This window comes from Podarcis filfolensis (genome assembly GCF_964270895.1).
Source record: "Podarcis filfolensis genome assembly, chromosome: 1".
In the NCBI taxonomy this organism is placed as follows: Eukaryota; Metazoa; Chordata; class Lepidosauria; order Squamata; family Lacertidae; genus Podarcis; species Podarcis filfolensis.
The window spans coordinates 91420885-91997600 of NC_139604.1; the positions used below are offsets into that span (position 1 = coordinate 91420885).

Genomic DNA, 576716 nt, shown 5'->3' on the forward strand with positions numbered 1-576716 from the left:
CTAGAGGGCTGCAGCCCCCCACTGCCATATACTGAAACTATAAGACATTGAGCTTTGCTCGAGTTACAGGGGAGCAACTCATTTTTTAGTTGGGTACAGAAGGTATGATTTGGCCTCCTAACTCTAGTCAGGAGCCCTACATTGACCTCTGGATTTCTCCACTGTGTGTCTCTCTGTGCTGGACTAAGGAGAGCAGTCTGGTCTTCTGCATCACTATCCCAGCCCACCTATGTGATGTCCCCTAGGCTGACCTTTAAAGCCCTAAACAGCCTCGGCCCAGTATATCTGAAGGAGCTTCTCCATCCCCATTGTTCAGCTCTGAGGGCCTTCTGGCAGTTCCCTCACTGCGAGATGTGAGGTTACAGGGAACTAGGCAGAGGGCCTTCTTGGTAGGAGCGCCTGCCCTGTGGAACGCGCTCCCATCAGATGTCAAGGAAATAAGCAACTACCGGTATCTTACTTTTAAAAGACATCTGAAGGCAGCCCTGTTTAGTGAAGTCTTTAATGTTTGATGTTTTATCATGTTTTTAATATTCTGTTGGGAGCTGCCCAGAGTGGCTGGGGAAACCCAGCCAGGTGGGCAGGGTAAAAATTGTTGTTGTTGTTGTTGTTGTTGTTATTGTCAGGGAATCAGGAGCAGGAGCACTGGGGAGAGAGGAATTGGAGAGCGAAGGGGAAGAATCCGAGGGAAGCGTAGGGGAGTATGACAGTGGCCCGAGAGATTCCATGAGCTTCTCCAGCGAATCAGAAGATTCCCAGAAGGGGGCGCCGATGGTCAGAGCAAGGGGGGTCCCAGAGGGGACGCACCAGAAACAAGGAGCCAGAGGGGAACCCCAAAGCAGCAGTGGGGGATCAGGACCAGTTTCCCCACCAGATCGTAGTGGTGGGGAAGAGTCACATGTGTCAGGGCCAGCGTCCCCTCCAGCCAGCAGAGGAGGTGAGTCAGGGCTGACCACGCCTCCATCGGAGAGTGGGGGAATGGAGGGGAGGTCAGTTGCAGCTAGCCCCCCCCCGAAGGGGGAAGCAGTGACAGCAGCAGTGAAACGGTCAGGAGGAAAGCTGCTGGCTGGGCGTGCGCGCCAAGTTCAAATGTGCAAGCGCGGGGGACAGCAGGAGACCCTGATGGGGAACCAGCTCCTAAAGCCCGCCGGAGGGAGGGAGAAGGCTCAGGGGAATCAGCGTCAGAAGAGGCTAGAAAGGGCGAGACCCCGGCGGGCAGGCGGACCCAGAGGAGGAAAGAGCAGCGGAAAAGGTGGAGCAAGGCGAGGGTCTTAAACTGGTGTACAGGGGGAGGAGATTCAGAGGGATCATCAGCGGTCTGACAGTGAGACGTAGAGCTGCGCGCTGCGGCTCTGGAAGTGAAACTGAACTTCAATAAAGACTTTTGTACTTAACAACGAAGCAGCGTTGGTCCTTTGTGAGCTGGGACCTTGGGCAGCTCTGACAATTATTATTATTATTATTATTATTATTATTATTATTATTATTATTATTATTTCTGCCTGTTCCTCTCTCCCCTATCCCACCCTATGTACTTGGTTTACTCAGATATTCCCTCTTGTCAGTCAGAGGGTCTTGATACTCACCTACACTTTGCAAGGATCCCAGCTGTCTTAAACGCTGTTTATGCTGGATAACCCTTTTTTGTAGCCAAAGTGGAAAAGCCTCCCTGCTTTAAAACATGCTGTATGTTTGGACAGAGGCAAAGCTTCTGCCATAGAAGTCCTGGCTGATCTCCTTGCTTTGGGGTGATTGCCTCATGTGCTTCCAGACCATAATATAATAATAAGTACAAGACCCAGGGCCAGAGAGCTCCCAAGCTGCAAAAGTCCCCAATGAATGATTTCCCTTCCCTGCTGAATGTTGTGTAGAATAAGAGAAAGTGTCATTTCTCTACCTTTTATAATGGCAAGTAGATACACTGGAAAGGAAGAGGAAGGCTGTAGGCCTGAGAGAGTTCCCCCTTGCAAGAGACTCACTGGGGGTAGGCATCTGCTTTAAAGGAAGGCTGATTCACAAACTGCTTCTGGCAACACAATATCCCGAATAGATAGGAAGCTCTTGTTTCCCCTCCTGATAACAGCAAGCTGAACCTAATTTCCCCAGAAAGAGAAATGCTAAGCTTGGATATCAGAGAGCCTGTGCACAACAAAATCCTCACCCCTGCAGCGGAGATATGTGGAGCTCAATTATCGCAACTTCTGGATGGGATTTATAGAGGGGCAAAGGTGCATCTCTTACATGACATTGAGTGGTTGATAGACAGATGGAGTTCTAGAATGAAGGAACAGAAGCCTCTGTGGCTACTAGAGAGACCTCAATCCTTCACTGCTAGGAAGGGCTTTCTGATTATAAAAGAGTGTGGGCACCTCAGGAACAGCCCCAAGTGCTGCACCCAGCTGAATAACTAGCCCCTGAGAAGAATTTGCTATTGAAAAAGGGACACGACAGGGATGCCCAATATCCCCACTACTTTTCATATCTGTCCTGGAGGTTCTATTAAATATGATTAGAGAGGATCAGCTGGTTAAAGGGATTCAGGTCGGAGCTAAACAGTACAAACTGAGAGCATTTGCAGATGACTTAGTTTTAACTTTACAAGAGCCAGACACTAGTACGAAAAGAGTTTTAGAACTAATACAAGTATTTGGTCAAGTAGCAGGTTTTAAGTTGAACAAACAGAAAACGGAAGTACTGGATAAAAATCTAACAGCTGTTGAAAGGGAAAAGTTCCAGAGTGAAACTGGTTTAATGATAGCAAAGAAGGTGAAATACCTGGGGATTAATTTGACATCTAAGAATGTGAATCTATTTAAAGATAACTATGAGAAATGCTGGACAGAAATTAAGAAAGACCTAGAAGTATGGTCAAATTTGAGACTTTCCTTGTTAGGCCGTATTGCTGTTATTAAGATGAATGTCCTGCCTAGAATGTTGTTTTTGTTTCAAACATTGCAGATTTTAGACAAAATGGATTGTTTCAAGAAGTGGCAAAAAGACATATCTAGATTTGTCTGGCAGGGCAAAAAGCCCAGAATAAAGTTTAAGATATTAACTGATGCAAAAGAAAGAGGGGGGTTTGCCCTGCCGGACTTAAAGCTGTACTATGAATCAGCGGCGTTTTGCTGGCTGAAAAGTTGGCTGCTTCTTGAAAACACAGACATTTTGGATTTGGAAGGGTTTAACAACAGATTTGGCTGGCATGCATACATATGGTATGACAAGGTAAAAATCCATCAAGGTTTTATGAACCATATTGTTAGGAAAGCATTGTATAAGGTTTGGACTCGATACAAAGATTTGCTGGAAAACAAAACCCCCAGGTGGTTGTCACCAATGGAAGCTAAGGAAGTGAAAAAACTTAATATGGAATCCAAATGGCCAAAGTATTGGGAAATTATAGAACATGAGGAGGGGAAAGTGAAATTGCAGAGTTATGAGAAGTTGAAGTCTAAAGTAAGAGACTGGCTACATTACCACCAGATAAATGAAGTTTTCAAACAGGACAGGAAAATTGGCTTCCAGGTGGAGAGGTCAAAATTAGAAACAGAGCTTTTGGAACCCAATACTAAGAATTTGTCAAGAATGTATAACTTGCTGTTGAAATGGAATACACAGGATGAGATGGTTAAATCAGCTATGATTAAATGGGCACAAGACATTGGCCATGACATTATGCTTGCTGACTGGGAACAGTTATGGACTACCGGTATAAAGTTTACGGCATGTAATGCCTTAAGAGAGAACATCATGAAAATGATCTATAGGTGGTACATGACCCCAGTCAAGCTTGCAAAAATTTATCACATGCCCGATAATAAATGTTGGAAATGTAAGGAAACTGAAGGTACTTTCTACCACCTTTGGTGGACGTGCCCAAGGATCAAGGTTTTCTGGGAAATGATTTATAATGAAATGAAAAAGGTGCTTAAATGCACGTTCGTGAAGAAACCAGAAGCCTTCCTCCTGGGTATGGTAGGCCAATTGGTGTCAAGGAAAGATAGGACGTTTTTTATGTACGCTACAACAGCAGCAAGAGTATTATTAGCAAAGTATTGGAAGACACAAGAACTACCCACACTGGAAGAATGGCAGACTAAGGTAATAGACTATATGGGACTGGCTGAGATGACCGGCAGAATCCGTGACCAAGGGAAAGAGACGGTGGAAGAAGATTGGAAGAAGTTTAAAATCTATCTTAAGAACTGCTGTAAAATTAATGAATGCTAAAATGTTTTGGGTAATGCAAAACAGAATTGCAGCGACTAGCAATTGGATATGAGAAACAAGATCTAAAGAAAGTCTTATATGGAAATTAGGGGATGCTGAAAAGATTGATAACAGGGATGCAGAAAGGGGAGGTATGGGGAAGTCGCCGAAAGAAGGTTAAGGAAAAAATGTTAAGAAAGTATACGTGTTTATATGTTTGTTTGTCTATGTATTGTCTTGTATTGTCTTTTATTATGTGTTTAAAATCTAATAAAAAATTTATAAAAAAAAAATAAAAAATGAATAACTAGCCCCTGGAAAAAAACAAATACAGAAGAATTAGATATACACGATGCACATGTATTGATGCATGCATTCACATGTGCAAAAATATGTGTATTTGGAAAAGACACATTTTTCAAAAAAGTCTCATTTCTCAAATATTTTGAAATAGCTTTCCGTTAAGCTCTTAGTTGTTTATCCCTGAGGTGCACATGTAAGACTTATCTTTTCTCTCTCTCTCTCTCTCTCTCTCTCTCTCTCTCTCTCTCTCTCTCACACACACACACACACACACACACACACATTTGTGCTGGTTTAGGGATAGTGTGCTTACATTTATCAAACAGTGAAATGGTGCAGGTAAAATATCCAGCTCCCCATTATTGCATGTTGGAAAAGTTAGACCATCTCAAGTAAAATGTTTTTCTGTACCATACTACCACCTACTGGAACAAGCCATTTCTACAGTGGTGTCTGTCACAATTGTGATGAGCAATGAAACAACTTGTTCACATATGCCCCTACGCTTAGCATCTTTTTCTGCTTTCAGCTCACTTGGCATAACAACTGGCATAATGACTGTGGTGTCCCTACATGGAATTAATGTTTCTGTTTAGATAACTCCAGCATGTGTTTTGACAGCAACAATGCTTCCAGGAAAGTGATATGGTAGCAGATGCCCTGTGTACAAGATAAAGCACAAATCAGCTAAGCACAAAGTACATAGATTTAAGCCAATATACAGCCTGATCCTATGCAAAATTAGATGCCCCCAAGCCAATTAAAGTCAAGGGGCTTAGGCACTCCTAACCCCACGAGAGTCTGGTCTGAGCGACTTGTATTGACTCAAATCCAAATACCCTATCTTAAGTAGTTCTGTGGAGCAGATTAACCAAGGGGAGCTTCCTGGTGAATGATGTGCTGTCAGAAAATTTCCCACCATTTTTGTTTTGTTTTAATGTGTTTGTTTATTGCCTAAAACATTGTAAGTTGCTTTGAGTTGCTGTGGCAAAAAAGTGACTAATAATTTTAATAAATAATAACAATTCTGCTTCTACCTTCCTGAAGGTTAACCGTCTTGCATTACTTTTATATTGTCCCAGCACTATATAGTAGTAAAATTTCCTGGATGCTCAAGATTCCTATTGAACAATTCCCGCATGCTGTTGCAGGTTCTGGTTGCATAACTCTATGCAAAGCATGCTACTTATATATGTTATGTTGCTTTTCTATATTAAGTGCTGAGCAATGTTTAATATATCGCTGTGAATTTGGGGATTCCATTGAAGGAGCCATGCAAGTTTCTTGGTGAGTTAATATGCCCTAAGTATTAGTATAAGAAAGGAAGCTGCTCTGTTTCAGAGAGCAAATGGTTGGGCTCCCTCCATCACCTGACTGATAGTGAGAAGGACAAAGGCAGATTGGTTGTGTGCAAGAGCTGGGCTAGAAGCAGACAGTAGGAAGAAGCCTAAGAGTGGGAGCTATGCCTGATTTCTGCTTGAATCCAATGTTGTGACTTTGGGAGAAGCAAGACTTTCTGGGTTGTTAATGCTGTGAGCCCCTCAATCATAGGCTCAGGTTGTGTTGTTGTTTAGTCGTTTAGTCGTGTCCGACTCTTCGTGACCCCATGGACCACAGCACGCCAGGCACTCCTGTCTTCCACTGCCTCTCGCAGTTTGGTCAAACTCATGCTGGTAGCTTCAAGAACACTGTCCAACCATCTCATCCTCTGTCGTCCCCTTCTCCTTGTGCCCTCCATTTTTCCCAACATCAGGGTCTCTTCCAGGGAGTCTTCTCTTCTCATGAGGTGGCCAAAGTATTGGAGCCTCGGCTTCATGATCTGTCCTTCCAGTGAGCACTCAGGGCTGATTTCCTTCAGAATGGATAGGTTTGATCTTCTTGCAGTCCATGGGACTCTCAAGAGTCTCCTCCAGCACCATAATTCAAAAGCATCAATTCTTCGGCGATCAGCCTTCTTTATGGTCCAGCTCTCACTTTCATACATCACTACTGGGAAAACCATAGCTTTAACTATACAGACCTTTGTTGGCAAGGCTCAGGTTGTATGTATGTGTAAATAAACCATATAGCATAAAGACACCACAGCCTCTCATTTCAAGGAAACCGAATCCTGGGCAAGCACCTGGAACCCCTGGAATCTTGAACTGCTTGGAGACTGGGGTGGCATGCAACAATATTATTACCTAACCGCTGCATTCATCTGATGTTGTTCTGATAATCCCATTCAGTAACACTCACACTTGTGCAGATTATTCATTCAAGAAGGGGAGTAATGGAAGGGTGAAGGCAGGGAACCATGGTACACAAAAATATTTGCTTTCATTTTAACTTTTAATTTAATTGAATTAATTAACTTCTAAAAATTTTAAAATTAACTTTTAGTTTAGTTTAATTTAATTAATTTACTGTTGCACAGGTGTAAAAAATCAAAGCCAATAAATTACTACAACTTAAAAAAGCATAGAAGTCCATTAACAAATATACATTTGTTGTAACTTTGTCTAGCCATCCCTCTGATCCATTAACTTTCTTCAAGAGTGCACTTCTGCTAGTTAATCAGATGAAGGTCCCGAAGTATTTGAGAATGACAGAGATGTACAGTAATGTCCCTCTGCATCTGGAGACAAAATAAACAGTGTGATGCTTAGGATATATGAACGGAGCGATAGCAAGGTTTCTAGAGACTTAAGGCAAAACACTTGTGCCAGACCTTATTGTTGGCAGTGAATAAACGCCACTGAACACTGCAGACACACTCTCTAAAACTGCCAAGTCTCCTATACGATGCTAATAGTATATTCCTGATGCTTCGTTTTCTTAGGCTTAATAGTGTTGTTTAGCTGAGCTTATTCAGCTGTACCCGGTGATGCCAAAACTGGTTTCATACTACAGTTTGTTTGTTTTTCATCTTAGGTAGTTCTATGCACTATAAAGTCTCTTTGCAAGAAAAAAAGAAACAGGGAAAAATCACTTCACTGCAGGAAAACTGATAATATGAATCCACCGTTTTTATTTTATTTATGGGATTTCTACCACTTGATAGTATCTATCAAGAGCCATAAAAGCACACAGTGTGATGTAAAACAATAAATCTAGCTTGACAACAGGACCATACTCTAGAAATCATTTTCTTAATACCCATGACTAATGTGAAAATGGGTCACATGAAAAGACAGGAAGAACTGAAGTGACAGTTAAGAATTTCTGCAGGAAAGGTAGAAAGGGATTTAGTTAGTTAAAATATTTTTACCATTTTTAAGCTGGAAGAGACTCCCAGCATGGTTTACAATAATATGATCCCTTGTAATTTAATAAGCAATAATGTGGGGGGTATTGTTTCATTTGTTACTATGTTATGCATTTTTGTGTTTTTATATTGTAACCCACCGTGTGACCCTCGGCTGAAGGGCAGTATAGAAATTTTAATAACAATTCCTTTTTTAGGGGCAGTGATGAATGCTGTCCACCCTGATTTTACATTGTTCAGCATGCCTAAACTTATTTTAACCAAACGCCATACCTACTCTGCATAGGATTGACCAGTAAGCTCCTCCAAGGTCACCTTTGTTTTTGAAATGAGATGCTATGCAGAAAATATCACTCTGACTGCATGTGTGATCATCCAATAAAGTGTCCAAGGTGGACAATAAAGTTTCTATTACCCTGGTTTTTCTATTACCCTAATATCCTGTTTTTCAGGCCAAAATAGTTTTTTAAAACTATGTATTTAGTTCTAAAGCTGGCATAGTTGATATTTGAATCAACAATGACAACAATTTCATGGTCTTAAGTAAAGAATGGTTCAGGTTACATCACTATACAAAAAATAAATCCATGAAGCCCTGATTCCAACAATACAAACAGGAATATTGTACAGAAATATGTTATTCATATTTATGTGTATGTATTTTAATCTAAAACTGATACTAAGGGTGATAACCAATGTTGGTCATGTTCAGATTAGACCCACTGAAATAAGTTACAGTTGTACCTCGAAAGTCGAACGGAGTCCATTCTGGAAGTCTGTTCAACTTCCAAAACGTTCGGAAACCAAGTCGCGGCTTCCAATTGGCTGCAGGAAGCTCCTGCAGCCAATTGGAACCTGCATCAGATGTTCAGGTTCCAAAGAACATTTGCAAACTGGAACACTCGCTTCCGGGTTTGCAGCATTTGGGAGCCAAAACGTTCAACTTGCAAGGCGTTCAGGATCCAAGGTACGACGATATTTACTTTCAATGGGTTTACTCTGAGCTAGACAATTCAGAGCAGGCAGAAGTAAGTATTTGTACTCTTTTCTAATGAAAGTACATATGAAACAGACCTGAAATCTAGACTGACTCAAATAAATTCTTCTGACCCCATTTGAATGTAGTTCTTCCCTCACTGCTAACAGAAAGTGCAGCATATTATTTATCTCCCTGCACATTCACTGGCTCTTGTTCATATTGGATCATTCACCTCATAAAAGAAACATCAGTATTGTATATGATTGAACCTATTATGTCTTCCTTCTATTTTCATGGTGGGTTGCAATATGGGTCAATTTAGTCCATGTCATTTCTGAAACGTGAAACTGAAAATGCACCTTAAGACTAATAATTGCCGTGGGGCTTTAAATGTAGATGGACTGCATTTCAATGAAGCACTGGAAGTGACTTACAGCACATCCCTAAGCATTTGTACTCAGATGTGAGCTTCATTGAAATCAATGGGCCTTATTCTTGCTGGGGAATTAAATATATGAATCCCTGTGGATCCACATGTGCGGGTGAACAACAAAAGAATCAGCTGGGTGCCTAGATTCAAAAAGCACACAGAAAGCCCCAAGAGAGTTTAAAGCACAAAAGTCAAGCAGCAGTGTAGCATTAGGAATATAGGTTGTTTGATCCCTCTTATCTCATTTACAATGCTCCCACTCTTTCTGCCTCTTTTGCAAAGAACAGACCACACTGCTAAGTAAGTTTTAAATGCTTTACTTACAGATTCAAAGGTCTGGTACATGCATTGCTCCATGCAGTTGCAAGGAGGACACAGGCAAAATATTGGGTAGAAAGCCTCACTTCCTCGCTCTCCAGAGGAGAGGTGAAGTGAACTAGCTGAGTCTAGGGACACAGCTCTATTTTCCTAAATCCCTTCATGCAGTAAATAACCCTATACTTGCCACTAGCTCTATGCTCACTAGTTATGTTTGACTGCAATTTCCAATAATTCTCTTTGTAAAAGTGTGCTTAGAATTACAGGCTTAAGTACAGTGGTACCTCTGGTTGTGAACAGGATCCATTCCAGAGGCCCGTTCGCAACATGAAAAGAGCACAAGCTGAAGCACCGTATCTGCGCAGGTGCGCGGTGTGATTTGGCGCTTGTGCGCATGCGCGAAGCGCAATTTAGCACTTCTGTGCATGCGCGAGCAGCAAAACCAGGAAGTAATCCTTTCTGGTACTTCCAGGTTGCCGCGGGACGTAACCTGAAAGAACGTAACAGGAAGCAAACATAACATGAGGTATGGCTGTACCTCTCATCCAGCATGAAAAACTTAGTAATTATGCAAATAGAATTAAACTGAGGGGAAACTCCCACTAGTATGCAGGAAACAGGAAGCCTGGTAAACACTCAGTGAACATAGTGGTAAAACTGAACCCAAGTTGCTAGCAACTTCTGCCCTTCTCTCCTTTTAAAAAGGAAAAATGTGGGCATTACACATAGGGTGTGGTAGCTTTGCCCATTTATTTTTATTTCTAAAGGGCTACATGAGCACATGTGGACATGTGCTGTAGTTCATGCAATAAATACACTATAAAACTTTAGGTTGGTTTTTTTAAAAAAAAAAAACCCAGCTCCTTAGTGAAGCTAAGAGTGGTCATTGCTTTGCATGGCCACTATCCCATAATAGGTACCCATCTAATGCAGAAGTATTACCAGTAATGTAATAGATGTGTGGCAATACCAGCAATGCTGGAAATACACCCTGAGAGAGCTGAAACTAGATGCAGAAGTAAGCTCAATGATTCAAAATCCTGCAGAGCTGGTTTGACTAGAGACCATGGTGGAACACATACACCAATTAACAACTGTATTATGATTATTCTGCTTCCAAGTATCTGAAAAGCTATTTTCTGTACATGACTTTTGTACCTTGTTTCCCACAGTAGAAGAGTCAGCTGAGTGGCTGACTAGTAAATGGACTCTGAGCAGGTTTTTTTGTTTTTGTTTTCTTGACCCTGGATTTTTTCCGCTTCTCTGTGGGTGCTTTTGGTTTCTTGGCACATTCTGCCTTCTCAGCATTGCGTATTTTCAGTGCTTCTAAGAAGGCTCTTTGTGTCCATGGGGTTGGAGGGATTCCCAACCAAGGCTGAAATACAAGTAGCAAAATAAGATTTGACTTTGCAAAGCCATATACAGATTCATCTTATCTCTTTCTTTGCAAATAATAATTAAACCAGAGAAAGGCATAACTTGTTCATTTTTAATATTTGCTGTCAATTTTCACACATATTATGTAATGTATACATATATAATAACATCTAATATTGCTGTTTTTAAAATCAGTATCAGTAATATGCACAAATTGGCAATGCAATTCACATTACATGAAAAACAAACTTTCAATTGATTTCTCCTAACCCTCTAAATGCAAAAGGCTGCGCAACATGATACTTGGCATGTCCTACTTGCCCCTAAAGGACTTACTGTACTTTAGTAAACATGTTTAGGATTCCAGTAAAAGTCACAAACTGAGCTACTTGCATTTGAATAGCTCAAACTGCACAAGTTGATTTAGGCAGCAATCCTGTGCATGCTTACAAACACAGGATTTACTTCTAAATAAGTGCACATAGCTAAAATGTATTTATAGTGGCTTAAATTATTTGTTGGTAAGTGCCTGTCCTTCTGAGGTCTGTGTCTGCAATCTAGGGAAACCTCAAAAACACCTATGGGAATTACTCTTTCATATAAGAGTGACTGTTTATTCTGCTATTATCATATAATTAAATAATTTTGCTGTAGATATTTCACTGGATACATTTTAAATAGCATTAGTATTTATTATTTGTTGGGCAGCTGTAGTTACTTTTATGTCATTGCCATTATCTATGTTAAATCTGGCTGTACTGGATATGATTAGTTAATATGGCAAAGCAGCATCTTGACACAATTATGTGGCTTGAAGCCCAAACTGAACCTCTTTTGACTAATAGGATTTACCTCCAAGTAAATAAATATGGCTTTAGAATTCCGACCTAATGCGCTAAACATAGTTACTCAAGAGTAAGGCATGCTGAGGTGAGCTCCAGCCTATGGGTGTTTGCCCGGAAGTAAGGTAGCTTGAATTCAAAATAATTACTCCCAAGCCTCGGCCTATAAAGCGAGATGAGCGCCGCAACCCGAGAGTCGTCTGCGGCTGGCCTTAACTGTCAGGGGTCCAAATCGTAATCTGATTTACGATGCAGGAGTAGCAACCTGCTCTACCGTGGTATCTTTGCAAAAAGTTAAGAGTCGCGCACAGCCTAAATTTCAAATCTGGTGTGCGTGTGTGATGATACATCATTGGATCCAGTGGTGTCCTGCTGCTTTATTGCGATTGTATGTTATGTTTTTAATAGAGCTTTTAGATTTTTAATTCTATTAATGTTCATTTGTTTTTAACGATTGTTTTCCCCCTATGCTTTTAGGTGTTCTTATTTTATGGGCAAGTTGTCCTGAGTCCCTGTAAGAGTCAAAGGCAGAGGATAAATATAAGAATAACAATAACATGATTTACCTTAGAACGTAAAATGGGATCGTTCTATCCCTTCGTATCTCTATGATATCCTAGATACTTGTTAGAGAACAAGGGCCTAACTTCCGTTTTAGACCGGAAAAGCCCACTAGGGCTAGAGCGGCACTCTCTCTCACCGACTCTCTCTGACCCGTCGCTCGTTGGCAGCGCGGGAATCCGAGGGCGGAGCTAGGTAAGAAGCGGCACCGGAAGGAGAGGTCGAAAAGCCTCGCTCCTAAGCCGGAAGCCGTCGGCACGTGTTGGCCGGCGCTTCCCCATCCCGGGCCCCGGCATGGAGCTGCTTCGCCCGCCACGTGTGTCCGCGCTCTCGGCCTACCGCTCCGCCGTGCAACTCGGGGACCGGGAGCTGCCGCCGCGCCCGAGGCACGGGCTGTCCGTCTCGCTGAGGCGCCGCAAGGCCAAGAAGCGGCCCTCTAAGAGGGCGGTGGCCGCCGAGGACTGCGCGGAGGCACTAGGGGCCGCCAACGGGGATCCGCCCAGGGATGCTTGCCCCGTGCCGAATGCGGCCGTGAAATTTGCGAAGAGACGGAGAATGAATGCGAACTCCAGGGATGCGGCGGCGGCGGCGTCCTCCAAGCGTGAGCGCGGCCTGGCAAGCGGAGAAAGCCCTGCTCCAGCACCCCATAAGAAGAAGGCGCCTTCCCCCCAGCGTCCTTTTATGGGCTGCCCACTCCAGCACCTTCTCCAAGAGCTGGGGCAAGTTCAGCATAGCCGGCAGCGAGCCGCCAAACTCTTCGAGTGGCTCATCGCTCCCACTTCGCCTCGTCACTTCTTTGACCGGTACTGGGAGAAGAAACCCCTCTTGCTCCAGAGGCACAATCCAGGTTATTACCAGGGCCTCTTCTCTACAGCAGAGTTTGATGCCATCTTGCGTGACAGCGATGTTCGGTTCGGCGTCAACTTGGACGTGACCAGCTACGAAGATGGGAAGAGGGAGACGCACAATCCGGAGGGCAGGGCGCTGCCGGCTGTGGTGTGGGATTTCTACAGGAATGGCTGTTCCCTCAGGATGCTAAACCCCCAGGCTTTTTCTTTCACCCTCTGGCAGTTCCTCTCCATCTTGCAGGAGCAGTTCAACAGCATGGTGGGAGCAAACACTTACTTGACCCCTGCTGGTACGCAGGGCTTTGCTCCTCACTATGACGACATTGAAGCCTTTGTGATCCAGCTGGAAGGAAAGAAGCACTGGCGGGTTTACAGCCCGAGGAAAGAGGCGGAGGTGTTGCCTCAGTTTTCGAGTGGCAACTTTAGCCAGGAGGAGATTGGAGAACCCATTCTGGAGACTGTATTAGAAGCTGGAGACCTGCTCTATTTCCCCCGCGGGTTTATCCACCAAGGCGACTGTCTCCCAGATGCACATTCACTCCATATAACAGTATCCTCATACCAGCGACACTCCTGGGGAGACCTGTTAGAAAAGCTCCTTCCTGCAGCACTGCAGATGGCCATTGAAGAGGATGTGGACTATCGCCGTGGGCTACCCACAGACTACCTGGAATACATGGGAGTCCTGAATTCGGATGTTGTTGATCCTCGCCGAGATGCCTTTATGCAAAAGATCAGAACACTAATAACCAAACTAATAGATTTTGCACCAGTTGATGCTGCTGTGGATCAAAAAGCCAAGGCTTTTCTTCATGACTGCCTCCCGCCAGTGCTGACTGAGAGCGAAAAGGCATTGAGTGTGTATGGACATCCAGCACGGTGGGGAAATGGAAATGTCCAAAATCTTGATGTCCAGTTGAAGAAAAAGACACAGGTACGGCTGCTTCAGTATGGAATTGTCAGATTGTGCAATGAAGGAGATGCCACATTGCTGTATTATACTGCAGAAAATTCAAGGGTGTACCACAAGGAGGAGCTCAAATACTGTGAAATAGAGCCTGAGCATACAGATGCTATTGAATTTTTGCTTTCTTCCTACCCAAAGTATGTCAGTGTGGAAGACCTTCCTTGTGCTACGCTGGATGAAAAAATTGTCTTCGCCACAGTCTTATTTGAGAAGGGATTGTTGATTACTAAGAACCCTCTGTTGCCTGTATAACATGTTAAATATGATCAAAATAAATGAGTTGGAAGAATACTCTTCTATTGTACTTACTAGGATATTTAAGATAGCAATCCAAACCTCTGAGAACTTCCTGCTTGGACATTGAAAGCTTTCTGAATAGGAAAAGAAAATACCTGTTAGTTTAACTACAAACAGATTGATGCTATCTGCCTATTAAAATGCAGAATTGTGTATATAGTACATCTGGTCCAGACTCAGCCAACATGACACCTTCCAGATGTTGCTAAGCACCATCTCCCTTCTGCCCCACCTGGCATAACTAATGCCCAGGAATGATGGGTGTACTCTAGTGACATTTGGATGCCATCAAATTGGCTACCCAGAACAACGCTGTTAATTTGTAAGCCAGCTCTTTTTTATTCGTAGATCAAATTAAGGGTGATGAAGACCTTCATTTCAATGAAGTTTGCAGAAGTGTAAATAAGTTTCTTTTCCTCTGGCAAAATAAGATCATCCAATATTTAAATATAATAAATACAATATTTCTAACAGGGATGTTTAAATTGTGTGTTTGATTAGAAATTAAAATATACAGTGACTGTATCTAATACAACTGGTAGCCATAGATCTGTGTGCACACAGAAATATGACTAGGTGACAGTTTAATTACACAACATTTCTATAAATTCATTGAAGCTAATCCTACATATTTTACAGGTGCAGGATCCTAAGCTGTTTGAATATGGAACACTTATTTCTGTAAAGCAAAACAAAACGTACCAGGGATAGTGAATGCTTTTTTGTTTTGGTGTAGATAAGCATTTCAACATGACACATAGACGCAAAGCTGTCAATTGAAAGCAGTATTTTAACACAATGAGTACATCAACACTGGGTTTTTTAAAAAGCTGATCAAAGCAGCCTTAGCAAAATGGACAAATTTCAATTCCTCATACACTTATGTGGACAACTTCGTATCTATAGGACCTACTCCTACAGCTACACTTTACTTTCTGTGAAATGTTATTACCCATCCTTCATCATAAAGCCCTAGAGCAAGTTGCAGGAACAAAAAAAATGTACAATTTAGTAAACTCTTCCCAAAAATGAGGTTTGCATCCAGACCTGAATTTAAATGCATTGCAGAATACAAGCCTCACCTTTGTCAGGAATCCTTGTATCCATGCCTTCGACTAAAATGAGAATGCTCCTGATTCTTCCTTTGATGTGGAATTGCCCTACATCATATGTCACATGACTTGACAACTGTGTGGACTGCCCCTCCCAAGAGTGGTCTCTGGATGGTGAACCAGTACTGGAATCAGCCTGCCAGCCAGATCCAGTTCCCCACCCTTACTTTAAAGTTTGTGCCGAGCACCCTTTCTGAAAAAACAAATAAATAAATAAATACGCAAAAGCAAATGAGCATTCTACCAAACTGCTTTCCCCACCACCCTGATTTACCAGTGAAAATATCTTGAACAACATCAAGGAAGATGTCCCTTATTGAACTGTACGCAAAGACGTCTCCCTTCTCTCGATAGATGCGGTGGGCTTCCTGCCACGTGTTCTTTGTTATCTCCTTAATTTTGAGCACTTTCTCAATTACCAAGTCTTTTTGGCTTAATGTGGCAACCTGCGTCAGAAATAGTTATTTTTGTTAAAATTACGTGCCACTTGTCATGTAAAAACTTGTCCAGGTGGTGCACAATGAAAACAAACCAAATCCAATATACTAAAACCAAAAATACAACAATCAGTAGCCCAAAGGTTAAAATTCTGTAGTCTTGGGGATGTAAGACTAAAGGTGAAACTAATGCACCAGCCCTTGAAGAAGGGTAGATCACTTGTCACTAGGTGCTCCATTCAGCAGAACTTAATTTTAGTTGACCAGATCGAAACAAGATGCTCTTACCTAAATAGGGACAGAGTGGGGCAGATCTGTATTTGGAGAGTAGGACTGCTAAATGTTTTTCACTTTCATAACTGATGTCTGTGTCTGCTTTCCACAATTCCTTCTGGTTTATATATTGACATACATTGCCTCCACTTCTTTTTCAGGGGCTGGTAGGAGCCAGTTGTGATGTGAAGAATTAGTAATGGTATGACTGGGCTTCAGAGAGCCTAGACAGTTGCATTAAGACTGTGTGCCCTAACAAGCCAGAGCTTAACTCTTCAGTAAGATTCCTAGTTTCCTTAACCTCCAGGATGTAAGACTAGAGCTGAAACTAACACACTAGCCCTCCTAGAAGGGTAGAGGGACAAAAAGGGGCATTACAGCTAATTGCTCTATAAGCTGCTAGATCTAAGTGCAAGAAGCCATGTGGTCCAGTTTTCACAGAACCATGCCACCTCCAGAATGAACATGAAGATTTTATGTGAAAGTAAGGGCACTTCCAGATGACCTATTTATTGAGCATTTGTCCTGATCGGTCTGCAGCAAGATTAGATGATAGTGGCTGTTTTAATTAATGTTCATTTTGATCTGTGTTTAGGGAGATAAGAGGATGTGTCAAAGCAAGTGGTATCTCACAAGTGCTATCTCTCAGGTTTAGACTTCCTCCATTGCTTATTGCAAAAAGTCTGATTTTAGGGGGAGGGGAGCAGGTCCCCCCCCAATCAGCTATAATTTAACATCCTTGGACAGGGGGAGTATTCATAATATATTTCTGAATTTGTTACTCCTACAAAAAAAGAATCTAGGTCTTTCTGCTAATTGCAGTTTTCTCCCACCTTATTCTTGATCATCTGAATCGTTTCATGTTCCTCTTCCTGTTCAAAATTGAAAATCTTCACAGCACGGCTCACTTCTCTAAATTGGAAACAATGGACGGTGTGTTATTTACATGCTTCAGAGATCTCAGATGAAAGCCTGCCAGAGGAAGGAGTTCTGTCAAATCAGTACACTAGCCATCTTCTATTTTCATTTTTTCATTTCACTTTCTATATTACTATAGAATATTACTATTCACAAGGCAGTTTACAGCAACAAAAGATACACCAAAGAACACAGACCTTACAATAATCTGATCCGATACAAAAACATCATAATAAAACATAATAAATACAATACAATAACTTCTCTCAGTCTATATTTCCTATGTGCATACAGCTAGCACCTTATTCTGTGAGATATCTGCAACAGTGTAAGTAGATCCTTCTGCCCCTGCAGCAGTGCACAGTGCTCGGGTTGCAAACAATCTGTTCCAGAGGTCCATTCTTAGACAAAAGCATTCTTAAACTGAGGTGCGCACTTTCCCTAATGAGGCCTCCTGCTGCCGGTGTTCGGCTTCCGTTCGGCTTCCAGGGCAAAGTCCGCTAACCAGAACTCCTACTTCTGGTTTTGCGGAGATCGTTGTCCGAAGTGTTCGTTAACAGGACCGTTCGTAGACCGAGGTACCAGTGTATAGCTAGAGAAGGCCTCCCCTACGGGTGCTTTGGGTTTATATGAAGCTGGTTCATGCTTCTACTTGTCTCCATATGTCTGCCTCACCCTCTGAAATCCTTGTGATGCAATACAAGGGGAAGTGGGTGTAAGAGACACTAAAATCTGTCTTTGCCATGAGTATGAGGCAGGTTGGGGAAGAGATGGGTATTGGTACCACAGACCTGGAGTGGCACTTGGTCCAGACATGCTGGCAAAGGCCACCAATTGTAACATTACACTGCATTCTTCTGTACCACCCTGTGATCTGCTTGGCCTGTGCAGCAGTTCATGGGAGAAGGTTATTAGGGTAGGTGGTAAAAATGATAAACTACTAAAAAAACAGGTGCTGGTTGAGTCTTGGAAGGAGCACATGACTACGTAGAAGAGGGGAGTGGGGTGAGGAATGGATCAGGTTTAAGCATAGTACTTCTCAGAAGTAATGTTTATATTTACAGTCAAAGTTTCAGTCCCATCTAAGGCACTTGGAAGCCACAACTCCAGTTCTCAAGTTAATCTTGAAAGTAGGCTTTACTGTTTCTTAAAACTCTGTTTGCATACTTTTGAATGGTCTAGAATATGAGTTGTATCCAGTGCTGTCTGTGCACAAGTGAAACAGACTTCTGCAGCAGAACTTCACATCAGACTCCTCCCTGAAGCCTTCCACATGCCCTCAAAATGTGCACAAGTGGGTTGGGGGATACAAAGTTAGATAGTCATGGGGTGTTTATGAACAAGGTAAAAATCTGCAAGGCCTTGTATCATACCCTGCAAATATGCCCTCAAAGCTTATTCTGTTTGTGTTACTTAAGAACAGCTAGAGCTTATTCTGGACTGCTAATTCTGAAGCCACTCTAGTGTTAATCTGAGAGGTGCTCATTGGAATACCTGTAAGGAAAGAAACAGATTTACAAGCAAAGGCTAAACACTAACTCACGATGGGGTTGCCAGATCATACAGGCCCTGACCCCCTAGCTACATGTTTGGTGTGTGAGAGAAGGGGACCAACTTATAAGTGTAGTTCTTCCATGTAAGGGGGAAATCCTGACTCACTCAGGGGCCACTCTTAAGTGGAGGAGATCTATTCACATAACCCGCTGGCCTTACGCTCACCAAATGGGTGGTGGTGGGAGCGCACAGTGAGAAACAGAACTTAGTTTCAAGACTTCAGCTTTCTTTTCCCCCTCCCCCAAGCACAAAGTTCATTCCCAGAAGCTGTAAATGTGTTCCACAGGAATATTATCCTGAAGAAGTACAGTGGTACCTCGGGTTAAGTACTTAATTCGTTCCGGAGGTCCGTACTTAACCTGAAACTGTTCTTAACCTGAAGCACCACTTTAACAAATGGGGCCTCCTGCTGCTGCTGCGCCGCCGGAGCATGATTTCTGTTCTCATCCTGAAGCAAAGTTCTTAACCTGAAGCACTATTTCTGGGTTAGGGGAGTATGTAACCTGAAGCGTATGTAGCCTGAAGCGTATGTAACCTGAGGTACCACTGTAAAGGTATTACACATCTGCCAAGAAGAACCCAGGAGAAGGAAGTGGTTTTCTAAATGCATAAGTTTTTCTCCATTTAGGAAACAAGGGACTTACTCTTTGACCATCTCATTTGGCTCCATAATCATTCTCTCCAGCAAAGTAGCCCGAACTGTTTCATCCTTCATCTTGAGGGTGATGAGACTACGACAGGCTTCCCTTCGCACCCCAGGATCTTCTTCATAATGAAGGGCCCAGAGGAGAAGTTCTTTCAGGTAAGGACTTGCCTCTCCTATCTGACCCAGAGCTGACAGAAAAGAAAAGAGTGTTCATTTCAACATTTATGCCAAGAAGATGAGGCAATGATCCAAGCGCCCCCATCACCTAAAGTTCTACATCCTACACTCTGAAACAAAATGTTACCCTTTCTCCCTGAAGTGGAAGGAAGGAATTGCCTTATGGTGGGAATCTCTTTTGTGCTTCAACCTTCCTTGCAGCACAAAACAGATTATACCCAAATCATCTTTGGTAGATGCAGGTATTATTGCTGATCTTACTCATCTTTTTTTGGAAATCAAGCCACTGTTGACTTATTAACTCAATGACAGTCCAGGATTGTGCTCCTGGACATACCGTTTTTGGCAAAGTGTTAAATTAGAAAGCAGGATCTCTAACGCTGACTCTTTTAATGTGAAATTTCAGCAGCAGGAAAACACTTTTGAGGCATGTAAAAAGTTCATTGTATCTGCTCACTAAATAAGTATGCTAGCTGTTGCAGTATCAGATAGGATGTTAAATATGGCTAGTTATTTTGGCACGCAAACAGCAGCTGCCTCTGGGGCTGATAATTAAACCTTTCCTCCTTTGCTGCGGTTCTGAGGAAAATCCTTTGCCTGAATGTGTTATTTCAGAGGTGGGAAGCCTTTTTTAATAGCAATCTTCCAGGGGGCACGTACCAGTGTTGGGCAGGACAGAGGCAAAAGTGGGTAGATAAATGAATGTAAATGGCACCTTTATATAGTACACTATTTTCTACAGACACTCTTCTCAATCAAGAGTCACTATCAGAGGTCAAGAACACTTTATAGCCAAGTGAAAACATTCAAGGGGAGTGGGAAGGAAGGCCAGTGCAGGGACTGGCCCAGGAAGAGACAATGTGGTTGGGAGAGGTTATGCTCTGGGGAGAGTCCCAAGGATTAGACAGAGATGCTTGGCAAGCCACATTTGGCTGCTGGGTCCAAGGTTCCCTGTTGCTGCACTATTTGCGTTGAGAGGAAATCCCCAATTGATACTAGCAGGAGGCATTTCCTCCCAGTGCAAATATTAGCTTCAGAGGAGGGATTTCCCTCAGGATCACAACAGGGGAGGAAATGGTTTCACTCGCCAACCATGACTTGTTGTGATTCTGATCATCATATCCCTTCCCTTCCAGCTTTAATTTGCAGTTTTTAAAGTGTACATATTCAATGCAAGGTTGCAATTAATAGCATATCCAGCTTGGCCCCAAGAGAGTGTACCAAGAAGTCTCTGGTTGAAATCACTTAGAGTTCTCTCAAGAGGCTTCGGCAAGAGGCTTTGCTCTCAGCATCAGACATATATCTGTAGCATGAGAGATTAAAATATTCACTTATCCTACAATGGGAATCTCCCCATCCAAATTACTAGAGCAGGATATAGTTCCAGCTAAAAGAACAGTAACCTGTAAACTAGAGGAGATGGACTTGCAGCAGAAAATGATCTTGGGCAATGGTACCTGCTCACCTCTAAACCTTGGTTTATTACCCCTCTTAAGGCTCCCAAACTATTTGAATTCCTTGACTTCTTCGGCTCATAGATATGCCTTTGTAAAGGCAAGATTCAACACCTTCCCATCGAACGTGCTGAGAAATAGATTCTCCAATGGACAGATATCGCTCTTATGTGATTGTAATTGTGGGGCACCGGAATCGTTGCATCACATAATTCTTGACTGTGCTCTTCACTCATCGGCCAGGAGCAAGTTTCTCGCTCAATATCTAAAGGGAATTGCCGATGATACGAATGAAGCCAAACGGAGATATCTATTAAATGATGATGACCCCCTAAGATCACTCATGGTCGCCAGATTCTTGATCAGCGTCCTATCCCTAAAGAAGAGAAACGGACTCCTGTGCAGCTCGGATAATCCCTTTAAACTATGATCTATGTTTTAGGTTGTATTTAGATGATATCACCATGGATGTCTTTTACTAATTTATAAGCAGAGGGCGATATTTATGTTACAAATTTATTGTAATGTATGATGTTGGTCCTTTGTTTTTTATTTTGCTTTGGTTCTTGTCTGCTGTTTGTAAGTTTTTGGCGGTTTTAAATTTGGAGGTTTAAGTACATTATGTTGGTATGGGAAACTGTCGTGTGATGGGCCAATGGCCGTAATAAAGATCAATACAATACACTTATCCTACAGGGCTGTTACAAAGATAACTGGTGACAAACTGGATTTTAGTCTGTGGAAGCTGATACCATAATAATGTGATAGTCCATAAAAGGCCACAGAACTCTTTCTTGTTCTTGTTGCAGCAGAGACAGCTACTTCTCTGGAAACAATATGAGACAATATAAAGTGCTAAATGCTTTAAATATGCTATGTAAATGCCAGCGTAGGATTATCACTAGTCTTGGGGCTGCTTCAGTCCTGATGATTAAAACATCCACAAATGAAGATCAGCATTTTTAGTGGAACTTGAACATCCCCCATACTTTTTACAGGTTGGTTCTGCACATGAGAAGGCAATGATAGGATCCTAGCCTTTACAATACCTTTGATAGCTAGAGTCTTGATTTTCCAGAGAGGGTCAGTTTGCATTATCTTAAAAAGGCACCTGAGCACCTAAGAACAGCAACAAGAAGAAAGGTATTAGTTGCAAGAACGTAGTTTGCATTTTGTTTTAAACGGGATGGTTCACACCAAATAAATTACAAGACTGCCCCAATAGGGAATTCCAGACGGTAATATAAAGGCAGCAGATAGGCACGATGAGGAACCCACCAAGCCAAACATCGCCCATCACTTGTGTATTGTAACATTTTTGCAGGGCAGACAGGTAGCTCATTCAATTCCATTGTCTTGAAAAAGCCACGTTTCCATTATGTGCAGTATTTTATTTTCCGGTCCAAGCCTCATAATAATGAAGGAGAGAAACACAATAGCACATTTCTGCTTTCATTCACCCCATCGGAAGGTGAAGTTTTTAATATTTTATAGGGAATATTTATAGGGAAGTTTTTAATATTTAATGTTTTATTGTGTTTTTTTTATCTGCTGGAGGCCACGGCAACCCAGTTGGATGGGCGATATACAAATTATAATCATTATTATTATTCATCACATTCCTTTAACTTTCTTTTTTTTAAAAATAAGATATTTATTAAGATTTTTAAAGTATTACAATAAAAATAAAAAAATAAAAATAACAAAAATACAAAATAAAAATAGTTAAAAACACACAGATTTTCCATTGCTTATTTTCCTTTAGCTTGTTTCCCAGACCTCCTCATACCTCCCTTTTTTGTATTCCACTTCAAATTGTTGGTTCAGCAAATTCTTACCATTAAGTTTTTACCTATTTATAACCCTTTTTTCATATTCTCTTAAAGCATTACAGCTGGAAACCACTTAATTTCTATCCAACATCATTCTAACATTCATTAATTTTACAATATTTCTGTAGATAGTCTTTGAATTTCTTCCAATCTTCTTCCACCGACTCTTCTCCCTGGTCTCGGATTCTGCCAGTCATTTCTGCCAATCCCATATAGTCCATCACCTTCGTCTGCCATTCTTCCAAAGTGGGTAGATCTTGTGTCTTCCAATACTTTGCAATGAGTATTCTTGCTGCTGTTGTAGCGTACATAAAAAAAGTTCTGTCCTTCTTTGGCACCAATTGGCCGACAATGCCCAGAAGGAAGGCCTCTGGTTTCTTCAGGAAGGTATATTTAAATACCTTTTTCATTTCATTATAGATCATTCCCCAGAAAGCCTTAATTCTTGGGCACGTCCACCAAAGGTGAAAGAATGTACCTTCAGTTTCTTTACATTTCCAACATTTATTATCGGGCAAATGATAGATTTTTGCAAGCTTGACTGGGGTCATGTACCACCTGTATATCATCTTCATAATATTCTCTCTTAAGGCATTACATGCCGTAAATTTCATACCTGTGGTCCACAACTGTTCCCAGTCAGCAAACATAATGTTATGTCCAACATCTTGTGCCCATTTAATCATAGCAGATTTCACCGTTTCATCCTGAGTGTTCCATTTCAACAGCAAGTTATACATCTTTGACAAAATCTTAGTTTTGGGTTCTAACAGTTCTGTTTCTAATTTTGATTTTTCCACCTGGAAGCCAATTTTCTTGTCCAAATTATATGCCTCTATTATCTGATAATAATGAAGCCAATCTCGCACTTTGTTTTTTAGTTTCTCAAAACTCTGCAGTTTTAGTCTATCTCCCTCTTGTTCCAAAATTTCCCAATATTTCGGCCATTTGGCCTCCATATTGAGCTTTTTCTGGGCTTTTGCTTCCATTGGTGACAGCCACTTGGGGTTTTATTTTCCAATAAATCCTTATATCTTATCCAAACATTGAACAATGCTTTCCTGACAATATGGTTTTTAAATGCTTTATGTGCTTTAACCTTGTCGTATCACAAATATGCATGCCACCCAAAGACATTGTTAAAACCTTCAAAATCCAAAATATCTGTGTTCTCAAGAAGCAGCCAGTCTTTCAACCAGCAGAATGCTGCTGATTCATAGTAAAGTTTAAAGTCTGGCAGGGCAAATCCACCCCCTTCCTTTGCATCAGTTAATATCTTGAATTTTATTCTGGGCTTCTTGCCCTGCCAGACAAATCTAGAGATATCTTTCTGCCACTTCTTGAAACAGTCCATCTTGTCCACAATTTGCAGTGTTTGAAACAAAAACAGCATTCTAGGCAATACATTCATCTTTATAGCTGCAATTCGGCCCAACAAGGAAAGCTTCAAATTTTACCAAATTTCTAAGTCTTTTTTCACTTCCGTCCAACATTTTTCATAATTATCTTTAAATAAGTTCCCATTTTTTGCTGTCATGTTAATCCCCAAGTATTTCACTTTCTTAACCACAGTCAGACCTGTCTCATTCTGAAACCTCTCTCTTTCAATCGGTGTTAAATTTTTCTCTAAAACCTTAGTTTTTAACTTGTTCAGTTTGAATCCTGCCACTTGACCAAATTCTTGAATTAGTTCTAAAACCCTTTTGGTACTAGATTCTGGCTCCTGTAACGTCAATACTAAGTCATCTGCAAATGCTCTCAATTTGTACTGTTTGGCTCCGACCTGTATACCTTTAACCAACCGGTCCCTTCTAATCATATTCAGCAAAACCTCCAGGACCGATATAAAAAGCAATGGGGAGATTGGGCACCCCTGTCGTGTCCCTTTTTCTATCTTAAATTCTTCCGTCACCACATTATTTACAATTAATTTAGCCTTTTGTTCAGAGTATATTGCACCTATACCATTTTCAAAACCTTGGCCTATCCCCATCCCCTGTAGGTTCTTTTTCATAAAACTCCAAGAGATGTTGTCAAAAGCTTTATCCACGTCCACAAATATCAGAACTGCTTTAGTGTTTATATTCACTTCTAGTTTTTCCAGGATATCAATTATGTTCCTCAAATTATCAGACAAATGTCTTCCCGGGAGAAAGCCCGCTTGATCTTTATGAATCTCTTCCATCAATACTTTTTTCAATTTCTTGGCCAAAATGTCAGCAAAAATTTTGTAATCCACATTAAGTAACGATATAGGGCGGTAGTTCTTAAGCTGAGTCTTTTCAGTCTCTATTTTCGGTATAAGTGTAATATACGCCTCTTTCCACGACTCTGGTGCCCTCTTCCCTTCCAGAATTTCATTGCAGACTTCCTTCAAAGGTTGTAATAACCACTCTTTCAAAGATCTATAATATCTAGAAGTCAGCCCATCCGGTCCTGGAGATTTGCCCAATTGCATATTTTGAATGGCACCTTCTACTTCCTGTTCAGATATTTTATAGTTCAACATTAATTTACTTTCTTGGGAGATTTTTTGTAATCCATTTGTCTTCAAAAATCGATCTATGTCCATTTCTTTCTGTGGCCCTTGTGAGTATAATTGTTTAAAATACCTCTGGAAACAATTTCTAATCTCAATTGGGTTATGTATGTTCTTTCCTTCCACTTCTAAATTTGTAATAGTATTTAATTTTTGTCTTTTTTTCATTTGCCAAGCCAACAATTTCCCACATTTATTAGCTGATTCAAATGTTTTTTGTCTCATTTTTTTAATTTTCCATTCTATTTCCTGATTCATCATTTCCATATATTGTACTTGATATAATTTTATTTCTCTCAAAATCTCCTGCGACTTTGGTTTTGCTCTCAATTTCTTCTCACTTTCTTTTATTTTCTCCAAAATTTTATCTTTCTTCTCATTTTGACTTCTCTTCTTTATTGCATTCTGTTGTATCAAAAACCCTCTCATAACAGCTTTGCTTGCGTCCCAGATTACTCTTTTTTCTACATTAGTATTCAGATTTATTTCAAAATAATCTCTCAAAGTTTTTTGGGCCTTTTTATACACTTCTTCATCTCTAAATAAGGTGTCATTCATCCTCCATCTGAAGGAGCCAGTTGATATTTGCTTCATCTCCATCCTTACAGCGTTATGGTCGGAGCAAGTTTTTGGGCAGATTTCCACTTTCTTTATCTTTGGTGCCATTCCTCTAGTTACCCATATTTGGTCAATTCTAGTCCATGTCATCTTGGCTTCATAAAAGAAGGTTCCCTCTCTTCCCAAGGGGTTCTTTGTTCTCCAAATGTCCACTAAGTCCATATTGTCTGTCATCTCAAAAAAAGTTTTTGGTAGTCTACCGTCCTTGGTAACTACCTGTCTTTGTGCCTTGTCCATGTTTGTAGATATTACTCCATTCATGTCCCCCATCAGAATCAGATTATAATCCAAATAGTCCAATAAGGTCTCATGCAACTTTTTAAAAAATTCAGATTTCCCCTCATTCGGTGCATAAATTCCTACAATCAGAAATTTCTCTCCTTGAACTTGAATTTCAATTGCCAGGAATCTTCCTTGTTCATTTTTGAAAATTAATTTCGGTAATAGTCTCTCCTTTGCATATATCACAACTCCTCTTTTTTTAACTTTGTCAGATGAGATAAACTCCTGTCCCAATCTCTTATTGATAAGTAGTTTCCTATGTAACCTTGTTACATGAGTTTCTTGTAGACAAATCAAGTCCAATTGTTCCTTTTTTAGTAAATGAAAAACACTTTTTCTCTTCCGAGGAGAGTTAAGACCGTTGCAATTCCAACTTAAAAGTTGCAGAGCCATGACGGGGTTACTTCGCTTTGCCTCCGACTGCACCAAGTGTCTGTTCTTGTTCTGTCAATGATGTCTCTTTCTCTGGACCGTGCAATCCAAAAGATAGGTTTGCTATATCTAGTATTCCTTTTTCCAGTGCTCTTGGCTCTTCTCCGGATTCCGCTTCTTTCTGTAGATCTTCTTCGTGGTCTTTCAGAAACCTGTCTTTGTCGTTAACTGATCTTATTTTTATCTTTCTTTCTTTATATTTAAAGGATAGGCCTTGGGGAAATTCCCACCTAAAGAGAATTCTATTTCTTCTCAACAGGGCAACTAGATCTCCGTAGTTAAGCCTTAAGTCCAAAAGATGTTTTGGAATATCCTTAAATATCTCCACACTTGAGTCGTCAGTTTCCAAAGTCCTTTGATAGTGCAGGTTCAAAATTTTGTCTCTCTCCTCTTTTGTTCGAAGAGTAATCAAGCAGTCCCTCACCTTGTTCCTCCTTTGTCCTCTTCCAAGTCTAAATGCACTCACTATCTTAAATTCTTCCTTCCCCAAGTCCTGTTGCCAAAAATCTGTAAATTCCTGTGTAAGAAAGTCAGCCAGATTATCTTTCTCACGTTCTGGTACAGCCCTGATTCTTAAATTTATTTGTTTCTCTTTCAGTTCAATCATGGACAATGTCAAACCGTGGTCCTCCAATTGCTTATATACTGGTGGTATCTTCTCTTGAGTAGCAGTTGCAATATCTTTTGCTTCTTCAGCTATCTTTCTGGTCGAAGCAGATTCCTGTAATAATTTTTCAATAGACTGTGTATTGGTATTCACCTTCTGTCCAAATTATTAATGCTTGTAGTATTCAGATCAATTTTAACTGATGCTTCAGCTACTTGTTTATTTGTCTCAGCTACCTGCTTAGCTAAATTTTCCAAGGATTCATTAATTTTTCCAAGTGCATGTGCCAAAACGTCTTCGGACGACATAACTTTTGGTTTGACCTGTGGAGGAGCAGCCCCTGATGTTCCAGATGCCCCAGATGTTGAAGCCCTTCGCTGCTGCGCAGTGTCTGTCCGATAGTGTCTGCCAGACCTAGTAGTTTTTTCCTGCGCCAGCTCTAACTTTCCTCTCCCATCTGCCATAACACTCTCATGAGAATCCAAGGTCGATCCCACGGTTGAAAGTTTGTTTTGAAAAGGAATTTTCCTATAACCCAGTTGTTATTGTAACAATGTCAATCCTCCTCTAGGGGGACACAATAACAGCCGGAGCTTGCAACTTTTAAAAACAAATATAATCCTTATGAGTCCCCCAATTCACTTAAAAACAACAGTTTCAGTCCACTTAGACAGTTACTTTAAAACCAGGAGAAGTCCAGAAACACTGTTATCTCTTTTTGCAGAGCTAAGTCAAAAGTCCTCTGCTTACCGATAGGCTTTCCACTGAGCGGCACATTCCTTTAACTTTCAATGGTGCTTAGAAGGTCTTGGCAAACTGTGCCTATAATATTATTTGGCTCTACCAAAAAAAATACTTTGGAGATATAGCAGAAATGTTTCCCTGGGATGAAATGGGATTGAGCTGGGATACGGAGCCTGTGGCCCTCCAGATGCTCTTGGAGCTCACCCCGTCACGGGGATTTGAACCGCCAACCTTCTGATATTGGCAAGTCCTAGGCTCTGTGGTTTAACCCACAGCGCCACCCGCGTCCCTGATCCAGCTCAAATTGCATGTAATGAAGTCTACATCAAAAGGAATAAGAACAGTTCAGTTGTATCAAACCAAAGCCCCATCTAGTCCAGCTTCCTGTACTCACAGTGGTCAACCTGATGCCTATGAGAATCTTGCAAGCATTACCTGAATACAACAGCACTCTCCCCGCTTGCAGTTCCCTGCAACTGGTATACAGAGGCACACTGCCTCTGGCACATGTATCATTGCTAGCAGCCACTGATAACCTTATTTTCTATGAATTTCCCTAATTCTCTTGGAAAAGCATCCAAGTTGTCGGCCACCATCTTATGGGGGTGATTTCGTAGTTTAACTATGTGTTGCGTGAAGAAGGATTTTGTCTGTCCTGAATCTCCCATGAATTCAGATTCTTTGGAGGGACCCAGGTTCTAGTATTATAGCAGAGGCTGATGCAAAGGAGGCATGGAGGTGGTGCTGCCAAGGAGGCAGCAGATCTGGCCTCCAAGGAACAGCACCCCAGCTGTCTCTGCCACTGCAGCAGCATCAGAAGGCGATGCATTGTTTGGAGGCTGAATCTGCTGTCCCTGCAGATCCCGCCACCTGAGGCAGTCACCTCACCTTGCCTCGTGGGTGCACTGGCCCTACATTTTGAACACTCACCATCTCTTCTTTAATCTGAAGTTCTCCAGCTGCCCAGCAGGCTTCTTTTCGAACTGCTACAAAGTCATCAGTGAAACACTTTAGAAAGCCGGGGAGCAGCCTGGCCGTCATGAATTTCAGCCACCCAATCAATGAAAGAGCTTCCACCCTCATCCGGACATCTCCTCTTTTTAGCTTCTCCCTGAGGGCACAAGTGTGTTCTTAATGAACAATGGTTGAACTCAGTTATTAAGTCCTGGGCGTAAAGACTTCATTTGACGTGAAGGGCCATTAATTATAACAAGTGTTAATAGAATCAGCAACAGCATAAACCCCCGTGTTCATGAGCTAGATGTGTTTAGCACATGCATAGGCAAACTCGGCCCTTCAGATGTTTTTGGCCTACAACTCCCATGATCCCTAGCTAACAGGACCAGTGGTCAGGGATGATGGGAATTGTAGTCCCAAAACATTTGAAGGGCCGAGTTTGCCTATGCCTAGTTTAGCATAAAGAACTGTAAGGGTAATCACTGTGGTGCTGTCCAAATGTTGTTGGGCCCATCAGGACCAGACAGCATGGCCAACGGTTAGGGATGATGGGAGTTGTATCCCACCAACACCTGGAGGGCACCACTGTCACTTCCACGCTCGAGAAATCCTCTTCGGAGGAGGACCTGGAGCTCCCCAAGGCAAATGGAGCAGCAGGTTGTGTCAATTAACAGTCAGACAGAGCCAAACCTTTCATTGGCCACAGCCCTCTAACCTCCTCCTCAGGACACAGGAGGCCCCTGCACAGAATCAGAGGCAGAGGCTGATCAGCCGCTGAGTCTGGGGGAATGTAGGTGCCCACAGGTGCAGGCTCAGTCAGACTGCTGCCCTCCTCAAGAGAAAATGGCTACTTGTGAGTAAGAAGCTCCTCATTAACAGATGAACTCTTTAGGCAGCCTTGATGGCTTGCAGCTGCGCTCTAGGTTCCAAATTAAACGCACCAGTGTAATTGCACCAGTTGCCTGATTTGAGTCCAGGCCCCAGTGTCTTGACCTTGGACTGATTCTGGATTTTGCCTCTGATGTTGCCCCTGTGCATTGCCTTCAGACAATCAGACCAGTTCACATTATGGAGCAGAGGATCAATCAAGCTTTAGTTTTGTGCATTTAAAAGCATAACAACAATGGTTATTAACTTTATCCTATTTTGTCATTACTTAAGGGTGCAAATCCTGTAAATGACTTAGGCCAGCTAAGTGGCCTTAGGAAGCAGTATATATGATGCTCTGCTGGCAGAGATGGAGCTATGTCAGCAGAATGATACTTACCCTGAAGGAACTACCTCCAGTACGTCGGCTGAAAACTCTTGCCAGGATATCTGTGGCACTGGGCACAAATGTGACTGTATAGGATTGCTCTGCCCATCAGTGAAGATGATGTTTCTAACATGCATATGGATCTCTATGTGTCTCATTTCAAATGCCATCAGACATTATTGAGGTCCTCTGTTTCCAATGCACTGTCTATCCGCATTTCAGAATCTTGCATAGGAAATGTTTTGCTAGTGATTGAGATGTCTTACCACGTTGCACGGCTCTCACCTGAGTTGATCATGGACTTCTTTCCCAAGCTCCAAATGCCCCAAAGCCTTGGCAGCTGCCTGGCGTACATCAAACTTCCAATCTGTCCACATGAGCTGGACAATTTTGTTTTTTAGGTCCTACATAGAAGAACTAAGAGTAACTTTAGGCAACAGATAAATTGACGCTGAAGAAGACAAAGATGAAGATGATCATTAAAAAGCATTTATATACCGCTTAATATTTTTTAAAAAGCTAAGCAGTGTACAACATAAAGACAACAAGCAGTGTCATTGAAAGAGAATGCAACATAAAACCAGCAAAACAGTAGTATAAGAGTGTCCAGGCACTGGTTTGAAACAGCCACACCCTCTCCTGATTCAGATGTAACAGAAACAGAGCCCCAAATCTCCCCATAACACAACTGGCAGGAGGCCGGTCCATAGTTTCCCAATGCTGCTCTCTGAAAGCAGCCCTGTAGGAGCAGAACTGCTGCAACACAACCTTGCTTCACAAGGCATCATTTTAAAAGAGTACAACTGTTTCTTATGTCAGCATCTCTGCGGGGAGCCATGTAGAAAGCCTGGACACCTGAGGACTTCCGGTGGAGCGCGATCTGGTCGCAAGCGAGGGATTTTTCGGAGAGAAAGATCCCAGCTATTTCGGGTGAAAAGGGGGTGTTACAGGGCGCAGTAACCCCCCAAAAAAGCCTCTGGAGGGTGTCCGAGGCCCCAGGTTCCCGGCAGTGCCCTAGAGCCGCCCGTCTGGCCGTCAGGTAGCCCCCAAAAAGGGTGAAGAGTACGGCGGAACGGGATAGCGGGCTATCGGGAAGCCATTGCTGCACTCGAATAGCGAAGCCCCGTGCTTGCAAGGAACAGCGCTCCGCTCTCAAAACTAAAGGAATTTGGACCTATTTGGACTAAAATTAAAAGATTTGGACCTAAAGGAAGCTCCAGATTATCAAGAATTTTTTTTTCCGAGTTCGGCTTTTTGTCTGGGATCAGCTTTGACGCAGCGATACAGCAGAGCAGGAAAGCGAAAGTAAGTTGCCTCTAGCGGCTACTGTTTCCGTTTCTCCCATAACTTTTAAAACTTTTCGAAACTCTTTGAAACAAAGTTGAAGTATCTTGCCAGCCTAAAGAAACCTAAGTTATATGTTAAAAGGGAGAACAGAAAGTATTTGGGTTCATTTCGAGATTGTCGATGGAACGGAGGAGTTAAAAGAGAAGCCTTCGGTCTCTGGAATTTTCTTTTTTTTTCTTTTTTCCTTTTTTCCTGTTTTTTTTCTGAAGATAAACAGCATTTGATACTATGGACAGAGGGCAATTTGAAAGGGCCACAACCCCAACGTCTGAGATTTAATATATTTGGATTTTCCTTTTGTTTGCGTCTCTTCTATTAAATTGAACAAAAACTTAAATCTAAATGGGACTTATAAACCATATTCTCTAATTGAACTTTGGCCCCTAGTGGCAGAAATTGGTAACTACAACTTGTTTTTTTTGAGATCTTTCTCGGCCAGTGGAAAATTTTCCGAACTGTTTCTGTATAGAAATCCCTAGTTTATGTGACTTTGATAGTTCCCAGCTCCTTTGTACTCTCTGGACGGAAAATTCCTCTTGGGATGTGGTAGAGTGAAAGAAGCCGACTTGCCAGCAGAGAACTTTGTTTATTTTTATGACTCCAACAATCAATGGAAGAGGAGATGGCTATATTTGGGCTGTGAAGAACATCTCCTTTTGGATTATAAATTTGGTCTCTAAACCAGTTTGGCGACAAGACCCACAACCCTTTCTTTCTATAAATACTATACAACTTGGATTTGTAAGAGGGACAATACATCACTTGGATTATAAATTGGACTACATTTGGATTATAATTGCAAAATTAAAAGGAAAGCCGAATCAAGGATTAGCCCGATTGGGGGCATGAAGATTGGTTTTCATCTGTGACTGAGATGTTGGACTAACTTTGGCTTATAAGTCATGTTTTTCTCTTAAATATTTAATGCATTTATTATATATTTGAATCTAAGTTTTGAAATTTGACTTTGTTGTGGGGATTTGGTGAAAAGGGGACTATATTTAAAGATATTGAACTAAAATGACACACCAACAAAAGAAAGGGATGGAGGGGGGAACGCCAACTGATAGGAGAGCATCTAAACAAGAATCTGACTTTAGAGCAGAAATATTGAAAATGTTCGCAGAAATTAAACAGAGTGAAAAGAATTTGGATACTAAACTGGAACAAGTGAATAAGAAAATGGAACAAGTGGATAACAAAATTGGGAAAATGGACAAAAAAATTGATGAGACAGTGAATGAACTGAAGGGGCAAATAAAAGAGGTGTTTAAAAGAACACAATCTGTGGAAGAAGGCCTGAAAAAAACTAAATTGGAGATGAAGGAGGTGAAACGGGAGGAAGAAAGGCTGAAAGTGGAAATAACAGAAATTAACAAATCTCAGGAGGAAATTAAAGATACAATTGCCATGAATGAATTGAGACAGAGGGAGGTTAACCTGAGGCTGAGATCGGTACCGGAAATACAGAATGAAAATATTAAAGAGAAGCTGATAGTAGAAATTGCGAAGTGGCTGGAACTATCAATGGAAGATGTGGCAAAAACAGTACAAAATGCATTCAGAATGAGAGTAAGAACAACAAAGGCAAGGAAATTCCCAGGTGATTGTTTAATTACATTTAAAGATCGGGAGATGAGAAATTTGATACTACAGAGGAACAGAGAGAAAAGACTGTACATCGATGGAAATTACATAATTATTTTTAAAGACATACCGATTAGGCTGTTGAAACGAAGAGATCCATATAAGCCACTGGTACAGATACTTAAGAAAAATAAGATCGATTTTAGATGGGAATTTCCGGAAGGAGTTTCATTCTTTTACAAAACTAAAAAACGCAGGTTGACAAGCCCAGAAGAGATTGGGAAATTTACGAGAAGGTACAAGGAACTACAAGTTGAAGAAGAAGATGTGAAGGGTGCAGGAGTAGGAAGAGGATCAGGACTTAGAGATGAGTTAGAATCAGTGGATGAGGAAGAGGAGCAAGGGAAAAGATCCGAGGAAGAAGAAGAAGACGAAGAAGGAGGTGAGGAAGAGGAAGAGGAAGCAGAAAAGGAAGATAGATTATAAGTAAACAAATAAAACTATTTAATTCGACTGCAAGATGGCGTTAAAATTATGGAATTGGAATATTAATGGGATGAACGATAAAAGAAAACGAAATAAAATTGAACAATTTCTTAAGAAGAAAAATTTGGACATTATATGTTTGCAGGAAACGCACGTGGCAAGAAGACACAGGAAAATTTTGATAAATAAGAGACTAGGGAATGAATTTATATCATCAGATAAAGAGGAAAAAAGAGGTGTGGTTCTATACATCAAAAACAAAATTGAAGCTAAACAACTCTTCAAAGACGAAGATGGGAGAATTATAGCAGTCCAGATCAAGTGGCAAGGCGAAAATTTAATAATTGTCGGGATCTATGCACCTAATGGAAATAAGACTGATTTTTATAAAATTTTGGAAGAAAAACTATTTGATTATATGGATCAGAAGATCATAATAATGGGTGACATGAATGGCGTGGTTTCTCTACAGATGGATAGATTAAGAGAAGGAAGAAACAAAGAAGGGAAACTTCCAAAGACTTTCTTCTCAATGACTAAGAATTGTAATTTGATTGATATTTGGAGGCTCAGACACCCGCTGGAAAAACAATTCACATACCATTCAGAACCGAATCAGTCAATGTCAAGAATCGATCAAATTTGGGTTTCAAACGAATTGACCCCAAGAATTCAAAAGATTGAAATTCAACCTAAAGTAATTTCAGACCATAACCCAATAGAATTGGAATTAAAAGGATTTGAGGAAAGATCTTTTAGATGGAGAATTAACGACTATTTATTAGACGATGAAAAGATCATGGATAAGGCACGAAAGAAACTAACTGAATATTTTACGGATAATCTTAATAAAGGTACAAAGATTAGCATTGTTTGGGATGCAAGCAAAGCAGTGATGCGAGGTTTCTTCATTCAGCAGAATTCATTGAAGAACAAACTTAGGGAAAAAGGGAAAAAAGAAATCTTGAATCAGATTATGGAAAAGGAGCAAAAATTAATTAAAAAACCAAACAGTTTAAAGATTAAACAAGAAATTAAGATTTTACAGACGCAATTTTCAATTATTATAAATAAGGAAATAGAATGGAACATCAAAAGATTGCGACAGAGAAACTTTGAATATGCGAACAAATCAGGCAAATTGCTTGCATGGCAAATTAAAAAGAGAAAAGAACAGAATACAATCAACAAAATTATGGTGAATGGAGAAGAGAAAGTTTCCCCAAAAGAAATTAGGAAAGGATTCTTGGACTTTTATAGACAATTATATAAGGACAAAGAAAGAAATAATGTGAAAAAATTTGAAAGATTTCTAAGAAATAAAAAGGTGCAGAAGATCCCGACAGAACAAAAAGACAAGCTGAATACCCCAATTGAAGCTGATGAGATTAAAGAGGTCGTAAAGGAATTGAAGAGAGGAAAGGCCCCGGGACCAGATGGATTTACATCAGGATACTATAAGGAAATGAGCGAAGTTTTGATGACCCCATTGAAAGAAGTAATGAATAATATTTTAAAAACAAGAGAGATTCCAGAAACATGGAAAGAAGCATTTATAACATTAATTCCCAAACAAGATTCAGACTTAACACAAGTAAAAAATTATAGGCCTATTTCTTTGCTGAACACAGATTATAAAATATTTGCGGGTATTTTAGCAAAGAGAATCAAAAAGATATTAATGAGTATTATCCACAAAGACCAAGCAGGGTTCCTGCCAGGCAGACAACTGAAAGACAACGTAAGAAATATAATTAACACTTTGGAATATCTGCATGCCAGAAACGAGAAGCAAGCGATATTAATGTTTGTGGACGCTGAAAAGGCCTTCGATAATATAATATGGGAATTCATGTTGAAAAATCTTGAATATATGGAGGTAGGAGAAGAGTTCTTTAATGGTATCAAGGCAATATATACAGAGCAGCGAGCTAAATTGATAGTTAATAATGTGGTTTCCGAAGATATAAAAATATCTAAAGGAACAAGACAGGGATGTCCGCTCTCGCCACTGTTATTTATAACGGTTCTGGAGGTCTTTTTAAATGCAATAAGACAAAATAGTCGAATAAAAGGGGTAACAGTAGGTCAGAATGAATATAAAGTGAAAGCTTTTGCCGACGATCTGGTTATAACGATGGAGGAACCATTAGAAAGCGTTGGAGAGGTACTGGAGGAGATTGAACAATTTGGGATGGTGGCCGGGTTTAGATTGAATAAGAAAAAAACTAAAATAATGGCTAAAAATATGGAGCAGGATAAGATAGAAATATTGCAACAACAAACGGAGATAGAAGTAGTGAAGAAAATAAAATACTTGGGAATATGGTTAACAACTAAAAATATTGACCTGTACCAGAATAACTATGTTCAAATATGGAAAGGTATAAAAAAAGACCTGGAGGTGTGGAATAGAATGAAGTTGTCCTTTTGGGGCAGGATCTCTACAATTAAGATGAACGTGCTCCCAAGGTTGTTATTCTTGTTTCAGACAATCCCCATAATTAAGGGGAGTGGAACCTTCAATGATTGGCAAAAAGTGATATCAAGGTTTATCTGGCAGGGCAAGAAGCCAAGAATAAAATATAAATTACTTACAGATGCGAAAGAGAGAGGAGGCTTCGCCCTGCCAGATTTGAAACTATATTATGAGGCAGCATGTATTTGCTGGCTAAAAGATTGGATTAAGCTTGAAAATAAGGAATTATTAGATCTTGAAGGTTTCGACAACAGGTTCGGGTGGCACGCTTATTTATGGAGGGATAAGAAAAAGGTTCACAAAGGCTTTGGAAACCACGTCTTCAGAAATTCGTTAATAGAAGTATGGGACAGGTACAAAAGCCTCTTAGAACCAAGGGTTCCACATTGGTTATCTCCGTTGGAGGCTATGAGTATAAAGAAAGTGAACATGAGAGGCAATTGGGCTACATACGGAGATTTGGTAATGAAGGAAGGAGGAAAATGGAAACTAAAACCATATGAACAAGTTAAGGACTATGTATATGATTGGTTACACTACTTCCAGGTAAATGAAATGTTTAAGAAAGATGCAAAGGAAAAGGGGTTTATAGAAAAAGACTCTAGGTTTCATATGGATATAATTAACAGTGATAATAAGATTTTGTCAAAAATGTACAAGATATTGCTGGAATGGTGCACGAAGGACGAAGAAGTTAAATCAGTAATGATACACTGGGCTAGAGATTTCGGATATAATATCCAATTTGATGATTGGGAGAAATTATGGAAAGAAAATTTAAAATTCACTGCATGCATGGGATTGAAGGAAAATGTGATGAAAATGTTCTATAGGTGGTATATCACACCTGTCAAGTTAGCTAAAATGTATAAAATGGACAATAAGTGTTGGAAATGCAAAGAAAGGGAGGGAACATTTTATCACATGTGGTGGGAATGCAAGAAAGTTAAGAACTTCTGGGAAGGGATATATAACGAACTAAAAAAAATGTTAAAATATACTTTTGTCAAGAAACCAGAAGCTTTTCTTTTAGGTATCACAGGAAAAGAGATAAGAAGGAAAGACTGTAAGCTATTCCAGTATGCAGTTACGGCAGCAAGAATCTTACTAGCCCAGAAGTGGAAACAGGAAGAAACGCCGACAATTCAAGAGTGGAGAACGAAACTAATAGACTATGCGGAGCTAGATAAACTGACTGGAAAAATAAGATACTATAAAAATCGAAAGTTCATCGAACACTGGGGGAATTTTGTAGATTATCTGAAAAATCTATGTGATTCACAAACAACGCTAGTGGGGTTTCAAGAAGCACTGTAAAGGTTAAGATGTATTGTTTGGGAAAATATATATTGGTAAAGGTGAAAGTTAAAAGACAATGCAAAAAAGGAAATGCGTTATAGTTAGGAGTATATATGGATGATTACCAGAAAAATCGAAGGAAGTCTCAAAAGTATAATTTGTGAAAATTTGGCTAGAAATATATGATTTTTGCTGTAAACTAATAAAAAGTATATTGAAAAAAAAAAAAAAAAGAAAGCCTGGACACCTAGAAAAGTCTAGGAATCAAGGAAGCTGGCCCCCTTCATTGCTGGGTAGCCCTATGGGAAGGAATGGATATTTTTTGGCAAGCCTAGGATTTCTGCTCACAGTAGAAACCTTAACCTGTGCATCCCAACCCCAGTGCTCATATACAGAGCTGTGGTCCTACATAATGCAGGCTTGGGTTCCAAGGTAAGTTAATTTAAGAAGCTCATGAAAGGAAAGCCTCCCATTCCCTCTGTCTCTCTGAAGACACCGGAACCCTCCAAAAAGCCTACTCTGGAGGGCCAGTGGCCTCCTAAGCAATGTGGGTTGGGATGCAGTGGGCTGCTGGTGGACAAGCGGATCTTCCAAAATCAGACTTAGATCATAAAATAACTTAATAAAATCCACAGAAGGAAAGTTTTGTGATTCCCTCCCTTCTCCTTTTATCCCCAGGATACACCTGAGCCCAAGCCTCTGCTGTTTCGGAGGGCCTCCTGAGTCTCTACTGAGGCTTTTCAGGGAACACACAGGGCTGGGTAGCGAGGAGGCAAGAGGAAACTTTCCTTCCATGAGCTTCCTTCAGCTGATTTAGTTTAGGATTCAATCCAAATAATTTTCTGTCTATATATTCACATCTCAGTCTTTACACATTGTTTCACCACCAGTGCCATTTAGGAGCAATTTTAAATGAATCAGATTTTTTTTATGCTTAACGGTGGCATCACCACTGCAACAATTCCCCCCCCCCACCTTAATTACTATGTGTATGTTGGTGCATGTCACAAATGAAGAGATCAGTGAAACATGTTTTTCCCTCACTCTGAACTGCCAAACAATGGAATCTCTAGTAAGCTTGAATCACGTCAGAAGGAATATTTGAATCTGCTAGTGCTTCGGTCATAGAATCATAGAATCATAGAGTCGGAAGAGACCACAAGGGCCATCGAGTCCAACCCCCTGCCAAGCAGAAAACACCATCAGAGCACTCCTGACATATGGTTGTCAAGCCTCTGCTTAAAGACCTCCAAAGAAGGAGACTCCACCACACTCCTTGGCAGCAAATTCCACTGTCGAACAGCTCTTACTGTCAGGAAGTTCTTCCTAATGTTTAGGTGGAATCTTCTTTCTTGTAGTTTGGATCCATTGCTCCGTGTCTGCTTCTCTGGAGCAGCAGAAAACAACCTTTCTCCCTCCTCTATGTGACATCCTTTTATATATTTGAACATGGCTATCATATCACCCCTTAACCTCCTCTTCTCCAGGCTAAACATGCCCAGCTCCCTTAGCCATTCCTCATAAGGCATCGTTTCCAGGCCTTTGACCATTTTGGTTGCCCTCCTCTGGACACGTTCCAGTTTGTCAGTGTCCTTCTTGAACTGGAAATGGCTCTACCAATATTTCATGAAAAATGGCTCTACCAATATTTTATGGATGTTATAGTATGTTAGGTTCATGAGGCATAACTTACTTGACTGACGCTCCCAGGAATACGTGAAAATGTTTTACAGGCCAAAACCCGATGCTTCCATTGGTAGCTGTTCAATTCGGATGCCAGTAAGCAATGAACCAAGCCCTGGAAGATTAAGCCAGTCAGTGGAAAGCCAGAAAGCACTGAAGTACAGAAGAGGGAGAGGAGTTAGGACCACCAATGACCATTTTTGGAGCTGACTGCGAGATAACAATGTGTACTGTTTTTAACACTTGATTGGGAGCCGCCCAGAGTGGCTGGGGAAACTCAGCCAGATGGGCGGGATATAAATAAATAAATAAATTATTATTATTATTATTATTATTATTATTATTATTATTATTATTATATGATAACTTCAAAGCATGCTGTTTGCTTTGAGGAACTGGTACTAATTGACCTGATTGACTCTACAGCTGAAACTCTTAGTGCGGCTTGTTATGAAACAAATACTAAACCATAGTAACAAATACTAAGCTGTATCAACAAAGCAGACAACAATTTCAGCATTGTAAAACACATACATCCTTAAGGCCTGGGCAAATAAACATGTTTTCACCTGGCACTGAGTATAAAACAAATATGGCACCAGCAAACCTCTCTGAAGAAGGAGGCCACAACTGAAAACCACCATCTCTGATCAACATCTACCTTTCTTCAGATGATGTGGGGAACTCAGAGCAAGGCCTCGGAGGTTGATCTTAATATCCAGATAATTACAAATACACCATCAGTTCCTGTGCTTTCTTTCATTACAAGAAAAGAGACTGCTGCTGTAACTTCACCACTCAGGGAAAAGGGGTGAGCTATCCCTGTTTGTGAGTATATAACAAACAGATGTCCTGCTGGAACCATTTTTTTAAATATACATTTATATTAATGTTAAATTAGGAATTTCCCATTCAGATTTTAACCACACACACACACACCCTTTAAAAAGAAAACACAATGTGAAGCCATTGTCCGTGGCATTGTGATAATCTGGACAGGAATACTGCAAATAACCAGAGTCATCTGACTAATCTACCTGGAATCCAGGGAGAAATAATGCCACTGTTCAGAAGATTATCATTAATCCCCATGGAAAAATCTGTTGAGTACAGCAACTGGCCTGGTCACTTATTCACAGACAGAAAGCAAAATAATTTTTGATGTGAATGTTCCCTGTGGGATTCTGTGCAAGGAAGCTGAACCTGCCCCTTGGGCCCAAGTCCACCAAAGTAGAATAAGTCTCATGCCTGTCTTTTCTGCAACATGCATGCCTTGTGCTACAAAGAGTGTCCAGTATCTGTATTCAACAGTGGGGGGCAAGCCTGAGTAAAATAAATATCAGCAGGCCACAATGGTTGTGTGTTTACAGCTTGTTCTTTCACCTGAGCCTTGGTACTTACTGTTTGTCGGCTGAGTCGAGATAATAAAAGACAAGCCTGGTCTTCTGTGGCATCATCCTTCTGCTCAAAAATTTGAGTCAGGATCCTTTTCACTACATGGAAACTTATATTGCCTTCCATTGCCAGGGCTTGAGCTGCAGTCCAACTGTCTGTACTATTACCTAATAGCAAAAGAATTACTAGTATATAATATGACGCTCTATAAAAAAGACTCTCATTCCAGCTTGGTCTAATGCAGTCGGGAAGCCTGGAACTTTCCAGATCTCGCTGAACTACAGTTCCCATCATCCCTAGGGGCTGGTCATGCTGACTAGAGCCAGTGGGATTTAGAGTCCAATAAGATCTGAAGGGTCACAGGTTAGCCATCCCAGATCAGATGCAAGAACACATAAAACTTTTAGTTTAATACACACACCACTTTTAATTATTAGAGTGTTTGCAGCCTAAGAAAGTGATTGGTAAGCACAGCAGGATTGTTGAAAAAGTTACACTTTTTAGGAGAAGGCGGCATTCTGCCAGGAACCACTGTGGGGCTGGTGTACTGAGCCTGATTATCCTCTTCCAAAGCAACTACTCTATTCCAAACTTATAAATGGTAAGCATAATGCTGGTGGTCAACAAAAGAGGTTCAAAGACTCTCTCAAAGCAAATCTTTAAAAAAAATGTAGTATAAACACCAACAACTGGGAAACACTGGCCTGTGAGCGCTCTAATTGAAGAACAGCCTTTACCAAAGGTGTCATGGGTTTTGAAGACGCTTGAACTCAGGATGAAAGGTAGAAATGCGCTAAGAAGAAGGCACATTTGACAAACCTTCACCATGATCAACTCCCACCCGGAAACCTGTGTCCCCACTGTGGAAGGACGTGTGGGTCCAGAATTGGCCTCCACAGTCACTTACGGACTCACTTTTAAAACCGTGTATATGGAAGACAATCTTATTCGGCTACGAGTGATCGCCAAAGAAGAAGAAGGTGTACTGAGACACTCCACAGTGGTGGAGGTCATCAAAGGCCAGCAGAGCCAGTCTGGGCTGTACAGAGGGACACTTCTGCCTCAACCAAACCCCTTCCAGCCTGGCAGATCAGGGCTTTGGATTGCAGCTTTAGCTGTGACTGACAGTGCAATCTTATACGTGTTTACTCAGAAGTAAGCCCCATTGAGTCCCCAGGCACATGTATGTAGATTTACAGTCTAACTATAGGTGGATTCGGGCCCTAGTCTGGCTTATTTTTGAATATTCTTTGTCAGAGAAAATGTTTTCATGGCTTTGGAGATGCTTGATATCCACAAAACAGTTCCTATATGGAAGGAAGAGGGAAGTTATTTTGCTAACCATTTATCAGAGCATCCTTCATGATGGACCGTGCCACTGGATTCCACTCCCCCATGGCGTAGAAGCCCACCGCAGCAGCCGTTCTCACATGAGCATCCTTATCAAACAATGTATTTCTAAGCAAAGGCTGTATTTTCTTTGGTATATCTTCAACTTCTAAATTCTTGCCACCAGTTTCTATCCCTATTACTGAAAGAAAGAGCAGAACATTCGCATATAAACATTTTTGCCTTCCTATGCAGAAACTATGCCAGCTTTTAAAAATAAGATGTTTCTTTTATTGATAGTCATTAAGCACTCATTTTATAAATATGCTCACTATGAAAACAGTACAATGGTACCTCGGGTTACAGACACTTCAGGTTACAGACTCCGCTAACCCAGAAATAGTACCTCGGCCAACATAGTTCTGTAACCTGAAGCGTATGTAACCAGAGGTAGCACTGTACTAAAAATCCAGGAATCTAAATGGCTAGATTGGTATACTTTGTCTGATACTCTTCCTAGTAGAGATGGATCATAAAATCATGCTGATACAGTTAACCAGAAATAGCTGGAACTTTTGCCCTTTGGACCTTCTGTCTTTCACATTGTTCATTCATTCTTTGACTAATCCTTAGCTTCCAAAGTTCGCACAAGTGGAGTGGGGGAAGAGGAAAAAGGAATGGTGACATTCAAAACAGTGCAATATGTTGGCCCAAAATTGGAAAACAGATGTAATACCTACTATTATTGAATGGCAGGTTAAAATAATGAATTACGCAGAATTGGCCAGATTATCAGGGAAAATACGAGACCAGGACGAACAGAAATTTTATGAAAGTTGGAGTAAATATTTGGTGTATATAAGAGATAATTGTAAAACCTTAAAGACACTGGCAGGGTTAGACTAACTCTAACAGCATATGGTCAACCAGATAAACAAACAGAATACGCGATGTAAGAAAATGTACAATACTTACCGAAGGGGTGGAGGGAAGTCTGAAGCTCGGCAGAGCCAAAGATATATGTGAGATTTATTTGTATAATGAATGTTTAATGAAAATCAATAAAAATTATTGTTAAAAAAACAAAGCAAACAAACAGAAATAGTACCTCGGGTTAAGAACTTTGCTGCAGGATGAGAACAGAAATCGTGCGGTGGCGTGGTGGCAGCAGGAGACCCCATTAGCTAAAGTGGTGCTTCAGGTTAAGAACAGTTTCAGGTTAAGAACGGACCTCCAGGACAAATTAAGTTCTTAACCCGAGGTACCACTGCATGGCACTCTCAAGACCCTGTCCTCTGATGATTTCAGAAAGGTTCTCAAGTATTCATTCCAAAAAAAGGCCTTCCCATTCTGATAGAAGAAGGCATAACTGCTGAGGAACATGGGGAAAAACAAATTATATGATTTGGCCAAGAACCCAAAGTAAAAGACAGTGCTTTTCACCCTACAACGTTGGCACCTAGTCATTCAGACAATATGGTCCAAATATTTGGAGCAGGGTGATTACTTGGTTTCAACTGTACAATCCTAATAGTGCAATCATATACATCGTTACTGGAAAGTAAGTCTCACTGTGTTAAATTAAGAATCCCCCTAATTTGGGTAGGATGACACCCTAGCTGTTTTGTCTATAAACCAGAGGTACTTGGATCCATGATAGTCTGTATTCCAGTCCTAAACAGTTGTGCCACCTTACCAGCCTGCTATACCAGAAAAACCACAACAAAAGTTACAACAGTTTCCAATAGAAGCTGCTTATACCTGACTCATCACTTGCATCGTGGACTTCGTGGGGCCGCTCAAGCACAGCAGTTGCGCAGGTGAGTATAGCATTGACCCGATTCTGAATGTGCACATCTGCCAAGTCTCTGATTAATCCTTCTATAGTTGCTGAATGCCATCGTGGACCTGAGCATTGAGAAGAAAAATGTCACACGGCGGCTGTGGCGCAGGAGAAAAAGAAATGGCCTCCCCCAGGGGGAGCTGAGGACATTCAACAGATCATAATTGGGGGAATATGTCACATAAAATACCTGTATTTGCTTGCATGGAGTTTTCTTTTTAATATATGGTATAATGTGAAAGTGAGGGTGAATCTTTGATTTTGGCTGGCTTCCCTAAGGCCCGGGGGAGCAAACTTGGATCTTAGAGGAGCTAAACTAAACAATCACCAAACAATTATTGAAATATACCCCATGGCATTGCTTTTTGATGGAAGATTCACATTTGGAACACTAACTTGGAACACTAATTTGGAACACCATGGGAAACTCATATTTGGAATACTAACTCATTAAAAACTCAAAGATTGCTGCACCATAAATCCGATCAAAAGAAGGAGAGTTGGCATGTACTGAGAGAGTTGGGAGAGAGCCCAGAGCCTGAAAGATAAAATACTGAAATGAAAGATAGGGCCACTGAGAGGACTATGCTGAAAATCAATTGAAGGAAAACAACACAGAATAAACTGCCTCCTGCATGTTAATAGAAATATAGATTTGTTGGACATGATAGAGAGTCATGCACCAGGACTGTGAAGATAAAACAATGGGTTAAGATAGGACTTATTAAACTAGGGGAAAACAAAAGAGATGAATGCAGGAATAACTGAAAGAGATTTTCTCCAGACATCCAGAACATGGGAAGTCCCCTTGAAATTTTTTAATTTGGAATGTATAACTGGCTTTAATGTTTGTTTTATGAAGTAGCAAGATTTGATCTGATTTGTTACCAATTAGAATATTATTACTTGAAAATTAGTAAAAAATATTTACAAAAAAAGGGAAGAAAAATGTCACAATAAAACCCATAGGTGTGAATATCCATTGCAAATATGTGAGTTTGCAAGCTTTTATCAGCTGATCTAATGAAACAAGTTAGTTATGTCATCTAACCACTATTGGCCATAGTAATGATAATCAGTAGGAAAACAGTCATTATTTTAATGGCCTATGGACAATAAAATACTCACCGTATTTCCAAGCAGCCTTCCACTGTTCCAGCATAGTCTTACGGATACAGATTTCTTCAGACACATCTAGATCAGTCTCTCCGTACAAATATCTTCTCTCTCTCTTAGCTGGTTCAAGGGATTCGGCTTCGCTCACTTTGGTGAAGTGTTCAATGACAGAGGGAAGCGCTGCCCAGTGGATGGCTCCCTTCTGCACCCTATGAACTGAACCAGCAGCGTTTCAGTGGAAATTGGTTAGTAGCAATCCATACCAACCCTTGCCAACAATAACAGGAACGGACACAGAAAGAAAAACTGGAACAGGGTTAAACACCGAGACTATTTCAACCTTGAAAATACTACCAGCTCACATGTGGAGATTTGCAGCACTAGCTTATAAAATAATTGAGAAAGATGGCAGTGGTGTGGCTGATGGCCCAACAATAAATTAATTCAGGTAAGTCAAACCAGACCAATCAATTAAGGTTTTTTATTATTAGGAAAATTCATTCGCTTTGTGAAATCAATTAAGGTTTTTTTTAAAAAAAACAGCCAGGCTCTCTTTCAATCCTGTTTAGTCTAGGGAAAGTAAAGCAGAAGGAACAACAATTGGCTTTGTAAGGAACTAGAGCTCCCCAAAAGTCCTGTCCCTGCAGAGGAGACAGGACCACAACCAGAATTTAGGGGAGTGTGACCAGTTTGGTTGTACTGGGCAAGGAGCCTAAGGGGCACCACAGGAGGCTACAGAAGGTGAGGGGTGGGGAGTGCTGAATTTTGCCATCACACAGAACGTGCTGAAATTTGAGACCCCAAGGCCCACCACTGCCATAATAATAATATTATAATATAATTATTATTATTATTATTTATTTATACCCCGCCCATCTGGCTAGGTCCCCCCAGCCACTCTGGGCGGTTTCCAACAAAACACTAAAATACAATAACCTATTAAACATTAAAAGCTTCCCTAAACAGGGCTGCCTTTAGATGTCTTCTAAAAGTTTGGTAGTTATTTTTCTCTTTGACATCTGATGGGAGGGCGTTCCACAGGGCGGGTGCCACTACCGAGAAGGCCCTCTGCCTGGTTCCCTGTAACTTGGCTTCTCGCAGCGAGGGAACCGCCAGAAGGCCCTCGGCGCTGGACCTCAGTGTCCGGGCAGAACAATGGAGGTGGAGGGGATAACTGAGGGGAGGGGAGCTTCCCACTGAAAGGTAGAAGAATGCAGTATAAAGATTAACATGGCCCTCCCTGTCTAGACAGCAGGAGCAGTGATCCATCTCAGAATACATTGAATAGGTGGAGGTGTACCTTGGCTCCCTTGTGTTCTTGGCAAGGAGCTGTATCAACACCTCCAAAGTCAGGAGAGACCATAGACCAGAAACTCAAAAGATTTGCTTTTCATTGCCTTTCACACACCGTTGGTGACTTCCTCTGTGGCCATCAGGGTCCACCTGCTCTGCTCCACATCCCCTCCTCTTCCCTCCGTCCGTCTGTCTGCCTCCCCCCCCCCTTCCCATGCTGCTTTCCTTCCTAGTCACCCTAAGACAGAGTGGAGAACCACGGCAAGGAATCCTGCATTGCTGTATGTAAGTCTTTTGACATGTCTCTTATCCTAAAGCCCTAGAAGTGATCACTCTGGTATTCTGTGCCTCTTTCTTTGGAATCCCTACAGCTGGATCCTTCGGTGCATCAGTCAATTCTTTGTCCCAGTCTGTACTTGGACCTGTGGGATGGAACAAGTACGTAATCGCCTCTTACCTGTCCTTTTTGGTGGCATGAAGCTCCAGACCTCTGGAGGTCTTGGGTAGCATTGCTGGAGCTGTTTATAATATTCATAATGATTATCCATAACAATAAGATCCTTCTTGGTCTTTTGATGGACAATTTTGGCTGACCCTAAATACACACAGAAGACAAAAGAAACCACAACTAGATAGGGATGATCCAGTTCCTGTTGCCCAGAACTTTAAGGTGGCATATGAAAGGCAGTGTGGTGTAGGGGTTACAGCAAGAATAGTCAATGTCATGCCCTCCAGATGTTGAGGACTGCAACTCCCATCATCCTTGACCACTGGCTATGCTGGCTGGACCTCATGGGAAAAGTAGTCCACAACATTTGGAGTGCATCACATTGTACCTCTAGAATAGACTTGGGGGAGTCCTGGGGAGTTCACAAAGCTTACAGGGAGGCCATAGTCTGGTCATTATAATTCAGCCTTCCCAAGGTTGCCGAGATATTTAAAGGTAGATGAGAATAAAAATAAAATAAAACTGAAATAACGCACAAAACAAGTGCATACAAATAGTTCTCTCCTAATTTTCCTGGACTCAGGTACATATAATATTTTAAAATGTGACAGGGAGCAACTTAGGATGGGATGGCAGAAAAATTACAGGATATGCACAGGCTACCAAGCATCACCAGATTGTATGATTGTATGCGATTGTATGAATCCCACAGTTGATCCAATGCAGTTCATCTTTGTGCAAGTAATCTTGGATCCAAATAATGCTTGGATCATTCGTATCTATACAATGCTGAGCAAAAGGAATTATAGTTCTACCTACCAAAATAGAGCTCTTGTTCAAACACATTCTGGGTAGTGTATGAGTACTTTCCAACCCGGGCGCTCAGCCGTTCTCGAAGTTTAGTACGTGCCAGATGTCTGAGATCCTTCTTTGATATTTCATCCGCAGTTTTGTTTATATCAACTGAATCTTCCACACCACGCCCTCTCATGTGGAAAGATGGCCCCCTGCGAAATGAGAATCATACTTCCAGCTGAGAGCACTGTACAATTTGCAATTCACTCAGAACAAGAACGCAGGTCATCACACACATATGGAAGCCTACCAGGTAGGGTTGTCAATTCTTGAAGTAAAGAATTTGGGTACCTGGGAAGGGCCCTTGGGCAAAGCCCAGAGGGGGACCACGCTGCCATAAAGGCTAGCAGTCTCAAGCTGTGCTTTTTTTCTGGGGGGACGCAGGGGTAAGCATAATGCTCAACATTTTGTGAATCTAAGTTTGGCCTCACTGAGGGGCAGTATTTCAATATGAGTAGGAAAATTAGAGTACCCCTAAACATTTTTTTTAAGAAAAAAAGCACTGGTCTCAGGCAAGTTTGGAGACCAAATTCAGTGCGACCTGAACAGAGTTCTGCCCCCCCCCAACGTGCCCAGTGCCAAGTATATGTAAAAGCTGCAAAGAATCCATCTTAAAAAAGGGGGGGGGGATCTGGAGTGATGGTGGAGAAACAACCTAGCCTCTTGCTTTTTTGGCACTTGCTCTAAAAACCAAACAATTATTTTTCTGTTTGGTTGCTTGGTTGGCATCCCTGAAGCCCCAGCCTCAGTGAATCACATGCCTTTGCTGTCTGCCAGGGTCTGCAGAAACACCACTCAATACAGGCACATTTGGCTTGGGGAGCCATAAGTTGTATAGACCCAATATATACAAAAATAACTGCTGTTGCCAAGTTGCTTAAAGCATTTTACATACATGATCTCAGCAACCTCAGCTTACACCAGCAGCATTGTTGATAATACTACATTTCTTGTTTTTTCCCCAGGGAGGGTTACAGCATAGGAAATGTAGCATATGCTTCATTTAGAAATTACTGCCCCTTTTATCTGACACTCTTCTTCCTTGAGAGTATAATTCCCGTAAGATCTTTTGCAAATAGGACAGAGTTTACTGAATTGTGACCTACTTTACTCTACCTTTGTTTATTAAAAGGAGTACCTGAGGCCAGCAGGTGAACACATTCTTAATCCAACAGGCTTTGGGGAACTGGTTGTTTTAATGAAAGGGCTTACACTGTGCTGTGTTTATTGATAGTTTTAATTCTATTAATGTTTAATTGTTTCTATGTTTTTGGCTGGTCTTATTTTATCTGCAAGCTACCTTGAGCCCCTGTCAGGGGGAAAAGGTGGGGTACGAATATAGACAATAGTTTTCTAGTGTTATCCTGGCCATTTATTTATTTCTTTTCTATTCCAGGTCATCCTTTTAATGCAGGGGTTCCCCAGCCTTTTTGGAATTCTGAGAAAGTGTTGTGGTACCACAAAACACCAATTTCACAGAAGAAAAACTAGTAATGTTCAGTGCCTCCACCCAATACAAGCAACACACTCCCTTCAACTGAAATACCCTCCCACAAAAAACACAGTAAAACAAGCAAGCAACACCCACTCCCCAAAAACAGGCACCTTCCCCAACCAAGAAGGCAACCATCAATTTAAAAATGCATAAAAACATTATGAGGCCTTGGTGGATGCTAAGTAGGTTTCTGAGAGCACCATGGTGGTTTTGAACAAAACAGACTGTGCTCAAATAACTGATTCTGTGTTCTCTTTGAAAAAACTGATACAGGATAAGGAAGTCTCCTTCAAGCTCCAAAGATCTCAGAAAGCTACTCCATAGTAACTCAGAGCAGGGCAACAAATATTTGCAATATCTAGTAGCAATTGAAGGCATTTTTGTTTTGACCAGCTTTCCCAGCTGGATGAGTAGCTTTCTGCCATATGTGTCCATTTTGCGTTTTTAAAAACTCATCTGTTAATTTTTAAGCTGTTTTGTAACTGTTTTTATCATACATTGTGTATTTTTACTTAGCTAATTACCCATAGAATGGCCCTCACCGGGGTGTCACAGAAACCCATATTTTGTCCCATCATCCTTCAAATGAGGTTTGGAAAGTGAGGGGAAAGAGCAGCTTTTATTGCAAAAATGTATAGGGCTAAACCTAAGATCACAATCCCATGAGGCATGTTTCCAAATAATGAGATTAGCATCTAAATGTAACACACCTTGATGCTCCAGTAAAACAGGTATTTATTTGCCTTACCTGTAATAATAAGCAGAGAGAGGTGTCTCCGGTTTCTTCTCTTCATCTATTTGAATTTGAATCTGACCTTTCACTACTGTATCCTCAGCCTGGATCTGATCCAGTAATTCCACATCACTTTCATCAGGAAGCACGTACCTGATGCTTTCCCAGTTATATTTTTGCTTCTTGAAACCCGGTGGCTTACCCTGAACCCAGCCTCCCCAGGTGGGCTGATTATTCACAATGAATTGAGCTGTAGCCTTGTTTAACTTCATCAGCATTGTTCCTTCCCACCTCAGGTCCCCATGATCTGGCTCATGGACTGTGGTGCCCTGGGGTCTTGCTTTTGACCTCTTGATTGTCAAGTCTGCTAACATCTCATGAGGTTCTGTCAGGAACGCCTGTGTGTAAGGAGGTTCACAAGAAGGAGGAGGGGGAGGAGGTGGAATAGGTACCAGGAGACTTGGCTCTGAAAGTGTGCTTTCTACCTTGGCTTTCCAGATAAGCTCTTCCATGCAGACAGGAACATCAGCGGTGGTTTCCTTGGGAGGAGGCGTGTCTGGCTTCATTTCCAGGGACTGTAATTTCTTCAAAGGTTTGAGCCTACTTGGTCGCCTTTGCTTCTTAACAACAACATTTTCACTTTCTTTTCTCTGAATGACACTGGAAAAATCATACAATCCCCTGGGGTCATAGTCCTTAAAGGACTGAAGCATTGCCCCTCTGTGGTAAACAGCTTCTTTAGAAAAATATAGGTTCTTGGCTGCATTCTGGAGGCATTGTTTCCGGTATTCTGCATAGTGCTCTTCAGCATGACAAACATCTCTCTGGTACATGAAAGGCATTTTTGCCCTCATTGCAGACAGCATTGCCTTGTGAGATGGCAAGCTGTGTCTGTCAACTCTGGCCTTCAGACTAGACTCAAGGGGGAAGGGATTTTTGCTCTTGAAAAAAGTTGGTATTTCCATCCTTTCAAGACTGGTGAGGCTCCTCACTAGTGGCTAACTTTTCATAAATCTTTAGAAGTTAGACTTAACGGCTGTGTAAAGAAACAGACATCCCGCTGTTTTCTGAGGGGACACTCAAGCTTTTTCTAAACCACAGAGAGAAAATAAATAACCCTATCAGATTGTAAAAGACCATTCTTTTAAGATTCAAGCCAGGCTTCCTCAACCTCGGCCCTCCAGATGTTTTTGGCCTACAACTCCCATTATCCCTAGCTAGCAGGACCAGTGTTCAGGGATGATGGGAACTGTAGTCTCAAAACATCTGGAGGGTCGAGGTTGAGGAAGCCTGATTCAAGCAAACACCCAACACCACAATTCTTCCCCAAACAGGCTATCACTGCAGAATGTTGGTATCGTTGAATCTCCATGATGACCTATTTACCTTTGATGGTGGATGTAATGTGATGTGGAAGGAGGAGAAGATGCTATCATGCATGATTTATTTTATATCTTACCTTTCCTACCAAAGAAACCCAGGGCATCAAACAACAATAAAAAAACCCTATTTTAACACAATTCTAATACAGATGCAAACTGGGAAAGATCTCATCTGAAAAGGCTTGTTCAAGGCGGACAAAATGAAGCCCATCTGCTGTTCTCTACTTCTGGCTCTTTATAAGCAGAAAGAGAGTAGTGGGAAATTATCATTCACTATGTTATCATATTGCTTCACCAGTCTAGCGTCACCTCTTTGTCACCAAGAATGGGTTAAAACTCATGTCATGTCGGCACTTGGGATCCTAGGAATACTGCTTCAAAAGCCTATTACTCTACAGTACAACCTACAAATCACCCTGTCTGTGTTTAAACCATTGCTCTGCTGAAGCTGCTGGAGCTACAGCAGCATTAGCTTTAAAAAAAAGTCCTAGTCCAAGTAAATGTCATTAGGATGCCGCTGTGAATCTCTGATATTAAACTAAGCATAACTTGCCCTGGCACACAAACAAAAAATATTTTTCTTTCTTCCCAGTGACTATTACACTTGTACAACATGACCTGTGCTGACAATAGTTATCCCTTTCTGCATCAAGAGGTAAGATTTCTATCCTATTATTGTGCACTTGACATTGTCAGTTCTTGTCCACAAATATTGCTTTTCCTTCAGTACCCTAATCCAATCTGAAGTGCTATTAACATTTCTTACTTGCAAATGTTATTGCTGTCAGCTTTGCACCCTGCAGGACTTGTTTCTGCCTGGAATACATGAGCTGGAATAATTTAAGGATCTATGGTTCAAAGAAAACTTGCTCATGATGAGTTATTAGGAATTTTAAACTACATTAAGTATTAATTTTATCGATTAAAATTATGCAATTATCCTAGTTTATAACCCTGTTCTTTCCTCTTTTAGTGCTCACTTCCTCTCATAACACTTATGCCACAATGAGGCTGCAATCTATACCTGAGAAGAAACCCCACTAGCCTTAATGGGGCTTACTTCTTAATCATACAGCCAGTCTGTAAATCTTTAAGGTGCCCCAAAATGTTTTTGCTGTCTTCTCTTAAAGTAACATACATGTTTCAGAACATACCACATTTACTTGAGTCTAATGTGCCATCGAATCTAATGCACATCTCAATTTTCAAAACCTTGAAACCAAAAAATGTATTTGCTGGCCAGTGTAAATGTGCCATCGAATCTAATGCACACCCTTAATTTTCACAATGTAATTTGGCCAGAAAAGGTGAGTGTTAAACTTGAGAAAATACAGTAATATTTATACAATATGCTACGTTAATTCCTGCTACTGTAAGGAAATGTTTTCAACAATCATTTTTTTAAATGTTGTGATTACAATCATTAGGAACTTAGGTCTCTACATTAAATTACTACAAGCCACTGTGGGCAGTCACCTTCTTTGTTCTCTGCAATCTTTTGTTAAGTTTAAGAGTTGGAAAATATACACTGCAATATTGTACAAGAATCTTTGTTTTTATGTGAACCACTCCCAACTTCAGCCAATTTCATATCCCTGCTTCTTTGGACTCCAGGGTATTTCTCTTTCTTGTTCTTTATGAAGACTGAAAAGTTTGTACTAACCTTTCAGAATGGCTTTCACAGATCTGCTCTTGTAGGAGCAGGAGCACAGCGCAAATACATGCACATTAGAAATCAGATTCTTGTCTCTTCAGACCTCCCTTCTACTTGTGTACAGTTGTTGCCAGGCTACAAATGATGTACTCACATTCTGTCAATTTTGATTTGTTGATTTTAAATAGAGCTGCCAAGCTAAGTCCCCTTTGGCTGTTTGGTATTAAACCTGCTGTTTCACAAGTTGTTGTTGGTTTTTTTAAACATGGAGAGAAACAAAGCTAGTGAAGTAACATTTATTGAACTACCTTAGAGTGCACAAGTTTTCAGCATTCAAGTTAGTCGAAGATCTCCAGAATGCTTCAGGTTGGGTGCATCAAACTGACATTTATTATACATTACATGAAATAAATACAGAAGGCAAACTTTTGCTCATTGGCATTTGTCCTGGCAATATGTCTGCCTGGCTGTTTACAACATGAATTTCCTGTAACATGAATGTTAACATTTGGAGCTCCCTACTCTTTATTTTTTATTTTTATCACGAGTTGCTGCAGCACTCTGGTTGTGGGGAGCGAGGGGCCATTTTGCTTTTCCTCCGAAACCTGTATTTTGTTAATTTTCAACATATAACAAATATGGCAATCAATAGGAAAGCAAACGAGAGACAGAGAGAGAGATAAGTCTTACACCTGCACCTCAGGGATAAACAACTTTTTCTTAATTTTAAGATATCCGTTCAGGTTCAGGATCAGGATCTAAATCTGGTAAACCCCACCATGGGCGTAGCCAAGGGAGGCACGGGGTGCAAGCTGCCACCCCCACCCCCCATCAAGTAAATAAATAGAAATACTTAACTAACTCGGTTCTGGCCCCCTGACATTGACTCACCCGCAATATAAATCCTGGCTACGCCCATGAACCCCACTGAATTAAATGAAGGGGATAGAGGACTCGATGGATTCGGACTGCACGGTGACCATTTGGCAGAAGGGGGAAAGGTCTTGTGCGAAGGGCAGCCTCCTCCCTCTGCCCCAAACGAAGTTCCTTTCCAAACAATTGTTGTGTAATTTGAAACCACGAGACGTAGTTTGATTTGCTTGAGGCTGACAGCTCGTTCCGCTGCCATGGCCTCATTTGTGCGCCTGCTCTGGGGACTCCGCCTGCGTCCCAGGCCCTGCTGCGCCTTTCGCCGCCCCGGCAGCTGCCCAAGCCGAGCCGCTCAGAGCGCCGCCTCCACTAGCGCTTCCCTCATGGACGCCCGCATCGACTTCTCCCCCGCCGGCCGGAGCCTCTTCGACGAGCCGCTGGGCATCTCGGTGTCGGGGCTGCGGCCCCAGCAAGAGGTCACGCTCCGGGCGTCGCTGCAGGACGAGACCGGGGAGCTCTTCGAGTCGCTCGCGCTCTACCGGGCGGACGGCAGCGGGCAGCTGGACCTGAGCCGCTCGCCGGCGCTGGAGGGCGGCAGCTTCTCCGGCCTGGAGCCCATGGGGCTGCTGTGGGCGCTGAAGCCGCGCAAGCCCTTCAGGCGGCTGGTGAAGCGCGACGTGCAACGCCCCTTCAGCCTGGAGCTGGAGGTGCTCGAGGGACACGGAGAGGGCCTCGCGGGAGGCGTCCTCGCCAAGGGCGCCCACGAGAGGGGGTTTCTGCGCGCCGGCGTCCAGAGGATCCCCGTGCGGGACGGGCGGGTCCGCGCCACCCTCTTCCTGCCCCCGGGTGAGTGGCGGACTCTGGCCCCGCGCTTGGCTTTCTTAAGGCCTTCTAGACGCTTCTGCGCTTCGTGTTGTTGACACCCGCACACTTTTTGTGAGCCAACGCCAGCTGCGGCTCCTCCACGTGTTGTTGCATTTCAAAGAACTCGTTAGTCCCAGGCAGAGGAGCTTAGTTTCAGAGAGATCATGGGAGTGGTTGTGGTGAACGACTTCTGGAAGGGCACACACATCCCTGGCTTGGATTTCTCCATCCTGTAGTAAACTGGTTCCTCTTCTTCCTGCTCAGAAAGGGAGAAAGATATGGCACCCAGCAAGCAAACAAAAAAACCCACAATTAAGGAAGAGGAGGAAGAGCTGCAGAAGTGTGTTGGCAATAAAAGAAGTCTGGTGGCACCTTAAAAGACTTCACAAATACAGTGAGGCGGAAGTTGTCCCGGCGGGGGCGACGCTGCAAGGTGTAAAGAGAGAGAATTGATTACACTGGTCAACAACATATTTGTTGTCTGCGTTTTTTCAGCTGATTTAGGACGAATCTGATGCGCTGAATCCAAAAATCACATTGGTTTTGCTCAGTCAGGTCACGTTTTTGAGTTATGGCCACATGTCGTTTTTTTACATTTTTATTCACATGTACGCTTGTGTGGAGCATTTTAGAAGAAGTTGGTGGGGGTAAAATGCCATGTCGAATAATTGTTTTGATTGGAAATGATTATTTTAATGACAAGAAGTATTCAGGTTCGATAGTTCTGGGTGATTATGTCGAAAAGGGATCAGTTTGAAGCCATAAAACCTCGAAATCTTCCATAAATTGGTGCGGCAAAGCATAAAGTTGGGGGATCAAAACCCCTGGCTCACTCGAGTACACTGAAGGAGAACTATGAAGGGGTGAAGTATGTGCTGGAGAAAATTGGTTATGATCAGCATAAGTGGTTTATTTGTGTTGACCTGAAGATGGTGAACTTTTTGTTGGGACAACAGTCTGGCTTCACCAAGTACCCATGTTTTCTGTGCATGTGGGATAGTAGGGACCGTGCTCAGCATTACATGAAGAAGGACTGGCCTGTGCGGGAGGAATTGGTGCCTTGCAAAAAAAAGGAACGTCATCAACGACCCTCTGGTGGACAGAGACAGAATACTCTTCCCACCACTGCACATCAAGCAATTCACCAAGGCTCTGGACAAGGATGGTGACTGCTTCACTTACTTGTGCCAGGCTTTTCCAGGATTGACCATGGAGAAGTTGAAAGCTGGCATCTTTGATGGTCCTCAGATCCATCAGCTCATCAGAGATCCAGAGTTCGGAAACTCAATGAACGAAGTGGAACTGGAAGCGTGGAAGGCATTTGTTCTGGTAGTGAAGAACTTTTTTGGCAACAATAAGGCCAGAAACTACGCAGAACTTGTCAACAACATGCTGACTGCTTTCAGAAACCTGGGCTGCAACATGAGCGTCAAGATGCACTACCTATTTTCACATATGGACCGGTTTCCTGAGAACCTGGGTTCAATGAGTGACGAGAAGGGGGAGAGATTCCATCAGGACATGAAAGAGATGGAGACCAGGTATCAGGGTTGCTGGGACGCAGTCATGATGGCTGACTACTGTTGGACTCTGAAGAGAGACCTCCCTGCCGCTGAGCATCCCAGGAGTTCCAAGAAACGAAGTTCAAGCCCTGAAGTTTGAAAAATGGTGAAGCAACATGCAATTTACGTGTACTTACCTTTATCAATGTCCACCATTCAGTTTACAGTAATCGATGTTTCTATCAGGTAATCAATATATGTTGCTGGAAAAACATTTTTTTCTCTTAATAAACATATTTAGGATGATATGTGTTGACAAAAACCAGTTGATAATGCCACAAAAATGTAATTGATTTTGTCACAAGATCTGATTTTTTTCAAATCAACATAGCACAAAAACCTGACCTGATGGAGAGAAACGGATGCCATTTCCTGATTCAGCAGTGCAAAAATACCCTAAATCAGTTGTAGAAATCTAGACAACATTCAAAAAGTAAAACATTGTTGCCCAGTGTTATTTGCCCTACTGTGTCTAATGATGGTGCTGAGCTAGCCCTGTACCTTGCCTATTCCTTTGTATTTCGTAGCAAGCCTTGCTCACTGGAAACGTGGGTTTGTTTCAACAACAACAACAACTCCTCACTGGCACCTCAGACTCCAAACTCTCTCATTCTCTGCTTTTGATCTGCTAATATGAACAGGTTTGAAAAGTGTATTATGAAGGATCCAGCCATTAAAGTGGGTCATCAACAAGGGTCTTTTCAACCCAAGTGGTCAGAGTTAAATTATCTCCAAGGTTCCTTCCAAAACTAAAATTATGTGATTCCATGCTAGGCTTTCTTTTCAATAAGGTGAATTCTAAAGAAGTCTAAAAAAGATAATGCAACTTTGTTCTGACTTTTATAGGTGATGGTCCCTTTCCTGGAATCATTGATATTTCAGGAACTGGAGGAGGACTTCCAGAATACCGAGCCTGTCTGTTGGCCAATTATGGCTTTGTAACATTAGCATTGGCCTATTATGCTTATGAAGATCTTCCCAGAGATATGAAGGAATTTCATCTGGAGTATTTTGAAGAAGCTCTGAACTATATGCTGAAACATCCAAAGGTAGGGCCATATGTGGACAGCCTTCACAAAAATAGCAAGCTTCTGAGGGTGCTACATTTGAAACTGGAAAGTCTTGTGTGTACAACCACACCATACATTTGAAGCATTTCTAAGGCTCCAGAACGGATCCCGTTCACATCCCGAGGTACCACTGTATATGCAGAAGTATATATTCCATAGTATTCTTATTCTGAGAGCTGTTGAATTGCTGATTTGAGAGTATTCTCTGAGCTGAACTCTGATCATCACATGCTTACTTGTATTGCACTAATATTTTAAATTCATTATTTGTGCCAAGCTCCTGGAATAAAAAAATACTGAAAGGTTAAAGTCCACAGCAACAGATTTCTCCATTTTTGACTGCAAACATTAACCAAAGCAGGCAAGCCTTGGGCAGTCACTGTGATAAATTGTTCAGAAATGTGAAATGGTCCTCAGCTCAGCTTTTTTTCTTTTGCCAAACTAAGGGTGAGCAGCATGAGTTTTTGCCCACAGCTTAGTCATGTGGGGGGGGAGGGGCACATACTGTATGTATCTTGTTTTCGTTTCACCTCTTTCTTTCTTTCTTTCTTTCTTTCTTTCTTTCTTTCTTTCTCTTTAGGTTAAAGGTCCAGGAGTTGGACTGCTGGGACACTCAAAAGGTGGTGACCTGTGTATCTCTATGGCCTCTTTCTTAAAGGGTGTCACTGTTACAGTCACTATTAATAGCTCTGTGGCCAATATAGCTGTGCCACTGCACTACAAGGACATCACCATTCCACCTCTTGGTTTCAATGCAGAGCGGATCAAATTTGATAAGTCTGGTGTTGCTGACATTTTGGATATCTTGAACAACCCACTTGAGGGCCCCGATCGCCAAAGTTTTATTCCACTGGAGAAGGCTGAAGGGCGTTTCCTCTTCATCGTAGGCCAAGATGACCACAACTTTAAGAGCGAGTTTTTTGCTGTGGAAGCCTCCAAGCGGCTACAGGCTCATGGAAAAGAAAAACCTGAGATAATTTGCTATCCTGGAGCAGGACATTATATTGAGCCTCCGTATTTTCCTATGTGCGCAGCTTCAATGCATCTCTTGGTGGGCAGACCAGCGATCTGGGGAGGGGAGCCCAGGGCTCATGCCGCAGCACAGGTGGATGCATGGGGTCAGATTCAAACCTCCTTCCGCAAACACCTCGATGGAAAACAAGATGAAGAACACAGCAAGCTGTGAGAATGTTGCTCGGAAGAGATGTTTTATCAGATAACGGGTGTGTGGCCGATTGTTTCCCCCCCTGTTCTTATATATAACAATAAATCTGTTTGATATAACAATTCTGCAGACAGGGGACTCATTATGTTGACAGAGTGCTTTACAAGCAACATGAGAAAGCTTTTGTATAAGGGACATCTAAGAATCCCCAGCTACAAAAATAAACTACAAATGGTGTGTATTATACAAATCTCTGGTGCAACCACATTTGGAATATTGTGTAGACTTCTGGTCACCTCACCTCATAAAGCAAATGGTAGAGTTGGGAAAGGGCAGCCAAAATGATCAAAGGGATGGAGAAACTCCATTAGGTTACAACATTTGGATCTTTCTAGTTTAGAGAAAAAAGTGAGTAAGAGGTGAAAGTGGGTAGAGTAAAGTTTTTCTCCTCTCACTAGAACTTGGGGCTATCCAATAAAACTGAACCTTGGAAGATTTAGGACAAACAGAATAAAGCACTTCACACAGCACATAGTGAAAGTATGGACTTTGCTCCCACAAGAGGCAGTGATGGCTGCCAACTTGTGAAGGCTTTGAAGAGGATTAGACAGCTTCATGGAGGATAAGGCAACAAACCCCAATGGTTAAGTCCTACATTCAGTCAGAGGCAGCATTCATGCTTCTGGATGCCAGTTGCTGGAAACTGCAGCAGGAGAGAGAGCTCACATCCTGCTTACCGACTTCCCACAGGGATCTGGTTGGCCACTGTAAGAATAGGACACTGGAATAGACGGGTCACTGTGTATCTCTATGGCCTCTTTCTTAAAGATCCAGCAGGTCTATTTTTATATTATTATGTTCTCCACGAATTAGAAGAAAACATAAATCTCCAGCAAGTCTATAATTAATTCTACCCTTGAGCCTCTGTTAGGATATAAGTTTAAAGTTTGCAGCAGGAAATATTACAAAGTTGGAGTTTCACGTGGTGCCACATGCTGTATTTACTAGGCTAACCTGAGTCCAGGAAAACCCAGCCTGTGGCTGCTGTACCTCAGATTACCATGTTTATCACACGAATCTTAGTGAAGGAGAGGTGCTGCTTTTCTGTCAGGTTCCCTGCTACTTTGAAACTCATTTCCTGTTAGTGATTGGAAGTGGTAGGAGCAGGGGTGCCGACTTGAAAAAATATTTTTTGGGGGGGCAAGTAAGCACTGCCTTGCATAATCAATCACATGATGTTTGAATGGCAATACCCATCAACTTGGGGGAGGGCAGACCACTAAAATATTTTATTGGGGAGGACTGAAGACCCCTCGGCCCCCAGCAGTTGACTCCTATGGGTCGGAGGCCTTATCTCGCGCGTTCAGCTGCTCGCGAGTCAACTGACTGTGCTTTGGTAGCGCCGGACGCGCCAGCGACTTACACCTGCTCGTTATGAAGCGTGCGGTCCGGGATCGATTGATGCTGCCTTTTGTGCTCCCACGTGGACTTCCAGGCAGAGCAGAAGTTGCAGATTGTGTCTCCTTCTCTCTGCTCCGCTCTCCGTTCGAGCAGCGCGCAGTCTGCAATAGGAAACGGATCTAATTAGCAGCAGCCCATCATGTGGCGACGGGTCACAGCCAGAGCTTGGGACGTCTGCCTGGAGCACTTGGGGGGTGTGAGCCGCCCCTTCGGGAGGACCTCCCTCAAAAGCTGCGGCAGAAGAGGGGTAGCGACAGTCTCGGTTGACCCCGCTGCAGGCTTGGCAGATCAGCCCGCGAAGGTTGCGGTTTGGGGACTCCCGCCCCTGCAGGAAGTTACCCTAAGGGCGCTGGCGGTGAACGAGGAGGGCATCCTCTTTGATTCGTGTGCCCATTACCAGGCGGATGAGCAAGGGCAGGTAGATCTGTCCAAAGACCCCTCCAAGGGAGGAGACTACACGGGCTTGGAGCCCATGGGGCTGTTTTGGAGTCTCTCGCCTGCTGCAATGGAGAACCCCTACCAAAGGCTGGAGCCCAGAAAAGTGAAGGGTCCCATGAAACTGGAGATGTCAGTGCACCAGGGTTACAGCCAGCCCGGTGCTATCCCTGGACAGGTGCTTGCCAAAACGAACGTGGAAAGGCGGTTCATTCTTCCCGAAGTGAGAAGGATTAGGGTGAAGGACGGTGCGGTGAGAGGGAGCTTGTTCCTTCCCCCAGGTGAGTTGGGTAGACTTGGCAGTGGGACGGGGCTCAGGCTGCTTATTTGTCCTGAGGGAACCTAGTTAACGCCAAAGTTGACAGTCACCTTGCTTTTGCAGTCCCAGACAGGCAGCAAAACAGGGTAATGCTCAGATCCTTAGTGGGCAGCTATGCAAGGCTGGTGGGCTGTGTTCAGCTTGGCAGGGCACAAATAGGACAGGCCTTCAGTAGAGATGATAATATTCAAATGATAATATTCCAAAACAATAAGGGTTGCAACTAGCACACTTTCCCCAAAGAGTAGCCATCACTCATTTGCCAGCAAGTAATTTCAGAAACAAATATTTAACGAGCCAGATTTAAACTTTGGCAGTAATCATAGTGTATCTGCACTGAATTCAGCCAGAGCCACCAGTCCACAAATATGAATACTGTACATGTTTGCCATATGGGAAGATTTAATTACAAGACACATGATTCTATACATTGGTTTTTAAACAAATGCAAAAACAATAACCTTTTAACACTTGCTCAGCATTACCTCTAATGGTATTTGTTCTATCCATTGACTTTACACATAAGGTTACACATTCAGTGTTCAAATATATTACTTAATGTAACTTCTCCACTGAGACAATAGAGCGGTTGGTATAACAAGTTATTGATTTTGGTCATTAACATAGAAAGGGGTCCACATTTCTTGGAAGCTGCCTCTTTTTGTTATGCCTTTACTTGCTCTCCTGCGTCCAGTGAGATGCTCAAATATTGCTGTATCCCAGATATTTCTCCCCATATATTCAGGGGTCTTTCAGACTGGTTTATCCATTGTTGAGCTATCACTAATTATGCTGCAGTCAGTAAGAAGGCTACTAATTCTCCGTGTTGCAGGGTGAAGCCCAAGTCTATGTCTAAAGATAGTAGGGCTAAGGCAGGATTTGGAGAAAGGTTGGCTTTTAACTGTGGATATAATGGAGAAGAATTTTTTCCTTCCCTCCTTGTCTGATTGTTCCTCCAGTTTCATAGATAAATCTTCAGTCGTTGTTTGTAAGAGTTGCATCTCAGACTGATTGGTTACAGCAAGATTGTGCGCATCGTTTGCTGTTTTAGAAATATCTGACAGTTGTTTAGATAGCATCTCTAATTTCTGCTCAGAAAGAACTAGGGCTGCTCCCCTGTCCAAGATTGGTGTCTACCTTCTTTTATTAATGTACTCATCTGAGTCTCTGTCCTCTCCCACTGTGGCAGATACTTTCCCGCCTTTTGGTGCCCTCATATTGCCTTTGGTCATACCAGTGTCTGATGCCTCCTCTGAAGCCTCAGACAGGGTTCCTGCTATTTCTCCCTGGAGATCTAACCTCACAGATTTGCTTTTTGGTCCCTGTAGTCCCCGGATCATTACCTCGCTGGGGCTGTACAAAAGTTTGTGTTTAGATATTAGTAGGATCCACTCTGCTTAGATTTTGCCCTGGGGTGATGGAGACACAGAATTACTTCGCGGTTTAGCTTTCCAGCTAGCCACGCCTCCTGAATTTTACATTTAATAATAATAATAATAATAATAATAATAATAATAATAACACTAACATAATTTAATAATTGTTTACATTGCATGTACCTGTAGGAGTGATTGAGTGAGATGAAGGAGCTTGACTTTAATTCATCTGCCTCAGTGATGTCCAAGATACCAGGTTGACTTGGCACCTCACTGCTGCATGTTAGTTCAATAATTTAAAAAACCTGGCTTGGTGGGGAATACTTACTACTTGCATTTATTTAGTATCAACAATGGGTTATGTCCAACTAAGTTTTCTTCATAGAGTAGACCCATTGAAATTAATGAATAACTTGGTTCCATTAATCTCAATATGTCTACTCTGAGTTGAGGTTAGTTGGACACAACTCAGTGGGCTTAAAACTTATATTCATTTTGTTTATTTATCCCTTCAATTACTGGGGATTTTATAAAATATAAAATAATTAAACAAGTTATATTTAACACAGTACATTATGTGAACCTACAAGACTGCCTTATACCACATCATATAATTGGCCCATCTAGTAGCTGTGTCAGCATTCACCAGCTGTGGCCTTCCAAATGTTTTGGACTACAACTCCTAGCTGCTCCAGCTAACATAACCATGGTGGTTGGAGCTGATGGGAATTGTAGTCCATAACATCTGGAGGACACCATGGAAATGGCTGTTCTCCAAAGTCTCAAGCAGATGTCTTTCCCAGCACAGCTGCCTAAGATCCCTGAAAATGCTGAAGATTGAACCTTGAACACAGTGGTATAAGTAACTGCCAGAGCTGAATGATCAAGCCCAGATGTGATGCTTTAATGTACCACTGGTGTACAAAAGGAGTTCTTAAATTCTATCGTATGCCTGAGATTTCCCCTAACAACCTGATCCTATGCATGTAAGCTTCAGTGTGTTCAATAGAATTTACTCAGGTAAGTGTCAATAGGACGACGGCCTTAATATCCTTTCTACAGCTTGAGGACCACAGCACTGCCTTTCAGAGGAGCAACAGAGCTGTCCTGACAATTTAGAGGAAAATGCATCATTCTCTGTGTGAGGTACTTAGCATTCGTACCAAAACTGTGTAATATCCTTTGTTAGAAATCTTTGGGGCTCACTATGTGAATTAGGGTTATCAATGGACTTGTAACTGAATGGAAAACTAAAGATGTGTAAGGTAATAAAGGGGAGAAATTGGAAATCAGGGCTGGGGTGAGGGGAAGTCTAGAAGGGATGAATAAGTAAGTAATTTGGATGTTAAATTGTTAAATTATTGAAAATAGAAAATTAAACATAAAAAAGAGAAGAGTCCAATATATACAGGCCTGAACAATACTGGTATGACTACAGTATAATGTCACAATTTTGTTAAAATGAGTACTGTAATACAGAATACAGATTCTTAACTATCTACTAACCTAGTGGTTGGTATTTGTAGTTTTTAAATACAGACAGGAGGCCACTGAATAAGGAAAGAAATACGACATAAAATAATACTATCATAGGATGAAAATATTGTTGTTGTTTAGTCGTTTAGTCGTGTCCGACTCTTCGTGACCCCATGGACCAGAGCACGCCAGGCACTCCTGTCTTCCACTTCCTCCCGCAGTTTGGTCAGACTCATGTTTGTAGCTTCGAGAACACTGTCCAACCATCTCGTCCTCTGTCTTCCCCTTCTCCTTGTGCCCTCCATCTTTCCCAACATCAGGGTCTCTTCCAGGGAGTCTTCTCTTCTAATGATGTGGCCAAAGTATTGGAGCCTCAGCTTCACGATCTGTCCTTCCAGTGAACACTCAGGGCTGATTTCCTTAAGAATGGATATATTTGATCTTCTTGCAGTCCGTGAGACTCTCAAGAGTCTCCTCCAGCACCATAATTCAAAAGCATCAATTATTCGGCGATCAGCCTTCTTGATGGTCCAGCTCTCACTTCCATACATCACTACTGGGAAAACCATGGCTTTAACTATACGGACCTTTGTTGGTAAGGTGATGTCTCTGCTTTTTAAGATGCTGTCTAGGTTTGCCATTGCCTTTCTCCCAAGGAGCAGGCGTCTTTTAATTTCGTGACTGCTGTCACCATCTGCAGTGATCATGGAGCCCAAGAAAGTAAAATCTCTCACTGCCTCCATTTCTTACCCTTCTATTTGCCAGGAGGTGATGGGACCAGTGGCCATGATCTTCGTTTTTTTGATGTTGAGCTTCAGACCATATTTTGCGCTCTCCTCTTTCACCCTCATTAAAAGGTTCTTTAATTCCTCCTCACTTTCTGCCATCAAGGTTGTGTCATCTGCATATCTGAGGTTGTTAATATTTCTTCCAGCAATCTTAATTCCGGCTTGGGGTTCGTCCAGCCCAGCCTTTCGCATGATGAATTCTGCATATAAGTTAAATAAGCAGGGGGACAATATACAGCCTTGCCGTACTCCTTTCCCAATTTTGAACCAATCAGTTGTTCCATATCCAGTTCTAACTGTAGCTTCTTGTCCCACATACAGATTTCTCAGGAGACAGATGAGGTGATCAGGCACTCCCATTTCTTTAAGAACTTGCCATAGTTTGCTGTGGTCGGCACAGTCAAAGGCTTTTGCATAGTCAATGAAGCAGAAGTAGATGTCTTTCTGGAACTCTCTAGCTTTCTCCATAATCCAGCGCATGTTTGCAATTTGGTCTCTGGTTCCTCTGCCTCTTCTAAATCCAGCTTGCACTTCTGGGAGTTCTCGGTCCACATACTGCTTAAGCCTGCCTTGTAGAATTTTAAGCATAACCTTGCTAGCGTGTGAAATGAGTGCAATTGTGCGGTAGTTGGAGCATTCTTTGGCACTTCCCTTCTTTGGGATTGGGATGTAGACAGATCTTCTCCAATCCTCTGGCCACTGCTGAGTTTTCCAAATTTGCTGGCATATTGAGTGTAGCACCTTAACAGCATCATCTTTTAAAATTTTAAGTAGTTCAGCTGGTATATCATCACTTCCACTGGCCTTGTTATTAGCAATGCTTTCTAAGGCCCATTTGACTTCACTCTCCAGGATGTCTGGCTCAAGGTCAGCAACCACACTACCTGGCGTATACGAGACATCCATTTCTTTCTGGTATGGTTCCTCTGTGTATTCTTGCCACCTCTTCTTGATGTCTTCTGCTTCTGTTAGGTCCTTTCCACTTTTGTCTTTTATTATGGAAATCTTTGTACGAAATGTTCCTTTCATATCTCCAATTTTCTTGAAAAGATCTCTGATTCTTCCCATTCTATTGTTTTCCTCTATTTCTTTGCATTGCTCGTTTAAGAAGGCCTTCTTGTCTCCTTGCTATTTTTTGGAAATCTGCATTCAATTTCCTGTATCTTTCACTATCTCCCTCACATTTTGCTTGCCTTCTCTCCCCCGCTATTTGTAAGGCCTCATTGGACAGCCACTTTGCTTTCTTGCATTTCCTTTTCACTGAGATGGTTTTAGTTGCTGCCTCTTGTATAATGTTACGAGCCTCCATCCATAGTTCTTCAGGCACTCTGTCCACCAAATCTAAATCCTTAAACCTGTTCCTCACTTCCACTGTGTATTCATAAGGGATTTGACTTAGATTGTATCTTACCGGCCCAGTGGTTTTTCCTACTTTCTTCAGTTTAAGCTTGAATTTTGCTATAAGAAGCTGATGATCTGAGCCACAGTCAGCTCCAGGTCTTGTTTTTGCTGACTGTATAGAGCTTCTCCATCTTTGGCTGCAGAGAATATAATCAATCTGATTTCGATGCTGCCCATCTGGTGATGTCCATGTGTAGAGTCGTCTCTTGTGTTGTTGGAAAAGAGTGTTTGTGATGACCAGCTTGTTCTCTTGGCAGAACTCTATTAGCCTTTGCCCTGCTTCGTTTTGAACTCCAAGGCCAAACTTGCCAGTTGTTCCTTTTATCTCTTGACTCCCTACTTTAGCATTCCAATCCCCTATAATGAGAAGAACATCCTTCTTTGTGTCATTTCTATAAGGTGTTGTAAGTCTTCATAGAATTGGTCAATTTCAGTTTCTTCAGCACCAGTGGTTGGTGCATAAACTTGGATTACTGTGATGTTAAAAGGTCTGCCTTGGATTCGTATCGAGATCATTCTATCATTTTTGAGATTACATCCCAGTACAGCTTTTGCCACTCTTTTGTTGACTATGAGGGCCACTCCATTTCTTTTATGGGATTCTTGCCCACAGTAGTAGATGTGATGGTCATCCGAACTGAATTCGCCCATTCCCATCCATTTTACTTCACTGATGCCCAGGATGTCAATATTTATTCTTGCCATCTCATTTTTGACCACATCCAGCTTACCAAGGTTCATGGTTCTTACATTCCAGGTTCCGATGCAATATTTTTCTTTACAGCATTGGACTTTCCTTTTGCTTCCAGGCATATCCGCAACTGAGCGTCCTTTCAGCTTTGGCCCAGCCGCTTCATCAGCTCTGAATCTACTTGTACTTGTCCTCCGCTCTTCCTCAGTAGCATGTTGGATGCCTTCCGACCTGAGCGACTCATCTTCCAGCGTCATAACTTTTATATGCCTGTTGTCTTTGTCCATGGAGTTTTCTTGGCAGGGATACTGGAGTGGCTTGCCGGTTCCTGCTCCAGGTGGATCACGTTTGGTCAAAACTCTCCACTATGACCTGTCCATCTTGGGTGGCCCTGCACGCCATAGCTGATAGCTTCTCTGAGTTATTCAAGCCCCTTCGCCACGGCAAGGCAGTGATCCATGAAGGGGAGGATGTATTATAGGAGTATTATATTTTCACGATGAAAATATAATATTGTTATTAAAGAGATATGGTTATTTTAACACAGAGGTCAAAGAGTGGAAAACTTGCATCACACTGTCCCACCAAATTTAATGGGGCTTAGTTCTGAGTATAAGGTAAAGGTAAAGGGATCCCTGACCATTAGGTCCAGTCGTGGCCGACTCTGGGGTTGTGGTGCTCATCTCGCTTTATTGGCTGAGGGAGCCGGCGTACAGCTTCCGGGTCATGTGGCCAGCATGACTAAGCTGCTTCTGGCGAACCAGAGCAGCGCACAGAAACACCGTTTACCTTCCCGCAGGAGCGATACCTATTTATCTACTTGCACTTTGACATGCCTTCGAACTGCTAGGTTGGCAGGAGCTGGGACAGAGCAAAGTGGTCTCACCCTATTGTGGGGATTCGAACCGCCGACCTTCTGATCGGCAAGTCCTAGGCTCTGTGGTTTAACCCATGTCTAGAATACATGTCTAGAATTGCACTGCAAGTCATTCAAAGCATTTTCTCTTCTTCTTTGCTGAAAATGTGGTATCAGTGTTTTGTTGTATTTTGATAATAATGTAGTTTTAATAGTGTTATTCTGGTTAGCATTTTATGAACATTTCTTTCAATGTTCTGTGCCCTAACAACATTTCTCTCTGCTTTCATTAGGAAATGGCCCCTTTCCAGGAGTGATAGATATGTTTGGTGATGAAGGTGGGTTAATTGAATACCGATCCAGCCTTCTGGCTACTCATGGCTTTGCTGCTCTTTCCCTGCCATATTTTAATTTTGAGGATCTTCCCAAAACCATGGAGGATTTCCACCTTGAATACTTTGAAGAGGCAGCTAGGTTTCTACTGCGCCATCCAAAGGTGAGTATGGTAAGGATTGTTTACCTATACATACAGTTCCTTGCTCTCCTGCAGTTGAAAGAGTCTGTATGGACGACAGTTTTGAGAAAAAACGGCACTTCATCCCTTGAGGAAATACCAGTGTTTGTTTTTAGATCTTGTACTTGCTAGCTGAAGAAATCATGGGATCAGGTCAGATCAAATCATCTGCCTTTCTGGAAGAAGACTGGTTCTATTGGGATATGCTTTGGAGAAGGGATTTAAAAAACTATGTGTATGAGACGGAATAGATTATGCTCTTATTTTAAGAAATTAAGAAATAGTTTTATTGTGAATATATTGTAAACCTAGTTTTCCATGCTAATAAAATAACATTTTTTTAATGGGTTAGACTATTTGAATTGATATTTTGGTATCAGCTTTTAGGTTTGATGTGTGTTGTTTTCTCAGAATAAGTTAATAATTTGGCAGGTTTCTCTATATATCAGGGATGCTCCCCAACACAGACTTCTAACATGTGTTCTTCCTTCTCTTCCCCTCTACAATTCCCACTCGTGCTGTTTCATTCCTGAAGGTTAAAGGGCCAGGAATTGGTGTTATTGGGACTGGCAAAGGAGCAGAATTGGCATCTTCAATGATGACTTTCTTGCCAGAAGTAGTGGCTGCCGTCTGCATTTCTGGTTGCAGCTCCATCACAGCCACTGCCCTCCATTATGGCACACTTACTTTGCCTGGGCTTTGCTTTAATATGAGCAGAGTCAGTATTTCAGAGAATGGTGTTTTCGACATTTACGAAGCGTTGGATGACCCAATGGACCCAGCTAATTCACGTAGTCGCATCCCCATAGAAAAAGCAGAAGGGCACTTCCTTTTTGTAGTCGGGGAAGAAGACCGGATTTGGAAGAGTTCTTTATATGCTGAGATAGCCACTGGGTGCCTGTGCCAACACGGGAAGGATAACTTTACACTCTTGAGTTACTCTGGAGCAGGCCATCAAATTAATCCAATATTTACCCCAGTTTGTCTGGTAGCCTTAGACCGTGTTTTAGGGGTGCCTATTTTGGGTGGCGGAGAGAAGAGAGCTCATGCCCATGCCCAAGAACATTCTTGGGGGAAGATTTTGGAGTTTCTGCAGTTCCACTTGAGATGATCACTCAAATAGCTGCACACCGGCAACCGAAGTTGTGGGTAAATGTGCCAAAGGGCCTGAGGAGGAAGGAAAGACATGAAACATGTTGTATGGACCTAGCTGGATTAAATTATTATGTAAACTGATGACAAGGTAAGATTGGACTGATTCAGAGCGGAACAGCCAAAAGTGTATATGATAAAATGTGTTTGGGATGAAGAACTCTAACGATAAAAACATGCAGGTATATGAGTTGGTTGAGGGTGTAAATATGAAGCTGTAAACCCTGGCCAGCTCTTAAAAGATCAAAGGCTGCAAACCATAATGAATTTAAAGGTAAACAAATAAACTTGTTCTTCAAAACCAGCAAAAAAAAAATCTGCCATTTTGAAATATCCAGAATATGACTACTTTCTGCTATCTTGAAATTTCTGGAATAAGTCTACCTTTAGCAAACACAGCCAATGTTACTACTTGAAGACAAAGCCAAGAGGTCTTTAAAACATGGACAGAAAAAGACTAGAGTCACACATAGCCTGACCTTCTAAGTTTAAAACGAAAACCATACTTGGCCATAATTTTCTTGGATGTGGTGTGGTATTACTCTCTCCCTGATATGAAGCAAAATGAGACTAGCATAAAGTAATGCAAATGAGGATTGCTGTGGGACTGTACACTCCTTGTCTTAAACACCACTTTTTTCTACCTAATGGATTTGTCCATTCATGTTACTGCTTCATGAACCCCTTTAGTCAATAATGTTTTTATTTTTCTCATGTATTTTTAATTTTGTCCCACTCCATTCTGTGTTGTTTTTTTACATTGTATTAAACTATCAGTGAAGTCAGAAGACAAATAATTAGAATCATAGAATCACAGAATCGTAGAGTTGGAAAGGATCCAACGGTCATCTAGTTGAAAGTTCTGCTGTGCAGGAATTACAGCTAATTAGTTTCCTATATTATTACAACAGGCAGAATTCTTTACACAAAGTATTGGAGATTGCCAACCATAACAAAAATCAAATGATGAGTCAGAAAATCATGGGCTTTAGCAATTATGGCTAAACTGACTTTCTTTTTTTTAAAAAAAGGACGGAGACAAAATAAAGTTTTAGCAAAATGTGAGAAAATTGTTGATCATACTAAGAGATTGTTTAAAACCAATAAAGACCTATGGTTTTACAATGTATTTATATTTTGGGAAGTGAAATTTTGGAAAAAATATGTATGTCTGTTTTATTGTAAGACTGTTACTCAAATTTGGAAATGTGAAGTCAGTTTTCCTTCCTTTGATTCCTTTTTTGAGTAGGAATAGATCAACAATTTCCTTATAATACTAATATAATATTATAATTATAATTATCAGATTCATGTCTAGAGTTCTGTTGTGCACTTGGTTATGATTAATGTTACTCCTTGTGATGTCACAGATTTAATTATTTTCTTTGATATTTTAAATGTATGGAATGGAAGTATTGTGTGAATAAAAGAAAAGAAACATTAAAATGTATGCTAAGTCATGCAAAAATTGTTTTACAACTTTAAAAACATAAGCAAGTCACTTGAGACACTGTCTCATAAATGCAAATTATGGTAATTATAACAATAGTAATAGTAATAACAGAGAGAGATCAGGCAGCCATTCGTCTGACATGTACACATAAATAATTTGTCTTGATCTTAGTCTGTTGTCTGTAGTTCATTGAGTTTAAAAATACACCGTCTGGGTATTTTTCTTTTATAAAGTATTATGTATTATGTATTTAAATGTTGGATTTGTAAAATTACCATTTGCAGCATAACCCCTGCATAAATGGGGAATCGCTTGTATATTTACCCACATATAGGGTTGTATTCAATTAAGTTCAGTAAGTAAACTCACTAAGTTGGGCATATCCACAACGGCATAGCTAGCTGCTCGGGTGCCCGGTGCGAGCATGCGTCCTGGAGCTGGGGGCAGGCGAGCTGCGTGAAGCCTCTCCGATGCCTCCCCCTCAGCTATAGGGTGGCTGAGGAAGAGGTGGTGGGCAGACACAAGCCCCACACTCCTGTTTCAAGCAGCGTGGAGCCTGTAGGCGCCGAAGCCACCACATCATGCCCAGGAGAGATGCATGGCTCAGGCACACCGCAGGCCCTGTGGTAAGTGCCAGCCCCCGTGGTGTGGCGCCCAGTGCCAGACGCATTCCATATGTTTCTTGACTGAACTAAAAAGTTTCGTGAGCCCAATGTTTTTGAACAAACTCATATTTTTGTCACCCCCCTCAGTAATGACACCTGGGGTGACCCACACCCACCGCACCCCCTTCCTCCGCCCCTGCATATCCATTGGCTTACCCTGAGTAGAACTAACAATAGACGCAACCCACTGTTGTTTAATTTACGCAATATATTATATAATATATATAAAAGAGCGTATAGCCTCTGTTGTTGGCATCCGTCTGTCTCAGAAGTCAGTGGTGTGTACTTCAGGGGTGACATCAAACCTCTGAAGAATCACAGCGCCTGAAGAGTTTTCCTTCTCCTAGATGGGCTACCTTCCCAGTTTAACAAGCCCCATCTGCCCCTCATTTCCCAATGTGCAGTAACTGCCTTGACCAGTGGACTCACTATTGGTCTCATCTGCTCAATCCACTGGAGCCTGTCTTCGCATGCAAGAGAAGTTCTGAACTCACTGAAAGTTTGAAACCTGTATCTTCTGCCAGAATAAGATTTTACAAATGACTTAACAATACAACCTTACATTTATGTGGTACTATAATATCTAGTAATATCTGCAGGACTTTCCAAAATATAGTAAACACTGGACAGGGTTTATTTAAAAAACAACTGGAGAATAATGACAACTTAAACCAGTGCTTTTCTTATAGACAAAAGGGTGCCAGTACTGCGTACAGTACCCTTGAGTAACCCTAGAGAGAAAAAGCACTGGCTTTAACATAATCCATTCTGAATGCTGTAAAGACGTTTCCATTGCTGGCCATCTGAAGCACAGCTCTCTTGAGCATTAATCAGGGTTGACTGGTTATGTTAACAATAACAGTTAATATGAATGGATGGTGATGATGATCTAGCCAATATGAAATAATGGAAGCGATGGGGCCATGACACAGAAGGTGACGACTATTCAAGACAACACTGAAGATTAGTTGGAAACATCAAATATATATATATTGCCACTCTTTTGTGCAAGCGACCCATGGCTGTTGAAGGGTACTTTTAAAAATGCTGCAACGGGAGCCCCCTTTGCCTGCCTGTGGTCACTTTCTGTTGCCGACTCTTTTGGCTGTCAGGGAAAGGAACACACCACTTGAGATACGCCCTCGGTTTTCAGAAAAGTTGCATTACACTACTTCAAACCGACCCCTCCAAACGCAGCATCCAACATCCCTTGTACAGACAGGCGTGGGCACACAGCAAACAACACCGGAAACCAGGGGGCGTCGGATCTGTCTCGCAGAGACCTTTCTACCTCCCCGTTTCTATGGCCATGGTGAAGAGTTCCGGAATCGAAGCCGTTCTATTTTTTTCAGGTGAGTCTCTATGATCCCAACTGTTGACTTCACCCTTCTTCCCAGAGGCGTCCGCCCCGGCCCTCTTCTCCCTCCCTCCCTGCAGGTGAGCATGCGCACGGGCTTGGCGTGCCATAGCAACCGGAGCGGCAGACGGTAGCAACCAGAATCATAATAATGGTAAGTCGGCTCGAGGACTGCAACCGGAGTAGGAAAGGAGGCCGGCGGGGATTGGGGGGGGGGAGGCGACTGGACGCGCGGTAGTTGGGCTGAGGCAAAGAAGGCGCCATGGTTTTGCGCAGGGAAGACCCCCGCGGGGGACGGGCTGGAGGACAACGGGAACAGGCTCTACCCCCCCCCCGTCTCTGTTTGTGTATGGCGAGGAGAGAGCTGCTGGCCGCGGTTTTTGGGAGGAGGAGAAGGGACGGTGGCTGTCGAGGCAGGGGAGAGAGGGAGGAGGAACGTGCCCGGCCTGAGGGGAAAGAGGGGAAAGGCTGGCTCGGGTGCTGGAGAGAGGAGCCTTTTGGGGGTGCCCGAGGGACCTGTGCGTGGTGTGAGGCGGGTCAGTGGAGCAGGGGATGCTCGAGGATGTACCTTGAAAAGTTCAGGGGAGGGAATGGTTCTTCCAGCCTTCGTGCAAATTGAAACAGGGAGGCCGGGGTGTGTGTGTCACGGAGAAATGGTCATTTCCTTCAGTGTTTTCACCCCCCTAGAGCTTGCTCACATTGTATGTCAGGCAAACCAGTTCCAGCCCCTCATCTGCAGCGTGCAATAAGGTTTCATGAGCCAGCGCTCACTTGGTTCACCTGATGCATGAAGTGGTGGTCTCGACAGAAAAAATAGATAAAGTATATAGTGAGTATAGAAAGAAATACTGCAAGGGTCAAAAGTTTCTTTTTAGTGAGTGCAAGGGATAACTGTTGCGTCACACAGCACAGATTAAGGCGAGTTTTACTTAGGAGTAGATGAGAGATAATGTGTTTGAATCGCTGTAATCACTCTAAAAAATCTATATAAATGGTAGCTATTGTTAATAAAAGAACCATAAGTCAACATAGAACCTTTTTCATTTGTCTTTCATTTGGAGATTATCCCTATGGTGATTGAAGCTCATCCTAACACTTTGGGGGGGGTGTTTTTTATAGGAAGGCTGCTCATTTGAAGAGAGATCAACATAAATTGTTCTTCATCAAGGAGTTGTCTGAGTATCGGAAGTCGCCTTCAGTAGAATGGTAAATAAATACTTTTGAGATTGGCACAAATTGAATCTGCATTAATGAACTAAAAGTTGACATTCACGTGAATTTTTAAAAGAATTTTCAGTATGATAAATTCCATGTCATAATGCATTTATTGTTTATATTTAAATTTTCTGCTTTGGGCTGTGGAGTTTTTCATTTTACTGTAAAGTAGTTGTGGACAAAAGGTAGATCAGGATCTACTGGAGTATCTCTGAGTAATTTGCAGCAAGGGGCTTTTTTTGTTTCTAATTCCCAAGTATCACAACAATAGCAACAACCAAATGACTTACCCCATCTAAATGTTGAAATGAAGGAAAGTAACTAGGTGTGGAAAGACTGTGACCTCAGTTTAGTGTTGATACTGATAACAAATTCCCAGATTCAGAGGCACCCTTGATTCTCACTGTGTGTCTTTTGCACCTGGATCTGGTTGGTAGATTTTAGGATATAAGAAAGAAACAAATTAGATCTGTTACGTCTGTGCTCTGCCTATCTCTGTAAAGCTGTAAAGTATCTCTTTTGGTTGGGTACTCTTTCAGGCAACTAAGAGCCTGAATCTATCTTGGGTTTAAAAATAAAAGCAAAATACCTAAAACTGCATCCAAAGCAAAGCAGAGCCTTTAAAAGCCCCATAAGCCCCTTTCATGCAGCACTGCCCTGCTTAAAGCTTCAATGTAAGAAAAACAATGCTCATGTTTTATAGAGAAGACGTGACACACATAGCTGTGCTGATCCTGTCAGTTGGTAGCATTTGAATTTGCTGACAACTGGGACAGAAGGTTTTTTTAAAAAATTACTGAACTAATATTTGGTGTTATGTTGCTAATGAAATTTTCCTTTGTTTGGTATAAAAATATCTAAGAATATATGTGACTGAAGATTATAACACCATCCAGATAGCTTTATGTTAATGCTGGTACAGAAATAATTGTACAGTACTTTTAAAGTCATTTTAAAACCATAATTTTTTTAATCTTCAAAGGGGGGGATTAAATATTTTAGAATTCAATTTTCTACCCCACCCTTTTTATAATCTTAAGATTCAGCTAATGCTGAACAAAATTTGCAGACTTTATAGACTAGTGAAATGCATTAACTAATACTATAATACAGTACTGATGTGAAATGTGTTTAAATGGGAAATACCATTTCATTTGCTATGGTACACGCTGTACAGTTGTACTGATACTTTCCTTCGTGTACCAAAGTTGTTGACAAATTTAAAGTAGTACTTTCCTTCCAGTTTATATCTAAGTTACGAAAGTTTAACCTATTACTTCAAATCCAATAATAAGCAAATGGAATTGCCAGCTGCAATTACTGCTACTGTGTCCTTTAAACCTGGTTCTTCCTTTTTGCTTTGATATAATGAGGAATAGCCAATATTCCCAAATAAGATGAAAATTTGTGTTGTCTTAACACATTCACTTACTTTGATTACATATTAAATCATTCATTGAATTTCCCTCATGCCTTGACAAGGATGTCTTTATAATATAGTACAGTATGTCTATGTATTTAAATATAACTGATCAAAGCAAAACAAAATTAACTAGTTGACTTCCTAAATTAATTAAAATGTATTTCCATACCTTTTTTTGTTAGGCAAAAGCAACAACTATTAAGGAAGCTCTAGCCAGATGGGTAAGTAGATTTGTTGTGCTTATGTAGTTGTGTGGATTTCCTTTGTTAAGAATAAGTTTTTGTCATTTTTCTTGCAATGATGTAGAAATAGCATTTTGCAAGGAATGCATGATTGGAATACCTCTGTACAAAAAGTTGTATATTTTTAGCTCACTGAGGTTCTTTTTTTTAATTTGAGCTGCTATATATACTGCTACTACTAACTCTAGTTAATATTTATATAACTTCAGCAATGTGCAGACACTGATGTGTGCACAAACTTTACATAGTCAGTGTTTGAGAGTTTAGTATCTACATTAGATGGACAAGATGCAGAAGCAGGATAGAAATGAAGATTTCATAGAATTGTAGGGTTGGAAGGGACCCCAAGGGTCATCTAGTCCAACCTTCTGCAGTGCAGGAATCTCAACTAATGTGTTCATGATAGATATCCAACCTCTGCTTCAGATACCTTTTAATTGAATAACTTTTAAAAGAAATGCCCGAAGTAACTGATATTATGGTTTGAAGTCTTGTTTATTCTGTTACATTTTACTCCAAGAAGACCCATTTATCCTAAATAGAACCCAGTAACCCATGTATGTACAAAATATTTTTTTAAAATGTAATCACGTTGAGATCCCAAGATAAAATTTTGCAGGAAGTTCTTAGAAATATGAAATCATAAATACAACTTATGGGGAATTTATATCATTGATTTTTTAAAATCACGTTTAAATTTTTTAAACTTTGTAGCTTAACTTTAATTTTTAAAGTAAGTTCATAATGTGCCATGTCATATTAAAACCCATGAAGTTCTGAAGAGATTTGTATTTTTAGTTGTGAAATACTGTATCTTAATTCTGGGCTGAACTTTTAAGGTTTCATGTAGCCAAAATTGTCTATTTTTTGAAATTTCAAGCCCTCAAACAGAAAAACAGGATGAGATAAAATAAAATCTGAGATCAGGGATCTTCTTTAATACTATTTTTAGGAAACTGAAAGCAATATAAAATGGTACGGTAAAAGTCATTGGATCACATGACATGGAATGACCCAACAGAGGAAAAACTAAGAGTGATAGGTAGGTTTGGGAAAGGTTTTGCTGAAGGAGGAGAAAATGAAAGCTGTTTGATTAATAGGGGCATGTATATCCAAGGATAAGACACAACATGATAAAAAGCACTGAAGAAGGTCAAAGGCAGGATAGAATGAAAGTGCTTGATAGGCCTTACCAGCTTTATTTTTAAAGGATGGTCTCAGCCTACCTAGTTATTATTGGGATCTCAGTATTAAACTCTTAACTTTTGATAAGTTAGTAGAGCATAGTAGAAATGTTTATAAAATTAACCCTCAATTTATTTTTAAATATTATTTTAATCAAAAGGTTACATTATTACACAGCATTACTACAGCATGCTCCAGAACACCTAAGGTTTATTGTCATTCTGTATAGTTGTTTGATTTGTCCCTTTGCTGAAAATGATAGTCTGCAAGGAGCTACATGAGCTGGTGAAGAATAGTGGGGGAGAAGAGAAGGGAGACAAAGGGATGAGATGAGACTTAATCAAGGGCAGAGAGGTAGAAAGCTTTAAAAGCAGGGATTATAAGCTTGTGGTTGGTGCGGGGTGTAAAGGCTGATGTAATTAGGGAAGATATGTTTACTTCAGTCCCCTACTTAGGTATTTGATGGATCTTCTGCCAGCTGTCCTGCCCTTCTCATACAATTAGCCTTTCAGTCTAATTACCAGGAAGTCATTCCCTTTTTCAAGTAAACAAACAGGACATGTGCAACCACACTTCATAAAGAAAATGTTCTAAATTTGTAATTTAAATTAATTTTATCAATTATTTCTCTTACTTATTTTCCCTTTTAAATTAACTACTAGTTTTTTCACATTTTGAAAGTATTTGCTTGTTAGTACAATTTAGCATTTATTCAGTACAGACAGAATAGTAACAATCAGTATTATTTGGAAGATGCTTGATATACACTCATTCACCATTATGCAGGATACCAGTTAACAATGTAAACATCTAGTTTTTCCTGATATTAAATGGCTGGTGAGTAGAAAGGGCTGTCAGGAAATGGAGTAGTTTGTTTGTTGTCTTCAAATTACTGTTGTAACGGAACATGACACAAATCAGACATGGGGCACTTGGTTGTATGTACCACTTGCCTGAACTACCATGGGTATGATCATGTTCTTACATTAAGTGAAGTGCATATTTAAATGTTTGAGTCAAAGACAAAATGATTAGAATAATGTCTTCTCTGAATGGATAGGCAAAAAAGTAGACTAGGTGGAATATAGGAGCTCCGGTATCATTTTGAGAAGAAATGATTACAGTTTTATATTAAGAAAATGTTGCCCCTTCTGTTAAAACTTTTTGTGATACTCCTTTGTAAATTCACAATTTAGTCAGAGGAGTTCATACAATCACTGAATACAAGGCCAGGAAGCTTTTCATTCCTATCCAAGTGTAATTTGCTCATGACAATCTGGTTTTGTTGGGGTTCAACCAAGGCCCTGATTGCTCTTGAGTGCAGTACCTTAAACAGTAATGAATTAGTAGTGACAATACACACAGCCATATTTTGAACCAGTGATTTCCCCAACTCAGTGCAATCAATTTGTCATAGATTGTGTAAAGAAAGAGCATTCCAGACTGAGAAAAAAGCATTTTACCACATATTCAAGGTTGCACGAACAATTCTCAGTCAACATTAACTATAGCTTTAGTGCAAGTTATTATGCAGCTGAATAGCCACAATAGACTAAATTGAACATTCATAGTTATATACTGAATAAGATGTCTTCCTCTATCTGTTTCTCTTTTTAATTAGGAAGAAAAAAATGGTCAGAAGCCATCGGAGGCCAAAGAAGTGAAGCTTTATGCCCAGATTCCCCCTATAGAGAAAATGGATGCATCTCTTTCCACTCTAGTTAGCTGCGAGTACGTTCTGTATATTGGTGGGAGCCACTTTAAGTTATTTCTGTCTTCTTTGCTTCTGCTTTTTTGTTTTACTTGAGTGTTCATTTTTTTAAAGCAATTCTCGTATTTCTTGACTTGTTAATTGTTATGTTTGGATGTCACACAAAACTATTATCCCCTCTCTTCCCAGGTGCTTCCTCCTATGTGCCTGGGAAGAGGAGTTTGGAAATTTTACTTTTGCTTTTGGTTAACCACAGCTTGTGTCATTCTAACTACTGTGTTTGCCTAAACATTATGGCACCTAAACTTTGATTAACATTAACAATTGTTAGTTTTTAAATAACTCAGCTTCAGAAATCAGGATTTGATGTTGGTTTGTTTTAAATTAACCATAGTTCTTGGGGAGCCACTAGGGGGCGCATTGGAAGATGGCTGACAATACCATCTCTCTGACCCACACGGGGTAATTAAGAGGCTGTTATGGGAGTAGGCAGCCTCCCTTGTTGCCCCAAGGAAATGGGGAACACTGCCCTTGCCTGCTGTGCCCATAAATCACCCCCTAATTCGAAAGAAGGGGGTGAGGGCCCTAGGCAGAATGCCCCTGTGTGGACCTCGGCTCTCCTGGACGCTGTCTCTGATCGCGCACTAGTTGCAGCAATTTGGAATAATTAATTACAAAAGAAGCAAATGCACATATTTCAAGTGAAGAAGGGGAGTGAAGTCTGCTAATTTAAGTGACCTCTGCGAAAGAAGACGACGGGCTGGAGAAACAGGAATATTTTACGATGAAGATACACCAAAGGCGGGGTATGTTGACAACGGGGCTGAATGGGGGGGGAACCTTTTTTTACTTTCCTTCTATGTGATTTACAAGAACCCCTCCTCATTAGAACCGTCGGTTGAACTGACCCAAGCAGGATGATTAAGGTCTGTGTGGAGATAAACTTTAACCAAAAGTATGCTTTATGGAGACCGAGAAGCAATAAGAGCTTTTGGGAATGGCGCAGCAATTAATTCGGAGTCGCCATCTTGCCAAAGGATTTATAGCCGGGAGGAAGAACGGATTTGTTTTCAGACTGCATTCCTAGTGAATCTCCTCAGAGGTTTTGAGAAAGGAGGCAGATTGGTGAAGATTAATGACGCTAAGACTGTTCTGATGTATGGAAGTGATGTTATATGGAAAACGTCTGGATATGGCTACTGGATAAAAAAAATAATATCCACGCAGGATTACAAACTGTTCTAACCAGCTTGCGGAGACTATCAGAGGTCACAAAGAGAAAGGAAAAATATATGAAAATAACAACAAGAGATGTGGAAAAATAATAAGAAAGGACTGGATAGTACTGTGAACATCATAAGGTTAGATTTGTGGACATTAAAACAGCAGTAAGAAGCAAGAAGTTGATTGGATCCCTTCGGAACTTGAAATATGGGTACCCCCAACAAAAATTTAAAATTCGGCTGTGTAATTTGGAATTTATGTAATTTGGTTTGATTTGATGTGATTGGTCGGTTAATAAAAAATTATTCTTAAAAAAAAATGAACCATAGTTCTTTATTTAACCCATATTATTTTAACAAATAGTAACAAAAATAAATATTGTTGTGCAGCACAAAATATTATGCAGCATTTAACATCTGTAGCAACTTCCACATTCTTCTCTAACAAGATACAGTACTGACAATATTTGATGGTCACTTTAGTTGCATGACACTAGAAACTGTGGTTAACCAGAAGTTGAACCCAAATTTCAATATCTGGAGGACCATGAGTTCTCCATCTGTAACATAGACAGTAAAAAAACACATATAAAAACATAGGCCAAGATTCCACATCAGCGGAAGCCCTAATCGAGGACTTCTGCTTGCACAATGGTCAATGTTCCCCTTCCCTTCCCCCAGTGCCCCCAGAAATAGGCTTTGTGGGAGAACCCCTTGAACAAAGAATGAGGGTGGGGGGTGTTCTTCCTTCTGGGAAGCCAAAATGTAGTATTCTGAGCAATTGTTATTTGTAAAAAAAACACTACTTTGGTAATTTTAGTGTTCTTCATGTACAATTTCTGGATTTGTCCCCCATTTTAGAAAGCTGTCCTTATCTACAAACTGCATTGAAAAAATTGCCAACTTGAATGGGTTAAGTAAGTAAGACGTGTTTTCTGAAGCTGCTTCATTATATGTACCTTCATTTATTTCGTACTTTGTGAGTCTGTTCAGATCCTCCTCCTGCTGCAAATTTTTATGAGCACTGGAATTGGGAGCAGGACTCAGCTTTGAGTTCGCCACCCACCTTCCTGGAAGGTTACATCTGTATCGGGATATCCTGTGTATAGTATATATTGAAGGATCAGGGAGATTGAGCAGACACTAAGTTTACATTTACTGACTGATTTTAAACAATTGATAGCATCTTAAAATAATAATGCATTTGGCATTAATTTTTCTCATTTACTGCAGGAGAAAACAGATAATTTGAAAATCAGGATTTCACTTGAAAATTGATATAAGCAGTAGAGTGTTAGGAAGCATTGAATAATTATGTTTGACTGCTGATTTGATGATGAAAATCTGCATGCCATGATTTGGGTTGTGAGTGACTTCCGACCCCCTTAACACGCATGCATGTGTATGCATATACACACCAGAGAAGGGAACCACTTCCTTGGTATAGGTCCCACTGAGGAATGTGTGTGGATATCTCAAACACATGGACAGGTATATTCTAGGTTCATGTTGTACTTTTAAGCCGCTGCTTTTTTAGTTCTATGAGCAAAATTCATCAACTCTGTTGCATCCATTTGTATCTGATCACCGAGCGCAGATTAAGACAGTAATATTGCCAGGAGCATTGAGGAAGGGAGACACTATTAAGCAGTTGTTTCCAATATATTCAGACACCTCATTCATTATGCTTTTTGCTGGGAAAGATGTCTGGCTACTATGGTTGCTTTGGAAAACATCTCACATAGTGATTCTAAACACATGGGTGAGATGTCTATAAGCTCCATCCATATGAATAACTGATTATTGTTTTCTTATGTTACTGTGCAGAAGTAGGGGGTGGGTGCGGTGAAACTCAGCTCCCTGAATTACCAGACTATAGATGACTGACTCTCTATATGATTAGAGCAGGATTAAGGAACTTGTGTCACTGCAAATTCTGTTCCAATCCAGTACCCATTAGCCCCATCTATCATGGGCAGTGGTTAGGGATAATGAGAGTTATAATCCAAAATACCTTTGGATGGCCACAGATTCCTCAGTCCTGGGTTAGAGCAACCATGCAGGATTGTTTCAAACTGTGTCCATTCAGTGAGTGGCTATCTGTTTCCATTCTTTGACTACACACTTTTCCCTTTGACACAGCTGGATCAATAAAATATAGCTCCTTGGCTTGTAGAAAAATACCTGCTTTGTTTCCATTGCAGAAAACTTACGGATATTGTCACTGGGAAGAAACAACGTAAAGAATCTGAATGGACTGGTAAGTAACCCTCTTAAGACGACTGCTGCTTATACTACTGCAGAGTAGCTCGCCATATGTTACTGTGCAAGGATATAATGCTAACACTGTTCAAAAATACAGTGGTACCTCGCAAGACGAATGCCTCGTAAGACGAAAAACTTGCAAGACGAAAGAGTTTTTCGTTTTTTGAGTTGCTTTGCAAGACGAATTTCCCTATGGGCTTGCTTCGCAAGATGAAAACGTCTTGCAAGTTTGTTTCCTTTTTCTTAAAACCATTAATACCCAGGGAATCTGTGCTTCGCAAGACGAAAAATTCGCAAGACGAAAAAACTCGCAGAACGAATTAATTTCGTCTTGCGAGGTACCACTGTATAGTAGATGCAGGAACATCATCAATACTTGTAGCAGCTGTGCAAATTCCCCACCAATAAGGAAAACTCCCCTAGTAACTGTGCAGATAAAGCACCTTTGGCACACCCTTCTGCCAACACTCTACCCATTCCATTTCCCAGATCATGACCAGTTTTCAGTGATGAGGAACAACAGTTGAATGATCTAGCCCAGTGGTTACATATCGCAGTAGGAATCTGGAGATGTAAATTCAATTTATCCTCTTGTTGGATGTTGCCCGTTCTCTGCAAGACTTACTTTTATACTTAATGAGCTGGCTAAGAAACTAGTCATCTAATGTGCAGGTATCTGCAAACAGTTCTGTGTCTTCTTTCATGTCCAGATGTTTGGAATACAATTATCCTCTGTCTTGATGCCAAGGCTGAAGGTCTTGGTTTCTCTCTGAATTACGATGTTGTCCTCTCGTTGGCGTGTCTCAACTTGCAGCCTGCTAGTGGGGAAGTAGGGACTCCAGAGGAAAACTTTTATTTCTTTGATGTGCTCATTCATACATACATACATACATACATAATAGGAAAATGCAGAGCATTCTTTTCTGAAGCAATATCATCTTTCAGGAGGCAGTTGGGGATACCTTAGAGGAGCTGTGGATCTCATACAACCTGATTGAGAAATTGAAAGGGCTCCATGTGATGAAGAAGCTGAAGATTCTCTACATGTCAAATAATCTGGTAAAAGACTGGGGTAAGCCAGAGTTTTTTCTCAATAAATATATTGGTAATTTATAATGAGTTCATAGCAGGTAACTTAGGTTGGTAAATGAGTTGATTCCTAAAGCTGTAAGTATGTCTGTCTATGTGTAGTTATTTTCGACAGTGTATATAGCCTGCCCTTCAGCAATTCTATTCCCAAGTTAGTTAACAAATCATATTAAATTATATTAGGGGGTGGGGAATGAAATCATGCATTGATGAAAACAGCAGAACAGTAAAGGCATAAAATCACAATAAAATAAGTTCAAATTCAGCTAAGATTTTAAAAGACGTGTTGGGGAACAAACTTTGCCTGGTGCTGAAAAGACATACAACTGGGTGGCAGGTGAATTTCCACCAAGGCAGGTAATCACAATGGGAAAGGCCCTTTCTCTGGTAGCCACCCATCTGACCTATGAAGGACTGGGCACCTGAAGAAGAGCCTTCAAGGATGGCCTTAGCATGCAGGCAGGTTTATGTGGGACCTGGCAGTCTGGGTCCCACATCTGCAATCTTCTGGTCTCGAGAGGAGTCCTCATACCACTCTGAGGTTTCTGTGTTCTTCATAACACAACTTTGTTTCCTTCTGTGGTTGCAGCAGAGTTTCAGAGGCTGGCAGAGTTGCCATTACTGGAGGATCTGGTGTTTGTAGGTAATCCACTGGAAGAGAAATATTCCGCTGATTCGCAGAGTGCCTGGGTTGAGGAAGCAACGAAACGAGTGCCCAAACTCAAGAAACTTGATGGTGAGAGCTGGGTAGGAGCAGGGTGGCATTTAGCAGATGAGAAAAGCAAAGTAGAAGAAGAATCTTTAGTTGCATCGGCCACTAGCCATAGGAATAAAATAAAATAAAATAAAATAAAGTGAACTGAAGATAGGTTTGCAAATAGGGTGCCATTGTGTCAAAATGACTAGGTGGAAAATAATCATACCATGGACAAAATTTCCTTATCGGGGCCAAATTATTCTGTCGCTCGATATCATTATTATTTGCTTTACTGAAGCTCAGTGTTAAAAACATGACAATCTTGCGATACTAAGGGTAGTAGACCGGTGGGGTTTAAATTTAGCCAAAGCCAATAATTAAATGTCCTACACCAAGTCTGTAATTCAACAGAGGGGAGATTAGCATCCAAGCGCAGTCAAGCATTTGGAACACAGAATGGAACAGAAAAAGAATTGCCTTAGGAGCTTAGATTGAACAGCTTCTGTAGATCCAAGGTGTTCACCTGTCCAAATCTGAGCCCCATATAATAACTGTGCTAAGGGTTTAGCTGTAAACACTTCAAGTGCTGATGGTATGTGATTGCCACCTTTTGTATGGAAAAAGCGTGTCAGAATTTTGGCACTTTGAGAAGCTTTTTCCTTTGTATATTTCTGATGTGCTCCCCATGACCCTGTTGACTGAAAAATAAGGCCAAGGTATTTAAAGACTTTTAACTTGTTCAATCAACTGATTATCCATACACCATCTACGGGCCTATAGTTTCTTGAAAACACCATGACTTTAGTTTTCTTGTAATTCACAGCCAGATGTTCTCTTTGGCAGTATCCTGAGAATGCTCTCATTCTCAATCTTTTTAGGTCCACTTTTATTTGAGATAGAAGTATCGCATCATCTGCATATAATAATATAGAGATGGCTTTTGTGACCAGTTTAGGGGCATGATACTCTGGGGATGTTAACCTCTGGACAGTATCATTTATATAGAAATTAAACAGTGTGGGAGCTAGGATACAACCCTGCTTAACTCCCTTTGTGGCTGGTATGCATCCTGTGAGCTACCCATTTGTAGGGCAACGCAATTTCAGCACAGTGTTTTTATATAGACATTTAATCAAGAACAATAATCTTTTATCTATACTTGAAGAGTTCAACTTATCTTACTCGAGAGATTGAATCAAATGCAGCTTTTGAATCAATGAAAGCTGCATATAGCACACGACTTGGTTTCTTAACATACTTATCTATAAAATGGGCTAGTACAAAGCAATGGTCTGCCTTGTCTAAATCCTGCTTGCTCTTCAGCAAGAATAGCTTCATCAGTTAAACAAGCAAAGTATTAACTCATCATTTCCCCATTAAATATATTTTGGTAAAGATTTGAATTCTTTTCTGTCCAGAATTTCTGTATCTTGGGTGGTTAATGTAATGGTATCTTAATTTTTTAAGAAAACAGATCCATATATATTTTTTCTGTCAGTTAGTGCTTTAAAATATCTATTTTGCTATGTAGTCCAAATTATCCAGTATTCCCTAGAGATTGGCAGTTAATACATCACCTTGAAAAATTATATTGTTCATATATTTCCATTTTCCAATCAGATACAAATATTGGGTTCAGGCAACAAATTGTAGGTGGACTATAGTGTATTGCTCAGACAATAGAAAATCCCTTGGAAAATGCTTTTCTGGGCTTCTGGAACAATTTGTTCGGGGGAAAGGAGGCAGTTATTAAGCATGCTAGAAGCACTGTATTTTTCTTCCATTAGATGGTGATGGTGGAATTGAAGCTTTCTCATTGGAAACTGTTTCTCACTTGTATTCTTTCACTTCAGTCCTTTAATATCTGTGCTCCTAGAATACTATGATATTCCACAGGTGCATTGATCAGTCCATTTTCCTAAGTGCTTAATTGCTGGCATGTTATTAAGTCCGGCCTGGGCAGCAGTTTTAGTTAGTTTTCCTGTTTGTACTGTTTTTCTCTCAAGTTTTAGTTAAAAACACGTTTAACGGTTCTCCACTCTCATTTTTAGGTATTCCAGTTATTAAGCAAGAAGAAGGGGAAGAAGGGGAAAACCCAGCGTGACTTTTTTCTTGTTCCCTATTAAATTATTGCTGTAGCTCCAGCTCTATACAGTATGTGAAACTTTTGTATAAATATGTCTTTGAAGAAAATCTTGGGCAACATTTTTAATTGGCTTATCTCTGTGTTCTCCTTTCTCACCCAAAGACTTGTTTACCAAAACTGGGGATGCCAATTATGTGAAGCATTTGTCTTTTTTTGATTTATTTTTACTATGAGCGTTTGTTTAATTTAAATGTAATTCTTGCAAGTACATTTTTTTTGGGGGGGGGGTGGACCACAATTCAGTCTTCCTAGTAATGGGCACATTTGTTTAATGTGTTTGTTCAGCAGAGTTTTTATTCATTTTAAAATTGGGGGTGGGGGGAGAAGCAGCATTTTTTATTAGACTATTTATACCATCTGCTTTTTTAAAAAGCAAGCACCTGAAACTTGGTATGCTGTACATGTTTGTCACAGTGTCTCATCTTTTTCTTCCTATTTGCTATGCTAATTATAGTCATATGGACACTGGTGACAATGTTGGTTTTGCCTCTTACAAAATGAAACTCATGGTGTAGATAAAAAAACAAAATTTGTTGCTGCTAGGAACCCAGTACTTAACATATTGAGCTGTGTTGGTACCTTAATTGTCAATGTTTCTGGAAGCCACTTACTGTTTTTATGTACCCTATTAGTTGGAAGAGTGAAGGCAATATATGTGGTTGTAGATGAACCACTAATTTCCTGACCATCAGTTTGATTTGATTCATGGGTTGAATTTTGCATCCTTTGTTTAAAGACTTGGGCTGCTGGTGTGTTACTGAATGGCAGAATCATTCATCAGTCTGGAATTTTAGTAATGTAAGGAGGGGCAGCAGCTGTTTAAAGAGGCCCAAATCTTGCAGCTTATTTGAAAATAAGCTTCAGTTTCAGGGTTCAATCAGTGGTGAATGACAGCTGAAGAAATTGTAGGAAGGAAAGAAGGGAAAGGAAATGAGGCTGTATGTAGTCTGTGTGCTCAAATGCGCTCTATTTTTACATGAAACAAGAAAGCCCTAAACTCCTTTCTTCCCTCACCAATAGATATTTTGTTTATACCATTGGACTTCTAAAGTCAGTCCTAAAAGATTTAAAGGAGAGCAACTGGGTATTGAAGTTTGTTGTAGGCAGTACAGTAGTTAACCTGAATGCAGAGATTAACCTGTAATGGCATGATGCAGCCAATTCTTCCCTTGCTCCAGTTCTTCTTACTAAATGATTTTGACTCTGACAATCAATTTCATTGTTAACATGTGATATAGGAGCATAAAATGTGTTCCATATTACATCATCATTTTCCACATACTCTAATCCCCAGCCCAATAATATCTATAATTTGGATATGCAAAATAAAAAATAATCTAGTCTAGTCATAACTATTAACCAATCTAATCTAGTCTTAACCATTAACCAAACTAGATGAACAAAGAAGTTAAGAGAGAAAGGATTTAAAAAATAATAATTTAATAAACTAAATATATATGCTAAGGTGTCATATCAGTATACAATAAATAACACTGATGAACCTGATAAGATGTATGATGCATGTATATAAGAAAATATATCAAATGCCCGAATGTGGTTCAACCTCAAAGGGTGTTCTTTGAAATTAACCAATAATTTCAAGCAAAGCCGTACATGCAGGTTATTCTAAAAAGAAGTAAACAAGTAAAAGGTCTGGTAATATTTGTAGTCCATAAATCACCAGCTGATGTTAAGGAGAAGCCACATTTATACATTCATAAGTGCAGGTCTGTGTATAGAAAAAGTCTGTGTATAGAAAAGAGATACGGCCCCATGTTAGATTTGTATGAATGGTAAATTCCATACATTACTATGGGCTGCAAATTTGCCGCAGAACTAACTTGTTTGTTGGATTAGCTAGAACAGTTATATATTTTAACAGCCACTTTAGCCTTTGGATCATAACAAACTGTAGAACATGGCAGTTGTATAGCACCTGGTTAATCATATGGTACTCTACCAACTGTTCCAAATCTGTCTGTTTTTTATTAGGCATTAACCAATTATTATAGTGTCCTCTGATTTATTAGACAAGATGTCTGATTTTAACCATCTTTTTAAGTGAGAGAATGCTCCTCCAGTTTTGGGCTTGTAAAAGTAATCCCATTTAGATTCTTAATGTAGAACAGAGGGGGCTAACACTCAGTTGGGGGGGCTGTTCCACCCCAAACCAAAATTTGTCTCCTCCCCACCCCCTGCAATGTTGATGGCAAATGCACGTGCGCACCCCCTATACAGTGTCAATGGAACCTAGTGCCCTGGTGAGGATTAAAGTAATTTCCTCTCTTATCATCAGATTGATAATTTGATGGGTGGAGAGGGAACAATAACCACTCCTCCTCAATTGATTTGCATGGGGGGAGGTGTACACTATGTATTATTTGTGTGTATGACAAATGTTTGGCCACACCTAAAGCTGACCTGTGGCTCCTGAAGTGTTGGCGAAGAGTGGATGCAGCTCTCAGTTAAAATAATAATACTAGAATAGTTAGCCTCACCAATCTAGAATTTGATTAGTGTTGTGATGGAATCATTATTTTTTTTTACTATTGTTACATTAGTTAGTTCCCTATAAGGATATTTGGAAGAATAATTTGTGGGATTAAAAATAAATAAAAATAAAGTTGCAATATACTATGCCAATAAATAAAACCTTTCCCCCAGAAACACATTTTTCTTTTCTAAGAAGCATAGCATTTTTATTTCCATAGTGTATATTTATATTTCATGCTAATTATTTCTATAAATCTTTGTAAGCAAATAAGTTATTTTTTAAAATATGCATATTCACCAATCAGACTTAATTGGCATTGTTTTTCCCACTAGGGACCTCGTTCTCAACTTTTGACTGTACATCAGCTTAGTAACCCAGGCCAGTGGTGGACAAACCAGTTAGTCTTCTGTGAATGGATGGGTGAAGTTGATAGCTCCCAGTCTAGCGCATGTTTCTTTAACAGTGTAGAGCAGTGAAGCACTGTGTGGGGATAGCATTCTCCGCCCTTGTGCTTGAATAGCTCATTTGCCTACTTGCTCTCTTTGCCGCTGTAGCAATCCAGGATTGGTTCTAACGTAAGGAGAGCCCTGCTGGATTAAACTCATGAGTAGTAGACCAACAATCTGTACTCACAATGGCCAACCAGATGCCTGTGAGAAGCCCACAAACAGGTTCTGCTGGTAAGGAGGCAGAAGAAGGTGATGGGCTAATGGGTGTTGCAGAACTGGAGTGGGAGATGCTATTTCTGCACAATGTCATGGGGTGCACTCTCAGGATTCAGGGCTGGCAATAAATCCTGCAGGCCTGTTAGAAGCCACTTGTCAGGTAGCCTGTGGCAAAGTAAGAATTTCCTTCAGGTGATCAGGCAGGCTAGTTTTTGTATATTGGAAAGGAGGCTGTTCTCTCCCCCACCCACCTTAGAAATCACCAGTGTGCCCTAGATGACCACGTGAACAGGGTAGTTAGTAAGATTTGTGGACTAGTAACTTTATGGATCTATTTTCAAGGCTAGGAAACTGCAGGATGCTTAAACTTTGTCTGGTGTGGTATTAGCTATGCAGGGAACATGGTAATCTTAGCAGCCAAAATACCCTTTTTCTAAAATAAAATATTTTAGTAAGCAATCCTCTTGGCTACAGAATTCTACATTTTCTGCCATCCTGAAGTTTCACAGTTGTTGCTTATATGCACTGTTAAATGTGCATAAATATACTCAGGAATGAGACGCAATACATTTTGGATAATGGGTAGTATTTAGATCATATGCTCTTGCTAAAGCCAATAGGGTTAATAGCGGTGCTGTCCTTAGATATGATTGTTCTGAAGCCAGTGTTTTGCTTTAAGTTCCTCTGCAAATGTTATTAGAAACGAATAGTTACAAAGGAATAGTCTTTTGGATAAACCTTTATGCACATCTTGTGGTGTGATGTAAGTTTTTGGTCTAGGAGCGGAACAGATGACCAAAAAATAGATCTGCTCTTTAATTAGCAAAATGAGTTTCTTAAGTCTTGGTGCTAAGCTTTCCCAAAGTAACACATTCTTAAACTCCTACTAGCAGCTGGTGTTGTTTCTCACTAGAGATTAGCTGGATGAATTAGTTCTCAGTCCACATATTATTATTGCTCAAGCTCAAGCTACAGTTGTTTATAGAAAAGATGTCCATAGTGCCCAGCTGTCTGCATCTGGTCTGTTAATTTAATACTGTTGCAGTGTACTTTTACATAAAGGATTTAGAAGAAAAAGCCAAGGGGGTTTAAGAGAGGAAAAATAGAAATCCAAAACTGTTTACATTATTTTTATATAACTTTTAAGAAAAACATGCCTTTTTTACGCATTTGGTCATGGTTGAAACAATGAGCAGAAAACATTTTTTCACTCCCATTGATCAGTTTTGTAACTCAGGTTAAAAATCATGGATTATATTGATATTTGTGAAACAACATTAATAATTCTGAAAAATTAAGTAATAATGATGCTAGGACATCCAGACTGGAGCTCCCGTTTTACCTGATTTTAGTTTTGTTCAAGCAGAAAATTGTAATGCATTTCTATGCACATTATTCTTCGTCCTGAATTTGCACTGCTGTGCTCATGCATGTATAAACATCACCATCAATTTGGTGCAATGTGTTGGAAAAGGTGGGATATTGGAGAACCCAAAAGATGGTGTCACAATTAGCTGCTACTTAAAAATGGTCAGGAGTTAGCAAGACATTTGATGATGGCACAAGTTCAGTATGCAATAAGCCAGAAAAGACGGACAATGCAAGATGAGGGGCAGATAAGAGGTTTTTCTTCAGGTCAAGCAAGGTTTCTAAAGAGGTCCAAACTTTTTGTGAGTGGCTGTGTGGGAAGTAGTGCATGAAACTGTTTGAAAATACAGCATGTGGTGTAGATTGCAGCAGCTCTTTTAATGTAAGCAGTTATCAGTAGTATCTGTCCCTATGGAAATCTGTTCCCAAGGTTCCCAGCAAACAGTAGTTGCCTGTCCTTCATCTTGATGTTGAAATTTCTTGTGTGCAAATGTGATTTAAATTTAATCAATGTCGAACAGTTCAGCTTCCTTCAGGAGGAGGGGTTAGAGAATTTTAACAGGAGGAATTTTGGGTTTTCTGGTTTTCATTTAAAGGCTAGAAGGTCAATGAAAGGTCACTCTTAAGTTACTTGGGTGCTGTACTTTTCTGAAATTTGCCAAGCGTTTAATATCCTTCATAAGGAAAGCTGTTAGGCATAAGCATAGAACTGGCAGAGAAATACTTTTGTAGCCATGCCATTTAATATCAGCAGTTTTGCAGAAAAAGCTTTCCCATGCTTCCTGGATTCCTTAGGGCTGTTCCACATTGCAGAACAAGACAGATAGACCCTCATGTTTCCACATTGTGTCACTTGTGCCTTTTTTTCTACAGCACTTGAATGGGAGACATATGCATGCAAGCACCCAGAGAATGTGGCCTGGAGCCTCATTTCCCAATTGCATGCACTCATCTACTACTTAAACTTTACAAACAACATGGCCAACATGGTGTGGAAATGCAGGACGGGACTCCTATCTTGTCGAATGACTGGAGCAGCCCTTACAATGAGTGTCAATAGTGGTCTGCAATCTCATGAAGGTCATAGACCCATTAAAGCTACATCGTCCGGCAGAGGATGGTGGTGGTATTATCATCTAATAGGCACATTTAGGAAAGTAGTCTTAAGATCCTTTCTACATAAGTCCAAGCATCAGGTTGATTTGACATTGCTGTCAAATTATTCCAAAGGAATTAATTTAATATAAGAATCTTTACTGGTTGAAAGAGGTCACATGTTGGTGAGAAATAGCTGCCATTTCTTGTCTTGGTGAATTGATTACTTTACTATTGTGGAACAAATCAAAAGTCAAATTGCCAAAATAAAAATGGGTGTTTCTGAAAAAAAATTGCACTTTAAATTTATGCACTGGATTTTGGTGAAAAGCAAAGCAAATGGTTAGCAGGTATGTGGTTGCTCAGAGAAAAGGGCTGTGTGGTACAGCAAAGAATTAAAAGTGCTTCCTTCCTTCATTGCTTGAACTATCTTGCTTTTCCTGTGATTATTTAGCCTGTTATTGAACATGGATGAAAGGAGCACCCATGTGAAAACCTATAAGCTATGTTGAATCCCCGACTTCATTGGAAATGGGGGTGGCTTACATTAATCTTATTTAATGGGGGTTTATACAAATATAAAACATATTGGCATCAACTGGAAAGGGGTTCATTTGCTTCCCAGTCTGTCTAGCTACTGTGTACAATCATTTATGCAAACATGTCAAAGGGCATTTGAAGCTGGCAGCTCTCACTTGTTGACCATTATGGCTCCATTAGAAGACTCTGCTTCTAAAGTAAACTCTATGGAGAGCAATTTTTAAGCACCTACCATGATGAGAATTGGTTTTTATACAGTATAATTATATAGCATGATCATATTATCAAACTTTTTTGTCAAGTTATTTAGATCTGGTTTTAACTGTTTGTGAAACTTGTTTAAAATAGAAATAAATGTTTTATACAAAGGACGATCTTGACTCTCATTTGTACTAGTGAAACTGTTCAGTAATAACCAGTATAAAGAGAGGTGCATTCCAGAATATCCCTAAAACTGAGTTATTGAAAACTGAAAAGGGAAAACATACATTTTAGCTTCATCTCCTCTTGTAGAAATGATTATAAAAACTATCTTCCACATCAGGGGTCGGCAAAGTTTGTGTGGCTTGGGCTGGTTCACGGTCCCGCAGACGCTGCAGTGGGCTGGAGTGTGCGTGCACACATGCATGTGCAAATGCTATTTCTGGCACTCCTTCTCACAGATAGACTACGAGAAAAGGACAACAATGACTTTGATGGTCTAGTTATCTCCCGCTTGGACTACTGCAATGCGCTCTATGTGGGGCTACCTTTGAAGGTAGTTGGAAACTGCAATTAATCCAGAATGCGGCAGCTAGACTGGTGACTGGGAGTGGCCACCGAGACCATATAACACCGGTCCTGAAAGATCTTCATTGGCTCCCAGTACGTTTCTGAGCACAATTCAAAGTGTTGGTGCTGACCTTTAAAGCCCTAAACGGTCTCGGACCTGTATACCTGAAGGAGCATCTCCACCCCCATCGTTCAGCCCGGACACCAAGGTCCAGCACTGAGGGCCTTCTGGCGGTTCCCTCACTGCGAGAAGTGAGGTTACAGGGAACTAGGCAGAGGGCCTTCTCGGTAGTGGCGCCCGCCCTGTGGAACACCTTCCCAGCAGATGTCAAGGCAGTAAACAACTATTTTACTTTTAAAAGACAACTGAAGGCAGCCCTGTTTAGGGACGTTTTTAATGTCTGACGCTGTATTTTTAATATTCGGTTGGAAGCTGCCCAGAGTGGGAAACCCAGCCAGATGGGCAGGGTATAAATAATAATAATAATAATAATAATAATAATAATAATAATAATAATAATTTGCAGAAACAAAGAAAGAACATCGACTTGATGGCAGGATTGAAATAAACACTCACATCTTTATTGATAGAGAACATTTTAAAATGAAGAAATGATATAGTGGATTGTAAGAAACAGCAGTGTGTAATAAGGGGGTAACAAACCAGAAATGGAAGCTGAGGGAAGCCCGGGAGGGAAGGGGTGAAGAAGTGTAATATATATGTTATTGATATGAAATGTTTGCAATGATAGAAAAGAAAGTTAATAAAAATTTATTAAAAACAAAAAACAGTATGACTTCAGTGCCCTGCAAGAAATTACTCAGAATAAATATTGGGGAGAAACCTTGAAGACAGTGTCTGTGAAACCTGATATAAGATTCACCTATAGAGCAGAATAAAGAAAAAGCACCTGAACATAACCCACAGGCTGCACGTTTGCTCAAAGCATGTAGTGAGGCAATATTTGACGATGCATTATCCATTGCACAGGAAACTTGATTAATGCTAGCAAAGCTGACTGTCATCTGACAGGTGTACAGGTGTAAAAGAGCCAGCATGATCGCTGCAAACTGCCATAAAGGTAGCTTATGTGGAGTTTTCAACCTTGCCCTAGACCCTTTTGTCATGCACAGCATTCAACATATAAGCAGGGAGGGGATCAAACACCACCAATCCTCAAAGGAACTGCACTGGCTAACAGTGAGTAACTGGGCACAACTGACGGTCTTGTTACTTACTATCACAGAAAAGCCCTAAACAAGTTAGGATCCACACATGGAGAAAGATCGCCTTTCCCAGTAGCAGCGGATTGATCTACAGGGATTGTGTTTGTACTTCCCTTGATCATTATGGCCCAGGGGCTTAACTACAAGAGACAGGACATCTCCGCTCCGGCACTCTCCCTGTAGAGGTCAGATTGCCCCCATGCTGTTACTACAGCCAACAGCTTCAGCCCTATTCCAGAAAGTGTGTTCTATTTAGCACTTTGGTTCTACTTTTGTTTAATGCTGTACTCTTACTGACAGCTGCCCTGAGTTCTCATGAGAAGGGCAGAATGTAAGAAATGAAAATTATTATTTGTCAGGGCTGCCCAAGGTCCCAGCTCACAAAGGACCAACGCTGCTTCTTTGTTAAGTACAAAAGTCTTTATTGAAGTTCAGTTTCACTTCCAGAGCCGCAGCGCGCAGCTCTACGTCTCAACTGTTAGACCGCTGATGCTCCGTCTGAGTCTCCTCCCCCGACACCAATTTAAGATTCTAGCCTTACTCCACCTCTTCCTCAGTTCCTTCCGCCTCTGGTTGCGCCTGGCCGTTGGGATCTCGCCCTTTCTAGCCTCTTCTGACGCTGAGTCCCCTGAGCCTTCCCCCTCCCTCCGGCGGGCTTTAGGAGCTGGTTCCCCATCCGGGTCTCCTGCTGTTCCCCGCGCCTGTACATTTGAACTTGGCGCGCGCGCCCAGCCGGTAACTTTCCTCCTGACCGTTTCACTGCTGCTGCTGTCACTGCTTCCCCCTCTGGGGGGGCTAGCTGCAACTGACCTCCCCTCCGTTGGAGGCGTGGTCAGCCCTGACTCACTCTCTCTCCCCGCTGGAGGAGACGCTGGCCCTGACACATGTGACTCTTCCCCCCCACTACGCTCTGGTGGGGAGACTGGTCCCAATCCCCCACTGCTGCTTTGGGGTTCCCCTCTGTCTCCTCGTTTCTGGTGCGTCCCCCCTGGGACCCCCCTTGCCCTGACCATAGGCGCCCCCTTCTGGGAATCTTCTGATTCGCTGGAGAAGCTCATGGAATCTCTCGGGCCACTGTCATACTCCCCTACGCTGCCCTCGGATTCTTCCCCTTCGCTCTCCATTTCCTCTCTCCCCAGAGCTCCTGCTCCTGAGTCCCTGACATTATTATTATTATTATTATTATTATTATTATTATTATTATTGACATGAGGACAGACTGAGCCAATAATCATACACAAAAATCAAAACTGCCAGCAGGAAAACAACACCTACTCCTTGGCGCACACGGATCATATTTAATTATGTTAAAACAAACCAAAAGCACCTTAGTAGATGGAGAGAGAGAGCTTACCACCCTCTCTCAGATCATTTAATAATAATTAAAAAAACTTGGGTTACAAAAGTTGCTTTTAAACCTTATTTAATAAAAGGTTTGAAAAGATACAATGGAACATTCAGAAGTAAATAAGTTACATGAGTACATTAAATCACATCAGCAAGACTTCTTAGTGTATTAATGTTTTGTAAAAAAACAAAAGCACAAAAATAAATTGTCTATCACATCTGTACATAAGAGGTATATAATATTTTTGTATGTACAATATTTTAATATGTAACAGTCTTTTAAAAGGTGCAGTAAATACACAAAAGGCAGTTCCTGCATGTTTGTTAAAATAAAAGCTCTATATTTTTTGATAAAAAGCATTTATACAATAATTACACAAAGACAGACTATTTCTGTACACCACAAAAACTCTAGCATTACGAATTGAAACATAGACTCAGGAAAGCCAATTTGTACCAAATCTGAGCTTCAGAACAACCATAAAACTTGGAAGATGCAAAAAAAGAGGTGGTATTAAAAGCAAAAGCCACAATTATATTTTACAAAAATATATATTCACCTCTTTCTCATGATAAGCAGCTGGGCATCTTTATAGGTTCAGCTGTTGATATAAATCCCATATTCCAGAAAGGGGGTGGGTCGGGGCAGAAGAGAAAGAAAATGTAAGCAGCTGGAGATTAGAGCCATAGCCTATCATGCACTACAGCCAGTCGCGCAACCTTCACTCATTTCAACGCAGCTAGGGGCAGGAATTCTGAGTAGCCCCTCTGAAATGAATGAAGTTGCACAGTCACTGTTCTGGGGGGATTTCAGCTGCAGCATAGCGGCATATAGAAGGGATTAAAGGAACAGCTGAACCCAGTGGATGGGTTTAAGATCTGGGGTTCTTGGGGGGGGGGTGCGGGGGGAAGAGACATAGCCAAGGAAGCAGAAGCGCTTGTGCTGTTTCCCTATCCTCCAAAAATACTGAATTAACTCCTATGAAAGTGCTCACTCGAAGACCATTTGTGTGAACTTGCAGTAGAGGAAGTAAGTGCATGGGCAAGTCTTGGGACACAAGTATTGACTGACAAACAGAAAAAAGCCTTAGAAATACACCCTTTGAGATACACTTTTAAGATCCCTTGCTAGCAGGTGGAAAAATGGAAGCAAAGCCAAGTGAATACAAATAAACACCCCACCACCTCTTCGCTGTCTTAAATGCAACTGAAATTATGGTTCTCTACACCAGTGATTTGCTTGGCTATGCTACCACAAAACATGGGCATGGACTGGCAAGCTGGTGTTTTCCCAGCGACTGAGAGGGCATTAATTTGAAGCTTCAACCATCTTATGTTAATTGGGATATGCAGCATGTTTTCTAAGAATGCCACAAAACCTAGTGGGTCTTACTCTCTAGTAACTGGGCTTAGACCTGCAGCCTTATGCACACTTATCTGCTCTTCAGTAAGGCTGGCTACTGAGTAGACATGCATATTTTGATTAAAGTGGTATTATAGGAATGCAGTTCAGCCAGGAAACTATTTGCCTGTCCAGTTCCTTTTCAATTAAAAAAGGATGCACAGCAATCAGAAATTAATGTCTGCTGCAGCACCGAGCCAGTTTCCCAAATTCACTAACCGCCTTGAAAATAACTTTTTAAAGTGCTGTGCTGAATGTGAAACTGCATCATACTGTAGAGCTTCAGCTAATCCTCAAGAGAGTGTCTTCGTAAACATCCTCTCTCACAGGATGTTGACTATTACTCAACAGAAAGGCACCAAGTGGGGATTCTGCCAGATTCTCCACATACCATTGGCAGCTCAATAGCAGGAGTGGTTATCATCAAGAGCCATACATCCAGGTTTGTAGATAGCCATGCACTTGATTGTCTGTGGTGAAGGGAAACAGCTGCAAGGTAACCAGCCAGGGAAGGATTTGGAAACAGGAAGATTTCCCATACCCCTTCAGGTCATCAAAAGGAGCCACAAATTATTAACAAAGCTGGCTGGGTAAGTGGACTGGTCAAAAATTGTGGCCTACTACATTTTGTGAACTTGTAAGGGTTTTCTCATTTATTAGGACCTGACTATAAAATACTTCCATTGACCAGGCTAAGACATAAAACAGAGCTATTGCTAATTACTAAAATAAGCTCAAACTCCAAATGAAGACCACTGGCCATAATGTCAATTATAGGTGCACTGTAATATGGGAAAAATCAAGATAATGGAAGTAGGTATCCAAGGTGAGTAACAGTTGCAATGATTTAAAGATGGCGTTGAGCATTTTAGAACCAAGCACGCTAAACCCAGCATTCATTTTCAGACAGCAATTAGCAACCTTTTGGGATTTGGGACACACTAGTTAATTTTGGGGGAGCCATATTTGGGGATCAACTACTTAATTTTTAGTGTGTATTTTGATTTATGGAAGTGGTGCTGTTTAGACCCACCTTAGGCTAGACTGTGACCCAATACTTGAAATCCAGTGTTCTAGAACACAAGAACTTTGTTCTTACCTGTTTCATAAAGGAGGGGCTAGCATTTGCTAACTCCTTCCACAATTTGCATGTGTGGATCTCTGATCACACTAAAGATGCCTCTGCACATACTTCTCTTGCAAACATACATTTGTACATCCACTGTTTTCATTTTAAGATGCTCACACAGGATCAAGGCGAAAAAATGCAGAGTTCAGCATCAGTCGGCATAATTGTGCTCTGCCCCTCCATGTACGTCAAAAGGAAGGTAAGAACAGGGGATAAAGACAATTCAGTTCTGCTTTTGCTTAAAGGAGCACAGTCAATATTAATTTGTTGAATTGCATCCATAGCCTAAGGCAGGGGTCAGCAACCTACTTTAGCCGTGGGCCAGTCCACTGTCCCTCAGACCATGTGATGGGCTGGACTATATTTTTTGGGGGTGGGGTGGGGGGAATGAACGAATTCCTATGCCCCACAGATGCATTTTAAATAAAAGCACACATTCTACTCATGTAAAAACATACTGATTCCCAGACTGTCCGTGGGCCAGATTTAGAAAGCGATTGGGCCGCATCCGGCCCCCGGGCCTTAGGTTGCCTACCCCTTGCCTAAGGCCATCCAAAAACAATGGAATGGGAAATAAAAATCAGAGCTTGCTATGAATTCCCGTTTATTTCAATTGGATTTAGTCATGGCTAATCTACTGGATTATGTCCCATGCCTTTGAAACAGACATGACGCAGAATCTACTCCCATATAAACGTGTTTTCCATTTTGCTACAATAAAAAAATAGACCATTAAAAATTTATCTCTTGCAAAGTTTAACAGATGGGGATAATTAACTTTTTTTCAGACTGACTCATGATCTTTCTTATTCATATACTATAAATAAGATTTTGAAGTCATATCTGTGGAGCCTCTTCTTTCATAGCTACAAGATAGGACACAAGGAAGTCCAAACTGCTCTGTGCTAGATTGTGCAAATTGTATTTGGGAAGGAAGCAGATCAATCACATGTACATTCCCCACCCCAAACAAGAGAGATTTGCTACTTCGATTCACACACACCACCTTTTTCTTTCAAGAAAATGCCCAGTGGCTACTTTGTTCACTTCTATAAAATATATTCTCTCTCAGCATAAAACATTGCTTTAATTTCGTTCCCACATTTAAGGCAGACCTTTTTTAAAAAAATTAAAAATATCAGTTTCTTATCTAGATCTCTTTTTCAGAGCATTAATGCATGGCCAGGGGGCAGATTTCTGTCCAGTTTTCTAGTGAATATCTTAACAAAGCTTTTTGCGCCTCGGGGCAGGAATAAGTCTTAGTTTAAGTGCAGAAAGAAAAGAAGAGAAGAGTTGAGACAAGACATTTCTAGAAGGTGCAATTAAAAGCTACACACCCCAGAATGAGCCAGGTTTAAAAGGGGGAAATATACTTCTTTACTATGATGTATCACAAATGATTGTGCAGTTTTTTATAATCTGAATGCCAAAGGTTCAAATCAAAACAAAGGAGTGAAGAAAATAGTCTGATTGCATTGACAAATTTCTGAAACTGCAAAAAGAAAGAAAGAAAGAAGGAAGGAAGGAAGGAAGGAAGGAAGGAAGGAAGGAAGGAAGGAAGGAAAGAAAGAAAGAAAGAAAGAAAGAAAGAAAGAAAGAAAGAAAGAAAGAAAGAAAGAAACAGTAAAAAGAAAAAACACAAAACTTGGCCCATCTCATTGAAGACTGCTTTTATGATGTGCTGGAAGGACTCCTATAAGAAATCTAGTGGAATTTGCATTATACTAGTTGAAAAATGTTCAGACAGTAATTTTTTATGTGCATGTGAGTTTTTCCATTATGAAGCACTAAACACATTTTAAGTTTCCTTATACAGAATCAAGCCTATTGGTCCATCTAGCGCACTACTGTATCCTTCAAATAGCAGCAGTTCTCAAAAATCCTTAGGCAGATGCATATCTTAGGTCTGCCATCGTAAACTCTTAAATGGAGATACCAGGGGTTAAAGCTGGGAGCTCCTGCTTGCAAAACCATGTGCTACGTTACCAAGGGCACCACTTTCCAAGTTGGAAGTAAAGGGTATTTGCTCTGTCTGTGCAATATTTTAAAAAATATGGATGACAGCATTAAAATATGCAATCATGAGGCTACACTTTTAATCCAGTAAAAACTACAATATATACGATTCCTCTGGTCATGCAACTCAACTCTCAGAAGGTCAACAGCAATCTAGCTGAGTTAGATTGAACCTTATTATGCTTTAATCAAATTAACCAATTTCTTCAAAGGGATGAAGTATTTCAATAATCACTTGTCAGTCAGATTGCCACTGGCAATGGGAAATAAGGATTTAAAGCTGAAGTTTATAGCAACCTTTTCCATCACTTCTATGTACACTTCTAGAGAGTTGTGACTTCAGCAGTTTTCAGGAGATCCAGAAAACTGCAAAGACACAATCCCATTGTGACACACTCAAAACTTCCGATGCACAATGTTAATAATGCAGTTTACAAAATTCTCAACATCTTAGCTTTCACTTTCCTCACGGTTTTAAAGGCTTGCATCTGCTAACAGCTAATGAATATTTACTTCCTCCTCCTCCACAGTTAACAGCCCTTTATTTTAGATCAACATTATTTTAGGAGCAAATAAAACACCAAGTTTGACAATTGAAACTGGCAAATAAATTAATTCATATTTGCATAACTAGGAGGTTATAGATCTGTGAAGTCAGGAATTTTAGTGCCGAGTCCTAGACCCTCCCGAATATAATTTGCAGATATAGTCACTAAAAAGTCATAATCCTTGGGCTACCCAGTGGCCACACATCATAGCTGTCCCTCAGCATTATAATAAATAAACCAGCCCTACTACTGACAGCAACGTTTCAGTTTAAGTGTTCTTAAACACTTTCAGTTAAAGTGCTCTACGTATATCTATACCAATTCTTGACAGGGCATCTTTTTGTAGACAGAAATGCCTTCTGCTTTGCTTCTCCCTCCACTGCAAGATTGAAAACTAGTACAGTACACTTTCACCTGCTGATATGTGGCGATAGCTCTCTACACAGTGTAAGATGACAACTACAAACACTGCACAATTGAAGTACAGTGGTACCTCAAGTTACAAACACCTCAGGTTACAAACTACGCTAACCTGGAAGAGTTACCTCAAGTTGAGAACTTTGCTCCAGGATGAGAACGGAAATTATGTGCCGGCAGTGCAGCGACAGCAGCAAGAGGCCCCATTAGAAAAGTACGCCTCTAGTTAAGAACAGTTTCAGGTTAAGAATGGACCTCTGGAACGTATTAAGTTCACAACTAGAGGTAACACCGTACTAATGTTTCCTTCCAAAGAGAGAGATCCTGGGACGCTATCACTGCAAGTCTAGTTTTTCCCCTCCCAATATGCTGGATATCTTGCATTTATTTTTTTTAATGTATTGGCTCCATGGAGTGCTAGTTGTGCAAGTTCTGAATGAAGGTTCTTCTTTGGTTGGCAAATGATAAGCACAGCAGTGTAGGTTGCAAAATGCTTAGGAATGAATGAATATATCAGTCAAGTGTTCTCATAAGGGTATTTTCAAAGCCTTTTTTGGAAGGAAGGAAGGAAGGAAGGAAGGAAGGAAGGAAGGAAGGAAGGAAGGAAGGAAGGAAGGAAGGAAGGAAAACATACAATGCTTAATCTTTTTCTTTTTCTTTTAGTAGCTTTTCTTTTGTGGAGTTATTGAAAAAGGACTGAACAGGTAAATAAACAACATGATCCCCAATCTAATTAGGCAGCTTCAGGGTGAAATCCAAAGGCTTCCTCTCTGCCACTTTTTGGCAAAAATACCCCAGTAGCTGCAATGTATGAATATTTACCTGCCTTACACCAAATCAGACCATTGGTTCATCTAACTCAATCTCATCTATTCAGATTGTCAGTGGTTCTCTAAGATTCTCTATCCCCAATCCTATTAACCTGAGCTCCTTTTATCCATAATCCCAGGGACAGAAGCTGTAAGAAAAGCCTGTGTTCTGCACTCAAAGCTATTCACCATTCCAATAGTTTAGGTGTCAGCAACAGCCCCTGCCTCCAGTCACCAGAAGTGTGTGCAATATATATGGTCAATCCTGCATGGCATTTCTAAATTCAACAGCCAAGGGCGAGGCTGGATTAATGCTAGCAACATATGTGGCTTCCTGTGCTTGAAAAGACAAGTCTTTTACTCTCAAAGGTCATCCCACAGAGGCTGCTCCCTACCAGATTTTTCTGGGCATCTTTTTCCTTTGGAAAATAAACTCTTGTAACAAAGGATGGAGGAGGTAAAACATGTATTGGCTGGAGCCCTAACCAGGTAGACGAAAAAAGTTAATGAGTGTGGAATTGCAGGTAAAACTTGGAGGTTGGAAAAGGACGAAACAGTATGGGAGCAAGAACTGATGCCCCAGCAGATTTCTCACCCTGATGCCCCACCCTCACCCCGGCACTGCTCTCATGACTCCCAGAGATCCCATGGAAGGGTAATTTGAACTGAAGGAAAGCTGAATTCCATGCCATGATCATTTGTTCAAATAGGTACCGAAACAGTTAATTTATAAATAAAGTGATTCATAAAATTTTGGTTTTCTTTAAAAAGTAGAAACTTCCAAGGTGATGGTTTTCTTTTCTTTTCAAAATCCACCAGTCCGTGTTAGTGAGGCGAGGAAGGAAGTGGAAGCAAGAGGGCTGGGTGTCTGTTCAGATGTGGAGCTCCACAGGTGCAGCAAGTAGAAAAGATCTTCCCAGGTTCAAAGGGCCAGCCCAGCTCTAGCAGCCTCCTCCCGTCACCCTCTGCTACACCTCTCCGTCTTCATCTGAGCTGCTGCTGCCGCTGCTACTACTGCCACTGCTGCTCCCGCTGTCGCTGCTTTCCACCTGCTGAGCTCGGCTGCGAGCCGCCGCCTCTGCTGCCGCCGCCTCTGCCTCTTCCTTCTCTCGCTGCTTCTGAGCCGCCGCCTTTTTCTCCTGCTCAGCGTGACTTTTCATGTGAGCGCTGCGGCTTTTCACCTTGTAGAAGATTCTAGAGGAAAACACATAATAGCGCCGTTACTTACTCTAGCTCACCTTGGTTTCTCTCGTGAATCGGAGACATTCAACATCCTCCCCAAAAGATGCTAACTTGCCCAGGCTAGGTCACCAGTGAAAACTGCACTGCAGTAAACAAAACTGCTCCCGTGTTCTTCTTAATGTATGCTCAGTGTTCGCCATTGGGAAGGATAAGTGAACTGGGAGACCTAGATAAAAACTTGAGTCTTCTGTGATTATGTGCTGCAATATCTGTAAGCAAACCATATTGTGCTTGTAGCGCAGATTCTGTGAAGTGATTGTGGACTCAACCCTTGTGATTTCCTTTAGCTATGTGTTTGTACTTAGCCAACATACTAACTTAATCTGAGGTACAGGCAGCTGTAGACACAGATTAATGGTGAGTCTAGTCCAGCATTGTGTCTGCAGCAGGGGCTAGTCAGATGCCCCTAAAAGGATAACAAAAAACAGGGCCTGGTGGAGAGAGCTTTCCCATTTGTCCTTGGCACCTGCTGATCAACGAACATGGTTGTTTCCAATCTTAGCTTTATGCTAATAGTCACTACTGATGTATCTTTGTTACAGTAAGCCGTCTTTAAAGGGGAAAAGGCACAACTTAAGACCTAAAACAAACCCTGAATAAGATGCACAGTTACCGAAATACAATAAGGGGAGAAATCACTCAAGGTATATCATATCCAATAATAGTACACCCAGTTGCTTCTGTGATTATCCTGGCTTGACTGACATGCCTCCTGTCATTCTGCAAAGCCCGAACTCCATTCCAAGACCAAGCAAAATAAATATATATGTATGTTGCACTCTCCTTGTTTAATCCTGTCTGCTGAACAGGGCCTGTCTCTTGTCCAGGGCTTCCTAGGAAAGAGGTAGGTATGTTGGGGGGGGCATATGCATGTGAGCTCTGGTCTGGATCCAAACAACCACATAATTAGCTCCATATGCCCAAGGAAACTTTGGACTTGCATTTAAAAATATATATATATTGCACAGCAACTTCCTCCTGCCCACAATGCTGCATGACTAGCCTGTTCCAACACCAAATGAAGTTTCAAAAGCAATTTATGCAATGGCATAGGCATCTTGAATAATTCCACGGGGCATGTTTAAGACACTGACGCCACCTATAGTAGCTCTTTAACAGTCTAGTCAGCCTAACCCTCCTGTCACCTGGGACCAGTGTACATCATCATCCATGACTGGCCTAGGTTTAACAGGCCCACAAAACAGACTATGATCTTATTTGTCTATGAAAGCATTTTCTATGCCACCATATCAAATAGCAAGGTGGCGTACAGTATGAAACATCATTACAGAAATATAAAAAGTCATGAAGGTGACTAATCAAAATGTAATCTTATAAGCAAGGTGAGACATGCCAGCTGCCTCTCATAAAGCATGGCACTTAGTAAGAGTTCTGTTGAACTGTTACGATTTTCACTCTGGTTTTACACCAAACATTGTCTAGATTGTGTGGCTGCCTGCTTTCTAGAAATGAGTTCCATGCCGAAAACAGCAATGGGAACCTAGCTGGGACACAGAAAGGGTCAGGCGCCTTTGTATAGGTCTTCCCCATGGGTCAAATGTTTTTTTGAAACATCCAACTGGTCCTTAACTTGATATGAGCAGCTATTTTTAAAAAAGAAAATCTCTTGCTAGCAGATTAACACACTGAATAGGCTTCAGCTAGATGCTTTACTCCTATGCAAATGTGCCTGGAAGTTTACAAGTTTCAAAAAAGTGAAAGTAACACCATTACTCCAATGTAGGTAGAAATCATCTGTACCTTGTTCCCTATCTCCAGCAATTGTAATTTGATCTTAAAATCACCGATTTCTCTCTTCACAGTTGGTTTGCATCCTTCCATTTCTGAACTTCTAGTTACTTACTTGATGCTCATTTTCTTAGCAAGCTTCAACAAGAGATTTGGCTAACCCATTTGAAAATCCAAGTATCATGACTATCTTCTATCCACATCAGGGTTGGGGAACCTCCAGCTGTTGCAGAGTCCCAGCCAGCACTGCCCCTAACCAGGGATGATGAGAACTGCAGTCCAACAACATCTGGAGGGTATTATCCTTAAAATAGATGCAGCTGACTCTCAATATTATGTCTACGGCACTTTCAGAAACAAGTGCAAGAAGACAGAACTTGGAATGCTAGTGAGCCTTCACCTCTTTTGCATCTGGGGAAGTGACTGGAAAAACAGTGTTGACTACCAGTCAACACAATTGTAAATACAATGGATAGTGATCACCAAAGAAGGATAGTGATTTCGCTCTCTTCATTTCATCATTTTAAGTACTAGGTAAGGCTCACAGTTCACTGGGTTTATGCAAACCTGGCAGAGAACAACATTTTCTAGCACAATGGACCCAGCAGGCAACAAACATTCTCTTTCTTAGTCTACCTCCAGTAGAAGCCTACATGTTCAATCCTGAACTAGTATCTGTTGTTACAGGAAAATATGATGACTTCAGTGTCGACTGAAAGACTCCTCTAAAACACTCCCTGAAGCATCACATCTCTGCAGGAATCATACCATTCATATCAGCAAAATGTACATAACTTCTGAAATGGACCATGGCATTTTTCTGGCAAGATGCACATGTACACTAAGGAATCTCTACAACTGCAGGAAGCACCTTTTGGTTTTTTAAAGAAAAGTTATTTTATTTCAAAAGTTAACAAGACTGAATGAAAAACTACAATAACATAATTATCGGAGCTGTTAAAACACTGATTAACACCGCCTGCACCCCAGCAAAATAGGCTACCACTTCTTTAGTTCTACATTATTATTTTTACTTCCTCCTGTACAAAAGATGCAATGGAACCCTTGTTTTCGTTTCTGAGTTTTCCCACTCTTACCTTCCACATTTTTTACATGGAAATTCCTCCTCTTGGTTCTGGGCTTTGTTGACGGTGTCCTGTTTGGGCTTTGGTTTTCTTTTTCTCTTTTGGGCAGGTGGAGAAGTCTTCCGATATTTAATAGGCGTCTCCTTTGTCCTCCTTGAAGTTCTGCCTCTGGCTTCTGTGGCTCTTGGAGCACCAGGTTCTTGCTGTTTTTCCACGAGGAGACTACCGACCTTCGGAGGAAGGAAAAACTAATGCAAGATGGAACAACTAGGAATCCTATGGGAGTGGATGCTGGACAATGGCCAGAGATGAGGATTTTACCAATCAAATCTATATGGCGGTGGGATGAATCCAGTGACTAAGGCAAGGGGATTAAATATGTAAATATATAAATTAAATGTATTAACAGTTTGGGGTTTTTAAAAACAAATTACAAAATAGAAAGTTTCAAATAATATAGGAAAACATGTTGTAACGCAGGATCCCTCTAGATGTCATGCCACAAGTCATTCCACACTTACCTGGTCTTCAGTGTGTAGCGTCTGTGTGGGTTTGGGGTATGCGGTGTTGCTGTTCTTGTCATGAAACTCATATGTGTCTACTTCTTCCTCTTTTATAACCAACCGGTCCTCTACTTCCTCTTCCTCTTCGTCAGTGTTTTCATAGTCTTCGTTATACGTTCTGGGAGGAAGAGTTCGCGTAAGCCTATGGGAGCTCTTCATAAGAGTAAAAAAAAAAAAAAGCGGAGAAGGGAAGCAAGTCAGTTTTTTAAAAGAAAAATCAATGCAAAGGCAGAATCCAGGAAGGGGACCTTAAGAAGTCCAATGGAATCCAGTCAGCACCATTCCAACAGAACCTCCTCAAGTTTTAATAAATGTGTTGGGAAACTGGAAAAGGCTCTTTCTTACACTTGATTTGTATGAAAGTACATTAAATTTGTTGATGCTGTATATTTTACTTGTACTACATTGTATTCTTACGTGCAATGCTCATTTGAAAGTGGGGTAATACATGAGGCAAAGGATCATTGTGATAAAATGAATGTTAAAAATTGTCCAGTAGCACCTTAGAGACTAACTAAGTTTGTTTGGGTATAAGCTTTCGTGCGCATGCACACTAATTCAGACACACATCTTCAGACATGCACACTTCTTCAGATATTTTGTGTGCATGAACACAAAAGCTTACAACCACAACAAACTTAGTTGGTCTCTAAGGTGCTACTGGACAATTTTAAAATTTATTTATTTCAACTGCATCAGACCAACACGGCCACCTACCTGAAGATAAAACGAATGTACAAGACAGGAGTGCTCATAAATTACATTGTTGGATACCTTCCTTGCTTCTCTACTGTGCTTTGCGAAGCAGAAGCTTGTGACTGACATGATTTTTGTGGTTATATTTGTTGTTTGCAAAGTTTAACAAAAATAATAAAAATTATGAACAAAAGAACCCAACGGACTACTTGTGTGCTCAGGCTGCATAGCCATCTCGTGCAATTTTACACAAAATGTTACAGCTGTAGGCAGCATAATTTTGTGGGGTGAAGCTGGCATTCCGAACATTACCTTGATATCTACTTCCACTTCATCTTTAGCCGCTTTTTCGCTGGCTCCATCAACATCCCCAAAGATCAACGCCCCATTCCGGCCTATTTTTACTTGCTTTTTGTATGTATAATAGAACTCCACACACTGAGCCACAGTCTTTGTTTTAATCTGTAGAATTTATTGGGAGGAGGAGGGGAAGAGACAAGGGAGGAAATGGGAGGAAAAAATAATATATCAATAAACATGTCTGTCACTCACACTCATACACCCCCACACCCATGTGCTTCAAAGCCACAGGCCACAATGCTAAGAGCTCATTCATGCCTATCCTTTCTGAAGGCTGGCATGATTTGACTTTTCCTTTTGTTTCCTGGCTTACAGAGCTTGCTTGCAACATGGGAGCTGGAATGGGGATAGGTTGCTGCAAGTGAAGGAAGAGATTCATAAATTCTATTGGGCACATGCAATAACAGTGTATCCTGGCTTGCAGTCAACTGTCTGGTGCTTTGCTTGATCAACATCAATCAGAGACTTACAGTGCAATTCTAGCCATGTCTACTGAGAGGAAAGCCCTGCCAAATAAAACAAGGCTTACTCCCAGATGACGTGAAGATTTCGGACGTAGGTATAAAAGTAAAAATTATGGTTGGTCTTCAACTTAGCTGACTACCACCCTTTATCTATTGATACAGACTTTAATTCCAGCCCATTCCAAAGACTCAGAAAGCTAACAATATGAAGTGGGGGGGGGATCTAAAGCTGGAATGTGTGAAGAAGAAGAAGAAGTGTTTGGATTTGATATCCCGCTTTATCACTACCCTAAGGAGTCTCAAAGCGGCTAACATTCTCCTTTCCCTTCCACGAACCCGGTTCACCAGATTACGAGTCCACCACTCTTAACCACTACACCACACTGGCTCTCACCACTGTGAAGAGGAGGGCAACCAAGATGATCTGGAGATCAAGCCTTATGAGGAACAGTTGAGGGAGTTGGGTAGGTTTAGCTTGGAAAAGAGGAGACTGAAAGAAAATACGATAACCATCTTCAAATATCTAAAGGGCTGCCACAGGCAAGATGGAGCAGGCTTGTTTTCTTCTGCTCCAGAGGCCAGGGCCCGAACCAATGGCTTCAAGTTACAAGAAAAGAGATTCCAACTAAGCATCAGGATTATTGACAGTAAGAGCTCTTGACAGTGAAATGGACTCTCTTGGGAGGACTCTCCCCTTCCTTGGAGGTTTTTAAGTAGAGGCTGGATGGCCACCTGCCATGTATGATCTAGTTGAGATTCCTGCATTGCAGGGGGTTGGACTAGATGACCCCAGGGGTCCCTTCCAACTCTACAATTCTATAATTCTATGACTACAATTCTTCCAACGTTTCATAATCTTGGAAGAAAAAAATGCGCAAGGGAAAAAAATATACTCAAAACTTCAAGTCTCCCCAACATGAATTCCCACAACCACCTTCCTATCACTGGTCCTGTCCATCTTTCACATAATGGTGTAAAACACCCTGAGAATTAGATGAATGATATCAGGCAATGTAGATACTGACAAAACTACACCTTCAGCTCCCTTCCTCTTTCAATTTCCCTTATTAATATTTTAAGATGTGTTTTGCAGGTCTCACACTGGTTTTTTTGTGTGTTCACAACTGATGCTCCTTCTGTTTCATTTGTAGTTTTTTCCCTCCACAGGTATCATCTCCAGAAAACTACGTTTTGAAGTATGTTGTGACTATATTTTGTTGTTACAGAGATCAGAGCAAAATAAAAACTTCTCACACTGCACTATGGATGTGAGAGCATAAAGGCTTCTACTGAGGAGAGATTATCTGTATACAGAAAAATCTCACTTCCAAAGTGGCAGTGAGATACTCCATTGAATAAACACTACAGAACACAAATTCCCAGCTAGAGGATGAAGCAATCCCCAAGGTTAATGATCTGGTGACACCTGCATATGTCCTGCAACGGCAGATCGATTATTTTGCAATGCACTCAGGAAGCAACAAGCAACTCACAAGTTTCTGAACCAGGAAGAAGTCTTTCTTGTAGATGGCAATCCCCTTATTGAAGAGCTTTTTCTCTAGTGTGCTCCACTTATCTGATCCTGAAAAGAAAGAGTGGAACACAACTTCATTACCTTTTCAAGACTATTTCCAGACATTTAAACATTTTATTGTTAAGGTGTGTATCTCTTGTATATCTCTGCTACCCTGTCTAGATTGTATTGATGTTATTGCTCTTATGTGAACACCTGTTTTTCTAAAAACTTTTTGTAGGAAAATGTTATGACAAGCATATTTGAAGCTATATATCGGGGGGGGATCCTAATCTTGTGTTCTTTTTAGCCATCTCTTTAGTATTAAGTAGTCTACCTCTATTAACTAGCCTGCTCACCATAAAATTATTGTGCATTTATACAGAACCCCCCTTTTTAGTTTACTTTAAACAAATTATACCACTGCATACCCAAAATACTTTAGTGAGTCTCACTACTGGTGTGTCTCAAATGACAGCATACTCCTGCAACAGACAAAGCTGAACCATATACTCATAGACATGAATGCCATCTAACCCTAAAGAAACAGATGGGCTCCTTCCATTCACTAAGGGAACTGGGATCCAGGGGAGGGTCCCAATGGAGTAAGGGTTGGGGTGAAATTCTGCACCAATCTCCCCCATGCAGCCTCCTGCACTGCCTCCCATGCTGTTCCCCCAGTCGTGTGCCATAAATTTTCAAAGAGCAAAGGCACTGCTGGGGGAAAGTAGAGACTGGTGAAAATCACCTCCCTCTCCTTCTGCATCCCCATGAATGAAACCTCTTCTCACAGGGTGTCCCTACCAGTATAACCTAACTTAGGATCAAACCCATAGTCCAAAACACTTTGATTACTAGAGAAGTGTTTAGTGTTACTTTCTCCTTCAGAGTGTTACAGGGCAAGAGTCAATGTGAACCCCAAAACACTTTCTCCTTTCATGAAAGGCGAGATATCCAATATTAGTCACGAGTAAATGCACTGAAATCAATGAACTTAAGCCTACGGATTTCAGTGGATTTAGTCTAAGTATGGCTTAGTTAGATGTCGCCCAAGGTTTAGAAATGAACGTATTGATGATGACCTTAGAAATAACTTCCATTTTCTAACGGAGAAGTAAAGCTTGCAGTAGGAGTTGATTTCTGTCTATGAGTGATAGATAACTTTGACACTAATGAGGCAGACAATACCCATACAATGATTCATTTAAATTGTACCTAGGACTCTTAAGATTTTAGTTGTCCATTTCCTTTATTCCATGTCTTTAGTCATCATTTTCACAAGTTCACATGCACCACATTAGATACAAAAGGGTATTTTTAGCAGCTTTTCTAAAAAGCAGCCTATATTGAAATCAGCCACGCGTTGTCATAGATACTCCAGGATCCAGATGAAAGCATTTTGGTTCCACGGGAAAAACAACAAGTACAAAGAAGCAACTGATGATCCAGAATGGTGCTTGTGGATGTTCTACACCATTTGTATCTTCACAGCAAAATGCAGAAAAATAACTTGACAAATAACATAATTCAATTTTGCTCCGTGTCTCCCTGCTATCCAAATATCTAGCAGGGTGGGTGTTCAAAATGTTTACCATTCTCTCTCTCACACACACTTGCACACAGTTTGCATGCTGCTCCTGTCCTTGAACTGCTTCTTCCTTTAGCTTTGCTCTACCAATGACTGTGCAACGAGTACAGACTCTTTGCCGGTGTACACACCCTAACATATAGACTGGCTGCCCTCACTGAAAGGCAATTACATGTTCTCATGAGACTGTAATACAATACCATTGTATTTATGGCATTTCAAATTACACACGTGATCTATTGCATTGCACACATAAGCCTCTGTTTGACCTTGACTAGCCTTGGTGAGAACAAAACCTTCCTTGCAATTGGCACTGTCCAACTGATAACCTGATCAATAGCCATTTGCCTCTCCAAAGGTTGATGTCAGACACAGGTAACAATTACTTAGAAGAGATAATTGTAAGGGATTCATTCATTCCATTTCCGTCCTAACTCTTGCTGTCTTGTCTGCCCTTGAGTGGGTCATATTTGTGTCATTTATATTCTACTATCCCCCTTATATATCGAAATTTCAGTGCAGCCCACTGGATCCTCAGCGCCACTATCGCAGCAATGATAAGTGTATCCACCATAGCAAAGATAAGTATTGTATAGTTAATTGTAAGCTGTTAGCCCAGGGTTTGGGAAGCCTATGTACAATTTTATTCTATCCATTTCACTCTTCCATAAATATTGCATTTGGTTATTCCAGCTGCAAAACCAGTTTTATTCTCAAATGCCATTTTGGTGCCGTTAAGGAAATAAAACGTTTTCTCCTCAAACCTGTAATAGGGATTCAGTGGTTCCTGCTAATTACCCCAGCTAAGTAATCCCAACTAAATTATCCCATGGCAAGCAACAACTCCGAATAAACAATCCTAAAATACCACGCCTCCATGGTTATACGGGTTTGTTTAATGTGCAGTTTGGGATATGTGAAGGTGAGCTTTGCACCGATCTCACTATGCACTGAGGCAAAAGCAGGACAGTAATATCACCGCCCAATGCTGCTAATTCCCAAATAGATATTTAAGGCTCTCCCAGTATTAATCAAATTATATTCCCCTCCCCCATGCATTAACAGTAATTATCAGAGTAGGAAAATGGAGGGTAGAGAAGCAGCTGTCCCCACTGCCTTGCTCCCAAGCATACCTGTGTAGTGATAGTCGGCCAACGTGTGGTTTGCAGGCCACAAAGACCTCCTCAGCAGCAATTTGGTCAGCGCAGCCTGAGGTGTGGGGGAGCACACACACAAAAAGCCTTATCAATAACAGTAAAACCCAAACAAGTGCATTTACATCAAGAAGTCACAACCCTTATTGTTTACTGCGGTGATGTATTTAGAGCCCACCTGAGGTTCAACGTGACCCATGTCTCCTTATTCATCCTTGTAATTAACCTTTTGAAGTAGGTGGCATGGGAGCTGTTAAGTCTTTTCAGCAATAACAAGGATTGGGGGCACCTTAAAAAGGCTAACAAATACAGTGGTACCTCGGGTTACATACGCTTCAGGTTATATACGCTTCAGGTTACAGACTCCGCTAACCCAGAAATATTACCTCGGGTTAAGAACTTTGCTTCAGGATATGAATAGAAATCGTGCTCCGGCGGCATAGTGACAGCGGGAGGTCCCATTAGCTAAAGTGGTGCTTCAGGTTAAGAACAGTTTCAGGTTAAGAACAGACCTCCGGAACGAATTAAGTTCTTAACCCGAGGTACCACTGTACACAGTAACATAATGTTTTGTGAGCCAAAGCCTGTTTTGCCACATACATCCCTTTTCATTGTTGTTTGGAGTTGTTTTCCTCAACCTGGTGACCTCCAGATGTTTTGGACTACAACTCCCATCAGTCCCCGTCAGCATGACTTTGCCAGTTGAGGCTGATGGGAATTGTAGTCCCAAACCCCTGGAGGGGAAGACTGATTTGGGTTGAAAAGCAGCGTATTCTAAAAAGGACAGCCAGAATAGTTAGCCTGTCTCTCTTTAAAACAGAATTTCAAATAATCCAATCACAATCAAAGGATTACATTTAGCCTTGTTTTAAAAAGCTCCCTCTTCCGCATGGTTTTAGCACTTCATGCCTACCCACGAAGGTATTTGAGGCATAATTAATTACATTTCTTCGCCTACACAGCAGTGTTACCTCAACTGATAATGGTACCTGTCAGCACGTGTCCAATTACAGAGGAATTCCCACCCCGGGAATGAGTCATCTGAGAGCCCATTAACGCCCCTGTTTAATCAAGTAAACAATACTCCAAAGAAAGGAGATAACTGGAGTCCAAAACCATTCTCAGCCCTCCAAGAAATCAGCTGCTATGACTAGAGCTCAGGCAAAATGTAGGGAAGAGATACTATTCAAGTTGTATCTGTACTCTGAAGAGACTTACCAAGAAACCTGTAAGCACTTGTGCTGGTACTACTGAAGCAGTTTCATTAAGCAGCAATAGGTGGACTTTAAAATTAAGTCTCCCCAAGGTGGCAGGAGATGCTAAAGTACTTATTTAATTCTTAAATTTATATTCACCTTTCCATTGGTAACACTCAACAGAGCCAATTAATAAATAGGAATCTGATCCAATGCTATACAGGGGAAACTTTCCTATTAGATACAGCTTCCAACTGAAGTGAAATTTTACTTTAATGATAACAATAATAAAATAAATTCTATTATTATTATTATTATTATTATTAATTATTTTATCCTACCCATGAAGTTTCCAACACACATAAACACATTTCCTGGGATGGAATGGGAGTGAGGATGGCAGTGAGGACACAGTGGTGCAGGCCCACTGGCAAAACTAATCTGGTGCTTCTAGCTGTGCACCTGCACTTTTATTTTTGGACCCTTCTTCTCAAACAGCTAAAAAAGGTTTTCCAACAGAACCAGACATTTGCAGTTCACATGAAGCTGTCTTATACAGTGGTACCCCAGGTTAAGTACTTAATTCGTTCCGGAGGTCCATACTTAACCTGAAACTGTTCTTAACCTGAAGCACCACTTTAGCTAATGGGGCCTCCTGCTGCTGCTGCGCCGCCGCTGCACGATTTCTGTTCTCATCCTGAAGCAAAGTTAGTTCTTAACCTGAGGTACTATTTCTGGGTTAGCAGAGTATGTAACTTGAAGCGTATGTAACCTGAAGCATGTGTAACCCGAGGAACCACTGTACTTTGCATCTTTGGGTAAGTCTGGGAAGTGCTCCTGCCTGAAACCCCAGAGAGCTGCTGCCAGACAGTGTAGACCAGGCACCCCCAAACTCGGCCCTCCAGATGTTTTGGGACTACAACTCCCATCATCCCTAGCTAACAGGACCAGTGGTCAGGGATGGTGGGAGTTGTAGTCCCAAAACATCAGGAGAGCCAAGTTTGGGGGTGCCTGGTGTAGACAGAAGTGAGCTGGATCAACCAGTTTCAGGCAGCTTCCTATGTTTTATATACTGAGTACGGCCATTGCTCTCAAGCTCAGAAACATCTGCTCTGACTGGCAGTGTTTCCCAAGGTCTCAAGCAGGAGGCCTTCTCAGATAGACCCGGAGATGCCAGATGTTGATCCCACCCCCTTACGCATGCAAAACAGATGCTCTACCACTTGGCTAAGAGGAAGATGCACCATTAGCAGTGAAACCGGGAGGCATGAGTGAAGAAAGGAAGGAGACTGCCAAAAGGCACGTTCTTCAAAAGGCAGGATTCTAACATAGACGCTCCTTGTAGAAGGTGAAAGTGTGCAGAGTGCGTAAGTTTGGCAAGTACTTGGCTAGTACTTCCCTCGCTGAGACCAATACAAACAGCCTTCCTGCCAAATCCAATTAGACGCAATGACGATTGCTGGAGACTTACCAGAACATTTCCTTTCGTTTCATGTAAGCAGTGAAATGCCAGCTCTTGGTTGGTGCCACCTCCAGGAAATATACTAGAGCAAGCAGCAGTTAGCAGGTTCTCCACTGTCACAGCACAAGACAAGACAAGCGGTAGGTGCAGGTCGGGGAGAGAGAAAAGCAAAAGGTCATCTTATACATCCCTTCACAACAATTTCCTACCTAGATTTCCCTTCATATTTGGCAAGCCTCGACCTTTACAGTGGATCCATGGTCAACAGAAATTAGTGGCTGACCACACAGCAATTTTAAAGACTTAAACCATCACAGACAGTAGTTCAGTTTCCAAGCTCCTTACCATTCTCTTGAGTAGACGCATCCGTTTCAAGCTCCTCCCATGGCTGCCACACCAGTTCTGCCTTGGCCTTGTCCGAGGCTGCCAGAGACCGATCTCTAAGAGGTGGGATTTCTGCTTGAAACCGGGAGCCCACATTGATCCGTCTATCAAAATAAATACACATTTAAAAACGGCTCACCCTGCAAGTTCTAATGTGATAATTTGCTAAAGTTAAAAGCTTGCCTCCGCAAAACAAGCTGCACTCCAACTGGAGCAACAGGCAGTACGCAATTCCATGGCTGCTGCTTCTTCCAGTTTAAACCAACACTAGGTTTCAGTTTCAAAATACAAGTTTTTTGTCTTTGTCTTTTGGGCCCCTCCCCCACTACTGTATAGGATATCTAGGAGCATGGATGCTAAAAACGGAAAAGCAAGATTGGGAAGCCGCCCACAAGCAGCACAACTGTAAGTTCCTTTACTTACATGTAACAGCATGTGAGAGCCAAATATGGCAAATTTCTTCGCCTACACTTCACACATTCCATGCATGCATCCTGCTAAATGATAGCCATGGAAGACTCAAAGGTCCAGTCCAAATCTACAAATACAGTCATACCTTGGTTGACAAACGACTTGCGAGCCAAACGTTTTGGCTCCCGAACGCCACAAACCCGGAAGTGAGTATTCAGGTTTGCAAACGTTCTTTGGAACCTGAACGTCCGGTGCGGCTTCCAATTGGCTGCAGGAGCTTCCTGCAGCCAATTGGAAGCCGCGCCTTGGTTTCTGAACGTTTTGAAAGTCAAACGGACTTTTCATGGCAAGGGTGGGAGAATCACTACAGCATGGATGGCTAATGGATGACCATCCAGATGTTTGTTCAACTCCAGCTCCCCTCTATCCAGTATGACCAATAGTCAGGGATGGTGGGAGTTTTTGTCCAAGATCTGGAAGGCCACAGGTCACACTAGAAGTTGCCAATGTGGCAACCTCCAGATGTTGGACTGCAACCCTCATCATCCCTGATTACGGACCACGCTGGCTGAGGATAAAAGCAACTGCACTCCACACCATCTGAAGGCAACCCCTGGGTTTAGCTGTCCCCAAGCCTGGAATGTGGGAACTTGAGATTCAAAATCCTGCTAACCTGCAAAGCTTTCTTTGGAGTCTTCAGCTAATGTCAATATAAGCTACTTCACAAGATTGGTGGGAGCGCAAGATGGCACTCAAAGCTCCTTGAACAAGCATCAGGATACAAATTATATAAACAGACAGAAACTTTTAAACAAACAGTAATATCATGGTAACGGGGGGAAACGGGCTTTATTGTTCTGGTATTGATATATATATATATGTGCGCAGCAGGCCTGAAGCCTGCCAGTATGGCTGAACGACATTTACTCACACGTTATGCTGGAAAAGAATGCTTTATAAGGAATGCTGTGAGATGCCAGTTTGTTTTATTTTGAAAGTGGGGTGAATAAATCTGTTAACTTGGAGACTGGCTAAGGTTCAGATTTCAACTGCTGTTGCTGAAGAATTAAAACACAAATTGTTCTCTTGCATGTTGCTTATTTAAGCCTTGGAACTATTTTTTCCCTTCTAATCAAGCACAAGAAGGCCCTGAAATGATCCAAAGGAAGACTCCTGGACTCAGAGACATAGGATCAAATTCAAGTGCTACCTCCCCATAGTTTTGGTGCCACATCTTGAAAAAGTCACCCACCACCTGCAGGCATGTGGAAGAGAGCTCACAGAAGCAACTTCCATTCACAGATATCTTTGCAGGTTTAGGAGCTGCACTTGCAGCTTACAGGTCCACATCTGCACTGCACTGCACTGCAATATAAGCATGCTTTGCCCTTAACTTCTGGGGGAATCCCAGCTGCACTGGGCGGCAGAGGTGTGAACCCTTTTCCTGGAAACAACTGGGAGCACAGTTCTTAGACTGGCAGGACATCACATGTGCTAAACAGGCAGAGAGCTGACTGACAGCCCTCAGTCAGCTCTCTGCCTGTTTAGCACATGTGATGTCCTGCCAGTCTAAGAACTGTGCTTCTCACTGAAACTACCACCAGCTGGAATGCAGCACATTCTATAGGCCAAGGGAGATCGTGTCAGTACAACGAAAGGGAGAGCCTTGTTTCTGAACCCTCTGTCTGCATGTTCCTTGGGCACGAGCACTAAGCTCTGATAATCTCTTGGAGGAGGAGAACTTCTGAGCAAAGCATTTTTATAGGCAGTCTCCTCCTATGCTTCAAGCTCTTCCAAGAGGGCAAAGGAAAGAGAACTAAAGGCAACAGTCCTCTGCACATGAAACAGAGTAAAACCCATGGAACCGAATGGGTGTTTGTTTTTTGAGTGAATTTGCACAGAATCGGGCTACAGTCCTAAGAACATGTACCAGGTAGTAAGCCCCCATTAAACTCAGTGAGACATATTTCTGCACTGTCTTGTTTAGGACTATGCTGCAATAACATGTAGGTAATACTCTGTGAGCTCCAGGAACCAATTGCCGTTATGAAAAAAATAATCATGTAGCAGGAGTTTGTATCCTGTCTGGAAGCTCTCAAACATCATCGTTAATCAGTTCCCTGTTTAGGGAAGCTTTTAATGTTTGACGGACTATTGTATTTTAATATTTTGTTGGAAGCCGCCCACAGTGGCTGGGGAAACCCAGCCAGATGGACAGGGTATAAATAATAAATTATTATTATTATTATTATTATTATTATTATTATTACTATTATTACTACTATTATTATTATTAATTAGTATACCAACGTCTGCTATTCAGAGCTACAGAACCTCTGCACACAGAGGTTGGTTAAAGTGCTTAAGCTCCAAATACAGCAAATCGCTATATTCCTGTAATTGGAATGTTGTGTGTTCCCATTAAAACACACACATAAAATTGTCAACTCATTACAAGTTTCTGAGACCAGATGGTGGAAAAAAATTGCTTCTATAAAGACACAGTGTTTTGGGGGTTGTTCTTTTTTTGGCTTAAATTGTCTTGAGTCCAGTAGCTGCTGCCAGAGAGAACAGAGTGAGAACTGAACGACTGAGGAACCACAGGGCTGTAGTAAGAACAAGACTGAAGTCCTCCCACCTTCCAAGCCAAGTATTTGAATTCATGTTGCAGTATGGATGGAGATGTGTGTCAGCAGCTACCTTCTTGAAATGCGGTGCTGCATGCAACTGCATCTGGGATCTAGCTGCTTGGAGGATGAATGCAATATATATGATTGCACACTTTTGCAGAATGCTATATATTAGCAGCAAGGGAGTCATTAGAATAATGTCAAAGGAAATATGCGGAAAGAGCTTTTTATGTTTCAATGGAGAAAACACTGGATAAATTCATGGAGGCTATCAAAGGCTACCAGCTGTTGACCAGGACTGGTTATAGGCAGGGCTCTGTTTCAGCCAGAACTCCCTGGAACTCAGTTCTGGCACTTCTCAGGTGGGCGCCATTGCCATTCTAAGAGAACTTCTTTTTTTGAAAAATAGCACTGGACCTCAGTGGATGCACTGTGCTCCCCCACCCCCCACCCAACTGAGTACTTACGGTTCAATGCTGACAGGAGTACACTCTCCCATTACTGAAAGGACAGGAGGGGTGACTTCTGCGCTATCTGCAAGTCAAGATGACACAATTAATTCATGGCCCTGTTTCTACTTAAGGATGATTTGATATCATCATGCATTTAACAACTCGTGAGGTAGCCATCAGTAACTCAGAACCACATACAGGTGAGTGGGTGAGCTAGTAGAGGAGGGATGGATCACTCCATTTCTCCTTGGCTGGTCTCCTGGGTTTCCACACTTGCTGTGTGGAAGGAAAGCACAGAAACTCAGCTGGCTGAAGGGCATGGAGGACTATTGCTCTATCCCATCAGACCACTTAGCAACACCCCTTTACTTTTCTAAGGTAGTCTGCTAGGAGGCAAGTAACCTGTGCTGGCAACAGAAAAAGGGGCTTCTCCCTACTTCACAGTCAGCATGGAAAAGTAGCTTATTAGCAGGCTAGTAAACTTCATGGGCTTATTTATAAGGTCAACTAAATTTTTTTGTTTGACAAAGTTACATATGGCTATAAGAAGGGTGGGTCTTAATCTTTACCATGCAATCTTTTTGTTATCTAGCATTCTTTCAAATGCAGCAACGATACACTGTCCCGATACCATTTTCTAACTTAAGAAGTCATCACGGTGCATGCAGTCCAATCTTCCACAAACAAACAAAAACCCCAACTTGTGAGGGGCCATCTATCTACAATTGCCGAGTCATAATTTATTTCCTCCAGCCGTGATCCTCCTCCCATTCTACCCTCAAAAGGACAATACATGGGAACTTACTGGATCTGAGCAGTGTCCTGTGTGCACTTTTAGGAGTCATAGGAGGTGGAACTGAGTTACCACTAGCAGAAAGGATGGCGTTGAAATAAAGTCCGGAACCCTCTCGCACTGGGCTAAGTATTGGCGGGGGAGTGTAAGGAGGTAGCTCAAAGTTCCTGTCAGAAGGGTGATCTGCCAAGCGGACAGGTGAGCGCAAATGGCTCTGGTAGGGTGTGATATTGGAATAGACAGGTGGAGCAATGAAGGTGCCAGCTTTCGGTGGTATGAAGAGAGGCTCTGGCCTGGGCCGCTGCTTCGGTTTCCGTGCAAAGCCTTCCACTTCTTCTTTTGGAGCAGGGCCTTCATGCTATGAAAAGGAAACAAGTTTTGGTTCACACAGTTCAAAGTACTTCAGTCTAACACACACACACACACACACACACACACACAAAAACATCAATACGGTGGATGCTTGGGTTGCAAACATGATCTGTGCGGGATGCACGTTTGCAACCTGCATCTGTGCACACGCGGGTTGCGATTCAGCGCTTCTGCGCAAAGCGCGATTTAGCGCTTCTGCGCATGCGTGACTGCTAAAACCTGGAAGTAACCCGTTCCGGTACTTCCGGTTTTGGCAGTCTGTAACCTGAAAAAACGTAACCTGAAGCGTCTGTAACCCAAGGTATGACTGTATCAACCAAATGGAAATAACATGGCTGCTCCACCAGCAAATTCCATGAACTGCTATGTGCTTGTTTTAACTTATATGGGTATTGTTGTTATGTATATAGCACCATCAACTCATGGTGCTTTAAAGCAGGAAAAGGAAGCTCTCTGTCCTGAAAAACGTAAGCTCTAATTAGGACTACCACAAAAGTATTGCATTCAATCCAAGAATGACACACCATCAATTAACAACCAGTTGTACTTCTTGGCTTTTGCCAATCCAGAGTGAAGTTGAAGTGGGACTGGCAAATCCAATGTTCAAATTCCCACTCAGCCACAACTGGCTGACCTGAGCCAGTTACTTTTTCTTAGCCTAACCTACCTTAAACAAATACAGTGGTACCTTGGTTCTCAAACTTAATCCATTCCGGGAGTCCATTCGACTACCGAAACTGTTCGAAAACCAAGGCACGACTTCTGATTGGCTGCAGGAGCTTCCTGCACTCAAGTGGAAGCTGTGTTGGACGTACGTCTTCCGAAAAATGTCTGCAAACCGGAACACTTACTTCCGGGTTTGCAGCGTAAGAGTACCAAACGTAAGAGTACCAAGGTGTTTGAGAACCAAGGTACAACTGTAAATTGTAGTTATATTCCCCCTTTTCCTCACAAGAGCCCAAAGTGGCATACATGGCTCCTCCCTGCTCTTATTTTATCCTCTCAACAAACTGGAAGGAAACATGCATGTCACCTTGAGCTCCTGGGGGATGGGGAGATAAATGTAATAGTAAAATTTGTTGGAGCTGTGAGAAACACAATGTGGCCTTATAAAGACATCAGGCTTGGATGATGTAGCACAGATAAGCCTCTCTCAGAAAACCTTTTCTTCGTGGAAGATTGTATTCTGCCAGTCATTTATGAGGCCAACAAAACCATAATTTTCCCCATCAAGACCCAGGTAAATAAGATGGGGAAATGCCAGCTGTGACTACTTAGTGACCACATAATGCTTATAAGCACTGTGAAAGTTTCATGCAAGATCACCATGCCCGACTTACGTTTAGGAAAATCACTTGCGTAGGAAGAAATGTAAGGGGGGGGGGGAAAGATGTAAACTCCTCATGTGCAATTATTTACATTTGTTTTCTACGGTGTCTTCCGACACATAAGTGCTTTCACAGTCTCTCAAAAAAAATTAATTTCTATACAATTCAGAAATAGTCCACATACTTGACATGATAAAACCTCCTTGAAATCACTCTCACTCAAATGAAAGCTATTCATTCAGCCTATCAAATTCCTACCACCAAAGATGACTTGGCTTTCATATCCTTTGCTTCTCCTTTCTATGGTCAAAGCAGCCAGAGAGGTTTCACCATTTTAATACCAGATACAGCCAGAATTGATTTATTCTTTTTTTTATTAACAAGTCTGCTTCACCTATTTTCTCCAAGGAGAAAATAGCCCCCTTTCCCTGGCACTGTGGAGGGTGCCATTTTGTGGTTCGCCTCAGATGCCAAAAATTCTTGGGCCAGCCCAATGAGAACCAGGCCAGTGGCAGAGAACAAGAGGGATGACCTGAACCAATAAGCTGCAGCCTGTTCTGTGGGAAAGGTGCCATAAATAACCAACAAGACAAGACCCAGTAAGATTCACTTTACTGCCCCATGACCACAATCAGGATCCCAAACACAAACCTACCTGAGTTGGCACATCCATGTTCAAATTGCGATTCGACCTCCTCCGGGTGACGATTACGGAAGGCTTGCTTTCAGCGAAGCTTCGGTCGTTTGCCACAAACCGCTGTGGCTTCCCTTCCTCTCCCTTCTCACTACCGATATCATGAGAGTCCAGCCTCCTCACAGGCACAGACACGGGCATGATGAGAGGCACGAGGCTGCTGTCTTCCCGGGCTCTCTTTGGGGCTGGCGAAGAACTGGCAAACTCTACGACACTCCTGGGTGCAGTGACTGCCGCCTCACTCCTGTTCCTTTCTTCTGAAGTTTCTGGCTCCTTAGAACAAAAAGGTCACGTGAGCATTAAGGTATCTGAATAAGCTAACAATAAGCTGTGGTCAATGGATTTCTCTGTGGTGCTGCCCCGTATGTGGAACTCCCTGCCCCAAGAGGTTAGGTTACATAAGAGATTTTGATTCTACCCACGTACCTACAGGACCGCCTCTCCTGGTATGCCCCGCAGAGGACCTTAAGGTCCACAAATGACAACACCTTGGAGGCCCCAAGTCGCAAGGTGGTTAGATTGGTCACAACTAGGACCAGGGCCTTTTCAGTACTGGCCCCAACTTGGTGGAATACTCTGTCACAAGAGACTAGGCCCTGTGGGACTTGACATCTTTCTGCAGGGCCTGCAAGACAGCGCTGTTCCGCCCGGCCTTTGGTTTGGACTCAGTCTGACCTTTATGTTTCCCTCCCCTTATGGTTTTGATTTATGGGCTACTATTAAAATGAGGCTGCATTTTAAATTATATTTTAACCTGTATTTTAAATTGGTGTGGTGTTTTTTTTTTTAAAAAAAGTAATTTTACTGGTGTTAGCTGCACTGAGCCCGGCTCTGGCCGGGGAGGGCAGGATATAAATAAAATTTTATTATTATTATTATTATTTGCTCATTTTTAAAGAATTTGATTTATTGCTTTTTATTTTTATTTTTTTTGCCTTTTTATATGTAAGCCATTTCAGGCAACTCCTTTGGTGGAGGATAAATTTTGAAAACAAACAAACTTGCTACCCTGCTAAACCCTTTGAATTCAAACGTGATTTACCACACATGCATCCAACTGCCCCCAGGTTAAAAGTGGTACTGCCAGTACAGACAAGTATGGTAATTTTCTTGACTTGGGAGAGATGATGCATGAAAGTTTATGAGTCTGGAACTACAGCAAGGGAAAGTAGTAAATAATGGCAGCATCTTCTACCAAGTATACCAAGGAATGCAATGAAGAAGAAAAAGGAATCTCTTGTGTACACAATCCAGGAGTCCAATGCATTTATCCTCCTAGAACTTCGGGTTGATTGTTTTGCAAACTCAAACAGAGGTTTTTATAAGGATACTGAGCGTAATCCAAATGTTGTGTGAGCAGACTTCTGGTCACACAATGGGATTCCACCTTCCTGTGTTTCCCTGCGCAGCCAAAATTTGCTCCCAAGTCACCCACCCACCCACCTTCCAGAGCAGATTTTGAGAGTGTGCAAGGGCCTGCAGGGAGAAGGTCAAGTCCTCTTGCATAAGCAGAAGTCTGTTTTGCTTGTGTATGAGCTGCACTGGATACTGCGCCCATTACCAACTATCAGATCTGATTTCCTGTTGACTTATTAGGATTCATGCCCTTTTACTAGGGTGAAATTATCTCTCCTGATACAATCTTCTTGCTGAAATGGGGCCTATCAGAGGACATGACTGCTTGACTGTATTTTCTCTAAAGGTGACGGGACCCCTGACCATTAGGTCCAGTCGTGCCCGACTCTGGGGTTGCGGCACTCATCTCGCTTTACTGGCCGAGGGAGCCGGCGTACAGCTTCTAGGTCATGTGGCCAGCAAGACTAAGCTGCTTCTGGAGAACCAGAGCAGCGCACGGAAACGCCGTTTACCTTCCCGCCGGAGCAGTACCTATTTATCTACTTGCACTGTGTGCTTTCGAATGGCTAGGTTGGCAGGAGCAGGGACCGAGCAATGGGAGCTCACCCTGTCGCAGGGATTCAAACTGCCGACCTTCTGATCTGCAAGCCCTAGGCGCTGTGGTTTAACTCACAGCGCCACCCGCGTCTCTGTATTTGCTCTAGCCAGATATTTAAAACACACACAAACATACCTACATCACTATGCATTCTATAGGTGGTCCATCCAGATAGTGAATATTCTGTGGCAAGAGGGCAGAAGGCAAGCTTGACTGTATTACTGTTTCAGATTCCTGAGTACTACCAAGTCTCGAACTCTCATGTCCAAATCTAACACACTAGTAATTACACCATCCAGGCCAAGCATCCTATTGCTTCCTCCCAATCCTTTACTAATCTATTGGACTAATTCACAATGACTATTAGCATGAGGAGGATGCAAGACTACTTTGAATCCACACTTTAGAGTTAACTGATTGTCATACGACACCTAAACATCACATTCAAACCCTCTCAGTTACTAAAGTTATTAGCTGAAACTCCCCACAGGTTTCCAGTTTCAGCAGGCTATACACTTGATGTATTCCCATCTTTAAAAAAATGTAAGCTCAGACATTACAAAAGTTTTGCTGAAAACTCCCAAGGGTTTATGTTGGAGACTTCCTTAATTACTGTGGCAGGAGGAGGGGAAAGAGAGAGATAAGTGTTCTGTCACACAGCAGTTCGTTCTCTTCATTTTACAGCCTTATCCCATTCCACAGAAGGGAGCGGCAAAGCTAGCCTGGCTACTGGGAGACGGAACTAGCATTTGCTCTCTCTTTATTCAGTTGTAGGAGATGTTTGCTACAGAGGAAGAGGGAACCAAAAATAAGGCGAAAAGCTTAGCACATGCAGAGACACAAACACACACACACACACAGAGAGAGAGAAAGAGAGAGAGAGAGAGAGAGGTGCTTTGTGTTTGTTTTCCAAATGGTGCAATTAAGTCCAGAAAGCCTTGTACCTGGCTATGATGTTAACAATTGGTAAACTTGGTTCCAGGACATTAGAGAAGTTAACAGGCAGTATTCAGCTACATTTCACTCAGAGCAGATGTACTGAAATTAATTGTCCTAACTTAAGTCATGTTCATTGTTTTCAATGGATTTACTTCAGGTAAAACACATCCTTGAGTACCACCCAACATCTTCAGAGCAAAATGCAACGGACAGGGTAAGAATCACCTGTTCCCCAGAAACTACACTTGTAAGTACTATGCTCTTCAAAAAATAAGATGAAGCAATTTGCTGACTATTTTATTATTATTATTATTTACAAGCTCTTGCTGGCATTACGCTTTCTAAGTGGACAAACAGGGGAATAGTGGTATCTGCTAACATTTTTAAGGTGTTGCATCCCGTGAGGTGAGGCAATAGTCACGGTGCAAGTCAGGAAATGCCACTTACTTTGAGATTCTGAAGAGAAGCCAACTCCACAGCCTTCTGAGCCAGGGTTAGCAAATTGGCTTCCTGAGAAACACGCCGTCTCCTCCGTGTGCTCTGGATGACGCCGCCTCTGACCCCACCAAAGTCGCTGGCTCTCTGGCCGAGGCCCTCTGTGGCACCCACCGGCTTTTCTGCCTGGCTGGCGTTCTCATACACGCCCGCTTTCTCTGCTTCGGGCTGGGCGCCAGCTGGCATCTCCCCATGCTCCAGCTCCACTCTGCCAGGTTGCAAATAGATCTCCTTGTTGTGACTGAACGCTTCGGGCTGGTGTCGAAACTGGACTTCTGGGTGCTGCTGCGGTTGCCAGTGATGGGGCAACACACCGCCAGAATACTCCTCAGCTGGCTTGGATGCCAAAGCTTCCTCCGCGGAAGACGCTGGCAGGACACCTTCCTTGGAAAGCCTCCGTGATCTCCTTGGGAGAGGGATCTGGGCCTGGGGAAGGACAGTCTGTGGGTTTGGGTCCGTCAGTGCCTTCAGCAGCTCCTGGTTCCGCTCGGTAACTGGGTGGAACTGATGGGAAACCATATGATGCTGAGGAGGCTGGGGTGGCCCTGCCCCATGAGGCTGCGTGACAGATGCAGGTTGCTGCATGCCAAAGCCTTGCACAGCCGCCTGCTGCTGCTGCTGCTGCTGATGGTGCTGCTGCTGCTGCTGCTGCGGATAAAAGTTTTCAAACAGCTGCAACTGTGGAAGAGCTTGTTGCTTCTGCTGGGCGGTAAAGGCTGGGCTGGAAGTAGGAGGAGCTTGCTGAAAGACATGCAACAGTTCAGGGAGACCCTGCTTCTGGCCCTGGTGGCCAAAGGCAAGCTGGAAAGGTTGCAACGGGAGGGTCTGATTCTGCTGCTGCTGCTGCTGTTGTTGTTGCTGCTGCTGCTTCTGCATTTGCTGAAAAGAATTAATCTGGGCTTGCTGCCTGACCAGGGCTTGCTGTTCTAACTGGGCTTTATGAGACATCATCTGTTGCACAGCATCTCCATACAAGTCCAGGTGCGACACCACCACACCTTTCTCCCGGTTCCTCTTCAGGGGATCTTGGTGGCTGAAGAAACCTGGGATGTTGGCATTGGGGTGCCCCCCTTTCTGGGCACCCCCATACACCATCCCGTGATTCCAGCCTCCCGGTTGAGGCTGCCAGCTGGCATCGCTGCGCTCTGGCAACCGGTTCCCCACCAGAGAGTTCTGCCACTTGGCAGCAGCCAGCTGCTGGGGGATCATCCTCGCATCGCCTCTATCCTGATAAAGAGAGTTCAGCAAAGCAGCATTGCCGTGGACACCCCCGTATACCCCTGGCTTGGAAAGCTCCATGCCCTGGGAAGAAGGCACATTGCCCCCATGGTTGAAGTACTGCCCTTCTTTAAGCAGCAGCTGTTGCTGCTGCTGCTGCTGTTGTTGTTGTTGTTGTTGTTGCTGCTGCTGCTGCTGCTGAACTTCTTCCTCATTGAAAAAGGCAATCCGCTTCCCAGTCCTCTTGCTTGAAGACTTTGGATGGGCCTGCAGACTCATGGTTCAGTCTATCCTCCCGAGGATAAGGAAGAGACAAGATATCTCAGATTAACAGCCAACCCATTGCTAGTGCTTGTGCACAAAGGAGAGGGTAAGTATAAAGACAGCAAAAAAGAAATTCTCCTCTCTTCAAGTCTAGTCCGTGCAGAGAGGTAAGAGGCAAGTTTCAGTCCTCTTTCTATTCGGCGGCCCGCTTAGCTTCAGCGCCTGGAAAAGAAAAGAAATAAGCAAAAAATCAAACACCTGCAACTCAGGTCAGGATAACCAGTTATCTCAACACTGTTGCGTGAAGCTTTCAAAAACTCAGCCAGTCCATCTATCCCCATCAGGACTTGGAGCCAAATTCCCCTTCTTCAAGGCGACTCCAAATCCAAAGCGGACAAGAAGGCAGGACCAGATCTAGAAGCGCTTCCACAAGACAAGGATAGGAGGCAATGCCCCTCTGGCCCAAGGATGTGGGACAGCCAACCTCAGACTTGGAGCACTCCATTGCAGAAGCTCCAGTGAGACCAGAGTGCTTGGTTTTGCTGCTCCTGCCTTTAGTTTTCATTGCAAATCAACTTGTGTATGTTGTAGTTTGCTTAGTTTTAGATTATTAATTCTTGGTTTTAAATATATATGTGTTTTCCCCAGGACATTTGGGTGAAGGGCAGATTATAAATGGCCATAATAAAAGCAAATTGTGCTGTATTATTAAAACTGCGGTCCCTGGGCTGGGGCCTTGCTTGCCTCTTTGATAATCTAACCCTGGCCTCAATCCCCATTGTTGGAAAAAATAAAAATAGTGTGCAAAGCTAAGTGCAGATATATCTGGCTGTTCTGCAATTCTTTTGTAGACCAGCTGATTTGAGCTCATGGATACGGAGTCTACAGTTCAAAATATGAACACTCTGCAATCCTTCTACTAGCCCAAGGTGGAGGAGCATCATTTAAAAAAAAAAATGTTTAGAAGTCTGACAAATCAACGTACCAAATAAGTGTTCCATAGCGTATCTTAAGCCTGTTCCCATATACTGTAAGTCAGCCACCATGAACCCTGCCCAAATGAAATTACCCTGTTTGAAACTAGAGACAAATGTTTGCTTTGTAGAAAGAAGCACTAGATGCATTCCGTGCCTCTGCTGCAAGCAGAATGTTCTCTTCTCCAGTGACTCAGTAGAGTGCACTGTCGCATTACACAGATAGCCCAACTTCATTTGCTGGTTACTACTAGCAGTGAACCTTTCTTGACCCGTACTTAAATAGCATGGTTCAGTTTGCCAAGGCATGTCTAGGTCTGGTATGACCAGAGAACCAGAGGCGAGCCTAACAATGGATTGCTTTTAAAAAGAAAATGTAATAATTGATCTAAATAATAGCTTGGGTAGAGACTAAGGTTAAGTATAAATAGCTCACCACACAGAAACACTATATAAACGCACAGTATGAAAAATATCAGGAGGTTACCAAGGAGCCTGCACAGATGTGGGGGTTTTTTGCACCAAAATCTCCTAGCTCCCAATTAAGATCCTACTTCAGGATGTGATGGAGTGTTCTGCTCCTCCCTCCTGCAACAAACGCTATTGTGCACCCACTGGCAGTTCTTCTGTTCCAAAACAGACCGCCTTGAGCACTGTCAGGCAAATGAGTTTGCAAGAAAGGTTGCTCTAGTCTTACAATCTGCAACGCTAAAGCAGCAGCAGAATCCCCTGAACATAAAGAAAGGCACTAACAGGTTGGTTCCAAAGTGTCCCTTCAGCAAGTGGAAGAACTGCTTCGATCCGTAGAAGGGACTGAGATCGAAAAGAGGATGGGGAAGGAGGTAATTTCCACCATATTCTCCTTCCTCCTGCATGCCCATTGCCCCACCAACTGCTCTGGAGGGTCACCCAGGTGGCTGCAGCAACTTTTCATATGGCACAGGGTGGGAGTGGGGAGAAGAGCTGCAGGAATCTGCAAAGATCACCTCCTCCCTTTCCTTCCAGCAGATGCCTCCCATAAGGGGGGCTCAACTCGCAGGGATTCTGAATCCAACCCAGCATGCTTTACACACAAGGGCTGATAGATATCCAGCTGACAGATATCCAGTGAATGATCCACTGTTATGAACTATGTCTCTGAGAGCAGAAGATGATGCAGCCAGAAGCTTCTGCAGGGACTGTCAAACTGCACTTGAGAACAGAGCTTTCTAGAAAGCAAGGCCACATCTGCTCACTTTTTTCAAAGGAGCTTTCATAGAAATTCGATGCTGTCATTTCTGCTCAGGAATTTCCCAGTTTAACTGCTTCTCATTCCACGGGAAGCTGCTTAAAAGCATCCTATATTTTCTTAAGTAACCTTTCAGCACTGAGCAATATACAGTAAATAGGAGGAAGGTGAAGGAAAGTACCTAAGTGCAGACAGAAAAAAGGATCAGTCCCTTTATTTGCTCCCCAAAATATCACAACCAGAAATGCCAAACAGAGTTTTGTCACAGACACAGTTTGCCGTACCCTCAAACCACCGAAAAACTCAAGTGCCAAGTGCAGCGTACAAAAACTGTTGTCAAATTGGGCAAAGATATAATGAAACAATATTCACAATTTTAAAAGTAAAAAAAAGAAGCTCTCTGATGGATTGTGATGTTACAAAGTCAAGGCAATTAAAAAGAGCATGATGAATCATACCAGGAAGCTTACCAGCTAAGACACAAGAATACTAAATACCATTGCTAGATAACATAAACAAGCAGCTTGCTTCATAAAGAACAGAGAAGATAGGGATAGAAAAAATCTTTTCTGTGGGATAGCAATACATTCTGGTGCCATGTGGGTTTGACTTCCAAAGACTGATAATAAAGCAGAGGTATTAGTCAATCAGCTATTTCCCGCCTTATGAATTGTCTCCACTCTCAAAGCAATAACTGACACTTAGCCAAACATCTTGAACGCACATTAAGATTAATTAAGATTAAAGCCAACCCTAGTCACCAATGACTTGTCACCAATTAACATCCTGGATTTTAACATTATTTCCAACACCTGCAGGGCCACATGAGGAAACGGAAATATCACCCTTCCCTTTTCTGCAGTACAAGTGAAGTAACATATAAAAAGTATTCCTATCTGAAGGCAAATAAAATAACTGGTTGCGCAGAGAGGAGACTAGATAATGCACTTGGAAAAGCTGAAATCAACATTAGCTAGGAAACCACCTGAGAACATAGTGATGATTCAGAATTCTACACCTGACACGATCTCAATACAGAACTCATAGTTGACATCATCTCCTCCAATAATACATCCTGAGGATTCGGAGAGACGCAGAAACTACTGGGAAACAATGCAAATGTCAGTATCTGGCACACAACTGCAATGTCAGTATCTGACATTTATTATGTGGCATAAGTTTATCGTACTGCAATTTGTTTTATCTGATCAGCAGATCCCCAATGTGGACTGTTGGCTGACTTGTATTCATCTGCACTTGCAAATACGTCAGCACAAGTTATTTGTCCGTATATATTTTCAGAAGTTCACCTAGCCACACACACGTAGCCATTTGTGTGCATCAGTGAAGAGTAAGACCCTAGCCCTTCACCCCGACTTCCCTGCCTGGTTAACTGGCTGGTGGGGGGAGTCTTGCTCCTCAAAAGTGTCTATCTGCTTAGTGTCTATTCATAGGCCTTCATTCAACTCCACCAGCGCCTCTCTGCACAATTAATTTACTTTTACGTATTTGAAAAATAATGTGCATTTCTGTCTTAAACTCCTGTTGGCAGAGCCTTGTCAAAAATGTAAGACAGCTTAAAAGGTAGAGATGTGAAGAAGGGAAAGTAGCATGCAAATAGGGTTGTTAAAAAGAAAGGGGGGGAGGATGTGGCAAGCACTGGGGGGGGGCTGTTCTGCAACTTTTACCTTCTAGGCCGACTCTACTTCCTTGCATGTGGATCATGGGCCTGCATTTTACTGACTCATTTCCTCATCCATTCACGCTTACTGTTCTCCCTCCCTCCCTCTCCACACCGGCTGCCAGCAGTGGAATCCTGCAATCCAGCATTACAGAGCCAGGGCGTTCCTTCAACAAGTATAAAATGCTCTCAGCTCATTTTTCCACTCCCCTCCAGACAGCACAAAAATATCTCCGGGAGAGAAACGGGACCCCGAGAGATGGAAAAAAATTCTGCTTTTAAAAATGCAACTGATACACAACCTACTTATGTTTATGAAACCCTAGCAGGAGAAAGAACCACAAGAGAACAATTCTTCTTTTACAGGACTTTAAAACAAATGCCACTGGGACTCATGTAAGAGGCCTGCGAAAGGTTCTATCCTTCCGTACATGCCCCTTTCACTTCTTGCTTTTTGTGGCGTTGCTAAAAGCAGTAAACAAGGCTGCATGTGACGCTGGAGCAGAAAGCAACATGCTGGCAATAACTGATTGCAAAACAAAGCAGGAGTTTGATTTCTCAGAAGAGTGGCAAGCCAACCCCGCAGTATCATAGAAAAATTAGGCATAATCATTAGTCATCTGCAAACTCATCTTCTGTTTCCTCCACCGAGCATATTGACCTCAGACTCTGCACTCCATTAATTCCCTCACTTGAACATTTCAATACAAAATCCATCCTCCTTGCACTGACCTGAAATTACCCCCCCCCCCCCGCCGCCCCCTAGGACAAGCAATGGAATATGTTTTGGTGCTTCATGTTCTCCTCTCCTGTCCTCAGGAGACAGCTTTGTTTTTTATGATGACAGAATTCAGTTTCTAAGAATTACAGCTTTGGCCAAACCAGAAACTTTGTGGTCAATCATCCAGCCTTAAAGCTTAGCCAAGTCTCCTAGAAATCAGTCTTCCATTTTCATTTAGCCTCTACTAAGGACTCAGTTATCCTCTTTGAAGTCTGGGCAACTCCTGATGACATCACTGCCATCATTAGACCAAGTTATCATTATTTTTTAAAGTATTTAACCCAAGAGTCATCCTGCTGTTGAAAGAGTAAGCAATCTTAGGTCAGCCAATGATATCATACATTACTGAAATGTTCACTCTCTCCCCGAGGTACTGCAAGTTTCATATAAAAAGATATTGTTTGCAAGATTTGTGAGTGCAGTGGGGATACCAGGGGTGAAGGTTTGTTTGTGTACACACAATTATACGTAAGCCAGAACAACAGTTTGGGTCATATAAGAAAAGGTTAAGGAAATTGGTTGGGAAAATATATTCTGGGAAGGGTGGAATCCTTTCTTCCCTCCAAGTGGTCAGAATGATAGCATTCATTTTGTTCCTCAGATAAATAGGTTGAACAATATGGATGGAGGACAATTTATTAATCTCAAGAGGTAGCAACTCATGTTAATGTGATTGCCTCCTTTGGACATAAAGGACTAATGAGAGTTCATGTGGGTCAGAGGAGTGTTTTACTTTGGATCAAAGTTCAATTCACGCTCTGTGCTCAGTGACCGCACTTGCATGTTGCACTAAACCAGTTTTGTATGACGTGAATGAGCGGCAATGAGCCTTGGGCTCACCCACTCCTTCCTACTCGCTTGCTCCTCCTCCCACATTGTCAAGGAATAATTCGGAAGATACCACTTTTGATGAAGCACATATTGCTATTCCTTCCAGACGTGGAACTGTGGTTAATCTTTTCTATGGCTAGTTTAAACAAGCCAGCTTCAGTAACTTTAGTCTGAAGTTGGCTTGTTTGAAGCCAATCATAGTGCAGGCAACACAACAAACTGTGGTTAAACACAACTGCGAAAGAGGAGAAAGAAATTGGGGAGCATGGGAGACCAGAGCTCACTGTGACTCATTCATGTCTTTGCAAACTGTGATGGCCTAAAAGAAATTATTGTTTCCTTAGTTGTAAAATAGGTTCTACCAATCTACAGAACTCTGATATCTCATCAACTGTGTCCTCATATTTGCACATTAAAAATAATACTTTTGTAAGTGTGTTCCAAATTTCCAGTCCAACTTGATGCCTTCATTCTGGTTCATACAAAAAATAATAATAATTTTAATTTGTGCTGCCATGTTTTCAGCCTTTTCAAAAATGGAGGGGTTTTTTTCCAAAACACTTTGCACTATGGCACCGGAGCAACAGATGTTCAAAGCAAAAAATCCCCCTGGGGTTGCGCAAGTCCTTCAGAAGTAAATCAAAATCAGCTCTTTGGAAACAAACTTTTATAACTAATCTACAAAGAAAAAAATTACTTCTTGCCCACATTATTTAAAAAAAAATTGGTAGAAAATGATATCTGCCTCATTTTAGGCCAAGGAAATTGTGGCATCTCTCCAAGGTAGTTCCCTGGGTGACAAAAAAAACCCCCAAAACCCAAAAACCTAGTATAAGAGCTTCAAAAGCACAAACCAAAGGGTTCCTGATGCAATATCTTTTTAGAAAATGCAGTAAAATTAAAACAGGAACTTAAAAAAAATAATGTGACCACCATCTCTAAACATTTTTAGAAGTTCAATGAGTTACTGTAACATAGTCACAGACAGCCAAGTGGATGCAAATGCTGGATCAGACAGGATAGATCTGGCTTCAAATAATCCACGAAGCTCACCGGGTAACCCTATACAATCATCTTCCTAACATACCTCTTAAATTTGCTGTACACTCTTCCGATTGCCTTATTCCTGACTGATGTTTTATGGCCTGGACTGTCTCATTGCTGTGGATAGTGCTTTAATTGGCTGGCTGAATATTTTATGGACTGTTCTCAGAGTGGAGGGAAGGAATTTGATGGTTTAATGGTTGTTGCATTGTTGACATTTTTTAATTTTTGCAAACCGCCTCAGACAGGCATTGCCCAGAAAGACAGCCTAGAAATATTTTAAACAGATAGAAATAAATACACCATCCTTAGCTCCTTGGAAGAAGGGCAGGATTACAACATATTAAATAAAAGAATGAGCTGTAAATCAGGAAGTTCCTGGTTCACCTCTCATCAGATATGCACTGGGTGGAATTAGGCAAGCCACTGCCACCCAACCTTAATCTGTCATATCGGGAAAATCCTGACCTGCCTCAATGGGTTGCTGTTAAGGATTTATTGAGATAAATGCAGATGAATTGCTTTCCTACAGAGTTCAATGGGCTTAGTCACAAGAAAAACTGTAGTCCTGTACACAAGCTAGCCAGTTTCTGCAACTGTGATCATGAACCACATGGCAAGAACGAAGTGTTCCTCACCTGACACAACTGCTGTGACCTGAAGGAGCTTCTCTCACACAAGTTTATTTGTTCCCTCAGGTCACCTGGACAGACACTGCTACATGCCCTATCTACCAAAACACAAAGTGGAGTCTTTTCAGAAGTGGCCCCTAGGTTGTGAAATAGTCTCTGCAATAAGCCCACCAGACACCTTCATTTCCAGTCTTCAGCTTATACCTCTGCCTGAGTAGCTTATTTACCTGTGGCTTGCTGCTATATTATTATTATTATTATTATTATTATTATTATTATTATTATTATTATTATTTTAAAGCACACCCCACTTTCCCCCACACCTGGGTCTAAAATTGGTTCACAAACAAGCAAGCGTGCAATATACAAAACTTCAAACATTTATTAAAATATACAAGAACAAAACATTTACGATGTATAGGCCTCCTGAAATAAAGCCACTTTAACCTGGCATCTGAAACTTAGCCTGCCTGATTTCCTAATTTTCATCAGAATCTGTGTGAGAAGTTGACAATTTCAACAGCATTCCCTTCACGTTAATTGCCTTGTACAATACTTCTTTAAAGATCTTTAAAAGATTGTTCTGAAAAATTAACTATTCCTCTTCCTTTCAAATATCACTTTCTATTTAGCCGGCATATCTTTTCTACTTCAAATGCCAAGTTCATGACCTCACATCTAGTAACATTAAACTCCCATTTGCCTACCCATCTGTTGAGAGCCTCGTGCACGAATTCTGCCTTCTACTCAACGGCATCTGCTATCTCACTTATATCTGGAATCACAAGCAGGCACATAGTTATGCAGACCTTTGCAGTGCAATTCTATGCATATTTCCACAGTGTTCAACTGAGCTAACTCACAGGAAACTGAACAGCAGTGCAGCCCTTATACCGTGGTCTTTGCTAAGGAACAGGGCCTCTTCCTTTAAGAACACTTTATCAAAAGCAGTGTGCTAGATTAAGGCTGCAATCCTGTATCTATTTATCTGGAGCAAGACCCTTTACACTCAACGTGGCTTAATTCTGGGTAGACGCAGACAGGAATGTGCTGCAAGTATCATGCATTGCTGCTCCATCTATCTCAACACTTTGACACTGAATAAAACTCTCTAGGCAAGATCACAGGAGACTGTCTCTGTTTTCTGCTCTCCCCGTCCCCAAAAGACTGTGGTAGCATCTGAAATAGCATCTGAAATCAGTCGAGCAGGTAAAGGGTCACTCACTTATTTGTGGCCTAGTAAGAACCACTGCCAGGCAGCATTCATGAGCTAGAGAAGAGTCTGCTTTTGATTTTCATAGAGCAACAAAGTGCCCTAAACAGTATGCGCGGTTAGGGAGGATAATAAAAAGTAATCCCTGGGATAATAACCTTTGTGACTTATTTACAAGACTGTAATAAAATTCACATGCAGCTATTAGTTTTGCCTTCAAGTTCTGTTTTGTTTTGCTTGTTAGATAATCTACATCAGGATTTGGTTAAAATACCTGTACCGCTTTAACCTGAGCAATGTGCTCTGTCAACCATTCCAATGAATGGATTCTTCCCAGGAGGTTGTCTTCTCCCAAGAGATTCCACTCTCTTGACTTCCAGTTTTAGAGACACTCTCTTTTATCTGTTTCCTCTTCAAGAAGCTAGTGCCTTTACATCCAATCCCTTTTCCTACACCTGCTTAGGCAGCTGGCTATTTCCAGATCACTTCCACCAACTTTTCTGGGCCTTAAAAACTATTCCAAGATCCGCTTTAGCTTCAGTATGTTGTTTTAAATTCAAGGTTCACACAGCAATGGCAGCAACACACAGGCCACGTTCACACATCAACAGTAAGCCACTTACTGTGAATGAGAAACATGCTCCCCAATGACTCCTGCTTTGCTGCTTCCCCGGGAAGAGCTGGATAAACAAACCAGAAAGCTGCAATTAAGCTGGACTTCCTGTTACATGTGCAAGTTACAATCACTTGTCAGTCTTGAACCATGTCTCATCGTTGGCTTGCAGATTATGGCTTGCTACAGAGCAACAAACTACAAACCCCAGTTTGGACAAAATGGTTGGTTTATCCCAGTTGTACCAGGGGAGGAGCAAAGCAAGAGTGATGGGGCAGAACATTCATAGTAAAGCACATTAAGACCAAAAACCTGGCTTCTATATTGTTGGATAGGGGGCCATAGTTTGTCAGGCAAGTACAGTCATACCTTGGTTCTGTCAGTATAGCATGAGACTCTTAATTTCAGGGTCATGGTTTCAAGCGCCACATTGGGCAAAACATTCCTGCATTGCAGGTGGTTGAACTAGATGACCCTTGTGGTCCTTTAAAACTCTACAACTCTACAATTCTATGATAACCCTGGCATGTCTAGTTCAAACAATTTCAGAAATCAGGAATAAGCAAGATCTCTGCCTCAGGGACTCTGAAGAACTGCTGCCAAACAGTATACAGATGGTTCAATAATGGCCTGATCAAGGACAAGGCAGATTCATGTACTAGCGGGTTCAAAAGTTGGAAGAAAAAAACCCCACAGTTACTAATAGTTAAGAATTTAGGTGCAGTCCTGCTGGATCAGACCAAAAACCAATCTAGCCCAGCACCCTGGACCAACCAGAAGCCTATGGAAGATCTGCAGGCAAGGCAACAGGTCAACAGCCTGCCTCCATTGTTATTCCACAGAAAGTGGCATTCAAAGGTACAGCACCTCTGATCCTGGAGGTAAAACAAAGCCATCATGCCCAGAAGCCATGGATAGACACATTTATTTGGTGGCGGAGAGATAAAGCTAATTCTCTTTTAAAGCCATCTAAGTTGATGGTCATCACTACATTATGTGGCATTCATAGTTTTAACTATGCATTGTGATGAACTAGTATTTCTTTTTCTCAGTACTGAACCTTCCACCATTTAGCTTTATTGGATGGCCCTGGGTTCCAGAATTATGAGAGAGGCAGAACAAAAAAAGCACTTTCCTGAGTCTGGGATCTGCATATAATCTGAAGGCACAGTACCACCTTCCTGAAGCTAAGCAGTTCAGGGCCTGATCAGTGTCTGGATGGGTGACTCCTTGAAAAGCACATGTGTACAGCCTTGGGTTCCATGATGTCAGAAAGGTGAACTACAACATATAAGAAAATGAAATAAATGGGACAAATAACAAACACACACAGTTTTGTACACCTCTTTTTGTATAATTATCTCACATTTATATGCATTAACATTTCCCATACTGTAGGATTGCCATAGGTCTGGAATTTCCTGGACATAGCCAGGAAACACTGTTCAGATTTTGCCGAATTTCCTTTAAAATAGCTTTACAATTGTTTTTTGAGATTTTGCAAAAAAAAAAGCTCAGTAACTTTTGTGTCTGGGTTTTCACTTTTTGAAATATGGCAACCCTACCATACTGTATATCTTTCTTAAAGTATCCTTATTTAATGCACAATGTAGGCGCTTGTTATGTGGAGTCAGTTTTTCTATCTGCCCTAAGGTACCACCCGAGCCTTGAAAAATAAAGAAGAAAAATGGATCCCTTGTCTTGGCTATTTATTTTTTGCCTAGATCATTCTATTATCTGCCTGACCAACCAAGATCCATATGTGCTAAGGAGGAAATGAAGCACCCTAATCTGAACTACTCATCCAAGGTACAACAAGAAAAAGCCAGTTTAAGAAAAATATTGTGGCCTGATCTAAAATATCTGAAGAACTGCGACAGAAACCAATAAAAGATTCTTATGGAGTACCCCACAAGCTCCCATTTAACTATGGAAGCATTTATATGGGTGGCACAATGTAAAAGGCATCTACCTGAACTTCTAAGCCAAATTGTAGGGGAAATAAACAAAGTCAAGTTTACCTACGTCTGAATATGCTGCATATTTTACCTTCTAGCTTCCTTCTTGTCTCAAACATAACTAATTTTGCAGCATAAAACCTATCGGTGTGATCTAGATTTGGTACGTGGCGTTAACAAAATGGCCTTAGGAAAGGTCAGACGGAAGGAGGTTGCCATCCTTGTCTTGTTGAGGTTCATGCACACCACGAAGCTGCCATCGATAGCGACAGATACTGCTGAGAGCCAGGCAAGCCAGTTAAGGTAAGCAGTGCTCACGCATGTATGGATTAATTATAACTTGGCCAAAATCAGTGCATACCCTCTTGTCTCTAAAGCCAGCCTCCAGCCACATGGTCACATCAACCCAATTAATGAAAACCACCCAATTCAAGCTTTGTGAATAGCAGGCACAATTAACATTCCTGCAGGCTGCCTTGCAAACCAGCCTTTTCCCTCCCACTCACCACCCACTGCTCCCTGAAGTGGGAAATGACAGCAGAACAGCCCTCCTACACACTGGTGGTTTGAGTGAGGAATAAAAACTGCCTTCTGTGTGGCAAGAGTCCCCCAAAGAAAAAAAATCCAGCATTTCTGCAGAAAAGGGGTAGGGGAACCAAACAGGAAGGGGAGAGAGGGGAAAGAAGAAATAATATTTAATCATGAAGGAGGAAAGAAAATGGTTTCTAAAGAGAGAGTGTTAAGCAGTTCCACCATACCAGCAGTGTCCCTCTATCTTCCCATAAGCAGCAAAGCATTTAGAAAGTCTTATGATGCAAAGGGAACTGAGGAAGGAAATGCACCCACTGAGCACGTAGGAAAGTGGGTCAGAAGCCACCCCCATTGTAAGGGACTAGAGCAATCTGCAGCCCCTCCAAGCCCTGATCTGGTTTTTCCTGCCATGCACTGTGTCAGGGAAAGCAGCACAGGGCTGTGGAGATAGGCATCAGTACAGGCTACATGAGCCTTCCCCCACCTGGGGCCTTCCAGATGTTTGGGAGATGGTAATCCAAAACATCTGGAAGGCCCCAGGCTGGCGAAGGCAATGCTGCACGACAGCTAGACCTACAGGTACTCCTGTCCTTATTCAGAAGTGACACAAACCCTGATGGCTTGTGCCACTTGTGGAAGCGTGCATAGGCTGCCCAGTTTGTGGACAGAGAAGCTAAGGTCAAATATTCAGTGGCTTTGCACAGCAATTAATGCTTGCTTTTAGAAAAAAATTGCTAAATATTTGGATTTAGAATTTGTGAAGGCTGGCAAGCCTCATTACAGAACTGATGCACCACCTAAACCCATAGCTGTCAACTTTTCCCTTTTCTTGCAAGGAATCCTATTCGGAATAAGGGAATTACCTTTAAAAAAAGGGAAACGTTGACAGCTATGCCTAAACCTTCAGGTAATCACTGCTAACTGAACTAATCTACTTGTGCTCTGGCTTCTGGGCCTAGGTAGGCCTTAGTTTTCACACATGCTCCCTCCGATTTCCCTTTCAGCGAGGACAGAATGAACTTGTGAGCCACTCGTTTTCCTTGTCTCGGTCACCCTGGGTACCTTGAGTGGGATTTCCCCATATCAAAAGCCCCCAAACGGTCTTGTCACTAAACCACACCGACTTTTACAAGTATGACAAACTTGGATCGAACTATGCTGCCACAAGACTTGTTTACCCCAGTGTTACAAAACCAGATTGCTCTTTAGTTGTTTCAGCAAATGTCACAGCTTTAGAAAGAAGAGTGTAACTGCTCCACCCGCAGTATCATCTACTCTTCTGGTCTCTTAACACAAAACGTATGGGCTTCGCCTTTATTTATTCTTCACTTCAACAGCACCGCTGCCATTCCTTTCAACTGCTTTAATATGCTCCAGCAACTGGCATGTTAAGAGACATATTACAGTGGTATCAGAGGGTCAAAGGAGCAACATATGTGACTCAGAGGGTGGCTTTCGGCCAAGTACTTTCACAGAAGGGCCCTGTGCTTTTAAAGTGACATGTCAGTGCAAACTCTGGTCTCCTGCTTCCCCATTTCCTTGTAATAACTGCTTGCAAACCTTAGTGCAACTGTTGGTTGTTTATTGCAAACTTGGCCTGCGGCTCTTATTTGGAAGAACTGCGAATGGACAGTGTTCTTCAACAATAGACAATAGAAGACCCTGCACTTGGCAGTAATCCCTGCAAGAAAAACAACACTGGAGTGTGTGTGTTTTTAAGGTGTCATTGCAGAGAGGGGGAGGGAGTACTTATTACAATGTCTAGGTGCTGTTTTAGAGTTTGGAAAGATATTTTGGGAATGGCCATGATAAAAAAATATTAATCCTGATAAATCTCACCATTAATCCCTACTTAATAACCAAATCAAACTCTGTTTATGTTGCATGAACAGGAAGGTGGTGAAACTTCTCAAACCAGCAGCTGCAAAGAGAGTTTGTTAGGGTGTGTAGCAAAGAAAACGGCATGCAGAATACAATGGAAAAGGGAAACTGCACACACCTGGAACAGGGCAGGTAGGCTGGAGATAAGGCCTCCTACAGAAAGGGGAAGCAGCACCGCAGATTTTATTTCAGCAGAACTCAATTTGTTGCATTTGTTTTGTCTAACTACTTGATGGTTTAGAAATCGTTCTGACAAATGAGATAGGGCTCACTTTAGCTTAAGTATTGCTTACTGTTGTGAGAAATACTAGTAATTTGAGCTGGCTGGTGCATGGTCCAGCAGGATCTAGAGAAGGTAATCTATACAATCATGACACAAAAGTACACATTCGTTCCTTTTGGAAACAAGTTAGTTGCTAACGATTAACGGAGCTGTTAACTAGGCTATTTCTGGCTCTCCTCTTTGGAACTGCCAAGAAGGTAGTTGCTACCAACAGAAAGCAGTGTTTACGTCAGCCATGCAGGAACTGCAGCCGGCCCTGGAGTTGGAACAACTAAACATGGAGTTGGCCAGAAGTTCTCCTCGTTCTTGTATTCCCAGAGCCAAGACAATGCTGTTGCTGCTTGCACCAAGAACAAAATAAACTGGCATAAACAAGCTAAACTATGGAAACTAGAGACAATTCCCAAGCTTAAATTTGCTTTGTTTCTGCATGGCGGTGGTGGGGAGCGAGAGGCAGGGGAATGCAGCCTTTGCAGGAATGCAGGAGAGTATTTGCACGGCAAAGGTAATCTTTGCTCCCTCTTGGACTTTCCACTTCAGTACAAAGCAGTATCTAGGCCAAGAGTGAGAAGCAAGGCAGCTTTAAAGCTTTTACACTGTACGGTGGATCAGAATGTGAAGGCTATGCAGAATGGCTACTGACACAGGGCCCCTCAAAGTGGTAACAAAGCCGTAACAGGAGGTGAAAAGGGGGTGCAGAGATCTGAATCTGGGGTTTGGTGTCGGGTTGATCAGCAGCTTTGCTCATTTGCACATGCTTTGCATGCATAAGGTCCCAGGTTCAATCCCAGGCACTTCCAGGTAGGACAAGAAACAGAAGGAAACTCTAGTTATTGTCTGTCCACACAGACAATGCCAGGCCAGATGGACCACTGCTCTGGTTCAGTATCAGACAAATTCTTATGTTTCTGTCTCCTCCACTGAAACCAGGAATCGTGGTGAATAAAATCAGAAAGGCACAAGTCAGGACTGCCATCAGCTGAATCTTAACCCAGCCAATTTTTTTCATGTTATTAATATTCTGAATAAGAAAAATGATATAGGATAAATGTATCTGGTCACTTTAATTAAATTAAAGAAGCAGTTCAGGGTTGATTCAGCCAGACCCTCTTATAGACATATATGCCTCTCTGGATACATCAGCCACGAAATCCAAAACTGTTTTTTTGGGTTTTTTTAATACATGGCTACTGATTTAAATCACAGGGGACCTGAAACTGAAAGGAGGCTTGGTAACAAGAAGCTTGGAACTTATTGCAGAGATTTGACTTCCTCAGAGAAGACACAGTTCACACCATTACTTGCACCAAAGAAAGGCAAAGAAATGGCTGAATTCTTCCGATGGTTCACTGCCATCCTACATCTCATTGTCAAGCCATATTCTAAAAACGCAGAGGTTCTGCAAGCTCAGCTTCTGCCCCTTATAACTCAACATGATGACAAAAGCTTACACATTCCCAGCACTATAACTCTGCTCCGCAAGTTCTGTGTTGCAAGCTGGAGGTAGGCAGAAGATGAGGAAGAGGATGTTTCAACACTTCAGGAAGTGACAGCTACAACTGCAGCCAAGGTTCCCGTGCCATTTTTCTGGGTGGTTGTTGTTGTTGTTTTATCCAGAGAAGTAAGTTTTCAGCCTTGCTCTTGACCAAATCAAAACAAACCTATAGAATCTCACTTGACGCCAGGAGTGATTGCCTCCTGGGGGACTATTATTACCAATAACTTAAACTCTCATCAAGATGCACAGAGGAGAAAGTCTCACAAGTTGATATATTTCAAACCCTAAAACACCTTGTAGACTGCATACCTTGGTAAAAACCCAGACATAAAGTATATGTATACCTGATACAATGTATTACATCTAATAAATACAGTATTTCCTTGGTAATCTAGAGTCCAACAGTCACATTCTGCACACACTGACATTTTGGAAACTTTTCCTAGGATAGGAAAGCCCTATATGGATTTCACTCTAGTAGTCCAGTCAGTAGTCAAAATGACACTGTAAATGGAGCAAGTTTCACAAGCATACTGTTATCTGCCATATCAAGGTGGGGGAAAATGCTTCTGGCCACAGCTGTCACAAGGCAATCAACAGTAGCCCAAAGTCACACATCTCCAACAAATGAAGAAGCCGAAAGCTTGGCTGTTAACATCTTCCAGCTGCTTCTCCTATTACCGCAGCTTCTTTGGATTCAACTCCAAGTCAGTTCACTTTTCATCCAAGCACTTAATAGCCACAGATTTAGCAGAGTGCAGTTCCAAAAACTGGCCACCTCATACAAACCAGGAGAGGTAAATTAATACAGAAGGTAACTAAGCAGTTTTGACTTCCACCATTTTCAATGCAAAAGGACATACACAGATCTCAGAGAAAAAAGCAGGATCTAAAAGTGGTTCGGCTGGATTGTAACTATAATATGCTTTATTAAAAATGAAGTCTTGAGGCACCTTAAAGACTAATAAATTTATAGTGTTCAACTTCCATGGACTGGAATCCACTTCATCAGAAGCATTTAGCATCGCTCTAAATTGGCAAGTATATTAGGGGTGTAAAAATGTGAAGAGTAGGGTCAGAGGGAAATGAAATGCCAAAATTTTAATACAGTATAAGGTTTTGTGAATGGTAAAAGGTAAAGGACCCCTGACAGTTAAGTCCAGTTGCAGAGGACTCTGGGGTTGCAGCGCTCATCTCGCTTTACAGGCCGAGGGAGCCAGTGTTTGTCCGCAGACAGTTTTCCCGGGTCATGTGGCCAGCATGACTAAGCCACTTCTGGTGCACCAAAACCAGAGCAGCGCACGGAAACACCATTTACCTTCCTGCCGGACCAGTACCTATTTATCTACTTGCACTTTTTGGCATGCTTTGGAACTGCTAGGTTAGCAGGAGCTGGGACCAAGCAAAGGGAGCTCACCCCGTCGCAGGGATTCAAACCGCTGACCTTCTGATCAGCAAGCTCAAGACGCTCAGTGGTTTAGACCACAGCCCCACCCGCGTTCCTTTTGTGAATGGTAGCAGAACATTATTTTACATATGCTTAAGCTATAATGTACCTGCCACACTCTGTATTAGTTCTCCTCTGCAAAGTGTCAGTGTGGGGTCTTGCTGAACACTGTACCAAAAGCACCATTGATCAGCAACAATTGTAAACCCCCCTTCAGTGCAGCCCCTGACCAACATAATGGCATCAGGTGTACGACAAGTGGGCATGGCAAGGCTGAGACAACCTCAAGGGTCAAATGTTCTAATGTACCTTATTAGGCCCACACGCTAGAGCTTCCCCAGCACTGTCATAATAAATGCATTCGTCTTTAAGGTGCCCAAGACTTTCTTGTTATTATTGAGGCAATGAACTTACATAGCTACCCCTCTGAAAAATGTTGCATTAGGAGTCAGCTGCAAAAGCATTACATCCAAATGTTAAGTACTTCACTTTTGCAACCTAAAAGTGTTTAAGACAAAACAAAATTATCCCCATCTTCATAAAATAAGAGGAATAAAGTGCATTGGAAGGATAAACCCATGGTTATATAATGATGTAGTGGCAGGGATATGTTATATAATCTAAGAATAGCACTCATATGAATCCTAACTGATAAAGGTCAAAGAGAGGGTAAACACCCACTTTCTAGTTACCTATATAAATTTCCCCCTTTTACTTTAGGCATTCACTACCTGTTCTGACAGGCTGTGCAATGACAGAACAATACAAAGGTTTTGTAATTTGTACTTTATAGATCTGTCCTTCAACATTCTACTTGGCCCCATGCAAGTGACCAAATTTTACAATGTTCATCTGCATGGTCGATAGGCCAGGAATAGGGTAAATGGTTTTGAAAGTTGCCAGCATCATAAAATCTGAAAATTAAGTTTCCACACTGAAAGCTTGATGAGTGCATTCTTGTTCAGAGCCTTCACCGAATGCAGTTTTGTTGTTGTTCTTACATTCTAGTCTTTGTTATTTTTAACTATCGGCATCAATTACAGCTCCTATGTGCTCAAGGCCAACAACAGTCTTTCTGTGTATAACTGCATCAACTATGAGATGACTTGCATAGCAAGCCAGGCCACAGTGCTACAGGTGAGCACTCCCACCTCTGCACCTGATTCACAGTTCCACCAATGCCCAACAATTGTGGCCTACAGAAATTATTCTTATCCCGGAATGGATTTTCCCCTCATGAGAAACTAGGAACATTCATACCACATTCCTGACTATTTTGAGATTATATACTAAGAGCTCTCTTCATGAGATCTACTGCAGGGTATCCAAATACAATCAAGGTTAAGAAATAATTTATTTAATTTTTAAAAGTCACTTGTTAAATAATACTTTAACGTGTTTTTACATTTCAGTTATAATAAGTATTTTTATGGTTCCATTTTAAACAAAGCCAACACAAATGTTAAATTCGAATCTTATCATTCAGCTTATGCTTCTTTAATCAAACAGATTTGCAGTTTGCTTTTCTATGGAAACAATTAAAAATAATGGAGAAAAATAACTGATTTTCAAGCCAGGAATTGTAAATGTAATGAAACAATTCATGCATTACAGTAGTACCTCCAGTTGCGGACGGCATCCGTTCCGGAGGTCCGGTTGGATCCCGAGGTTTCCACAACCTGAGGACCGCTTCTGCATCCTACAGTCAAATACTTCTGGGTTTCGCATCCTGAAGTTTACGTAACAAGAGCTACTACTGTATATCAATTATTACAGCAAATTATTAGTATTTAGGACACCAAGCAGTGCAAACATTTACTTTCCATCTCATGGAGAAACACTGTTTTGTCCAGCCTTTCCTTGCAACATTTCCTTGCCAGAGGAGGGCAACCAAAATGGTCAAATGCCTGGAAATGATGCCTTATGAGGAACGGCTAAGGGAGCTGGGCATGTTTAGCCTGGAGAAGAGGAGGTTAAGGGGTGATATGATAGCCATGTTCAAATATATAAAAGGATGTCACATAGAGGAGGGAGAAAGGTTGTTTTCTGCTGCTCCAGAGAAGCGGACACGGAGCAATGGATCCAAACTACAAGAAATAAGATTCCACCTAAACATTAGGAAGAACTTCCTGACAGTAAGAGCTGTTCGACAGTGGAATTTGCTGCCAAGGAGTGTGGTGGAGTCTCCTTCTTTGGAGGTCTTTAAGCAGAGGCTTGACAACCATATGTCAGGAGTGCTCTGATGGTGTTTCCTGCTTGGCAGGGGGTTGGACTCGATGGCCCTTGTGGTCTCTTCCAACTCTATGATTCTATGATTCTATGATACCCACAATCCTGCACACGTAACTTTGCACTGGCTTGTGACTTCTCTTCAGTCTTGCATCCTTGCAACTGTACAGACACTTGAACAAAAATCTAATAATTTCACAGTGATCCCTCCCCCTCCTTATCTCTAAACAGAAAAAATTGTGCAGCACAAAAGACATGTGGGTTGCATGACCAAACATTTCGGATGATGCTCATATAAACTGGTATATAAAACTTTACCAAGTTGCAAACCAATATGCTTTCATTGTTACAGTAAACCAGTTAGTATGCATTCTTGGGCAGGAAATGCACAAATTAGAAAAACCATACACTTTGATTTAAATCCACAACGAAATACAAGAACAAGGTTAGAGAATACTGCAGGGCCAGACCTAAAAGTCATGTGGACATGTAGAGAGCAACAGTCACCAAAAAAAGAACCCAGGACAACACATTCAGATAGATCCTGGAAGTGTACAGGGAGAAGAGACAGAGTGTTGTTGCACCCAAATCAATTCCACCGACTCCAAATTTATAGAGATGCAAGACTTGTGTTAACAGCCCACTATCCTCCTTCATCAAAAGTTACCCTAATGTCTCAGCATCTGGAGACTTCTGTGCCATACAAAGGTTCCCACAAATAGTGCCAAAGCACTCTACCAGTACATACATAGTTGCATGCCTTCTGCCATTCAGGCCCCTTCCCATCATCCACATAATAAGGCATCCTGTCATCAAGTTCATTCTTTAGTAACCCAAAGCCTCAAGCCAGCATAGTTTGCATAATTTCTGAAGACAAAGGAACAGACTAAAAAGTCATTGCAATCACACCCATGGAGGGATAAAGTATCTCTTTCTCAATCCCAACAAGTTCAATATAAAAGGTTCAGCAAGTTACTAAGCGTGCAAGAAGTAAATGGTTCACCTCAGTCTGCCCAGGACTACTGTACTGAACATAGCCATCATCAACTTGGCCCCCTCCAGGTGCTACGGACTACAACTCTGTGCTGGCTGGGACCAATGGGAATTGTAGTCTAAACTATCTGGAAGACCATGTTGGCAAAGGTTGAATTAACTTATACTAAGCTTGGAGACACGTTTAAGATTTCAGCAAAGCCACTAGTCGTCTTTTAAACAGATTTCTGCATTTGATTACATTGCCCTGGCAGTCCAAACAAGGTGATAAAGTTCTTAAGAACAGTGTGCACATATCTTAAGCCTAGGAAAAGATAAAGGTACCCCTGACCATTAGGTCCAGTCGTGGCCGACTCTGGGGTTGCAGCGCTCATCTCGCTTTATTGGCCGAGAGAGCTGGCGTACAGCTTCCGGGTCATGTGGCCCACATGACTAAGCTGGTTCTGGCGAACCAGAGCAGCGCACGGAAACACCATCTTAAGCCTAGACAAGAATTAATGTGCTTGAAGGCCATTCTTCAGGCATATCCTTGGCTTCCTAGTGTTTCTATTTCTGGAAAATAAGGGGTCTTGACTTATTTCTTTAGTGTAGTGTTTTTCCAAATTTCTACCTTCAAGAAACCCTTACATTTCCACTGCAACATGTGTGCAAAGGATCCCCTGCAATTTTGGCATGGAGTGTGGCCAAATCACTTGGGCTAACCCATCACAGAGGAAGTCAAACCATGTGTAGTTCCTGTATTGCTTCAGCCTAAACTGTGCTATTTACAGTGGCCTGGAAGCAATCAATGAACTTATCTGTGATTCTGAAGTCAGCCCTAGGCAAAAGCAAACTTTATCGACACATCTGCACACATGAGAGACATTGCACAGGAACAGGCAATACAACCACCGGGCAAGGCATGAAACCCAAAGCTTAAAAAAAAGGGGGGCGCATTTAATTCTGTGTATCAGAAGACAATACCTCTCCTGTATAAACATGCAGATTCTCTTGAGATAAGACCATCTAAATGAGCCTTTACACAAATGTCCCCAAGAAACATACTTTTGCTGAAAGCTGTCCATCTCAGAGCCAAAACACAACTACTAGAACTTGTAGGCTTCTGATTAAACTGCATGTTGGAAGATGCGGGACAGATTTTATTATTTTGAAGTGCTTGTTCACACAGTGCATATCAAGAACTACTAGCCAGGATAGCTATGTCCCACCTCCGCTGTCAGAGGCATTATGCCTCTGAATACCAGTTGCTGGGAACTGAAGATGGGCAGAGTTGCTTGGGGGTTTCCTGCACTAAATAGGCAACTGGCCTGATCCAGCAGGCTCCTCTTATGTAGGATGCAGCACTTGTCAAGTACAAGGACCTATTATGCTCCTCTAGTTAATAGCAAAGCTCTCTCATTGATTTCTACAGGAACTAGAACAGCTTTGATGATGTCACCTGCCAGAACTATGGCCATACGCCCTGGCAAGTCACCACGACTGTGATTACACATATCTTTCAACATTGCTGCCACTTTTGCTAGAGCGGCTGGTGGATTGCAGGATGAGATCACAGTTCTGGGACCCAGGAGTCACCTGGACTTTAAACCACCACCTTGACTCCCTTCACATCCCTTATCTCATTCTCTAAAAATTTATGAGCACACTGGGACTTAGCTGCCCGTAGGAGCACATTCTACAGGTTTGCTAGCCATATGGGCTGAAACAAGTGGGGAATTTAGGAACTAAACCACCGTGTATTAAAAAAGAGTATCTCATTCTGCAACCCCAATGCTTGCAAAAAGCATGAGATGCAGGAACCATCTTACACAAGCACAACTTTTATGCTTCCGGACGGGAATGAACGGCTGCTCTGAAACTCGCAGCCCCCCCCCTTCCCCAAACTAGTAAATAAAGACTTGCGGCCCATCTCTGCACGCGCGGGGCGGTGCACGTTGCTCTTAACAAAATGGAAAATCTGCACGAGAGAGTTCCAAGATTTTGGCTTGTGTGTGTTTGGGGGAGGGGGGAAGTTGGCATTGCAATTCCTCGTTAAAATAACTGTGGTAGCCAGGGGTAGGAGAGGGGAAATCGGAGTGGGGGGGGGGAGATAAGGCAATCTTGCACGACTTGCACCCTCAGACACAAAGCATAGCTTAAATTCCACTTCGGGATTTACCCATTAATCAGGAGCAAAGGATTAGGGTGAATTATATGCGGCGGCGACCGGGAGGGTGGGGAGTGCATGGAGGCAGCGTCGTTTTGAAAGCGCGACGTCTTTGGTCAGAAAAATGTCCATCTCATGACCAGGAGAGCGAGCGAGCAAAGGCCACCCAAATCACCTCTTTCCACTTCTTACTCCCGTTTAGAAGCTGCTCCCATCTGACAAAGGGAACGTTTTGCAAAACACACACACACGAGAGGGAGAGAGAGAGAGCACTCCGCCTGCGTCTCATTTCCCGGTTCTGAAGGGAGGAAACCTCCTTTCCGCGGCCGCCCCTGAGCAGCACCGAACTGCGTAGCTGCACAAACAAGAGTGAGGCAAAACGCAGGGCTCGCAGGAGGCAGACAGGCAGGCTTTAAAGAAAACAGGAAAGGCAAGCCAAAAAAGTTCCCCCCAAAGCCCTCGATTCGCCCTCCCCACTCTAACTCTTCCATCCACTCCTTGCAGTATTTATATTGCAACAAATCTAAATATATATTCCACGGCTGCAAGCACACAAGCACCCTTTCTTCCCCACGCGCCGCGGCTTCTTATGGTTTCCAACACCAGCTCCGCGCTGCAAAGAACAAGCGGAAGAAAAGCAGAGGCCCTGCTCCGGACCGTGCAGACGTCCCCCCTCTCGCTTTCAAACTTACCTCCTTGTTCTCAAGCGCCAAATAAAAGCCAGGCGAGTTCCCATCGCTCTTCTTCGCTCCAGTGCTTCTCTGCTGACGGTTTAAGTGCCAAATCCAAAAAGCAACAAGCGACTGAGGAGGAACAGACCTTCCCGCTACCCCCCCCCCAGCAAGGCTCTCTTGGAAAGAATGCAGGAAGTTTCCTTGCAAAGATCCCGTGCACAAGTTGTCAGCCTGCTCGGTTGCTGGCTCTCTGCGCACAAAGTCCTGCAGTATTTGCTCGCTGCCGCCCGGGATGTGGAGAGCCCCGGTTTGCTGTTGCTGCTGCTGCCCTCTCCGCCGCCAACCGCACGTTGCAGTGTCAGGATTGCAAGTCTCTGAGTCACAGGATTTGAGATCACAGCTTGGGGAGCAGAGCGGTGGGGGGGGGGGAGGAGGAGGAGGAGGAGGGAAGAGAAGCTCCTTAGCTACGAAGGAGGCAGCAACTGCAGCAGCAGCAGCAGCCACAGCCACAGCAGAGAGCGCTGGCTTCCCACCCACCCGTCTCCCCGCCTCCTTCTGAGAACCAAGAGATTGCACAACTCTCAGGAAAGGAAATTAGGAGCAGCCACCTCCTGCAAAACACATATGCCCTGCTGCAACAGAAGTAAAACCAGCTCTTCCACTTCATCAGCACAACTGGCTCCTGCTCAGGCTCCCCCACCCGGCAGCAGGCCTAAGCCACGCCCATTTCCTGTGGCCATATAAGGCAAATAAAGTTGTTTTTTTTTTAATGTATAATAACCACCCCATGTAACTCAACACTTTCGTTCGTGCGTGCCCGTCTGTGGCTATGAGATGGAGAGAGCGGGCCCGTCCGTCCAAAAGGTTCGGTTGCCAGGAAGATCCAGTTGCTCTGGCACGCATTGCTAGCATCTCGATGCAGCTACAAGGTCAGGGGGAAAGAGCCTGATCACGTTACTGGAAACGCTGTTTTGCCAGGAATAGTGCTGACTTTTTCCCGTTCGGAGGGACGTTTACTTTTGCTCTCTCCTTGCTTTTATAGGCTAAGCCCGTAAATCAGGCTTGTGCGTGATTTTTGCATGGGGGGGGGGGGAGAGACACATCAAAACAAAAGCCCCAATTAAAGCGCTGGAAACTCACATTTGGGCGCAGGAAATGGAACGGGGCGCGGGGGGCGAAAATGGTGTAGGAGGGCCACCAATATGATTAGAAGCGCAAATTTCCCGGCTGCATCCTGAAGGGGTGCAGGCCGATACTAGGCAAGCACGTGCCACTTCGTTCACGGGGGTGGGGGGTTTAAGCCCAAGTAAATCTGCGCAGGATTCCCCCCCCACCGCGACGTTATTGCATGGGAATAAAATCCCCACGAAATGGCTTGCGCCCGATCCAGATTAAAAAGGCGTATAGGATTGGGCTGTCAGGATTTGCACAACGAGGCACTCACGCGCCCCTACTTGAACCAGCTACTCTAGAAAGTGCCACGACATTTCCTGCCGTTTGCACAAATGCAAACCAAAAACAAAATGCAGACGGGAAGGTGGGGGTGGGAATTGTCACCAAAAATGTGGGAAGCAGGAAGGGTGAGCAGCCCAGAGTAAAACACATCGCTGGATTCGAGTATCGAGAGGCCTCTGAGTTGCTTTGCTGTGACTCATCGCTTGTTCTTGTGCAACAGCTCCAGCTCCTTTATGTATGTGAAAGAAGGCTATTGATAAGCCCTCCCTTGGAGAGTTGTGAGTTCCGCAACTGTGTGGCCGTCTTCCTTTGGCGCCTCCCACAAATAATCTGCATCTCCTCCTCCACCACCACCACCACCGCATTTTCAGTTTTTATTTGCATCTTGCACAGCGCAGGGGATATCCATGCAACAGCAGCTTCCGTTTACTACTACAGCAGGAAAGAAACGTGCATTGCAAATGAGTGCAAGAGGAAGGAACAGTGCTATGGCAGAACAGGAAGGAATCGAAGCCCTGGTAGCCTGCTGGTTTCTGCAGCAGAAAAGGAAAAAGAAGAAGAGGAGGAACAGCAGCCTCATAACTGCTGGGCAAGAGTTCTGTCATGTACCATCTTGCAGAGGCATTCACCGCATTCCTCTTGCGGGGAAGAGCCAAATGGGACAGCCCAACACTTGCTAGACAGATGCCTCTAGTCAGGAGGAGATTTGGAAAATTCAAATCATCCAGCTACAAGCAGTGGTGCAAAGTAGCAGAGTTTAGGCAGGCCCAGGACTTGCCGATCAGGAGGTCGGTGGTTCGAATCCCCGCGACGGGGTGAGCTCCTGTTGCTCGGTCCCAGCTCCTGCCAACCTAGCAGTTCGAAAGCACGTCAAAGTGCAAGTAGATAAATAGGTACCACTCCGGCGGGAAGGTAAACGGCGTTTCCGTGCGCTGCTCTGGTTCACCAGAAGCGGCTTAGTCATGCTGGCCACATAACCCGGAAGCTGTACGCCGGCTCCCTTGGCCAATAAAGCGAGATGAGAGCTGCAACCCCAGAGTCGGCCACGACTGGACCTAATGGTCAGGGATCCCTTTACCTTTAAGTGTGAATTTGCCATAAGGTGACATACAGTATAAGGAGATGGCAGAACACAATAAGCTGCTGCTGGATCAGGCCAAAAGGGCTATCCATTCCAGCACTTTTATGGTCAGGCAGATACCCATGCGAAGCAACTGGTATTCATAGACCTACTGTCTCTGATAGAGGAGGTAGAACAATAGCCTGTCTCTAGGGTGGTCAACAGATAGACCACAATCCACCAGTGGGTCATCGATCTATTTCTGGTGGATTGCACAGTGTCTGTTGATAAGTTGGAGTCTTGGAAAGAATTTTGATTGGATATAGAAAAAATACTTTTTTTATTATTTAAGCTTTTATTGAACTTATTCAAGTAATACTTTTTGCTTTCCCTGACCACCACCACTGCTTACAGATAGATAAGCCTGCCAACTCAGGATAACCATTCATGCATCTGATACAGTGGCCTCTATTGGCCTTATGCCATAAGAAATTTGTTAGAAATTGCTTAAGTAAATAAATGACTTACACTGCCATCACAATGTCAAAACACACAAATGCAGCAGGAATAAAACATCCCACTAATTTATAAGCAGCAGCAATGATGTTTCAAAGCACAGCATATGATAATTAACCAAAACAGACTTTAATAAAAAATGTACGTTAACTTCTGTTCCCTAGGAAGGGAGTTCCAAAGATTAAGAGAAATCACTAAAAAGCCCCTGTCTCTTTAATATGCCACAAGACTGTTATTTCTGTATAGCACACTAATGTAATTATCCCTCTAGAAGTCATTTAGCACAAATGCATACTCAGGGTTGCCGAACACAGTTCAATTATGCTGTAATTGTTTAAAGATCTTGTATCTGCACCCTTGCTATGTAAATTTAAAACACCTCGGTGGACTGGGTATTTAAGTACCAAAAGAAAAAGGGGGAAAGGCAGGCTGCATACAAGAGTGAAGTCAGCCTACGGTACAGGGATGAAAAATCTGTGCCTATCCAGACATTGTGCAACTCAGCTCCCACCAGTCCCAGCTACCAAAGCCAATGGTCAGGGATGATGGAGTTGTGGTCCAACAACATCTGGAGGGCAATCCATTCTCCACCCCTGCTGTATAACCCAGTCCTGTCTTCTCTGACAGATGCTTCCTAGGCAGAGGAGCTTCCCAATCCTGTAATCTAAGTTCCTCTAACTGGTAATACTGGAGACTGAACATGCCACAAGGTACAACACAGATAAAGCATGTCTTTCCTTGTTGCACACACCATGTTTGCTTCTGGTAGCAACCCATGAGTTCACTGGTTCTTCATTAGACTTGCACGTCCTCTGCCTTAATATAATCCACTGTCACATAATAATAATAATAATAATAATAATAATAATAATAATAATAATAATACTGCATAGCTTTCAGATCTCAGAGTAAGGCATTTGTATATAAAAGCCTTTGATCGACTAGACTCTGGCTTCAAACACACCATACATTGAAAGCACACATCCACAAATAATCTGGGAACTTATTTATTAAGGGTGCTGGGAGTTGTAGCTCTGTGAAGGGTAAACAACAGTTCCCAGGATTCTTGCAGGGTGTGTGCTTTCAATGTATGGTGTGTGTGTGTGTTATGCAGCCTCTGCAGCCACTGCTTATAACCTCCCACAAAGTGAAATCAAAGAGCCTAGTGGCTCACATTCCAAACCAATGGAAAAACCCCAGGTTCCTGGAAAGGATGCCAAGGGTTTTCTGCTCTGTGCACATCTGGGATCAAGTGTTCAGTGTCAAATGAAAATATGAGACCCGCAGCATGATTCGACATTAATTCAAAGGGACTCTGAATGTTGTTAAAGACAATATGCATTTGGTGAAAACAGCAACATTGACAAATTACCAGCTATGATATCTCCAGCTCTACCATAATTCACAGTATCACTTGTGTTCCCTGGGCTCTTTTATTCAGTATGCAAAAGTGTCAAGTTTCAACACATGCAAACAGGATCCACAGAAAAGGCCTGTGAAACCACCAGCAGCCTTCTAAAGATACAATTAAGAGTAATTATAAGTCCTTTCTCTAGATAAAGCTTACATTTGCATGTAGGCTTTGTTCTTCTCATTGCTTCAATGCAGGCTTTATCACCAAAATATCCTCAACGTTTTTGGATAAGTGATATGGGGTAAGTGAGATATCACTGCAGTTCCCACTTAAAGCAGTGTTTCAGATACATTTATGGAAGGCCTCATTACACCATAATCCTATTTATACACTCAGAAGTAAGGCTTAAATGGGGCTTACTCCCAGGCATCCTCAAAGTTTATAAGCAGATTCCACATTTTTCACTGTGCAATTTTTAACATCTTGAAATGAAGAGAAACATACTTTTGAGAGAGCACATGGCTATTTCTTTAGAAGATGCACAATATATGCATCACCCTCCTAACACCCTCCATGTCTGCATATAGCCATCTTCTAGGCCTGCAAAGAAATCACTAGATGTTTGCTGCTCTGAGGGACATCGTCTGACTCAGGTCTTTTTGGACCTTTGTGACAGTGGCAGCTCAGGGGAGCAGAATATGCTTTAAACATTCAGGATACTGGAGATATTACTGTGTATCTTTCCTTGCCAACCAATTCAAGGAGAGTAGTGACAATATATGTACAATAAATCACCCTATGAGGAGGGGGAAAGAAAGGAAGAGGCACTGTAACATTTTGCTGCTCATTGCTATCACTTTCAGCTGTGCCGTAATTCAAATCTTTGGCTCTAGACACAGAGTGCAAAGCATGCAGTCCTGAGCCAGAAGAACATCAACAACATGGATATTTCTCTTTTTTTGTGGGGTTATATGTTGATGATGCTTTCCAGAAAGCTGTCACACAAATTTGTCTTCAGCTTTTCATGACTATCAAAACCTCTCAAAACAAGAGCTCAAATGATTTAACTTCAGCAAAAGCTTGCTGCAAGTGCCGGTGATAGCAGATTTGCAGCCCAGTTATATATACTTTTACTCAGAATTTCCCAGTTAAAGCAAGATACACCCCCCAAACAAGCCTGAGTAGGACTTCACCATTATCTTTGGTGCCGAGAGACTAGCACTCCATATTCACCAAACATTAATCAGTTTGTTGCACTGACAACAATGTTCTTTTTCTATTTCCATGCAATTAAATGCTTTTTGTTTGTTTGGCAACAAACCCATGGACCTCTGCAATAGTTTTCAGGAATTACCCACTTCTGCTTTGTTCACACTGTCACCCTTTAATAATTTTGTGTTCATCACATGAAAATTTAAAGCAACTCATGGTGACTTTCCCACCCAATACTTCTTGTGCAGGGTGCTCCTCATAAAGCACCATCACTGAATAGCAACACATTAAAGCTACTGCCCTGCAGGCCAAAAATTGTCTGATTAATTCAAATAAATTAACCATAGCACTTTTGTCTTGGGTGTTCACTGTGGTTTGTCAGATCACAATGCTATGATGACAGGAGAAGCTACATCTGGCAGAATTGTCTTTTCTGTTAAATTCTGAAAGGTAAATAAACACTTTCCTGACAGCACAGATACAATAGCAGAGTATTCTACGTTGAGGCCAAGAATATCCTGAATAGCAAAAATCTAAAGCTCCAGGATTTTGATAAAAGAGAGGCAGTGACATTTCAGTTGTCAAAGCCTTCACGCTGTGCCTGACTTGATAAAGTTTCATTGAAATATCTGCATTAAAAAGTCACTTTGGAGTAGGTCACTATGTCCTGCCAATTTATTAGCTCCCCAAAATAGACATGTTGAGTAACTAACCATGCCACTAGACTTTCAGATCCCTTCTGTTTAAGCAACAACATATGACTGGAAAGTGACTTCAATTATACTAAGCCTGCAGGCGTGGCCAAACTTGGCCCTCCAGCTGTTTGGGGACTACAGTTCCCATCATTCCTGACCACTGGTCCTGTTAGCTAGGGATGATGGGAGCTGTAGTCCCAAAACAGCTGAAGGGCCAAGTTTGGCCATGCCTGTTCCACAACGCTCTTAAGAAGTGGCACATCACCCCCAAAAAGTTGTGTCATGTAATGTTCAAGTTGCTCCTATATAAAAACTTAATTCCAATATTGATTTTTTCCCCTCCCCACTCTTTAAATACTTAGAATACATCATATTAGTTTGTTAATACAGTTGTACCTTAATTTACAAACAGAATCCGTTCCAGAAGTCCGTGCAACTTCCGAAAACATTCAACAACCAAGGAGCTTCCTGTACTCAATTGGAAGCCACGGAAGCCACGTCAGACGTTCAGCTTCCAAAGAACATTCATAAACTGGAACACTCACTTCCGGGATTGCGGCGTTCGGGTGCCAAAATGTTTGAGTCGCAAGGCGTTCATCAACCAAGGTATGACTGTATTGCTATTAATGACTTGGCCATGAAACCTGCAGCCTAGAAAGCAGGTGATCCTCTGACCGGGTTAAAGCTAAGCTGATCAGTGCCTGAATCACAGGGCCACATAAGCTGCTCAGTGGCTTCAGATGTTATAGAGAAAAGCTGCCAGCACAGTCTCCTCTCACAATTATTAAGAGGTAACATCTACATGATAAGCAAATGCGTTGTGAGTTTCACAACAGTTTATTTTAAAAAAAAATTAGAGTGGAGAAGGTGGCAAGACAAAGGCAATTTTTATTTATTCTACAGTCACTTGTCTGCTCTTAATTATCCACAGTAGCTTTCCTCTCCACAGAGGTCCAGCTACATGTTTGCAAGGACACAAACCCCATAGGAAAGCTTGTGGGAAGAGTGGAGAGAATTTAGAAATTTAGACAGGGATATGGTAATAGGTGGAGAAAGAATTGATTGATGCTTCTCTGCTGCAACTTCTCTTATCCTTCAGTTCTCTTTTTCTTTCTTTCTTACTGGGGCTCTCTTACACAGATTTACATCTAATGCGCATGGAGCCCTTTCACGTAGCGTTGTTTGCTTAGAAAGTCCAAAGAGGCTCCTGCACAGGAAATATTATAGAATGCAGCCTATTCTCCTCTCCTATCCAAGAAAACATTTTCAACATTATCCTCCATCGTCAGCAGACAATGGAGGAAGAGACTGCATAGGGAGCTGCAGGTCCACGTTTGTAATATCTGAAGCTGCTATGAGTTCCTGAAAGGAGGGATAGGATGCAAATGTAGAAGAACTGCGAAGTCTTCCAGTTTTTATTAATGTCAAATATTTATCAAGAATGAGCAAGAAGACCACTGAGTCTCCAAATCACATTACAGTTTTGCTTTTCTGTATTTTCTTGTATAAAACTTAGTTATTTTAACACTTCTCCTCCTCAGTTGTTTTAACACCTAGGAAAAGAAACAAGTGCAACAGCTTGAGGACTTTTATACGTAAGATAAAACATGAATGCAAAATGCCCAGTCGATATATAATCAGCATACATTAGTCTTAAGATTTGGACATTGTGTACTTAACAACTCTAATGCACTCTGTCATACAGGAGAAAAACTGTAGCTCAGTAACAGAGCGTCAGCTTTGCACACAGAAGCTCCCAGGATCAACACCCAGCATCTTCAGGCATGGCCTTGAGAGATCCTGCCTGAAACCCTGCAGAGCTGCTGCCAGTCAGTGCAGGCAGTATTGAGCTAAATGGACCAATGGTCTAACTCAGTGAAAGGCAGATTCCTATAGAGGGTATGCCACTAAGTTGTCCTTGGCGTAAACCCATTCAAACTAATAGATCTAAATTAGTTGTTTATTAATTTCAGCAGGTCTACTCTAAGCTGAAAAATGATCTATATTCTATAACATAAGAAGAGCCTGCTGGATCAGGCCCAACAGCACATCTAGTCCAGCATCCTGTTCTTGCAGTGGCTGAACAGCTGCCTCTGGCAAACCCCCAGCAGAACCCAATCTGAAGAGCACTCTCCCTTCCTGTGGCTTCTAGCAACTGATATTCAGAAACACCACGATAAGATGATTATTTTACAAGGTGGTGGTAAGATAAAGGAGACTATGGGTTGTGGCGCTCATCTCACTTTCAGGCCGAGGGAGACGGCGTTTGTCCACAGACAGCTTTCTGCATCATGTGGCCAGCATGACTAAACCGCTCTGGCGCAACAGGACACCATGATGGAAACCAGAGCGTATGGAAACTCCATTTATCTTCCTGCCACAGCGGTACCTATTTATCTACTTGCACTGGCGTGCTTTCGAACTGTTAGGTAGGCAGGAGCTGGGACAGAGCAATGGGAACTCACCCTGTTACAGGGATTCGAACCGCTGACCTTCTAATCAGCAAGCCCAAGAGGCTCAGTGGCTTAGACCACAGCGCCACCCGCATCCCAAGGTAGTGGTGACCTATGATGGCACTGGAGAGACAGTGATGGAAAATGTATTTTCCATGTTGCTGCCACCACTGGTGGGTATGTTTAAACTAAAAGGTATCAAGCACACCATATAAGATAATAGCCCTCCCCCTCCCCGCATGGGTGCTATCTAGCAGTCCAGGGCCAGGCCATACGAGATGCTTTGATTCCTAGAATTAGGCATCTCCTCATATGGGCAGCTGGACAGTCTGAAGCTCTGATGAGAGGGAATCTTAATGAGTGCTCTAGAGAGAGGATGACGGAGGACCTCCTCCCCAAGCTTCGGGTGTTGCTGTTGCCGCCACTCACACAGCTGCTTCTGTGCACAATTGAAAGCCAACCATTAAAACCCTGAAAGATTTGAGACTGTGGAAGCTAATGTAAACACCTGTTTCCATATGAACCTTTCCTGCACACTTAGGTCATTGGGAGAGAGGCCTCTGCTTCAAGTGCCTTAGGCAGCCAAACTCAAGAGGCTTATTAACCTCTTTCTTCCAGGGGCAACCTGCTCTGTCCATTACTTTTTTATTCCCTCAGCTTTTAGTTAGTATTAATACTGCTGACTAATGGGCTATAATTCTTGGCTTGTTTTGAATAGCTGGATAGAAGTCAACTACAGGTGCAGGGTATACATTGAACTAAATAAAGACGACGCCAAAACATTCCTTGTTCTTTCTGTTTTAAGTTTAGTTACATGGGGATTTTAACACTCAAATTAGTTAACGCCCCATAGTAGAAGCATATGTACCAATCTGAGCTGGAATTTGAAATGCACACCTCCGCATAGGTATTTTTCCTGTTCTCTTCCAACTCTGTTAGGCCACAGATGTTTATATTGGTTCTAGCCATGATACAGAACTAAGTCACACAAGTTGCACAAGTGGAATTATTTGAGAAACGGAACAGTAGGCTCCCTGAAGGAAGTACCTGAACCTACCAAGAAGGCAGACAGGCAAGACATGCAATTCTGGGGAATATCTGCCTGGAAAATAAAAGCCCAAGGGTTTCTGAAGCAATCTAGCTGCCAGAACAAATAACACATCTGTATCACTGTTGCTAAAATTCCATAATTCAATTGCACTGCACTGCACTGCACTGCAGATGTTCAACCAACCTGCTTCAGTGTCTAGATTTTGTGGGTGTGGGGATCAACTATGTGCTAATTATTACATGTACTTGCACCTTAGTCCCAGGCAGTGCAAAAATGTAGCTCTATGTTCTGATGCAGAATTTATTTAAGACCTATTCATGCCTCCTTCCCCAAACAGCATTAATTTACACCCACATTAAATACAGCAAGATTCACACTGCCCCCTCAGTGGGGTTTAATATTACTGTTCTTTCTCCGTGCTTCTTATGCAAATAAAAGAAAACAGTGACTATTCCATAATTTCTTGCACTGAGCAATTGGCAAACTACATGTAACATATATACACATAACAAAACCTTGATTTCCTTTTTTTTAAAAGCCTTGGCAGAGGCGGATTTAGGGGAGTGCAACTGATGGACCCACAATGGGCACCGAGCCAAGAGGGCGCTGCAACCATTATTTGGATGGAAGGCGAGGGGCAGAGGGGCACCGAATGTTGGGAGTCCCCCAGGACGCCACTGAAATTTGAAGGCCCGAAGTCCACCACTGGCCTTGGGAGGCTTTGATTTTGTGCAGAAGGATGGCAAACAGACACCTGGCTGGAGTTGATGGGACTTGTAGCTGAAAACACCTTGAGGGCACCAAATTGGCCAAAGCTGCTCTAAAGAGTCCAGGGAGCCTTCCCAAGCTGTCCTCAAAAAAGTCCTCTGCGGTATGCCAGGCTGAGAAATAATGATTGCCCATTACATTGCCAACCCCAGACTTCTTATCTGAATCATGCCGCCACCCCCACAAATAAAGCAACCCCCAAAGTTGCTGTAATTACAGCTCCTGAAAGGGGGGAGGGTTGCAATCTACCAGGAGCAATATTTTCATGTATCTGTGGCTGCTTTCACGTGGTGGTTTATTCTATTTCCCTAACTGTTAATTTTTGCATTATATTTCAGCTTTCACATGACTTAAAAAGTCACTTCTGGAAAATTAATTCAATATATTGTGTGTTTAGCGCTGATTTCTGTGCCATTTGATGCCAGGGAAAAATCTGTTTGCAGCCCCCTTAACTCGGAAAATTGTGGGAGTAAAGTGATTAAAATTGTGGCAGTATACCAGCATACAGTTCTTTCTTGTTATTTTCATGGAAGAATCATGGGGTGAAAAAAGTACGTATGTGAAGGAGGGGGGGTTAGTGATGTTGTCCAATACTGTTTGTTGTTGTGTCACACTGTGCCCACTGGTCTGGTTTAAATTTAGTTTAACATGCTGGGATATTGATCAGAAATCCACAGCTACAATAAAGGGTCTGAAAGCCACATCTTATGAGCAACAGCTGCGGGAATTGGGTATGCTTAGCCTGGAGACTGAAAAGAGATGTGATAGCCATCTTCAAATATCTTAAGGGCCGTCACATGGAGGATGGAGCTTGTTTTCTCCTGCTCCAGAGGCTAGGACCCAAACCAATGGATTCAAGTTACAAGAAAGGAGATTCCAGCTAAGCATCGGGAAGATCTTTCTGTCAGTAAGAGCTGTTTGACAGTGGAACAAACTCCCACGAGAGGTGGTGGACTCTCCTTCCTAGGAGGTTTTTAAAGAAGAGGTTGGATGGCCATGTGTCATAGCTGAACCATGGTCTAGTTGAAATTCCTGCATTGCAGAGGGTTGGACTAGATGACTTTGGGGTCCCTTCCAACTCTACAATTCTATCATTCTAATGCAATATCTCCTATATCTGTGTAAAATATCAACTTGTATTATTTGTACAGGCCTGCAGATTGGGAGGGTTATTATGGTACTATTCCTTGGATTTGAGAGTCAAAATATAAGACATAATAGATTTAAGATATAATATATCTTATAAGATATATAGATTTAAAGCTGTTTAAAATTCATTTTAAATATATGGCTAAATACTATCTCACCTTGATAACTGGCATTTTAAAACACATCAAAGCATGCTGGCCCTTTGTTTATTAGCAAATATGAGTGGGTCAGCATGCTTAATATTAGCAAGTGTTTGGGTCATTGCCTTCAGCCTCAACTGCATCTGTTTCATAATGCCTTCAAACAGAGGCAGCATGTAGTAAAGCAATTTCCAAACGCATTTTGTACTACAACAACAACAACGTACTGCTGTTACAACTGCTGTGCAACTGAAGACCAAATAAGAAGTTTAAATGCTCTCCAATTATATTGACTAGATAGCCCCCCCCCCAATATAAATCAACATTATTTATTTAAGGCTGATCCAACTATACCATACTCTATTCTAGGAATGGCAAATGTTACTAAAATTCATAATGATTTATAAGAGTATTGGCAATCTAATGGCCTGTGGACACAATTGGTTACACTGATTTTGCCAGGGATGGATGAAATGTTTTCCATTTACTTCGATCTCCAATGTGCTCCAAAAGTAAAGCTGAAAGTGAGCCAGGAATCCATCGAGATGAGGAGCTCCTGACTCACCTCTTTAGCATTTTGAGAAATGTCATGATCCTGTACTTCATGTAATTGTATACGGTAGCCATAAAGCAGTACTGTAACAGGAAACCCATACCTGTGGACCAGGAGTCTCCCCCTCTTATACAACAACACAAATGGCCCATCAGAATCCTACGCCATGTCCTAAATACATCAGGGGAAACCAAAGTTTTGGGCCACATTTGCAAACCCAAGCAACTGTCATGGACGTCGTTTCACACCACAACTATCTTGGCGACCCCTGAGTTACATCTTTACAGCTGGCTTCAGTGGAAACAAAGAGAAACAAGGCCTGACCCATCACAATTCACCATAATTTAGCAGTCTAAAAACTGGACAAATTTTGTACATGATATACTCCCATTAGATGTACACTCAACGGCTCCCACTCCTCCAACATCACACCAACATCACATTTGGTGCTGGTTCCCCACCAGGCAGTTGCTCCCAAGTAGTGTCACAATGCATGTGTGTGGTGTGTGAGCAAGAAAGAGAGGGGGAGAGGGAGAAGGAAGGAAGGAAGGAAGGAAGGAAGGAAGGAAGGAAGGAAGGAAGGAAAGGTACTTGGGAAGCAGGCTTAGCAGGCCTCCCTACTTAAAGGTTTCTCACAGTTCATCCCCAAGGACAAGCAACCCACTTGTCTACAGCTTTCAGCATGTTGGTAGCAGCAATTGAGTAAGGGTTGGCATCAACCCTTTGAGCTCAGCCCTGGAGCGGTGGGGGTGCCAGCATTTTTGTTGAGCACTGCCTCACACCAGTGACTTGTGGATGAGCCAAAACAGGCAGTCAGCAAAAGGGTGTGTCTGAAGCTTCCTGTTACAGAATGGCAAGCTCCAAAAAAAATGAAAACAAGTCCTAAGATGCATTTGAACACAGGTTATTATCCCATTTAACCACCACGTCCCTGCTTTTGACATGGAGAGATCTGAAGTCAAGGAGCACCAAGCAGGGAAACCTGATCTTCACACTGCACTACAGCTGTCAATTTTCCCTTTCCTTGCGAGGAATCCTATTCAGAATAAGGGAATTTCCTTTTAAAAAAGGAAAACGTTGACAGCTATGTACTACAGTGGTACCTCAGGTTATAAACACCTCGGGTTACAAACACTTCAGGCTACAGACTCCGCTAACCCGGAAGTAGTATCTCGGGTTAAGAACTTTACCTCAGGATGAGAACAGAAATTGCCTGCCGGCGGCAGCAGGAGGTCCCATTAGCTAAAGTGGTACCTCAGGTTAAGAACGTTTTCAGGTTAAGAATGGACCTCTGGAATGAATTAAGTTCATAACCAGCGGTACCACTGTATGGAAGAATGGAACAATTAATTGAAGTTTGAGCCTGGGCTCCTCTGGTTTAAACCTCCAGGAATACAGACCTTCCCCCCCCCCCAAAGGCAGATTGTCTATGAGTCTTGGTTTTAAAATTATTTATGTAAAAATCAACCCAACAAACACATGCAGGGGGACTTAAAAGATTTAAGATCAGCATACAAATACCCAGTCAGACAGTTCACCTAGATAACCAATTCATTATTTTTAAAAGAAAAAAAACAGTTTCTAGTCCATGCTAGTGAAACCAGAGGAAATACTGGAAATATGTGGCCAGCATGTTAAGCCCTCAAATGCATCTGAAACACAATAACTGTAACTGTATCTGACTCTCTTGGGTGGAGAGCGGGCACTCCCACAGTTATATAGCATTACTCAGCAAACACTGCACTCCCAGTCTAGTTTAGGAAGCCTGGCAAAATTTACAGCACAGGAGTCAAGCACATCTAGGGCACTGGTTAACTTCGTAACTTTTTTTAAAAGGAGGTACCTTTGCACTAAAGCTTTTATGAAAATAGTACCCTCCAACCTGAGGATCTTTTCTATAACACCCTGAGATGTTAGTGGCTGGCAGTAATCACACAAAGTTCATGGAAACCTTCTATATTTCCAACAGCAAAGGTGTGCAGATTACTTGTTTAGTGGGTCAGCCCTGTTAGCTCTGAATATGCTACCTGTAGGTTCCCGGCTGAATTTCATTAAGATGTCCAACAGTCCTGCTCCTGGAGTGAAATTTTATTCCAGTGTGTTTCACAATCAACATGTTTTGCAACTCTTGAACACACCTGCCCTTTCAAAGTCCCACCAGGGCTGGAGCAACTCAAGGTCTCAGAATTCAAAAGGCGCTGTGCTCCTCTTCAAAATGAAAAGATGCAAACCATGGGACAACAGTTCAGATGTACCCCCCTCCCCCAGTTTTCCCAATAGAAGCTTATAATCCTTCATTTGATTGTTTCTGGGCTGGGGAAGATCCCTGAATGGGAGACCATTGTCCTCCCCACTCCCAGCACACATCAGGATACAGAGCGGGAACAGAATCATTCGCTTTCAGATCAACAACGTAAATTGAGCCATTCCTGCCTCTCTGCCTTGAAACCGTTGTTCATTCAGTGTGGTGTAGTGGTTAGAGTGTTCAACTAGGTCCTAGGAGACCAGGGTTCAAATACCCACTTAGCCATGAAGCTCATTGGGTGACCTTGGGCCAGTCACTGCCTCTTAACTAACCTACCTCACAGGGTTGTTGTGACAGTAATGGAACTGGGGGGGGGGGGGGGCAGGCAACTCTGTATGTCACTTTGAGTTCCTTAGCAAAGGTGAATCCAATACAAGGGTCAGCAACCTTTTTCAGCCGTGGGCTGAAACCCTCAGACCGTCCCTCAGACCATGTGGTGGGCCGGACTATATTTTTTGGGGGGGGAATGAACGAATTCCTATGCCCCTCAAATAACCCAGAGATGCATTTTAAATAAAAGGACACATTCTACTCATGTAAAAACACACTGATTCCAGCCCATCTGCGGGCCGGACTGAGAAGGCGAGTAGGCCACATGCGGCCCACAGGCCTTAGGTTGCCTACCCCTGATCCGAAACATAAATAGGGGCACAGCCACCAGTTCTTGAACTCATTCCTCTAGCTCTCCTTTTAACAGCACTGTGATTTGCAGCAATTAGCAGGCAATCAACCATGCCATTAAAAACTCCTGATTATTTCTGCCAAAGAGAGAAAGAAAAAGGCTATGCAAGGGGTTTTCTAGAGAGCTTGAAACCTTTACTGCAGTCAGTGCTGCCATGCCATAGCTGTCAACTTACAGATTTGAAAATAAGGGACCAGCAGCCTTGAAAATAAGGGACCAGCAGCCAAAATAAGGGACCTGCAGCCTCACCTGTTCCAGGCACTCCAGTCTTCCTGTCCTCCTGCAGTCTGGTCAAACTCATACTGGTAGCTTCGAGAACACTGTCCAACCAACTTTGTAACCAGAGGTTCAACTGACTAGAATCTGAATCAATGCACCACAAGGCCTATGCAGCCTCAACTTAAAATTGCTCCCTGGCCTGGCTTTGCACTGCAAAGTTTGCAGCAGCACGTGCAACAAAATGGCGTCCAGCATTCAAAACCCCCCTCAGCTTGCATTAACTAGCCACACACAAGGCATGCAAGCTCCACCCCCCAGTCGTTCTTAGACTTCTTATTGGGTGAGCAACACAGCCAAGCAACACAGTTGGAGCTTCCCTCCTCCCTGGCCGGCAGGGAGGGAGGGAGAGGAGCTGCTTCCTTTGAAATTTAAGGGACATCATTTAAGGGACATTTAAGGGACATCCATCAATAAGGAACAGCGGTGGGACATGGCACTGGAATAAGGGACTGTCCCTTCAAATAAGGGACACTTGACAGCTATGTGCCATGCTTGGCAAATATACTAAACTACATGAAGAAGCCCAAAGTGTTGCCACACCACTACAACCCCAATTGAAATGTGTGGTGCTGACATGATCAAAAGGAGGGTTCTCTGCATAGCAATTTGCTCCCTTGATTAGCAGCTCAGCACACAGAAGCAGCTGCCACATGTAGCAATGCAAAACATCCTCTGTGGTGCTGGTCTGTATCCACTCTCAGGGCACCTTTCACACTTTAGGGCTGCCGAATGCACCAAAAGTTTGTGTGGTCAAAAATAAATCGGTAAAAGGATTAAATGTGCATGCAGCACATTTCAAATGTTAAGAAACAAAAATCACACACGTAATATCCACAATTTTCATAACAGTCCTGGAAGGTAGACCTGCATCTTGGAATAATGGCTTGCCTATGGCCAAGTAATTGGTATGTGGCGAAGACAGCATTAGAACCCAGGACTTGCCAGCTGCTGCTTAAGAGTCATAGAATTGTAGAGTTGGAAGGGACCCCAAGGGTCATCTAGTCCAATCCAACCTCTCTATTAGGACTCTCCAGGACACCGCCACCTACCCAGCCACCCATTGCTAGCTGTTTTCCACTCTTGTTGGGTATTTTTGCCTGTCTAGAATGTGTTGTTGAACTAAAAAAAAAAAAAGAAGTCTCTTGCTTCCAATTGCTCTACTCAGTTTTGCCTGTGGCCCCTCCCAGCACTGCCATGCGGCCTCCAGAAGGTTGCTTAGAAGGGAATGTAGCCCTAGGCAAGTTTCCCTACCCCTGGCCTATGCAAACAAAAACTACAGCCACAATATTAACACATGCTTTACTGTATTCACTGTTCCTCCATGCACGCACCTTGCAGCAAAGCAAGCCCTTCTCAAAGTTCCTATTTCATTTCCCAAGGCTATGCCAATTTCACAGAGGGTGGCAGTGGAGCAGAGCAGAGAATCATTTTGAATCTTCACTATGCAATCGCTTTGAGCACTCTGCTTTCAAAGCTTCCTGAAATGTTAAGATTTTCTTCTTGGACTGTGTTGTCTTTTTTCCTCTAGGGCTTTTATAGGCATATAATTTTCTTGCACCATTCTTTCTCTTCTCCTTTCCTTTTTTGTAAGTGCAAGTACAACCTTAAATGCACATCTTCCACCTATTTTTGGGAAGACTCCAAGGAAGATCATATACTTGAGGTCAAGCAGGAACTTGGCAGCTACCTAAGGAGCAATTTATCAGTTCTTTATTTGCAGCGCAAATCTGCCCCCCTAGTAGAGACAGGGTTTTGCACAATCCTCTTCATGTACTCACCCCCGGAATATTATAAGATACATGTCAGCTATGCTTGTGAGATCCTCATGGTTTTTATATGATGCAACCAGATAAAACTTTTGATCAGACTCCACGTAATACCCAGAAACCATATCTGCAATAAAGTGCTGAGTGCACTTTGGTTACAGGCACTCATACACCAGCAGCAATTTTTATTTTCAAAAGTGAGAGGCATACGAATCAGCTGGTGCATCAGTTGATCTATAATGTAGATCCGAAACATACAGTGACTAAGTTTCTGTTGCACATTCTGTCTTGCATTGACAGTACTGCGGAGCTCACTGAAAGATACCCAGATGCACTGTTGAGGTAGCAGTTGCAATAACAAAAAATTAGAAGCAACTTCCCACGACACAGAGGTAAACAGTCATGTGCGTCTGAACAGTTTGTTCAGATTGCACAATTATCCTTTTTGTTTTGCTTTCTTTGCTTTTCTTTCCCCAACACCAACACCTCTTTGCAGAAAACACAGGAAACTGCCTTATACTGAATCAAGCCAAGCTCTGTACCGTGTTTACACTGTCAATGGCTCATCAGTATTTCAGACTGGAGTGTCTTCTAGCTGTACCTGGAAATGCCAGGGACTGAATCTGGGGCCTTTGCATTGAAAGCAGATGCCCTTCCGCTGAGAAACAGCAGCTCCCTTCATCTGTCTCAAACCTCAGTAAAACTTTTGTTTTATCCATGCTGATAATACGTATCAATAATACATATAATACAATACAATAATACGCATACAATATCACAGCAAGCAAGAGCTCAGGGCAGAATTCAACAGAACCAAAAAGCAAAGCAAAAAACATGTCCAATGTGCAGCCTGCAAGCCTAATACATCCAAAATAAACCTTCATCCAGGCTTATCATAGGACTTGGATTGTGCAAGGCACAGTCACATATGCAAGTGGGTGTTTGGACAGCTTTGTCGACAAACTGCCAAAGTACCCGTCCTTTACAGTTACTGCATGATTAACAGAACACAACATCTGCCAGAAGCGCCGTGCAACAAGCTTTTGACCTAAAGGTGTCTTTCTGTTTGGTTTGGTTTTACATAAAAAAACCAGGCCACGACGGGTGGGGGAAGCTCGTTTAAATCCCAAAAGATCCTTTGCAGCCTGATGAGACGTCATCATTTGTTGCAAGGAGGCGGGCAAGGCTGCTTCTGTTTCCTCAGCACAGGCTCGTCCCATATTTGGAAGAGCCACTTCGACTCTCTCTCTCTTTCCTACCCCCCACCCCCGCCCCCGGTGCGAAGTCAGCAGCAAGGGATCGTCCAACAGGACTCTTTTGTCTGCGGAATAAACTTGAGCCACCAGCGCGGGAGTAAACAAACGAACAAAAGTGAAAAACGTGGATTGTTGTTGTTTTTTAAATGCACGGGCGGATTTGATCCGAGACGAAATTCTACTCGCTAAAAGCCTCTTTTGCAGAGACGCTCGCAGGTTCCGGAGAGGAGAAACGACAGAACCGAGTTAGTCCGAAGAGGGTGGACTTCAGATCCTCCCCCCAACTCCACACACACACACACACACACACACACACACACACACAAAGTTCAGTCGGCTGCTGCTGCAGCTGCTGTCACTTTTGCCCGAGCAACGCCAAGCCGTTTTCTCCGCCATCCCAGGAAAAACTCCGGATCCCCATTCTGTCTGCTCCACTTCACATCTACCCGAGCCAAACCCAATAATCCACTTGCATCTCTCTCTCTCTCTCTCTTTTGGAAGTGGGAGGCGGAGCGGGTTGGAAGTAGCAAGAAAACGAGATCTCCTGCTACACCACCCAGACTATATTAATCCAGGCACCAAAGGACAAGGAAACAAACACCCAGCGTCCAACCCGAGCGCGAAAGTTTTGCTCACCTTCAGTCGCAGAGAGTCGCTGCAACAAGTCCTGCCCTGAGTCAAGTCCGGGGCAGAGGAATCCACTGCCAAAAAGAAGCCCAATAAGAAACGGGGGCGCGGGGGGAATCCCGCAGCCAACCAAACCCCAACTTTTGAGTGCCTTTCGCTAGGATTCTGGGAAGGCGTCACTTCCTAGCGCGGTAAGTAGCCGAGGGGTGGATGCCAGAGCAGGCCTTTTAAAAGGCAGCTCCTCCCTCTGCTTGCTTCACCCGCCCTGTGCAGCCTCAGACACAGAGAGGACTGCTGCTGCTGCTCCCCCCCCCCCCAAGTATCGTCTGAGACTCAGGCCCCCTTTAGCCTTCAGGGCGAGGCGCTTGTTTCGAACCCACGACATGTTAAAACGAAACGCAGCTTCAGATTCCTATTGCACGCATTTGTAAAAAGTAAAGTGAGAGAATGGAGAAAGCCCTGGGGTTTCAGTTAGATGCCCCCTGGAAAGCTCTCAAGAGCATGGTGAAAACAGGAATCCTGTTGATGGCTTTTTTGGGGGGGGGTCCTGGTACTGTCATCACCTTCCAAGAGATGTCCCGCTGTGCTTCTCTCATCCCCATCGAAAATGCTAGGCCTGCCTAGGGCCATAGCGTTAAAGAACTAGGAGGGATAGTTGGTGTGGATTGCGGTTAATATTGTGTGTGCATTGCTTCTCAAATGTGCAATCCCTTGGCAGATCAAAACCCTCCCCAGCCTCCACTGAGGCTCTCCACTCTGCAGGAAGGTTGGCGGGGAAAGCCAGCATCTCTCTCCTACAACCCAGTTTCCCCAGTTCAGCATCCTGCTCATTTCTCCTTCCTCTGCTAGAGCCAGCCAATCCAGCCCCAGTCTCAACAGCACTGCAGGGCTCATGACTACTGCCTCCCATAACATCATATTTTTTTTATGCAGCTGTTTCGTGCAAGGGCAGTTCTGCACAAAAGAGTGGCTGTTGCTTTTCTTTTAAGCACCATGCACGATGTGCCTTTAGCAGCAACCAGTGTAAAGGGCAGGCTGCATCTTTTCCTTTGGACTGATGGAAACAAAGTGGAAGTAGGGATGTGGCAACAGATGGCACCCAGTAAAATCTTACCGTGCATGTAAAAAAGGCCAACCTGCAACCTGCATAATGCACTTTAGTGCACCCACAATCAAGTCATATGCAATTTTTATTGGCTCCTTCCTTTTACTGGATTATCTGTGGGATGGGGAAATCTGCATTTAGTGGGCAGAAATGTGGGGTTCCTCTTGGATGAGGATGACGATGACACTGTATGGATGCTGAAAGAAAAAGGAAGGACGGTAAGCAGCTTCAAATCCACATTAAAATTCAGTGTATGAATGACCTCCAACTCTAACCCTGTCTTGGAAGTCCCAATTACTTAATATACACTCGGTGAAATAACCTCAGCATAGCTATACTTATACTAACACATATATTTTTATTTATTATTAAGAGAAACTGAATACCTTCTTTCCTACTACAAATCATGTTACCAGCATTTATCCTTGCACAGCTCCCTTGCAGACAGTCTCTCCATGCTTTACATTTCCCCCTTTAAACTCAACATCAGATTTTTATTTTCTTTTCATTGCAGCAGCTGTTGTTGCCAGGCTGTCCTCCCTGTTGCTATGATTTGCAAGGCTTGTGTATTTTCCAGTTCATGATTGTCTTGGATGAACATTGTTCATTCCACACGTACACCCCACCTTCAAGTAATACCTTCCATTTTTGAAATAAACAAGAACAGTTTAACAAACAAAAAGCAGTTTCTGGAAACACAGAATAGTCTGTTCTGGGAGTTAGCATTTGTATCCTCATATAACCTCTCTAAAATGTTTGGATGGAGCAGACTGAAAATTAAACTGCTGTACAATTTGATAATGTCACAGCTGTTAAAACTATTTGAGAAAGACACAGGTGAGGCTGAGAATCCGAGAACAGGTCAGCACCACTCCTTTCTGCAACTTTATACTCTGCTGGTGGTACCAACTCCTTTGTTTTTAATTCAGGGAAATAACCCTGCTGAAGGCAATGGTGCAGATGGGTAATTTTAGACTGTGATCTTAATAGTCTTACACTCTTACACACACACACACAAAAAAAAACCCTGCTATAATAGTCAAGTGTTTTTTTTTTTAAATGATAGTTTTCATTTATATACATTACAACAATTATTTAACCATAATGTTAACATTTTCAACTTTGACTCCTTTCCTCCTCCTCCTCCTTACATTTGTTTTCGTCCTTTCCTGCATACTTCAACTTGCCTTAACTTATTCTTTTAATCATCTATCCATATATATATATATATATATATATATATATATATGCACACACACTCTGCAGGTTTTTACAATAAAATGTGTAAAATGTCTCGATCTGTTTACAATTTGTTTGTAAATACTCAATAAACCATTTCCATTCCTTTCTAAAAAGTTTGTTGTCTTGATTTCTTATTATTCTGGTGAGTTTTGCCATTTCTGCATACACCATTAGTTCCTGTATCCATTCTTTGTTTCTCTTCATCCTTTCACTTTGGGGCAAATACATAATGGTCAAGTGTTTTAGCTGAGTTGTGAAGCACACAATTAACATACCACTTCTGCTATTCCATGCTTTGCAACTGCTTCCATATTCCTGATATGTAAGAAGAGGAAAACAAACCACTATTTACCAGCTTTGATTTTTATTTTAAATCACTATCATGATTAAAGGGATAAAGTGGAGTTTGCTTCTGCTGTCCTGATGCTAAACACGACCAATCTGCAACTATGTACTGCGTGTGCCATGTCCAGCCAATTTCTGACCAAGACCATATTAAGGTGGTTGGCAACTCTGATGCAATTCCCAAAACAAGGCCTCCTTCTTCCCCCAAAAAAGCACCACAAAATAAATATTGTTGTATCATGGAGCTAGAAGGGGCCATGAGGATCATCTAGTTCAACCCCCTGCAATGCAGGAATATGCAGCTGTCCCATATGAGGACTGAAACTGCAACCTTGGCATTTTCAGCACCATGCTCTGACCAACTGAGCTATCCACTGGGCATCTAAAGACTAACAAATTTATTATCACATAAGCCCTTCCAACCCTGCAATTCTGATTCTGTGGCTGCAAAAAATATTCTGAGCTTCTAGAGTTTCACAGCCACAGCACCACCCCAAATTAATATTATGAATAAAAGGTATAGGGACCCCTGACCATTAGGTCCAGTCGTGGCCGACTCTGGGGTTGCGGCGCTCATCTCGCTTTATTGGCCGAGGGAGCCGGCGTACAGCTTCCAGGTCATGTGGCCAGCATGACTAAGCCGCTTCTGGCAAACCAGAGCAGTGCACGGAAACACCGTTTACCTTCCCGCTGGAGCGGTACCTATTTATCTACTTGCACTTTGACGTGCTTTCAAACTGCTAGGTTGGCAGGAGCATATGAATTATGTGTTGGTAATGATACAGTGGAAGCAGAGAGAAAAATGCATGCAGCAGTTGGAGCAAAAAAATAATAAAATAAAATAAAATAAAAATCCAGTGCCTATTCATACATCAAATTAATACAGTGAGCATGGATTCAACGACACGCTCCTATTACGCATTCCAGAGGTCAAAGTTCCCAGGTCAGAAGACCTGTCATTCAAACAGGCTGCACCTCTCCTCTTCCCCGATTACAGGCTTTGGGAGTCAAATCCCACCCTGATACATGGAGCTTACTCTCAAATAAGCTTACCTAGGACTGCAGTTTTAAAAGCAGAACAACAAACACGAAAGTGCCTCTGCTCCAAAGCAATGCAAGGCTGCAATTTCGACTGCTCTTTATCCATGGAGCGACCATACCTAAGTGGGAGACTAAAGGGCCGGGGCCGGCGTTGCCCTTTTTAAGTGGGCCCGCGGTTCCCTGCATTACCCTTTTAAGAGGCAGGCTAGGCACTTGCTGGGTAGGTCTCCTCCGGAGGGCTAGTTGCCCTTCGCGCGATTTCTTGGCGATCGGGAGGGCAAAGGACTGACTCGGGCCTGCGTGCATTACCGACAAGGTGATCGGCCGGTTTCTGCCTCGGGGGGAGAAACGGGAGGAGGAGGAGGAACCCAGCCCCCTTGCAAGGGGCTTTTCCTTTTCTCCTCTCCAGCAAGAAGCATTTGCATTGCAGGGACTCGCAGTTACTAGCTTATTTGGGGAACGGCCATAGCTCGGCAGTAAAATGTTTGCTTTGCATGCAAAAGGTCCAAGGTTCACTGCCAGGCAGGCGGGAGCCCCGTCTGAAATCCCGGGATTCGCTGCTAGTCGAGGTACACAATACTCAGCTAGCATGGTGGACCAGTGTTCCGACTCGGTGCAAGGCACCTTCTAAAGCTGCCTATGGGACAAACTTTAAATAAGTTTCCTTGCAAAACTTTTGAGTCCCTTGCCTCGCCTTCTGTGCAGCCTGTCGACAGCCCACGCCCACCTCCTGACCACCGAAGCAACTTTCCTGTCTGTTTTTAGCAGCTGCATGACAAGAGCTGCATTTCAGGCGGAAGTTCAGCAGGTGAAGTCCCCCCCCCCCCCGCCTTGCACGGTGGTGCGGTGACTGAACAGTTTCCTTGCCTAAACTTTCCTTTGTGCAGCTATTAAATTAGCAGGAGCCAGCAAGAAATGAAGTGAAAACCCAGATGTAAGCTGCCGCCTCTGGTGCGGTTGACACTTTGGAAAGTGTTACCAATTCTTGCGTAGGTGATGATCGGCGGGGACGAGGGGAGGCATATAGAAATCAAAGGGTGACATGTTGTTTTGTCTGCAAAATAGTAGAATCATAGAATTGGAAGCGACCATCCAGCCCTCTGCAATGCAGGAATCTTTTGCGCAATGCGGGGTTCAAACTCACAATCCTGAGATTGAGTCACTTGCTCTACCAACTGATCCATCAGAGATTCTCTTGCTGTTGTTGTTCTTGCACTTATAAGTCAGGAAAGTAGATTATAGGTTTTGGTGGGACCTATCCTAATATTGGGACGCGGGTGGCGCTGTGGGTAAACCACAGAGCCTAGGACTTGCCGATCAGAAGGTCGGCGGTTCAAATCCCCGCGACAGGGTGAGCTCCCATTGCTCGGTCCCTGCTCCTGCCAACCTAGCAGTTCGAAACCACATAGTGCAAGTAGATAAATAGGTACCGCTCCAGCGGGAAGGTAAACGGCGTTTCCGTGCGCTGCTCTGGTTCACCAGAAGCAGCTTAGTCATGCTGGCCACATGACCTGGAAGCTGTACGCCAGCTCCCTCGGCCAATAAAGCGAGATGAGCGTCGCAACCCTAGAGTCAGCTACGACTGGACCTAATGGTCAGGGGTCCCTTTACCTTTTATCCTAATATTATATAGGAACTTGGCTCCAAGATGAAAAGTGAATGCCTCTCCCTGGCCCTGCTTCATGTTTTCCTTGAGTTGTCCCCCTGGCCAGAATGTGGCTCTGATCTCTGCCTCTTGCATGGGTAAAGACGGCTGTGTGGGGTGTATAGAAATTAGCCTGCTGAACTAAGGACAAAAAGCTTTGTGCTGCCCACATTTCCCTCTGGCCCTGCTATCACTGGCATGTGCCCCCTGGAAGGGTCACCAGAGGGGAATGTGGCCCTTGGGCAGAAAAATATATTCACCCACCCAAGTAATATCTGATGGTTATATGTCACCAGATAGCATTTTCCAGCTGTGTTATCTGCAAAGCCTGTAGAGCAAAGGACATTCACCTACAGCTTCTCTTACTAATTACAGTATTATTATTATTATTCATTCAATTTATATCCTGCCTTTCCTCTCGTAGGAGCTCACTGGCAAACAGATCTGCAGAAAACAAAAGTGTTCTAAAACAGTTTAAACATTCTAAAGACGATTACTGTTAGAAACATCTAAAAGCAGTGCCAGTTGAAAACACTATTCCACCCAGTGACCTCAGGGTTGCCAGGAACAGTTTAGTTTCTTTTTTTCTTTTAATGCCTAGGTCTGCAGCAATTCAGAATGTAGTTCCAGTAATATGTCTGCAAGGTCAAGGACCAACCAGAATGTCACAAAATTGTGGCAAGCTTTGAATGCTCCAGATCTCTTCATAAGGCAGGATGGGGTGTGGGGGAGAGAACCTAAAACAAGAAATGTGAGATTTAGCCTGGCTGTTGTAGCTTGTAGATTTAGATCCAAGATAGTCACTCCCTGAAGTTTAACTATCATGATGCATACCTAGGATTCGGGGATAAAAAAGTAATGGCTGATCCCCATGTAAATCACATGCAAGGGTTCTCCCATAGCTTTTTAAAAAATGGCGTGTGCATCTTGCTTCCCCTTTTTCCTTTGCACTTTTAAAAATTGTTATTATTGAATAAAACAAAGCATGACTAATTACAAACAACTGGAACCCCACCCCGTCACTTTTCATAATATATACATTCAGGCTTGTTTTTTTTTTTTTGCTTTATAAAACTGGGGTGCCAGTACAGTGGTACCTCAGGTTAAGTACTTAATTCGTTCCGGAGGTCCATTCTTAATCTGAAACTGTTCTTAACCTGAAGCACCACTTTAGCTAATGGGGCCTCCTGCTGCCACCGTGCCTCCGGAGCCCGATTTCTGTTCTTATCCTGAAGCAAAGTTCTTAACCTGAAGCACTATTTCTGGGTTAGCGGAGTGTGTAACCTGAAGCGTATGTAACTCGAGGTACCACTGTACTCATGTGATGTTGGCGCCAGCACAAAATGGCTGCCCTATGGAGCAAAACAAGAGTTTGTATACCTTTGTATACATTAGTCTTAACAACAAGTAATAATCCAGCATGTTTTCTGAGTCTATGCACTACTAGGATTTGGAGGCACGGATAAATAAACTACCTTTCCCTTATGCAAGTGAAAGGAAGTGCCTGAAATTACAAGCTGAAGCTCTTTTCAAGGGCTGCCTCTCATGCCCTGAGCACTCAGGGAAAGTTCAGAAAATCACAGCGTTTTTCTCGGCATGCACATCCCTTTTGCTTATGGAAGTTTTCCATAAGCTATAGTTTTCCATTTGGTCAGAAATGGGAAATGATGATTAACAGCTCTGAAAACAACCCAGGATATTAAGTCACGATTTATTCATTTGAAGTTGGTTTAATATCATGGCTTGCTCCAGAATTGCTAACCATTGTTTCCCAGTTCAGACAAAATGGGAAAGTAGAGATGGTTTGCTTGCTGGCTCTCGAAGGCAGGAGCATGTGGGTAGTGTGTATTTCAAAATTAAGCCAAGATCTGGTCAAACACTGTCTCACTCTGTAGGACATGCATGAAGATGAGAGGATTTCCCCTCTGTGATCCTTGAATTCCATCCCTGTGTTTTTGAATCCCACTCCCATGTTGCATTATAATTATTTTGTCCACCTCCTGCTCTGAAATAAATGTGCATATGTTTTAATGTGATGACTGAACGTTCCATGGAATAAAATGTCAGCTTTAAAAATGCACTCAAAAACATATGGAGACCTGCTATAAATAGTGTAATTATTTGCTAATGCTGTCCACAAAGTAAAATCTCAGTTTGCCTTAATTATTCACCATTCTTCTTTCAATATCAGCAGAGTTTGTCCTTTGCATTTGATTCTAAAGTGTACTTAAGTGTAATGTACATACTACCTGTTGCTCAGTCCAGCTTATCGTAATGTGCAACTGTTATTAGAATTGTGAAAACTGCTATTAGAAAGGGGCAGGTGTTTCAACATAATGTAGGGCTGCCATATATCTTGATTTTCCAGGACGTGTTCTGGAATTCGCCCCTGGAAATGGTGTCCTGGATCATTTCTGAAATCGGGCCATTGGGGGGGGGGGTAAAATTGGGCCAAACATGTCCCAAACATGCCCCCAAAAGCTCAACAACTCTGTCCTGATTTTCACTTCTGGAGATATGGCAACCCTAAGTCTGGTTTTTGCTTTTAGAAATATGGCAGCCCTAACATAATGGGTAGTGTGTATGCCATGGTGTTCTAATTTTAGCATTATGTATCTGCAAAAATAGAGTTTGCATAACCCAAAGGTGAGTGCCCAATCTTTACATAACAACATATTACTTTCAAAGGTTGTGTGGTCTAAATGCTTCATGACACTTTGTATCACTAATGTGATATTTGACTTCACAGTCACCTCTACTCCTCTTTCAAGCGGCTAAGGACTGCAAACGTTTGGAAGGATGTACATGCTGTGCAGCTATACAGACATTCCAATTTTCGTTTCTTAAAAACTGAATATTTCAGCAGTGCCATTGTTTCCCCAAAATGACAGGTCTTCTAATAAATATAATAAAATAGCATGAATGTCACAGGAATTAGGGTGGGTGTGATCTTTCTTCTACCTGGAACAAGATTGCTAGTTAAACCCATCCAGATCCATAATTTAACAGCAAGAAGACTTTTACCTTCTTCAAATCAGCATAGTTCACAGGAAAGGATTGTGTTTTTAATGGTGCAGTATCTCTGATGATGATAAAGCCATGCCATTAGTAAGAGTTTGTAGGTGCAGTTCCTCAATCGTATTTATGTTGTTATGGTTAGTTATGTTAATGGTTATTATTATTATTATTATTATTATTATTATTATTATTATTATTGATTTACTTGTAATTAAGTCTGTTTAGGATTGTGGCTTTTGTACTTGAAGATCTACCAACCAACCTGGGCTCTTCTCTGGTGTTGATGCTGGAAAATGCATTGCCCTTGGCAGAAGCTTTGACTTAATACCCATTGAAATCCAGCTGCATAGAAAAGCCAGGTTGCAAATGCTTTTCAGCGGCTGAGCCTTGGGTTCCCGTTGCCAGAACAGTTTCTGAAGCATATTAAGACAAAGTGCTAGTGTTTATATTAATGTTATTTTTAAAATGGCTTTTGTTTGCATGGTTCTTGCATATCTTAGCAAGCCTAGCTCTTTGTTCTTTACACCATGCTTTTGCAATCTGTTCTTCACCTTCTGTGCCTGCTAACATTGTTTCCCATCAACATACTTGCAAGTCCTAGAGGCAGAGAAGAAAGCACAGCACTTTGCTGGATTTTCGTACCTAAAGCTCTGATAGATGCTTAGTTGTTTGTATTTTCTGTGTCTGTGGGAAGCCAATTAATGTCCAAAGTGATAAATCTAATCCCTCTCTTTGACTTCTTGCGTTGGCTTGGTTAGCCCACAACTCTAAGCCATGGTTTGTCTAGCCCAAGTGTGGTTTGTTTGATCACCCAAAACCTGCCCAACAGACTCACCATGGCTTATTTTCTGTCTACAAACTATGATATGAAGCTGTGCCTTGTTTTTGGATTATGAACCTTAGCTTGATTGGATGATGGTTTGGTGTTTTATCTGCACTCAGCAGCCTCGTTTAACTAAATGCTTGCCAAGTTACAAAAGCACAAGGCAAGGGCAGCTGGAAAACAAAACAAGCCTTGGTGGAACAAGCCATAGCTTGTTTGCTTCTCTGTGAGACAACTCATGATTTGCTGAGCAGACCATGGTTAAAAGAAACCATGGTCTAGTGTTAGGTGTGAACACAACCAAAGTCCTCTCGTTTATTACCCTAAAACAGAAGTCTTGTAACCTTATCTGTGTTGTATATCTTTTGCTTTGCAGTGAAACTTACTTCCACCTGTGCAGGATTTTGGCAAGAGGACTGATGATTATACAAAGAGTTGTGTTGAACTCACGCCCTGGTATGTTTCTACTTGTCGGAGAACGATAATGAGTTTGGTGTGCTTGCATAATGTGAAAGCCAGGCAGGAAAAATGCAACTACCAGCCAGATTTCTGCAGAAAGCTTTTGACAGTCGTGCTAAAAAGCCTGTGGTGAAACCTTTTAACGGCTTATGTAAAATCTTCAGAGAGGCATTCACAGCAGGCATTCTTTTTATACCAGAAGTGTTTTTGAAAATTATCTTTGCTGTTGTTGTAAGAATGCAACAGTGTAAGCAATAGGTTTACTAAGAATAGTATCATCTTACAAAGCGTGGTGTGAACTTAAGCCCATATGTTGTAAGTAGCAAGAGCTGCACATGCATTAGTGATTCATACCAATAACAATAGGGAACATCGATGCAATGGCCTGTTGGCTATGCAAATAAAGTCTATTCTATTCTATTCTATTCAATAGGGAACAATTTAGTACCAGTAACTAGGTATGGGAAAGAAATCCAGTTCAGTCCACCTTTAAAGGCAAACCTGCTTAATTCATGCAGGTCTCCAAATTTTACAATTCACATGCACAAAAACCCGTACAAAAGTGCACATACTAGGGTAAAGCATGCATAAAAATGCACATATCCATCAAAATAACATGCAAAATGCATCGTAGGAAAACTTGATTTGTAAAAATATGTATAATAGGCTAAACCTGCATATAAAAATGTGTAAATTAGTATAAATTATCACTAAAATGCTAATGAATTTCAAAACAAAAATCATAAGCTGATTTCAAAATGTGGAGAACTGAATATTGGAAAATGGGGAGGAAGAGAATGATTGTACACCACCTTGAGATCCTTGGAAGATAAAATGTGTTTATAAATCTAATAAATAAATAAAATGAAATAAAAATGAAAAATTAAAAGTTAAGATTTGAAAAATGATAGAGAATCTGAAATTGGCAAATTGGCCTATCCCTACAAAGAAGTAATTGATGAATGGCTAAGATGGCTGCATAAATCCTTCTAGCCAGTTGTTCATTTCTCTTTCCTCTCAAGTTTATTAAGCAGCTGGACATGCTTGCTCTTAAGATTTCATTATCTTTTTCCAAGTTTTTTCATTTATGTTGCTGGCACGTTGGAAAGATACGTTTAAGTAGTCCCCAAGCTCATGAAATTCTGTATCTAATTCAGATAAGTCTCAAAGTTTTTTTCCGGAGCTTGTCTTCATTTATTTATATATATATATATATATATATATATATATATATATATATATATATATAATTCTATAACGCTGTTCATTGAAAGAAAAAAAAATTCAGAGGGCTTTACAACAATTACACATAAAACCATATATGATTAAAAACCATGCACTAAAATCAGGAATCAAATACCTATTGAGGAAATAGGCATTCTTAATTGCCTGCACAAGTCTGACGGAACAGAAAAGTTTGCAGCAGGCGATTTGAAAGCTGAAACAGACGGTACCTGCTGAAACTCATGTAAGCATAGTTAGAATATCATTGAGCTAAATATGCTTTGTCAGGCCTGGAGTCAGCAGACAGCAATGGCAGGCGGGTGCTGGGGGCCCAGGAGGGCCGACTACAGCTGATGCTGGCTCAGATGGATCTTCATTGTCGTTTTTGTTTTTTTAAGTAGGCCTCAATGCTGAGAGGAAAACACAGGCAGCTACAGTTACCATGTTTCTTCTCCCAGTGCCTCAAGGCCCAGAAAAATTTGGGGGGGGGGAATGAAGATAGCGGTGATTGCAGCTATCTGGGATGGTGCAGTGCTTCTGCTTAGTGGATTGTGGGTAATGCTAAGAGGAGTACTTGGCAGCTGTGGAGCACTTTTGGGGCACCTCCTGCTCCTCTAATCCAGGGCTCCCCAAACTAAGGCCCGCAGGTTGGATAAGGCCTGAGGGACTAGTTTATCCGGCCCACGGCGACTGCCGCCGCCACCCGCTCTTACTGGCACTGCACTGTGCGGCTGCCCACTTCCGGGTTGGAGGAGCACCGGAAATAGTTTGTGCACATGCGCAAGCATCATTTGCGCATGTGCAAGCGTTATTTCCGGTGCACATCCGGGTTGGACGAGGCCTGTGCACGTGCGCACAAGCTATTTCTGGTGCTCCTCCAACCTGGAAGTGCGCTGGAAATAGCATGTGCGCATGTGTATGGCCATGTGCTCCCCCGCCCTCTGGCCTGCCACGTGATCAGTTCTGGAGGCACTGGCCCGAGGCGTGGTAAGTTTGCTGACCCCTGCGCTTCTTACTGCCTACCCAGTCAGCTCTCTGGTGCTGCCAGGGGGGGGGTTCTTGGGGAGGACCTCAAAGGCTCAGGGCCTCCTCAGATCTGTTCCAGGCATATGTATCACACTCAGTTCACAAGTTTTAGAAATAATAGAGGACTGCCTGGAGGAAGCAAGCAGGGCAGGCAGGAATAGTGGCGAGATGGAGAAATATACTAGGAGGAAGGGAAGTCGCAGAGTTGAAACATAAGGAGGCAGGGAGGAACTGATAGGGAGATGCCTGGGGGAGGAGTTCACAGGATGAGGCAATAAAGTTTACTGGAGTTCAGTTATTGGTTTGTTTTGAGTCATCTGAGCTCAGAGGTAGATTTAAAACCCTGATTTAGCTGCTCTAGCAGCCCTCCGCAGCTGTTCTGACAACTGCCTAAACCAATATGTGATGGACGGGGAACAAGCTTGCTGGGCTTTTCCCTCATTCCCATCCCGCCCCATGCATGGAAAGGTGCCTGCTTGCTGTCTGAAGTTAGAAATATAACCCTGCTTTCCCCTGGCGCTTGCCCAGTTGCTGGAACGCTTGAGGAGGGTGAGCATCTGGCCAAGAGAGAAATTTTGCCATTCAGCTTGTAACCTAACCCATTCTAGGTGTCAATGGAGAGCCAGTTGCAGGAAACTTTCGTATGGAGGAAGCTACCCTACCGGATAAAATTGCTGAGGGTCAAGTCAAAGTTCGTACACTTTATCTGTCTGTTGACCCTTATATGGTAAGTATGTGTGGCAGGTGGTTATGTGATAAGCATGCAATAAAATTTGGAGCTCACAGAAGCTCAGTTTGCCAGCTGTAGCATTTAATTCATATCTCGGTCCAATATTGGCTTATGTACAGTTTCGATTTGGGGGTCTTTTGGCCTGCATAGATAGCTATGAACTGAGGTCCTGAGCATGCATGTGCAAGATATGTTTACACATACTTGTTTTTTTTCCCTTGGCCCATATAAATTGCCTGAGTGTTTAAAACAGCTAGGTGATCACAGTAGTCAGGACTGAAAGTAATATAACTTAGGGTTCCCATATTTCTAAAAGTGAAAATCCAGACACAAAAGCTTGGCAAAGTTGTTGAGATTTATTTTTTTTGGTAAAATCTAAATAATAATAAAAAACGTTTTTGAGCTATTCTTAAGGAAATTCACCAAAATCTACACTTCTGGCGTGGGTTGCCATACGTCCGGACGCCATATATCCAGACCCTAACACAGTGGCGTAGCGTGGGGGGTGCAGGGGGGGCCGGCCGTACCGGGCGCAACATCTGGGGGTTAGGGTTAGGGGGTGCAAATCCACGGGTTAGGGGGCGCAAATCCACGGGTTAGGGGGCGCAAATTACTTGCCTTGCCCCGGGTGCTGACAACCCACGCTACGTCACTGCCCTAACATAACTGCTGTGTGTGTGTGTGTGTGTGTGTGAGAGAGAGAGAGAGAGAGAGAGAGAGAGAAGAATATCAGTATATTGCTCTGCTTCTGTCATGAGAATGTGGACATCCCATAGTGTTACATGTATGAGCCAACCATGCGATCTCCCAAGTGTTGTTCATAGCTAGATAGCTTTTCTTTGAAGCCTGCTTGAGTGCTTCCAGTTCTCTTAAGATTCCTTCACTGCTCTACATCACAAATGTAGAATTACCGTACCGGTTTACCTCAGAACAGGGCCCAGAACAAGGGTGAGTGGGGAGGAATGGGTTCAGAGAAGTAGCTGTGTTTAGGCTATTGTGGGGCTGGGGAACATCCTCCCCTTCAGATGTTGTTGGACTCCGGCTCCTGTCAATCCAGGGCTGTTGTCCAGGTTGGCTGGGGCTGATGGGAGCTGGAAGTCCAAGCAACATCTTAAGAGCCACAGGTTCTATGCCCCTGGCTTATTGCAACAAAAAGCGGGGGAAATATTGTGGCATAAGGGCTTCTGAGCCTGCTGTTTTCAATGGGGGGAAAAGCTCCTATTCTCTGCTCCTCGCCTTGAATTAGGATGTGGTGGTTGCAAAGTTCCTGCCCCTCAATTGTCCTCACCCTGTGCTGTCTATTTATTTTCATTTTAAAATGGTCTATACAAGAACTAAAGATGTGACCAATGTCGTGTCTAGTTTGGCCCTCAGTAACCTTATTCCGTAACATTCTGAGTAAGGGAACAGGGAATATTTCACAAGCTCACAGGTTCTAATTTGTTTACCGACAAAAGCTGGTAAAGGAAGTGCATTAATAAATGCTGAGGATTGTCTGCTCTAGAACTACCGACGTTCCAGTCTCGGAGGATAGGAATCTGCCTTATACGGAACCAGGCCATTGTTCTGTCTGGCTCAGCACTGTGTGCACTGGCTGGCAGAAGCTCTCCAAGGTTTCAGACTGGGGATGTTCCCAGTCCTCCCTGGAGATTCTTGAGACTTTCTCCATGCCAAGTTGACAGATGCTGTACCATAGAACTATGGACCTTTCCTTATTCTGTTACAAGTGAGAGTCTGAGCACAAGATTGCTAGATAGACAGATGTTGTAGATAGATACTCAGGGTACAATAGTGCCAATTATTTTCCTACTTAGTGAATAAAACGATTGGTTTTTCCCCTCTTGGTTTTAGCTGTTCTTACTTTTTCTGGAAGTGCCTGTGAGGGAAGAAGGCAGGAAATAAATAAATAGATGATAATCAGTATTAAAAATTGAGATATGAAAGCTAGGAGCTAAATGACACTTTAAACCTAGGTTATGGGTGCAACAAGGGAATGTCTAGGCTCGCTTTTTTATAACCAGAATACAAAGCTGAAAGTGAATGAACTGCAGCTAAAATCTTATGTTCATTTTCCACATGGTCTGATCCTTATCTGAAGACTGCAAAAACAAAGCCAGGCTTCCCCTGCCCACTCGCCCTAATATTCTTAAGAGGGTCTCTTCTCCAGTCTTCAGAGAGTGGCTGGAAATGGGGAGGCAGAAAAAGGTCCTCCTTTCCTTCCACTGTGCAGTTTTAATCTGAAATTTTAGGCACAGTATTGCACCCAGAGCTCAGAAACTGCTCGCACTAATGAAATTCCCTGTCGCAAAACGCGCCTAGAACAATGGGAGTTTTGAATGCTGCTGCTAATAATAATAATAATAATAATAATAATAATAATAATAATAGCATAGCCCTTTAGTCAAGCGGAACTGAATAGGATTTCCTTCAGTGTTATCATGCATTGCCATGCTGTTAATACAGGAAAAATTATAAGATCCTGTTGTGAAGAGGAATGAATGAAGATAGACACAAAAATCTCCAAAGATAAGACAGGGTTTTAGTTGTTGTTAATGTTAAGAGATGTTCAGAATAACCATACATGGTTGTATTTTAAAAAATTATCTCATGGCAAACGTTTTGTCTTTCAGCGATGCCGTATGAATGAAGACTCTGGTTCTGAGTACCTCCAGTCCTGGAAGTTGTCTGAAGTCACTGATGGTGGGGGAATTGGTTCTGTGGAGGAAAGCAAAGATGCCCGTTTTGCTGCAGGAGACTTTGTAACTTCCTTCTACTGGCCCTGGCAGACGAAGGCCATTCTAGATGGGAAGCAGCTTGAGAAGGTAGAGTTCTTGCATAGAGGAAAGGCAGCTGATTGTTCCATTTAATTCAGGGGGTTGGGGTGCTATAACTATGCCTTTTAAACAACTTGTCTCTGTTCAGATTGATCCGCAGCTTGTAGACGGTCATCTTTCCCATTTTCTGGGTGCAGCTGGCTTGACTGGGCTGACATCTTTGCTAGGAATAAGGGAGAAAGGACATGTGTCTCCAGGTGCCAATCAAACTATGGTGGTCAGTGGGGCTGCTGGTGCCTGTGGTTCATTGGCTGGGCAGGTAAGCTGGTTTAAGAGTAGTATTTGCATCTTAAGAGGAGATTTTTGCTTTTTTTCGCATATTTTGAGGTGAAGTGTATTAGCTGAAGATGTAATTGTGTTCATGTTATCCCAGTGATGTGGGAGCCACCAGATGAGAAACAATGGACCATGTAGGGGGGATGCTGAGGCTCCTTCCCATGCCAATGTCCACCCTTGGGAAATGGAGTTGGTACTGATGTACGGAAGAGCTACAGCAGAGCTCCTCCTTGTGGTTCCAGACTTCTCACGTTACCCCAGTGGTGAAGGATGGAATAGTGCTGTAGTGACTCCAACGTCACAGGAATAGCAACAACAACAACAACAAAAAACAAGCATAAGATTTGGACCAACCAACATATCCAAATCTCCTTCATCTCCTCAACACCCCAATGAAAACCACTTCTAATCACTCACCAGAAGCTGGCTGAGCTTTCACCTTGGTGGGGATAGCAGGTGAAATTGAGGGCCTTTGATTAAACCAGTTTTGCATACAGGGGGCCAAGGCTGAGAAACAGTGGCCCAGGAGAGATGGCCAGGAATGTGTGGAAGGCCACAGACTCATGATATAGTTGGCATTTCATAGACCTGCTGGCTGTGTGAACCAGCACCTCCAAGTGGACACATTTGGTGGTGTGATTTTCGTGATTGTAGCAGCTTTTTTTTCAAGCAAATCACTGTGGCTGTGAGTCTGCTGCACGAGACACAGGCCTGTCTACATTTCACAATTAGTTAGCTGTTAATCCACTCCCCTGCTCCACATTTGAATTAGATTGAAGTAGTCTACAGCAACTTTGGTCTTTTCTATTCATACCACATGGCCCTTTCTATTGTGCTTTTCCCCTCTTCTGATTTGTTGATTCTATTATGCTGATTAAGTACCAAGAGGGCGTGTCCACAGAGGGCATGCACACCTTGTTGTTGTTGATGTTGTTCTTCTTCTTGTTGTTGTTGTTTTTAAAAAACCTTTCCTCGCCCAAGAAGTGCATAAAAGCACAAAGTCAGGCAATTGACCATTTGCTTGTGCAGTTTTTCTGATTTTGTGGATACCTGAGGGATCAACAGGTGGAGAAAATACTCTGTGCATAGGAAATAGTTGCAAGCAGTGCCAGAAGAGATATGAAACCATTGAGGAAGTAGTGGACATGGTAAAAGGAGTAGCAGAAAGTGACAATCGATCCACTCGTTCATCCCAAAGCACCAAAACAAATTATCTGCAATCCCAAGTGGAGTGAATTGGAACCAATTTTGTGGACAATCTCTTATGCACTGACTTCAGACCCTCACTCTTGTGTTTCCACTGTATCCTGGTTATTTTCTTACAAATATTTTTTTTAAAGAATCGTCATGATGCATGACAAATTGTTGCATAGTGCTAGAAGTTGATGAACTGCAGTGATTGTGGTTATGATGCTTCCTTAGATAGGTTCCCTGGAGGGCTGTTCCAGAGTGGTTGGTATCTGTGGCACTGACGAAAAATGCTCTATCCTGGTGTCAGAAATGGGGTTTGATGCGGCTATCAACTATAAGAAAGAGGATGTGGCACAGCGGCTGCACGAGCTCTGCCCGGCGGGAGTGGATGTGTACTTTGACAATGTTGGTGGAGACATCAGTGATACAGTGATCAGTCAAGTGAGTGTGCATGTTACCCGTTTTGTGCCGTCCCATAAATTACTCTGGATTTCATGCAAACTGGTAGAATTTTACTGTAAATCTGTCTGACTGATGAAAGACAAGATTATCACAATAACCTTGCCCAGCTATGCTGCTAGGACCTTTGTGAGGCTTCTTATGAACCCTCTTTAGGCATTTAAAGAGGTTAAAAGTGCATAGACAGGGGCAGGTAGTGCATATACAAGTCTCTGCCCATGATGTCCCCCCCCCACATGTGCTCATCTCTGACTTTTGCATGCTGACTTAAATGGCTTAAAAGAGGTTTTTGCATCTGTTTAGCTGAATGCAGGTGGGAGCGAGCAGCTGAGTACGCTTGCCCCAGGCGTTGGAGGGTTAAGTTGGTTGGGGGGCCCCACTGGGGATGACTGCTTTTTTGTTTGTGTTTATAACTTTATTCTAAGGGATGCCGGTGGCGCTGTAGGTTAAACCACAGAGTCTAGGACTTGCCAATCAGAAGGTCGGCGGTTCGAATCCCCACGACGGGGTGAGCTCCCGTTGCTCGGTCCCTGCTCCTGCCAACCTAGCAATTCAAAAGCACGTCAAAGTGCAAGTAGATAAATAGGTACCGCTCCAGCGGGAAGGTAAACAGCGTTTCCGTGCGCTGTTCTGGTTCGCCAGAAGCAGCTTAGTCATGCTGGCCACATGACTTGGAAGCTGTACGCTGACTCCCTCGGCCAATAAAGTGAGACAAGCGCCGCAACCCCAGAGTTGGCCACGACTGAACCTAATGGTCAGGGGTCCCTTTACCTTTACCTTATAACTTTATTCTAACAAGACTCCTCCCCTGGGCCTCAGACAAGCTCCGCACAGGCCTGGCTGAATGTGCCTAGAAGTCTCCAAGTAACTGGGAGCCCTGCTCCATCTGGATTCCCAATCACACAACAGCTTCTTAAGGATCTTAGGTTGAGTGCAACTAGAAGTCTCTTTAGACCTTCACACTCAGCATGCAACGGCCTGAGAGGAGCTCCCACCTGTGGGGACATTAAAGGTGGAACTTCTGTGTGCCTCCCTTTCCCTCTACAAACTTTTAAGCCTTGTCTGTTCAGGCAAATGTCCAAAGACAGCTACAGGGCCGCAACTTATAAAGAGTTTTTAAAGGAACAGTTGCGCTGGGAGTTTAGTGGTTCTGGGGCAGGGAAGGAGATCTTTCCAGTTATTGCGCTGGCTTGTACTTTGGTCTCTGGAGATTACACAGTTCGCCTCACCCCACTGTGCAGTTTCCACTAGACATTTTTTTTAAATGGACGCTGCACTCCTATGCACGCTTACTTGTGAGTTCCATTCAGGGCAGTGTGACTTAGGTGTAAGTAAAAGGATTGCACTGTAAAAGTGGCCAAGAGCCTTTCTAAATCTTTCGTTTTAAATTCATTTTTTGTTTAATTAATTGGAGGCTGTGTGCTGCCCTTCTGTTCAGCTGTGCACACCTGAAACAATTCAGAATGAAGCAGCCAGAGATCTAGAGCATGTTCCATCTTTAAGAGTTAAACTAGCTCCCTGCTCCGGAGTCAATTCAAAATGCCAGGACTGACAACCACAGTGCTATCCTTTGTATGTCTACTCAGAAGTGATCCCCATTAAGTTTGATGTGATCGACTCCCAGGTAGGTGCATATAGGATTGCAGACTTGAAGCTTTACAAAAGTCTAGCTATCAGAAGGAGCAATTCCTCTCATATGTACCTTTTTAAATGCTCAACCAAGCTCTAAACCCCAGGTGTCACTGCCATCCAAGGTAAGACATGGAGCAAAAAAGTGTTGTAAGAACTCTTTACCTTCGAGCCTGACTTGACCACCCTTGCTGTGGACTTCTAGACAGGTTGTTATCATTTGAGACAACCTTCTCAGCTGCCAAATGTGGTCTGTGGGAGGTGAGAGAGATGATAATCTGGCCTGGCATCCTGATCCAGTTCCCTGCTCCTGGTGTAAAATGTTCTTGTGGCACATTTCAGCTGGATGGGAGAAAGCTTTCTCCATTTCACTGCTATTGTTCATGTTGCTTGGCATGGTGACAAGTTAAATTTGTTCCCCTGTAATGCACCATTGACTGAGATGGAGGGTATGTTGACATATATTTACTCTTGTTTTTCATATAAAAGAGTACATGAAAAGACTATATTTCTGGTTGTTGCAGCAGCATGTAGGCCAGATGAACTGAATGTTCTTCAGCTCTGATTCATACTGCATAGTAAACACACACTGTTTCTTTGGGCTGTTCTCATAATTGGCATGGGTAAACCAGTTAACAACATTTAAACATTTTAACAGTTGCCATTTAGCAAGTTTTTTCAGACTGCATATTGGGGTATCTCAGAAGCCAGTTGGGGTTCCCCTATGAGAATATTGGTAGTGGCAAACACATTTCTCCACCAGACAGTTCTGGTTTGCTGGTGGGGGGAGTGCGGGTTGTCCCACCTTTGTTGTGCAAAGTTGCCCCTCCAGAGAGCAACAATTCATTAACACTTGGGAAGCATTGCACAACAACTATTTAAGTAGAATGGTGTGTGGACAGACCAGTATAAACTACCATCAATGCACTGCTATTGTGTCAACGTGTTGTAACATACACCCACAAAAAGGCCCACCAGTCCGAAGGGCCCCCCAGTCTTTATTGAGCATTATTTCTTATTTGTTAATGGGACAGTTATATGACAATGAGCATTCATCCTTGTTTGTATGCATGTTTACAGTCATGTCTTCCCATTAATTATTTGTTCATCTTTTACTTTTCAGTGCATTTCCCTGTCACTTTCCTAATTGCAAACAGTTGCTGTTTTAAAGTGGATTTGTTGTGCCACTGCAATTTAGGGTTCACCTACAGTGGTGCCTCGGGTTAAGAAATTAATTCGTTCCGGAGGTCCATTCTTAACCTGAAACTGTTCTTAACCTGAGGTACCACTTTAGCTAATGGGGCCTCCCGCTGCTGCCGCAGCACGATTTCTGTTCTCATCCTGAAGCAAAGTTCTTAACCCTAGGTACTATTTCTGGATTAGCGAAGTCTGTAACCTGAAGCGTATGTAACCTGAGGTACCACTGTATACTGTTGTTTAATGTGAATCGTAGGTCCCTGTACCACCATTAATTCTCCTTTGCCCATATGATGTTCTCTTCTAAATCATGACCTTCCCATACATTCCGCTCCTTCAATGTGGATCTTCTCATACCCTCTGCTTTTCAGTGTATATCTGGTATGAGAAAATCCAGATTGAGGAAGGAGAAAGTGTAGGAAGGTGATGATTTGGAGGAAAACATCGTATGGAAAAGGGAGAATTAATGGAGGTCCAGGAATCTTACTATCCACATTAAACACAGTATGGATTACCCAATTTTAATCAACTTTAATTGAACAAATTTGGACTTCTGATATGTGTTTGAATTCCTCCCACGAAATAGTGATAGTCTGTAGGAGGCACCTTTAGAGCTCCATGATACTTCCACCTCCTTGTCCTTTTATCACAGTAGCTGAGACTTCACCCTTTTCTGTTTCCACCAACCGCTGCTCCCAGAATCTGGGGCAGATCTTATTCCTTGAAGGAAATCAAGCACTCGGCAATGCAGCCCTAGATCCCTTCTCGAGGAACAGAGCAATGGAAACAGAATGTATTTTATGCATGTTTACAGTTTAGCCTTTATGGCAAGGCAGTAAAGTACTCTCTCTCATTTTGTCTCCAACAGATGAATCCAAACAGCCATATCATTTTATGTGGCCAGATCTCCCAGTACAACAAGGATGTACCTTATCCCCCTCCTCTGCCTCCTGCAATAGAAGAAATAAGGAAAGTGCAAAATATCACAAGGTATTTCTCCTTCGTTGGCCTAGCCACCTCCTGGGCTGAACACATAATTATTAAATATCATTATTATTTATTAAATTTCTATACCTCCCTGTATCTGAGGGTCACAAGGAAGTTTACAATATCAAAACACAAAAATACACAACCCAGTAACAAAGAGCGACAACCCCACAGTTTAAAAAGCCATGTTAATATTTTTTTGGCCTAAGGGCAGACTTACTAGATCTTTGCATTGCAGCACCTTTATGGAAAGTTGTCCCCTAAATGTTTATTTGAAAATAGAGATCAATCAGATATTTACTGAAACCAATATCCATGTTGCTTACCATCAGTGAGGAAGCCACTTGACAGAAAACAAGCTGGGGGGAAAAGCTTCCATTCACTCTTGTGTGAAATGTGCCTAGTGCTTGAAGCACATGGACAAATGTGCAGCTAATAAACTGATCGTGGGATAAATGTATGTGAAGTAGGGAAATGTTTTCTTTTGCAATATCGCTTAATATTGTCAGACGTTTGGTACGCTGAGGATGCACACTTACTTGGGAATAATCCCCACTGAACTCAGTGATACTTTCTTTGGAATTGGCTTGCCTAGGGTTTCCCTGTCACTTTCCTAATTGCAAACAATTGCTGTTTTAAAGTGGATTTGTTGTGCCACGGCAATTTAGGGTTCATCTATACTGTTGTTTCTGCAAAAGATGGATATGTTGGGCTAGGAAATCTAATTACTGCTTTAAATTGGTAACTGCTGTAGTAATCCCCTCTTGCACGCAGAATTAAATCTAAAACAAGCCTTCTGGAATGTTTTCAGCTAACATCACTACCTAATGAATGAAACACCCACTCTCCTGTTTCATAGGGAAAGATTTCTAGTTCTGAACTACGCGGAGAAATTTGCAGCTAGTACTATGCAGCTCTGCCAATGGATCAAAGAGGGAAAACTGAAGGTATGACACAAATCTGAAGGTAATTGCATATGGGTTGCAGCTCTGGCTTTTAATGATGAAAACCAGCTTTTCTCATTTGTCCTGGTCATTGTATAGTGCCTCGAATATCCTATTTCATCCAATGAGCATAGCTTTTTTAGAAAAACAAAAAATTAATATTCTAGACTGCTTTCAGCTTCCAAAATGAGAGCTCAAAAGGAACAATATGGAGTGGCTTGCAAAGCATTGGGGTGCAAAGCTTGGGAACCCTGCACATGGGATTTCAAAAGGTTGGTGGGGCAACCCACCTGTCAATCGTGTAACTGGCAAGCAGATTGGCTGGCTGGGTTGGGGCTGGCTGAAGATCTGACCCCCAGAGCAAAAAAGGTTCCTCATCTTTGACTCTAGTGAATTAGATGAGGTAAAACTAACTTCTTTTGATATATTTTTTTATTCCCCAGTGAGTTGAAAACTGTTTGCTTTTAGGAAACAAAACCAGAGTAGAAAACAAACGCCTTATACTTTCTTATTTTCTACTTTTACAGGCTAAAGAGACTGTAGTAAAAGGCTTAGAAAACATTGGAGGTAAGGTATTATTTGTTCTTCACAGTTACCTGTCCTTAAGTACAGGGCAGGGATGAACTATAGTCTAGTGGGAGAGCAGGTAGACAGCCCCAGGCTTTCCAGCTCCAGTTGAAAAGATCTGGTAACAGGTGTTGTAAAGCATGTTCTTCAACCTTTCCCCACCCCCAACCCTACAGAGGATGTTGGACTACATATCCCATCATTCCTGGCTATTGGGTAAACTGGCAAGTGAGGATTGGAGTTGGCTGCATGAGGGCCCCTGTCAGCAGTGCTGTTTTTCTAGAAATCAGAGTGCTAGAACTCACCATGAACATCTCCCTCACTCTCTTAGAATGTGGCGGAACTGAGTTCCTGTGAGTGCCCCCTTAAAAAAACAGCCCTGAGTGTAGGCATTATAAATATGGCTTCCTATGAACACTAAAGCTATGGGATGCTAACTTTATCCCTTACACAGTTTAGGAGTTTGATTTAAACTGAATTTACTTCAGTTTAAAAGCATTTGACTATAAATCTATACAGGAATAAAATCTATTAACTGTGTTAAATAGTTGGGCAGCAAAAAAATCTCAGGTAGCCATTGTTCCTTTTTGACAATGCATTACTGCTTAACCTTACAAAAATTGTCGGAAGAAAAATCATTTTACAGGCACAAAACTGATCTTTGCATTATGATTGTTTTGGTATTAAAGAAACCAAGTACATTTAAGTCCAGTAAGAAATGATTCTTTTTTTTAAAAAAAGGAACAATGCTCTTTTACTAATTATTTTCGTTTTATTGTAGCCGCTTTCCAGTCTATGATGAGCGGGGGCAACATCGGGAAACAAATAGTGCTTGTTTCTGAGTAAATAAGTCATCGTACTGTTTCCTGAGTGTCAACTATGAAGAAAAAGCATCTTTTATTTGCAAAAGTTTGGCACGATAATCTCCTTGGATAGGTTCTCCCGTTGCATAACCAGAAACAGATTTCTAGTTTCGTATTCTCATTTAATAGCTGACATTCTTATCTCACTGTTGTGACACTAACAGAAGGCAAGTCCAAATTTTGATTCCAGGTCCCCTTATCTGATGTTCCATGTGTATTTCTGTACACATTGCCTTAAGACAGGAATTTTGTAAAAGTAAGAATATTATCTGTGCTGCCCTTGAATCTCAAGTGTCTGAATACTACTATTTAGCAATAATTGTGCCACACTGTTATAGTATACCTCGGTTGCTACTAGATGTGAGAGGACAAAGATAAATGCTTCTGGTACTACAGCTGTTAAAGCTGTTTTAAAAAGAAAAGTTCTAACTTGGCTTCTTGATTAATGTGATTAAGTGTCCTTCGAGGTACAGTAACCCGATTCCTTCAGTTCTTCATAATCCTGCCCACACTAGAGTATACATATCATTTATTGTATGCAACAAAAGAAATCAAATTTTGTAAGAACAGGCCACACCACAAATTTTATTATCACATTGTATGTATTTGGGTTAAAGATAGGGGAAAGTGTGTGGCTAGGTGCATGAGAGTTGTGTAGTGTTATAACTAATGCAATGAATTTGGGAGGTGCCTGGTTTGAATCTTGAAGCTGTCATGATCTTGCTAGGTAAGCATAGGTAAGCTCAGCTTCACCTGTCTCCATCTACAATGTGAAGGATAATAATACTGACTTAGCTTACAGGTTTGTTGTAAGACTAATGAGATTTTATATATGAAATGCTTTGAACACACAAGAGCTACACAAATGTTAAGTACCAGCACTGCAGTTAAGGAATATGTTCATCTACTTGCTCAGTGATGAAATTCTGCAGGAGCTGATTAGTGGGATAGGAGAGCTGGGGGGGGGGGAATTCACATCTGGTAATCAATGCGCCCCTTTGGTTTCAGATAGTACATGGGTAGACGAGTCTAAAAAGTCCGGGACACAGTTTTCACAACTCTCTCACGTCTATGGTGGCTCATTTACCAGAAGGAATGTATTTAGCATTAAGTCTGGAAGTGGATACCTGATTCCGCCAGATGTGAAATATATTGACATTATTTTCAGCTCTCCTATCTCACTAGATCTGTTACAGCATTATTGGAGTACACTACAACGTAACCCTACATTCATGCATCTGAATCAATGCCACCATTTCTGAACTGGAATTGGTAGCTGGTGCATGATGACTCTGTGCATGATCATACCGAAGGAAGCCCATGTTTCTCCTGTGAGATAGACCTCTCTTACATTCAAAAGAAAACTGGCAAACAGAAGCCATTACTTACAACTCCAAGAATGGGTTTAATACACCTTAGGATGTGGGTGGCGCTGTGGTCTAAACCACAGAGCCTAGGGCTTGCCGATCAGAAGGTTGGCGGTTCGATTCCCCGCGACAGGGTGAGCTCCCGTTGTTCAGTCCCAGCTCCTGCCAACCTAGCAGTTCGAAAGCACGTCAAAGTGCAAGTAGAAAAATAGGTACTGCTCCGGCGGGAAGGTAAATGGCGTTTCTGTGCGCTGCTCTGGTTCGCCAGAAACGGCTTAGTCATGCTGGCCACATGACCCGGAAGCTGTCTGCGGACAAACGCCGGCTCCCTCGGCCTATAGAGCAAGGTGAGCATACAACCCCAGTGTCGTCTGCAACTGGACCTAACGGTCAGGGGTACCTTTACCTTTAGGTTCTTTCTATGGGTATTAATACATATATGAATGTAACAGGAATACAGCTGTGCAATTTAGTCTCTACTATAGGGCTCATCTTTCGGTGGGATAGGACGTACCTTTCTTGGTGTATTCCTGGATGAGCTTGTTAGGAATTTTTATTGTGGTTTTAAATTTTCTGCTTTTCAACGTCTGTATTCTATCTTGCATTGTTTTGGGACTTTTTTTGGTAGAAATCAACTAACATAATAAATTGTAATAAAATAACTGTTGATATCATCTTCAAAAACAAGACAACTTTCAGAGGTTGCCCACTTGTGGGGGGGGGGCAGTAGGCAGAGTGGGAATTTTGAGAAAGTGCTGTAGGGGCATAGCACAAAATGGCTGCCACATGCAAAAAGACAAGGAAAAAAGTCAGTGTCCCCATATGGTGAAGGCATTCCTCCCCCACCAATGGGAAAGAGCTACTTACATCAGCTGCTACCACACCTGTGTTGTTGTTGTTGTTGTTTAGTCGTTTAGTCGTGTCCAACTCTTCGTGACTCCATGGACCAGAGCACGCCAGCCACTCCTGTCTTCCACTGCCTCCCGCAGTTTGGTCAGACTCATGTTTGTAGCTTCAAGAACACTGTCCAACCATCTCATCCTCATTCGTCCCCTTCTCTTTGTACCCTCCATCTTTCCCAACATCAGGGTCTTTTCCAGGGAGTCTTCTCTTCTCATGAGGTGGCCAAAGTATTGGAGCCTCAGCTTCAGGATCTGTCCTTCCAGTGAGCACAAAGGGCTGATTTCATTAAGAATGGATGCGTTTGATCTTCTTGCAGTCCATGGGACTCTCAAGAGTCTCCTCCAGCACCATAATTCAAAAGCATCAATTCTTCGGCGATCAGCCATCTTTAAGGTCCAGCTCTCACCTGTACACACCTGTGTACCTCTCCTCTGTTCAGAACATATGGCGGATGGGTGTCTACCCTTGGCATCCAGTGGAATATGGAAACATTTAAGGGAGAGGCTGAGCCACTACAAACAAACTCAGTAAGAAGAGCAAACAGCCTTTTTGTGCATTGTGAATTTTTGAAAGGATTCTTACTCTTGAGGCCCTTTGCAGGAACACCAGTGCCCAATACTATAGTAGTGGCAGCCTAAACAACCATTTGAGTAATAGGGGAAGAACTAAATAACACACATTGATATTTGCTTATAGCGAGGGTAGCCTAACTCAAACCAGTCAAGCCTCCCCTGCAACTTTATCTCCTGCTTTGATCGGGTGATAAAAACTCTGTCTGTTCTGTAGTGTGATCTTTAAAGAGCAGACAAAGTGCTTTATCTTCTGCTCAGGAGATAAAACATCCCTCTGACTGCCTCATAAGAGTGGATTTTGATGGAGCAGTCAAGACTGATATTATATTTCTAATCTCAGCAGAGAGCGGAGAGATAAAAGGCAGCATTTCCCCCCTAACCTCATTCCAGAGCTATGGGAGGGGAGCTGTCATTTACTCTTAGAGAAAGCAGGGGAGAGGCAGAGTGGTGGCGCTTAGCATGGCAACTGGAGGTGTCACATCTCTGAATGCTCTGTTTTATTTTGAGAAAGATACTTTATAAAGGGCAACCAGGGGGATGTTTTGCATAGACCGATATGTACAAAATAAAAGGTGCAATTTCCAGCTACTCTTACCCTACTTCTGGAAGGCTGGAAATGTGGCAAGAAAACATATGTATGAGTGTTTATATATGAATTGAGACTGCATGTCTAGTGTGCTGTATGTACATGTGTGGAGAGTAGGGGTGTATGAAGTTTGCATTTGTTCAAAATTGCATACGAAATACCACTTAATTCAGTATTTCATGTACTCCTCGAAGTGAGCATGCATTAAGATTCCACCAGTGTTCACAGGATTAACCCCCCCCAATATAGCAACTCCCAAGGCTTTTTAACTTCAATAGGAAGCTGCTTGAAGAGGTCATTCAGTGATTTGGTTTGAAGGGTCACCAGCCTGCAGATGACCTCTAACTCTAGTTTTCATTCTCAGCTTATTAAAGTGACATACCAGAACTGCAAAATCAGTGATGAGCTGGATCAGGGCCAACACACAAACTTAATGTTAGCAAGACAGAGGTACTGCAGATAAGTGATTCATTTGCTCAGGGAAGTGGAGTTTAGTCTATTCTAGATGGCGACATGCTGCTCTTAAAGAATCAGCTTGTGTCTAGATCTGGCTTTGTCACTAAATATCCAAATAAAAGTTGGGGCAGCATGAAGAAATCTTTTTTTTTAAATAATTTTTATTAACAGGCCAATCACATCACATTATCCATATCACATTAATTCCAAATTATACAGCCAAATTTTTTTGGGGGGGGAATACCCATACATCAAGCTCAGCTCGAGTCCAAAACTATCACTTGTCTTACTGCATTAATTAGACAGTTCTGTCCAGTTTGATCCGGATAGTCCTTTGTTACTTCCTTTCTCTTCTTGTTGTTATCATAAATTCCTTTATTTGCGATCTCTGATGGTTTTCACAAGCAGGTTAGAAGCTGGCATTCTATGTGGATTTTGTACTCTTCCAAAAATCATATCAATCCGGGACAGCCTCTGTACAATGCTTCCATAAACAAAATTAATCTCCAATCTGTCCTTTATTTTTCTCAGGCTTACCGAATAAATCAAATGATTCTGGGGGTTCTGTCAGGTCAAACTTACATTCCAACATTCCTTCTCATTCAAACAATCCTGAATCTCCTCCCCCAGTCCTTCTTCCTCCGGCAGACCTGTCATGGCGAGACGCCATTTTTTAACTGCGTCATAAGTAATTTTCCTCTTTTCTCACCGTTCTCCAGTCTTCTTTCCTGTTATGCTCCGTCCCACATAGTTCTTAAAATCCTGCCTGTGATTCATAGAAACGCGACGATCTTGTTTCTATCTGGGGTGAAGGGTTATTAATGTCACATCATGCAGGGAAAAAAAAAAGTTTTTTCCTCCACCCCCCCCCTTCGTTCCAAACATACAGTCTCCTTGTGGTAATTCATCAGATGATTTACTTATCCATCCGTCACTCCTGGTCGCAGAGATCCATTAGTCAGCAGCCTTATCAGTCGAGCTTTACTTGATGTATGTGCTTTCAGCTTCATTTCCAAACATATGTTTCCAATTATAATTCCAAGCTGCAGCAACCAGCACGCGTTAATTGGAATCGGCGTCAGGAAGATCTGACTTCACCGAGGGCCTGTGCCAAGTGTTCTGCACCCCCATCACTCGTTTCAAGGGGTGCATTGTGAACACCGCTGGCAGGGCAGTTTCACCTCACATCCTGAGGTGGTTAGGAAGACTGCATACTTCCCATAGCAGCCCCTTAGTACCTCGTATGGGTCAGAGAGATGTTATTGTCGGCCATCTTCCAACGCGCCACCTGGTGGCCCCCCAGCATGAAGAAATCTTGTTTGTATTGTTGCACGTTCTAGGAGCTTACCAAGGAGTTCATGTTTCCTTTTGGAATGAGGCACAGCAGAGACTGTGGTGTCTTTATGATATATGGTTTATTTACAACCTGAGCCTATGATGGAGGGGTTCACAGCATGAACACCCCAAGAGGGCCTTACTTCCCCCTTAGCAGCAGCCTTGAATTAAAACAGAAATCAAATATCCCTCTGACTATCTGGCTTCCCAGCCTGAAGCTTTGCTTCTAGCCTCTAGCTCACATCTTTCTTTAAAAAATAATAATTAAAAAATCATTGAAAATTTCAGTGGGGAAGTAAAAGTGCAGAAGGTGAAGAAAAACAAAACAAAACAAAAACAAAAAAGGGCTTTAAACTGTGTTCAATACAATATATGGGTATATAAGTAATATGATTGTTCTGTTACAGCCAAATCCATAACAGCGTGTGCTTCCAGAGCACCTTATATAAACACAGGTATCGTGCGCCAGATATAAACGAAAAGTAGAAGCAATTGTATTCCATTACAATATTCCATTTGAGAACTTCATTCAACATGAAGGTGACAGCAATTCAAAACAAAATTACAAATGTAATAAGGAAGCAGCTCCTGGGAAAGACATTACGGATCCCTTTACAGCTTTGTGTAACTGAACACCCTATTATGCCGCAGTTTGGAAATAAATTAGGGGCAGCTCCAAGCCTCCACATTCAGTTGTTCAGGCTGCAGAGATAGCATCTACACAGACCTGCAGTTCACAGCTTCACCACTTAACAATTCAAGTGAAATGGTACTTCAGTTGCCCGAAAAGCAGCCTATTAAGAACTTTGTGCATTCTTCATTTCAACAATATAGCTTCTCAGCGCAGAAGACTGCAATGTCCAGGTTCTGTAGACCAGAAAGAGGGTTAGGCCCACAGTCCACATTCTCAGTGGAGATAAGAAGAAAGCCACAGTTCCATATGTCTTCAACAGGAAATAGCAGGAATAGACCTGCCACAAAAACAGGAGTGCCATGCTGAGGTGGATGGGCCACTGTTTGGCATGACGCAGATAGTAGCCAAAGCCGTATCCTTGGCAACGCAGCAATAGACACCAACATGTATATGCCATCAATGGTAGGTTAAAGAATGCCACCTGCCAAGACAAAATAGATATAGGTCCATAGAATCATACAGTTGGAAGGGACTCCAAGGGCCGTCTAGTCCAATCCCCTGGAATGCAAGAATCTCAACACATGGCCCCCCATCCCATTTGAAACCGTTCCAGTCTCTGCTTAGTTGTCTCTAGACAATACCACCATCATTTTGCCTTGCATTTTGTGCAATTCTGTGATCCCCCAAAGACACACACAGGACAGCTGAGTGGGTGCTTTCCTGCAGAATGCAGCAGTTCCATCAAGAAGGGATGCAAAGACATTTTGAAAAACATGTTAAGAGATTGTTGCCTTGTATCCTTACAATACTCCCTTTTCCAGGAAAAGGCAGATCAGGCTACAGTTGTACATGCCTAGTTTGCATCCAGGCTGGATGATGATGATGATGATGATGATAACAATAATGGATTGTTGCAATGTGCTTTACATGAGGCTGCCCTTAAAAAAACGTTGGGAAACTTCAGCTGGTATCCAATTCATGGAGCATGTTACTTTGATGTTTGCAAGCTACACTGGCTTCCTATTAGTTTCCAGGAACAACTCCGACTATGATAATAACACATAAAATGCCCTAGTCTATTAGATTTATTGCTTAAAACATATCATATTCATTTCCCCCTCAAAACAAATATTTAGGTTGACCTCCCTCACTACAATTTATTTCAAATGAGATGTTTCAAAAAACATCAAACAAGAGGCTATTTGTTAACCAGTTTACTAAGAATCCTACCTGCAAAATTCCAACAAGGAAGGTTGTACTGCCTTCAAAGAAATGGCCATCAACAATTACTCCAAAGGAAAAGCAGACGCCCAGATGTCCATCTATAATATCACCAATAAACCAGGGCCCTATAGAGAAGAAAAGTGCATTACACTGAATGTGACAAGAACAACTTGTAATCTAGCCTACCTAGCCCCCAAATCGCTGTCTTAAGGAAAAAATGTTTTTGTCCAATATCCGTTAAAACAAGTCATGACAACAAAAACAGATAGCCAGGTAAGGTTATTAGTGTAAATAATGCAATTGATAAGCAGTGACATATTGTTAAAGGTTAGATTTTGTTGGATTTATAATTTAGGCAGAAAATAGAACCCTTAATTTTATTGCATTGCGTGATTTGGGTGAGCTTCCTTGAACTGCACAAGGAAAGGTGGGAGATGAGTATTTTTTCAGACATTTCCTAAGTGCGACTGTGATCAAGTAGCTAGAAAGCTGGACTTGGATCTAGGAAACCTGGGTTGTGCCCCACCTCTGTCATAGCAAGTCACTCAGAGTGGCCAAATCTGTAAACTACTTTACAAAATTAGAAGTGCTAAATCTTAAAACAGTACACTGTAGCAATAAGGGCTGATTGGCACATTTTTAAAAGCACTGCTCAACTTGCACTGCTTTGTTTAATTTCTAAGAACTAGCAATGTTTTGGGCAGCACTAGTAGCACAAGGACTTGCTGGGTGCCTCTCAGCAGCAATACTCGGGTGTCTTGGGATTGTTATTCAATGCCTCTTACAAAAACCTGTAGCTTGCCAAATATGAAAACATTCCTACATGGTATATGATGTCTAACAAATTATCTCCTGAAATTTACAAGTTATTTCTAATCACTATTCAGGCAAGCTTGAGTACCCTACAGATGTTTTCTGTCCCACGTTAAGAGTTGAATTATAAATTTTACAAAATGCAAATGCATGGTTTTTTAAGAAACAAGCCGTTATTTAGTTAAACACAACATAATTGAGGTTTTTGAGCTAGAAGCTCTATTGGCACGTCCATGAACTCGCTGTGCCTGTTTGCATCTTACCCAGAAGAGTATAGAAGCTCAACAGGAGAAATGAGTGGTAGAAAAAGTTGATTTTGCTCAAAATGTGAAGAGAAAAGGAAGCCCACATTGCTCTGCCCAGAGGTCCTAAAAAGGAAACAAACTTTTAATTTGAAGTCCCCTACTTTAAAAACAGAAATACAGTAACTTTTTACAAAGTGATACATTTACAGCACCATCAAAGGACAGATTCATTCGCTGAAATTAATGGGATGTGGTGCGAGAAAACTTCCCAGTGGATTGCGCCCAAAATCCATCCAAGATGCATGGACACGTATTCCTGAAGTCTTTGAGACATTTGGCATTTTCAAACCAAACCACAATTTAGCTGTTCATTGGTATATTTCTTTTGAAGAATAGAATGCTCAGCCTACAGAGGTTATTAGATTCTTTTTAAAGGGGCAGGGGTAGTATCAATCTGAAAATCACACTGGTGCATTTGCTTAATTTAAAGTACCGGTACTTAAAGAAAAAGAAAAAAGGTAAGAAAGGATCAAAATTGTGTTCAAGAAAAAGAATTTCTCTTACTTTTAAGTCTAGGATTTCCTCGATACCGGAAAATAACCAACAAGGCAATTTGAACTACAACCATTAGTACAAACACTACTCGAACCTGAAAAAGAAAGAATACAATTATATATATATATATTTAGTAAGCCAAACACAGCCCCCACAATATTGATCTCTCATAATGTGGTGGGAGAATAAAATTTATTTACCACCATTTGGGAATCACTGAAAGCAACAGACCAAAAAAATACTAAAGGATCAAGAGGGAAAGGAGATCACACGCACCCACAGCAAAAGTCAAATCCAGCATGGTGATGTTTTCCATGAGTTTTAATCTTTTCTTCTTTTAAAATAGTGCCACAAGGACTCTGGAAAGGACGCGGAACTTTTCTTACCCAAAACACTTTTGGATGCATCCTGTGTATTTGACAACCTTTTATTTTCTACCTTGTTTTAGCTGATTTTGTTACCTTTATTTTTTATTGCCATCTGTTGCGAACTGCCAAAAAAAGCAGTTGCTGGCGAAGTGTGTTAAAGAAACTTCTGTCCCCACACAACTCACTCACTCTTTCCCGCTCTGGAATACTCACCAATACATAGAGGTCAGTAAGAAGCACCCAAGATGCCAGAAGGTTAAATGTGAGGGAGAGGTTTTCCTCCATAGCAAACGTATGAAGCCGAGTGGCATTCCTATTACTGGCATCCTAAATATGGGAACACAAAGAAATGAACAAGACTTTCAAATGTGCAATCGTAAAAAAACTCAAAATCTTTACTAGTGAAAAGCCCATCATTCTGTGGTGCCGTGTGTGTGTAAACATGCACATGTGAGTGGGAGCGCAGGTATGCATATTGCAGGGAACCTGGGATCACAGCCAGTGATGGTTTGGGCATCCCATGTCGTGGGCAGTGGATAGATTTCACCTTCACTGCAAAGTATTCCCAAGCACAGTTATTTTATTTTCTCACAAGATAAGGGGATCGTTGTGGTTTACTCTTGCAGAAGAAATTTGAAAGGAGTCTATATGAAGCAGGGATGACACCAGCGTTGTTGAGCAAGTACGACGCCCAAGGACTCAAGAGTGCCCACCATTGCCAACATTGGCACCTGTTAATAATATCTCATTATTTTAGGGCTGGTACTGAGAGGGGCACTGGGCCACATGGCTGAAGCGGCCAACATCTTTTTTTTTTTTATAAATATTTATTAGAGTTTTCAATTTTATACAAACAAAAAAGAAAAAGAAAAAAAATTAAAAACAAATCAATTTCAATACCAATTTTCAATAACACATTTCCTTGACTTCCTCATACCTTCCCTTCTTGTTTTCTAGTTCAAATTGTTTATCCAGCAAATCCTAATCTCTTAACATTCCATTTAACTAACACCTTATTTTCCAATCAACTTCTTAAATTTTGTAACTTAAACAATATTTATACCAATTCTTTTTACCATAACAGCTAGAGACCACATAAATTCAATCCAGCATCTTTCAAAGTTCATTAATTTTGCAATGTTTCTGTAAATAGTCCTTAAATTTCTTCCAATCTTCTTCTGCCGACTCTTCTCCCTGGTCGCGGATTCTGCCATGAAGCGGCCACCATCTTACCTCAGCCAGAATGCCTCTGGGTCTGGCCACAAAAGCGGTATCACCTGGCAGTGCTGCGTTTGGCTCTGAGCATAGGAGCCAATTCCTAAGGGCCAAGGTTCTTTTGCCCCCCCCCATAAAATATTTGAAGGGGGCAGGGGCCCCCAAGTTGATGACACTGCCATTTAAATGGTACATGTGTGCCATGTCTTGTGATTATGTGGGGTGGGGTTTACCTGCCCCCCCCCCGTATTCTATTATACACTGCCTTGATATTTTATGGTTCTGCATTTATTTTAAAAATAAATAAATAAACAAACCCAATCTCCAGATCATAAGAATTACCTCTTGCATAAAAGGACTCGAAACAGCTCATGACCCCAGCCGATAATTAGTAATATCATTGGACTGGGCCCAGGGGCCCTTCAAACTTAGCGGTAGCCCTAACTCAAAGGCATTATGGGGGGAGGGCTAAATCCACTTCCAACCTCTGCAACATCAGACATAACCCTGCTTCAATTTGCATAGCCTCACCTTCCATTTCTTTGGTTACACTACCAGGGAGAGTCATAAATACTGGGAAAGCAAGCATAAAATACACAAAAGCCATTATATATTCTTGCTCTCTGTCATCCAGAATAACTCTGTGGTATTTATACTGCTTTCATTTTAATGAGGATGAGAAATAATAATTTGCCCGGCATCAATCAATAAGTAATCATGGATGAACAGGGATTGACCTTGCTCTTCCAAGCAAAAACTTGCTCTTAAATACATTTTTCCCCAGTAGTTTGAATGCTATAAAATGTATGATAAATTTATAAGCATCAGCAGAGAACTCACCTGAACTGCCACTTCTATCTGATGAAACCCTTCACTGTAGTTTTGAGGGGCCCATTTCAGTACATAGAGAGGTCCAGACACATGAACAGCATTCCCCAGATGAATGCCATCAATGCTGACCTTGACAAACTTGATAGGAGAAGGAGAGAATGCCAAAATTCTAAGTAAAAGAAATAAACCAGTATATAATGGAACTTGTTAAGATATAGCACTTGTAAGTGTAAAATAAAAATGACCATGTACTGTATAAATCAGGCATCTCCAACCTGCGGCCCTCCAGATGTTTTTGGCCTACAATTCCCATGATCCCTAGCTAACAGGACCAGTGGTCAGGGATGATGGGAATTGTAGTCCAAAACATCTGGAGGGCTGAAGGTTGGGGATGCCTGGTATAAATGATTCCTCAGTTAAGGCATACTATAGTGGGTGAGGCAGAAATTACTGGATTGACTTTGCTGTTCTACTTTGCTGTAGAACGGGATGTTCCTTTAAAAAATTATTGTTAACGTAAGAGATTGTTAACCCATTTAACAGCACACACAATGTGGCCTGTTGAACATCTTTTACAATGCATTCAAAATTGACAGCATTTGCCGTGTTAATGTCTGTTTGGTCACATTTGCGCAAGATTTTTTTTAAAAAAAAAGTTTAGAAGTAGCAAAGATACATCAGATTACCGGATGTGGGTGGAGTGAAGGATTCTCTGCAGTGGTTCATGAGCAGCACTACTATAAAGGAATGATTTGGGATTGGTGATAAGAACCACAGGCCATTCTTCAAACTTCAGGTCAGCAAAGCTGAAGAGATCGTGATCAAAAGCAAGGATCCTGTACCTGATGTTCAGCAATCAAAACAGTACACTTTTGGTTAACAAATAACATCTTAAGGATAGACGATTTATACTGCCTGGTGCTACGTTTTACTGATTTTTTCCAATTTCCTCTGCTTCCACTTAATCCATTTTTGATGAAAAGCTGATGCCTTGAGTAGATACCTTGCACCAGCCAGAATTTCTTCATCTAGAACTGTCAAACATGCAACTTTTTTTTTAAAAAGTGATAACAATATAGAGCAGTGTGACAACTCTAAACACAAAGTACAGCTTTTGTCACAGTTGCTTGGATGCAACTCTGAGATGGGTGAGGAAAAACAAGCTGAGCTTGAATCCTGGCAATATGAAGGTACTGTGGCCTCCCTGAATTGCTATCCCGTACCTCTGCACTAACAATGCCTGGTTCTCCTTCACCTACATTTGAATCGTCATCCATTTTTATCACCGTCATCCCAGTGGGGAGATTCATTCTGAACCAGCTAAAATGACATTTGCACTGATTTTACATTGCTATAAGAACAGTACTATAAAAAAGGCCAAAGCACAAATTTTCTTACTTCCTGCTATCTTTCCAGTCTCCCAGTTCCAGCTCTAGAGTTCCGTGACGATGGCGAGTATATAGAGCTGGCATCAGACCACCCAGCGTATGGAAATGCCCACACAAATATGCTGTGGCAGAGCTAATGGAAACATAAATGATTATTGTTGATTTTGGAGAAGAAATACTAACTTGTAGCCAATAAATAACAGCAGCTGAAAAACATTAATACATTTGCACCAGAAAGGAAAAGAAATATTACCGCATTGCCGTTCGTATTCCTGGGGATGTAGAGACGATTGCTGAGGTGGGATAATGGCCAAACCAAATGGAATGGTTACTGCCGCTACTTTCTTCAGCCAGTGAAGACAGTTCTTGCATTTTATTCTGAAATGAAAGAGCAACTACAATAGTTTTAGCAGCATGTTGTTGTTGTTGTTATTAATTTATTTATACCCTGCCCATCTGGCTGGGTTTTCCCAGACACTCCGTTGGCTACCAGGTCTTAAACATGATGCAAAGTTTAGGGGATATTAAGGCTGTAGTTCTAGGTACACACACTAGGGTATTAAGTCTTATTTAACTCAGCGGGACTTGCTTTTGAGTGAATCATTCATCGGGCTGGGCTGCAAAAGGCATTTATCAACGGCAGCTCTAAAAAGCAGGGATACTGTGAGCAGATATTTCCAAATTATTTCTCAACGTTCTTTTTGTCATTAAAATCCCAATATGCACGTTTGAATAAATAAGCCTGAGAATCATGTAAGCTACATTCGACATAACAATGGGGGTGGGGAAGCAGAATAGTATAGGCACTGGGGACCTGATCTTGAGGAGGACCCGAGACATGAGGGTACCGGGGATATAAGTCTTTGCTCCCTGCTGTGGTCCCAATCTGGCCCACCACACCTACAATTGGCATTACCAAAATATTGATCCTTTCTTGCCAATGTAAGAAAGGATCAAAGGGTCAAAGCTCCTCTACTGCCTTGCCTCATGACAGGATCCAATCCAGATCAGGTTCCTATAGCCCATGAGGGGGCAGGACCTTTGTTAGGGGGGCAGAACCAATGTGATTGGTCAGTTTGTTAAGTACCGTATTTTTCGCACCATAGGACGCACCGGACAATAGGACGCACCTTGTTTTAGAGGGGGGAGAACAAGGGGAAAAAATTATTCCGCTCTCTGCCCAGCGCCCCTTCAGCGAAGTGGCAGGAGGCGCTGCACAGAGAGTGGGAGAATGTTCCCCCTCTTGTTTTCCCGCTCTAAAACAAGGTGCCGTTTAAGGTGCGTTCAGGCGGCTACCTTGGAAGCCTGGAGAGCGAGAGGGGTCGGTGCGCACCGACCCCTCTCGCTCTCCAGGCTTCAGGTTCCTTTCGACCTGCTCTTTGGGGCTGGCGGGGGGAAGCCCACCACCAGCCCCAAAGAGCAGGTCAGGGAGCAGCGGAAAGGCGCAGCGGAGAGGCTGCTGCCATAGTCAGGCGTCACTTCTCCAGCCGGGAGAGGGTCGCGGGGGGCTGCTTTAGCCCCGCGCGCGCTCTCCCGGGTGGAGAGGTGACGCGCGGCTATGGAGGCTCCTGCCATAGGCGCGCGTCACCTCTCCAGCCGGGAGAGGGTTGCGGGGGGCTGCTTTAGCCCCGCGCGCGCTCTCCCGGGTGGAGAGGTGACGCGCGCCTATGGAGGCTCCTGCCATAGGCGCGCGTCACCTCTCCAGCCGGGAGAGGGTCGCAGGGCTATGGCGTCTTCACTCCATAGGACGCACACACATTTCCCCTTCATTTTTGAAGGGGAAAAAGTGCGTCCTATAGAGCGAAAAATACGGTATTTCTATTGTTTTACTTGATCGGGGGGGGGGGGGGGAGCTGCTTCTCTGCCTATGCCCATGCTAGTGCCTGTTATTTTCATGGGGGGTGGTGAGAACTGCCACTGGAAACTCTCAGAATGCCTCCCCTAGTACCGACTTCCACCACAATACTCTTCATATAAAGCAAAACTATGATTTAAACATAACAGTTTGTGCAGGCAAATGGAAATAATCAACAATGAGCATTCCAGTCTGCAGCCGAAATGTAAAAAAACAGAGGAAAAATATATGAAAACTATCATTACCAGATCCAGTAGATTAATATGGATATGTGTTTTGCTATCAGTTTACTGCAAATCACTGTGGATTTCAGTCTTGGCCCGCAAGGGGTCCAATTTGGTACACGATGTCATTTTTCCCAAGTCACTCTGTCCATCAGTTGATATCACCAGTGAGTGGGGAGAACAGGGTTAAATCCTGCATTGGCAGCCAAAGCAGCAGGATTTAATCTCTACTCATCAGTGGGAGTTAAATCCTGCTCCGTTTAAGCAGCCCAGCTTTTCAAACCTGCATTGAATCCCCTACTGAACAACAGGAAAATAACTCCTGTTGCTAGCAACACCTTGCAAGGTGTCTGAAGCCATGACTTCTAAGCACTTTGCACAATGCCATTGCAACACCCATGCCATGAATAGGACTGATGGCCCCATCTACCTGTCACATTTTGCCTGCAAGCCTAATCTTGATAAGGATGTGGCTCATGGGGCAAAAACAGTTCCCTATTCCTGCCTTAAGGCAACACTTGTCCAGGAATGTTAATAGCCTGAGATAGCAGGTGTTTCCTTACTGGAGCCCAACTGTTAGAACAGGGGTGGGGAACTAGATCTGGCCAGTGGGTTGGATCCTTAACTCCTACATCCCCAATCAGCACTTACCGCAACCTTGTTTTAAATCAGGGGTAGGCAACCTAAGGCCTGGCGGCCTCATTGCCTTCTCAATCCTGCCCGCAGACGGTCCAGGAATCAGCGTGTTTTTACATGAGTAGAATGTGTGCTTTTATTTAAAATGCACCTCTGGGCTATTTGGGGGGCCTGCCTGGTGTTTTTACATGAGTAGAATGTGTGCTTTTATTTAAAATGCATCTCTGGGTTATTTATGGGGCATAGGAATTTGTTCATTTTTTCCCCCTTCAAAATATAGTCCAGCCCACCACATGGTCTGAGGGGCAGTGGACCGGCCCACGGCTGAAAAAGGTTGCTGACCCCTGTTTTAAATGAATACTGATTGACGCAGGCACTGCACCTTCAAAGGGTCTTGCTGTAACTGCCAATCAAGCCCGTTGGCGAAAGGAAAGTTGCTCTGTTTGGAAGAAATTGAATCTTCCTGCAAACTCAGAACAACAAGCTCCCTTGAGAGTTCTCAACAGGGAGTTTCCTAGCATGGCTGATCCCAGAGGGGAGCCCCACCTGTAAAGAAACAATCAGGAGCTAATTTTAATTTGTAGCTGTGTCTATACCTGTGCTACCCCTCACATCACATATGATGCCAAGGGCAGGGCAGGTGGGTGTCATTTGTGGGTAACACAGCCTTATGGGCCAAATTGGGATCTGTGCCAGGACTAATTTGGCCTGTGGGTTAGAGTTTCCTCTCCTCTGTGTTGGAAGATTGCTTTGCGAAAGAGAAATGGCACTGGTATTTATTTATTTTCTACAGGTTTGCCATTAGTATATGTTCTCTGAGCCAGCTGCAGAATAAAGTATAAGATACTTATATTATTTAATTTATGAATCAAAATGGCTAACATAAAAGGTGATATTAAAACGTTGCATATGAACTTTCCTTTTTAGCAAAGAAAAAGCAACAATAAAATAATAAAAACATTTAGCAGTTCATATTATAGAATGAAACCCATTTTTAAGGCGAACCTAGCAGTTTGAAAGCACATCAAAGTGCAAGTAGATAAATAGGTACCGCTCCGGCGGGAAGGTGTTTCTGTGTGCTGCTCTGGTTCGCCAGAAGCAGCTTAGTCATGCTGGCCACATGACCCAGAAGCTGTATGCCGGCTCCCTCGGCCAATAAAGTGAGACGAGCACCGCAACCCCAGAGTTGCGACTGGACCTAATGGTCAGGGGTCCCTTTACCTTTACTTTAGTGGGTCATGCAAATGGCTATTCTGAATAATGCTTTTTATAGGGGTAGGGTAGGGGGCACTGGGGATGAGTTCATGAAATCACACAGGTCCGAGAAAGTTTGAAAACTACTGCTCTAAAGGCTTCCTGCAGACTTTGGACTTCGGGCAGGTGTAACACACAGGCTTAGGATTTTATTAGCCAGAGACTAATAAAGACAAGCTAAGGTTGCAGTGCATGGTGTTTTACATTACCGCTTTCAATATCCCAAAGAAATTGTAGGGTCTCTTGGGGCCTGGATTGAGAGTCGCATCCACACAGATGAAAGAATATTTGCCAAAAGGTGTGCTGTGGATGTAATGGAAGGAGCCATCCTTTTTCCAAGCAGAATATTTCCTACCAAAATGAGATGGGAATACTGTAGTCAGAAAAATCTGGAAGAAAGAGAAATGTAAAAAGGAATAAATGCACACATTGCCTAGTGCGCAACGAAGCTTTACTCAGAGTAGACCCACTGAAATTAATGGGCCTAGTTTAGTCCTATTCATTACTTTCAATGGGTCTACTCTGAGTAAAGCTTAATTGACTACTGCCCAGTAAGACTAAAGGAGGGAGAAACAAAACTGCATTTGACTCAGTTCATCACCTATGCCATCTTTTAACACAGAAAGGTACAAAATAGTGGCTAGGAAAGAGAGAATCTAAGGGCAAAAACAGAGGAATAGAGCTGCATAGAAATCCTAACAGCGGCAGCAGGGAAGGAGGAACAACACAGGCAAGCCAAAGACTGGGGCAGATGACTACTTCCTAAATAATTATTTTCTAGGCTACTTTAATGAAGTCATTCTTCCTAACACTTATATACCTTGTTTAAACGGAATCTCTCTGTCTCACACACAATCGACTCTCCTTCTGGATTCCTGAATGCAGTATGTGTCACAGCGCTGTCAGACAAGAAGGTCCAGAGGGAGGAATCAACTCTTCATTGTCAAAAGCACTCTTACAAGTTAGGGAAAGGTATGTCCATCAGTCCTATGTGTCTCAGCTACTTCTGAGAGTGCATCTGATGAGGCAGATACTCCCAACCTTGGCTTACGTATCTCCCTATCCAAGCTGCGCTCAAGCAGGTGCAGACTCCGCCTGTGTTTCACCTTCTGCTCCTCCCTCTTCAATCCTCTTTTGGTCCTGGGAGACAGTGGAGCAGGAGAGATGAGGGCAGGAGGAGGAGGTGTGGAAGCCCTGGACTCTACACCGGCCTGACCTATCTCTCCCTCCTCCTGCATCCGTTCCGTCACTCTCCAGTCCTGCAGCTTCTCCTGCCTCTGACTCTGGTCTCCTGGCTGTTACAGGTTCACCTATTTCACTGATACCTTCTTCCAAGTCAGTCTCCAATCCCCCTTCTCCCACTCATCAGTATCCAGTCACCACACCTCAGAGTCCAGCCAGTCTCTGACATCATGGTACACTGACATACCTGTAGTAGTTCCGGACATTCTCCAGACTTGGAATGTTGAATGTATCTGCAATGAAAGTGGCAAACAACGTTTCAAAACAAATTTAGAATTGAGCAAGAGACTGCGGAAAAAAAATAAGTCCAGGTTAAGACAAGCCCAGTGTAGTATGAATCTTGAGATTGCAGCAGGATATCCAGGGAGCTATCAAAGCTTTAATTCCAGTTTGACCAGGACAGCAAGATTTGCTCTACAATGCATATGCTGAGACAGCCTTTATTTTGGAATAATAATTATAAATAATGGGGCACTGGATAATGCCTAAATTGCTATAGAACAAAACCAAAAACTAATTGATTTCATTTATTTTATAATTATATTTTATCCTGCTTTCCAGTCAAAGAGGCATGCAATTAAAGTACACATAAAGATACAATTATAGGGGGCCACTAGGTGGCGCATCGGAAGATGGCTGACAATAACATCTCTCCGACCCACACGAGGTAATTTGGAGGCTATGATGGGGGTAATTAGCCTCCTTAACCCCCCCAGGATGGTGGGGGGGACGGCCCTTGCCTGCTGTGCCCTATACCACCCCCGAATTTGTGGGGGTGGGGGCACTAGGCACAAAGCCCTCCTGTGGGATTTCGGCACTCCTGGACGCCGTCCCTCATTCGCGCTGCTAGTTGCAAGCATCTTCAAAAGAAACAATTTGGACGAGATAAATTGCACATGCTTCAAGGAAAAAGGGGAGTAAAGACTGCTGACAGAAGAGATCTCTGATAACAAGACAAGAATAAAATATGAGAAGATACGTCAAGATACGGTATGACTTGAGGGGGGAGGGGAAAAAAACACACCTGCCTTTCATTATGTGATTTAACAAGAATCCCCTCCCCAAATGAGTCAGGAACTAAGGACTTAAGCTGTGGATTTAAGGCTGTGTGGAGATAAACTTTCGAACCAAAGCAATGTTTCAAGACGAAGCTGGAAAGCTAAGAGTTTTGGAATGACGCAGTTAAAAATGCCGTCGCCATTTTGGGAGGCATTGTTGGAGCTCTTGGGTCTGGGAGGAGAAAGAGAGAAATAGAGTTGTTTACATACGTCTCGGTGGGACTCAAGAGCGAAAAATGCCAAATTTATGATGGAAAGAGCGATGTTATCTACGAAGGAGATATATGGAAACCATCTGGACTTAGTGGAGGAACGGGAAATCCACACAGGATTATTATTTTGCTTATCGGCTTAAGGAGACTAACAGAAGAGATCGTAAAGGAAAAATAGAAATTATATGAACAAGATATGATGTGGAAACACCAAGATAAGACTGAATAGAATTATGAATTTTGTTTGGACTGATTGGGACTGATTTGGACATTAACGCAGTAATAAGAAGATGATCTGAATCCCCCTTTGGATCTTGAAGTATGGGTTCCCCCAACAAAATTTAAAAATTTGGCTTTGTAATTTGGAATCTATGTGATGTGATTTAATTTGATGTGATTGGTCAGTTAATAAAAATTATTAAAAAAAAAGAAGAAGATACAATTATAGTAACATGACATGGGAGTTTGTATTGCCATCTCTTTGGGTCTCTGGGAGTTGCTGACACTGTCCAGGTTCCAGATTCTATTTTTTTCAGAAAGAACAGGCCAAAGAACTGCAGAAGAACTTGGGGGCTGGCCAGTGCCAAAGATGACATACTACAAATGGACCCACAGAAATATCCCAGAAAGACTTTTTCCAGGACTGACAACAAACAGATTCAGAAGAATTGTTCAAGGCCACTGCCGAAGGAGGAGAACAAAATTGGGGACTAAAATTGGTGGTTACTCTTCCAGTTGAGATGAGGATTAAGACTTCCTGGAGCAAAAAGAATGAGTAACCTGCATCTTCCTACCATCCTTCACAAGTGGAGAATAAATGGGAAACCCACCTCTAGAGTCTCACATCTTTCTTACCATGATTCCCTTTGATGTCTATCCATTTGGTTTTTTCCATGACTTTAGATCTTTTTAAGATTGTCTGGTAAGTTTGCCATTCCACCTCAAACTGATCAGACCCAAGTTTATCTTTTGTTTTGGCATCAGTCAAATCACCTGTTAATGAAACAAAAGAGACACAGAACATTAAACATATAAAAACATCACAGATAAACGAAAGTACTGTTATTAAATAGGTCATCTAAGGTCGTGCTATGTAAGTAAGCTGTGCTCAATTTTAAATTGTTCCCGTTAATTCTGTATGGTGAGCGGCATAATTCTGCCTCTCCAGTCTCCCTGGGACAAAATCTAAGCAGACTGGATCCTACTGGCATCTAAATAAAAAGTTTTATACAGCAAGGTTAGTTCTTCAGGAAGAAATAGAGCTCTGTCTGAGGTTTCAGAGGATGCATGGCCAAAAGCAAAATGAAGGTCCCCAAAGGCAGGAAAGTATCTACCACAATGGAGGAGGACAGAGACTTGGAGGAATACTGGCCTTGGACTGGGGAACAACTCTAGCTCCACTTGAGCAGAACTTTGATATGCTATGTGACCAACTGTCAGATATTCCTAAAACAGCAAATGATGTGCACAGTCTTGCTCTAACCAACCTGTCTGAGATCCAGCTCTTACAAATGACTGAAGATTTAGCTATAAAGCTGGAGGAACAAACGGACAGGGATAGGAGGTGTGGAAATTGTCCTACTACAAGGCCTACTGGAGAACCAGGAAGTGTGTGTGTGGGGGGGGAAGGGACATGGTTCATTTCATTACTGACTGGTTACTCTCCCTGACTTTAAACATACCACTGTCCCCCAATGACATAGTTCTGTATGGCAAAACCAGGAGGCCGAAATATGGAACACAGTCAGGTGTGCCTGTACTAATTTATCCAGCCTTATATTCTGGAGCTGCTAGTGTCTGCAGTAGCAGGCACACCCCCTGCATATCACAGGTCACTTTTGCACCACTGCCCAGGGAATGAAAGGTTCCATTTTACTTAAGGGACATAAAAATGAATCGGCTCGAATTAAAAACTGAACGTAATGGTTTACGAGGGAAACTGCCCAGAGACAGCGGAGCCAGCAGAACAGAAAGAAATCAGCTGCCATCCCAAATATACCTATGAGTGTACTTTATTTTTAACTTTACTGGCAGCCATGGGGAAAAGAATGGCTGCACTTGGAAGTTGGATCAAAACTGACCATCAGCCCAAGAGCAGACAGTCAAAGTAAAAATTAGGACTTTCTGGGAGGAGTCTAAGACATCCTTCACAGACCTCCCACACATGGCAAAGGCAGTACCATTCTAATTACTGTCTTTTCACTAGTACATAATCTTTATAATTCTGAAGTTAGCAAGGATGGTAAGAAAATAACCTTTATCTCTAGAACTCTTCCTGTAAGTCCTATGCTATCCAGTAATTACAGGAAGCCAAGATTTCAAGGGCAGTGCCATTGCTACCTTTAGAAACAATCTGTCCTGACCTTGCATTCTCATTATTCAAATGTTTGTGTTTCTTTCATCATTCTGCTGCCTGGCCAAAGCAATTTTCAGGATAGGGTTATACATATATAATTATATGCAAACAAAACCCAATATTGTTTTTAGTTTGCTCCTCTTAGTATCCAGATTAAGGTTGCAACCCTAACCCCACCTATCTGGGCGTAAGCCGCATTTATTTTAATAGGATTTTCTTCTGAATAAATGTGGTTAGGATTGCACTGGTAAAACTGTTGAGGGACAGAAATGGATACCAATTAAATGGTTCTAACCTAAACACACATGATGGGGTGGAATATAAATAGAATAACAAACAAAGAATGAAACAACGTAATGATTTAAAACAGGAAGTCCTGGGTCATACTTCTAAATATGCATAGGGAGGGAGCCAGCGTTGCCTTTGTAGGGGTTCTCAAGAAGGTGTCACAACAGAGGAAACACTGGTTTATTTTATTATTATTATTATTATTATTATTATTATTATTATTATTATTATTATTGGAGCCTAAATATATAAAGAAGGCTGATCACCGAAGAATTGATGCTTTTGAATTATGGTGCTGGAGGAGACTCTTGAGAGTCCCATGGACTGCAAGAAGATCAAACCGATCCATTCTGAAGGAAATCAGGCCTGAGTGCTCACTGGAAGGACAGATCGTGAAGCTGAGGCTCCAATACTTTGGCCACCTCATGTGAAGAGAAGACTCCCTGGAAAAGACCCTGATGTTGGGAAAGATGGAGGGCACAAGGAGAAGGGGACGATGGAGGACGAGATGGTTGGACAGTGTTCTCGAAGCTACCAGCATGAGTCTGACCAAACTGCGGGAGGCAGTGGAAGAAAGGAGTGCCTGGCGTGCTCTGGTCCATGGGGTCACGAAGAGTCGGACACGACTAAACGACAACAACAAATATATGTAATGAAGGCGCCAGACAAGCCTCCCTGGGGAGAGCATTCCACAAATGGGGAGCCACCACACAAAAGGCCCTCTCTTGTGTTGCCACCCTCCTGACTGCTCATGGAGGCGGCACACAAAGAAGGACCTCAGATGATGATCACAGGGTCTGGGTTGGTTCATATGGGGAGGTATTGGAGTCCTGAGCCGTCTCAGGCTTTATAGGTCAAAACCAGCACTTTGAGTTGGACCTGGAAACTAATTGGCAGTCAGTGCTGTCAGGCCAGGATCAGTGTTATATGCTCAAACTGTCTTGTCCCAGTGAGCGGCCTGGCTGCCAAATTCTGCAGCAGCTGAAGTTTCCAAGCCATCACCAGAGGCAGCCGTTTGTATAACACTTTGAAGTAGTCTAACCTAACAGTTACCAGAAGTTAGGCTATCCCTGTCCAGAGGTGCAGCTGGGCCACCAGCCAAAGCTGATGAAGGGCAATCTACCCTGCTGAGGCCACCTGAGCCTCAAGTGACATCAAAGGATCCAGGAGTACCCCCAAGCTACGTACCTGCTCCTTCAGAGGGAGTGTAACCCCATCAAGAGCAGGCAACCTCCCAGCCATCCGGTCTAGGGAACCACCCACTAACAGTGCCTCAGTCTTATCTGGACTGAGCTTCAGTTTGTTGGCTCTGATCCAGGCCATGCCTGCAGATGTAAAGGAGAAGTAGAGCTGTGTGTCATCAGCATATTCCCGATAATCCCACTCAGTGGTTTCATGTAGATGTTAAACAGCCTAGGGGATAAAACTGAACTCTGAGGAATCCCACACTGAAGCCTGCACTGCAAAGTGGTGTCACCTACCCCTAACTCCAGAAGGATACCATGGTCAATGGTATTGAAAGCCACTGACAGGCCGAGAAGAATTAACAGGGGCACATTTCCCCTGTCTTTTTCCTCGAAAGCAGCCGTACATACTACTTCCAAAGACTCATAAAAAGGCCTCTGACTCATAAAAAGGCCTCTGAGGTAAAAAAAGTAGTAGTAGTATAAGTGGGAAGACCTGGTGCTCCCAAACTAACCGAAGCTGAATTCTTACAAGATTAAAAGCAATCATATGATGGAACTGGGAAAGTAATGGAGGGTGGAGGAACACAGGAATTGTTATTCCCATATGAGGAAAGGCTACAACATTCGGGGCTTTTCAGTTTGGAGAAAAGGTGAATAAGAGAATTGTATACAATTATGAATGGTGTAAGTTTTTCTCCCTCTCATGGGCACCCAATGTTGGAAGAATCAGGGCGGACAAAAGAAAATACTTCTTCACACAATGCATAGTTATGCAGTACTATGCAATCCACTCTCACAAGAGGCAGTGATGGCCACCAACCTGATGGCTTTAAAAGTGTGTTAGAAAGTAGCTATTGATAGCCTCAACATAATTTGTCTATCTCCACTTTCTGAGGCCCCCTTCATGGATCACTGCCTTGCCGTGGCGAAGGGGCTTGAAGAACTCAGAGAAGCTATGAACTATGCCGAGCAGGGCACCCAAGATGAACAGGTCATAGTGGAGAGTTTTGACCAAACGTGATCCACCTGGAGGAGGAACCGGCAAGCCACTCCAGCATCCCTGCCAAGAAAACTCCATGGACAAAGACAACAGGATATAAAAGTTATGACGCTGGAAGATGAGCCCCTCAGGTCGGAAGGCGTCCAACATGCTACTGGGGAAGAGCGGAGGGCAAGTACAAGTAGATCCAGAGCTGATGAAGCGGCTGGGCCAAAGCCGAAAGGACGCTCAGTTGCAGATATGCCTGGAAGCGAAAGGAAAGTCCAATGCTGTAAAGAAAAATATTGCATAGGAACCTGGAATGTAAGAACCATGAACTTGGGTAAGTTGGAGGTGGTCAAAAATGAGATGGCAAGAATAAATATTGACATTCTGGGCATCAGTGAACTAAAATGGACGGGAATGGGCGAATTCAGTTCGGATGACCATCATATCTACTACTGTGGGCAAGAAACCCGTAAAAGAAATGGAGTGGCCCTCATAGTCAACAAAAGAGTGGCGAAAGCTGTACTGGGATGCAATCTCAAAAATTATAGAATGATCTCGATACGAATCCAAGGCAGACCTTTTAACATCACAGTAATCCAAGTTTATGCACCAACTACTGGTGCTGAAGAAACTGAAATTGACCAATTCTATTAAGACTTACAACACCTTATAGAAGTGACACCAAAGAAGAATGTTCTTCTCATTATAGGGGATTGGAATGCTAAAGTAGGGAGTCAAGAGATAAAAGGAACAACTGGCAAGTTTGGCATTGGAGATCAAATCAAGCAGGGCAAAGGCTAATAGAGTTCTGTCAAGAGAACAAGCTGGTCATCACAAACACACTTTTCCAGCAACACAAGAGACGACTCTACACATGGACATCACCAGATGGGCAGCATCGAAATCAGATTGATTATATTCTCTGCAGCCAAAGATGGAGAAGCTCTATACAGTCAGCAAAAACAAGACCTGGAGCTGACTGTGGCTCAGATCATCAGCTTCTTATAGCAAAATTCAAGCTTAAACTGAAGAAAGTAGGAAAAACCACTGGGCCGGTAAGATACAATCTAAATCAAATCCCTTATGAATACACAGTGGAAGTGAGGAACAGGTTTAAGGATTTAGATTTGCTGGAGAGAGTGCCTGAAGAACTATGGATGGAGGCTCGCAACATTATACAGGAGGCAGCAACGAAAACCATCCGAATGAAAAGGAAATGCAAGAAAGCAAAGTGGCTGTCCAATGAGGCCTTACAAATAGCGGGGGAGAGAAGGCAAGCAAAATGCGAGGGAGATAGTGAAAGATACAGGAAATTGAATGCAGATTTCCAAAGAATAGCAAGGAGAGACAAGAAGGCCTTTTTAAACGAGCAATGCAAAGAAATAGAGGAAAGCAATAGAATGGGAAGAACCAGAGATCTGTTCAAGAAAATTGGAGATATGAAAGGAACATTTCGTACAAAGATTATCATAATAAAGGACAAAAGTGGATAGTGTCGAAATCAAGCCTTAGTCAGAGGAATTGGCCACTCTCCAGGTGCCCGGCTTGAGTTCCTTGTTGACCTCCCCGTCAGCGACTCCCGGCAAGACAAGGCGAGGTCTCAATCGGCGATCCTCCTCAACGTGAGAAGAACACACCACTCCTCCCCTACCATCCCCAGGGAGGGGAGAGAGACAGACAGAAATGTATTTACATGCCTTTATTCCTGTCTTTCCAGCAGTACAGAGAAAACGTGTCTGCACTCTCTTTACATCAACAGCAGAGAGAGAATAACTTCTCCCATGTACTTCCAGTACAGGTCAGATGACACTCTGAGCTAACATCTGGTGCTCAGTGGTGTGAATAGACTGTTCCTTGTTCCCACGGTACAGTCCCAAAACATCAACATCCTGTTTGGCTTTCCAGCCATCTGGAGCACTCAGCATTGCTCCTTTTTCGTAACATCCTCCCCCAAAAGAATCAATGCGTGTTGCGGCAAGCAAAGCGTGATCCAGAGAAGAAAACAAACAGTTGTTATACACATAACACTCCCCTGTTGTTACAGTTCCACCCTTGGAACTCCTCGCCACTGGTTTCCCCAGTGTACCTCTCTGGTTGTCTGGCTTCCAAGGAATGAGTGCATCTGCATTACCTTGGCTAGCAACTCTCTGTTGTGTCTTTGTCTCTGACTTAGACACAGCTCCAACCTGTCCTCGGTTGTGTACAACAGCAACACATGCAACAGCTAAGTTAGCAAACTCTTTTGAGTACCTTTTGGGTGGTTGACCCTTTGTAACTCTCTCAGACCTGCGTAAGAGGTGCTGATCCTCTCTGCTTACTGATTCAGTCTCAGGACTCTTAGGAGAACCAGTTCCAATAGTAAACAGTGGTTCTTCCTTCACCTGTGAAGTGTAGTGTGGTTGCTGACCTTGAGCCAGACATCCTCACCTCATGAGAAGAGAAGACCCTGATGTTGGGAAAGATGGAGGGCACAAGGAGAAGGGGGCGACAGAGGACGAGATGGTTGGATAGTGTTTTCGAGGTTACCAGCATGAGTTTGACCAAACTGCGAGAGGCAGTGGAGGACAGAGGTGCCTGGCGTGCTCTGGTCCATGGGGTCACGAAGAGTCAGACATGACTAAACGACTAAACAACAACAACAACAACTTTCTGAGGCAGTATGCTTCTGAATACCAGATGCTGGAAACCACATTTGGGAGGAGTGCTGTGGTTTTCCCGCCTGTGGTTTTCCCGCAGGCATCTGATTGTTCACTATAAAAACAGGATGCTGGACTAGATAGGCCACTGGTCCAATCCAACAGCCTCTTATTAGGTTACAACTCCCCTGCTCCACTATTCATCCCTGTTGTTACACTTCCAAAGTCACACATCTGATGACAATGTTACCACTTTTTACTTCAGATCCAGACCAGCGACCAACATTCATGACCTCAGAAACCCAAACCTCAAGTACAATAATGCATTCCACAAAGTAATTAGAGTGGGAGGTTGGGGATGAGGAGACAATGTCTCACCTGTTGCTAAAGTAAGGACAGGTTGAATGACAGGAACCGTTTCCGCACAGAACTTTTCAAAATCAGAAGCTCGTTCGGGACTCTGAAACTTACTGATGTGTAGATCTGATACCTACAAGGGGGGAAAAAAGGAGGCTGGCAAAATGCCTACAGAATAGCATATTTAGGAAATGGTGTATAGAAACAGTTCCAAATATTGCCTACACTGAACAAGAGTTAAAACACTGACAGCTTAATTTCACAACGAGCACTTTTGGATTTTTTTTTATTCATATCAATTAGCTATGTAAATTATCAATAGCCTTTTACAGTTTTTATTTCCAGCAAAACTGGCTGTCCTAGCACCATGTGAACATATAACAGAGGTTCACCTGACCTATCCTCACCAGAGCAAGGTCTACCCATGCAACATACCTATCTAACAGCATACTATTTCATACATATTGCAAACATAGGACTTCTCCACACTTCTGTTTGTCCTGCCGCTGTTCCCAGGGGAAACCTGCAGTTTATCACTGAATCAGAACAAATGGCAATCAGGTTTTCTACTTATTGCCATTTGTTCTGATTTAGCATTAAAGAACAGGTTTTCTGGGGGAAAGTGGCGGGGCAAAGGGAAAACTGCTCAGACCTGTGTTTTCTAAGCATGGGACAACATGGACGTAGCCAGGGGGTTCAGGGAGGGCAACTGCCCCCCATCAAGTAAATAAATAGAAATACTTATCTGGCTGTGTTGCAGATATTTCAGTTCTCCCCCCCTCAACATAAAGCCTGCCCCCCCTAAAATAAATCCTGGCTATGTCCATATGGGACAAGCAGAAGTGTGGACAAATCCACAAGTCAGACTCTTCAATGCATTAATGCCAGTTTCTGATCTCACTTATCAGAACTTGGCAAGCGTTGTGCCTGTTACAAAGCATATCCATGCCAAGGCAAATCTAACCTCTCTGTGCATTAATGTAGTTTTCTGATCTCAGTTATCAGAATAATTATTTGCCATTCATTAGTGGCCTCACATCAACAGCCTGCATTTCCCCCCTATCCAATACACCAGTTTATTTGTGCCTTTAACCCCTCCGATTCTGAAAAGAGGAAAACAACAGGTGAAAAACACAGTGCGACCGTTGGATACTTATCATCTATAACAGTTATGATCATGATTTGCCTTAAGAATTAAACCCCAAGTGCTGCTGCGTTTTCCCCGCGGGGCACCCTTCTCACGGGGCGCTGGGGCCGCGTGTCTGTCTCCCCGGAGTTCACGAAAGGGTCACGAGGCGGCTCCGCCTCGGCTCGACTCGCCTGAATTATCCAGAAGAGGTTGTTGGCCTCGGCTCCGGGCGCCGGCTGTGAGGAGAAGGAGCGAGGCTGGCGCCGCAACTGCTCGGGCCCCGAAGGGCTGTGCCAGCCCACCAGCACCGCAGCGAGGGCGGCCGCCAAGAGCCCGGCAGCTAAGCGCAGCATTTTCCACCAGCTCGCTGTCATGCACGCGAGAGCAAACCTCCGCCGGTCCCTGATGAGGCGAAGCGCGGCGGGAAAAGCCGTCCGCTTCCGCCTCGGCCCGCTTGAAGGGTAGGGCGGCCGCCCACCCGCCCCGCCGTGTTCGGTTAGGCCCTCCCTTCCTTCCTCGGCTCCATTGGAGAACCGCCTCCGCCGTCAGAGCTCGCGAGGTGAAGCAACAAGCGCCCGGCCGGGCCGTGCAGAAGCTGCTTAGGCTGCGAGCCGCGGTGGACCGGTCCAAAGGGCTGCGTGCGGCACGGATGCATGGGCGCGCCTCCCGCACGGGCGTCTTCTTTCCCAAGCCAAGTATCTCCCGTACCCGACTTCAGGACTCAATCCTCGCTTGGGGGACCTGCTGCTGCTGCTGCTGCTTTTGCAGCAACATACAGCAGGGGCATAGCGAGGATTTGGGGAGGGGGCAGAACACCCACCTGCCATCATCCTGTGCAAATTCAGAATGAAGTGCCAGCAACAGTTGTTTAAAATTACTTCCTTTTGACCCTCAGTGCTCAGACAAATCTGTCAAAATCTTCCTACAATTTCTTTGTTAAATATTTGTATTTATTTACTTGATTTAGGGTTCGGCTTAGTCATGCTGGCCACATGATGAGCAGCGCAACCCCAGAGTCATTCGAGGCTGGACTCAACTGTCAGGGGTCCCTTTACCTTACTTGATTTAGGGTTAGGCAGCTGCTAAGCCCATGAGCAGTAGCATACTCCTGAAAAGCAAGGGGGGGGCATTTTCTGTTGTAGAAACGGTTTGCTCCCTTTTTTATTATCTTGCTGTACACTGCTTTGATGGTTTCAGGCTGTGAATCAGTTTAAATTAAAGGAATAGCAGTAAATGTCGCAAGAGAAGGCTTGAGGATATGGTGCCAAAGCAGCTGGAATCTGGAAAGCTTCTTGAAGGGTGCCTGGTATTTTAATTTGAATAGCAGACGTCATCACAAATTAGTTTTGAAATCTCTGTGAGCTTCAAGACCAGGGAGATGGGTGAAGTTCTCATTGCCCCTAGATTGTAGGTGGTAACTTCAATTTGAGTTGCTGGATAGATCAGTCACAAAACTCTTGACAGCACAATCTGGTCAATCACAAGTCCATCATAGATAAGATTTATTTGGCAAAGTCCCATTAAGCTCAATAAAGCCTACTTCCGTGTAAATGGGTATAGGATTGCAGCTTCCAAGCTGAAGCCTCCAGAAGGGCACCATTGCGGTTCCCAGCCTGTGTGTGTGCGGGCGCACAAATGTGAATAATAATAATAATAATAATAATAATAATAATAATAATAATTTATTTCTACCCTGTTCATCTGGCTGGGCAGCTCCCAACAAAATATTAAAAACACGGTAAAACATCAGACATTAAAAACTTCCCTAAACAGGGTTGCCTTCAGATGTCTTCTAAAAGTCGGGTAGTTGTTTATTTCTTTGACATCTGATGGGAGGGCATTCCACAGAGCGAGTGCCACTACCAAGAAGGCCCTCTGCCTGGTTCCCTGTAACCTCACTTCTAATAATAATATGCATAATAATAATAATAATAATAATAATAATAATTTTATTATTTATACCCACCCATCTGGCTGCTTTTCCCCAGCCACTCTGGGCGTCTTCCAACCGAATATTAAAAACGCAATACAGATAGGAACATTGCCACCCGACCGCACCCCCCCACCTCTTTCCCCCTTTTCTTCCTAATGTCTCAACAAATGAAACTGATTTGTAAAAATGTTACAAGGAGATATAGATATATATATGGGAGAGAGACATTGCACACACTTTTGTAAATCAAGAAAATATTTAATAATAATAAAAAAGATGAACAAGCACCAGGAAAACCAATATAGGACTTTGTGTACCAAGTGTCAAAAAGTAGTGCTTTGAAGCACCCTCATGTCTGCCTGTGTTCCAAGCAAGCTGTGCTCTTTTCCAATTGCTACCAAAGTCCCCGAATGCCATCTCCCTCCTCTTTTTCAGAGGGTGATAGGGTGGCATTTCCTGAATGACAATAGGCCCCCAAAAAGCACATCTTAACAAAGAGATCAAGAGGCTGTAACTACAAGGGGGGAAAACACAATACAGCATTAAACATTAAAAACTTCCCTAAACAGGGCTGTCTTTTAAAAGTAAGACATGGGGTGCCAAACTGGGTCTTTGCCCCAGGTGAAAAAAAGGCTAGTTTCACTCCTGGGTTGAGTAGATGGCCCTTGAGGTCACTCCCAATGCTGCAAATTCTATGATTCTAAGTTCAGTTGACCTTTTCCCTTCAAACATAGGCAACTCCTAGGGACACTGGCCCCCCTCCAGGGCCGGATTCAGGTTTGATGAGGTCCTAAGCTACTGAAGGTAATGGGGCCCTTTCTATGTCCAGCTGTCCTTCGTCAACAACAAATTGTTTCTGCTTTTTGTGTGTTGAATATATGCTATATGGTAATTTATGGACCTAATAGGTATCTAGTATATGTGCTGCTGAAGCGAGCACAACCTAATAGGTATCTAAAGCCATTTGCACGCAACAAAATATGTATTTGATCAAAGTAATTGTTGAACTGAAATAAAATGAATAGTTTTTTTCCCTTTAATTTTTTGGGGTCCCCCAAGAGAGTGGGGCCCTAAGCTATAGCTTGTTTAGCTTCTACGTAAATCCGGCACTGCCCCTACCCTAATAAAATATTTGAGGGGGTCGTCCCCCCCCCAATTGAATGGTGCGAGTGCGCCGCCTCTTGCGATTGATTATGGAGAAGGGGCTTTATGTGCCCCCCCCCAATATTTTATTCAAGTTGTCTTCTTTGCCTCCAAATATGTGCAGTTACAGATAGGTAGCCGTGTTGGTCTGCCATAGTCAAAACAAAAAAAACAAAAAAATTTTTTTCTTTCCAGTAGCACCTTAAAGACCAACTAAGTTAGTTCTTGGTATGAGCTTTCGTGTGCATGCACACTTCGTCAGATACTGATATCTGACGAAGTGTGCATGCACACGAAAGCTCATACCAAGAACTAACTTAGTTGGTCTTTAAGGTGCTCCAAATATGTGCGTGCCGGAGGGAAGCTTATGCAGGTCGTAGAAAAGCTTCCCCTAATGAAACACAGAGCTAAAAAGCGCCACTTCCTCGCGCTCTGCATCTCCCGCCCGCTTGACAAGCCGTGGCTGCACCGGCGCCCTCCTCTCCCGGCAGTGGAGGAGCGTTCTCCTGAGCATGCGTGTGCGATCTCCCGCGCATGCTCAGTGTCGCCCAGGACCAAATTCGCCTCGGTTTCCAGCGCTGGGCGTCGGGTCAAGTTTTTTGGGCGAATCCCCCCCTCCGCTGCTCCTCCCCCCCGCAGCTGGTTTCCGGTGGGGCCGCGGCGGGGCTCGGCTTGGAGATTGGCAGGTCTCCTAAGATGGCGGACGCAGGCGACGGAGCCGGAGGGATGGCTGGAGCGGGAGGCGCTGCCCCCGCTGCGAAACCCTCGGAGTTGGCCAGGGTGAGATGCCGCCGCCGTCGCCGCCGCGTGGGCTTGGCAGCCCTGTGGGCTGGGCGCTGGGAGCCTCCCCGCCAGCTTGTGCCGTAGGAAGGGGGGAGTCTGTTCCTCGCGGGTAACAACGCCCCACGTCGCCCGCATTCGCGAGGCTGCCGGCTGCTTCCTTGCATGTCTGGAAGGGGCTCTTCCCCGGAAGTGCTGGGGGTCTGGCTCCTGCTAATCCCCAGTTGCCCGCTGCTCTGCAAACGGTTAATCTCTGCCCCTCTGTCAGGTGTTGGAAGTGGGCACCTGCACGGTGTGCCACACAGCATGCATGCTCCCGTTTAAATGACCGGCAAGAATTAGGACCTTTGCTTCGCGCTCCTTATGGTGTCTAAAACAGGCGACTTGCTATGAGCCGCAGCTGTTGTCTTAAATGTGAGCGTCCCCTCCTCTCTCCCGGTTTTGAGAAGATCTCTTGAGCCGCGAACAGGGAGTTAAAACCAGTTAAAATGAGGGTTTTAATCTAGGGCAGCGGTTGTGATCAGGCAGAAGATTTTGTTAGTTGGCAGAGAGGAAAGGAAGAGGGCTGAGTCCAAAGATCTTACCTTCTTCCTCCTAATTCTGGTTGGGCTTAGTGGGTTGTTTTGGGTTTTTTTCTTTTTAGGCCACAATAACACGAAGAAAAGATTAAGCCACATCAAACTCACAGGGTCTGATATGACATAGTTCTTTTAAATATGTTTATGATAGTGTGTGTTTATTTACAAATGGCTCCTGTGCGGTGACCAGCAATGCCATTCCCCCCCTCCACCAGTTCTCTAGTTAACGTTTTAGTAAAGCGCCTAACCCTTTCTAAATATATTAATTTAATCTCATAAACACTTTCAAGGTGTAATAAACAAACGCAATGCTCAGACTGTTCTTTTTTTTATATAGTTAATTTTGGTTTTATTCTGTCTACTGTCATTCTAAAAGTGCATCAGTTTAATACATGTTGATACTGATGCTATTGACACGTAAACAGGCAAAATACATAGACAACCCAAGGACTTGCAGCTTAACAGTATGAAACAACAGTTCAAGGAAATAGTGGATTTTCAGGAAGTGCATATGCTGTTCTGAGTAAAAGGAACAGCGTAGCCAGAATTTATATGTCGTGTTTCTAGGCAAGACATTCTTGGAAATAGTGTGAAACAAATTTGGCAGGATTTTTCATTAAATGATTTCTTCATGGAAAGGAGTTAATGTGTAAAAGCCAGAAATAGAAAAAGAAAGTGGACTGGTAATAACCAAATGTGCAGAATGATAGGCAGACCTAAATGTGCAGAAAGAGAAGTGAAATGATAGGACTGGAAGCCTGAAGTGATAAGGAATGGAGAAATGAGCAGAAGGTACCTAAAATGGATCATTATTATTTGAGTTAGTGCATATACTTCTTGTTTAGCATTGACTTTTCATATTCAAAATTGGTTTCAGTTTCTATTTAAACAAAGCAAACTGCATTCCAGTTCCAGCCATTTCTTTCTCTTTTGAGCTGTCTGAACTTCCAGAGCAACTAAACTTAGTGAATACCATGTCAAATGTTTTCATCTTTATCAACAGGAAAGGTGGCAGTATCATAACCTAATTTATTGGCATAAAGGGAGATGGGTTGCAGGCAGCTGGGGACATGTGTTGTCCAACTTACCATGTCAAATAAGAAGGGCACACACACATATATTCTGTTTATTTCTTTAAAGTGCATGTGAGCGGGAGATGATTGGACACGGATTCATGTATTTTTGAAGGGAACTATAACTTTATCAACTATCATATGTATCAGACATGGGAAAGGAAAACATCAATAGAAAGGCACTCAAAGTGGTCTGGGGTGATATTAATTATTTGAATCTATTCCAGTCTGGGTTGAGGCTTGTGTTTAGAATAGAAACGGCCTTGGTTGCCTTGGCAGATGTCTTATGCTGGAGAATGGATATGGGAAGTGCAAGCTGATTGGTTCTCTTGTTGCCTTGAGCTCGGGCAGCTCTGAGTTAGAGTAGCTCTACTCCTTCTGGAGGACTCCTCCTGGCAGATGATGCTGGAGACTTCTATACCTATGGCTCAGAAGGTGCCTCAAAGTTTTCCCTTGTACCCTGTGTTATTTACATACATACAAAATTTTATTTGTATGCCACCTTTCCATAGTTCAAACCATGCTCAAGGCATGAGATTGCGAAAAGAATACTGGTTGGGTTGCATGCAGTGTCATCAGTACGCAGAAGGCATGCATGTCTAATCCACGCTTCCCTCTATCCTGATGAGCCTATGGACTTATTGAACTGGTATTTGAAGAAAGTTTTAGGGTGCATGAGAAGAACAAGCTGAAGCTTAATTCAGACAAGATGTGGGCTGCTCTGGATAAGGAAATGGATTGATCCAGATGGGGGTATGCAACCAGCTCTGAACTACCCTGAAGGACAAAATTCACAACTAGGGACTTACTTATTATTTAAATAATTCTAAATAATTATAATTCACAACAGCTGCCAATAAATAAACATTCCCTAGGGGGCTTACAACAAAGTATCAAAAACAGAATATACAATAATAATTAAAACCCAACAAGGTATAATTATTGTTCCATTTAGAGACGGCATAAAGCAGTTTACAGTCCAGATTTAAAACAGTTTTAAAACCTGGGGGAATTAAAAGGTCTTCATCTGGTGCTGAAAAAACCACAAAGAAGTTTCCAGATAAGCTTGTCTAGGGTGGGTTCTCCTGGACTTGGCATTGTAGACGGAACCACATGTTGCAGTGATGGTGACGATGGTGACAGTGGCTAGGAGTTCAGATTGCCAGTTTAGGCTTGTGTGCAACCATATCTAGAGAGGATGGACACAGTCCTGGCTTCTCATGTGGTAGTGATGTTCAATACTGTAATTCACTCGGGGGGGGGGGGCTGCCTCTAAAATCCAGAATCCTTTGTAGTATTATTGGTATGAATTTGATGCTAAAGTGGTATTAAGTATTTTAGCTGGTTTTGATAGTTTTATGCTTCTCTGGTATTGCTATTTATACTCCTACAGTTATTTTATTGTTGTTGGATTTTATCTTTTTGCCTATGTGTATTGTGGTTTTGGTTTTTATGGAAGCTACTTTGTGAGAGGACTTTTTTAAAAAAGAAAGAAATCTGTTTTATTGGTTTTCCATAGTGGAACAGTAAACAGAAATAAAACAAAAGTTGGAGTACAGTTTGCCAATATGTCAGTTTCAGTTCGTAAAATTAAGGTACATATGATATTTTAAGGTTAAATTAAGCTTCTCCATAACAATACACATGCCACAGGCGGCTGTGGTAGCAGTACTGCCTTGTTAATGTAATCTGTAAACAATGACCACATACTGAAGAACTTATCCTTCTTACATTGTCCATTTATCACATTGTCCATTTATCACTCTGCCACGCTGAGGCAAGCATTCAGAAAGTGCTGTTTTCTACACATGAGTAAACCAGGAATGTAAAGTAAGTCTTCCTCATGTTTTCCACCTGAAAGCTTTTCCATTCTGACAGCAGCTATCGGATAGGAAACCAAAGCCTAAGAAGTAATCTCAGAATTGATATCGCCCTCTGATATCAGTTTATGATAAATTATAATAGAAATTTCAGAAAAGATATTTTGCCAAAATTATTGTGCCGGGGTACAGTCCAACAACATACAGATCTGGGATCCCAAAGCATCACACACCCTTCAACATTTTGGGGATTGATTATGGGTGATTTGAAAAAGTTTGGGTGGGGTCCAATGCCAATTAAGTATAGTTTTCATGTGAGAGAACCTTTGTCCTAAAAGATGGCCAACCTCCTCTAACTTTAATTAACTAATTAATCCCATGTGAAGAACAATTTTGTAATACGCAGTGGCAAGAGGGATGTTGGAACCATTAATGACCCTTACAGAGCATCTTAACTGTGTCTACTTAATTAAATGGGATTTACTCCCAGGTTTAGGTTTGCAGCCTTACTAATAATCTTGAAACATGGGTCTGAAGATAACAGCAGATTCTGCAATTTATAGCAGCTTTATTTTTGATGTGCACAACACTAGGAATCTAGTGTTGGAAATAATAACAAGTTAAATATGAAATTAAAATGAACTATCTTAATAAAATGTTGCCTGTATTGATAGGATATTGAAATAAGAAGTACTAATGCCTTAAATTGCTTTAGTTTTTCAAAGAAAGGCTAGTATGGGGACAGTGGTAAGAGATCAGTTCAAACTTTATTGTCTGTAGCATCCTGTTTGGTAAGGAGGATTTTCAGTGCATCTGCAAATATGTAGTAGAATGTGTAGTACAATGATAAGGGTACATAGTTTACAATATGAGATAACAGATTAAGAAGGATCGTGTAGACTTGCACAATATTTAAATAAAGTGCTAGCCCATTCATTGAATTTGTTTTGCATTTCCTCATGGGATTTAAAAAGGATCGTGTAGACTTTATTTACCGTAAATAAAGTGCTAGCCCGTTCATTGACTTTGTTTTGCATTTCCTCATGGGATTTAGCATGTTAATATTGATTCTGCTGAAGGCACATTATAAGAGTATAGTTATTTTTAAAATACAGAAGTTAATAAGCAAGATACTTATTGTCTTTACTGATGCAAATCTTGAGTAAAATTGAAGGGGTTCAGAGAAACTACATTGAAATTAGACTTTTTCAATGTTTCTACTTTGCATTTCCACATAATTCAATATCAGAAGCTTTTGTAAGAAGCAGAGAACATGTATCTAAATGAAGAGGAGAGGACTTTGCCCTGTCTTTGCTAGCGAGCTTTTCAGTGAGCTTTTAAAATGAAAAATATTACAAGGTGAAACTCGTGTAATTTATTTTCTTGCTGATTTTGGAATTGTGTCCTCTTCCCACAGTACTGATTGTACTGTGCAGTGTGCCAGATAATTCAGTGAAGATGGCAGGGTGTTAATCAGAGATGGCTTTATGAGCTAGGATTGATTATAGGCTATTATTTAGCTATTAGGAAAAGGTGCTGCCTTTTCATTTTGGCCTTTGATGTTCCACACATGACTAATATGCCTGCAGGTGGCCTAGCAACTTTTGTTGACTAATTTTCAAGACTATTTTAAACCCTAAAAAAACCAAGGGCAGAGTATTGAACAGAATGCGTTTGTCCAATGATGAGCCTTTTGTTTGAAATCTGATGTGGAGGCCTTGCTCCCAAGTGTTCACTCCAGTATGTTAGCCTGGAATCATTATGACATGTAAGGTAGTATGGTGCAGTGGACTTAGACTGGGAAGAGCCAGGTTTAAATCTTTGCTCAGCCACAAAGCCAACTGGGTAACTTTGGGATGGTCAGTCTCCCTCTCAACCCAACCTTGCAAGGTGGGTAAAATGGGAATAGAACCACCATATGTACAGGATAAAAAATTATCAGCAAGCAGTACTTAAAATTGTAATTTGTTGGCTGTTTTAAATGATGTAATTATTATTGTTTTACTGCTGTAACATAGTACTTCAGATGTTACAGCTTTCCAATTATGTTAACCTCTTTATGAAAGAAAAGTTGTATAAATATAATACAAATACAAACACTGAGGATTTCCACATGTGATCTCTGGTCTTGATGGAAGTTCTGTGGAACAGGAAACATAGCACCTCTCCCTTGGTAGCAGGTCATGAGAACGCAAGTGTTCTCCTGGATCACATCAGGAGTTTATTTACTCTAGCCTACTCTCAGATGCCTCAGATATACTTAACAACCAAGCATGAACAAAATATTATTTCCTTATTGTTTGCCTTCAGCACTTGGTATTCAGAGTGGCTGAGTGGGGAATTGAACCCTTGTTTCCCCTGCCCCAGTCTGGCACTCTAGACCATCCTTTCTATGGTGATATATATATATAAACCAATACTTTATCTGTTATTCTGGTCTTTTAACAACTGATATATTGGGATCAGCCGTATTCTTTTGACTGTGTTGTAACCAGCTCTGGCACCTTATGGTGAAGAGTGGGTGAGAAATGCATCATCATCATTATTGTCATCATCATAATCAGAAACTATTCCTTGGTGCCTTTGGGGAAAATGTTGGTTGAATGGCATATGGGAGTATGTTTGTAAATCATGTATACATGCTGACATCTAATTTTATGACTTTTTGTAGCCACAGTGATGCTCAACCTGGCTAAAGCTAACATTGCTGCAATGGTAGAGCATGAGACTCTTAATCTCAGGGTTGTGGGTTTTGTTGGGAAACAGGGGGTTGGACTAGATGACCCTCATGGTCTCTTCCAACTCTGCAATTCTATGATTTACAAGTGGAGCATTTTCCCACTTGTTATATTGCATGCCAGTTGTAATCCTGTTATGAACAGTTATAGCCCGCTATTAGGAAAGTGTGGTTATGCTGATGAAGTTGATTGTAATGGGAGAAATGCTTCTAGAGTATTGTATCATGTGAGTCATCCCTCTTGTAGCTTCTCCTGATGCTTCATAGCTGTAAAGATCTGAGGGTGGGGGAAGAAAAGGAGGAGCTGAGGACAGCTAACTCATGCCTGTAGCTCCTGAAGGCTTTTGGAAATGGCAGCTTCAGAGCTTTTGTCCAGGACTGAAAGATGGAAACATATATCGCCAGTTCTTAAGCATCTTCATTGATTACCGGCCTCTTTCCAAGTACAATTCAAAGCAGTTACTTTTCTCTTTAAAGTCCTGTACTGCTTAGCTTGAGATCATGATACATGAAAAAATGCCTGTTCATGTGCTCCGATTATCTGTCCCCCCCCCCCCCGCCAATGTCTAAGTATACTTTTGTGTTTCTTGCAGTGGTGGGACGAGAAGCTTGACTTTCATACTGCCTTTCTTCAGCATCTGGCAAAAGTTGTTCCGGACATTTATTTTGATGAAATGGATCCCTTGCCAGAGAAGGAGGAAGAAATAGCTCAGATGACCATACTTTACCCTCTGGAGTGGTATCTGTTCGGTGAAGATCCAGATATCTGTCTAGAGAAGCTACGGCAGAGTGGCACTCCCCAGCTCTGTGGAAAGGTGTTCAAAGGTGGAGAGACAACATATTCATGCAGGTGAATAATTACACTCTTGCTCGTCAATATTTCCTACTGTTATGTGACACAGCAACATGCAGATTGCAAAATAGATTTGGTGCATCACGTATTTCTAATACGTTTGCACTTTCTGAGGATACTAGTACAAGGTAATAGTCATATAAGGGCAAGCGCTAACAGGGATAGGGGAAGAGGGGAGTCTTGCAACTTAAAATAAAAGGGAAAACAATGGTAAAAGCAGATAAACTTCCATTTAAAAGTCATGGGCACAGCAGCTGGGCCTGGGACATGGGGAGTTGAGAAAATCCCTGTTACTTACATCTAGACCCCCAGCTCCCAGTATTGCTTCTGTGTGAGGTGTAGCGCTGCAGCTGTCTGTTGCTGTTGTAATGCATTTGTAGGTGGGGCTGCCCTTGAAGACAACCTGGAAACTTCAGTTAGCGCAGAATGTGGCTGTCAGATTTTTAACTAGTGTAACTAGACTAAATCACATTATATTTATTTTGCAAAAACTGCATTGATTACCTGCTTGCTTCTAAGCCCTATGCAGGATACTGCCATTTAACTTTAAGGCCGAAGGTTCAAATACCTGAAGGAGTGCCTCTCTTTATATCATCCTACTGGAGTCTCAAGATCTTCAGTTAAGGCTTTTCTCTGTGTACTCTTGCTAGGGGAAGTACATTATATAACAAAAAGGGAGAGAGCCTACTCTGTGCTGCTCTGAGTTAGCAGTACTCTCCCTATAGAGGCATGGCTAGCACTGACTTCACGATTTTTAGGCACTAGGTCAAACCTTTATGCATTTTAAGTTGCAGTTTGTGTAGTTCATGTTGGTTAGTCTGCTATGTTGTTTTAACTGCTTCTAAATAGTTTGTATACCACCTGGTATCTGTGAGCATGAAGGGTCTAAATATTTTTTAAATAATAAATATTTTTACAATAACTTGACCGCTATTATAACATGGTGACTCAGGTTCGATAGAGAACTGAACCGTAGTTCAGGTGCATGGAGACAAGTCTTGGTGAGCCTTGGGGTTGCACATTTCCTCTTCTTCATGAACAAGAGGGTGAAAGCTTCTGCCTTTACTTCTGAACAAACTGCAGTTCCATGTTAAATAGTTGCACCTAATATTAAAGCCAAAATATTAATATTGAATTTGTAATGTTCATACTTTGACTGAAAATGAATAGAATGTCTAAAACTTTGCTACCAGCATTGCTGGAATATGGGAGGTTTGTGGTGTTTTGGAGAGGGTGGTTATACAGTGGTTTCTTACTTTCATTGCAGAGACTGCGCAATTGATCCAACTTGTGTACTCTGCATGGATTGCTTCCAGAACAGCATTCACAAAAACCACCGTTACAAGGTAATAAAACGTATACTTCACAATAATTTGCTAGAGCATTTCTTTTCTTTTTAAAACTTGCTTTTATTATTTTATTAAATATATAATAAGCAAGACTGAGTATTTCAAGAATTCAACAAAACGTAAAGAGACAAAAAACCCCGTATTTTTCACTCCATAAGACTCACCAGACAATAAGACGCACCTAGTTTTTGGAGGAGGAAAACAAGAAAAAAAATATTCTGAATCTCAGAAGCCAGAACAGCAAGAGGGATTGCTGCGCAGCGAAAGCAGCAATCCCTCTTCCTGTTCTGGCTTCTGGGATAGCTGCGCAGCCTGCATTCGCTCCATAAGACACACACACATTTCCCCTTACTTTTTAGGAGGGAAAAAGTGAGTCTTATAGAGCAAAAAATACGGTATTTTTAAAAAAGTGTACAAAAGAAGCAGTGTGACAGTATTCCTAGATAAGATGTAAACAGCGAATCAAAAACTCATCTAATCAAAAACAGCACCAGATGAAATCAAACCTAGATGGAATTTCTCATTTGTGTGACTGTGTTGTTAAACAAGCTAAAAAACCACCAGACAGCTGCAAAGTCCAATGAGTCCACTTCCCCTCTGAGAACCTGGAGTTGGTGGGTCAATTTCTCTGTTGTGGCTATAAGTAAAGCTTTTTATAACTGGTTTGTAATAGAGTACATAGAAGGGTCTTTCCAGCCTTGAGTCATGACTAAAGGGGCAGCTGTTAGCAAATGAGTTATCAGTATCTTGCTATGTAAATTGGAATTATCTCCTACAAACGTGGAAAGTAAGCACAACCTAGAGAGACTTATAGATCTTTGGTCTGGTGATGGTGCTGAGTTCAAAAACCACTGAGCCTTTCACATTGCAACTCCAGCAACAAAATGGGAAGCACCCTTTTAGCACATGGCTTAAACGTACTGGGGTAAAAACCATTTCTGTATTTAATGAATTTTCCCTACCAGAGCTGAAACTGAAATGAAAGGTTTAGAGGACCACATTCTAGACTATTGTGAGAGATCGATTTCTAAGGCTACATCAGCCTCCCCATGCTAATCAAAGGTTTTCAAAGGGAGAAAATTGAAAGTCTAGAAGCCAGAGCATAAAGTGTTGAAACAAGTCCCTTCTGAGAACCCTTGGATACCCTGAGATTCAAATCTCTTCAAAGATCTGCCTCCAGTCTGTAATTCCTCATCTTTAATAAAATGAGAGATATGTTTGATGCTCAACGAATCTACTTTTTGCTCTCGCAACTTGTTGCACAAGGCTAGTTTGTCTACTTCCTTATATTGAGGAAGAAAAGGCGAGGGAGTCAGCGAAGATGGAGAGGAAACCAACTTCCCTCTCCATCTACACCAGACACTCAGCATACAACTAGTTCCCCAGGTTTCGCCATAACAGCCATAATCTTGGTTGGCAAGGGAGAGCAGCCAGCCAGGAAGTTGACTCCGGGCTCTCGATGGCAATCCAGCATTTAACGTCATCAGTGGTTAACTGTGGGATCATCTGGCATAACTGCATCACATCAAAATAAGTTTGTAGGTTGGGGTAGCCCCATCCTCCTGCTCTTGACTTGGCAAATGAGAGATGTAGCAAGTTTTGCTTTACGGGCCTGCAAGATGAACATGTTGAGAGCTGATTACCAGCCTTTAATAGTTTTACTTGGAATTAAAATAAGGAGCACTTGGAAAATGAACAGGAGCCTGGGCACAGCAACCATTTTAACTTTGGCTGCCCTGCCCTGGGTCAAGAGGTTTAAATTCCTCCAGGCTCCAAGGTATTGTTTAATCTGTTTAAGCATCGGTAAAAAATAAATTTAAGCAAATCATCGAAATAATCCCTTATGCTTTCTAATAAGGGTTATACATAGTGAAATAAGGTTATGCAAAGACGACTCAAATTCATAGGTTTGTTTTCAGGCTCTGAATAAGTTTTTAGTTACTAGTTTATGACTTGGGGAGGACTAGTTTAATTGCTTTCCTAAATTCCAGACTTCTAATAAACTTTGACTAGGTGTCTTAGCAGTTGAATTCTTAACATATAGACTGAGATCTAAAGAACACTGCAACTTTTTCCACTATTGAGAAGGGGTTGGGGGCTTGTTTTTCTTGAACAGCAGGCTCCATGTCACATACCCAAACCATTTTTGTAATTGAAGACTTACCAAATCAATTTGTGAGATGGCGTGGGGATTTGTTGAAAGAAAAAAGTAAAGTGATATACCCAAGCCCTTCTACACACCTGCAGTAGCTTTGTAGATCACAGCGGTGGTTGTGGACATTGCTCGGACTGCATTGAAGGTTTGCCTAGCTGGTGACATCTCGGCCTATGTCTACCACTGCCTCTCAATTCACCTAACCTCTGAACAAAAGGAATTTTGAGAGTTTGATGCAAATTTCAACTCCTATCTCCCCGGTTACTGCTGAACGAGTTCAGCCTGTTTTCTCTTGGTCAAAGCGTTTAGTTAGCATAAAAGTGTGGTGCATCATAAAAGTATGCAGTCAAACCCAAGAAGCTTTATTGCAATTAAGGAAGGAAATAGAAGGAATAGGAAAGAAAATGGGTAGAATACAAAGGGGGGGCGGAATCCTTTGTATTCCTCAGATCTGCATCATCCATGATGTTAAGTAGATGGTAGTTTTTTCATAGAGATCAATCCTCATTTTTACTGCTGTAGGATCAGGGAGTGGGTTGATGGGAGCAGGAGAATTGTTCAGTCAGGTATGGTCATATGGACTCTAATGCAAGAGTATGGAATCTGAAGCCTCCACCTAATTTCACACTGGTGAGGAAAGCTAAAATGGAAGGAATGGTGGAAGGAGTCATATGGGGCAAAGTTTCAGTGCTTGGAACATGGCATGTCCAACACATAGTCAGAAGAGCACCTGGGAAAATGGGATGCTGAGTTATGATTTTGGCTTCTTTTGAATAAACCATAAACTAAAGTTTCCTTATGTTTCTAAAGCACCAGTGAAAACTTACGATCTCTTTGTGGCCCTGCCAGAGGAGGAGGTAGGGCACCCAAGTTTGAGGCTCGCTATTGCTCATACACATGATGCTAATACATAGTTGAGCATAGTGTTCTAAAAGGGCTTTGGGTGTAACTTTTTGTTTTTATTTATTTAATATTTATTTGTTTGTTTGACGGTGTAACAAAACCAACACCCAAAACCTCAAAGAGGTTTACAAAAAGGATAAAACAATACAGTCATTTGTAAAAACAGCTATTTAAAACATTCAGATAATAAATAAAATCAGTGATAAGCGAAAGACTGATGAAAATACATGGAAACATTCTACGTATCTGAGTAGACTTGCCTGTTTTTAGCAGGTTTGAAAAGAGTACAATGAAGAGGCCTGCCTTACATCTGTAGGCAGGGAATTCCAAATTGTTGGAATGCCACAGAGATTCATTTCTTACAAATGTGGAACGAGTATTATGTGGCACCTGTAACGGTGCCAGTATCACAGAATGAAGTGGTTGAGTGGGAATGTATGGGGGAAGGCGACCCCTCAGGTAAACTGATTCCAAATCATGTAGGGCTTTTTGTACTAATAGTAACACCTTGTATCTGATGGCCTTAATTGTTTCAGATGCACACTTCTACTGGAGGAGGGTTTTGTGATTGTGGAGATACAGAAGCATGGAAGACTGGACCGCTGTGTACAAATCATGAGCCTGGAGCAGCAGGAAGCACGGAAGAGGTAACACACCTGCCTGTAATATATTGGAAAACAGATATTGTAAGACCTCACACTTCATGATGTACTTGTTGCTGTTATGGGAGTGTATGTTAAGATGAGAGGCAGTATAAAAATATTTTTTAATAAATAAATAACCGCTCACTTATTTTCAGAGTGCTGCATTTATATATTTTTAAGCTTTTTATTAAATTCCCATTATTCAGATTTTTGTAACAACAGTTGGAGGAAGAGTGTTCCTTATGTTCAACAGATTAATATTGCACAGGATTTCTTAATTCATATTAGCGTTTTCCCCCCTGTAGAACGTGGAGTGCCAGTTGAATGAAGAGCTAATAGCGCAAGCAAGAAAAATGTTCCCTTCAGTGATAAAATATATTGTAGATATGACTGTTTGGGAGGAAGAGAAGGAGCTGCCTCCAGAGCTCATAACTAGGTAAGTGATGTGCTGGAGTTGGTGGCAAGTGTTTTAATTGCCTATTAGTGGTAAAACCTTAGAAAATAAAGCAGAGTCATTCAGTTACTTAGTAAGGAAAGCCAAAAGGACTAGTCAGACTAGAGAGAAGCATGACAGCATTTGAAAACAACAGCAATGATAAGGGACAGGAAGGTAGGAAAGTGACGGTCTGCTGGCATTATCTCTGATTATCTGCAGAATTATCTCTGATACTACCAAGGACTTTCTTGAACCATAATTCAATAATGTTAACTTTACATGGGGAGGTGAGCTCACATTGTGGATGGGAATTAAATGAAGAACTATTAAACAATATAGAAATAAGAGAGAAAGGTAAAAAAAAAATGAAAGAATATTTTAAAGTCAACCTCAACCAAGGGGTAGATGAGAAAGTGGTCTGGGATGCAAGTAAGGCATTTTTTACTTCTGAATCAGTAGCTATTCTAATGTAAACAAGAACATTATTTATGTAAATCAGAGCTTAAGCAATTCCTCCAATTTTTTCTACTTAATGGCTTACATTTGTTTTGTTGCCCAGTATGTATGTTGGAGTTTATTTTAGTATTCTCTTGTTAGAATGACATTTTGGTTTCCTCCCAGTAGAGAGAAGCTGGACAAATACTACTGTGTCCTTTTCAATGATGAACATCATTCTTATGACCATGTTATCTATAGCCTACAAAGAACTCTTGGCTGTGAGCTTGGAGAAGCCCAGATATATACTGCTGCTATAGATAAAGAGGTTGGTAGTATGCACCATTCCTGTTACAACTGTACCATATTGTAGCCCAGTTGAGAGAGAGCCAATTTTACTGTTGTGGCCTATAATTTGCTTCCATTACTTAGCAAGGAAAGCCAAGATGCTTCATAAGTGGTAGGTGAGAAAACAATAAGAGTTATCAGCTAATACAGTCAAACCTCGGTTTTTGAACGTAATCTCTTCTTGAAGACCATTCAACTTCCGAAACATTTGACAACCGAGGCGCAGCTTCTGATTGGTTGCAGGAGCTTCTTTCATTCAGACGGAAGCTACGTTGGACGTTTGAGTTCCGAGGAACGTTCGAAAACCAGAGCATTTACTTCCAGGTTTTTGGCGTTCAGGAACCGAAACGTTTGAAAACGGAGCCGTTCGACAACCAAAGTTTGACTGTACCATGTGGTTGTGGGTTTGCCACATTCCTGCCACCGTGTTCTGTAACAATTGTGTTTTGGAGATAAGGGTTTATTTCCACGGAAGAGAAGAGAGAGGAATAGAACGTCACCATTTCCCAACAGTATTGGCATTGCACTGCCTCTTGGTGGAGCATGACAGCATTTTCCTCTCTCCGAATCAATATCACTTGGTGTGCGATGTTGCTTGTGGCACTCCATATTGTGATCCTACTTTTCCAGGCAATTATACGAAATATATATTGAAAGGAGTGTCTTTTATGAAGGAAAATCTCAGCAGGAATATGTATATGTATAGCTGTGACATCTATATCTATCTATATGTAGATTTGGGCAATGAATCATGAGGGAAGGATTCATTGGGATGAATTGGGCCATGCAGTAACACTCTTCAGGGTTAGGGCCTGTCTTGAGAGACATGAAGCTGCCTTACACTAAGCTAAGGCATCCCATTGGTCCATCTTGCTCAGTATTGTCTGCAGTGTTTGGGGACAGCTCTCCTGGGTTTAAGACAGGCATCTTTTTCAACCCTACCTGGAAATTCCAGGAATTGAATCTGGGACCTTTGGCAAATGCTCTGACACTGAGCTCTTACCCATCCATGGAAATTGAGCTACACACCACAACATTACAACTGGGTCAGTACAAACAATATTCTAAATGCGCCCACACCATAGGGTGCATCAGTCTAGTGAAATCTCCAAAGATAAAGAGTTGAAACCATGCAATATCATTAGCTGCTTATGAAACAGTTGAACATCCTTAGTTCAGTCTTGCCTTTGTTTACATATTGTTATAAGATCAAGTTCTGCCATTACCTGACCTAAATATGTCACTTCTTCTAATTATTCAGGGCCGGAAGGCTGTCAAGGCAGGATCATATGCTGTTTGCCAGGAAGCAAAAGAAGAGATTAAGGTAACTTCCTGAAATGTGTCAAATATACCCAGTTAATACTGAATAATTGTTCTGTTCCTTTACAGATGCAAAGACTTCGAATCATTCTTGACCTTTTCAGATTTTTCTTATCCTACATTTTTTGTAACATTTAATCAATTAAGCTTCAGACACTGCGCTCCAACTGTTCCAGCTGTCCTCTCTTTTCCTTGTTTGGAAGAACAAATGGCATGGTAGAGAAGATGACAGGAAAAAGTAGGCAAGATCAAAGAATCAGTTAATATCCTCTCATTCTAATGTCATTTTTCTCTTTTTATCTTCTAGAAACATTCGAACAATGTTTCCCAAGGTCCCCTAAATGTTAAGGTTCTTCATGCTGACATTATGGCTCACCAGAAATTTGCTCTGCGTCTTGGTTCCTGGTTAAACAAACTTATGAGCTACTCAAGTAAGCGCCTTAAATTGCTCTGTATCATAATCAAATGCCAAAACATTGACAAGAGAATTCTTTCCTTAGCAGTATATGTAATTGCAGGACCAGTCTTTCTTAAATGTCCAAAGCTATTATTGATACTAAAAATCATTTTTCATGTGCAAACATTTTATACTAAGGATTTGCATCTTACAAAATGTCCAGATATAAAACTCACAGATGTGTTTGGGAAATATTCCCATTCACTTGAATTCAAGCCTCAATTTCCTTGTGTTTTTCTGAGGTACCAAAAGAAATGCCATTCTGGTCTTCTTGTCCCTGGCTGACCCAGAAATAAATATTCAATTATATGGTGATGGCTAGCTGGGGATGTTCTTGTAGGCCATGTTCCTAATTATCAATTCATGTGCTCCTCATGGCTGCTTTTAATTCAGAATAAAAGTGGCTAGCATAAATACCATGAGTTTGCTTAAACTTGTTTTAATATTATATTTTAAAATTGTTGTAAGCTGCCCTAGGACCTTACGATGGAGGCAGGGGTGAAAACTGAATAAGTAGTCATAAGTTATTGGTGTTGTTTGTTCAAAGCTGGTCCAGAATAACATCTCAAATATGCAAGGCAATAGTAGTTCTAGAAACTTTACACTCTTATTTCAAAAGAAATAATATTGATTGAAAGATAAACATGGCAATACAGGGTCGGCGATGAGGTGGGGTCCTTGCAAATCTTAAGGAATTTATATATTACATCTGAAGATTTATTGGCAAAAGTTTTTTTTAATCAAAAGAATACAACATTTATGCAGGCCACAATCATTCCAGTAACCCATCCTGATTATGTTATTCTATTTTAGGTGACTTTCGCCAGATCTTTTGTCAAATATGTCTAAAAGAAGAAATTGATTCAGAGAAACCTTGTCTTATAAGCACATTGATGCTTTGGGATGCAAAACTTTACAAAGGTAAGTTGAATTGATGTTAACTGAGCTTCTTCACAATTAGCTGTGATGTATTAAACCTTCAATGTCTGCCACTCAGTTTAAGATGAGTGATACTTTGATATTTGGAAATAGTCTGACAGCTACTTTTTAAATTTTTAAAAAAGATTGATGTCCAGGCTTTCAAACAACTGGACTCTACTTACGTATATTTGGCAATTGTGTATATTTCGAAATGTAAGCACTTACTGCTATTACTTACTCCATTATTGAGATAAACATTGCATTTTGTAAAATGGAACAAAATATTCTTATAATTAGATATTCATTCTCTTTTTCTTATGGGAGTAAACATGAACCGTTGAATTTTTCAGGAGCCAGGAAGATCTTGCATGAGCTAATCTTCAGCAGTTTTTTCATGGAAATGGAGTACAAAAAAAGGTTTGCCATGGAATTTGTTAAGGTAATTTATCTCTCCTGTTACTTTTCACCCTTATAATAGCATGGTATGTTTTGCAAAGCCTTTTTAAAAAATTATTCACTGCAGCATGCCCAGTGGGGCAGAGCCACAGCAATATGGCAGCAGCATCACTGCCACTCACTAGGAGGCAGAAGTGAGATAGGTTGGGGCAAGGTGGTGGACTGGCAAAAGCATCAAACTGACTGTGCTGATACACCATGCAGACCCAGTTTTGCTGCTACGTTGACCTCTGGCGAACTTGGCTGGGGCTGACAGGAGTTGGGCATCCAACTCTGTATCCAGTTCTGTAAACTGCCCTGTGATCTTCGGATGAAGGACAATATATAAATTTAATAAATGATGATGATAATGTTGTTAAACCCCTTGTTTACTTATTATTTATTTTAAGCATTTGTAAGTCACTTTTTTGGCACATGTTCAAAACTGGTAATAGAACAATAAACATACAGAAGAGATTAAATTCTTCATTAAATGAGTTCATTAAAGCTCCTCCCCAAAGAGAAAATTCAGTGAGATTCAGCAATCATTAGCATCACTCAAAGTTGAATTTTGGGGTGGGGGTGGGGAGACTTTTACAACAAACTTCATCAAAGTCCTGAGGTAGAAACAGTGTTCATCTAAATGACTGCCATTGAATTAATGTGCTCAAAGCATCTACAGAGAAGATTTCCCCATTCTTTGGCCGATAAGATCACTCTGTTACCTTGTGCCAAAGATGACTTGCCTGTGCTGTACATTGAAAGTGTGGGAGTGTCCAACCGCCTACTGCAGTCATGGAAGACACGAGCAGAACCATGCTGCCCAGTGGTCCAAACAGAGTCCTTCTTTGTCTTAAATTTAAAAAGGAAAGAACATTGGTCCGTCACCGTTGGGTTATCTGGTGAAATAGTGTATGTTCCTGCTGGGAGGCAGGGATTTCACTTACCGTATGCTCTCCTCATGATGCCTCTGGCCTTAAGTTCCTGCCAGGCAATCACCTTTTTTGCGTTTTCTTCTCTTCACAGCATTACAAAAAACTACAGAGCGAATACATCAGTGATGATCATGAAAGGCAAATTTCTGTGACAGCACTTTCGGTTCAGATGTTCACCGTTCCTACATTGGTACGTACAGCCAATCATCCGAGTATATAAAGAACTTTTTGTATTGTGTTAATCGCAATACTATTAGGTAACTTGGACACTGCAATAAATTTTCCAAAGAAAGACTTGGTTGAATTCTGCTTAAGATACATTGCTTATTTGTATTACTATCTGACTTGGTCTGGCATCATACAGTGGAAACAATAAACAATATGTGAGGAGAAATCTTGCAAATAACCTTTATAGTCGTTTATGCGTTCATTTTTTAAATAAGCAAACGTATTTAATTTTTGTTTCAGTCACTGTAACCAAAGGGGCAACCATATCTCTGTATTCTACTTTTTTCCTTTTGTCCAGAGCCTATAATCAGCCTTCAGTACAGCATTATTATAGTTTGGATCCCATGAACCACAAGCAGTGTCATACTTACAAAATAAGGCCTTATTGCCCTCTCTTCTGTGCTGAAGCCCACCCCAAAAGCCAAATTTTTGGTGGTGTGCTGACACTGTGTAATTTATTTATATGCTTGCTTGATGGTAGAAAACAAACAAACTCAAAGCAATTTTATTATTTAAGCCTTGCTGGTAAATTTAATTTGCAAAGACAGAAGACAGTGATGTGATAAAATATGCTCTGTAACCCATCATCCCTGTCCAAGCTGGCTGGGACTGGTGAGAGGTAGAGTCCAACAAATCCAGTGGTCCAGTGGTTCCCTGCGCTTACACTGTACTTCTGTAGTACTACCTACATAAAGCAGCAATACAGCTGAAGGTTTTACCTTTTTTGAATAAAATAGAAAATGAAATACAAACAACAATTGTTACTGCTTCTCTCGCAGGCCCGCCACCTCATTGAAGAGCAAAATGTAATCTCTGTCATAACAGAGACGCTGCTTGAAGAGCTCCCCAAATATCTGGATAAAAATGGCAAATTCAACTTCCAGGATTACAGCCAAGAGAAAATGGGTCGAGTATATGCAGTCATATATGACCTCAAGTAAGTGTTCTTGTTTGTGGAGATGAGTACGTGCTTCATTAGGCAATAATATTTGTTTTATCCTGCCTAGCTCTTTACGTGTTGCAGAAACGTGTTTGTGTCTGGGATAATCATCGCAAAACATGCCACATTAGAACTGAATCATATTGTGGATATGCAACTACAACCTTAGGCAAATGAATATAAATGAAGCAATGCCTGGTCAGGCTATTCAGTGTCTCAACCGAAATTTAGAATCATGGTCAGAAATTAGATTGGCCATTTTGTCATTCTAGAACCAATTACTGGCACAATTCACTGGCCGTGGAGAATAATAATTTATGTGTCTGTCATTACCACCATCAGGGCATACTTCCTTACTATATGTTGCAAACTGATCAATATCTATTAAAAAAACAATCTATCTCTTGTGTTGTGTTTTATGTCACCCTTTTCTGGGTAGACCTAGTGCAGACACAGTTGTGCAAGAGGATATCAGTGATCAAAGTCAGCTTGTTCTTCCACATTTCAGCCAGGCTGTCACTATTTCCAAGAGAGAGGAATCATAGAATCATAGGCTTCTAGAGTTGGAAGGGATCCCGAGGGTCATCTAGTCCAACCCCCTACAATGCAGGAATCTCAGCGCACAGTCCCCCATCCAATTTGAATCCATCCTGGACCCTGCTTAGCTTTGCAAATGTGTTAGCCATTTTATTGCTGCACCAGTGGGTATTTCCTCAAAGGAGTTCCAAAATCTTTCCCAGCCACATACGATTCCAGCCCCATACCCCAATTTAAAGCCTGCTTTGTCTGGGAAAGACTTCTGAAATTCAACTTTTTTTTGCAACAGGTATATTTTAATCAGTAAGCCTACAGTGTGGACAGACAAACTGCGAGAGCAGTTTTTGGAAGGGTTCCGTTCTTTCCTGAAGATTCTTATTTGCATGCAGGTACAGTATATAATATATACATCTCTAATTTGCTACATATATATATAGCTACTGTATTATGAACCTGCCCATATGCCCAATACAATATTAATGTGCTGTCCTAATATGATTCATAAGCATTCTTCTCAGATGTTTTAAAGAAAATCAGTTTCTTTCAGGTGAGTATGAATTAACTTTATTCAGCAGAGCTCTGGATTTTACAAACACAATTACATATGTATATAATTTGGGATGCTATTAAAACACACACCATAACTGCTTAGAGTTTTCCTGTTGATTAAGCAGTAAATAAACCTTATTAATTAATTAGCCACACTGTAGAAATATAAATGGCCTTGTTTTAGTTGGTGCTTACCTCTGTTTGCTTAGACTCATGGTTTGAACATCTGTCTGATACAAGCCTCAGTTTAGTCACATACTGTTTGGGGCGGGGATATCATTGCAGGGCATGGAGGAAATAAAAAGGCAAGTTGGTCAGCACATTGAGGTGGATCCAGATTGGGAAGCAGCCATTGTCATCCAGATGCAACTGAAGATTATTCTCCTGATGTTTCAGGAGTGGTGTGCCTGCGACGTAAGCCTGTTTCAATAGAATTGCAGCATTATCTGTAGAAACAAATACTTGTTTATGGAGCAGACTCAAATCTTTGGAGGTGCCTTGTGAGCATACCACTCCCCATGACCTTGACAAGCCTGGTGCTTCAACTTTAACCCATGAATCTTTTTTTACCTTGAACTCTTAAAAGTTTACATATCAAAGTGGATCTATAGAATCGTTATACCATATAATCTTCTGTTGTCCATTACATTCGGCTTCACGGTCCAAGTTTCTGGCCCCATATTTATCGAGAATAGCTGATAGACCTCAGGAAGCCCAAATAATATACTTATTAAACGACGAAGATACAAGTAGATCCCTTGCAGTCGCTAGATACCTGATTAATGTTTTATTTCAAAAGAGGAGAAATGGATCTCTGTATGACTCTGACAGCTTAGCTAAACTTAAGTACCATCAATAAGTGCCAGAACTAAGACGCATACCCCCCAAAATCTGATGGATTTGAATTGCAGTTTACATAGAGGGAGCTTATTGTGTATAGTGTTTACTTAACTGAAGTAAAATTGGTTTTATATGGGTGTTTTAATTTTGGAACTGTTTAAATTGTATTGTTTATGGATAAATTTTGATGTATTGTTTCTGATATGGGCCAATGGCCGCAATAAATCAATCTATCTATCTATCTATCTACATATCAAAATTTTGCTATGATAATTTCAATTGATACTTACTCGGCAGGATCTGTGGAAGTATTTGTATTTAGCAAAAAATAAAATAAAATGAAAGAAGATTTCCCTCCTAATTGAAGCTGGATGCGATGCAATTGGCCCATCCCCATACACAAGGGTTTAGTTCTGGGGGGTCTGCAAAATCGCACAGAGCCAGGAACCCCTGGAACTGCCCTCTTGCAAGGTGGAGGGTTGTTTACCAGGCTCTGGAAAGGTAATAGGAGGTCCGGTATGCGAGGCGGACTTTCCATACCAGCCTCGGATGCTTCCAGAGCCCTCACATCTCATTTCCAGAGGCTGGTAAGGAGGGCGCCACCTTGCTTGCCAGACATTGGGAAGACTGCTCTGGGAGCATCCCAGAGGCTGGTAAGCATGGAAAACCCACTGGGTGTGCAGGGAAGGGAATAATAAATGGGGGGCAGGAAATGGCGGGTTTCCCCCATTCATTCATTTATTTATTTACCTACCAACCACCAACCCCAACCCTTGGTGTAAGGTTGCAATTGCGTATGTAAAGTGAACATAAGTTCTGGGCCCGCTGTATATGATAAACAACATTGAATAGTGAGAAGATACAGATTCTGGATTCGGCTGATGATCTGAATCTTTGCTAAACTTGTTGTTTCAAAATCTGTTTTGAAAGTCTGCTACTTATTTTCACAATCCTCTATATAGAAAGCTGAAAAGTGGCTTCTGGAGATGCAGATCATTCATAAAGCTGTGGAGTTGAAAACATATAGTTAAGCAGCAAAGTATCTGAAAGTCATCTGGAAAAGACAGTTCTGTTTTTATATTTACCAGAATTGTGACAGAAGAAAATGACTAGAAAGTTGTTCCTAAGAGATGCAACTGAACAATCCATATTCTCACAGGATGATTAGTAACCAATTTTCTTAGGAATTAGGTTTATTTTAAACATATAGCAATGCACAATTCCATTGCCGCTGATCAAAAATAAAATGCATGACCCGTATTAAAACATAGAAATGAGACAGTAGGATTTTTTTAGCACAGTTAAATTGAAGTAGAAAAAATAAGGCTGTATATTTAAATATAATAATAAAAATATTGTCCATTCTAGGAAGCACTGTTGGTGACTGCTTACAAGGAATGCCATGCAACAGTATTGAGATGTAGTGCAAGTAATTATTCATGGGACAAGACAGTGATTCATTTATGTGGCCATACTTTGGAAAGCAAGCGCTTCAGGGTGTCTGCAGATCCTGTCAGCATACATCTACCATTGTCCAGGATGCTTGCTGGTGAGTGTCCTGCTCTTGCAGCTTATGAGAATTGCAGTCAGTTCCTGCTCACATTTTGAGAAGCATTCTGAACCTGGAGGTTGTTTTTAACTATCATGGATAACAATAGCTACTGTAAGATCTCTCCTGCGTGAATTTTTCAAATCATCTTTACAATCTAAGCTCATTTCTGTTCTTTTAAAGGAAAAAAAAATATTTTGCTGTTCTGAATCTGCTTGCCAGTCAGATTGATTGGGTGACTGGCTTCTAATACAGCAGAGAGCAGAAAGTATCTCTTCACAGCATGTATAAATTTATTAGAGCTTGGTGCATATAGCATAGTAAGCCAAACTATGACTTACCTGGACTGTGAAAATGTGCAGGCTCCCAGAGAGGATCTTGCAGCTGCTTAGTTCCTCCTGAGTCCATTTTCTCCCACACTTCACTGAGCTAAGCCAAAGCTCTCTGAAACCTGGCTTGTGATTAAGCTCTCTGGCCAATGTTGGTTCTTGGCTACAGATTATAGTTGGTGAGGAGAGAGCTTAATTATAAGCCTGTATTTAGACAACAAGCATACAAATGCATCTTGTAACTTACAAGCATTACTGTTAATGTATTTCCTAGGTCTGCACATACAGTTGAGCAAAACTGATGTAATCTCCAGACTCCAAGAATTCATAACATCTGTAAGTATCTCCACTGGATACTCAATAGTATTTGAAAGTTCAGCCAGTTATGAGAGTCATTGGGGTCTAGTGGTTAACTTGTTGGGTCTCCCTGATCCAATTTCAGGCTCAGTTCCCTACCCAGTGATGAAAATCACTAAGTGAGCTTCAGCCAGCCATTCCCTCTAAACCTAACTTGCCTCAAAAAGTTATTCTGAGGATAAAAGGGGAAGGGGAAGAACCAGGTATGGCGTCTTGAGTTCCATAGAAAGAAGGTGGGATATAAATGTAGCAGAGAACTAATAAAGGATACAAATAAGCTCTTAATGGCAGGAGATCTTAAACTGCAGTACCCTGCTATGGGTAGTTATTGGCTGCTAAATATAAATAATTATTCTGCAAAAAAAATTGATGCTGTTTCCCATCAATAATTGACAATACAGAATCATTAGTCATTTTCCTTAAAGAAGGCTAAAGGTCTATAGTGGCTGAACACGGAATGAATACTGACTTGACCTGGCTGAAACCACACAGTGCAGTGTTAGAGCCTAGCGTAATAAAGTCCAATTAAATTCTGCCTCTAACCTTTTGTTGTATTTTTCTTTTAACGATAGCAGAGAAAATCCTGCCCCCCCTTTTTTACTAACTTATCTGTAGTGATTGATTTCCTTATGCAAATGCCGGTTGTTTTAACACAATCAATTTTTAAAAAAACCTTTAGGAAGAATTCCAGGTGCAGATGTTGGTGGAATATCCTTTGCGTTGTCTAGTATTGGTTGCTCAGGTTGCTGCCGAAATGTGGAGAAGGAACGGGCTGTCTCTGATAAGCCAGGTACCAAACCAAATTTCACTACAAATATATTCTCACATGTAGTGCTATATATCCCACAGAGGATAAGTTGCCAGTATAAGTATTGCAAGCAAATTAGTGGACAAAAACTTACTCCAGGGCTTATTCAGTAGGTAGAAAGGGTACAATAGGTACCTTGGGCCAGTCACCAACTCTTAATAGAGTTGTTTTGAGAGTACAAGCAGGGGATTATGTGTGTTGCTTTGAGTTCCTTGGAGGAAGGACAGGATAAAAATTTGATAGATAATACTGTAGATATTATATTTGTCTGTCCCTAAAGTACAAGACAGAAATGATCCTGAATAGTGGGGGCTATAATTCAAGAGGAAATAAGGGATCTCCTAAAATTCAGGAAATCTTCTGTGAGTGAGAGCTTCTTTCAGTGCGGAGTTGGAGAAGGGAGTCACCTTTTGGCCACTTTCTGCTGGTCTTTCTATAGATTGTAGCCAAGAGGTTTTATCATATGCAGTTTTAGGGGATATTGCCAGTATCAGAAATGTGCTAGCTGAAAACTTTTTATAGCAAAGTTAATGGTAGGAAGGAGTAGTGTTTTGCTGAATTGAATGCCTATGCCAAAGAGGACGGCTTTGTATATGAAGCTCTATATACGTTTTAAAAGGTTTTATTTTCTTTCAGATGTTTTATTATCAGGATGTTAAATGTCGAGAAGAAATGTATGATAAGGATATAATTTTCCTTCAGGTGAGTATGTTTGCAATTTCTTTGGTCTTATAGTAACAGTGTGTTGTTTGTTGCCTGTATTCTCTATTCTCTAATGTCATTGAATGTGTATATTTCTGATAGATTGGGGCATCACTTATGGATCCAAACAGTTTCCTCTTGCTTGTACTCCAACGATATGAACTGCTTGATGCCTTTAAGAGAATTGTGCCAACCAAAGACCAGGTACAGAGCTCTGTGCTGTTAATTTTCACCACTGAAATCATAAGCATCTGGAAACCCACTGTTTCTATCTCCTTCCATGAAATTGCAATATTTTGCTAGAAACAGTAATTTCCACTAAAGAAACTTTCTTAAATCACATAGACTTTCTATACCATAAATTATTGCAGCTTTACAACTTAAAATGGAATTTATCCCTTCCCTTCTCTTCGATTCTCTTCTTTAGATTATTTACATCCAGCATGTAGGCTTAATTTTCTGACATGAGTGCTGGTGGGGGAACTTTTAATACTGAGTGGAATCCAATTGTTGCCCTTGTGGTCATGGAAGGACTTTTGACCCAACTGATGCATTCACACAAACAGGAGAGGGATTCTTGGCAGTTTGCCCTTTCTACTGCTTCCTTGCTCTGTAGGTTTCCCTAACACTCTGGAGCTGATTTTTGGGTGGCAGTTGGGGCTGCAGAGGGAAGCAGGAATTGGCAAAAATTGCCTCCCCACTTGTCCTGTTTGCAGAAACATGTGGTGCATCAAAAGCCCTTCTGTGAATTCACAGGCACCAACTAGTTTCCACCCTCTATCTTTCCAGTTACTTTTCTGTTCATAAAGCTTTGGGTCAGCTTAATATGTTTTCAAGTGCTTCAGAAAACCTCAGGCTTCAGTATTTCACATAATTATATTTTCCAAGAACTTCATTTGTGCTTTCTTGAAATATTACAGGATTTGAATAAGCAGTGTAACACATTAATAGAAGAGATGCTTCAAGTTCTTATCTACGTGGTGGGTAAGGAAAATTGTTTTTTTTAGAAAAGATGGAGGTTGTTTAGAATATGTAATAGGTTCTCCAGTAATGGAAACTTTAATATCTGAAACCATCACACTTAACACAAGTGTGTTAGGTGGCATATCTAATCTGGGTTAATTATGAGCTACCTTTTAATGTTGTCCCTTTTTTCCCCTTCTTCCACCATCAGCTGGTTCTTTAGGCCTTTAAAAAGGTTCATTTCCTTTGCAACCATATGTAGATTTACCTTCAGCTATTCAGTGTGGTTATGTATCTCCAAGGAATAGCCTAGCTGTGATGTGTGCACAGGCAGCTCATTGAATAGTCTGCACATGCCATTGTGAAAAGTTGGGTTTCCAGTGGCTGTTGATGGTTGTGGCAGCACTGCACTTCTTTAAACAGTACATGTGAATATTGTATACATGGACTTCTGGAAGTGGCTGATGGAAGACAATGGCAGACAGTGCATTTGTATAGTGAATTAAAAGTATTTTCTTGCAATAAAATCATGTGTACAGCTACGATTGTGGTTAGGTGGGGTGCACTGTACTAAATGCCTTTTTGGGTAATACATTTTTTAATATTGATCCAGTGCTGGGGTTTCAAAACTAGCTTGGACAGAAGGCGGTTATCCTTCTGAAATTAGAGCAAAATCAAGAAGGAATGGAAGGAAAATTAACCGTGGGAAGCAACAGGAAATAGAGAGAAGACTGAAAAAATGCAAAAAACAAAAAACAAAAAACCCCAAACCAAAATAAAAACAGCTGGCTCATCACCAAGCTAAGGGGATAGGCTGTGCTTTGAAAGGGGCTTTTGAAGACTCCATATTTGGCCCATGAGGGTTCGTGGAGAAAATGGTCTGTCCTACTGGCTAGATCCAGTTCCCCACCCATGGGATAGGACATAGAACAGCGGTGGGGAACCTCCAGTCCATGGGCCAAAAGCTTCCAATCCTCGGGCTTCTCTCCATGCCATGATCATTGGCTCTGCTTCTCTTCGCTCCTCCTAAGTGCTTTTCTTGGCTGAAATGTGTTCTTGAACTGTGATGACATATTTTGCTTGCTTGGACGGAGAGAGGGTTGGTGTTTGTGTGTGCGTGCATATGTATGTATGTATGTATGTGTAGGAGCCTGCAGATTTTGTATGACTGTAACCTCACTTTAGTATTCTTGGCCTCCTTATCTAACCTACTATATATTCAGCCCTGCCCATGCATCCCCTTGTAGCACTCCACGCCACTTTCAAGGAATTTTTAGTCTAGGAACCATTATCATTACAGTATGATATCTTGCATGCATGAAAATGTATTCCACTGTATATATGTGAGATTACTTTCTTCCTCTTTTTGCTTCCAGGGGAAAGATATGTGCCAGGAGTCAGTAATGTGACAAAAGATGACGTTACTATGCGAGAAATTATTCATCTGCTTTGCATTGAACCAATGGCTCACAGTGCTATCGCAAAATCTTTGCCCAAGGATGTGAGTGATTTCTTCCTTTGATTCCTATTAATCTAGAAAGGTTCACAGATTGCTTTACCACAGAACTCTTTAGGGGCGTATATGATAATATTACCAATGAAACACAGCTCAAGTTCCTTCTGTGCTTGATGTTTCCTCTATCTTGTGTTCCTCTTTCAGCAGAAATGTTTAACATCCTTTTCTTAGACAATCCAGACTCCTTGTAGCACAAGAACACCCACACACCCCATTCTATACACAGAACTTCTTTAATATTACTGTGATTGCAAAAAAACATGCACACTAGGAGCTCCAAGTGTCCATGTCATTTTGGATAAATCAGCTTAAAAGTACATGATTATATTTTAACTATTTGCTAAGACACAGCGGCCTTCATAATAACATTTCGATTTTGGAAATTTTGATTGTTTTTAATAACAATCTGCTTCACAGCTCCCCATGCCCTTGCTCTCATTTGAATTGTTGCTGCATTAATAGCATGGTGACAAATGCCTGCATGCAGTTTTATCTGGGTATCTGTAGATGTTTATCGGCTACTGATTCTTAGGCAGCTTGATTTGCTTTTAATTTACTGTTTTTCACCATATATAGTTTGTTCTTACTACTTTAGCATATCAAATGTTTTTAACAGGAAAACAATGAGACTGGTTTGGAGAAGGTCATCCACAAAGTGGCCATATTCAAGTAAGCTATTGTTCTTTTTAAATCAGTAGTTAAAGCATAGTGATAGCATATTATTAATTAATTAATTAATTAATTAATTAATTAAAATTGTATACCACCCTTCATCCGAAGATCACAATACAGTTCACAACAGAAAAATACAAAATGAGAACACAAAATGCATACAGTGGTACCTTGGTTCCCGAAAGGCTTAGTTGACGAACAAATCGGCTTCCAAACGCCGCAAACCTGGAAGTAAGTGTCCTGGTTTGCGAACGTTTTTCGGAAGCCAAACGTGTTTCGGCTGTCAGCATTGTTTCTGGGGCCATTCAGCCAATCAGAAGCCATACCTTGGTTTGTGAACGTTTTGGAAGTCGAACAGACTTCCAGAATGGATTGAGTTCAAGAACCAAGGTACCACTGTACTAAAACAAAAACAAACCCAATAGTCCTCTTCCCACAAACACATTTGAAAGACATAGAATGTTAATCAGCCAAATGCCTGGTTGAAGAGGAACATTCTCATGTGTTTGCCACACATAAAGAAGCCAGACATTTGAAATATATATGCTTTCAGAGTTTTCCAGAAAGAATTAAAAACTGTGTTGAAGCAGTGATCCATTCACTCAGATTCCAAAAGCATTCGCTATGTTTCAGGAGTGGTTTTTCATGTTTGTTTACCTTGAGAGGGAAGGGTTTTACAAATCAGCTTGTTGAAGAACTATGTGTCTGTGGAAGGAACTTGCATGTTGCAGAGGATTCTGTGGCCTGTTCAAAGGAACACCCTAAATTAAACTGGCTAGATGCCACTGTGGTGTTCTGTGCACACTCAGTTTGCCCTTCAAAATTCCTAACATGTCCTGTGGCTTTGAATTGTGAGGATAAAATAAGGATAGAGACAGCATGCCTCTGAGTAATGGTTGCTATTGCCCTCATTTCTTGCTTACTCATTTCTCTTAGGCATCTAGTTAGTCACTGTGGGAAGCAGGATGGTGGACAAGATATAATAATAATAATAATAATAATAATAATAATAATAATAATAATAATTTATTTATACCCCACCCATCTGGCCGGGTTTCCCCAGCCACTCTGGGTGGCTTCCAACAGAATATTAAAATACAATAATCTATGAAACATTAAAAGCTTCCCTAAACAGGGCTGCCTTCAGATGTCTTCTAAAAGTCTGGTGGTAGTTGTTCTCTTTAACATCTGGTGGGAGGGTGTTCCACAGGACGGGTGCCACTACTGAGAAGGCCCTCTGCCTGGTTCCCTGTAACTTGGCTTCTTGCAGCAAGGGAACCGCCAGAAGGCCCTCGGCGCTGGACCTCAGTGTCTGGGCAGAACGATGGGGGTGGAACCACTCCTTTAGGTATACTGGACCGAGGCCATTTAGGGTTTTAAAGGGCTTCCAACACTTTGAATAGGCCCTTGGTCAGCAGGATTCTTTGTATGTTGTATGTATGAAATGACTGTGTGTTCTCCTTAATGCTTTGCTGAAAATAACTGCATCGTTTGTATGCTTTTCAAATAAAGGAAACCAGGCGTATCAGGCCATGGAGTCTATGAACTGAAGGAAGAATGCCGCAGAGAGTACAATATATTCTTTTACCATTACACCAAAACACAGCGCAGCAAGGTAAGGAAATCATGATGTGACACCCGCAACCTTCCCACCAAGTGGGGAAGTTACCATGTTGCTTGCATGCCTGTTGCAAACCTAGCTATGTCCCTTATGATCAAATCGCCTAGTACTCAGAGGCCCCTGCCCCCTGGGGTATTATCCATAGTGCTGAACCCCTAGAGGACAGGAAGACAGACAAACCACCTTCCAAAATACATAGTAGATTGCAAGCCACTGTGGATAGCAGCCAATTATTAGTGTGATTATATCTTTTGAAGAAACAATATTAACCTAGTAACCAGGAGTTTGCATACAGTCTCAGACCCAGGTTTCCTGTCCTTTCCCCCTTTTTAAAAATTGTGTTTTTACTTTGGTTGTAGGGCATCTGGGTACATTACAAAGCCCTGTGCTGGTGAGATCCCAGCCACCTACCATGTCAATTTGCATAGAGGCACTTGTTTTAGTTTTAATGTACATATGCAGCATTTCTTGCCAGTAGATTGTGGATGGAGCAGAAGGCTCAAGCCACATAAAGTGTACTGAGCCTAGAAAATCCTGTTGGCATCCCATAGCTTAGAGATCCCTGATACCCAGAATTTGTTTTCCCCCCTCCGAAAGTCAGACTAAATTTGCAACTATAAATTTTTATGCATATTTATGTCATGCGCCTATACCCTGAATCTTTTAAGATGAGGTTATAAGTTGTGGAGATTAAGAAAAACCCTGCTTGACTCACGGGTCTCTTTTACTCGTTTTTGTTTATTTCCCCCCGTATCATTCTTGTTCAAGGAATAACAAAATAACTATATATTTTGTTGCTTTAGATTAATTCATATTTACTGAGTCTAGATTGACTTTGATGTGCCACATGGATTCTCAGATTTCATGTTCTTCTTATGTATTCAGTATCTAGAGTGCAGAGGTCCTAATGTATTTGTTCATTACATAGTAGCATAAGGTAATTTTCCAAGTGAAAATTATACATTTACAGAACTTTGAAGCGATGCTGCTAAAAACCTTTTCTTCTTCTTCTTTCTTTCTAGATAAGGGTCAGATTAAATTTAGTAAAGCATCTTTTTGGAATCCTATTGGCATCCTGTAGCTCAGCATAAAGGCTGACTCTCAGAATTTCCTCACCCTTGCACTATCTCACTAGTTTTGTTAGTCTAACGTGTGAGCGAGCATCTGCCTACCTGTACTGAAAAGAAAAAGATTTAGTTTATGCTCATAGATGGATACAAAAAGGAAAGGGGAGCAATTCCTTTATTCAAACAATTGCTTTACTCCCAGTGCCTCTTTAACAAGTGTGTGCTTTCAGGGATATGATTGTGTGTCTCTTCTCTAGGTTCTCTTTTTTGTGCCTTCAGAGAATTCCTAGTACTTGATCATTAATTGCTTTTGATGGAATCTAATCTAAGCTCTTTGTCTATATTCAGTCAAAAAACCTCATTGGTATCTTGAGACTAAACAAGTTGACTCTTCTTACAGGCTGAGCATATGGAAAAGAAAAGAAGAGTGCAAGAAAACAGAGATGAAGGTAAAAAGTTGTAACAATGAATGAAATAAGTGCAAGGAAGTGATGGTGAAGTGTGTGTTTTTTAAAATAAAAACAGTTTTGATCCATAAATGATTCATCCTCATTCCTCGTAAAGTTCAGAGAACGTAAACATATTACTGATTGCCAAGTCATTTATTTGCAAACGTACAATATATGGTGACTTCCATTGAGAGAACTAATTGCACTTTGTGCCACTTTTGTGTGCTACTATTTTGATGAAGAAACTAATTACATCTGCTTTAGAGGTTGGGATCACCTATCCATTTTCGTCACAGTTAGGACTACTTCTTAAGACTGGCTTGGCTGTTGCTGTAGATGCTGCGGTATTGGCAGTGTGCCCTAGGCTGTGAGATTGCATATAGATATTCTCCATCAGTACTAATGTCCCACTCCAGCATGGGGGAGGTGGAGACCCTTCCTGCACTCTTGTCCACTGCTACAAATGGGGGTCAGAGCCATTTCTCTTTACCTTGTTTCACTTATTCATGCTTCAGCTCTTAAGCTATTGCTTGGTCCTTGTAGTTTTTCTTTACAAATATTGTGATTTGCATAGAGGAGCTGACGTGTAGTGCTACGTTAAACAATAACATACAAGTTTCCAGGAATGCCAATCAGTTACTCTAAGGTTATACTGAAATGCCCTGTGAATTACAGTAGTACAAAACATTTTAAATCCAAAAAGGGTGTTATGCAATTGTTAAACAGTATCAGTGTGCTTAGGAAAATGCTGTTACGTTGTAGTTGGCATGTTCAGATGTAAACGTTTCCAACTGAGCAATTCCATTTGGAGAGCCCATTGCTCAATGCTAGAACACATGCTTTGCATCCATTAGGTCCCAGATTCAGTCCCCAAGCATTGCCACTTAGAGTTCTCTGAGTAGCTAAGTAGGGAAATTCTGCCTCAAACATTGGAGAGAGAGGCAATACTAAACCCAAAGTATATGTTCATATATCTGCTGCAGTTAGTTGAGAGTTCTACCAGAGCACTTTATAGGAGGACGTATATATGGCAGGACTTTATTTCATACAAGTATGATACATTAAAGTAGCACCCACTGGTTATAGCCAAATATGAACGTCTATGCTCCTTGCTTTCATCAGACTGCCAGGAAGTTAGTAATGCATGAGTATTTGTTTACTTCTTTTATAGCACTGCCACCACCTCCTCCGCCTGAATTCAGCGCTGCTTTCAGAAATGTGGTGAACGTTCTGAATTCTGATGTCATGATGCATATTCTCAGAACTGTGTTGCAAAGAGCACTAGAGCTAGAAAGCCACTTGTGGACAGAAGCCATGATCCAGATGGTATGCTTGTTGACTGTATCTTCTGAGATTTCTGCTTTGGGGTTTAGGTTGCTTTTGCAATGCTCTTACCTAGAGCGATGTGAGGTATTTAAGGTACCTTTACCCTGTTCATCATGCTGTTCCCAGGACAGCTATTAGTGTCATAAAATGGTGAATATTGCAGGCTGTAATTGCTTGGATTCAGCTGTGGGCTAATAGTCTAGCAGGTGAGTGAGGTGTAGAGGGAGAGGTTTTTTGGGTCAAGTGTGGGGAAAAGGTGGTTGGGAAAGGAGAGCAAAGAAGGGCAGCAGCCCCTAGTAAATAAATAAAAATTAGTCTCTGCAGGACAGCTCAACAGCACCTCATTGATCAACAGTTCATTTGTCTGTTGCTGCAGCACACTGCCCTTAGGTTTACTATCATGTGCTAGACATCTAAATATCCAGATCATGGCCAGGTTACCTTGGGTACCTTGCTAACCCAGGTCACCTTGCTAACCCAGGGATGGGGAGCCTCAGGGCCAAATGTTTGCTGTCCTAGTCTCTGTGCGGCCCTCAGGACTCCCCAGGCAACGCCCCTCTCCACCCTATTCCACACCCTCCTTTGGGGGTTTTGCCTGCTTAGAATGTGTCTTCAAGCTCATTGTGCTGCTTGCCTGCCTGGCTGGAGAGAGATATGTGAATAAATTAGCATTTGTTGTTCCACCCAATTTTGCTTCTGGCCCTGCCCACTGCTGGCAAGTGGCCCCTGGAAAGGTTGCCTAGAAGGGAATGTGGCCATTTGGGCTGAAAAATGGTCCCCAGCCCTATGCTAACCAGAGGGTGTTTCATTCTAAGCAGCCTAGGTTTAGTACGTGTTTACATTTCTCTAGGTTCTTCACCTTCTTGCTTTGGGTCTACTTGAAGAAAAGCAGCAGTTAGAGAAGGTTCCAGAGGAAGAAGTGGCCTTTGACTTCTACCACAAAGCATCAAGTAAGTGTGCCATCTTGTAAAACAAGAATATTAATTTTAAAGTTATTTCTGAAGTGCAATGTGAACTCACCGACAGGCATTTGAAGCAGAATTGCTACCCTTGATCTTAGACATGAAAAGCCACCAAGAGTTTATTTCCAGCAGAAAAATGCTTGCTTTGAGAAATATTTTGAAATAAACACCATTTTAAAACAAGGAAGGAGAAAATTATTCAGTATTAATTTGTCTACAGATACTACATTAATGCAGAGAAAATATAACTTACCAGGTTTAATCTGTAGCCATCACTTGAGATACCAGCTTGTGCTGAATTTCATTTGATGGTGAATACTTGTTCAAAAGAACTACAACTACAATGTAGACTAATTGCTTGCAGTTATTACCTGCATGCTATAATGGAAATTATTAAATTTGTATACCGCCCTTCATCTGAAGATCCATAGTCAAACATTTGGATTATGTTACATTTGGTAAGAAACAATGAAACATAGAACCAAACACAATGCATTGATGCTGCTTTGTTTGTAGCTTGTTACCACCATCATTTTGTAAAGTAGTGAAAAGCGATAATTGACAAAGAAGTCATGCATCATCTGTGATATAAGGAGGTGTTGTAACAATAAAATGTCCCATGTCTAGTCTTTTAAGTCATTGTAATGATTAGTAAAAGGGAGAAATGATTATCTTTTGCGAGGGAACGTGTGTGGTTGTTTTTTTAAAAAAATTCTTCCATCTGTTTGCAAAGGAATGGGAAGCTCTGCTTTGAATGCAATGAACATACTAATGATTTTGGAAAAACTAAAAGGAATTCAACCTCTGGAATCGCAAAAAGACATGATCAACTGGGTATTACAGGTAAAAAAACACACCCCAAAATGTCCCGTGTTAAATTAAAAAAAAATAAAAAAAGAACTTGACACATTTACTCCACAGTGTTGCTGGTGCACAAAGTAATCTCTTTAAAAGATAGCATATACAGATAATGTTGTTACTATCATTGTTTGTTGCAGAAAACTCATAATGAATTAATGCTTGTTTATTCATGTGATAGAACTGGCTGGTGGGAGGGGGATTTTAACAAAAACTAGCTTAGTGGAATAAGACAGTATCTCTGTTCTGGTTCAAATGAGATATGCAACAGTTGCTACTGAAATGTTGCTCTTTATTGGCTTTTCCAAAGGCTATATGAAACGAATGATCTGTTCCTCGTGTAAAGGATTGTGTGACAAAACATGATCCCCTGTAAATACAGCAGATTTGAGATGACCGGGTTCCTGCTTTGCCACAACCATGGACTACTATGAATGTTTCGTTGCTGATATTTAAAGTGCTTAATGACTTATAACCAAGATACTCAGTAGACCACCTCTCCCAATCTTTAGGATCTTCTGAGAAGACTCTACTGGTTGTTCCACAACCAGCAATTGTCACTTGGTAGGAATGCAGAAATGGGCCTTCTTGGTGATAGCACACAGCCTCCAGAATGTGCTCCCTATGAGGCAGTGTTCGTAATAACTTTTAAGTGTCTCATAAGCTTACATATTTGTAAGCAGGTGGCGCTGTGGTCTAAATCACTGAGCCTCTTGGGCTTGCCAATCAGTGGTTCGAATCCCCGTGACAGGGTGAGCTCCCGTTGCTCTGTCCCAGCTCCTGCCAACCTAGCAGTTTGAAAGCATACCAGTGCAAGTAGATAAATAGGTACCACTGTGGAGGGAAGGTAAACGATGTTTCCGTGCACTCTGGCTTCTGTCACGGTGTCCTGTTGTGCCAGAAGCAGTTCAGTCATGCTGGCCACATAACCTGGAAAGCTGTCTGTGGACTAACGCCTGCTCCCTTGGCCTGAAGTGAGATGAGCACCGCAACCCCATAGTCGCCTTTACCATTATCTTTACCTACATATTTACCAAAGCTTTCCTGGACTGTGACTCTTATTTTTTAATTTTTTTTGTTTTGTGTACTGCTTAGTTTTATTTGTGACATACTGTTTTGTTTTGTTTTCAGGAAATTTTAATGCACATTGCATTTTTATTGTTTTTATGTAAATGCTTTAGATTTTTTTATTATATAAGCAGTATACATTAATAATAAATACCACCGGCAATAAATACCACAGACATTTTTGAATAGCCTATACAAAAAAGTACATAATTGTTAAAGTCATTTTATAACTATGTATACTTTTTTGTACACCGAGCAGCACCATTTGTACACACCATTATTACCTGTAGTCTTTGTACAGACTGAATAGAGAAAAGTGAATAAAGGTATTTTTTTCCAAACGTAAAGATGGCAACAAATGGTATTGATTGTGTTTAATATTGGTGCTGCTGCTAATGGGGTATATCTTGTCCAGCATGCTTTCTTTCATGGGGCAAACCATAATGTGGCTTGGAAATATAGGAACATCACAGTCTATTAGTATTGTAACTATTAAATCTCTGTTCCCAGATGTTTGACACAATAAAACGGCTGAGAGAGAAGTCATCTTTTCCCACAGCAGCCATTGCGTCTGGGCCAGAATCTGCAAAAGCCAACGAGGTAACTATAAAATAGGAAAGAAATAATGTATTCACAAGCAGTTTTGGCTGTTTCTACATTCAGAATTCTAGCCCCTGGGCTCACAGCTCCATGCGTTTAAATGCAAGGTTAACTATTCCATTCTGATTAACAAAATTAATATATTTTACAAGCGGGAACTGATTTGGAATGGCGAACTTCCTGGCTCCTTGATTTTTTTTCTTCCCCCGATATTCCTTGCTGGCAGAACCCTCTGTAACCAATCTCTCTGGAGGCTATTCTCTCTAGGAAGCTGTTCCTAGTGGTCCCAGCCACAACTCCGTTGGACGTGAAATTGTAATCTCTCTTGCCCTGAGAATCTTTAGACACTGGAACTTTAGGTTTAAGATGAGGGGCAGCATTATGGTGCCTGTGTCTAAAACCTATTATTATCCCTGTACAGCATTGCACTGATAAGAAATTCTCATTACCTTTTGGGGACAGAGTCTGTTCACAGGTTAGCTGTGAGAGGCTTGGGGTGGAGTAGCGTCACTTTATTTTTTGTTAAGCAGGGTTTCACAAGTGCTAAGCAAAAGCCATTGTTATATTATTGAAAAGTGATTCTATTTTAAAGATTTATTCCGGTTATCTTTTTTGTTAATAAAAACACCCTTGCCTGGGTGTTTGTTTCTTTGTTTGTTTTGCTTTGCCGCTAAATCAGATGCAAAGAACTCAGGACAAGGAAAAGGCTGAGAGGAAGAGAAAGGCCGAAGCAGCCAGGCTTCATCGCCAGAAGATCATGGCCCAGATGTCTGCTTTGCAGAAGAACTTCATTGAAACTCACAAGCTCTTATATGAAAATACTCAAGAAACACAGGGGAGGGATGTTATGGAAGAGGAGAGGTAGGAAAATAACAATTAGTAATAGATTTTGGAGTAGCTTTTGATAATATAAAATAATACAAAATTAGAAGTCATTGGACAATTTTATTGGCTCTCGTGGTGTTGGGATATAATCAACATCTATTCAGCATGTGGCTAAATATTGGTTGCAGTCCTGTTTTTCTGTGGAGGTGAGGTAAAACTACAGTATTAATGTATAAATTTTAAATCGTATGTGATTTTATTTAAATGTAAACGGCAAATAATTGTTTGCTGACAGGAATATGTTAGTTTGATTTTTGTTGTGTCTTTATAACAGCCCACCAATTATAGATTATACCAGAATTGCCTTGGGACCCAAGCAAGGGCCATCTGTTGCAGAAAAGGAAGTGCTGACATGTATTCTGTGTCAGGAAGAGCAGGAAGTGAGGTTAGAGTGTGCTGCCATGGTTTTATCTGCCTGTGTCCAGAGATCCACTGCCTTAACCCAACATAGAGGGAAAATGCTTGAACTTTCTGGGGGTATGTATCCTCTCTTCAAGTCACCTGCTTGCATAAGCAGTAATATTGCTTCAGGTTTCCTTTTGTTAGCTCAAGTTATAGAACTGAAAGTCATGTTACGAAACATTGATGTGAATAGTTTTAGAAGCCATCTCAAATGCAGTTGAGAAATCAACCGTTTTATCCCTTCTAATTGAAAGAAAAATCCCCCAAACCTGAACTATATTGAATGTATGAGCAAAGCTCAAAATCTCATTTGATGGTCGGTTTCTTAGTTGGTGATAATAAAGAAGGTCAATATTTATTTCTTCAGTGAGTACTGTATAAGATGTACAAGATTTAAAAGATGCTCGTCTGGCAAAATTTTTGCTTGAATAGTCTTTGCAAAATCTTTCATTTGACACTAAATGATGTCATCATCCTTCATATCATTTTTTCTTCAATAGATAAAATAGATCCTCTTTTCATGGATCCTGACCTGTCATGTGGAACTCATACAGGAAGTTGTGGCCACGTGATGCATGCTGCCTGCTGGCAGAAGTAAGTAGATACATTTAGTAAACTTTTTTTTTCTTTAGCTAAAGTCAATTTTGAAACTATCTCTTCCAGCATATCTCAAGACATATTTAACGTCCAGCAGATTCAAGTATCTCAGCAAAATAAATGAAACCAGCCTAGCACAAGTGTAATCAAAAGGCAAATATGGACAAAAATATTGGCTGTTTTTCCTGGGGCTGATGTGAGTTGTGGTCCAAAATATCTGGAGGGCACCAGGCTGGGGATATCACATTAACCTGGAGCTCTTGAAATTCTGTTTCCAGAACTGCCTATTGGGGCTTGATCCTGAGTTCTCTCACTGCACTCTACTTCTTGTTATCTCCCACATCCCACAGTTCATTTGCACGGTACAAAGTTTTGTATGATGGGTACAAAGTTCTGATCATTGTCCCTCTTTTTCGCTTATGCTCAACAACAAAGTTACAACAGTAAGCCAAGTGCGTAACAACAAAGGGTATCATAACTCTGCTTTTCCTTGTTAACACTCAACACTAAAGACTTTCTTTTGGTTGTCGGTTTCAATATTGCAGGTACTTTGAAGCCATTCAGTTAAACTCTCGGCAGCGACATCATGTCGAACAAGTTTTTGACTTGGAGAATGGAGAGTACCTCTGCCCACTTTGCAAATCTCTGTGCAACACTGTGATACCCATTCTTCCTTTGCAAACGCACAAGATAAACAGGTAAGTTTCAACATTTAAATAGCCCGTTAATTAATTTTGTATACCGCTCTATACCTGCAGGTCTCAGGGCATTTCACAGGATAAAATCAAAATATAAAAAAACAAAATACATAATAAAAACAAAAACAAAAGGAACCTAATAACACACACACTCCAACGCATTTTTAAAGGCACGGGGTGTCAATTTTAGTCTGATAACAGTTTTCTCGTTGCATGATTGGGAAAATATATGACGACGATGATGATGACAAATTACATTTCTATACCCACCCTTCAACCAAGAATCACAAGGAAGTTTACAATATAAAGACACAAAAAATGCATAGCATAGTAACAAACAAAAACAGTACCCTCCCCTGCAGTTTAAAAGGCCATAAATTGTTTAAATAGCCAAAGGCCTGTGAGAAGAAGATACTTTTGCCTGGCATTGTAATGAAGGCACATGGGGAGCCTCCCTGGCAGAGCATTCCACAAGGGAGGAGCCACCACAGAAAAGGCCCATTCTGTTATTTTATTTACCCATCAATTTTGAGTGTCTAGAAGAAGTTTTATAAAATGAAGTTATTCACATATGAACCAAACAACTACAGTGGTGACTCGCAAGACGAAATTAATCCGTTCTGCGAGTTTCTTCGTCTTGCGGATTTTTTCGTCTTGCGAAGCACGGATGCACCCTGGTACTGTATTATAATGGGATAGCGGGCAAAGCACAAAGCGGGTCGCTCCCCAGCAGGAGGAGTTTCCCCGGCCTGGAGGATCTGTTGCTGGGAAGAGGCAAAGACACCCCCTCCCACCTCCCCACGAAAACAGCCCCCCTTCCTCTGTCGCCAAGCCTTGCCGCGTCTTCGCTCCACCAAACCGCGTCCCACATCAAAGCCCCAGCCCGCTCCTCTCCCTCTCTCTCCACGAGGTGCCAAAGGAAGTTCGAGCCCAAGAACTGAGGGCGGACGCACGAAGCGCCCGGCGCGGACTCTCCCTTGCTCCCCCCGTTACCTTGCGCCACGCCGCCAGGCTCCCCACAGTATCGGCAGCTGCTCCCGGCTTCTTCCCACCCCCGCAAAGGCGCCTTCGCGGCAGCCCAAGCGCAGTGGATGCCTCCTCCTCCTTGGTCCCCCTCCTCCTGCCTTCGCGCAGTTAGGGCAAAATGGAGCAGCCACGTGGGGAGGGGGAGAGAGAGAGAGAGAGAGAGGCAGAGGCGGCGCAGAGACCCAGCCAGATCCGCTGGATCCCAGCCCACCTGCCTCCTCTGTGCCCTCTCCAGAAGAGGATCCCTCTGGAAAAGGTAGGTCGCTCCCTCACTCGCTCCCTGCCAGCCCAGTTCCTGCTTCAAAAGGAAACAAACTCGCAAGACATTTCGTCTTGCGAAGCAAGCCCATAGGGAAATTCGTCTTACGAGGCACCTCAAAAAACGAAAAACTCTTTTGTCTTGCGAGTTTTTCGTCTTCCGAGGCATTCGTCTTGCGAGGTACCACTGTAAATAGCTGTTTAAATTCTCTTTTTATAAGACACGAGCATCTCAGACTGGGCTCCAGGGGTTATATTTTTTGCTATACTTGTGAAAACTATAACTACCTTTTTGTATTGTCAGTGAGGATGCCGAGGTGGTGGTTCAGCTTCTATCTTTGAAAAAATGGATAGAGATTGTTATGGCCAGGATATCTGGTTACAACAAGAAAAACACTGAAGGTCTGTATATGTTACACTTAACATTTTTAAAATATTTTTAGGAGGTTGCCAAATCTTTATAAAACACTTTATTTTGCTACTGGTTACAGGTACCATTTTGAGGATCATTGCAATCCTATTGTCTGCCCTAAAAATAAGTAATTGAAATATCTTCTAAAGTTGTGCATCTCTAACAGAGTGTGGAAAGTTATGAATGCAAATTGAAGGGCTTATAATTCCATTGTTTTGTGTTGCTGGATAGCTCTGAAGTCTGGTGCAGACTTTTATTGAATTTTTATTTAGGTATATACTAATTATGAAGCCATTTAAAATATAGGCTCCATTTTTCTTATATTAGGTTGGTTCCCCCAGCCCCACCTTAAAATGTTGAGTTCGATTAGCTTTTTGACTGTTCTGCAAATGAAGCTCACAGACTTAGATTGAAAATTGATATTCAAAGATTAATCCATTGCATATTAATAGAGTCAGCTGCACATAGCACTTACCACCTAATGACATCTAATAGGTTGTTACTGAATGTAAGAATTATTATGTCTTAATCCATGGGTAGGCAAACTACGGCCCGGGGGCTGGATCCGGCCCAACCACCTTCTAAATCTGGCCCACGGATTTAGTTTTTACATGAGTAGAATGTGTCCTTTTATTTAAAGTGCATCTCTGGGTTATTTGTGGGGCCTGCCTGGTGTTTTTACATGAGTAGAATGTGTCCTTTTATTTAAAATGCATCTCTGGGTTATTTGTGGGGCATAGGAATTTGTTCATCTCCCCCCCGAAAAAAAAATATATAGTCTGGCCCCCTACAAGGTCTGAGGGATAGTGGACCAACCCCCTGCTGAAAAAGTTTGCTGACCCCAATATTTCATTCATGATCTAAGAATTTTTACCATAGTAAGGACTGCTGCCCTTGCTTGCTCTGCCTGCCAACCGCTTTCCAAACCTCTCCTCCCTTTATACCTGACCAACTCCCCCTCTCTTTATACCTCACACATCTCCTTGCCCATCCCTGCGTAGCTCACCCCATTCCTTCTCCTCACAGCTCATCCCAAGCTCCATTCACTCCAGGCTTGCCCCAGGCCCCTCCCTCTCTCCTCATGGCTTGTCCCAACATCCTGCCCCTTTTAAACGAGGGGGGGCAGAAGCGTCGCCTCCCCTCTGTTAAACAGCTTGCCTCGGCTGCCTGCCACCCTGTCAGCACACAGGGTAGCTACATGAACTGCACCGTGACAACAGCCTTATGTTTTTAAGTATATAGGAGAAAATAAATAATTTTATTTCATTTAGTTGAACTGCAGTCTGACATGAATTTATTTCTCTTTTTAAAAGAAGGAAAACAGATTGCTCCATCTTTACGTGACATAGAAATGGAAGAGACTTCATCTGATTTCCATTCCATTCTTAGCTTTGGAGTAGATCCTTTGTAAGTGTTAAGAATCACATTTCCACTTTAGACTAATTTTTTTAAAAAAATAAATCTGGAATCTATACAATGGGCATTATTTCTGCTTAGGGGAAAATAATATTTTCATTAAAATATCTACATTCTACAACATTTATATGGGCCATTATGATTATTATCTCTGATCAAGCAAACCTCTGCCGGAGTTTTATCTAATTATTGGTCACCGTTATCTCAGGATATAACTTGAAAGCTTGTGTTTTTTACCTAAGAGAAGTCTATAATAACGAGCAAAAGCTGAAAGATGATTTCCTGTTACCAGGAACTGCTCATTTAAATGCAACTGTGCAAATATTCTCATAATCAGTTCTTTGAACTTTATCTAGCCTCACTTATTCACAATCTGACATTCTCCTGGCTTCCTCCACAGAGTTAAGTATTCTAATAGTATCAAGGAGATGGTGGTTCTATTTGCCACTGCAATTTACAGAATTGGATTAAAAGTTGCACCCAATGAAACTGATCCACGCATTCCTATGATGACTTGGAGCACATGTGCGTTTACTATCCAGTGTTTAGGTAAATCAAAAATAGAATTCCTTTCACAATTGGATTTTTATTATATTAGACATGAAAATAGCCAGGGTTTTAAACTTGAAAACATAAGATAGCTACTACAACGCAGTTTCTAAAATACTGTTATAGGGCAAATCCTATATAACATGTACAAATACTGTACAAAAATCAGACTTTTACAGTCCCCATTATCAAGCTATCCCATTTAAAATTGACAGCAAAATGCTGGGGTCCCCAAAATGGCAAAAGGTTGGAATGCTTTGTTTGAATTTGAGGAAGTGTTTTCAAGATCTGCTTCTTGTACTTATTTGACTAATGCTATGGGCATTTGACTACTTAACAAGTCACTTCAAAATCTATTTTAGTTGGGAATGCACAATTCCCACTGCAAAATGGCACAGTAGCCTATATTTTATTTGCTCTAGAATTGATATGAACACTGTGTTCAGACTTGGAAGCAAGCATACAGATGTGTGTGTGTTCCCTGAAATAGTAAAAATTAGATACTTTCATTCATAGACATTGCTCCAGTTTGTTACCTCTTTCCATAGATCAAATGTTAATTAAAATGAACAGTAAGCTAAAAAGAGACTGAAAGCCAAAACAAGCAGGTTCCTTAACTTACTGGAAAACTGAAATGCAAAACATTTTGACTGCTTGTAGAGTACATGACTCACTACCAGCTTTGTTTCTTTTTCAGAGAATCTTCTGGAAGACGAGGGCAAGCCTTTATTTGGTTCTCTGCAAAACCGTCAGGTAGGAACAATAAAGGATGTAATTGTTAAGGTAAAGGTAAAGGGACCCCTGACCATTAGGTCCAGTCATGGCCAACTCTGGGGTTGCGGCGCTCATCTGGCTTTATTGGCCAAGGGAGCCAGCGTACAGCTTCTGGGTCATGTGGCCAGCATGACTAAGCCACTTCTGGCGAACCAGAGCAGCACACGGAAACGCCGTTTACCTTCCCGCCAGAGTGGTACCTATTTATCTACTTGCACTTTGACGTGCTTTCGAACTGCTAGGTGGGCAGGAGCTGGGACGAAGCAACGGGAGCTCACCCCGTCGCGGGGATTCAAACCACCGACCTTCTGATCGGCAAGTCCTAGGCTCTGTGGTTTAACTCACAGTGCCACCCACGTCCCACATCAGTTATTTATTTAATGGATTTATTTATTGAATTTATTTATTGAATTTATATACTGACCCATACCCAGAGGTCTCAGTGTCGTTCACAGAAAAGATCACAATATATAAAATCAGAGCCAGAACAATAACCCAATAACACGCCCCCCCCCCAAAGAGCCACATTTTAAAAGGGTATAGGATGTCCATCAGGTCAACCAAAGCCCTGGTTAAAAAGGAACGTTTTTGCGTGGTGCCTAAAGATGTACAATGCAGGCGCCAGGTGAACTTCCCTGGGGAGAGCATTCCACAGACACGGAGCCACTGCAGAGAAGGCCCTGTTCTCGTGTTGCCATGAGGTAAGGTCCTAATGTGCCGCTATAGGTAGACTATTGAGCACAGCAACTGCATTTATTACACTTCTTTCATAAACTAGTTATTCACATAACACGCTTCCAAATGTAGGGGTGGTGCAGGGTAGGACTTGTGTTTAATGAGTGTGTTTTATAGAAATATAGAAATACTTTATTATCACTGTACCACAAGTAGAAAGTTCAGACAAAAAAATTAAGGAATACTTCGGTTCCAGTGCTGGGGAACCTATGGATTGGCATCCAGTGGTATCCTGCTGGCACAGTGGACTTTGGCTTGTGCAGTAGGATTTCCCCTTCCTCTCAAATGCTGCCTTAACCACATGGAGCAGGTTTTGGGGGGGTTGCTCAGGGGGTTCAGGAAAGGAGAGAAAGGGGGACTTCCTTGCATTTGCTCGCTTGACATTGGATATTGCCTGATGTATTGTCTTATTCATGTGCTCAGCAAGGCTTTGAACTTTGATTATCTCAAGTCAACAGTCGGCCTAGCGACACAATTAAACAAAACAAGTAAGTTGTGTGTGTGTGTGTGTGTGTGTGTGTGTGTGTGTGGAGATCAGGTATATGTAACCACTGGACCATTGCTTAAGTAGTTGCTCAGGCTATGTCATATATAATTTTCCATCTGACATTTGTTTTGGCATTTGTTAATTGCTATGCAGGAGTTTGCAATCCAAATGCCATCTTCTTTACTTGCCTTTTTCCTTCCTTTCTCCCTGTAAGGAGCCCAGGTCCTGGCTGCTATCTCCAGCCACTAGAACCCAAATATTTTTAGAGAATAGGGATGGGGAAGCACAGCCCTCATCTAACCAAACCTTTCTCCTTTATCTCCTCACCCTCTAGCACAGTGGTCTTAAAGCATTGCTGCAGTTTGCAGTTGCTCAGAGGATTACATTGCCACAAAGCCTGATCCAGCAACATCTTGTACGTCTCCTAGGAGGTAACATGGTGTTTTTTCCCCCCATTATAAGTTTTGGAAATAAGTAAAGTCTTCTTGGAAAGATTCCTTCTCTAAAACAGTAAAATATTTTTCAGATAAGAGGCATAAGCTTTTGTGGGTTTTTATTTTTCGTCTAGTAAGCTTGAAGAAACAAGAATTGACAATGCGGGGGGCAGGGAATCTTACATCATTGCAAACCCTTTCTTTGCAATCTGTTTTATTGAAAGCAGACAGTCAGAATTTCCATTTAATATATATTTTGCTCTTGTAGTTCTTCTGCCCAGTTTAAAAGCGGAAGACACACCATCCCTTCTAGACGTGGATCTGTTTCATGTTTTGGTAAGTGTGTGCAGGATTCTCTTGGCGATGATGCTCTTAAAGTTTGAGATTGTGTGCAGATATTAGTTCCATGGCTTGTACAGTCTGGAGTCATGTCTGTAACAGTTCCTGGGGCAGTCCTTTGTGGGAATTACCTTGAGAGTGCCTTTGATTCATTTTGGATTTGACTTGTGTTTGTTTCCTAAGCCTTGAGTCTGTGATGTAAAAAATGCCCCTGCAAATGGACAGTTTAATTTGTGATGAGTGCCAGGCCTATCAGTGTCTTTATTTCTTTTTTAGGTTGGTGCTGTGTTATCATTTCCATCTTTGTATTGGGAGGATACTGTGGACTTACAACCTTCATCGATCAGCTCTGCCTGTAACAATCTCTACCTCTTCCACTTGGTCACTATGGCACACATAACCCAAATTATTCTCACTACAACTACAGGTGATGGTATCTTTTGTGTTTAGGTTTTTCTAGATAACATAATACTTTTAGATGTTTCGCCAGGAGGCTTTTATGCCTTCCAGTTCTCAAAAATAGTTCCATATATTTGTATGGTAGAGTGTTCACCTGCTGACATTCTAGGACCTAAGTGGCAAGGAAAAAGATCTGCTGACAGAAGAGATTTCCTTCATGGGTCTTAAAATTATCCCTTGCCTCCATCCAGCTACGAAATCCAAGCATGGTTGCACACACCTAACCCTTTCCTACGTCTAACAACTGTTTGGAGCATATAGGTGCTATCCCTGAACTGATGATTTGTGTCTTTGCAAACAAATCAGGCCTATAAGCCAAAAACAAACCTTGGTTATAGCTCTTGGCTTGTTTGGAGAGACGCAAACCATGAGCCTGGATTTTAATATAATGCTAAGCTAAACCTAGCAGCATGGCAGGAGTGATGGAGGCGCAAACCAGCCACAAGTTTTGCTCCATGCTGTAGCATGCTGCATGATTATCTTGAAACCACAGTTTAACTTAACCATGTTATAAAGGGATGTGTGAACCAGACCACTGGCTCCTGGTTTACAACATATCTGGTTAGAGCAGTTACTGTGTTCATTGGCTAGGGCAGCTGTATAAGGATGTCAACAACTTGCTGGAAACTCCCATACTGGTGAACTTCATGCTGAACTACAGCTTTTGATTTCCCACCTGTCATTGCACATGCTTATATTAATGCTTTTAACGTTCCTCTTTTTATATGGAACTTTTCCTATTGTTCATTGTCTTGAGTTTAACCATTGTGATTTAGAAGACTGGGTCTTATATCTCCAAAACTCCACTTGCTTGGTTCCATAATTTTAACTGGGTATCTCTGGTAAAGTAGTGATTAAATAAAGGGCCTGAAAAGAGACAGCATGAAAGCTACTTCATCTACCTACTTTTGTGTGTTAATTGTCAGCAAGCTGAATGTGAAGTTGGTAAGCGTGTTGTTCCAACAAAATCAGCCCATGTCTACACCGCTGTTTCACGCTAGTCAACAGCATCAGGACATCTGCCCCAACAATATTATCAAGGTGGTGACTACAAGTTCCAGCCTGCCTTTTGATTTGCATAGATGTCTTCTGGACTTTAAGGTTAATTTCCCCCCTAGCCTGGCATTGTGGAGTTGAGGCAAATTATAGTCCACTTCTATGTTTGTCCTGGATTTAGAAGTGACTTGGGACATGCTGTTTCTCCCATGCACGTTGATGGCATTACATAAATAAGTAAATATTAATGTAAAAAGAGTGGATTGTTATAGAAGAGAAAAAGTACACGAAAATTTGTAGATACTATTATGGGAAGAGATCCAATCTTTTTAAAATTGTTTTTTGCAGAGTGCCTGTCTGCACAAGTACAGCATGACAGTGAGGAAGCACGAGCAGCTGATTCTTTCTGTAAAGAAATTTGCAGGTACACAAGTGGGTAAGTAGCTTCTCTGCAACATTTTGATGGATCAGGAGTGCATTGTGTTGAATCCAGCTCCATTATTAGGACAAACAAAATGTCACAAAATAGTGTGCTAGCTTTAAGGTTCTCTAGAACTCTTCCCTAAGGTAGATGGTAAAGAAAGCTGAGAAGGGGAGTTTAAAATATGGCTGGTTGTGAAACAATGGAGTCTGCGTCTGGTCAGTGTTTTAAGTGTTTTCAGTGTTTTAAGATAGGTATCTTTTAAGGGAAGTATCAAGTATTCCAGTGAGGTGGTGAGAGGTGCTGTGCAGGTTTGAAGTTGAACTTAAGGCTTCTGGAAGACAGAATACATTCACCACCAGCCAAGTATCCCACTCCCACTCCCATCCCCAAACCTTGCTTTGTTTATAATCTAGACCAGCTTTTCTCAACTTCAGGTGCCTAGATGTTGTTGGACTACAACTCCCATCATTCCTAGCCAGCATAGCCAGTGGTCATGAGTTGTAGTTGTAGTTCTAGCCTGATGAGAATTCATGGAGAATTCAAAAGCTTGCACACATTTTGTAACGTTTTTCATTGGCTTAATAAAAGCATTGCCCTAATACGATTTGGGTTTTCTTTCTTATGGACTAGCGTTGCTACCTTACTGTACTGATGTTTCACATTCCCCAGGAAAGAAGGGAGAAAGGTTGATTATCAAATCAGGATCTGACATAGTTGTAATACTATGTGCAAAGTTCCTGTAACAGTTTTTTACTTCTACATTTTTTAAAAAAACTGCCTTCAAGCTCTTGGGCAGGGGTAGAGAAACCTTTCTGGCAAGAGGACCTGATCTTTACCTTCTCCGCCTCTGATGGGCCGAAGTTGACAGGCAGGCTGGGCCACTCACCTGTCAGTCACCTGATTGTTGAACTTCAGGTTTTCAAACAGTACCTTGTAAACAACATTGAGCAGGGATGTTTACAAATGGCTTTCAGACTACCATCCCATTTCTCCTTCGAACCACAGAGGTTTGAAGAAGTGGGGAGGGTTAGAAGTGTGCTGTAATCACTTCTCTACAAAGCATCCAAGTGTGTATATATACATTTGTGTGTGACGGAAATATTGGTATTTTATTAAAAAGCAGCTTAAAAAGTATCTCTCTTTCAGTGAGGGACCTTTTTAATCTTCACCATTAAACCATTTGTATTTAATCAGTCAGGAATTTATATCATGTTTTAAAACCTGACCCATGGCAAGACCTCCTTGGTGGTGGCTCTCCATTTGTGGAATTTGTGGTTCTCCCTCCATGGTGAGGTGTGTCTGTCTCCTTCGTTAGTAACATTCAGAGGGGATTTTAAAATATTCCAGGCAATTGATAGCTGAAAGATGCTTGCCTGGCAACCTTGAAAACATTAGTTAGGAAGAACATGTGACTCTTTTTCTATGTATTTAGATGTACTTAATGTTTTCAACTTGGTTTTTAATTGTATTGTTTTTCTGCTTAGTTGCCACCCTGCCCTCCTTTGGGAGGAAGTGTGGGATAGAATTTTAATGAATAAATTAAATGTTGTTGACAACCTAAGATACTAAATACACATATTCAAATCTTTATTGCAGTTGTTATAGCCAAACAGTTGCAGGCTGGTATTTGTGGGATTGCATTAAGAAGGGCATCATGCCCTACCTCCATTGTGCTGCTTTGTTTTTCCACTATTTGCTGGGAGTGCCTCCACCAGAAGAACTTTCATCGGGTAAGTAGCAGAGCGTGGTAATCTCAGCATGCCAAGGTAACGCCAGATTAAAAATGTGCTGAACAGTATCAACCACTACAAAATGGTTTTCAAAAAGTTCTTTTGATATATATTAAAAAATCCTTCTCCATAAATAATCTCTAGTTTAACATTGCTCACCAGGGCAAGACCGTTTGAGCATACAACACCAATCCTGACTGCCAGTTAGTTTCCAGGCCCAATTCAAAGTGTTGATGTTGACCTATAAAGCCTTAAATGCTCTGGACTGCAATACCTTTAACCCCAGTGGCACAAGATTGCCCTGGCCACACTCCCACTGCCTCTCTCATACGAAGTTCTTTCTTCCCAGACCTTCAGTCTAAATCTGCTCTTCCATAACGGGCACATCAGCACTAAGAAATTTACACCCGACAAAGAGTAGGGGGTACCTCCAAAATAATTTGCTCCCACAGAAGCAGCTGTAGTCTTCCTTAACATGGGGAGGTTACAATTTGTGCATTCACAACAACGGTTCACATTGACTTACGGAGAAAAATAACTGACAGATTTCAATGTGACTACGTCCATTCCCTCCACAGCAGCAAAAGTCTTATCCAAAGTAGTTCTTGGCTGTCATTCCAAACTGGCTACTGTCTTCATCTGATATATTTTTACTTTCTAAATCTGCACCGAGTATTCACTTTTAACAGGAAAAGGGTTTTTTTATGTTAGCTGCTGCACTTGAAGGTACGTCTAACATCTTTTTCCTTTGCAGTTTCAGAAGAAGGCCAATTCAAGGCTCTTTGTGGATACTTGTCTCTACCCACCAATCTGTTCTTGCTTTTCCAAGAATATTGGGATACTATAGAGCCCTTGCTCCAGAGGTATGACTGCTGTTGGGAGAAAAATCTGCATGTTTTTTCAGGTTCTCACATAGAGCATAGGATTGTCCCAACATCCAGAAACTGTTGGCTGGGTGAGAAAGAGTGGGCTGGGAACCATAGAGTGCAGTGGAATTGAGATTGTCTAGTCTAGCCTTTGCCAACTTGGTGCCCTCTGGATGTCTTGGACTACAATTCCCACCAGTCTTGGCCCTCACAGTTGGCTAGGGGTGGTGGGAGGTATAGTTCAGGATGTCCAGTAGGGAACCAAGTTGGCAAAGGCTGATCTATTCTAACCCCCTGCCTCAAAGTGGGATCATTTAGCCACCATCATTGCACAACTTAGGCTACTGTGTGTTGTGACCATGGGTAAGCCATATGAAGGTGTCTGTTGATCCAGAAGACTCAGAACAAGTTTGCAAAGTTGCACTGGGTTAAAAGGACAGACCCAGAAATGTGATGGGGATGGGCTGTGAGGATACAGAGTGTGTTGATGTGTCTTTCAGGGTAGAACAGGCATAACCTGAATACAGGCAGCCTAACATATTTCAGCTTACTTAACTGTGTTAAATGTGAGATTATATTATATTATATTGTATTGTATTGTATTGTATTGTATTGTATTGTATTGTATTATTATATTATAGCAAAACTTAGTTTTCTAAAATTAAGTTCTTGCTTCTCATTAGTTATCTGAGCACCTTTGTATCAAGGGAGATGGTTCTGCCTTTGTTTATGGCCTTAGGAAAAGCAAACACCTTTTGGGGGTTGCTGGCCAGTCATACCGACCCAAAATCTTTGTGGGCATCCAGTGTGCCAAACTGAAAATCAAAGTTGGAATATATAAGAAAATAAAAAAATTGTCCAGTAGCACCTTAGAGACCAACTAAGTTTGTTCTTGGTATAAGCTTTTGTGTGCATGCACACTTCTAATCTGTGACAGGATTTATTCACCACTTCAGGGCAGGAGAGGGAATGATTCCAGTTATGAGTAAGAGTAGCAAAACACCAATTTAACTGGTAGTTTTGGGAACCAAGCTAGCAGTGGACAGTACTACAATATATTATTGTCCTGATGGAGAATTTCACATGCAGGTGGTGTGCGGATCCTGCTGTACTCAGCTTTCTGAAGGGGAAAAGTATTGGAATAAGGTCAGTTTTACTTCTTTTTTCCTGAAACAGCAGTCTTGGTTGTATTTTAATATTTGGCAGTGTGTTTTCATCAGTGCCCCTTGCCCCTTTGCTTTTAGATATATTGCTTCCCCAAACATCTGCTCTTGGGTAAATACAGAAATGTCAGGAGAGTAGATAACCAAACTTCCACAGTATTTCTGTTCTGATAAGAACAGTAGTGCACATGGCGCCAGCTGCATTGTGTGAAGAAGGTGGGTGCTCAGGACAGCCTTTCACACCACCTTCCTTGCCCAGCTGCTGCACAACATCCCTGCAATGCTGCCAGTTGGTTCTTGTTATCTGGTAGTTGTTATCTTGTTATCTGCCATCACCCCGTTTTCAGTTATGTACAGCCCTAGAAACAAGGGGAAAACGCGGAACACGCAGTGAACTTAAAGCTTTCACCAGTATGCCTCGTGCCTCCAGCCAGTTTCTTGCAGTTACGCAGAGCGTAACGCCTGCTATCTAGCTTTCTGTTTCTCCTTGGGAATATGGCAAATTCCTGGCTTTACCACTCTGGCCCTAGACTTCTAATAGCATTTGACCCAAAGTGATCTAGGCATGTGGCAGTCACACACTGATCCAACCAGCCCAATTGTGAAACTTTTATTAGAAATAAAGGGGAAAGCAAGCAACAGGTCAAACAGAACACACAGTGAACCAGAGTGCTAATCGTGGCCTGTCCTCTGCAATATAATTTCCCTAGACTGCTTACTCATAGGCTGAATTCCCTATAGCAAGGTTCTAATGTATAACTATCACTTGCAAGCTCCTACTGCAGAGATCATAGCTGTCTTTGTGTCATCAGCCTTTGCAAATTTTGGATGAAATTTGAACGTTTTAAAGTTCAGCAGAAGAATACTTGGTAGCTGTTTCTTTGATGTGCTTTTGTATCCTGGAGTGTCGTAATTCTTCTTACTTGAATTAACTAGGTACCCAAGAAAAAGAAATAAATTGGTAGAGCTTCCAGAAGACTACAGTTGCCTTCTCAATAAAGGCTCTCAGTTTAGGTGAGAATTAGAAGTTTCTTTTGTGACTTTTTATGGATTTGTTCTTCATAAAACTGCGTTCTGTCTAAAAGATCGAGATATGTTGCATAATTGTGCCAAGAGAATAATTTTAAGGTAGACACGGTGCTTTTTTTCTGGGTGGATACAGGGATACGTATACCCCTAAACATTTTGTGAATCGAAGTTTGGCCTCATTGAGGGGCAGTATTTCAATATGAGTAGGAAAATGAGAGTACCCCTAAACATTTTTTTAGAAAACAAGCACTGGGTAGACATATATAGCCTTTTTAAAAAAAATTGAAAAAGCAGCACAATTTGATTGTGCAAATGGTATTGCAAAAAAAATTAAAAGTGGTAAATGGACTTGGTTCAAATATCAGGTTCCCCCCTTGCAGTTTAGGTTTATAAAAACTAAAGTTGTATTTAAATTTTGTATATATGGAGAAATTTGTCTGAAATTGTGTATAAAACCAATGGTTTGGAAGCACTGATTCCTTTTAGCTGTAGATCATACAATTTTCATTTTAGGATAAGGAGATATTATTACCACTGGAGTAGTAACAGGTTATACTGACTAATAAAATGGTTAAACTTGTGCAATATTGAATTTTATCGTGTTCAGAATTTGCAAAGTGCATTGGAAATTTCACTTGCCCATCACAACATTTCTGAAGTGAATTATTTATTTTATTTAAAATCATTTATAAGCCCCTTAATATTTTTAAAATCTCTAGGTGGTGTACAGTGTAAAAACAATAAACAATATGATTACAACTTCCACTCCCATTGGGCTCAGACATTAGAACGATATATGGTTTTGCATTCCATCTGAACCTAAACCACACCTCCTCAGTCTGCATTCAGAATCACTGGAAGTAACTTTGAAGCATAAAATTCTATTTTAATTTGAATGGCATGCTAGTTTCAGAATTATTCTAGCTATTTTTTCTGTACATCAGCTGGTGTACATCTGGAGGCATCCCATTAGAAAAAAAGGATATTTTATCATCAAGTTTCTAAAGACGGCCTGATAAAATAAAAGTTAGCAATGAAACAGGTTTTTGTTCACAAGCCGACTTGGCAAATAATGTCCTTCTCACATTTTTGTTTTCTAATCTCCCTCTTGGTTCCAAATGTCATTCACCAGTTAACTTTACCTTTCCAGATGCCCCCGATCCTCTGATGATGAAACCAAGCACCCCGTGTTGTGCTTGTTCTGTGGGGCTATGCTATGCTCTGAAAATACCTGCTGTCAGGAGCTGGTGAATGGGGAGGAACTGGGAGCCTGCACTTCACATGCTGTCCACTGTGGTGCTGGAGTGTGCATTTTTCTCAAGTAGGTAACAGAGTAGAGTGTCAAGCCCACTGAAATTAATCGGAAGGATGGGGTGTTGATGTGCCAAATGCCATGCCGATTTTTCTTTTAGACTATTACAAGAACATTACAGTCGTACCTTGGTTGTCGAACTTAATCTGTTCGGGGAACCGTTCAGAAACCAAGGCGCGGCTTCTGATGGGCAGCAGGAGCTTCCTGCACTCAATCAGAAGTTGCGGAAGCTGCGTCGTTGGCTTCCAAAGAACGTTCAAAAACTGAAACACTTATGTAGCCAAAACGTACAAGTACCAAGGTGTAGACTGTACATAGATACATAGATGTACATAGATGAACATTGGTTTTAGCTTGTTCATTTCCCATAATACAGTTTAAAATACTAGAGCTTGTGAGACTTGGGAATTTCTTTATCTTTAGGATCAGATCATCTTAACCTAAATCATAAAATGGGGCTGACTACAGAGGTCTCGTGTTTCTTTTTAATTCCTTACACTATAGCCCAGAGTTGCTCATTAAGGGCAGAAATGTTTTTTGTGCTATAATTACCCATACAGTACCCTGATCTGGTCGTAGTAACTCAGCAACCTACCGTTCACACATATGAATTCAGGGAGTATCTTGTTCATTTTCTCACCTTCCCAGAAAGTCTGCATACAAAAGGATATTAGAAATTGTTGTTGTCTGTCTCAGGATACAGTAGAGGATACAGTGGAGGAGTGCGCCTTTGGGGGTGAGGTCGAGCTTTTGGAAGGTTGCAGTGCCTGTTGTGTCTGTAGAGACCGATGCAGGAGAGACATGTTTTGTTGCAGCTGGGGCAGATGAAAGTGTTTGTGCTGCTGCAGATGCACCATAGCGTTTCTTCTTTCTGCGATCATACCAGCGGTCATTCCTCCTCTGGTGACTGCCAAGGATACTGCTATGTTAGAAATACTGGGCTTTAAATAGGCAACACTATTTACTGTGCTTACATATTCTTCAAAGTGAGTGGTGTACTGAGACCACTGCCATCTTGGGGACTTTCTCTTTAACATAACTGTTTCTGCTTTAGAATCAGGGACTGCAAAGTTATCTTAATAGGAGGGAAAACCAGAGGCTCTTTCTATCCTGCACCATATCTAGATGAATATGGAGAAACAGACCCAAATCTGGCGTAAGTAGATGCTTTGCTCTGTTGCCTAGGAAATTTCACTTTGCTGCTTTTTATGTTATCTTCTTATGCTTTTTTACTACAATTATCTGATGCCAAAAATCTGGCAAATAACCTTCTCTTGGTATTTTAAAGTAACTGTTTGGATGCCTTCTGGCTGTTCTTAACCTTTTCAACATAAACATACATTTACAATGCCAGTAACTTGTTGTTTGACTGCTTAACAACAGAGGCTTTTGTTGCTAGCAAAAGTTCTTTGGTGAGACTGGTGGCTAGCCATAAATGCATTTCTTTGCGAGTTAACTGTGATTATTCCCTGTTAGTAGCTAGCATGTTGTACATACACCAACCTAAATATGTCAGAATAAAGCAAAGTTAAACGTACTTGCCACTTACAGTTTTCTCAAACCCTAATGTGTATATTCTTCTTGTTTCTCTTCCAAAGGCGAGGCAATCCTCTGCATTTGTGTCATGAAAGGTACAGGAAACTCCACTTGCTCTGGCAGCAACACTGCATCATAGAAGAGATTGCCCGAAGCCAGGAAACTAATCAGATCTTCTTTGGATTCAACTGGCACCTGCTCTGAGTGTCAGGCTCTTCTAGTTTACTACGACTGAGTCTCTTTAAAATTTACACATGAAATAATAAGACGCTTATTTTAAGGAGAAATCCCTAGCCCACTAAACTAAACAGTTTTTGGTGGGTCAACTTTGCTTAGAGAAATATGCATGCACACAACCTCTCAGTGTGATTATTGATTGATCAGAACCAGAAATTGCTGGGTTCTGTAGAAGCGGGCTGGTCAGTGGATGTCTTTGGGGAATTACTTTTCCGCCGGAGTCTGCTTTTCATATGACTAATTTAGGTGCTTCAATTTTCCGCCTGTCATCTTTCGATGAAAGGATCAGATAATATTTCCCTTCATGTATATCAGCAGCAGTTCAGAATAGAACTGCTATTACTTAAACGGCTCCAGTGCATCTGAATATGAGAACATTGTACTTAAACCTATTTAATCCTTCCTCCCACGACTCTGCATCTGGCTTCTTCCTCCAGTTTAGCAACACTCAGAGTAGCCACACCCTGTGACTGGCGTGGTCTGTGACTTATTCTTAGGGGAAGTAGTGTTACCAGGCATCTAGTAATCCATAGGAGCAGTGTGAGGATGGAGCACAGAGGGGAATTTTAGAAGTTACTGAAAATGCTTTGAGGCTTGTGAAGGACCCATTCACTCATTAAGTCACCACAAAAGCTTCCAGTTAGCTTTAATGCATCAGAAAGTCAATGTTTTGCTTTTGGCATAGCCAGATGAGCACCTTGTAACTGTCGTTGTTGTGCTCTCCAGCATTGCAGCCCAGGAGTTTGGCTACCTGCTGCCATGGGTAGCCAGATGTTCCCCATAGCCATCTTTCTTACTGTGGACCATCATAGGCCCCAGACTGCAGCAAAAGAAGCCATTTAAATGAGCACCTGCTCTCAAGCAGCTACTAACACCACCTTAGAGGTTAATAGGAACAATAAAATAAAAATGGAAATTAGTTCAGTGTATGTACAAAGGGCTTTTCATTCAGTTTTATGTTTTTGGTTCTGTGGGAGACTTCAGTGACTGCATGTTGTCTGGTTTCATCATGCTGATTCCACAAACAAGTTGTTTTCAATAGCTCTCGAGGGTGCCCCATTTATAGAAGTTGATATTGAAATGTTGTAGTCACATCTTCCTTGTATACTGATTATAGCCATAACTATGTCAGAGGGACATAGTGATGAGAGAGGAAAAACTTTCCCAATAAGCCTTTTGTAACTATCCCCTTCAAGGAATCACCCCCTTTTTTGTCTTAAAAGTTAAATTATCCTGATGGTGCATTTTATTTGTGTACTCTAGCCTTCCTACTTTCTTTTTGGAGTCTTTTGTGTATATTTAAGATTTTAAGAGTGAGGATAAGAAAATGTGTGGGTTTGTGTGCGAGAAAATAAATGTTCTGAGTATTTGGGAAAAACCCCGTCTCCATTTGGCAAAGAAAGAAGAATGACAGACAGTGAAATCCAAAGATAGGATTTCACGTTTCATATTGTATAAATCCTAATTAGTGCACTGATGAGTTATCACTGTTCATAGGATAGTGGGTGGTGGAGCCAAGGCAGCCACACTTACCTGATATCCTGGCAGTGGAGTCTCTGCTGCCTCCCCAGGAGTGGGAGGGGCAAGGCAACATGGAGGTCAGCGCTGTGCAAATGCACTGGCAGAGCCACTATGGCATATACACAGCACTGGTTTTCCTGTTGCCTTGCCCTTCCCAATTTCCCTCCTGGTCAGCAGCAGAGACTTCACTGCCAGGTGGTAAAGTAAGCACCACTGCTCCGCCCCACTGTCTGCTTCTGAACTACAGTGAGTTATACTTTTTAATTATGTTTTGGTACCTAGATAATTTCTTCAAAATCTTTGTTTGCTTATCCACGTAAGTTTCCTTGTGCATTTCATATAGCGTCCAGAATATTGCCATGAAGATTTTGTTGTTTTCTTGGATAGTTTTCTGGGTATTAGAAACTCGGCACATAAACATCATTTTGGAAAATTCCAAACAGAGGTTTACGCTGGTTATAGAGGGGGGAAACAGTCGTTGCAAAAACATGTGTGCTGAGATTACTGCAAAATGTTCCAGAAGCACTGCATGGTAAGAAGAGATTAGATAGTGTTCATGGTGTCTTGGTCATGTTCACTCTACTGTGATATGTTTTGATTATATATCCATTTGCTCATACTATTATACTTTGGATTTAAAAGGGGAACTGTGCTTGGACTTGCCTTGCCACTGTAGATTTAGCATGTCATCAGTGGTAGCTCTGTGTTAGTGCAGGTGGATCTCATCCTGATTTGGACATCCTGCTCTATTTTTCTGGGGTGGGTGGTTCTCACACATGGAAGAATCACTTCTCCTCTCCCAATCAAAAATAGTGATGTAGGAAGATCCCTCATTCAGTATGGTAACTGCAAAGAGAGACTTGTAAACAGATGCCTAATGAGGAATGTGAGAGCTAACTTCACTGTGAAGTTCTCAAACAATGGATTGGTTCTTGAAAACAATGAGCATGATTCAGGCAACACCTGAGTTCCATTGGTTCAGTTAGAAAGTTAGGTGCATTCTTGATTTTGAAATAGGAAATCACACTTCAAAATGCTTAACATTGGCTGGATTGTACTCAGCAAGATTAGTTTTTAATTCAATTGCATGTGAACACTGCTTTTTGCTGAATTCAACAGTGTACAACCACAGCAGCTAGAGGTTAACATCCCTAGTCCCTTAAAGGAAGCTGAACGTTCACCCATAAGCAGAGGGAAGAGGAACGTAGGAGATCCAAAATGTGTGACTCCTTTTCTTGCTGATCAACCAGTAACTAGGATTCTCGCTTTCTTGAATGGGTGGGTCCTGTGTAGTCAAGCTCTGCTGTCTGATCAGATTGAGGAATAATGCAGGCAGTTGATGTTTGTGTGCAGTTTCCTACCCAGCTAAGGATACACATATAGGAATACAGCTGAACAGTGTTTACTCCAGTGGTCAGGTTTTTTGTCCAGTTTACTCTGATTTTTTTTAATAACCTGACTTGAGAAAAATCAGAGGCAAAATGAACAAACTAACTTCTGTTCTTATGTGTTTTTACTTTTCTAGCAAATAAGCTCATGCACAGATGAGAGTGAATGGTCATTTTTAGTTTCATTAATTACTATGCAGTTTATCTCACTGTGAGGATTATTTGTATTTAGTGAACACACAGTGCTAATGCCACTGACAGAAATCATAAGGAAGATGAATGGAATTTTATTTACATACATGCATATATTGTTATCCTTTAATTGCAAAAATGTAAATTTGAGCCTTGTATAATGTTCTTGTCCTTTTAAAATATCTTGTATCTGTATATTTAAAAAGGAAATAAAGTAACTTCTCATACCTTGTGGACTTCCATTTCAAAATGTTACGTTTCTAGACAACTGTAATGGATAATATCCGGTAAGGAAAATGAAGAGACAAGAGCTAAGAAATTATCAGCCAATATTTTAATGCCACTTTTGCCACAGTACTGAAGTATATCAACCAGGCAGAGAGATATGGCCAACATTTAAACCAGAAATTACACCTATGTGTCTTCCTTAAAAAACAAACAAACCCTAATCTGTCATATAAACAGCTATGTCAGTAATACCTGTGACTGGTACATACTGGTTGCCTGTTATAACAAGAGTTATAAGCACAAACTCAGTGTTTCCCAAATGGCTGATATGTGAACTCTTTCCCCCCCCCCAAAAAAAAATATTGATGTAACATTTTCATTGCTTAGTGCCACAAGAAATTATGAAACTCTGTATGTGAAACTGCCATAACATAAAACATAACATAACAACATAAAACATAACATAACATAACAACATAACATAACAAAAACTACAGAGAGGCATTAGCTAATCACAGGTCACAATATTTTAAGAGGAGGCAGCGGTTCACATTTCAGCTATATATCATCAAGGCGGGGTATACAGTGGTACCTCGGGTTAAGAACTTAATTCGTTCTGGAGGTCCGTTCTTAACCTGAAACTGTTGTTAACCTGAGGTACCACTTTAGCTAATGGGGCCTCCTGCTGCTGCCGCACCGCTGGAACACAATTTCTGTTCTCATCCTGAAGCAAAGTTCTTAACCCGAGGTACTATTTCTGGGTTAGCGGAGTCTGTAACCTGAAGCGTCTGTAACCCGAGGTACCACTGTACTAGTGTAAGTATATGTGATGTATATACCTGTCAAATGAGGGGATCTTGCGTTGGTTCTTATATAGGTGCCTTAAGACCAGTGTCTTAAACTGTCTGAATGCAGTGGATCTATTTCCATGTATGGCAAGGTGTGTTTTTTAAAAAACACACGTTGCTCTCCTATTTCTGATTGGCTTACACATTGATGATAAATAGGAGCAGAAGTCTACAACAAATCGTATTTATTTCTGTATCTGAGCAGATGCTGCAGCTTAGAGACTTGCCTTGCTAATGCCATCTGTGTCTCCTCTAATGAGAATTTGAATAAGGACTGTGCTGCTATTTGAGCTAGTTTTCCTTGGTTGGAACACAAATATTTCTAAACTCTGGAAAATGTTGGAAGTATCATTGTACTGGTGCACTAGGAAAGGTTGGCTTGCTCATTTTACATTTTAAAAAAGAAAACGAGAGATTACTTAACAGTTAAAGCTTAATTAATCCGCGTTAAGTGATCCTGGCTATATACTCTTACTTAAGTGATATGCCTTGCTGGGTCAACCTTATTTGTGAGAATTCCAGCAAGCTCTAGGGTAATAGACCAACAGAAAACTGGCTATGGGCTGCGCTCGTGTCTACCCTGGGGCTAGATGCTTACTTACATCCATGGTTTCCAACCTGTCATGATAATCTTGGTGGTACATGAGCACTTAGGAGATACTAAACAAAAGTGTATGAGAAAGCAGAAAGAGAAATCACCCTTAGAGGTGTCATCGAACAAGCAATGCTAAGACTATTCTGGGTTAGAATCTTTTCTGCCAAAGATTCTAAGGAATATGCCTGCCATATCTCTCCAAGTTACTCGTCCCCTCAATTTTAAACAAGTGTTGCTGCTTGAGTGTCCACTTTTTCTAAACACGAAACCTTTTTGAAAGCCTTGCCACATCTCTGCCTGTCTAGTTTCATTTCTGGGTGACTATTGCTTACTTCACATTTATAACAAGAACTGGCTAGTTGTCCTCCTTTTAAGAGCTTGAGAACATGTGAGGCTTGCATGACTTTCTATGCATGACTTGACTGGAAATGCAGAGGAATATTGACTAAGCTGGCCGGGGATGATTTGTGTTGTAGCCTAACGTTTGGACCCAAGATGGAAGAGATCCTTTTCAATCGGTGTTTCGTCCCGGTTTTGGCACAGAAACTGCTTTGGTTGCCCTGTATGATTACCTCGGTTGGGAGAGAGACCGGGGAAATGTATCCCTGTTCATTCTCCTCAACCTCTCAGCAGCTTTTGTTTCCATCGGCTATGGTCTCCTTCTGGAGCAGCTGTCAGAGTTGGGGGTGGGTGGTACCGCTTTGCCTTGGTTCCAGTCATACTTGGATGGACGTTTCCAGAGGGTGTTGCTTGGAGAGTGTTCTTCAGCCCAGTGGAGCTTCCAATGTGGGGTTCCTCAGGGTTAGATTTTATCCCCTATGTTGTTTTAACATCTACATGAAACCGCTGAGTGGAGTTATCCAGAGGTTTGGAATATGTGGTCAGCAATATGTTGATGACACCCAGCTCTTCTTGGCCTTTACTTCTGCAGGAGAGGCAGTGAACCGCCTCTCCCTCTGTGAACCAACCCAGACCCTCTGAGGCCCTTCTTCATGTTCCCACTCCGTGAGAGGTCCAGAGGGCAGCAACATGAGAACGGACCTTTTCTGCAGTGGCTCCCTGCTTGTGGAATGCTCACCCCAAGGAGGTTTATCTGGTGTCTTTATTACATATCTTTAGGCGCCTGGTGAAAACGTTTTTCTATAACCAGGGCTTTGTCTGATTAAACTCTGTGTGACCTTTTAAATGTGTTGTGGGAGGGGAGTTGGTGCTTTGTTTTTGCTTTATGTATTTTATGTTCTCATTGTTATGTTGTGAACTGCCCTATGATCTTCAGATGAAGGCAGTATACAAATTAGATATAGATAGATATAGATAGATAGATAGATAGATAGATAGATAGATAGATAGATAGATAGATGATAGATGATAGATAGATAGATAGATAGATAGATGATAGATAGATAGATAGATAGATAGATAGATAGATAGATAGATAGATGATAAAGAGAATGGTCCTAAAGAAGAATGCTGGCCCACACAATCTCTGTCTAGGTAACTTACCAATCCACCCATCCAACAGAGAAAGAATAAGAAGAGAATTTGGCTGTTTCCAGATGAGTGATGCAGTCAAAGCTACAAAAAGGGTCTCTGCAAGTCTGCAATGGGGCTCATTAAAGAAAATCTGACAATCATGCTGATGAATTTGAAGGGTTGGTGCCAACCTAGCAGTTCAAAAGCGTGCCAGTGCAAGTAGATAAATAGGTACCACTGTGGTGCAGAGGCATAGCATGGGGGCTGTGGCCTCAGGCACAATTTTGAAAGGGCGCAAACAGGCACCCCCACAGCAGGCTCCTTCATCAGAGCCTGGCTCCATGCCAGAAGGAGCTGCGCTTAATCACTTGATTCGTGTAATCATGTATGTAGCATTAAGCACAATTAAGTTACCATAAAAAGATTGGTTCACCATCAACTGAAATGGTGATTTCTGAGGTCAGTTATCTGAGGTGACTACTAGTAATCCAAATATGTCCAGAGAAACTGCTTTTGCCCCCAACTCTCCTCCCTAGAACTTGTGATTTGCAAAAGGGGTTGAGCCGCAGCTGCCATTCTTCAACAAATTACAGGTAGGTCACATGTCTAATAAGGAATAATTTTCTCCTTACTGCACAATCTGCTACTGAGAAAATTGGGAGAAAATCAGACTAAAGGATCATAATGGCCCCTTGTGCAGGAGGAAGCAGGGTGGAATTTCTCCTAGTATCCTTATAGAAGAATGAATGGACACACACACACACACACACACACACACACACACACACTTTCATGTAATTTAAATGGATTGATTTTATTTGGACATTTTCACCCTTTACAAGTGCAAACCAAACATTATATTTACAAAAACTATACTAATATAGTTTTTTATAATATATAGAGCATAATCTCTTTCAGTCTGTAACTTCTGGGATTTTTTGAAAAAGAGCAGAGTGAAATATTAATGCATTCGCATATTTTCAAAATTGAAATTATGAGCTACTGGTACCTAGCAGCATAACCAGTGCTTTCCCTTAGGGGTACTCAAGGGTACGCAGTACCGGCACCTCTTTTTGTTGTTAAAAAGTGTGGCACTTACTGTAACAACTTCATGGTGAGTACCGGCACCTATTTTTCTAGAAAAAAAAAGCATTGAATTTTTTATTCACTTACCTAGCCACCATTGCTAATAAATATCTATAAAGACTTGAAAGTGTTTTTATTTGATGCCTAGTTCTGAGTTACATACTGCAAAGTTGCTATCTGCTAGTTGTTACTCACAACATGCACATATTTTAGTGTATGCTAAATTCTATATTGTAAGGTCCACTGTGGTTTCATTTCTGTTCATGGAACCTTCTTTCTCTCTCTCTAACTTCATTATTCACTTGGGATTTGAGGCCAGCCTTTATTCACTTTAGCACCTTTATGAGGGAGCCCTATTTCAGAATGCAAATCTATAACTGCTCTGAATGATTTGCTTTCAAATAACAAGTTAATAATAATAAAAAAATTATTTATACCCCGCCCTCCCCAGCCAGAGCCAGGCTCAGGGCGGCTAATACCAGTAAAATTACAATAAAAACATAATGGGGGGGACAATTTAAAATACAGGTTAAAATGCAATTTAAAATGCAGCCTCATTTTAAAAGTAGCCCATGGATCAAAACCATAAGGGGAGGAAAAACATAAGGGTCAGACTGAGTCCAAACCAAAGGCCAGGCGGAACAGCGCTGTCTTGCAGGCCCTGTGGAAACATGTCAAGTCCCGCAGAGCCCTAGTCTCTTGTGACACAGCGTTCCACCAAGTCAGGGCCAGTACTGAAAGGGTCCTGGCCTTAGTTGAGACCAATCTAACCACCTTGCGGCTTGGGACCTCCAAAGTGTTGTCATTTGTGGACCTTAAGGTCCTCCGCGGGACATACCAGGAGAGGCGGACCCATAGGTACATGGGTCCTAGGCTGCATAGGGCTTTAAAGGTCAAAACCAGCACCTTAAACTTGAACCTGTACTCCACCGGGAGCCAGTGCAGTTGGTAAAGCACTGGATGAATGTGATCCTGTGGCAAGGACCCCGTAAGGAAACTTGCCGCAGCATTCTGCACCCGCTGGAGTTTCTGGGTCAGCTTCAAAGGCAGCCCCGCGTAGAGTGAGTTACAATAATCAAGCCTGGAGGTGACCATTGCATGGATCACTGTGGCCAGATCAGGGTGAGAAAGGTGTAAGGGACCAACTGCTTAATACAGCGGAGATGCAAAAACCTGTTAAAGAAACAGGTTTGAAGCGTTTAAGTTCTAAACTTACAGTGACAATGAATTGCATTCAGTTAAGGCAGCCTTACAGCAGTTAAGTGAATAAAGATACTTCTGTCACATTAAGATAAAATATATTCAGATGATATAACAAGCTTTTTTGTGACGAGAGTGCAGAAAGTGGACTTGGGAATTTTAGAAAGCTGTGCTTTAGGCAGGTACAGTCACTGCAAAATATAGGAACAACTTGACCTACAAAAAGACTGAGCGATAAATGATTTAAAAACCCACCACTCCTAAAGCTATATGGTGTTCAGTCTGTTCCATACAGCAATGCAGTTATCTTCCTGGTGTTCACATTTCATAAACACTGGGCATAACCTATTTAGAGTAAAAGAAGGGGGGAAACATTGCAAATTCCAAGCCAGCATTCTATGTGCATTGTAAAAGAGAGAGAGAAGGGCTGTGTAGAACTAGGTAACACTGTAAATTCAGAAACTGGGTAAGTACATTGAAGTTCTACCCTCTGCCAGAAGTCCTCATGTTTTGTCCTGTTACCAGGATATGATTAACTGATTCCATTCTTTGAATTCTGGTTTTATTCTCACCTGTGGGGAAAAACGCACAGCAAAAATGCACAATAGTGACTGTGATGCCAAACCATATTAGAAGTTTTGAGTGCTGCATCCAGTTAAGCTGTGGGGATTGATTTTGTTGGAACATTCTCTGGACCATGGTTTGCAGTTTTAACGTCCATGTTAGGGTCATTCCCTGAAACCGTTGATATCTGATTAGCCTTGCCAAGATTCTTAATGATGTTGATGTTGTTTTTGGCAGTTTCTACAAAGCTGTTCTCAAGCAACCAACCATCTGAGTCACACTGCGGATCACCCAGGAGGAGAACATTCCTCATTGCTGTTTGAAGGTAACGAACTCCAGTAAGCACAGACAGCTAGAGAGAGAAAAAGAACCAAATTAACATTACAAACCATTAACCAATGAAAAAAAAAGAAAGAAACACTTATTAAGAATATTGTTATTACCACTGGGAACTGGAATTGCTTAGTGTTGCAATTCTGTTCTTTGTATTTAAATTATTTACTATTAATGTTTTAATGTTAGGCTTAATGGAATATTTTAGCAATGAATTTCTTGGCTTTCTCAAATTTTATTATACACTAAAAGATGAGGATTTCCAAGTGAAGCATGCTACCAGTGCAGCTAGGTGGTGTCATGCTTTATCTTACATAAAGGGTGGGATATGGCTCACTGAGGGACACGGATGGCACTGTGGTCTAAACCACAGAGCCTAGGGCTTGCCGATCAGAAGGTTGGCGGTTCAAATCCCTGCGACGAGGTGAGCTCCCGTTGTTCGGTCCCAGCTCCTGCCCACCTGGCAGTTCAAAAGCATGTCAAGTGCAAGTAGATAAATAGGTACCACTCCGGCGGGAAGGTAAATGGCGTTTCCATGCGCTGCTCTGTTTCTCAAGAAGCAGCTTAGTCATGCTGGCCACATGACCCGGAAGCTGCCTGCGGACAAATGCAGAGCGAGATGAGTACCGCAACCTCAGAGTCGTCCGTGACTGGACCTAATGGTCAGGGGTACCTTTACCTTTACCTTTATGGCTCATTGACAGAGCATCTACTTTGCATGCAGAAGATACCAGGTTCAATCCCCAACATGTCCAGATAGAGCCAGAAAGGAACACTTTGAAATCCTAGAGATCCACAACCAAGTCAGTGTAGACAATACTGAGCTAGATGAAGCAGCTTCTTATATTCCATTCTCTCCCAGGACCTCCACAATGGCCCTCCTATATTCCTCCTCTTTCTCTCCCTCTCCCTCTCCCTCTCTCTCTCTCTCTCTCTCTCTCCTTCTCCTTCTCCTTCCTCCCTCTCAAAAGACAAACTAGCCAATTGAGAATTAGCAAAACATAACACAGCACTGATTTTGAGTATTTTCTGCCTCAATCCCTTTCGTACATTTTCGGCCCTTCATACCCGAAGGAGTGTCTCCACCCTCATTGCTCAGCCCAGACACTGAGGTCCAGCTCCATGAGCCTTCTGGTTCTGCGAGAAGTGAGGTTACAGGGAACCAGGCAGAGGGCCTTCTTGGTAGTGGCGCCTGCCCTGTGGAACGCCCTCCCATCAAATGTCAAGGAAATAAACAACTATCTGACTTTTAGAAGACATCAAGCATAAAAAAAACTTCCCTATACAGGGCTGCCTTCAGCTGTTTGATGTCTTACTATGTTTTAATTTGTTGGAAGGTGCCCAGAGTGGCTGGGGCAACCCAGTCAGATGGGTGATATATAAATAGTAATAATAATAAATAATAATAATAATTTATTATATCTCCTTTTGGTTCACCTTTCCGTGCATTATCTGAATGTATGAACCCCAGGTATATACATTTGAGACCCTTAATTGTTTTCAGAATGGTAAGTCTGAGGTAATTTAGACGTTGTCCCAATGCCAACTGAAAATTTTAGGAATTATCTAGTAGCCAGGGTACTGTTATTGTAATTTTAGTCTTCAGCTAGAACCTTTTCTGCCTTGATGTAGCTTTGCAACAAGCATAGTAAGGGATAAAATTGCTGGTATTTTTGGATGCCCCAGACTCAAAAGGTCACTGTTACTTGTAGGCATCATCAGACATAAGAAGCTTTTATTTGTCACAGTCTTGTTATTTGCCCTACATTAAAGGAGACCGTGAAAAGGAGAGGTGTGCTGTTGGAACGTCCTGTTCCCTCCTCCCCAAAAAGAACAAGCTGATGAATTTTAAGGAATCTTATTCTTATCTACTTTAAAGCCTGATGAATAGTTTATACTGCATGTTATTTCCTCCATAAACAGTGATATATATATATATATATATATATATATATATATACACACATATACACACACAGACACACACACATATATATATATAAAACCAACAATTCTATATATATATATATATATATATATAAAACCAACAATTATATATATATATATATATATATATATATATATATATATATATAAAAAAAACCAACAATTCAAATCTATTCATATTGATTTAGTGAAGGCAACGTAGATTGAGCAAGGATATTGTTGTGTATTTACCAAAATTCTGGATAATGCAGACATCCTCAACTATTTGTTCTCTGCAGTGCTTTTTTTCCTTAAAAAATGTTTAGGGGTACTCTCATTTTGACTCAAGAAAATCACCATTTTATAGTTCATATCAGGGAAAATAAATACAGTAAATGGACAAAAGTACAAAGATTCACAAAATGTTTAGGGGTATATGTACCCCTGCATCCCCCCCAGAAAAAAGCACTTGTTCTCTGTATTGGGGATTAAACAATTATGACCTTTTGGGGGTTGTTCAACTCCCATCAGCTTCTGGAAGCACAGTCAGAGGTCAAAGATGATGAGAGTTGTAGTCCAGATTTGAGTGGGGGCACAGGTTCCTGATTCCTGCATTGTACCGTATAACACTATATAACGTATAACATGGATGGGGCACCTTTCTTCAGCCTGAGGACTACATTCCCTCAAGGGCAGTCTTCTGGGGTTGCATGAAAATGGTGGATGTAGCCAGACAGAGCAAAAAATGTATATGACTCCTATCTTGGAGGCTATATTCAAGATATGTGTGAATACCAGAGGTTTCTACATATGCGCGCGCGCGCACACACACACACACACACACACACACACACACCTCTGTCCAGCCAAACAAGAGGCACCACAGCTCAAGGGCACATTCCAGTCAGCCCAAAGCATTTATGGTGCTTAAACACATCAGGTCCAGTGAGGGTCATTGCCTCAAGGGTCAGACAGAAAGGCCTGGAGGACTGTGCTGTAATATTTTACCTCAAACAACCAGATGAGGAGCACAGTGATACCGATGGATCTCATGATGTCAGTGTAATAATCCAGTAGGGCTTCCCTGCATCCTCTCATCCAAATATTAAGTTCTTCTGTCATAAAATCATAGTTGTAGTGAGCTGTATTGTTTGTTAGCTGATACTGGATGCAGGGCCGGGGTGAGATTGGGTTGCAACAACTGAAGGGGACTCCATCCACCAAGAATTTTCCATCGACGTTACTTTTTAGGCGGCTGCAACAAAGATGTGGAAAACAGACATTGTGAGAGTAGTAAATAGGTCAGCTTGCTAGTGTGGACACACTCCATCCTTAAAACACGTTCAGGGCACATTTCCTCCCCTCAGAGAATTCTGGGCACTGTCGTTTACCCTTACAGTGCCCAGCAATCCTTAACAAACTACAGTGCCCAGAATTCTTTGAGGGGGGACAATGTGTTTAAAATGCACTTAAAGGTGTCACCTTTGACCAGATTTAACCGTCCAGATGCATTCAGTCTTCTCCTATGTTACAGGTACAGATTTCATGCATCTGGTGAAGTGGACTGTAGTTCACAAAAACTGATGCCATAATACATTTGTTAGTCTTTAACAAGTACTTGGTTGATGTTGTTGTTATTGCTATAACAAACTAGCTTAGCTATTCCTCTGGAAACTGGAAAGTTCACTTGGTGCAAAATAGAGTGGCAAGATCCATCACTAGACAACTAGTAGAACAGATCATAAACACATCACTTTTGGAAACAGCTGAATTGGCTGCTGGTTTGTTTCCAAGCAGTTTATTTCCTTTCAATTTGCAAGCAGTGCAGACCTGGGTTTCTGAAGGACCCTCTTATTCTGCATGAAACAAACCAGCTGTTAAGCTCTTCCTCATATATCTTTCACTGAATTCCCTCACCTTCTTCTACATCCATTGCAGCAGCCTGGATGTAGAATAGTCCCCCCCCAGTGAGGCTATCCTGGCGCTGACCATAATGTCTCTTTGACGCAACTGAAGTCCTTTTCATTTGCCCAGGCCTTTGAGTTATCTTTTAGGTCTTTTACTCTTGAGCTGAATGTGGTTTTTCCTTGTTTGTGATGCTGCTTCTGAATATTTATTGCGTGTGTTTTGATTTATTTTTAGCACTGTTTTAAAACCGAAAGCAGCCATGTAAGTCTTTGGACTAATAGAGTGGGATAATTAAATAGTTTACAATGGTTTTGTTTATTTCTATATGTCAACAGACTAGGCCCTTCTCTTTAAAATTATATTTGCCCTATTTAAATACATTTGCTTTATTAGTTTAACAGCATCACTGTGTGCCATGAGTAATTATGCCCCTACTTCACTCCTGCCTGGTTACCATCTTGGATGGTTCCCTTCAAAAATGATATTACAGAGCTGGGAAAGGGCAACCAAAACGATCAAGGGCTGGGGCACCTCCCCTATGAGAAAAGCTTATAAAATTTGGGGCTTTTTTAGTTGAGAGAAAAGGTGACTAAGGAGGGCATGGCAGTGTTTAACAGTATGCATGGCATAGAGAGGGAGAAGTCATTATCTCTCATATAGCACTAGAACTCAGAGCCATCCAATGTAGCTGAATGGTAGAAGATTCAGGACAGACAAAAAAAAAGAGCTTCTTCACAGGGCATATATTTAAACTATGGAATTTGCTTCCACACGATGTATTGATGAACACAAATTTGGATGGTTTTTTTTAAAGAAGATTAAGCAAATCAATGACAGATAAGGCTAGCCACTGTCAGGGGAAGCTTGCCTCGGAATATCAGTCACTGAAAACCATGTGGGAGGACTGCTGTTCTAGTCAGGTCTTACTTGTGAGATTCCCATAAGCATCTGGTTGGCCACTTGAAGAACAGGATGCTGAACTAGATGAGCCTTTGGCCTGATTCAGTTGGGTTGCTCTTAAATTCATCGCTTTCTCTAGGCTTATATACTCTAGGTTATATACTCAGATTCATTTGCTCAACCAAAACTGATTTTATGAGACAACATCAAAAAATATTATACATTTAATACTTACTCTTGAACATCCTTTGAAGCCATATCCAGATAGCGAACTGAGACCCACTGAATTTCGAACCAATCCCTGAAACCGTTGTTTCCACAGCATTGGAATCTGATTTGTAATATGTCAATGGTTTTCTTTAAAAAGCACCTTCCAGGAATGTCTGTGTCCTTGTAGAACTTAATAGCGTCCCTCAGCCCCAGATACAGAGATTCCTCCAGTTCATTTCTCATGGTATAACACATGACAGCACCTACCAAAATGCAGAAGGTGAAGCAGAACGTGCAAACAATATAAGGGAGCATAAACAACTTCCATCGGTTGAATTTGTTGGAGTCTGTGCAGTCATAGCAGATTTTACCTCCAAGAAAGTTGATGATGCATGCTACAACCCCTACAGATATTAGCATGTTGGGGACAGAGTTAATATCCCCTTTGCCCATCAACTCACTTCGCTTTCTGAGTTCGATCTTCAGGAAAAGTCCCAGGCTGAACAGAATTACACCAGACACCACAGAAATCCAGTTGAGGATCCACAGGATTTGAGCCAATTTGTCTCTCTTAGTTTTGGTGAATTTTACTCTCAGGACAGCCATGGTCACAGTGTTAGGAAAAGAAGTGTTGCTCGACAAAATCTCCTAATCAGATTATCAGGATGCACGGGCAAAGGCCTATAGCAGAAGCCTGTGAAACAGAAAGAGAGAGAGAGATTACTGCCTTTCTCCTGTGTATTAATATAACGTGCATTCTAGCATCCTGTATAGTCTCTTAAGATGTTATCCAAGACTTGCAAGAACTTGCAAGTTCTCACGCTAGTCTCACAGTGGGGCTATGTCTTCTGAGATATATATGCATTATTTGGAAGTAAGTCCCACTGATTTCCATGGAGAATGCTGGTTAGTTCAGGGATGGGGACCCAGTGGCCTTTCAGATGTTGTCACACTCCACTTCTCATCAGCCCTGTTAGAATGGCCAATGGCCGGCGTGGTTGCTGTTGTAGACTCCAATAGCATTTGGGGGGGATTGATTTGCGGCCGACCCAGTAGGGTAGAAACATATTCCTTTGGGCTCATATGGGCTTCCCAAATGAGATAAGGGGGTTAAAACCAGAAACATAAATCCCATTGGTTTTAACTCCTCACATAAATATTAAAATTACTTAGCTTTCAATGTGATTTGGGAAGTTTCTTCTGAATTGAGCTGAGTCCATGGTTCTGAAACTGATTGAAAGGTGGCAATGTTCTAAGCTTTTATTTTTCTCCTCTATTCAATGTTTTGAAAAAGCACATAATCCAGGGGTAGGCAACCTAAGGCCCGTGGGCCGGATGCGGCCCAATCGCCTTCTCAATCCAGCCCGCGGATGGTCCAGGAATCAGTGTGTTTTTACATGAGTAGAATGTGTCCTTTTATTTAAAATGTATCTCTGGGTTATTTATGGGACATAGGAATTCGTTCTTTTTTCCCCTCCAAAATATAGTCCGGCCCACCACATGGTCTGAGGGACAACGGACCGGCCCCCTGCTGAAAAAGGTTGCTGACCCCTGACATAATCTCTACAAAAATCCATGGAGCTCTCAGACAAGGAATGTACAGAGTGAGGAATTAACACTTTATTGTCAAAAGTACACTTACAAGTTAGGGAAAGATATGTCCAACAGTCCTACATCCTTCAGCTACTTCTAAGTGTGCACCCAATTAGGCAGTTACAGCCACAGGGAGGCTCTATCTCTGACCTCAGTTTACACTATGTATCTTCCCCACCTGAGCTGCGCACAAGCAGGCAAAGACTCCGCCTCCAAGTAACCTGCTTTTTTCCCCTTCTGCTTCAATCCTCTTCTCGTCCTGGGAGACAGTGAAGCAGGAGAGATGGGGGCAGGAGGAGGAGGAGGCATGGAAGCCGTGACTCTATACCAGCCTGACCTATCTCTCCCTCCTGCACCTGTTCTTCCCTCTCCAATCCTGCAGCTTCTCCTGTCTCTAACTCTCACCTCCCGGTTGTAACAGGCTCCCCCAGATTACTGATCCCTTCTTCCAAGTCAGTCTTCAACTTCCCTTCTCCTGGTGCCCACTCATCAGTATCCAGCCACCCCTCCTCAGTGTCCAGCCAATCTCTGACACAAAACTAGAATTTCAGAACACGCACCAAGAAACTTCAGATGGAAAAAGGGACGTGGCTGCAGGAGCCCAAGTCTCTCATATTGACCTCCCTCAACTATTTCATATTGCTGAAGACTCTTCTTCAGGCATAGGATACTCTGTTTACTTTTCAGCAAGGCTTTGCCTTGACTGCATTTTAAAGGTAAATTAAGTCATATTTTTGGTGGAAGATGTATTAGAAAACATAATTGCCAACTGTTTAAAACATGTATCAGCAGCCAGTTCTACTTTAAAATGAAAAACTGTATATAGGCTATGAGGCCCTAAAAGAAATATGCTATTTTAAATTGCTTAATTCCATATCTCTAACAAGTTGCAGTGGATTGCAATATGAGACATGATTTTGTTTCCCATGACATTAATGTACTGCCTTTGAAAACAAGTTAACCTGCTTCAACTTTTTAATGTTATTTTTGGTAAATATCCACTGCAATGTTACGAATATAAGAAGAGCCTAGATCACACCAAAGACCTATCTAGTCCACATGCTGTTTTCACAGTGACTGACCAGATGCCTAAGGAAAACCTGAAAGCATGACTTGAGCACAATAGCACTTTCCCCACTGGTTTACCCAGCTGCTAGGACACAGGCAACTCTCAATTTGTGCATGTACCATGCAAACACGACTGTGGGCCGTGTTCGGCACTGGAAGAAGGTGGAATGGGTTTATGCATGCTCTGCGTGGTGACACGGAATGTAATCCCTACGTAAATAGGATGTTGCCTGCACTGCCTTTGATAGTGGAGGCAGAACATAGACAGCATGGCTAGTAGCAATTGATAGACCATTAATTTGTCTAATTCTCCTTTAAAACAATCCAAATTGGTGGTCCTCACCACTACATCCAATGGAAGCAAGGTCCATAGTTTAATTATGTACTGCATAAAGAAGTTCTTCCTTTTGTTTGTTCTGAATATTCCAACACTCAGCTCACAGTGTTATGAGAGAAGAGGAAAACTTATCCCACTTCACTTTCTTTGCAGCATACAAAACCTTATATACCTCTATCATATTCCCTGGTAGTAGTAGTAGTAGTAGTAGTAGTAGTAGTAGTAATAATAATAATAATTTATTATTATTTATACCCCACCCATCTAGCTGAGTTTCCCCAGCCACTCTGGATGGCTTCAAATCGAGTGTTAAAAACAATACAGCAATAAATATTAAAAACTTCCCTAAACAGGGCTGCCTTCAGATGTCTTTTAAAGATAAGATAGCTACTTATTTCCTTCACATCTGAAGGGAGGGCGTTTCATAGGGGCGGGCACCACTACCAAGAAGGCCCTCTGCCTGGTTCCCTGTAACTTCACTTCTCGCAATGAGGGAACTGCCAGAAGGCCCTCGGTGCTGGATCTCAGTGTCCAGGCTGAACGATGGGGTGGAGACACTCCTTCAGGTATACTGGACCGAGGCCGTTTAGGGCTTTAAAGGTCAGCACCAACACTTTGAATTGTGCTCGGAAACGTACTGGGAGCCAATGCAGATCTCTCAGGACCGGTGTTATGTGGTCCCGGCGGCCACTCCCAGTCACCAGTCTAGCTGCCACATTCTGGATTAATTGCAGTTTCCGGGTCACCTTCAAAGGTAGCCCCACATACAGCGCATTGAAGTAGTCCAAGCGGGAGATAACTAGAGCATGCACCACTCTGGCAAGACAGTCTACAGACAGGTAGGGTCTCAGCCTGCGTACCAGGTGGAGCTGGTAGACAGCTGCTCTGGACACAGAATTAACCTGCGCCTCCATGGACAGCTGTGAGTCCAAAATGACTCCCAGCCTACACACCTGGTTCTTCAGGGGCACAGTTACCCCATTCAGGACCAGGGAGTCCCCCACACCCACCCGCCCCCTGTCCCCCCAAAAACAGTACTTCTGTCTTGTCAGGATTCAACCTCAATCTGTTGGCGGCCATCCATCCTCCAACTGCCTCCAGGCACTCACAGAGGACCTTCACTGCCTTCACTGGTTCTGATTTAAAAGAGAGGTAGTTGCCTTTTTACTAAACCACTTGATAATTTGGGTTGCCCTTTTCCGGCTCTCTTCCAGTATCCTTTTTAAAATAAGGCAACTAGAACTATACACAGCATTCCAAGTGTTTTCACACCATAGATTTTTTGTAATGGCATTATCTTGGCGGCGTTATCTTCAGTTCCTTTCCTAATGGCCCCTCACATGGAATTCTGATTAAAGCTCTGCTTGATTTAAGCAACGTATTGGTTTCTTACTCAAGACACTGTAAAATAAGAAAAGTAAGTCTGACGATGGCAGTTTTGTTTTGAATCCTTTCTCCCAATGATCCCAAACATGGAATTTGCTTTCTTCGCAGTTGCTGCACACTGTTATAATTAACGATAGTTCACCCTGGGTAGGGGCTGTATGAGCAGGCTAATCAAGGGTAGGGGGCAATAACATGCCGCACAACTACATCCCACCAAGCAGGGCTGGTGTGGATGGGAAACATCAAGATAGATTTCATAGGCATAAAACTGAAAGGGCTGATGTGTGAACAAAGGCACAAAAATGTGCACACAGAGGAAACAGTGAGCTGCGTATGCGCAAACAATGGCAAAAACTTATATGGCAAAAGATGTTATGGGAAAAGTGCTTTTTTAGGGGCTCATACAAAACTGACAACAAAATAGATTGCTGTTATCCTTTGAGGAGTAGGGCGTGTGAGATAAGAATTCACAAGCACAAGATAATAATTTACCTTATACAGAGAAATGTGCAGGTTTTGTTGCTGTTTGTTGACCGCAGAATTAAATATTTTGCAGTTGCTATAAAAAATTATATGAACTCCAAGATTGTATTTTATCTTTCATATACAGTACTTCTGATTTATATTTCACCATCTTTTTTAAAAATAGCAAACAATTTATTAACTGTGTATATATATATATATTTATGCGTCATTTAAAAACGAGTGCTCTTTATAGGGAATGGCATTTTTTGAGCAATCAAGCTGCAATTGTGTAACAATGCTCTCTAGTTGAAGCAATTGATTCATGTCATTTGGAATAACTATTCACAGCATTGGGTGCTTATGGAAACTCATGGCCTCCAGCGTTTGTCCTTGAGAGCTCTTCCCTGTCTTCCGTCTGCTTTATGTAATTTAGTTATCATTATTAATCTATTTGCAAAAGCTATTTTCGAAGTATGGACGAACCGGGCACAAAAGCTAGCCCCTCCAATTTCCCCTTTAATCCCAGCTTTAAAATCATTTGTTATTCTTTGACAAGGAAAAATGTCATCAATTTGCAACATGGGAAAATAGAGGTCTACATGCAATTATGGACTTATTAGATAAAGGTCAGCTTCTCTCAGGGGAGCAACATTTTGCTAAATGTAATAATGCACATATAAAATGGTTCTACCAGATATTTCAGGTGCACCACCTAACTACTAATTCTATCATACAAGCTACTCACATTCTTACACAATTGGATTATCTTATTTATTCCAATTTAGACAGAACAGGAGCCTTTATCCCAGGCCAAAAAGTATGGAGTACAATTATTTTAGGCAAGGTAAGTGCAATTTTACACTATGATCCAGGGGGAAAGTATGTTATGTCTACCTTTATCAGTAACCAGGAACATTTTACTTTTTATTGCAACATCAAATATAAACCAAGTAACACCAATACCCAATTGCCAAATTTATGGTAAATTAATTTAAGCATTGTAAAATACTTTATCCATTATGTATTAATTGCGAATTAATTATATCCACTGGAAATGTTGATTTATAAAATTGTTCTTAAGGAAAATATTATTATTTGTTGAGTTCATTTTGATTTGTTGCCTTGTCAGTTGAAAATCGCTTCAGAATTGCATATATAACATAAGGTACTTTTTGATTTTCCTAATTTTCTTTTCTTTTATTATTTGTGTGCTGTTATATGCAATCAAAGAAAAATTAGGTATGGGCTCAAGTATTGATTCTTTGGGTCCTTCAGGAAGACCAATAAGATATATATTTAATAAACAAACTAAAAATATATTTATTAAATGGTCTTTGAGAGAAACAGAGGGTGTATGTACAACTTGGTAGATCGTGAGACTCTTAATCTGCATGGCAGATGGTTGAACTTGATGATCCTTGTGATTCCTTCCAACTCTACAAGTCTATGACTCTAACTTGGGAGGCTTGCTTCTGCTCCAAAAGCCCATTCAATAGGCCCATACTGAGGGGAGTAAAATTGGGGTATTGCCCCAGGCGGCAGGTTAGGAGGGCAGCATGGTTTGTTCTCTGCTAGGAGAAAGGAAGGAGGGAAGCAGATAGGTAAGGAATGCATAGGAGGAGGGGTGAAGCTGGCCAGGGGCAGCAGCAGCAGAAAGAACAGTGAGCAAAATAACATGAAGCGGAGGAACTATTTGGAAAATCCTGCACTCTTAACCATGTCTTCTTAAAAGCATTGGCGGAGAAAGGGGAGTGCAGGGGTGCGACTCGCCCCGGGTGTCATCCCTGAGGGGGGGTGACATCGCCGCCCCGCCCCCCTGGGACGCAGCTAGCTTTGCATCTGCTTAGAAGCATGCCTTATTAAATTAAGTGGGGCTTACTCCCAGGTAAATGGAGTTAGGCACACCGCCTCCTCTATTTGTGCTAGGGAAAGGCGTTGTAATACAATGCATTGTCCTGCCCAAGTGCAGTGTATATAACATTGATGAAAGGTATTATATGTCGAAGTGTGCTGTTTACACGCTTGTGTGCGCACACATATTTGACTGTTTCTCAACCAGGCACATGCCTGTAGGAGACATATGTTGTTGCCAGCCTGGTGGCTTGAGAGATTTCCAGGAGTCCTAAATATTTAGAAACAGTCAGGTATATTCCAGTGCTGGTGCTCACTCTATATACAGCTCATCCAAATGGGAATTTGGAGACCCAAATCTACAAGGGAATTATTTACAAAGATTCAAAACGTTATTTCACAGAATTAGAAATTGTGCCCCCCCACACTACATTGTAATCAATCACAGACACTATTGGATATGTTTCTTTTTTCTTTTTTAGAGATAAGTCAGTTGTAAAAGTATTGCATTTAGTATCCCTCAAAACTGAACTTCAAATGTGAAAGGATCAAATTCTTAAGTTTTATCTCTAAAACCAGGTACAAATGAGGCTGGAGATCTTATGTGGACTTTAAAGAGAAGTTAATATCACTTGAAGGAGACCTGAATCAGATCAGGACTAGAGTTCTATGGGTGGTGGAAGAGATCTTTGTCATTTTCCTGTTAAAACCACCCCGTTATCTGATAAACCACAGATAATTAATGATAACCAAGCAGGTGAGGAGGGGGGAAGTTAGCGCTTTACTTCTCTGCTGCCACCCTGGAGAAAATATTTAATTTGGAGGTGTGGCTGCACTGGGAATTTATCATTGGTGCCAATTGCGAGATTTCTTCCCAAAGTCAATGCAAGTTTCAGAAGGGGTAAGCAGCTTAGCTCCGTGGGAGAACAACTGGTTTGTTGGGCTAGGGGAAAACCCTGGAGATCTCCTCCCAGTCTGTATTGGCAATACTGAGCTAAATGACAATGTGTTAATTAATTATTTGCCAAACTTTATCCAGCTTTTCTTCAAAGAAAGCTTGGGTTAGGCTTCCCTGGAAGTCTCCCATCTAAGTATTAGATGCAGATTTGCTTAACTTGATTAAAAGAGTGAGGGGAAATCCACCCTGATCATTACTGTACTTAAAAACCTGCTAAGATGCAACCAAGCCATAAGCATTGTAAAAGGCTTCCTGCAGGAATATTGCAGGACCTGTGGCTTCCTACAGGAGTTCTCAGTTAGGGAGAGGTGGAGAGCAGTGCAGACTTTTGCCCCAGACGGCAAAATCTATAGATCCGGCACTGCCATTCGAACTGTTTTGGCCAAACTGTAAACAGGCACTGCTGAAATGCTTCCATTGCTGGGTTTTTTCCACAAACTTGTCATATACATAAATTAATATCAGCGCAGTAATAGAGGGGCTGTGATGTCATAGGTACCTGTAATGGTTGCATAGTTTCTTTACATTTCCTTTTTTAAAAAAAGATTTTAACGAATATTATCTATCACTCTGGAATGATGATTGTGTTTGTCAAGTAGAGATTGCAGAGGAAAGCCTTGCTGTTCATCGTAAAGGCCTTTGGCTATACATAGGTAAAGTGATTGACGAAGATGAAGATTAAATACTTTTTATTTTGACAACTGGAGTTATCCAAATAATGGACACTTTCTATTTATTCTACAATTGCCATTGGGTACTGTCCATCACAATACTAACCATATCTACTCAGAAGTAAGTCCTATTGAGTATTCCTCACATCCTTGCCCCCTACCCACGAGAGTGAAGCTCCTCTCACTGTAGAAAATGGACTAAATAATGAGGAGCTGCAGAAGGACACCTTAAGTATTAAAAGAACTGGCAGATGTGATCTCAGAACCACTGGCAGTCATCTTTGAGAATTCCTGGAGAACAGGCGAAGTCCCGGCAGACTGGAGGAGGGCAAATGTTGTCCCTATTTTCAAAAAGGGGAAAAGAGAGGACCCAAATAATTACCGCCCAGTCAGTCTGACATCAATACCAGGGAAGATTCTGGAGCAGATCATTAAGCAAACAGTCTGTGAGCACCTAGAAAGGAATGCTGTGATCACCAATAGTCAGCATGGATTTCTGAAAAATAAGTCATGTCAGACTAACCTGATCTCATTTTTTGACAGAATTACAAGCCTGGTAGATGAAGGGAACGCAGTGGATGTAGCCTACCTTGATTTCAGCAAGGCATTTGACAAGGTGCCCCATGATATTCTTGTAAAGAAGCTGGTAAAATGCGGTCTTGACTATGCTACCACTCAGTGGATTTGTAACTGGCTGAATGACTGAACCCAAAGGGTGCTCATCAATGGTTCCTCTTCATCCTGGAGAAGAGTGACTAGTGGGGTGCCACAGGGTTCTGTCTTGGGCCCGGTCTTATTCAACATCTTTATCAACGACTTGGATGATGGACTCAAGGGCATCCTGATCAAATTTGCAGATGACACCAAACTGGGAGGGGTGGCTAACACCCCAGAGGACAGGATCACACTTCAAAACGACCTTGACAGATTAGAGAACTGGGCCAAAACAAACAAGATGAATTTTAACAGGGAGAAATGTAAAGTATTGCACTTGGGCAAAAAAAATGAGAGGCACAAATACAAGATGGGTGTCACCTGGCTTGAGAGCAGTACATGTGAAAAGGATCTAGGAGTCTTGGTTGACCACAAACTTGACATGAGCCAACAGTGTGACGCGGCAGCTAAAAAAGCCAATGCAATTCTGGGCTGCATCAATAGGAGTATAGCATCTAGATCAAGGGAAGTAATAGTGCCACTGTATTCTGCTCTGGTCAGACCTCACCTGGAGTACTGTGTCCAGTTCTGGGCACCACAGTTCAAGAAGGACACTGACAAACTGGAACGTGTCCAGAGGAGGGCAACCAAAATGGTCAAAGGCCTAGAAACGATGCCTTATGAGGAACGGCTAAGGGAGCTGGGCATGTTTAGCCTGGAGAAGAGGAGGTTAAGGGGTGATATGATAGCCATGTTCAAATATATAAAAGGATGTCACATAGAGGAGGGAGAAAGGTTGTTTTCTGCTGCTCCAGAGAAGCGGACACGGAGCAATGGATCCAAACTACAAGAAAGAAGATTCCACCTAAACATTAGGAAGAACTTCCTGACAGTAAGAGCTGTTCGACAGTGGAATTTGCTGCCAAGGAGTGTGGTGGAGTCTACTTCTTTGGAGGTCTTTAAGCAGAGGCTTGACAACCATATGTCAGGAGTGCTCTGATGGTGTTTCCTGCTTGGCAGGGGGTTGGACTCGATGGCCCTTGTGGTCTCTTCCAACTCTATGATTCTATGATTCTAAGTGTTTGAAAGCAGAAACAAACAACGGGCTGCTAAAGATGTGGCTGTCTTGATGTAAAACAAATAGGTACCCAAGACAGCAGCAATGATTTTTTGTAAGTGGGCAAACATTTCACTTATGCTTTGACTAATGGCAGATACTGTATTATGTAATCATCCGGATGGGAATCATTTAAGGGGACAGTTTTGTAGAGCAAGAAAAACATTTATTGGTGCTAGAGTTATTGATGGTTCATCATTCCAGAGAAAGAGAAATACCTTTGTAAATAGCTGACCATTCATCACCTTGCCAGTTCATAAGGTTTTGCAGCTAGCTTGTACATCTATTTTATCTTCCAGGAAGAGCTGTGGGCTAAATAGAAAACTCTTGGTTGCTGCAACAAGGTTTCACAGGCAGATTTCCCTCATGACGCCTTTACCAGTGCTTGTATATATGTAAGCAAAACAAAGACTACAAAGCCACTGTAAGCTCTCACAGTAAGTTCATTCAAAGAAATTAAACGCTGTAGTGCTCTTCCTAGACTTCTTGCCACTCAGGGAAGTGGCAGGTTCATAACAATTTGGTGAAGTGGCATGGTAACATGGTCATTTGTCGGAAGTTATGGACCACCAGTTTGTAATTCTGAACTTTGCTTTGTAATTGCTGGTGCATAGAGGTTGTGGCTGTACATCAAACCAAACCATCATTTAGAGTAGTGTGCAAGAACTAAAATGAACCTGTGTGAGCTGCAACCCACAATCCACACACCCTCCTGCACAAGTGGGAGGACGCCTCAGTAGTGTTTACTGTCATTTCCTCCGAATTTTGGCATGCCATGACATCTGGGCAAGGGATTGTAGTATATTTAAAAAAAAATTCTGGTTAGTTTCAGCCGGCCTATTGAATTGAAGTTGGGTTCTTTGGAAACTGACTAGAGTTTGTTATAACCCATTATCCCTGGTGTGATCAACACATCAAGCCAAAATTTGGGGGAGATGAAAGTAAATGCTGCTGAGGTCCTCCTCCCTGCAGGAAGAGGAGAGGGGTCATGCCTCAACCACTAATAGGGCCAGGGGCGTAGCCAGGATTTTTGTTTGGGGGGCGGGCCTTTTGTTAGGGGGGCAGAATCTCAGTTAGCTATGTATTTTTATTGATTTGGGAGGGGTAGCTGCCAATTCCTGGCCCCCTGGCTACGCCCATGAATAGGGCCCTAGAGAAGATGAATTATTTTACCCATAAGGTGTCCTAAGTGTAATGTTCCCATTGGATCTGCAGGTCTTTCAGTCATGTTGACATGTAATATATATTTGAAATATGAAGAGACCACGATAGTTTCTTAAAGATAATTGAGATTATACTTTTGAAAACCACTAAAATTGCCTTATGCCTGAGATATTGCTTAGAAACAATCGACCTACATGGAAGTATTGTTATAAATTAATCTTAAAGTTTGGGATTGTAAATCTGATACGGAAAATTGGGCTTGTAAATCTGATAATAAACAACCTGATCCCATAAATTCACTATTCAAGGATGGCTGTCTGCAGTGCTATGATTCTGATTCCCCAGGAGGAGCAAAGGTACTCTAAATGGTTTGCAAATTTGTGCTGTATGAGAGTACATAGTTAGATAACATTAAGTATTGCAAATCCACTTTTGTGAATAGGTCTTCAAATAAATGTATTTCTATTACTAGCCTTTTTATCATTCCAGATAAACTTTATAGATTACAAGTGCATCACAATTAAAGGTTTTTTGAAGACAATCAAAGCACAAACATTAGATTGCCTTTGCAGTCTAATGTTTGTGCTTTGCAGTAAAAACTAAACAAAAAAAACATTGCAGTGTCCTATATTGTCTGCATATAATGCTATCCTTTAAGTCTGTAATCCTATACACACCTGGGAAGTTCCCTTGAATAAATGTGGCTTACTTCCAAGTAGACATGGATAGGATTATGCTGCACGTATTAGGTTCTACCTGGAAAATAGAAATAATTGAGCTTTTATTTCTATTGACCCTTTGGAGGCAACACTTGTCTGTTTAAATTGCTAGGGAGTATTAGCAACCACATATTTTTTATTACCCCTATGTTCAATAATCACAAAGCCCTTTCCTTTCTCTCTCTCTCTGGAATAGCTATATTCTGTTAATGAAGAAAAACTGAGAAATACATTTTTTCTTTTTTAAAAAGCAAAGCTGGCGTACAACCAATATGGACCTTCTTCTTCTTTTCATTGTTTATACTTTTCCTCATCCAGACTGCAATTCTATCATGCACTTATCATGGAAGGAGCTTCATTGAAATGCATAGGAACTGTCCTGTTGTTAAACATGCACTTCGAAAACAGTATCAAATGCAACATGTTGCAGCATTATCATACTTCTCCTGTTCCTATATTAAATCACACTCCAGACAGTTTCTTTTCGACAAGAGCTACATCGGACACAAATTTACCAGAAAAACAGAAAGTAAAAAGGCTGCTTCAAAATACAGTATAGCAATGAGGCACAGATTAGATTTAGTAAGGGTAGAGAGAAAAGGCTTTTTTCACATATATGTGCTTCTTTAAAACGAACAGTTGATGGGAATAAAGCCACTAACCTGTTTTAGTGCTCTGAGCATCTTCTCAGAGTGGGCGCTTGGTGCAGTGTGGCCAGTTTTGGAGGGGAGGCCGAATCCCCCAGCCTCGGGACGCTTTGGCTCCTGTCACGTCAGTGCTGCACTTGAGAGGACAAACAGAGAAAATGGTTTCTCTGTGCCAGCCCTTGCTAATCCCCGCTGCATCCCTAATCATGCCTAAGAGATTTATTGTAGGAGACTTATGTCTTCATGTTAAACCCTGCAAAACATGCCACTTAACCAAATGTAATTTGAAACCCCTGTGACTGGCTGCTCTCAGGGCACCCACTTTCACCCATTTCCCCACCACCACCAGTCTTCACAGATTCATTGGCTGCCCTTAGATTTCTGTATTAAAGCCCTCATAAGAAAAATTTGATTTAGCTTAGGCTACGTTCACTCTCCCGTTTACTGTACATTGACTGTATTTTCAGTGCTGCGTTTTTAATCCATGTTACATGACATTATCCAAAAAATTGTATGTTTCCTGTGCTTTGTTATAAGATACTGCCGTTTGATGAGTTGTTTCTTAAAAGCATCACGCTGAAGTGAACACCTTTGCATAGGGTAAGGAGACATGCCTGCCCTGTCCTCTCATTTGATCTTTTTTTTCCCCTCCAAAGGGAATAATTTTTGGGCAAAACCATCCCATGTGTATTAGGGAGCCAGTCCAGTTTTACGACTTGTGCTCTTGGTAGCCTTTGCTTGCCTCCAATAAAATAACAAAACCTGGGCATAAGGATAGTGAAGTAGAGAGACTGGAGACAAAGCTGGGGCTCAAAACAACACAAAGTGTTTCCTTTCAGAAACATGAATTTGCTGTATTTGTAGACTGGCAGGGGGGTATCAGCTTGCTTCTCCATTTGGGTTGCCTAATCTAATGGCGGACATTTTGCTGGAAACCGCTGTAATGAAGTGGAGCCTGCAAGTTACACCAAAAGGAATCTAGACAGATTGCTGTTCAGAAATGGACAATTCCTTCTTTTGGAAAACCATTCAGAAACCTGAACTCAGTATAGCACTTGAAACATTTGTCTACCAAAATACCCCACTCAGGAATCAGGGCTAGGAAGGGCTTCAAATGCCTTAAGGCAAATAATGAATAATGTACCTATGTGCTCCTGTTTTGTTGACTCCTGTCCTTATTAGCAGTGAAAGACACGAAACAATAGATGGCAGTATTGGCATGAATATCCACTTGTGTGTTTTATTTTAAAAATTCTTCCCCAGCCTTGTCCAAATTCTCTCTGCTGGTAGCCCTGCCATTTGTCTCTACTTCCCTGCTTCTCACCTGCCATCTAACTGTATTGTTGTTGTTGTTTAGTCGTTTAGTCGTGTCTGACTCTTCGTGACCTCATGGACCAGAGCACGCCAGGCACTCCTGCCTCCCACTGCCTCCCACAGTTTGGTCAAACTCATGCTGGTAGCTTCGAGAACACTGTCCAACCATCTCGTCCTCTGTCGTCCCCTTCTCCTTGTGCTCTCAATCTTTCCCAACATCAGGGTCTTTTCCAAGAAGTCTTCTCTTCTCATTAGGTGGCCAAAGTATTGGAGCCTCAGCTTCAGGATCTGTCCTTCCAGTGAGCACTCAGGGCTGATTTCCTTAAGAATAGAGAGGTTTGATCTTCATGTAGTCCATGGGACTCTCAAGAGTCTCCTCCAGCACCATAATTCAAAAACATCAATTCTTTGGTGATCAGCCTTCTTTATGGTCCAGCTCTCACTTCCATACATCACTACTGGTCTAACTGTATACTCTCCTCCATTCTCCTTCTTCATCCTCTTTTTGGCTATGTAAAAGAATGTCTTTAAATGCAGGAAGGTTGTCCCCCAACACAGCTGCATTTCAAGTAACATTTGCATTTGCTGAACACACCAGAGAGAGGGTAGGGGAGTCTTTACCCAGTGAACATTACTGATGGGTCAGGGCGAAGGTCCATATCTACTCCCACATCCTCTTCTCATAGTGGCAACCAGAGGATCTAACGGGAAGCCTGCAAGCAGGACCCAAATGCAACTGTACTCTGCGGGTGGCTCTGTGGGTTAAAACACAGAGCCTAGGACTTGACAATCAGAAGGTTGGCAGTTTGAATCCCTGTCACGGGGTGAGTTCCCGTTGCTCGGTCCCTGCTCCTGCCAACCTAGCAGTTTGAAAGCACATCAAAGTGCAAGTAGATAAATAGGTACCACTCCGGCAGGAAGGTAAACAGTGTTTCCGTGCTTCTCTGGTTCCCCAGAAGCGGTTTAGCCATGTTGGCCACATGAACCGGAAGCTGTACGCCGGCTCCCTCGGTCAATAAAGCGAGATGCGTGCCGCAACCCCAGAGTCGGTCACGACTGGACCTAATGGTCAGGGGTCCCTTTACCTTTTTATGACAACCAGAACTTGCTGCTTTCTTGTAGTTAAGAAACTGGGGACGAGTGACTGCAATTTGATACTCTTAACTTGGAGAACAGTTATCCCTTGCTGTGATTCCTACATCGAAGGAGTTGGGCTGGATGATGCTTGGGATCCCTTAAAACTCTACAATGTTATGATTCTAAGTAATATCTGAATAGGCTCTGGGCACCTGCATGGATTTTTCTTTGTCTATGGTGGCTTGTCCTTAAAAACAACAACACATACCTGCATTTATGCATTTTATAACTATTGTACATACATCATATACTGTCCATCACACAATGCTTTTCTCCTAAAAAACGTTTAGGGGTGTTCTCATTTTCCTACTCATATTGAAATACTGCGCCTCAATGAGGCCAAACTTAGATTCACAAAATGTTTAGGGGTATGCGTACCCCAGTGTCCCCCCCAGAAAAAAGCACTGCCATCACATATCCATTTCCTCAGGACTTCCCAGTCCACCTCTCCATGGCATTCTATCAGCTGCATATCCTGATCTTCTACCCATTATTATCTCAAATCTTCCTTTGTTTGATATTATTTGCTGCTCACATGTTTACTTCCACTTGCAGGTTGGATTGAATATCATACTCTCTAAGATATTCTCCAAAACACTTCCACTCTTCTCTTAACTTTGTCTCATCTTATCCTGTAAGCCTTTTACTTCCTTTTGCACTGCGTTTCCTCCAATTTGGTGGTAAAACACAAGTTTTCCCAGGACAAAAAATACCATCACTTGGACACAGAGCTTTAAAGCCCAGACCTGCGCCTAGAAATATGGCACAAAAGGAAGTCTGGATGAGCCATAGGACACACACATGAGAATAAACATGGTAAAATAAATCTCCTAAATTATTTACAGTATAAACTGAACTGAAAGCTATATTGTCCTTGTCTTCCACTATATTCTATTTCTTACTACATTTAAAAAATGTATTTGTTCATATCTTCCAGGCAATCTTTCTAACGAACAATTTTGTCATTTAATGGAAGAGACTTGAAGGCTTAGCATAATTAATGGGGCCACTTTCTTTGTTCCTCCCTGTGCTGTTCCCATCTGCAGCACTTATTTTCCTTCCTCTTTCAGTCTGGAGACACATGAGTCCTGTAGCACAGCATTAATACTCGACAAGGTCTGTTTTATTGGTTTACATGCCCTCTTTGGCCGCTTGAGACATTTATTAGCCTTTAGCTAATGTATATGGGACTTTCTGTCTTTTGAACATTAATTAAGAAAGCATTCCCAACTGGACATTGATGTTATTATGAAGCAGGCTATGCTATGCTGTGTTTAAGAATATGTTGCACAACTGCATGGTTTAAATAGAGTCCCTTAAGACAGACAAAAGCTTTTTAACATTTATAAAGCGATGACACCGTGGCTTTCTGACTTTTTGTAAAACAAAGACTACTCAGAGTAGGTATACTGATATTTTGAATGCTTGTTCCATCTTACAAATAGTCAGCTGATGATCTCATGGCCAAGCCAAGTTAGATTCAATTATGCTAAGAATTTAGCACACTTATAAAGTTGTTGTCTATGTTGTCCTAGGATTCTGTCTTAAATTTGAACCAAGCTGAGAGAATTTGTTTCCTCACTTCATTTTTTTAAAAAACAACAATTTATTACTGTATTGCTGCAGATTCTGATATTAGTGACATAAATGGACACTACAGCCAAACTTTTCCAGATGACACAAGAAAGGAGTTTGTCCTTTTACCTTGCCATGCTGAATAATGCTTGCAATAAGCTATGCTTTGATATAATGGGTTAGGTGTCTCATATCTGTAGAATTCCACTCTTGTTTCAGCAGGTCTTGTTAAAGGCTAAAGCCTATGATTAGTAAGGAGATTTATCCTACACTATATTGTGACATAAGGCAAGACACCTTTTCCCTTTCATTTGCTCTACACTTCTGCGGTTACTGCTCCCCTTCCCACAACCACTTTCTCAACTCCCATAGTCCATCAAGAAAAATCCCTTTGGAGTCTCCTTTATACCTCTGTTCACATGTATCAGTACCATTCTTACAGAGGTGGCACTCACGACCATTGATCTTATGCCTTAATATAGCCTTCTACAACTTGTTGTCTTCCAGATGTTGCTAAACTTCAACTCTCCTCATCCCTGCCCATTGACAACACTGCCTAGGGTTGATGGAATTTGGAGTCCAATGACATGGGGGTGGGCAGGCACCAAGCTGTGGGGTCAGACTGCCTTAATATACAGTTCCCATGCTCATATAGGCCCAACTCTGAGATGTTAACTTTTTGACACTTAATATGGTGTAAACCACCCTGAAGGGCAGTATAGAAATTTAATAAATAATAATAATGCCCACCCCTCCCTAATCTCAACAGAATGAAGGCATTCAGGGGGCAGGGGAGAAGGCAGCGTACAGTTCAAACAATATTTTGTTTCAGCTTATTTATTTAAACTATTTCTTAATCATCCTTCATCAAAAGATTCCAGGGTATTGTACAGAATCCACACAACATATAAAATATAATTTAAAACCAACACATTACCATAACAAAATAAATGAAAAACAAAGCTAAAAACATTAATAATAATAATAATAATAATAATAATAATAATAATAATAACAATAGTTTATTTATACCCCGCCCACCTGGCTGGGTTTCCCCAGCCACTCTGGGCAGCTTCCAACATAATATTACAAATACATTAAAACATCAGTCATTAAAAACTTCCCTAAACAGAGCTGGCACAACTGGTACCTTAAGTGGTTTACCATGCATGATATAAGAATATCTAGTGATCTTGTCAAGTTTCTAGCTAAGTACTTATCAGTCAAGACACTAAATCCAGGGGTCAGTGTATGATGAGAATAGTGCTATCCTGGACCATAAGAGTCTCTCCTACCCCCTCAAAAATTATTAAGAGCAGAGGTCTATACTCTTGATCAGTCTTCACCCACCTAGTGCCCTCCAGATGTTTGGGACTACAGCTCCCATCACCATGGCCCTGCTGGCTCGAAGTTGTGATCAAACTCTGGAGGGTACCAGGTTGGTAAACGTTCATCTTCTGACAAGGGGCTATAGGAGTCAGTAGAAACTCTGCTACACCAGCAGAACATAAGCTACGCATACACCTCAGATAACACCAGCAGAGCATGCTGCTGGCAGAGCTGTTCCATTATTTATTTTAAGTATTTATATACCACTGTTAATCAGAAAAGACCACAAAGTGTTTTATGTGATATACAGCTGCTCTTGGGAGGGGTGTATATGAAATAACCAACACAGCTGGCTAGATTTTAAGACTCTAGATGGATGTAGTTCAAAATTTACTGCCACGCTGCTGGATTGCATCTTCTTTTTTCACCTTCCCTGACCTTTCCTCCTTTCCTTATATATGGTAAAAAACCATGGTTGTAATATCTTACGGCACTAGAAATTTGTGGCATCCATCACTGCACATGTGGCAGGAGGAATCAAGTATACTATATACCATTTTTTTGAATCATGGGATCAAAATTCTTATTGATGTGTTAAACTGTAAGGTTCTGGAATAATTTTGTTGGCTACCAGTTTAAATATGGAAATAAATGAGAGTAACAACAAATTACATTTTGAAATTGTGTTCTGTGTAATGATAATCTATGACTTAAGGCAATCAGTCCTAAGTCTGCTTTCTGACCTCTAGAATTACTAGCAAAGCTATTTGACCTAAATACAATCTTCCAAAGCAGAGTATGCAAGATATTGTTTTACAGGAAGCGGTAAGCAATGACAAAGAATTTCCCCAAGGCTTTATTTTATTCCGAAATGAATTTGGGTATAATGCATTACAATTCTGTCTGGGAAAACGCTTAGCTCCACAGTTACATAGAGTATGCATTTACGTATGGTATCAGATGGTAAAATTATAGGGAGAAATATGATGCCTCTCTGTTATTTTATGTTGCACCCTAGTACTTTTAAACAATGGAGGCTCCTGCATTATCATCTTGAATGAGGTATCATCCCATTTTGGGCAGATTGTAGAACAGTTTCCTACCACCCTAAAGTTCTGTAATATGAATGAACTAATTATAAAATTATAAATATAGATTCTGCCCCCCCCCCATTTTAAAAATATTTCAATGTTGGTATATTGTAATGTGCTGGAATATAACTTTTAAAAAAGTATGCCAAATTAGCAAAATGTGGTGTAGGCTTCAGGTATGGCAGAGATGCTCTTCTGCTGCCAGTGAATAAGGTCACATAGAAACCCTGGTCTCCCAGGCAGCCTGGTACACCTGCTCCAGGCCTTGGAGGTCTAAGATGACTGGGGGACCCCCAGAGACCAGCTCCTTTTCCATTTCAGTTTATAACTGAACTCCCTTCCTGGAATCTCAGAAAATCTCTGCACAGGCCTGCTCCCAGGTATGGCACTCTAACCACTACACAACCCAGGGATTTCACTCATGTTCCCTTTCTACTTTAAAAAGCCCTCTATGCACATTTATGTATAAATGTGTTGTGCATATTGGCATTTTAAAAGTCACATTATTTTTGAAACATAGCTGTTCTGTTCAGAAGCCCCCTTTGCTCCCCAAATTTGTATCTCGAAACTGAGGGCTGGTGGACCATGTTGTTGTTGTTTAGTTGTGTCCGACTCTTTGTGACCCATGGACCAGAGCACGCCAGGTACTCCTGTCTTCCACTGCCTCCCACAGTTTGGTCAAACTCATGCTGGTAGCTTCGAGAACACTGTCCAACCATCTCATCTTCTGTCATCCCCTTCTCCTTGTGCCCTCCATCTTTCCCAGCATCAGGGTCTTTTCCAAGGAGTCTTCTCTTCTCATGAGGTGGCCAAGGTATTGGAGCCTCAGCTTCAGGATCTGTCCTTCCAGTGAGCACTCATGGTGGACCATGGAAGAACGTGGGGCGGTTATCTTTTCAGCCCCTTTCTGTGTGTGTGTCTACTGACATTGGACACTGATGCTGGTTTTTTAATGAGCTTGAGCCCAAGGTTTTTTCTTTGGGTTTTCCCAGCTTACTTTGGATATACCGCATAAACAACTACATATTGTACTTTTTACTAAAGACCCCACCAAAAACATTTTATTTTTCAGTATATTTCCCAGTTTAGTGGCTTCTGCAGCCTTAATCCTGAGTGGCTCATAGCAATAAACATTATCTCCCTTTTTGTTACGGGAAAACAAATGGCTTTTACCAGCGCGTGTTTCGGTACTTTAATATTCCAAAAAAGAGGAAACCCCGGCGTGTAAGAGAACATCGACAGCCATCTGTCAAGCCCCCATGACGCAGCCACCAACCACCAGCTCTCTGCAAGCTACCATTAGGGAAATCCTTAAAAGACCCTTTCCGACAAAGGCCGGGCTAAACTACAATTCCCAGAATTCTCTTCAAACCAGCGCAGTACGAACAAACTCGCTGGATTCGCCTCATAAGCAAACGTGAGCACAGCGGCGTTTCTAAGAGACGGCCGCCCGCCGGGACGACTGATGGGTCCGCTGTCCAATCTGCTCCGCGGGCTCCTCGCGAACGACCCAATAGCGTTTCAAGGCGTCGGAAGGGTGGGCGGGCACCCTTGAGGGAATAGCTGGCTCACTGGCCCTTGGATGGAGGGCAAGGGAAAAGGAGGGGGCTTGTTGCGAAGGTAGAGCGAGCGAGGAGCGAGGGGGACGGGCCAGTCGCGTCCTGCGGGGACTGCAGCTGAGGCGGCGGAGAGTTGGCGACGAAGCGGTTAACCCTGCAGCGACAGAGACAACGGCCGTTCGGCGACTGCCGCTGAGCCGCTGACTGGATTGCCTGTCGCCTCCGTTAGCTGCCCCGCCCGCCGGTCCCTGCGCCTCGCGGCTCTCTTCCTGCGCCTAGTCCGGCCCGGCCCCGCAGTCACCATAGAGACAGCGGCGGCGGAGGCGACGACGGCGCCGCTTGCTCGCAAGCCATGGGCAGGAGCCTGCTGCTGGGCTGCGCCGGGCTGAACCGGAGGGCGCCGTGGGACAACCGGTAATATCGCCTCTCCCCCCGCCCCCCCGCCACCACCTCAGCCGCGTTTCCTTCTCTCCTCGGAGGCCCTCGAGACGAAGAGTGAACCCCGCGCCGGCCTCGCTCTGAGGGGGAAGGAGCGCCGGCCGCCGCGTTCCAGGTAGGCGCTTCCCCTCAGGGGCTGGCGAGTGGGGCATGGGGTGGGGGAGCGCGGTCGCCACCCGGCCTCTGGCCTCCCCCAGCCAGCGAGAGGCCGCTTCGGCTGGGTGTGCGCAAGTGCCGCCGGCCCGCCTGGTCGGGGGGGGGGGCGGCGGGAGGGATGCTGCTTCGGAGGCGCCGGGGGGGGTTGGCGGGGCCTCGCGGGATGCGCCTCTGGTAGAGCTTAATAGCGGAGGGAGCAGCGCCGGGTTTCTGGGATCGGAGGAGGAGGAGGAGGAGGAGGCGGCGGCGGCTACACGGAGGGTAACCTTCAGAGCATCACCCGTAATTTCGTCCCACCGGTTATCTATCCCGGTTTTCCGTGCAGGGGCAGGAGGGGGGCGGGGATGCTGCATTATTAGGGGGGGCGGAATCATCTCCCAGCCTCGGATGGGAGAAGATCTGGCAGCGCTTGGCCACTTCTGGTGTGTCTTCTCCTAAGGCCCCCTCTGTTCGCTTTGCAGGGTTGGGGAGCGGGATAGCTGCTCGTTGTGGGTGTTTGGTAACTGGGCAGCAGCGGTGAGGCGCATCGCAGAAGTTTCCTGCCTGGTACCGATGAAATGGCAAGTGATGCTCTCGCGGTTTGAGAGAGGTTCTGCTGCAAAAATATAGGCTCTGCGGGGTGGTGGGGAAAGAGCTCTTTCGCTTATTTCGGCTAAGGTCTGGCTTTCCCTGCCTTTCTTTCATTTATTGGTGAGGAGAATGCTCCCCGAGGGGAAAACTAGGCTGCTTGACTTGTAAATCTGCTAATGTTGATGCTTCTGTGTTTCCTTTAGTCATACAAATATGCTCTGGCATACAGGCAGATGGAGGCTGAGGCTAAACATTGCCGCTGCTATCAGCAGTTGCATGAAGATATGAATACAGATACATAGACTTTCTTTTAAAAGAGAGAGGTATGGTCCTCTGCCAGAGATCTTTAAAGAGACCAACTGCCAGCAATGGGTGTAGGAAAAATCTGCTAGAGAGGGTTGGCAATGTTGTGTCTTTCTGCCATGAAACAGCAAGAGGGATGGTTAAATGATACTTAACCTTAAGTATAGCACCAAGTATTGGTGGGTTTCAAAATGATGCTAAAATATAGATGCTTTGAGATTAGCATTTTCTGTAACAGTAAGATATATCACAAATATATCCTACCATACAAGTTATTTAAGACTAATACATGTAGATGACTTCAGATTTAAAAAAATAATCAAGCAGTTTATAAATTTCCTGAAATAAATAAATTTGCTCTGATGTTGGTTAATCAGGAAATAGCTATTTTAGGCTATAGCAGGTAATGTTTTAAATTTGCTTCTATGATTGGGACATACCAAATGGTTTTTAAGCCAGCAATTGTTATTCTTATAAAGATTATATATATTTCACATTTTTTGCTTAGTGTGGTCTTGACCTTTTGTGTTTATTGCTGTTGTTTGTTCAGAAATAAGCCCCACTGAGATAAACTGGATATACTCCCAGGTAACTGTGCATAGGGTTGCAGCCCAAGGTGTGTAAAATGAGATAAAGTACTTTTTTCTGATGTATTTAAACCAGTCATTGAAAATGCATTTGCAGAGAAGTATCAAATGAACCACAACAATGAAGGTGAATATTTTAAAGGACCCGTAACTTTCAAAAACCTTTGCAGTATATTTTATATAGTGTGTCATCTAGAATACGTTTTTTTGCCTGACCACAATGTTGAAAACTTTCATGGTGAAAGAATATGACAGAATAGCACTTACCCAGAGAAAGAGAGTCTGATATTAGTGCAGAATATCCTGCACTATATCAAACGTTCTTGGCACTGATAATCAATATTTAAATTATAAGTGAGATGTGCCAAGGCTTGAGTTTACATAAATTTCTGTGAGTAGCTGTTTCCAAATATTTTCAGTGGGATTCTTTCTTTAAATGTTTGGAACTGATCCCTGGTCTCTGATCAAGTCTTGTGAATAGTAATCTTGCCTTCCTTTGGTTGTGTGCTCATATGGGAAGTAGAAGAAACTTATGCAGATTTGTCCCAAGACAAAAGAGAAAAATTATCATAATAATGAAAGACAGTATTTGGCATCACTTGTTCTCTTGGGGTTCAAAAAAGCAAGGGAGCTTTGAAGTCCTTTAGACTGAAGAAAGCATGTGGAAAACAAGGGATGGGATGCTTTACTTGTCTGGGCTTTAAGGTTTTGTGGGGGGCAGGTACTGGAAGGGATTATTGCAGAATCTGAATGGGTGGGATGTACTGTGTGTGTCTTCTAACACGTCCATTCAAGAAAAAATGATGCACAAAATGGGGTTGGTGTGAAGGTTAAAGGGACCCCTGACACATTAGGTCCAGTCATGGACGACTCTGGGGTTGCGGCGCTCATCTCGCTTTATTGGCCAAGGGAGCCAGCGTACAACTTCCGGGTCATGTGGCCAGCATGAATAAGCCGCTTCTGGTGAACCAGAGCAGTGCACGGAAACGCCATTTACCTTCCCACCGGAGTGGTACCTATTTATCTACTTGCACTGGCGTGCTTTCAAACTGCTAGGTTAGCAGGAGCTGGGACCGAACAACAGGAGCTCATCCCGTGGCGGGGATTCAAACCGACGACCTTCTGATCGGCAACCCCTAGGCTCTGTGGTTTAACCCACAGCGCCACCCGCTGTGAAGGTTAGGATGCAGCTTATACCTCCTTGACACTGTCTTCTTAGGGAAAACATCTCCATACTTTTAAGAACTGAGTTTGGAGTAAACTGCATCCTAATTTAGTAAGAAAAGCGTAAAACACTTCCTAGGCTGGTAAAATACAAGGAATATATTTTTGGAACTTAATAGACTTTTTTATCGGATAAAAGCTTGGTTAAATACAAACAGATTATAACTTGTTCAGAATGACTACCGTATTCAAGTTCACCAGTTTGTCTGTGACTGTATCTCTCAGCTGACGAAAATTTTAATCTGACTGATGTGATCTGTTCTAAGTGTAAGGTTCACATGACCTTACTAAAAACACAGCCCTAGAGTTTTATTTTAGGAGTGGTGGCGGTGGCAGCAGAATACAATTATTACAAGTTGCAAAACAGAAAGCTGGTGTGTTATAATGGCTTGACATAAACTATGCAGTACATTGATTTATTCCTTGTTTTTCTGTTGGATAAGCTGTGTCTAGCATCTCTTAAAGAGACAGAACATTGGGCTTTTTAAATAGCTTTGGAAGAATTTCAGTGTTCATATATTGCTGGTTTTTAATTAGAATTAATGATTACTGTATTTGAGTAGTCTTTGATACTTGGGCCATAAAAACATGTTGCCCTCCCACCCCTGTCAGTAACATTTGAAAAATGTTACATTGCTTTAAGTTTATTGGAAACATATATTGTAAAATGATCTGCTAGTGCTAGTGTGTTGGGTTTCTTTTTCGGATAGTACACTGGATAGAATATGTCAATACTTTTCAGTAAAAATATTCCTTCTGCCCCAATTCTGGTTTGAATCCTGAGATCTTATGAACAGAACTTAATTCATAAGACACCTGCTGGTAGAACTGGAGGAGGCCTTTCTTGCTATGGAGGACAAGTGTGGGACTGTGGGGGAAAGGTTGAGTTGACTTCCTCCTTCTGCAAGTGGAAATCTCAGCTGGAGCAAAGGCCTTTCCATAAGCAGAAGGAGCCCTTTCTTCTATTCATAGAAGGGCAACTGCAGACCCAAGCATATTTTCCTAAATTTAAGATTAATTGTACTTCATATAGCCTTAATGATTCACCTTTGCATCTTGGTATGTAGCATTAGTTTCTTGTGGTGTGGAAGGAGTTGTATTGTGGTGAGGATTATAGTGGCCTGATGTGGCTCTGATTTCATTGCCTGATTGGGCAGTGAAATGTCATTCAACATGGATGTGCTTGTTGGCAAAAGTGAGTGGGGTCTAGGCAAGTCCACACTTATTCTGTATGAATTGTGATGTAATATGGAAGGCACTACAGCTCACTGAGGAGAACCTATTTTGTTTACAAAACTAGAAATCTCTCTTCCTTCTCAAGAGTGGTGTGGGTTTTTAAAATAATATCTTCATGGAAAAATCAGTGTGGAGATAGCAATATTACTGATGCTGCAATACTGGAATTAAAAGAACTGTTAACTAGTTCCTCATGTCCAAGGAAGCTTTTGGCTTGGATTTTCAAAAGCCATTTGTGATATAGTGTAGGAATCTTGCGTTCAAAGGGAGCGATATCAGAACTTTCATTGGGAATGAGCTAGCTCTTGAATACATCTTTGGATGATGGCTACATTCTTTAGTATTGATTACTTGAAAAATAGTGTCTGCATTAGCTGGCATATAACAAAAACAATAGGCTGGATGAAAGTCCAGTAAACTAAAATGGAACTACTATAATGAAGAGGTGTTGTGGGTAGATGGTTCTTATATCCAGGAACTGGCTGCACACCCTGCTTTAGAGGGGCTTGCCTTCTCCTTGAGGGGTCAGGTATGTAGATTGGTGGTACTTCAAGATCCAGCTTCGTAACTGAGCCCATATGGCCTCAGTGGCACCAAGTGTCCTTTTCCAGCTTCAATTGGTTCATTGGCTATGGCCATTCCTTGACAAGAGATGGCTTTGCCATGGTGACGCATGCCCTGGTAAGCTCCTATTTTGATTACTATAATGTGTTTTGTGTTGGGGAGGGGTGCCCAAGAAGTTGAGATGGAAGCAGCAGTTCATGCAGAACGTGCTGTAAGATCGTTGACTAGTTCATCCAAATGAAATCTCATCATACTGATTCTGAAGGAGTTACACTGCCTGCCTATATGCTTCTGGGCTGTATTCAAATTGCTGGTGCTGTTTACCATAAAGTGATAAACAGCTTGGGGTCCAAAGATCTCCATAGCTTATCTCCATACCATCCTGTCCATGCCCTAAGATATTCCAAGGAGCTCTTCTCTGTGTACAATGGTTGGGGGATATGTAGTGACTTTTTCCCAGGCACATCCAGAATTTTAGTATATTATTTTGTGGTGATATTGTTTTAGCTGCTCAAACTGTTTGCATTGGTTTTATGGTTGCATTTTATTCTATGTGATTTTATAAATTTATATTTTGTACCCTGTTCTGGGATCTATCAAGTTGAAGGGCAGGCTGTAAATATTCTTAAACAAAATAACACAATGCTCAATAGGGGATTTTGCTGTTTTGTAAAGGTGACTGCAGTGTTTCCTTTCCTAATAGGTTAAAAGGGATTGATCCTTTTCTTAATAGCTTCCCAGATTCTTGTTTTTGGGCTTCTTGTTCTTCTATCTCTACATTTGTAAGACAGTTTATTTTTATTCGCCACCTGTCATTAAATATTGAGAATGCTAAAACAATGGTCACAACATTTCTGGTAGTTGATTAGATGGTTAGTTTAAATAGTTGTCCATAAATGCAGTAGGTGCTACAGATATGTGAAATCATGGTTATAAATAGTATCTGTAGTTCTTTCACACTCCTCTATATGGAGGTCAAGCAAAGTCAGTAAATCTGAAAGGAAAAAATTATTGTGATTCTTACATTGGTAGTCTGGCTGTGGTTTCAATAAATATAAACCATGGATTTCTTTTGTTTCTCATTTATGGGTGAGCAAGAATCATTAAGAATTGTCTGCTCTAGAGCAGTATGTATGGAAATATTATGTTGAACTTGTATTAGTTATTGTACAACAAATCTCCAAAGTGCAGCAATAAGTTATGGGAGAAACAAACCTATGGTGCCTTCATACTGGTGGAATGTTAGCTTAGTGAAGTCAGGATTCTACATGTGTGATATTGCTTTAAACTACAGAAAATGTAGTAACACTCTGTGTACATATGCACACAGCATCTGTGGCAACATTACTGACACATACTAATTGTAGCTTGGTGCATCATCACCGTTTCATCAATCATGCATAGAAGCAACCAATCAGTGCATGGTGATGGTAGAATGTCCCCAATCAATGCATAGTGATGGCAGAATGTCTCCAAGGCATCATTCCACTACTTAGGTGGTCACAAATCCACCACACTGCATTCAGCAGTGTAAATCATCATGACACATCCCAGCATGACCCTGGCAACAGTCACTTTTCAGGCATATTTCCTATATCTCTTCCATGCAATAAAGCACATTTTTGGGGGACAGGAACACAAACAATAGCTTGAACAAGCCACAGTTCCTCATATTCATATTCATATAAAATGGGAACTGACAGTTTGTTGCGGACAGCAAGTAGAAGCTTTTGATCTCCTCCCTTTGTGCATGGAGGAGGAGTCCATAAGCCCAATACAAGTGCCCATTCACATTCATAACAATTTTTTTTATTTATTAACAAAATGTAAATACCACTTGATTTTAGTAAAGCCGCTAAGTTGTTCACAAGAAATAGTAAAACTATCAATAAAAACAGTTAAAACATTTTAAAATAATTAAAATTAACAGCAAATGAGAATGCATTTCAACATCAACTCAGTTGGTTAGACTGTGGTGCTGATAATGCCAAGGGTGCATGTTTGATCCCCATAAGGGACAGCTGCATATTCCTGCATTGCAGGAGGTTGGACCTGATGATTCTCAGGGTCCCTTCCAACTCTACGATTCTATGCTTCTATATGTCTGCATAGGCCTGCCTAAACAAAAACGTTTTCAGCAGGCTCCAAAAAGAGTACAGTGAAGGCATTTCAGTAGGCAGGGAGTATAGGTAATGCCATGCTAAAAGAGAAACTTCTTAGAGCTGCAGAATGAGTATTGTGCAGCACACGTAAAAGTGCCAATTCTTCAGATTGAAGCATGAGAACCACTCACCCACAGTGCCTCCATTTTGCCAGCATTGTGGCACCACTGTGTCCAGGTACCAGTCCAGGAGCTGTGTGGCCTCTCCTGATTCAGATGTTATGGAGATATAGTAGTAGTAGTAGTAGTAGTAGTAATAATAATAATAATAATAATAATAATAATAATAATAATAATTCATTTCTTATACCCCACACATCTGACTGGGTTACTGCAGCCACTCTGGGCAGCTTCCAACAAAATATAAAAGAACAAAATGTCACACATTAAAAGCTTCCCAAAACAGGGCTGTCTACGAAAAGTCATATAATTCTTTAGTTCTTTGACATCTGACAGGAAGGCGTTCCACAGGGTGGATGCAATAACTGAGAAGGCCCTCTGCCTGTTTCCCTGTAACTTCACTTCTCTGAATGAGGGAACTGCCAGAAGGCCCTTGGAGTTGGGGACCTCAGTGTCCAAGCTGAACAATGGGGGTGGAGACGCTCCTTCAAGTATACTGGGCTGAAGCTGTTTAGGACTTTAAAGGTCAACACCAAGACTTTGAGTTGTGCTCGGATATGAAAATTATGCAGTCTATTGTTATAACTTCTTCTAAGCATCCTTCACCCAATGAAACATCCTTCAGCTTGGTTGCAGTTTGTGGAGCTGCAGGCAGTTGTCAAAACAGTTGAGTCAACAGTTGGAGCTCAAGTGTTGAAAAAATCGTGTTGAATATGAGAAACCATTATAGGGGTTATTCTGTGGTTCATCATCTTTGGCCTCTTTTGGTATAATATAGGTGCAGCTTGTTTCACTTGCCTTGCCGTCACCAATAGCTAGGCACATTTTGCCTCAGTCTTTAAAGTGTGCCTTAAAGTTCAGCCTGGATACTGCTAGTGCATGGGCAACTGAGACAGGCTCCATGCTCTCCAGATAGTCTCAGTTGGTATATCAGCTTAAGCTGGTAAAAAACACTTCTGGCTGTTGTTGCTACTTGAGTTTTCCCAATTTTTCCAGCTGCATATTGCATCCTTCTATAGGAGTGCACTCCTGTGCAAACTTACCCACTCACAATATCTCTGTCAATAGCAATTGGCCTAGTGAGCTACTAAAGCTGTGGAAGATCTCTTTGTTTATATATAAGCACCTGACCCTACTGGTGAATTGCCTCCAAGATTAAAAGTTGCTGCACATGAGCTGTAGATTTGCTATCAATGGGTATCTGACACCTACAATAATTTTTGCGTCAATAATAGCGTGAGTATTTTTCTCCATTGAATTGTATAGTGGTTTCTCCTGTAGCTGTCAACAATCCATTATTGATAGAAGGTATATTTTGTCCTATTATATAGGTTGTAATACAGCTTTCTTAAAGGAGAAAATAATCTATTTCAATGGACTTCATAGTGAGTGTGGTCTGGCGGGGGTAAGAAACTCTTACCAATCTCTGATGAAATAATTTGGTGTTGAAGGTCAGAGAGGAGTTAGAATAAAGGAAAGCTGATATGGTAAGGGTTTATATAGAGAACACAACCTTGGCCATGACCTCATTTTTTTAGCCTTATACAAGTCAATGGTTCTCAGCTTAACCCTCCTGCATATAGTATGGGGTGTTAAAAGGATAATGGATTATCCACAGGGGTGTTACAAGAATTAGTTTGATGCGTATGAAAGAATTGAGAAGAATTATTGTTATATTCTAATGTTGCTCATTTGAGGCAGGGATAACACTCCTCAACTGGCATAAAGCTTTACAACTTTTTAAAAGGTATCTTTTGCAGATACTTTTATTTCTAAAGGAACGTACTTACACACACAGCAGAAAGCTGACTTCACTATGTAAAATATTTTAAAATATTTTTGTTTTGTTTGAAATTTTATTTCAGTTCTGAATTGTAAAATTGAAAAATAACTTTCTTACAATAGAGTTAGGAAGGCATTCATTTTGCCATTTTTTAATTATCAAGTTCTCATGAACTTGATAAGTATTGCTGTTTATCTTTATAGCCTCTGCTTAAATGGAAGCCACCTTTGGGAGCTGGATGGTCTCCATTGACGTAGGCTTTGCATAGCAGCTGCACCACCCCAGGAGATTGCAATGAGTGGAGGAGGGGAACAGCCAGATATCCTGAGTGTAGGAGTATTGGTCAAAGAAAGATGGAAAGTGGTAAGTATATTAAATCCTTCTTATTTCCTCCCCAGATATATGGAAGCACTAGACTAAATAAAAAGAAATAAAATTGCAAGGAACCAGGTAAAAGGAAGACATAGTCACAAACTGCCCCCTGTTAGCAATATATGAAAGCATAGTAATATAGAATTGGAGAAATTTCCCCCTCTTGGACACCTTTTTTGCAAATAAATACACAAGTTAGCAGTCTCGTTGCCTGTACTTTGGTGTGCTGGTCTTTTCTGGCACATTGATAGTGTCAAATAAAGAAACTCTTTCCTGAGAGTTTATTTGTTTGTGACATTGAGCATAGTGGCTGTAGGTAAGTGATGTGGTTTTCCTCAGCTTGAAAAGCACTTTAAAAAGTGCTGCTGGCTGTTGTTCATCTTTACCTTAATGTGGCCCTGTGGAACAAAAACCTCACATAAGATGCCTGTTACCTGTATTTATTAAAATATTTATATACCGCTGTATTGTAAATATATATCATAGTGGTTTGCAACAATATAGAATAGAAACGTTTTCAGCAGGCATTTAACAGTTTGCACAAGTAGGCAGCCACTGAATCTATATTGGCAGGGTGTTCCACAGGACTGGGCAAATGACACTAAAGCAGTGGTTCTCAAACTGGTATGGCAGTCACACTGGTGTGACAGAAGAGGATGGCAACTGTCAGCTCTGTTAAATATGAAATATCTTTGTCTTGATGAGGAAATGAGAGTTTATTTGTCTCAAATTAGGCCTAAAATAAATGAGATCACTTGGCAAAGGCAAGCTTACACTTCTTATTGAGTTTATATACATACGTAAGGTACATATGATAGAGACTTGTTTATAATTATATTTTGGGAATGATTTATGTTCTTATGTAGCTGTATTGTTTTATACTTTCTGGATGTCCTATGATCATATTATAAAGGAGTTGTGTTCCATGTTATAAATCAAGCAATGCTAGGAGTTGTTTCTTTTTGTTTTCCAATGTATTTCTTATCAATAAAAAATTGGTGTTGTGTGAGCAATTTTTTATTCTGAAAGTGTGGGCCAGAGAAAAAAGTTTGAGAACAACTGTGCTAAAGGCTTGATTTATTGTCACATTAACAGTAGTTAATAGATTAAGAAATAAAATTTAAAATGAGTCTTACATTAAGTAGGGAAAGAGGTAACCTAATACAGTAACAGATTTAGTGGCTAGATAATATTCATAGTCTAGGCTTGTTAATTCAAAAGTTCTGTATTTTTTAAACAATGCAGAATTAATATTTTTATTCATTACAGTTCAAAAAGATAGGAGGTGGAGGGTTTGGAGAAATTTACGATGCAATGGACTTGCTTACCCGAGACAATGTTGCATTGAAAGTCGAGTCAGCTCAGCAACCAAAGCAGGTTCTGAAAATGGAAGTAGCTGTGTTGAAAAAACTGCAAGGTAAGGAGGATAAAAGATCCTTGTTCTGAATGTATGTCTGATTCTTGGAAATCTGATAGGCTCAGTGTATCAAAGTATACTATATTGGTCAGTATGGATTCCAAATATAATAAGGAAGTATTAAGATTAAGTGTGCAATCCTGTGCATGTCTATCGAGAAAGAAGCAAGTCCCACTGATATCACTGGGGCTCACTACCAGGTAAGTGGGTATAGAATTGCAGCATTGTATTGAGGACAAGAATACGAAAGTTTTACTGATATTAAAATAATAATGATTCAAGTTGATGATGTGCCTTAAATCTGAGGTAGGTGAAAAGATGGCAAGTATTGTTCTGAGAGAATGTGCGAGGCAGATTGAGATGTGAACCTATGACTGCTGTCCTTGAAAAACGTTGTGAAATATTTTGATCACCACAAAATCCCTGAGCAACTTCTGAAATTACAGGATGACCTAGCTTACTCTCCCTGGCAGTGTTCCTAAATTTAAATAGTTCTGTAGTAGAGGGAATTCCAACAGGTGTCGTTTGTTCACCTGGTCACCCCAAGAAAGCTTAAGCTGTATGAACATTTTTGATACTCAGCATGTATCACTTTTGATACTCAATATGTATCTGTTCAGGTTTTTGGTTTCACTTTAATAGAGGCATAAATTGTGGCAGAGGCATAAATTGTGGCAGAACCAAAACAAACCAGAATAAAAATAAATGTTTTTCAGACCATTAATTTTGTAAGTGTGTCAATAGTTTTGGTGATAGCTGTCAATTTACCTCATGGGATATCGGGGCCAATGGTGTGAGTTGATCCTCATCACGTGGTCACAGGCCGGAGAGAAGAATTGTGGGAGGCAGGCACGCTCCCCTCCGTTTTTTCCTCCTGCCTGTCGCAGCAGTACGTTTCTCCTCATTCTCCTGCTTCACCTCAGATAAAAAGCTTGTTTCTAATTTATCAACAAAAAGCATTTTTGTTGCATCTTAGTGGCCATGTTTGCAAATCACAAATTGGGCTTATGCTCAAATACAGGCAGTGGCAAGCCCTGCTTATGTTCATCTTCATGCAACATTGTCATGGGGTGAGGTGTTTAAGAGTAACTAAAAAATGTTAGCACAGAAATATGTTTATTTCCATGAATGCTAACAACTTTTGGATAATGAGGCACTGTTTAATTATGAATTGGCGCAGAGAATTAGAGACAAAGTGGTTTTTATTTTTGACAAGTTTCTTCTACATGTCTGAGTTGTTCCTTAAGTTCTGTTTCCTTTTTTTGCCACCCAGAAATGTAAGTAATGAATTTAGGGAAGCCCTTGGGGAGAGTGGGGTTAGTGAAAAGTAATCTTTCTACCACCTCCTTCCCCAGCAGCTTCCTGAAAAGTCTCTCTTAAGGACTGGGGACCCTCCTGAGTGGGGTGTGATGGGGTGGAGGGAATTGCTGAAAATAGGGTGGAGGCATGTCCGGTGAGAGGGAGTCTCTGCCCAGTTTTTGGCTTATCTCCCCTTTCAGCCCCCAGAGCCACAGTGCGCCCCATTCAGGAAGGTCCCTTGACTTTTAGGGCAGGCTTCTCTAGAGGAGGTGTTGCCTTCCTCCAACCTCATTTCTGTAGGTGACTCTCCGGATCCAAGCTTGTGAGAAGAAAAATATGGAAACATAAAAAGTGTATATTTTATTTCTGCAGGAAAAGATCATGTCTGCAAATTCATTGGCTGTGGAAGGAATGACAGATTCAACTATGTGGTCATGCAGTTGCAGGTAAGTTTGTTACATTTATTCGTTCTCTAAAGCAGGGGTAGTCTACCTTTTTATACCTACTGCCCACTAATGCACCTTTTTTGATGGTTAAAATTTCCTTCCTGCCCACCAGTGCTCGATGGAAGGAGGATTCAGCTTGTGCTGTGAAACCCCCTACTGCCCACATAGAATCCTGAAACGCCCACTAGTGGGCGGTAGGGACCAGGTTGACAACCCCTGCTCTAAAAGGATGTTCACAGATATAAATTAAATCTCCACAACCCCCCTAAGAAAGAATGTCCAGCTAATGTAACATTGCTTATTTGATAGGAGAAGGGTAAATAGAAACCACAGGCCGTTCTCCAAGTGCCTTATCTGAAGCAATTGCAGAGGGTGGCTAAACAAGAATGGGATTTTTTAGTGGTACCTCCATGTCTTTGGAACTCTATCTCCCAGGAAAATGTACATGGCACCATCCTTGTAATTTTTTCAGCACCAGGCTAGTACAGGTTTATTTACCCAGGCTGTTGAAGATTAAGTTGACCGCTACTCTGCTGCTCGTGTTTTACAGGTGTAGAATAGATTTTTTCTTTTTGTATTGTTAGATGTGTAATTTATAAATTTTGTATTGCACATTGCTTTTAATTTGGGTTTTATTTGATTTTACTTATCTTGCTGTTACATTGCTTTGAGACTTCTTTGTGTTTAGCAACTACCAAACTCAATAATAACAACTGCTACTGCTGCTACAGCTTATCATGCCTTGTGATCTGGGCCACCTCTTGGAAATTTTTTTTGATAGCTTAATTGATACCCTATTCTCTTCTTGATCAGTTCAATGTAAAAAATAAATCTAATGTTGATTTATTTTGCCCATTATAAAATGATTATGAAAGCTAAATGAAAAAATAAATATTATTGAAAATGTCTGTCTTCCTCATTTTGGATGGGCAGAGGGAAATTTTCACTGAATGTACTTTACTTTCTTGCTTTTTCAGGGTCGGAACTTGGCCGATCTGCGTCGAAGCCAAACTAGAGGGACCTTCACAATCAGTACTACCTTGCGACTTGGCAAGCAAATTCTAGAGTCTATTGAGAGCATTCATTCTGTTGGTTTTTTACACAGAGATATTAAGCCAGTGAGTTTATCCACAAATTTTGTCAGAGCCAAGAATTTAAGTTGCAACTGTTGTCACTTATTAGGGGGTGAGAGTTAGAACAATCAGAAAATTGTGCAGTTAGAACAATCAGAAAATTGGAGATAAAACTATTAAGATGACAGTGCATAGTTTAAAAGCTAATCCATGATTGTTTCTTTTATATATTGATTTTCAGTAACAGAACTCTTTAACTGTAATGGTCTTATCTAGCAAATAATAATTGCTTTCGGTTTTAAAAGTAAGTTCTTAATTTAGGAAAGCCTTAGATGATTGCATCCACTGAGAATATATTACTCTGTACTTTATTTCAAAGTATTAAGATGTTCTGTTTAACATGACTGAATAGCACAGTCCTATGCATGTCTACCCAAAAGTTTAAATAACTGTATCCAGTGGTAGTCCTACGCAGAGTAGTTTAAGTAATTGATTGCAGCCTTAATGTTGTATTCAGCGTTTGTCTTGTGTGGAGATTGTTGTTGAGGAACATGTATAGTACTATCAATCAATATGTCATCTTTTTCCTCCCCAGTCCAACTTTGCTATGGGACGTTTCCCTAGCACTTGGAGGAAGTGTTACATGCTGGATTTTGGCTTGGCGCGTCAGTTTACAAATTCATGTGGGGATGTCAGACCGGTAAGAAATTCTAATAAAACTTTTTATTAATAATTTTAAATTTGATATATTGGACTGCTTTTAAAATAACTGTCAGGCTGAACTGTTTTATCCATGCTTGATGCATTACGCCAGAGGTCTGAGACCCAAGTTCTAATCTGGCCAAACCTCCAAGGGCTAAGTAAGTGGGACCAAACTATGGTTTATACAATCTATGGTTTAATGTTAATGGGCAGCATGCTAGTATGTGCTGTTACAAAGTTTTCAGGGTAATCCTCCATCATTCTGCTGCCGCTGTGCTCTGAGCAAAATAGGCAAAGTGTGGCTTGTCATGTCATACAAATAGGAACATGTGGTTTCTTTCACCCAAAACCCCCACGAGTGGTAACCAAGGTTTCTTTTTCACTTATTACTTGTTTGTTTGAGCAAAGGAAACCACAAGGCCAGGTTTGGATAACATGACAAGCCACACTCTGACTTATTTTGTCTGGCACAGTAGGAGCAGAGGGAGGGGGAGCACCATGTTAACTTTTTGTTTTAAACCATGGTTTACTATCACATGAAAGTGAGGTAATTGTGTCAGTGAGTAGGTTCATTGTCCCCTGGTGTTGTTGCTGTACATTTTTAATAACGTGTAAGGAGTGATTGGTGTTAGTGGTTTGGTGATTTAGTGTGAGATATAGGAGGGATTGGGAGGTTAGTTCGCTTGTGTGAGGTGTGGGAATAGAATGGGATGTGTGATACAGCATGAGTAGTGAATTTTGTACAATTTGTGTAATTGAAAAACAGAAGTTGGGTGAATGTTACATACTGTGAGTTAGGATATGACTTGGCAAGTTAGAGGCTGAGGAGGGAAGGGGGCCCTGACTCAATATGTTTCCAAAATTTGCTTCTGGATTTTGTTTGGTTTTTTAATTATTTGATTAATTTGTACTGCATCACTGTTTTTCAGTTTCATATACTATAGAAAAATTAGTATTTTGTTTTTGTAAAGCACTTTGTGTTAGTATTAAGCAGTATTAAGGTAAAGGACCCATGGACGGTTAGGTCCAGTTAAAGGTGACTATGGGGTGGCGGCGCTCATATCACTTGAGGCCGAGGGAGCTAGCGTTTGTCCACAGACAGCTTTCCTGGTCATGTGGCCAGCATGACTAAGCCGCTTCTGGCAAACCAGAGCAGCGCATGGAAACGCCGTTTACCTTCCCGCCGGAGTGGTACCTATTTATCTACTTGCACTGGTGTGCTTTCGAACTGCTAGGTTGGCAGAAGTTGGGACAGAGCAATGGGAGCTCGGATTCAAACTGCTGACCTTCTGATCAGCAATCTGAATAGGCTCAGTGGTTTAGACCACAGCACCACCCACTCCCTATTAAGCAGTATATAAATATGTAAATAGAATAATAAATAAATAAAAAGGTGCTGGCTACTACTGACTTGTGAAACTTTTGTCTTATTCCCTGATCTCCCAAAATAAGGAATAAAAAGGTGTCTGACTGGAGCTTATTGCACTTTCAATTAGCAACGAGCATTAGTACTTTGCATAAAGCAACTAGGAGTATGTTTGCAAAGAGCTGAAAAAGTGCTTTGTATGAAGGGGACAGGGTTTTTTGTTTGTCTGGGCACTTAGTATCCTAGTCGTGGAGTGAATAGGAAACTAGCAATTAAAGTAAAATGCACTGGAATTTGGGTGCTGAGAAAAAAGGGAAATAACAAAATGGCTTCTTTAAGGTTGAATAAAATGGAACTATTTGAATAAGAACAGAAGAGCCCTGCTGGACCCATCCAGTCTAGTAAACTCTTCTCGCAGTGGCTAACCAGATGCCTATTGTAAAGCCTGCAAGCAGGTCCTGAGTGCAAAAGCACTTTCACCACTTTTGATCCCCAGCAGCTTATAGTTAATAAATCTGGTTAAATAGAAAAATGTTTCTGAACTACTTAAAATTTGTTCAAAATGTGTTTACTTATTTACCATACCCATTTAAATTTTATTTATTATACAAACATGTTGCCCCAATAACATAGATCAAACAGACCTGTGCATTCTTAGCGGGGGAAGACTCCAGAGTAGAAGGCCTACATTATTCTTTGTAGTGTGGCTTTTATGTACTGTATATCTTTAACTAACACAGTGTAACAGAATTTCTCCCCCTCTGTTGTATTGATAGCCCAGAGCTGTTGCTGGTTTTAGAGGGACTGTGCGGTATGCGTCAGTCAATGCTCACAGGAACAGAGTGAGTATTAGTACTTGCAATAGCCTGAATGTTTAGTTACTGAAACAGTTACAAATGGTGTGATTATCTTAACTTTCTGTTTCACCTGTCTTTTTCCTATGGGTGATTTATAATTGTAAGTAATACTGCCTGAAATATTTAAATCGTTGGCAAAAGAAAATGTCTGCTTATGCACCTTTAATCATATTGGATGTTCTTAGAATGGAAATACCGTATTTTTCGCACCATAGGGCACACCGGACCATAGGGCGCACCTAGTTTTTAGACGGAGAAATCAATAAAAAAAATCTCTTCCCCCCCCCAGCCCCAAATAGTAGTGTACAGGCTGCGCACAACCTCTCCCTTGCCGGAGAGGTTGTGCGTGACTATGGCACAAGCCAAGGCAGCGATTTTGGCTTCCTCTTCAGCCCCGCGCAATCCCTCCCTGCCAGGAGAGGCTGCGTGGAGCTAAAGAAGCCATATCCCCGTGCAGCCTCTCCCTGCCGGAGGGATTGCACGTGGCTATGGAACAAGCCAAGGCAGCGAGCGGGATGGCTGCTTTGGCTTCCTCTTTAGCCCTGCGCAATCTCTCCCTGCCGGGAGAGGCTGCGCAGGGCTAAAGAAGCCATATCCCCGTGCAGCCTCTCCCTGCCGGAGGGGTTGCGCGCGGCTATGGCACAAGCCTGCATTCGCTCCATAGGACGCACACACATTTCCCCTCAGTTTTTGGAGGGGGAAAACTGCGTCCAATGGAGCGAAAAGTACGGTAATACTGTGACTGAAATTTGCTAAATAAATTGATTACCATTTTAATTACATGGCATATTAAAAGAGTGCTAATTAATGTTTAGTAGGTATGGATGAAAGGGACACACATTCTCCCCTCCCTGTGAGAGGTTGATATAGACTAGGGTGGGGTTTGGCTTTGCTGGGGAAATGTTTTTCTGGTGGGATGTGAGAACTGACGGAAAGGATCACAGTCTTTTGGGCACTTTTGACTTTTTTTATCAAGGTGTTGCACAGCAGATGGTAACTGCTAGCTCTAGATGGTGGGTACAAAAGCACCAACAATAAAATTCTCCTTGTGATTACAGAAGACAGGTGGGATCCTGTTTATCTGTCTCCAGTTTAAAAACTTGAAGGTTAGCAGGAAGCCTGCTTCTGCTGTTGAACTAAAAGGTGATTTTCAGTGAAATACTAGATAATTATGTAGTTCAGGAGGAGTCAACTCTTCTTGCATATACTTCGAGACATGGCTGTTCACTCATAGCTGGCACAAGCAACTAGCGACGCAAGCAGCTGATCATGGGTGTTCAGTGGTCCACTAACTGAGCCAATACCTGGACCTTGTACAATCTGTAAACAGCTTTCTTTGTTGCTCTCCTGGAACTTGGTATATCATCAGCAGGGTGGATTAAGGTTCATAGGGGCAGGCCCAGAAAGACCTACAAATACACAAATCACTGCCTATCCAATAATTCAGCAAAGTACTTGAAACCACATAAAATAATTTAAGGAAGGAGGTGAAACACATTGCTTTTATGTATACTTCTGTGAGTATATTTATAGAGTTTCTTCCCCCATCTGTATTGAATCTATAGAGAACATTTCAACTCTTTAAGCATTGTTTTCTTACAAGTGAGTCTTGCCACAAAATGTTGCAGTGTAGAGTGCTTCTTCTAGGGTTCCAACCAGCCATGTCGTTTCCCAGGCTATGCCTCATTCCATGTCTCCTCCCCTCTGGCAGTCTATTTCCATGCCCCAATCAGGCCACTGAATGTGCTGTCTGCTCTTGGGCTGTATTGTTCCCCTCACCCACCAAGGTACATGTGTAAGCCCAAGAGTCTACTAATCTCCTTCCCTGTGCATGGATGGTGCTGATTTATTACGATGGACAATAAAGTGTTCTTATTGGGTTGTTCGACTTGCACAAGACTCAGGCAGGAGCAAAGAATTATGGGAGGTAGACCGTTTCCCATCAATTTTTTCCTCCTTGGCTCTCACTGTTTTGTTGATTGTTAGTTAGCAGAGTCCTCTTTAACTACTTTCTTTGTTATTCTTAGTTACTTAGTAATTGGCTACTTTTCCTGTCTATTGGTCCTTTTATGCGTCCTCCACTGAGGTGTAAAAAAACAAACAACCTTGTCTCCCTGCTAAACATCTTTCCCTGTTCTGCGTTCAGTGTTTTACTTCTATTTTCCATTAATTTCTTAATTTTTATCTTTATTTCTTGTTGCTGGCCATTTCCGTTTTGGCAGATGGGCTGCCTTTTTCCCCAACTATTTTTGCGGCGCAGGCTGCCTCGTGCAGTGACTGTGCGCTGCTTCTCTAACAGCCGCTCTGTGCCTTACCCTCACCGTCCTTTTGGACCCTTTATTCAGCGCATTGGCTTTCCTTCAAGAATTGCTGCTTCTACAAAGAAAGAAAGGGACAAAGAAAATAAGCTTCAACTCCTTGTTCTCCTGTCTGCTTCAGCAGCGCAAAGGGCTGTTTCAACACGTTTCGCCTGCAGTAATATTTGAATCAGCAGTCTGGTTCAGCGGCTCAAGTTACTCCCAATAAATTTCAATGGCGTCCTTAGAGTCTCTGCAAGGTTTGGGTGCCTCTCCGCATAAAAAAGTGAAATAAAGGTAGAGTGTGGTCCTCTGCTTCCTGCAGTCGCTCAAATCTAAGGCCATCGGTTTCCAGTGTTGTCAGTAAGGTAAGGTCTACCCACGTAAACAAATCTCCTTCAGAGCAATCCATGGCTCAGCCACAGAGTGCTGCTCAGTTATCTAGTGAGATTTTACTGCCATCTGCTGGCAATACTAATAATGACATAGCCATATCCTCTGATCCTGAGCCTGAATTTCAGGGTTTTGCTGATGACCAATTAGGATCTACTGTAATGAGCAAAGTTCAGTGCCACCAATGGGTCAAGGTTTATCAGAGGTTTTGAATGTGAACTTGTCTGCTTCTTTAACTGATCAGTTGAAGGATGCCCTTCTTGCCTCCTTATCATCAGACATTGAGCATGACTTATGTCCCAATGCTGCCTTTCCTGTGCGGACTAAATCAAAACTTCTTGTACGTGTATGCCACATTCTGCAGGGAATTCCTCCCCTAACCCTTTTCAAGTCATGTCTGAGGAATTACAGGAGGCTGATTTTACTATGCCATTATCTCATGCATCACTGGATGTGGAAGAAGAGGATGCATGGGAAGAGCCACAATCTTCCAGGCTGTTTCAAGGTTTTCAGGCAGCAACTTTGCTGTGTAAGATTATGAGCACTTTGTCCTCTAAGCAAGCAAAGGAGACTGAGGCAGTTTCTGGAAGTTTTGTGTCTTTTCTAACAGATACGAGTCCATCAACCAACTTCATGTGGGTTCTATCTCTTCTAAAATTGATAGTAAAGGCAGAGCTAGATGCTCCTATGCATTTGAAAAGGACTAATGGATTGGTGAATAAATTATATTCTTTAGAGCCAGAATTTATGGCTTTAAAGAAGTCACCTTCCGTTGATCCTCCTCTGCTGCATCTTTCCTCACGTCATTTGGCCCCAAAGGATGAGGATGCTCAATTGCATGATATTACAGATAGGAGAATCGAGTTTGCCCTTCGCAAAGTACATGAGGCTGCTTCATTCTCATTGAGAGCTTCTTGTATAGGTTCCTCCTGCGCACATGCCTGTGTGGTATGGTTGGAGGATTTGCTCCATAATCCTCCTCAGGATGTGGTGCGTCACCATCAAATCCTTTCAAAACTCATAAAAGCACAAGCCTGCATGGCGGATGCAACTGTGGATGCTATGCAGTTTCCGCCAAGAGCCATATCTGCACAGATAACAGTGTGCTGCACTTTGTGGCTTAAGAATTGGCAGGCTGACTCTGCCGCTAAGGCTAACTTGTCTGTGATAGCTTTTGTGGGAGGCCAGCTGCCTGTACTTGGAGAGTCAGCTCTGAAAGATATTTTGGTGGAATCAAAGGATAAGCGTAAGGTTTCTTTAAGTCAGAAGGCTGATAGAAAGTATGCTAGGCATTTTGTTCCATACCCCACTCAGTTTCATTCCTTTCACTATTCAGGTTCCAGAATAGGCATCGAGATTCAAGTCTCAACCCTTTAAGCAGCGTTACCAAGGTAGACAGCCATTCCAACACTTTTCTGCCGCCCCAGCCACAAGGGTGGTAAGCAGCATACTCAATGACCCTGTGTCACAACAGGTAGGGGGGATGCCTAAAATAGCTTCTCCCTACTTGGCAGCAGACCATATGATTTATTATACACTTGAGTTTTATTATGGTGGGTTCGTTTTCTTGACATGCAGGTTTTTTCATGATGCTGCACATTACTTTCCTTGCTCTTGTTCCTGTTCACGTGTTAGCCAGGAGGAGGTAGGTCTTATGTTTAATTTAGTTTTAGATTTTTTGTCATGGTGCTCCTGATTGGCGAGTCCAAAAAACTGAGGAGAAACGGTCTACCACAATTCTTTGCTCCTGCCTGATTCTCGTGCAAGAGGAACAGCCCAATCCAAATACTTCATCGTCCACCTAATAAATCTACTATTCAGGTAAGACTAATCATCATTTTTAGCTGCATCTTGTCTGTCTACTTACATGTTGAGATCAATCTTTTTTCGCTACATACTTCACTATTGTGGCATTAGAATTTTAGCATGTGATACATTGTGTTTGGTAGCACAAGAAAATGGGGAATTGACTATATAATAACATACTGTCTCTTTTTCTTTAGGAAATGGGACGTCATGATGACCTCTGGTCTTTGTTTTACATGTTGGTTGAATTTGTGGTTGGACAGCTGCCCTGGAGGAAAATTAAGGACAAGGTCTGTTGAGAAATGTACCATTGGATATAAACTGCGGAGAATGTCATTGAATATGTTCATGAGATTCCTTTCAATATATTAAAGTTCTTTAAAAACAATGTTTGCTTATTTCAATGCATTTGTTTTTTTAATTAACATAGCCGGCATGAGTACAGAATTTCATTAATCTTAGTTAAAAATAATAAAACCCATCTTCTACACAAGGGGTTGGGAACGGGATCTGGTGATCAACCTTCCATGGTTCATTTTTGATAGATGCACAGGGCCATCCTCCTGTCAGTTATCAGTCATACGATGTCAGATTATTAAACTTCAAAGGAATAATTGGGAACACACTCTAAAAGTACTCCTGATTTTTATTTGCAGAATCTTTGCTGAGTATGTTGGCTGTTTGCCATAATAATAAACATTGACATTGAGAATCTTTGCAGCCGCAGCTTGAATTCAACCTGCAGCTGCAAAGATTCCTGTCGAATGCAAGTCCCACCTTCTGTGGGAATCCAGTCTACTTAGGAGCTCTGAGCTGAACCCAGTGTGTTTGCATTTGGTGCCAAATTAAAAAGACATCTGATTCAAGCCCTGCTTGCAGAGGAACAATTGGGAGCACATTCTAGAGGTCCTGAATGTTTCTTCTCAGCCATAATTTTACTGATCTTGCATCTGACCATACGATGGCTGGTAGGCATGGCTGGGGAAAAATCGATATTGTTGGACAGATTATGCTCTCTGGTGTGCCTAATGTGGCCTGCAGGCTGGAAGTGCCCCATGTTTGTGCTACACAATCAAACCAGTGTCTTTTGTACATAATTTAATATATCTCTTCACTATATCTGACCAGCTGTTAGTTCCCCACTTGCTGTTTGGAGAAGCGCAACTTGGATCTTGGCAGAAGTTCAGTTTCATTTCAAATGGTTCTTTATGTGTTTTTAGGCATAAGTTAACAGGGAGGTATATCCAAGAGCATTTGTTTTATTTTAAAGATGGTTCATGTTAAAGCTTGTTACAGACCTTTACCTTTAAAACCAGAGCTATTAATTTTGATCTGAATAAAGATTAGAAACTCAGATTTGATATGGTTACTGAGGACCCTAATGCGTTGAGAAAAACTCATTCATATCCTCAGAACCTATCAAATCTATGCTTCAGGTAAGACCATTTGTCCTATCTGAGGTCCTACTATGTAGATAAGAAGTTAAAATAATACAAAATATACTCTAATGGAAGAAAGAAGAAAGGAAGGAAGGTGAGGGGGACAATTTGGCACCTGCTCCAGTTGGGCTGTCTTCTCAACTGGCCAACTGTATTTTCATTTATTTGTTTAGCATTTTAAAATTCTTTACTGCTTTCAGTTCCTTGGCAGAGGGGTGGCATATAAGTAAATAATGTCTATAAGGAACTGAAGGAAAGTATGGTAAATATTTCATTTTCCTACTTGTAGGAGCAAGTGGGCTCCATAAAAGAGAGGTATGACCACCGGCTGATGCTGAAACATCTCCCTCAAGAATTTAACACCTTTCTAGATCACATTTCTACTTTAGATTATTTTACTAAACCTGATTACCAGGTATGATTTTTTAATGTCTTAATTTTATGTCTTATTGGAAACCCATGTCTTGTTAAACACTTCAACATGCATTCACACATCTGTTCCAATGAGTACACTTAGGTACACTATCGTTATACCTTACTTTTGCCTCTTGTGTTTTGTCATATCGTACCTAGACAAATCCATGCTAACTTTATTACAGAACTTCTAAAGTAAAAAAATGACAAGCAGCTGAAGTGAATGGTTTCCTTTTTACTCATTTTAAGCTGCTTTTGCATTTTTTATTGTGTCTTTATTCTGGTGTCTAAAACATATTTCAATACATTGAATATATTGATTTCCAAACACAATTCAGATGGCCCCTGCATGTTTTGTGCAGTGTGTATATGAAACCATTTTCCTGCAGGAATTGTACCCCTGTATCAGTTAGAGAAATTAGCTGATGAGGCAGAATTCTACAATGTTCATATTTGGGTAGTTTTGCAAAGATTTGCAGAAGAAATTGGAAAGTATTTTTTTAAATAGAATATATCAAAGTGTCTAGATCCTTATTTCTTCCATTGTATTCTTTGTGCTTGCTCATACAGTGTTCTTTTTATTGCCCACTTCCTGTTAATCCTCATGCCACAATATACACTGTACTTAACCTGTAATAGAAAACAGGTGTAAGAAAATGTCTTGCAATGACAGCCATGTAAATATAATGGCTTCAACTTATTAATGAAACCTGTCCATCATTTGAATGCTGTGTTGCCTTTTTTTAACAGATATCAATATAATGTCTTCCTTTCATAGGATATGAAACATTCCTCTTCTCCAAGGCCTTTGGCAAATTAAACAATCTATGGTCTTTTAAACTGTTGAGTGTCATTGTTTGTTATGTTGTGTAGTTTTGTGTGTTTATAATGTAAACTGCCCTGTGATCCTTGGCTGAAGTTTATAGAAATTCAATAAATAAATAATAGATTTTTTTTTTTAAATGTTGTCATGAATGGCGTGAAAGAACAACTTTCGTGAGTTTTCTAAATGTAACCTGGGAGCATACCAACTCTTCTCTTTTGTTTATATAGCTTCTCATGTCCGTCTTTGACAACAGCATGAAGACTTCTGGGGTGACTGAGAGTGACCTATTTGACTGGGAAAAGAGTGGAGCTGATGGCTCTTTAACAACAACCACCACTTCAACTACTCCTCAACTGCACACTCGTCAGACCCCAGCTGCCATAGGGTATGTTGGAGCATTCCTTTTGATGTCATCCAGTTAATGAAGTGACGTGATATTCTGGATAGTAGGCATTCTTTCTCTGTCCTAAGACCTTGATCTAAAGGCATCTAGACTTCTGTTCCTTACGTGATAGCATTGTAATGGTGAGGGAACCAGATGTGCATCTTCCGTAACCAGGTGTTGACAGACAAACTCTGGAGAGCTTGCTTGGAAGAACCTTTCATACTTCTCTAAAACGTCAGTGCTTCTGTTTTGAATAGTTTTAGGAATCTCTGATGGGATTATATGTGATTCTCATTCTAAATTGTGTTGCAGCATTAAGAAAAACAGATTGCTCAGTTTCCATTTGGGAGAGTACCTGGAAAGTATACTACTACCCAGATAACTTTGTGATCAGCCTAGAGTCTTTGTTGAATAGGTGACAAAATTTAAAACTTTGGTTATAGGTGACAAACCCATTAATGTAGATTACATATCTCCTGACATCCCCCCCACTTCATAGCATTGTGGCAAAATAACACAATACAGTCATACCTTGGTTCTAGAACGCTTTGATATGCATATGTTTTGGTTCCCGAATGCCAAAAACCCGGAAGTAAGTGTTCCAGCTTTCGAATGTTCTTTGGAAGCTTCCACGACTTCTGATTGAGTGCAGGAAGCTCTTGCAACCAATTGAAAGCCACGCCTTGGTTTTTGAACGGTTCTAGGAGTTGAACGGACTCCCGGAATGGATTAAGTTTGACAACCAAGGTACCACTGTACCAGCATTCTAATCTTGCTCCTGCATGCCGCACTATGACTAGGGAAGATGCAGAAGCATAGAGCTGCCCTTCAGTCTCATAATTGATGGCAATGTTCTGAGTTCAGATTCCCTAAGGTTTGAGCTGAAAGGAGGTAGAGTATACAGCCAGTAGAGAGTAAAGCTCTGTTTAGAATCTCAGTGTGTGATACCAGGTCTGACCAGTCCAGGTGCTTCTTACTTGCTGGCAGATACAAAGCCTGAACCCTGAAGAGATCCGAGGATGGCGCACACACTGTTTTACAATAGCTTATTAGATGAGGCCTGAGACCTTAAGGATCATGGTTTAAACTCTTAGAGTATAGATGGGAACCTGTGGCCCTCCTGATGTTGCTGGATTGCAGCTCTCATCATCACTGACCATCGGCTATGCTGTCTTATAGTCTTAACAACATCCAGAGGAAGAAGGGAGGGTGTAACCTGTGCTGCATCCTTGAGTCAAACTTCCATATTCCAGTACTGTTTATTTGTTATTTTTCTTCTTCTTTATAGAATTGCCAATGCTACACCAATACCAGGAGATATGTTGAGAGAGAATACAGATGATGTGTTTCCAGATGAACATCTTAGTGATGGTGAGAATGGTATCCCTCTCGGAATCTCTCCAGAAAAGCTACCAGAGTCTCCTGGACATCATCTTCAGGAAAAGGATGTGTGGGAGGAAATGGATGCAAACAGGAATAAGATAAAAGCAGGTGTCCGTAAAGTAAGTACTGTAATTGAGCAGACCATAACATTCAATTCTTTTTTGGTTCTATATCTTAAGATTTGCTTTAATGGATCAAATAAAATCACTATCTTATCAGCAAGTCAGATGTCCCGGGAAATGAAGAAGCTGGCTATGTTGGGGACAACCATGTCATTTGTCCCAGCATTTGATATATTTCTTTTAACATTAAGGTTTTATTTTCTGCTATTTGATAAAGAGTTGTTCATTCCTGAAAGCCATACGAGACCGTGAACTATATAAGATAGCGGACATCTCTGTATCCTGTTTCAGTGGTTTTCATAAGTTAATTATGCTTTCATCTGTTTGTCCTGAACCTACTGACAGCTTTCCATTTGATGACTCAAGAGCTCTAGTGTGTTGAGAGAATTGTTTATTTGTTTATAATTTTATAAACCTACATTTGCTCTTCCTTATTGTGGTAGTTCTTTTCCCCCATCACAGAACTCTCCATTTTTAAGCAAGTATTCGTGAGGAAGATACTGTTTCTTCCTGATAATTTGTTGTTATTTTCTATATCTACTCCAGCTCTATGCTAACTTTTGAGCATGGCCATAACTGCATTGTATTCTTTATATTGCTGCACCTTAGGTTACATAGTAGTAATGTGAAAATATATTCTCTTTATAAATTCTTTCCTAATTTTTGTTAAATTGCTAAGGACACCTAGCTGGCATTACAGTGAGCAATTTTACTGTGGCCCCAGGCACAGCATTTGGGACATATATCAGAGTATAACTTGAAGTAGGCTATTTTTAATCCCATTGTTCATTACTTTATGTTTTCACCTTTTGACCACTGATCACAGGAATAAGCTGAAGATTCAGCTTTGTCTTCTGTGGCTGCTTGTTTCTGTAGCATATTACAATCTGTCTCCCTGATGCTTGTATTGGTCACAGCTAAGGTGGCACAAAGTATTGCTATTTTAGACAAAACAGCCCTTTCTTAGAGCAGTAATGGGACATGTAGTTCCTTCTGTGTGGTGGTAGGGATGTTGGGTTGAGTTCAGTTGTTCTGTTCCACAGATGGAAGATATGTCAGTTTGGTGAGCACCTCTGCTAATGGAAGGAGCGGTACATCTCCCTGCCTCAGCTGCTTCACAAATAATCTGCTCTGAAGAGTTTAGGGAACCCTTCAGAACAGCATGGAAGGTGGCAGGCGGGAGGTAGAATTAGTGAAAAAACCTCATTGATTCTGTTAGCAGAGGCCTCTGCTAAATGAATTGTATAAGAGCACCTATAGAATCACAGAACTGTAGAGTTGGAAGGTACCCAAGGGTCATCTTGTCCAATTCCCTGCAGTGCATGAATCTCAGCTAGAACATCCATGACAGATGGCCATCCAACCTCTGCTTAAAAACCTCACATGAAGGAGAGTCCACAACCTCCCGAGGGAGATGGCTCCTCTGTCAGGAGAAAACAGGGTTGCTCCATCTTCCCTGTGACAGCTCTTTAGATATTTGTGTTTACTAGTGGGATCAGCTGTGTGTGAGTGAAATCAGAAAACATTAAAACTTAATTTTTGAAAATTATAAGTGATAGAGTATATTGTTTGCAACTTAGGGGCCTCTGTTTCAATCCTTGTCTTTCCACATAGGGCTAGGAAAGACTCCTGCTTGAAACCTCAGATTGCTGCTATTGAGCTTAGTCTAATTTGAAATAAGGCAGTTTTCTATGTTCATTAGTATCTAAACCCTGGATGTTAGGTAGTATATAGGGCTGCTTTTAGATATGGATACTGATTTGGAGTTAAAGTCCACAAGCAAATAATTTCAAAAGCACATTTACAGAAGACTACATATTAGCCACAAGCAAAATTGAAAGTTCATGTGGAAATTAGTTACCGTATTTTTCGCCCCATAAGGCGCACCAGCCCATAGGAGGCACCTAGGTTTTTTGGGGGGAAATAAAGAATTTTTTTATTTATTTACTGGCCCCCCAAGCTTGTGGGGCTAGCGGTGGGGAGAAGCAGGCTTCTCCCACCGCCAGCCTTCAAACCCAGTCAGGGGACAGCGGGAAAGGCGCGCTGCGCCTCTCCCGCTGTCCCCCGAGTTTGCGGGGCTGGCGGCGGGGAGAAGCAGGCTTCTCCTGCCGCCAGCCTTCTAACCAAGTCGGGGGACAGCGGGAAAGGCGCATCGCCTCTTCGCTGTCCCCCGAGCTTGTGGGGCTGGCGGTGGGGCTCTCCAGGCTTCAGCGAAAGCCTGCATTCGCCCCATAGGACGCACACACATTTCCCCTTCATTTTTGGAGGGGAAAAAGTGCGTCCTATAGGGCGAAAAATACGGTAGTTCTGGTAGTAAATGAAGTTGAGCAGCGATCTTTCTGCTGCAGTTCTGACTACATTTAGCATTGCAAGCCTATTAAATAGAAGAACTGAAAGTGTTTTGACAGAATGAAAAGCCGGGATGCCAACAACTAAATGTTACATTTCTGTCTTTTACCTGATATTTTATAGTTGTCTTATGGTGTTTTTAATCACAGACTGCGACAGAAGATGAAAACAGCCATGGACCAATTAATGGCATGCTTAATGCACCAAGCCTTGGTTCTCCAATTAGAGTCCGCTCAGAGACCACACAGCTAGATCGGGATGTTCCTCTGGTGCGGAAGCTACGATCAATTCACAGTTTTGAACTGGAGAAACGTCTGACCTTGGAGTCCAAGCCAGATACAGATAAATTTCTGGAAGTTTGGTGTGTAATGGCTTTTGTTTTGCTAAGCTTTCTTAGCAGTTGCTTAGCTTATAGTGAGTCATCTTTAATTGATTAGTTATTTGGCACAGATTTCACTGTTACTCATGCCATATGATTGACCCTACAAATGCAGGGAAAGTAAAGTCAGGTTTTGGGAAAGGGGAGCCAGTAATTCATAATATAATTTGAGAAATCCAGTTCTAAAAGATTAGTTAGAACAGGGGTAGCCAACATGGCGCCCTCCAGATGTTCTTGCACTATAGCTCTCATAATTCCTGGCCATTTGACATTCTGAGTCTTGATGAGAGTTGTAGTCCAAGAACATCTGGAGGATGCCACAGGAGCTACCCCAGAACATCTGCTAGAAATAGAAATGTAATGATATTGATAACAAATAGCCTAATTTGTCTACATTAGATATTATCCTGTTATTTTTCACTTAACATGGTTTACACAATCCTAATTTGCTTTATCATGTTTCCTTATTTTCTCTCAACATTCCCAAGCATGGAGAAGAAGAAAAGAGAGTTGAATCCTGGCAAAGAATCTGCTGTTGCAGCTTTTCAAAAACCACCCATGCCTCCAGTTGCTTCCAGTCATGAGCATGTTTGGCACTATGATGAAGAATACCTACCTGAAGCTTCCAAGCCCATTTCTGGCAGCTCTCCAGAACAGGGTGATGGTGTTGTCAGCAATGGATATGTGGCAGTCAATTTGAGTTCCTGCCAGCAGGAGGTTGACTCCAAGGAATGGGTCATAGTGGATAAGGACAGAGACTTGCAGGATTTCAGGACTAATGGAGTTTTAGGGCATAAAACAACTGGAAGCCCCTCCGATGAGGAGCCTGAGGTGCTTCAAGTCCTTGAAGAGCCCCCACAAGAAGATAAGCTTAGAGCTCATACCAAGAATACAGCTATGGGACCAGCATTGGATCTAGATATTGAGTGTCATGGTACAGCCGCTTCTGAACAGTTTACAGATCAACTAGAACTCCCAGTTGGAACTGCTGGTCATCTTCTTGCAGTCACACCCACAAGCCTAATGGAGGCCCAAGCAGAAGGGGCTCTTACTCCAGTAAGTGAACTGTTAATAGCTGTAGCTCATCTCTGTTGTATTCAGACACTGTGAGAAATCTTTAACTGAAAGCATGAGATCTGAAGCTTAATCAAAATACTGCATAGAGATAATATCCTGCTTGCAGTCAATTTAAGAAGAATATGATAGTTAATTGCACTTTGCAGAAGCAATTTTTTTAGGGTTTAGCATGTATTTCAATAATGTCCCCAACTCTCAATTTTGATTTAATTAAGATACATCCTAAGAAAGCACAAGAATGATGGTATGTTTGAGAATTATCGAAAATACAGTGGTAGCTCTAGTTACAAACTTAATTCGTTCCGGAGGTCCGTTTTTAACCTGAAACTGTTCTTAACTAGAGGCGTGCTTGTGCTAATGGGGCCTCTTGCTGCTGCTGTGCTGGCACACGATTTCCATTCTCATCCTGGGGCAAAGTTCTCAACTCGAGGTAACTCTTCCAGGTTAGCGGAGTTTGTAACCTGAGGCGTTTGTAACCTGAGGCGTTTGTAACTCGAGGTACCACTGTACTAAGGTTTTGCAATGACATAATATAAATAAAGTAAAGCGAGATGAGCGCTGCAACCCCATAGTCGGTCACGACTGGACCTAATGGTCAGGGGTTCCTTTACCTTTAATATAAATAATGTTGTTCCTTTATCGCAGAAAAAAGTGGCTTGTTCAGTTCCAAAAACCACTTTTGAAATATAAAAAACATGAGGAATGCACCTAGTTTGAATAATTACCTGATATAATTTAACTTTTATGGAATTCTATTTTTATTACCAGAGGCTAGTAACTGTTGATTGTAGATACTGAAGTATTTTGAAAAATATTAACCCACCCACCCAGGTGTAAACTGTTGTTTTCAGTTCTCTGGTTCTTCACAGCCCACTGTCTATTCAGTTCTTCGTCACTTTTGCTTACTTTGAAACTCTTAACCTTTCTCAGCAGTATAACTCTCTCTGTCTGTTCTAATCAGCATCATGTGGCTGCCAGTATTTACTTTTTGTAATATTGGCTACTGGAGGAAACAAAGTTCAAAGCTACAGAGAGCAGACCGAAATAAAGTGATCTTTATATATTTGAAGCATTTTCTTTTTTCCTTGCCATGTTGTTCTCACAGCTCAACTCACTTCACATGCTGCATTTCTCCATCCCAAGAATTTCAAGTCCCATCCTCCGTACCCTGAGCCCTATAACCCACCTCACCACCCACCCGGACCCTGTGAAAGAGGCTGGCTTTCCAAGGAGTCAATCAGGAGACAGCCACTCTTCCTCTTCCTGGTCAGCTGCCCGTAGGCAACTTCCTGTCATTCCCAGTGGAAACAAGTTCCCCCCTGTCATTCGCATCTCAAAAGCACAACTTCAGCAGGTGAATGCATCTTCATCTAAGCAACTACACTGTGTCAGTCATTTGCCATGTTTTATGGGTTCTCAGCTACTTCGCATTGCTCAAAAGTAGACTTATGTACTCTAAATAATTACCTTTTGAAAACATTGGTCTTGAGAAATAAAAATAATAACTTAAGAGATGTAAACTTCAGACAAAAGCACTACTTAAATATGCAGAGGCTAGAGCAGGAAAGCTGATTTACTATGCAGAAAATGAAATTTCTTAATTTTAAGAAATGATGAATGAGAACCTCTGTAGTTTTAACCTTAGGTTAAAGTACTGTCAGTAGATAACAGCCAGGAAGCATAGGTGACTTGAACATTTTTTTAAATGAATATACTAAAGTAAGTGTGTGTGTGTGTGTGTGTGTGTGAGAGAGAGAGAGAGAGAGAGAGAGAGAGAGAGAGAGAGAAGGCATAGGGAAGTTGTAGCCTGTGGTCAAATTAGGCCCAACAAGGATCCTAATTTGGTTCACAAGGCCATTTCTTGCAAACCACACCTACCTATCCCACACCTGACAACATATATGACATTGGGGTAAATTAGGTAAAGATGAGGCCAAAAAGAAATAATTGGATGCTTAAAGTACACTCTTGATTGTCCCTTGGAAAGTGGGGCTCACTAACTCTACTGACAGTGAGCCCTTTTGAAGTTTCCCATATGTCACTGTGGTTTGGGTTCTGCTTGTGTCTGCAAACAAATTATTTTCCTCTGTAGACCAGCTTTGCATAGAGCTTTGCTAGTCTGCAGAGGAAAACTGACCATTTGCAGGCATGGTTCGAATCCAAACCATGTTGCAAACAAGACAATGCAGGACTTGCTGTCAAAGTGCATCGTGGGATGTGTGGGAGGTCAGGATCTAGCCTACCGGCTGGAAAAAAATATTGACTCTTGTGTTTGAGTCTTATTGATAGAACTAACAAAATTGTTAGGTATTTCCACAACGAATAGGAAGCTAAAGTGTATTGTCCAGGGCACTAAAATGAATGGTAGGAGTATGTAGCATAGCGGAAAGTAATATAGAAAACGCTGAGAACCTAATATCCAAGCTATTTTTCTTTCCAGGCAAAAGTACTAGTGTTCAAAATAATACAGTGGTGCCCCGCAAGACGAATGCCTCGCAAGACGGAAAACTCGCTAGACGAAAGGGTTTTCCGTTTTGGAGGTGCTTCGCAAAACGAATCTCCTATGGGCTTGCTTCGCAAGACGAAAATGTCTTGCGAGTTCCTGCAGGTTTTTTTTCTCCCCCCCCCCTTTTTCTAAGCCGCTTATCCGCTAAGGCGATAAGCCGCTAAAAGCCACTAATAGCGCTAATCCGCTAATCCGTCAATGGGCTTGCTTCGCAAGACAAAAAAACCGCTAGACGAAGAGACTCACAGAACGGATTCTTTTCGTCTTGCGAGGCACCACTGTAATAGCATTTAGAATTGTTAATAGCAGCTGAGGAACTTATACATGAAATGACTATTAAACAGTGTGGTTTTAACCTCTCATTTTAATCCATCCCACCAAAATACTGCCGTGCATATAGGACATTCCAGCAGAGCTCTTCATTTTGCTTTATATACAAAATAACATTTGTTTCAATTGTCATGTTCTGTCACTGGATTAAATCATCACTGCATTCTGTGCTGCAGCATGTAGATTTACTTGTATATATTGAACTTGGATACTTTTAGTTTGTTACTTGGTTTCTGAATTTTTTTAATGCTGAAACTTCAGTAGGGTTTAATATTATTGCTACTGGGAAGACTATAATCAAAATCATGATCCCATCATTGTCTTAATACACATGTTGCTGCAGTCTTTCTAAAGCTGAGGAAGTCTTAGTCTGGTTAATTCCTGTATAAGAGATAGCCTTGAATTTAATGAAATAAAGCATGGGTATATATGATCGGCTTTTAGAAAGATAATGTATTTTAGAAGCTCAACTAGAATAGTACTGTGTATCATATTTTGTGTCCTGAGGCTAGAATGCAGTTTTACTTTTCTAATACAGTATATGTCTAACAAATGGCAAACATTGTATCAGATAAATTTCTGGCAAGATAAAAATAGGAAAGAACATTTAGTTTTTCACTAAATGAAAAGCTAAGGAATACACTAGACCAGTTGTTCCCAGGGGGGCGGGGATGAATAATTCCACCTTATTGCCCCCAAACTTCATTGGGGAACCTCCATTGGTTTCCAGTTTCCTCCATGAACAGCAGTCCTTCTGTTCATGTAGAGGCAATAAATTACAGTTTCCAAAAGGCCAAGGCACTGTATACTACCAGTGATGAATATTCCCTTTTGGGCAAGGTGCTCAAAAAGGTGGTGGTGGTCCCGCATTAGACGAGTTTGGAGAAAACTGGTTGCTTGGATCCATTCCTAGCTGGCTTCAGGCCTGGTCATGGTACTGAAGCTGCCTTTGGTAGCCCTGGTGGATGACATGTCGTGGGAGAGAGATGTGGGGGGAGGAGTGTGACCCTGTTCGTTGTCTTTGATCTCTCAGGGGCTTTCAGTACTGTTGACCGTGGTATTCTGGAATGTCTCAGGGAAGTGTGGGGGGGCACTCTGTTTCAGAGGTTTTGCTCATACTCCTAGAGTTGTTTCCCAAATGTAGCTATGAGAGGCTACTCTTCAGCACCATGGGAGTTGTTTTGTGGTGTCTCACATGGTTCCATCTTGTCCCCCTTGGTATTAAACATATACATGAAGCCTCTGGGCGCTGTCACCAGGGGATTCGGAGTGAAGTGCTATCAATACGCAAATGACACCCAGCTCTGTCTTTCTGCACCATCTGAATCAGGAGAGGCAGTTGAAGTGTTAAACCAGTGCTGGGAGGTGGTGATGGGCCAAATGTTGACCCAATAAACTGAATCTGAATCTTGAAAAGGCAGAGATGTTATGTATCCTGAGTTACCACATCTGGGTTTGGGGGAGACCACCTGTCCTGGACAGGGTTGCACTTCCCTAGAAGGAGCACGTCTGCAGGTGCTCCTGGGTTGAGCACTATCACTGGAGGCTCAAATGACTTTGGTGACAAGGAATTTTGCCTTTTTCCAGCTCTGGCTGGTTCACGAGCTACAGCCCATTTTGGACATAAATGACTTGGTCATGTTGTGGTATCTTCCAGATTAGATTATTGCAATGCGCACTATGTTGGGCTGACCTTAACGATGACTTCGGTACTTCAATTAGTTCAAAATAGGGTAACCAGATTACTGACTAGCTCCTCATAGAGATGCATCTGGCATCTTCATTACACGGCTTTTGGTGAATGCTGAAGACACACCTCTCTACCTAGCTTTTGATATCTGGGGTGTATATTTTAAGGACCCACCTTATTTCAGGGGTTGTAAATTATTTTCAAGTGTTTTCAATATTGTGTTTTTTAATAATAATAATAATAATAATAATAATAATAATAATAATAATAATAATAATAATATACAGCATAAAACAAAACTGACAATGAGTAAACTCCACCTGCAGGCTTACAATATAAACAGACATGTGGAAAAATGGAAGGAATTGGGAAAAAGAAAGCACCAATGAAGAAGACAAAATATAAATTAAATATAAAAGACTTTAGCTGTGGAGGTGTAACTTTCATAACCTTGAAAACGATTGTACTGTAAGAATACATTTAACTCTACAACTTTCATACTTCAAATAAAAAGGACCAGTGATTAAATCCCAAAGTTTAATCTGTTTTAGTCTTTTAACTTTTGTATGTTTTAAAGTATGGTATTTTTTTCCTCTTGATTTTATTTTTTTATCTTTTTGTAAGCCTTTTTGAGGCTTTTTACAATCAAGCAGTGTATAAATTTTATGAAATAAATAAGTTCAGTACTACAATATTGGGCATTAACTTCATAGGCATTTTATTATTGCAGGGGGGGGGGAGAGTGGCGCATATGCTGCCCTTCAAACTTCTTTTAAATTTGATTTGTTCAGCCTCAAAACCCAAGAACCATTCAGTAGGTGATAATGGAATTAGCAGGATGGGGGGGAAAAGCTTTTGTCTCTCTGTTACAGCAAGAAGGACCTTTGTTCTGTTACCTTGCTTAACCTGAGCATAAACAAATGGCTCCTTGAAATTGGTTGCTTAGTGCAAAGTTTTCCAGTTGCTGGAGTAGGGAGGAAGGCCCACTGATTTCTTATACTATAGCAAGGCTAACCAGCAGTTCTGGCTGCTCTAAGCTGTTTTATTACCATAGTGCCCTTTAAAAAGAATCTCTAACGATAATGAGAAGGCCTCTTTTAAGTATTGACTAGGTATCATAGTTTTGACCTAGTTTTTATTCTTATGAAAAAAAAACAATTGTTTCAAATCATTGCTATCTTTCCTACTTTAAATAATATCACTTAGTCTTTGCCCACCAGAGGGAGACAGTGAGCTGTTTTTTCAATGAGCGTTTCTTCAGTCATGTGAGCCACTGCATGATTAAAAGTAGAAATGTCAATTTCTAAAAAATCTCTTTTCATAACAAGCCTATAACTTAAATGGGAGATGGCAAAAAGCCAGAAATTAAATTTTTGATTGTTATCATTTTCATAGTGTCAGCTAATACCCATATGATGATGGCTTCCAAATCTGTTCTCTATCACCTCTTTCTGTTTGGTCCTATATCTCTGTGTTGCTGATTTCTTTTCCTGAATGCCTTGTCATTCTCAAAGACAGAAGACTTAGTATTTCTACCTAACCCCCAGCCCTACCATGTGAGAAGTGTAGCTACATTTTGTTTAGCTTCATTTCCTAACTCATAAGCATGCAACCTTAGTCACCTTCAGCAGTTACAAATGTAAATATTTATTTTTGCTGTGTAGTTTAGGAAATAGCCTGATTTTCCGATTAAGAACCTATGTGCTAGCAAGGAAAGAATTAAAAACCATGAGTACTGTTCAAATAAGACTTATTCAGAGTATACCCAGTGAAATTAATGAACATGTCTTAAGTTAGGTTTATTAATTTCAGTGGGTCTACTCTGAATAAAACTTAGCTGAATATCATTCTAATCCTCCCCACCCACCCCGGTCAACAATGTGGATGATAATCTTAATTACTATAGAGTAATGATGAATAGGTCAGTCATTGAGATACTGAAATTTAGATGATGGTGAGACCTTTAGGTAAATATCAGAGAGGCAAGTGGAAATGCAGGTTTAGCTGAGGCAAATGTTCTGGAGTAGAAAGGTATCATTGAGTGCCATCGTTCTCTACATGGTAATGAGAGATACAGATTTTGATGAAGTTACTCAGGAAAAAAATGTGCAGAGAGAGAATAGCAAGGAACCAAGAATGGAACCCTGAAGAACTCCACAAAACAGTGGGAAGGCGGAAGAGGACCATATTTCTGTGGAAATGCTGAAAGAGTGATCCAGCCAGGATAAGGACAACCATCTATGAACAGAGTCATAGGGGGCCAGCCGTATCAAACACCACGTAAAGATTGAGTTGGATGAGGACAGAGCAGAGACCTGTAGAGCTGGCAGTGAGGAGATTAGTGATTTTGATGAGGACTGTTAATGTTACCACACACAAACATACATTGAATTGCCATGTTAACCCTAATTTACAACCCAGCTTAAAATTTTCCTGTTGTCTTCCAGTTTTTTTCCAGTAGAGATTGCACCAGTTAGCCCAACACAGAGGTACAAAAATATAGGGCTGTGTAGTTGTGCAAGAGCAAGTTATCTATTACTTGTCTTTTTGAACCTGAAAATATGATATGGCAATATGTAATTTCAAAACCGATAAAAATCTTTTCTGTAATATCATTTCTTTCTTCCTGTTTTCTGTATAGGTTACAATACCCAGACCATCAATGGCATCCACACAGTCTGCTTCGGAGAGTTTTCATTTTGGCCAGCAACTAGAGAAGAAGGACCGGGATCCTCGGCTTTTGGAACATACTGTTGAACTTTCCTCTCCTAAGGAGAACTTGGTTGGCTTGGCAGTGGCAAACGATGCACTAACTCTTAGTGCCAGTAGAACAGATGTAGTACACAAGTTAGAGCACAACCTAGAGGCAATTGGAAAGGATGAGTGTATTGAAGAATGTGTTGGAATCCAAGATCATAGCCAAACAGACTTACTTGAACAATACACGAAGAGACAAGGAGAAAATCTCTTCGAAAAAGTGGAAGAGAATCAGCTTCCTGTGGCTTATGAAAATGATATTGAACTACAGATTGAAGGACCATGTTCAACTGCTCAAGGAAACACTGAATCTGTATTGGATGGTCCTCTGGCTGTTACAGAACCTGAAGAACTGAGGCCAATTCCTTCCTCCTCCTTGCCAAATCAGGATGCAAAACAGGAGTTACAGAAGCAGTCAGCAGCCGAAACATCAGATGTTTCTTTATCAAGAAGTACTGACCCATTTGCTCAAAAACAGGAAAACCAAGTAGTACCAGTACAAGAAAATGGTTTCCATGATGATGGGGATATTGATCATGCTGAAGAATTGCAATGCCAACAGGTGAACCTTGCCACCTTTTTGCACCAAGAGGGGAAAGAAGAGCAAAATGTCCAGAGAAATGGAGAATTGTTGCACTCCAGTTCAGAGAATGAGAGTTCTAATCCATCCAAGAAGGAGTTAGTTAGATCTGCATTCGTGGCTAGACAGAGTCGCATTCCAGTTTTAGCACAAGAGGTAGACTCCTCATCAGAATCGTCTCCTGTTTCAGCAAAGGAGAAGCTGCTTCTAAAAAAGGCTCATCAGACAGACTTGGTTAGATTACTTGTAGAAAAGAGACAGCTCAAATCTTTCCTTGGTGACCTCTCAAGTGCCTCTGACAAGTCACTGAAAGAAAAAGTAGTTGCTGGTCCATTACCGCTTCCTGAAGATGTGTTGTCCTCCTTTTCAAAACTGACACTGGACACTCATTTGCACAGCCAAGTAGAGGAGAGTTTTTTGTCACCAAGCAATCCTCAGTCCAGAAAGAGCAAAATCCCAAGACCCGTATCTTGGACTCCCACAGATCACGTTAGCAGTTCAAATTCAGCTCAGTTTTTTCCTCGTCCACCACCAGGAAGACCACCAACAAGGCCTGGAGTAGAAGCCAGGTAAGTAAAAACAGCTACACCTTTGAAGCAGATTTGAGCAGTTTTGGGAAGGCTTTGTATGATACCATGCAAATTGCACTAAGTACTCCCCCACCCCCCCCACAAATATCTGCAATCAAGCTTATGTGCATACACACATACAGAATATTTTTCTCTTTCAAAATTCAGAAAAAATTTACCTGAATAAGAACATTAACAACATTTGTATACAATATTAATTTAAAACACTAGGTTTCTAAAACATTTTGCTTCTAGATTTAAGTGAACCTGGATTGCCTATAGAGACCTAAGAGTACACACCGAGTGAGCTGGATATGATAGTAAGAAAATCAAGCTATGACTCTTAATATAAACCACTCCTTATCATTTATCTTTGGGTAATGCCATTAAGAAAACACCTTTTCTGTTACCATTCCTTGTCTGATTTACCCAAAAACCAACCAACCACTCAACCACTCAAGAACTGATCATATGCTTTTTCTTAAAGCTGGACCTTTGACTATTTAGTATTTAAAGGACACAATAGCAGAATGTAAGCAGAAACAAAATATTTTTTATTTGTAGCTTTTTTTTCAAGTAAAAGCTTTTCCTTTTACAAGGTAATGCAGACTATGGCTGAGAATCATGACTTTTCAGAGACTTTGAAGACGGTATGAGACAGCTCTTGCTTTTTGCGCTACACTCTCTCTCTTTTTCCTCTTGTCCTGCTATGGATTATCGTTAAACAGGGTTTTGTACTGCAGGAAATTGTAACATGCTGCCTTCAAGTCACAAAAAAATTATTAGTGAGGAACAATAGCCAAGACCTCCTTATGGTCCTGTGCAGCACTTGTACAGATTCTGAATACAGATTGCATTCTTATAGGCTTTGTAGCCACACTTACTGAAGTTTAAAAGTTGCTTTTAGGATGCTAAATTGGGTGTCAAATACCAGATTTTGCATTTTACAGTGAATGCATTCAGTATACTTATTCCTATGTATTATTTATTCAATTTATTTATTTAGTGCTATGTCATTTTAAAAATGAGTTCTTGCCTGGATGCAAGAAGAGAGTGAGCCTGCTGGATCACATGAAGGAGGCCTTTCCTCTTTGGTGTTATCACTAAAAAAAGCTATATTCCTTGTATCCACCCATCCCATCTCATTGATGGAACAGAGAGAGGGACCTCAGGTTGATTTCAGGACTTGGACAGCTTCATGTGGGATAAGGCAGTTCTTGATTTGCCTTGGTCCTTTTACAGTAGCACTTTAGGCCGGGCCTGGAAATAAGTAGTAAAGATGGCACATTGTAGTAGTAGTTATTGCAGAGTTAATGCATTCATTGCTTTCCACAAAAGTACCTCAAAGTGACCTATAAGAATAAAAAATCCATACCAATACAACATTTAAAACAGCAACAATACATTAAAAGTGACCATCTACTAACTATAATTAATCAGATTACTCCATCCCATACACAACATAAGCACGATCACCAAGAAATGCATAGCTAAAATTTCCACAGGAACCACAGTGATATTAATGCTCAAATACGTGGGAAGAGAGGATTTCACCTGGCAGCAGAAGGTTGTTAATGCCAGGGCCAGCTGAGCTTCCCTGCAAAGAACATTCTACAGATGGGGAGCTGCCGCTGAAAAGAACTCCACCCTTTGGACTTTTGCTAGAGGGGCACACAGAGAAGTGCCTCTGTTCTTAGATCAAAGAGTATGAGCCTACCCAGACCTTCTCATGGCACTGGAGAAGGAGGAAATGGTACTAATCAACTTCTCTTTCTCTTGAAGGTTGCGCAGGTACAAAGTACTAGGAAGTAGCAGCTCTGATTCAGACCTGATCTCTCGCCTGGCTCAAATTCTTCAGAATGGATCTCAGAAACCACGAAGCTCTTCTCAGTGTAAGAGTCCAGGGTCTCCACATAGCCCCAAAACACCACCCAAAAGCCCAGTCGTCCCCAGACGCAGTCCCAGTGCCTCCCCTAGGAGCTCTTCTTTGCCTCGTACTACCAGCTCCTCACCATCCCGGGGTGGGCGTCCTCACCATGAGCAGAGGAGCTCATCCCCACATCTTGGAAGGAGTAAATCGCCTCCCAGTCTTTCAGGCTCTTCATCTTCCAGGAGATCCTGCCAACAAGAGCACTGCTACAACAAGTCTAACAAGAATGGGTTGAAAGGATCTAGTGGCTCCTGCCACCACTCCTCTAACGTTAAGTCTCCCACAGGGAAGAGCAAATCAGCCAGTAAACTTAGCAGATAGGAACTGAGTCTGTGTCTGGTGTCAAAGCCCCTTAATCCGATGCATGTTGTGTTTGTGTACTGTGTATTTAAACAAAAGTCTTCTAAAATCAGTGTTCATCCTGACTTTCAAAGGAAACAAAAATTAAGATGAAATATTTATAAGGTCCACTTTGTATATGAGTGGCCAGGCATTTCCTAAGAACATGCAGCAAGCAGATCAGGGAGGCTAGAGGGCAGGGATGGAGCATCTGGAAAGTCCAAGATGTGTGAAACAGAACAGTGTCTTGGAGGTGAGTGTTTTTAATAAGATTTTAGTTTACATTTTATTTAATATAAAAGCATGACCTGTTTTAGGCTCTTTCACAGTTATCAAACCTGAAACCTGAAATTAATTTCACCTTGGCACTATTACATCTGAGGTACTACTCAGCTGTGAGTGTCTGTAGAGTTTTTAAAAAGCACATTATTTGAAACAGCAATACTCCTGTAAGTTTCTATCAATGTTGGGCTTCACACATCTGTTTTCAAGTTGCTCACTGCCCATGTTCCTTGTTGGTTTCTACTTCCCTCCTTTTAAAGCAAAAACAGAAAAACTCAGCATCTTGTACCACTGTATATTTAATGTGGGCTACATTCTTATATGCAGTAAATGTGTACAAATCTACTGAAACCAATGTAATTTAACATTTATGTAAATTTACCTATATTTTCAGATTGGTAACATTCTATTAACTGCTGTTCAGATCCTGATTCTTGGACAACTTGATCATTTATCTGTGTGTGAATTTCTGGAGTTATGGCAGGTTTACATCATATCATATATGAAGGATCTGGAGATGATGCTCACAGTCTGAGTTAAGAAGGAAAACCAGAAGAGTTTGGACCCTGGAGCATTCCTATAATTAAAACATTTGTTTGTGCAATAGTCTCTCAGGGTACAAAGGAGAGCCACTGTTAAAGCTGATCAGAATTTACCCATCGGGGTGAGATGTTTAGTCCATTTACCTACCTTATTTACAGTGTTCCTCTCAGTGTAACTGTACTGAGGAAGAGCAAAAATGTTTACACACTTAGACTTCTTACTTGAGAATGTAATCTAAATCTGGAAGATAAATGAAGCTTTCACCACCTACTAAAAGGACACTGCAGAGCCTTCATACGTAGTAGGTTAGAAAGAAGCAGCAATTCCTTTGTTTTCTTAAGAATCTGAAAAATAATACTTGATAGTAAAACCTACAACACTATTTCTCACATGTCAACATCCCTAAACCTATATTGTATGTCAAGAGCACGTCTGTCCAATTTGCAGATGTTGCTACCAAAATCTGAACCAGGTAATCATACATGTTTATTGGGGGTTTGGGTGGAAGCCTGCGCCTCTGTAGCTTCCTGCAATACAAATATACATAGTTCCTTACTCAGACATATTCTTGTGTTTAGGGACATTATAATTTGGAAAACAACATACTGAAAACTCATGTTTAAGGATTGTCTTCCATTCCCTCTGAATAAGATCAGTGGCTTTTAGTTTTCCCAAACTTTATATGGGTATCATTTTATGACTATTTGAGGAATGACTTGTTTTGCTAGATTTAGAAATCAATGGTGGATCACATAGGGATGTTTTAAAATGGATACAGCTAGCTCTCCAAAAAGGTTCCTGTTGTAGGGGATACTGGATGTGTGGGTAAATTTGGAAATTACTGATCTGCTTGCTATAGTCATATGCCTGTAGCCAGCATAAATTATTTTTAATTTAACTTTGTTTTATTTAACTTCGTTTGCTGCCAAAATAGTATCTTTGGATGGAAAAGGGAATATTTTCTCTCTGAGCTAACACATTTCTAATGCTGCATTGAAGCTGCACTGAATTTCTCTGGTTCTGTCAGAATGTGTTGGAATTTTTTTACTCTTAAATGTGTATATTGTTTCCCATAAGTAATGTAGCACAGTGTGAAACCTTAGCCTCATTCAGGTTTCAAACACTACAGAGGAATGCAGTAGGGAGAGCATACCTGCTGTTTCTTGAGAAACTATATGATTTATAAGACCTATTATGTTGTATTATATTGTATGATAGGTGCTATACCAATAATTGCATGTTCTCATGGTAAATTATATATTATAAATATTTATAAATATAAATATATATATATATATATACATATGCTTCTATATCCTTAACTCTCTCATTTGCATTTGTAACATTATGGACCACAGACAATGCAGTACTCCTTCAGTTGCGTGCCTGAATTAAATACCCTTGGCCTTGCTGCTCCCATTTCCTGGCATGCACAAAGCTGAATATTCTTCATGCCTCAGTTCAGGACTGAAGGGTTGGTGGTTGCTCAGCAACTCAGTGTTCAGTATCAGCTTTGTCGCTTCACTTTTAAATTTCAGAATGAAATGGAATGAATCAGGGGAGCTATGTATCTGATGGCCAAGTGAGATGTGTATTCATGATTTTGACTTTTCATCTTTCCCCCACATCTTTCCATCAGCAGGCTTTCGTGTTGAAATTGTTCCTTGTGACACTGGGCAGTGAGTGATGATAATAGATCAATATGATACAAGCAAAGAAAATTAATTTTCTCTTTGCCCTTGCCTTGTCAGCTCTTCTTCTCTTGCCCTCTCCCATGTCTATGAGAAGCTGCTGGGACTCTCAACCCTTCCCTGAGGCTGCAATCCAAGTGTCTGTGTTCTGGTCTTCACATGTTACCAAATTTTATAGAATTAATTTCAGCTAACAAATTATCCTCATAGAGTGTAGTTGAAACATTCTACATCAGTCTTCCCCAACCTGGTGTCCATCAGATTTCTGGACTATGGCTCCATCCATGATGGCAAGTTATGCTGGCTGGGACTGTTGGAAATTGTCCCAAACTTCTGGAGGACACCAGTTTGGGAAAACTGGGTTACATGACATGCCCCCTTTTGAGATGGTACATAAGTGCTTCCAGGGAATAATTTATCATGAAGGTAAATAATTCTTGTTGATACAGAGGTACATCACTTTGTGATAACTGCCTTGAAACAACAAAGTTATGAATTCTTCATGCTCATTCTTACATTTTTGTGAGGCATTTAATGTCATATAACCATTTGGTTCCTAAAGTTCAGCTTAAAAAGGCATTCCTTTATTTATGACTTGTTTAAACTGCTTGCAATATTCAGTTTTTATATTTTATGCTAAATCCATGGTCATGATGCTTCTAGAAGAGCCCTGGAGGAAAACCTTTATAAACATGCCCAGAGCATCAGTATTAGAAAAACAGTTCCCCTTGCATGTAGGGAGAGGCATATCCCAAAGATGTATTTTCATGCTTTGCTGTCAGGGACAAAATAATTCCTATCCTATGCATTGACTTAAAAAGAATGTTGTCAAAATGCTGTTATACATTCCTCTTACTTATGGCATATGTATGCTAATGTTCAAACTATTTTGTGTTGAAATGCATTTGTATTTCTTTCCATGTTGTACAAATGCAGTCGAGATATAGGTCAGACTAGAAGGTAACTGTGGAAAGCACAGGAGGTTGCCTATGTGTTTTTTTAATGCAGTGACTGAAAAAACTATTTTCTGGAGTTGTCACTTTGCCAAACATCTGATCCAATAGTGATTAGAAATCCTTTAGTTTACTAATGAAGCTTTAAATTAGCATGTTGACTTACTATTAACCAACTCATTTTCTTTGTCTTAATCCGTTGTTTAGTTTCTCCATGTCGTGTCTTACACAGAGATCTGCATAACCTTTACCACTTCTGGAAGTGAACCAAATAGATATTGTGAATGAATTTTGATTACAACAACTCTAGCCACACAGTAATGAAGTGATTGCTGTCATGGGGTTAATTTGAATTGCTTAATCTAGTTTGTGTTGGATAATAAAATTCAAATTTGAATATGTAAATCAAGGGCAGCAAAGAATTAATAAGCATGGCTGGGATTGAATCAGAACAAATAAAACTAATTTCCTCATTGGCTTGAGCCAGAGTAAGGAATAGTTGCACAATTTTCTGAATAGGCTGCAGACATTTACCCACAAACAGCATCATTTTGCCAATGAGACACCATTGGTTGTATCCAGCAGCATCAATCAGCTGATGATTAGGAGGGTTTCCCAACTCTTTGGAGCAGGTTTAGGAAGGGCAAAGGGACTGCAGCAGCGGATTAGGGGAATCACCACAAATTGCTTCCTTTCCTGTTCTGATGACAAAAGCCTTACTGTCAGCTGAGCAGCACTGCTCAACTTAAATTGAGAATACTACCCCAAAGCAGTGACAGGTATAATAGATACAGTACCTACTCTACAGATTCTCTAAACTGTTGCCACTTTGTGCTGAATACACTTTATTTCACTGCTTCCAGGAACATCACAGCATCTTTTGCACAGTTTTTAGTATTATCATTTTTAGGCTGCTATATTATGGTATGTAGATCACACTTCTAAATGGTATTGATGGGAAACATCTCAGAATTAGAGGTTTATTGCTGGCAAACTCCATTTTTACCTTGTTCAACAAACTCTTCTATAATAGTTGGAGGGACACTTGTCACATCCCTGACACATGTTGTGGCTACAATATAGCCTTGCTATACGGAAAGGGAATGCAGTTTGAAACTTATGCGTAGCACCTTTGTAGGGTAACAATAAGCCTAGCATTCCTGTGATACTCATGTACTGCCTGTGGTAAGGGTCATTTAGAGGTTTTAACACCTGCCTTTGAGATTATCTGTCCCTAATGCTATTCTTTAATAGTAACAAGAAAATAGAGTTGTCCTTTTTGATTCAGGTTTCCTTTTATTTTAATTCTACAGTACAACACGTGTATTTGTGGGAAATGTTTTGGATATAGTCTCTTGCTCTTGATAATGTTCTATCTGCTACACCTTGCTGAACATCATCTCCATCAAGTCTAATTAAAAGAAATTACCAATATTCAAAACCCTGCTCTAATTTTACCTATGGCTGCTTATTTTTATAATTTGCAAATTTAATGTTCTCTAATGCCACCAAATGCAATTCCTCCCTGAAGTAAACATAAGTAATACACTGATTTGTCTACAGTAGTAAATCTATGAAATGCTTTGTATCACCTCCCATTTCCAGAAAACGTAGGACAATAATTCTAATAACATAAGGAAGACAATGAATATATGCCAATAATGTACTTAAATTCCTTGAGTATGAAAGCGTAACTGTGCCTGCATTTTAAAATCTATTCCTTCAATTTATCTAAAATATTATTTGCACATTTTCTTTCATTTCCTCAAAACAAACCAATTAAAAATGGTAAAAATGTAATAGGCCAACTGGTTTATTGGCATAGCCGAGAGAAAACATAACCTTGCTGCTTTTATAGGCTCAATGCTACAAGATGCAAGACAGTGTTATTTTCCCAGTTAGTGCTAATAGGAATTAAGATAGTGCGTATCTTGTTGCATTGAGCCTCCAAGTTATATGCTGTGATTCCCAAATCACTATGCTGCTATACTGTCTCCTGTAGTCTTGGTCTTCCTGCATTTTGAGTTAAGGACAGCCCAACCCGCCAGGATAGCGGGCACAGATCTCCTTTGCCCAGCCTTGCACAGAGGAAGGATCCTCTGACGGTTTCCTTTTGTCCTAAGATCAGGTTTGTTATTGTAGTGACTCCTCATAAGTAACATTTATTTAAGAGGGGAAAGTGGTCAGAGAATCCACTACAATGCTTGCTCCTCTCTGTATTAGTATAAAGCATACGTGGTTGCATAGAGGAAATTTCTGCAGAGCACTGACTCCTCCTATGCACCTGAAAATTCTGGGAGCTGTGACAACACATGGGGGCTCACTGAATGAATGAAGACCCCCATCCCACAGTATGTTGTCCCTGCTGCCTTTGAGGATTGGGCTGTAATGGCTGACTTACCCAACTGATCCCCTTAACTGTTTGAGGATTGCCCAGAGCATTCTGACATTTTAGGGTAGTGCCTAACCCCTTCCTTTGTCTCAAAACAAAAAGCAGGGAAATAAGAAAGGCAACTTTTTTGCTTTTGTTCTTGTGTAGTCTGCTTTTCCACCAACTAAATCTGTTGTTAGTAAAACAGGTTAGTGGAATGAGTGGGCACAGGCCTTAAACCAGATATGTAGTATTGCTTATTGTTCTGCATGTCTTTTAGTGATAAATTGATTGATACCTGTACTTATGAACAAGAATTTGTATATAACATAGCTTTCTCCAAATTTTGGCCTTCCATTTCAGAGGAACTTTTTTTCTCCTCACAACCCTACAAGAATAGTTTTCTGAAAACAAACAAATTGAGTAAGATGGAATATTAACAATTCTAGTCATAGGATCTTAGGCGAGTGTGTTGCCTATATCATCTACATTTATGTAATTATTATCACAGCAGGCTGTGTGCGTATATGTATATATATATATATATAGAAGCGTATTGTATGTTGGTCTTGTTTTTTAACTTGGTGATAGCTCCATAATTTTATTACTTTTAAATGGCTTTGGTCTCTAGTAACAGTGTCTATTAACAGTTAATAATGGCCAAAAAACCCTAGTGCTAGAAAATCTTTAAATTGAACTTCTGCAGCTTTAGACTAGCAACTTGCTTTTATGAGCTCAACTCAGCTTGCTTGTAGGTAATTTAAAGGAATACAACTTATTTCCTTCTGCAATAAGTGGTCACAAGGACATAATGCAGAGAGGGACTTCTGAGCAGTGGTGCACTCCATTATATCTAAAACTTTCATATAGTTCTATAGACTTAGGAATTTGGGTTAAAGTTCAGAGTTCATCTGTCATTCGTACTAGAGAGAGCAGTGCAACATCTAAGTAGGCTTTACCTTGAGTGTTCATTCAATGAAAGAGATTTTCTGACATCTGAGTGTATGTAGATTTAGAAATTTAATTCCTTGGGTCTTTCACAAGATCTTTGCTTTGGTAAGCGTTGACTTTTGCTGTTCTGCATTTGGATCTTGCTATCTTAGTTTTCTGCCGGACATACTATGTTGTACTTTTGTCCATTTTTATGCAGGCATAATTCCCCATAGCATTAGCCAAATTATTGCCTTTAAAGGAACTAAAAGAATGAGCCGCAGAGGATAATTGTGTTTGCCATGATTTCCCCTGTTAGATATAAAAAATATACATTTTGTGCAAAAGTGTATAGATTGTGGATTACACCAGGAAATGTTTCAGCTGCTCTGGCTCACATATAGCAGAGTCAAATTAATACAAGGTTCTATCCAATGTTAGTCAGACCTGGAGGAGACTCAAAGAAATTGATGGTCATGAGTAACAGGTCTGTAGGTCTGTTAATTTCACTGCGTCTGAGTATGAATAATGTTAGATACAACTCACTGATACATAAAAGGCTGCCTTTTAAAAAGGCTTTTTACACAAGTCTTCAGATGAGCAGTATTATGCATCTAGGTGGTCCTCCAACCTCTCTTGCATACTGTTCCTTGGTGGCCAGAAAGTACCGTATGTTTCTGTAACTCTCTCCCTAAACATCTGCTTTCTTACTGAACTATTCATGCCTGATCATGTTTTATATTTGGGTTTTCCCCCCTAACTACTTTACAACAGAATCCAAAAATGAAGGAAATGAAGGCTTTGAAACCAGGAGTGACCTCTGAAGCACTGAACTTCTAACTAATCTGAAATTGCTTAACAATATTTTAAAAATGAATTATTTCAGAATTAGAAAAAAAATGCACTTCTTATTTACTAGAAAACATTTAGCATCTCGAGAATAACAGTTATGATGATGATTTAGGTAGAAAGTTGTTCTGGAGAGGTAACTTAGTATCGTCAAGTATTCCAGTCTTTCCCCACTTCTTGTTTCCAAAATTCAAATTGGATGTCTTTTTATTTATAATTTTTGCTCAGTTGTTTAAGAACATAAGGTACTGACATAGTGTCTTTGTAATGGTCATTTGTACATAAAGGTGTAGTTATTTATTTCCCTTCCCCCATTTGTATCATATCAAGGCTTTGTAAATGTTTTAAGTTCTGTTTTTCAAATTATTTTGTATTTTATTTTTATAAACTGGTTCTAAATAAAAAAAAATCATTCAGCATGCAAACAATTATTTTGCCTACATTTGTTCAATTTATTCTATATGGAACTTGACCAAAAATAGTTCTGGAAATGCCTTCCTTTGAAAAGCAATGAAGTTTATTTCCTATGAAATGGAAGTGTGGTGCTGATCTGTGAATTACCAGTTTTGCAATGTTGATGACATATTAAACATCTTTCCCCCCTACAGTAGTGAAATGAAAATGGACGTTTTTCTCGTTGCTTGATTTCTCACCATTGCATTCCATAAATCACTGCCAGGTGCAAATTGCAATTGGGAAATATACACCAAGTTCCTTTCAGTGGGAGCAAATATGATAGTGTTTAAACATCAGTGAATGCTGAGTTTTGTCCAGAAAACAATAAATACAAAACAGGCAGGGATGTTATAGGGATAGCTTATTTACATAAAGGAGCGTGCAAAGATTAAGCTCTATAGTGAAGTCTCCATCAAACAAAGTGAATTGTAAATCTTAAGTATTCAAAAAGAAGCATAATCACAAACACCTACAATTAGGTATTCATAGAACTGTAGAGTTGGAAGGGACCACAAGAGTTGTCTAGTCCAACCCCCTGTAATGCAATAATTTTTTGCCCAGGGTGCCCAATCTTTTGCCACAACCCTGAGATTAAGAGTTTTATAGTCTACTGACTGAGCTGTGCCAGACACATTGGCTTGTTGAGAATTACAGACTGCTTTAACAACCCATAGGTAGTTAACTGTTACATCTCTGGAACAACTTGGAAACTTCCTTTCGGTCAGCTATATTTCAAGTACTAAGTGGGTTAAAGCTGTGAACTGTTGGGAAATGACCCAGTACTGTTTCATATACTGACACACAAACTCTTGGTTGGAGAGATCCCACATTAAAAGTAAATTAGGATTTCTTTGATACACTTCTCTCCATCGTGTGAAGAGTGAGTGCGAAAGGCATTTTGGTAGAATCCATGACAAAGTGTTGGTTGAATAAGCTCTATGATGTTTGGGTCTTTTTAAAAAACACAATCCCACATTTTTTAAAAACTATCAAGCAATATATAATTTTTATTAATAAAATAAATACAGTAACATTGGTTGTCTCCTCAGCTTTCTGGTTATTCCCTGTCCCTCACATCGATTGTTCAAGCAGGTAGTTGTGTTTTCTAGAATCAGCTTAGACTGTGGAGTAACCAAAGAAAATGTCCACAGCTGCCTTTGTTTGACATTAGGAACCTCTGTTAACCAGGGTGAACAGTAAGGGGTGTTGGCAACCCAGCAAAAGGGGACTTCGTGAAATCTGAAACTGCTGGGAGAGGAGCTGGAAGCTGGGAACTTGCGGCTCGGAACCTCGAGCGATGGGAAAGCTGCCCTTGAGTCCCCACCCCTTCTCCAAATTAAGGGAAATCTTTTTACTTCAATGACTGGCTTAAGAAAAGGTAATTTCTGGATGCTGTTATAGTAAATTTGGTACCAGGTTTCATCCTGGTTCAACTTTTTTTGGTGACTTTTGCACTTCAAGCAACAACTAAGCCCAGTTCCTTTACAGGACATTAGTGCGACGGGAGGTTTGCTGCTAGTGTTCAGTTTCCACCCCACCTTTACGTGACTTGACACAGTTCTCAACAAAACACTTCTTGCAATGATACAATTCAACAAGACAGTAAAAGTAGTAAATTTATATTGGGATTAGCTGCAACAGATTAGCTGTATGGGTTGGCTCTATAGAATACAGGGCTGTGAAAAAAGAAGCTCCATTCATGGGTCTGAAAAGGATACAGTGATCATCTGGTTTATTATCTTGCTCAAAGACAACGTGGGAAATTTCGGACCCCATAGATGTTGTGCATTGAACTTCAATTCTATCACCCAGATCCCAATAGTAGTACTCTTAGATGCTAGGAGAAGAATGTATCTTAAAGTCATTGCAGGGGAAAAGTGATCCTGTAATAGAAGTTAGAGGTGAATGTACTTCAAACTTGAAAGATTTGTCCTGTGCCCAAAGTGTGCAAATTCTGCAAAGCATGGAACACCCTCCAGCTATGTTATTTATGTGGTTCAATACCTTTGGGAGGCAGAAGAGAATAAAGAAGAGTGCTGCACCGCAGCGGAAGTTGCAGAAGACCCTTTATCCATGACACAACCATGTATTTAGAACACTGTCTTTGTCTATATCAGGGCTGACCAAAGACATTTTGACACCTGCTAGGGAAGAAGTGACTGAGTGCAGCGGGATCTGCTGTTCCTGTGAGTCTGGTCACCTCATCTTGCCTTATGGGTTGGCTAGCTCTGGTCTGTACTACCTACCAGTAACTCTGAAGCAAGCTGCTTAAGTTCTGTAACACAGATTTGCTTCCCGTTAGTTTAAATGTACGATTACTCATAAAGTTACAGTGGTACCTCAGGTTAAGTACTTAATTCGTTCTGGAGGTCCGTACTTAACCTGAAACTGTTCTTAACCTGAAGCACCACTTTAGCTAATGGGGCCTTCAGCTGCTGCTGCGCCGCAGGAGCCCGATTTCTGTTCTCATCCTGAAGCAAAGTTCTTAACCTGAAGCACTATTTCTGGGTTAGCGGAGTCTGTAACCTGAAGCATATGTAACCTGAAGTGTATGTGACCTGAGGTACCACTGTATCTCTGTAGTTGTGTTAATGCAGTGTTTGGCTTTTAAAAAAAAAGAGATTTTATTAAGTTTTTCATAATACAGTACAAACAAATTTAAACAAAAAGAGGAAGCATGCAAAATCCTCTCTCGTCTTAACCCTTGTCTCACCAAGAAAGAGGTGGATCGGAACCTCCCAACTCTCACCTGGGAGATCCCCTTTCTTCCCCCAGCCTCCCACCCAGAGAGATCTTCCTTTCCCTGCCTGTCACACAGGGCCCTTCAGCAGCTAGCCATCACCTTCATCTGCATAAAATCCCCTCACTGACCCAGAGTAGAGGACATAAGCAGCAGCAAGAGCAAAGCGGGGGGGGGGGGGGAGGGAAAGAAAAAAGCTACAGAAAAATAAAAATAATAGAAAAATAAAAAAGGGAAAAGATAAGGAAAGAGAAATAAATGAAAAGAGCTTCCAAATATCCATCTGTCAGTTGTATATATAAAAATTATTCAAATATTCACTCCAGGGGGGTATCCAGCTGTTCTTCTGCTGGGTGATGTTTTTCCAGTTTTCAGATCCCGGTATCAAGTTAATTTTCCTTCTGCACAAACATCCAAAAGAGGTTCTGGAATTATTGTTATTATCAATATATGTCAACAATAGTTTTCTTCCTGTCCAACGTAACAGCTTTACCTCCAATGTTGAAAAAAAATAAACCCTTGATCTTTATTCCCACAGGAGTCTCTTTGCTGTGGTCATATATTAAAACAGTAATACATAATTACTTGCTTATTGTATATTCATTAATCCACACTCAGTTCCATATATTCCAATCCCATTTCCTCTTTTCCTTAGTTTTCCATCCTTTTTTAAATAAAAAAATAGTCCTTTCATTTCCTCTTCCATTCTTTTTCCAGGGGTGTTGCCAGAGCCTTGAAAGCTTTCCCCTCTGAATTAACTGCAAATTGTATGTGGAATCCTCGTTCCCAGCTCTATCTCTGCCAACTCAGGCAACCCTGTCAGATGGCTGGGGTACAAATAATAAAAGTATTATATTTATTAATCTCTCCATACATGGTTTCATTCCACTCCTCCAGCATCATAGCTCCAGAATCTGCCATTCCACTGTCTCCAGCTTCACCATTCCACTTTCCTGTTCTGGCAGTCCTCCATAAATATTGTTTTTCAAAGGCTCTGTGTCTTCTTTAGCCTCATCTTTCTCTAGTTCACTTTTATTCACCATTTTATACATCTCAGCTTTGAGCGCTTTTCAGTTGCTCATCCAGTAGTTGCTGCACAATGCCATCATCAGTGGGGTATTTTTGCCATGCTGAGTGCTTTTAATATATTAGTCTTTACTTATCAACAGTATATTCCTTGCATTCCCTTTTCATAGTGACGTAATGTAGCTTCACTTCACAATTAGCACATTCATCAGTGAGGTGGATAATTTAAAATAAAATTTACTGGTTCCTTGGCATAGAAAGCATGCCTTTCAGAGCATTGGAAGTTAAACCGTGTTATCCCTGTTCCCCTGTATCCCATGTTCCCCCATAGATAATGTGATAACCAAGATTTATGGCCAGGAGACGTCTAGTGTGCCATGATTCCTCCCTGGAAGCCTGCAGTGTCTGGCATCTTTTAAGAAAATGTAAATAACTGTTGTCTTGAACTGCTGATTGCCACTATTAAACACTATTAAACACTATTAAATTAAACAGCTACAGAAGGTTCTAAGGATGAGTTATGGCAAAATTCAAACACCAAAAACAAGGGCAAGCAGAACCAAATAATTTCTGCACTCAACACTCTGTACTGCTATGTGTGATAGTAAAATGAATTAACTTTTCCCCCTATTTAATTTCTTAATGCTATAATCATGTCTTTTTAAAGCCCCATTGAACTCAATGAGACTTCTTTTTGAGTACCTACCGGTATTTATGTATAGGATTGTGTTGCGAGTCTCATGAGTGGCATTACATCATGCAGAAGAGCATTTCCAGACTCATGCCTTCTGTACTTATCCGCCCTATATATCACTTTTAACATCCTGAGGTCACCCATCTTTCTCATCCATCCAATATCGGCAACAGCAGTGAAGACGTGTTCCCTAACTGAACAGAATGCCATATAATTCAAAGAGAATATTGGCTCCTTCATAGCTTACTGAAATTGAATCTTACAGAAATGCTCTTGTCAGAAAGTTCTTCTTTATGTTTAGTTGGAATCTCCTTGCTTGTAATTTGAATAAATTGGCTCAAGCCCTACCTTCTGCAGCAGCAAAAAAAACAAAACCCCCAAAACAAGCTTGCCCCATCACTCATGACAGCCCTTCCCTTATTTAAAGATGGCTGTTGTATAACCTCTCAGTCTTCTCCAGGTCAAACATACCCAACTCCTTCAAGCATTCCTCATAAGGCTTGGTTTCCAGACCCTTTGTCAATATCCTTCTCAAAATGTGGTGTCCAAGTGTGGCCACAGTGCTCCATTTGGGGCCTGATTAAGGCAGAATAGAGAGATACTATTACTATCCTTGATCTGGGCACTACTACTATGGATGAAGCCTAGAATTGTGTTAGCTATTTTCACTGCTGCATCACACTGTTGACTCATGCTAAGCTGGTGATCTACAAAGACCTGCAAATCCTAAGTGCTTGCAGACCAACTGCTTCATTATGTGTTCCGGGACCCTTATTGGTACTGACATCAAACTGACTGGTTGGTGGTTGCCTGATCCTCTTTTTGAAGATGGGACATTTGGCTGCCTCCAGTCCATAGGGTCATTTCATTATCACAAGAGAGTTAAGCTGTCTTGTCTCAAAAGTCTTGCTCAATCTGTAATTGCAAGAGAGGCTAAACATCCATGCTGATTTTGTTCCATCATCAACATCTGTCTCAGATTATTTGTGTGTTTCATAGCACAAGGCAGGGGACAGGTAAAAGCCACCTGAAGGCTTAAGTTGGACTACAACTCCCATCATTCCTAGCCAGCATGACCAGTGGTCAGGGATGATGGGAGTTGTATTCCAACAACATATGGGGACCCACAGGTTGAGAACCGCTGGCTTAATGCTTTGGTTTAAGGAATCGTTGATGGATCTTGGGGTCTCAAATTTGAGCGGCACCCTGTGCGATGCCAAAATTCAGCACCCCTCTGCCTCTCAAGTTCTGAGATAAGAACAGAAATCCCGGATTTATATTGATACTGAGAAACAAACTGTGGCTGAATCTCTAGAGCCAGCCCAGAAGTAAAAGGAGGAAATGATGGTGTGTAATGTGTTTGAAACACTTTGGGTCCACACTATTACCACTGGCAATGCACAGATATTCTAACAATATTTCTTCAACCAAAATTCAGAAAGTAGCCCTCTTAAAGTGGCTTACCCTCTGCCTCATTTTCTCCATAAATTATGTTATGCCATATTTATTTTTATTTGTATATTAAATTTGAAATACAGTGGTACCTCGGGTTACATACGCTTCAGGTTACATAGGCTTCAGGTTACAGACTCTGCTAATCCAGAAATATTATCTCGGGTTAAGAACTTTGCTTCAGGATGAGAACAGAAATCGTGTGGTGGCAGCGCGGTGGCAGCGGGAGGCCCCATTAGCTAAAGTGGTGCTTCAGGTTAAGAACAGTTTCAGGTTAAGAACAGACCTTCAGAACAAATTAAGTTCTTAACCCGAGGTACCACTGTATACATTATTTTCTAAATCTGGCGTTGATAAAGTTGCTCCTGTCTCCTTCAGTCTTCTATGGAGCAAAGGCTTCAGAATGCAATACCTTTTCCTTTCCAATCAGCACCCAATTGGTGGGCTGTCCGCTTTGAGACCTAGTGATATAGCTATACATCCAAGGAAAACAGTCCCATATATCTACAGCCCTGTTTAGGAAAAAATTTAATATCTGAAGGACTACTGTATTTTAATATTTTGTTGGAAGCCGCCCAGAGTGGCTGGGGAAACCCAGCTAGATGGGCAGGGTATAAATTATATTATTATTATTATTATTATTATTATTATTATTATATTACTACTACTACTACAATGGCTGAAAAAATGTATTACAGTGGTACCTCGGGTTATGAACTTACCGTATATACTTAAGTATAAGCCGACCCGAATATAAGCCGAGGCACCTAATTTTAGGACACAAAACCGGAGAAACTTATTGACTTGAGTATAAGCTGGTTCACCACACCACAAACCTGGTGGCGGTGGCAGCGGAGGAGGAGGAACAAGCAGCCCAAAGGGGCTGCTTTCAGGACGCTCACTCCTCCTCTGCCACCGCCAACAGGGGCAAAGGTGGAGTAGGAGGGAGCAGCCCGAAAGGGCTCCTTTCGGGCTGCTCATCCCTCCGCCGTCACCTCTGCTGCTCACAAGAGCAGGCATAGGAGCCCGGTTGGGAGAGGCACAGCGCAGTGCAGGGCCTCTGCCAACCTCGGCACCTGTGCCTGCCCTTGCAAGAGGTGGGCGGCAGCGGAGGGATGAGCAGCGAGAAAGGGCTCCTTTCTTGCCGCTTGTCACTCGAGTATAAGCCAGGAGGCTTTTTCAGCATAAAAAAATATGCTGAAAAACTCGGCTTATACTCAAGTATATACGGTAATTCGTTCTGAAGGTCCGTTCTTAACCTGAAACTGTTCTTAACCTGAGGTACCACTTTAGCTAATGGGGCCTCCCGCTGCTGGATTTCTGTTCTTATCCTGAAGCAAAGTTCTTAAACTGAGGTACTACTTCTGGGTTAGCGGAGTCTGTAACCTGAAGCATCTGTAACCTGAGGCATCTGTAACCCGAGGTACCACTGTATTAAAAATATTATTATTATAACAATAGCAGATAAAACTACTCTGTGCATTCATGGACCTCTGCTCCTCCCAGCAATCACTATTCCAGTATCTTAAGGGAAATACTGTAAAACAAATGCACACAGGAAGCTATCTTATATTGTGTCAGATGATTGGTCCATCAAGCTTGCTGAGTGGCAGCAGCTCTCTCACCAAGGTTTCAGGTAGGAATCTTTCCCAGCCTACATGGAAATGCCATGTACAGGCTCTTCCCATAGCTGTCAACTTTCAGATTTGAAAATAAGGGATCAGCAGCCGCAAAAATAAGGGATCAGCAGCCTCACCTGTCCTGGGGACAGTCTACAGGATATCCTACAATCCGGGATAGCAGCAGGAAGCAGCGGGAAACGGCACTGGAATAAGGGAATTTCCCACAAAAAAAGGGAAGGTTGACAGCTATGGTTCTTCCTCCACTTACAATTTCAAATATATCCAAAGTAAAACAGAGTAAGCTGTGGGCCACAGCTCAGCACTACCTCTGGCACAGCCTGGAGGGGAAGTACAGTGGTACCTCGGGTTAAGTACTTAATTTATTCTGGAGGTCTGTTCTTAACCTGAAACTGCTCTTAACCTGAAGCACCACTTTAGCTGATGGGGCCTCCTGCTGCCGCCGGAGCACGATTTCTGTTCTCATCCTGAAGCAAAGTTCTTAACCTGAAGCATTATTTCTGAGTTAGCGGAGTCTGTTACCTGAAGCATATGTAACCCGAGGTACCACTGTATCTGAACGGGGAATGCTAATGTTTTCTTTACAGGCTCAAACCATGCTTTATGATCCCGGGCATACATTAAACTAACCAGTAATCCCAGATCAGAACTAATAAAATAATCCAGTGGAGGGTGTGGGATGGAGGCTTGCTGCTGATCAATCAGGCACTGCTAAATCATTATTTCAAACTACATCCAAAACAGGGGTCCAATAATGTGTTTTGCAGCACCTAAGTACCAAACATACCCTCACAGGGAGCAGATTCACTCTGCTGATGAGTATCAAGCACATTCAGCACTCGGATTCTTTCTTTCTTTTTTGGAAAATTTTCTTTAATTATGCAACATAAGGCAGCCTCCCCACGACTCCATGTTGTCAGCAGGGAAGATGCATTTTGAGGAGCTGGACATGAGCAACGAAGAATGACGAGCAAGGAAAATTTAAAGCACTTTGCTTGTGGCTCAGCACCCACATTCATTCCCAATCCCACAACAGATAAACTCCATGTGCTCCTTACAGTAGTAGTAGTATTAGGCAGCTTTTCTTTGTTTTTTAACAAAGTACAATCAAGTACTAAATTCTCACTAATCTGCAGTTAGGTTGGCTAAAAAATAAAAACAGAATGTATGATCAATTCTGTCCCAGATACTAAATTTGCTGCTCCCTTTTCATACTTCTTTGTTTTAAAAGGTCAAATTAATACCAGGAAGATCTAGATGAGTCAAGATTTCCTCTTCCTCCACTGGCAAAGAAAGCAGGGGAGATGCAATGTAAGACGTATCAACCAGCTGCAGAACCTACTGGATAACTACTAATGTTGCAATCCTACGCACTGGGCACTAGTCTTGAGTAGGCCTAGATAGGACTGGGCTCTAAGAGCTGTAGTTATTTTAAAAAATTACACCCCACCCTTCCAATGCACTCACATTGCCCAGAGTTGCCAACAACAATTAAAATACAAGCCCATAATAAATCAATGTAAAAACAGTTAGCATTATGCCTCCTACAATGTAAGGTTTCCCCAACTGGCGGCGGTGGAGCTCTTACAGATTTAGCAGTGTAGACAGTGGCAAGGCAAGCCCGCTCTGTGACGACGACGCACTCTTGAGTGGGGTACAAAACAGCCCCTTCTCAAGTAACGTCGTATTCAAGTCTTACACATCTGCAAAACAGAAATAGTAACAGCCATTGGGATGCTCCTTCTTAATGGTTCTGTGGGGGGGCCTGGGGAATTCTGACGGGCCTGGCTCTTGCGACATGGAGCTGGAGCTGCAGCTGCTGCTTCTGCTACTGCTTCCAGCCATTGGTGCTCTGACTCTGTCCTCCACCAGTGGGGACCCAGGGCTCAAGTACCCCGAGGTGGTCTGAGTAGCAACCGTAGCAAAGGTGGTTGGGCCAGCATTGTTTTTCACATAGACATTTTTAATCGCCACTAAAGTATGTGCTGCCATGCTGAGGCTGTTGTTGAGATCTTGCATGCCTTGCTGCAGCAGCCGGAGATTATGGTTGATTGTATCAAAGCCAGACTGGATGATGTGGAGCTGGTTCTGCTGGATCTGCAGGAGATCCTCTTCTGTAATTTCACTGGGGTCTATCTGGGGCTGAGTTTTTGTTTTGGCTTTTACTTTTCCACAGGGGCCTCCATTTGGCAACCCCAAAAAAGGGAGTGGCTCCTGGCTAGGAGGAACTACAGACATGTCCTCTGAACTTTCTTCTGGCTCCACGACTTTGACTACTATTTCTTCTTTTAGATTCATCTTCTCCACACATGGCTGGTGGGATGGGCCTGGATCATCTGTAAAATCTAAAAAGGTAATAGAGGAGGGGGAGAAAAGAGGTTAGACTTCACTCTCTTTGGGGATTCAGCTTCTGGCTACCAGCCTATCATAACCACATAAAACCTTGCCTAAATTTATCTCTAGACTATAGAGTTTTTATTGAGTTTTTAGCTTCAGCTGGCGATTAAGATATACATGAAACATGTCTGCTAATTAGGTGACACCTGCCATTGCGATAGCTCTTGCCCCTTGCACCCCCATCTGTGCTGGAGCCCCCTCCCCAATTTTCAACAGCAGTGAGGAAGAAAAGTTGCACAAGACATCCGTTCTGCTCAAGGACATAAAAACCACTTCTAATAATTTTTTAAGAGAGAGTGATATTCAACAGTACCACTAGCTATGTTTTCCCATGTGGCACTTGATCCCACAGCCAATCCCTGCAGAAAGCAGCTTTGCCAGCTTTGTGTTTGGTACTTGCTTCTCAAGTGCTAACATAGGGCTGGCTAAGCCGTTTGTGGTGCAGTTCCCAAGAACCAGGCTGCTGGGCACTCTGGAAGCCTTGTGCAATCCCTTGGGTGGGACAACCCACCTGTCAAAGTTGGCCCACAGGGTCAAAAAGGTTCCTCATCCCTGAGCTAAATTATATATCATGCCTTGGTCTGTGATTAAGATTGCGCCCAGTTATTATTAGACAGTTTCCCACCTTTTAAAAAGAAATATATGCACAATTGTGTCAGAGAAGCAAAACTCTCAATGGGATGAAGAAGCTTTTTGAGCAGAATGCCTTGCTAGCATCATGTAGGAAACAAAGAGTAGGACAACAATTGGTGAAATCATTTCAAATCTGACTACCCTATGTATGCTATCCCGAGCAGTTGGGAGGAGAGGGGGGATAAAAATGTGGGTGGCGGGGACGGACAAAAGATGCTCAGCACCTATCCAATACTCCTTGCTGGTCATCACATTGATTAAGTATAAATGACTGACAATCTATAACGGGGAAGGTGGCGAAAAACGCTGCGTTTTGTATACTGCTGCAGGCATTTCAAATTCTGAACTGAAGCTGCAAACTAGACATATTGCATGTAGACATGCCCATAGATTGAAGTTCTTAGTACCTAATAGCAAATAACATGCGCAAAAAAAGTGAAGAGTATTAGAAGACTGTGCTTGGAATGAAAAGTTGGAAAAACAAATAGGCAAGCACTTTAATAGGCCGAATGTCTATTTTTCATAAGTAATATGCAAATTGCTTTTTTACTTTCCTAGCCTTTGAAACAATGCAATGTTTATTTCAGCTACAGTGGAGACTGAATTAAAATGGACTTGCTTCCACCTTCTCCTCCAGATTAACATTAAAACATAAGAAGGGTGACTGCAGAGCACATGGTATGCATGCAAAAGGTTAAAAGGGCAATATATAATATATGCCAAAAAATAGATAAGGTTCAGTCCCCAGCATCTCTAGAGTAGTACTACAAAAGACTCCAGTGTGAAACTTCCAAGACAGAGCACCCCTGCCTGTAAGTGTAGAGGAGACTGAGTTTGATAACTTGTGTTCACAAGTGACTCACTAACTTTAGCATATAATTCGCTTGTCCCGTTGTGAAAGCATCCTTCACAACAGAAAGGCCCACTTGTCGTGTCGACTCTTGGACTCCAAAACCTATCCTCGGGGCAAGCTTTCTGATACTTTTTATGGCGCAGTCCCAGTCAATGGGGAAAGCGGGGATGGGATATGGCGAGCGATCCTGAGCATCTGCAACTGTTCCAAAAGCTGTGAGGACAGAGAAAAGGCACAGCAGGGAAAGCTCTGTAGCGGGGAGAGGACGGGAGCGGTCCCTCGCCCCGCTTTGAGGATTTGTGGGGTGAGAAGGGCAGCCCATACACGAGGCACCAGCTGTGAAAGAAGGAACCCCCGACCTGCGCAGGCGGGAAAGGCAGGCGCCGGCCAAGGTGGAAGCCCCAGGATCGCAGCAGAGAAAGGGGCTTCCTGCTACCCGCCTCCCTCTTTTCCCTACTCACCGATCTCCGCCACCGAAGCGGCGGCGGCGGCAGCTCCGGGCAAGTCGAGCGTGTCGATGCCGCCGACGATGGGCAGCGCCTCGCTGGCGGCGGCGGCCATCCCCGGGGCGTAGGATCGGAGGTGGTCGGGGGGCGAGATGTCCTCGGCGGCCATGAGGAGGCCGAGCGAGGCCGGGTGCGGGACGGGCCCCTGGGTGACGCGGCAGAGCTTGCTCCGGTCGCGGCGCTTGAGGTCCCGCCAGCGCTTCTTCAGGTCCTCCACCTCGCGCGGGCAGGCGGCCACCGGGTTCACCTTGTGCCGGATCAGCTCCCACACTTTGCGCTTCTGCCCCGGGGATGCCCGGCCGGGCCCCGCCGCGAACAGCACCTGCTCGTGCTTCAGCACCTGCTCGATCAGCACCTCCGTCTCCGCCTCGTTGAAGTTGGCCTTGCGCCGCTTCGGCGAGTCGTCCGCCATCCTGAGCCAGCGGACCGACCGATCGATCGCCCGGCGGGAGCCGCTGCGGCCGGAGCGCTGCGCCCGATTGCGCTGCGCCCTCTGCCCGCCGCCGGCTCTAGGCCAAACCCCGGGCCCGACTCGGGAAGCAAATACCGCGCATGAGAGGAAAAGACGCGCAAACCCCCGGCGCAGGCGCCCCGCTTGTTGACACGGGAGGGGAGGGGGGAGAGGAAACGCTGCTGGTGCCGCTGCTCCTCGGCGGCGGCTCCTCCTCTCAGTCCGCCCTGCTTACATTTGCGCCAATCCCCGCCCACTAAATCCTTCGCGCCTCCCAATGGGAAGCCTTGCCGGGCGGCGGCCGCGGCTGCCTGAGAGTTCTGAAGCCACGCCCACTTTCCCAGAGACTGGCGGTTCTGAGGGATCCAGGGCAGGGCCGGCGCGCGCGCGCGCTTCTTGCTGCCCGGGCGCTTGCTCTAATCCCGCCTTCCCTGGGAGGGAGGGACGGCGGTGGCCGCGAGCGTCCGGGGTGGGGCGCGCGCTGGCTCTCCCTGGCGGCCCCCGCGCCTGGCGTTCTATCAGTGCGCCCGCCCGCCCGCCTCCTCTCTCTTTCCCCACCCATCCTCCACGTGCTGCGCTCTAACCCGGAGTTAGAAGGGAATTAGAACACGCCCCCCGTGTGGGGTTTTTTTTTTTTTGCGGCTTCTTTTTTTTTTTAGGGCTTTTTGGCGGCTTTTGGGACGGCGGCGAGGGGTGGCGCCCACGCTCCTTGCGCGCCCGCCCCGGAGGCTCGCCCGCGCGGTGGTGCTAGAGGAGGAGGAGAGAGGTGGGCATGGCGGCTGTTTTGGAGCTGTTGCTGCAGGACGAGGTGGCAGCCAGCGCTGTCGTGCGGTGGCTGAAGGCGAGCCAGAGCCCCTGCGCCGTGGAGGTAAAACGCGCAGCGCCGCCCTTTCGTCACCCCGCCCTCGGTTCGAGCGGGAAGTTTCCGGGAAAACGGAGTTGATGCCGGCCTTCAAAACTCTGCGCTCCGAAAGGGAGGCGGGAGGGAAAAAATAGGTCGACAACTTGAGGTTTCCTCCTCTGGCGGGATGCTAAGTGGGAAGTTGCAGCATTCAGGCCTGCGCTGTGTGAGCTCCTGAAGGGCTCTTGCGGTAGCTCTTCGGGAGCCCAGGTGTATATATGTGCCCCCCTGAGGCAGCCCTTCCCTGAACCTGAGAGCCCTGCTGTGGAGTTGGTGGGACTGAGTTGCTGTGCGCCCTTACGAGCCCATCCCATATGCAGCTTTAATGATTCAGAAACAAGACCTACGGAATTCGTTGGAAGTTGCAAATAACCGTGCACAGGATTTCAGCCATAGTCGAAATCACATTGACGCCTCTCTTCTGCACATGTGTGAACGACCATAATTTTCAAAGCGGTGTGGATGCACAAAATATCGTGGAGGGGGGACTTGCACACAGGAGAGCAGGCTTATACTTCATCGAAAAGTTTCAGTCTTTGGTCTACCTGAAGCACGGTGTTGGATAACGATCTGGGAAACGAGCGATCAGGGTTCAGAGTGTGCATGAAGCTGTCTAAAGCAACAGATTCCACATACTATATCCTCCCTCCCTCTAGTATCTTGTATAGGGCTAGGGATTCCTAGGTGATTAGCAAGCCAGTTCTGTGTAGATCTATTCAGAAATAAGTTCCTTTTAGTTCATTGGGGCTTCTATCTAAGCATGCATAGGATTGAAGTCTAAATCACTTAATTTTATGTCTGATGAATGCCACAGCCTGTTAGTGTAAAGTGGGTCAGTAGTGTTTGAATATATTTTTGTATTTGTTTTCATATGCTAACTTGTGCATACCTGATTTCAAAGTGGTTCTTTTCTGTTTTCTGTGTTCTGCATTCATAACGATGAATTTCACATTAAAACTTTTTGTGTTACTTGTGAAAATGTTCTCACTCAAAACCTTTGGTGTATGGCTGGAAGATGGGAACTAGCCACTTCTTTTGTCTTGGTTCAATTAAATGAAAAATACACTCCCCCTGACAAAGCGAAGATGCTAACCAGTAGTTGATGGGGAAGCTCTAGTTATTGCACCTAATGGTCACATCATATGATCAAGATATATAAAAAAAGCATTGCATGAAAATTGCTAGAATCGTGGTTCAGTGATTGAGTTCAAAGGTAATGCTAAATGTTATGGCATAATGTTAGAAAAATGAGCTACAGAGAGTATTGGGTTCATGTGTTCTCACCCCACCTCCTGTTCCATTGTGAGGAGACTGGAAGCTTATGTTTCCATTGTAGTGCTGTTGTCGTTGTTTATTACATACTAACAAACAAAAACAATACTCCCCAGTATAAAAGGCTGTAGGTTGCTTAATTAGCCAAAGGCCTGGGAGAAGTGAAATGTTTTTGCCTGCTGCCTAGGGATATGCTATGAAGGTGCCAGGCAAGTCTTCTTGGGGAGAGCATTCCACAAGTGGGTAGCCAACACAGAAAAGGCCTGGTCTCGTGTTACCACCCTCCAGACCTTTCTTGGAGAAGTCACACGATAATGAGCACAGGGTCTGGGTCAGTTCATATAGGGAGAGTGTTGTTCAAACCCTATACTGTTGCAAATCTTTACTATGGTTTGTTGAAACAAATCAGCTTTATAAATTATGCTTTGAAGTTGGCATTTTTTAAACAAACAGTAGTTGAGATGAACAACTGTTTGTTTAGATTTGCTTGATGTGACAAGATGCAGTTAGTCTAAAACAGAAGTAAATGTTTCCAAGCTTATTTTTTCAGTCATGCTGGAATGGTAGGTGCATAAGTTACAAGGGTTCTTGTAATGCTAAATCATGATTCAACATTATGTCTAAATGAGGCCCGTATATCTTCTATCACCAGTTCAGCATGGAAGCAATATTGCTAAGGAACACTAGAGGGCAATGTACCTCCTGCTCAGTGATATTTCTCACTTTGTGCAATGTACTACAACTGTTACTCTAAAACTATCTGATGTGGACTACCAATTTCCCCCCACTGTGCCAGGGCCCAGTACCATATTTGGTCCCTGAAGTGTAGCTCCCAACATGGGCTGTGGTGGAGTCACTGGACTGGCAGCCAATGTTTTGTGGATCAACATCCACTTTGAGTAGTATGCTGCTGCATTAAAGTTGCATTCTAATCCCACAGCCTAGGGAGTAATCCCATTTGATTCATTATTAGGTCTTTTGGGTAAATGTGCTTAGGATCATACTAAAATTTCCAAGCTTTAGGGACGAATGTCTACCTTTATATAGCTAAATGACTAAATAAAGTCTCTGGCTACAACAATGGTGAAACTTAGTAAGAACAGTAGTAAATCATGTGTGAGAAAAAATAAGTTCCCTGCTTTAATCAGTTGTGAAGAATGTTTGCTTCCTGGTTTTATATCCTTTGAATGGAGTTAGTCTTTTCAGATTGGTTCACTTTGCTTTATATGTTCATAACCGCCTTATTCTTATAAAAATGGCAAAATATCAGTTACTTTATATCCTCTTTTCCTCTGTTTCTTTTTAAATCAAGTTTATATTAACCATGGTTTGTTTTGTTTTGTTGGTGTGTGTAGGAAAACCAAGTCCACCCCAAGCTATCCCTCCTGAACTTGCTTCAGAAAGACTTTGTGCCTTTTTTGCTGAATTATTTAAGGGAACAGACTAGTCGGATACTGACCAATGGACCACCTACTCCTGCTAAAGCACCAAACTCCAAGCTCCTGGGAAGTTCTTCTAGTTACAGGAATCAAAGGCTGGGGTCCGAAAGGAGGTCTCGTAGCATCGCAGGGTCTGGCAGTAGTCGAGGGCAGCTTTTCTTTGATTCAACTCCCATCACCGGCAATTCTGCCTTGGAATCGCATGGATCTTCTGTCATTACGGGATCAAGCTTATTGGGTTCATTCAGCGAATGCCTAAATATGGATTCTGGCACCAGCACGAGTTTTGGTTCAAGCCCCATTTTTTCTCGCAATGAGAGGCGCTCTGCTCAGAAAATAAGTTTAGGGAGTTTCCTTGTTGCTACCCCAGCGAGGAGGGGCAGAAGAAAAGGCAGCGGCTCTGCAAGTGCCTCTGGCCGGCCAGTGGCACAAGACGCGGGCAGAGGCTTGAATGAAGAAGTAAAAGGTGACAGTCCATCACTGGGTTCATTGAGGCACAGGAAACAAGATGAAGTGAGCCCCGTCTCTACAAGTTCCCCACCCGACCAGCTTAACCTAAATGACTTGGAGGAATTTCCACTCATGTGTGCCGCTGGAATGGCAAAGTAAGTCTCAATGCAAAGCTTTCTCAATTCCCACTGGTATCTATTGAGAGAGTAGTTTTACAGCTTACTATTCTGTCAGAGATGGGACGCAGGTGGCGTTGTGAGTTAATCCACAGAGCCTAGGACTTGCCAATCAGAAGGTCGGTGGTTCAAATCCCTGCGACGGGGTGAGCTCCCGTTGCTCAGTCCCTGCTCCTGCCCACCTAGCAGTTCGAAAGCACGTCAAAGTGCAAGTAGATAAATAGGTACCGCTCCAGCAGGAAGGTAAACGGTGTTTCCGTGTGCTGCTCTGGTTCGCCAGAAGTGGCTTAGTCATTCTGGCCACATGACCCGGAAGCTGTACACCGGCTCCCTTGGCCAATAAAGCGAGATGAGCGCCGCAACCCCAGATTCGGCCACAACTGGACCTGATGGTCAGGGGTCCCTTTACCTTTACTTATTCTGTATCAGTAAATGGGAGGCAGGTACTACTTCTAAAAATGGCCCCTCCCAGAGCAGGAGCAGCTTGCCAGGTGGGCAGAGGGCAGAGCCACAGCAGTAAGCCTCTTGACACCAACATTGCTGCTGTTTACTCTGGGGGAGGAGGTGGCAATGAGTTCAGGGCTGTGCTGGCATACTAATGGAGCCAATCCTGAGCATCCACTGGTGCACAGGGATGCACAGCCCTGACCTTGCCACGGCCTCTCTCCTCTCAGTAAGCAGCCGTGACACCCCAGCTGGGAAGCTTTTGATGCTGTTCCACCCCACTAGGTGGACAGCTCCTGTCTCTCTGGTTTGCTCTGGAGGGGAGCACTAGCTCAGTGCTCCTCTCTCCCAGTGCTGGGGCCTAGAATGCCCCTTTTCACTCCTTGGCTTCTGTTTGCCAGCCACCTTCCAAATGCCATCGTTTAAGTCCCATTCTCCTCCCTTGCCTTGAGATTCTGAAGCTAGCTTTGCTCTAAGTAAGCATGTTTAAAGTTGATATATGTTTGCTTGATTACTCTTAAGCCTGAACTCTGGCCAAGGTATTCTGTGATATTTTAATACCTCAGACAATATCTAGCGATATTGTGGCTGAAAGATAGAAGCTTGTGGTAGCAGCTTCTCTCTTTTTTAACCTGCTGTTGGACAAGGAGCAGAACTATTTCTTAGTAAAACTACATGTTTTATACTTTGATTTCTCACTTCAGACTTCCATTTGTGCTACTCTCTCTAGGCACAAGTCTATGCTTTAAAGCTCTGTGCCTTGAGTGCTGTTCGTTTTTTTTTGTCTAGGCGGTTTCCCTGCGAAAACCTGCATTTTACCGCTGAATAGGAGGAAACGACAATCTCTGGAAAGCTCCACTGTTGTTTGCTTTGATCCAGCATTAAAACCTGGGTTTTCCTGAGGAAAGCGCTGGAACAAATAAACAAACAAAAAACACTCCTTGGGCACGGAGCTTTAAAGCCTAGACCTATGCCTGGAAATGCAGCCCAAAAGGAAGTCTGGATGAGCCCTTGGTTAGTGAATCCAGGACCATAGTAGTATGTGTCATCAGCTGGCTTCCGCACAGGTGATTGGAGCAGAGGGATAATATACTGTTGTGTTTTCATCCTCTTGATCCAGTTTTACTTCCCGTTTCAGCAAAGCCAAACCGTCGAGAAGAATCAACCCTACTCCAGTGAGTGCTGAGCGAACCTTCTCCAAGCCCAAGATGTGCTTCACCTCCACTCCTGTTGGCCAGTCTCAAACTTTTCAGTCTCGGTCCGGAACAAGTCCTGAAGCCCTTGTTATTTCTCAAGAAGTGACCCTGTCTTCCAGTTCGGGTAGCCTTCAGGAGGAGAGAGAGATGCTGAAGAAGGAACGGTACGTTATGAAATCTGTAATGGGGTGCTTAGTGAAGGGAAGCATCTGTGATGTTAGAAAGGTTGATTTACATTGCCTTAGAGAAGTAGAGCTGAATGGCCCATATTGTCTTTTTGTGAACATGCCCCATTTTATTATGCTTTCTGTATTGATTTGCTTTTGCACACTGCATAGCTATGTGGTATAAAGAATGAATGAACAAACAAGTAATATTTCTAGGGGCTGTAATTTGAATACAGTGGTACCTCGGGTTAAGAACTTAATTCGTTCTGGAGGTCCGTTCTTAACCTGAAACTGTTCTTAACCTGAAGCACCACTTTAGCTAATGGGGCCTCCCGCTGCCGCCGCGCGATTTCTATTCTCATCCTGAAGCAAAGTTCTTAACCCGAGGTACTATTTCTGGGTTAGTAGAGTCTGTAACCTGAAGCGTATGTAACCTGAGGTACCACTGTATTAAAAATGGTTGCTTTCTCTGTCATATTCTGCAGCAACATGGTTCACTAGCTCAGAAATCCTATGCTAAAGCCAAACAATGTTCCTAGAATCACATGTCAATATGATTTAATTCTTGATATCCTTCCATCTTACAAGTGCTGTGTTAAGATTAGAATGTGATCCATAATGCTGAAGGATCTTTTAACTGTTTTAACATGCCGCAAATTGCGTTTGTGAAACATTTTATGTTTCAGTGAAGACATTGCTTTCTTAATGAATTGGTGAGCGTTTTTAAGAATCCCACTGGATACTACAATAGAGTAGCAGTTTTTCAGTCTTCTCTTACCACTCTTATATCATACTTTTGAATTGCAGGTCCAAGTTGCTGCATCCCACATCTTCACCAACAGGATTATCTCTGGATTCTGGCATACCAATGAAACCTAATGTCGGTCAGAATGCAAGCCTTCCCTCTGAAAACCAGTTGGTAACCTCTGCCGACGTTAACAAGGTTTCCTGCAGGAAACAGCTGGACCAGCTGGCTCAACTTTATTCATTTTGCATAGCAGGTGAAGAAATGGCAGTGGATGCTTTTCAGTTCATATTGATTTGGGAGGATGCTAAGAATGGCAACCCATAGAAATGTCCTCAAATTAATTTTTTTAGCAGTAATGAAATTTTAAATGAGCCTTGACTTCGCAAATATATCATGGCTTGGATTTTCCTATTGTATGACAAATGGCAATTTTTGACCTTTCATAGAATTTCTGACAAAATTTCCAACACTGATAAATAATTTTAATGGTTTGGAAGTTGTACAAAGGAAAGCAATGAATTCTATTTCCTTTTTTAAAAAAATCCTATGTATTTAAGCACTTTTTTGCTTACATCCAGATCGTGTTTTTTTAGTTGTAGATATTTTTATCTTCCTTTAAAAATGCATCTTATATAGTTCAGGTTTTAAAATTAATGTGATTAATCCTATCATTCAGGGTACAAGTACAAATCAAAGGTTCTTTTGCATGTTTTCCTCTGTTCCTTTACTTTCTTTGCAGAAAACCTTGTGCCAAATATCTTCTTGGAGATATTTTTTGTGTTCCAGCTGCTAACATCCAAGGGAACTTCCTCTTTAGAAGATGGAGAGAATGACCTGAGTTTCAATGGAGAGTATAAAGGTTGGGACTTAGATTGGATAAAGATTCTTAGCTATTAACAGAATATAGATTGTACCACCGGCTAAACAGAGTTAGAGGAGGGTGCACATTAAATAGATTCATTCATTTAATGAATTTTAAATGTAAAACAAATTAAAAAATGTAATAGAAATTCCAGAGTACCAGCGGCTCAAAATTAAGGATATAGTAATTCAGTGCATCACATATGGATCACTGTATACAGTACTTTAAAGGTAAAGGTAAAGGTACCCCTGCCCGTACGGGCCAGTTGTGTCCGACTCTAGGGTTGCATGCTCATCTCGCTCAAGAGGCCGGGAGCCAGCGCTGTCCGGAGACACTTCCGGGTCACGTGGCCAGCATGACTAAGCGGCATCTGGTGAGCCAGCACCAGTGCCGCACACGGAAACGCCGTTTACTTTCCCACTATAAAGCGGTACCTATTTATCTACTTGCACTTAGGGGTGCTTTCGAACTGCTAGGTGGGCAGGAGCTGGGACCGAACGACAGGAGCTCACCCCGCCGCGGGGATTCGAACCGCCGACCTTGCGATCAGCAAGTCCTAGGCACTGAGGTTTTACCCACAGCGCCACCCGCGTACTTTATGTGCATATAAATCAAATAAAATTGTGAGGTTTCCGTTTATATCCTTTTTTATATATATGGTAAGGTCGCGTCTTATGCAGGGATTTGGTTCCAAGGGTTTCCTGTATACGCAGAAACCCGTATACTCATGTCTTTGAAACTGGCCCTTTTTGAGCATCTGGAACCAGTGTTTGGAGAGGGCCTTGTCCCACTCCAGCAAAGCAGTGAGCTCTTTTTGCTCTGGGTTTCCCCAGTGCTCTGCCTTGCTCCCCAGCAAGGCCCTCTCCTTGTGCCGCCTCCAGAAGCCCCAGGGTGCTTTTTCCAAGTTCCTGCGAGATCTCACAGGAGCATGCCAAACCTAGTGCACAGAGAGCATAAAAACTGTTTTAGTGCTGTATTTTCCTGGTGCAAAAAGAGCTTCAAATATCTCTGCCTTGCTTGGGAAGCAAGGCACTCTCAGTGTACTGGCTCTATATTTCACTTGTGGGATTTCAACTACCATATTTACTCAAATCTAATGCTCACCTTTTTTGGCCAAATTATGTTGCGAAAATTAAGGTGAACATTAGATTCAGTGGCCCATTTACATTCGCCAGCAAATACTTTTTTTTGGTTTTGTTTCCAGGTTCTGAAAATTTAGGTGTGCATTAGATTAGAGTATATATGTATGGTTAAAATCATGCAAGCTACATGCACATAAGACATTATCATACTGTAATGTCTAGGACTACTTTACCCTTATATTTTGGTATTTATTCTTATGCTTCCAGTACTGAACAAATTTGCCCCATTGTTCTAAAGTATACAATTTTGTAACCCTCTTCCCATATCATCTTAAAATACACAATCATAGACAATTATATACAATGCTATATGGTACTCTTCCACTCATGTAATGCTGGCATTACCCTCCCCTCCCCCCTCTCATCTTAATATTCGCACTGCAACTAACATATAAACAATCATGATTGTGCACTTAAGTGGTACTACCCCCTCCCCTTGGTTACTCTGTAAAACTGCAGGGTCTGTGGATAATTTACATCCGGAAATGTAGTAAAACTACAGTATTTGATCCTGCTGCCGGGAATTCTTGCTGTTAATGTTTCAAAAAAGAAAGAAAGAAGCTGCTCCTCCCCTGAGATACGTGCATAGACAGTGGAAATCTATAAGTGTCTTCATGAAAATGTGGATTACGTGTGCACACACACACCCCCTGCCAAAAAAAATATTCCAAGTTAAGCTTGAGCTTTGAATAAAGAATAATGTACTTTTGACACATTTTATTGTTTGGGGCAGTCTTTAATTTTATGATACTGCTCCCCAAAACAGGCTGATAAATTGACACAACCTAATTGATGTTTGATATTCTTCTGGTATTTGAGATGAATGAGAATAAAGGTAGGGATTTTGTGATCTGTTGGTGACCAGTGGCTGATCTGCCTGTGGGTTTTTTTGGGTGGGGGGAGTTATTGCAGAGAACCAGTCCTTCCACCACAGGGATTACTTGCAGCTTTCTGTCTGATGATTTAAATTTTTGTTTTGTTTTGTTTACAGATGCAGTAGAGAGGCAACACTTTCGAAGTGTACACAACTGTGTTTATTTTGCTGTGAAAGTCTTGGATTATCAGTTTCAGTAAGTTGAATGGCTTAGGTTGTTCTCATCAGTGTACATATACTTGCACTTTCAAGTGTTTGGTTTATTGCTATCATAAGTTGGAATATCTTGCATCACATTGCATACTGTTAACATATCCTTAAGTTTGAAAATTTGGGTTCTGTCATCTATTAATTGACAGATAGTTCCAGTTGAACAGCTGCCCTACTTCTGTAGAAGGGTATTTTCTGTTGTGTTTGGAGATGGTGTTTTTGCTTCTAGTGCCATCAAAACTAAAAGAAATCTGAGAACTTCCTTCTCTAATGACTTGAGTTTAGTATATACGTTGGCTTTTATCAATGGGGGTTAGAGATTAGGAATCCGGTGGAATAGGCTTTAACTGAAAGATCAAATCTAAATACTATAGTGGAGTGTTCTTCCTCTTTTTGTTGTTTTTCATGGCAGAATTATATCACATTTAGAGAAAGGAACACTGAAGCTCTTGGCTGAGAATGACAGGATCACATCCTTTTCCCCTGACTTGCATGAAAGGCTTATGGCAGTCTATGAAAACAGCACAGCAAAGGTAAAAACTAAGCATGTTCTAGAAGAACAATGTGAAACCAATGTCCTCCCAACAGTTACTGAAACTGTTTTTTACTCAGTGTCCTTCTCACTATTATGGTATCCGCTGTATTCCATCCTCTTCTAGAAACAGATTAGTTCTCTTGGTATATATTATGTAGAAGCTTCCTCTGCAGCTGTAACTAAGTGAGGAGTGAAAATACTATATCTAGCACTGTGACCAAAACAAAAACCAGAGTGAGATAATGAGATTGACTAGCATTTGGTGGGTTAGAAAATGTTGATCTATTGCAAACTGGCAAGTTAGTACACGTTACACCATTAAGATCATGGGACTTTAAAGCTGTAGCAACGGACAGAAGAGAGAACAAGTTGTAATTCCAACCTCCTTGTTTGTGTTTATGGTGAAAAGTATGTTAAATTAGGAGGAATGTATTACACTTACACATTATTTTGTATATTGAACAGGTCTCCCTGTTGCTGCCTTCAAGCATACAGTCAGTTTCCTTTCAGCCAGAAACTGACAATCGGTCTAACTTTTCCAGTGATAAGGCATTTCATGTGTTTAAGAAACAAAGGTATCCTCTGTTTTTTATCATGGGATTTTGTCAAAATGTACAATTTGTCAGTTGTCTTAGTTTATTGAACATGCATCAGAAAATAGAGTAGCTGTCAAGACTCTATATCAGTTATCCAAACCTACAGGCCTGGTTTGGACATTTCTACCCCAAGCTTCATAAATTATGTTTTATGAAACCAGGAACAAGTGTCTGGATGTTAATGTCAGCCTTTTGAATAAGCCCACAAAGCACATTCATCGGCAGAATTTCTTACTAGCCTGCTAAGAAGCTAGTGGCATAGAAAAACAGAGTAATAAAAAATAATAAATGCACCTTCTACCAAGTGAACAATATCTGCAGTACTCTGTCTAGCCCACTTGGTTTCCATGCTAGCTGTGGAGGAAGTTGGCCAGCTTACCCACCTGCATAGGATTCCTGGGAAATTGTTAAATGCGAGGCTGATTAATGCAGTTCAGAAATGCAGAAATTAGCAAGACAGGGGTTCCCTGCAGCTGGAGCAAACTCATTTGGCTTTCTCAGGTCAAAAGTAGTAGAAGATATGGCCTCCTCTGCTCTCCCTATGCCCACCTTCTGTTTAAAGTACTTCCCTTATAATGTGTTGTTTGAATTTATTTAAATGGAGTTTTCTACTTTCTATTTGTGCCAGTGTGGTGTAGTGGTTAAGAGTGGTAGACTCGTAACCTGGGGAACCGGGTTCGTGTCTCCACTCCTCCACATGCAGCTGCTGGGTGACCTTGGGCCAGTCACACTTCTCTGAAGTCTCTCAGCCCCACTCACCTCACAGAGTGTTTGTTGTGGGGGAGGAAGGGAAAGGAGAATGTTAGCTGCTTTGAGACTCCTTCGGGTAGTGATAAAGCGGGATATCAAATCCAAGCTGCTCCTCCTCCTCCTCCTCCTCCTCCTCCTCCTCCTCTTCTTCTTCTTCGTCTTCTTCTTTTAAGATAGCAGTTTAAGGCTGCAAGCCTAAACCCACTTGCCTGGGATTAAGCCTCAGTGAACTCAGTGGGATTTACTTCTGAGTAGACATATCTAGGGTTCAGCTGTAGGTGTGCTTGCTAGGTTCTTTGGTCTTTATTCTTGAACTATTCTTTAACTAGGGGGATATTTGTCAATTGTCGGCTTTGGAATGAAAATGCGTCTTGTAGGAATGGTCAGCGGGACAGATTCAACTAATTTGTTCTGCTAGCAGAAGCCAGTCCTGGTTGCACAAAGGATCCTTTCCTGCCTGTCTCTCTCTCAACCCCCCCCCCCTTTCGAGTGACCTTCCTAAGTCGGCTTGGGAGGGACCCCTAGAACAGCAGGCAGGAGGAGGAGAGGGAAGATGGTTCTGTTTGACAAGCAAAAATGCTTGTGCTGATAGAACAGTCAACTTAATGCGACACTGAATTCCACCCAAAGCTTTGTCAGAACTGTGGTGCTTGTGCATAAGCAGAATAACATGGCCCCATTTTTGTATGCTGATAGTACATCTGATGACTATGATTTTGGATTTTGAAGCTAACATGTTTGCCTTGCTCAATAGAGATATTTTCTATGAGTTGCTGCGTGAATGGGAAGACAACTGTGAAAAAACAGGCTGGGACTTTGAGAAGTGTCTGGGAGACAGGATCAGGTAGGAATCTTTGGTCCGTAAAGAGTGCTGCTCGTTGCTGATGTCTAGTTTGGTCCTCCACTGAGCAGTTGTTCACCATGTTCCATCGGGAGGATTGTTTTTAAAGCACAGTTTGCAACAGCTGGAAGTTGCCTCTGATGGTATACTTGGTTCAATATTATGGATTAGATCCAGTGGTGTGCTGGGACACATTGCAAAACTGACTTGCATTTGGTCCTAAGACCATGACACCCCTGTTACCTAATAAACTTGTAATCATTACTTTGGACAAAAGAAAACCTCAGTTTAATTTTTTTTTTTAGTTCTTACACTAAATAAGAAATTTATTTATTTGTTTTGATATAATGGGGTCTCAAAGACTGTAATTTAATTACCACCCTTTCTCCTCCCCCCCCCCCCGCCAAAAGAGGGGTAAACTTTCCAAGATAAGTTGAAGATACAAATGTCTTTGAGTGCCAACACACAGGCTGCATATAATTCTGAAAGACAAGAGTTACAAGAGAGTATTACTGGTAATGAACATTTAGCAACCCAATTTAGCAACAAAAACTAATTCTACAGAAAGCTACTTAGTTTCACAAAGGGGAGAATTCTCAGTTCACATAAAACTTTTTCAGAATAGTATTTTCATAATTACTTTTAAAACATTTAAGTCCCCCAGACATTTGCTGTCTTCTATATATCCGCATAGAGAATAATCTTTTCCTTATTTTTCTTTGTAGCACTATTAATTTGTTTCTGGTTTCACAGGGTCATGATGGCTCACCTCTCCGCTGCTTGCAACTACAGCCATTTTGCCAGGCTCTTTCAGAAGCAGCTTCTTCAGGTAAAGAAACGCTCGCTTCCCATAATGAAAAAAAGAGTATATTTTGCAAGTAAAACTTTTCTTCAGTTCATATCTAATAGTTGAAAATATTTGTTCATTGAATGCATAATTAATTCATAATCTAATTTCCTCAGTTAGTCTGAGGTTCGCCCACCTAACAGTTTATGGTTTGGGCTGTAGAGACTGCTTGTATTCATAATCAGATCACAGAGTCAAAGTTAGCACAGCTCACAAATTTGACCTCTTTTCTCCCCGCTTCCTCCTCTATGCCATAGATGTGTAAAGGTCCTGTTGGTGGTGGTACAAGTTGGGGAGACACCCCAGACCAGGATGTCCTTAACATGCTGGGTTCCGATAATCTGAGCCGCTTGAAAAGGCTGCAAGAGAGATTCCTTGTCCCTCAGAGCATCCGAGGGCCTTGCCCACCTCCCTCCTTCCCTGGATGCCAGCAGTTCTTCAGGGACTTCATCCTCAGTGCAGGAAGGTTAGATACTTACTGCTATTTCTGTCTAGGATGTGTCTGGGTGAGTGACCCCGGCTGTATGGTGGTGGCTGGGATTCCTAAATGAAATAATTCAATGGCCTTGTTCAGTGTCACAGTAAACCCTAAACATACTAATCTTGACTTTGTGTTCTTGGTTTCTTTGGAGTGAAGCAAACCATGTCTGGACATCATGCTAAGCCCAGGATTGTGTTTCTCCTATGTGTTAGCAAGGAGGGACAAAGCAGTTGAAATCAGCACATTCACAGTAAAGCATACATTGTTTACTAGCTGGATCCGTAACCTAAACAGATGAGCATAAGATCATTGCGGAAAGAAAACGGTTTACATGAAAAGGCTTTGGAAAAGAATAAGGTCTTTGCCTGGTGCTAGAATGACATTATGTGGGCTTCACCAAGGAGTGTTTGGCAGTGTTTGCAGCAGTGCCGACTACCAGCACGTGAGGGGTTTGGTAGGAATTAATCTGATTTTAAACTTGCGTTGTAGTAACCATTCTCAAATGCTGCTGTGGTTGCTTAAGAGATTACACTCTTTGCTGAAATTAAGTTGTTCTCCCTAAGGAGTTCATTATCTTTTTTTTGGTTAAGTTATCAATTTAATCAGCACCTTATGGACAGCCTGAGCCTGCAAATACTTGAGCTGGATGGCCTTGCCTTGGTGGAACATGAACCCAGTGATGGAGAAGCAATGGATGAGCAGGTGTGTATTGCATAGAAACAGCCATTCACAGTTGAGCTTCAGAGGTGTCCATGTGGGTTATGATCTCTCCTACTGCTTGGAAAGGAAGAATTTGGCTTGTGGCTCGCTCTCTCTCCCCCCCCCCCAACCTTTCTGTCTCTATTGGTTTCATGGTTAGTTTGGGGCATTCATTGGGAGGGCTACTGACTTCACACCCTGTGTGTGTCTTCCAGTTCAGGCTTGTTTGTCTTTCTTTGTCTATTTGTCTTTAATAACATGTTGCTGTTCTAGTGTGGGTCTCCTGTACTCCTCTTTTTGTTGCTCCTCCCTTCTGTCCTGCATTGTCCTTTCTGAAAAGAGGTGTCTGTCCTTCAGACAATCTTTCTCTCCTGCGATGTCGCCCTGCCTCAACTCCTCCATCATTGCTTCTCCAAAAGCACCTGTCCAAGTGGTGGAGCAACAGTAGAAAGCCTGGGTGGTAGCTGCAGTGTAAACCCCATCCCACTCCTTCTCCAATACAGTGCAAGTATATAGAAGACAGTAGCGTTCTCTGATGAGCCCCAGTTGTCCCAGGTAGACCTGCGACTGCTACCACCATGCTGATTTGGATAGTCCTGTCCTTTGCTGCACACCCCACAAAATATAATAATAAACGAACCACCAAAGTGGGAACATAAGACTTAACTTATAGGTTTGTTGTGAGCATTCAAAATGTTAGGCATTGCTGCTGTTATCTGTGGCTATATGTCTGGCCTTTCTTTCCACTGCAGGATGAAAAGAAGCGTTTTGCTGCTGTCCTTATGAGCCTCCGACTCCTGGCAAAGTTTTTTGGTTTCCTTGTCTTCCTGCCTTATCACACATCGGAACCAGCAACTGGAGACTTGCTAGAATCTGCAGTGATGTTAAGAAACCAAGTGCGTAACCAGCCACATTTACCTAACAGAAGTATTTAATTTTGTTATTATCAGAGAGGTGTGCAGGCATTTCATTAGAGGAGCCTCTGGGCTGCTCCTGAGGTGGTAGATACTTGCTGTTAAAACTCCTATCCTAGTTAAGCAACCTCCAATATGGGGATGGATGGGGTCCTGCGGTCCTGTAGATGTTGTTGGGGAGTCACAGCTCCCGTGAGGCTGAGAGGATGCTGAGAGCTGTTCAACAACATCTAGAGGGCTGCAGGTTCCCCTGCTGTGCACTATTATTGTTTCAATGATGTGGCTTGTGTTGCTGCTATAAACTGAGGGAAGATTGAGTTACTCATGCGGTACAGCCATATGAATTAACTACACTCTTGATATGGAAGGAAGGGGAAGTGTTTCATTTATTGGTGAACACAGTTGCATCAGAAGCTTGCACGTTTGCACGATTTTTGATGTAAATATCTGATACAGGGATACTCCAAACAAGTAACCCATAATGTCAATAACTAATTCAGTACATTGTACAAACTACGCCTCTGGAATTGTCTCCATGGACCATTATTTGCAGTTATATTGTTTACTAGACTCATGCCTCCCCACTCGCTCACGTCAAAGTCCAACACTCTTGTTGCTAAACTGCACTGGCTCTCTTGACATCAGATTGTGCTGTGTGGTTTGTCAGTGTGCCGGCTGAATGTGGAAAACGTGAGGGGTGGTTATTATTATTTCAATTTATTACCTGCCTTTCACTCCAGGGTCATAGGGCAGGGTACAACCATTTGAAATACAGTTTAGCCAGATGAGTGACTTCAGATTGCTGGATTTGAATAGGCTTCATGTGCCAAAATATATTGGGTCTCTCTAAGATACTGCTCTGATACCTTTCCTTGATATGTGAAACTGATTGCACCCTTGTGTCTTTCTGTCTCCCCTGCCCCACTTCTCCTCAAAAATTGTTTTATGAGCTCGGAACTTAACTAGCTGCTCTGCGTGATGTTAGCTAAAAACACCCCCCTTTCTTTGCCAAATTAAAAAGTATACAAAGGAAGATGCAACAAGACCTGAATAATAAGCCCAGGTGCTTGTGTGCTTATGGCTTACCTCCATCTCTGCAAGAGGAGAGTGTTCTGTTCACACAAATTAGCCAAGGAAAGAGTTTTCCTCTTAGTGGTGAAGGAAAGAGAACCCAGTAGAGGGAAAGAAATGAAAGAGGAGTTGGATATGTTTATTTCCCTTTCCTACTTTTTGGTGTTTCATCATCAAACACTCTGGTGGTTGCCCGTGATAGTAAGTAATGTGTGCTGAAGAGGAATTAAAGTTAACATTTCCCTAATGTTTTCCCTTAAGACCCATCCTGTGCTGGATATATTGAAGCTGCTTAGGCAATCAATCCAGAAACGATGCACGGTCTTGACTGTACCTTGGGTTGTAGAGTTCCTTTCCCTTATGGATCATATCGCCCCATTTCTGGACTACTATGGGAAGATATTTTCTCTCCTCTTGCAGCTGTACAGGTAAGAGGTTGGAAATAAATATTTGCATCTTAATTGAGATCTGCATCAAGGACCTAAATTCTTGTGAGGGTAGGACATTGGCTTCTTAGTAAAGCTTTTATTGTACTCATTAACAATTTCTGGGTCTACGGAAACGACTTAAAGCTTTCTTTTACAGTATATACCAAGAAATTTATAGCACAGAGTTAAATATATAATTACCACAGTATAGGAACGCTCCGGTGATGACTTGAAATATATCATATTCCTTCAGCTGCAGATGTTCACATCCTTCCATTACATCACAATACTTGCAGAAACAAATGAAGAAGTTGAAAGTCAATTTTTTCCAGTAGTGCATTTCAAATGGTAGTTGTGTTGTAAAGTTAACCATAAACCATAGCTTACAGTGAACGAGCAGCATGCTAGTGCATTCTTCTGAATTGCTCCCGTTTTGTTCCTGTGTTCATGGAGCCAGGAGCAACAAACCATGAGTCATGGCTCTTACCATGGGAGAAGCAAACCACACACATTGGTTCACATATCACGGTAAGCCAAGGTTTGTTGTATGTTGCACCCTGGCTTCATGACTAATGGAGGGAAATAGGAACAATGTAGTAGCTTGCACTAGCACATGTCTTGTTTACGGGTTTGCTGCTGGGGCCAGAGTTTTAATATGCAAGGGAAATGAGAGAGCACAGCAAAAGAAACTTGCAAAAGGGGGAAATGCAGAGGTGGTAAAACTGATAAAACCTTTGAAGTTTATTGTTCTCTATTCTGTAACCTTTTGTTACAGATACCTGCTGATTTCTGAAAATAAAGAGATGTGTTTCCTGAACAAGCTGCTGATCCTTGCCATTTTGGGATGGCTTTTTCATGTACGGATGAGTGATTGTAACAAACATTGTACCTTTGAAAAAACTAAACAAGCCCTGTAGAAATTGTCAAGTCAAACTTTTCTTACTGTACTTTCCTTAAGCCTTTTAAGTGTTTCACCCATGTAACCATTCATCCACTCCTGTATGTGAAGCTGAATTTTTGCTTCGCTCTGCCCTCCTTGGAGGATTAACTATTTGGGGCTTGTATTCCAGGTGCCTACTGTCCCAGGGAATCTGTTCTTTGCAGGCGAGGTGAGATCAGAAGAACTGGCAACAGACTCTGCAGCAACTGTTCAAGCTCTGGTAAACTTACGTAGATGAGTGTAGGCGGGTGTGTTTGAAAGAGAGCAACTGTAATGTTATTTGTTTAAGACACGCGAAGCCTAAGAGTGACCTGAAGAATAAAGAGCAGTCTGGGGGCTTCTGTGCATTTATCTAATGCTTCTGAAAGGAATCAATCTGTTGTTTGTTCTTTCCCCCTTAGGATTCTGTGCCTGTGGTGGATCAGCAGTTACTTTATACCTGCTGTCCGTATCTTGGTAAGTCATTTATCAAAGTACAGTGGTACCTCGGGTTAAGTACTTAATTCGTTCCAGAGGTCCGTTCTTAACCTGAAACTGTTCTTAACCTGAATCACCACTTTAGCTAATGGGGCCTCCTGCTGCTGCCGCACCGCCGGAGCACGATTTCTGTTCTCATCCTGAAGCAAAGTTCTTAACCCGAGGTACTATTTCTGGGTGGGTTAGCGGAGTCTGTAACCTGAAGTGTATGTAACCTGAAGCGTATGTAACCCGAGGTACCACTGTATGTCCTGTGTCAGAAACAATATGCTGCTTGAGAAATCTGGAATCTCTCCTTTGCCTGGCAGTGGAAAGAACGTCTAGCTATAAAACATTGAGCTTTCTACTCCAAAATTGAGTTACAATTATATCTGTTAAAAAGTTTTTTGTGTGTTTCAGTATGACACTTAAACTGGGCCCACAGATTAGGGGGTTGTGACCTGTGAAAATGCTATTTGGTGATTTGTCCTTGCTTTTCCATTCACTGTGAATAACATCCTGAACTGCTTATGATTCTGAGTTCCTACTCAAGTATGGTTGGGATCATGGCTGCTTTTTCTTCCAGTGTTCAGTCTCATACACTTCTCTGCAATTTTCTGTCTCCAACTCCTCCTGGATTTAATTATATTTCACTCATTTCGTTGTGTCTGACCCGAATAAAAGTTAGTTGGATACCACCTCTAAATTTTAAAATTGTCAATCAGATTGAATTTTAAAAACCAGAGTGTTCAGATAGCTACATGTGCTGTCTTGTAATTCGCGTATCCTTCTGCTCTAGGTGAGTTGAGGAAACTGCTGTCGTCTTTTGTGTTGGGAAGTGGAGGAAAGAATGGTGGTTATGTCAGGAAAATAACTCCAACTGCTGCTGAGACCTTGGTTCCAAAGCCTCCCATCACACAGCAGAAGCTTCAGGTGAGAGGTGTTTTGGGACTGCCACTCCCATCATCCTTGACCATTGGTCCTGTTGGCTTGGGATGATTAGAGATGGAGTCCAGCAAGAGCTGTAAGGCAGCAGGTTGGGGAAGGCTGGATTTTTTCAAGAAGGAATTTCTCAACTTGCACTTTGATATTTTATTTTTTTAGTGGAGCTGTGCAATAAGTAGCCATATACCCTATGCCACTAATTTTGTGTGAATTGCAGGCATGCAAGAGGTGATTGACCCCTAGCTAAATAAAGAAATGGGAAAGGGAATTAGGGAACCGAGTTAGGAAAAACCTGAATTTGCTGCCAAGCTTATGAAATGCTAAAGAAACTGCTTTGGTGGGTTTGTTTGTTTGCTTGTTTGTTTTTTACAATCAAGCGGTATATAAATTCCATGAAATAAATCATATGCAAGCATTAAAATGTCTTTATTTGGGGGGCAGCCCAGTCAATTGAAAATTCAACATGCTTCTTTTTATATTTGTCTCTGGTTCCTCCCCATTTATGGGACATTATTTGGAAGGCAGTTTTTTGATGTTTTGTTCCAAGGGTAGTGGCATTCAACTAACTTTTACTCAGAGCTGACCTGTTGAAATTGATTGACTTGATTATGCCCACTCATTTCAGTGGGTCTGCCCTGAATAAAATTTAGTTGGATACCACCCTTAAATTTAAAAAAATGCCAATCAAATAGAATAAACAATCAAAGCATTCGGATATACTTCAGGAATGGCTCGTGTTGGGGGGACAATGCTTCATGTAGAATGCTATGGTTTCCTTAGGATTCTTGTTCTTCCTGTTTTTAACAGGCAGAGCTGGAACAAGCCTTCTTCCACAATCAGCCCCCATCTTTGCGGAGAACTGTAGAATTTGTGGCAGAGAGAATTGGATCCAACTGTGTCAAGCACATCAAGTAAGGGCAGGAAAGGCACCTGTAACCTGATGGAGTTCATAAATGGTCTGGTGGGGAGAATTTACGTCAAAAGATCTTTCCCCCTTGTATTAATCATATAAGCAGGCAGCTTTTAAATGATGCAAGGACATGCCTGTGGGTTTTACTGATACAGCTCTTAGTCTTGTGCATCCCTTATATTGCTGTTGTGAAATTTGTCAGTAGAGCAAATGGTGATGGTGAATTGTGAAATGTGAGAAATATTGAGTGAGATCATCAACTGCTTTTATTATTAAATGTAAGTGCTAAGCCTTCTTTGTGCGCACTTCACTACAGAAGCTCACTTGGCTCCTCTCTGTGTGTCATTTTGGTGCCTGGCAAAGACACTTTTATTTTCCTACTCTTTTAAATCTCCAGTACATTGCTTTTAAGCTCCTTTGGGTTTGTTCTCATTTGTTGTCTGTTTTTGGAACACTTCCCCTTATTAATTCACTTTTAGTGCGAGTTCTGTGGCAAATGTAACACACACACACTCTTTAGGCTCTTTCGATCAGGTTGTAGATGTGTGATTGCTGCCTGCTTATATTGTAGCTTTATCCACATGGTCTCACTTATATTTTATATAGAGTTATGCCATGACCTACAGTAATAAACAACAGGAAAATGTTAAGATTGGCACACACACCATTATGTTTCTAGGTCAACAAACCCTGTTTTTTTGGATTGGCAATGAGAAGCTCAAGAGCGTCTCCCTCTCATGCCCCTAGATTCACAGCAGATGCATGTTAAACCATAGTTTCCCATGGTATCCAAAACATTAATAGAAGGCTTTCCCGCAAACCTGATTCAGGATGTTAATTCTGAACCTGTAATTTCTCAGGATATATTTTGGTTTTTTTTTTTATTATTGTGCTATTACTATTGGCTTTTGCAGGGCAACTCTGGTAGCAGAGCTGGTGAAAAGAGCCAGAGTCATGTTACAGGACAAAGTGAAGGTGGAAGTTGGCAATTACGACAAAGTGCTGGATGAAGTGTGCTCTCAGCTGTATGAAGAAGGGGCACAGGCTCTTATTCAAGGCAAAGAGTAAGGAACAACAGCTGGGTGACGTAATAGATCTTCCCTTGTGGTTATGCTGCTGTCCTGGGCGGCCACATTGAGACTGCGCCCAGTATGTGGTCACTTCAGTTCTCACCTTGGTATCAGCCAGGATAACTACTGGCATATTGGCTCAGTTTCCCCTCTGGCTTTCAGGTGTAGGTACCCAAATTTAGAGGGAGCTGAGTAGGAAACTGTTCTGCTTTCAGTTACTCCCAGCAATTTGAATCCATTTGAATTCATATTTGGGCTGCATCCCTGGGGGGACTAAAAATACAGATTTTCTAATATCATGTCTTACATATAATGTTTCAGACGGTGCTTTTTATAATGCCTATGTACATCTACAGATTTTGCAGGAAGAAGGCCCCTGAGGCTGTGAAAATCTTGCTGCCAGAAGAGACATCTGCAGCAGTATGTATATTTTAGGATACTTGTCCTTTTTTATGATGCTTTCTTTTTGTTTTTTCTACATTGGAAAATTGTGCTTTTTTTTTTGACACGGTGACTTAAAAATGGCCAGAAGCCAAAAACTTCTGAACCTCGTGATCATCTAAAATAGCCAGGCCTTTTTGCTAAAACGAACAAGCATTTGAAACATTAAAGCTGTTTCTAAAATCTCAACATCCTCATTCAGTCAGTCACGTTAAAAGGAGGTGTGACAGTTCCTAGCTCTTAAGGCCCAAGTAATGCTTCCCTGCATTTTTTCCAGCTACAAAATAAAATGTTCCAATTGCCATATTCAAGGAACAGTTGCTTTATATTCCTCCTAATCAACATTTTAGCAGAAGTTGGAGGAGCTGAAGCCAATGCCCATTTATCGTTTCAGCAGGATGGTGAGAGACAAAAATCAGTCCCTCGATTTTCATTCGAGGCTAATTTTCCATCTGATTTCTTGTGCCTGCTGCAGCTTTGTATTGATTTGTTGTGACTGTTGTTGATAGTGTATTCACAGCCTTGAATGTAATCAGTGGAAATAACTATAAATCTCACCTGCTCTTCCACCCAAGGTTTTGAGCTGTGCAGCAAATATTGCGGTGGGACTAGCTACCGAGAAGGCCTGCACTTGGCTCACCACCAACATCACAGGTAGGCTTTTCCACTGTTTCTATGTGCTTTACCCCTAGGTGCCATTTGGTGGCTGTGGCGAAAAATACCTTTTCCCAGTATAAGCTGGTGTGCCAACTGCGTCTGTTTCTGAAAGAGGCAGATCTATGGTTTCCTTAAGTACTTTGGACCTCGTTTTTCAAAAGCCAAGCCATGGATCCCCTACTTTTGAAAATGTTTTGTTGTGTGAATGGTGCTACCATACCCTCCAACGTGTCCCAGCACAAAACTGGGATGTGCATCTTCTGGCCATTGCTCCTGCATGAGTCATGTGACTCGTGTGAACGCTCCCCCCCATGGGATGTTCCACATAGCTGATGGGTACATGCCACAGACTCCCCTGGGTGGCTATCAGCATGCAACCGAAAGCCTACAGACCACCAGTTGGGAAACACTGCTTTAGATACATCGCATATGAGCTACTGCAACACACTCTACATGGGGCTGCCTCTGAAAAGCGTCTGGAAACCTGTTCAAAGTGTGGCAGCAAGAATGCTAACGAGCTGGGGGTGGGGAGCATGTTACTCCACTACTGAAACCACTTCATTGGCTCCATGGTTGTTTCCAGGCCGAATTCAGAACTCTTGCAAAAGGGATCCGTCTCTCGCTGGCAGCCTGCTGGCAGGGAAGTGAATGAGAAGCGGGTAATAGAAATAACTGAAACAAGTGGTCCTGTTTTGCTGCCTTTCAGCCCCTGACAGATTACCCCTGAGGGTAACCCAGAAAGGCTGCCCTCTCTTGTTCAGATTATGCTGCTTGAACTTTGCAGAGGTGAACGGCCATATGAATGGTGATATAAAAGGAGGAACCACATAAAGCTGGTGCGGAGAAGTGGCTCTGTATTATGTAATGGGTGTCCAGTTTTCAGTGTCCAGGGTGTGAAAGCGAGTGTATGTTTTGGTTCCTTTTACAGCCTTGATTAAGAGAGAAGTGAAGGCCACGTTCAGCCGCATGCTGAAAACGCAGGCGCTTTCCCTGCCTAGTACTAGCGAAGCTGTGCAGAAGAAGAAGGGGTGCTCCCCAGGCTGTCAGCATCAGGCTGCATTCCCCTCGCAGATCATAAACGAAATCAAGGTATGAATCCGCTGCTCTCTCCTCTTAACCTTTGTTGTTATTCTGGCTATTTATTAACAATATTTATATGCTTCCCGATGACAAAATTCTCTGGGTGGTTTAGAGTAACATTATAATCGTGAAATACCGTATTTTTCCCTCTATAACACGCAGATTTTTTCTCCTAAAAAGGAAGGGGAAATGTCTGTGCGTGTTATTGAGCGAATGTGTGGTCCCTGGAGCCAAATGGCAAAAAAAATCAGGCAAAAATCAAATCGCGCGTCTCGGAGAAGGGAAACCTGAAAAGAGGAAGTGGCTGCTTTCCTGCATTCTGCCTCAGGGTCTTACTGCCCACCCTCCTCTGTTTCCTTGCTGTGTTTGCTCAAACGGAACAAAGAGCAGGGAAAGCCCCTCCCCTCCAGGCAAGCAGAGGGGAAAGCAGAGTGTCGTCTCTGTGCTCCGGTGCTGCTGAAAACATGCAGGAGGGAGAGAGAGAGAGAGAGATAGAGAGAGAGAGAGAGAGAGAGGAGAGAGAGAGAGAGAGAGAGAGAGAGAGAGCTGGCTGGCTTGGGTGGGTAGGTGAGGGAAAACTTTTGCCTTCCTTTCCTCCCTCCCGTTATACCCCTCTCCTGCATTCTTAGCCAGCTGCTTCTCTGCACACCCCTCTCGTGCTCCTTGTCCATTCTGTATTTTTCCTTCCTTCCCCACTTAAAATGTGGTTAAAAAGCATGGATCCACATGGATCCTCAGGATCTTTGCATTGGGTCACCCCAAATTCACCATCAGATCACATAGCATGTCCATGGCTACAGCCTGCCCCCCCCCCCAAATCACGCACCCACTGTTGCCTGGGGCTGCAATGGTGCAAAAACGTGGTTACAAAACATGGATCCTCAGGATCTTTGCATTGGGTCACCCCAAATTCACCATCAGAGCACATAGCATGTCCATGGCTACAGCCTGCCCCCCCAAAATCACACACCCACTGTTGCCTGGGGCTGCAATGGTGCAAAAACGTGGTTACAAAGCATGGATCCACAGGGATTCTCAGGATTTTTGCATTGGGTCACCCCAAATTCACCATCAGATCACATGTCTGTGGCCACAGCATGAAGCACAAAAATGATACATCCACTGTTTCATTCAGAATGTTTTTTCCCTTGTTTTCCTCCTCTAAAAACGATGTGCGTGTTATGGTCAGGTGCGTGTTATCGAGCGAAAAATACGGTAAGCAATGCAGTACAGCTTAGAAATTAAATAAACAGATTTTAGATAAAAATAAAAAGGTTTTCACTTGGCACCAAAAAAGTTGCAGAGGCAGGCAGGCTAGGCGAGCCTCTCAAATGAGAGCATTCACCAACTGGGGTGTCACCACCCAAAAGGCCCTCTCACCAGCAGCTGCCTGTGACACCTTTGTGGGTGCAGACAAAGCAGGGCCTCCAAAGATCATCTGTGGGCCTGGGAGGGGATCCTTTGATAGGTCATGGTAGGGAACTTCCAGCCATTCTCCTTAGAGGCTGAAACAGGTGTGGGGGTTTCATCTGAAAGTCCTTTGCAAAAAACCTCAAAGGAGATGCCACCCCACCTTTAAAGGAGAATGGAGGTGGCTGCCAGGGCAAAGCAGCTTTGAAGCTGCAACAGGTTCCCAGCTGGCTGTTGGGTACTTGGAAACCCCACACATTTTGAGAGTTGGGTGGTTGCTGCCTGCCTGCCAATCATGTGATGTCATTGGTGATGCCACGTGACTAACAGGTAGGTGGCACCACCCGATTTGGCTTGTAAGGCCAGTCCTGATAAGGATTCAGTCTATGGAGGTTCTGCTTTAGGTAACCTGCTCCCATTAGTAATTCGTTTGATGGCGAAAGCTACCACTCTCCCACCCCAAGCTTTTACTGTGTGACCTATTTCTGAGCATCCTTGTCTACAAGGAGGCTTATTTGATGGGGAAATGGGTGGGATAGCCCAGCCCTGTGCTGCCTTCCTTGCCGTTTCTCAGGCTTCACTGTGATATTTTGTCTTTTCTATATGGTTAGCAGAGCTCTCTAGGATTCCAGAACATATACGTGCATTCTGAGTCACAAATGCTGTTATATCTAGGATGTGCTGTGCCTTGCTGTCGGCCCAAGGAATGAGGATGAAGCAATCCAGTTTGTCGATCTGGAAAATTTGTTGGGAAGGTTGAGCCAGACCCTTGGATGCAGAAAGGTAGAAATGAGTGCATTACTTGCAGAATTATTTCTGACGTAGCCTTTTATCGGCAGTGGAGATGGAGAGAGAGAGAGAGGAGGGTGGAGGAGTAGTGTTAATATATGTACTAGGTTCAGCAGTTGTTTTCACTTTTTCTAATTAATTTATGGTTTATGTGTATGCGAGAGAATTTCTAAATTAAACTGCCCTCCTAAAGTTTACTTGTTCGGGAATTTGCTTGTAAATCATATGAAATACATACATGTATTAGTTAACAGCTTTCCCCCTTTTATCCACTAGGAAAGACTCAAACTGCCTGCTGGCCTGTATATAAAGCCATAGTTGTGCATGCCTTCATAATTGCTTGCAATACTTGAATACTCAAAATGCAAAGTGTTTGATAAGACAGCAGCCTCAGATACATTCTCTGTACCTGTGAAAGCATTTCTTCGTAGTCAGTTTTCAGCTTTGTGTTTTTCAGTTCATATGCCCAGCGTCAGAGCAGCAACTGGCCAAGTGCACAGTGGAGCTGGCTTCCCTTCTAGGTAAGAGCTGTAATTCTTATCCCTGTTCCTCTTCCCTTCAATCTTAATTAGACCATCTCATTTTGGAGGAGTGGCTGTCCCGAATGGTATCAAACTGTCAAGGCTTGCTTGCTTATGTATTTTCTATACCCCTCTTATCCGAGAATCATCTGGTTTACAATATAAAAACACAAAAATACAGTCATACCTTGGGTTACAGACACTTCAGGTTGCACGATTTTGGGTTGCGCACCGAAATGGGTTACTTCTGGGTTTTGGCACTTGCGCATGCGCAGAAGCTTTGAATTGCAACCTGTGCATGCGCACACGCGGCGCTGCAGGTTGCGAACACTGTGGGTTGTGAACGTGCTTCCTGCATGGATCACGTTCGCAACTTGAGCATCCACTGTACTATAGTAATAAACTATAACAAGTATAGTCAATCCATAGATTGTTTAATTAGCAACAAAGGCACCAGGTGAGCCTCCCTGGAGAGAGAATTCCACAAATGGGAAGCCACAAGAGAAAAGGCCTGTGTTGCCACCCTCTGGACCTCTCATGGATGAGGCACACGAAGAAGGGCCTCAGATGATGATCGCAGGGTCCAGGCATGATCCCACAGTAGTATTTGGGGAAGCTGAGTTCATTTGTTAGCTGTGAAGGCCTCCTAAATCGAGCGGGCTCACCCCATACCCTGGAGGTTCCTGAAGTCCTTCTCCTCTTGCGTGCATGGAAAGAGCTGCCCCCATCATGATATGATGTCGCTTTTTCAGAATTAAAAATAACTCACATGAGTAAGTCCAGCATTTCTATCTCAGTTGCTTCTAGTTTCAGATCGTGTTCCTATCCATGGGCTGACCTTCCCAGCCCCAAAGAAGCAGGAGCAGCAGCAAGCAAAGAACCGCTTCATCTCTAGCCTTCTGAAGTCCCTGCTCTCCATCTGGAAAGAAGACTTTGAGGCACCTGTACCCTTGCAGCTGATCTTCAGTAGGAAAAATGCTGCCTACCTTGCGGAAAACAAACAGGACAAGGTGGGGGGCTTCTGAGTGCTTTCAAAGCCACTTGCTAAACCTCCTTGTGCTCCTTACGTTTGGCATAATCATACATAAGACTGGGGAGTGCTTGGCTTTCACTGTTTAGTGAAAGAGTAAAGTTGTCACATACTATTTCCGCAAGGATGCCAGTGAGAGATATAGGTAAAAGTATGTGGAAATGCGGGTGGTGTTGTGGTCTAAACCACAGAACCTAGGGCTTGCTGATCAGAAGGTCGGTGGTTCGAATCCCTGCAATGGGGTGAGCTCCTGTTGTTCGGTCCCAGCTCCTGCCAACCTAGCAGTTCAAAAGCACGTCAAAGTGCAAGTAGATAAATAGGTACCGCTCCGGCGGGAAGATAAACGTCGTTTCCGTGCGTTGCTCTGGTTCGCCAGAAGCGGCTTAGTCATGCTGGCCACATGACCTGGAAGCTGTCTGCGGACAAACACCAGCTCCCTCGGCCAGTAAAGTGAGATGAGCGCCGCAACCCCAGAGTCATTTGCGACTGGACTTAATGGTCAGGGGTCCCTTTACCTTTACCTTATGTGGAAATAAATATTTTGTTCAGGAATTGCCAAGCTGGCACCAGTGAAGGCTTCTTGGCCACCAGGTTGACAACCCTTGTGAGTTTTTTGACTTTCTTTTTTGGGGGGGGACGGGGACTGGTAGACACTTACTTTGCCTGGGAGGGGCATGACAGACATCCGCATTTCCGATGGGTGCTGGGTTAACGTGATCACTATTTAGTGTTAATTTCTCCCTGTATTCCCACAGCAGAGATATTATAGCAGTAACTCTTTGTGGTGGCGTTCTTATTTACCGGCAGCAAGATGTTACAAGGATGAAGCACTTTTAAAACAAAGCAGGAATGTTATTTGGTTACACTCAAAAGCTTTGTGGTTACTGTTGCAAGGCACAATACTTGGTTTCAAATAGACACTCTTAATAGAGATGTTCAATAACTGTCTTAACACTGTAATCCTGTTACTGGTTAATGTAAGTTCTTTGTAGGAGAGCTGTTGGTTTACGCTATCCCGAAAACCCATCCAGCCTCTCCTGAAGTCCTAGCCTTTTCTTCACTTAGGTAGATTTTAAATCGTATGGCTGTACTGTTATATCCTGCCCTAGGAGTTTACAGTGAAGGGCAGGTAAGAAATCCTGTAAAAAATATAAATAAATAAATGGACAAACTGAGAAGGTGATATAAGGAATGGAGACCAGCTGTGCCGGAGAAATTAAGCTAGGTGTTCCTGCCTCCCTATGTATGTATGTTCTGCCTCTTCCATCTTTCTGTGCCTAGTCCCAGGGAAGTTTCAGAATCCTCAGGAGTTCATGTTGGGAGCATGATTATACCTCCAGGCTTTTAGATGGATGAACTTGTTATTGGTGGAACACTTTATTCCTTCCAAAGGTCAACACACATAACCAATTAGTAGCGTTCCCATCTAGGGAAAAAGCATAGGATCTAATTTGGAACTTTTGGCTAGCGGGAGAAACAGCTGCAGGCTTCCGTGCAAGACAGCTTCATGGCATTTGTGCCTTGCCAGCTGGGTTCGTTCTTGACCTGCCCCTTCCAAACCATCAGTTGGCAAATGCGATTAGGCAGTGTGCCTTTCTGGTGTGAAATCGCCCTCACAATTTTGGGCAGGAGAGATGTGGCTTTTCTTTCTTAGCCTTGTGCCTGGTGTTTCCTTGGTGTATCAGGCAGTATTTTCATTTAAGCAGGATTTTAATCATAAGGAAGTTCATTGGCATATTACTTGGAGGCCCTGATGCTCCCTGTTTCTTTTGCAGTGGGATTTGTTCTTGTTCCTGCTTCGTGGTCTTGTTGAGCATGGATTAATGGCAGATACGGAGATACAGTGCTGTTTGCATGACCTCCAGAAACTGCCTTGGCCTTCAGTAAGTATGCCCATTTCAGGTTTTTTGGGGTTCAGAGCACAGTTAACACACAAGACACTTTACTTCTCGTTTCCCTTATGCCAGCTGTGATAGCTACAGGTGGAGCTCATGTAACTCCTTGCTGACTAAGTGACTATCAGTTTGTTTCTTGGGCTAAATCCAAGGTGCTGGCTTTGACTGTTTAAAACCCTAAACCAGGGGATGGGAGCCTGCAGGTCTTCCTAGGTATTGCTGGATTTCTGCTTCAATGAGCCGCAGTCAGTATGGCCAATAGTTAGGGATGAAAGGAGTTGTAGTCCAACATCTGGAGAGCCACAGGTTCTCCACCCATGTCCCCAAACACCTGGTTTCAGGATGGTTTATGGGACCATCGCTTTGGATTCTACCACCATGTGTAGTGAGGGCATCCTCGAGAAATAGGTGCCGTCATGGAAAGATCTACCTTCTAACAATCCCTCTCAAGATCTGCCAGGTCCACTATTGCAATCTTCATGTGGATAGCGAAAGACTACTTTAGCAGACTTGGCGTTTAGTTTTTCCTGTATATATAAACCAGTCTACATCTCTCTGCTTGTCAGCTCATTGTAGTATTTTATGTTAATTATTTGTATAAACCACTTTGCAGTTGAAAGGCAGCCCATACATTTTAATTGAAAATACTGACTCACTTCAGCCTACATAAAAGTTTCTAATTTTTTCCAGTTCCCGTGGAACTAGAAATTAAGATGAACAAACTGATGTAAAGGCACAGGGACCACACCAAAGAGTGCTGTATGATACTGCTGATCTATTTATTTAGAAACCAATTATGCTGTAGTTCAGTGAAAGCCCTCTATCTACAGCAAGGTCAAAAAAGCAGTCAGTATAAATGACTAAAAGAATACAGCAGCAGCAGCAAAAGCACTTATGGACAGTGTTAATAGGACAGCTTGAAAGCATAGTGATTAACTCTGCATATTCCCCTACACTAATTCAAATTTTGTTCTGCATTTTTTTCCACAGGACTTCTCCAAGGAACTAGAAGCACTGTTACGAATATTTATTTCTGAGGAGTGCATTGCAGAACCAAAGACCCTGCCTTGTGAATTGGTGGGGCAGTCTAGAGGCCCCGTAGCAGCACAAAGCTAGCACAGAGATGCTTAAAAGCTGCTGAAATCGTTCATCACTTCCTGGCTCCGGTTACACTTGGGCATTACTGTGGACCTCCTTGGTCTTCTGCAAATAATGTCCAGATGTTTCAAGGGGAACACAGTGTTGCAAGAGGAGCCATTTTAAGCACCTTAATCGGAATTGCAGGAACAAGTCAATGTTTCTGCGTGTGACAGCATATAGGGGTTTAGGCCTAGAGCAGCAATGGGGACCCTGTGGCCCTCCAGATGTTGTTGGACTTCAGCTTCCATTAGGCCCAGCCAGCATGGTCAGTTGTCAGGGATGATGGGAGTCCAGCAGCAGCTGGAGACCAGAGGCTCATTTCTGTTCTGGAGTGTTGGAAGAGCCTGGAATCTGAACAGATGTATAATAGACTCCTAGGTGTCTGAGGATTCTTACTTAGGAAATTCTCAGTTCTAGTAATGTTCATGTGTGGCCTTTGGAGCAGAACTCGTAATGTAAGACTTCTATTTATCAAGAACTCAAGTTTGAAAATTTTAAAATCCTTTACTCCTTTTAAAAGGTCAAATCATGTCTTAAAATACAACAGTTTCCCAAGCATTGGCTTGTGGGTTTTTTATGAGTGTTTGCTCATAATGTAGATTTTAGTACAGTATATGTTTTTTTAAAAAATAATGAAGGAAGGTTTTCTTTTATTAGAGAAACAGCTTTAAGTGGCAGCATTTAATGAAATATTTTCCCTTTTTGATAGAATGCTTTGAAGAACTGCTGAGTTGGAAACTCTGGCATTCCAGCATGTTTTAAAAGACAATCCTTTCTTGGGTGTGCTCTATAACTCTGTAGACTTACCTATAAAAACGGGCATTTCCTGTGAGCTGCAGCCCCTCTTCTCCCCTTCCTTTATTCTTGCACCACATACTTTTTCTTCAGGAGTCCTGCTTGTCTTTTACTTTATTAAAAAGTAATAAAATGATTGTATATACCCCACTTGTTCATTCTTTATCCTTTGTATAACTACTTCAGCAAATTTCATGAATCCTCTAGATGAGGTTATCGCTCACTATATAACAAAATCTTCAATTTAGGCTACTTGAATGTTACTGATTTTGATCCAAGGAAGAGATTTGTGGAAAACATAAATTAAGGGTGCCTGTAGCTAAACCATTAACATGCTGTTGCAATAGTTCCATAACTGCCATTTTATGTAGTGGTGGACAGACAAGACTTGCAGCATTTATCTTCTACGTTACCTCTTTTCTGCTGCTCCTAATATATTAACAAAGTCTGGAACAAGGCAAAAAGGAAAACTGATGAAAGAGATTTAGGGCGGGGGGCAAGCTTAGCAACATCTCTTGATGCATAGCCTAGTCAAAATAGGCCAGGAAATAATGGAGCTTTTCTGTCATTTCCATATATAGAAAATTATTTTTATTGTGAGGATATGAAAATAGCAATCTTGGTTAAAAGCAGATATGGGCTAAAGATATGGTACAGTAACTGAGTATATTTCCCCCCACATTCAATAGAAGATTTCACAGAAAATAGTTTTGCCTCACTTTAAGATTAATCTTTTCATTCTAGGCATTCACAGGTACCATAGTGTTATAGTTGCAAAAGAAACCAGTTATTATATAAATAGTACTGTTGAAGTATCAAGTATTTCTAAAAAGCATACATTAATCGAATACCTGGAAAAATAATAATTAGCTTCAGCATATAAAACCATATATAAATAACTTAATTTGTAAACATAGAAAAACAACTGTGTGCAATTATAAAAATAAACATCTGATGCACTGTACAATAAGACATTATCCTTCAATAGGCACCATCTGTGTTGAGAGTAGAGTCCATCTTAGATGTTGTTCCTGCTAAAGCTGTTTGGTTCGTTAACAGAGTGCCATGTCCAAAAAAATTAAAAAGAAAACTAATGTAGCAAATACTTGGCCAGTGATTGGAAATATTTCCTAAAATATGTGATTGCTGGTACTGTGGGCAATTTACAGAATACCCCCCCCCAAATGATAATTATAGGCAAGACTAAGCTGGTGTTCATGATTCTGCAAATCATTTCCAGTTTCAATTGCCTCACAGGATTTCCGTTAATACTGTATTTGGCATAGTTCACCACACTTTTTTTTTTTTACCAAATAGAATTTCTGTGCTTTGATTTCTTGATAACTGTAATAGCATCATTGATGCTGACAGAAGGGGTTAACGATCCTATCCCTGTTTATTCTGAAGCAAACCCTATTAGAGTCAACGTAAGTGTCTTGAAGTAACTGCATTGGACTACAGCTTCAGTTGTGGCGCTAACAGCTCTTCTACACAACCAGCAGCTGAATGAGACTTGTGAAATTACTGAAATTTGAAGCAGAGTACCACCCCCATTTTTTGAAATCACATGAGTGCTAGGCTCTAGGCTGCAGGCTCCAGGCAGCACCATCCCAGAGCACAAGGCACGTCTACCAATCGGGGCAGAAAGGGGAGTGTCCCTCTTCCCCACGCTTCTGCCACAGCAGGAAGGAGTTAAAGAAACACTATGGCGCTAGTACACAACTACTTGGGATTACTATATAGCAGTTGTCAAGCTTACTTATTAAGCTCACATACCAACAATGTATGCAAACAGCCTTAGTCTCTGCCTCGTTTCCGTTGTGAGAAACAAGGTTCACTTCATTAGCTAGAGAAGTATTGCAGCAAAGGGAAGAAAGCTCATGGTCAGGTTATCTCCTGTTACTCACATGGAATGCTGCAAACAAGCTCCGAGCAGTGAAAAGTCCTAAGAAAACTGCTCAAGGAGCAGGTTCCTAAAGGACAAGAAGCAGGCTGGCAGAAAATGATGCAGTAGCTATAATACGATGCCATTGTACTACTTGCTTGCTAGGAGTCTTATTTTAAGAAGCAACCTGAATCAAGTTGTCTACACCTTCATATGAAGAAAACGTGCTTTTGGACACTAGTGGGGAGTTGGGAAAGAGAATGCTAACGCTATTCCTTCACTACGAACAACTGGAGTGGAACAAATCATAACGTGATTTATTTGATATAATTGGGTTTGATGGGTTACTGCAGACGAGACGTTGAGCAGCAGAAAGTGCAGTTACGTAATAAAGAGGAAGGAGTCATGGGGAATACCGATAAGCATGGTGGAGCTGGGAGCAGAGCAAGAAAAACTCTTGCTCAGGCCTGTACAGATGGGGAAGGCAGGTAGGTACACTTGCCCTGGTCCTTGGAGGGCTAAGTCAGCCAGGGAGCCCCACCAGGGACTGCTGGTTTTTGTTTGAGTTTATCACTTTATGCTTTCCCACCCCCAGGCCTCAGACATGCTCTGCATGGGCTTGCTTCCACTGACCCCTAAAATCAAATTCATCTTGGTAGGGTAAGCATCTTAGTGAATTTACCCTGCTCTGAGCTTATCTTCACAATAATTTAACCTGCTGCTGATACAGAGATTTGATGAGTTTTTAATCTAATGGCTTCGCTAGAGAATGTGTAAGAAGCTTCTATTCATAAGTATAGAGCAGTTGCTGCTCTACAGTAGACTAGTCCCTGTTCTTGTGTTGAGCTGTCGGTTTGGTGTGGCTCAACCCCTTGGGCTTGTGGCGCAGTGATTCTGTAGTAGAACGGTGTGTCTCTTCCTGAGTTATGGTTCTGACTGAGGGCAAACGGTGACCACAAGAGCTATCACACCAACCACTCTTGTTGAACGCCTGGAACTTGGTATACCCTCACTTCCCCTGGACAGGACTGGAGAGTTATCCAATCAGTAAGCTGACATTGTTCAATGATTAATATAATGCATTCTTCATTCACAAGTACCCTTTTGTTCAGGCACTCTGCAAAGGACATTACAGTAGTTTTGCTTCAGTGGTGAAGTGCTCCTTTAAAATAAATGTATCGCTAAGTTTCAAGTTTTTTTACATGGCTTACAGCATCAGCAGTCTTCCAATAGTCTGAATGAAGAAAGTTTTCAACTGAAAACTAGTGGTTACAACCAGGCTTTCGCCTACCAATATTGGTAGTTTGCAAAAGGAACACTTTTTGCTTGGCCATTGTTTCTGTTGAAGTTGCATTTCTTTAAAAGCTGAACAGGAAAACTCAGCCAAACGACAGATGCTTCATTAAGGTTTGGTGTCCGATTGCCATATCGGAAGCAGGTGCTCCTTAGTGGTTTTGTGTTGTGCAGTGAGCTTTCCTAGGATTTCTTTTGTCCTCCCATTTTTGAGTTATCTAGAAAACAAGTTCTGGCATTGCTGGTATCTTACATTTTGAGTTTGTGGACCATGTAAACCACACATACCTAACCAGCCAGAAAGTGGCCAAGCCTAGCAATCACCAAAGGCTGTCGCTTGGCAATGGAGCTCAGAAGCCTTGCAGGGATGGCTGGGGCACCAAGGTCAACCTGAAGCAGCAATAAAAGAAAGCTTTGTCAGTAAGCGTTGAGAGTCCATTTCAAGCTCTTCTGTAGAAACATGCCAAATTGTATCCTCTGCAGTGAGATGGGAGAGGCTAGCTGAAGGAGACTGCATTTATCAGGCAGGTAGAAACTGGATCAGTGGAAGCCCCCTTCACATGTTCCAACAAATGTGTTAAATGATAAACAGCTGCTACATGCATGAGCTTCCCGCTTCCAGAACACAATCATCCTTCATTAGGTTCCCAAGCCTGCTAGACTTCTAGTTTCTAGATCTGCACAGACACTTACCTGTACCATGTAGATAACTTTAGTGATATCTTTTCCATTCACCATATCAGGCTCTAATATCCAAGCACTGGGCAAAATCTCCCCTCGTACCATATCTTTACAGGGACGAGGCATCGACTCTTCATACACAGATTGAATGGCCAGGATGCACATATTCTCCTGGATGCAAAGAAATCAGAATAAAGAGCTACGCTGAGAAAAACCCAGTAGGTACAAGTGTGGAGTTTCTCTTTCTGTCTGTTTCCCCTTTCTTCTGTTAATTAGGCTGCTAGGCTTCATATAGTTCAGCTGCTTTTGTTAACAGGAAAGAACGGTTCATCACAATCAGTCTGATTTGAGTCACTGGAAATAATTAATCACTACAATCAGTCTGATTTGAATCACTGGATTTGTGTCCAAGCATCCATGTGTAGCATGGGATCCAAAATTGTAATTATTGATTAAATTTATGGAATCACCTATCAACAGATAAACCAAAACTAAAACCCATAACATAGCAAAAATGAATAAGTCCCCAAACGAGAGAGTTCATTGCAATAGAGAGCATAAAAAAACTCAGATATAACACACAATTAAAATGCTATGGTAAGTAAAAAGCTATTCAATAAAATATCATTGCAGTGATATTGTATGAAAGGTGTCCAACTTTCATCACAAAACTAGTTTTGATTATTTTCCTTACGCTGTGTTGGATGAGGATTATTGAACATTGATATAGTTACCTCTTTGGCTTCTACAGAGATGCAGCAGAAGTCTCTTGGTTGCTTCTGGTAGCACAAAGAAACGTCACTGACAATGTACACTGAAATTAAATCCATGGAGTAGAAATGAGAACCATTTCCCCATTCATTTAGGCAGACTTCAGTCAGACTTCACATTAAAAAATACAGCACTCGGAGGATTAACCTAGCTGTTCTCCCAGCTACTTGTTCCCATGATGCAGCAAACATGTCTCAGGAAATCTGGGAGGAGTGGTTTTAGGGGGGAAAGCGGGTGGAGGGAAGGGTTATGATTCCCCCCCCCCACCTGCTCCTTTTCATACTCACCCAGCTCAATGTTGCTGGTGATTTTCTTATGCACTTGAGCCGTGGTAATGGTTTTGTCATACAGATGTCTCTTACTAGGATCCTTCAACATGCACAATACGGTGGAAAGGGGTTTGTTGATCATGCCTGCTCCCAGGAACCCATGTTTGGTTGCTGAAGATGAGAAGGCTTTATAATAAACTAATACATCCTTCTCCACACATTGGTATCTGATTGGAAAGGCAACACGAAAGCGCATTTTCATTAAGAATATAATAAAAAGAATCTTGAGAATACATGAAGGAACAGTTGCTATAAACTTACTTCCAACCAGCTGTTGCCTGGCCATTGTAAAGATTCCTCAGGTCATTTGAGCATACTGCCATAACCTTTGAAAGCAATTAAAATTCCTTGTTATAGTTATGGTCGTTACAAATCCCTTACATTTAATTCAGCTTTGTTTCAATTCCGTGACTGAGCTCAGCTTGAGAATGGAATTCAGTATCCTCTTGTGAATGCCATAAAATTATTAATTAATGAAATTATCCATTAAAATATAGAGACTGGGAACTATGTTTTGCTATTCTTTGAAGAACTTTCATAGTAAACAAGCAGGCTAACTGGGAAGCATAAACTGCTGCTTTCCTTAGATCATAATTCATACTCCCATTTGCTGTCATTATAAAAACATCCACCATTCTGGATAAAAAATGCAGCAGCTGGTCAAAATCACGAGTTGCTGTTTCAGATATATAAAAACACTTTCAGTGTTTTTTTCTAAACCAGACCTTGGCAAATACGTTCAAATTATGTTAAGGTCCTTTCAGATGTATAAACTGCAATCATATAAAACATTTTCACTTCAGATTAAAAACAGCCAGTGAGATTATTATGGAACTTTGTGGCTTGATGCACTACCACACTTTAGGTCTTGGTTTTCTTATCCAATGGTGGGAAAGTACACTTGGACAGATAAAAGGACATCTATTGCTCTCTCTGAGAATCTTCTGATTCCCTCTCTCATTAAAGCAATATTTTACATTCAGCAGAGTACATTGGTATTTTCTTGCAGCTCTAAAGCAGTGAATTTTGTACCATTTGTATTCCCTCAGATTACATAGGGCCATCTCACAAAGGACAGCTTGCATTCTGTATAAGGAAAACAGTTGTAGACAATTGTGGGGGAAAATCATGTCAGTGCTTTTTTTGTTGCCATTATGTGTGTATAGGACCTGCATTCTCAGCATCTTTCAGATATACACATAACCAAAGAAATTATACTGCTAGTGTCAGGACCCTAAACATTCTTCCTTTTTTTTTTAATAAGATTTTTATTAAGATTTTTACATTACAAAAAATAAAAACAAACAGAAAAAGAAAAAAAATCTTTCCATCACATTATTTTTCATTTACTTGTTTCTTGGACCTCCTCATACCTCTCTTTTTTGTATTCCAATTCAATTTATTAGCTCAGCAATTTGTTTCCCTCTTTATTCTACCCAAATCTTTATTCTTAAATTGTTGTGATCTTGAAATTTTACTTTTATAAACCCATTTTTTTTCATATTCTTTTAACCCATTACAGCTAGAAACCTCTTACTTTTAATCCAACATTATTCTAAAGTTCATTAATTTTACAATATCTCTGTAAATAATCTTTAAATTTCTTCCAATCTTCTTCCACTGACTCTTCCCACTTATCTCCTAAACATTCTTCCTTATGTAGATGTTGCCCCCATGCAAGAAAAATATCAGATGTGAGGAGGCCCTTGTAAAGGGAAAGTTAAGAAGCAAATGTATAAAGCTTTTCTACAGCCTCCTCTAGTCCAGATAAAAAAAGAGCCACCATCACATTCACCCACTCACCTCTGCAGTAGCATTGGCCAAGACGTGTTTGGACAGATCTTCATATCCTTTCGTAGGAGAGGATGGGAAGGCGCTAGGTGAAACAACTAGGCTATGAGAATACCTATGGCTGGAAGCAAGTGGTGATGGGATACTGCTCCTTCCCACAGATGAAGAGGTCATAGGAAAAGTCTCTGAAAGAGATGGGACAAATAAGGAATCGATGCCACACCAGATGCTGCAGAGAGCTGGATTTGATTTGGATGATTCTTTCGCACATGCATGATGATCTTTGGGGAATCAGCTCAACAGTCTATTTAGCAAACAGGTAGTGATACTACCTAGGTTCAAAAACAAGAGTGGAGATATTCCCAGCTGTGATGCCCAGATGTATTCTGAGGTGAGCTCCCTCACCCTGAAATTCTTCCTCATAATATAAATCAAGAGTTACAAATTCACGCATGGTCTGCACTCATCATACTAAGCACTCAGTGTGACCATTGCTGCTGGCTTTATGTCAGAAGCTGATTCTTTGAACTCCACCCTCTATTGACCAACTTTGCTAGTCTAAGGTGTAACAAGTCTAACATGGCCAACCCTATGGACCCGTGGTCAACCAGAGGTTTAAAAAATATACACAGAATATCTTCGCTCCAGAGAAATCGGTTGGGTTGGGAATTTCCAAGGTTGAAGTCTGTTGTACTTACACATTTGCAGCCCAATCCTCGTGGAGACTATCCATTTGGATCTTAACTAACCAAGAGCTCTACAACAGGTAAGTATTGTACCAAAGCAAAACTCCACTTGCTCCATAAGGTCAAAGTTGTGCATTTGTTTCCTGATTGGTTGCTTGCTTGCTCTTTTCACTTGTTCACTGCTGGGGTGAGTTTCATGCCTCGGAGATTTTGTGCTCAATGGATGATCTTTCCTCACAGCTGCCTTCCCTGACTCCCACACTACATTTCTCAAGCAGCATGTGTGAACATATATGCAATTTGGAAAGGAATAGATGCACAAAGAATTATGAGCCAATAAAGAACTGAAAATGGAGGACTGGATGGGAGAGTCTTCTCCAATGATGCTCATAATCGTCATGTCATTGCTGAGCTGAAAGGAGTTAGCCCAGCGGTCAGCAACCTTTTCCAGCTGTGGGCTGGTCCACCGTCCCTCAGACCATGTGGTGGGCTGGACTATATTTTTTGGGGGGGAAATAACCCAGAGATGTATTTTAAATAAAAGCACACATTCTACTCATGTAAAAACGCCCTGATCCCCAGACAATCCGCGGGCCGGACTAAGAAGGCGATTGGGCCACATCTGACCTCCGGGCCTTAGTTTGCCTACCCCTGTTAGCCCATCACTTGAGTCAGGTATTTACCAAGGAAGTGTACAATAACAAAGGTTCCAGTGCATTCCTATCAGCAGACATACATCCAATTGATTTAATATTGATATTCTTCTCCCCCATGAATTTTACAATGTCTCACCACCAGCTTTTCTATAATATGTAAAGGATAATTAAGTAGTTGACCCTCGTGGTCTTGTTCAACTCTATAATTCTATGAAGGCAATATATGTTTCCCATTGAAGTGTGCCATAAGATGTTGCTAACTTGCTGTGAAATTTGGGGACCTGCATTTTCTTGCAACATGTGAAATAGCTACTGCTCAACAACTGTATCTGCTAACTGCTTTATAATGCCATGGCTATTTTACTTCTCTCCTTTTAAAAAACAGATGACCCATCCCATGGAATTCATGATAAGCAGATTTATTTAACCCTCACCACTTGCAGAACCCTTTTGAAGCTGTTCAAGTACATAAAGCTGACGGTTTCTGGTAGATGAGCGGCCTCTTGCATCATCTCTTGTGTGTTCTGCATCTTTGGGAGAAGTCTGCTAGATAGAAAAAAAGGCAATGTGCATTCACAGGTGAAAACCAATAGCCACACTCTACTCTATCAGCTCAATATCAGTCCATCCCCTTTCCTTGCCTTCTGTTACCCTTAGTGGCTTCTGCAGCAAACTTCCAAAGCAATCACATGATTGCTTCACTTTTTTATGCCCTAAATAAGGTGTGTCTAACACTTTTCAGGCCAAAGACCATATTGACCCATGACCAACTCTTCAGGGTCTCATGATAAAGTGGGTGTGGCAATTTCCCTGCAAAAGGCCACTTGGGAGGGGGGATTTCAAGGGCATCAGAACTTTTCGCATCACAATGTTGAAGAAGAAGAAGAAGAAGAAGAAGAGGAGGAGGAGGAGGAGGAGGAGGAGGAGGAGGAGGAGTTTGGATTTGATATCCCGTTTTATCACTACCTGAAGGTGTCTCAAAGTGGCTAACATTCTCCTTTCTCTTCCTCCCCTACAACAAACACTCTGTGAGGTGAGTGGGGCTGAGAGACTTCAAAGAAGTGTGACTGGCCCAAGGTCACCCAGCAGCTGCATGGGGAGGAGCAGAGACGCAAACCCGGTTCACCAGATTACAAGTCTACCGCTCTTAACCACTACACCACACTGGCTCTCAATCTGAATTCCACCCACTGTATTTCCTTCACTGAAACACATTGTTTTCCCAGTAGTGATGTATGGAAGTGAGAGCTGGACCATAAAGGCGGCTGATTGCCAAAGAATTGATGCTTTTGAATTATGGTGCTGGAGGAGACTCTTGAGAGTCCCATGGACTGCAAGAAGATCAAACCTATCCATTCTTAAGGAAATCAGCCCTGAGTGTTCACTGGAAGGACAGATCCTGAAGCTGAGGCTCCAATACTCTGACCACCTCATGAGAAGAGAAGGAAAAGACCCTGATGTTGGGAAAGATTGAGGACACAAGGAGAAGGGGACGACAGAGGGCGAGATGGTTGGACAATGTTCTCGAAACTACCAACATGAATTTGATGAAACTGTGGGAGGCAGTGGAAGACAGCGTGCTCTGGTCCATGGGGTCATGAAGAGTTGGACATGACTAAACGACTAAACAACAACAAGCCAAGCATCAATTTGTACTGTACCCTTATGCTTCTTTGACACATTTTTTACCTGGCATTCTTGTTTGCCAAGGATGCTAGTAGGATAAGTGGCTGTGTTACTACTGTTGTATCCAGATGTTGGTCCTGAAGACAGACTGAGGGTGGAATCTGTGCATAAAGTGCTTGTGCTTACAAGGGTCTTCAGTTTGGTTTCTTCCTGTAATTAACAGACCAATGTTATTAATTCTAGAAAAGCAAATAGTTTTGGAGTTCGTTCACACAACCACTTAAGATACTTATTTTCCATCTAGTTCTTTTTTAATATCTCATTCTGATTTAGTTTTTGCCAGCTTGCAATTTACATAATGATGCTAAAGTGAGTGACTGGTCCTGTCTGCACTTTTGCTTAACATGCAAGTAATAGATTTCCTGAAAACATAAGCAACTGACAACTTTATGAGAAATTTAAGCTACCTATGGGAACCAGTGCATTTTCTTCTTCTCACTTTCTCTCCTCTGATGTGCACACCTGACTCTGAATCTAGCACTGATTTCCACCCCTTCCAGACACTTGGCATCTTTATCCAGAGTCCTCTTTAAAAAAACAAAAATTTAAATGTAGGGTTTTAAAACAAACACACACAACAACAACAACCTTGAAATATTATTCCAGGCAAGGAGGGGGGGGTGTCTTCATGACTGCCACAAGGGTTTGCTAATTAACAGACTGTATGGCCAGCTAGGAAGGAGGTTGCATAACTGATAGCTGTTACAAGGACCAATCAATTTGCACTCTGCATAGGTGGTTTCTGCAAAAAATGGGGGAAATTGGTTACTCCTCAGTTCACTTCTCTGAGGAATATTGGGCATCTGGCCAAATAAAGGTGTGAGGATCTACAGGATGTGTGTGTACACAGGCTTATTGGGGCTCTTTCTGAATCTGTAGTTGGGATTTTTTTCTGTTTGTGGGATGCATATTTTGGGGGTATATAATCCTGTTACATTTAGACAAATATCTTAAATAGTTAAATTCTAATCTGAAAAATGGATATGGGAAAAAGTGATTATCATCATTTTTGTTGGTTAATTTTAGTCAGTTGCTCCTGTACTACTAGAGAAATGTTTAATGTTTGATGTTTATCACTTTTTTATTATTAACATTAATATTCCGTTGGGAGCTACTCAGTGTGGCTGGGGAAACCCAGCTAGATGGGCAGGGTATAAATCATCATCATCATCATCATCACCACCACCACCACCACACTGTTTAGCATTTTTAGGACAAAAATGTGGATGCAGCTCAGAACCTTCTGACATTGGGGTGCCATTTCCATGAGTGATAAACTGTGTTTTACCTATTTAATGTGTTTATATCCCACTTTCCTTCTGTGGAAATCAAGGTGGTATACATGGGGTCCCCATGCCATCTCTCATCCAAGCACAGATGATACTGTACTGGCTTTGCTTTAGAAAGGTTATTGCATCACATGCCTCTAAATAGACACAATCTTCAGTGGTTTAGAACTTGCCTTCTGTAGTTGAGAGTGCATCTGCTCTCGAATGCGCCTCTTTTCTTGCTCAGCTCTTTCCCGAAGCTTGTCCCTGGCTCGTGCAATTTCCATTTTGGTCTCCTCTCGCGCCCTCTGGTAATCTCGGAGCAGCAACTCGATCTCCGAAGGATGCTGGATCTTTTTTGGTTCTTGAATTCTTGCGGGGGGGGGGAATGAAAAAATCATTACAATCATTGTCTTTTATTAATAGTGGTAAATATTAGAGCAAGCACTGCTTTATGACACTAGAATGAGAATGCACTTTAAAAAAATTAATAATATTGCTTTCTCCTTTAGCTTTTCCAATTCTACAATATCTTTTTTCAAGCAGAAATCACGGGATGTGGTGTGGATTGTGCTTCTTCCCTACTGAAAATCCTTTAGGATTATGGGGAGAATTCAGTTTGACAACAACCCAGGAAATGAAGCAAGAGAGGCATTAACATAATAATAAGAAGAAAAAATACTTCTATCTACTTCCAAGACCGCCCTTCTTGAGATGTGATTTTGTTTTAATGGCTGAGAAGAGAGTTCAGACGGATCAAATAAGGCCTTCAGCTGGCTGGAACATGAACATGAGCTATCTTTTAGTCTCCTCAAATGTATCATCAGTGCTGTCATACAATATGAGTGTTTTGACACCAGTAAAGGCCCTTGGCCATCTCTACCTTGTATTTTCCACAACATCCCGTCTCAGTTGTTGTAGGTATTCGCGGCGGCGGCTAGGGAGATCTAAATCCCTCTGGTTCGTTTCCACTGTCTGCAAAAGGCTGAGGTGCTTTTGTGGGCTGAGGCTACGGCTCCTTCTGAAACACTGAAGCTTCTCCTCCCGCTGCTTTCTCAGCATTTCAATTGACTTCCTGTGCCTATAGTGGGGATGGGGAAGGGGGGGAGAGAAAGGTTGATACTTCATATAAAATTTAGGGCCATCTGAGTTTTCAGTCTCAATGGAAGAATAATTTTTAGATACTAGTGATAAAATCCTACTTTCAGACATACAGGTTGATCCTAAGAATAATTACTCAGACGTAAGTGCCAATGGAATTTATGGAGCTTACTCCCAGGCTAGTGAGTACTGGACTGCAGCTTTATCTGCTAAAGAGTTTTATCATTGTATTTTCATTGCTACACCGGTGTATTGTGTATGGCAGCTTCGTCAGCAGATTGGAATTCTTAACACTACCTACCACTGCCTTAACTGTGTCAGAGAAGAATTTGGTTGTCTGTTAGGAGCAATGATAAGTGGCGGTGCTGAATAGATGTTTATGTTGTTGAAATGATAATCATGCCCTTGAATGGCTTATTCATTCATACAGTGGTACCTCAGGTTAAGTACTTAATTCGTTCCGGAGGTCTGTACTTAACCTGAAACTGTTCTTAACCTGAAGCACCACTTTAGCTAATGTGGCCTCCTGCTGCTGCCGCGCCGCCGGAGCACGATTTCTGTTCTCATCCTGAAGCAAAGTTCTTAACCTGGAGCACTATTTCTGGGTTAGCGGAGTCTGTAACCTGAAGCGTATGTAACCCGAGGTACCACTGTATATATATCCTCCACTCAGTGAAACTCTTGCAACTTTGAGGGAAGAATGAGAGGTGGATTACGTGAGATATAAGGCTGTTGCTAAAAACAGTAGCTAAGTCAGGCTTCCTCAAACTCAGCCCTCCAGATATTTTTGGCCTACAACTCCCATGATTTTTAGCTAGCATGACCAGTGGTCAGGGATGATGGGAAGGGTAGTCTCAAAACATCTGGAGAGCTGAGTTTGAGGAAGCCTGCTCTAAGTGAAGTTCCCAACTTTCCTCTCTGTAACAGCTGATATAACTTTTCCAGGATGATGGTGTGGGAACAGACCTTGGCTGAAGCTCGTGATTAGTGAGGAGAGAGCTTAATCACAATCCCAGGTTTGAACGGTGCACTAAGCCAAACCTTGGTTTGGCTCAGTGCAGCCGGAAAGCAAAAGGGGCTGTCAAGGACCAATTCATATGGTCCTGGCTAGTCAAACCATGTCTAAGTTTCTCTTCTCCCAACCTTACCTCAATGACAGCTGCCAGGGGCAGGGAGAGAACATGCTGCATCATGAAGTTAAGGCTCTGGGTAACTGAGGCTGTATTATTACAGAAAGGGGGAATGTGACACTGGAGGCTGTTGTCAGTAGCTGCTTTGTGTTTTCAGAACACCTGGTTCTGTTGTTTATTAAATTTGTACACTGCCCTATAGCCATAGATCTCAGGGTGGTTCACAACATGGAATTACATTATAAGAGACACAAAATACATAATAAAATACAAAACAAAAATAAGAACAAAAACAAACCAATAACCCCCCCCCCGTTCTAAACAAATACATCCAACAGATTCTGTAGTTTATTTAGAAGAGATATTCAAGATTGAAAAGCCCCACTTCTAGCCAATTTTCTATTATTGTAAATGTAAAGTAATTCACCTTTCATAGAGTCGCTGTTTTATGGGTACTGATGTCAAGTCCTCGACTACTCCACTCTGAAGAATCCTCAGCTGGGCATCTGTTTCTCCAATGCCATAATTCAGCTTTGCTTCAGTAAGTTCCACAGTAAGAGGATGCTGGTTCATTTCTAAGTGTATGCTAGACATAATCTGGGCACGCTCTCTCCGGAGCCCCTCAATCTCCCTGGCTCTCCTTTCACTAAGCTGGGATCTCTCTTCTGCTTCAGATGCTCTTGTGTTAACGGTCTTCCTTTCTGCCTGGCTGTGGATATCACCAGCACTTCTAGTCAGGCTAGTTAAAGAAGAACGGGAACCTCCCTGCACACCACACCAGTTGCTGAATTTATTGTGCAGAGGCAGGTCACGAAGACTGTAGCTTCGAAGTCTGTGGGTCTTTACTAAGGAAGTATTCTCACTTAGTAGAATTTCAGTGTTACACTCACTTTCAGTATCAGATCCTGTATCGTCATCTTCATCATCATCTTGCACACTGCTCCTTTCAGACATTGGAAAAGGGCAGTGCTTTTGGTTTCTCCATGTCTGTTGGTGTTGCGGAGAAAAAGAATCAGGCACATATTCTGGTGTCTCACTTAACGATCTCTGAAATGACTTTTTGGTGGGTGAGCATTCTGAATTTCTAATGGGACTTTCATATTTGATTCCTCCAGAGAAGTTTCTCGCCCTCCTCGTGGCTCGTATCTGACGAAATGAACGTTCCACTGGAACAGCCTCTCTGTGATCATCCACTAAGTATTCCCCATGGCTAGAAAGTTCTAAAGTGCTACTTGAATGATAAAGTCTTTTGGTGTGAACTGCAGTATGCGTGTCAATAGTAAACCTGTGCTTTTGTTTTGAAGCACCTGGAAATTCTCTAGCTGCATTGCTATCAAAGCCATCTTCAGGCATTTTGTACATTTCCTTGCTCTCTCTAGACGTGGTAGACTCACTGTCCACCTCAGTTTGTGAAGAAGAGTCTACACATGGCTCCCAAGACCCAAAGTCATATTGTGGATCTGAACCATTTCCCCTAAAATTTGTTTCTGAGCTTGCAGTATGTTTCCGTTGTCCAACAGATCCTTTGAAAGAACAAGCAGACTTGCCTGATGTGAATTGCTGGCTGACTGGAGTGGCACTAAGAGTCAAAATTGGGGAAGAGGCTCGGTCAACTAGCAAGCTATTATCCCTTATTCTTGGAATGTCAGTTTTACCAACAGGCTTCCTGTCCTGAGAGTAGCATGCTGGAGACAGAGAAATGCTAGAGGCAGGGTTACTAACCGCAACATCTGAAGACTCAGGTCTAGAACCAAGTGAAGATGCAACAGGGAAAAGTACTGCTGGGGCATGTAATGGTACTATTGGCACCTTTGATGAAGAACTGGAATCTCTACTTAAGGAAGGCTGAGGCATAAAAGAATCTTCTGGAATATCATCATGGCTTCCCTTGTCAAGCATGCCCTGCAATTTGTGTCCCATGCCTTCTGACATTCTATCCTTAGTCAGAGCTACAGTATCTGTATGTACTAACTTCACAATAACATTTACCTCCTGAGACTTCATTGTCTCACTTTCTACATTAGTGTTGATTGTCCTTTCCTTGTCTTTGTTCTGAAAATGTCCTAAAATATCTGTCTGAATGCCTATGTCTTCTGTTGTTTGGGTACAGCTGTCAGTTACAGTGGTTCTTGAGCTTTCTTCACCAATTGCTTTATGGTCACTTCGTTCACTATCTTTAACATTCTGTAAGGACAAATTTCCTAGCAGCTCAGAAGTGTTGTGAAGCAGCTGTGAAAGGTGAAGGGAAAGATTCTGCACGCTTGACCAAGAAGAAGGCTGTTGGAATGTATCCTTGCTTGGCTCAGGATTTCTTGCAGAAATATCTGTGTTGCTTCTCCGGTGTCTCTTCTGCCTTCTATGCCTTGTTGGCGCCTCTGTCTGTGTTTCCCGGTCACAAGTGAGTAGTTCTTGTGGTTTATTGGAGGATTTCTCTGACTCAGATGGGTAGAGAAGAACAATTTCGTCAACTTGCATGGAAGCATTTCTAGACTGCTGAGAACCATTTTCACATCTGGAAATGCAGTTTTCTGGTGTAGCCTCAAGTTCATCATGAGAAACGTTAGTACAAGGCTTGCCACTCTCATCTGAATGGGTAGAGTCAAAGCCTTCTCTCGCAACATCCCATCCCTGGAGATCTTCTGTGCTACTTATGGTGCTGGATAACATTCTTGCATTAGCATATGAACTGAGATGAGAACGGAAAGGGGAGATTTGAGAATTCAAACCATTATCCACACTGGAGCACCTCATAACTGCTTGATTATCCAAACTCAATGGAGGTGGGTTACTAGAGACATCACTTGCACTTCCAAAAACATATTGTTTCCAACCAATCTTGCAGCATTCATCTTGCTGCCATGGGTGAATATATGGGTTGATATCGCTTGAACTGAAGTGCATTGCATCTTTATTGTCTGTTGCCTCCATTTGATGTCTTAGATCTTCATGTGTACTCAAACTGTGTTGGTGTGCCAAAGAAACATTATTTGAGTATTTCTCTGTTTCTGTATCCACGGGATTGCCAGTTGTGTGGGCAACAGCTACTGGATAGTGAGCAGCGGAAGGATCTGAAGAGTGACTTTCCTGAGTGCTCTCTCTACGGTTTCTTTTATCACAGTAATTAGACCTCTGGGCTTGAATGGATTTCTTTTGAAATCTCGGTTTATATTTAACTGGCACAACATTGTCCGTCTTTAATTTGGATAAGCTTTCACCTCTGTGCAGGTCATCCTCAGTTGGAGATGGTGGTTCAACACTCATATTTAACTCTTGTAATGACTTAGAGGTAGAATGTACAGAAAGGTCAACTTTAGAAGTTTCTGAAGCACACTCAAAATTAGATATAACAGTAATAGATGGTGCTGATAAGCTATGACTCTGCAAACATGGCCGTTGTCCATCTTCTTTGCTTCTGTTTGAATTCTGTGAAGTAAAAACTGCATTTTCACTTTTAATTATCTCTGGTACAGGTTCTTCCTGCAAAGTCAAACAGCTGCTTCCTGATAAATACTTTGAGGACATGCTGTCATTTACTATTGAAATATTTAGCTGTTCCGACATTAAAGATTCTCTCTTACTCTTCATCACCTTATGTGCAATTATATGATTATCTGCATTTGTATTAGGGAAGTTGTCTATATCAACCCTGCTATTTAACTGTGGTGTACTCTGATCTTCTTGCATATCAAGACTTGAATGCAATGTGTGATGTAAAGCTTTGCCAATGTTTTCCAAATAGCTCTTTTGCACTGAAGTTGTATCCCTTGGTTCTTCACAAACATCTCTTTCATAATGGAATTTTTCAGTTTTAAATTTGTGTATTTCGCTGCAATCTAAAGCTGAGTTTCCTTGAGAGCTAGAGTTAGTGTCAGAAAGTGGGAGACAACCACGTTCTTTCATAAGAGAAAATGAAGTAGTTTCAGAAGCACATGGCTGTGGGTCTACTATCACAGAATTGTCACAATGGCTTTCCTGCATCAGACTGCTGGCAAGTGCAGGACAGTTTGATGCAGCAGCATTCAGAGGACCATGTGTCTCGGCATCACTATGACTAGTATTGAGGCTAGGAGAGGTATCTGAAGAAAAGCAAGCAACATTTGGAAAACCCTGATGACAAAATGCTCGACTTTCTTGTGCTCGAAATGAAGTTGACAAAAAAGTATTCTGCAGTGAGTCAGTATATGGTGGACAGAGAGATGATGAGAAGCCTTCCGGTGATCTTGGGGACTCTAGAATGTCCACATTTTTAAGCACAGTGCTAGTGGAGATATCTTCAACTGAACATAAAGCAGGTGGCAATGCTTTGTCACTTAGAACTATCTGTTCTAAACTTTGATAAGGAAGCAAGCTTTCCGCTTGCAATTTTATTTCTGTCCTATCCACATAATCCCCAGGCTGTGAAGACTTAGTATTTTCTTGTTTATGTAGACATTCAGGGAAATAATCTTGACCTTGGTTTTCCTTCTGATACATTTCTGCCGCTCGCTGAGTATTTTTGGTACTATAACTAGGATTAGTGATTTTGCTGTCTTGCTGGTGGTGTACAGAGTAATCACCAACAGTTGAGGCAGGGACATTAAAAATGCCAGAGTCCAAATATTTGCTTTCCCCAAAATACAAAGCATCAGCTTTGTAGTTGCCCGTAGGACATTCTAGCAAATGCGTGGGAAGCAGTGTTGAGCTGTTCAAGTGACTAGCAGAGTATTCGGACAAATAAGAACTCATCCTGCACCCTGCAGCTCTGTCTTCACCAAAATGAGCATTTCCCCATAGGGCTTGGTCAGAACACCCTGAAAGTTTTGCTCCATCCTCAGATACTGCTATAGAGTCGTTTAAGCACCCCATACAAAGATCATTAGAAGTTCTGAACACGCGAATCTTAGTTTCTGGTTGGCACTCCATTTCTCCAATACTATTTCTTCTGTATTCTGTCTTGATGCAATCAGTGCCTAGGGATTTATGTGTCTGTTCATGTGGGACTAATGAATCTTTCTGACTGACAATACTGTTAAAACACTCGTGAGAAGAAAGCTCTGGTAACAATGGTGTTGCTTCTTCTACATTTTCTCTGAAACCTGAAGAGGGATAAGTAGTTGTTTTATCTGAGGTTAATGAGTCTGATGTGGCAGTTTCCTTTTGCGATGTGTTTAATGAATTTAAACACTTTTCTTCTCCTTTTGTGCTGTATTCTCCTCGAAACCTGTCCGTATCGTCACTTGTACTTTCAGAAGGAAACAATGTGTTGAGAGGACTAGCTTTGTTTTGTGGGTCATCAGTAGTAGCTGATACTAGTGATGCACGGCACTCTGCAATATATGGTTTTGAAAATGTGTCATCCTTACTAGGATTCTGCTCAGCTGCAGTGTAATTAGACATTTTATTGGATATGAAGTCTTCCTTCCCCTGTCCATTCTGTTCTAGTTGATCAGGAGGAAATGCAATACATTTATTGTTCATGACAATGTCAGAAAGTGAGTCATTCCCCACCACTTTGTTAAAGGTACGTGACATTCTAGCTTCCAAGTCACTATCCATTTGTGTTTCATAGTACTGGAGAACTACTTCATTGTTGATAGCATTACTTAATAGCATTTCAGGACTGCTTATTACGGTATGGTCACCCTTCATATTTTCTTCATCTGTACTTATTCCAGGCAGCAAAGAACTATATGCATATTGATTACAAAGGTCTTCAGCAGTCGCAGAAGTTAACCCATAGTTGTGATTTCTGTGTTCTAGCGGACCTGTTTGGTTAATGGACATCGAATCATCAAAAATTTCATTCCTTGAAAAAATGAGAGGCAGCCTTTCCTTTTCTTCTGATAAATCACTTAACACGGTGTCATTGTTTGAAAACCAGTAACTACATTTGTTCTCCAACAGAAATTCAGCTTGATTTTGTGAAACATCCACTTCTAGGCTTTCTCTATTTTCTTCCAAATTTTCCCCAACCTTTTGTGTTTTTAAAATACACACATTTTGTATAATAGTACTTTGGTCCAGTTTCATAGCTGTTGCCAATGGCAGGGGGGCTGCTGGATGTATTGTTTCTTTTTCCTTAGGTATGCAGTTATCTGGCATACATTTATCATCACATATGCTTCCACCAAAATTTGCATCACAGTCTTCTGAAATATTTCCATGAGAATTTGTAGAAAGACACTTAGATCCATTGGTATTTTCACCACTGCCAGTTTGTTTAAATTCTTCACTAATCCCACTCTGTCCAATTACAGCTTTTTTGTCACCTTCACAACCATTACTATTGTCTTCTGGTGTCTCAATTATACCTGTGTAAGTCCAAAGCCCTGATGATTTTTCATGCTGTTGTGTTTTAATAATATCAAGACACACTTCTGTTACCTGGTGCATATCTTGCTCTTCTTCCAGATTGGAAGAAGTGAAGTATATTTCTGGTATTTCAGAATTTGTTCCATTATTGGTGTTGTCACAATTAATAAAACCATGTACTGGATTTTCTTGCTGCAATGCAACATTGTCGTCAGTGTGTAGCCTAGTTAACCTGGAATTCACATTTTCTGTTGCATCACAATGTTCTTTGCTCCCCGTTTCAGAACAAATCACGTCCCCATTAACTTCATTTGCTTGAAGAACAGTCTTGGGGTACAATAACAAGCTTTCTATTACAGATGTTTCATTGTCAGTATATATATTTTTATCATCTTCACTATAGGTTAAAGCATCTTCTTGTCTACACTCAATGGTTATTGCAGTTGCTGAGGGCTCAAAACTCAGGACATTTTCTAAAATTCTGTCAACCTGAACTGGTTTTTCACATTCGTCAAGTAAGTCTGTAATATTTTGAGTAAAAATGGTTGGGCTAGAACACCCAGCCGGCACAGTGCACTTAGAGCTTGCTTCTATGTCTGCAGGACAATCACTCTGTTTCACAGTTCCATGGATTTTATTTTCATTAACACTGCTTGAATGAATAATGCTATCAGGTTCCATTGCTGGTTTTGCTGGACATGGTTCTCCTTTGTTTTCATCAACCAGCTGGATATTTGTTTCTTCATATGTCACTGTTGCAGCCAGCTTCTTATAATGTTCCTCACTGGTACTCTGAACCAAGCTAACATTTTCTGAGTTCATCCTACTCTCTGCAGTTTCACTTTGAAATTCACCTCTACGGTAATTGTGCAACCTCTGACTATATTTAATTTCCAGTATGTCACATTCCAGCTTATTGACACTATTCATTAATTTAATAAGTTCTTCAGAGTTTATCGTCTTACTATTAAGATCACATTTATTATCTTCAGAAGTAGTTAAAGCTCCAGTATCAACGCCATTTTTGGGATGTTCAGATTCTTTATCCACAAACAGATTCTGTTCTTGGAAAGCTGTGACTGATTCAATTCCATCATTTCCCAGCATTCCCCCACAGTCCTTTTCAGTGTTATTTCTGGCTTGATTAGAATTCACTTCCACTCCTGAGCCATCATTTTTGCTAAAGTCCACATGGAAAACTGCAGCTTCCTTGCCCACACTTGATGCAGGTATATGCCAAGCTTTGGTTTTGCCAGACTGAACACTGGAGCCAAACAAAAAAGTATCTTCAACTTCCTGTTGCACTGTGGGTTTCTGATCAGTGGTGCCAACAGAGTTAGGATCATTTACATTATTTTCCACGGAACTAGATTTGGTCAGATGAACATCCTTAAGTGCCATGGAACCCTGACATTTCCCAGCATATTTTCCCATTCCAGCTGTGTCTTGATAATGCATATTTGAAGTAGATTGGAAAGTGGATTTATCACCATCAACTGAAAGTTTAGTTTCCCCCCCATTTTTGTCCATAGTTGAACATATTGATTTGTCAGTCACCAAATCCATAGAAGTAGATGAAGATGTTCCCTGGCCAGAAAAAGAGGGCATGGTTTTTCCCCCTTCACTGGTCTGTTCCATCGTATTTTCAGCATCAGAAGTTAACAAAACCTTTTGGCTAACACTACTTCCAGAACAGTCAAGTTCTGAACCTGAATGAGAATCACTTGTTAATAATTTAGTCTGAATTTCACAGTTACTTTCTGAACACAAGTCTTTCTCTTGAGCTTCTTCTTCTACTTCTCTAAATGAAGGGACCTCTAAAGCAGATTCTGTCACCGCATCTCTCTTTTCTTGCATACTGAATCGCTCAGTCTCAGAAATTTGTATTGGTAGAGCAAACTGATCCCTGTGGCAAAAATCTGTTTTCTCACTTTGACACAATTTATTCTCTATACCAATTTCTTCTGCAGCCACTTGTTGGTATCTTGTTTTTGGCACCAGATCAAAATTACTTCCACCACGTATTAAGTATATCTTGTCACTAGAATATTCTTCTTCACCAACATTGTTGGTACTCTTGCTTAATGCATCACAGAGATAGAAACTTTCACCACTAAATAAATTCACTCCCTCTTTTGAAAACAAATGTTCATGACCTTGATACTTTTTCTGTGCTTTACCCAATGCAATCAAGTCAGGAGATCCACTAGGTACCGCGCAGGTGGATTTATCTATGGGGTTTAAGTCAACTACTTCCGAGTCTCTTATGTTGCTGTTAGAGTCACAGTCAAAGTCTTCTTTTTCAATTGTTCTAAAGAGGCATTCTTTGAAATTAGTATTTACATAAATGTCTTCTTTCTGTATAGTAGCAGATCCACCCTCAGATAATTCATCAGGCTGCTGGCAATTAGACTCAGGTAGAGAAGCAACTTCAGAATAACCATATTTTGTAATAAATGTAGAATCATGACCAAACTGAACGTTTTTGGTTGACAGAGAAAATGGTGGCATGGCTCCTGGAGCTTCAATTTCAAGGTGTTTCCTTGTTTCTGGAAAAGGTACTGATGGTGAAAATAATGTTTCTATCGTGTCTGGCTCATGAGAAACCCAATACGGTTTTTTATAACAGGAGACAAATGACAATTCTGCAGCTGACTGCCTTAGGTCATCTTTCTTCATCCAGCAGTTTGACTTGTTAATAGGGTGAAGCTGAGCAACCCGGAACTCTGAGTGATCTTGGGAAGAAGGCATTGTTATGATGGGGCTGGTCTTTCCATTTTTTGAGTCATAAGACAACCAAGCATCTGGGAGAACAGGAAGGTTTTCACCTGCAGCATTTGATCTTTGATCAAATGAACTCTCTGGTCCCGAAATACAAATTTCCATTTCTTTTACTGATTGATCATAAATGCTACTAGAACTAGACTGTGTACTAGCATCCAGATAAAAAGAATCAGTATTCAGATTCAAGTCACTGGGTCTTTTTACACTTTCCTTACAGATCTCATGGTTTTGCTGCTTGTTGCTCTTTCTGGATTCTGACCTTGGGTTTTGCAAATTCCAAAAAGCCTCTGCCGGAACTTCATCAAATGACTCTAATTTGGATTCCTCTGCTATATCTTCTGAAACTTCATCAACATCCCCTAGACTATCAAGAGAAAAGCTTCTTTCATTCATAGTCCAATTATTGTTTTTTGATAAAGATGTGTTTGCTAACGGTGAGGCAGACTGACAGTTATCAACAGGTTCCTGATGGACCTCAAGAAAATTAGATGTATCTTGACTTTCAGTTTTCTTGACTTTTTCAGAAAGAGAATCTTGGGACATCTGGCTGTCATCACTTTCAGAACCTTCCAGCTCAACTGTGTCCTTGATTCCAGATGACTCCGTATGACTCAGTTGACTTGTCAGGATATTTGCACTAGCAGATGAAAGAGAATCTACAGAATAGGCACTATCTGTATCAGAAAACTCAATGTCATCATCTTCTTGCCAGCTTCTCAGTGGCTTGGGGACTGCTTTTGAGATTCCATCGCTCAACACCTCAGCACTGTGCCATCTTTTTTCCTCATGACAGAGGGGTGTGGGGGCATTTATATTGTTAAGGCTTCTTGCTGAAGTTGCTAACCTCAGGAGCTCAAGCTCTTCCTCTGATTGTTTGTCCTTTGAATGTCTTTTCACATTATTTGCTGTTTGGCTTAGATGCTTTTCTGGTGGTTCACCATATATTGCTGATTTTTTAAGTTCCTTAGAAGAATTTCCTGGAAGTGAAGTTTTGTGCTTTTTTCTTGTATCGGTTCTAGTCTTTCTGCTAGCTTCCTGAGTGTCACTCTTTTCTAAGTGCTTCCCTTTATGCTGATTTGAATCTGCCGGTGCTTTTGGTTTTCCCACCTGTCTTCCTGTTTCAGATTCACTTTTTTTCTTGAAGTGGTCAGGAGAACTGGTCTTAGAAAACTGGGCTTTAGATCTAGTTTGCCTTGGTCTGCTATTTGATTTCTCCATTGTTTCAATTTCTTCACAGATAAGGGAAATTACTTCTGTATTACTACTGTCATTGTTCACTCTTCCTTTGCTTCCCAAATATAATGACTTTTGAATTTTGATCTGCTGTCTGTTGGTTGGGAAGGCAGAATCTCTGTCATCATGAATGTTATCTCTTCTGGAAAGTTCTTTAATTGCTCTTGGAAGATACTCTACAGACAGTGATTTCCTTGGTTGGTTAACTTCACAGCATCCATGGCTGTGTGCTGAGGTAGGTACTTGAGAGGGATCCCTCTTCAAGAAAAAACTGTAAAAACAAAACCAACAATATGTTAAGAAATTTGCTTTATGGTGTTTTTTTAAAGGCAGGTGCAACATTGCTTTCATAATCATGCTTACCCCAATGAAAATCCTATCATTGTCATTTGCTTAGGAGTCAAGTGGTTGCTCTGTGGTGCACTAATAGGCAAAGTACCTAAGTTGATGCTAAGAGCCTACAGCAGGAATGGGCATCCTGTGCCCCTCCATCTGATGTTGGAATCCAATTCCCACCAGCCCCAGCCAGCATAGCCAACGCACAGAGCTAATGAGAATCAAACAACGTTTGAAGATTATAGGCTCCCCATCCCTGAACCTATAGTATGATTGCTGCTTCTAACCCAAGATCATAGGAACAGTATTCAATTAAATATTTCAACCATGCTGTATTGTTTTTAACACTTGATTGGAAGCTGCCCAGAATGGCTGGGGAAACTCAGCCAGATGGGCGGGGTATTAATAATAATAATAATAATAATAATAATAATAATAATAATTATTATTATTATTATTATTATTATTATTATTATTATTGTGTCAGGATTTTCCCCTTCTCCCCACACATGCCCTATACTGTCCCCAATTCTGATCTAGAGGGTTGAGGGAACCCCAAGTAGAGAGTTGGGGGTGAGGGGGAGAACATTCAGCTGGACAGGCAGAAATCCTTGCCCCGATAGAACAGTCTCCTTAGCACTATGTTGAATACAGTCCTATGTAGACAAACACACCAAGTCAACAGAGTTATGAAGCACTAGTCCTTACCTGAATGGCCCAGCAATTGAGAGACCAATAGGAGACCTTGACAAGCTATCAAATCTTGTTGGGATGAACCTGCTGACCAGCAAATCTTAATATGACATGGTCTTGATTACATTGGATCTGAGAGGATCTTAGTGTTTGTTGAACTGATATGTTCAATCTTGAAAACTGTGTATTACAATATTGGCAACCTCTGAGCTACTGCAGGAAGTGTGGCAATTTATACAACATTTCACCAGTTCTTAAACAGGTGATCTGTTTCCAAGTACAAGTTTGGTCTATAAAGTCCTAAATGTGTTGGAACTACTGCATTTAAAGAACAGCCTTGCACTTTCCAAGGCAAGAAAGGGGACTATGCTTTCTCTTAGGGCAAGCAGCCTCAACAATTCCCTCCTCAGAGAGGTTTGCCAAGTGTTGTCCTTTTCTTTTCCAATGTCACATCAAAACTTTTTCATTTCTCTCTCACTCCTGTCAGTTATGATGGGGCTCTAATGATTAATCAACTAAAAGTTTAGTTGACACATCTGCTGATGAGACTGAATAAGCTTGGAGCCACAACATTTAACATGCACTTTGAAGTTAATGAAAAATGTGCTTTGTCAGAACAGATTAGTGTTTAGAGAAGTATTGTGCAAATATTCACCTGCAATGTGTTGGCTGATGATTTAAAAAGCTGTTTCTTCTGCATTGCAAGGAGCATGAATCTGATTCTGGCTGTGAACACTTGAAGTCCCCAGAAGATACTGTGGTATCTTGGTCCAGAGACTGGGAATGTTTCACATTATCCTCATTAATCCAGCAATTAGCTTCTAAGTGTTCCAGGTTTTTCTTGGCCTCTAGCAATTTTTGCTTCTTCACAATCCTCTCAAGATGCACTTTAACCTTCTTCCGGCTTAAATGTCTTTCTGCTTTCTGCAAAGAGTATTTTCGTAAAAGTTCTAGCTGTACCAGTTTCTTCTTGTTCTGTTCTGTCAGGGATGGGCCAGTTTCTGACTCCAATACGTTCTGGACTCCAGCTTCTGCATATGATTTGACTTCTGTCTGCACAGCAGATTCCTGCTGCTGTTGCTGGACAGCCAGCCGTTTCTTTTCATCAATGAGCCACTGCTGGTCTAGGAAAACAAACAAACAAATGAACAAAAAGCATGAAAATCAGCAGGTCTTGTCCGTTCTGTTGTAATTTATCAACAGCACCGATAATTTATGAGGAGAAGAATCAACTCTATGTCAATTTTACAATTTGTTTTGAGAAATAATTTAAGCAAGATCAGCCTGACATTGTGGGTCTAGGTGCAGTGAAGTTGTGGCAGAGGGTCCAAGGCATGTTGAAGCTGCAGTAAACACAGGACAACCAACTGGGATTCAAACAGGCCACAACTTTATTGATTACAGATGTCAGCAGGTTTTGGCACAGGCATTGGGTGTGTATCCTGAATCAACCAGTCTAGTCTGTCTGCTGGTTGATTATTTGGTTAACCAAGGTTAAGGACTGTCCTATGTCTTACATCAAATCAGGGTGAACTTCCCACCCGAGATCACCATTTTGAGGGTGTTATAGCCCATCAGTCACCTTCTGGGTGTCTGGACAGAAGCACCTCACCCTGGATCCCTTTAATGGGATATTCTGATTCCTTGGAGGGGCAGGGCTCCCAACCTCCCAGTCCACCTAGACTAAGGATCCAACCTAATGCCTTATATGCCATCAAGTTGTGACAATTGCTATGAGGTAGGCAAAACCCTCAGACAAGCCCAATTTGTCTGCAGGCAAATTCCTCCCTGTCCCCGAATATGGCAATTCAAGATGTCCATAGCAAGGTTTTAGGCAGGACCTACCGGCTCACCCTTGAGCAGTCCTACACATAAAGTGTGGGGTGGGTAATAGATGAATCCAGCATTGACTGAGACCAAGGCCTAGGCACAGCTGGCTTTTATAACCAGGGAGTCCACTTCCTAAACCACGACCCCAAGCTCACCCATGATTGGCTGCATCCACAGGTAAGCCCCAGCAGCCAGGGTGACCGATGGAGAAGAAAGTGATGTCCCCTTTTAGCAGCACCAAAGTTGGAAGATCGCACCACAGGAGATCCCTGGGTGGCTTACAATAATTAAAAATTCTGTATTAGAAACAGTAGCCCTAAAAACCAGTGGTCCTAAAACCACAGATGCAAAGGGGGTTGTGGGGAGAAGGGAAACAAAAACACAACAGGTCTGGGATGGTAATCCTTGCTGTTCCAGTACCATGGTACCTTGGTTCTCGAACGTAATCCATTCCACTTCCAAAATATTTGAAAACTAAAGTGCAGCTTCTGATTGGCTGCAGGAGCTTCCTGCACTCAAGCGGAAGCTGCATTGGATGTTCGGCTTCCGAAAAAAGTTCGAAAACCGGAACACTTATTTCTGGGTTTTCGGCATTTGGGAGCTGATTTGTTCACCAACTAAGCCGTTCAAGGACCAAGGTTCCACTGTACTTGAAACACTGGCTATTCTTGGGTGTTTTTTGTTTTTTAAAGAAAGTGTTTTTATATAAATAAAAACTAAAGTTTGGAACTCTGAAGTTTGAAGTATATATATTTGGATCATACTAAGATTGTAATGTTGGGGGGGGGCACATACGCCCACCAAATTTCTGCTGGAAAAGTATGGGAACAGTATGGGATCGGTATGGAACAGTATGGGATCAGTGATACTATAATACTCTGGTTGAGGCCCACACATGGGGACAACTAACAGCGCTCATCTGGACATCTTAGTGATCAAGCAGGGATATTAAGGGCCCAAGTTGTTCAGGGCTTTATACATCAACACATATCAACTTGCTCCTTCTTCTGAAGTATCCTCAGTGACATCCCCAAGTAGCCAAATCTGATGGGCATTAAGCATATGTCTGCTGATTGGTTGGAATAATCACTGAGATTAACCTAGGAAAGAGGAGGAATAATGACACTGACAGCAGCAGGAGCAAGATCATACAATGACACCCAAAGGAGGTGAAAAAAGTTGGGCATTCGTATATCTTTTTTTGTGGGAAGGGGGATTTCTACCCCATCCAGAAAGCTATTTTTTACCTGAGAAATGAGACTGGGGATATCTTACACAGCCTTAATTCAAATTTCTGCAGCTATATCCAAATTTTAAAGTCAGAGAGCATTTCAAGCTGGTAGTTTTAAGAAGGACAAGAATGCATTTTAAAGTATCGTAGGGAAGACTCATCCAGCCATTGAATATAAAATATAAACTGCTGCTTGAGCACTAACCTCACTTTAAGAATGATAAAATAATGGGTGAAAGAAAGAAACCAGAGTAAAATGAGCAAATTATGCATCAAGAGTGTAAGTAGGAAAAAAATGAGAATGGAAAGTGATAATGGGAAAGAAAACTCACTTTCTTTGATCCACTGATTGATTATGGCTTGATCATGCTCTAGTTCTTGCTCAGCTTTGATCTGCCCATCCAAGATCTGCTGTTGTAATTTTTCAACATACTGTTGCTGCTTTTGAATTTCCTTGCTGTGGAGAACCTCCTGGTTCTTCAGTTTTGGCTGACATTCTTCATGTAAAGCATCTCTCTGTTCACTGCTGGAAAATTTAAAAATAAAATTAAACCAGGAAAGCAACATTACTGCAGGTCAAACATATATCTCTTTAAATCGGTTTAAGTTTCTGTCAGTCAAAATCAAAGTATCTAATTGTGCAATGAAAAGTTCAGATCCTAATGAAAGATCCTAATGAAGGAGGATGGGTAAAGGAAAGGATATGATGTCTATGTGTGTTGCATGTGTGTTTGCATGTGTGTGATGTCACAGTAAGGTCAGAATGTTGACGGGTAGCATGAAATTTAAAAGAAGCTTAATAGCGGGCTCCACTACTAGCCACATAATAGTTATTTCATTTTAAAATGAAAACTGTTCGCAATATATCAGAGTGGTGTTCAGAAGATCAAAAATAGTTAAGCTGTTATTTTAAGGTAGTCAATGAACAATAATTCAAATTTTATTTCAGAAATGTCTTGGGTAAATAAAAAAAGGCATAAGAATGCATCTAAAAGTGTAGTTTATTAGAGCATGCCTTATTTCAAATGGCATTGAATTCCACATCAAGGGGGAGGGGGGTGTCTTCTGCTACAGGGCATCCATCAGGTTGACCAAGAGTGAGTCAGTCCCAAACCCAGGTTGGAACTCTTATTGGTACAGGTCAAGATAAACTACTTCATTCATACTAGCAGAACAGTAGCATCCACTCAGAAGTAGCACTCAGATTACCAAGGGAGGGAGTCCCAGTCCCCTCATTCTGGCTGCAGGAGGCCCATGATTTGTCTAAAATTGGGGATGTGAGGGGACATAGCTTTGGGTTTCATTAAGAACTCCCTTACATTTTGCTTTATAATCTGAGCACTGGCCAGAATGATGAGAAAGTTCCAAGGAATATACATAGCTGCCATTCTAATCTGTCTTTATATCATTAAGGCCATTTTACAGATGGGGATATGAGGGAAATTTTATCAAGAATATTTGGGAGAAAGATTGTGAGAATCAGGGCAATGCACGTGGAGCAGACAAAGGAAAGGAAAGGAATGATGGACCATTCTCAAAGTGGCTCCAGTTGATGCTGATGAGTCCCTAAAGACCTGCTCCCTGCCTTGCAGGCCTTTTCCCACCTCGCCTGGTAGGGAGGGGCCCTGACTGATTCCAGCTACAAAAGCTGAGGTTGCTGAACAAATTCCTGGGCTGGGGTATTGTTATGGGGAGGTGGTTGTTGTTGGGGAGGGCGGTTGTTGCTCGTTCTAATCAGTCAAGAGGGTTGGTTGAGATGGCAAGGCATCAAACACAATGCTACAAGGAGACATTAAACCCTAATAACTGAAAATGATCACATAAACATTCGCTCAGATGGTGTGTTGGGCACCTCAGCAGGTTCTGCAATAACAGCATCAAGAGTGTTTTGACTGGCTTCATTCATAAACTATATTGCAAACAATTTGCAGTGGACTCTATAGCTCCACTGACAGGGGTAGATAACAGCCCTCTGAACACTCTAGAGATCTCTGCCAGATAACTTACTTGAGGAAGCAGTGGAGGAAGCACTTCATTGCTTCCTACACTACCATGAGGTAGGCATGATCATGCACCTCTAACTAGTGTTCAGTTGGCTTCAGAATGTGTAGTGTGCAGATGGCAGCTAGTCTTCCCAATAGTTTTAATCACACAAAGTTTGCAGGGATACCAGGCAGCCATACATGCTCTACAACACTGGAAAGAGCACTCATGAGCAACTGTGCCAAAAGCCTGTTGTAGCTCCTCATTCTAGAAGGCCAGGGCTTTCAAAATCCTCATGAGCATTCAGGAATCTCCCAGGTTCCACCAGAAAGTGCCCTGATCCTGACACTGGGGTTATTTGGAACCCCTCTCTCCTATTTTGAGATTGCCCATCTCACCTGGACCAAAGAAAAAGTGAGGGTGTGGTCCTGCCATGTGTATAGGGCTGGTGGCAAACTAAGACAGCCCCACTGTTGCCAAGGTGGCCATGAAGTCCCAAGCCAACCCCACCCCACAGTCTCGGCTTGGACACTGAAATTGCTAAGACCACCATCCTGGGTTCTGTACCTTCCATACCGCAGTCAGAGAGGCTGCTGGCAACAGGGTGGACAGGATGAGCATAATCCCTCATCTGTCTCTATGGTCCAGCACCAGATACAAGCCGTATAAACCCACTCCAATGTGGAGTGGTATTCTTGTGATGGAATCTGTATGCACCATGGGCAAAACCCTTCTGGCCCTCTGGCCCATGCTGGTGCTGAACTGAGTACTCAGCCCATTCCATCTACTCATGTCCCAGTATCCAAGTCATCACCCTCATCCCTATCAAACCACGGAATAATGAGGTCTTCAGTTGCAGTGTGGCATCTGGCACCATTGCCTATTAAAATTCATTCTAAGCAAAAATCACTAAGTTTTTTCCTTGTAAAGTTTTACAACTTTTTATAGAAAGGGAAAACCCCATTTCCAATTCAAAGTTGTATGACTCATTATTAGAGACCAATATATTTATTGTGATTTGTATTCAACTGTTTCAGTCCAGCAAAATAACTAGCTAAGAGGGGCATGTATCATTAGCTGTTTTGAAGAATGGAAACCTGCTTTTTAAGCCACCAGCAGCAGTTAAGATCCTCACTTAAAGCAATAATTTCATTATTTGCCTTTCCTTCTCCACTGCATGTGTGTTAGTGCATTCCCATACAAGAAGATTTTTGAGTTGAGTCGAAAATGTTTTGTGCTCAATTGGTACAAGAGTCTGTAAACATAGCCAGTGGAGATTCCCATAGCGTTCTCATGTTAGGAGGCAGATACTGTACAATAGCTGAAACTTCTGGACAGTTATGGATGTCAGTCCTGATGAAATGAATGGAAAGTGTACCCAGCTATCAATGTAAGGTGCATCCATTCTAGTTCTAGGATTATCTAGAGGCTATGAAACACCTGGTTGCCAAGGAGACAAATAAATGACCCTACACCTGGCAAGTCATAAGCAATATTTACTCCCAAGCTTTCTAAATGCATATGTCTTCCCCTCAGCTAAAGAAGAAGAAAGGCTTATTCTAAAGTCTCTTGTGGCTCTAAACCAGGGGTCAGCAACCTTTTTCAGCAGGGGGCCGGTCCACCGTCCCTCAGACCATGTAGTGGGCCGGACTATATTTTGAAGAAAAAAATGAACGAATTCCTATGCCCCACAAATAACCCAGAGATGCATTTTAAATAAAAGGACACATTCTACTCATGTAAAAACACGCTGATTCCTGGACTGTCTGCGGGCTGGATTGAGAAGGCGATTGGGCCGCATCCAGCCCCCTGGCCTTAGATTGCCTACCCCTACTCTAAACTGACCAGAAGGCTCCATTTATGGACTATATTTTCTTCAAAATATAGTCCATCCCATTACAAGGAACCAGAAGGCTCCTTTTACCCTTTTTCTAAAACATAAGAACTTGTCGTTAAAGCTAAACACCCCATTTAAATGGGAAGCTGTAGTTCAGCTCAAAAAGTAATTAGACCAATTCAAGGAGAACAGGTCTTTTAAAAGCTGTTAAATGAGAGGCTATTAACCTTCACGCAGACCCCCCCAGCTTTTTTTTTTTTTTTACACACAGAAGCTGCAGCTGAATGAAGATCAACTGCTGTACACCAGTCCTATTCATGGTCACCAAAGCATTTGCTAATGGACACTACAAAAGACAGGATATTAGGCTTTATGAACCATTCATTGCTCAGGTCTTGAAAAACAGCTGTTATAAAATGCAACAGTGCACACCGTACTATGATACAGTACTGCAGATCTCTACAATTTTTGCTATCTCAGTGATTAATGCCACAGAAGGGAGAAAATAACTGAGGGGGTTGCATTACATAAAGTGAAGAAAGCATTGGTTTCTATGCTCCCGTATTTCCCAGCAATTCTTAAAAATGTCAGCAGATTCAAGTACTCAATCCAAGAACAAACAGAAAACATCCTATATGTATTCAGAGCACAGAGACAACTGCATTAAGTAGATTGGTAATAAAAATTCATCCAGCCTGATGCTTGCATCACATAGGTAACGCAGAAGGCATGAGGTGCCTCTACTGAAATACGAAAGAACTGGAAAATGGCAGGACCTGGGGCTTGGATGTCAGTGCCATCCACATCAATACTGTTTTTATTGTTGTATATTGCAATGTTTAGGCATGGACACTTCACTGCCTTGAAGTATAATTGCTTGTTCTGTGGATAATCATTGACACGGTAATCTTAAGTAGCATGACGGCAGGTGTTCTGCCACAGCTCATCCCCACCCCAAACGTTCCACATGGAGAATAATGTCAAAGTAAATGCATTAAAATTATTTGTTACTATAAAGCAGGCCTCTATACTCCAAAATTTGCACAGGTGGTTGTTTTACTGGTCAACAGAAGCATCGTCACCCAGATACTGATACAACTCCAGCTTCTTTCAGGAACTGTTAAATCCCAGCATTTCATGCACTAAGAAATAAACCTACTAATCAGGTTTCCCTTCTTTCAAATTTAAAAAAAAACACAGTTAATGAAGCCATACTGTGATTTAAAAACCCAAAAAAAAACATTTACTCTAGAAGATACTGTCTTTTGCTTTGCCAGACCCGACTCTCATCATGGAATGACACAGGCAAAACAAACAAACTAAGGCATGGGGAGAACAGAAACCCTTTGTGGAATATAACAAACATTGCTCACTAGATTTAACAAACATTAAAAGCATAATTACAATGATAGCATTCATATCAATAAATAGTAATCAACACATCCAATGTTTATTTTCTAAATGTCACTGACCTTAAACCAATTGTAAGTACCAATTGTCGAGAACATTTCCAGGATTATGAAAACAGCTGATTCATTTTTCATCTTCTCGTCCTATGCGTTAACTTGGCAGTCAGCATACTAAATCAGCCTTTTGTAGAATCACGTTTTCTCCCGGCTGTTTTGTCATCAGCTTCCCAGGATTCTATTGTGTAACTCCCTCCCCTCTTCCCCAAAAACGCCTCTAAGGCTTATGCAGAATCTGGCGGCTTCCACAGCATAATGCAGTTTTCAGTAGCTATGGCAGCCACAGCCAAGTAATGAAGCAGAATGCTTTGCTGCAACCATATATGGAGGCTTGGATCACAGACCCCAAGCAAAAGGCAAAATACAGTCCCTGAAAACCATTGTCAGATTAAAAAAAAACAAAAAACAACTCAGACAAATCAGATTTCCCGAGTCCCTAAATATTAGGTATAACTTAGTTTTGAGATTTTAAAAAACAGACTAGGGATGAAAAGAAAGCTATTCAGTATCCCTGCAAATCAATTAAGGCTAGCACTCAAAGCACTTAGGAGTCTGAGTTATAACACAACAAGCTCATCCATTGATTTGCATTTTTGTCCGATACCTCTCCCCCCTGGCACATCTATCCAATCAAGAGGCTGTTTTCAATACCACACCATAACCTCGGCATAACACAGCAGCAGCAGCAGCAGAGGACTACAGCAGCTGCGCAGGACCAGACATAAAATTTAACCCATACAGCACAGCTCAGGCTAGATATTGTTCTTTCTTAAAGCTCTTACTTCTGTCATGAGACAGTGCAGCTGGGATGCAGACCCAGAATCATTAAAAGAAAAGAATAAGCTGTGTATGAACTTCAGAATATACATTATGTAAACATTCCCAATGGTCTCCCCTAGTATTAAGAGTAGTGGGAAGGCTTCAGAACTGTGAAAGCGTGGCTATGCTACTATAAAAAATAAATGCATTTGTAGGCCACTGTATTGTTAAAAAGGAAGTGAAGATTATGGGTGGAATTCAACAACTTTTACAAATGTGATAGCATTTCAGTATGCCAGATGGAATGACCACCTCCTTCCCTTATCCCGTGCTGTTCAGGGGGTTCTTCGGACACATATACCAGTAGCCGATTTCAGGGGTCAGAGGAAGGAGGGGGGCAAGTGTGGAAGCTGACGGAGTTTGTTAGATGAATTCTGCCCATTTTATTTCAGTTAAATCCTTTTAAACATACCTTTCTGTTTCAGCTGGATAAAAGCTATGAGGAAAGGAAGGGAAGTCACCATCCAAATCCAGCCATTCAAGAGATCTGCAACTCATCACAGAAGAGGACTCACTGATCTATAAAACAGAAAAGATGGGGAAGGAAGTAAATACCACAAGATGATTAAAGTAATTGCTAGAATCACTGTTGCGAGTTTTTGATGTAAGATACAGCCCCTGCTCCATAGAGCAAAGAGTTTCGATAATGAAACCTAGATTTAAATCCCACTTTCACGTCTTAGGCTGGGCCTTATACCCAAGCCAACCATGAGACAAAGAGCTTGGGTCCTCCTGGCTGACAATGATGGCTATAAATATGTACGTAGGAAGAGGACTTAAGTTACATTCAGGGTTTCCCCGGTGATTCTGAATGCTAATGTGCACAATCTACTGCACAAAGATTCACCACAAACCCTAAAGAAGTGAATAGGAATCCTCAAAAGATGTGCCATTTTCCCTAAACCTGAATTTAATTTCAATGAGAACAAGAAAAGGTCCTGTAAAATTGTGCCTATTTCAGCTACTGTACAGCAGACCTACCACCTCAAGATTCCTGTGCTGCGGTGCCAACTCTTATGTGTGCGTGGGGGCACAATGCATGAAAGTATGCCATAATCAAACCATTTGCTGCCCGCTGCTGTTTATTGATGGACAGCAGTACATGTGTACAGGATCTATGGGTTTAAGTTGAGCAGAAGCTTAACATCAGTCAACAGTGTGATTCAGCAGCAAAAAAATGTATCGCTATTCTATGATTCAGTGGAGGAGGGAATGCTTAAGGACTCCAGCAGAAGAGAACCCTGAAGGACTCTGGAGGCCAAAGTCCATGTGGCGTGCCACATCACCTTCTTCTGAAATTGCCCTTCTAGGAAGGACCAGAACCACTATAAAACATGTGACCCAAAGCACCATCCTGACCAAACAACGCAAAGGACACCACAGTCAATGGTATCAAGTGGGATGCAGCAGCAATTCCCTAACTTTTTCTTTGGGGCATGCTGTCGTTTTAGAAGGTACATATGTTTTCTGCTGGCAAGTAAGTAACCATGGAAAGCATTAGGTGTTCTCATATTTACTACAGAGTACTGACATTAGCAGTCAATGAAACAAGGGGCAGCCGGGGTGGGGGGTGGGGAGCAACAAACAATACTCCCAACTTACGGATCGTCTTTGTCTTAAAAGGGCAGCCTCAGCTGGGTGGTTGAACCTAAATTTGTGAGCTTTGCCCAGAATAACCAGAGCTCCTAAAAACAGGAGTAAGAAAAGGCAAATTGAGAAACCAGCAGTTATTTAATCTGTTATGCAAATATTTGACTTTTCCTGTGTATTTATAGTACATTTTACTACAAATATGGTATTTTTTAAAGCTACAGTTAGATATAACATTATCTGTTATTAACAATTTATTTTTGTTAACAGTCTAATTCTGAAAATATTCTAGTAACAAAAAGACATTTTAGATCCCACTTTGGAATTAACTGGGCTTCTCAAATTTTTCAAAATACCTCGAACACTTTATTTTTATTTTATTAATAATATTTTTATTAAAGTTTTAGCCTTCCTTCATAAGGAAAATGCCCAATCCCCTTTGATCATTTTGGTTGCCTTTTTCCTGCAGATTTTCCTGCTCAATTGTATTTGTATTTTAACTGTACACGGTATTCCAAATTCAGCTGCACCATAATGGTATCATGATGTTGGCAGATTTATTATTGATACAGGTACGCCACAGGATGTTCACCACTGCCGGCACTGCAAGTAGGATGAGACTTGCACACCAGTGCTGAAGGCACCTTTATAGTGCTTCTACTTTGAAAGCTACTTGAGATGAAATAAGATGAATCCAGAACTTTTAGACTACCAATATATCTGGTGCATCACATCATTAATATACTCACAATTGAACTCAAGAGACATTCAGCTATTGACTTTCATTAAAAATATCTGAGGCACTGAGCCAAAGCTATCAGGTATACGCAGCAGAAATAAAGCTAATGTGTTTTATAGAAGGGGCTTGTCTTTAAAATTCCAATCTATAGAAGGGGCTTGTCTTTAAAATTCCAGTTTAGCTAGGGTAGCCTAAAGTAAAACAAATATAGAGCAATTACTGCAGTCACAAATTTCTATAACAACAAATGATATGCAGTGTAGGCCCATGTTCTCAGAAGTCCCACTGAAATCAGGAGTACACACTTCTGAGAAAACATGGCTAGGATCAAGTCATGCAACGCTTCAATGTACTTTATAATCCTGTTCCATAAATCTGTTCTCAAATCATTTTACATATCTGCCAGGTGTGCTTGACAGCAGCAGTACTGTAAAAGAAATAGTAGTACAGGATTTACCTTGTGACAAACGAACAGAACCTGTGACTTCATGACCGTTCACAACGCAATGCGCTCCCTGAAGAGGCCGCAGAGTCACAATCCCATGCTGGTTGTCTACAACGCAATGGTCCCTTTCAATGCATTGACCCTGCAAAACTGCAAAACACATGGATTTATTATTTATTTAATTATTATTGTTTTTCGCAGGGTGGTGAAGGAGAAACATCCATTATCTTCTTGGTACAAAACTCGAGTGCAAATATCCAGAAACACTAGTAAGGATAATCGTGCTATTTGTTATTAATTTGTACTACCCTTAAAATAATTCAGGCAATGCGAGGAAAATTTATGACAAGTCTCTGCCAGATGGCTCACAATTTAAGCAGCACAGTTATATTCTTGAAGAATTAGGCTAATCTACTATACAGGATTTAAATTTATTCTTCGCAAATGATCATTCTAACCAGTTTTTGAAAATAAAACCAATTTGTTCTGAAGGCATCTGTACTGCTCTGTCCATTTGTGTCCTGGTATAGTACGGCAACCATGTTATTTAGTTTCCAATTTGTGATGCTATTTTAATAAACTTTTTTTTTAACTTGCTTTCTGTGTGAGACAGAGTGCAAGAAATTTGTGAAAAGAAATCAAAGTGAATGTTCAATAAACAGGTCCTGGCGTTCAGTTCTTCATCAGATCACCCTCCCATCCTCCATTTGATTAATTTCTGTCATGTGTAATTTTGATCTTGCCATGGACTATTTGTTGGTCTCTGTATTTGCAGCCGGGCAGGAATTTGTTTACCAGGCCAATTGGCCCCAGTCCGGTGGTTGTGTCTACCTCACCACAATACTCACAACTTTGGTGGTTTAGGCATTAGATAAACCTTAGTCTTGGCAGGGGTGGAGGAAGGGACAAAAATGACAAAATGCCGGGCGGCACTCATCGTGGGGCCTGCAGCATCCCTGAGCCACGTGTCTCTCCACCTGCTGCCTCCCCCCAGCTGTAGAACGGCTGAGTGGGGGGAGGCAGGCAGACTCTGGAGGCCCCACGGTGTGCCCCCACCCCTATGGGCTGCTCGCCCCACCCCTGGGTGCACTGCCCCAGGCGCCCAAGCAGCTTCCTCCACTGCTGAGTCTTGGATGGAGGGGAGGCTATGGTCTCTGCCTACTCCTCCAAATGTAATGGTATCTCACTAAAGGGATCCAGGAGGAGTAGCTTCTGACCTTATGCCTGGGCCACAGCACCTCAAGATGGAGATCCCTGTGGAGGTCCTTCTATCTGATGCAAGTCATAGGACTGTTGGGTGGCCCAGGGTTTCACTTCTGGCAGGTGGGCTAGAAGTCAATGGTTGTGGCCCAATATCTATCCCAAACCTCTTGCATCTGTAACCAATAAAGTTGTAGCCTTATTTGACCCAATGAGTTGTGTCTGGTTCTTTCTAATTAGCAGAGATGCTGTGGGGGTGTGGAACTTTGTCACACAATACACAGGTCCTCTAAGAGTTGCAACACTTTTAAAACATCGGCCTCCAGTTCAGCAGAATGCCTGTACAGACCCAATAAAAGAACCAAAAAGAGGCCCAATCATTATGGGGACCTTGGGGTAGCCATCAGCACATCACCCCCCAAACCCAAAATTAACTTTTCCCACAGCTCTAGCATATGCATGCTAACCTCTCCTACCAGGTCTACTCCCCACTGGAGTGAGGCAACTGAACACACACAATCCTTGTTAGGTTCGGTGTAGGTTTTGGGGAAATCACAGGATGTTGGCATTTCTCATGATTTCTCTGCAAGAGTTTGGGGTCTCCCTCATAATTCTTACCGATATCCTGTTCCTGGTTTGAATCACTTCTTCCAATTTTGGTTGTTCCTTCCTACAAAATTGGAACAATCACAGTAAGTTATTATTATTATTACTATTATTATTTTAAAGAGACTTGGATAGATTTATATATTCCTTCCACGCATGTGTGCAGATTTTTATACTTTGTTGTTTAACATTTCCACTACATTTATCAATTATCTGCTTGAGGCAAGCGATTTGACTTGTAAAATTTCAGGTGAGAGAAATGACTCTAGACAATAAGATTCAAAAGCCTATGGACTTCACATGGTTCAGAACATTTAGATTTTCCAACACAAACTTTCCTGATGCATTTAATCAGAAAGTATTTCTTCACACAGTGCACAGTTAAACTATGGAATTGACTTTCACAAAGGGTGGTGATTAGAGGATTAGACAAATTCAGAGAATGAATTTTGCAGTGGCTACAAGTCATGATAGTTATATGTTCTACCTTTAGCGAGAGGTCTCAAGTTTATAAAACCATACCAGGTGCATCTTGGCTTGCTCTGTGTTGCAATGCTGATTTCTGCTATGCTACATAAAATGTTTCATCCTTCTGAATTTTCTCATAACAAGCTATCTACCATATTTTAGCCTTCTAGATGGTTTGGAAGCATTTAATACACAAGATTTCAAACCTACACATCAACTCTAAAATCTAGCAAATCTCTTACTGAGCACTACAATTTTAACACTTATCTCTTGGCATAAAAAGAGCTATTCACTCAAAAGAATAAGGTATCATTTGCTATGTAAAATATTTTAACGGTCAACATGCTTGTTATTATACATGCATCCTAAATCAGCTTTTTTTAAAGGGTAATAATAGAATGCTGGGATAAAATTGAGTAGTGTACTTAAATGCCATTGATTTCAATAAGAACCACAAATTATTAACTGGATTACAGCCTTAAATTAATTAAGACAGATCTTATTTCCAAATAAAACAGATGAAGAAATAATCCTTGCCTAGAAAAATTTGCAGATAACAACAACAAAAAATAAAAAATGAAATCTAGTCCCCGCAAGAGCTGAAGTGAAGGGTGGCAGATCAACAGATAACACTGTACAATAGTAACACAGTTATTAAACATAGCAATGATGAGGGAATTATATTCATGTGTAGTGTTGTATGAGACTCATGGGAAAAATGATTACGGTAGTTGCCCTAACAAATTTCTTATGTAGGAAAGGTTACAAAGATGCAAGAAGTTCAGCCCCTGCTTCTTCAGAATATTTATTAGCAGATCAGAAAAACATCAAACAACTGCTGCCTAAATTAAGTTCTGAGGGTCCAGAAACCTTTTAAGACGTATTTTCTGAACACCACACGTTCAGCAAGTTGACACGAGGAGATGGCATGCAAAAGAAAGGACACAAAATGAAAAGAAAGTTGAGAGGGGAAAAAAGGGTGAAAAGAAGTAGAAGAAATTGAAGGGGGGGGAGATAAGGAAGCTTAGAAATATTTGAGAATCTAAAGAAGCAGAGATAAAAAAGTATGGGGTGAGGCCCAGAGTAGAGGAAGAATATGCTTTGGAGAAGAAAGGGAAGAGACAAGGGGTCTGTTTGTACCCTGTGTTCCCAACTCCCCGCAGAAACATGGAGCTGGCCATCTCCTCCTTAGAGCTTGCCAACCTTCATTCTTATTAACCCTCCTCCTGCTCATACTGCCCACCTCACACAGACAATGCTGTTTCAGCCACAGCAGCAGAAGGCAAGGCGGAGGGAAGTGCCGGACTGCAGAAGCACAGCAGGATAGATACGAGGGAGATGCCCTGGATTGTGTCAATGGTTTCCCTGCAATTGTCCATCCAACTGCCTCAGTCTCCCTTCCTCAGCTTCCATTCTCCTCACATTCACACTGCTGCTGCGATGACCCAGCTCTCAGAAGTATGCCATCACACTATAGTTTGCAGCTCCATTTGTCTACAAGCATGTGAACTACAATGTGATGACAGCATTGCACAAATAACTATGTGGGATAAACTGCTTTGTGAATGTGTTTTGCTTTTAAAAGTAAGGTATATGTATATGTGGGACGCAGGTAGCGCTGTGGGTTAAACCACAGAGCCTAGGACTTGCCGATCAGAAGGTTGGTGGTTCGAATCCCCACAACAGGTGAGCTCCCGTTGCCCGGTCCCTGCTCCTGCTCCTGCCAACCTAGCAGTTCGAAAGCACGTCAAAGTGCAAGTAGATAAATAGGTACCGCTCCGGCAGGAAGGTAAACGGTGTTTCCGTGCGCTGCTTTGGTTCGCCAGAAGCGGCTTAGTCATGCTGGCCACATGACCCGGAAGCTGTACGCCGGCTCCCTCGGCCAATAAAGCGAGATGAGCGCTGCAACCCCAGAGTCAGTCACGACTGGACCAAATGGTCTGGGGTCCCTTTACCTTTATACCTCTAAATAAATAAAATCTGGACCTAGTTCACACAAAAAGCAAACGTTCCTAGATATGTGAATGTCAAAAGACACATTATATATAAGGCATGCTATTTTTCAAAAGATAAAACCAAGGATTATGTGAGCCCTGTCCTGAGAGTACATTTTAATTATACTTTCTCTCCTAAATATATTCAGGCTCTTTGTCACAAGTAAATCCTATACTTTTGTTTTTACGCAAAACTGCTGCCACACCTGGTAGACATTGTAAAATACAGGTAAACAAGAAGAGTGAAAGGGTTAAAGCACCTCTCATGTAGCATGATCTAGAGCAGGCTTCTTTTCCTTTGCTATTCATGCGAGATAGCAAGACAGCACTGTTCACTATGTAGAGGAAAAATATTAACATTTTACCTTCTTGCTCCTCAGTTGAAGGTAACAGACACCTGAATCTAAAAAGGCAAAGCATAAAGAAAAGAAAAGGCAGCATCTAGAAGCAAAGAAAGAGGGGACAAAGTTGTTAGTGCAGCGTAAATGAAACAGACAAGAGGGTTTAATGAAAATCCCTGTTAGTGAGTATGCAAATAAGATTTCTTTCTATATAAAGATACATTCAATCTCTCTCAGGTATTGCAGAATTGATTCTTGTGCAAAAGCGACTATGAAAGCCATTCTTTCTACTATGTCAGAACTGTTACCTTGATTAGACTTCTGGTAGTCTCAGCAACTAACAAAGGGAATAAACATTTTGAAGAAGTCTCGGCTTTCTGTTTCAGTGGGACACCAAGGGAAATATGGGGAAATATTGCATCTTGCACCAGTCCCAAACAATGGCATGTATATTCATTCATGGGGGGCTATATGATACAAACTTTAATATGAAAAAGTACCAATAGCCATAAAGAATGTGCAAAAGAAAAAGCAAACACCAACACTCTTGGATCTGAAATGCTCTTTGAGAAGTAAAAGGGATAGAATAAACGAAACATCTGCAGGTAAATTATCCAAAATTTAAGATATTTTATGTCAGTTGAAGTGGGATGATACTCACGTTTTAAACAGTGGAAGTTAGTTTAGGAGAAGGGAAAAAATATGAGAATGTCAGGTGTATTGTTAATGCATATATTGCACATGCTTCCAAGACTAGGTTCCTTAATGGAGAATTTTAAATTGACACAAAAACATTGTAAAGCATAAGCTCTTTCTATAATTTTGCTGCCATAATTTCTAGGAAGTTGAACTCCAGCTTTAAATGCGTGCACCAAACAAAAAGTGTCCAAACATGTATTACAGAATCATTTTAAAATAAGAATTACAGTTTTAATAAAGGCACAAAAGTTGTTCGGATCGCTGGCTTCTTTTTCTTATGCAGTTAATCTTCCTCTTTCTGGCTTAAATGGTTCTTCAGTTACTTACTCATAATAAGGACACAAAAACTCTATTCATCATGTCATTAAACTAAGCTTCACACTTGAAACAAAAGAAAGAGAGCTAAATGAACGTAGTATTTAGCAAGTTGGGCCTTTCTTTCCCTTTTTAGTATAAATCTTTAAACTCAAACTGCTATACAGTGGTACCTTGCTTTACAACCATAATCCGTTGCAGAGGCTTTCGCCAATGGGGCCTCCAAAAAAAAATTGTACGTAATCCCCCCAAAAATGGGTTGTAATCCCAAAAAAGTTGCAAACCAGGGCACAAACTTCCGGGTTTGACATGTTTCTAATCCAAAACGTATGCAAACCAAGGTACCACTGTACTGTTAAAAATAAATTTCTCTATTTCCAAAAAGTTAGTGCCTTTTATAAGTCATCTTGCCCAGGAGTCTGGCCTCAAAAGGTTATCACTGTACACTGTACTTATAGAGAAAACATAGCACACTTAGCACTTTCAGTTAAAACAGACAAACTAATTATGGGGAAATTGAAATAAAATTATGTTTCCTATTTTCTCTTTCAGAATGATTGCTGAAATGTTTTTTATAACAATGTTTTAAAATAGTATAAGGAAAACTACAATATTAACAACTATAATCTTTGTATCTGATACCCACTGTGCACTACAGCTTTGTATAATAACCAGAAACTATTAAATAATCCATCGTTATTTAAAAATTTGGTTAAATACCCAAATTCACTGCTTGTCCATAATGCTGCGATTTTTGCTTCCATTGCTAAATTATTATATCCACTTTCTTAAAATTTTACTCTAAAAGCATGCGTTTCTTCTGTTTCCCCATGGCAATGATGTAGTCTACATGGTATTACTAAGCCCAAATAATATAACCTTCCCTTTTGTTTGCCAGACATATGAATAGAAGTATTAAGAAAGAGGTGCAAAATTTCTATTGATGGAATAGTATAGATTTCAGATTCTCTCAAAACCTTAAAGAAGAATGCAATTATTTTATCTCATCTCACAATGATAAACTCTATACTATTTCAAACTACCGTATTTTTCGCTCTATAACACGCTCCCAACCATAACACGCACATAGTTTTTAGAGGAGGAAAACAAGAAAAAAAATATTCTAAACGAAACAGTGGATGTATGATTTTTGTGGTTCATGCTGTGGCCACAGACATGTGATCTGACAGTGAGTTTGGGGTAGCCCAATGCAAAAATCCTGAGGATCCACGTGGATCCGTACTTTGTAACCACGTTTTTGCACCACTGCGGCCCCAGGCAACAGTGGGTGCGTGATTTTTTTGGTGCATGCTGTAGCCATGGACATGCTATGTGATCTGATGGTGAATTTGGGGTGACCCAGTGCAAAAATCCTGAGGATCCATGTGGATCCGTGTTTTGTAACCACGTGAATGAAGGAACTGTCAGTAATGTATGATATCTCCAATACAGTGATGAAGGAAGAGGGGGGGGAGCTCACATTTGTCCTAGGCAAAGCAGCCAACTCCTATAGGCCTAGGTGCCTTCACCCCCCCATTAAATATTTGAGGGAGTCATCATCCCCCCCCATGCTGATGGGCATTGCCATTCATATAAGGTACCAGTGTGCATGCACTTTGTCTTGAGATCATTGCAGTCTGTGAGATGGGGCTTACCTGTACCTGCCGCCCCCAATATTTTATTGAAGTTGGAAGAAGGAGGGAGGGGGGAGGGAGGGAGGGAAGAGAGATGGAGAGCTCACATTTGTCCTAGGCAAAGCAGCCAACTCCTATGGGCCTAGGTGCCTTCACCCCCCCATTAAATATTTGAGGGAGTCATCATCCCCCCCCCATGCTGATGGGCATTGCCATTCATATAAGGTACCAGTGTGCATGCACTTTGTCTTGAGATCATTGCAGTCTGTGAGATGGGGCTTACCTGTACCTGCCGCCCCCAATATTTTATTGAAGTTGGAAGAAGGAGGGAGGGGGGAGGGAGGGAGGGAAGAGAGATGGAGAGCTCACATTTGTCCTAGGCAAAGCAGCCAACTCCTATGGGCCTAGGTGCCTTCACACACACCCCCATTAAATATTTGAGGGAGTCATCCCCCATCCCCCATTGTGGTATGTGAGTGGGGCTTACCTGGCTGTCCCCCCAATATTTTTTGAAGTTGGAAGAGGGAGGGAGGGAGGGAAGGAAGAGAGAGGGGGAACTCACATTTGTGGAGCTGCCTTGCCTTGAACGGGAGCAAAAAGAGGAGGAGGAGACTCAGGGACACGAGCCTTGTAAGCCGCTTTGTTTGAATTTACCGGTGAGGTGCTGGGGGAGGGACGGAAGGGGATGCCCTCTTTGTCCCTCCTTCCGGCTCATTGTAAAGAAAGCAGAGTAAGAGCCGCTTACATTTGTGTAAGGGAGAGCCATAGAGCAGGCAGACACTGAGAAAGAGAGGCTGTCTCCCTTTCCCCACCTTGGCTTTTACACACTGCATGCAGCTCTTGCTGGCTTCCGAGCTGCCTCCCTTCTCCCACCTCGCCAAAAAGCCATAGAGCAGGCAGACAGGAGGAAGAGAGGCTCTCTCCCGACACTCAGCTGTTGCTCAGCTGTTGCCGGCTTCTCAGCCAGCCAAGCGGAGGAAGAGAGGCTGCCGAACAGCCAGCAAGAGCGGTTCCTCCTGCCTGCATTCGCTCCATAACACGCACACACATTTCCCTTTACCTTTTAGGCGAAAAAAACTGAGTGTAATGGTGCGAAAAGTACGGTATTTGTGTCCATATTATTACTATTAAGCAAACACAGCAGGTTAAACTTTTTTTCCACATTCAGTATAACTACAGCTATTGCTATCTGAAAGTAAAAATAACCAAACAAACCAAGCGTTGCATCTCACCCTGAGATGATACAGCATAACTCCCGTACTAAGGATATCATAATCCATGGCCATTAAATGAGGTAAACTGGAATCTATCATCACTCCAGCTTTTTCCTTGTTGATATCCACACTGTATTCTTCCATGATAGCTTTCCTGTTAATCCACTTATCTGTCCAGTCTTTGGTCAACTGCTCAATCTTTGGAAACAGTAAATGAGGGGGGAAACGTACTTATTATAAAGCGTTACATAAAACCATTTTTTCCTGCAAGGAAGTACAAATTACGTAAGTTACTCTGATGGCTGCTGGGCAATTGTTCCTAACAGTATGCTTGTGAAGAGGCTTCTAATGTAGAAACTTGATCTGCACACTAAGCAACAAGTTGCCCAGAAGGAAGAGCTGAGTCAGCCACTCTATAGAGACTAACTGGGACTATTTTGGTTCCTTATGTCACATGATCCCTGCTGGGCTGGAATCCTAGCCGTCTCTAGTGGTGATAGCAATATAGTCAAGTTCAGGCCAGCAGCTTCCTCCACTTACAAGTTGTAATGGTAGTGAAAGGAGTAAGGTGACTGGTCCTCATTGCAAGTGTTCCCAGTATGAGACCCTGACACTTTAAGGTTGCTTTTCCCATGTACCTGCATTCATAAGGTCACTCTTTATGGGCCTTGGGGAAATATCCATGCATATTTGCTAACCTATGTATACACTCTTATAGAAATGCCACACAGATATTAGGGAAATTATTAATCATGCATACCTTAAGTTCATTCTGAAGAACTAATTCTGTAAGATTTCCTTCTCTGTCATCGCTCCACGAAGGACTAGAATTCCTCTGTTGAAACAAAATATTAGGGATGTAATGTTTCCATATTCAAAACGAAGGTGAATGATCTGAAGTCACAAGGTAAAGTAATATATCAGAATTATCCTATATTTGACCATCCATAGCTACATATGAAGTATTCCTAACCACAGCGGTGAGCACTGGAAAGAGAAGTGATATAGAAATTTTGATATTAATTCTTGACATAGATTTTGCTTTAGTTGTTTCATGCATTTACTCTGTAATATTATGTATCAATGAGTGATTTGATTCTTGGGTTCCTGGTTGGGTTCCTGCATTTTGCAAATCTCTCATGCCTCACTCCTACACTGCATTTCATACTTATCTGACCCTGAAGGGTGGGAAGTTTATTTGTATTATTAGAAGGGCACAGATGGTCAGTGGCGTAGCGTGGGTTGTCAGCACCCGGGGCAAGGCAAGTAATTTGCGCCCCCTAACCCGTGGATTTGCGCCCCCTAACCCGTGGATTTGCCCTAACCCCCAGGTGTTGCGCCCGGTGCGGCTGGCCCCCCCTGCACCCCCCACGCTACGCCACTGCAGATGGTTAGTCAGGGTGTTTTGCTAGGATGTTTTAAGTTCACGCCAGAGTGCTGACCCAGGAAGAAATATATGGGAATGGACTGTCCATAGTTCCTTAGTGAAAACCTGGCTGTCAAGGCAACTGGAGGTTAAGTGCAAAAGCTGAGACCAAAGTTGATATCAGTGTAGAGCCATGTCTTTTTACATCCCTTGACCTGTAACCTCTTTTAATGTATGCAGTGATGCTTTATGATGTATGGCTATGTGTGTAAAACTCTATAAAAGCTTTGTTCTAACATTCCTCTGATGCAGTATTTTCTAGCTGACAAGGCTGCCCTATTGCGCCATCGCTTTAATAAACCGGGTTCCTACAGGAAGTTTGCTTGCTAGTCTCTTGGTTTCGTGGTCACTTAAAGGTATATTCCCTCACCTGAGCAAGGACTAGTGCATACCTTAAGTGGTTCGGAAGTAAATTCTTACCACAGTAAGGAGGAAATTCTGGATCTTACAGCTAAATCTGTGTTCTATCCTTATACGAGTGCATGGACCCAAGTTTGATGTCACCTTCTTTCCAGGACTTGACTGAAAGATTCCACTGGGAGGTCTCTGAAATTCTCTGAGATGACTCAGCAGTGCTTTGTCACATTGACTACAAAGCCATTGGGTGCTGGGCATCAGAAAGTAGATACCTATCTCCAGTGCTGCTGCTTCTTTTTTCTTTTTTTACTAAAAAGTTCTTTAGGGGTACTCTCATTTTGACTCAAGAAAATCACCATTTTATAGTTCAAATCGGGAAAAATAAATACAATAAATAGACAAAAGTATAAAGATTCACAAAATGTTTAGGCGTATGCGTCCCCCTGCGTCCCCCCCCGAAAAAAGCATTGCCTATCTCTGTGGGCTGGTGATATAAACTAAGGCATGATTCACTGAAATATCATTAATGTAGTATAGAAATATCATTAATACAGTATCATCATCTTCTGATTATACCTTTGAATCTTGTGTGTTTGCTGTGACTGATTGAAGACCTTGCCTTTAAAGTCCCAAAGCCACTCTTGGAGTAATCTAATTTTAGGACAGCTAAAAATTGTTTCCACAATGTATTTAAGACTCAAACCACGACTACCCTAAAGGGGTATATGCAATTTTTCAAAAATGAACAAACTCACTATTTTGGTCAATATGCTTAATTAAAGTTAACAATCATATCAACTTTATAATTTTGTTATAGCAAGTGACATTTGCACATCAACTAATAACCATTCCAAGTTTGCTTTGTATTTTGCTTTAAGCTGGAGATTTCTGGGTGTGTGCTGGGAGCATGTTTAGACCAGGCATGAGGAACCTGTGTGTCTTCAGATGTTTTTGGATTCTAGCTCTCATCATCCCTGACCACTGGCCATGCTGGTTGGGGCTGATAAGAGTTAAAATCCATTAACATCTGCGGGTCAGAGATTGGCTCCATCCCCGACTTAGTTATTAATGATATCATTTGAGTTCTAGATTATTCAACTTTAAAGACATAACTATATTTAACTTTTTTATTAAGAGCAGCTTCAGTGGTATAGCACATGCTGTGTACTCAGGAAGTCCCAGGTACAATGTCCAGCAGCTCCACCTAAATGCCACTAGTAACATCTGCATGGGAGCCTGGAAGATGCCCCCAGTCGGAGCAAGGACTACTGGGCTGGAGGAACAAATTGACCGACATGGTATAAAGCAGTTTCCTGTATTCTTAGTAACCCAACTCAGGCAAAGGTGATATTGCTAAAAGTATATATTTATATACAGATCTAATGACTGGCCAATTTAGACTCCATTTAATTAAACATTTGTACAAACCAGCTCAAAGCTCATCAGCATAGCCTTCAATCTATCAATTTCTTCTCGCAATTCTCTAATCAGCTTCACATTTGCATCCTGAAATATAGCAAATATTAGAGAACAAACAAGCTTTTCAAAAAATAATAATAAAGAAGTCATAGGACAGTATGGAAGCAACTGATTCCATATGGCTTGTTCTAAAAGAAATATGCTGGATGCTTAAGGGCATTGCTATGCCATCTTTCTTTCTTTCTTTCTTTCTTTCTTTCTTTCTTTCTTTCTTTCTTTTAGTGGGGGAGAGAAATCATGGATCTCATGCTGAGTTCATAATTCACCTACTGCACGGTATATCTATAATGAATCTCCCCCTTATCTCTTTGTTAAAATTCACACCATGATTATACTTGGTGTGAACATGTGTACTAGGTACATATATGGTGAAATCATACCTTAAGTATTAGCTAACATTACCACACTGAAATAGTAACATTTTTATATGCACATAAACAGTAAGGCAAAAATGCTGTGGCCCTTCACAGATTATTTATTGGACTTTCACTTGTACTTTTGTAAGAGATATGCTCCTTTACCCGTTATATGGAGAAGCACATTGATTAATAAATGATAAAATAACAACATGGTAGCTCACCTCATTTACCCGGGGTTTGTTAATAATATTTTTGGCATTTGAGGCATACCGCAACGTACTCATAGTCTCATTGTAACAAGAGTTTGCAGGTGAGATAGCTACAGATAAAAAAAGGAAATACTGTGTAAATAAAATTTTGATTGCAAAAGCACACCACAGTTTTTATCCCTCCATGCAAAAACCACAAGACTATATAAACCTTATTTTCAATTTAGCCTGTCTGCATGAAGATGTCCAAGAAGGCTGAAAACAACAATGCAGTGTTTCCGCCTTTGCAGAAATGCCCCTCCAAACCAAACCCTCTTCACACTACCTACAGTCTTGCCCAAGGCCAATGGATAAGTCCTTGACTAAGCTGGAATTTGAAGTCTCATCTTAAGACTTATTCTGCATTGTGACTATAAAGTACTAGTGAGCCTCCCACTGGTTAATGTTAATTCAAGATAAATCACAGCAGATAAATCAAATGTACATTTTTGACAAAGTATGTATTGTTGAGAACATGGGTTATGATGGCTGACCTTCCTCTGGAGTAGAGGCTCACTCAACCAAGCCTCTTAATTTTCAAGCTCCATAGAAACAGACAGGCACACAAGCAAACAGACAACGAGCCTGCAAGCACAGGTGCATGGTTTAAAAGGGCTTAGCAGAAGCTGCCCCTATTCTCAGGAAGGTCAGACACATGGTGACACATGGTTTAATTATGCTCAGATTAGATTACTGCAATGCACTGTACATAGGCTGTCTTTGAGCAGCCTCCAGAACCTCCAGCTGATCCAGAAGGTGGCAACTAAGGGTCTTCATGGGTGCCTGACTTTGAAAACGCATGCCACTGATTTTACTATAGCTTCACTGGGAAAAAATTAATGTGCACTGGATTTCTAAATGGCCATCCCCTCCCATACAAGCCTGCCTGCCCATGAAGATCAGCAGAGGAGTCCCTTATTGGAGGCAGGAACATGACCAGCTGGAATGCAGGAGAAAGCCTTCTCTGTGGCAGCACCTAAATTAAGAAATTCCTTGTCTCTTCAGTCGTTTCTCTCTTGCCTAGCCAAGGCACCATTATTCTGGCAGGCATTTGGCCTGCTGTGTTGGTGAGCGACCACTTGTTTTAGCCTGTTGCTTTTGACTGTACGACTAAGAACAGCCCTGCTCCATCATACTAAAGGCCTGCCTAGTCTCCCATATCCTGTCTCCCACAGTGGCTAACCAGATGTCTATGGGAATCCACAAGCAAGACATGAGTGCATTAACCCTCTCCCACTTCTGTTCCTCAGTAACCAATTTGATAGTGCATAATAACTAGTAGCTATGGATAGATTTATTCTCCATGAATCTGTCTAATTCCATTTTAAAGCTAAGATGTACTAATGTTTTATGAATGGATTTTATAGTTTTGCTTTTTTTTTAAAAAAAAGGTCTTAGCAACCCTGAGCATTATGACTACATGCATAAAAATCTGCTGAAATAAGTAAACGGCACACTCAACAAGGCAATCCTTCCAGCTCCCCACCCCCACCCCCAGCAGGCATTTTAATTGATGTTTGATTTTATAGCTTTTGCTAATGTTGATGTTTTGTATTGTATCTTTGTAAATCCCTTGGAAACTACTGCAGTTAAGTGGTACATAAACTGTTTAAATAAATAAAATACACCCTGCGCGGAAAATAGGATTGTTAACTTACTTGCGATCATAATGGTCTTGGAATTGCCACCCAGACTATCCTTCAGAAGCCAAGTGAGGATGGAGTCACGGTATGGAGTGTAAGCTTGACGTCTCTGGCTGCTGATACTGGCTCCAGAGTTATTGTCTGTGTGACTGCTATCCACTTCACTGGCTATGCTGTTTATACTCTGGCAGCTGCTGAACATCTGGGAATTTTGTGCTGAAAACAGGGAAAACAGTCGTAAGCCTCTGACATGTACAATTAAAATCTCTGGTGGGGATCCTATGGCTCTCCAGATGTGCTTGGACTACAACTCCCATCAGTGATGGCCAACGGTCAGGGATGATGGGAGCTGGAATCTATCAACATCTGAAGGGTCAACAGGTTTCCCATCCCTGTGATAAATATACAATCATCACTCAATTGTTGTGGAAGAACCACATATATTTACTTAATATAGCACTTGTGTCAAAACTAAAATCATAATGGTTTGTTGCTGGGTTAATATTATTCCACAACAGATAGTACCACCATTGCAAATTGATCTGCTGGGTCAAATGTGAGTTGTATACCTAATGAATGATAGTAAATGTCACAATTCCTCCACTCGGGGCTCATCCAGACTTCTGTTTGTGCTGCAATTTGTAGGCACAGGTCCATGCTGTCCCCCCCCCCCCTCCTGAGAATACCTGCTATTTACCACTGAACTGGAACTAATGTCAATCTGCAGAAAAGTCAACTGATGTTTGTTCTGATTCAGTGGTAAACGGGTTTTTTCAGTGAGACAAAAAAAAACAACACAAAACCACACACACCACTCGAACCCATGTCTGGAAAGCACAAAGCTGTGACTACAAATCATGGGACAAATGGAAGCTTAGATGAGCCCTCACTGCATCTTCCTCCAAGATTTTTCTATTTAAAGATGCTAGATACATGTTCCCTTGTGGTATAGCTCCCATGCAAACAAACTAACCCAGTACTATTTTTTTTTAATGACACAAGGCACCTTCCTGTTAGCCATTGCTATTCGGAGTCAGAAGGTAGTTTACTTGCAACTTCATTCAGCATCTTTCAGCTCTTACTTCCCTGCGACAGAGCACACTGTCCTACAGAGGTTTTTCTTTTTGAAAATGCTGGAAGCAGACTGTATGCTTCCCCACATAAACAGGAACAAAATCACACAACTGCATTGTTAAAAGAGTTTGTTCTTGGGTATAGCTTGTGGTGAGTGAGAAGAGTGCTTAAACAAGAACATAGGTGCGGGCGACACAGTAAACCTTGGCTTAGCTCAGCACAATATGGGAATGAAAAACTGGGGATGAGAAGAGTAGCAAGTCTGTATGCTGCCGGTAAATCATAGTTTGGCTTACTGTGACATTCAAATGAGGCCAATGTTTAATTTATTGTCCTATGCTGAAGTCATTTCCCTTGGGAGTAACTACAATAGTTTACAAACACTTAATTGATTTACATGCCAAGTGAGAATATAATGCATCATCATTACTGTTTGCCTGGTAAATTTTAAAGTAAGATTCAATAAGCCATTTTGTATGGCAGCATTATGTCTAGCTATTGCTCCAATGAAAGATAACATTATTTATACCTAATGTGGAGATGACAATGCCAAGAGTAACCAATGATTTGTTAATATTGGCACCTTCTGTAATCCGATCTTTGCAGTAACTTGGATCAGCTCTTTCACTAAAGCAAATCATGGAAAGAAGGAGATAAGTAACACTGTTCTATGGAATACAACAGCATAGCATCAAATTTTGAACACAGTGAGTGGAATTCATTGTACAGTACTATTACGAACGCTTCCTCTGTATGAGCATAACAGCTTGCTAGTCAGAAAAACCCTCCCCACATGTTTGGAGTGTTCTCCTGACCTCCCAGAGCTAAGTTCAGGGGCACCCAGGGAACACTGGAGGAAGCAGCGGGGGAAGCCTCATTGTGGGCTTCCACTGACAGTGTTTGCTGGTGTGTATGTCTACTTATCGCTAACAGGAGTGGCTCTTGTTCTCTGTCTTGAACAGAGATCTTGCAGTGTTGTTGGGTCTCACCAGCAGGCAATGAGGTTTCAAGGGGGAAAGGCTCAGCCTCAAGACTAGTTGCCATCCCTAAACCTGAGCATTTGATTGCTATACAGATGGGGAGGAAGAGACCACCAAAAGAAACAAGTGTTGTTTTCTTTGTTTCCTTCTGAAATCCCCCCATATAACCCCCGAAGAGGGTTTTTGTTTGTTTGTCTGTTTCATGGCATGCATCCACTCTATACTAAACATAGTAAAAGCTTTTAGGCCAATTCTAGCCCTCTCCCCCATTTCCTCTCTTTTAAAAACAGATTCCCTCAACGTTCTATATAGTCATTGTTTTTAGGTCCTTGTCAAGCTATTCTGTGTTTTAAAATCCTTCCTTAATTTCACAATCTTATATTCTTTTGCATACCCGAGGAGTTCCCCAACTATGAAGAAACTGCTACTTTGCGGTGGTCCCATAGTCTTCCACAATGATTGTCATTCGACCATCCAAGTTCACTATTAGAGTAAATGATAGTATCTCTGAACGATCCCTCTCTGCCCCTTTTGTTTTCATTTATCCTCAACAGATTACATTGCATTTGCTGCTCCAGTTTGATTCAAAACAATGCAAATATACTTGCTTCCAAAGGACCTAGATATGTTCAGTAGGAGGTAAAAACATTCCAAAGCTTTTTAACATGTATTTCTAATCTAAATTGCACTAAACAACCAGAAATGTACACATACATCTTTACTTAATATTTTCTGGTGCTTGATACTATCCCAATCAAATCCATATCTTCTTCCTACTTTGCCTCCTCTGTCCCCAGGATTTAGCTTAATTTCTATACTTTCACTGTACAATTTAAAATATTATTAGAATTGAGTGCATCAAAAGTAAAAAATGTAATGTGGCACCAGTTTATGACTGTGGTTTTCAGCTTTCAAACTGTGTTTGGGTAATTCTGGAGTACCCCAAAACTACAAGTTACTAATCAGTAATGGCAGACGCAGGTGGCGCTGTGGTCTAAACCACAGAGCCTAGGGCTTGTTGATCAGAAGGTTGGTGGTTACCCGCTACGGGGTAAGCGCCTGTTGTTCGGTCCCAGCTCCTGCCCACCTAGCAATTCAAAAGCACGTCAAAGTGCAAGTAGATAAATAGGTACTGCTCCGGTGGAACGGTAAACGGCGTTTCTGTGCGTTGCTCTGGTTCGCCAGAAGCAGCTTAGTCATGCTGGCCACATGACCCGGAAGCTGTCTGCGGACAAACGCCAGCTCCCTTGGCCTATAGAGCGAGATGAGCGCTGCAACCCCAGAGTCATCCGCGACTGGACCTAACGGTCAGGGGTTCCTTTACCTTTAATGGCAGACAAGCTTCCTTGAAACACAGTTTTCCCTTCCAATGACAATGTGGGATTATGTTAAGGTGATTACATTGAAGCTAGGTGTGAACATGCCCCAGAGTCCTCTGCAATACACAGGAGCCCCCTGACAAGCAAGTTGATATGAAAATCCTTCCCTAAAAAGCAGAAAGTTTAAAAACAACTGACTTACAAAATGCTATATTAAAAAGCAAAATATTACCTGCCTGCAAGGTCCACTAAGTTGATCTTGCTTGCAATTTCAGAGGGCAGATTGTTCTCTAATATAGCCTGAAAGGAAACAAATTCAAATTTGTGTGGATTTTGCCACACAAGAACACCACAAAAGGTAAGCATATATATCATGACCTTCACAAAACAGAATTGTACATAGGGTTTCAATAGTCTGGATCCTAATGTGTGGTAGCCTAAGGACTAAGATGGTCAAAAGAGCTCCATCACATACTGTAAAGGGAATTGGGGTTGCTCGTGTGTAAGGGGGCTGCTGCTCTAGGCAACGTTGTCTGGCTAAACCTTTCCCTGGCTGGACAGCCCTTTCTCCGTGGCTGTGTCAGTCACTGGCAGAATCCGTCAGTGGGCGTTTCCTGAACTTCTTCCAACATAAAAGCTCTTTGACGCCAAGTCTCCGCCTAGCCTTCTTCTGCGCAGAGTGGGCGTGGCCAGCGGAGGTCCTGGGTTCTCCCCGCTGGTCTCTGTGGAAGAGTCTTGGAGCCATCTCTCCGAAGTCATTCCCTGCTCCCCTTTCTTCCTGGTGTCACGCCGATTTCCTTCCCCAAAGGAAGTGTTCTCTCTCTCCCTGCTGGTCCCTTCTCCTGCATCGTTGGGGAGCCTTACCTCCACTCTTGGCTCCGATGGCAGTTCCCTGACACATACATAGTTTTACGCAAAGATTGGACTCCATGTGGTCCAATTGAAATTAACTAACTAAAAAAGAAAGAAAATAAATAGACTTAAAAGCATTCCAGTCATTTTGATAAAATGGATTGATTGTTCAAATCAAAGCCAATAACTTTTATCTTTATGGGTTTCAAAAATTCTCCAATGGAAAATGGGACTAACCTGAGTATACTGGATGGTGAAGATAGCATGGGATCTGCTGCTGGCATCATGAATGTGTGTGGCTGCTGTAATTCTACAAAGAAGAAAAAGCAGAAAAGTTTAAAAGTAATTGTCTCTAAGTCGGTATAGAAACAGATGATAGCCAATATTAAGAAGCAGAAGAATCAAGTTGGCACCATAGTTCCAAGACTGGATTGGGAACACTATCCATATCTGTTGTCAGGTATGTTTTTCAAGCATGAGGGTACCTGTGGAGGGCCACAGGTACCCCACCTGTGCTCTAAAGTTCTACCCTAGAAACCAGAAGTGAAATGACTTTCCCTTAGAGCATTAATCTGTTAATTATGATTGGAAGTAAAAAGGAGTAACTGGAATAAAAATCAATATAAATAAGAAGGCAACATATTTAGGAGTTTTAAAAAGCAAAATACCTGTTTGCTATTCCTTCTTCCAGAAGTCCAACTACTTGTTTGTAGTCTGTAACCACATGTTGAGACAGACCTAACAGAGATTATAAACACAATAGGACCTATCATTAATGAAACGTGCTTTCTATTTTTAGACCTAATATAGCCAGGTGCATTCAGATAACCCCATGCAAGAGCATTTCTGCATGTGTACTGCCGAGAGGAAAGAGGGTAGTAGTAAATCTTATTCCAGAGTGTCTCTGCAAGAAACAAGACATGTGCTTTTATGTCACTTACAGTCGTTGGGATCCTGAACTGTGGTTGATTGTGCAGGAAGAAAAAATAATCAAAAAAACTGATTTGACAATAATGTAATATGAACAACCTTTCTAAAACTAGGTTATCACTTCTGTGTTGAGTACAGATAAATAAACCAAAACAAACTGGTACAAGAAAAAAAGTGAAAACAAATTTTAACTATAAAAAAAACCATTCTGTAAGCTTGCGAGAAAGGAAACTACAAGACAGAGATGCTGCACTGCAGAATTCAGAATTAGTCTCTGCAGTCCCACTAGAGAGCAGCATACTGCAGCAATGCAACTTCAGTACTAATAATATAAAAGGCCCATCATAGGAAAGATGAGCTGCTGCATTGGTAGTGACACACTGCTCTGTATTTACAGCTGCATGCAAGCACGGTGCTACTAAATTATGTTGCAACAAAAATAAAGAATGCAAAAATACAAGCCTTTTGCAGTTCTATAATACCCCTCCGCTACAGCATCTCAAATAGGATTCAGAGAGCACAACTGCTGGAAGATCTCTCACAGCTACTGCAGCAGTTTGTACATTTTACTCTGGAAAGTCATATAAAATTAAGGTATATCAATGGTGGTAGAGATGGAATAGCAGGAAAAGCACAATGTTGTTGTTTTAGAAAAGAGTGACCATTTTTAAATATCACAAAGATCTGGAAGTCTTTCTAGGCTAAAAATTGGTCCTGCGTTGCATCATTTCCTGATGTTAAAAGATGCTGGTTCCTTAACAGCTGAACCATCTGGAAGAGAGAATTTTGAAACCATTCCAATAGGTAGCATTAAAAGGCTTTCAGAGTTTTAAAAGGCTAAGATCTAGAAATTATTTACTGTAAATAATGATAGCATGGAAACTACCAAAAACATCTGGTACCGTTTCCTTCTTTTTAAAAACTGAGATTTGTAACTGGAAAATGTGCTGCTTGTAAACAGTGAGGCAAAATGCAGCTGACACAAAGATGGCTGCCTTGTTCATACATAAGGTTACTAGGAATGCAAGAAGCATTGGACCAAAACTTGCAAATTTTAATTGCACCTAAGGCCAGAACTAAACATTACTGAGGATGTGAGACTGCTGTTCAAAGTCTTCTCTCTCCCCACATAGTTTTTCCCACCCCCAAAACATGTATTAAAACAAAACAGATGCATCTTGCTGAAAGTTTCCTTACTAGTAGCAGCCAATGGAGTGGAGCAGAGCAGAGGAATTAGCAATGAAATGATGCCATATTCCACATTTTATTTTACTAGACTCATGAGGGACACATAACAAAAAATGCTACTTTCTGTGACAGCCAATAGCCTGAAATTATGACTATTTCTAATTAAACTTAAGTTCATTAACTGAAACCAATAGGTACACAGACTTCACAACTCTTCTGCAAACTGCTGGATTTTTGGGTTGCTTTTGCCACCTATAAACGTTTTACTGCCTGGACTTTTAAAAAGCACAGTACGTGCAAGAATAGAAAAATTAAGTTTTGCCCTTTGTTGCAGAAATTAAAACCATGTTAATGTTATCCATATAACAAAATTCCATGATGGAAAAACATGGACTGGTGTAATTCAGCTCATTTTGAATAGTCAGAAGCTGCTGGCCTGGTGGGGTGGAGCTGCAACATTAGCTTCCTGGCAGGTGTGTAGCTGCTGCTTACCAGGAGTGGGAAAGACAATGGGGATAGGGGCACTGGCATGATGCAGGCAAATCAAGAGGAGCAGCAGATTGGCTGCATTGGTGCACTCGCATTTCCAAGTACTTTAAATTCCTGTGATCTGTCTTTAAGGTAATTGGAGTTCTTATTGAAACTTGTGGCCTGAGTTCTTGGTATATCCTTTTTACTGTCTTTAAGGTAGGCAATGCCTGCAATGCAGAATTGGAAGTATTTTATAGTTTCCACTTCTATGGAGGAGGCAGCTCCATCCCTTTATGTTTGCAGAACTATCCCTTCACAGGAATAATTTACAGGCAAGGGAGTTTGTTGTTCTCAAACAGGTTCCAACAAGATAGCACTAGATCAGGGAGAGTTTGGCTGAACAATTTACAAAGCAATCTTGATTCTACGGCTACACACATAATCCACCATCCTTGGCAGTAAGTCCCATGAAATGCAATGGAATTTATGTCTGAGTAAACAGGCATAAGATCACACAGTAAATTCCTTAAAACCCATGCGCCTATTTCAGTTACATACCCTCCAAGACGCTGAGGTGAAAAACTGGGATGCGTGTCTAGGGTCATGCTTCTATGCAAGTCACGTGATCTGCGCGGGATTGCGTCACTCAAAAGATGCGTTTTGAGGGAGGCTGCGCTCTCATGCCTCCAAACACACATTTTGGGTTCCACACAAGATCGTGGCCCCGCTTTTTTCAGCTTGAGATCGCAGCACCCAAAATGGGTGCCATGCTCCAGCTTGAAAGTCCCGCTTTTATCGAGACAGTTGAAGGGTATGCAGTTACTAGGATATAGTGTTCCTTTTTAAAATGTCACCACTTTCTGAAAAGCTTAGCTTGAGAATATATGCAGAAATATATGGACCACACTTTTCTTTGCCAACTGTTCATCTAAAAGCAGCCTTTCCCAACGTCAGTCACCCCTGGGCCATTGGCCATACTGATTGAGTCTGATTGAAATTACAGTCTAAAACATCTGAAGGTCCACTTAGGTTGGGAAAGGCTCCTCTAAATAAATAATTCAAACGAAAGATGGGAGAAGTAAAGTGAGATATTATCCTACTTTCTAAAAAGCTTTTAAATATGCATATACATGCATCAAGCTACCATCTGGCTAGTAACTCAAACTGAATCACCAGTTTAAAATCAATTCAGTTTATGTGGTCTCACAACAGCATTTTAAGTCTACCACATGACACTGTTCAACAAAGGCAGTATTTCACATATTTCAGGCATCTAGCCAAATCCTTCTGAGCATTTGAACTGCTAATGTTTCATCATTAGCAACAGAAGTACACCAGAGCTTTGCTGGAACTTATGGGCCTATCAGAAGACACAGACGCTAGGCAACAACCACCGTATATGGAATGTTCAAGCAGGATTCCCAGAATTTGGACAGATGCCATTTCCACTACAGCATACTTTTTATGCCGTTGCTCTGGCTGCTATTATTATCCCTATCTTTCTTCCCATATATAATTAATGAAAGCAAAGGAACAACGAAAATGAACAAACTGCGCACATAATATCAATTTGCCATGTTAAAAGTCACTGACCTTGAACATATGGACCCATCTCAGGATGTTCACGGACACGAAGTGTATATGGTTTCTTATGGCCTGACTGCCTTAACAAGTCTCGGACTCGCTCGTTATAGATTTCAAGGAAACTGAAAAGTAGTGGAAATGATACAGGAATTCTGGGTCAGCCTGGATGTATTTCTACACAAGCAGAAGCTATGCATGATGAGGAAAGAAGATCGTGCCTTTCTGCCCTGCCCACCAGACACACCTACTCCACCTCTAGGTTGTCCAATCATAACATTGTCTAGAGCCTAACATTCAGATCTTTCCTCCACTTGTGTTCAAGCTGTCTCCTAGCTTGTTTTCTCGCCGTAAGCTCTGGAGTATGTTGGGGGCCAAACAGGCTCCATGAAGTGGGAGAGGACACTCAGGGGCGATTGTGTCAACAGCCCGAGGCATTCGGGTGTTCCAGAGGTCAGCCAGGGCTTAGATAGGGGCACCAGTCATATCAGCTGGTAAAACCCCCAGAGCCGTTGGGAATCCCACTGGATCCATCAGCCTCCAAGGGCGGACCTTCCTAAAAGGTCCCCGCCCCGCCCCCTGCCTCTGCGGAGGGGAAAAGGTGCTGACAGCCTAAATCTCAGCAGGAAGTGATCTGACCATAAAAAGGGACTGATGTCAATGTCCCCCCCACCTTCAAATCACCCTCTTCCTGCCCAGTCGAGAAAACAAGGTCCAGAGTGTGGCCTGCCAGGTACGTTGGGCCGGTGACATATTGGGACAGCTCCATGGTTGTCATGGTGACCATGAAGTCCTGAGCCGCCCAGAGGCAGCTGCCTCGGCATGGATGTTGAAGGGTCCCAGAACAAGCTGTATATTTAACTACTCCAGCCACAATCATTGACGGTGTTAGGGCTACAGCCTTAGAGGACGAATTAGAATGGTAAAGACCTACAGAACCACATGACAAAGGGAAATAGAAACACACATACCTGACTTCTACTCTGCACGATGCTGACTGTTTTGTATAGTCATCTTCTCTTGAAAACAGACCCTACAGAAATCAGACATTTTCAATTTTTTTTTGCTTTCTGGATCAGGGTGGAGGGGTAGAATCAATGAAATTTTAACAATGTAAATATTTGGTTTAATTAAATAAATACCTCACATATACGAGGTGTTAATCCAATGGATGCCTTGAAAAGTGAAGAAAGAGACAAGATTGCTGTTCATTTGTATTTATAAAGAGTCGCTTGGTATTTAAACAATGGTAAAATTTCCTTGGTACCATGTGACTATAGCATGGAAAGCTAAAAGAAAGAGGGAATCATTATGGGAACAAAACTGTTTTAGATAACTGGTAGAGTCAGATCATAAAACAGGAGAGTTGTTCTGCGACAGAATTGGGGAGTGAAACAAGAACTGCATTGTGCAGAAGTCCACTTGTGCAGTTTCTGACCCACTCATCCTCACTGCTGCCCCCCCCCCATGTCTCCATTGAGAGTGCAAAGTGTGTGTGTTCAAAATCAGTGAAGACTGTTTGAACTCACACACTTGTGGCCTCTACACACTACACACACTATATGCTGCCTCTGTCTAGTTTTTCCTGATTCCCACCACCTAATGCATTCCCCACACAAATAAGAAATCCCAGGCTTTTCCTGAAGGCTGCTCAATTCTCAAGAGAAACTATAGTGAAAAGCAAAGGAGGCTGCAATGGGGAGGAGAGGGTGAGAAAGCCCTGCTGTGACAGAAGACTTGTTTGCGTAATTTTGGCTACAAACCAATAAGTTATAATAATTGAAAATCATATAGTCTAGACCCCTGTGCAACAACAAACTCTTTTTAATCAAACACTCCTGTTAATTTAAATCATACAGATTCAAAGTACCTAGCAGGATTAAGCAAGATTCACAACACTAGAAGTGGCCTTCCGGATTGGACAACTGCACTCAAAAGAAGTTAGGATGGCAAAAGCAATACTGTCTTGATGGACTGAAATGCTTCAGCTTTGCTAATATCTATACTGGTGCGCATGTAACTTGCTCATTGTCCATATTAATGTGAACTTCCTCTATTTTTAGCTTCAAAAATTTAACATTTGATAGTGCCTAATGTTGAACATAGGGTGAAAGAGGGAAAGAATCCCACGAGTCAGTTTCAAAAACAAACCTTGATTACCACTTGTGGTATGAAGAGAAACAAGCCTATGTTTAGATGTCACAACAAGCTTGACTTGCTCTCTGGTACTGCAGCAGGAGTGGGAGAGAAGCAGAGCAGTAACTATTCATCAGCACGCATTAGCACACTCTGTGTGCATATCACATCACTGTTTGCTTCTAAATAACTAACCATCGCAATCTAATGTCACATTTGTATAATGCACTTAAAACATTCTATTTGCAACTATATAGCTGAGTCCTAAGTCACCAATGCTTAAAATCCAAAAGATTCTGCTGCATATTGAACTTGAGGCATTAGCACATTTAAAGCAAAACACATAATGTATTGAAGAATATAACTCACTGGAGTGCCCATCATGGTGTATGTTTTTCCTGAACCTGTCTGCCCATATGCAAAAAGACAAATATTGTATCCTTTAAAAGCACCGGATAATACTGAAGTACCAAGGTCTTGGAAAACCTGAAATGAAAAAAAGAGAGAGAAATTATATTCACAGTCGTACCTTGGAAGTCAACCGGAATCCATTCCGGAAGTCCATTCGTCTTCCAAAACATTCGAAAACCAAATCACAGCTTCTGATTGGCTGCAGGAAGCTCCTGCAGCCAATCAGAAGCCATGGAAGCCCCGTCGGATGTTCGGGTTCCAAAAAAAGTTTGCAAACTGGAACAATCACTTCTGGGTTTGCGGCGCTTGGGAGCCACAACGTCTGAGTTCCAGGGTGTTTGACAACCAAGGTATGACTGCATTATGTATACTTATCGTCAGTAATGTTCAGGAAGCATGAGCAGGAAGGAGCCACTCCAGGCCTCAGCATCTTCAAAAGGGGAAGATGCATTCTGCTATCAGCTAATTTTCCAGTCTTGCCAACGTCTTTTAACTATCAGAATCATGCTCATACCCCTTGTATGGGTTTAAGGGACATGAAAGTGAGGATCTATTTGCCACATAATTTTATGAGAGTCACACTCAATTAACAGAGAACTCCCCCTCCCCCCTAAAAAAACCCTGTAGTGTGCCTAATGCAACAGTAGGTGTTTTATAAACTACTACTCCAAGAAAGCTGTAACATCTGCAAATTGGAAGTGCTCCCCCAAAAATGCTTTCACAAAAACCTCATGACATTGTTTCTGTACGTTTGTTGTATTTGGCATAAGGAATCTTGTTTCAAAAGATTTAGGCTTTCAGATAATATGCAAGGTTTCAGCACGTACAGAAGGTACACAGAAAGAAGGAAAGGTGCAAAGAACCTGGAAACAGCGGGCTACAGAGGTGGTGCCATGAAACAGAACCCAGATATTTTCTGATAGCTGCTCTAAATTTTGTATAAATTTTCAGATTTTGCACTTTGATGACTGTCCTGCAGATGTTCCAAATCCACACTAGCCTGAAGAACAAAGCCTTCCAAAAATGCAGCACAGAAAAAGTTCTGTCACATGACAGGAGGACACCATATGTTTACAAGGCAGTAAAACAAACACAGTATATTAAAAACAAAAATGACTTAGTTTATTGCACAAAGAAAATAAATCACTTGCTATTCAAGCACAGTTAGCTCAGATGACATATTTTGCTAACATACAAAAAGACAATCTGTGAATTTGAGAGGAAAGCCTGAGAATATCTGAAAATCATTTTGTCTGGTTTGAATATATTCTGGTTAGCCTTTCTATAAGTCTAGTAGTAATAACTTCAGATGTCCCTATTATATACTTCATACCTTTATATCTAAAAAAGTTGGGTCAGGCTTATGAAAACCTTATAGATCTGACCATGGAGAAAACTGTACACTTCCATGTCCAAGCTGTGGAGCTCAATATGGTCAAAATGTTTTGCTTTTAGGAACATCTCAAATTAACATCTGCTGCTTCTCATTTTAGACTCAAATAGTCTCAAACACCACAACTAGAATTTTCAAGAGATTTTGCTCCACTGTAATCACATATATACACTTGTTTTATAAAATAAGATCACAGGCAACCTTTTGCCCTTGAAGCTTTTATTTCCAGCTCTGGAAAAACATTGTGGTGGAAGTCTGGTTTTGGCCTGACATAATCTTGAAGGCTGCTTTATAGCACTATTGTAACATCTGTTTTTACTTAAGTTTGTTTCTATGAAGAATTCAGTGGGTGCTATCCAACTAAGTCATAGACTAGGCCCACTAAAATCTTTGGACATAAGTTACTTAAGTCCATTTACTTCCATAGGTCTTCTCCGAGTATGATGGGTAAACTACTGCTCCCATGATTCTTTGTAAGAAGCTATGTGCTTTAAATATATGGTGTGTATACAGCCACACATAGAACACTATTATTTCCCCAAGAATTCTGTTTATATCAGAAGTGAAGTAAGTACAGTCGTACCTTGGAAGTCGAACGTAATTCGTTCCAGAAGTCTGTTTGACTTCCAAAATGTTCAGAAACCAAAGTGCGGCTTCTGATAGGCTGCAGGAAGCGCCTGCAGCCAAACGGAAGCTGTGGAAGCCTCGTTGGACGTTCGGGTTCCAAAGAACGTCCGCAAACCGAAACACTCACTTCCAGGTTTGCGGCGTTCAGGAGCCAAAATGTCCAAGTACCAAGGCATTCGAGATCCAAGGTACGACTGTACATGTCTTCACTCCAAACAGACAATTCATAGAGTGGTGAGGGGTTGCTTAACCCCATCCTTTTAAGCTGCCATCTGCTCAACAGCCCACCACTGGCTTTCTCCTTGCAAAATCAGAGATACAGCAGTTTGAAGAGCTATTTTCAGCAGACAGGGCTAAGGAAGAAAGAGTTAAACACACACACTGTCTATCTGGTCTTTGGCATGGCCTGAAACTATCCTCAGCTGCTGATACAAACATAACAGACCAACACATAATGAATTGTTCCACTCTACGTTGCCATAAAACCGTTAGCTAGCGTCAGACCTTAACCTCTTATTAAACTAGCCAAATAATCCACTCCCCTCTATCAAAATAATAAAAGCCAATGACAACAAGTCATAGGAATCTTCATAGAAAGGATGCAGAGAATGCAGCCCTTTCTTATTTTTTAAAAAAGTACTGTAATAGACTATAATGCAGGAAGGAAGGAAGGACTAATGTAATAGCTTTGTCTCAATGATACAGGGTCTTTTCTGCATGTGAACTCTCACGAGGAATACCAAATTAATCCCAGCTGAAGGCTTTCTGTGTGCAAAGAAAGCAGCCACCAGAACACAGGGAACCCCATTATATTCCTTAATGGAGCAAGAAACTTCTGCTATGACACTGGGTTTATTTAAGCAACATTACACTATTCATGACGAAGAAGAAAAAGCGAGACTGTGGTCATTTTGAAGCATTTTTCTCTCTTGTAAATAGATGACTGGCTACACTACTAGGAAGCCTAGCCAATCTTCAGATCCTCACTTCTCTGCTCAATTAAACAGGAAATGGTGAAACGGAAGAGACGGCTGCTCTCCAACAGATAAATCTATAGGAAAAATTCTATTGGCTGTGTGGCTAGAATGGGGTTCTGAAGATTTAAAACAACATCCTGCCTCTCTTGGTTGGCCAAAGGTACATCAATGCGCATCTCTGAAACTGTGCTACCATGCTGTGGGCAAGGAAGCTATTGGTCTACCTCATCTCTCTTGACAGTTTCTCAGGGTAAAAACCAGACAATTGCTACACAAGACCCAGCTGGATTCCTGACACTTGACTGTTTTGCCCAAGAGGAAAGGCAATGTAGAAGCCCTGACATTTATATGTAAATTTTAAAATTAAGGAATGCAACTCAGTGCTTTTTTCTGGGGGTACACAGGGGCACGCATACCCCTCAACATTTTGTGAATCTTTGTACTTTTGTCCATTTACTGTATTTATTTCCCCCGATTTGAACTATAAAATGATGATTTTCTTGAGTCAAAATGAGAGTACAGTCATATCTCAGGTTACAGATGCTTTGGGTTGCGCACCATGCCAAACCCGGAAGTACCGAAACGGGTTACTTCTGGGTTTTGGCGCATGCTTTGTGCAGAAGCACTGAATCGCTACCTGCGCATGCGCAGACGCGGTGCTGCGGGTTGTGAACATGCTTCCCACATGGATCATGTTCGCAACCCGAGCGTCCACTGTACCCCGAAACATTTTTTTAGAAAAAAAGCACTGATACAACTTAACTATGTGTTGCATTGAACAAAACTGGGGCAACTTTCCTCTCTCCATGCATCCCCTAAATCTCTTCTGGAAGTTTCCCCAAGCATTTGGGGCACATGGAGGAAATGATGGGTGTGTGGGGAAAGGAGAGGGAGGGGAAGTTCCTTGCACAAGCAGAAATCCTTGTGCAAATAGGACAACTTCATGGGAGACAACGAAGTTGGGCAACACACAGCTTGGAAATCAGCACCCCAGAGATTCCAGCAGCTGCCTAGAGCACAATTCTGTCAAGAGACACAAGAAAGGGCCCTACCAAGTCTCTAGAAATAGTCTCCCTGAAAATGTATCTCCTTCCTTCTTCTAATACAAAAGAACAAGAGACTGAGGCATTGTTATTTTGGATTATCCAAGGAAAGGGGATCAACTCCAAAGGTTAATTAGGAAAGATTCAACTTAGTATGTGTTTCTGGTAGTGGTCAGCACATGGTAACATGCACACACACCTTTCACATAGCCTCCCAGTCTGGCACAGAGATATTGGATGCACAAAGTGATGAGAAATAATGCAGTTATTATTTGCACAACATTAGGGAGACCAACACAGGTTGAAATTTTGGATGGTAAATTCACAGCCAGAAGAACTGTACATTATAAAAGGGCTATAAGGTCACAAGTGGTTTCTTTTCACATTCTGTGCTGGCAAGAACCAACCACTAAGTTTTAGTTTTCTATTATCATGAAACAAAAGGAGGTTATTTTAAAAACACAACCTTGGTTCTCAGCCTTCAGAATGAGCTGTTAGCCACCATGTATCAATCTCTGAAAAGCTCGCTAAAGACAAATATTCCCTGTTCCTCCCTTCTAAGACCTTGAAAGGGTTTTCCAGATTGTAGGGCATTTCAGTACAGTACCTAGTAGGGGTCTAACTGTATCATCTGATGCTCAAAGACATTAGATACTTCAGCTAAAAGATGTGGAAATAGCACTTGGAAATCTTGTCCCTCTTTCTCACTTCAGATGATAGAAGAGAAACAAGAAAGAGTGCATATACCAGGCATAGGCAAACTTGGCCCTCCAGATGTTTTGGGACTACAACTCCCATCATCCCTGACCACCGGTCCTGTTAGCTAGGGATGATGGGAGTTGTAGTCCAAAACATCTGGAGGGCCAAGTTTGCTTATGCCTGGCCAATACTGAGTTCTCTTACCTAAAAAATGGGAAGATGGGATTCTAGCAAAAAATACACTGTCATATGTATGCATAGGATAATAACCATTGGTGGTTTTGCCTTCCACTTCTTGTGGAAGCTAGGGCAGATAATTTCCCCTGCTTCTCCCTTCTGCTCTAAATACCACATCTCATACTGTTCCAGAGAGGCTCTCTAAACTCCCAAGAGCAGCTATTTTGGAAGCACAGGAGCTGCAGTTCCCGCCTTCCACATGCAGAAGAGTTCTCTGTTAGTTCAAACCACCACTGGACACAATCCATTGGTCCTGCATACTCTTTAGTCAAATAAATGAATCCCCCAAAATTATTTTCTCAGGTATTTTATAATCTCACAATACTGGTACATAGTCTATCAGATAAGCATTAAAAATTGTCTGATATATTTTCTGTGGATGTCTTCCTAGTTGTATTCCTAATTCCTTCAAATGATTGATACATTTTCTTAGTTCAGCTGTTTATTGTATACATTGCATGCAATATATCTATTCAGGATCCTGTGAAAACACTTCCAACTTGGTTCAGTGAAATATGAATCAGATGTGTTTGGGGGCGATGATCCCCTGTACAACACCATGGTCAGATTAAGAGACACAAATAACCAATTTATAAGAGATAGAGAAACCTACTACAATGATCATGATTTATTTTTAATCGTCCTATTACAGGCAAGATTAAAACTAATGCCCAGGTGCCATTATAAGGGCTCTCTCAGGCATTAGGTGGTATGTGATAGCATCCATTTGGTGTGAGGATTCATCCAAAATCGCTGCCAGTGGCAGGGTGTGCGGTGAAAGCAGAGCAGGTGGTGCAAGTGGCGGTAGCAAGTATGGTGGCGCTGATGGTGGTAGGAGTGGCAGCAGGGCAGGGTGGCATGTCCTGTTTCACCTCAAGGGAGGGAAATGGGATGTTGCACCCCATGGCCACTATACACCTCTAACTGCTATGTAAAAACTACTGCTATTCCTTTTCCTCCTTCCACTTCCAAACTAGAACAGCCACCAAGAACTACAGTGCAATTATGAAAGTTGCCATGGATACTCAACAGCGGGCCACGTGCCATACTCTTCAGTAGGCGGTATAGGTGTGTCCCTGTTCTCCTTTCTTTCCAAAATACAGTGGTGCCTCGCAAGACGAAAAGAATCCGTTCCGTGAGTCTCTTCGTCTTGCGGTTTTTTCGTCTTGCGAAGCAAACCCATTAGCGGCTTAGCGGATTAGCGCTATTAGCGGCTTAGCGAGTTTAGCGGATCAGCTGATAAGCGGCTTAGCGGATCAGCTGTTAAGCGGCTTAGCGGATCAGCTGATAAGCGGCTTAGTGATCAGCTGTTAAGCGGCTTAGCGGATCAGCTGATAAGCGGCTTAGCAATCAGCTGATAAGCGGCTTAGCGGATCAGCTGTTAAGCGGTTTAGCGGCTTGGGAAAAAGGGGGGGGAAGGAAAAAACCCCCGCAGGAACTCGCAAGACATTTTCGTCTTGCAAAGCAAGCCCATAGGAAATTCATTTTGCGAAGCACCTCCAAAACGGAAAACCCTTTCGTCTAGCGGGTTTTCCGTCTGCGAGGCATTCGTCTTGCGGGGCACCACTGTAAAATGTAACGGAACTAATTTTTTAATGTGAGCACTGATTCCACTAATTCCTTTCCTGTTAGAGATACAGATAAAAATATTTAAAGCTTCAGTTTATTTAAGTCTTTAAGACCAACCTATGTACTTCATAAGAAACTGAAAATATTGTTAAGTTTAGCTGCAACAGTGGCACATTCACTTCCCGCGACCGTCAAGATCTCAATACTTGGCAAAAGCAGCTTTTGATACCAGCTTTCCTGTGGGATTGCAAATACTTTTTAAACTTTTATTTTCACAGTCACCCCTCCCTCTCCTATGACATTCAATTGTAGCGAACTATTCATACAAAGTTATTATTCCATCTACTGTAATCAGGGAATAAATGTATGCAAATTATACCCAGTAGGATGTGAAACAATGTGCACATTGTATTATGCAAATCTAAGTGCAGACAGAGCCTGGGAGTCTACAGGCAGAAATGCCAAGGCTATGAAAACGGGAAATACATGAGAATCTGGGTTGCCGAGTGTCTAAAATGAATGTTGTTTAGTGACTCCAGAATTACCATTTCTAGCAACTCAAAACAACTGATGGCACCTAATTAAATCTAAAATCATAACAAAAAAAATTAAAATCTAAACTCACTTGGGGGAAAACTCAGTTCTTTTTCAACATTTAAAATCTTAAAAGAAATCACTGCATATCTACAAGGTAAACTGAAGAATTGTGTGACAGACGTATCATATGTTCTATCATATTGTTCTTATGTGATTTTTCTTTACCTGAAATATTAAGTAAACAACCGTACTTGAGCAAATGAGAATTCATGTACAATGCACAATTCTCACAAAATAGAAATATACTGGCTAGGAGCCAATGGGGAAACTCTGAAAAATAGTTACAGCTAAATCACATTCTTGGCAAGCCCAAAGGACTTACAGGAAACAAAGGCAAAGATGCAACCCCAATGTCATGTACAGAAACTGACTGACAGTAAAGCTTACTTCAACACTGGCATTGGGACAGCATTGTCTAGACTCTGGTGTTCTTCCAGGCAGGAGGTTAGTTTAGGGGGTGTATGACAGGTCTGTGGCACACATAGCTTTGATCTTCAACAGAGAAGAATCGCCAGAGGGCTCAGGAGGTACTGGGGTTTGGTTTGACACTGGTGCCTCCAACAGCTGTCACCTGAGGCAACTGCTTCACTCTGCCTAATGGTATGGTCAGCCCTGGTTTTTGGTTATTAAATTACTTTAAGCACACACCATAACAGAGTTGACCAGCAGAAAATCCATGCTGCTCTGAGGGTAGTCAACTGTATCATGGCTGCTACTTGGGAAATAACTTTAAGTTCATAGAATCATAGAATCATAGAGTTGGAAGAGACCACAAGGGCCATCAAGTCCAACCCCCTGCCAAGCAGGAAAAGTTAATCAATTAGCTTTTAGTAAATAAAAACTGAGTGGCATCAGAAGGCAATCACAGAAGCATTACTTTCAAGGATGAGATGACATCATAGTAAGCAGCATAAATACAACTCAGGAACACACTTAGAAAACATTTCCTAAATGTTACCACTGAAAGGAGCAGCTGCAAGGAAAATGTATTTAAAGCTCTGTTTGGACTCAGCCAGGGAAATGCGTGACGGTATTAATGTTTATTCTTATTTTGAAGGCTTTTGGAGGTACAACCGGAAGACCAGGAGACTTTTCTTCCTGCAGCTGGAGAGAGGATGGAGAGGGCTAATACTATTTCTCACTCAAAAATGTCTGTACATGTTAATTTTTTATTGCGATCCTGTCTGAGCTTGTTCATCACTGCTTGGTACCAGCTTGATATATAGGACATATGGGGGGAAATCACCTGCTGCTCTTTTTTAAAACTACAATTCTATTGCCAGCATGTATAGCTCAGTTGTTTAGAGCATGGTGCTGATAATGACAAGGTTGCAGGTTTGATCCCCAAATGGGACAACTGCAAATTCCTGCATTACAAGGGGTTGGACTAGTTGATATTCATGGTCCCTTCCAACTCTACAATCAGGGTTGCCATATGTCCAGAATTTCCTAGACATATCCGGAATACTGCAGCCGCAAGCTAAATTCCCATGTTCACAGTGTCGTTTTTGCCAATTTCCCTTAGAAATAGCTCAAAAAGTCCAATTTCTTTGCAATTTCTATTTCTAGGTTTGTATTACGTATTCTGTGTAGGCCTATGAACGTATAATTCAAATGATTCCAATGTGTAATATATTAGTAGAGTTGTGATTCCCAAGAAAAGTAGGGCTTATTTTCAAACATATGGAATTATCAGGAATCTCAGTAAGTATTAAAAGGGCTAAAAGGTAAAGGTAAACGTACCCCTGCCCGTACAGGCCAGTCGTGTCCGACTCTAGGGTTGTGCGCCTATCTCACTTAAGAGGCCGGGGGCCAGCGCTGTCCAGAGACACTTCCGGGTCACATGGCCAGCGTGACGAAGCTGCAGCTGGCGAGCCAGCACCAGCGCAGCACACGGAAACGCCATTTACTTTCCCGCTATAAAGCGGTACCTATTTATCTACTTGCACTTAGGGATGCTTTCGAACTGCTAGGTGGGCAGGAGCTGGGACCGAACAACGGGAGCTCACCCCGCCGCGGGGATTTGAAGCGCCGACCATACGATCGGCAAGTCCTAGGCGCTGAGGTTTTACCCACAGTGCCACCCGCGTCCCCTATTAAAAGGGCTAGGGAGGTGATATTATCATAATTATACCATATTCCTAAATGTGTCTAATCAGAAAGGACGCCTATTAATTTGAAGTGTCATCAGTGGTGAGAAAGCATCATACGTCCGTCCATTTCTCCTGCAACTACAGCCACTGCTGGTCTGAATAAATGTTTGCTTTCCTTTGAATTAACATCTACTTAGTCACTAGGAGACAGGGGTGTCAACTTGAATAAAATATTGTAGGGGCCCAGGTAGGCCTCACCCCACATAATCAGTCACATGACACAATGCACACACATTATTTAAATGGGAATGCCCATCAACGTTGGGCCCCCCCCCGGGCCCCTCAAACATTTTATTGGGGGGCCGAAGCCCTCATGGCCCCTGGGAGTTGACTCCTATGCTAGGAGATGCATTAAAACTTTTCAAAGAGGCATTGGGGACAATGAGAAGGCCCTTCCCCAAAGTCATTAGTTTCATTACAGGGCAGAGATTATGCTGGTGAAGGAGACTGAAATGGCTGTGTGATAGGCTATAACCGTAGGAAGACATCCAAGTCTATAATATGGCAGTATGGGGAGTCAGATGGAAAGAAGCTGGATTATGCTGTCCGGGAGAGTTGTAGTAGCATTTTAAGTGGGAAAGTGTAATGTGAAAATGGTTTTGGCAGTTCACCATGCTTGCCTTCTGGTTGGCCACCGTGAGAACAAGATGGTGGGATAGATGGGCCATTGGCTTGATCTTGCAGGCTTTTTTTATGATGGTATAGAAAGTACTAACACACACTAAGAATCATAGTGCTAACCTGAAGGGTGAGCCCTCTGCCTACCCTTTAAGACGACAGATGTATAGAACATGCTAACACACCACATACTTTAGGAGCTGGAAGACTATCTGTGTGCAGCAGCTGTCATTCCATTATTCAAGATAAGTACAGATGCATCCAACAGCCTTTCCAGTTGTTACAAATTTCACTGTCCATTTATATATAATTTCCCCCTAAACACTACTCACAACTGTTGAAGGTCTTAAGGGACTGTATGGTGGTTGAAAATGAAACCAGTGCTTTTTACTTTTAAACCATAACCATTTATTATTACTTATACAAATTGTAAGGGTAAACAGTGGCTGACCACAGAGAAGCTCAATTTAACTTATTTCAACAAATCAGAAACCCAAGAGGCCAATCTAATGGTTTGGCTGGTGAGGTCTTAGGTTATTATGAAATGGAGAAAGGAAAGAAATAATTTTCTAGCAACTATATCCCTTTACCTGGAAATACATTCCATTTAACTTAATTGGACTTGCAACAATTTGATCAAGAGTACTTGCTTTCATCAAGCACTAACAGCACTATTTAACACTATGCATTTCTACCTAGAAGTTCTATTGGATCTTATTCTCAGGTAAGCATGCATTGGACTGCAGACTAAAGCAGACAAATACTATACATACTATTAATACCATCCTACCTCTGGATTTCCACTGCCTGATCCAAAGTCTCCTCTGTCCCCTCTACAACCCCCTATCAGCATCAAACTTCTATATCTACATTCTGTTTGAGGTTTCATTCTCAATGGCCCCTACTTTCCTTAACTTTCCCTTTCCCCATTGCTACTACCACTTTAAAGCTATTCTTCTCTCAGGTTCCTGTTTCTGAACACACTGTCTTCTATCAATCACCCCTTCTTTTGACTTTTCTCGGTTGTCTTCTTAATTGGCTTCCCAGCTTTCAAGCTCCCAACTTGACCACAGTGATGAACCTCTTCCTGCCTCTAAGAACTGTGTGAGATTTTACTTGTCTTAACTGACATTTTAGTCTGTTATGGAGGCTGTACTCTTTGTCAAGGGACACGGGTGGCGCTGTGGTCTAAACCACTGAGCCTCTTGGGCTTGCTGATCAGAAGGTCGGCAGTTTGAATCCCCGCAATGGGGTGAGCTCCTGCCAACGGGGTGAGCTCTGTCCCAGCTCCTGCCAACCTAGCAGTTTGAAAGCATGCCAGTGCAAGTAGATAAATAGGTACCACTGTGGCGGGAAGGTAAATGGTGTTTCCATGTGCTCTGGTTTCCATCACGGTGTTCTGTTGCGCCAGAAGCGGTTTAGTCATGCTGGCCACATGACCCGGAAAGCTGTCTGTGGACAAACGCTGGCTCCCTCGGCCTGAAAGCGACCCCATAGTTGCCTTTGACTGGACTTAACCTTCCAGGGGTCCTTTACCTTTACCTTTTTACTCTTTGTCAATATTCACAACAAAATCAATTACAAAGGAAGACTCTCAAACAAGTCAGTGGCAGCAACAACTAGCTTTAACTAAGCTAGCTTTAATTTTTCAAAATTACTTAACCACGAAGTGTTATCAAAATGAATATGCCAGTAATGTCATCTGTGGATCACAGCCCCCAGAGAGAGACAATTCTATATGATTTTATTCTAATAGCTCTTGTTTGCAATGTATACCAAGATAATATTAAAATGGAATTTGAGGGTCTTTTTGTTCCTCACTGTATGATATCTTTTCTTAACATAGGACTAATTCAGTAAGCTCACTGATTCCAACTTAGGAATTCTGGAGAGGGAATAAAACAGGCTAAAGCCAAAAAAGTGACCTTATTCGTGTAAAATCCAAACCATTCCAATGCCTATTGAATGCAGCAGCTGTGTCGCTGGCAGAAGAAATGTAACATAACTAAAACATTCATGGAGAAGATTTCCCTCCCCCTCATGCAGATCCAATTTTTGCACAAAAAAACCTTTTCTTATATCATGCTCTTTTCATTTCTCTCTCTCTCTCTCTCTCTCTCTCTCTCTCTCTCTCTCTCAAGATTGGGGAAATAATAACAGTTGACTGCTCAGCACTTTGCAAGTATTTCATGAGAAAAATTCCGCTTTATACCCCCATACATGGCATATATCACTTCCTAATCAATGTATTTTTAAGCTAATTATTAAGTTGTTTTTACAATGAAAAACTCCAATCTTTCAATTATGGATACAATTTCTGCCAAAGCCTATAAGCCAAATGCAACTTGAATTTCACAACTGCTATCTGGAAAAGGAAAAAACCCCAACTCAATCTTTTTAATCATATCTAGTAAAATTAATCATTTTCTTCTATCATAATTATTTAATTGTATCTGTTAACCAATTAATACGCAATCCTTCCTTTAAAAATGTGTTTCCCGTTTTAATACTCTCCCTTGTTTTTTCCTCTTTTAAATTCCCCATTCTTTATTCAGCTACGTCTCAAAATATACACATTTTATTAAAATGTATTTTAAGAGCAAACACTCTTTAACTGCAAGCACTCTTTCATCAATGTTTATAAAATCCCTGTCTTTAAATCTCATGTGCATTGACTCACTATATGCCTGGCTTCAACAATATCCACTTCTGTCCCTAGGGAGCAAAAAATTCTAACAAAACCTCGTAATGGAAAACAATATGATCTGTTAAACAGATGGCTTGGTGTAGGGGTGTTGCCTACCATACAGTTGTACAGAAACAAAGATAAGATTTATTATTTTATTTGGAAATTCACATTATCAACTAGTCCAGTCCTCCATCCCAGAATTTCCAGGCTTTGGCATACAGTATGCAAACTACAGGCAGATAATCAAGATGATACAGTATACAATAAAATTATATTGATGGTATTAGAGCAGGGGTCAGCAAACTTTTTCAGCAGGGAGCCAGTCCACTGTCCCTCAGACCTTGTGGGGGGCCGGACTATATTTTGAAGAAAAAAAAATGAACGAATTCCTATGCCCCACAAATAACCCAGAGATGCATTTTAAATAAAAGGACACATTGTAAAAACACGCTGATTCCTGGACTGTCCATGGGCTGGATTTAGAAGGCGATTGGGCTAGATCCGGCACCCGGGCCTTAGTTTACCTACCCATGTATTAGAGCATCCACAATCTACGTAGGAATAAATAATGCAAGAATGCAAATGAAATCGACATCAGCTAAGCCTCATTGTAATTGATGGATATTCATTGCTCTGGCAAGTGAATGAAGCAATAATAAGCACTTCAAGCATTACTATTATTTGTCACAGATTAGCATAAAGTCAAAGAATGAGGAAAATAATTATTTGAATTGATGGCAGTGATACTTCAAGCTAGCAGTTTTCACTGTAACACTCCTTGCAATGGCTGGCTTTTGTTAAACGTGCTTTACATGTTGAGCATGTGCAGTCCAAAGTGACCACCAATGGAACTTACTCCCAGGCACCTGATCAATGATTGATCAGGGATGTGAACCCAGATCATCCCACCCAAATTCCAACATACTGACCACTACATGACCCGGTGCCACTATTCTGTGACAGCTGGCTGATCCTAAAAACAGAAGAAGAATGCTGATAGATGAGACCAAAGGCCTATCCAGTCCAGTCCAGTCCAGTCCAACTTTCTGAAAGTTTAGGTCAATGTTAAGAAAATCTGGAGTGGGTTGTAAGGGGCGTTATTGGTCTGACACAGTACAACAGTTCACACACACCTAAGACCAATGGATTAGAAACTGCTCATTTCAATGTGTTACTGATTTTATAAAGAAACCAGTTTCATTTTATAGATTTCCAAGAAAGAAGAAAAAAATACCACTTATTTCCTTACCACTTCCTGAGAGGCATATGTGGGATCCTCGGGGTCAACTGACCAATAGCAGTAATCAAAGCCAAATGCCACAACTTTCTCCCTTGTGTCCCAAACACCCTCATATCTGCTGTCCACCTGAGTTGAAAGAAAATGAAAGAAAGCAGCATGCATTTAGTTGTATTTACAAGATTTATTCTAAACCACTTCTTGATTTTTACATTTCTTTCAGTTAAAAGTATTGAGTCAAACACAGTCTGCACATTCCTCTTCCAATTTTTACATTTCAAATAAAGATAATAAATACCACTTAAACAAGGGTGTCCAGAAATTCTGCAATGGAAATGATGATGGTGGTGATGATCTCAAACCCTCTTTCTCAGATACCCAAACTATATATTATTATGTATACTGGTAAAATGGCACCGTTAGATAAGGAGTGGTCCATACAAGCATTTTCACTGCTTGATTACTGTTTAATCAGGTGTCAAACTACAGGTGTGAATGAGCCATCACAAACATAACTTGCATTTCACTTCAAATAACCAGAACACAAAGAAATCACTTCATACTTTCTGCTGCAAATTATCCAGCCTTTATGAACTGATCCTCATTTGTGCACTTTATGACTTTTGTTTTTGATAACAAAAACCTGAAAAGAAGTCCAGAATTCATGAGGTAAAACTGGGAGAAAAGAATTGAGAGATCTGTTAGTACCACCATCTCTGGTTACTCAAATCTCTTGCTAAAATGCCTGAAGCAGAAACTTTCAGTGTCTGTCTATTGTCACGCAAGTGGTAATCCTTTCTTTAAACAAAAACAAAAACACTTAACCATAAGAACCAGAGGATGCAGCAAAAATGATGAATGCCATATTACTTTATCTAAAGTATTGCACATGTTTGCTTTAACATATTTTCTCCATCACCAATTTGATTCACACATAATTTTGGGCGACTTCTTTCACCTGCAAGAGTGATCTACCAATAGGTAAAGGTAAAGGGACCCCTGACCATTACGTCCAGTCGTGACTGACTCTGGGGTTGCGGCACTCATCTCGCTTTATTGGCCGAGGGAGGCGGCATACAGCTTCTGGGTCATGTGGCCAGCATGACTAAGCCGCTTCTGGCGAACCAGAGCAGCACACAGAAACGCCGTTTACCTTCCTGCCGGAGCGGTACCTATTTATCTACTTGCACTTTGATGTGCTTCCATTGGTGTGCTAGGTTGGCAGGAGCAGGGACCAAGCAACGGGAGCTCACCCCGTCGCAGGGATTTGAACCGCCGACCTTCTGATGGCAAGTCCTAGGCTCTGTGGTTTAACCCACAGTGCCACCCACGTCCCTGATCTACCAATATGAGCAGCAAAATTAAAGCAGAATTAAACAAATATTGTATCCTAAATGTTACAGAAGATGCCACAGCTGACTTGATTCACATTCACACAGGTGAACAGGGGAAAATTTGCATATGCTGGTTTCCAAATCCATGGTAAGCTGGTTTGTATGCATTAAGTGCTAAAGCTAGGATCCAATGGCGTATATGCACCACAAGCTCACCAGAGACTGGGGAACAGTATACCAATAGGCTTTTCAAGTGTTTTCACTGAGACTATCATACTACTGTATACCTCTCCAATAGTTGTGGAAGCAGATGCTGAGGACTGCAAGCTTCAACTCACTATATACAACTCACATAAGACTTACTGTAAGCAAAGGACAATGGCCACAATCTGTGATATGGTCACATACTTGACATGCTGGCTGTTTGTAACATTATTTTTTCTTTTTCACATTAAAAAAAAAAAGTTTCTTATGCTTTTACTTCTGAACTAATGGCAGCCACAAAAAGGGAGAGAGGTGAAAAATACACAAGCTATTGTTTTGACTTCTGGTATGGCGACTCTATTACTAATCTGCCTGCACCAGGAAAGCAGGCAGGGCATGTTGCCAAACAAATATATTTTTACTTTGTGCTCATCAAAAGTGGAAAGCACTGAGTCACCACAGAGAGGAGAAATAGCAGTACCCTAATGGCAGTAAAAACAAACAGCAATTCAACATTTTACAATGATTTCCAAATTTTATTTTATTGTGTAAATAAGTTTTCTTTTTAAAAAAATAATCTATGCAGTATGACAAATCACCACTTGCAGTATCTTAGACAGAAAGTAAAAGCACTATTTAAAGAGCTGGTTTTGAAAAATACACCCAAATCAATCAGATTTTGACACGTAGCAAAATTAACTGTGAAGCAACTGGCATTAATTAAAACCCAAGGCTAACCAGAGGTAATAGATACTTGAGGCTCCATTAGTGTCCCAAAGCAGATCAGCTGCTTAGAACAAAGCCTTCTCCATCTATTTAGATTGCCCTTTCAAAATAACTTTGAAAATTTAAAACTAGCATATCTCAATGCTATCTATAAAATGTTTAATATTATGCTGTGATGCCACTAATGATCCTGTCAAACTCTTAGGGGATACATTCTGTTTTTCAGATACAGGTGCTCCTTGGCTTCCAGTAATACAAGGATATGACACTATTATACTTTGCTAATGAAAAAATGTACAAAGACAACCTGAAGTATTAGCAACACAAATTCTACAGGATGTCCTCTCCTTTAAGTCCCTAAAATATCAGAAGCATGCTCCATAGTAAATCAGAATAGGGCTTTTGGTGTGGTTGCTCTTGTTTTGCAGAACAGCATCCTAGTTGAGGTATCTTCTATTTGTAGTTTCTGAAAACATTTTGAGGCATTTTTGTTTCAACAAGCTTTTTTCAGGTGAATGGATTAAAAAAAGTCTGTGCATTGGGTCTCTAACTGCATTGTTTTAAACCCCATTTCTGATTATTATTTTTAATTACGTGATTGCAAGTCACCTTGAGATGTGTGAAAACTAATAAATTAATAAAATTAAATAAGACTTTTGTCATGTTATTTTCACTATTGTATGCATTTCCTCTAATATATATGATGGCAATAATTTTGTGGCTTGAGGGCTACACTGTGATTTGCACTTGTCTGAAATTTTGCTGCATTTTGGCTCGCATACAGTTTCAGGAAATGCAAATGGTTACCAAATCAAATTTCTCCCCCATCTGTTATGATTCTATGATCCTTTAAGAGAGTGTTATCTGTGTGGAAGTAAAACTAACCTATAAGAATCTATTTGCCATGCTAATTAACGTGATCTGATGTTTGCTTTGCCTACTGGTACAATATAAACTGGTCTTTTCAACAATTGTATCAAAAGGATTACCTTTAATAATGAAGCTTATATTGCACAATCATTCAGAGACATGCCTCATTTAGCTCACTATGTTCTACAATGGCTATTATGTTTGACTGAGAGCTCTTGACTTGCTACAAAGATGAACACCCCCCCAGGCAGTTACTGATCATTCTGTCCTACTAAGAAGAAAATAGAAAGCAAATTATTTTGCTGGTCACCTCTTCTGAAATACCAAAAACATTATTTATTAAACTTATTAATCACTTTTCTAAGCAAAAAGTAACTCAAAGTGACTTGCAACAATAAATAAATTACACATGCATTACAACGTAAACAGATTATTATTTATTACAAATTCTGCTGATTCCTGATAAATTAGAATAATTCATTGAGTATAAGGCTTTGCATACCTGTTGGTGCGGAACAAATGAGTGAGAGTAGCGTAATGCATATGCCCTACAAAACTTTCCCAGATATATCTGGTTGGCCTCTGTGGGAGACCAGATGCTGAACTGAGGGCTGGGCCACCCATGAGGCAGACTGAGGCAGATGCCTTGGGTGGTGGAATTCCATGGTGCAATGCCTCTGCAGGTGCCCCAGTCACCCCTGCCGCTGCTGCAGAAGCGAGAAGTGGTGGCTACCAGAGACATCTTGCTAGAGTTCTGTGAGATCTCACCGGAAGCCACCATGTGACCCCAGTAAATGAGTTTGAGGGAAGGGCTACAGTGGGTGGGGGTGGGTGGACTTCCCATTTTGCCATGATGCCACCTCTGGCTGGACTTGATAGGCCTTTGGTTGGATTCCATTAAAACTGTTTTTATATTTAGAAGGTAAGTGCTACAAAGCTTTCATTTCCTAATCAAAGAAACCACACTTCAATCCCAATAAATATTTCTGAATGTATGCATTTCTCATATTTGCCTATGGAAAAGGAAAATTCCACATATGCATCCAATGAAAGTTAGAGTTCTTTCCTCGGGTATCCATAAGAAATAGAAGAAACATACGATTCCAAACTAGTTCAGCATGTGAGTTGGCATAAAATGGTTATCTCCCTTAACTCTCAAACTTGCCTGTGATGAGAGGAGGAAACAGACATTGCGACAGTGTTTAAAACTGTAATTGTGTTCATCTATTTTAATTATATATTTGAAAACACTAAGTGGTATCATAATAAGCTTCAGTTCTCCTTTAGTTCTGTTAGATGTAAGCATTTCACATAGCTGCTCCATGTCTGCATGCTTGCCACCAGCAGAGTATGTAGACATATATTTTGGTCAACACCTTGCAGTGTCTTACAAATGACAATAAAAATTATACATTACTCATGCCCTCCATATCCCAACCACAATAAAGAACCAGCCAACTGATCTCATTAATGTCCTAAAAGACACTGAACACCATCTATCTACTGGCACCCTCCTATAATAGGTCCAAGAATTATCCCAGCTCCGGAAAGAATATAAAAGAAGGAGGAAAACACTTATCTAGTTATTTGATTTCTGCCAACAGCCTCTTAAGGCATTTAAAATACTAATTATCTTAAGCAAGTCACCTAAAATAATCAGGCGGACATGCATATACAAATAAAGACTAAGGAAGAAATAGAAAGCATCTGTCCTGTAGAATTCCCACAGTAATCATGGTTACTCTATAATTCACTTATCTGCCTTTATTCCGAGTAGTAAGATACATTGCCAACAGAAACTGATTTTGGCCCCATTTTACTATTTGACTAAAAGAGTACAGTAGCATTCAGGAGTCCCAATGTCTGGAAAAAACCAGTTCTGTTTCCCATGCCCTATAAAAGAAGCCTCCAAGAATCTCAAAACGGAAAGGATGTACAGTCCAACTAAGTCAATTCTAAACGTAGCCAGTCACCCATCAGGATATTAACTGTAGCTCAGTACACAGTTCTGTTACGTTTCCCAGAGATTAGTTGCAATCCTATTAGACTGCAATTAAAAGAGAGGGCAAGGGAGAGAGAAATAAGGAAGAAAGTTATCCAGATGTTTGGAATTTTGTCCTTATCTTACTGTTACTAACAATTTACTGACAGCCTTGACAAAATAAAGACATTCAACTGAAATGCAGGGAGATGCAGCAACAGAAGCATGGCTAGAAGAAGGCTATGTTATCATCTGTTTTAAAGATCAACAGATGTTTACTTCAATTCCATAAGGAACTCAGAAGCTGTGCCAATTTAGGTTTCCCTCCCCCCCCCCTTTGCATTTCCTTCCCAGTTTATTTTTAAATTTGCTTTTGGGATACGAAAGAATGGTTTTCAGCAGATTTTTCTAAAGGACTGGCAACTGCTTAAAAAAACAACGTAGCAAAACAGTAGGTTTACTGTTTCCCAGACATAGAACGAAAGTCCTCTTGAGCACTGCACTCAAAACACACTTATACCTCAGTATAATTGTGGCTTCAGATTTTGCTCTTGTGCCAAAATCAAGAGGGCCACGTTTGTATGAGCATTCCCCCCCCCTTGAAAGGTACCACAGGTATCACAAAATGATGTTTAGACACATATGCTTTCAGAAAGCAGTATGAGAATTTGATGCAAGAGTCCATCCACCCAGGGAAAACAAAATGCAAAAACGTAACAAATGGTAAGTGAAGTCACCGCAAGTTGAAGCTAGGATTCAACCTGCACAAATGTAAGCTAGACATGCAGGTCAAAGGAGAGTGCTCCCACAAAACATATACAGTGGTATATCGGGTTAAGAACTTAATTTGTTCCGGAGGTTCATTCTTAACCTGAAACTGTTCTTAACCTGAAGCACCACTTTAGCTAATGGGGCCTCCCACTGCTGCCGTGCCGCTGCCGCACGATTTCTGGTCTCATCCTAAAGCAAAGTTCTTAACCCGAGGTACTATTTCTGGGTTAGCGGAGACTGTAACCTGAAGCGTATGTAACCCGAGGTACCACTGTACAGGAATGGGAGGCAAAGTACTGATCTATACAATGCCTCTGCATGTTCTGATTGGTGAGATACAGACCAGCCTTGGGTTGTCAACTCAAGGTCATCTTGCAATGGTTCTGTTTGTTTATTTATTACATTCCTATTCCATCTGTTCCCCAATAAACTCAAAGGGCAGCATATATAGGGTGGCCCCATTTTCTCCTTCACAACAACCCTGTGATGCAGCTTTGATGAAGAAATTGGCCAAAGCTCACCCAGCAAACTTCATGGCTAAATAGTAATAAATCCTTGCCTCTTCTGTTCCAAGTCTAATGCTATATCCATTACACCACATTGTCTCTACTCTACAGGCAACAAGAATTGCACTAGAGATGTCAGGCTTTTCAGATGCCAAAATAAAAATTAAAGCATACCTTTAGGTTTCTGACTTTTGCCACTCTATCTTCAACCTCTACAATTATTCTTCTTCCTTCTGCGAGCTCTCTGAAAATCAGATGAAAACAAATTATATAACTATGAAGATACAAAGCTTTTCTGTATTAAAAAACAATAATGATATGTATTAAAACATTATTGGCGTGTTTCAGAACTTTCAGGTCGCACTGGTTTAAACAGGAGTGAGTTTAAGAGTATTTTTCATTCTCCCAGTAAAGTGTACCTGATAATGTTTAACTTCAGTGGGCCCAGTCCCCTTATTTCTGCGTTCTGCTATGTAATAACTTGCTTATAGTCCTAATTTTGTAATGGTCAAAATTGTTTATAGATGCATTCACAAACGACTCTGAAGCAAACAATACAATCAGAAGAATTAAGTTAATGGAAAACCATTAGTTCAGTCACATACAACAACAAATATTCTATACATTTAGAACTTTAAAGGTAGAAAAAGTAACAGAACAATCATAACCTTAAACAGAAGAATACTTTTCATGAAGAGAGATAAATGTCTTAAATTCAAATGAATTATTTTATTTTTACTTTTGAGAGATTTTCTAAAAGTACTTAGATATGCTTTAAAAGTCAGATGATGACAGAAGCAGATGATATAAACTAACTACCCAAAGCTTGACACTATTTAGTTTCCGCAAATTAAAGGCAAGCTAACACAGATTGCCTTTTGAAGGTAAAAGCTGGGAGCTTAAATCTCTTCAAGAGTACTGGTCAAGGCAGAAAAAAATAATGCTGCTATGAGACTTCTGCATTAAAGAAAACTGCAGAAGTACCACAAGACCTGCTCAGAAACAGAGTGTGACTTAAGGATAGGTAGGTAAACTAAGGCCCTATCGCCTTCTAAATCTGCCCTGCAGATGGTCTGGGAATCAGCATGTTTTTACATGAGTAGAATGTGTCCTTTTATTTAAAATGCATCTCTGGGTTATTTGTGGGGCATAGGAATTCATTCATATATATTTTTCAAAATATAGTCCAGCCTCCCACAAGGTCTGAGGGACAGTGGACTGGCCCCCTGCTGAAAGTTTGTTGACCCCTGGACTTAAGAGTTTACTCTGTGAAGAAACCTCAGAGCTATTCCCTTGTTTCATTTGCATTAATTTATTTTGGTTTTCTCCTGATTAATGGCAGAGAGTGCAAGCCAAGTAAAACATACTCAGAGTAAGCCCAGTGAAATAAATAGACAAGCGAATTGTTTTGAATGGGTCTGCTCATAGTATGATTTAGATGAATATCGTACAGAGGCACCAGAATTTCACTATTACCTGATTCCTGGAAGCTGGTTATGGAAGCTGCATTACTTAGTTCCAGCATAAAAATGCAGGATTTAACGTTAAGATTTGCTTCTAACTTTCTGGATTGAGACATGGTTGCCCAAGTCATCTTAAAACGCTGCTTAATTCAAGTATACTTGGATTTGTTTAAAGGCTGAAAAATCTATACCACCTAGGACATAAATGGCTATTTATTATAAGGGTCAGTGGTCCAAAAACATGACCCAAGTTAATAAAAAAAATGAAAGTAGTAAAACAAGCAAGCGGCATATTGAAATATTCAATCTGTTTCTTTGTTGCTGTTCTCTCTTTTCTCCAGAGGAGGAGTTACGTTACTAGTCATACAAAGTTTTGCAACCGCTCCAAAGTTTTCTCTCTCCCACCCTCCCCAAATTTCCACAGTACACATGGTTTTAATCATCCCATTAGACACAGGCACTCACTCACACAATGGTCTTTCCAGCACGTATGAGAACTGAATTTGCAATCTTGTACATCAGCTTTTAGGATGTGTGGAATTGCTAAATGCATAAACTCAGCCTGCAAAGCAGGGAGAATGAAGAGGATTGGTTAGCGGCATTGCTTGAGCCCATAGCAGCCCTGGTGGGTGGACACAAGCGCAGGGAGCAGGGTGCACTGGGGTAGAGGGAGAAGGAGCCCACTGTGGAACCCCACAGCACCCCCACACCCGACACACCTTGTCCACAGCCCCGGCGGGATCAGGGTTGATGGAGCCTGCTCCTCTGTGCTCCGGGTGCAGAGCAACACGTGGGGACATGGCCAATGGAGCTTGTTCGTCCCTCTGTGTGCCAGGTGCGCGGAGGGAGAAAGGAGGTCCATTTGGGCCCACAAGGCAAAGTGGCCAATGAAGCTTGTCCCTCCCTCGGCTGCAGTGCCGCCACCGATGGGCGACTGCAGGGGATCACAACATTGGAGAGGGGCAGTGCTACCACCTCTTAAACACTTCTGCCCCTGGGTCAGGCCTGACCTGGGAGTGGAGCGGCTTCTGCCCACACCCCAGCCCCAAAGACCAGCCCAGGCGTAGCTTCCCTTGTTGCGCCCCCGCAGAAATGTGCCCAGGGCAACAGGCCCCCACACTATGCCACTGGTGCAGGTAGAAATATTACAGAAGTTTAGAACTGACCTAGTTCCATCTATGGTAACATCAGCATTTCTATATTTAAAATGGAAAGACCTCCCGGATAGTAGAAACAGAGACCCCAAAATTTAATCCTTAGCACTTTAGCCACTGTCCATTGGCAGTAGTGCAATATTTTCTCCTCATATAATAGATGGGGAGCATGACCTATTTGGGTGCTTCAGGAAAAGATAATGCCCTCACCAATTCATGGATGGAGGTTGACTCGACTAGCAATGAAATGTCCTTCACTGCACCTGAGAAAAGCTAGTTTTGAGGGTGCAGAACAGGCCATGTGAAGTCAAGCAGCTCTGTTCTGCAACAGAATGGCACAGACAGGGGGCACCATCACTGTCCCCCAGGAACTGTTGCCTAAGGTGGTCATATCACTCAGCCAGGATATGCATTTTACACAGCCAGAGAATGTGCCCTCATCAATAAATTAAGTAACAACTTAGGGTTTTCTGAACTGGCAGGGCTCTGTCAGGAGAGGAGTAGCTTGCCTTCCAAGTTTTTGGGTAATTATAAAGTAATGTTAGATGAGCACTCCATCACTGGAATAGCAAACTCCCGCGAGGGCACAGAAACCAAGGACATCAAGTGATTAAAAATAACAAGTTTATAAAACAGCATGGGGAAGTTTAGTTTTGCTCATCTTTAGGCGCTGCAGGTACAGTTTCTACGATTGTCTATTATACTTTGTCTTCCATGAAGCAATCACAAAAGCAGTGAACATGGCAACTGGAAAAAAACCAATCACATTATCAGAGTCCTAAGTGTGCAGTTTGCGTGGAAAATGCAATATTTTAGCAACAAAAGTGGAGTCTTGGGAGAAGACAACTGGATCCCATAGCAATTGCACATTTAATACACTAGTATAAACTCACTGCCTGGAGGGCCTTTAAATAATTCAACTGTAGCCAAGTTGTTATGAACTCAAAACACGTTTTTAAAAATGCAGAGCATTCCTATAACAAATATATCATGTAGACAAAGCATAGCGTACTCAGCATGCTTCCTTCATGGGAATAAACAAGTCTCACTGGAGTTCTGAGTACTATATACCTAAACAGAGACTGCCCAGAAATGTGCCATACTTCTTATAGCCCCCTTTGACACAACCCGTCTCCATTTCAGGGGTGCCAACTTGAATAAAATATTGGGGGGGCAGGTCAGTCCCACCCCACACAATCTATCACAAGACACGGTGTGCGCACACCATTTCAATGGTGATGCCCAACTTTTGGGGGGATGCACTGCACCCTCAAATATTTTACTGGGGGGTTGAGGGAATCCCGACCCCTAGGATTTGGCTCCTATGCTCCATTTGCACCCTTTGCACTGATGCCCAGCCCTCCCTTCTCTCTGGCCACGCAGTCCTATCACTCCTCCCGTTAGTTTATAGTCCCACAACATCAGGCTGAGCGAGGCGATACTACGACCTTTCTTGCCCCATCACGTCGCAGCACCAGCTTCCCGCCTCCCCTCAGCCCAGCCCAGCCCAGCACTTCAGTTCCTGGGCTGCCCAGGTTTTCTGCAAGGGACGCAACCATTGCAACCAGCACATGTTAACACCTGGCAGCTCCTCAACATAGGAGACGCGAGCGCCGCACATAACGGTCCCACGCGCGCGCAAGCCGCGCTACAGTGCAAACAAGTTGGCGGCGCGTGCGTGCAAAAAGCGTCCTCTCCCACCCTTTGTGCACACAGACGTGTGTTCGCGTCTTCGAGGTCGACTCCCTCTCTTGCCACCCTCAGCCGCCCCAGCGCCACCCCCGGCCCACCTTTTGCTGAGAGGCCGGACCCGCACCGCCACTTTGACATTCGCCATGTCCCGTCTTGAGTTGCAGCAAAAGGCGCCCCCTCCTCCCCTCCACCGCGGCCGCCGAAGCCACGACTCCGCATCACATCCCCGCCGTCCTCCTCCGAGCGCCTCGGCTCTCCGCAGAGCCCTGGGCAGGGGAAACGCGGCCCGACCCCGCCCAGCACAGCGCAGCTGCTCTTGAGGGAAGGGCCTGGCCGCCTGGGGAGAGGAGAGGAAATGGGGAGGGAGGGGCTGCTGCTGCTGCTGCTGGGCCGGTCTGAGGGAAGCGGGTGTCTCCAATTTCCCTCCGTTTTCCGTGAGCCGCTGGGTCTGCGGCTAAGTGGCCGGCTGCTCCAACTTCTGGGCGGGTGGGGAATACTCCAAGTCAGGGTGAAACTTGAGAGAAGTTCATGGAGCATGGAAAGACGCTTAACTCGACAACTTTCCACTCTTGGCCTAAAGAGGGCGCTGGGTAACTAATAATAATAATAATAATAATAATAATAATAATAATAATAATAGAAAGTCCAGCAATATCTCACCCCAATGCGGGTGAGACATGTGCGTCAAAAAAGAAAATAAACCACATCTGGCTTCTCAAGAACAGCACCTGTGGTGAGGTGGGTTCTGGCTGGCTTAATAACACGTAGAACAAGGATGGCGTGCTTCCTTGAAGAACAAAAACAGGAATCTTCTCGGTGCATTGTTTTATTTAGAAAGAGGTCAAGTGTGATTGGCACATAATTCTGTAGTAAGCCATCCTAAAGGTGCAGAAAAAATTGCCTTTGCTGAATCAGGCCAAAGTTTGCAAAATCCAGCATTCTTTTAAAAAATGCCAGCAATTACTGGGCAATAGTCGACCAGAAACTGATCAGCAATACATGGATACACCTGTAAGCCACAAGGAGCCTTCTGACCCCATGACTGCTCTTACCTGACTGGAACTCTGCTTGCTGCTGTGATACACACCTTTGTTCACCACCCGAACAGCCCATCTTGCAATTTGAGCTTTAACTGTTGTGGGCCCACTGCTCTGAGCCTCATCTAACACCCTTGATGGCATGTTTCCTGGATCCTTGGCTGCTTTGGGTCCACTCTATAGTGTATACATGAGTAGATGCTAAAATGCAGATCCTCGCATATATAAAACTTCCCTAGAAAGATACCCAAACTAATACTGCACATAGGTAGAAGAGTCAGCTTATGTAGTATTACAACAAAATAAATTTTGTATTGCAACAAAATTATTGGTAGCCACCTTTACAAGGTTCAAGATGATTTATACTAACAAAACTATTCAAAATTAAATTATAAAACTCAAAGGGCAAACAAAAAATATAAAATGCAGCTACCCACTAAGGAGAAACTGCACACCTCTAAGGGGAAATCATTCCAAAACCTTGAAGCAGCTGATGAAGGAAAGGCCCCGTTATGTTCCTGATAAGTTGTATATGGAGCAAGGTCTGACTAAAAGTGTCATAGTTAATACTAGGGAGGTGGTTGCAGAAATATGGGGCCCAGTGTATGGAATGCTTTTAAGAGGGAAGCACTGGCTTTTCATCTAGTAAGTATACTGACAGCCAGTGCAGGTGACACAGTATTGGGTGAATGCAATCACACCTTCTATCTGTTAGGAAAGGCAGAGTGTGTTCACACTGTACAGTTATCTTCATACTGCTAAAAATACTATTTATGCACTTTTTCACTTTCAGAGAGCTTTAGTGTCTTTAAGGTATTTGCCTTCACAATACCATGAGTTTAGTTATTGTTTCCATTTTGCAATATAGCGATAATACTGATATCTATAATCTTGTTCAAAACCACACTGTGAGCCGATAGTTAAAAGTTAAAAATAAAGCGGGGGTGTGGTGGAAAGCATGTAAACTTTCAGACTGTTACTGGTAACAAAAGGGAACCATTCACAATTATGCCCCCTAGTGACAAATGCATCAGCACACCAAGACCATTAGAGATGACCATTCAAATTTGTGTGGTTACTACTTATCTGTTCAATGTTGTCATCACCTGTCAAGAGTCAACCACTGTTGTCTTCCTTTTTCTCAGACAGCATATAACGGTATGAAGTTCCATTTGCCATCATGTCTTTGTGAAAAGATTTTGAGATTGCTTATATGTAACAATCTGTGTAACATGTAGGAATTTACCAGCTAGTTTTATTTAAACATCTAGTGCAATGCATGGATCACGGACCCACAATGTTTTGCAACTCTCAATACAAACCAAGGTTTTTTGGGAAATTCTATTTGCTTTTCATTATCTTATCTGAAACCTCAGGTGCTGTGTTCATTTATTTTAAATTAAATTGTAGCACTCTGGATTTGAGGCTGCAGTCCTAAACACACTGATGAAGTAAATTTCTTCGGATTTAATAAGACTGACTTCTGAGTTAACATGCTTAGGACTGTGCTGATAAATTATGTCCCGTTGTTGCATCATGTAAACTTTGTGAATGTACTCTAATAGAAATATCTGCTTAAATTAGTATAGTTTAAGTTGTGTTAATATCAGTAAGGTTAACTGCTTTAAAGAGAATTAAGCAGAAATAAATTCAGGAACTGAAATGAATGTCTTTGAAGCATATTAAACTAAAAACTGCAAGTCTCTATACACATCCCGCTGAATTCAATAAAACACAACTTAGTTCAAAGGAAGTGTGTATAGGACTGGCTAACTGCATGGGCAAATTTACACATTTACCTACATGCCACTTAGGAACAAACAAATATAAGGATTATGAAAGTTAGAATTGCCACCTTCAATGTATGAGAGTGAAATAAAAACTACCCATCCGTTTCTATTGAGAAAGCATGTTTAGGTTATAAACACACAAATGCCTGCTTGCCAGGTTGTATGCATATGGGCGTTTATTGTGGGATGTTCCCTGCTTGTAGTTTTTATTTTAACATGTGAAAAAGAACCCAGGTCCTGTCACTGGGAGAAAACCAGTCTTGATATCCTCAGGATGCTGTTTACATAGCAGCACATCTATCTTGTGCTTTCTCTCAGCGGCTGGAACACAGATCAGATGGAGATGAGAGACTGATGATGAGCCATAACAAGCTATAATGAATCAAGCATAGCTGATGGAGGATTATGAAACACAGGCATTTGCTAGCACAGTGACAGGCTCATTTGTATATGGTTGCTTATCCTCCCCCCCCCAAAAAAATACAAACTAAGGAAAAAGTATTTATTTAGTTTATTACTAACGGAATACTGTTTCCCATACTCTTCCTCTGCATTATTTTCTAGTACGGTATTCAACAGTATGAAGAGTAAAGGTATCAAGCTACAGATTTTCATATATGCACATTAGGACAGGGTGGAATCCAAAGCTTTCCCACCCATACAAAAGAGTCTATAGTCCAGTATTTTGATTGAAGTTTTGTACCAAGATATGAGTGGTCTCACTTTTTAAAATAGATAATGTTTATATAAAACATTTTCTATAAAATATAAAACATATGTACATGAAGCTGGTCTTGTTAAGGCAACATAATAAAATTGCTTCTTTAAAATATTCCTCAGAACCTCAAGAGGGCCATTTAACATCCATTGTCAGTTTCTAACATAGCACTATTTCTACGTACAAATATATATTTCAGACAGACGCAAGTGACTTTAAACGTGATAGAAGACATGCATTTTATCTACACACCAAATGGCTAAGTAGCCCAAGAATCGGGAAGGAAAAGGCATGGTGGGGAGTGTGTACAATTACAGAGTTATACTTCTGAACCAGGAATCTGATTCAGCAGTCAGCTGTGAGTTTTCAAAGATCTCCTTTACTTTCTCTCTCCACTCCAGTATTTGTTCTGCCAGTGCTTTTGTGTCTGTTACTAACAAGTCCATCTTTGTTAGTGCACTGTCCTGGAATGAAATAGGAAAACAAGTATTTTAGCATGCTATGAACTCATCACAGGGACTGCTGCTCAAGGGAAGTGAAACTAGCATACCTGCCCTGGCATTTGTCAACGTACTCCAGGAAAGATTCCTTCATATAGCTTTAGGGGTAGCCATATTAGTCTGTTACAGCAGAAACCCAAGAATTGACGCGGGTGGCGCTGTGGGTTAAACCACAGAGCCTAGGACTTGCCGATCAGAAGGTTGGCGGTTTGAATCCCCACAACAGGGTGAGCTCCTGTTGCTCGGTCCCAGCTTCTGCCAACCTAGCAGTTCGAAAGCACATCAAAGTGCAAGTAGATAAATAGGTACCGCTCCAGCGGGAAGGTAAACGGCGTTTCTGTGCGCTGCTCTGGTTCGCCAGAAGCAGCTTAGTCATGCTGGCCACATGACCCGGAAGCTGTACGCTGGCTCCCTTGGCCAATAAAGCAAGATGAGCGCCGCAACCCCTGAGTCGGCCACGACTGGACCTAATAGTCAGGGGTCCCTTTACCTTTTAAAGACTAAGAAATTTATCCTGGCATAATCTTTTGTTGAGCAGAGTCCACTTTATCAGATGCATTGTGTAATCCTCACCTGGCAGATATGTAATGCACACATGGGTATTAAGAAATGCTAAGCTTGCTATTAAGTCAAGATTAACATTTTGTTATTAACTTATAATTCCCTAGAACCGGGTTATCTGAAAGAGCAACTCCCATATAGATCTGCTTGTTCACCAAGATCTTTGGAGGAGGCCCTATTAGTTATGCCAGACTGCAGGGGCTCATCTTGTGTCCCTAGCCTTAGCAATGACCCTTCTTACTCTTGAGATATGGCAAGCACCTATTTAACAGCTTCTACCAGCTGTTAAACACGTATCTATTCACTCAAGCTTTCCCTTGCTTCTGGTATCAGTTGAATGATACCTGACTGCTGTTAACGGTGATATGCTGGCTTTTTAAAATAGTTTTTGTCGTATACTGAATTGTTTTGCTTTTAACTGCTTTGTTGTTCATCACTTCGGTACTATTTTAATGAGGGGATGTTAAATAAAGGAAAAATATAAAAGTTGGGATTAAATGGCAATGAAAAGCAAAATAAAATACAGTCCAATGTAACTGTACAGTGCAACTGTACAGTATGCAGAATAACTAGAGTGACCCTTCACAACAGCAATAATTAGTGATAATACAATCATCTTAGCACTGACGGGAAATTAACATCTGTAGCAGGACAGAAAACCAGTCACTATTCAGACTCAAATAGATGGAGTTGAACTTTCTGATCAATTGATTTAGCAATTGAAGCTCCTTTCTTCAAGGACAGAGATACAGATTCACAGTTTCTCTAATTCCAGGGGAAGCTTAGTGTGAAGTGAAGCAGAAGTCACAGTGCTTCGCATACCTTATGTCAGGTACAGGCCTATTAGCCAGCATTCTGAGTGAGACAACCCAGGGAATCCATGGCCTGGTGAGATTCGAACTCGTGACTTCCAGCTAAGACTTCCATGCTCTTAGCCACTACTTTACTATCAAAGGAAACTAGGAAAAGTTATATGACAGACCACTCACCATGTTTTTCATAACTAGAGGTATTTGAGGAATGCTCCTTACTGTGGTTAGATGGGCTTCTAGTTTTTCAATGAAAGCCACTGCCGACACCAACAATTCTACTACATGCCTGCACGAAAAAGAAAAATGTAACAGAAAATGATAATATCTTTGTGAAGTGATATTTCACACTATGGAGGCTAAATATATGTATCACCTAGGAATATTTCAAGTTGTTAGCACTGTAAAAGAGTGAATATAATCTGGGGGATTTGAAGGGGAGGGGAGATTGCTCAATAATTCACATGTTACGATTGTTGTTATTTTTTATTTTTTTATTTTTTTAAAAAATAATATTTATTAAGGTTTTAAGGGTTACAAAAAGCAAAAGTAAAAACACCATATTAAACAAAAACAAAACAACACATCACAATAAGTAAAAAAACGAAAGAAAAATAAAAAACAAGAAAAAGGAAAAAAACAGAGAGATACAAACAATTAAAAAAAAAAAAGAGCAAATCTTCCCATAACTTAGCTTTCATTTGCTTGTTTCCTTGACCCCCTCTCACCTCCCTTTTTCGTATTCTAGTTCGGTTAGCTATTTCAGCAAATCCTTTCCATCTTTTCCAATTTTTGTCCTGTAATTTATCTTAATATTAATATAACTTTACTTTCCCTCCTTTCACCAATTAACAGTCTGTTTTTTCCTAAACCTTTATAGCATTTCTGCTAAAACCACATAGCTTCATTCCAACATCCTTCTAACATTCATTAATTTTACAATGTTTCTGTAAATAGTCTTTAAATTTCTTATTTTTTATTTTATTTATTGTTGTTGTTGTTGTTGTTGTTGTTATGTTTTGGTTTCTAACAGGAAACCCGCCCCCCGAGAAGAGATAATAGGAAGAGAAATTTCAATTGACTCTATACTGATGGTGCTGGAAACAGATACAGACAAATGACACTGAACCAATATATTACTTAGTAATGGCAGCAAATGTTTGAACAGCCCAATATTGGGGAAAAGCAGCCACCTACTATCGCTGAGTGGTTGATCTTTATTGGTCCTTAATGAAATGCATTAAATGAATGTGGATGAGAATTAAGAAGGGGAAATAGAACACAAAAGCTATTTAGAAAATTTATTTTAATGTTATAGCGGAAACAATGTCTTAATATGAATTGGACTGAGCTGATAAATGATTTAGAATAATTTAGCTGTCATACCTATGTAGATTTAGAAAACAGGCTATGCATACCGCAGAGTGATTTAAAACAGAGGAAAAAGAAAAATGTAATGAATAAAGTAAGCATTGTGTGTCTTGTAAGAATGTTAGTGACTATGGTTAAAATAAAATGCATTTGTAATACACCGAATATATGTTTGAAGTGTACCTTTGATGAAAATTGAAATAAAGGATGTTATTTGGTAGCAGAAGTGAACTGATTGTGGCTGTTTAGAGTTCTGCAGTAACTTGTTTTTAAAAAAAAGTTTTAGCATCATCATTTGCAGTTTTATCTGTAATTGGATTTTGTTCCCAATGTATTTTATTGCTCTGCAAAAGAAATGAGGAGTACCCAACATGTGAGTAAAATAACAAAGCAGTTTGTTACCTGTGGTAGATAGCTTCAATAGGCAGACTTTCTTGACGCACTGGTTTCATTAGCCTCTGCCTAAGAACCCATTTCTCTTTCAGCACTGCTTCTAGGTGTTTGTTCATCGCTTGCAGAGCCTGGCATTTCTGAGCTACAGATTAATTTTTTAAAAAAAGGAAAACTTTCAGATTTAAACATGAATTGAAGTGAGAGCAGGTTCTTTGTAAAACACAATTTTATGCTTTGAAACACAGGCTTCCAAAACACTGGTAGCATGCTGTGTGAATCTGTGATTGTCCAACAAAAGTGTGTGGCTCACACAGCACCTGCAAGGTGAATCACATCAAGAGACCCCCATGGAAGCAAGCAGCAGCTGCTGAGAAATAAAGACCACAGGTTTCTAAGTATATCCTAGGGAATGCTGTGTACCCTTGATAACAGGACAAGTAACAGCAGACAAACTGGTGAAAAGGGTCATTTGTCCACCATTCTCAATCTTTCCCTCCAGTGCAAATATATGTGTACTGTACTCTCTATTAATGCAGGGTGATTATGCCCACTGTGTTCAATGGGACCTGATCCCATGTAAATATGTACAAGATTAAAGCCTTAATGTTTCAGACGTACACCTGTGAAGAACATCTTACATTTATTTATTTTTTTATTCTTGGTTCTGCTCATTTCAGTCAACAATGGTAGCCTTTGTGAGCCTTTTCCCAAGATCTTGGGACTTTCCGCCTTCACCCAATACATGTAGGATTGTCAGTTATGGATGCAATGTTTAGTAGCTTGCATGGAATAAAGAGTTTTGGGGTTTTGGGGAATGGCGTCCATTTTAGGGCAGGTATGGCAAACCTCCAGCTTGCAAGTCTAATTAGGCCCACCTCAGGTCTCAGTCTGGCCCATTAAGTCTGTTTCCCTGAAACCATACCAACCTGCTTCATACCCAACCTCTGCCCTCCAGGCGTTTTGAGACTACAACTCCCATCATCCCTAACCACTGGTCCTGCTAGCTAGGGAACATGGGAGTTGTAGGCCAAAAACATCTGGAGGGCTAAGGTTGAGGAAGCCTGTCCAACATCATATGTGACATTGGGTGAGGGACACACAGCTGTCCATGCACAATTGGGAACCCTAATGAGCTCCTGGTTGTGTATTGGCAAGGTAGCCTGATTCACACAAACAAGTTGGAATCAGCTGTGCTACAGAGCTCCCCATGGGGAACTCTGTAGCACAGATGACCACCACAGAAAGCAGAGCTTGGAGTCAGTCAGCACCAATCAGCTGACTGGCAGTAACTTCAACCTCTCTTGGATTTTCCTTTCTAGAGTGGTTTGAACCAATAACCTGTCAAAATGCTACACTGCCTGCCCTCAAGGTGGAAGAACCTAGGATCCACCCCACTGGCCAGATCCGGTTCCCTACCCCCTGGTGTATGGATTTTCCTCATGCAACATGCCTAACTACTCATCACTGAAGTGGTATCAGGATGGCGTGCCACCTGCTGCCAAGCCAAATTGCTTCCCAACCTAGGGATATGTTTTTGTCTTTCCTCATAGTGTATTGCTTGGACGGTTCGCTTAAGTTGCTCACAGTTGTCTGAAATGAAATGCTCAGGATTCTGAACGAAATGCCCAGTTCAGCATATGCGCAATGCATCTATGGAGTTGATGAATACAAACACTTCTAATTACTTGTTTCCTTTTTCAGGGATCATTCCTGTTCAAACTTTTTCGCTTTGGCTGCTAGATGCTTCGTCATCTGTTAAGTGTGTTAAGTATGCTACTTCCTCAACAGACTTCTTCTACTCTCCTGTTGCAGCCTCCCAGGCACCCAAAAATCTGTTTAGGAAGGTTGGTGGGCCAGATGTGGGACAGCAGCAGGCTGCAAAGGGGAGGAGAGAAAGGTAGGTCCCATTGTGTCCACTGGCACAATGCTGGATCTTGTTCATAGAGGGTAGCTTTGTGACTCAACCAATCTCTCTGGCACCAGTATACTTACAGCAGTATGAAGATGTGAGGCTTTGTGTAAATAACTCTTAAGATTGATCTTCTAGGAGTGCTGTTTTGGGGATTAAACAATAGCATGAAACAAAATACTTACTTAGGTAGAATGGATGAGTAATGTCTGCTGTATCTTTTTCCATCCGCAGGATTTCAGTATCTAGCTTCATCTATACACATTAAAATAATTACACTTATATCCATGCAGTATGTTTAATGTATTTACAGTTGCATTCATAACTGCTTTAAAACCCCCAACAACCCTGACCATTTTCAAGTATTTTTATAAAAGTAATTCTTCTATGCTTGCAGGAACCACAACATTTTTTCTGATAAGATTTGTAGGAAGCTTATTTTTTAATGTATCTAACTAAAATCTCATAATTTCTTTTTTTTTAAAGTTCAATTTATCATCCCTTAATTCCAGCTTTAGTAAGACTTCCAGTCTCCTAGTTGTCTTCCGTTTTCCAGCATCCAAACTCTGTAGTTGCATAGAACACAGAATCTGTTTTAGGTGCAAGTATTACAAGCTAAATTCCTAGTTAATGCAATTTTCATGGCTATGTCACTAAATCACATCTCTGTAGAAGAGGATTAGGTGTGATAATTTGACAAGCTTCTCAACCTCAGTTGAGGCACCAGAGAACAAAGAGGGAGAGGGAGTCCTGGCTAAAAAAAAATATATAGGATTGATTTCAAAATATATTGTTCACATGATAAGAAGTGCGTCTTATCAAGTGAAAAATATATTTTAGAAAACATTATCTTTTGAAACCAGGCAAAGCAGAAAAAGAAAGAAATGCAGAGTTATAGTAAGGGGATACCTGGTTTGGCAGTAGTACATACGAAAACCAGCTCAGGTTTATAGTTGATCATGAGCTAAAATGAATTAGTGGTGTAGTGGCAAAAAAAAAAAGGGAGGGAGGACACAAATGCAACTTTAAGATGCATTAATCAAACCACAGTTTCTAAGTTCCACTTTATCTTGTCCATCTGAAAAACTGTCCACTTCTGGGCACCATACTTTAAGAAGGATATACAGACAAATTAAAAGAGGTGAAGAGGAGGAAAATGAACATGATTAAGGGTGAGGAGGGCAAATAGTTGTTCTCTCCTGCTCCAAAGGGCAGAACTAAGTTACAGTAGGGTTGGTTTCAGCTGAATATTAGGTGAAAGCTCTTAAATGTAAGAACAGTTCAACAATAGGAAAATTACATAAGGAGGCAGTAGCCTCTCCCTCACTGGAGGTCTTAAAGCAGAGGATGGATAGTCATCTGGTGGAGATACTATAGCTCTGAATTTCATTGGACTAGATAGCCTGCAAAGCCCCTCCAACTCTATGGCCCTATAGTACTGTTTCACCACTATGAAACCATTTATTACAATTCAGAGGAAATTGTATGTATGGCCTATTCAGCAGAGCTCCTATTCTGATGCTCAAAGATTATTTTACCTCACTGATTTCAGCTTGGAGATCAGCAATTTGTTCTGCCTCAGAGAGGCGAACAAAGCAAGGAGCTGGTTTTCCACATCTATCCAGAGTTTCCTGAAACAGAAACATGAAAATTCTCAATAAACATAAGCAATTCAAGCTTCCTTGAAAATAGGGTTCCAGTCTTAAATACATTTAGGTTGCAATGCTTGGCAGGGGGTTGGACTCGATGGCCCTTGTGGTCTCTTCCAACTCTATGATTCTATGATTCTAATGCCTTTGCCTGGAGAAATGAAGGACAAGCCAGTGAAAATGAATGATGGAGGAGCAGTTCACATTTCGCAAATTGTCACCCTTACATTTATGAGGGGTATTTATTAGGTTGCATTACCTCAGTAATGGACTGGATGAGAGCCAACAAACTGAACATACAATCCAGATACGACTGAGGCACTGTTTGTGGGTGGTTTCCCAGACCAGATAGGTAGAAGGTTGCCTGATCTTGACTGGGGTTACACTTCCTCTGAAGGAGCAGGTACATAGCTTGGAGATGCTTCTGAATCCACTGGTGTTGCTTGAGGCTCAGGGTGGCCTCAGAGTGCCTTCCATAAGCTCCAGCTGGTAGCTCAACTGCATCCCTAACTGGACAGGGATAACCTAACTACTGTTGTCTATGCTCTGGTAACCTCTAGGTTAGATTACTGCAACGTGTTATATGGCTGCCTCTAAAGATGGTGCAAATGGTACAGAATTCAGCAGCCAGCTTGCTCACTGGGGCATGGCAGTTTGAGCATATTACATCCATCCAACTTCCAGACCCTAACACACATCAGCAAGGCCTGTGTAAAGTGTTCCACTCTACTATTTTAATGATGTTTTCAGGTCATTTATGGGTTCAGCACAACACACACATGTGCAATTGCACCTCCATCAGACGCATGTAAATCGGTCGTTGCCTGTATCTGCTCATACCTCCAGTCAAGCCTTTTCCCTCCACTTTGGGGAAGGGCTGTGGCTCAGTAGCGGAGCATCTCTTTTGCACATGGACACAGAAGATGCCATGATCAATCCCTGTCATCTCCAGACAGTGCTGTGAGGGAGCCCAGACTGAAACTATGGAGAAGCACTGACAGCGCTGACAATATTGAGCTAGATGCATAAATGATTTGACTCAGTATAATGCAGCTTTCTATGTTTCACTCTGTGTAAGTTACTTGTGCTCTGGAACAAAAGCGACTTCTATGGAATTTAAAACGAGGGTTACACATGCACAGACCCCCATTTCCCCCTACTGCACTTATGGGAATTCTCCATCCACAGTTATGCAGAGTGGAGTGGATCAGCCTTTTAGTATTTAAATAACCATGCAGAGTTTTCCTGAGGATGCAAGATATAAACGAAAGGAAAATAAGATATTTCGTTTCCATTTAGGAACAGAATCCAATCCAGGTGGTCCAGAGAGCTACAAGAGCTGACAACTATAAAACTACAACTAGGGTGGAAGTTAATATTTTTTACCATCACGAGCATGTTTCTTTCACAGTAAGCCCACCACCTAGATAAACTTTTAAGCAAAAGTAAACACACCACAAGCACACCAGCACTGTTGCAGCCGGACTAAAGGAGCAAGGACAAAAAGCTACGTTTCCAAAAGGTGTCAGGTAGCAAGGCTACAAAAAGGGCCTCCCCTGACTTCTTGGATTAATGCTGCCAGCCAGGACAGAACATAACATACTGGGCAGCCTATGAACATATCGATATTAGCAGCATTTTTTAAAAGCAGCAGGCAGCTTCAAATACGCCTTTTCCATCCCAGTGCAATCGAATCTAATAAACTGAGCAGCAGCACGTTCCCAAAGTCTGGGCAGAAACGAACACACTGCAGACTATGGTTTTGCATAACGCGTATTTACACGTAACGCAAAACCATCATCTGGAATGTGTATTTATACAGCGTGGGGAGGGTGAAAAAGCGCGGCCCGTCTCACCTTGGACACCACCCCCGCGGACAGGCAGCCAGCCAGCAGTAGCCCAGCCGCCGACGGCTGCACAGGATCCCATGGATTCGAAGAAGCCATGGCGAGGCGAGCATCCGCCGCCGCGCAAAAACTCTCTCGCGCGCCTCGCCTTCGAACGCGAAGCGCCTTCTCGCGCTTCCTTTCAAACTCGCGCCGCCATCTCGAGTGCGGGCAAGCGGCTCACCGGCACATTGGACAAGGGGTTACTTATATATATATTTGTAGCAGGGAATGAGGGGACCCCCGACATAGGAGGCGCAGCCCTCCCTGGCGCCTACTTATAGCGGTACCGGGCCGCGGCGAGACCAGATACCCTGCGGAGCCCAACGGCACCTGGGCGTCGTCGCCCTTCCCGCCATGTTGATTGTTGGCGGAAGTGAACCCGGCCGTGTGGGTAATGTCCACCCCCGGAGAACCTCCACCTCAAGCTTATTCCGGGCAGAGGCTTCGCCATTATTCACGTTAGGCGACGGGGTTGTGCTGTCATCCGGGGCATGCGATTCGCCGTGGGGGATTAAAAACAGTGCGGCTGGCGTTTCTGGTACTGCGTGTGCTTGTTGCTAGGATGCGAAGCGGCGGCGACCGTAGTTACAGGTAAGACAAGCTCAGGCGCTTGTCCACCTCTTAGGTCATTCTCCCGAGAAAGCCCCTGGTCCCCGTCCTCCTTTCTCGGAGGGAAATCGGACTAGGGCGGCAGGGATGAGACCCCTCCGTTTATAGCCTGAGCATCTTTACCTAAAAGTAGCTGCAGCTGGGAAGTAAAAACTCAGCTAAACTGTGTGGCAGCGCATCTGGGCAGCCCACTTCAATGCGTTTTTACTCGGAAGTAAATCCTGTTTGAATGCGATGGTTCCTGTCCCAAGCCAGTATGCTGAAGCTTGCAGCCTAGTCGCATTGAGTTCAGTGTGGCTGACTTCTCTGAGCAAAGATAAACTTGGGCTCTTTCCCTCTAACGTAGGACAACTTGGACAACGCCCATCTTAGATAAATATGCGGCTTTGTTTCCCCCTCTTCACCCATAGTCCGCCTGGGTTGTATCCAAGTACTCAGAGTAGACCCATTGAAATTAGTGTTAGTCATGTCTATTAATTTCAGTGGGCTTACGCTGAGCATCACCTGCGATGGATACAGCCTCTTCGCTGGATATTGTTTGATAGCCATATGTGGAGGTGAAAAGTTAGGCAGAGTGTTGTTGTTTTCAATTCCACCAGCTGAGATGGAGGAAGATGGGGCAGCTGGGTTTCATCTTGTCCTCTTTATTTAGATCAGAACTGTCTTCACCTACCCACAGCCTCTCTTCCCAGCTTCAACTGAGAGGCGTGAGGAGGCGGCTTGGAGAGCAGGCAAAAGCTGGTTCAGGGGAACTGAGACGCATTGTTTAAATACTGTTATTGAGTGAATAAGGATTTTGTTATATGCATATACCAGTACTTGGGTGGTGCAGAAAAGAAATAGTGTTGACACCGGGAAGTTAAAAATCCATAGGCCTTTGTGATTCCTATAGTTGTGGAACCTAAACTTGAATCAATTATGTGAGCAGTACTGTAAATTAGTTGGGAATTGAGGAAAGCAAAAAGTGGAACTATTGAGGGGTTAAATATTTTATGGTATCTTCTGCTAACATCTATGCTTTTGATCCTTTAAGAATGTGAATATATTAATCTCTGTTTCTCATCACTTGATAATCTGGAATTTCCAGGAATAAATATCAAAACTATGTTTACAAAGAAATCTTTTTCTATGCTGGCTCATTAGTTTAATAGTTTGTGAGCTTGGTTGAGGGATATGTGCTAGAACCTGTTGTGCAAGTACCTTTCCACCATCGTACGTGACTGCTGGTATTTCTTTGTGGCCCTGTTCACATGACAGGGTAAGCTAACTATGACTTACCTGGACTGTGCAAGCGCACAGGCTCTGGGAGAGGAGCTTGTAGCTACTTTACTCCAGTCGTTTTTTGCTTAGCTAAACCAAAGTTTGACTTAACATGTTGTCCAAAACCGAACTTGTGGTTAAGATTTCTCCTCAATAACCTGAGCTATAGCCAAGCTGTTTTTTTTTTTACTGTGTACTTGCTTTTTTTTTACAATTGCCAATTCTGTCTTGTTCTTAATGGATTTGTAAGTTGCTTTGAGACATTTTCTTGTGAAGAACAATGAATAAATCTAATACTCAAGAAGTAAGCCCCTGTGAATGTGACATATTCCCTGGTTTGCATATGCTGAGCCTAGGGTAGACTATAAATAAGTTCTCATGGCTTCTAACATTATAAAGCTTGTTACTGGATGGGCCTGCCTGCCTGATTACATAACCTACTTAGTAGAGCTTTTTCTACAAGGCCGAATAAATTACAGTAAAAACCTGGGCATGTCTACTCAGAAATACGTCCCATTGAGTTCAGTGGGATTTACTCCCAGACAGGTGCATGTAGGATTGCAGCCTTAATCTTCTTGGACTACGAGCATCAACATGCTGACCTGGAAACAAATTGTTTTCAGTACAGCTTAAAACACATTCAGTATTGCAGTCTTTGTCTAAATCTTTGTCCTACGTACTGCATATGCCCATATTTCCATATAGTTCTTTTTCACTAACTGTCTAGCTCACCCTCTATGTCATGATGATCGCATCAACTTACGCTTGATTTCTTATCCCCCGAGAAATAGGCCCGGGTGCTTTTCTTTTCTTGTAAAGATGATTGCGCTGCTGGGAAAAAGTGACTGATAATCCTGTATCATAAGTGTTATAAATTTACCTTTTAATAGTACATAAACTTATGTTGCCTAATGTGGCGTGAATGAAAGTGACTCAGCTGGACTTGTGCTACACACATTTGTTAGCATCTGATACAAGAGCAGGAGGATGGGAAACAGTGCCTTAAAAGCACATTTGGAGACAGCACAGAAAACGGGAGTATTCCAGCTGACAGGAAAAGGCCTTTCTGAGGTAAAAACCTATATCATAAATATGTGCCACAAATGCTTTTATACTGCATAATGCAAGAGACAGAGAGAAATATTTGTGCTTTGAAGTTTTTAAATTTTTTAAATCATTTTTTGATATGTTAGTGGGATAAGAAGCATAGAAATGTCAGTTGAATGGGTTCTAATTAATGTATCTTATCCTAGCTATAAAAATAAAAGCTATTGGGTTTAGTGAGGCTTATTCACCAGTAAATGTGTTTTGGATTACAACTTTAGATCATTGCTACTCAGGTGAGATAGGATGGGAGCATATAAGATTTTGCATTGCTTATGCTACCTGTCATAGTGGACATGACATACTGTGATAAATAATTACAAAAAATTTGTGTAATATGTGGTTTAATTCTCAATTTTGGAGGATATTCCCAAGTTAAATTGTCCCTTCAGTCTTTTCACACCATTTATAGTTTTGTAATTCTGTCTTGCAACCTTATAAACCTAAAAAGCTCCTTGCCTGCACCTTTTATTATCTTACCTACCCACATATACTCAATGCAGTTTGTGTCGTTCTGGAATTTTCACATGATTTCTGAATTGCTTTTTCAGTTTCCCGAAGATCTGCAGAAGCTTGCAAGTAACCTCAGAACAATAGATTTGTCGAACAATAAGATTGAGGTCCTACCACCACTAATGGGGAAATTCTCTGTGTTGAAGAGCCTTGCTTTAAATCACAACAAGCTGAGTAAGACTTCTTAAATAACTCATCAACTTGCTGAAGTAAATTCAGTGGGACTTAGTGACAGGAAAAATATATTTAGGATTGCAGCCTATATTACCACAAGTTTAATTCCATCATTTTCTTTCTCTGAGTATCTCTGTTTAATAGAGATAACTCAATACAATGATTAAAAGCTTTGCAGCTTAGTAGACGATGCTGTAAAGCTTGCAAATACAGATTTGTCACCATTGTGATTCCAGGTTGCTAAGATACTCAAAATTATCTCATCTTATTGAAATGCTCGTGACTTGTGAACCAAGCACTTAACTTGAAAAATTGCCTTTAACCATGCCCTACCTCTCCTCCATTTTTCCACAAACAGCTAGAGTTCCAAAGAGAAGGTAGAGCCTGCACACTAATTCAGGCAATTGTAGCTTATCTATTATATATCTTCATGTATTGTAAGATAAAATGTTGACTATATCCTAACACAATGGGGTGCTGTATGATTCCACAACAGTGACCTTTATACCATAATTGTTCTTTCCTCTGAACAACTTGATTTTATTTGTTTATATATATATTTTTGCTAGCTGCACTACCTGAAGAGCTGTGCAAGCTGAAAAAATTAGAGGCTTTGCATCTGAACGGCAACCAGCTGACGCAGTTACCGGCTGCCTTTGGACAACTTTCGGCACTGAAGACCCTGAGTCTTTCTGGAAACAAGCTCCGAACTGTACCTGTCCAGCTCTGCAGTCTTCGTCACCTAGATGTGGTGGATCTCTCCAGAAATCAGATCCAGAGTGTGCCAGATACAGTTGGGGATTTGCAGGCCATTGAACTAAACTTGAATCAAAACCAGGTCTGGAAACTAGTTTTTGTAGGTGTATATCATTCAGGAGGAAAGAGCTTCTCAAAGCACAAGCGTCACTTAAAATTCTACTGAAATGGGAATCTCACTTAGAGCTGCAAGCAAAATGTAACATATTCCTTTTGTTTTGTTTGCCCCTATGGGAAACCTGCTGGGTTATTCTCTATTTTGTAACACAATTTTCCATTTGTTGAGAAGAACATTGAGAAGAACGTTTATGCTTTGAACATCATGTCTTTCTTCAACTAGTCTTAATTCCATTCCATTAAAACAATACACCAGTGAAGTTACATTCAAACCTTGTACAAGTGGAAGACAGCTCATGTAGCTGAACCTTCTGTTCCCCCTCCTTTCCCCTGTAGCCTCCAAAAAGCCTTTTTAGAGGGTTAAAGGGGGACTGATTGAATATTGGATGCTATATTTAATGAAGCTACAGTGGGAGGGAGGAAATAACCTGAAATCTAGCCTGGGTAATTCCCCCCCTTCGCATACACACAGAGCATAGCGCACAATGTTCTGTAGAGAGGCTTTTGGGGATGGTGCAGGAAAGAGAAGGAAGAAGAACACAAAGCTGTTTGTACAACACGGTTTACCCCATTGGATGCAGTTGTATAGGGAAAATAGATTGCTTGAAGTTATGGAGTTGTTGTTTTTTGGTTGGTATTATAGGGCTTGGATTTGCATATTGTGCAAGCTGAAACGACAGTGCTATTACCATAGTTTTATGCATGCACGTCTTAAAATGCATTGAAATTTTTGTAACACTTTTTTTTTAACAAGATCACACCAAAGCACTGAATTGCTGCTAGCCAGGATGGACAAACATAGCCATCATGTTCAATCAGATGTTTTCAGATCAAGCCCCATCCCCTCAGCATTGATAATATAAAGATACCTTAGAAATGGGGAACTACAAAATTCATGGCCCTGTGATGTTCATAACTAAGTACTCAGACTCAGTGTTGGGATGTTTAATTGTAACTGTGCTAGTTCCTGCAGTGAGTCCATCCTAGCTACCCAGTCAATTCCTCGATAGTTTTGTGTATCTGCATTTTGAGCATTCCTGCGTCTGACTATTGAGGCTGAGCATAGTAATCATGGCTAGTAGCCATTGATAGCTTTATCCTCCATGAACTTGTCCAATCTTCTCTTAAAGTCACCCAAGTTAGTGGCCATCACTGCCTACTGTGAGAGCAAGTTCCATAGTTTTAACTATGAGCTGCATGAAGATAGGATTTCTTTTATCTGTCCTGAATGTTCCAACTTAGCAGTGGCAGAACAATAACTTTTTTTCCTTTCCCTGTTTGGTGCACGATAGATTTCCCAGATCTCCTCACAGATATCTTACTGTCCACGCCTCAAGGTCCTGCGTCTGGAAGAAAACTGTTTAGAACTAAGCATGCTTCCTCAGAGTATTCTCAGCGATTCTCAGATCTCCCTGCTTGCTGTAGAGGGCAATCTCTTTGAAATCAAGAAACTTCGAGAATTGGATGGATATGACAAGGTCTGTACTATTCTCTCCCCTCCCTCACCCTGCTGTAAACCAATAGGCTTGGGGGAAAATAAGGCTTCCATTGGTGAATGAAATCAGGGGGAAATGTTTGACTAGCGTCTTGTCAGTCATTGAATCCTAATCTCTCCTACTTCCAAGACCTCTGTCAGATAGTAGCATTGTACAGTTACATTCAGTTAGGAATATTACAATTCTGTTCTGAATCTGAAGAGAGTTGTTTCAATCAATTACTTAATACTATTTTACTTTTAAATTTTCTAATTCATTTGTCCAGCGCAGAACAGGAGTTTGTAGCTAACCCGTTATTTTTCTGAGTAGACCCAACTGAAGAGACCAAAGTTAGTCATGTCAATTAGTATCAGTTGGCCTGCTCTGATTTTGGATGAACAATGGCTACAATCCATGATCTTGAATTGGTTCAGTATAAGAAACTGCTGGATGGGAAACATTCTTGAGAATCTTTCATTTATCTTCCTTTATCTTGCATTTATTCCACCCAAACTCCTAATTTTATCATCTTCTTTTTTTAAGTACATGGAGAGATTCACAGCCACGAAGAAAAAATTTGCCTGATGGATTGCTACTGGTCTTATTTCATGAAGGAGAGACAAGAGGTGTGATGCACATAGCTTATATGCTGCTAAGTCTTTTCAGGAGAAGGAAATTCAAGGCTTTAACTGCAAGAGAACTTTGAACTGGTTGAATATGTTGTTTTTAGGCCACAAAGTGAAACCAGGAATTGGTGAAACTTATCTTGTACGTTACGCTTTTCACCTTTGCAGCTAACAAGGCACTTCTGCTTATGTGATTCTCCATCTTCAGGGATCATTATGTTGTAAGAAGAAAAATGTTGTAGAACTCACTTGGGCTGCAGAGGTTTTATTACAGACATTGGCGGCCTTATATAAAGTACGGAGTACATGGAAATAACACTAAGGGGAACATTTGCCAAGGAGTACACTGAGGTTCTGTAACAGGATTAACTCTAGAATGCAAAGTCATCTCTTTGCATTAAATGTTTTATAGTGTAGAGGAGACTGATATTTTTTAAAAATAAAAATCATGTACATTTGAAAGCACAAGTAATTGGGCTGATAGTAGCTCAGTATGTCTAATCAAAAATAGTTGTCCTAGCTTCATTTCATGCTCACCTCCCCTTGAATGGCTTGTCTTCCATTTGATGGTGTAATGCCCTCTAGTTCACCTGAGCATGCTAAATGAATGAAATACAGGTTCATAATGTCTACACTGTATTTGAGGGGGGAGGGAGCTGACATCTTTGCACTCTGTGTTCATGGCAGGAGCAAACTCAACTGCTTAAAGGGGATGATCACCTTATTACTGCCTTATACAAAGCACCCAGGAGGACCTAAAATATGCAACTTTCTTGAATAACTTGTATATTTTTATTAAAAAGATATTGCATCCACAACTGTCTTAAGCTTTTTGGCACCTTTTGACAAACTTCAGTTAATATATAAATTCACATCATGTAATCTGAATAGTAAAGAATAAATATGCACAGCTAAAATTGTTCCTGTAAAATACATTGCTCCTTATGAACTATTTAAAATAAAATACCTAGGAAAAAAAGCAGTACAGTATAATTCATCTTTCTATATAGTGTGTGGCTGTCAAGATCAATATGCATGCCTGTCGCTACTGGTGGCTGCTTTGGGTGTGATTGAAGGAACAACATATAGTCTTTTTTTTTTTGTAACTTGGATTTAATTGCTGGGGAAGGGGTTCATAGTTTGAGTTTAAAGGCTGTGTAAAGAATACAGCCTTTAAGTCATACCTATACCCATATACTGGGACGCGGGTGGCGCTGTGGGTAAAACCTCAGTGCCTAGGACTTGCCGATCGCATGGTCGGCGGTTCGAATCCCCGCGGCGGGGTGAGCTCTCGTCTTTTGGTCCCAGCTCCTGCCCACCTAGCAGTTCGAAAGCACCCCTAAGTGCAAGTAGATAAATAGGTACCGCTTTATAGCGGGAAGGTAAACGGCATTTCCCTGTGCTGCGCTGGTGCCGGCTCGCCAGAGCAGCTTCGTCACGCTGGCCACGTGACCCGGAAGTGTCTCCGGACAGCGCTGGCCCTCGGCCTCTTAAGGGAGATGGGCGCACAACCCTAGAGTTGGACACGACTGGCCCGTACGGGTAGGGGTACCTTTACCTTTACTATACCCATATACAGTCATACCTCGGGTTACGTGTTTTCGGGTTGCAGACCTCACCAAACCAAGAAGTACCAGAATGGGTTACTTCCAGGTTTCGGCGCTCACGCATGCGCAGAAGCGCAAAATGACAACACACGTGTGCGCAGACGCAGCGCTGTGGGTTGCGAATGTGCCTCCCGCACGGCTCATGTTTGCAACTCGAGGTATGACTGTACTCTTGCCTCCCACCCCGAGTTCTTGCATATACAGTTCCATGTAGTACAAAAAACACATCTGTTGAGTCTAAATTTCAGGGAGATGCGTGTGACTTGGAAGTTGCCATTTGAAAACCTAAGTGGTCTTGCAAAAGTACTCTGAGAATGTGCTGTTTCACATGTTAAGCTCACTTAACTAATTGTTTTTGTTTCCTACCTTGGGTCAGTCACTAACTCTCAGCTAACCTACTTCACATAGTTGTTGTAAAGATCTAGAAAGTGATATAAAATGACTGCAAAATCAGACGATGAGTGCTCGTATCATATGTATCAAAATTTGAGTGCAAAGTTGGGCAGATGTATTTGTTAAAGCTAACCTTATCCGGTACCTTACCACTCACCCTTATTATGCAATGCTAAGAAAACCTGATTTGAGAACCTTTATGCACATTAAGCATATATTCTCCCCCTTCCCCAACCATGTTTATCTTCTACTAGCTAGTGAGGAGTAGGGATCAAACAAGTATGCAGGAGAAAAGATTTTATTAGAAAAGACTATATGGCTCAACTGTTCCATTTTGGGGAGAACAGCAACTTGGGAGAGTTCTGGCAAGATTAAGCCACCCCCACAAAACTAAAGAATTGTACACAGCCAGTGTAACACTAAATTCTTAGAAATTCCTCAGAAACTTGACAAACTTCAGGGGTTATGCTACGACACAAATATATGGAAAGGAGAATATCTGAGGCTTGAGTTTCTCCTAATACTTGAAGGCATCTATTCTTCCTCTTCTGCCACATAAAATATAGGTTGATTTAGAAATGGTTGCCACAGCAGCAGCAAAAAGCATTCAGTGGAAGTCAGTTTTGATGAGTTCTCAGATGAGAAAATCACATGTAGCTTATTCTCTCTAAAGTAGGCAACAAGGTAGTACTAAGTTTGATTTTCAATGCTAGTTAGCATTACATGTGTTTTTGAAAGAGACAGGCAATGCAGGCAACCATAAGTTAATTTATTCAGTCCAGCAAGTAGAAACCTGAGGCATTAGCTTAATTACAGCTTAAAATGGGCAATCTAGAAAGCAGAAAATAAGGTATAGTTTGATGTAGAGCACTATGCAGTTAAAAGCTATTTAAGAATTATAACACAAGAAATTATGCTATCCACATCCAAGTACTTTTTCACACTGCTGTAGAGTTTCCACAGAGGCTAGTGAACACATGTGCATTAGACAGCCACATTTTTACTTCATCTGTGATGGTAGCCTGGTAAATCAGAAATTAACAGTAACAGTTATTATAGCACTTGAATGTTCACCATTTTATTTCCATAGACTAGTAAGGTTTAGTGTGCAAACTGCCATTTCCAGCTTTGAGGATTGTATGTTTCACTATTACTAATACAAGTAAACAAACCGACAGTGATGTGCGCAGTTTCTACCCTATACAGCTAGAACTACCACCTCGCCCTTGTTGACAGGAGGTTACATGGAAGACTTGAGCTTTGTCTTATTATAATAAAAATTATGGCTCAGTTGGAATTAATATGCAGAGTGGCAGAAAAATGAGGTATCCTCTTGTCATCTATGGGAAGTGACAATACAATGAGCCAATTTGTTTTAAGCTCTTGTCTGGCAAGACTTAAAAGACTACTGCAGCAACCACCACAAGGCACTGCTATTTACTGGGCAGTCTTTTTAGAAAGAAAAAGCACTCAGAAACCGTCTACATGAACTTTTTTTTTCTTCTATGGAAGGGTTGGGAACTACGCTCCACCCTCAAATTATGATCAGTTTATAATTTTTACATATGATAAAAAATACTCAGCTTAAACATATAGCAGCACAAAGCACTAAGTCCATATCTCTTTAGAAAACAAAATGATTCCAATGCTGTTTGGTGAACTCTTAATTAGAAGAGTGAACTAAAACTTTCTTGAGAATCCTTGGAATTGTAACATTTTTCATTGAACCAGTCCTATAAGAAAGCTAAATCAAGCACCTTCATCCTGAAACAGAAATGAACTGAAGGTTTATGCTAAGTACTCACTACAGAAGGCCTGCACAACTTGCAACCCATCAAATTAAATGTAGTCTAGAAGCCATGAATGGCAGTTCCTTATGGGCTCCAAGCTTTGCTACCCACTTCAGGATTACACAAAAGGCTTAGTTCACAAGGGCCTAGCAAGGCACAACGCATAGTTGATGGTATACATTCAAGCTTGAGGGATCACAATTTGTAGAGCAGGCATAACCTACAGCCAAGCCACAGCTTTAAAGTTTGTAAAATAAACACAAGTTCAGTCTCATGATAAGAAAGATAGAAGCAGCAAAGCTATGTTTCAATACTGACTTCAGTCTTTCACATGCTGTATTTCAGTACAGGTTTGAAGCTTGAATACGCATATGGTTCCAACTAAAAGACGAGACAACTATTTTGTAATGAGTTGCTGAAGAAAACCAGGTGAGCACACAACTGTAGTCAATTCAAAACAATTTAAAGAACGGAGTTTTATCAAGCCACAGCAGATGCGGACTCACTGTAACAACCATAGCTTTTGTTCTCACTGGAAACTAGATTGTGCCCTGCTTTGGATGTATCTCCAGAAATCCTGTAAGTGTTTTGCTCCGAATAAATATCTCAAGATGCTGGTCGCCAGATGTCGGCTTTTTGGTACACAACTAGATTCATAGTTTGTGTAGGGAAGAATGAATTTATTTAGGAAACAGCATTACAAAATAGTTTTCACTCAACCTTAAGCTCTGCATAACTTTCCAAACGTTGCTTTTTGATGGAACGTTTCGCAGATCAAAATCTCTTTTCAGCAGTACCAGCAACCAAAGAATATGCAGCATTTACCAAGAAAAGGAAAAGATGTTTTCTGGCAACTCATACAATAATCTGCAACAGAGCTCTTCACCTGGAAGTGTTTTGCTTGGAATCCTGAGTTGATCATTAGGTGCTGTGTAAGCCCTTTCACCTCTCCTAGGTCCTCCAGCCACCAGAAAGTATGTCTGGGTAGAGCAATAACTAGTAGGATTGGTGACAAACACCCAGGAATAAAATGGGGAATAAACTCCTAAAAGTTTTGTGAGAGTCCCATGTCCAACTATACAGGGTTTTTTGTGTGTAGCTAGACTACACATCCCCTTGTTATCCAAATGAGAATTGCTATGGCTCAGAAAATGTACTTCTCTCTCATATATATATATATATATATATATATATATATATATATATATATAATGCCAACAATGATGTTTTTAAAAGCCCCATTCTCAAAAGTAGTAGTTGCTGAACCACATATTCCAATTATAATATAAAATGCACCCCCCATCATGTATGGTTTGACCATGAAATCTAGGTGTTTTGTAAACTAAGGTCAGCTTTAAGACAAAGTTCATGAAAATTACTCATCCACCATTTTAGTGATGACATGAAATATTGAGTGAGGTAATGACATTCACTGAATGCATCCTCTTCTGCCTTTGCTCAGTTGCCTCACACTCACACATCTTACTGCAAAAGGGGGAGAAGGTACCATGGAAATATTTGAAGCCAGAAAACGAAACCCTGAGGATATATTAAAAAGAATAAGAAAGCCAAGTCTCTGTTGTGCTATTTTCCTGGATTCTCAAACCGAGTCTGTATACAAGCAACAAAAGAAGCCATATGATGCATGTCCTGCTTTGTTCCCTCTTCTGAATCCTGCCATCTCTCTTCTTTGGAAATTGAGCTTTGTAGGATAAAATGGACGTCTTCAGTTGGATAAAGAATTGGAAGCAGGCTGCTAATTTTCAATGAGTTTTTTGGCTCTTACATTGGCTTGCTCAATACGATCTTTGTTGGTTTCAGCCTGGAATACAAAATATAGCATAAGACTGCTACTAAACTAGAAAGATGAAAGCAAACTATATCATACTGTGATTCAACCATTTCTTCAGGAGCTGGCTCAGAATAAGTTTGATATTATGGCGAGTCAGTAGTTAAGTGGTGCTTGAAGCCATCTGAGCAGAAAAGCCTTTCACTCCTGCAACTCATTCAGAATTTAGAGCAAATACCACCTACCAATGAAGATATGCTTAAAGTACTGGAAGAAATGCTTTGGACCCTGGGTGAACTGGCCACTGGCTGACTATTACACCAGCAGTTTAGGATTTAAGCTGGCTTCTAGAAGTGTTCTAGAAGAGCAAAATTCAATGCACTCATTTTCATCAATGAAGACCTAAAGGGGTTGGGCCTTACGTATCTGAGCCAACTTCCTTCTCCATGATCTGTTGTATGTTAAGAACAGCAAAACCATGATGGGAGACAATCTTGGGACCACTCTCCATATTTGGCACACCCTGCTTCAAAGAAGTCCAACCCAAACTATGCCAGAGTGTTTTCCAAAAGCAGCTAAACCTTCCTATTCAGTTAACTGTTTAGTGGCAGCAATTGTGATATAATCAAATTATTAGGAAATATGTAGCACACATATATAATAAAGAGCAATCTTCAGCTAAGTAAAGTAGGCCAGTATTCTCACACCCATATTACTGGGAGCATGGGAGAAGCTAAGGCAGGGAAATAGTGCTGTATTATTTTGTGTAACCACAGTCACTTAATTGTATTCATAACTCAGGAGATCTGTATCAAGGTCTTCCAGGTCTTATATCATGTTGCTAAATAACTATGGTACCTCTGATTTGTGCATTTATATCTCATTAATGTAAAAACTGGTAAAAAAACAAACCAAAACAATTCAAGCACAGAGTTGAACAGAGGTTCCTTTCCATGATTTCTCGAAAATGTACTTTGCTTTCAGTTGTCTTATTTTTGTTGCTGCTTAACATTGGGATTAAAAATCTAAGGCATATGGAATATTATATCTCAGCCTATCAGTATAATGTTTATCATGATTTTCTACACCGAGTGCTACAACAGAATCCAGAACAGTGGGACAAGAATTCTGTCTGAGATAATCACTGTTTCTATATGTAAGGACCACAACCAGGAGAGTTTGCCATGAGATCAGGTTTAATCCTATCTAGCTGCAGGACCCATCATCTGGGTACAAGGATCTTAACTTATGCATGCAAAAGGGCTATAGTCTGTTGCTAAATTGGAATGTTTAGACCACTTCTCCATCACTTAATATATAAAAATATATTTAAGTGGTGTGTAGAAAACTAAAACAACAACAAATATAACAAAAGTACACAGTGTATCTGGCTACAGCTTAGCACTGTGGCCTTGAAGACTTATTAACTTGTCCACCTGGACACTAGATTTACCAATATTAAGACATCAATAGTTGAATTCTTTGTTTCTTACCTTAATATTTATCTGATCTATCTGCTGATTTTGTGTATCAATTGTGTTGCCCATCTCCACGGCCATATTTTTCAGGTTCCCCAATATGTTTCCAACTTGAGATAGGTTTTCCTCCATTTCATCTTCTCTGTCATCATTTGTTATCCTGTTGAAAGTATCAAGGGAAACCAACATTGAGAAATCCCAAGTTCCTCTCTCCTGAAGGTTATCGCATCCCAAGTTTTCAGAAGTATTTTCTGCTATGGAGGTTTCTATGCAAGTTTGTTTGAAAAATTGAATCAGAAAGTGATATAATCACCTAGAGACACTATAGATCTGCTAGAAGTGTCTCAGAATGATCTCATGAATTACACAGAATAGCCATGTTTGAATTATCAAATCAGAAGCTCTGTGAACCTGTGGAAACCCCCTTGGTGCAAAGTAGAAAAGATTCCAGAAATGGTAGTTAACCACAGCTTCTAGTTATAAATTGGGTGATTAATGGCTTCCAGTCAAGCTAGGATTCACAAGTCAACTTTAAAACATGACTTCATATTCTGAATTATTTGGAATTCATTAACCATAGTTCTTGCTTCAAAAGTAATGAGATGCTGTGGTTAACTATGGCTTCTTGGCTTGTTTCCTCCACTCACAAAAAGGGAAAAGTGAATCGGGAGCACGCCAGCTGTGTGCAACTGCATGGAGCTTATGTATATCCTGGCTAATGGAGCAAAGATCTGATTGTGTGGACCAGGTCAAAAGGTTTGTCCTTAAGCTTTTCAAAATGCAGTCACTACTATTGCGGAGAAAAGCATTTAGTCCTATAAATATTCAGGAGTGGGCAGGAGAAGTATCTTACCGTTTTATGTAGCCTCCAGATGTTGTTCCTCCCGAATTCTGTTGCAGATTGTTTGCAACACGCCCTGGCTGTTTAGACACTACACGATCATTCTCTATACCATCACCCCATGTTGTCTTGTAACCTCTGCTAGTCTCAAAATTCTTTGTTCTACAAGGAAAGTCAGACCGCACATTATTAGATCAAAGATACAAAGTTTTAACAAACCTAATATGCAATATAACTAGTAATAGAAAGGACTGTTTCATACATGACGGAGTAATAGCCCCAGGTTTGCCACAGAAAATGCCATAGCGAGACTCAACCAATCCTGACTTCCTGATGTGTGCTCATGTTTTCAAATACACATTCTTTACATTTGCACTGAGCTTTGTGTGCGCACCAAAAATGTCATATAGCAAGTGAATTTAAGACATATAACTTCACACTGGAAGCAACCTTATACAAAAATAAACACAACCATTTTATTTTTTCTAAAGTTTGTATGTTATATTTAAATCTTGAACTGCTTTGGTATCCGAACCGTTTTCTTACTCCTCAGCCTCACTGTTGCTACTGATGGCTGATATGTTAAAGAAAATCAACCAAATTACAGTCTAAGATATAGGACTGCAATGCGTGTTTAAGAAGAAATAATGTATAATCTCCCAGCATTATATTTTTGGAACAGATGAATAGAGTATCAGTAGTTCAGAATTCTAATATTGTATGACCAAATTCAAATCATCACTAGAGTTTTTAACAAGTTGTATGTAAGATAACGATTCACGGAATAGTATACATGAGGGATTGGGAATCTGTGGTTCTCCAGATGTTCTTGGACTCCCAACTTCCATGAGTCTCAGTCAGCACTCAAGCATGACAGGAACTGGAGTCCAACAATATCTGGAGAGCTATAGGTTCCCTGTCCCTGGTATAGATATATGGGAAATAATTTCTAAAAACAAATGCAGTTTTGGAACTTTATGTGAGCTAACGGTAACTAGAAAACCCCCACTGTTAGCTTTTAGTGTCATTTCACAATATTCCTCCAACATTTTCCCCACTGTATACAATCCACCGTTTTTTTCCAAAACAAAATCCAACAATATCATCCTAGAAGACTATTTCAGGTTTATGAGGCCAGAACAAGTAGTTTAAACACAATCTATAAGCGACATAGCACAGATACAAACACAACTACGGACCATCACAAAATAGCTTGCGTGTTAAGACAGCATGCACATGCATATATGCACCCAGTTAGAACATCACCTTCAGGCAGCTGGTTAACAGTACAGGCTGCTTCATAAGATTGACCTTTTTCTAAAGTCCACTTTGACCAGTTAAGCGAATCCAACCTCTGCTGCTAAATCTTCATTTTATTAAGCAAGGAAAAGTTGGGTGGTTAGGAGAGAGAATGAGAAAAGAGTGAGCAGTAAGACCAGCAAACAGATAAATAGTTGTTAGCAAACAAACTATTTCAAAAGTACAGCTGAGATTATGTTTGTGTTTAGGGGGGGGAAAGCAGCTTAACCCTAACACAGGGAGAAGGAGAAAACGATTAAAACTGCAACCCTCGTCTACTCAGAAGAATATTCTACTAAATTCAATGGGGGTCACTTCCATGTAAGTGGGGTTAGTACTGAAACTTAATTCCGTGAGTGCTGTATTCACTACTTGTGTTAAGGCCAGACCATCCCACAATTACTAGAAGAAGGTTATACTGTCCCTCTTCCTCTACTTAAGCAAAGTAAAATAGATTCCATACAGATCTCTCAAATGTACATATATTAAAATAAGAATATTTAGAACTATCACAAAAGCCTTCAAACAAGCTAAGCACTCTCCAGGAAAAAGGAGTTAGAATGTGATAGCAAAAGGAAGAAGAAAACAGGTATTTAGAATGTATATCATACTCCTGCCCGCCAAGCTCTCAAAGCATTTCCAAATATTCCTTGCTTCTAGTCAACCTACTCTGTGTTTGTGTGAAATCTGTACCTTAACCATACCAACCAGGTATTAGTTTAACAGTAACAAACAATACTGGCACTGAGCAATATATATGCAAAACATTCAATAGTGGCAACTAAGATCATCCAAGCGCTTATTGTTACTTTTTCTTCTGCCCTTACACATAATCAAGTTCAAGGAATTTGTACTACTAAAAAATTTAGAACTTCCACTTAAACTTGGGGAAATAGTCTAAAGCACACCAGTTTAAAAAACTCCCAATCTTGATATTTTGAGCATTTCTCAATGGCCTCAATTTCCCCCCTTGAATTTTGGAATTCATCAACCTGCCTTTAACTGACCTATTGCAAGGACAGACACAGAGACCACAACACTTGTTGAGCTCCGTCAAGTTCTTCTCAGCTTCTCTCATGTCTTTGTTTATCTGGTCCATTCCTTCTTCTATACGGGTTAACTGTTCTAAGAAAAGTATAAAGAAAAAGGAATTTTAGAGAACTTGAATGCTGCAAGATGCTTGATCTTCAGATGAGAACTTTAATGGTTTGTGTTCAAAATGCTTCTTTAAAAAAAGGGAGGAACCAAGGAAATGCATTAAAAAGTAACTTTGGAGTTGCAAGAGAAACGTTTTTTGAATACCAATAACATGCAATCACACTAGTATCCACACCTGGGTGGACCCAGGCCCCAAATATCTGAAAGACCGCCTTCTTCCCTACAGACACTCTCGGATGCTGAGTTCAGCAGAGGGGGCCCTCTTGGTAGTTCCTTCACCCTCAGAGGTTTGGGGTGGGGGAGCAAGAGAGGGCATTCTCTGTGGAGGCCCCTATTCTGTGGAACTTCCTCCCCAGAGGTGCATCTGGCATCTTCATTATACAGCTTCTGGAGGATGCTGAAGACACACCTATTTACCCTGGCTTTTGACACTTGAGGTGCATAGTTTTAGAACGCACCTTATTTTTTATTATTGCAATTTGTTTTAAACTGTTTTTAATGTTGTGTTTTAATGTTGCAACTCATCCTGGGATCTTAAGTTGAAGGAAGAAACAATATTCATGTGCCTCAGGTCTCAAAACTGAAGTAAAAAAATACTACATGCTGCACGCAATATATTTTAGATAACCCGAGCCATAATACTACCAAACAAACTTATTCTAATCCAGCTCTTGAAGAAATGGTTGAATCACAGCATGATATAAACAGCTTGTTTTAATCTTTCTAGTTTAGTAGCAGTCTTACGCTATGTTTTGTATTCCAGGCTGAAACCAACAAAGATCGTATTGAGCAAGCCAATGTAAGAGCCATCACTCTATCATCTATCTATCTATCTATCTATCTATCTATCTATCTATCTATCTATCATCTATCTATTATTACACATGCACAACTCACCCCCTTGTTCATCTAGCATGGTGAGGGTTTTGATTCCTGTATCTTGGGACTGTAAGGAAGAAAAAAAAATGATAGGAGATACAAAACCAGCAAAATCTAATGCTAGAATTGGACACAAGTTTGGACTACAACAGGCCATTCTACAGTGTTTCTAGTGAAGAGTACAATATTTGCATCAGTACCATGTAAACCTCAAGGAAGTCCATTTTTTGTAAAAGTATGTTCAGAATCTTGCACAAGATGAGCAATTCGGATGCAAATATCTGACAGCTAATTTATTTTGAATTTGAACCCTAAATACAGCAGCAATGCAAATATTTAAAGTTCAAAGCTGTTCCACCCATAGTCATCATCTACACATGCCTCATAATGGCACCCACATGCTTTAAAAATAGCAACAGCTGGGAACAGAACTGCAGGAATGAACTGCTCTCAAACAATTTGATTTGTTCTTCCTCATCCCTCACTCCCGCAAAAGCTTTTCCTTACCTCAATGGCCAGGCCAAGAATTCTCCTTGTGCTTTCCAAAGACTAAAACAAAAAAGAGATTTATTTTCAGCCATAAGGATTTATAAAGACATTTAGTAATCACACTATATACAGAGTTTCATGTAAGTGAGCATGATGTTATATTCCTGAATCTAAATAGATCCTACTAGGTTATATTGTTCATTTCAAATAGCAATATTCTGAAAACAGTATTTTTGTTTTCTAAATTAAAAGCTTGACATATTAAGAGAGGTTTTTTCTTCAGTGGTACAGAAAACATTTTGGACAGCAAATCTCATTTACTATGATAGGGCTTTGTGCATCCTAAATAGCTTTCTTTAATATGAGGTCTACTTTCCACTACACAAGCACAGGAGAAAGAGAATAATCTAATGTAATTACCTCATCTGTAACTTGATGGGCTCTCAGCTGAATTTCATCAGGCGACAGCTCAGCCATGATTAACACTTATTTTCTGATCTCTGACTATACACAAACAATGGTATTTCCTCTGTAACAAAGAATACATTATTTACAAGCAGAATTCTAATAAATGTCAAACGATACAAGTGCTCTAAAGATGTGGTAACACAGTTCCTATTATATTTACATTCAGCTCAATTCTTAGGACAAGGAACACACAATTTAAAATTTCAATATCAATCAATGACTGGAATATATAGGGAAAAGCCATAATGAAATAGCCCCTATTGGAGATATGTTGATTGCTTAAAAGGTATAATTTAGTAAAAGCAGTGTCCATTCACACAGGCACCTCGGTCAGTAAGAAGTTTAAATGAGGTTTTGCACTTTTACTTGATTAGTCAAATGAAGGAATGAGAAAAGACCAAGTTTAGCCCAGCCCCATTTTTCGGTGACCTGATCAGAAAGATAACTATAATAGCTGGAATCAGGCAAGACACAGATAACAAGTGTAACCCTTTCACCCCTAAGCAAAACACATTCTTATATCATATACCAAGTGCAGCAGCTGGGACCAAACAAAGAAAATGGCAGGCTGTAAAGCCCCCACCTCATCCACATCTTAACACTCCCTAATTCTTTGCTCCTCACTTTTAGCCTTTGTAATTCTGAGCCCTCTAGATTTTTTGCTCTAGTCTAGTCCAAGACAGCACAGTTGAGGAAGAAAAATATTTAACTGTTTTAAATGGTTTCATTTCTGTTGAAATGAAAGCACAGGAGGCAAAATTGCTATGTTAACCTACAAGGGTGAATCTAGGAGGGAATGGAGAATATGGAGTATGCAGAGGCAGAATGACATAATTACCCACATGCAGAAAAGATGTTTCCCAATTTCTACCACAAACAAAAATCAAGTTTGTTCTTCCACCTTGGAGTCAGAAGGTATTAATTATTGTTACTCTGCCTCAGTTGTTTACTATCTTAGGAATTTGAGGCTTGCTGGCAACAGTGATTTCAGCTCTTAAAACACCCTGTGTTCCCCCTTGATTTTTAGCACTATGTTGTTAAGACTTCAACAAAAAACACCCCCACTCCCTTTTTCTTATAAATCATTGTAATTGCTAAACAATTTAAAGCTGAATTTTGTTGCCGTAATCCTAAAAAATGAACTGCTATTCCTTTGTGCAATGCTATCTTTTTCAGTTAGTATCTTCTTCAGAAGATATAATTTTGTTGATTTAGGGTCCTCTAGTTCTTGAGAGAGAAAAATACCAACAGGGAATCAAATCAGAATATAAAAAATTACATTAGCACTTCCCATAGAGAAAGCATTATGGCCTCCCTAAAAAGTTGCCACAATCACAACTTTCGACAATAAGGTAAAAAGTTAAGGTAAAGGATCCCTGGATGGTTAAGTCCAGTCAAAGGCGACTATGGGGTTGTGGAGCTCATCTCTCCTTCAGGCAAGGGAGCTGGCGTTTGTCCACATACAGCTTTCCTGGTCATGTGGCCAGCAGGACTAAACTGCTTCTGGCACAACGGAACACCGTGACAAGTGCCAGAGCACAAGGAAATGCCGTTTACCTCCCCGCCAGAGTGGTACCTATTTATCTACTTGCACTGATGTGCTTTTAAACTGCTAGGCTGGCAGAAGCTGGGACAGAGCAATGGGAGCTCACCCCATCATGTGGATTCAAACCCCATACCTTCCGATCGGCAAGCCCAAGAGGCTCAGTGGTTTAGACCACAGCGCAACAAGCAAAATGACCACAGTAACAATAATTCAGAAACAATGTCATATCTTCCTCAGAAGCAATAGATTCCTCTGAAAATGTCCACCCATACCTAGCGTATTACTTCCAGGGTGGCAGGCAATTTTAATGAGTCAATTAACATCTGTTAAAATTTGGCTAATTTTCATGTAGTGCACAGCCCACAGCATTTTGTCACAGCACTTTCCTTTAAAGTTTAAACCATTCCACTCCCATCCCCTGAACCTGACACAAAAGATTCCATTCTCCATTTTTACCTTTACATTCCTCCTCACAATCTATCATTTCTTCCTAGCTTGTCTTAGCTCTCCTGATATGTTGTCTGGGCATTTTTAAAACCTTCCCCCAGACATGCATGTTGACTATTGAATGTTAAAATAACATTCAATGTTTTAAACATTAATGTTTTAAAATAAACTTTTTGTTCCATTATGCTCTCATGATTTAGATTTTTTTAAATGGGTGGCATCAAGTGATTTAACAGGTGGGCAGACCCACCAATCTGTCAAAATGGCTCACAATGGTTGGAGGAGGTTCCCTACCGCATGTATTTGACATGGCCTGGGACTTGAAGAATATGAATTTCACTAAGAAGAACATCAGGAATATTTAGCAGAATATCACAAGCAGAGATTTTTCGAAGTTGCACACTTAAATCTCATCAGAAGCCTGAAGGATCCAAGAATTTTGCAACACATTACCTACCGACAACATTTATGGTAGCTCTAGTACTATTTTGCAGCAGAGAAGTTATTTCCCTATTACTTTACACTGACTAAAAAGTAAATAAATGTGAAAACAAAGACACCACTCAACATCTCTTCCTGTCTTTTTTATCAGCTTCCTAAACATGCTACAAGGACAATAGTGTTATTGCTGCTCTTTCAGATAGCACAGGAACAGCATGTTGATTGCTTTGCTTGTTTAACACTTAAAACAGCCTAAATATACTTAGGAAGGCATTCTAGAGTTAAGTAACAGCAGTATCTACTATCTACACTACAAATCAAAACCTCCACAGCTTTCAAACTACCCTTCCCGGAATATTTTTTTGAAAAGCTACAACAAGTAAACCAGTATAAATTTGACTTCATTTTGTAGTTTGCTTCTGCTTTGTTGTACAAAACTTTAGTAGTTGTCACATTCAAAGATAATTTGAAAAGAAGAATGTGTGGGTATGAACATTGTCTTGGAGGTCGTTTTCATGTATTCTACAGCAAAGGAACTCCAAATACCTGCACCTACCTTAGAAAAGACCCAAAGACCCAAGTTACAGAAGCAGTTCTGGAGACTGCATTTATACAAAGGCAAGTACGTTACTTGATTTGATCATTGAATGTAAGAGTAACTTCCATGAGCAAACAGGTCTCCGTAACCCAAGGTACAATCCAAAATACAGTTAGTAGTGGAACAACTAATTCCCCACAAATCGGCTTCTTCTTAGGGAGGAAACTTCTTTTATAAAGCTGTCTCAAGTGACTGCATACTTTCATGTTGATGTAAGGCGCTCTCTCTCAACTTCTTGGTCAACAAAAATGAAACAGCACAATAGTGCTAGAAGACAGCCAATGCTGGAATTACTAAAATCCCCAGCAATGAATTCCCCTTGTGATATTAGCAAGCATTCTGTTGCTAAAGAGCTATCTTTTGTATTGATATTCATGGTGCCAGAAGTGAAACAGCTCCTCACCAGAGTATAAGTACTTCCACTTGCTGGGGAATAGCTGTCAATTTTAATTTATAAATGCACCCTTTCACATCACTTTTAATCCCCTCCTGAGTTCCCCAAATTTTGTTAAGAAGTTACTCAGTAGTCACAAGCGACTGCTGTGCAGAAAGAAAAAGAGCACCAACTTTGGTAGCATGCACTGTGCAAAGGGGGATTGGATACATGTGAACATAGTGATTTGCATCACAGCCTGTATCTTTCAACAGAACACTTCCTGAGTAAATATCTTTTATTGCTTTGTGACTTACTCTGAAGAAGTCACAAACACACTTCCTGAGTAAATAGCTTTTACGGCTTTGTGACTTACTCTGAAGTGTATGATAGAAGCAATAGTGTGATATACAGAATGTTATTAGAAAGGTTATTTAGGTTAGTTGGAACATTGATGCAATTCTCATGGCAGACCTCATGGCTCAAGTATTTTGTATCAGCACCATGGAACATCAAGTTATCCCTGATGTTCATTTTCCCTCTCTAAACTGGGTCTTAAAGGCTGAATGCACTGAGGCTATTCAGTTCCCCTTTTCCCCTCAGCCCATTACCTTCCCTCAAAGCACTTATAATGTACTGAATGGGTAGAGGATGAGGGGAGACTGCTCTTTGATCAGACGCTGCTGCACAGGGCTGTGCATTCAAGGGAGGAAGGAGCATGTTTACATATAATAGTTAATAGTTATCTCTATGTACAAAAGACATGGGGTGAAGAGTAGAAAAAAAAGAAGTGGGAGGAGTTAGAAAAGATCAAATAGAAGGAAAAATGGGGAACCATATGGGAGAATACAAGAACAGGAAATAGCAAAAGAGTAGAAAGCATGGACAGAAATGAATTATTGGAAATAAGATGAACAGCTCCATATTGCACAATCTACTTCATGTACCTTACCAAAGATTCAAGTTACCGTATTTTTCGCCCCATAGGGCACACTGGCCCATAGGGCGCACCTAGTTTACGGGGGGGGGGGATAAAGAAAAAATATTATTTCCCCCCCAGGCACAGGGGCTGGGGCGTGGGAAGCCCGAGCTTCCCTCAACCCCAGTCCCCAGAACAGGCTGCTATCCGCAAGCCTAGGGAGCCCGGCGGGAACTCCCACGGGGCTCCCAAGGCTTGCGGATAGCTTCCTGAAGCCTGGAGAGCGAGAGGGGTTGGTGCGCACCGACCTGCATTCGCCCCATAGGACGCACACACATTTCCCCTTCATTTTGGGAGGGGAAAAAGTGCGTCCTATAGGACGAAAAATACGGTATATCATGTTCTCAACATTATGAAGATGTAAAGGCTTTCAACCTAGTGCTGGGTCCAGATTTGGGTAATACTGCTACCTTTGCTAGCTTTTCTTTCAGCCCAGTCATGACTGACACTGCCCAGTCATTTGCCTTCTGCTTCTTGGGCTATTGTGTACCACCACCCTGAAATAGAGAATGAGTGGAAACTGCTCTCCTTGCCCTTAACCATACTCCTGGACTGTGTACGTACCACAGTTGCCAGGATTCTTTGGGAGAAGTCATGTGTTTTAAACGAATGGCATTTATTAGAGAGGGCACATAAAAAAGCAGTAACAGCAAGGAGGAAAAAGACCAGCAGACCCTGCTTTGGTGTGGGCCTTTGCAGGTGCCCTACAACACTGACTCCTGAGTGAACTTTCAATTGTGGAGTATACTGTGAAGGGTAAAAGTATGCCTTAAAAGTATGCCTTAAACTCTTGTTTTCCATAAACCAGCTACTGCTATTACTCTGAAATGCCTACGCACTTGTTTTATGTACCCTCTGCTGGGAACGCCCCAAAACAGAAGTTACCTTCTCCCTTAAGTGCCTTTCCATTCTAAACCACCCTCAGGAATTAAGGGCTCAGAAAAAGGATTCACACCTTATGTAGTAATGATATAGCATGAAATATAGGGCAGCTCTGCGGACAGGAAGCCAGTTGGCCACATTCCTTCAGGAATCCCTAACTCCCCAGACCAAGCGGGGCCTGGAAGGGACGCCAGTCCCAGGCAGGCAGGCACCCCGGAAGGGGCGGCAGAGCAGCTTCGCCCGCCGAGGTCCCTCGCCGCTTCCTGCACTAGCCGCCTCTCTCCTCCTTCCTTCCTCCCTTCCGCAGGGCTCCTCATCCGCCCGCATTCCTGGGCCACTCGCCGCAGATCCTCGCCCAGGTTCAGCTCCAGCCCAGCCGACCATTATATATAGATAGATATACCCTGTATATATGTGTGTATGAAGCCGAGAGACGCCCACCCGGCCCCTTCCTTTCCCGGGCACCTCGAGCGCCCCACCTCCCTCCGGCACCTCGCCCGACCTCCCCTTCGAGCCGACCCCGCACTCGCACCTTCCCTTGCACGCCGCTGCACTCATTCACACGTACTCCGCGAACCTGCTTCTCCCCATCCCCGGATTCCCCGCCGCCGCCCCACGCTGCCCGCTCCTTGCTTTCCCTTTCGAGGCTCACTCACACGGCTTCGGAGTCGACCAGCCCTCGCCCTCCTCTCCAGCCCCGCACCCGGGAGCTCGGGCCTTCTGCTCTGCCTCGAGTCTGCGGGGGCCCCTTCGCTCGGCCAAGCCCCACCCGGGCTACTTCCTCACAGCCTCCGCCCTCCAGTTCCTTCTTGACCGACGAGGTGTCTCCTCCTCGCTCCTTGACAACAACACCCGCCTCCTCCGCAACCCCACTCAGGATTGCATTAGTCGCTTCCGCTTCGACTTATTGGCGAAAGCGAGTGACTGTCAAACTCCGCGTCCTCCTTTCGCTTTCCAGAACACCAATAATCACTGTTTGGTTTTCTGCATTCGGTTTCCATCTGGCCTCGCTTTCTATAACCTCCCCTCCCAAACTTGTGCACGCATACCTATAACTCTGGGTAACGCTTCTTGCATCTAACGCAACGCACAGTGGTCCGCAAACACTTATGCTATAACAACTTTGTTGATCTCTCAGGTGTCACAAGACTCTGTTTTGCTGCCAAACACTAAGACGGCTGCTCATATAGAGTTTGTTGTTTTTGCTGGCGCTCTCCTTTCCACTCCGTTAGTTGGTTATGGATTCAAAGTGCCAAAGTCGGTGGCAATCGTTGCATCAGGTCAGACACCTGCGGTGGAGACGTCCTTGCTTTTCGATATATAGGCTAATCTAAGTTTAGGTTTTTGAGACGTGTGTCTACCTCTATGATCGACATAGCTGAATTTTCCAGATTCTTCTCTGAACATAACAATATGATAATAAGCAGACTTAAGCAAGGAATAAAGAAATCTCCTTAAAGTCCCATGTACTGGCTGGAAGGGCAATAGCAAATCATTACAACTTTCTCCCACTAAAGTGTAATTAATAAAGATTTGTGCGTTGACTGAAGACATTTAGGACAGGTGGAAGAACATGTTTTAGTTTTAAGTATTTTATATGCAGTTTTTTATGCAATGCATGTTGTGATCCTTCCTGGGTACTGTTTTGCAGTGAATGGGATATAAACTTAGAAAATAAATATGTATTATGTCTGCTCAAAAAAAAAAGATTATTTGTGCGCTAGCTTTCAGGTTTGTCTGCGCACGCAGGTTTTTTTTTATTCAGCTGAGTTTAGGTTTAACAGCTGAATTCTCGGGGATGACATGCTTCGTCTCCAATAATGTCCAATCCCTGTGTATGGCTGTATTTCAGGGAGTTTAGAAAGACGTCCCACTGTGAACTGCGTCGGCAGGGCCTCGTCCCAACGAAGGATCCATGCCTTACAACCCGCTCCCGCGCATGGCCATCTGGAAGCAACGCCAATCGAATTCAACAGAAAGTGCCCAAGTTCCGCTGCCTCCCGGAGCAAAACTACAACTCCCGAAATGCCCCGCGCCCTATGGCCGTTGCCACAATTTTCTCTCGCAAGAGTCGTTTCCCGTCGGAAAGAGCGCCGCCGAGTCGGGTTCTGTGAGGCGCGAAAACTACTTTTCCCAGAATGCAAAGGCGCGTACGGTTTGGGCTTTCCGATTGGCTGAATCGATGGGGGCTCTTCCTGCGTTGTGGCGCGGGTCTCTTTCGGGTCGGCAAGTGTCCGGAGTAGGAGGAGGAGGCGGCGGCAGCGGGGAAGGCGGCGGAGGAGGGAGGGGGCCGTGGCCAGCCCATCTTGCTGGGCGATGGGCCTGGGCTACGCAGCGGGGTGAGGAGGGTACGACCTGTGAGTACTGAGAGGTGGACGGGCGGTGCCTGGCTCTCCAGTGCGTGGGGAGGAGGAGAGGCTGAGATTAAGTGCAGGCACGGCGGCAATGTAGATGGGGTAGCTGTAGGTCACGAGTATGCGAGACCTACAGCTACGGTTGTTTGTGGGATGGGGCAGTTCGGGGGAACCATCTTAAATGAAGTTGTTAGGGCTTCCGAGCACGTAGGGCTGGAGTGCAGCGTGCAAGCAGCCTTTGCGCGAGATTTTGTACTTTTGAAGCACACATTGGAGGACTAACACAAAGCCCCACTTGTGGCAGTAAAAGCCTAACCTAGAAACCTTGTTGGGGGGAGGGAGGCGTGATATCGGAGACATCAATTTTCTTGCATTATAGCTTTCACAACTTGTACGTAACATGCAAACAGCATTGTAATTAGGAGCATCCTATAAAGTAAGGGGAGGTATACATTAATGTATAGGTTTTGCATATCATTTAATATGCTGCTACAAATGGATGCGGCGGCATCTGCTAGTGCTTCTTAAGCTGTGGTGTGGAAACTTTGGGGCAGTTTCGGGAATACTTCAGAGGTGTAGTTTTTTTCAATACTTCCATAATGTTGTTTGACACATTTTCTTGGATCATTCTAAAAAGTGTTTGTGTAACTTGTAACTCTATCAAGAGTTGTCCGATGTAACAAATATGAATGCAGTCCACAAAGAACAAATGAGAATAGCCCTTAGTACAATTAGTACAATTTAATATGTATATATGTAGTACAATTAGAACAATTTAATATGTATATATGTAGTTTGTTTTCAAGTCTGAAACTGGTAATTGTCAATTATGACCCAAACTTAAGAGTTACTGTGATATCAAATCTTAACGTCTGGGTTGGTTCATTTGGAGAAAGGCAGACCCTGAGGCATTCGGGTCCTGAGCTTCATAAAGCTTCTTAGGTCAAATCCAGCACTTTGAATTGGGCCCGGAAGCTATCTGGTAGCCAGTGCAGTCAGGCCAGAATTGGTGTTCTGTGCGCAGACCTTCTTTCCCTGGTGAGCGACCTAGCCACTGAATTCTGCATCTACAGTGTCTGAACTGTCTTCAAAAGTAGCCCCTTGTATAAAATATTGCAAAAGTTGCCAGAGCATAGACAACAGAAGTTAGGTTATCCCTGTCTACATAAGAGTATAGCTGGGTCACCAACTGAAGCTGATGGAAGGCACTGTGCACCACTGAGGCCATGAAAGCATTTGATGGGACATTTTCCTTGAAAGAGAAGAGTTTATCTTTTATCTGTGGCACAGCCAAACTTACTTATTTGAGAAGCAAATCTGCTATTTATTTTCAGCATGCAGTTGCAGGTAGGATGTGGACACAGGTGTTTCCTGTGGTGTGGAATAATTCTCATTTGGAGCTGCTGCAGCAAGTTCCTGGAGAAGGTAGCGGTGGTGGATGGGCCTGTCTGGACCATTTTGCTGGGTGATAGCTTCTGGGTTGACACTGTCCAGTGAAGTTAGGAGGGGCAGGTTGCAATTCTGTATGTAGCACAGGAGTTCTTATGTGATGTATGATTTGATTTTGTGGTTTTATGGCTGGTTTTCTCCACTAGGTGGTGTACTGGTTGGAATAGAGCATGGGTAGGGACGCGGGTGGCGCTGTGGGTAAAACCTCAGTGCCTAGGGCTTGCCAATCACATGGTCGGCGGTTCGAATCCCCGCGGCGGGGTGAGCTCCCGTCTTTCGGTCCCAGCTCCTGCCCACCTAGCAGTTCAAAAGCACCCTTAAGTGCAAGTAGATAAATAGGTACCACTTTATAGCGGGAAGGTAAACGGCGTTTCCGTGTGCTGCGCTGGTGCTGGCTCGCCAGAGCAGCTCCGTCACGCTGGCCACGTGACCCAGAAGTGTCTGTGGACAGCGCTGGCCCCCGGCCTCTTAAGTGAGATGGGCGCACAACCCTAGAGTCGGACACGGCTGGCCCGTACGGGCAGGGGTACCTTTACCTTTACCTACGCAAACTAAGGCCCGGGGTCCCAATCGCCTTCTCAGTCTGGCCTGCGGACGGTCCAGGAATCAGCGTGTTTTTACATGAGTAGAATGTGTCCTTTTATTTAAAATGCATCTCTGGGTTATTTGTAGGGCATAGGAATTTGTTCATCCCCCCCAAAAAAATAGTCCGGCCCCCCACAAGGTCTGAGGGACAGTGGACCAGCCCCCTGCTGAAAACATTTGCTGACCCCTGGAATAGAGTCTGGGACGTCCAACTCCCAATAGTCTGCGATCTCACAGTATTAAAAAACTGGCAATGATCTACCCATTGTCGTAAAAAGACTGGCAGTAATCTTCTGAAAGTTGTGGAGCTTTTTTTAGGAAGCCAAAGGGTTTCCTTGCTTTTTTCCCCTTTTTTTGTAAGGAGATTGCTGAGGGGCCAGAGATCAGCCAGGATCTACCAGGAACACCCCGTGATCTACCAGTAGATCACGATCTACCTGTTGGACATGCCTGGAATAGACAACAGAACATTTGCTTATGTAGTTTGTTTGTTACATTTATATCCTGCCTTTCTGCTGAGGCACTCAAAGTGGCATACATGGTTGTACCACTCTGTTTCATCCTTGTCACAACCCTGTGAGTTAGGTCAGACTGATTGGCCTGAGGTCACTCAGTGAACTTCATGGAACCGTTGGAGCTAAACACATTTCTCTGCTTTCCTTTAGACTACATCAGTGAGGCCGAGAGGGGGGTCTTGTCAACTGGGCATGCCAGGGCCTCCATACACACTGCCCAAGCTTGTGCCCCGTAGAGGTCACTTCTGTGCTAACACAGCAAAAACAGTGGGGGAGGCAGCAGTTATTGGTTACCAATCTTTGCAGCAGGCACTGTGGTTCTTCAGCAGTTTGGCTTTGCCCCTGGAGGTGCACTCCATTGTCTCTAGACCAGGGCTTGGCAAACTAAGGCCCGCGGGCCGTATCAAGCCCAGTTGCCTTCAGGATCCAGCCCGCGTACTGTTCATGGATCAGCATGGGGATTCTGTTTGTTCGGGTTGTGCCATTTTTTCCCTGCGCCATTCCATTCCTCCCCCCCCCACTGCGGCGGTGCCTCCTCCCTCCCTCCTCCTGGCTTCTCCCTGCCCTGCCTAGAGGAGGAAGGGGGCTGGCTGAGTGCCATTTTAAGCAGCCCCTCTCCAGAGCCAGCCCTTTCGTGCTGCTCATCTTCCCCCTGCCCCCGCTGCCCTGGGTGCTCCTGTAGGCTAGAGAGTGGAGCGGATGAGCTCCTTCTGCCTACCCATGAGAAGCAGCAGGAGCGGTGGTGGCGGCAGCAGCCCCAGGGAAGGTAAGCGCAGCGGCTGGGGGGTGGGGAGGAATAATTGCCCCCATACCTCTTCTTCCAACTCCCCCCCCTCCGGTGCCGCTTCTCTGGCCTGCCACAAGGTCTGAGGGATAGTGGACCGGCCTGTGGCAGAAAAATTTGCTGACCCCTGCTCTAGACAGATGGATGCCAAACTGGACTGGGTCCACCACTCACTACTTCCTAAAAAGCGCTGTGGGGCAAGTTTGGAGGTTCTGCCTCCATGGCAACCATAGGCTCTGGACTTGGTTTTTTTGTTCTGTACAGGAGTAGAGTGATCTGGGTATGGAGGGGCAATATATGGTCCTTTTCAACTCACAAAAGCTTCTAACCTCTGAAAGGTGTGGGACATCCACCTTTGGAGCAAGGTGGAGCCAAAATGTTTCCTGACTGCCCTAGGTGAGTTTCCGACTGCTTCAGCCTGTGATCCTCTCAAAGTCCTGGTCAGTCCCTGGAATAACCAGTGTAGTGTAATGGTTAGAGTGTTGGATTTGGGCCTGGGGGACCTGGATTCAAATCCCCACTCTGCCATGAAGTTCACTGTCTGTCAGCCTGACTTACTTCAGAGGATGGTTGGGAAGATAAAATGTGGGGAGGAAGAACTGTGTAGCCTATCTTGAGTTTCTTGGAGGAAAGGTGGGATATAAATGTTTTATTTTTTATTATATAGGAAGGGCAATGTGTCATGCATGGAACTACCTTTGAAGAGTCTTTGGAAGCTACAGTTGATCTGGAATGCAGCAGCAAGGATTTTAGTGGCCACATAACCATTGGACCATGTTATATCTGTTCTGTGTCTTCAGACTGCCAGTTTGCTCCAAGGCACAGCTCAACTTATTGATGATTACCTTTAAAGACTTAATGCAGGGGTGGGCGAAATGCAGCCCTCCAAGCCTCTCTACCTGGTCCTCAGAACTCTTCCCAGGCCACACCTCTCACTGGCCTTGTTTGCAACCCCTTGAGTGTTTTTGCCCACCTGAAATGCGTCCTTCCATTCTGATAATGCTTCCCTCCATGGGTGATTCAAAGGGTGTCTAGGACCTCGGTTACTGTATGAAGGCAAAATTTACATTTGTTGCTGTTTCCACTTTTGCCTCTGGCTTCACCTGCCGCTGGTATGTGGCTCCTGAAAGGTTGCCCAGAAGGAATGTGGCTGTTGGTCTGAAAAAGGTTCGGCCGGCTGGCCGGCCGGCCGGCCCTAATGGCTTGAACCCAGGATTCCTGAGGGATTGCCTCCCATAGCACTTTATCTGCTCCCAGAACTCTTGCCTTCTGCTCTAGGAAACTGGTGCCCTTCTTTCATTGGAGGAAAGCCTGAGCCTTGGGGTTCTGCCACCTCTTTACATAGATTCCTTGTTCCTCTTTTGAACCAGCCCATCCTCACTCCCTGTGCTGCCCCCATTGCCCAAAAGGTCCTTAGTTTCCTTGCTTTGCCTGCTGTATCCAAGCGGGTGTGGCGCAAGGAGTGTCACACCTGCCAGGTAAATGGATGCGTGAGGTCACCTGGCTCACAAATAGAACAAGGAGGGCCCTGCTGCACCCCTCTTTTCTTCACAGGCATTTTATTCCTCCTGTGACCTTCCCTGGGTGACATGAAAGAGCCCTTGAGAACTTGATTCTAGACCAGAACCTGTTGCCTCTTTGAGTGCAGTCTGAGCAGTCCCTTTGCAGAAAGAAGCTTGTCCTTTCCTCTCATAGCGACAGCCAATAGCAGCTGACCTCCGCCAGTATTTTTAGCCTTCTCTCATAAGTGGCTGCAGTTGATTGGGCAGCTGACGGGAATCCTTTTAAACTCCTCTTGTGATCATGTATAGTTACTCTCATACTCTAATTCACCAAAGCAGGTGTAATTTTAGATCCGCTTGGTAAAAGTCACTTTAACGGAGTGTGCTAACTGATTCTAAAAGCCGGGCCTACTCTAGTGACCTTGCTGTGCCTATTAAGTATTTGGCTTCCCTTCTGCCCAACAAATTCCAGAAACACTGAGCCAATTTTAAGCAATATGCTAAACATACAGTGAGCATTAATTCATCAACTACAAAGCAATGCTCACATAGAATATTAGGCACAGAGAGCAGGTTATAGCCGACAAGGAAATCCACAATATTCTGTATAAGGATTAGCACCTTCTGCTTTTAAGAATACTCGCAAGTTCCTTTTCAGATTAAAGTAAGCTTCAGAAGTTTAAAGGGATGTTTATAATTTTGCCGCTTGACTGCAGTGATCTTGAACGGCATTCTTTTCATCTTAGAGTCATGAAAGTTATGCCGCAGATATTGAGGGTTGGGCTGCCTCCCCCCCCCCCCTGAATAGATGCTTTAAAGTTTTCTCCTTGGAGTGGGAGACATTTTCCAGCGTAACTCACACACACACACACACACACACACACAAAACCTTAAATGTCTGTACCTGACAGAATTTTACCGGGTAGTTTGTTGATGACTCTCTCTACATAAGAGCTCTTCCTCAGTTACTTACAACTGTGCTTTATACTTCAGAAACATTCCTTCCTGTGAGTTAAAACCTTCAGTAGTTCCTGCATGTAACGGCTAGTCAGTGTGTACAAATGGTACAAGAAAGATGAAAGCATGCATTCTAATAATGGCAGATTCTGCAGTCTCTTAACATAGTAGCTGTCATGCAGCGGTTTGCGTCCTGTATTAAGGGTGTTTTAAATATTGACCCTCGACCTATGTTTCTCAAAAAATACTTTTATGCAGTCATGTCCTGTAATCTATCTCTGTGTGTTGTCTGGTATTCTCAATATACTATAATATTACTGTAGTAGGATTGTCTGTTTCAGTTAGGAGAAGGCAACACAAGCCCCAGAGCTTGTGTTTAGCCCAGTGAGAATTCCTGTTTAATACACATTAAGCAGAATACTATTAAGTATTTATTGTTATGACATCCTACCTATTATCTCAGTAGTTCTTAAAATAAACTTGTATGTTAGTGCAGTGTTATTCCTGTATGAGCAGTAGCTGCTGGCAATTAACCTAAGATGCCCCAATAAGAGCCCAAAACTGACATAGAAAGTGGGGCTCGTAGCTATTGCTCTTACATTTCACCAGCTGCGTCCTAGTTTGCAAAGCCCTGTGCATTCACCATGTGACAGTTCACCTTCAGACAGTTTATTCCAGGAAGGAGATTCCCTCCCCCCCAAAAAAAATACTGGACTTACATTACTGCTTCCTGAAAGGCCTAATTTTATTTATTTATTTAATAAAGCTATATACCACTCAATTGTAAAAAAATACCTACGGTTATATACTACTCAAAGCAGTTATACATATTTCTGATATATCTGTTAGTATGAATATCTAGCATGGTTAAATAAACAGTGTAGAAGACATATTTGCATATATTTACTTTAACCTGACTGTTTAGGTTAAACTGATGTGCTGTGTGATGGCATTGCTATACAGCATTTGCTATTTTACTCATCATATGCTGCTTAATCTTTAAAATTCAATCCTTTTCTGTAGTGGTCAAGACATGCTCCCGGTTTTATCTTGAATTTATCAAAACTTTGATTTGATTTTCATCTGAAATAGCAAGAAAAATGATGAATAAAAATGTCGTTTTTACAAAAGAACTATCCTTTCATGACAATAATGTCATTAAATTGCACCATTTGTGCAAGTAAAAGTTGAATTTTATCCAACGTATTTCGGTTCTTCAGTGTATCTTTCTTCCAGTCCAAGATTAAATGGCCACCATTGGTGCTCAGAAACATTACTTTAGTACTTGATCAAAGAGATATAGCAGTAAACTGAAGATGTGAATGACAGAATGAAAATAAAATGGTGTGCTTTGTTGTTTTAATGTCACACTTGGTTTTTCATAAAAACTAGGAAACTGTTGAAGTGTTACTGAATACAGTTTATTTTTTCCCTGTTTGTAGGGGTCGGATAAGACATTTCCAAAGTGTTCACTATGGTCCGAGAAAGAAAATGTATATTGTGTCACATCATATACAGCTCAAAAAAGGTAAACTGAAATGTCAACTACCCCAATAAAATGTAGTTTTCTGAAAGAGGCTATGTTGATTTAAGATGCATACCTTAATTTTCCAGAGGTATTTCCAGAGTTGTTCAAGGTGGCTTTCATTACATAAAAACCACTGCATATTAATAATGGTAATAATAAATATTAAGCTCACAATCTTAAGAAACAACAGCAACCACCATAACTTTACTCCAGGAGAAACAAAAAGTTTAAGTGAGAAAGGGCCCGAAAAGGTCTTAAGCCTAGAGCAGAGTAACAACAGAGAAGGGGTTAAGCGGCTCTTCTGTGGCAATGTGTTCTGCATCCTGTGTGGTGCTCAGAGAAAGCCCCTTTTCATGTTTCCACTGGCCATGCTTCAGATGATGGCACTGGGATTTACAAAAGGGTCCCTCTGTGGGGAATTAAATATATGATTCCCTGTGGACCCACGTAAGTGGGTGAACAATAAAAGAATCAGCTGGGTGCCCCCCCCCAAAACCCACATTGGAAGTGGTGGCCAGGAAAATTGAATTTCTGAAAGTAATGCAGATTGAATTGTACGTGTATACACCCTTCATACCTGGTGAGGTGCACATGTAATGTGTGCTTGGGTACAAAATGTAAAGTCAGAATTGGACCTTAGAAGAAGTTAATCAGGCAGAGCTCTCAGAGCAAAAATAGAATTAGACGAAATGCATTTGTATAGGTCAGGTCAAGTCCTTAACCACCGAGGAATTTTTGAGGAGGAGAAGGGGTGGGTGGGAGAGGTCTCTTAATAACTATTTTCTCTTCTATTAGAACTGACACGTCCCCATGAGCAGAGAGTCGGATTTCTCAGAGCTCTGCTACAGAGACTAGCCTCACTTTCTGCCCAGAATACACACTAAACTACAGGATGAATTTCCAGAAACAAATTAGACTAGCACAATAAACATTTTAACATTGTTGAGCTAAAATACTTAAGTGTTGCCCAGTTATCCTTAACACTGTGTGCTTTGTGATCTTCTAATGTGGCTCTCTGGATAGTACACATTTAAGAAATGGAGGCCAAATATAATCCCATATATAACTGGGGAGGGAAGAAGAGCATGTAAAAGACCTAGATACGATTATACAAAGGAAGCTAATGAGAAAAAATGGCTGGAAATGTCAAGCCTTTTCAGATCCATACACAAGACCCAAAAGAGTGTGTGCAATAGTTGCCTAATCAAATAATTGAATCCTAAGAGACAGAGAGAGATTATTATATCTTTGTAGAACAGAACATGTGTAATGTGCTCTATGAACAGTATAAAAGCAGATATCCCTTCTTCATTTCTATCTTATAAAACTTTGTTTCTCCTCTGTTTAGTGCCACCTTTTCCGCAAAGGTGATTTTGCATTCTAACGCCAGTAAAAAACAGTGGATAGTGGGATAAGCCATCAAAGAAACTGACAAAATTTAATAGGAGGAAATTGATAGATGGATGAGGAGTACTTAATTATGCTCTGTTTTCTGGCTATTTATACTTTAACACTTTTTCTGCTTTTAGGAGATGGATGAGCACATGAGAAGTATGCTTCACCACAGGGAACTTGAAAATCTGAAAGGGAGGTATGCGAATAACAGTATCAGCTATGTCCTGCTGAAACCTGATGAAGGGCTTTGGAACACAACCCTTCTATCTTGTGTGGAATGCAGTCACTTTAACTATAATGATATTGGTACCACGCCTTGTATCTAAGCACTAGCCTGGTAGCCATAGGCGACGAGGAACTCCATGCACGCAAGCGAATGCTCTGCCCATCCTCAGCGCTCAGCGCAGCAGCTGAGCTGGCTGCCAGAGAAGGAAAGCACAGAAGTAGAGTGGGCTTCTGTAGGAGGAACAGGGGTTCTCTGTTCTTCCTCTGCCAGCCCTCAGCAGGCTACTAAAATGTTTACAGGCTAGCGATTTATGTGAACTTGTTCACAAGGATGATTTAAAAGTATTTTCTAGGGTTTTCAGCTTGTTAAGCTGACAGGGCAATGTCCAGTGAAGTAGTTCTGTTAGGGCAAGGATTTGTCTTTGCACAGTGGAACTTCCCTTCTCTCTGCTCTCTTCATGTGTCTCCCCCTGCTCCTCAGATCTGCTCCATAGGGTTGAAAGAACCCAGGGAGCACATGGGGAGTGGAGAAGAAGGGGAAGTTCCACAACCCAAAGTCATTGCACTGATATTACAACTTCGTGGACATCTCCCCTACTCTTTAAAGTTCAAATCAACAGTGATTGATTATGATTTGGTGACTGGGCCAGGGGTTGTTGTCGATGACGTTTATGCTCAGCTTCTTAGGCAGACTTTTGTCATTACTTCAGATTCTGTCCTGAGGGCTAGGGGTGTTTGTTAACAATTACAGTGGTACCTCTGGTTACGAACTTAATTCGTTCCGGAGGTCTGTTCTTAACCTGAAACTGTTCTTAACCTGAAGCACCACTTTAGCTAATGGGGCCTCCCGCTGCCGCCGCACAATTTCTGTTCTCATCCTGAGGTAAAGTTCTTAACCTGAGGTACTACTTCCGGGTTAGCAGAGTCTGTAACCTGAAGTGTTTGTAACCTGAGGTACCACTGTAAAAGAATTGGTTAAATACAATTTGTGCATCTAGTTACGTGCAGCTTGAGTTCATTGACTTCAGATGAATAGATACTTTTATTGTACAGAAAGATACAGGGTCTCAGAGTAATGTGCAGGTGTTAGAAGATGTCCATTAAAAAAAAAAGGTGAAATTGAGCTCAGGGCCTGTGGCGAGTGTTGGCATTCTTATTTTCAAGTGAATTGTGGGTTCGTGAATAAAAATATTGGCTTTGTTACAGAAGGTCTGGGTTTGGTTACCATCTCTGCAGTGGACTTAGCCAAAGAGCACAATGGATGGATGCTGGTCCCATAGCACAAATGGCAGTGGATCAAAACCATCCTCTGCTATGCCTCTTTGCTTTTTCATGTTGCTAGGGATGGCTTAGAAATAGATTAGAAAAATGCCTGGCTGTTAGGTCACAACTGAAGCATGTTTAGAGGTGATACGCTTCTGGTCATCAAGCATGGCTGGCCTCCATCATGACCCACTTGTGAACTTCCTAGCTAGCCACTATGGGCAGACCAGCAATTGAACTGAGCCTTTTGGTATTTCAAAGTTCAGTCAATGTATGTGGAGGGAGGGGGCGTTATGTGCATGTGCACATGCGTGCATAATTTTCAGAGGTGGAGCAAAGCGAGTAAAGTGTTGGAGTGGCTGTCCAAGGAAGAATTTATCTTTACTCAGCTTTTAGAAATGCTTTAGAGTAAGATGCATTTTGTTCATTCTTCAAATCAAGCCTTACAGGGGGCTGACCTTGTTCTTGGCAATGAGACCCCCATCTGTTCTATTGCAGAACAGCTGAGAGATGGTTGCTCTGATACCAGAATGTCATCAGCATTAACTTGAGCAGTGTAACTCGAGCTTTGCTTATTCTAGCTAATTTTTAGAACAATAATTTTAAATAACTTCCTAAAATATCCCATTAGGAACCAACCTTTTTTTTCCTTTTTACAACTGTTAACATTTCTATAAGTTCTGATGCCAAATGTGGTTCACACTGAAGGTTTAAGCAAGGTTCTATTGGTTTTTATATTTATAATTCTCCTGTGTGTGTCTTTGATTGGTTAACATTCACATTAGGGCAGATATGAATGTGTATCATTTATTTCAGTGGTGCGGTGCTCATGCCTGTCTGGTGTGTTGGATTGGGTCTGCTTTTTAACATGCATACGAAACTTCACCACAGGGACTGGCTTTTCCCTTGTTTAGAGGTATCCTAGTCTAAATCCAGAGGCAACTCATTCCACACAAAGTTATTTTTGCTATCTATGTGACATCCATGAGAGCAGGGAACACTCCTGTTGTATAGACAGTGAGAGGGCAAGTAGTGGTATCCAGGGAGCGAACTGCGCTATACTAAGATACACTGTGTGGGGCGGGGTGTGTGTGTGTTGAGGCAAATATTTTATTTATTGATTTATGTATACAGTGGTACCTCAGGTTACAGATGCTTCAGGTTACAGACTCTGCTAACCCCGAAACAGTACCTCGGGTTAAGAACTTTGCTTCAGGATGAGAACAGAAATTGTGTGGTGGCGGCAGCGTGAGGCCCCATTAGCCAAAGTGGTACCTCAGGTTAAGAACAGTTTCAGGTTAAGAACAGTTTCAGGTTAAGAACGTATTAAGTTCTTAACCCGAGGTACTGCTGTACTTAATTAACACCTCATAAACATGTTCTCTTCATGTTATACAAAAAAATCAAAGCACAACCATTATCCACAATAAATCTTAAAACTCCATCTGTCTTGGAGACAACAGAGGAGTGTGCCTTTGGGTTCGCTGTCAAACTACAGTGCCGATTACAGGCGCTAAAACCAACCAATGAGCGGACATACCATAGGGACTTAAAATAGGATCTTAAAATGCTAGGAAGAACACAAAAAGGCTTATCCTGATGCTGAAACAATAACAATGTGGGCATTCCAAAGTGGTGGGCAGACCCACCACTAAAAAGGTCTCTCTCATTCACCTCAGCTTTGGTTTGAGGGGGCACTATAGAAAGACGGCTACCATTGTTGTTGTTGTTGTTATAATATTAAACCACCATCTCAAGGCAATTTACATGTAAAACAGTTGAAAACAGTTAAAAATACAAAACAATAAACACATCTAAAACAATACTAAAACCCTATCCAGCTACAATAACCTGCTGGACTAAAAATCATAGAATCATAGATTGTAGAATTGGAAAGGTCCCCGAGGATCATCTCGTCCAACCCCCTACAATGCAACTGTCCTATAACTGTTTCTGGAAAGTGCATATAGCTGGTGTCAGTCATATTTCAACAGGAATGCTGTTACCCAGAACAGAGGCAGCCATACTAAAAGCCCTCCTCTGAGTTACTGCCGAGTTGGCTTCTGAAATCTTTGGCTCTTGCAGGAAATGCTTTCCAGTAGACCACAGCAATCTACTGGATGTATAAGGCATATGGTGGCCTGTCCAGCACCTTGAACTTGGCCTGGTAGCAAATGGGCAGCCAGTGTAAAGGCTGTAAGCAAGTTGTTATATACTGCTGGTAGTCCCCCCACCGCAAGAAGCAGCTTAGCCACTGCATTCTGTACCAGCTGCAACCTCTGAATCAATCCAAAGGGTAGCCTCACATTGCAGTAATCCAACTGTGAGGTTACCAACACAGGTTCAGTCCAAAGCTCTCATGAGCCTACAATAGCTGTACAATTCTTTAGTTTCTAGCCTTTGCACTTAAATAGGAGTCGGTGGAAAGTACACAGCTCATTTATTTGAAAGCCTTTTAAAGAGGCCTAACACTTTGTTTAACAGTCAGCTGGTCTCTCTTAGTAAACTGTGTAAAAAGGCTGTTGGTCTAATATAATATCTTGTGAGTGGGTGAAATATTCTCCCTCTCCCCCCACCCCGGGTTTTGTTTTTCACATTTTAAAAAAAGCTGCAGAGGTGGAAGAAAGTTCCTAGGCCTCAACTTCCTTTGGGAGGAATTCTTCACAGGATAGTGAAGATGCTTGTGATCTAGGAGGTGTGTGTGTGGCGAGGGTGTGTGGGTTCTCTCACTTCATTATGAATATTTTAGCCATGTGACTTTCCAACTAGGCAGAAACTCACATATGTAATATATAACAGCACTAAGCTTTAAAAAAAGCAAAATGCCTAACCTGTGTTTGCCTTTCCCTTAGTGTATATAACATACATTTTTGGTTGTTGTTTTTTAAGTGTGCCTGAGTGAGGGCAATGTTTCCCAGAGTGAGATGCAGAAAATTTGAGGGGGTTGTCAGTATTTGGGACAGTGTAGGCTAAGAGAGGTTATTTCTGGTCAAATCACATGGGGCTTGAACACAGTTTCAAGAGTCTTAGAATTTCAAAAGTAAATTTCAAAAAATTTACTAAATGCAAATTCTCTCCCCCCCTCCATTCCCGTGTGGGCTGAAGGAGAGGTCATTAAGTCATAATAGTTTGCAAAATATCATCAACCTCTCTATGAAGATCAATTTCCCCCTTCTGTTGCCTATTATGACCTATTATGTACATGTGAAAGTATAACTTTCAGCCCCTAATGAAGTCTGAAGTTATTGGATAAGTATTGCAGATCATAGTTACAAAAAACAAAAAATAGTTCATTTGAGAAAATAGTGAAGGTGAATAGCAAAATAAATATTTTGAATGTGGCTTGCCCAAAGGACTGCAAATATGTATTTTTTTCCGCCCCTCACCCAAAACATGAAACAAAATTGTGTGTGTGTGTGTGTGTGTGTGATTCCCACCCCCCTTCTTGGCAGACTTAGATGAAATCAGAGTTCACACACTTGTCTGAAACAGTTGTTGGCTTCCTCCAACTGAAACAATTTTGTATCTTTACAATAATCCTTGCGGAGCAGAGAGTGGATTTAGCTTGCATCTTATGAACCAAATAAATGAACCAAATAAAGCAGAGCAAGCAGGCGACTCCCTCCCTTCATTTGCTGTGCTGTAAAGTCTTTGGATTCCAGGCCACTGTGCCAGCTGTCCCAGTTTAGGTTTCACTGCGTTAGGATTGGCTGTAGAGGTGTAATCTCCCCTCCCCTTTGCTGATGCTCATTGGGGGAGTGCTGAGACAGAGCTTAAATCTAGAATCTTATCGCTGGGCTTCCCCAGTGCAGCTGGCACCATGGAGGTGCTTCAGAGCAGCTTCTGCTAGCTCTGCAAGCCCTCCACTCTGCCACCTCCTCCGCTATGTTTCCTCTGACAAGGTTTTGAGTACAACAATCCAAGAAGAATCCCAGCTGACACTCTGATTATTCTCAAGTCCTTTACCTCTTGATTGTTGGAAAGAAATCTGAAATCCACCCAGTCATCATTGAAATTAACTACAACCGCAAAAGGAAGAACTTTTAAACCTGCAGGGTTTTCAGAAAGCTGCAATGCAGATTGCTAGACCTTGTGCACGTTTGATGTGAGACTTGCACATTCAGAGGAAACTGAGTTAAGATCAGCAGCGTTTGCCATGCCTGTGGGAAAAATTGAATGTCCAGCTTCTCCGTCTTTCCCCAGGGACAGCAATCATGAGTGCCAGGTGTGCAGGGTGACAGTGGTGGGCTTGTCGGCGTATGCCAAGCACATCTCCAGCCAGCTGCACAAAGACAACATCGAAGCCCACGATGGAGAAGAAGGGAAAGAAGAGACTAACGAAGAATACTTTGACAAGGAACTCATCCAGTTAATTAAGCAAAGAAATGAGCAGAACCGGTGAGTGTGTTCACGTTTTCTTAGCAGTTGCGATGTGGAGTTCTTCAACACACTTTGAATATAGGGAAATGATGCCAAGAGTGTACTGTGCCTTTAGTACAGTCTGTGGCGGCGGCTGGGAAAGTTGTAAGAGCTGCATAAGTTACTATTTTTAGTATGCAATTTTGTAGCATTGCCCAAAGACCACTTGTAGACCAACGGAGCAGATAACTCTGGGATGGACCGTTAAACTTGGTTTCCCTGGCTTTAAATCAATATACGAGGCCTCTTCTTGCAAACTTATCTGTTGTATGTTTTTGCTCATGCTGCGTACGGCAGAACTGGAAAACCTTTTGCTAACTGAGCCTATATCATTTGTAGCCTACTTTATTAGACCATACAAAATTAACTTGCATCCAGTGTAATGGGAATGCATTATGTTTCGTAGTTAAATATGCATGCTCGTATTTATTAGAAATTATTTAATTGTGGAAACCATTATAGGGACCATAGAACTGTGAAATGAGACTATTTATAGGTTTGTTCCTTACTGTTCTGTCTGTCAGCTGAACCTGGAACCATTTTTACTTCTCTATTGTCTAGAAATGCATTTGGGTTTGAATGAAATCCTTTATCCAATTTATGGATAGAATTCTGTTCTCTAGGTTTTTCTGCATAACTTCAAATTGTGTTTTAATCTGCTGTGTAGTGTTCATTGCTTGTGCCATGATACATTTTGTTATGTGTGGTTTAAATAACGTGAATCTACTTTGGCTTTATTGCACCTTTCTTGCCTTCCATGGGGTGGATCTGTGGACACTTCTGATCCCATGGGGTGTAATAGTGGTTACCAATTCCTCTACCTCCTGCTGCCTTCCCCAGTATTTGTTGGAGGGTGGTCAAAACTCTAGAGCCTGCTTTACTTTGAGGGTGGGGGTTGCTGGTGGTGGAGAAGAAAACAGTGAACTACCATCACCATCCCATTTCAGCCATTCCATTCCAGTCACACAGCAGAATCTTTGCATCCAAGTAAATCTATCTTTAGGATACACTCTTTGTGTTGTAAGGGAGCCACATTGATCAGCTTTCTTCTAATAACTTTCAACATAGTGAACATTTCTCTAGCTGGCAGAAGTTCAATTTTTTCCCTATTCCTCTGTTTGGATTCTTTGTAGGGGATGTTTGAAACTTCCTAATGAATTGAACTTGGCAGAGGAGGAAAGTATTCTTGATCTAGCATGAGCAGAGGTGATGGGGGGTGGGTGGAAATTTATCAGTCCTTGTGACTTTCTTTTCTCCTTGGAAGTTGCAATGATCTACAGATTCAATAATAATTGAAGCCCATTTATGGAACTACTAGAGCATTTGAGTCTTGTCAGAGTTAAAAAGGGATCTGGAACTTGAAACCTGAAGCATACCCGTGATCAGGGGTTGTGAAGATGGATGCCATAGTGTGAAATTTTCCTATCCTTATGTCTCCAGTGGCTTACAGTGAGAAAGGAAAAATAGCCCTCTTGATTTTTTTACAGGATAATGTAGTTCTGGAATTCGGCCTAATGTTGCTGGGAATATTGCACTAGCTATGAAAAAGCAAGCATTTTTCCTTGGAATGTGTGATAAGCCTTTTTATGTATTTTGCTGGCAAATTTAAATCCTGCCCTTTGGGCAACCTGCCATTGTAATACGTGGTCTTAGAAAATCCCGTTATATATAATGCATATAAACTGAATCTTTTTTCTGAAGCTAGAGAATCTTTCACTGAAGCTAGGCAAGGTAGCTGTCTACATACAGCACAGATGTTGAATTTGCATCTTCGGGAGGACTGGTTACTTTTCTTAACTTATTTTTAGACAATATTTTAAAACGTTATATCCTTCCAATATACTTTTCAGTTCACTATCATGTAGTAGGTGGACGGTGAAGCTGATATGGTATATGGCATCTCTCTCCCTGATGAATAATGCCAAATGGGAGAAGAAATATTTTCTTCATTCTTCAACAGCACAGAAACATCCTTTCTCCCAGAGATCCTTTCTGCCTTCCATAGCTATCCTCTGAGATTGGGGGAGTGACCAATAGGACTGTCATCGTTGTCATGTTGACAGTGTGCAATTAATCCTTGTTTCATTTAATGACTGACTGTAACATAATTATGCTGTATTTATGTGATGAAGCAGTGGAGACTGATTTGTATATGACATTTCTGCCGGTTGACTAATTGAAAGGCTATCTCAGGCTTACCTCACTCGGCAGTACAAATCTCCAGCCTCTGCTTGCCTTTGGTCAGCAAACCAGGGGCAAAATGCAGGTCTATTATTCAGAGATATTTTAGATCAGGCCTAATTATTTTTTTTTTGAAAACTAACTGTTACTGCAAATGAGTGAAAATAAAGGTTATTTAGCCTCCAGATTAAAATACTTCTATCTTTATAGGGCAGGTGAAGTGTGCCGTGTGAACCATGAAACAGAAAACAGTGACAGGAGATTACAAAGAAGACAAGATGAAAGAACTTATCAAGACCGAGACACTTACGATTCATCATCAAGATATCATTGTGGACCATCGCAGAGGGAGTGGAACTGGGAAGGTGACGGTTTCTTAAATCCCAGACAAGGCCAATTCACACACTCTGCAAGGAATCCTAAGAATGCAAACAGGCATCTGAGCAAGCAGAGAGGACGACCTGGGTGGCATCAAAATAATACTGGACTGTCTCCAAATCGCTATCACAACTATGGGAATAATGGAGGTGCTTGGCATCAGAATGTCAGAGGAGGAATACCAGGATGGCACCATGGTGGCAGGGGAAGAAGTTCCAAGTGGAATTCCGAAGGAGAAAATGCATTTTCTTACTGGCAAGCCAAAAATTCAGGTGGAAACTGGAAGCCTGGTCGACAAAACGGAAGGGGGTGGAATTTAGGAAGAAGCAGGGCTCCAAACAATAGTTCCCAGTTAGATAGTGTGGATGCTTCCTGGTTAAAAAGCAAAAGTGCGCAGGATAAATACAACAGAGAAAGATATGCATGGCAGTGGCAAGACAGTAGTTCTGGGGTGCCTTATATGGGCCTTGCTAATGAAAATGACAACAGGGATTGTGTTTTGGATTTCACTAGTGATCAGCTTCCTTCAGATGGGTTACTAAACTTTGGTGTTTCTGAGCAACCAGAGAGCAAGACCTCCAAAGTCAATGGAAAGAGCAACAGCCCTTCCCGAGAAAAAACAAATCGCTGGGCTCCATATCCCTCTCTAAAAACGATAGAACAGCAGCCACTGTGTGATGAGAATGTAGCTACAACTCCGGAGAAAGCAGATTCCGGTCGTCTGTCGTGCTCTCCATTGTCTCCAAAATGCACAGATCCTAAAACCAATAACCCCAAACTGAAAAAATGGGAAGAGACTTACTCAGCATCCCCCAATTACAAAATGGCATCCAACAAACTTGTACCAAGTAAGAAGGCAGTAGACTTAACCGGTGAGAAAAAATCAGACCAAGCTGAAGGCAAAGGTAACAGGATGCCGTCTTTGAAGTCCCCACTTCTGGCTATTCCCGATATAAAGCCATCTTCTCAAAAAAGAAGCCCAAAGAATCTCTTGAAACATGTCCAGCTTTTGTTATCCTCATCATCCGGAGAAAGCCAGAGCCAACTAAATGCACTAAATTTAGATGCTAACAATTCCTCCTCCTTTGGATCCAAGCTGAGTAATGAATGTAATGGCCATAACAGTTTAAAAGGCACCACACATGTGCGTAGCAGCACTGAAAATCTAGACGAAGCATTAAAAAATGCCAAAGAAGAACTTGAGTATAGCCAGTCTTTCCAAAACTCTTGCTTGATACCTTGTAGAGATACTCAGACTGATGGGAATGACAAATGGAGTACTGAAGGTCCAGGATTGTCTCTGAAGATGCATGAGCCCCAGAAAGATGGACTGGAGGATGAGAACTCTGGAGATGGAACGGGAACCAAAAGTAATCACTCTAATGCTTTCTCAACTTGTGATCTTGCTGAACCTGACCATGCGGCAACTAAAAAAGGTGGCTATCTATTAGAGTTGAAGAATACTGATAACAAATATACCAAATTCAAAATGGGCTCTCTATCGCTATCCAACTTTCACGATGACCTAGATACAGACTTGAAAGCATCCCTGGAAGAGGATGGTGACGGAAGCACAACTAAATCAAATGATGCTCCAGAAGAGGAAAGCTATGCAGTTCATTCTAATCATGAGCTGCAGAAAGATGCAGGAGGGCAGCCTTCTGGCCCTCTTCTTCCTGAACTGAGTAAACTTGGCTTTCCAGCTTCTCTCCAAAGAGACCTAACGTGGCGCACCAACTTGAAGAGCAAAACAGGCTCACATCTACCTGAGCCCAACCTGAACAGTGCAAGGCGCATTCGCAACGTCAGTGGCCACCGGAAGAGCGAAGCTGAGAAAGAATCAGGGCTCAAGCCTACTTTGCGGCAGATTATTAGCGTGTCTCGAAGAAATGTAAACTGGGAGCAGGTAATTCAGCAGGTGACAAAGAAGAAGCAAGAACTTGGCAAAGGTTTGCCCAGGTTGGTAGTCTTAATCAGATTTGAAACTGTATTGTAATCAAAGGTCTATGCATTTAGCAAATGCATAGGCTACCCTTCGGTGCAAAACTCCTAGGGTGGCCTATGCATTTACCAAATAAAAAAACCTGTACGTTTCTTGGTTGAGAAGATGCACGAGGGACTTAACAGTTTGCTTTAAAGGGGTATTATGTGGTTAGGAAAAGGTATGTAAGAATAAGAAACAGTTTCACATTTTTATTTACATGTATATGCAAGATTTCCCACAGTATAGGTTCCTCTCTGCCTAGCTCACCGCTTGCCTTCAGTGAACTGCCACCAAATCTTGGTTCACAGATACAATCTTTGCCTTTAAACCAGCTGATCAAGGCACAGCTGCAGCATTCTCAGCCCAGTGAGTCATATTTGCTACAGTTGTTCTAGATTTCCATCTTTTAAAGAGGAACTGCAGCTGCTGCAGATATGTTAGTTAGTTTGTATTGTAACTATGTAATTTTTTTAATTAAAATTTTCGGTGGAACAATAACCAAATCTCTTCCACTTCCACCCTTCTCAGTGAAAGGTCATCCACTGGTTTAATGTAGGCAGTCAATGTAATTTTGCCATCACAATTACGTTTGCCAGAGGTAAATTGCTTTTGCAGTATCCTCCTAGTTTCCTTCTGTGTTGGGGAAAATATCATTAACCTGTTGTTATGTCGCTGCTTGCTATTTGAAAGTGTTATTTTGGGTTCTGATTTCCTGAAGAGCTGTTCTCATTGGTGGATCTTCAGGAACTAAGTAGCCAAAAAGGTAAGACAACTGTGAATTTCAAATCTTTGGGTAATAACACAGCATCATTGCTATTGCAGAGCTAGCCATACATGAAACTTAATTGTTAACAGCTTTGTGTTAGCCTTTATTTTTGGTAGAGCTTTCACTATTGAGTGTTTCACGATCACTATTGTTTTTTAAGGTTTGGCATTGAGATGGTTCCTCTCATCCAGAACGAACAAGAGGAACTTGAGTTGGATGAAGAAGGTGACCTGACCAGCCTTGAAGGTTTCCACTGGGAAGGGATATCCCTAGGCTCCCCTGGGACTGTTAGGAAACGTAGTCTCTCCGAAAGCAGTGTGGCTGTAGATAAGACCACCTCCGTTTATAGTTTTTTCAGCAGTCAAGGCCCAAGCAAAGAAAATGAACAAATGAGCTCGGTTGCCAACACTGAGGATGTAACATACAGCTCCCAGATGCTTGCAGTTGCTGTGGCTGGTGTGAAACAAGAGTCTTCTTCTCTCCCTTCCTCACCGTACATGTCTGACAGGACTGATTCCAGGGGAAGGAGGCTCAGCCTACAGTCTCCCCCTAATGTGAACAGACTCACAGCGTTTAGTGCAGGACAAAGCCCAAGAAGCCCGGACTACAGGGCCCAAGCCCTTGAAACTCAAGACATGCTGGAGAGTTCAGGGGAAAGGTTCTGTATGGCTTCAGCCCTCGCAGCATTCAGCACTCTAGATGCCGCTACAGACAGCAGCTACACATCGGGCAACGAGCTGAATGACAGCCAGGGAATTGGCAAAAAAAGAAGAGCGACCGGAGTAAGTGGTCCAGATATTCATGGAATCCATTGTGCATTTAAAACCTTGTGACAGAATCTGAAAACGGCCCTGAGTGTAAGAATACCCGGACACATCCTCTCTTATATCAAATGCCTTATTTCCACTAGCACCAAGGACTTCTGGCTGTGTGACAGAACTTCCCCTCCCTCTCCTCTTCCTTGTATGTCCCCTAAATATTTTCTGAACCCTCCAGAGCAGATTTGGGGATGGCATGTGAAGTTTCATTATGCAAATCGTAACCCTTGCACTAGCAGAACTACATTGTTAGATTCCGCCGATTACAATTGGTCATGGCAGCTTCTTTGGTCCATAGCAGAAATGAGAAACTGAGGGGCCATATGCGACCTTCATCTGGCTCCTAGAACTCTCCCTAGGCCACACCCCTCATTGGCTTCAACACCTTCCTTGAGCAATTATGCCAGGCTAGAATATGTCCACTTAATGCCTGTTAAGTGGATGTATGATCAAGAGGACTGAGGAATTCGGTTACTATTTAAAAACAAAATTGACACCTCAATGGAAATGCATAGAATCATAGAATTTTACGGAGTTGAAAGGGACCCAAGGGTCATCTAGTCCAACCCCTTGCAATGCAGGAATATACTGTATGTTTATTTCGCTTTAGGTTCTGTGGGGCCTAACTTAAATTGTGTCTAACTTGTCCCTTTGATTTCACTGGAGCCAAAGTCCAACTAATTATGTCTCCTGTGTGTTCAAACACTTCTGCCTCAAATAGGCTTGGTACACAATTTGTGTCTTGGAATATCTACAAAATTGGGTTATGTGCTAGTTTAGCTAAGAAAAATATATATTTAACTTGCAGGAGGGATCCTCTCCTGAAATTCCAAGTCTAGAAAGAAAGAATAAAAGAAGAAAGATTAAAGGCAAAAAAGGTGGGTCACAGCGATAAATTAGTTGGCACTGCATTATTTTTTTCCAGTCTAAATGTTTTAGGAGGCCAGTCAAATGTGTAATGATAAAGTGGGCAAAGGATGTGGGAGATAACATCCAAATGTCAGAATGGGAAATTTTTTGGAAAAATGTTTTGAAATTTACAGCTTGTACATTGATAAAAGAAAATTAAATGAAAATGATGCATAGGTGGTATTTAACACCAGTTAAATTAGCACAAATGTACAAATCAGGAGGGAAAAAATGCTGGAAATGTAAAGAAGTAGAACGTATGTTTTATCATATGTGGTGGCAATGTAAAGTAATAAAAAACTTTTGGGAAATGATATATAATGAGTTGAAAAAACTTTAAAATAACTTTTGTTTAAAAGCCTGAAGTCTTTTTATTAGGAATTCTAGGAAAGGAGATACCTAATAATAATAATAATAATAATAATAATAATATCTCATTATGTATGCGACAACAGCCGCATGAGTATTGATAGCCCAGTGCTAGAAATAGGAAAGGATCCCCACAAAAAAAGATTGGCAAATTAAGTTAATGGAATAGGTGGAACTGGCTAAATTAACAGAGAAACTCAGAAATCACGATAATAACAAATTTAAAAACAAATGGGAAGTTTTTATTATATGTATATCAAAGCACTGTAATACAAGTTGATACATCAGCAGGATTCTAAGAAACATTTGCATTATTATGATAAAAGAAAGAATTAGATATAATTAGATGGACAATATAACTTGGACATGCATGAAGTAATCATGCAATAACGGAACTATGGGAGGCGGTAGAGAAAAGTCAGGAGACTAGAAAAATCCCACTTTTGGATATTTTATTGAATGTATAAACAGCATTATGAAGTTTTTATTACTTTCTTTTTTAAACTTTTTCTTATTAATGTTTATCTATATGTGATGTTTGTTACAGTTAAAATTAATAAAAATATTGTAAAGTAAAATAAAACAAATGTTTTAGGAGGCCCACCAAACAAATTCTGATTATTTTTGTTCTCCTCCCTTGAAGCCAAACTCTGTTGCATAGGTTTCCCATGAGTGGTGCCTTCCTTGGGTTGATAAAGGAAGACTGACCATTACTTGTGGACTATGCCAGGCTCATCAAACAGAAGTACAAATTTAATACTGTGCTTGATGCCTCATCTCTTCCAGTCTGCTTTCACTAGGAAGCACTGTAGCAACTAGTCTAACGAACTGTGTCTCAGAAAGCTGACATTTCTCAAATACCTTCTGAAAGTCCTAAAAGTGGCAGCAGGCTGTGTCATATCTTGAAACTTACTTTCTCTTGCAGAGCGTTCGCAGGTGGACCAGTTGTTGTCTATTTCTCTGAGGGAAGAAGAATTGAGTAAGTCCTTGCACTGTGTGGATGGAAGCCTTGTGCCAGCTCGAGCTGCTTTGCAGGCAGCTTACATTGAAGTCCAGCGGCTGCTTGTACTGAAACAGCAGGTACTTTGACGTTTCGAAGGCCATCAGCTGTAACTCTGAAGATTTCAGAAGGATGTCTTCTGATGGACCTGACTGGATTTCTCTTGTCTCCTAGATATCGGTGGAAATGGGCACTTTGAGAAGCCAAAGAATTCAGATCCTGCAGGGCTTGCAAGGTACTTGAAGCAGACCTTGCATTGCTTTGGGAGTCCATATCTATTAAAGTTACTCAGGTGCCCAGTAGTAATGCAGAACCATGATGATAATCTGAGACCACCTCTTGGCAGTTCAGGCAGAGAGGCTTGTGAGCAGCTGGGTCCATGGAATATAGCAGCAGAAACTGTCCCAAGTGTCTATAGTTAGAAGGTATTTTCTCTTGTAGTTTGGTTCCTTGAATTATTCAAGACTCTAAAACTCCGCCATAATGTGTCTCTCCAAATAGTAGTTAAAGGAAAAAACAAAGGAAAAGAGGATTTGGTGAATGTTGTAATGCAGGGGTGGCTCTGCAGATGTTGTTGGACTACACATCCCATCAGTCTCAGCCAGTATGATAAATGGTCAGGGATGATGAAAGTTGTAGTCAACCTCTGGAGATCCTCAGGTCCCTGCTGTAACATTTACTCAAGACACGGGTATGTAAGGTCCCTGAGTTCTTTGAATACTCTGAGGTACTGACAGTCAAGGAAAATAAATAGTGGAATAAAAGACGGCTCACTGATCATAGAGTATCAGTTAACACGAGAGTGGATGAACAGGTTAGGAGAGCAGCCCCTATTTTTTCTGTCAACAGCCCACTGTGTGAAGCCATTGTTTATTGTTGGATTACAAACCATGACTTGTTTCAGCTATGGTTTGGCATTATGCCTGAACTCTGCAGTCATGCTTAACCATAGTTCATTGGGCCACCTTATCCTATATGCCCACCGAGTTACAAAGACAAGAGCAGTGGGAAAACAAACCAAGCTTTGAAGAAACAAGCCACAGGTGGTTTTTTTGTGTGTGTTTATCTATAGGACTACTTGTGGCTTGTTGAGCAGACCATGGTTAAAATGAAACCTGGATTACTGTTATATATGAACTTGGATTTAGGGCAATTCAGGGCAGAGCTTGTCCCTCATAAGCCTTGTTTGCTTAAGAGATTTTAATGTGAAATGCATCCATGTTGTCTCCTTAGAAACCTATGAACCTTCCGAACAGCTGCAGCAACTTCAACCCAGTGGCTCAAATGAAAAAAGAAACAACAAATTTCAGCCAACACAGGATCTAATTGCTAATCCAGGTGGTCTTGTTCCTCTTTTGGAATCTGCTTCACCTCTCTCTGCCCAGATACCTGCAGTTCCTTTGGCAGCTCCTGTCCTTGCAAGCACCCCACCTACATTCCAAACCACTGGTGGCATTGGAGCCATCACAATCCCGGATTCATCTGTTCAAATCAAGCAAGAACCTGCATCTCCAAAGCCTAGAGAGGAGAGCATGAATATTCCTGAACAGAGGTTTCCATGTTCTTCACAGGGAGAGGCTCTGTTTCAGAATGGTATGTTGTCTTCTGCAGGTGATAATTCTGTCTATTAATATTGTTTGTTTGTTTAATTTCTATACCCCCCTCCATCCAAGGATCACAGGGCAGTTTGCAATGGAAAAACACAAAATACCTAACATAGTAACAAACAAAACCAATGCCCACTCATAGTAGTATTTATTATTATCTATGTGTGTGCCCCAGAATTTCCCAGTCAGCCCAGAGACATGCCAGTTGTGCACAAAACTCTGAGCATGTGGTCTGTCAAGAGGACTATTGGCTTCTCATCTCCAAAGTATGCTTCTTACTTGCATCCTTGGAACAAAACAATTCAGGGATGGGGAATTGTGGCACTCTCACATGACCAATGATCAGGTATGATGGTCAACAGCATCTGGGAGGCTGCAGGTTCCTCATCCCTGGTGTAGGTTAGAGAGCAAGACCTTGCAAGTTCTCATGGAAAGAGGTTGGAACCCAAAGTCTTTCTGGTTGCAATCCAGTGTTTGACGCTAAATTACACGAGCTATCAAGGTGTTTATATGGAGGCGACCATGTTGATTAATAGTTTGTACATCTGGGATGCTCTGTAAGTTACCACTTAAAGCCACATATGACTAAGGCTGGGATTCATGAATGCCCAATTGGCCATGTCAAAGTGAAAAGGGCTATTTTGTCTTCTTCAGGGAATACGAGCCAACAACCTTTGCTGTACCCAGTTATCTCTGCTACCATGTCTTTGTCTGCACTTACTGATTTCCAAGAGTCTAATCAAGATATGCAGAAACCTGTTCCAGATAAGGGAAGGGCCAGGTCTTCCCCCAGCTATTCACCATCACTCTTGGCAGAGAAGGCAGAAGGAAACAAAATCCCACCAGACAACACAGTTGTAGAACAGTGCAGCAGCTCCTTTCAGAGCCCAACCTTTCCCCCTGAACTGCCTGTGGATGAAGATCCCAGACAGGCAACGGAGCAGATGGCGGTTTCTGCACTGGTCTCTGTGGAGAGCAAAATGAGCAAGAAAAAGAAGAAGTTGAAGAAGAAGAAAGCACTGCGAGCAGCCCATGTCCCTGAGAACAGCGATACAGAGCAGGATGTAAGTGACACGAAGCCTTTAAGGAAAGTCAAGATGGTAAAGGGGACCAGAGGGGGCAAAGTTACAACATCCACCCCTCCAAAGCAAGAGGATGCAGAGGCTGCTCAGGAAGGAAAGCGGAAGAAAGACGAGAATGAGAGTGACACGTCTCTGGAATTTGTGGAAGTCCCCAAATCTCCTCTGGAAGTGGTTGCCATCAGTTCATCAGAATCGGGGGATGAAAAACCAGACAGCCCTTCTAAGAGGGATGCGCTGAGTTCCTCAGAGCAGCTTCTGAGAGAGGCGTCTCGGTCTGGCTATGATGAAGTGAGCTCTACCAGTGAGATTGGAACAAACTACAAGGATGGCATTGGTAGAAGGTAAGCTGGAAAACAGGTGTTATATTCAGGGAAGTCACCCCATTTGTTCAAGGAAGGACTTACACTTATGCAACAGAACTTCCTCTCCCTCACCCCATGCCCCCAAATTTGTTCTGAGGGCCCTACAACCCTTTAGAGGCGGGGGGGGGGGAGAAGAAGCAATGGGAAGTTCCATGGTGCAAGCAGAATTCCTTGCACGAACATGGTGACTTTGTTGGACACAACTCTCTGTGTGTACATTGCTTGTGTATCCATGAGCTACTTTGTTTTTTAAAAATCTGTTTATGATGTACTCTTAGTGATGTTATAGTCTCTCTATTTTAAGTTTGTTTATTGCCTCAGGAACCTTTGGACAGAGAAGTGGTTTATAAATACCATAAAAGAGATTGCAGGAAATTTTCCATACTGAAGTACATTTAAATAATTGAAAAATAATTATTGGAGAATGGAAACTTAGTGTCACAGAGTGCTTTGTGACTGCTGCTTCATTGTCCTGGTGATCAGCTATGTTCCTTTTCCCTATACACATTTTCCCTACAAGGCCTTGTAGCCAAGCATTTTAAATTAATGTCCTTTTGTGTTAGCATTCTGTAATAGCCGTGGCATTCTCTATCTTCTGTAGTGTGGCTGAGACTCAAACGTCCATATCTTCAATAAGAGGATCAAAAAACTCATCAGGTATATATATATTTTCTAATGGAAAAATAAGCACATGGGTTTTGTGGGGAGGTGGGAGAGAATTGAGCAGCTCTTTGCAATATAGAGTGCTATAGCATCATCTGTGTTCCCAAACATGACTCCAAACTCAGAAAGCTTGCTTAAAAACACACAACAACAAATACTAATACTCCGCTTCAGTCAGTATGGCCAGTGGTTGTGGAAAATGGGAGCTGTAGTCAAGCAGGCACCTCCACTGTATACTTTTTGGTGCCTGCTAAAAACTTGCTTGTTTAATCAATTTCTCAGAAACAGGAACTGTTCACCCACAGTGCCTCCATCTTGCTAAGAGTCGAGCTCAGCTTATTCCTAATGTGTTCTTAAGCCAAAGACTTGTTTAGATATACTTATGAGGTAGCTCATTTCATATTGTGATTTCCTCACCCACCCTAACTTACAACTTGACTCCCTTTCTTATTCCTTCAGTCAAGGAGCTTTTTACAGTTACAATATGTTGGGTTTATTGGGGTTTATTATTATTCTATTGCTGTTTGTTTGTTTGTTTGTTTGTTTGTTTGTTTGTTTGTTTGGTTTGGTTTGGTTTGGTTTGGTTTGGTTTGGTTTGGTTTGCTATAGTGAGATACTGTTCATTGATTCAGCACCTGGTAGTTTTGAGTGGATGTTTTCTTTCTTTCCTTTTTCAGTTTTCTTTTACCAAGGTGTTATGAGCAGTATGTTTAGTTAACAGAAGGCTTTGACAATTGCATTTGACAGAAGTCTCCTCAGAGCCAGGCGAAGAGGAAGAACCTACGGAAGGGGCCTTTGAGGGTCATTCAGCTTCAGTGAATGCGATTCAGATTTTTGGGAATTTGTTGTACACCTGCTCAGCAGACAAAACCATCCATGTATATAACTTGGTGGTAAGTAGACTGTATAAGAGGCTGGCTGTGGAGTGTCTTGCTGCCTTCTGAGTTTGCAGTCGCTTCCCCCCACCCCATAAGTTCTATTGAAGCAACAGTCAGCCACTGAAACTATTGAGAAATGAGCATGGCTCAGATCAGATAAATACAACTAAAGCAGAGCAAAATGGCATCAAGATTTGAGATGGGGGAAGGAGTCTGTGAGAAGTGTGTTTTAGCAATGAATACCTTTTAGCAAATTTTGTGATACCTAGCTTCCTCCTTGGGAAAGGGAATCTTTGCCAGCGAGTTAAGATCCAAAACTGTTAATGTGGTGCAACAAAATATATGGACTCTTCTTCCTATAAGTAACATAGTGATAGAGCATTTAGAAGGGAATGTCCTGTCTGAAATTCTGGAGAGCTGCTACCAGTCATTGCAGACAGCATTGAGCTGGATGGACCAATGATTTGTTGCAGCAAACAGCAGCTTCATGGGGTTAGTCCACTAGGTCAGTAAGTTGAGCCTGACAAAAGGGCTGAACACTGAATTCCATTTTCCATGTTAACTTCCTTACCATGGAGATAGGGAGATGGCTGAAGCAATGACATTCATCTTTCATAAAGCACAAGACTAAAAAGCAGTCTGAGATGTCCATCTCTCGGACCAGCCTCTGATAAGCTATGCAGTTAACAAGCTTGTGCTTGAATGGCTGCATGTTACAAATATCTGCGTTTTTTGAGAATACAAACCAGGGAAGTGCAACTTGGAGATCTGTGTGCACAGGTGTCGTGCGCCTTTGCCACATGCTTCTTTTCACGAGTCTAAATGCACATAAGCAGGAAATAGGCGATTGGTTTGGAAGCCACAGTGGTTGGGGGGTACCCCAGTTTGCTATCTTAGGGCCCCACCCCTTGCCTCCTTCCACCTGGCTTGGGGTCGGGGCTTCACAGGCTTCACACTGCGGTTGCTGCTCAGCAGAGAGGGTTCTTCTTTTAAATTGTTTTTAATTTTTATCTGTGCTGTTTTAATTGAGACCATCTTGGCTGTGAGCCCTGGAAGACCTGCACCCTGCCTTGCTGGCCCTTTCCCATCTGGCCTGGGAAAGTGGAGTGCTGACTGACTCCAGCTACAAAAGCTGAGGCTGTTGAACAGATTCTTGGGCTGGAGTATTGTTTACGGGGAGTTGAGAGAGCTTCTTGCTGTTATTGCTATTATTGTTGTATCTTTAGTTTTAGACCTTACGATTTATGTGGAAATGGTTTCCATTAGGTTGTGTACTTTTTGATGTGTTTTATTTATTGTTTATGACTTCTGTTATGTTTGTAATTATGTAATTCTTGTCATGTTGTCAGCCGCCTTGAGCATAGTTTCAACTGTGGAAAGGCGGCATACAAATCAAATGATGACGATGATGATTTGAGTAATTAAACCTTGTAACTCTCTGCCTCTCACAGAGCAGGAAGTGTGTTGGTGTCTTTGAAGGGCACACCTCAAAAGTGAACTGCATCCTGGTGACTCAGACAACAGGAAAAAATGCAGTGCTCTATTCAGGCTCCAGTGACCACAATATAAATTGTTACAACATCAAGGTAAGTGTTCACTCAAGCCAATTATATCTTAGGATGTGACGACAACTTAAAAGAAGACTGAAATGTGCATGTTTTAGTGAACCAGATTATATAGAATTCCACATAAAAAGGGAATATTTGTGCAATTAAGCCCACATTTTAGGTTTTTACTTCATCCACTGATCCCCAGAGGGCCGTTTGGAGTGAGGGCCTGTAGCCTTGTGTCATACGAGCCAAAGGCTTGTTTCCTTGCTTCCAAACTGGAAGAGCCTTTCATAACTAAAATGATTTATAAACAAAGCTAGTTTCTCAGTTTCTTCTTTAGGTTCACTTATTGAAAGATGATGGTGAAAATATCAGTTGTATACTAACAGTAGTTTTCCTCCTATCAGACTAGGGAACTTGTGGATCAAATTAAATTGGATGATCGTATACTCTGTCTGCACAGTAGATGGAGAATTCTTTATGCCGGACTTGCTAATGGCAGCGTGGCCACTTTCAATATAAAGGTCGGTACGAGAAGGGTATATTCCATTAGAACCTGTGCCGATGTTGAGTTATTTGCACTCAAAAATAGCTGCTCGCACTGCTGTCAAGTCACATGAGCAGTGCTAGATTTGGGGACTTTGCAAAGATTTCAGGGGTTCCTTAAGCTGAATCCTGGAGTCATAGAAGGAGCTGATAGTATCTTCTGTGATTCTCCACTTCATACTCTAATTGAAATATACTACACGGAAGTGGAAGGTATTTCAGAATGTGTGTAATCTGTACCTGCTCTCGGGTGCAATTAGCTTTGGTGGTTTTCTCTCAGCACAAATGCACACGGACGTCAGGACAAACATTTACCATGTTCTTTTGTATATGCAAAACTAGAAATTTTATTTTATGGTAATATTTTGGTAATAGTCATTTGCAGCATTTGGATACAGTGCTGTTATTATTATTATTATTATTTACATTTATATCCCCCCTTATCTCCAAGGAGCTCATAGTTCTCCCTATTCTCCATTTTATCTTCACGACAACCCTGTGAAGTAGGTTAGCCTGAGAAACTGGCTGTCTCAAGGTCATCCAGTGATCTTCATAGCTGAGTACGGATTTGAACCCTTGTCTCCCAGGTCATAGTCCAACACTCTAACCACTACACCACACTGGTTCACAATGCTGGACCATGATCTAGCACAGGTATAGCCATCATGATGCTCTCCAGAGGTTCCTGGACTACAGCGACCGTCATCCCTGACCATGGGCCATGCTAGCTGGCGCTAATGGGAGCTGGAGTCCCAACATCATTTGGAGAGCATCAAGTCCGCTATCCCTGGTCTAGTGCTACATGAATGAGCCTAGCCTCCTAGTTTCATGTGAACATCCTCCTCCTGTGGACTTTTGGAGAACTGCCAAAAGCTTTTGCTTTTCCATATGCTTACCTTCAGTTTGTCATTTAATCTGAACTGGGTATTGTGCATATGCACTAACTATGGCTAATTTCATTTTCGTGTTAAACTATTATCCCTGGTTTAGATAACATAGAAAAAAAATGGCTAAGGGAATGCAAAAACTTCTGAACTCCTTCTCCTTGGCCAGGGGTGGGTGGAGGTGTCACAAGCCGAGGAAGTGACTAAGTCCATTCATTTAGCACTAAACCATGGCATTGTTTGGCTTCTAAGAAAACCAGTCCTTAAGATCCGGCCTGTGTGTAAATCTCACTGGCTTCATATATTTTCCTTGCACCGTATTTCTGAAACTGATTTCTGAAAGTCATTTTACAGAGAAGCATTTTATTCTGAAACATTTAAAAATAATTATATAAGCAGCCCTAGCAACATAATTATGAAACAGTACTCGTGGTAAGATGAATAGGGCAACTAGGGTTTTGAGTGCAACTTGACTTCTGTGACTGCAAAAGTAAAGCAGAAACCAAGCATACATGTCATGCAAAACAAGCCATGGAAAGAGTCCATAGATTCTCTGACAGTGCAGTCCTGTACCTAGAATTCAGTCCCATTAAGTTCTGTGGGACATACTCCAAGGTCAGTGGGTAGGACTGACAGCTAAGAAAATTCTGTTTCTTAGATAAATCCACCCCATAAAAGCATACAGAGAATTCAAAGCAAATAAGGCATCAGAGACTTCAGAGCAAAACCAGTATCATTAATCTTTTTTTTTTAAAAAAAGAAAATTTGAGGAGGTGTGGCATTTCCAGTGTGTTCTCTGGACAGTTCTGTCTTACTATGTAGCTGGATTAGTAAGGAAACATTGACTGTGTTCCTACTGTGTGTGTGTGTGTGTGTGTGGTGTGTGCTTTCTTTTCCAGAATAACAAACCGCTTGATAACTTTGAGTGCCATGCTCCTAGGGCAATCAGTTGTCTTGCCACAGCTCAGGAAGGAGCACGGAGGTTGCTGATTGTGGGATCCTACGATTGTACAATCAGTGTGCGAGATGCCCGGAATGGTTTGTTGCTTCGAACCCTTGAAGGTCATAGCAAAACGGTGCTCTGTATGAAGGCAAGTAACTTGAAAGGAACGCTCTGTGTGGGCAGACTTCTCTAGCAAGTTCTCTGCTTCTTGACAGCAGTTCAAAGCTTGTAAAAGAACTTCCCTCCTTTTCAGATGTTTATAATTAGGAATATAGCATGTGATTTACCACTGAGATATGGGCCTCTCGTGATTGCCATCACTCATTCAACATTTCCAGAGAGCTCTTGCTTTGCTCAACCTGCTCCATCTCAGTTGGGATCTCTCAGGAATCTCTTTTCATGCCTCCACATCTCTCTCTCTCTGTGTATCTCTCCATTGTCCTTGGGTGATTTCATCAAATTCCATGGTTTTTGGTACCACTGGTAAGGTGCTGAACCCTAGTTCTACCTCTGTACTCCATAATCCACAACAGACTATCCAATATTTCTGCATAGATGCAAGTTTGCCATCCCCCAATACCCCTCACCTTTCCTTCTAAGCCTTCCTCACCTTGTATAAGCTCAGTGTCCATTGACAACATCACCATCCACCCTTTTGCTCAGGCACAAAGCCATGGGGTAGGCCGTCTGGCCATCATATTCAGTCTGTTGCCATGCTGTGTAGCTGTCCGGTACAACATTGCAAAAATACAGTCCTTCCTCTTTGCCTGCTATGTGAAAACGCCACAGTTTCCTTCAGCCTTGACTTGCACCATTTACCTTGCTGGCCTTCTGTTGTTTGATTGTGCTGTATAAAGTGGTGATAATAATGACCATCTCTGAGTGTCAGAGTGAATATTATGCTCTCCTTTTTCGTGGCAGCCTTTGAAAGTTGTTGATAATTGCTTTTAGTTATAAATTATGATACAACAAAGAGTAATATTTAGAATATACTGGACCCCATTACGTTTGTTTAAAAAAGAGCTATCTAAGGTATCTTAACTGTTGGAGTTGCAATAGGGATAATGCTTCTCTAAAACATGTTTTTTCATTGTCCTATAATGAAAGATTTTTGGCAGACGTTAACTGAAATTATCAACAGAACTGTACAGAACAACCTTACATTTACAGAGCAAAATATCCTTCTGAATTATATACCCAGCACATGGAACCTTACAAAAGGGCAATACAAGTAGACTCTTTGTGCCCTTACCGCAGCAAAGAGACTGATACTGATGAATTGGAAAAATAAAAATGCGGCTCCCTTCTACTATTGGATTGAAGACTTCTACAAACTTGTGACATATGAACAACTTTCAAATAAATGCAGACTTGCCATGGACAAATTCAGTGATATTTGGAATCCATTCTTACCAATACTGTAATAGGTTAAGATCTGGTGAAGTACAATAACAACTTTGTAAAGTAAAAAGCAAAACATAACAAAAAAACCCACAAGGTTAAATAATAAAGATAGATAGATAGATAGATGATAGATAGATAGATAGATAGATAGATAGATAACCCTGATAAGGAGCTGAAACGGAAATGCAGTAATTTGTCAAAAGGCTCCCCACTGAATCCTTGGCTGATTTGGGATTTGAACCTAATTCAACTCACCCCCAACTGGTCCTCTGTCAGCCTTTCTAATGTATTTTTCAATGTGACATATTGACTTGGATTGTCACAGTAGCCCTTAATTGTGAAAGAGAGTGTGGGTGAAAGAAAGCCATTATCTGTTGATGAAATGTTGTGGATAATCTGTCTGTCTGGTTGTCTCTTCAAAGGTTGTTAATGATCTGGTCTTCAGTGGTTCCAGTGACCAGTCTGTCCATGCCCATAATATACATGTAAGTTGCTTATATGGTTAAAATTGAGCAAATGCTACTCCATTTGAATCTTGGATCAGGAAGCATTTCAGACTTCCTCGCTTTTGATGAAATAATTTACTTTGCAGATACAAAAATGTTGTAATGCTACTTTAATGAAACCAAATTCTTAACCACTTCTGCAGATTTCCTAAAGGGATATGTAGCTGTCTTACAGTGCAATCCTAACCATGTGTACTTAAAAGTAAAGTCCCGTTGAGACTTATTTCCAGAGGATTGCAGCCTAAGTGTATCTTCTCATGCTAAATTTTGTACTGGAGTACAAGACACATGCAAAGTATGTCAGTTGAAAAGGGTGTACAAATAGCCAAGGTTCCCCCAGAGGGTTTAAGACATTGTTCTAAAGGGAAGCACAGTTTTTTACAACCAGCAGCTTGTGTGCTGTGTATTTTGTACAAAGTTATATGAGAACCCACCTTAATAGGATAGTAAAATAAAGGCTTGATAATCATATCTTGTCCTCTGCTAGGGAGATGCTATAACCCTGATATTGTTTAGCAAACCCCTTCTGTATTTTAATGACTTGTTGTAGGGTTTTTTTTAGTTTTTGATGAGTTTTAATTGTTGATTTATTTTGTTGTTTGTCTTCTTTTGTGCATCACCCTGGGCTCTGTTGAGGAAGGCGTTTTTTGTAAAAATAAAAAAATAAAGCTGCAATTGTAAGCTTACTCACCTGGGAGCAAGCCTGTAGAATTAATTAGGAGTTACTTCTGAAAAGACATGATTTGTATTGCAATGGAAATAATGCAATTAAGTCTACATGCTGACCACTTGCATATCCACTTATTTAGTGTGGATTATCTTGTTGCAGACTGGAGAGCTGGTGCGGATTTATAAAGGACACAATCATGCAGTGACAGTTGTGAACATCCTGGGTAAAGTGATGTTAACAGCTTGCCTGGACAAATGTGTTCGTGTTTATGAGCTACAGGTGAAAAAAGAAGATATTTATTCTCATTTCTATTGTTTGTGGTGACATATCCCTGCTGGCAGCAGGTGGGGAGTGGTGTCCTTTGCTTTTGCTGAAACCTCTTCCTCTCCTAGTGGAATCCAGCACAACAGGACTTTCCCCTCTCTCCTGCCCCCTCTGCCCTCTCCAAATCTGCTCCAGAGAGTCAGGAGAACTTCGAAAACAGCACACGGGAGGAGGAGAGGGGAGATAATTCTGTTGGGTAGGCAGAAATACTGGCCCTGACAGGACACTCTCCTTAGCGCTGTGTGGAATGCAACCCAGACAGTTTTCGGCTTGGTGAGATGTAAGCTGGGCTTAACAATTAGGAAGTCCTGCAAAAGTTGTGCAGTTGCTGTGTGGCCTGTTCCTGCCCACTGCATCAAACCCACTGCAAGTGAGATTGCAGCACAATCCTTTGCTAGATGCATCTTTATTCTTAGGTTTGTGTTACATGTTTGTCATGCACTCAAAAGGTTTGTGAGGTTTCCCAGGTGCCTTCCATTGTTTAAAGACTTTTCTCGAGGGAATCTAATTCATTCACCCTCATGTTGCCAGAAGGCAGCAGCATTTTATAGAAAGAGTGAGGTGCAGTTGTGGGGCATGGGACACCCCAGGAGCTAGAAGCTTATCATAATGTTCATGCAATTCTCCTTATAAGCTGCATTTTTAAAAAAATGAATGCTGAACTCCCCGCTAATTAAAATACAACATTTTTCTTTCTCTTTTCTTGTCCCAAGTCCCATGATCGTTTGCAAGTCTACGGAGGACACTCGGATATGATTATGTGCATGACTATTCACAAGAGCATGGTAACGAATACATCAATTTCCATAAAATCAGTGATTCTCTATCCATGGTTATCCAGGAGTAGCTCCTGCTTCTCATTTGCTTTGTGGGTGGTACTTTGTAAACTTAACTACATACTTGGTACTTTCTGGTGGGAGGAGCACTTCATTGTCCACAGGACTGGTGCAGCTATGAAACAATAGGGCTTTTTAGCACCCACCCCCACCAAAAGCCCTCAAATGTCAGAAGACTTCCCAAGCAGTGCCTCATGAGACACTTCCACCTGAAAGAATGCAAGCGTACATCTGTAGCTGTCTTTGGGAGCATACGAAGCTGCCTTGCTTTATTCCAGGGCAGATTGTTTGACTATGTAGCCTATGTGGTGTAGTGGTTAAGAGCGGTAGTCTCATAATCTGGGGAACAGGGTTCGCGTCTCCGCTCCTCCACATGCAGCTGCTGGGTGACCTTGGGCTAGTCACACTTCTCTGAAGTCTCTCAGCCCCACTCACCCCACAGAGTGTTTGTTGTGGGGGAGGAAGGGAAAGGAGAATGTTAGCCGCTTTGAGACCCTTCGGGTAGTGATAAAGTGGGATATCAAATCCAAAGTCTTGTTTGACTTGCAGCAGCACTCTCTGGATTTTTGAGCAGAGGAAGACAGACAAAGAGTCACAGGCAAAAGCTGCAGTTCCATTCTAGCCTTTTTCTTTCGCCTGCATCTCTTTCTCTGTCTGCCTCCCCTCTGACTTTGTCTCAGCCCAGCCCAGCCCACCCCTTCCCCATTGGTTTTCACACCTGAGGAAACTGGGTTGCTGCTGCAACACCCCAGAGAAGAAGGAAAGCAGTCTTGCTACACAGAAAACCACAAGCTGGAGCTGAGCACATACAATTGAATTTGCACAAGTTAAATGCACATGTAATGTGACTATACTGTAAAACAGCTGTTGCTTTTTCATAACTATTAAAACTGAAAGCGATTTAATATTGGCCCTTTTTTATCATGTGTATGGATTCTTTGAAAGAATGACGAATCCAGAAAAAAGCCCCCCCCCATTTGTAAACTCCTGCAGATCAAATCAGGAATGCTCAGCTCAGGGTGACATTATAAATTTATCAGCATTGATTGATACATTTAGCATGTTGGTTTTCCTTGTATGCTTTACTTTTGTTACCATTTAAATCCATTTCTCTTTTTCAGATCTACACTGGCTGCTACGATGGTACTATCCAAGCTGTGCGGCTCAACTTGATGCAGAATTATCGTTGTTGGGTAAAGGGTTTTCTTGTTCCCTTTAGACCGTTTAGAATGGCTTACATCATGAGCCATATCCAGGCAAAGGGTTAGATGGGGCAGGGGCACACATGGAAACCCCTCCCTTGGGTTTTCCAGATGCTCTTGAGAGATTAGCACAAAAGTCTGTGCTAACAGAGTTTTTAAGTGTGTTCATTTGAGCCACATGGAAACTTCTGTGCTAGATGGAACTCTGCCTTATCAGGTTAAGAGGGAGAGTTTCCAGGTGCATTCTGTTGAATACATATCTCTCTACAGACATCTTCACTCGGCGTGTGAAGATCTCAAGAGCAGCTGACATGTCCGGGGACATGGGGGGACCCCCCTCTTCCATCTCTTGTTAGCATTAACCACGCCGAACGTATTTGTTGGTTCCAAAATCCATATGTAGGGCCAATCAATGTTACAGGATCATGAACAAGCTTTCGAGCTTTCCAGAACTCTTCATCAAGCTAGATCAGGCTTCCTCAACCTTGGCCCTCCAGATGTTTTGAGACTACAATTCCCAGCATCCCTGACCACTGGTCCTGCTAGCTAGGGATCATGGGAGTTGTAGGGCAAAAACATATGGAGGGCCGAGGTTGAGGAAGCCTGGGCTAGATGGTAAACAAAGCAGGGTTTGAGGTGGGAAGTTGCTAGTGAGGCTAAGGGTCATGTGGCAAGATTGCAGACATTCAGAGGACAAATCGCACAAAAGGAAAAGGTAGCGTAACATAGCCTCATATGAATGTCTGTTACTGCCTCTGACATTCCAGACTCTGGCTACATCACCAGCCAGTTTTTTATTTTTATACCATCAAGCCCAATGATATAGAGAGCTTAAAAGTTGGCACACTATTTTGTGACATTTTGGTTGACCCAATAAAGCTCTTGTCTTTTGGAGCTTTTATGCCATTGTCATTCCATCTCTCTAATGTCTGTCTTAAAACCTCTCTCGCCAGTGGCACGGGTGTTCGCTGATATTTGGAGTTGTGGACCACCTGAAACAGCATTTGTTAAATGACCATACAAATCCAAATTTTCAAACGCTGAAATGTCGCTGGAAGAATTGTGATGCCTTCTTCACTTCTCGGAAATGTTCCAAGCAGGTACGTAGCAGAAGAAGCTGGATTAAACCATCAGGTTTGAGAGGGAACAATTGAGGTGCAACGGATAGCTGCTGTTTTGTTATGATAGAGGAACAAATAGCATATTAATGTTTTAGCAAAAATACTTTGGTCGTTCTGGTTGGGGCTGATGGAAGTTGTAGGGACACCTTGTTGATGGCCCCTGATATATAGTAGTAGTAGTAGTAATAATAATAATAATAATAATAATTATTATTATTATTATTATTATTATTATTTATTTATATCCCGCCCTCCCCAGCCGAAGCTGGGCTCAGAGCAGCTAACAAAGACTGGGCCTACACGAAAAGCAAGGTTGGGCCTGATTTAAGTCTAGATGCAAATAGCACAGTTTTAAATACAGATGGAAAAGGAAGATGAGGTCCTGATTTACACTAAGGTCCCCCACTTCTACTGTGTAATGCAACATGTACAGTGCTGCCTTAAAACAAAAGTGAACAAAAAAGTGCTTAAATTTTAACATGGGTGTAGAAGTATTGTTTGTACAGGTTGGTAGAAATCTGGTGAAATCTATTTCTCTCTCTCTAGGATGCTGTGGGACATATTGAAAAACATGCAGAAGAAGATAGCAAGGTTGACTCATGAAGGTTTTTTTTTTTTTTTTTGCCTCCCACATTGGGAAGTACCTTTTATATACTGGAAGTATTCCATGCCTTGTCCACCTCTTGCCCTCTCCTTTTTCCACCTTCAGTTTATATTTGGACTGCAAAAAGGACGTAGGCCGTTTTCTTTTCTTTCTTTTTTTGCTACAGAGACAGCATTTTGCTTGCAACTCTGTAGAGAAGGGAATGATGAACAGACTCAGACCAAACAAATTGTTTTAATTTGTTAGCAGAAACAAACAAAAAAATTCCTGTTATCCTATCAAAGAAGTACATTGTGCACATCTAAGCCTTTATTAGTACTCACGTTGGTGCCTAAAAAACACTGTTGAGCCATCTATTTTTATGTTGTACGCAGGATTGCCCAGGCATTTTACACTTCTGGCTTTAAACAATTTAAATAAAGAAACAACAACTCAGACTAGAAATACCAACAAAGCATTCAGCTCTCTATTTCCTTTCGTTATAACATCTGTTGATGAAAGATATTAATGGGTAATATTAGAAGAAATGGATTCCTTTTTTATTTTTGGTTGATCTTCAGTGGGTTATCTTGAATTCCAAATGCCACATCTGCGCAGTGAGTTACCACAGTCTGTATCTGTTACAAAGAGGTTTGTGATGAGGTGCAACATACTGCATTGCTTAAACAGCAAAATAGCTGTTTTCTAAACACATTGGGTGATAGTTAATGTTACTCTTACTCTGAATAGACCTGCTGAAATCAATTAAGTAACTTCAGTCCATTGATTTCATTGGGTGTACTCTTATAACTTAGGGGGTATCACCGATTTAATGGAACTTTTTTGTTATTTTTATATTGATAAGCACGTTGATGCAAAAAGACAACTGCAGATAATGATTTCGGCTTTTAAACGTTCATTATCTGTATGTTTACATCCAGTGCTTTTTTACCACATTAATGGGACTATGCCCCTGATTCTTAAGAGCTTGTTTTGTAAATGGATGACCTTGTGGTGTTTTTAAATTGCTGAGTTTTTGGAGTGTCCACTTCTTTCTGTCCAGCATCCTGTATTTCTAATGCAGCTTTGGGATGGCCATCTTCTCCTACTATAATCTGGTTTTGTTTCTGATGACTACATGATTGAACGTTACCATGCAACAGAAAATGCTGTCGGGTGTAAAATGCGAAATTATGAAGTCCAAGGAGCCCAAGCAGAAGCTGAGAGTATTTTGTGTGTGTGTGTGTGTTTTGCCACCGTCTAGTGCATAATGACGGAAGTAGCAACCTGAGAAACTAATTCAATTTTAAAACAGTAGTCACAATGCAAAGAAATGAAAGGTGTGCATGTGCGTTGGAAAGAAATGTGCATACGTGCAGTGGTGTTCGGTTTTTTTTGAGGCAGCAGTTCCTAGTTTGGCTCATAAAGAGTTTCGTTCCTTAAGTCTCAGCCAGTGTTTTTGTTCTCATCGGCTTCAGTCTTTTTCTGGATCGTTTCAGAGGAAAACTGGAATTCTCAATAACAATCTAGAGCTGTCTGGCTGTGTAGGTCTTGACTTGTTTCAGTTTTCTTACTTCAGATTATGCATACATATTAAAAGAGCAATGCGTGTTTGAAATCAGCATTTTAAAAGTGAAAGTTAATGCTCCCATAGGGAAAGTGTTCTCAGCAGCTTGGTGTAAGACAGGTATCCCCAACCTTCAGCCCTCCAGATGTCTTGGACTACAATTCCCATGATCCCTGACCACTGGTCCTGTTAGCTAGGGATCATGGGAGTTGTAGGCCAAAACATCTGGAGGGCCGCAGGTTGGAGATGCCTGCTGTAAGATATAGAACAGGCCTACAGCTGGAGATTGCATTTCACCTCACCAGCTTGCCAAAGGACTTGGAGCTATTAAGGAGTTTTGGAACACTCTCTACTGCATTTTAAGCCTTAGCTTTTTGATGAGTGAAACAGACCATCAAAGGAATATCACCCCCCCCAATACCTACAAATCTGGCTTCCATGCTCTTAAGAAATTGCGCTAGCAGAGAAGTGAAACAAGTTCTCCCTTTGAAATCACCATGTCTGTCTCAAGATACAGTGTACTCCTTCTGCCTTTCGCACATGTCCAAACTGTCTTCAAACCAGCTTGCTGCTAGGGTTCTGTTGTTGGAGAGGAGAAAACTTTCTAATGAGTAGTGGTAACCACCTGCAATCTGTTTGCGGGAGGTTTCTGAGGTGTGTTGTCTTCTCTTGCACAATGAGGCCATCAGAACTAAATAATAAAGTGAGCAAATTGTTAGCGCATTCAGACCATAGATGGGAGCACGTAAGTGTGTGTGTGTGTGTGTGTGTTCTAAAAAAGGATTGTTTTTATATCTTCCTTAGTTGAATGTGATTGGAATGAAATTGCAGAGCCAGGGAGAGTGTAAGAAAATGATGTGGAGTGCAGTGTTTGTCTTGAGGATTAGTCAGTGAATGGATTTTAATTTTGCATCCTCCTCAAAGGTTCTTCTCTTTACTGGAAGAGGATGGTAACTTTTTTGGCAAAAACGTATTCTTAAGTGTGTGTGTGTGTTTTACTAAATTGTTGCAAGTGATGCACAGCTTGCACTATTTACTTATGTTCTTGGTTGCTAAATAAGAGGTATGTGTGTGTTTTTAAGGTGAATGTGAAGACAGATTTTCCTTTAATCCATTTTGGGATGCTTAGATCAGCCTTCTCCAACATGGTGCCCTCCAGATGTGTTGAACTGCAACATCAGCCCCCAGCCAGATGGCCAATGATCAGGAATGATTGTAGTCTAGAACAAGTGGAAAGCACCATGTTAGGGAATACTGCCTTAGATAATTTTCGAATTGGTTTAGCAATAAGCTTGAGTCATGTCTTAACAAAAGTTGGTTCCATATATTTGTCTTTATTTGAGAAGAACTGTTCTAAACCATGTCACATGTTCATAATTTATTATAAAATGATAGAAGGTCCCATTGCTTCAGTTCACTGCAGTAATTTCTCCCTAGAACTGCAGTGTTTCGTCCTTCAGATTTTTTTTTCTTTTTAGTTCAGGAATATTTTAAGTTTTTTGGTTTGAGGTTCTGTTCTCTTGAGGTTCTTCCTCCAGATTCTGCCAAAAGCATGGAGATAGAAAGGATAGTAGTAATTTGTTAACTGTAGGAATTGTGAAATGGGTACATCAAGATGATGTATTCCGTCATGTTTTTGGTTCTGAGTTTCTGACACCGTTCCACATGTAAGTCGAATTTATCTTGAAAATTTTGAAAGAGAAACATTGTGCATTTTTTGGGGGGGGGACTAGTCTTGGAAAGGAAATAGATAGAAATGAAGTGGCTAGAGGGGGAGTTGTGGAGTGTTCTTGAATTGTGTGGAAAGTGTGCTAATGTATGTGTTACTGTTTGAGTAAGCTGTTGTGTTGCTGCATCTGAAGTGAATTTGGACTGCATTGCCAGTGCCGTTTCCCAATGCAGCAGATTTTTTTTAATGCCATTTATCTTGTTGATTGAATGCAAGTGTGTGTTTGGTGTGTGCTGCAGCTATGCTGCAGGGGAATGGTTTGCATATCACCTTTCAGGGAATTGGCTCAGCTATTCAGCTGTTTGCATCTTTTGTGCCGTTAAATGCAACTGAATGTCATTGGCTACCCCAGCTTCTGTTTGCCCCTTGAGACAAATACTTGGGCATGAAGGAATAGACCTCTGTAATGTTAAATCAAAACACAAAAGGGACAGTCCACATCCCACCTGAATTGAGTAGTTAAACTCCCATCTTAATGGCTCTGGATTTTATCCTAAATGTCAAGTAGACTATAAGCCTATGTTCAAGCTTTATGGTTGTCTTTAAAAATGCAAGTTCTAGATTCATATTTGTAGAGCTCTTACACCTTGAGTGGCAGTTAATTAAAAACCAGTATGAAAGCAACGCAACCGCTAGCTAACTTGCCCTTCCTAGATCTTTAGGGTCCTAGCAGGATGGCTTTCACATAGCATTGTATGACAAAAGTACAAACTTCTCATTTTCCTTCATTTGCAGTGCTATGATCTTAACACAACTAGGATGTCTCAAATTACATAATATACCTTGTGAAGCGAGAACAGATTGGTGTGACCATGAGTAATACTAGTTGAGAAACTGCATAGGTAATACACACTATAACAAATGTATTGGCAGCTTTCGCAACTCATTTTGTTTCAGTTGGATGACCTGTGTGGCTCATATGCACAAAGTGACTTGGTCTTTCCTTTCCTTTTTTTTTACTACAAAGCTGTGAAGTACAAAACAAAACAGACAATAAAAATTACTTTGTACCAAGAGAAATATGGTGTGGCCTTTATTCTTCTGATACTTGTAAAAGTGTTTTAGCTGGCTTGCTGGTATGATTTGTGTGGGTAGAAAGAGCAGAAAAGTGGTTCTTTGACGTGGGATTTGGCAAGAAGCTTTCGACAGATAAAAGAAAGCACATAGTTAAACTATGGAACTCACTCCTTACAGGAGGCCGTGATGGCCACCAACTTGGATGGCATTGGACAAGTTCATGAAGGCTAAGACTATCAATAGGTAGTAGTCAGGATGGCCCTACTGTTCTTCCATGGTTGAAGGCAGCATATTTCTGAATGCCAGCTGCTGGAAACTGTGGGAAGAGAGGACTATTGTGTTCAAGTTCTATTTCTTGGCTTCCCATGAGCATCTGGATGGCTACTGGTCTGATTTGGACTAGATCCAGCAGGGCTGTTCTTATTCTCAAAAGCTGACACCAAAGATGACAGCAACTCAGAACATAAGCAGAAATGTTTATTGGATGGCACTGTTAAAATATTTCCAGTTGTGGCTGTCTAGATACCTTTGTAGCCTTAGTACGCTCTATAGCTTTTGTCAGATGTATTACATCGGGGTCAGCAACCTTTTTCAGCCGTGGGCCGGTCCACCGTCCCTCAGACCATGTGGTGGGCCAGACTATATTTTGGAGGGGGGGAATGAACGAATTCCTATGCCCCACAAATAACCCAGAGATGCATTTTAAATAAAAGGACACATTCTACTCATGTAAAAACACACGATTTAGAAGGTGATTGGGCCGCATCTGGCCCCCGGGCCTTAGGTTGCCTATCCCTGTATTACATCATCTTAATTTCAGTGTAGCACATCTAGACAAGTTTTAATTTATGCATTAAGAAGTTTTGTTCAGTAATGAAACCACTCTACACAAGGTATTTTTGTAATAGGGAGGCTGTGCCTGCCAAACACATGCAGTACCAGATGCTTTAAATCATCTCTCGCCATGTAAACCATTCCTGTGTAGGAAAAAGCTTTGTGTGAAGCAGCCTAAAATTGCTTATATCGGAGATGCAGCTGTCTGCGATAGGTTTTACTTGCAAGAGAACCAACACTGAATTAAGTCAGTCAGTTTCCCCAAGGTGTAATATTTAAGCCTGGACCTGAAAAAAGCCATAATGTGGCTAGAGGAGCACATTTTACTGCAGCCTTAGAAGATTTGCAAGACTACAGGCTCAGCCAGGATTCCTGTAGGAGGAATGGGGAAGCTTTTTCAGCCAGAGAGTCACAGGCTTGTGGTGGGTGGAGCCAGAGGCAAACATGTAAATGTTACCTTTGTATAGTACGTAAGTTAGTTTCTACACATGTTCACACACCTGTCTTTGTCCTCCAGCCACCAGCATGAGGCATCAGTGTTCAAGGACATATTCTAGGCAGGCAAAAACAGAGTGTGAAGCAGGGCTAGAGAGGGCTGTGACCAGGGGGAAATTCCAAGGGCCATATACAGAGATCTAGAAGGCCACATTTAGCCCCCAGGCTGAGGTTCCACACCTTAGATAACAGCCTGGTTAGTGCTGTAAGCAAATGTACTCAACTGTATGTAGTCAAACATCTGGTTACTGAATGATCCTTTTGGAGTGGAAGCTTTGGCCACAGGAATAATGCAGCTTAGATATGACTGCAGGATGCAAAGAGAAGTACGCAAACGTTTATCACACAGCTAAATATTAAGAGGCACGTTCTTTTCAAGTACATTGGGTGGGATTCAACTAATGAGTCCTGTCACCAGAAGTCCTGCACAAGGACCTCTGCTTGCCCAACAGAGATTTTCTTTCTACTGCCCTTCCTCTGAGATTGGCTTGAGTGTGGGAAAGAAGAAAAGGAAAGAATTGTCATAGGTAGCAAGCCAAAATGCCTTAGTGCAACATTGAATTCCATTAAAAACTAGATCCATCGCTTTTAGGTGACTTTAGAAATAACTGTTTTAATAATGATAACTTGTCCAAGATTCCTGGCCTCTTCGGATCTCTTACTGCAAAATATTTCAAGCTTAAAACAATAGTTGTTGTTTGCAATGTGTTTGGAATGCCAGAAGGGAGGACCACCTTTTTTAATTAAAACCTTCTGGGTCTACATGTCAGTGGTGGGCAGAGTAACAGGGGCAGCTCTTACCTTTGTACATTTCAAGAACGCGAGCCAGAGGTTTCAATGCACATCCTCAAGATGCATTTCTCCATGCTTCATCCAGGCAAGCAAGCAGCATTATCACATTTCACTGGCATATTCCAGCCAGGCAAAAGCACTTGAGCACAGAGCATGGAGCGGGGCTGCTGAGGCATGTTGTTGGAGGTGAGGAGCCCCAAGGCTTAGATAAAGAAGCTCAGAGGCCCATATTCAGGTTTGCAGGCCTGAGGTTCACCGCCCCTGTTGTAAAGGATTGCCAGCATGCCCTAGAACAATGCAGTTCCCACCAAACTGATGACTGCAACTTTCTCATGCAAAATATGCCTTCATCCTGGTGTCAGTTATCAATAACTGGAAAAGTACATTTTCAATTTACTGTCACTTGGTAAAGGGAGATAGATGCTGATTCTTTATGTTCCTCTCGAGTTGTGCTGCCCTCGCCATCTAAGCTGTTAAAGGATGGAGATTCACAGAAGTCCCTGTCTTGCAAGTGAATATCGACCGGCTTCTTTCAGTTCAAAAGACAAGGTGCGATTTTGAGACAGAAGACAGAAACAGAAGTGATGTTTTTCAGGCATACATGGTTAGCTGCAGCCACTGGAAGGAAGGGAGAAATGTTAAGTGACAACAGCAATGTTTAAAGTGCAGAACAATCGTTAGGCTATCTGTGTAACCTTCCTAAGTTTATCATTCCACTTGCAAGGCCCATTAAACACAGTGGGATTTACTTCTGAGTAAACATGGATTGGGTCAGATTTAAAATTATATTGGGGGCTGTCGACAGCAACACTCTCAGGTTTCTTGAGGGGCCCAACTGAATGGTCAACTCTCATGTCATGCCCAATTGGGTTACAGTACTATAAACAAGAAAGGTGTGAGCTTGCTAAACCCACAAAAGGTGGTGTTTATTTATTGCTCCCAATACCTCTGTATTGGTGCACAATACAAACAAATCAAATGACCAGGAAGCAATTTATAAAAATATGACATTAAAAGTAGTATTGTGCTACAAATAACAGTAGAAATATGGCCAATTCACAGAACTGGTGCTTGTATTTATGACCAGGTTTCGACTTTTAAAGTTTTAAAAATTCAATTCAGGTATCGCTACTGTTTATTATCGTTCCTTCGATGTTTACAATTTGAACTCCGTTGTTGACATCATTGCTCGTCTTATTCTTGTTGCAATGTAACAGTACTTTGCCACGGACCTGTTAATTTCGGGCTCTTTGTCAGCTAAGAGGTGTCTGATATAGGTGTCGTCTGTACTACGAGGTATTTTCCTCAGAATCGGTTCGATCAGCTCTTTTCTTGAGTCTCGATATAATGGGCAGTATAAGATGACATGCCCAATGGTTTCGATTTCATTGCTGTTACAGGGACATAATCTTTGTTTGATCGGTATTTTATTGTATCTTCCCTCTAGAAGAGCTGAAGGGAGAGCGTTAAAGCGGGCCCTGGAAAATGCCCATCGGTATTTAGCGTTGTCTAGAACTTTGAGATAGTTTGCTAGATGGGGCCTTTGGGGGTTGTATAGAAGTTTATAAGTTATCGGAAGTTGATTAAAGTCATTTTGGGCTTCAACGTCCCTGAGTCTTTCTTTGATTATGTTCTTGGCCCTTCCCCTTTCTAAACTTAATAGATACTCTGGGGAGAGACCATATGTGGCCAGTTTTCTGAGAGTGCCCTTCAACCAACTTGGTTCAACTTCAACCAGATTGGAATTTGTCAAGAAGCATCAGGGAAAGTAGTCCAACCGGCGAGTTGTTAAGTCTTAGCCAAGTGCATAAGGTTCTTATCCATACTTTGGCTTTAATGCTGTATAAGCCCGCTTCCAGTCGTAGGGCGGCGTTTGGGACGCATTTAGGTGTTTGCAGGAGTGATCTAAGGAAACCTGACACAATACAAACATGCATGCATACATACATTTAGGAGGAAATGCAATATGAGAATCAGCCCCCAAACTGATTTTATCTTCAGTCTTCCTATTCTTTTTAGTATGCCCCATCATTAAGGAGAAAAATTGGAACAGTACAGCTGTAAACTGAAGTACAACACAAATTAAAAGTGGTTACCTCTAAGACATTCAGTTTAATAATACCATCGCCATCTTTATCAAAGGCATGAAACGCACCTAAGGGGACATGAGAAAACAAAGCATACGGTCAATCAATGTAAAATATAGAGCATTCTGACTAGCAAACTAGACAGCAGCCCTCAGAATTGTGAGGTTTCAAGAACTACATTGTTTCAAATGCTAGCAACAAATACCAGTCATCTCCTGAACAGTGTGATGTATGTGCTAGGAATTCATAAATATCGGCAATGATATTAGTAAGCTTGGAAGATCCTGATAGCTGCCATATTTGAAAGCTAATCTTCAAACAGAATGGCAAAAACAAAGAAATAACCAACATTTGAATAAAAAATGGTATAGCAATTTCTAATAATTTTATCTCAGGATTGGCCTTCCCTCTCAAGAGATTAATAATGCTTAAAAAAATTAACAGTCAATATGGATATACTGCTTGTTTCTACGGACTTTTCCCCATTCTTTTCCT

The 576716-nt window shown here is 41.7% G+C and overlaps 17 protein-coding genes and 1 long non-coding RNA gene across 40 annotated transcripts in view; 8 read left to right on the top strand and 10 right to left on the bottom strand.

The window, feature by feature from the left end:
- Window positions 1-6824: 6824 nt before the first annotated feature.
- HEATR4 (HEAT repeat containing 4) lies at window positions 6825-52750 on the bottom strand. The gene is made up of 19 exons (XM_083606409.1): window positions 52649-52750; window positions 49619-50693; window positions 47340-47527; window positions 46530-46667; window positions 44792-44995; window positions 43582-43728; window positions 41834-42022; window positions 40498-40658; window positions 39107-39211; window positions 30501-30619; window positions 28934-29114; window positions 21999-22068; window positions 19317-19506; window positions 17034-17112; window positions 15765-15936; window positions 14391-14452; window positions 10645-10861; window positions 6919-7129; window positions 6825-6868 (listed from the first exon to the last, which is right to left on the bottom strand). Exons 2-17 carry the CDS (start codon window positions 50566-50568, stop codon window positions 10667-10669), a joined length of 3150 nt encoding a protein of 1049 aa, XP_083462535.1. The 5' UTR covers window positions 50569-50693; window positions 52649-52750; the 3' UTR covers window positions 6825-6868; window positions 6919-7129; window positions 10645-10666.
- A 176-nt stretch (window positions 52751-52926) lies between these two features.
- LOC310759678 (acyl-coenzyme A thioesterase 1-like) lies at window positions 52927-58292 on the top strand. Its single transcript, XM_083607279.1, has 3 exons — window positions 52927-54355; window positions 56782-56984; window positions 57586-58292. The coding sequence occupies exons 1-3, from the start codon at window positions 53767-53769 to the stop codon at window positions 58189-58191; spliced, it is 1398 nt and encodes a 465-aa protein (XP_083463405.1). The 5' UTR covers window positions 52927-53766; the 3' UTR covers window positions 58192-58292.
- Window positions 58293-59677: 1385 nt separating this feature from the next.
- DNAL1 (dynein axonemal light chain 1) lies at window positions 59678-86714 on the top strand. 4 transcript variants are annotated; one of them, XM_083607521.1, is made up of 10 exons: window positions 59678-60347; window positions 67267-67469; window positions 68023-68475; window positions 74935-74973; window positions 77801-77910; window positions 79975-80030; window positions 81318-81373; window positions 82324-82450; window positions 83057-83203; window positions 85216-86714. In XM_083607521.1, exons 1-10 carry the CDS (start codon window positions 59771-59773, stop codon window positions 85266-85268), a joined length of 1821 nt encoding a protein of 606 aa, XP_083463647.1. In that variant the 5' UTR covers window positions 59678-59770; the 3' UTR covers window positions 85269-86714. The 4 variants fall into 4 exon arrangements, with proteins under 4 accessions (XP_083463647.1, XP_083463646.1, XP_083463644.1 ...); XM_083607520.1 differs by lacking the exons at window positions 59678-60347; window positions 67267-67469; window positions 68023-68475 and adding exons at window positions 71923-72109; window positions 73234-73320 and having other exon boundaries at window positions 85216-85376; XM_083607518.1 differs by lacking the exons at window positions 59678-60347; window positions 67267-67469; window positions 68023-68475 and adding exons at window positions 72102-72268; window positions 73234-73320 and having other exon boundaries at window positions 85216-85376.
- An 8162-nt stretch (window positions 86715-94876) lies between these two features.
- Window positions 94877-168355, bottom strand: MIDEAS (mitotic deacetylase associated SANT domain protein). Of its 4 annotated transcripts, none has more exons than XM_083606308.1 (14): window positions 168112-168355; window positions 128354-128527; window positions 124615-126366; window positions 121236-121547; window positions 118893-119238; window positions 118103-118169; window positions 114556-114698; window positions 114220-114323; window positions 111532-111607; window positions 108791-108879; window positions 106786-106935; window positions 105736-105930; window positions 105227-105444; window positions 94877-102332 (listed from the first exon to the last, which is right to left on the bottom strand). In XM_083606308.1, the coding sequence occupies exons 3-14, from the start codon at window positions 126157-126159 to the stop codon at window positions 102107-102109; spliced, it is 3471 nt and encodes a 1156-aa protein (XP_083462434.1). In that variant the 5' UTR covers window positions 126160-126366; window positions 128354-128527; window positions 168112-168355; the 3' UTR covers window positions 94877-102106. The 4 variants fall into 4 exon arrangements, with proteins under 4 accessions (XP_083462434.1, XP_083462432.1, XP_083462433.1 ...); XM_083606306.1 differs by lacking the exon at window positions 168112-168355 and adding an exon at window positions 148800-149467; XM_083606307.1 differs by lacking the exon at window positions 128354-128527 and having other exon boundaries at window positions 168112-168317.
- A 3702-nt stretch (window positions 168356-172057) lies between these two features.
- Window positions 172058-193736, top strand: PTGR2 (prostaglandin reductase 2). Of its 2 annotated transcripts, XM_083607342.1 has the most exons (10): window positions 172058-172151; window positions 177698-177777; window positions 180639-180757; window positions 183391-183582; window positions 183683-183853; window positions 185293-185502; window positions 189215-189336; window positions 190193-190280; window positions 190805-190844; window positions 191626-193736. In XM_083607342.1, the coding sequence occupies exons 2-10, from the start codon at window positions 177741-177743 to the stop codon at window positions 191688-191690; spliced, it is 1044 nt and encodes a 347-aa protein (XP_083463468.1). In that variant the 5' UTR covers window positions 172058-172151; window positions 177698-177740; the 3' UTR covers window positions 191691-193736. The 2 variants fall into 2 exon arrangements, with proteins under 2 accessions (XP_083463468.1, XP_083463469.1); XM_083607343.1 differs by lacking the exon at window positions 183683-183853.
- On the bottom strand, window positions 192123-195737 carry LOC310759910. The gene is made up of 2 exons (XR_014546632.1): window positions 194394-195737; window positions 192123-193958 (listed from the first exon to the last, which is right to left on the bottom strand). It is a non-coding gene; the product is annotated as an uncharacterized lncRNA (long non-coding RNA).
- A 1250-nt stretch (window positions 195738-196987) lies between these two features.
- TMEM62 (transmembrane protein 62) lies at window positions 196988-220374 on the bottom strand. The gene is made up of 14 exons (XM_083607065.1): window positions 219813-220374; window positions 218514-218625; window positions 211536-211673; window positions 209598-209643; window positions 208378-208519; window positions 204453-204577; window positions 204210-204332; window positions 203498-203653; window positions 202821-202980; window positions 200979-201092; window positions 200407-200491; window positions 199861-199965; window positions 198791-198909; window positions 196988-198041 (listed from the first exon to the last, which is right to left on the bottom strand). The coding sequence occupies exons 1-14, from the start codon at window positions 219993-219995 to the stop codon at window positions 197724-197726; spliced, it is 1926 nt and encodes a 641-aa protein (XP_083463191.1). The 5' UTR covers window positions 219996-220374; the 3' UTR covers window positions 196988-197723.
- Window positions 220375-223226: 2852 nt separating this feature from the next.
- Window positions 223227-280909, top strand: UBR1 (ubiquitin protein ligase E3 component n-recognin 1). Of its 2 annotated transcripts, none has more exons than XM_083606145.1 (47): window positions 223227-223477; window positions 230279-230535; window positions 231806-231884; window positions 235482-235592; window positions 235895-236025; window positions 236650-236788; window positions 238070-238132; window positions 238436-238559; window positions 239399-239506; window positions 239857-239945; window positions 240968-241066; window positions 241884-242041; window positions 242871-242970; window positions 243416-243544; window positions 245339-245519; window positions 246123-246184; window positions 246885-246995; window positions 247650-247715; window positions 247818-247919; window positions 248636-248699; window positions 250055-250179; window positions 250811-250863; window positions 252379-252481; window positions 253955-254003; window positions 255175-255329; window positions 256180-256279; window positions 257025-257134; window positions 258728-258817; window positions 259497-259678; window positions 259977-260179; window positions 260605-260698; window positions 261247-261399; window positions 262988-263085; window positions 264409-264502; window positions 264912-265060; window positions 265758-265813; window positions 267391-267487; window positions 267759-267826; window positions 268106-268256; window positions 269633-269720; window positions 271305-271438; window positions 272193-272301; window positions 273394-273450; window positions 274404-274481; window positions 275647-275817; window positions 276863-276964; window positions 277407-280909. In XM_083606145.1, the coding sequence occupies exons 1-47, from the start codon at window positions 223232-223234 to the stop codon at window positions 277546-277548; spliced, it is 5430 nt and encodes a 1809-aa protein (XP_083462271.1). In that variant the 5' UTR covers window positions 223227-223231; the 3' UTR covers window positions 277549-280909. The 2 variants fall into 2 exon arrangements, with proteins under 2 accessions (XP_083462271.1, XP_083462270.1); XM_083606144.1 differs by having other exon boundaries at window positions 223228-223477; window positions 236647-236788.
- A 3721-nt stretch (window positions 280910-284630) lies between these two features.
- On the bottom strand, window positions 284631-292729 carry LOC310759692 (photoreceptor outer segment membrane glycoprotein 2). Of its 2 annotated transcripts, XM_083607305.1 has the most exons (4): window positions 292415-292729; window positions 291979-292216; window positions 289944-290190; window positions 286239-287028 (listed from the first exon to the last, which is right to left on the bottom strand). In XM_083607305.1, exons 1-4 carry the CDS (start codon window positions 292557-292559, stop codon window positions 286768-286770), a joined length of 891 nt encoding a protein of 296 aa, XP_083463431.1. In that variant the 5' UTR covers window positions 292560-292729; the 3' UTR covers window positions 286239-286767. The 2 variants fall into 2 exon arrangements, with proteins under 2 accessions (XP_083463430.1, XP_083463431.1); XM_083607304.1 differs by having other exon boundaries at window positions 284631-287028; window positions 291979-292729.
- Window positions 292730-312493: 19764 nt separating this feature from the next.
- Window positions 312494-360880, top strand: TTBK2 (tau tubulin kinase 2). 5 transcript variants are annotated; one of them, XM_083606271.1, is made up of 17 exons: window positions 312494-313141; window positions 321934-322093; window positions 323372-323519; window positions 325191-325264; window positions 326242-326382; window positions 326933-327037; window positions 329182-329247; window positions 333956-334048; window positions 335487-335612; window positions 336665-336822; window positions 338111-338324; window positions 340826-341037; window positions 341544-342111; window positions 343238-343486; window positions 349300-350564; window positions 352347-352456; window positions 353510-360880. In XM_083606271.1, the coding sequence occupies exons 2-17, from the start codon at window positions 322025-322027 to the stop codon at window positions 353515-353517; spliced, it is 3606 nt and encodes a 1201-aa protein (XP_083462397.1). In that variant the 5' UTR covers window positions 312494-313141; window positions 321934-322024; the 3' UTR covers window positions 353518-360880. The 5 variants fall into 5 exon arrangements, 4 of the variants coding, with proteins under 4 accessions (XP_083462397.1, XP_083462394.1, XP_083462396.1 ...); XR_014546302.1 differs by having other exon boundaries at window positions 312495-313141; window positions 352347-353086; XM_083606268.1 differs by lacking the exon at window positions 353510-360880 and having other exon boundaries at window positions 312495-313141; window positions 352347-353389.
- An 8427-nt stretch (window positions 360881-369307) lies between these two features.
- On the bottom strand, window positions 369308-373261 carry LOC310759687 (uncharacterized protein; the record flags this gene model as incomplete). Its single annotated transcript, XM_083607294.1, has 2 exons — window positions 369308-370805; window positions 372805-373261. 2 exons carry the CDS (start codon window positions 373259-373261, stop codon window positions 370156-370158), a joined length of 1107 nt encoding a protein of 368 aa, XP_083463420.1. The 3' UTR covers window positions 369308-370155.
- Window positions 373262-373957: 696 nt separating this feature from the next.
- Window positions 373958-404572, top strand: CDAN1 (codanin 1). 2 transcript variants are annotated; one of them, XM_083606252.1, is made up of 28 exons: window positions 373958-374168; window positions 376829-377517; window positions 379121-379342; window positions 380153-380346; window positions 380833-380952; window positions 383089-383167; window positions 383594-383714; window positions 384182-384291; window positions 385817-385906; window positions 386657-386732; window positions 387008-387216; window positions 387822-387933; window positions 388683-388826; window positions 390177-390343; window positions 391119-391200; window positions 391414-391503; window positions 391685-391739; window positions 392539-392672; window positions 393492-393595; window positions 394509-394658; window positions 395021-395084; window positions 395681-395759; window positions 396691-396851; window positions 398928-399035; window positions 399499-399562; window positions 400370-400572; window positions 402368-402475; window positions 403478-404572. In XM_083606252.1, exons 1-28 carry the CDS (start codon window positions 374073-374075, stop codon window positions 403601-403603), a joined length of 3957 nt encoding a protein of 1318 aa, XP_083462378.1. In that variant the 5' UTR covers window positions 373958-374072; the 3' UTR covers window positions 403604-404572. The 2 variants fall into 2 exon arrangements, 1 of the variants encoding a protein (XP_083462378.1); XR_014546298.1 differs by lacking the exons at window positions 399499-399562; window positions 400370-400572; window positions 402368-402475; window positions 403478-404572 and having other exon boundaries at window positions 374032-374168; window positions 396691-396979; window positions 398063-399035.
- Window positions 404573-404990: 418 nt separating this feature from the next.
- On the bottom strand, window positions 404991-491001 carry STARD9 (StAR related lipid transfer domain containing 9). Of its 4 annotated transcripts, none has more exons than XM_083606069.1 (33): window positions 490540-491001; window positions 486307-486376; window positions 479753-479869; window positions 465860-465976; window positions 464497-464529; window positions 464326-464387; window positions 463367-463479; window positions 459853-459922; window positions 459422-459494; window positions 458565-458632; window positions 456563-456660; window positions 454975-455175; window positions 453290-453387; window positions 452659-452736; window positions 450208-450282; window positions 449466-449645; window positions 442795-442846; window positions 440989-441126; window positions 439805-439887; window positions 438615-438721; window positions 432430-432623; window positions 429692-430160; window positions 418127-428278; window positions 416352-416549; window positions 415663-415840; window positions 414204-414350; window positions 412949-413057; window positions 411185-411357; window positions 409643-409707; window positions 409340-409548; window positions 409016-409095; window positions 408294-408452; window positions 404991-407990 (listed from the first exon to the last, which is right to left on the bottom strand). In XM_083606069.1, exons 1-33 carry the CDS (start codon window positions 490584-490586, stop codon window positions 407889-407891), a joined length of 14115 nt encoding a protein of 4704 aa, XP_083462195.1. In that variant the 5' UTR covers window positions 490587-491001; the 3' UTR covers window positions 404991-407888. The 4 variants fall into 4 exon arrangements, with proteins under 4 accessions (XP_083462195.1, XP_083462193.1, XP_083462194.1 ...); XM_083606067.1 differs by having other exon boundaries at window positions 412949-413060; XM_083606068.1 differs by having other exon boundaries at window positions 414204-414346; window positions 415659-415840.
- A 2766-nt stretch (window positions 491002-493767) lies between these two features.
- Window positions 493768-503160, bottom strand: HAUS2 (HAUS augmin like complex subunit 2). Its single transcript, XM_083607513.1, has 6 exons — window positions 503035-503160; window positions 501068-501160; window positions 499715-499784; window positions 497630-497762; window positions 496037-496145; window positions 493768-494450 (listed from the first exon to the last, which is right to left on the bottom strand). Exons 1-6 carry the CDS (start codon window positions 503122-503124, stop codon window positions 494298-494300), a joined length of 648 nt encoding a protein of 215 aa, XP_083463639.1. The 5' UTR covers window positions 503125-503160; the 3' UTR covers window positions 493768-494297.
- A 359-nt stretch (window positions 503161-503519) lies between these two features.
- On the top strand, window positions 503520-514111 carry LRRC57 (leucine rich repeat containing 57). Of its 3 annotated transcripts, none has more exons than XR_014546490.1 (7): window positions 503520-503658; window positions 505827-506007; window positions 506592-506727; window positions 507297-507565; window positions 508893-509078; window positions 509619-510932; window positions 511379-514111. XR_014546490.1 is itself a non-coding variant. In XM_083607454.1 (7 exons), the coding sequence occupies exons 2-6, from the start codon at window positions 505924-505926 to the stop codon at window positions 509658-509660; spliced, it is 717 nt and encodes a 238-aa protein (XP_083463580.1). In that variant the 5' UTR covers window positions 503520-503658; window positions 505827-505923; the 3' UTR covers window positions 509661-509701; window positions 513837-514111. The 3 variants fall into 3 exon arrangements, 1 of the variants encoding a protein (XP_083463580.1); XR_014546491.1 differs by having other exon boundaries at window positions 509619-510909; window positions 511281-514111; XM_083607454.1 differs by having other exon boundaries at window positions 509619-509701; window positions 513837-514111.
- Window positions 512450-529127, bottom strand: SNAP23 (synaptosome associated protein 23). Its single transcript, XM_083607515.1, has 8 exons — window positions 527815-529127; window positions 521845-521953; window positions 521443-521484; window positions 520954-521002; window positions 519906-520023; window positions 517612-517761; window positions 516774-516918; window positions 512450-515313 (listed from the first exon to the last, which is right to left on the bottom strand). Exons 2-8 carry the CDS (start codon window positions 521899-521901, stop codon window positions 515248-515250), a joined length of 627 nt encoding a protein of 208 aa, XP_083463641.1. The 5' UTR covers window positions 521902-521953; window positions 527815-529127; the 3' UTR covers window positions 512450-515247.
- Window positions 529128-529334: 207 nt separating this feature from the next.
- ZNF106 (zinc finger protein 106) lies at window positions 529335-572016 on the top strand. Of its 4 annotated transcripts, XM_083606126.1 has the most exons (23): window positions 529358-530237; window positions 530282-530859; window positions 536747-536832; window positions 538362-538423; window positions 543919-544113; window positions 546526-548652; window positions 549604-550225; window positions 551070-551139; window positions 552465-552619; window positions 552714-552774; window positions 553773-554132; window positions 554801-555569; window positions 556192-556247; window positions 557001-557146; window positions 558583-558717; window positions 559089-559205; window positions 561011-561202; window positions 562881-562943; window positions 563794-563913; window positions 564672-564743; window positions 565916-565987; window positions 566950-567096; window positions 567664-572016. In XM_083606126.1, the coding sequence occupies exons 3-23, from the start codon at window positions 536779-536781 to the stop codon at window positions 567718-567720; spliced, it is 5652 nt and encodes a 1883-aa protein (XP_083462252.1). In that variant the 5' UTR covers window positions 529358-530237; window positions 530282-530859; window positions 536747-536778; the 3' UTR covers window positions 567721-572016. The 4 variants fall into 4 exon arrangements, 3 of the variants coding, with proteins under 3 accessions (XP_083462250.1, XP_083462252.1, XP_083462251.1); XR_014546241.1 differs by lacking the exon at window positions 530282-530859 and having other exon boundaries at window positions 529335-529515; window positions 556931-557146; XM_083606124.1 differs by lacking the exon at window positions 530282-530859 and having other exon boundaries at window positions 529335-529515.
- A 461-nt stretch (window positions 572017-572477) lies between these two features.
- Window positions 572478-576716, bottom strand: part of CAPN3 (calpain 3) — a 21958-nt gene continuing 17719 nt past the window's right edge. The window contains exons 22-23 of the mRNA XM_083606804.1: window positions 576231-576289; window positions 572478-574752 (exon numbers count right to left, since the gene is read on the bottom strand). Of these exons, the coding sequence (XP_083462930.1) occupies window positions 574726-574752; window positions 576231-576289 (86 nt within the window). The 3' untranslated portion in view covers window positions 572478-574725. The remainder of the gene's footprint in view (window positions 574753-576230; window positions 576290-576716) is intronic.

Coding starts and splice junctions, on each gene's coding strand:
- STARD9 (XM_083606067.1), bottom strand. CDS start 490,586: ATGGCGAATGTCAAAGTGGCGGTGCGGGTCCGGCCTCTCAGCAAAAG. Junction 479,870..486,306: donor CAAAAGTCAGAAACCTAAAG/GTATGCTTTAAT, acceptor CTTTCAACTCAG/GTGGACAGCAGATATGAGGG. Junction 449,646..450,207: donor TTCTTCAGAATGAACTTAAG/GTATGCATGATT, acceptor CTGTTTCCAAAG/ATTGAGCAGTTGACCAAAGA.
- HEATR4 (XM_083606409.1), bottom strand. CDS start 50,568: ATGGAAATACCAACTTTTTTCAAGAGCAAAAATCCCTTCCCCCTTGAG. Junction 44,996..46,529: donor CATGCCACCAAAAAGGACAG/GTAAGAGGCGAT, acceptor CTGCTGGTTCAG/TTCATAGGGTGCAGAAGGGA. Junction 29,115..30,500: donor GAAGTCCATGATCAACTCAG/GTGAGAGCCGTG, acceptor TTGTGCCCTCAG/GGAGAAGCTAAAAAGAGGAG.
- TTBK2 (XM_083606268.1), top strand. CDS start 322,025: ATGAGTGGAGGAGGGGAACAGCCAGATATCCTGAGTGTAGGAGTATTG. Junction 335,613..336,664: donor TTACTAAACCTGATTACCAG/GTATGATTTTTT, acceptor TTGTTTATATAG/CTTCTCATGTCCGTCTTTGA. Junction 342,112..343,237: donor CAGAAGGGGCTCTTACTCCA/GTAAGTGAACTG, acceptor TTGTTCTCACAG/CTCAACTCACTTCACATGCT.
- ZNF106 (XM_083606124.1), top strand. CDS start 536,779: ATGGTCCGAGAAAGAAAATGTATATTGTGTCACATCATATACAGCTCA. Junction 556,248..557,000: donor AGGATCAAAAAACTCATCAG/GTATATATATAT, acceptor TGCATTTGACAG/AAGTCTCCTCAGAGCCAGGC. Junction 559,206..561,010: donor TGGCCACTTTCAATATAAAG/GTCGGTACGAGA, acceptor TTTCTTTTCCAG/AATAACAAACCGCTTGATAA.
- CDAN1 (XM_083606252.1), top strand. CDS start 374,073: ATGGCGGCTGTTTTGGAGCTGTTGCTGCAGGACGAGGTGGCAGCCAGC. Junction 387,217..387,821: donor TTCATCCTCAGTGCAGGAAG/GTTAGATACTTA, acceptor TTTTTGGTTAAG/TTATCAATTTAATCAGCACC. Junction 392,673..393,491: donor TCACACAGCAGAAGCTTCAG/GTGAGAGGTGTT, acceptor TGTTTTTAACAG/GCAGAGCTGGAACAAGCCTT.
- SNAP23 (XM_083607515.1), bottom strand. CDS start 521,901: ATGGCTGAGCTGTCGCCTGATGAAATTCAGCTGAGAGCCCATCAAGTT. Junction 517,762..519,905: donor TGTGTCTGTCCTTGCAATAG/GTCAGTTAAAGG, acceptor CTTTCCTTGTAG/AACAAAGAATTTTGAGACTA. Junction 516,919..517,611: donor TCTGGAGGCTACATAAAACG/GTAAGATACTTC, acceptor TACTTTCAACAG/GATAACAAATGATGACAGAG.
- MIDEAS (XM_083606308.1), bottom strand. CDS start 126,159: ATGAGTCTGCAGGCCCATCCAAAGTCTTCAAGCAAGAGGACTGGGAAG. Junction 121,548..124,614: donor CTTCTCTTCAGAATCTCAAA/GTAAGTGGCATT, acceptor TTTTGTTCTAAG/GAGCCAGAAACTTCAGAAGA. Junction 102,333..105,226: donor CCATGTAAAAAATGTGGAAG/GTAAGAGTGGGA, acceptor GTTTTCCTCTAG/AATCTTCTACAAGGTGAAAA.
- TMEM62 (XM_083607065.1), bottom strand. CDS start 219,995: ATGACAGCGAGCTGGTGGAAAATGCTGCGCTTAGCTGCCGGGCTCTTG. Junction 218,626..219,812: donor ACCTCTTCTGGATAATTCAG/GCGAGTCGAGCC, acceptor CCCCCCTTGTAG/GTATCAGATCTACACATCAG. Junction 209,644..211,535: donor AGACATCAAAGGGAATCATG/GTAAGAAAGATG, acceptor CTTTCATTGCAG/ATACATTCAACATTCCAAGT.
- UBR1 (XM_083606144.1), top strand. CDS start 223,232: ATGCTCAGTGTCGCCCAGGACCAAATTCGCCTCGGTTTCCAGCGCTGG. Junction 242,042..242,870: donor GCAGTCATATATGACCTCAA/GTAAGTGTTCTT, acceptor TTTTTGCAACAG/GTATATTTTAATCAGTAAGC. Junction 271,439..272,192: donor ACCAGAAGAACTTTCATCGG/GTAAGTAGCAGA, acceptor TTTCCTTTGCAG/TTTCAGAAGAAGGCCAATTC.
- LOC310759678 (XM_083607279.1), top strand. CDS start 53,767: ATGGCCTCATTTGTGCGCCTGCTCTGGGGACTCCGCCTGCGTCCCAGG. Junction 54,356..56,781: donor CACCCTCTTCCTGCCCCCGG/GTGAGTGGCGGA, acceptor TGACTTTTATAG/GTGATGGTCCCTTTCCTGGA. Junction 56,985..57,585: donor ATATGCTGAAACATCCAAAG/GTAGGGCCATAT, acceptor CTTTCTCTTTAG/GTTAAAGGTCCAGGAGTTGG.
- LRRC57 (XM_083607454.1), top strand. CDS start 505,924: ATGGGAAACAGTGCCTTAAAAGCACATTTGGAGACAGCACAGAAAACG. Junction 506,008..506,591: donor CAGGAAAAGGCCTTTCTGAG/GTAAAAACCTAT, acceptor TTGCTTTTTCAG/TTTCCCGAAGATCTGCAGAA. Junction 509,079..509,618: donor AATTGGATGGATATGACAAG/GTCTGTACTATT, acceptor TCTTTTTTTAAG/TACATGGAGAGATTCACAGC.
- LOC310759692 (XM_083607304.1), bottom strand. CDS start 292,559: ATGGCTGTCCTGAGAGTAAAATTCACCAAAACTAAGAGAGACAAATTG. Junction 290,191..291,978: donor GCTTCAAAGGATGTTCAAGA/GTAAGTATTAAA, acceptor TCTTTGTTGCAG/CCGCCTAAAAAGTAACGTCG. Junction 287,029..289,943: donor TCCTCATCTGGTTGTTTGAG/GTAAAATATTAC, acceptor TTCTCTCTCTAG/CTGTCTGTGCTTACTGGAGT.
- PTGR2 (XM_083607342.1), top strand. CDS start 177,741: ATGATTATACAAAGAGTTGTGTTGAACTCACGCCCTG. Junction 183,583..183,682: donor ATGGGAAGCAGCTTGAGAAG/GTAGAGTTCTTG, acceptor GTCTCTGTTCAG/ATTGATCCGCAGCTTGTAGA. Junction 189,337..190,192: donor AAAGTGCAAAATATCACAAG/GTATTTCTCCTT, acceptor CCTGTTTCATAG/GGAAAGATTTCTAGTTCTGA.
- DNAL1 (XM_083607521.1), top strand. CDS start 59,771: ATGTGGCGACGGGTCACAGCCAGAGCTTGGGACGTCTGCCTGGAGCAC. Junction 60,348..67,266: donor GAGCTTGTTCCTTCCCCCAG/GTGAGTTGGGTA, acceptor TGCTTTCATTAG/GAAATGGCCCCTTTCCAGGA. Junction 74,974..77,800: donor AGGAAGCTCTAGCCAGATGG/GTAAGTAGATTT, acceptor CTTTTTAATTAG/GAAGAAAAAAATGGTCAGAA.
- HAUS2 (XM_083607513.1), bottom strand. CDS start 503,124: ATGGCTTCTTCGAATCCATGGGATCCTGTGCAGCCGTCGGCGGCTGGG. Junction 501,161..503,034: donor CCGCGGGGGTGGTGTCCAAG/GTGAGACGGGCC, acceptor TTTCTGTTTCAG/GAAACTCTGGATAGATGTGG. Junction 499,785..501,067: donor TCCAAGCTGAAATCAGTGAG/GTAAAATAATCT, acceptor TAATGTGTATAG/ATGAAGCTAGATACTGAAAT.